At 41.0% G+C, this 469,503-nt stretch overlaps 8 protein-coding genes and 1 long non-coding RNA gene across 17 annotated transcripts; 4 read left to right on the top strand and 5 right to left on the bottom strand.

The window, feature by feature from the left end:
• Positions 1-23,193: 23,193 nt before the first annotated feature.
• melk (maternal embryonic leucine zipper kinase) lies at positions 23,194-35,862 on the bottom strand. Its single transcript, XM_077204160.1, has 18 exons — positions 35,635-35,862; positions 35,047-35,127; positions 34,825-34,910; positions 34,519-34,635; positions 34,284-34,427; positions 33,809-33,877; positions 33,356-33,448; positions 33,162-33,260; positions 32,948-33,016; positions 32,765-32,863; positions 31,877-31,963; positions 30,797-30,925; positions 30,090-30,242; positions 29,219-29,480; positions 28,328-28,433; positions 26,737-26,896; positions 24,325-24,428; positions 23,194-23,820 (listed from the first exon to the last, which is right to left on the bottom strand). Exons 2-18 carry the CDS (start codon positions 35,108-35,110, stop codon positions 23,643-23,645), a joined length of 2,019 nt encoding a protein of 672 aa, XP_077060275.1. The 5' UTR covers positions 35,111-35,127; positions 35,635-35,862; the 3' UTR covers positions 23,194-23,642.
• A 1,292-nt stretch (positions 35,863-37,154) lies between these two features.
• On the bottom strand, positions 37,155-87,504 carry frmpd1a (FERM and PDZ domain containing 1a). 2 transcript variants are annotated; one of them, XM_077204038.1, is made up of 17 exons: positions 87,171-87,504; positions 69,233-69,665; positions 50,728-50,832; positions 50,454-50,617; positions 48,828-48,930; positions 48,591-48,636; positions 47,713-47,817; positions 46,958-47,053; positions 46,499-46,624; positions 45,620-45,739; positions 45,377-45,513; positions 44,366-44,489; positions 43,908-44,000; positions 43,194-43,376; positions 42,930-43,074; positions 41,226-42,305; positions 37,155-41,048 (listed from the first exon to the last, which is right to left on the bottom strand). In XM_077204038.1, exons 3-17 carry the CDS (start codon positions 50,826-50,828, stop codon positions 38,392-38,394), a joined length of 5,280 nt encoding a protein of 1,759 aa, XP_077060153.1. In that variant the 5' UTR covers positions 50,829-50,832; positions 69,233-69,665; positions 87,171-87,504; the 3' UTR covers positions 37,155-38,391. The 2 variants fall into 2 exon arrangements, with proteins under 2 accessions (XP_077060153.1, XP_077060161.1); XM_077204046.1 differs by lacking the exons at positions 69,233-69,665; positions 87,171-87,504 and having other exon boundaries at positions 50,728-50,858.
• Positions 87,505-88,777: 1,273 nt separating this feature from the next.
• On the top strand, positions 88,778-113,446 carry kdm4c (lysine (K)-specific demethylase 4C). 4 transcript variants are annotated; one of them, XM_077204060.1, is made up of 22 exons: positions 88,778-88,924; positions 89,577-89,755; positions 89,906-90,081; positions 90,514-90,628; positions 91,319-91,512; positions 91,646-91,695; positions 91,798-91,901; positions 92,011-92,148; positions 92,266-92,459; positions 98,136-98,311; positions 99,599-101,334; positions 102,704-102,815; positions 103,207-103,388; positions 103,486-103,705; positions 104,684-104,760; positions 104,881-104,936; positions 105,134-105,242; positions 110,786-110,974; positions 111,779-111,949; positions 112,176-112,295; positions 112,393-112,485; positions 112,790-113,446. In XM_077204060.1, the coding sequence occupies exons 2-22, from the start codon at positions 89,612-89,614 to the stop codon at positions 112,949-112,951; spliced, it is 4,518 nt and encodes a 1,505-aa protein (XP_077060175.1). In that variant the 5' UTR covers positions 88,778-88,924; positions 89,577-89,611; the 3' UTR covers positions 112,952-113,446. The 4 variants fall into 4 exon arrangements, with proteins under 4 accessions (XP_077060175.1, XP_077060185.1, XP_077060196.1 ...); XM_077204081.1 differs by having other exon boundaries at positions 88,822-88,924; positions 90,482-90,628; XM_077204070.1 differs by lacking the exon at positions 111,779-111,949 and having other exon boundaries at positions 88,803-88,924.
• A 1,122-nt stretch (positions 113,447-114,568) lies between these two features.
• Positions 114,569-200,114, top strand: dnah6 (dynein, axonemal, heavy chain 6). The gene is made up of 79 exons (XM_077204027.1): positions 114,569-114,707; positions 115,010-115,359; positions 116,547-116,708; positions 116,797-117,062; positions 117,678-117,945; positions 118,173-118,307; positions 118,616-118,730; positions 118,826-118,940; positions 119,636-119,810; positions 120,611-120,718; positions 120,837-120,947; positions 121,052-121,141; positions 122,421-122,541; positions 122,638-122,789; positions 122,974-123,126; positions 123,273-123,524; positions 124,214-124,342; positions 124,439-124,552; positions 124,900-125,043; positions 126,060-126,215; positions 126,427-126,477; positions 126,561-126,653; positions 126,788-126,907; positions 127,001-127,181; positions 127,408-127,504; positions 127,605-127,818; positions 127,902-128,066; positions 128,144-128,254; positions 128,436-128,561; positions 128,899-129,054; positions 129,598-129,759; positions 132,582-132,719; positions 132,834-133,001; positions 134,007-134,155; positions 135,648-135,755; positions 136,561-137,116; positions 137,229-137,351; positions 137,563-137,745; positions 138,974-139,117; positions 140,358-140,579; positions 140,682-140,829; positions 140,907-141,064; positions 142,426-142,557; positions 143,824-143,995; positions 144,575-144,721; positions 145,591-145,664; positions 145,863-146,017; positions 146,182-146,413; positions 147,870-148,022; positions 148,171-148,311; positions 155,008-155,250; positions 155,488-155,655; positions 155,858-156,093; positions 159,544-159,805; positions 160,047-160,170; positions 161,675-161,871; positions 162,134-162,337; positions 165,715-165,840; positions 166,244-166,408; positions 168,083-168,150; positions 168,701-168,881; positions 169,766-169,945; positions 172,108-172,341; positions 178,254-178,389; positions 178,513-178,685; positions 181,460-181,650; positions 185,317-185,477; positions 188,167-188,255; positions 188,969-189,115; positions 191,504-191,642; positions 192,273-192,392; positions 194,505-194,626; positions 194,741-194,870; positions 194,993-195,120; positions 195,282-195,467; positions 198,401-198,473; positions 198,635-198,786; positions 199,340-199,562; positions 199,885-200,114. The coding sequence occupies exons 2-79, from the start codon at positions 115,081-115,083 to the stop codon at positions 199,986-199,988; spliced, it is 12,486 nt and encodes a 4,161-aa protein (XP_077060142.1). The 5' UTR covers positions 114,569-114,707; positions 115,010-115,080; the 3' UTR covers positions 199,989-200,114.
• On the top strand, positions 133,685-445,438 carry LOC143713118 (uncharacterized). Its single transcript, XM_077204831.1, has 19 exons — positions 133,685-133,694; positions 439,879-440,205; positions 440,670-440,784; positions 440,882-440,959; positions 441,516-441,711; positions 441,852-442,021; positions 442,102-442,203; positions 442,454-442,710; positions 442,791-442,969; positions 443,062-443,152; positions 443,286-443,430; positions 443,566-443,765; positions 443,908-444,025; positions 444,106-444,197; positions 444,276-444,387; positions 444,529-444,615; positions 444,693-444,875; positions 444,962-445,114; positions 445,371-445,438. Exons 2-19 carry the CDS (start codon positions 440,104-440,106, stop codon positions 445,436-445,438), a joined length of 2,448 nt encoding a protein of 815 aa, XP_077060946.1. The 5' UTR covers positions 133,685-133,694; positions 439,879-440,103.
• Positions 201,217-322,494, bottom strand: chrna8 (cholinergic receptor, nicotinic, alpha 8). The gene is made up of 10 exons (XM_077204106.1): positions 322,340-322,494; positions 291,307-291,446; positions 262,176-262,220; positions 252,279-252,388; positions 218,322-218,401; positions 216,243-216,410; positions 204,229-204,423; positions 204,022-204,108; positions 203,787-203,896; positions 201,217-201,802 (listed from the first exon to the last, which is right to left on the bottom strand). Exons 1-10 carry the CDS (start codon positions 322,410-322,412, stop codon positions 201,260-201,262), a joined length of 1,551 nt encoding a protein of 516 aa, XP_077060221.1. The 5' UTR covers positions 322,413-322,494; the 3' UTR covers positions 201,217-201,259.
• Positions 335,726-376,335, bottom strand: chrnb3a (cholinergic receptor nicotinic beta 3 subunit a). 2 transcript variants are annotated; one of them, XM_077204118.1, is made up of 6 exons: positions 375,966-376,335; positions 359,887-360,038; positions 342,074-342,118; positions 341,877-341,986; positions 337,271-338,174; positions 335,726-337,186 (listed from the first exon to the last, which is right to left on the bottom strand). In XM_077204118.1, exons 1-6 carry the CDS (start codon positions 376,129-376,131, stop codon positions 337,055-337,057), a joined length of 1,509 nt encoding a protein of 502 aa, XP_077060233.1. In that variant the 5' UTR covers positions 376,132-376,335; the 3' UTR covers positions 335,726-337,054. The 2 variants fall into 2 exon arrangements, with proteins under 2 accessions (XP_077060233.1, XP_077060241.1); XM_077204126.1 differs by lacking the exon at positions 359,887-360,038.
• Positions 445,439-445,688: 250 nt separating the features above from the next.
• On the top strand, positions 445,689-446,264 carry LOC143711520 (uncharacterized). Its single transcript, XR_013194865.1, has 2 exons — positions 445,689-445,874; positions 446,029-446,264. It is a non-coding gene; the product is annotated as an uncharacterized LOC143711520 (long non-coding RNA).
• A 2,809-nt stretch (positions 446,265-449,073) lies between these two features.
• On the bottom strand, positions 449,074-454,619 carry LOC143711878 (uncharacterized). Of its 4 annotated transcripts, XM_077203986.1 has the most exons (9): positions 454,608-454,619; positions 453,764-453,975; positions 452,405-452,570; positions 451,495-451,742; positions 451,275-451,412; positions 450,381-450,416; positions 450,199-450,266; positions 449,897-449,940; positions 449,074-449,698 (listed from the first exon to the last, which is right to left on the bottom strand). In XM_077203986.1, exons 2-5 carry the CDS (start codon positions 453,968-453,970, stop codon positions 451,371-451,373), a joined length of 663 nt encoding a protein of 220 aa, XP_077060101.1. In that variant the 5' UTR covers positions 453,971-453,975; positions 454,608-454,619; the 3' UTR covers positions 449,074-449,698; positions 449,897-449,940; positions 450,199-450,266; positions 450,381-450,416; positions 451,275-451,370. The 4 variants fall into 4 exon arrangements, with proteins under 4 accessions (XP_077060101.1, XP_077060120.1, XP_077060129.1 ...); XM_077204005.1 differs by lacking the exons at positions 449,074-449,698; positions 449,897-449,940; positions 450,199-450,266; positions 450,381-450,416 and adding an exon at positions 450,443-450,601; XM_077204014.1 differs by lacking the exons at positions 449,074-449,698; positions 449,897-449,940; positions 450,199-450,266; positions 450,381-450,416 and adding an exon at positions 450,444-450,572 and having other exon boundaries at positions 451,275-451,385; positions 451,522-451,742.
• Positions 454,620-469,503: the final 14,884 nt, after the last annotated feature.

Genomic DNA, 469,503 nt, shown 5'->3' with positions numbered 1-469,503 from the left:
ATTGAAATCTAAGTCCTTAATTTTAACACGTTTAAAAAGATTTCCCTGTTAAAACGCAAGGATGGAAAATCCATTAATACTGTTGTTACATTAATGGTAAAAAACAACAACAACAACTCTGGATACCACAAATTCACAGAAAAAATCAAGATGAAAAAAAAATCTAGGAATTATGGGATGGCATTTTGGTGTATAAAAAATAGGTTTTACTGTAAAATTGTTAAATTGTTTTTCCATTAAACTAATGAACATTTTACAGGCATGTGTGAGAACTTCCACAATCACCTCAGGAGTGCAGCCACTAAACAGATATATCCAGTTAGAGTGCGATAAAGACCTGGATAGTATACAAGGACAGATGGAGAGAGAAAAGTGAAGATTAGGGAGAGGGCTAGACCGATAATGAAAAAGTGAAAATCGCTGAGATACTGAAGGTGAAAAGGAAGGAAAAGTAAGACAAAAGTCATTCAACAGATAGACAGCATTATACAGATATAGAGAGGAGGCGAAAAGAAAGAGAGAAAGATGAGAGGAATAGAAAACAGACCAAGATGAGATGGAGGAGATGGATGTGGAAGTTAAATTTAAAGATAGTCCAGAGAAAGTGATCAGACACAGAAGAGAGGAGAAACAGACAGGAAGAGAGGGTAAGAATGAGAGTTGGAGGGGGTCAGATACAAGGAGGGAGAGAAAAAGAGAGAGAGGATAAAGAGAGGATGACAGCACAATTAGGGATTTTAATTCTCTGCATGACTGAGTAGGTCCAGTCTACATGATAATGAGCAGTTTCAATGTAATAAATCTTTATGATACACTGACACACACTCACACACACATTCTCTCTCTCTGCATGGCATCCACCAGGTTTACGTTGATCATTTCTCTTTTCACAAATATTCGGCGCATTTTTATACAAAGTAAAAAGACTAGTTAAAACTTGTTGGAAGTTTCAGAAATTAGTGGCAGAAATGATATGTTCTGGAACCCTTAAAGGGACATTGTGTAGGAATTTCTCCCATCTAGCGGTGAAATTGTATTTTGCATTAAAAACGAATTGTGCTCTCCAGCGCCTAGCTTTTTCAAATGCGTGTTGCATCTAAGGTAGCTGTTATGTACCAAAAAGCTATGACAGGATGTCTTCTAATAGCACTTCGTCGAGTTTTCCTTCGGGTGAACAGGTTTGTTATTTCAAACAAACTGCAACTTGACACAACGAACAAATGAATGTTACAGTATGAATAATAACAGTGCAATGCAGCCTTTTAAACTTGCCGGGGCAGTGACAAGCGCCTCTCACTGCTCTGCTCCTCCGTTTCTGCTGCTTTCAGTGACGTGACGTTGTGTAAACGCGTTGGCCTTGTACTTTTTGACCCTCTTTGCATTATAGTTTTTTCAAGATGGCGGAACGACATGGAAGCCTCCGTGGACCTACCCGTCACATGTATATAAAGATAATAAATTCTTCATTTATGAGGATAAGTCAGATAATTGGCAGAGGTATTTGTGCACCATTGAGGACATATTTGTGAATAAAAATATTGATTTTAGATAATAAAATACCTAAAAAACTACACATTGTCCCTTTAAAGGGAAAGTTAAACCAAAAATAGAATATTCAGTCATCCTCATGTTGTTCCAACTTGTATGACTTCCTTTCTTCAGAACATTCTCCTGTGCACTATCCAGTTCTTCACACTCCAGTCCAGTAGGTGGCAGAAATGTTAACCAATTATTTTTTTTAATGATGTTTTTATGCATTTCTTTTTTCATTTAATTTCCCCCATTTCACCAGAAGTATCCATACCTCCAGGCCACCAAATCAAAATATTTTTTTACCAAAACAGATCAAATTAAATTGAAAAACAATGTGCAACCAGCATGTACATTATTGCTTACACTACTGGGTGTTTTATTTAGCATTAAAGTGGAACTAGGCAACTCTAGCCATTTCTTCACTGATTTTCACTTTTGTTGTCGCATGTTTTCTCAACAAGCTCCATCTACAGCTGTGGGGCATATATTTCACAACACTGTTGTAAAAAAAACTCACTTGCGGCAGCCTCCTCCCCCTTTCTACCCCTGCTCATGTGCATTTGTTATTATCGGAGCTGGCCAACTTTATCATGTGGAGCTATGTCTACCGAGGTGGGTGATACATAATACACAGTATCATAGAACATTGACAAATTGTCGAATTGCCGTAAAGCAGATCGTGATTCTCGCTCATTCTCGCTTCTCACGAGACTTGCTATTTCCAACTTACCGGGACGTTAGTCCCCATGTTGCAAGGTTGTTTTCCAACTTACTGGGACGTTAGTCCCCATGTTGCAAGGTTGGTTTTCCGCCTGGGAACGCTGGGGGGAGCGGGGAATGTCACCATTCTCACCAGAACAGGTTATTTAACCATCCAAATGATTTCTAAACAGTTTTACTAAGTTGAAATAGTTGCCTAGTTCCCCTTTAAAGGGATAGTTCACCCAAAAATGTTATTTCTGTCATTAATTACTCTGAAAAATGAATACTATGTTTAGTCATTTTACTGCATTCACCTAACCAACTATTTATTAAATGATCTCCATTTATGTTGTGCAACAACATGAAGGTTTATCAATGAAGACAGAGTTTTTAGTTTCGGGTGGAGCTTAGCCTGAAATGCTCAGTAACATTGTCAGGAGCAGCACAAGGTTTGACAGACTTTCCCAGTAATTACTCTCACATCATTTGTAAATAAATGTATTGTGAAAAAGATGTGTGCTTAATTATATTGAATGTGCACTTGTAGTGTACTTCAAATCTTAAAAGTAATATTTAAAATACTGTAAAAAAAACTTTGAGTTAATTAAAAGATTATTAATTTAATTATGTTATGCAATTTATTTAAAGATACACTATAGGTATACACTTTCACACCAGGTAGTTCAAGGAACTAGCCACCAGTGTGGTTCCTCGAGAACTAATGGTTCTCCTAGGAACGTTTTCCTGGTTGCATTCGCACCACCAGTAGGAACTCTGAAGTGACGTAAGCCACACTTTTATTTTGACATCGCTGAGAATGCCAGAGCCTGAGCACACAGTGCTCGCATTCTCCGTGTTCATTAGTTTACGATCTGTTTCACAGTCCCGTCTAGTTCGTCATTAGATAGAACTGTTACACATAGAAAGTAGACAGTAATGAAAAGTTATTGCCGTATGGTTGCTGTATTATTCCCCCTCAAAGTTGCATTGTTGCGGTGTTTCGCGTGCGTTCACTGTGGCGAGCAGGACAAGGCCGAGGGAAGTGAGAGAACGGCACGAGGCCGGTGGCGTGAGTGATAATGAACGTCACCTGTGAGACACACCGGTCTCGCATCTCTCACGGAGAAGCGGAAGCATAAAAAGAGGAGCGACGACGTTGAAGATCGAGAGAGGAACAGGCCTGATTTTATGTTGTGTTTTGTTTCCCATTTGTGTAGGTTCGGATCCTTTTGTTTTTGTATTTGTTTTATTTTATTATTAAATTGTTTGAATGTTTGCCGGTTCCCGCCTCCTTCTTCCCATAACATCTGAACCCCGTTACATTCACCAAACAGCGTACACTAACGTCACGGATAGTTAGACCCTACTCTGAAGTAGGAGGTAAATGGAGGAACTCAAGATGGCGCCCTAAGCACATGGTCTAAGAAGAGCTGCTGAATTTAAATTGTTATTTTGAGTAAAGTGATAGTCTAATCATTATATCTAATGTAATGGTGTTGGCTTTCAATTGTTTAAACAACCTCTGATTGAAAAAGAGATAGTAGAAATCAGACAAAATCGAAGTCTAAGACAACAGTCCCTTCAGATAGCGTTAACATGGAGGAAAATTTTCATGACTATATATTGGCTGATGAAGACTTTACCGCTATACCTGTCACCCCCAGCAAATCACCTGCGACAAAGAAAAGTAAATTGGAGCAGTTACCTGCTTCAGCCGATGTAATGGAGACCACTGTAATGGAGACCTCTGACATTCCTACAACTCTGGCAACTCATTAACTCCAGATCTGATGCATTGGAGAAATTGATCTCTGACAACACCCTGCGAATTGAGGGACTCAAGAAAACTATTGACTCTGCATGTGCTGAGATAAAGGAGATTAAGCAGTACAACAGGGTACCCTGTAACATCTCCCTTCCTGTAGTAAGATATCCAAGCATTAAATGGCATTGTCAACAAACCTGAACTTCATTAAACTCTACCCGTTAACTCTGCAGAGAATGCCCCGACTTAATAACAGGCTATTACAGTGAACAGAAAAACCCTAATTTACCAAACACAGCTGTTTGAACACAAATACTGATATGACAGCTGTTAACAGTGTTCTTGTTTTCCACGTGTTTACTTTCCTTGTTAAGTTTGCCCCACTTAAAGGTTCAATCTATCCCGAGGCTTAGTTAGCCTGCCACTCCGGGAGTATGCCTGGCCCTGCTTCTCTCGGTGTGGCGTGCAAATTGTTTGTGATGAATGGGGTGACTGTCTCTTCACTGCTGTCCTTGCTCGCAGAGCCCCCCTCTGTTGCATGTGCGTCCCTTGGATGCTCCGGAGAACGTTCTAGGATGCCCTGATGACAGCGAGGGGACTCTCTCCGCTGGTCTAAGATCGACCCTGTTGCGACGGTATGTTGTCCCCTCCAACATAGGACCTGGGGCCCGCCTGCTGCAGGAACACCCCTTTTCTCCACCGGCCAGTCCTGTCCCCAGGGAGTGGTTTCATCGTGATGGGCTGGCCGACGTTCAGCTCAGGTAAATCTTTGGCTGATTTGTCATAGTTCAGTTTCGCCATCTAGCGTTTCACAAACAGTTTGTCTGGTGTCTCAGTGATGACCCGGGGCATCAGGAGCTGGTTTGCCACAAGGAGGTGCGTCCTCAGTCTCCGCGACATCAGCCGCTGTGCAGGACTTCAGTGCAATCCTTCCGTGGGCGTGTTTCTCAAATGGAGAATAGCTTTCCATGGGCCCTAGCCAGCAAACGCGGCTCTTCTGCACAGGTTTTTTACTGCCTTTACTGCCGACTCTGCTTTGCCATTGGCTTTTGGGTGTCTTGGCGATGCAGTAACATACTCAAAGCACTTTTTTTCAAATGTCCTGAAAGCTCCACATGCAAACTGACATCCACAGTCAGAAATGACCCTGTCCGGTATGCCATGGCACGCAAATTGAGCCTTGCACCTCAGGACCGTAGTTTCAGCTGAGAGGTCAGGAAGCAGATCGACCTCCCAGAAATCAGAGTAGTGGTCTACCACAAGCAGGAAATCCTTTCCTGCATGGTTGAACAGGTCCATGCTCAGCATCTGCCAGGGACGTGTGAGTAGTGGGTGAGACATCATGGTCTCCTTCTGTTGTTCATGTGTGTACTCATTGCACACAGAGCATTGTTGCACAAAGTCTTTGATTTCCCCCTGCATGTTGGGCCAGAATAGAGTGTCACGGGCTTGCCTGTAGGAAGCCTCTCCCCCTGTGTGGCTGTAGTGAATCCATCTCAGCATTTCCAGTCGCAAAGTATTAGGAATGATAACATGCTGGCTTCTGAAGTCTTGCACACTGATTTCGTATCTGATGGCCCAGTACCCTCTAATCACTATGGGCGTCTCCTCTGTGCAGTCTGGCCATCCTTCAAGCATGACAGTCTTGAGCATCTGAAGGCACTCATCCTTCTCTGTGTGTTGTCGGATTTGTGTGAGGCGTTGACTGGTGACGTTCATATAGTCTTTCTGCTGAATTGCTGTGGTGTTTTACTGTTCCTGCTGCAAGCTGCAGACCATTTCCCACCTGTACTGTGTGCCTGTCCACTGTGGTGGGGTAGCAGCTCCGCTGAACGTGTTACTGATGTACATTTCCGGGCCGGGCTTGTACACCACTTTGAGGCAGTAGTTCTGAAGCGTAGGGAGCATGCTTGGGAGGCACTTTGGTGCAATGAGGAGGGGTTTGCTGAAGATGGACACCAATGGGCGGTGATCTGTCTCTGCTGTAACATCTCCCCTTCTAAACAGGTAGTAGTGGAACCGCTGTCAGGCAAACACAATGCTCAGGCACTCTTTTTCTATGTGTGCATAATTAGATCCTTCCTGCAGCAAGCAGCAGCACAGACATGTCTGGCTGGAGTTGCTTTGTCTGGTGACCGGCCTGTTAATTTCATAATACTTCAAAACAGGTACCGCTGTGATCAGTGTCTTGATCTCCTTCATGGCCGTGTATTGCTTTGGCAGCCAGTGTCACTGTACATCCATATCCAGCAGCCTCCTCAGTGGTTTACAGACCTCTGATAAGCGTGGCATGAACTTAGATAGGTAGTTCACAAACCCCACAAAACGCTGCACGCCTTTAATGTCTGTGGGGTTGGGCATGTCTAGTAATGCTCTGACCTTGTCAGGTTCAGCTTTGAGGCCCTCGGCCGAGAGGACGTGGCCGTGAAATCGGACTTCCTTAACTCAAAATTGTTGCTTCTTCAGACTCAGCCTCAATTTCACTTCCCTGCATCTGTCCATCAGTGCGGTGAGGTTGGCATCATGGTCTCAGATGGCTTCCTCCTCTCTGTCGCCACAGCCCACTATTAAGATGTCGTCAGCTAGAGGCTCAATGCCTTTCAAGCCCACCAGGAGCTTGTGCTGCTTCCTCTGATACAGCTCTGGCGCAACCGATTCGCCAAAAAGGAGTTTCAGCCCACGGCGTCCAAAATATAGTCATCAGGCTGCTCTCCTTATCCAGGTGGCAATGTTGAAACGCGTCCACCAGCGTGAAGATATGTGCTTTTGGCAGTTTGTACAGCACATCATCTAAGGTGGGCATAAGGTAATGGGACCGCTTGAGAGCTCGGTTCAGGGGTCTTGGGTCAATACAGAGCCTAAGTTTCTCTGGCTTCTTTACTATGACCAGATTACTTATCCAGTCAGTGGGTTGTGTGACTGTGGCTAAGTGTCCATTCCTTTCATACTGATCCAACTGCGCTTTAACGGCTGCTTAAAGGGCCACTGGTACGTTTCTGGGAGCGCACTACAGAGGGGCAACAGTGCTGTCCAGCTTAAAGTGAAGGTCGCCAGGCAGAGAGTCAATGGGGCCGTTGAAGACATCATGGTACGTGCTGATTAGGCTCTCTTTAGTCAGCATGCTCAACTTGCTGTGCTCTTGTAACGAAGAGGCAGTAGCGTGAGGATCCATGTGCAGCTTTATTAAAACAGTATGCAAGTCAAACAGGCAGAGTTCAATCACAGGCTTCGAGTACAATGCAGACAAGGCAGAATCAGAGTCAGGGTTCAGGCTGAAGATCGGGGCTGGCGACAAACACTCAGGGTAATCAGATGACAAGGCAGATACAATCATTATAGGCAGGCGGCAAAGAATCAAAGTCCAATAAACAGTCCAGGTCATACATGGGTAATCACACACGGAATAAACGCTCAGAAATGGTTGCATGGCAAGACAAGACTTCGCAAGGAGGAAGCTGAGAGCACAGTTTAAATAGAGAAGGTCAATGGGAAACACCTGTGAGTCAAATCAGCCACAGGTACGGAGTATATGGGAAATGAAGTCCAAGGAATTAGTACTCAGGAGATGGTGACCTCTGGTGGTGAGCGGAGGGAACCACAGAGGCTGCATTCGTGACAGAGCCCCTCCCCTGTGAGCGGCTCCTGACGCGAGGAGGCAAACGACGCCGGGGTCTTCCTCGAGATCTTGGAGCAGGTTTGTCCGGGTGATCTCTGTGGAAGTCAGTAGTGAGTGAAGGGTCTAGAACATCATTAGCATTGATCCAGGATCTTTCCTCTGGACCGTATCCCTCCCAGTCCACGAGGTACTGGAGGAACCTGCCCCGACGTCGAGAGTCCAGGATTTCATGGACCCGGTAGGCCTCCTGACCGTCGATGATGATGGGAGGAGCTCTCTGGTCACCAGCCCCATCTAGGACCTCCTCTCCTCTCGGACCACCAGCGGGTTTGAGCAAAGAGACATGAAAGGTGGGTGAGATACGGTAATGGTCAGGTAAGGCTAATCTAAATGAAACTGGAGTGATTTGTCTAATGATTTTGAAAGGACCCACGTACCTGGGACTGAGCTTTTTGCTGGGTAACCGGAGCCGTATGTCACGGGTGGACAACCAAACCCATTGCCCCGGTTGGTAGTTGGGATTGGCTCGCCGATGACGATTGGCCTGTCCTCTGGTGCGATGCACTGCTCTTTGTAGATGCACATGAGCATTATTCCACGTCTCCTGCGTTGTAACCACGAATTAATTGCAGGTAAGCCCGAGGGTTCTCCAGACCACGGAAACAATGGGGGTTGGTAGCCTAGGATGCACTGAAAGGGGCTGAGCCCTGTAGATGGTTTGCGGAGTGAATTTTGAGCGTACTCCGCCCATAACAGATAGCGGCTCCAGTCGAACTGATTCTTCTGGCAATATGAGCGAAGGAAGCGGGTGAGTTCCTGGTTTAATCTCTCCACTTGACCGTTGGCTTCAGGATGATATCCGGAGGTTAGGCTGACATTAATGTTCATTAGCTGACAGAAGGCGGACCAGACTTGGGAGGTGAACTGTGGACCCCGATCAGAGACTATATCCTCCGGTAGACCATAGAATCGAAAAACATTATTGCAGAGGACCTCAGCAGTTTCCAGGGCAGTGGGGAGTTTGGGAAGAGGTATTAGTCTGCAGGCTTTAGAGAAACGATCTATTACCGTGAGAATGGTAGTGTGGCCCTGAGAGAGAGGTAGGTCCGTCACGAAGTCGATGGCGATGTGTGACCATGGTCTTTGTGGGATGGGTAATGGATGAAGAAGGCCGGCAGGTAATTGACGCGGAGATTTGGAGGTATTGCAGATGGTGCAATTTTGAATGAACGTGATGGTGTCCGCTCGTATAGAAGACCACCAGAACTTGTTGTTAAGGAGTTGTACTGTAGCCGTTATACCTGGATGCCCGGAACTGGGGTTATTGTGTACCATTTGTATTACTCTCTGTCTTAGAGCCAGGGGAACGTATATTAGGTTGGATAGGGTTTCAGCCGGTGGTGGCTCGATGACCTGGGCTTCTGCGATTTCGGTTAGTATGTCCCACTGCACAGGTGCGAGAATGATAGTGGATGGAATGATGGGTTCCTGATCTGGCGACAGGAGGTCTGATTCATAAAGTCGAGAGAGAGCATCCGCCTTGGTATTTTGAGAGCCTGGACGATAAGTAACTCTAAAATCGAATCTGGTGAAGAAGAGTGACCATCTGGCTTGTCGATGGTTGAGTCGTTTGGCTGATTTCAGATATTCTAGGTTACGATGATCAGTGAGAACAGTGAAAGGATGTTTAGCCCCTTCCAGCCAGTGACGCCACTCCTCGAACGCTGCCTTCATTGCGAGAAGTTCGCTTCCAGAATGGCTTTTATGTCTTTCTGCTGGTCTTCTGTGAGACCCAGGTTGTGCTTGTATAAGTGTCCGCACTCACTGCCCATTAGCCTTCTTAGTGTTGCCGCTTGCACATCTGCATCTTTCTTACATAGTCGGGTCGCCAGCAAGTAATAATCAAACTCTGCTCGAAAACTTGCCCAACTGCTGCTCAAGTCACCAGACATCTTAATCGGCTTGACGCCACCTTACAGTCGCAATGTTATGGCTAACGTTAGCTGGTTTGCAGCGAACAGACGTAAATACGACTTATCTTTCCAGTATATAAACCAAACGCTCACTTTTGGGTCCTAGTCTATCTGACACCATGTTGCATGTTGGTGAATAAGGACACTACACAAACTGTGGGTTAAGATTCGTGTATTGAAATATTGCAGAACTGACACCCGGTAGCACAACAGTGTTGACTTCCTGCTACATGTTAACATATCCAATTTCCCCACAGGGTGGAGCTGCTGCCTAAGCAGTACAAGAGGATACCCTGTAACAAAGCCCATCTCCAAGGGAAATCTGCTTACTTTGTTGGTGGACATGCCTTTGTTGCCGGGATCGAAATTAACCCACCATGAGAGATGAGGAAAGGTAGTAGGCCTTTTTTTTGCTTGAGTAGGCTACTACAACCCTACTAAAGTTGGATTATTACACTTTGCTTATAAGCTACCGGTTTTGTAGACAGTTTTGAACTGCGCGCCCCCACCTGAAGCAGAGTCTCACGGGGTTTGGTCCATGTGCGGTGGCACCTCTGGACGAAGGCGTGAGCGGAGGGGACCGCGACTTCGGATTCCAGACTAGGAAAAATAGGTGACTGGTAACCTAGACCACACTCAAACGGAGATAGGCCCGTGAATGACACTGGCAACGAGTTATGAGCGTACTCAACCATGGAAAGCTGTTGACTCCAGGAGGAAGGATTCTTGGAGACCAAACATCGCAACACTCTTTCCAGATCCTGGTTGGCTCTCTCGGTTTGGCCATTGCTCTGGGGATGAAACCCTGAGGACAGACTGACAGTCGCTCCCAGTAACTTACAAAATTCACGCCAGAATTTGGACACAAACTGGGGAGGCCATGTAAGCGAAAAACGAGGTCTACCTCTGACTCCTTGGCAGAGGGTAATTTGGGCAAGGGGATGAAATGGGCCGCCTTCGAGAACCGGTTCACTACGGTCAAAACGACCGTCTTGCCCTGGGAGGGCGGGAGGGCGGTGATAAAATCTAGCGCAATGTGGGACCAGGGTCTCGAAGGGACAGACAGCGGTTGGAGTAACCCATCCGTGGGGTCGAATGGAAGTCTTACCAGTGGCACAAACCGAGCAAGCCAAGACAAAACTGCGAATGTCGCGAGCCATTAATGGCCACCAGAATCGTTGCTTAACCAAAAACTGGTGCGATTAACCCCTGGATGACAAGCCACGTTAGAACAATGCCCCCATTTGATGACGTCGGACCGTAACCCCTCCGGCACAATTAATCGACTCGGTGGGCCACCGGGCGGAGGTGTTACCCCTTCTAAGGCCGTCTTGACCTTCGACTCGATCTCCCATGTGAGTGTAGAGATATGTGTAGTAAAATGCACTCGGGAGTAAGCGGGCGTTCGGAATGGTCAGAAATACGAGATAAAGAGTCAGGTTTGATGTTTTTGGAACCCGGGCGGCACGATAGAGAAAAATCAAAATGACCGAAAAAAAGAGCCCACCGAGCCTGCCTGGAGTTGAGTCTTTTGGCAGTGCTGATATATTCTAAGTTCTTATGATCAGTCCAGACGATAAAAGGTACCCCCTTCTAACCAATGACGCCACTCCTCTAACGCTAGCTTGACCGCCAACAACTCCCTGTTGCCAATGTCATAGTTACGTTCAGCAGGAGATAGACTGTCGGAAAAAAAACATGCCCGGATGCATCTTGTCGTCTGCGGAAGAACGTTTGGAAAGAACTGCGCCTACCCCCACCTCTGACGCGTCGACCTCCACCACGAACTGACGTGAGGGATCAGGGGCTATCAAGATGGGAGCCGAAACCAAGCGACATTTCAGTTTGGCGAATACAGCCTCAGCTGTATCGGACCACCTGAACGTAGTTCTGGGGGAAGTTAAGGCAGTCAGAGGCGCGGCTAGTTGGCTGAAATTGCGAAAGAAATGCCTAAAGACATTTGCCGAAACCCAGAAACCTCTGTAGGGCCTTACGGGAGTCTGGGCTTGGCCATTCTACCACAGCCTTAACCTTATCAGACGACACGATGTACCCTAGAAAAGAAACAGTCTGTGCATGAAAATCGCATTTCTCCGCCTTGACAAAAAGCCCATTCTCTAGCAGTCTATGAAGTACTCGTTGGACGTGCTGATCGTGTTCCTGGGGAGAGAAGATGAAAAAATCAATATGTTGTTCAGGTAGACATATATGAACTGACCAACCATATCTCGCAGGACGTCGTTGAGGAGTGCCTGGAAAACTGCTGGGGAGTTGGACAGCCCAAACGGCATAACCAAGTATTCAAAATGTCCCCTGGGGGTGTTAAAAGCGGTTTTCCATTCATCCCCCTCCCTGATGCGAACCAAATGATAGGCATTACGCAAGTCCAATTTAGTGAAGATCGATGCTCCCTGCAACCTCTCGAAGGCTGAAGACATCAACGGCAAAGGATAGGTATTCTTTATCGTGATGTTGTTCAACCCCCGGTAATCAATACAAGGTCGCAGAGAACCATCCTTCTTCCCCACAAAAAAGAACCCCGCCCCCGCCGGTGAAGAGGAAGGCCGGATGAACTTAGACGCTAGAGAATCAGAAATATATTTCTCCATAGCCTCCCTTTCTGGAACAGAAAGTGAATATAACTTGCCTTTAGGCGGAGACTTACATGGCAGTAAATCTATAGCACAGTCATAGGGACGGTGTGGAGGGACAGAAGCAGCACGGGACTTACTGAACACTTCCTTCAGGTCCAGGTACTCAACGGGCACGTTAGATAAATCCACTGCTTCCTCCTGAAACACAGAAACAGGTACAGACGGACAGGCAGCCGTAAGACAAGACTTATAACATTGGGTGCTCCATTCGGAGATGGAGTGTTGGCGCCAGTCTATTCGGGGGTTGTGTAATGTGAGCCAGGGGTGACCAAGGACTATGGGTGTCAGGGGTGAGTCCAAGTTGAGAAATGACAGTGTCTCAGTGTGATTACCAGATGTAGTGAGTGTTATGGGTCCGGTGGTGAGAGCAGTGTTGGAAAGTTTTTGACCATTGAGAGCGTTGACGGATATGCTGTGATCAAGAGAAGTGACAGGAATGAATAGTTTCTGTGCCAACTCACGGTCCATAAAATTTCCCTCCGCCCCTGAGTCCAGTAGTGCTTGAAAGTCGTCAGTACCGGTCCTCCATCTCAGTCTTACCGGGAGGAGCGTGGACGATGGGGGTGAGGTCTTCTCGGCGGAGATCCCACCCGATAGTAGCCTCAAGTTTACTACCGGGCTTGGCCTTTTACCGGGCAGTCACGAAGTGGCCTGCCTCCCCACAGTAAAGGCAGAGTCGGAGGGACCTCCACCTCTCCTTCTCCTCCCTGGAAAGCAGAGGTCTACCCACCTGCATGGGCTCGTGATCGACGACGGGGCTGACCGTGTCTCTGCCGCTGACTCGTGGGGATTCTGCGACTCCAGGAAAACGGACAGGGGGAGCCCGACATTCCATCCTGGAGAGTCTAGCATCCACTCTGAGAGCCAGATACACGAGGCCGTTCAAGCTTGTGAGTAGGTCCAGCGTGTAGATCTCCCTTTGGACACGGTCAGCCAGCCCATGCAGGAACATGTCCCACTGCGCCTCCTCGTTCCACTGGCACTCGGCCGCCAGCGTGCGGAACTCAATAGAGTAGTCTGAGACCGGTCGGTCCCCCTGATGTTGATCGGCGAGGACTCTGGCTGCCTCTCGTCCCTCAACCGACCGGTCAAACACCCTCTTCATTTCTTCAGCGAGTGCCTGGAACGAGGCGCAGCATGGGTCTTGGTTCTCCCACACCGCTGTTCCCCATAACGCCGCCCTCCCAGTCAGCAGCGTCAGCACGAAGGCTACTCTGGATCTTTCGCTGTTGAAGGTTCGGGGTTGAAGCGAAAAATGCATTAAGCATCTGGTAAGAAACGCCCTGCAGAAATTAGGTTCTCCTCCGTAAGCCTCCAGAATAGGGAGACGAGGTTCCGACTGGAAGGACGACTCAGGTGGTGTGGGTTGAACCGGCGGTGTGGGCGGCGCAGCGGGACTCCTTAGGTGTTGAAGCTGTTGGGTGAGCTCGGACACCTGCATCACTAAAGCTTGTACTGCCCGCCCCGTGTTCGCGATGCACTCCTCCTGAGAATCCATCTGATTGACAGTGCGGGAGACAAACTCATTAAAAGTGATCTCCGAACTCCCTGCTGCCTCCATGCCGTGATCAGATCGTTCTGTCATGGGAATAAACGAGAGTGGAGGCAAAAGCAGGTAAGTGACGTTTATTTACAGTGGAGAAATGGATCGTGACGAACAAAGTCACACCGACAAACACACAGGGACGGGCAAGCGATGCAGGGACCTCGATGGATGCCGGTAGAGTGATGGGAGATGGGTGAAGCGATGATTGCCAGTCCAGAGAGTGCTGTAGTAACCAGTGACGAAGAACACGATGAAATCCAGGACAGGAACGCAGGTTACAGATAACAGCCAGACAGGAACAGGAACGGACACCGGGAACACTTCACAACGATCTGACAAGACGAAAACAGTGAGTATAAGTAGGCATCGCTGATCAGATTCAGCTGGTGCTGAGATGGAATGCAGCTGGCGCCACTGATCAGCGGTAGTGATCGGAGACCACGCCCATACTCGCACGCACAACAACAATGACACGAGACAAGAAGGACACAATGAATTCATAAACCGTGACAGTTGATGGCCTCACCGCCGACTTTTACAAAACCTTTTCTGATTTTATTGCCCCTTTTCTTAAAGAAGTTTATATAGAGAGTATAGAAAATCAATGTCTTCAACCTACTTTAACTCAAGGATTTATTACTTTGATTCCAAAAAAAGAAAAGATAAAACATTGCTGTAAGATAATTGGAGATCAATTTCTCTCTTAAACAATGATTATAAGATCTTTGCCTTAGTCTTCGCAAATAGAATCAAATCAGTTATGGACCCCCTTATAGATGAGGCTCAATCTGGCTTCCTAAAGAAAAGACATATTTCAAATAATATAAAATTAGTCATAGACGTGTTAGACTATTCACATTTAAGTACTGATGATGGATTTATTATTTTCTTAGATTTCTATAAAGCATTCAATATGGTGGAGCATGTTTTTAATTTTATGTCTTTACAAAAAATTGGCTTTGGGGACTTTTTCTGTAAAGCTATAAAAAACAATGTATAGGAATGCAAACTGTTCTTAAATGTGGTTCATCCTCTAGATTTTATTTAAAATGTAGTATAAGGCAAACGTTGTCTCAACTCCCCTTATCTCTTCTTGTTTTGCACTCAGCCTGTGAATATTTATAGTAAATCAAGCCAATTAAAAGGTATTGCTGGTAGGGATATTATCATATCTTAATTAACAGATGATACTGCACTGTTCCTGAAAGATCAACATCAGGTCCCAGCAGCTCTTAAACCCTAGTAGATGCCTTTTCTAAAGCTTAATTCCGACCCCTTTATTTAAATATTAACAATTGTAAACTGTTATCTGTAAAAGATTGTCAGTTACATTGCTAATATCTCAGTGAAGCAATCAGTGACATATTTGGGGATTGTAATTTCGAAAGACCAAAAATCTAGATGTCAGATCAATTTTGATCCCATTCTTCAGAAGACTAAAGCAAAGTTGAATCACTGGCTTTTGAGGGATTTATCCCTAAAAGGTAGAGTTTTGTTATGTAAAGCTGAGGGACTGTCAAGATTAGTATATACTGCGACTTCACTCACTGTTTCTAAGGAGATGTGTACATTTATTGATGCTGCCTTATTTAATTTTCTTGGGAGAAACACAACTCATTATATTAGGAAGTCTATAATAATAAATACTTGTGAATCAGATGGTTTGAACTTCCTTGATTTTAGTACTTTAAATTATATATTTTTTAATTAATTGGATTAGACATTTCATTTTAAATCCAAATTATCTATGGAATTTCATACCCAGTATTGTTTTCTCCAGAGTAGGTAGTCTTGATTTTCTCTTGATTTTGCAATTATATAAAAATTGAGAGAATCCCTCTGAACTTATCTTGCTTTACAAACAAATGTTGCTTGCTTGGTCCCTGTTATATAAGCATAATTTTTCACCCCATAGAATTTTTTTCTTCACCCCAACAATTACAATATACTATTTAAAAATCAATCCTTATTTTTTGAAAGATGTTTTTTAGCAGGTATAATACAAGTAGATCAATTACTAAATCAAGAAGGTGTGCTGCTAACTTACTCTGGGTTTCTAGATTTCCATAAAATTCCAGTGACACCAAGGGAGTTTTCTATTGTCATGGATGCGATTCCCACAGGGGTTTTGGCATTATTCAGAGCTAAAACACAAACCAGTATTGTGCCCCTTTCTTATATTGCGCCCCTTGCAGTATTTTTTTGATACTGCAATTGGAAAAATGTGTTGTGCCCCCAGATTCGTAAATGTTAATAAAATTATTTGTTCATTATTTCAAAAAAACATTGTCACCAGGCCAAACTGTATTGTTTATTGGAATAGACTGGTTGAAGGTTTGTTATGGAAGGCCATCTGGACTTTACCAAACAAATATTTATTGGTAAATATAATAAAGGAAATAAGTTTCAAAATCTTCTACAGGTATTACCCAGTAAGAAAAATTTGGATTTATAATTGACTTGAATTCCTAGTTCCTGCTGTGCGGACACACCAAAATCCGGGAACACTCCGCCAATAGATCTAGGAACTGTGAAAAGGTTCCTCCGGTGCGAAAGCGGTTTAACTCTAGTGGTTAAAAACAAAACTGCATGCATTTTGCGGAACAACATTGTTTTGGTTGTGCTTCAGCTCCGACACCATGTGACTGTGCGGATGAATATGACCCTTCACTATAGTTAATACTTTACAATAAACTCTGTTAGAGAGGTACACTCACCTAAAGGATTATTAGGAACAATTTCAATTTCTCATTAATGCAATTATCTAATCAACCAATCACATGGCAGTTGCTTCAATGCATTCAGGGGTGTGGTCCTGGTCAAGACAATCTCCTGAACTCCAAACTCAATGTCAGAATGGGAAAGAAAGGTGATTTAAGCAATTTTGAGCGTGGCTTGGTTGTTGGTGCCAGACGGGCCGGTCTGAGTATTTCACAATCTGCTCAGTTACTGGGATTTTCACGCACAACCATTTCTAGGGTTTACAAAGAACGGTGTGAAAAGGGAAAACATCCAGTATGCGGCAGTCCTGTGGGCGAAAATGCCTTGTTGATGCTAGAGGTCAGAGGAGAATGGGCCGACTGATTCAAGCTGATAGAAGAGCAACTTTGACTGAAATAACCACTCGTTACAACCGAGGTATGCAGCAAAGCATTTGTGAAGCCACAACACGCACAACCTTGAGGCGGATGGGCTACAACAGCAGAAGACCCCACCGGGTACCACTCATCTCCACTACAAATAGAAAAAGAGGCTACAACTTGCAAGAGCTCACCAAAATTGGACAGTTGAAGACTGGAAATATGTTGCCTGGTCTGATGAGTCTCGATTTCTGTTAAGACATTCAGATGGTAGAGTCAGAATTTGGCGTAAACAGAATGAGAACATGGATCCAGCATGCCTTGTTACCACTGTGCAGGCTGGTGGTGGTGGTGTAATGGTGTGGGGGATGTTTTCTTAGCACCCTTTAGGCCCCTTAGTGCCAATTGGGCATCGTTTAAATGGCACAGCCTACCTGAGCATTGTTTCTGACCATGTCCATCCCTTTATGGCAACCATGTACCCATCCTCTGATGGCTACTTCCAGCAGGATAATGCACCATGTCACAAAGCTCGAATCATTTCAAATTGGTTTCTTGAACATGACAATGAGTTCACTGTACTAAAATGGCCCCCACAGTCACCAGATCTCAACCCAATAGAGCATCTTTGGGATGTGGTGGAACGGGAGCTTTGTGCCCTGGATGTGCATCCCATAAATCTCCATCAACTGCAAGATGCTATCCTATCAATATGGGCCAACATTTCTGAAGAATGCTTTCAGCACCTTGTTGAATCAATGCCACGTAGAATTAAGGCAGTTCTGAAGGCGAAAGGGGGTCAAACACAGTATTAGTATGGTGTTCCTAATAATCCTTTAGGTAAGTGTACATTTATATGTTCAATAAAATATCTTGCTCACCTGTTGAGTAATAAAAACACCATAAGTGTTGCTTTTTCAACATTTCAAATCCTGGTGCCATCTCGAAAAGCCAAGCCAATGTTGATTGATGTTTTAATATGAGCTCAGTCGCATTCTCTTCATTCCATCAGGTCTACACTCCTCTGTTCGGCGGTTGTTTAACTTTAACAGATGACGTCCAGAGTGCGAATTACCCCACCATAATTGGGGGGTACTGCTCCTTTACTTCTATGACCATCATGGTCCACCATATCAATCCCCACCGTGATCGCCAAGTGCAACATGTGTTGTGCAACACACACAAGGCCTAAATATGCGACAAACTGATAATCAGTAGACTACAGAATATCTCATTGTTATTATATATCCAAAAGAGAACTGTTTTGATCAACTCCAAAAAGTTAGAAGTTAAGTGCACTGAAATGCCATTCTAATTACTAGTAAAAGTAATACCTTTTCAAGAAGCCTATTGCCTATTTCATGAAATATTGATTTGGTTTCCATTATACCAATTTTCCATTATAGTCTATGGTAGTCAGTGTCCAATCAACACAATTACTTGGAGATATGTGAAACCTGAGCAATCTTTAATGTGATTAAGCATACTATGAAAAACCATACTACCTGGGGTGGCATGAGGTTTCAGGAGGGGGGCCATGGACATTATTAATAATTTAAAATGCTATGGTTTTCATTGAATGTGTTTTGTTCTCTACAATACATTTCACAGAGTGGGAGTAAAATCAGAGATGTAGCTGGGTTTTTGGATGGTGTGGGTCTTAATTTGTGAATTGTGGACCCTTTCTCTGTTTAATCACTATCAACAGTCTGTGTCTATACTTAAATTGTACTTTGTGAAAAAGCAATTTTTGGGGGGTTTGCTCCCCAGGAGATTTTAAAAAAAGAGACCCCTCAAATGATGTCTTCTAGTGAGTTTTAAGGAAATATCATACGACACACACACACACACAGTTCGATCGCGCCTGCGCCTCTCTCTCTGACACACACACACACACACACACACACACACACACACACACACACAGTTCGATCGCGCCCGCGCCTCTCTCTCTCTCTCTCTCTCTCTCTCTCTCTCTCTCTCTCTCTCTCACACACACACACAGTTCGATCGCGCCCGTGCATCTCTCTCTCTCTCTCTCTCTCTCTCTCTCTCTCTCTCTCTCTCTCTCTCTCTCTCTCTCTCTCACACACACACAGTTTAATCGCACCCACGCCTCTAATAAACTAATAATGTTGTTTGTAGACAAGCTCCCGATTTTACCTCACCACAATGTAAAGCTTGATTTAAATAGAGAATTATCTTGCTACGTAACCTTGCTAACTAACTAAGGTCCACTTTACTAGGTAAGTAGCCGGTAATTCAATGTATGAATACGTGACATGAGCTATGAAAGAACAAAACACGTTAATAAATGAAGGTTGTAAAATCAAAAAGCTAGACGTCAGCTAGCAACTTACATTTATCCATGCACGTCAGCAGCAAACCGTTCTCTATCTCCGTTGCTTCTAGCCAAAGTGGTTAAAAATGGTACGGTCCACAATAGGGGTGTCTGAAATCGCTTTACATTAAAATGTTCCTACAGTGAAAATAGGAGTTGACTTGTATTGTAACTGTAATTATATTTTTTCACAATATCTGAAAAAATATCTGATCCCCCCAACACTGATATTTCTGTTCCTTTGGGGGGTACTGGGTCTTGTAATTCGAACTATGGTGACGTCCCCGGAGGCTGGAGATTTAGCGTGCTTTATGTCAACCTTTCTTGCTCGTCCAGACCATAGACATCAGTCTCTATATGATATCTATGGTCCAGACGGTCGAGACAAATAACCTTTGCCACTCCCACACCATGAGCGAATACTAAACGTCGTTTTTGCACCCTTGAAGGGCACTTCGGGGAAGAAGAAACCATTTGTAGGGAAGTTCCAAACGAAAAGTGAACTGAATCCCTTCAGGAAGAGCCCCTTCACAAGTCCGTTAGCGAAAGTAACATGCGATGGTCACTTCAAGGAAGCAATTTATGGTCAGGTGACCCAGGCACCCTTTGCCAGGTGCATTCCAAACAGCTTTATTATGACGTGCCCTGCTCCCTCCAAAGTACCACGTCAAGCACCCCATATGAAGGGCCCTGCCCGCTCACTTCCAATTGGAATTTGCCATTCATGCCCCAAAGTAGCTGGAGCAACTTCTCTATTTATCGATATGATGACGACACGCACTAGCGAGTGACTTTGCACAAATTTCCATGAAAACCGTTCCCAGGTCTAAAATATAAACACAATATGCTTACCACACTGAATCAGGGTAAGACAAACCATGTTTTGGAAGAATGAGTGATGATGACTCAAAATTTAAATTTTGTTCATTTTAAACAAAAAATAAAAAAGTTAACGTATTAAGTTGAATAGGCTATACTCGCCTAGTTTATGGCAATCAGTTTCCTCAAATGGTTTGAGTTACTTGTTGGGTTTCACAGAATTTCATTACTGAATTTCATACACAGAATTAACACACTTAGACGTATAGCCTACATTTAAAATATTTTTGTTGTAATAATCCCTTGTCATGATTTAAAAAGTAGGCTACACTTATCTTGATGTGTTGGCTAACATATTAAAGCACATGTAAAGTAATCATAATTTTAGCTAAAGTATGTTACTTAATATTGCATTTAAAGTTAATGTTTTAAATATACTAAATTGCAACATCATTATAAACGTTTAATTACAAATATATTTAAACATGACATACAAGCTGACATTACAGTATATTTTAGATTACCATAAATGCTTGTCAGTAAATATTTTTCAAAGACAAGAAGTAATTATGAAATTAAATATAAAGATATCGATATTATTGATTTGACTGCACTGACACTATTGGATGAGGACTGAACTGAGCTGGATGACAACATCTCTGTTTTCTGCAGAACTGCTTTATAGATGAAATTAACTAATTTAATAATTGATAATCTTTACAACAGAACTAAATCTATACTGAACTGACTTCAGCTAAACAATGGCACTGTTTTCTTTTAGAGTTGCTGTAAAACCGAATTGAACTGTTTGCATCACTGAATTATTTTCCTGTTATCACTGTAAAGCTTTGAAACAATCTATTGTATAAAGCGCTATAGGCTATAATTAAAGGTGACTTGACTAGATGTAATGAAGTTGGTCCGTGGTCAAAAAATTCCTCTAAAGATTATTAACTGCATTTGATATAAATGTTATGTTCATGATAACCCTTTTAATTCTAGTGCAAGTAAGCTAACCAGTCTTTGTATGTCTAAAAAAGGCTTGACATCCCTTAAAAAGCAGTAAAGATGTAATTCTGTCTGTATCTTCAACTATAATCTTAAACCTTGCTCTAACAGCAGTTTTTTACATACACAAAGATCATGTCATTGTCCTGCACTGCTGGCATATTTGCCAATAGTTTTCTCAGGCTGAAAAGACATTTCGGCATGAGAATCAAACTCTTCATTTGTTCCTCAACCACTGGAACCAGTCGTCCGTTAACAAAACAACACGGCGAATAATTTTTCCCATTGGAGACATCACACGCCGCAATCTACTGTATGCCTATTAGCTCTGGGTCTCTCTCTCTCTCTCTGTGTGTGTGTGTGTGTGTGTGTGTGTGTGATGGAAACCCACATCTCTGGAATATGAAGTCCCCTAATGAACAGGCACCATCAATGGAAAGCAAAATGCGTTAAAACAGACGGAGGTAATTGGAAAGTGAGCCGTCACAGTGCAGGCACCTTCTGAATCTGTCAGATTCGTAATGAAGAGAAACATCACTGCCTTCATTGACCCAAGAAAACACTCAAAGACAAGCAGAGGAAGGGGTAAACACATGTTCACCTCATTACGTTTAGCTCCTCAATTGTGTATAAGTGAGAGTAATGAAGGAAAAGACCTGGGGTCATGTGTTAACACACTTTAGGGTACATGCACTGACATGAAATCAAATTCACCTTTTCATATTTTTGCCTATTTAAGACACTATACAGTCCAAGATTACTTTGGGTTATGCAGTAATTAATAAAAAGATTTTTGTCTGTATAGGCTACCAAAGAACATGAGGAAGAGCAGAGTGTATGGAGAAACAGAAAGAGATGGCTTAAGGAGATGTGAGAGATGACAGCAAGCGTCTGTTCCCGCAGCTGGCCCTTGCCCCGCCTCTATGAAATGCACAGCAGGAGTCATTATCAGTGGGGGGGTTAGTTCATCCCCATATTACCACCTTACCCCCCCCAAACCCCCCCCCCCCCCCCCCCCCCCCCCATTAACCATCCACTTCCCCAGCAGCTTACACACTTCATCCGATGTTAACTATGTAAGCACTCATATCTGTCACACTAATAGCTATTGTTATGCTGATATGCACAGTAGGACTGACACACGGGTTGCTCCCACTTCAATCATAATAGAACAGTTAAAGGAAGATAATACATGATCTTACCAGCATGTGACATAGGTTTTACAGACATAACATAAAATGATGGGAGGGGTTTCAGCCATTCAACTTCATTGAATTAATATTAAACAGGCTAAATGTTTGACAGGCTAAAGTGAGGTTTTCTTCTCAAGGCCTATTTTTTTTTTTTCTTATTCACATTTATTTTGTGGAGTAAATATGTCTTGGGTATAAGAGAAGCATGGAATTGAACTTGACTTTAAAGTCAGAAAATGAAACTTCACCCTATCTATTTTCTAAGTGCACGTTAGTGATCTTGACAATGATTCATCCATGCACGTTTTTTTTTACCTTATAATTAAAACAACCCTATCTTCTAGTGAAACAACAGCCTTCTCTTTGATGATGTATAGTAGACTGCTCCAATCATTTAGTCCCTTAAATCCCACCCCTTTTCATACAATACACCGAAAGCTCTCATTCAGACCTGCCTCCATCCAGTCAACAACCCATGGATAAAACAAAAAGTCGCCCACCCTATATGTAATCTTTTTATAATCCATTCCATACATCTCGGTCACGATATTGAAGATCAATCGATACTTCTGTTACATTGTGACTTTAAGTTTCATATATGCAAGGGAAGTGTAGTTTTTTTTTTTTTTGTCTAGTGTGATTTAGGCTCTTTTTAGCAGCCTTCTTATAAATAGTACTGTGATATGGCAAATACATTTTACTACAAATATTCCATTTTGCTTTCAGTCAATATCATTGTGTATTAAACTCAATCAATTAAAAAAAATGTTCAAAATATTTTCGTTTAGGAAAATGTCTTTTGCAAGACACTATTTAGCATGAATTTGAACGAATCAACAAACCTTCCATTTCACTTACAGATGAAAATAGATTTTTAAAGTCTCTGTTGCTGGGATAATGTAAATGTTAATAAAGCTGAACTGAGGAAAATGTCTGATGACAAATAATTTAAAATACATCTGATACAGTGAAACAGATATTAAAAAGATTTATTTAAATCACAAGTCAGATTTTCATTATTACAAAGCAAACATGAACAAAATGACAGACATCTTGAAAAGGGTAATAGATTAGAAGCTTTACATATTAAAACAAATAAAACATGACACTAACACTATATCATGGAGACGAACACAAAAACAAATAAAAGACAAGACAGGCATGTGCTGCCATAATACTTTATGAGTATTGCTTATTGCTAAATTAGAAGGATGTATAAAGTATAAATAGACAAAAATACTTTTTTGCATTTCTATCAAGAGAAGAACATAAAATAATACTGCACTGCCTGCCACACATAAATGATGGACATGTTCATCAACTGGAGAGTCATCTATAATGTACATCAAAAAAACTCCGTCCAAATCCTCTGATTTAACTCAGGGTGGGCCCAAGGTGACGTCACAGTGACATCAGATGTTAGTGGAGGACAGGATGTCCTCTACCAGGTGTTTATACACCCATGCGTCACCTTTGAGACGCTGTCGACGGATCCCGACCACCTCAGGCTTCTGCAGGATACAAACCTCCAGCTCGAACTGCATGGTCACCTTTCCAAAGTCTGACTGTGTGTGGCACTTTAGTGTAAACCTATCAGAAAAAGAGGACAAGATAGCATATAACAACTTACTAAGTTAATCGTTTAGAGCAGCGGTTCTCAACCTTTTTGACACAAAGAACTCCTGTTGTCCAACATAATTTCTGAAGGACACTCCTACGTATACGCTACAATATATCCAATATTTCTGCTGTAATTAAGACAAAGTGCTCATTTACAAACCTTTTATAGATATATAGAATTAATTAACTAACATGTAATTATAATCTGTTTTATAGAACTATATGTTATTTAATTAAAATAATAGCTATTGAGGGGAAAATAAATACATTTGATTTCAGTTGATTTTTTTTAAGCATTTTAATTTAGATTAGAGTTAGATTTTTAAATATATAATACTATCAATTTATTAATTTAAATACTTTTCATTTATTCTGAAGTTTGCTGAGGCACCCTGCATGAAAGCCACTGGTTTAAAGGAAAAACTAATTTGAATTGCCATTTCAGGAAACACTTGACGTAAGAGTTTAACTCACCCTTTTTGAACAAAGTCCACATTCTTCTCTGGTAAAATGCTGAGAATCTGATTGAGCACTTGGTCAGCATTAGTCTGACTGGTGAATGTAACATTGTATTGAGCCTGGAAAACATTAACAGTTATGAAATCACATGTACAGTAGGTACAGATTTTATAGTCACTGGCATATATCTACATCTGCATTATGGAGAGACTTCATGCAATGAACGCATGAAAAAAGGTGAGGACTTAAAGCAAATGTTAAAGTGCCAGTTCAACAACTTTTATCCTCATTTATCAAGGGCCCTGTTTACACCTGGTATCACAAGTAGACACATTTGCGCTTACTCCTGGTGTTTTAATCTGTCTCTTTTGTCCACTTTCAACCACTCCTGTTCGGATTTCTTCGAGGGGAGGATCTATGGGTGGGTAAATGTACTTTTTTTTTTTCTCAGATCTTTCGACCTAATGGACAAAATAACCTCACACAATTTACATATGAAAATGCCCGAAACCGAGGAAAAACATATGGAGAGCAGCAGCTTTTCTTTCTGCTTTGAAAGCCACAAGACCATGCCAATTGCTGTGAGTGTGTGTTAGAAATCAGGAATGGTGAGAGGACATTGTGCTTGGGACAATTTTTAGTCTTCAAACCAAACTTTGTTCTTCAGCCAACAAAGCGTAAATTCCATCAGGCTAGCGCACTTCCCATAATGTTTACACATTAAGTCAGTAGGCGGAGAGTCTTTTGTGGCTGTTTGAACACATTCGACCACATGAGCGTTTACACTACGAAAGCAATCCGGTCAATGCATTTTCAACTACCGCTGGAAGTGGTCGAAGGTGGACAAGCTCAAAACATTTTATGCCTGTGTTTAGCATCGTCTACCTGTGATCCGATCGACCAAAACGCATCTTAATACCTGGTGTAAACAGGCCAAATGTCTTTTGAAACCATTTTTATCCCATTGACCGCAAAATGTTTTCAAGTTTGTTCTATACAATGAAAGTGAATGGTCACCACATCGGTCAAGTCAAGTCACCTTTATTTATATAGCGCTTTTTACAATACAGATTGTTTCAAAGCAGCTTTACAGTGATAACAGGAAATTAAGCAACATAGATTGTATTGCCTGTTTCATTAGTTTTAATATATGAGCAGTTTACACGACACTGCTTTCAACTGAAAACTGAACTTTTTATGAGTTCTTTTTATGCGAAATGGGTTTCAAAGTGCGAGTTTTTGAAAATGATACCATTATCATCTCATCTCTTTAAACTTCAAAAACGTGAATCTGTGAAACCGGTGACAGCATGCACATGCGTATAACACGTTTAGTCTACAGGCATGTGCTTTTGAATGCATATGTGCGTGGGGGCATAGTCTTTCTTCACAAAGTGAAGTATTTTTAATACAGCAAGACTTGCAGTGAATATTGACCTAAAATTCAGTCTGTTCCTCACACAAAGCTATCTTATGGCTTCAAAAGACTTGGAATAGAGCATACAAGATCTATGGTCTATTTTCTTTATGCTTTACCGAAGTGGTTCTCAATCAGAGGACTAGGGTCCACTTATGATTTAAAATAAGCATTAAAATAAAAACAAAAAGCATCAAAATCAGCACAAAAAAAAAAAATCAAGATATTTCTTATTGTAATTCAACCCCTTAACTACTGTTTGTTTTTGTTTGGAAAAACCAGGGATTCCCGTGGTCATAAAAAACGAGGAAGTCTATTTTTTTCTTTGATGAATAAAATGAATAAAATCTTATAACTCCATTGGAATTTCTATAATGACTTACATTTTTCAGATTATACTACACTCTAAAATATGTTATAGGGTAGAAATTGGGAGCAATTTTGTATCTGTATCAAAAAAAAGAAAGAGGAAGACTCATGGGAACTTCTCACAATGTTGTGGACAATTGCTTGAAGTTTTTTTTTAGTTTACAGGTCTAGGACGACATGAGGTTCATGTCTAAATGATGACCTATCCCTGTTAAACACATATGGCCCCAGTTTCACAAACAAGTCTTAAACATAGTCCCAGACTAAAATGCCTATGTAAGCAGTTTTAACTGAAAGCAATTGCACTGACATATCTTAAAATAAGTCAGTGCCATTATTTTCTCTCAACATGCACACCAGTAATGTTTTTTTCTAGGACAAGTTTATTAAAGGTACTTAAATGTCTTAGATTAAGCCAGGATTAGGCCTTAGTTTAATTAAGCCCTGTCTGTGAATCCAGTCCTTTGTTTACCCTTAGTGAGTCGCTGTTAACGCTACTGGTTGCAGCAGAATGATAAACATGCAAAATATGATTCTAAATCTTTGGAATATGGAAAAATTTTAGGCAGTCAAAAGCACATAGGACAAACAACACAATCTTAAAAGACTAAGCGCAAATGTCAAAACGAGACGAATAATACCTTAATTTTGCGTGGTCCGTCTCGAGGTCCTCTCTTCTTGCTGGGTGTAAGCATTGTAATGACTTTATCCAGGCCTCTCTCCAGACTGCCAAACACCTTTGCTCCCTTACGCTTCTGCCCACTGTCCACTTGACAGCCAGCCAGGTCCAGAGATCGAGACCTGGACACATAGGAAATGTCGTTTAGAACACAATTGCACATTTCTGTAGTTGTAAAATTATTACAAAGCAGTACAGGCTTTGCCAAGAGGCAATTACTGGAGAATGGGACAGTTAAAATTATAAATGGCTTGACAGAATACTCCAAAAGTAAGTGCAGCAAGTCCTGCAAGTCATAAAGGTAAACAAAACAAAACAAAACATATATGCACTCCTTTTTAAAAAGTTTGTGGTCAGTAAGATTTAAAAAATGTTTTTGGCAAAGATACATTAAAATGATGAAAAGTGACTGTAAAGACTTTTACATCATAAAAAAAATTGAGGTGAAAAATGGGAGAAGGATGATTTAATGTTAATAAAATTCCCAGTTATTCAATTCATTTCATTTCGCGGGATGTGAATTTCTTGTTTGTAATTTCACCATTGTAACACTATAAAATATTACTGAAGTTGGGACCAACGCTGCTCTTCCCCAAACGTGCCGAATCTGCCGTTCGGAAAACTGTGCTAAGTCTGAAGAGATAGAAAAGGAGACGAGGGAAGGCAAATCCTTTAGCCTCTGTTGGTAACAAAAATTAGCCAATAATCATAAGCAAGTATTTGACTTTCAGCATTTAGTGTTGATAAATATATATTTATATAGCAGAGTCTAGCCTCCCTTGGTAAAGAAACGTTAAATTCTATGATATTAGTTTGAACTGCTCCTGCTGATAACTTTGCAGCTATGGAGAGTAGAGATATTGAATGTTCGCCAAAAGGTTTACCATTCAAGCCGCAGCTACAAATTAAAAATGAAGACAGACCCCGCGCAGAAGTTGGACATATAGTTCAATCAGCTTCACTTAAATGGCCAAATGTGCTCTTTTAATATTGATATTTAAAAAGACATAAGGATTCTTTTATCAAGTGATAGGCTAGGTGAGTGTAATTATATTGATATTTTTTTGCTGTCATTTATTTTTATTTTTATTTTTACACATTTTATGTTTAAAAGTGCCAAAAAGCCATTTAAGGCAGAAAAAAAATTAAATAAAATAAAAAACTCGGGAGAGGATCCCCATACAGCTACATTTAATGTGCCTCTATTTTAAAATCTATGAGCCGCCACTGGAAAGATTTGATTTTTTTTAATGATGGGTCAAAAGGATAAACGATGCAGATCTATTTATTTTCATAGCCTTTAGCCTTCTTTACTCATATATATAATCCTGGTCAGAATTATTGCCACCTTTCATAAATATATGTATATTTAAAAAGCCCTTTGTACACTTAAACCGTGAAATCAGCTTGGAATGGAAACAATTTTTTATCTCTTTTTTGTTCATGGGGCATAAGTTACACATACTTCACCTTTAAATCCCACAGTCCTACTCTCCATTCTTTCTCTCCACTGTTAATTTGACCCTTCTCACAAAATACAGAAAATTCTCTACCTTCTCTCGGGGCTGAAAGCCAGTATATCCAGTTCTCCTTGTTGGCCGCTCTGCTGTTGGTCAATCTCTCTCCTGTGGGACACTTCTTTAGTGGCACTGCCCGGTCCTGCAGACACACGAAGGATAAACACGCGTCACTAAATGCTACATGCTGCCGGAGCACCGGGAACAGCGACACGTACACCTGTCAGTATGCGCTTCGGGAGTTGTCTCGTACACACGGGCATGCACACATACACACACGCTCCGTCCCCAGTGTGCTCCTGTCTGTTCCAGTGCAGGAGGTGGTGTGTGACAGTAACGAGGTGGACACAGTGGATGTTGGGACATGAAGACTTTTCCCCAGGTACATTGCACCCATACAGAGGCACACACACACACACACACACACACTCCGGTCAAAGTGAATCAAACTAAAGATGCTAGATGAATGAAAACCACACAACACACACTCTTTTTAGGTGTATTCTTATATACTATAGATGCCATAGAGGCATCTGCAGTAGTCACGCTACTGTGCAACATGACACCTAAAATGCATCGTTTGCAGAAAATGAGCATTTAGGCTTTATCAGAATACAAGAACAATTTTTAAGAGAAAGTATCCAGGTATTGTCTCAGTAGTGACAAATCTTTTAAAAATAAATAAATAATAATAATTCTTACCAACCACAAACTGTTGAACAGAAGAGTATCATTTAACTCACAAGCAAAAATAATTTAATTTAAAAAAGTGTGCTCTACAGATATATAAAGACATACAGACATTATTTCAACACAGGATTGCAAAACTTAACATGTTTTCGGATAACAACTTCAAAGGTATACAAAAGTCCATCAGTTGTACAGTTGTGGTGCCATGATGTGTAATCGATTCATTACCCAGCTCACCTTTGCTTGTGTCACTGCTTGTATAAGTGATGTTGTTGTTGGGTGTTGTTGCTACAGTTCTGTTGGATTTGACCTTTCTGCTGGACACTGGAGTTCGAGGGGCAGGCAGAGCAAAAACATCTCCTTGAGGGCCAGTCACCACATTCTCTTTATTTTCTTTGGTTCTACCACGCCTCTCTGACTTCTGTTGGCGGGTTCTTCCATGCCCTATGATGGGGGAGTAGTCATTCCATTTCTTCTCTGATGTTTCAGAGGTGAACTTCTGAAGAAGACAAGAGTTTCCCCATTCATGACATGAGAAATCAAATTTGCCATGATCTTTTTACATAAAAGAGGCCTTTGTACAATTAACATTCTGCAAGTTTCATAGCATACAAACAGCTCGTTTGGATATTGCGGAAATTGTGACGTCACACTGGCAAATATATTTGCATATGACTGCCTCCAGAGCAAGGCATCGACGAATAGTTTTACATCATCATACCATATTATGAATTTTAATTTGTTGCAATTACAGATTACTGTTGTTGTAAATTGTTAATAATAGATTCATAATGGATCTGGGCTGATAATACAAAGGATGCAAGTTCATAAACATTTATAAGCCTGACCAAACGCAATCCAGCTCTATCTACATTGCAGTAATGTAGGAGGACTGTTTTTCCAATTGGCGTTCTGTAAAGCATGTCACTTCGGATAAAAAAAAAAAAGTATACTAAATAACAAATAAGTAAATAACAATATTGCTAACAAGCCGGTCAGAGAAAAGGAGATTGCGGAGAAAAAAAAAGGATGTAAAAAAAGACAGGCCGAATAAGCAGCACTGGACAAGAGGGAAGAGCAGACAAATAAAGAGAACATGGAGGCTAACCATGCGTGGAGTGTTTGTGGTCTGTGTGTTCTTGGGCGTGAGAGGGGTCCAGGGATTCTCGTCATCGTAGCAATCAGGGGGGAAAACCATAGAGCCAAGCACCACTGGGTGAACACCATCATCATCCTCACTGAAGCGTAGACTCGGCTTCAGCTGAGACACAGATACACAAAATTAAACTCCTGTAAATGACTGCAACTACACAGGCATTTATACATCGAGCAACACCTGACTACAGTGATATTTAAGTCACAGTATTTGTTAAAATAATTTATCTATACTCATAATTTTTTTTTTTAAATACATGTGCCTTCATAATCTTTAATGAAAATAACTTCCCCATGCGTTTACTGGCGCAAGGACGGGACAACCTGACACGCACATGAGATCACAGCAATAGCAAACCACAATGATCCAATTTTTTAATCAATTCCTGATGGACAAAATCAAGTCCTACCCTACATTTTTTTAGTTCGAGAAGCCGTTTCACTCAGATATACATCACAATAATTAAATAAACAAACATCTATCACTCCCATTTGACTTTTAATGAATCTGAAATACCCTTTCAAAAAAGTACTGCAACATTACCATCAACTGGATTTTTTTTATTTAATTATAAATGTAGCATGAACTGACCATTATGCAATCATGAAGCATCTAATAAAAGCTTTATGGTCCTGACTGTGTGAATATGAAAGACTTACTTGTATGTCCTGTAAAGGAGAGTACATGGACTCAAGCATGGGGCATTCTGCTCTCAGACGCACAGGGCGGCCGTGACGCTTTTTAGCCAGCAGTAAAAGATAGGTGGCGGTCATGTGATCATACTTCCACTGAAGAAACAGACACAAAGTAAAGATTTGTCTTTTGTGTGATTGATGTATAACTCTCATTTAGAAATGAAATTTCAGCTAAAGCAAAGCAGTTTTGGCGGATGCTCTGGAATCTACTGACATCTAGTGGTCATAGTTATAAATTTGAGTCAAATGTCACTTTCACTCATAATCTGTTTGTATCTGTCAATAAGAATTTGCCATTTTTTACAAATAAACTTTCTTCACTCAGAGACAAACAGCCCATGTTTATAAAGGGACAGTTCACAAATGTTTGCTTGAATTATTACTCAAATTATATGTACAGTACCATTCAAAAGTGCAGGGTAAGATGTTTCCTTTCTTTAAAAAGAAATAATAAATAAAACCTTTGTTCAGCAAGGACACAATAAACTGATCAAAATTGATCGTAAAGATTACGTTTTCTAATTAAAATTAACGCTGTTCTTTCAAACTTTCTATTAATCAAATATTTCTGAAAGAATATGATCACAATTTCCTGTTTTTAGCATTGATAATAATAATAAATGTTTGTTGAGCACCGAATTAAAATGATAATTAGAATGATTTATGAAGGATCATGTTACACTGAAGACTAAAGTAATGACACTGAAAATTCAGCTTTGCCATCACAGGAATAAATTACATTTTAAATGATATAAAAATAAAACAGTTATTTTATATTTCAATCATATTTCACAACATTACTGTTTTTACTGTATTTTTATCAAATAAATGGATCCTTGGTGAGCATAAGAGACTTGAAAAAAAACCCTAAAAAAAAAGGTTAGTTTATTTACTGACCCCAAACTTTTAAATGGTAGCATCGTTGCTGTTAGATCTATACAATCAATACAAAAACAAATAAATATTCATGAATTCTAATATTAATAAATATCACATTAATTTTAAATAACAAGAAACACTTAGTATTATGTCTTGTTTCTCTACCTCTGACACAAGTTGGATTGTGCGATGTCTGGACTGTTTAAAAGCCACTGCCATTTCAGTGATACAGTCTTCATCTATATGACCCAACTAAAAAAGAACAACATATAAAGGAAATTATACACAATCATTTAGTTTAAAACCTGGTTGCTTGTTTTTCAAAAGAAAAATTATAGGGATGCACCGATACCGATACCAGTATCGGGCCCGATACCAAGCTCATGTACTTGTACTCGTACTCGTAAAAATACCCCGATACCAAAGACCGATACCTCACGTATATCCTTAGCTTATATTTCTTAATTCTTATGAACACTCTTCCTGCAGTTATAGTGTTGCTAGATTTAATAGTACACTCTAATATTTCACTTTACACTTTCGGCTGCGATTATATTGTTACTCAGTGTTATGTTAAGCATTTGTTCTGTGATTTCTTTGGCACTTTATGACAAATTTGATTGTCTTGTTGTCTGTGACTTCTTTAGCACTTTGACAACTTTGTGACAGGCAGGTAAAAATTACATTCATTATGTCCTTGGTTTTGGCCTTTGGAGGTTATTGGACACTGTGAAATTTGGGCTTTGAAAATTTGTGATAAGAACAATAAGAATGATTCATCTATAAAGAATCAAACGCTGTATATCAACAAACATCCTGAGTCATGTTTGCTTAATTCATCAAAAGGACTAAAATATTAAGGTCATGTTGATCTGTTAAAGCTCCAAGGGAACAAAATCAGATACAATGTATGGATAAGTAATCAATAAGAATGACGACAGCATTTATGCTAAACAAAAAAAAAAAGAAAAGTCTTACAAGAGCCATATTGGCATCACTTGACTAACTGGATCTTGGAGGCATGAGATGCAACTATAAGCATGTTTATCTTACAGGATATTTACTGTGCCACTCCACTGGTGTGCTGTATCCCTTCATAACCCAGGGGTGATCAAGCAACTGTTTCACTGTCGAACGCTTCTTTGGATCCACCTGCAGGAAAAAAAGAATAAATTGCCATGAAATTGTATCGACTTCCTAAACCACATCAAACAGACATAGAAACATGCACAGTACCTGCATCATCTGGTTTAGAAGCAGAATGCTAGCAGGTGAAAGCCAGTGCGGGTTGCTGTATTTGCCTCTCTGTCAAAACACAAGCCAATATTGCATAATACGAGATCACTTACTACACAAAACTAGTCTACTTTTATTTTAGTAGCCCAATAAATGCATGGATGAACAAAATGCGGTGGTGTAATAATTAAATGCTCACATGCAACAAACTTACTGTGATTTTTCTGTAGAGGACCATACAATTGTCATCATCAAATGGTAGAAAACCACACAGTAGAGCGTAAAGCAATACACCCATACTCCACACATCAGCCTGAAGCATAAACACACACAAGAAATAATTTCTTAAATGTATAATTTAATTGGTCATTTCTTTTAAATATGCTGAAACACATATGCCACACTGACCTCGGAGCCGATGTACGCCTTGCCCTGAATGAGCTCTGGAGCTGCGTATGCTGGACTGCCACAACAGGTCAGCAATTCAAAACCCAAACCACCCTGATTAAAAGTAAAATTCGAAACTTTAAAATGCTACTAAAACAAGGGACGTGTTACTTAAAAAATAAAATAAAAAAAAAGTTTAGGTAAGATATTAATGAAATGTATTGAATTTGCAACATTGACACTATTATATTGAACAATCAACATTGAACTAACTTGAGCTGAATAAGGACATTGTTATATTCTGTTGAGCTGTTTTACCTGCTAAAATTGGGGTAGTTTTATAATTGTTGAATCTTAACTTTTTTATTTTCCCGTTTATTACTGTCAAGCTTCTTTGAAACAATCTGTTCTGTACAACGTGCTTTATAAACACTTGTGACTTGAATTTATGGGGCATAATAGATGCATACACACCTTGGGCTTTGCACAAAGGCCGAAGTCAATGAGTTTCAGGTTATGATCTTCATCAATTAGCAGGTTTTCCTAAGGTCAATAAGAACAACTTTATTAAAGTAATAAATGAATGCAAAATGAAAATTCCACCATCATATGTCACCCACATGTTGTTCCAAAGCTGAATATCTATCAGTCAATTTTTTTTACACCAAGCTATCACGTGGCTTTACAAAAAAGACCATGTTGATGGTGCTTTTGTGTCATTTTCAAAGCTTGAAAACATCAGTCCAGATAAATTGTAAATGAATGGGAAAAAGGGATGAGCAGGGTGTTCTGAATTTCTCTTTTGCGTTCCACAGAATTAAGTCTTATGGGTTTGGAATGACATGAGGGTGGACACTTTTCATTTTTGAGTGACCGGTTCCTTTAAATGGGAGAACTCAGTACACAAGCTTAAGCTATTTAAAATTCAAGTTCTCATCAACCAACTCACAGGTTTGAGGTCTCGGTGGGCATAGCCTTGGCTATGAACATAAGCCAACGCAGAGATGATCTGACGGAAAAACACTCGGGTCTCTTCCTCTGGTAACCGGTCTTTAGCGATGATGTAGTCAAAAAGTTCTCCTCCAGGACAGTACTGACAAAGTGACAAGATACATGCATATAAACATATGAAGCATATTAATCAATTTCTGTTAAGCAGCAGAATCATGTTCAGCAAAACATACCTCAAGCACCATGTAGATCTTGCTTGATGTCTCAATGACATGGTAGAGACGACACACGTGTTGATGACTGAGGTTCTTCATAGCCTCTATCTCTATCTTTACTCTGGGAAGATCATCCTAGATACAGAATACACATTTTAAAGAGCATTTCTTTTCCAAATAACATGCTCTTTTCATTTTCATCATGCTAACAATGCGTTTCATCTAAATGTAGAATAAATTAAGCAATATTCCCATACTTCCTCCATAAAGTATTTATGCAAATGCTGTTTTATGGTAAGGCCAGGATTAAGTAGAAGATCTTACCCCTAGGTCTTTCTTCTCCATTATTTTGATGGCCACTTTCTCACCTGTAAGTATGTGTCTGCCAAGTTTGACCTTGGCAAACCCACCTGTGGGTTAGAAATAATAGTAAATAAATAAAAAAACTGCACTTGATTAAAGATGATTTTAAAACTTTCTTTAATAAACACAATCTCTTAAGCAATCAAGAACATTTTCAATAAAAGCATAATCAAGGGGCATTACCTGAGCCAATGGTTTCATAAACCTCATAGTGCTTGAGAAGTTCAGAAGTGCTGTCTATAGGCATACTGATGACACTTAGACCTGCATTAATAACAGCACATTTTTTTATTTAAATATATTAAGGGGGACACATTTGTTTAAGAACACCGATTAAATGGCACTCATCACGTTTGCAATAGTAAGTACTTGATGACAATGATCACGCTACGGTGTACAAAACACGATCAAAACAGGATTAAACCACAAAGTGCAACTTTTATATTCAATTTTAACTAATTTAATTACTATCTTTAGAGAGAATCAGTTTTTGTTTTTTTGTTATTTAATGCTCTCGATTAGTTCTCTAATGTGGAAAACTGGCAATACAGCTCATATTCCTAAAGCTGCATTGATTCGCATAACGTTAACGTTAACTTACTCGTGGATCAGAGTAACGTTACTGACGCATCAGCAAATTCCAACCCAAATAAAGTTGAAAAATTGAAAATACACATGCGTCAAACTAACACCAGATAATAAACTGACATGATATAAAATCAGTTAAGCAAAATTGCTTGTTCTGACTGACATGTTGAACAACAAACTCACCAGCTGTGCTCCAATGATTCACTTTAAAATGCCGATAAAAGAGAGTTCAAAACAACAAAGAACTTATAATCTAGGCTAAAAATAGGCAATCGTTTACTATATTACTCAAGACTAAACATATAACGTTAATGCGATATAAAATTAAAAGTGCCAAAACATCTTTCATTCGAACATGTTTTAAAATTTGAATTTCCCACTGGCTACGTCAGACGAGTTCCTGTTTCCGGTAGAGATAAAAGTCTCTTACCTCGGGTTGAAGGTGTTTCCCCCGAATAACGTTAGTATATATTTATTTATGCATGTATTTACTTAAGATAGCAATAAAACATGACATGTTATTGTAAATGATCTGCTAGCACTGTTTATTTTACGTTATTGTGCGTTTTTTCGGAAGACTAGTTGTCACAATTGTTTTACTCAATTTCATAAACATTGACTTACCTCATAGTTACGTTGTCACAATGAAATGTTAAAAAACGATGTCCTAATTTACTAAACAGGGAAGGCAAACATTTAACGTTACAACTTTATCTATGGCCAAGGAGCTCTAAAATACCTGATTTAACAGAGCTTGCGTGCTTACTAGGCTATATGATGTAATCATGATGTGCTGTGGCAATGTAAAAAATGAGACAATGCTGGTTATTGAGATTTAATGTAATTTTTTATTAGTATTTTATTTATTTTGTTTCAGACAGCCAATGCACATGCTTTATGAATTTCTGAACTCCATGTAAGTCGTATATCAATATTAAACTAAATGAATATTATTTGTAAAAATAGTTCAAATGAAATCATATCAGTAATCTAATACATTTTTATTTATTTTACATGAAGCTGTGCTGTCTCATGGGGGCTGCTGTGTTAAAGTCGACATGAAATGAAATTCACCATATTTTCTAATTAAATGCATGTTATTGATCTCATTGTGAACAATTCATCTGTGCATGTTTCATAAAAAAATGTTTTCGATGTTGTATTGTTTAATTATAATTTCCTAACTGTACTTCTTTCTGGTGAGGTATGCTGGTCTTCTCTGCTTAAATCCTGCCATTTCCAACTTGCATTTTATCTGTCTCCATTTGTTTGTGCAATGCCCACATCTCAAAACAACCGAAGCATAGAACCAAATCTCCGCCATATTATTTTTTTCAATAATCCTTTTACACTTGGATGTAGGCTACATCACAATATGAAGAAAATATCTTCAGTTTCATCTCAACGTTAAGATCTCTTGACTAGCCAATTAGCCTAATATTTACTTTATTTTGCCAATCCCCAATTACTAGACACTTTCAATCTTTCACACTGAATAAATTAGTCGCACTCTGACTGAAAACTTTTGCTTACATGAGTTTGCATCTGCAGCTAGGCTTCAGTGGTAAATCCACTGACCCATATCAGTCAGCGCAACATAAATATAAATTCCTGGCTGTACCGTGGCGTTGATGCAAATATATGTTGGCATTGATATTGAAAAGAAAAGTGTGAAGTCTAATTAATAAAACAAACTTCTCCAGTTGTTTACAAGTCATTTTAATGGGGGTGAATGCTGCATTACAAAGCCAGTTTTCATTGCTTTAACCATTCATTCACTCACTGGTCAGTCTTTCAATCATGCATTCATTTTTGCATGCATCCCACTATTTCCAAGGTATACGTCTATGGCTTACAGCATGCCTTATAAGAAGAGAGTGAATGGCAGGTTTTTGGTATTCAGACGTACTGTTAGGTAAATTACTTTGCTATCAGTTTAGTAATTTTGATATTTTCTCAAACTCAGATTTGTAATTTTCCACTCCTGTCACCTTTCAACCATTTTCTACAATATTCGGATCATTGTATGATTATGTGAGCAATGTTTTGTGAAGACTAAAATATTTTAGGGGGAGGAATGACTAAAAAGTTATAACTTGTCAGTGAAAAGTAAATCAATGGTACCAAAAAATTATATTGTTTTTCCTGCACAAAGATAATCTAATGATCCAAATAATATGGACCTTAATAATTCTCTTATTAAGCTGTAAAGCATATGCAAAAGTCAATGTAAAGTCTTTTGATTGCATCTGCATTCACTCTGCAAATTCATTCATGTGTAGGCTTTGGTATATTCTTCTAAAAGAATGTAATGTAACATTACTGGCAACTCAAGTAAAATATTGTTTGTATTAGTAAACATTTATAACCCATGAGATTACTGTAGAAGACTTTCATAACATTCTCTAATAGACACTAGGTAATGAGAAGAGAATATACTGTATGTGCATAACATTACATTGATGAGGAAGCAAGAGAGAGCAACTATGAGAAAGACTGAGGGGAATGTTGGAAGATACTATGGAAAATCCCTGTCTATGCTTTCCTCATGAAGCAGAATAAATTACTGACAACCATAGTACAAAGACAGTTACAGTTTAGAATTACATTCAATACTAAATACTTATACCCAACATACAAATACTGTAAAACAAGCTGTTTAGTACCCTGTTTAGAAATTCTGTTCTCAGTACATTTGTCATTTTAGGCTAATCCATTTAATCCATTTAAATGGCAGGTTTTATGTTTCAGTTTCTGTATGTGTGTGAGTGTATTAGTTTATGCTTATTACTGGTATGCCAGTGACTTTGTGCACTGTCTCAATATTAATGTTGTATACCTCAACAAGTTTATTTAAACCACATTTGAGTTATTCTGACAGGTTTCTTGCGAATTTTTGTGTGTGTGTGTGTGGGGCTACTCAATGTAACTGTCCAAATGTCAAAGGGCAGTGAGAGTGCGAAAGAGCTGGGTGAGGCAGAAGACTGAGGTTGTCAGTGCAGTGCATTGGCGAGCCAGGAGTTTAATACTCAGATCATGACAAATCTTCCTTTCAGTAGAACTTCCTACAAGCTCTGCTGCCCGAGCAAAGTCTTGATAAGTTTTTGCAACATTTGCTAGTCCTGTAAGTGCTTGGGCATGACGCTCCCTGCATCGCTGGCAACTAGAGAAACATAAGCATACAATTGTCAGCTGTACCAGTGAGCGGAAGCTTTCAGACAATGATTGAAGTGTTTCCTCTGGCGTCTGCCCAACCCTGACCACACGCTGGCATCCAGCTAAAAGCCCCCGAGCCTCTGCATGTAATCGTCTTTTGTTCTCTGAAAAGTGAGCCACACAGGTATCCCTGGGGTGCTCGTGGACCCTATCTTGGTTCTTTATAGCACCAGCAAGAACACTTAAGATGGTATCCACATCCCTTTGTAAAGAAAGGAATCCTGTTGGTGGTAGGGGATACCGGCGAGTCAGCAGTGAAGTCATGATATCTTCATGGGGGTTCGTTAGAAAGCAGTTCGGAGCATCCAAGGGAGACAGAAGGGGACTGAGCTCTGTAGATGACGAAGCAGGCAGTACTAGATGATGGAATGAGGGCAATGGAGAAGATGGAGAGAAAGATGCAGGAGAAGCAGAGAGAGAGGAAGGAGGGACAGATGTCAGCACTGTATCCCCTGTTTCACCCTGGCTTGTTCTGCGGGAAAACTCGTAGACAGTGAGTTCATCATCGAAGCTGGCACTGTCAAGAACTCCACTGAAACAGTTGGTGTATACTGTCTGGCAGACCTCTAAAGGTGTCTGAACACTCTCCATTACAGTGTCACAACCCAGAGCCAGTACTGAGCTGCAGCTAAAGTCTTGTTTCTTATGTTGATTGGGGCTGGGCAAGGATTGTGGCTGGGCTATGGTAGGTTTGGACTGGCAGTTTGCGAAAACCCCACAGCTAGAGGTAAAGTTTTGGGGAGGTGTGCTTGAGGGAGGGCAGCTACATTCTTGTAATCCACCAGACGTTACCACCCCCCAGGGTCCGTTTAGGTTTTGTGTAGTAACCACTACAGATGAAGGGCTGACTTGGAGAGAGTTGTCTGCCTTGGAACACAAGGGGGATATGGCTAATAAAGAAAACTCTTTAGGTTCAGTTTTGGCTTTATGCTGTCCACATGCTTGAGGACTAATATGGCTTACCTCTCTTATCTCCTCAATGACTTCAGTTACTTCTTCAGATACTATGGTAACCACTTTTACCTCTGTTACTTCAGGAGCACCTACATTCAAGGTCACATCCTCAGTTACTTCTTTTGCTACCTCAACTTTATGTCGTTGTAGTTGTGTTTCTGAAAGTCTTCTCACAGGCTTAATGTTGCCACTGCCATTGGAACCGGCAGTTAGCATTTCCTGGGAACGTGATAAGTAGAGAGGAAGGCTCTGGATCTTTCCCCGCAATGTTGAGGCAGAAAGTCGCCCAAGGATGCCAGATGAACAGGGTGTAAGAAGGAACCTCTGGGCTGGTTCACAAGAAGGAACGGCAGAAGAAAGTTCTTGGATTGAAGCGTTACAAGAATTGTCAGTTTCATCAGATTCTGGTCCTACAACTCGCTGGGAAAATAATTGTCTTGATGGGCAATGTGGTGCACCACTGCCAAAGGATGCAGACATGCTTTGACTTCTTGTCCTCTCTGTGGGGTCCACTGAGCATTTTCCCATCCCAGATTCTAGATATACAGTATCATCATCCTTGTCTATATTAGGGCTTGTGGTGTATGATATATTCGGGAGATGGAAGTAGGGTAAAATTGATGGGGATATCTGGCCTAGTCTTGGCAGTGAACTGCTCTTTTGGGTCACTGATATGGCCTGGGATGAATCCTCCATTTGTTTGGTTGCATGGTCATCTCTTTGACCGAATAAAACACTGCTATCACACTTTCCTCCAGATATATCAAAGAACAAGTGGCCTCCAAACAGTCTCTCAACAAGACCTCCAACTGCACCCTCCTCCTCATCATCTCTGCCATGGTTACTGGAACTACCTTTTTCCTGGAAGTCCATGCGGGAGCGTACCGCTACTATAGTTGGCGATACTGAAGACATTAGCTCAGAGACTGATTTTAACTCCAAGGAATCTGGTTCCATCTCTATAAGTTGCTGTTTCCGCTGATATGCTTTGTTTGAGTGTCCCACTTGTGTATCAGTATCCTTTGTGTATCCTGATCCATTGACTTTGGATGGGTTGATGGGTTTTGATTCCAGTGGTGATGGCTCTCCTTCAGAATCAGTCAAAGATGAGACTGTTGGACATGGACCTTGATCGGAACATCCGCCATCAAAACATGCTATTTGTCCAGCACCATGGTTGACTGATATAGAACCATAGCTTGGTATTCTATTTCCATAGCTGTTATCTAATCGATCCTGTTCTGGGAATGATACCAGGGATGTGTAATTTGTTTCCATAAATGAGCGACGCTTTTTGGATCTTTTATTGAAATTTGAAAATTCATCTTGTGTAATCATTTTTCCTTCCTTCTTTTGTTTATTCTCTAGATCCTTTGGTTCTTGTTCACTGACACAGATGCTTATGGTGCTTGGCTTTGCAGAATTTTCTATAAAGAGAAATATCAGCAAATACACATGGTAAGTATTTGTTAGCAAAACTGTACATCACATTTTTTTTTTGCAGATAACTGCTTTTTCATATGATTTACTAACTTCTTTAACTTCTACAACTTTTGTTATAATAATTTGAGAACATTTCATTGAGAATCTTCCCTACGTCATACCTCTTGTCATCGCACTTGAGGTGGGTTCTACAGGGGATGTGAATCTTTCCTGAGCGTCAAAGAACTCATCATCAGAACTGCTGTCTCCAAACCCTGGTGGTGGTTGAAAAATTGGCACTGTTACTGTCTGATTTACTTCCCTTCCTTCCCGATCCAGTTGTGTTTCTATAGGACCTGGAGGGGAAAGAGGTTGTGGAAGGCTGCGGGCACTGTCAGGGGTCACATTGGAGCAGATATTGTAGTAGTGTCTAGTGTCTCCTTGTTCAAAGGTGAACACATAGTCTCCAGGAGGGGGTAGGGTGTTTCCAGGACATTTTGCAGGTGACCCCTTTTCATGTTTTTCAGTCTCTGGCCCCAACTCCTCACACTCCTCCTCTTCACTGGCTGCAGGGGGACTAGGTAGACATTCAGCAATATTTGAGAGTGCAGCAAAGCAAAAGAATTGGTCAATATCAGACTCACAATGGGAATCAGCAGAGCACATGTCACTTTGAGAATGGGAATCTTTGCTGTGCAGTTGCTGTGTAGACAATGCTGGTGAATAGCGGTCTTCACAGCAGTAAGAGTCTTTCACTGGTAAATGGCATGGGCGTCTGCTAGAGAAGTAGGTCATTAGGTCGTCCTCTTCTAGGGCATCTATAGAGTCACTGGACATGCTGGTCATGAAATGTGATTCAGTTTGGTATGAATCAGATGCTTCAGATGAGGGGTCATCCACAATAATGACACACTGAGGTTGTTCAGGCTTTTTCTCTTGCTCTTTGTCTTCCTTTTCTGTGCCTACTCTCTCATCATCTGTATTTACTGTCTTTCCATTATTACCATGTATAAATTCATGGATGGTTTCTTTATCCTCTTCCTTTTCCTTCCTCTCGACCACGTCCTCTGCTTTGCCTCCTTCCTTCTCCACCTCTTCATCTTTTTCATTGTTAGTTTGTGTTTTTTCAGTTCCTTCTGGTAGCTTATCTCTGGGTTTAACTGCTGTTTTGTTGCTTTTAGCAGTGCTAGCAACATGAGTAAGGAGAGCATCCACATCTGTGTCTGAGTCTTCAGAGTCACTGCCACAGTGTGACACATAACCTACACACAAAGGCAGAAGCACAGACAAAATTCAGATAAATCGCATTGTGAAAATATCCTTTTTCAAACATGCAAAAACACTAATGTGGTCACATTGTCAGCCTATCATACCCGCTTAACTCACCTGTACTACTCTCCTACTCACGGTTAGTTCCAGTTGTTTTTGTCAATAAACTGTAACCATCATTTTCTTTTTACAGTAATGACATAAATGTCATATTCCTTTTGATTTTATAGACACTAGTATGCAAATGGTTTACACTGTTAAAGAGTCTATCTAATATATCACAACAGCTATTTTTAGAATTTTGTTATCGTATGTAAGCAGTGTGGAGTGGAAGTGGAGTTCTGGGAATTTGCCTGAAGCATGGAAGATTTTTTTGTTTTCTGCATTAGGCTAGAATTTGCATTGATAATGTTAGTACTGATAGTGTTATTTTTGTTTAGAAATTTCTCTGTAGAAATGCCTTTAAAAAAATCTTGCAAATCCTACCACATTCTAAATATTTTTTCAAAATTTTTTCAAATTTCTTGCAAATCTTACCACATTCTGTTTTTAAAGTTCAAAATGTAATGTTTCACCAGAACAAATAATTCAGTAAAACAGACAAATAGGTTGTATACCCTCCTCTGCTGATATGCGGTGGCACTTTGAATTAGTTGACCAGGGGAACACGCAGATCTGGGGGTCCACAAATAGTTTGCAGTATCCGGCAACCAGACACAATAAATCTTTAGCTGCCACTGACTCCATCAGCAACGTTATTGGCTGAAGACAGGAAAAGTGTGATCAATGTGAAACAACATCAGAGGAGAGAGTACAAAGAAAGGTTTATATTGAGTTTACGTATATGTAGATGTAAATATGAGTGCATGTATATTGTTTACCTTTATATCCTGCAGGTAGATCTTGACCAGACTAACTCTGTCAGACTCGGGTAATAGTTCCACTCTAGTAATGCAACTGAATTCAGTTAGTGTGGTCATGATGCTCAGTTTATGGTTGATCACCTGACTCACCCCATACTGAGCTCCCACCAACAAACTCACCATTGACTCTCTGTCCTGCAACTAGTTAAATAGAGAAAGATCGTACAGTATGTGATAAACCATGTGATATATGGAATGATAATGATAAGAAATGTTACTTGAGTCAGCATATTAGAACGATGTCTTAAGGATCATGTAACACTGAAAAAAAGAACAGGGCATAAATCTGCTTTGCTATTTTAACATATCTTAAAATAGAAAACAGTTGAATTAATTTGTAATAATATTTCACTATTTTGTTGTTTTTGATTTAAAAATCTTTTATCTTTTGAATAACAGTGTACAGTAAATTGTATTTTTTGCTGTGTGGGCAGTGAATCTAAACTACTGGTCCGACTGGTGGAAAGTTGTATGACTGAAGAGAGCATGTGCAATGTCTCTGACTCTCCAAAGTGGCATTTTGGTGCTGATGTGTGAGTGGCAGCAATGCGGATGAAAGATGTAAAGCCATTGCATGTGTAAAAGATACATTTAATGGCAATTTTTTTTTACAGCAATTTAATGGATTTCATGTCTGAAACTGGATATTAAGACTCAGAGTGCATCTCTTACCATCATAGTTGCACTAAAAGCCTTTCCTCCATAGGACTTGAGTTCAGACATCTCATTCAAGTAGTTCAGTCTAGCACGATTCACTGAGATCACCTATGAAAACACCCCACACATGGGAAATAATGTAAATACACATTGTACTGTACTTCACTAACAAAGAATACCAACATATATTCATGTTTTGATCACATCTACCATGGGAATGCTATGGTATATTTTTTACATGTACCATGATATTCTTTCAAAGTAAAAAAAACAACAACAACATGATAAATGGATATGGTATTCTGTAACATGGCATGTCATGTCATGATACTATCTGAAACCATCACTGTTCTATGGCACTTATGGGTTTTTTATTTTAGAGTTACAGGTATACTGTATACTATGTACATGATTTACATTTCTCCACTCAATGCTCAGGACAGAACAAAAATACAGTATACACATGCACACACCTTTTGCTTTGGCTCCTGAGATAGAATCTTTTTCATGTGGTAACTGATGGCTTTCTTTAAGTCCTTCTCTCTCATGTTTCGCAGTAAGGTGTGGGATACAAAGCTTTCAATACCCCACTCCTTCCTTCAGACAGAAATAGTACAGACAGAATAGTTTTTGATGCTATTGAAAGTCTCACCAAGGTAGCATTTATTTGATAAAACATACAGAACAACAATAATTGTAATGGCTATGTACTGTTATGTCTTGTTATACTTTTTCACTCTGTTTGATCTTTTCCTGTTTGCCTGATTTCCTAGTTAGTTAATTAGTTTCCTAGTCATTTGTTAATTAGTCCCACACACCTGTTCTGTTTCATCCTGATTACATTTCCACATGTTTATCAGCCCTGTGTTCGTTCCTCTTCGTCCAGTATTGTTTGTTAAGTGAAGTTGCTATTCAGATTCCTCTTACGTGCTCACATTGTTTATTAAAAGAGTTTTTATTTAACTTGGATTTTGTGCACGTTAGTCTACACGTTACAATAATATTGTTAAATATCATCACAATTTAAAATAACAGCTTTCTATTTTATCATATTTTTCTCCAGTACTTTACATTGCACCAGTCTTCAGTCATATGATCCTTTAGAAATCATTATGCTGATTTGGTGCTCAAGAAAGTTTATATATTATATAAATATTATTAAAACGGTTGTGGAAACATGATTGGAGTCATTTTTTCTTAAATAGAATTCTTTATATAATTTAAATTTTGATCAATTTAATGCAGCTTTGCTAAATAAAAGTATTTAAAAAAAAGAAATTCTTACTGACCCCAAACCTTTGAATAGTAGTGTACTTGCTAAGGAGGACAACTAGAAATTCCAGCAACAAGTTTTCGTTTATTAGTTAAAATATCATGGACACTTATGTGTTAGTGTGTGTGTGTGTGTGTGTGTGTGTGTGTGTGTGTGTGTGTGTGTGTGTGTGTGTGTGTGTGTGTGTGTGTGTGTGTGTGTGTGTACTCACATCATGGCCTTTAGAGGTGTTTTAAGAGATTGTCCACAGCTTGCTAGTTTTTCCTGTACAAGTAGAGCAGCCAGTCTGAGAGCTGTATTACATTTCATCTCCACTGCAAACCTTTCCTGCAATACATCACTCACGCTCTACACACACATACACACACTATTAAAAACAATCTAAAGTCAGTCTGTGGCAATATATATATTTTTTTTTAAATGCCTGTATATACACACAGACACAAACGCACACCTGTAAGTATAGATACTCAAAGGCCACAGGATCTTCTTTGAGCATGCTCTTAAAGTCTCTCGGTAGAAAACAGACACGAAACAGACACCTGTAGTCGTGAGTCTCCTTCTTTTCAGCCACCTGTCACAGAGTGTTAGATGTATACTGTATGTGAGTGTAGAAAGAAGTAACTAAACTCTTTAAGGGAACATTTTCACCCAACATGTAAATTCTGTTATTATTTACTCATCCTCATGGTGTTTTAAACCTGTATGACTTTGATTTTGCTGTGGAACACAAATGGTGATATGAAGAACATACTCTTTTTAATGTATGGAAAGTGAAAGAGGAAAAGGGGCTGGTGATGGCGCAATGGATAAGACACATGCCTTTGGTGTGAGAGACCTGGGTTCGAATCCACTGTGAGAAACCAATGTGTCCCTGAGCAAGACACTTAACCCCTAGTTGCTCCAGAGGCGTGCGACCTCTGACATATATATAGCAATTGTAAGTCGCTTTGGATAAAAGCGTCAGCTAAATGAATAAATGTAAAAGCCTCTCTCTCTCTCAAAAACAAAACAAAAAAACATTGTGAAAGTATCATAAAAGGGGTCCATATGCAAAGGGATTTCTGTAATGACAGCTTTGTGTAAGAAAGTCATAATCAAAAATCTTTCGGACTGCTTTTATGAGTTTTAGATCTTGACTTGTAGCCCGCATCCTTATTCACCTTTATTTATTACATGGTGGTAAGTGGCCAGTATATTCTTCAAAAAATAGTTTCTGTTCCAGAGAAGAAAGCAAGTCCCACAGGTTTGTAACTACATGAGGATGAATAAATTATAATTTATTAATGTTTATTTGTTTTTTGTTTTCTTGTGTTTGTGTTTGTGTGTGTACCTTTTGAATAATCTCTTCCTCGTGTAGTAGATATAGTTTGCTGATGCTGTATTGTTGTTCAAGTACCAGAGAGAAGTGTTCGATCCGGGTGATTGATAGTTTCTCCTTCAGAGTCATCACTATGTCCTAAACCGTGATACATGTTTTCAGGGTTGTTTAATACAAAATTCAAAAGTAACAGTTTTTTTTAATGAGAAATAACTGTTGTAACATTAAAAATGTCTTCACTGTCACTTTTGATCAATTTAATGCATACTTTCTTTAATTTAATCTTACTGGCCCTAAACATTTGAATGGTAGTGTATATAGCATTTCCAAAAATTCCCTAATACTGCGATTGGAGCATGCATGAAATTATCTTAGGATGCCAATAAACATAATAAAATAGCAACATAGTTAATGCTGACTAAAAAATATTCATCACATAACATTAGACTACAGTAAATATGTCTAAAGTACCTTAACAGTGGTTTTAGATTCAAATTTAAAAGCCTTCGTTTGGCCATTCTCTAGATAGACCTTCAGAACATTGGGCAGGAACAGCAGAGAGTTACCCTGGGGGGTCAAAGGTCAATATATGTTCAATATATTGTAGCAATGGTAAACCAACTGCCTGTTTCAACAGTGTTCAAACAATTCTAGTTAAACCAGGGAATATTATCAGTCTCATTATCACATTAAAAAAAAGATTAAGCACTCAAAAGGCTGCATACAACAAAGATAAAACAGCTTTATCACTGCCTTAGTCATGTGGTGTGCCTGATAATATATTTTTTTAATTAGATGTTAATTAAAAAACATCTTGGGTCGAGGGAAATTAATAGACTCACGGCACTCCACCTAAAGGAACAATTCACTCAAAAATAATGACAGAATTTTTACTTTCAGGTTAACTGTGCTCTATCTATTTTAAGGTGCTCTATCATAAATCACAATTGCATCTATGCTATACACCATGTCAGCACAGTTGCACAGAGATTATGATTAATGGTTAATTGAATAATTAATAAATAAGTGCTAAATTATTGACTAAGGTTTTTCCCTTGACTGCCAAACCTTTCCCTATCAATGCCTCTCTATTGTTCTACATCTTTTGTTCATATTCTCTCGCTCTTATTTTCTTTATAAGTATATCTCTTTATATCTTTTTTGTAAATTAGCGAACCCGAATACTCAATTTTTAACATAGCATGAATGAACAGAATGTGTCAAACCTGTGAGTGACCATTGACCACCACCTCCTCTGCAAACCTCACTTTAACAGGGTTTGACTTCAGCTTGGCTCTCTTCTCTGGAGTTATGAAGGACGACTTTGGCCCCTATGGCACAGCCATAATGACAATCAGCACAGATGGATCTGTTTGACCTTTAGTGAGATATTCTTTCAAAAAATATTAATTGCAGAATTGCACTGGCATTTGCATTGACTGTAACACTTACCTGTCACTGAGAATATTATTATTTATATAGTTATTATTTATTATTAATTTATTAATCATAAAAGTAAAAAAAAAAAAAAAAAATTCAGTTAAACAAATAAATTTGTATAGCATCATTCGGAATAAATATTCAGAATATTCCTATTCCACTCCTTTGCAGCCCCATGAACAATTGCATATTGTCATGATCTGTGTGTTTAGTTTAATTTTCTTGGACTTTTAGTTTGTTTCTCTTCAGTTACCTGTTCCCTTTGTTCTTGTTTCCTGCCTGCTATTAGTGGTCATGGACATTCATTAAATCGTCTCTCCTGTTTATTATTTAGTCGTCATCACTGTGTATGTAAGTTCCTTGTTGTGCTCCATTCATTGTTCTGATATTGTCATGTCAACACACTGTTTTCTTGCCTTATTCATTCCTGTGGATTACCTGTTTGTTTTATTTAATAAATACTTTTGTTTTGGAACCATTTGCATCTTTGTCATCTTCATCGGACCTAAATATATATACAGCATATACTCTGATGCTTTGTATTTAATAGGTTTACTGAATAATTTACTGCCATAATGCACAACAACACCGCATCCTCCTGCCATGTCCCAATAAGAAGTAACAGTTTGTGTGAGTCTCTAACTATATACACACATACACTTACCACATTATTTCTCAGGACAGTCAGTATTATGGTGTTCTGACATTCTCTATAAATAATTGAAAAAGAGTACAACAGAATTAGTGGTACAGATAGCTAGAATCACCAGATGTCTCATTTGTTCCGAAGATACATTGGGCATATGAAAAATATCTAAAATATTTGGTAGAACTGGACATCTGGGAGCCCAGATACAGCTGATTTTGTAGTTTCACATAGACACTCTTACATGTCACATACCTGATGATGTCAGCAGCTTGCTCAGTAGATAGATCATCAACAGCAATATTGTTTATTTTGAAAAGTTGGTCACCAGGGACAAGCTTTCCATCAGCAGGGCCTCCTATATAACAAAAAAAAAGGAAAAAAGACAAACATACCATGACACTGTAGCTGTCAATTTGTTTTCAAGATTGTCTTAATTATGCAGTAAGAGAAGGAATGTTTGAGAAAGAGTGTTTATGTCATCCCATCTGGCTGTGGGGTAACCAGATGGCATCAGCCATTCCAAGAGTAGGGTTTCCCTTTAGACATTACTCCATGTGCCAAACCAGTCAGCCAACATGTTGCTGTCAATGCAGGCAATACATGCACATAGCTGCTTGGCCACATTTCAATAAATACAATGGAAGTCAATGGGAACCAAAATGGTTTGGTAATTAACATTTTTTAAAATATATTCTTTTGTGTTCAGCAGAAGAAAGAAAAGCATACAGGTTTGGAACAACTTGATGACATAATTTTCATCTTTGGGTGGACTGTTCCTTAAACTAACATGAACTAACAATGAGCAATATATTTCTATTAACCTTTGTTACTGTAACTTTATATAAAAAAAGTTAATGTTCACAGTGCATTGATGTTAACAGATAAAAAAAATATCTTAAAATGTAAAATAGTAAATGTTTAGATTAGCATTAGCTAAGATTAATATCTTTTGTAGAAGTATTCTTTATTGTTAGTTTATGTTAACAAATAAAACCTAAGTATACCTGTAAAGTATAACTACATACTATACTATACTATACTATACTATACTATACTATACTATACTATACTATATATATTGGATCATATATACATATATAATAGTAGATTTAGCTGCAAAATGCACTACAATTTTCTATAGTCAAAATATATGTCATAGTGATTTTTTAGGTAATTACCTTTAATATGAAATTTTCTACATTTCATTGTGATTTGACTAAAATATATTTTACTAATAAATATATTACTGCAGTATCCTTTTTGCAGTAATGGAACCTTTTTTTGTAGCTAATGCACTGTAACTGTTTTATCGATTTTCGTGAAGGGCTTGTGTGCTGTATAATCAAAATTTTACTTAAAAATGTAAATGCTGCCTCAGACCTGCTCCATCAAATGGCTCAACAGACCAAAGCTGAGTTTCTCAAAAGCATCGTAAGCCGTTCGCACCAATGGTCTCTATGATCAACTTAGCTCATGATGCTTTTGAGAAATGCAGTCCTGGTCATCCACTTATTACGATGACATCTTCATGGAGTCCATGGGCATTTTCCTGCCAACAAGCTGATCTAGAAATGATCATCGTGGGATTATTTCAAAATAAAATCGAATGGATCTAAACTCTCAAATCACTAAAAAGGATAATCTCGTTTCAGAATTATATAGCCAATGGTCCCCTGCCTGTTACCCCTGTGAGTGTTATTCATAAGAATTTGGAAGTCCCACAGTTGAGCTCTGGATTTAACCAAGGCCACCTGGCTAATATCTAGTTCTCAGCTTCAGTGCTTTCATTACATGTGAGGTGGATAATAAAGAATTATGAAAGAACCTTACTATTTGACCTGATGAATATTTTCAGAGATGATTGTGGGTGTAATGTACCTTCTGTCACGTCCAGCACCTGGGGTGGAGTGTGTGTTGATACAGTGAAGCCATGGGAGTTAAGAGTGGGGTCAAGTGGAATCTTAACAGTGACCCTAATTGGACAGCTCCTCTGATCCTGGGAGCCATTGTCAGCAACTTGCCCATCTTCTAACACACGCTCGCTATATACAGACAGAGAGGGAAATGGGTGATGCTATTTGAACACAAAATACAAAAAAGAAATGTAAAAGTACTCGTCCACACAATTATTCTTAGATTAAAAGAGTGGTACCGGCTGATGGACTCTCTGGAGCGGCGAAGCCAGCGTCCCACCACCTGTTCTACTCTGCTGGTCCTGCGAGATGGTGAGCGACTGCGGTCCCGCTCCTCCATTTAGCTACACACAGGAGGAAAGGTCACCATTAGGCCACTATTTATTGCAAAGAAAATAAGGTAATAATTTCAGTGATATTTAAAAAAAAAAATTCACTCATATCTAACGTTAACCAATATACAGAGAATTTATGAATTTGCAAATTTATTGTTGAATATGTTTCACATATGTACATGTTTTAGAATATCCTCTTTAGACAATCATAGTCCTCATTGTATTACACTTTCCTCCCTATACGATCAGAAAGAGATGTTTATATAACAGGGTTTCCCAAACTGGGGTTCCTGAGTTGATAAAAAGCTAATATTTAAAACATGAAAATGTTAAATAAAATAAATAAATAATTAAAAAATAAAAACAATCAAAAGATTAAATATTGTATTTGTTTACTTGCATGTCATGTGACTGTTAACCAACATCAGAGAACATGGGAATGTGTTGTTAAAATATTGAAATAAAGGGGGTACTTTGAGTAAAGTATAAAAAGTATTATATTATATTTAATTATGATTAAATTTAATAATTTGTCATAGGCATAATTAAAATAAATGTGGTCAGGTTCATTTATAATATGTATGTATCTTAAAGTCGACATGAAACAGAAGTTGTGATCATCTTTTCTTTCTCATGTAAGTGTCAGGTTGTCCCACCCTCACTCCAATAAACACATCACCAGAGAACTGAAGAGATATCACTGCAAGAGGGAGGGGATGTTATTTTAATCAAAGATTACGAGGGCACATTAATAAAATAAAAAAACGTGCACAGATCAATAATTTATAATAAATACTGCAATATTACATAAAAAAAGGTTTGTCAATTTTGATTCCATGGTGACTTTAACTGCTAAGTAATTCCTGTTCATAATAACTGCATTGTAACAGTAACATATCTTGTGTGTATTAAGCCTGCATTGAAACCCCTCTTTAGATGAATTAAGCTGAAGAAAAGAGCCAAACTTTTAGTACTGTGGTGGTGCACAATGACTGGTAAATTTCTCTATCCACTTTCTGAGAAGTGATAAAACTCTGTACACTTATTCATGCTGTTTACAGTGTCCTTCAGGTTGAGCATGTACTCTAATAATGGGCATAGCTGTGGCAAGCAAAACGGCGTGTACAGCAGTAATAATAATGTGCGGTCAACCTCTCTTATAATGGTATGAAACATTGTCTCTCTTGTTGTAATTCAATGTTGGTGGTTCTGTAAATTATGGTGTTGTTGCAGAATTGCTTTTGATGTTTACGGTGCTTCTATATGGTGAGGTATTTCTCACTAGGGAATGTGAGAGACAATCTGGAGCCTCATGGTGAACAGAGAGAAGGTCAAATAATGGCAAAGAGACAAATTACATATTGCGACAAATAATAGAGAGAGATCCCAGGAGATCATGAGTCATGGTCCCATTATGTTCTCCGATTTCACAGGATTTGGATCTGACTTTCCATTTATTTTTACTACTGTCAACATCGTTATCAATACTGTATACACCACATCAAAGTCGTTACAGACTGCACAACATTTGCCCAGACTGGGCACAATAGTGACTGCCCACTTTTTCAACAGCCCTGTTTGTTTCAATATTTTCAGATGGATGTTTTCTCAAGAAATAAAAATATCCTTAAACCAAACCAACCAACAACATTATAACCATTCATTTGAAGCAAAAACATATTTGAAAATCTGAAAAACAGAAAGTTACAAGACTATTTTGTCACAGTTATGTTCAGCCTCTCTGTCTTGTTTAGTTTTAGTCTTAGTTTTCTTTGTCACCATTTGTCTGCAGGTACGTTTACACGACAATGATGTACTAAAAACAAAATAGTTTTTCCTTTGCGTTTTTCATGTACAGGTGACAACGTTGTCAAAAATCCGCGTTCACACATATCCATGAAAACGATAAAAAGCTGCATTATGCAGGCCAGGCCAGTAGATGGCAATGTCACTCTGTAAACAAACACTACGCGCCTATAGACTGAACACGTAATGTGCATGACATCACCATTTTCACTCACATTTTTGTTGTTTACATGGAGACGATAACGGTATAGTTTTCAAAAAATTGCACTTTGAAACCCATTTTCAAAAGCTTGCGTTTTCAGGTCTCCAAAATGCTGTTGTCATGTAAATGAATGGCCAAAATGCATAAAAAAGTTTTTAGTTTTTATTTGAAAACAGTGTAGTGTAAACGGCCCCTTAGTTTACTCATTCATTAATTCAGTGGTCCCTGATTAGTGTCTCATCTGTTCCTTGTTCTGTTGATCATCACCCTCTTGTCTATTTAAGCCCTCAGTTCTCCTCTGATCTGCGTCTTGTGTTAATGTTTATTTACACACCGGTCTGTTATTGTAAGGACATCGGCTTTATACTTTCACACCCCTAAACATGACATGGGACAAAACAAACTGTAATGGTTGCTTTACATGTCAGTCAGATGGCCTCTGCGTGGTCCTTGGCCAATGAAAACTGCTATGGTGTCCAGACCATCTGCCATCAGTCTAAAGGTCTGGCTACGCAAGACAAGGAGCCCTATCATACACCTGGTGCAATACGGCGCCAGGCGCGACCCAAGTGTTTTTTGCTAGTTTTAGCCCAACGCAGTTATCATTTTCACGTCTTGCCACGTTTTTAAATAGGAAATGCATTTGCGCCCATTTGTGCACCCATGGGCCTAGGCGGGTCCGGAACGCGCGTACACTCTCCTTATTACACACACAGGGACGCGCAGCAGCACACAAACTAGTAGCTAAATATTAAAAATAAAAGGATTACAATGTAAAAGATTAATATTGTGTACATAAAGTTATGGTGGAATCCGGCTTGTCCCTGTAGATGGTCTGCTTGTGCACTTAAACCTCACGCATGAGCAGATCCGTTTGCTCTCTGGAGACGCGTTCAGTCTTTCCACTTGCAAATTCCGCCATGTAATTAGCGAATCCGCCATGGTACAAGCGCAATTGGCCTTTTAAGGTAATGGGAAATTACACTCTGATTGGTGTTTTGGATGTTACGCCCAAAACACACCCATTACTCATTAAGAGAATAGGGATAACCCTTTTAGACCATGCGCCGGGGGCGCCGACAATTTTTTTCCCGTCGTTAAACTAGCAAAAGTGGATTCGGACACGCCCTAACTGAACTTGCACCATGCGCTTTAGACCATGCGCTTAGATCGTTAAAATAGGGCCCTAGGAAATTCCTAATATGGATAAAGACATTCAGCGATTGCTGTAGCTGAATAAAACGCAGATAGAGACGTTTTGACTTATTTAACATGAAGAGAATAAACACACAATTGCAACAGTATTATGGTTTATCTGTGTTTTTCAAGAAATCTCGGGTATTTTAACAATTATAATGTATATTTATAATGCAATGCCAATCAAATTAGCCTTATCACTGTATATAATACTATACTATAATTTCTTTTAATTTCAATTTGACTGATAGCATTTTTTTTTTAAAGATTTCAATAGATATCACAATATACCATTATTGTGAATTCCTTTGGCCACGATAAATGTGTAGTGAAAAATCTGATATTGTGACATCCCTAGTCAACACTATGACGCATTTCGAGTTCCACTTAGAAAGGGAACCCTTACATATATAAAGCATCTTTTGTGAAGCAAATAACCACCACATGATGTTAATTATGTAACTGTATCTAAAACGACAGTTCACAATAAATCAATTTAATTATAGTCATTATTCATACATATAAAATACAATAGATTTATAAGTTTTCAGCGGTGCATGTAGTTAAAATCCAAAGACAAGAGATGCGTGACGCAGAATGAACGAAACCAAGACTTTAATAAACACAGAAAACAATACTACAAAACACAATCCAAAAACATTAATGCAAAACAATGAACTAAAGGAGCAGAGGGCTCAAATACACTGAGGATGATAATGAACAGGAGTGGACTAATCTGAAACCAACCAATGAAAAACACAAGCCCCAGGCAAAACATAAAAAAAGAAAACCATGACTAGAAACTAAACAAGACAATGAAACTAAACATGACCGTGAATAAGTTTATTGAAAAATGTATAAATATTTAAGTAGTTTAAAGGCCAATTCACAACTGCACCGACAGACGCAGGCCAATGCTGACATTCACCGGATATAGCATGTCACTTCTCAGATATTCTAAATCCAATTCAGTATGTTCAATCTGCGAAAACAAGCTCCAACAGACTCTGACTGCAATGGTTTAGTTTGTAAACATAATTTGGTGAAAATGCTGAATTTGCACCCATAATATGTGAAACTTGTAGCTTTTACTGAATCAACGCATAGCAACTTCAGAGCTCATGCTAGGTGTGTTCTAAATTATTTATAATGACTAAATCACTAAAAATCTATTTATGTATTGTAAAAATTAATGAAATTTCTACCTCCCTATAGAGCTCAACTCAACTACTTTGCTTTAGGCTAAGGTATTTTATTTAACAATTAAAGATTACTGGGGCAGATTTTCATTATTGTCAGGTGACAATTCTAATACCATTAGTTTAACAAGGTTACAGTTCTCTTACGAGAGTATCTCTCGTACTGCGTAATGTCTTACGCTATGGGGAAAACCTCTTTTCTACGAGATATTGAAGCCAAAAATTATCCTTATTTTTGAATTAATGTAAAACGCTGTGCGGCAGCATGCAGACATAGGCAAGACGGCTTGCGCGCCTATTGGCTGCCCTGCGGCAACAGCAGCAGCCTATCGAGAGAGGCCCTGCGTGACACCATATCCAATGGGGGCATTTCGCGGCCATTTCGTCATGTCCCGCCAGAAAGGGCGTGGCTTCATCCTATAAATATAGCTTGATGGGCTCATACAGTCTGATTTTCATCTCTTCAGCGAAGCTCACGCATCGCTGGATCCAGAGTGAGAAGCCGCGCCGTTGACACAAGCCTTCTGCGGGACGAGCCCTTAAACCTGAAGCCGCTGGCCTCCACCTCGCAGCCTTCAGACGCCGTACCTGCTACGCTTTCCGGTGTCAATATCCTTTTACTCTGCTGAGAGTGTGTGTTCGCCGTCGCGACTCACACTCTCTCTCTCTCTTTATCTAAAAGAGCAGCGTCTTTTTTAAGATGCTTCGTTCCTTTGGCTCATGCCGAGCCGCACTCAGCGACGGGAGCGCCATTTCTTCTGCGTTTCCCGCCTGGGTTAGGATCATGCAGCTCTCGCGCTCGCCGACGGCGGCTGCCATCATTGCGAGCTATTGCCATGGTGACTCTGAGGACTCGCCTGGCATTTTTTCTTCGAGTCTGCACTCCCACCCGCTGTAGTGCCGCGCCGTAAAGTGCCGTACTCAGCGGGTCCCCGAGCCTTCTCCAGCCCGTGAAAGCTCGCCGGTTCGCCCGCCAGCTTCACCGGCTTCAATTAGAGGCGCTCACTGATGGACAACGGCTGCCGCCTCCTCCATTATGACGACGAGATAGCTGCATCTGTAGAGAAGGCCAGCTGCTCTATCCTGGCGTCGGACAGTGAGGATTGGGCGAGCTCTGTGGACCTCCCCACTTCTGCCCGCGAGTCGTCAGGGAAACGGGCCAGCATCAAAACCTCGGCTAGCTTTCTTTACGTTATAAGAAAGCTACCCCGCCCCCGCCCCCCGTGGGCGTGCGTCACCGGCGAAATGAGGAAAGAGTGTGTTTTAGTCCCGCCGAGGCCGGACCAATCTCCATTTCTCAAACATTTCTCAGCTCCTCTTAGTTTGAGCGGCTGAAAATGTCAATATTGCAGCAATGAGCCTGTTGTATAACACGCACAACTGCAAACAAACGCCGACACACACAAAACTGTGATGACGCTCTCTTATCTGCTCGACGCCCCCCGTGGGCGTGCATCACCGGCGAAATGAGGAAAGAGGGTGTTTTAGTTCCGCCGAGGCCAGACCAATCTCCATTTCTCAAATATTTCTCAGCTCTTCTTAGTTTGAGCGCCTGAAAATGTCAATATTGCACTAATGAGCCTGTTGTATAACACACACGCCTGCAAACAAACGCCAACACACACAAAACTGTGATGACGCTCTCTTATCTGCTCGAGCTAATTTAAGCTTTTGTTGTTTCCCCCTGTAGCTCAGTGGCGAAACCCAAAGCCTTCGCAAGGGAGACCTTTGTTCGATCCCAGCTCTCGCAGCAGATAAAATTTAGTCTCGCCACGGCCAGACTTACAGCGAAACTTTTCGCTCGTTCAGTTCCAAGAAAATGCAACTGTTCCAGTGTATTTTGCAGTAAACAAGCCGGTACCATGGCCCGCTTGCCTGCACACGAATGCCGTTTCCATGGCGACCCAGAAAAATCATATAAGCAGTGTATTTTCTGGTATTCCGCCCACAGCCCAGTGTTAATTTCTACACACAAACACAGCTAGCCACAGTGCAGGGCTCACACAAATGAGATCGATTCATGTCAATTGTGCATTAAATGTAGTGAATGTGCCCACAACCCAGTGCCCACAAACACTACACACTGCATGTGCCACGTTTTCTGTAAAACGAAACCAACACACATACAGTCAGCTAAGGCCCACGGTGTTTAAGTCTCGCCGCGGCCAGACTCCACGAAACTTCTCGCTCGTTCAGTTCCAAACAATGTGACTGTTCCAGTGTATTTCGCAGTAAACAAGCCGGTACCACAGCCCGCTTGCCTGCACACAAACGCCATTTTTACGGCGACCAAGGTAAATCCCAAAAAGAGTGTATTTTCTGGTATTCCGGCCACGGCCGATGGTGTTATGAGTGTTGTAAGAATGCCCATGTCTCAGTGCCCTTTCCCACACACAGACACAGTCTGCCACAGTTCGGGGCTAGCACAAATAAAATCGACTCATGTCGATTGTGCAAAAAAAAAAAAAAAAAAAAGTAGTGAATGTGCCCACGACACAGTGCCCACAAACACTACACGATGCGTGTCCACGGTTTCTGTAAAAACGAAACCAACACACATTCAGTCAGCACAAGCCGACGGTGTTCTCAGTTCTCAGTACGGTGTTCCCCGCTGTCCCGCGCCCACATTCCCTCACAGACACGCTCAACCCCACGGGTTTTGTCCCGCTCTCTCTCTCTCCACAATCAGTCATAGAGAAGCTGAGCGCGGTCGGGCTGCCCGCTGTGATCAGCGCGCCCCCCGCCTCGCACACTGCAAACACTGTGTTTATTTCTCAACACCGGAGCTCTCCGGCCACTTTTATGCCGCCGCCAGAGCCCAGATTTCATTCTACCTCTAGCTATTCACGCAGATGCGTGGGCGAAGCTTCCCGGGGTATCAGAATGGGTGCTGAACACTATAAAAAGAGGCTATTCGCTGCAGTTCGCTCGACGTCCCCGCCGTTGCACGGCGCGAGGCGAAACGACAGTAAAAAACGAAGTCTACTTTAAGCCGAGATAGCGAAACTACTGAGCAAAGGGGCCATAGAACCTTTATCTCAGAGTGAAGGGGGTCTATACAGCAGATATTTTCTGGTACCGAAAAAAGACGGGGGTCTCAGACCCATTCTAGATCTGCGACAGCTGAACAAGCGCTCGCGAAGCACAAGTTCAGAATGATTACAACCAGGAAAATCCTCGCGCAAGTTCGCCAGGAGGACTGGTTTATGTCAATAGATCTGAAGGACGCCTATTTCCAAATGCAAATAGCATCACGTCACAGGCAATTCTTGAGATTCGCCTTCGAGGGCCAGGCATACCAATACAAAGTCCTGCCGTTCGGCCTGTTCCTGGCACCCCGTACATTTACGAAGTGCATGGACACGGCTTTCGCACCCCTGAAACTCCGGGGCATGCGAGTTTTGAACTACTTGGGCGATGGGCTGATTCTAGCTCGATCACACTCAGAGCTCATTGAACACAGGACCACATTACTCGAGCATCTCGAGAATCTGGGTCTCACAGTCAATTGGGCGAAGAGTTCACTGTCTCCCAGTCAGAAAATAAATTTTCTTGGGAACAGTGCTGGATTCGCTTTCCATAACAGCGCGTCTGTCGCCGGAGCGTGGACTGGACATTCAGTGCGCTGCGAAATCCTTCCGCCGCGGCTCGATAGTCCCGCTCAAAAGGTTTCTGAAAATTCTGGGCCTCATCGCCTCAGCAGCTTCAGTACTCCAGCTGGGTCTGCTTCGCATGCACCCACTGCAGCTATGGCTGAGAGTGCGAGTTCCGCCCCGTGCATGGACCGCTGGTAGGTTTCGCCTCAGGGTCGATCTAAAATGCGTCTCAGCTTTGGAACCTTGGAAAGTAACCGACTGGTATCAGTCAGGTGTGAGTCTGGGGACTCCCTCGAGTGTGAAGGTGGTGTCCACAGACGCCTCCACCTCTGGATGGGGAGCGCTGCTCGTGGGCAGACCGTTCTTTGGCCAGTGGTCAGAACGGGAAAAGCTCTTACACATAAACTGTCTGGAAATGATGGCAGTCGACAACGCGCCAAGGCGCTTCTGTCCCCAGATAAAGGGTCACCACGTCTTGGTCCGGTCGGACAACATGTCAGTGGTGGTATACATAAATCACCAGGGCGGCATCAGGTCCCGAAACCTTTACAGGCTGACGGAACGCCTCCTGGTCTGGGCTCAGCACAACCTGCTTTCAGTGAGAGCGGCGCATGTGCCTGGTCACCTGAATCTGGGACCAGACAGACTGTCCAGAAACAATGTCCCAGCAGGGGAATGGTTGCTGCACCCGCAAACGATCCGACTGCTGTGGGAGACGTTCAGCAGAGCACGGTTGGACCTGTTCGCGTCCCACGAAAACGCTCACTGTCCGAACTTTTTCTCCAAAAGCAAGGATGCGCTGGCCCACGTCTGGCCCCGCTGTCCCCTCTATGCTTTTCCCCCTGTCTCGCTCCTGCCTCAAGTGTTGGAACGAATCAGGGAAAACGGATGCCCAGTGCTGTAGCGTAAGATATTACGCAATACGAGAGATACTCTCGTAAGAGAACGTACTCGGTTACTAACGTAACCTCGGTTCTCTCTAGAGAGGGAACGAGTACTGCGTATCTTGCCATGCTTACAACACGCTCTGGTTCGCTTCGGCGATGAAAACCAGTTTGTATCAGCCCATCGAGCTATATTTATAGGATGAGGCCACGCCCTTTCTGGCGGGACGTGACGAAATGGTTGCGAAATGCCCCCATTGGATATGGTGTCACGCAGGGCCTCTCTCGAAAGGCTGCTGCTATTGCCGCAGGGCAGCCAATAGGCGCGCAAGCCGTCCTGCCTATGTCTGCATGCTGCCGCACAGCGTTTTACATTAATTCAAAATTAAGGATAATTTTTGGCTTCAATATCTTGTGGAAAAGAGGTTTTCCCCATAGCGTAAGATATTACGCAGTACTCGTTCCCTCTCTAGAGAGAACCGAGGTTACGTTAGTAACCGAGTACGTTTTTTGTTTATCTAATCTCAGCTCAACTGAGGCCACAATAAAGCATCACATTTTAACTTAGAAAAAGTTACATACTGCAGCTGTAATATTTATTGACAAGAATTAACACAGCTGATTAGATCGAATTCATGGGGAATTTAACGATTCTGATTCTAACATACTTTTTAACTATTTTATATTTTACCCCTGATCTTTACTTTTTTTAAATAACTAAATCATAATTTCTAAACATTACAATTCCCTTGCCTATGCAAATAATGCACAAGAGAGAGAGAGAGAGAGAGAGAGAGAGAGAGAGAGAGAGAGAGAGAGAGGGGGAAGATTGAAATAGCAAAATATTATAATTTGCTCTCTGAAGAGTTTCCAAAGCAGTTTGTACCTCAGGCGGTTTGCATTATGGATAAAGAAAAACACCTCTTGACCATGATGCACCTGCCTTTTTTTCCACTGTACTGCAACAAATCAGTTAAACAAATCAACATAATCAGCTATTCAGTTATTGCATTATTGTTCCCTGATTAAATATGTATAAGTTTAATAATACATGATAGTAACATATAAGTAGCATTCTACCAAAGTATGTTGTTCACTAAAAAAAAAAAAACCTCTCTATTTCTTTTTTTAAATACAAAGGTGTGCCAGGTAGCGATTCATAGATCCCTTCCTTTAATTCTCTCTTTAAAGCTTAGTCACTTAAGGATACTAATCACCTCCCCTCTCTCACCAAGAGGTCTTCAAGAGGATTAGCACATAATATTGTTGAGGTTTTCTTATACAAATCTCATTACTTTTTCAGCACTATTTAATATATTTTATTCATGATATGCTTCAGCACCCTCTTGATCAATGGGGATCTTCTATACGTAAGGCCTCTTCTCACTGCAAAATCTTAAGATAGAGGGATACAATTACGTTTAGGAGTCTGTGACCTGCTAGATCACTAAAATGGATCCAGGAACTAAGTCTGTGTTGTAGCATTTAGATATAGGAGAATGAAACATTTCAGTTGACTACTCTCTCTCTCTCTCTCTCTCTCTCTCTCTCTCTCTCTCTCTCTCTCTCTCTCTCTCTCTCTCTCTCTCTCTCATTAGATTAGTGGCCTGTAGAGTGGGATTTAATTCCCCCTTACGCCCATGTTCCCTCATAAAAAAGGTCTGCTCATGCCCTCTGTGAGAGATAATGGCTGTACTCCATCATTAGCATGGGAAGCTAACGCTAATGGCTAGGGGCTAGGTTTGACTACTTAATGTAAGAATTGTCTACAATCCATTGACATTCACATGGGAGGATTACAGACAGTGGACCAGTCAGGAAAGACTATGTAACGTTAGCACTGAGCACAGTTAAATAGCTAAAAAATTTACACTGTCTATCAGGTGTAACGACTGAGACAAATCAGACACAATTATTTGTTATATTTAACAAATAATCTTTAAAACTCACTCTGGGATCTATGGTCCCATCCCCCCAAAAAGGGCAAGAAGGGTCTTGGTTACCATGACTATGATCAGTTAAGTTGGTTTTATTACTGCTAAAAATGTGGTCACATGAAAAAAGCAGAGGCCATAGGAAAGACCCACAACCCTTAAAACAGACTTTCCTGCATTAATTTATGGACGAACTGATCTGGAAATGAACATGCACCCCAGGACACTGTGTGACTGATTTACTGTCTAGTGTAGTGTCTTTTGATACTATTATGTCTTTGATATGTATTTTATGATAGAACCAACAGTTAATGTAACTCCACCTGTATCGTGTCTCCTATCTAATTAATCCTCATTTAATGACTCACACTTTAGTGTACATCACCTTCTCATAGAATGCAGTGTATGTTTGTTATATCTGAGTATAAATGAACACAAACAGCAAGGCTTATGTCAAACCACACTTGAGACAGAGCCATTAAATCTTCCCAAAAGAGGAATTTCCCGCTTGGAAATTCCCCCTTTCTTATTGGTCGAGCCAACCCTGAGAGGTGGGACCTTTCTCAGACTTTAAATGGCCTCTACACAAGCTCTTCCCTCTCTTGGCCTTCTCGTTACATTCGCGTAGCTGTCCTGCGTGGCCACACTAGGCACCAGGGCAGCAGGCCTTGGCCCACAACCAGTCATGTGCTCATTCAGGAGAGAGAGGACTCTCTCAACCAGAACAGAATCAAAGGACAACATCAGGAGTGTGGCACAATGTGTCACGACGCACACACAGGGAAACAGTAGATCCAGTAGCAGTATATTTATTGGGTAATCCGTACACGTAATCCAGTCCAGGCAAGGGTCAAACACCGTATAAGCAATCCAAGAACAAAACAACAAAAACGAGAAACGAGCAGAAACAAACCTCAGAAGTGTTGGGACATAAAACAACGACTCCGTGACATGGACTAAAACAGACAGGGTATTTATACACAGAACTAAACAATGTAATGGAAAACAGCTGCGTGCAACGATGAGTGATGAGAACAGACAAAGGATCGTGGGAAATGCAGTTCCAGAATGAATGGTGACAGTAAGGGAAAGAGACCTCTAGTGGACACCCGGGGAAAACACAAACCAACACTGTGACATAACCCCCCCTCTACGGAGCGGCTACCAGACGCTCCAAGACCCACAAAAAACAAACAAAACAAGAGTCCAGGAGGGAGGTGGAACGGTGGAGGATCAGGGGGAGGGATGGGGGGCCAGGTCCATGGAAGGAAACAGAGACAGGGGGTGATGGTTTAGCCGGCGGCCAGGGCGAAGCAGACAGTCCATCGGGCGGCCAGGGCGAAGCAGACAGTCCATCGGGCGGCCAGGGCGAAGCAGACAGTCCATCGGGCGGCCAGGGCGAAGCAGACAGTCCATCGGTCAAACAGGGCGAAGCAGACGACACATCGGGCGGCCAGGGCGAAGCAGACGACCCATCGGGCGGCCAGGGCGAAGCAGACGGCCCACCGGGCGGCCAGGGCGAAGCAGACGGCCCATCGGGCGGCCAGGGCGGTGAAGTCCCCTCGGGCGGCCAGTGCGGTGAAGACGGCCCATCGGGCAGCCAGGGCGGTGAAGACCCTTCGGGCGGCCAGGGCGGTGAAGACCACTCGGGCGGCCAGGGCGGTGAAGACCCCTCGGGCGGCCAGGGCGGTGAAGACCCCTCGGGCGGCCAGGGCGGTGCAGACCCCTCGGGCGGCCAGGGCGGTGCAGACCCCTCGGGCGGCCAGGGCGGTGCAGACCGCTCGGGCGGCCAGGGCGGTGCAGACCCCTCGGGCGGCCAGGGCGGAGCAGACCCGTCGGGCGGCCAGGGCGGAGCAGACCCCTCGGGCAGCCAGGGCGGTGTAGACCCTTCGGGCGGCCATGGCAGAGGCTCTGGAACAGACACTGGCACTGACTCAGGAATAGCAGACACCGGCTCTGGAACAGCAGACACTGGCTCTGGAACAGACGGCACCGGCTCTGGCTCTAAAACAGCCACTGGCTCCAGCTCTGGAACAGACACTGGCACTTGCTCAGGAACAGGCATTAGCTCAGGAACAGACACCGGCTCAGGAACAGACACCAAAACTGTAACAGCCACAAGAAAAGACACAAACACAGAAACAAACACTGGCTCTGGCGCTGGAACAGGCACTGGCTATGGAACAGACATTGGCTCCAGCTCTGGAACAGGCACTGGCTCTGCCTCTGGCTCTGCAACAGGCACTGGCTCTGCCTCTGGCTCTGCAACAGGCACTGGCTCTGCCTCCGGCTCTGGAACAGGCACTGGCTCTGCCTCCGGCTCTGGAACAGGCACTGGCTCTGCCTCCGGCTCTGGAACAGGCACTGGCTCTGCCTCCGGCTCTGGAACAGGCACTGGCTCTGCCTCCGGCTCTGGAACAGGCATTGGCTCTGCCTCCGGCTCTGGGACAGGAGACACTGGCTCCGGCTCTGGGATAGTAGACACGGGCATGTCCAGGATCCGAGCCAGACGCTCCAGTTAGTCCAGGTCCATGAAGGCAGACGGCACTGGCTCTGCCTCTGGCTCTGGAACGGATACTGGCTCTGCCTCCGGCTCTGGAACGGGCATTGGCTCTGCCTCCGGCTCTGGAACGGGCACTGGCTCTGCCTCCGGCTCTGGAACGGGCACTGGCTCTGCCTCCGGCTCTGGAACGGGCACTGGCTCTGCCTCCGGCTCCGGCTCTGGAACAGCAGACACTGGCTCCGGCTCTGGGACAGGAGACACGGGCATGTCCAGGATCCGAGCCAGACGCTCCAGATAGTCCAGGTCCATGAAGGCAGACGGAACGTGAACAGTCTCTCGCTGGGCAGACGTGACGTGAACAGTCTCTCGCTGGGCAGACGTGACGTGAACAGTCTCTCGCTGGGCAGACGTGACGTGAACAGTCTCTCGCTGGGCAGACGTGACGTGAACAGTCTCTCGCTGGGCAGACATGACGTGAACAGTCTCTCGCTGGGCAGACGTGACGTAAACAGTCTCTGACTGGGCAGACGCGACGTGAACAGTCTCTGACTGGGCAAACGGGACGTGAACAGTCTCTGACTGGGCAAACGGGACGTGAACCATCTCTGAATCAGCCTCCAGAAAAGCGGCGGTCTGCTGGGACACGGCCTCCGGGCCTGTGGAGAGGCTAGAGGTCTTCCTCCTCCTCCGCCGTTTCCGCTGGTGAAGTGCGCGCTCTGGGCTGGATGGAAACAGCGCCGGATGAAACTCTGGACTGGATCGCACCAGCCCAGGGTCGAAGAGGGGCCTGAGTGGAAAATGGTGTTGGAATTCCTCTCGACCACCTCCTCCACTGCGACCTCCACGGGTCCCGCGAAACTTGACCAACCGGGTCCCCTCAAACAAATCCCTTCTCTCCCGCTCGGTGGCTGGGGAAGAGATATTAAAAAACATACCGCTGGATCTTGATGACGGAGTCGTTCTGTCACGACGCACACACAGGGAAACAGTAGATCCAGTAGCAGTATATTTATTGGGTAATCCGTACACGTAATCCAGTCCAGGCAAGGGTCAAACACCGTATAAGCAATCCAAGAACAAAACAACCAAAACGAGAAACGAGCAGAAACAAACCTCAGAAGTGTGGGGACATAAAACAACGACTCCGTGACATGGACTGAAACAGACAGGGTATTTATACACAGAACTAAACAATGTAATGGAAAACAGCTGCGTGCAATGATGAGTGATGAGAACAGACAAAGGATCGTGGGAAATGCAGTTCCAGAATGAATGGTGACAGTAAGGTAAAGAGACCTCTAGTGGACACCCGGGGAAAACACAAACCAACACTGTGACACAATGTCTTCATTCAATGCAGAAGAAGTCCATTGCAACGCCAACCATCAACTCTCCCGACTTCCTCTCTTGTCCCGTTTGCTCTGCGTGTCCTCTCCGGCCCAGGGCTGGCAGGCCACAATCGGCACTCCAGCCATGGGAACAGAGTCAAACCAACCACGCAAGTTCATCACCAATTCTTCAGTCGATTGAGACTCATGGGACCATCAAAAATATTTAGTTTCACTGCAAAGGCCATGCAAGTATACATTTAATGAGGTGCTCTGAAAATGATAAGCTGTTGGTTCTTTTCATACCATCAGCTACCATCTTTTCATACCATCACGTATTTGATTCTGATTCTCTGCTTGCAACAAAGTTTATTTTCCGATTTAGATTTTGACTACAGGCTCTTAGTAGTACTGTACAGTAAGAAAGACACTTCCCTCCCCCGAAAATTAACATTTCTTAGAATTAATAAACAATTAACACTAAGTGTTCACAGAACAAGCAGGTGGATTGATTGTAATATTAATTTGACTACATTCATTTAATTCAATTAACTGATCCAAATATTCATGATCAATTATAATAAGTTATGATTATTAATATTTCTTAGGAGCTAATTTGCTACACAGGATCCTAGCTTGTAATAGATCTTTCAGCAGGCTAAAAGTGTCCAACGCAGTTACATACATCAGATGTATCCCAACAAGTCTCTCTCAAAATCACTTACAGACAGTGTTGACAGTAGATATCGTTATATGCTATACTGTACAGTATATACACTGAATAAAATTATAAACGCCACAATTTTGTTTTTGCCCCCATTTTTCATGCGCTGAACTGAAAGATCTAAGAACTTTTCTGTGTACACAAAAGGCCTATTTCTCTCAAATATTGTTCACAAATCTGTCTAAATCTGTGTTAGGGAGCACTTCTCCTTTGCTGAGATAATCCATTCACCTCACAGGTGTGGAATATCAAGATGCTGATTACACAGCATGATTATTGCACAGGTGTGTCTTAGGCTTGCCACAATAAAAGGCCACTCTAAAATGTGCAGTTTTATTGTATTGAGGGGATCCGGGGGGTTCCGAAAACCAGTCAGTATCTGGTGTGACCACCATTTGCCTCATGCAGTGCAATACATCTCCTTCGCATAGAGTTGATCAGGTTGTTGATTGTGGCCTGTGGAATGTTGGTCCACACCTCTTCAATGGTTGTGTTAAGTTGCTAATATTGGCAGGACCTGGATGTCATGTTACTACAGAGATCACAGGAAGCAAACGCGAGTTAACAGTATTTATTTGGACAGTCCAGACAACAGTACAAGCAGGTGATGATGGGTGACGCAGGGACTTCGACGGTCAGATCCAGTGAAGTGCAGACGTGACGTGAAGACGGTGAGACGAACTAAATCCACACAATGACGACGAGGAACAGGAACACAAGGCAGGAACACGGAACCAGAAGACCAACGAGGATGACATCAAACAACGATCTGACAAGGATGATAGAACAGCGGTGAGTATATATAGAGTGGTAAGATCAATTGAAGCTGGTGAAGTGATGATGAACAGCTGGAGCGGATCAGGTAATGACATACATACACGCCCCTTACACACGTGCACTCATACAACAACATAAACACAAGACTAGACACGCCGATCCAGAGCATCCCAAACATGCTCAATGGGTGACATGTCCGGTGAGTATGCTGGCCATGCAAGAACTGTGATGTTTTCATCTTCCAGGAATTGTGTACAGATCCTTGCAACATGAGGCCGTGCATTATCATGCTGCAACATGAGGTGATGGTTGTGGATGAATGGCACAACAATGGGCCTCAGGATCTCATCCTGGTATCTCTGTGCATTCAAAATGCCATCAATAAAATGCACCTGTGTTCGTTGCCCATAACATACACCTGCCCATAACATAACCCCACCGCCATCATGGCCACTTGATCCACAACGTTGACATCAGTAAACCGCTTACCCACACGACGCCATACTGCCATCTGACCTGTACAGTGAAAACCGGGATTCATCCGTGAAGAGAACACCTCTCCAAAGTACCAGAAGCCATCGAATGTGAGCATTTGCCCACTCAAGTCGGTTACGACGTCGAACTGCAGTCAGGTCGAGATCCAGATGAGGATGACGAGCATGCAGATGAGCTTCCCTGAGACGGTTTCTGACCGTTTGTGCAGAAATTCTTTGTTTATGCAAACTGATTGTTGCAGCAGCTGTCCGGGTGGCTGGTCTCAGACGATCTTGGAGGTTAAGATGCTGGATGTGGAGGTCCTGAGCTGGTGTGGTTACACATGGTCTGCGTTTGTGAGGCCAGTTGGATGTACTGCCAAATTCTCCGAAACCCCTTTGGAGACGGCTAATGGTAGAGAAATGAACATTCAATTCACGGGCAACAGCTCTGGTGGACATTACTGCAGTCAGCATGCCAATTGCACGCTCCCTCAAAACTTGTGACATCTGTGGCATTGTGCTGTGTGATAAAACTGCCCATTTTGGAGTGGCCTTTTATTGTGAACAGCCTAAGGCACACCTGTGCAATGATCATGCTGTCTAATCAGCATCTTGATATGCCACACCTGTGAGGTGGATGGATTTTCTCGGCAAAGGAGAAGTGCTCACTAACACAGATTTAGACAGATTTTTTGGACAATATTTGAGAGAAATAGGCCTTTTGTGTACATAGAAAAAGTATTAGATCTTTGAGTTCAGCTCATGAAAAATGGGGGCAAAAACAAAAGTGTTGCGTTTACAATTTTGTTCAGTGTAAGAACAAAATCAGGGGCTGGTTGCACCAGCTTTGGGCAAGTTACAACTTGGTGTAAAGGGGTACTAAGTTACAACTTAGGCACTACTAAATATTTACGGAAGCCTCTGACCTGAAGTAACAATTGGAATGAAATAGCAGGACAACTTTGTACCTTATCCACCTCTGGAAGGTGCATTTTAGTACCTTAGTGTGGTAATATGTAGCTACATTTAAGTACTTATTTTACGGGTAAATAAGATACAAAGATGTCCCTTTAAGGGTGCTGGCCCAGTGACAAGCTGTTTTACCACGATTTACCATTTGTTACGTAAGGAAAAATAAGTTAGAATCAAGGATAAACTGAAGTTCGAATGCTGCTTACGAGAGCTTACGACCTACTAGCTACGTTCTGCCTTGAACAAATGGTGAAGCTTAAATAAAGTACATCTTGGGGGAGGGTGGGATTTAGTCCCACCCTCCCCCAAGATGTACTTTATTTAAGCTTCACCATTTGTTCAAGGCAACAACTGACTGCAAACTGGCAACTTCCGATTCAATTCCCGAAGACAAAATCAAGTCCCGCTCAAAATAATTTTCTCGTTCCAGAAGTCGTTTCACCCAGATATACTTCACAATAAGGAAGAAAAGACTACCTAAACCTAAACCTAACCCAACAATCCATTTCATGCACACTGTGCAATGCAAAATTCTAATTACGGGAAAACACCTGTAAAAAAATACAGAAGATTTCTTCATATTAACATTGGACCCATTGGACTTTTTAGAGTGTACATGCACAGCGAGTTACAGACAGTTGACCCTAAGGTTACTGATAAGTATTCTAATTGGATTAGGTTTGTAAAGGCTGAGACAAAGTGTAATTGCGTCACACACTGAGCCGATCACTGAGCCATATACACACATGTAAACACCTAACACTATGGATACACTAGTACACACAGACAAAAATAAACACTCTACACTTACCTTAAAATCAGATATGTCGCCCCATTGAAGAGGAACTTTTCCTTGGACTGCATCACCAATTCTTCAAAGCATTCATTTGATCATTTTGGTCTACTCATTTTTTAAAGGACTTTTCAGTGCCTCAGTCTGTTAAATTGACAGCTCACATTAAATAAACTTCTTAATTTCATTGGCTAGCTCAGAATACATATATGCAGTGTAAGGGATTTTGAAATTTTTGTCCTATCCATTTGCACTTCATCTATATGGATGTTTTGGATCTGAACATTCGGAGGCTAATATGAGCAAAAAGAAAGATTCAGAAGTCTTTTTTCATCAGTATTGAATTTCGGGGGGTGCAGGTTCTTTGTTTTCTTCTTGATCCATTGGTCCTCTGCATCAGACATGGACTCTTCTTTGTTGCCATGGTGGGAGCTCCAAGGGGTCCTCAGCTCTGTCAAAAAGACACATATGTTATCTGATGTTGATTATTTTTAATCTCACAATGAGAAACGACTCCTGCGTAACTGACTGTACCAAGTTTAGATGTTGTGGAAAGAAAGAGATGGGAACCGGCGAACATTCAAAAACTTTAATAAACGTAAAATAAACTACAATAAAATAAAATACAAAATTAAAGTAAAGACAGCAGCCCCTCACAGCTGACTGCTGTCACATATGACAAAACACAAATAAAATCCAGGCCTCTCTATATCCACTGTCGTCGCTTCTCCTTTATGCTTCTGCTCCTCCATGAGAGATACAAGACCAGTGCATTGCGCAGGTGTTGCTCATTATCAATCACACCACCGGACTCGCACCGTTCTCTCATGGCCCTCGGCCTCTGCTAACCACACCAACCAAAGAAGACGACTCTCACAGTACTATAATTCACTGGCACTATTGCATCATTCTCATTCTTTCTCAACTTTTAAGAGAAATTAACAGTTTATAGATTAGCTGCATGGTAACATCGCTACTCATTATGTTTTTTTTTTCTTTCTGTGTGATGAACAGGGTCGATTTTGCATGGAGTGAGGAGTGTTTTATCTGTGGTCAGTTACGCCTGAGACATTTCCCATTGTATGCGATGTTGGGGAAAGTTACTTTTAAAAGTAATACATATTGCGTTACTCCCTAAAAAAATTACTAATTGCATTACTTAGTTACTTTTTAAGGAAAGAAATGTGTTACTTTACTTTTGAGTTACTTTTCCTGATCTGTGCTGGGTCTGCTTCTTTGATTTTAAATACCAATTAAATTATATTTTTGGAAAATGTAAAACCCTTATGCAAAACAAAGGTGAAATTAATAAGCCCCTGGCTGAAGGAAATGCAAATTTACACCTGTACAGAGTGTGCAGCTCAAACAAAACTTTCAGCCTTGCTGTCAATCTGGATGGCAAAAGGAATAGGGCACAGTAGAAGAAAGATCAACATTTACTTCAGCAATAAAAAAAAGTGAGATTAAATACATAAGTACTGTATATTTGTGAAATTTAACACACTTATTGTAGGTTTGCACTTCTCTGTTTTTATTCCTTTCTGTTCATTTCACTCATATAATTCATTGAAAAAGTAACTCAGATATTTTGTTGTAAATTTAAAAGTAATGTGTTACTTTACCAGTGACTTAAAAAAAATCTGTTTATGTAACTCGCTTTACGTATAATGCGTTACCCCCAACACTGGTAGTATACACAGTACCTCACTCTTTTAGTAGAGAACAGTGGTTAAGCAAGTAGCCTAATGTTTTGTCATGACAATTTGAATTTTGAACCTGGATTTCTGTTCTGGAAATGTATGCAAATTACTGCATATTTAATTAGATTATCCCTTATTTGCATATTTGAACATAACATTTCACAAAACCTAAAACTAGGGAAGTTTGGTTATCTATTAGTTAAATTTTTTTTTACCCAATCCACCTGAGTTGTCTTGTCTTAAAATCAAATGCTAAAAGGAAAATTAGACATGACCAAAAGGGCCTTACTAAAGATCTGGCAAGGAGGTACCAATTAAATGAATAGTCACATTAGGTTGCAATAGCCTATGTTTGATGTTCAAAGCTGTTGTACCACAAAGGATACAGCTCTTTGGGTTTGTTTAATTGAAAGAGCTCTCTCAATGAAAAGCATTTTTTTTCTTGTTTAAATGAGGAATGATTTTGTAACAACAGCATTTCTTTGTGTATTGTATGTTTCTTTTACTCCATGTTATTTATTTCCTACAACTGTATTATGTAAGTGCATAATGTTTTGACAATACTGCAATCATGTAATGTGCTAATCTAAAGCGATGCTAATAGAGGCTTTCTCTTTTTGTTTAAAAGGAAAATAAGGTATTTTCCTTATCACTGCTTATCCAGCTTGTTGTTGTATAATGGCCAGAATGTAACCCCATCCTTGCAGACCATATGCCATACCTGTATCCGTTAAATTGGAATAGTTCACTTAGAAATAAAAATTCTGTCATTGCTGTAAGTTGTTGTATGAATTTCTTTCTTGTGCTGAACACAAAAGAAGATATTTTGAAGAATGTCGGCAACCAAACAGTTGATACCCCATTGACTTCCATAGCATTTTTTTCCTACTATGGAAGTCAATGGGGTAGGCTACATCAACTGTCTGGTTACCTGGTTACTGTGTTCAGCAGAAGAAAGAAATTCATACTGATTTGAAACGACTTGCGGGTGCGTGTAAATTATGTCAGGATTTTCATTTTTAAATGAACTACTCCTTTAAAAAAAATAAAATGCTGTTGCTCAACTTTGTTTTTAACATCTGGAAGTTGTCTCATGCCTCAACACATCTTGTCTACCTTTATCAAACCATAAAACTCAGTCTGGACGTAAAATTAATCTCAGCCTGAAATGGCCTGCCCACAGACCCTGCATCTCATTTTAGCTTTTGCCAAAAGCATTTGAATTGCATTCAAGGAACATTTTTATATTTTTTAGTTCATGTATATTTCCTGGAAATCAAACCCATGACCTTGGCATTGCTGGTGACATTCTCTCATTTATTTTTTGAGTTAGAACAATGGTTTTCCTCTAATATTCTATGTGACATGCTTGATTTACATGGAGTAGCTCATTCCTGTCATTTAAACATTAGAGAGCATGGTGCTAGCAACGCCAAGGTCACTGGTTCAATTCCTAGAAAATGCATGAACTGATGAAATACAAAGTCTCTTTTGATAAAATGATCTACCAAATATAATTATAAATGTAAATGTAGCCACCTGAACAAACTGATTCACTAAAATGAACCTAATTTATTTGAAGCCCCGTATGCATAAAAGTTCCTTCATAGCATTTTACGTCTTTTAGCAAAATATTTAGTTAATGGTGGTAAGCAATTTCTGAGAAACGCTGTTGAAAGTGGATCAGACCGAGCACCACAACAAACTTGGCATAGACATTACAAAAGAGAAAAGGTCAGAGGAATATAACTGGGGGAAAAATGTTTGTGATGAGGCAAGAGCTTTAGAACCCTCCTTAATATTAGAAAAGATTTCCAGCATGGAAAGACCTAAGCAGGAATGCTTGAAAACGGACGCCAAGGTTGCATTGTTTCTGCTTCATGCGTGAGTAACATTGGTTTTGTTATACGTTTCACAGAACCAAATTATGCAGTTGTTGTAATGTTAGCTAGTAACAAGAGTGTTATTGTTTGTCTTGAGCTGGTGTGTTGCTATGAACTAACAATGAACTAACAACAAACTCTGGCTTCTATATACTCTTGTGTACTGTATATGTTAATTTTTTGTTCTTTCTTGTTGTTCATTCATCATTTTTGGTTTATTTTTAACTAAGCGTTATTTTGCTTTTCTTCAGCTAGAGAGACATCCTTGCATTGTGAGTTTGTGTATCATGGGTCTGGAGCAAATTAAATGAGGAGTCTGTTTGTTTGGGTTGATTTAAAATATCAACAGTGTTTCTCAGAAATCGATTACAGCAACTTTAAACGCTGTTGTTTGTTACCCTTTTCCTTTTTTGTATGCTGTTCCCTAGTCTAATTTGCAATTTAGCAACCCCTATGTAATATCCCCCTATTTAAGTAGAGCATGTGCTGTTCAGCTTGTGAGGCATTTGAGAGAGGATACATATAATATCTATCTCCATCCATACTTTATTTACACTTGAAAAAGGCATTGTCTGTAAGTGTTTTCCAAATCAATAAAGGTATGAATGTTCTTTGGTGTTTGTCAAATATCATGGTGTTGTATTTGAAGATGTTAGATGAGCATAAGGACTATCAAGCACCTTTCACAGCTTGTTGGATTTAAATCGCAATTGGGTATTTACAGTTAAGAATCTTTTGATAAAGATTTATAATGATTATAATAATGATTTCAAACTTGTGTAAACATTTTACTTGAAAAAATTAATTATATAATCTGATTTTATTAAAAAGATATTTCCCTCTTGAATAGCATAAAGTTAGCTAATTCTTTAGTGTTTTCAAAAGGCTAGTTTGAACATAATGCTCTATTTTGAGTCATGGGAAGCTTATAGTGAAGCTGTGTAGCTTCCTTAACACTGATAAAGTGACAATGGAAGTCTGAGGAGGAAATTAAGAGAGAGAAAGAGAGACAGAACCATCAGGGCTGTCGGAGTCCCCTCTGAACATTTTCATCTCCTAGCTATTGAATAATTAATGTATCCCAGTGGAAAAACAGAGAACACAGCTCTCTTTCTCCCTCTCACTCGCTTGTTCTCTTCTTTCCTTAGTTTATCCTTCTCTCAGCGCTATTTTTCTCCCAAAACCACCTGCCTTGTCAAAATCTTTCAGTGCCATAATCTTTCTCAAACGAAATATTTTAAACAATGCAATACAGATGGACGTTGAACAATGAGAGTTGTTACAATGGATGAATGAAAAAGATTGAACCTATGAAATGTTTATAATTTTTTTCTTCACAAAAAAAATCTTTAAAAAATTGATAGCACTGTAGAACGGCAATGGTTTTGATCGATTTGTTCGAATATGGGTTGTTTGAGCAGATGTATATTTATGAAGTTCCCAGCACCGCATGCATCCTTCAAGCTCTCCTTAAACACTTTGGTAATCCTATCATTGCCCTTAAACTCTTCTTTCAGGCATGCAGAGAGAGAGAGAGAGAGAGAGAGAGAGAGAGAGAGAGAGAGAGAGAGAGAGAGAGAGAGAGAGAGAGAGAGAGAGAGAGAGAGAGAGTGAGTGAGTGCACAGGCTTTAATAATGTATCTTAATGCTGCCTCGCCAGTCGCCACTCACACACAAGCAAAGAGACAAAACAAAGAGACAGTGAAAGAGTGGCAGAGCAGCATGATCTGACCACTGCATGTGGTGATCAGGGGTTATAAGTAAAGGGTGAATGGAAGAGGATTGAGAAAATGAAAAAATATGTATGGATAGAAGGGAAAGGAATGAGATAGAGAAAGCTGGGAAGATGATAAGGTTGAGGAAGAGAAAGAGATGCTAAATAAGAACATAGAAAGACGAACTGGGGAAGTTGCATGTGCCTGTGTGTGCATTATTTGTTCTTTGGATCTTGGCTTCTGGGAGTCTTAAAGCTTGAGGAGAGATGTGTGGCATAGAACAGGAAATGCGTTATCTTTTCTTCTTCCTATAAAGAGCTTGAGTTAAGTGTCATCTCGATGTTTAGTTTGACTACGTTTATTGTTTTAGACATGTGCTTTCCACTTGTGCTTTGTATATGGAATTGTTTACTGTGATTAAAATTACATAAATAATATAGCTATACTCACTAACAATTTGATAAATGTGATGCTTTACAATGCAATTGTTTACATAATCATTATTCCAGAGTCAATTATTTTAGGGTTAATGAGAGAGTTAGAGTGGCAACGAAAAAGGACAAATCTTTTTTTTAAGATTGTACCAAATTTAAGTTCCCTTTCGAGAGGTCTCTCCTATTGCGTAAGTAGCTTACGCTATGGGAAAACTCCTTTTCTCGAGAATATTGAAGTCTTTATGTAAAACGCATTGCAGCTGCACAGCTGACAGCAATGAACGAAGGCAGCTCGGTCATTGGCTGTGCTGCGGCAACTTGCTCGAACCAATGACGGGGCGACTCTGAATGCGCGACCAATGAGCGCGCTTCGCGCCCGCGCGCGTCAGAGCCCGCCAAGATGGGCGTGGCCAAGAGCTATATATTGGGCGCCCCGTCATGAGAGTTCTTTAGATTTAATCTCCTTCAGCGAACACCTTCTTCGCTGGATCCTCCGGATTATTGAAGCTTCTCCGTCGAAAAGCATACCAGCGGGATTTGCTACGAGGACGTCGGCACCTTCAGCCGCCTTCTAACGCGATCCTACTGAGCCATCCGGCGTACTGCTCACGCAAGTATTTACATCTGTTCGCTCTGCGACACTTGTAAAAGAGCAAATTTTCCAAGGCGTTGTTTCAAATGCCTTCCTGCGCGTCGTGCAGAGACCTTCTCCCGGACGGGGATCGTCACATCATCTGCGCTCGCTGCCTGGGCCGGGACCACGCAGAAGCTGCTTTGACCAAGGGCGGATGCCCCGAATGTGACGACCTGGGTCTCTCCGCACTGCGGGCTCGCCTCGCCGCTTTCGCCGTGAGCGAGCCCATCGCCGCCATCCCTCTGTTCGAGCCGCGCACTAAGAAAAAGCGCCGCTCACAGAGGCTTCCTGAACCTGAGCTCAGTGACGTCACGCCGAGCCAGTCTCCGCGTGCTTCACCGCCGCTCTTGCCTTCCCCACCGCCGGTTCAGTTCACCCAGCCGGACCCACACCCCTCTAGCAGAGCGGTGGGCCTTGTGACTTTCGGCGCGTCCGAGGACGACAGGGGAATGGATGACAGCTTGTCAATCGACGCTGCATCGGACGACTGGCCGGGCTCCACTCTCGACCCCGCCCCGTCGACGCTAGATAGCGCGAGCGGGGGCTCCACCATGGATAGCGAGATTATCCGCGTTCTCTCTAAGGCCGTGGAAGACCTCGGGCTCGATTGGTCTTCTCCCGAAGAACCAACCCGGAGCCGACTGGATGAGTGGTTTCTGCAGGGGCGCCAGCAGGCCCCTCGGCAAAGGCCTTCTCCCTTCTTCCCGGAAGTTCACGACGAACTCACCAAGTCGTGGAAAGCCCCCCACTCTGCGCGCCTAAAGCCTTCTTTTTCTTCCTCGCTCTCCTCTGTGGACGGCGCGAAGGAAAGAGGCTACGAGGGAACACCGCCCATCGAGGAGGCCGTGGCCAATCATCTCTGCCCGCCCTCCACCACCGGATGGAAAGCCAAAGCTTCCCACCCCTCGAAGCCCTGCCGCACTACTTCAGCTCTCGCCAGTCGCGCCTCCGCCGCCGCCGGCCAAGCTGCATCAGCGCTTCACTCTATGTCGGTACTTCAAGTGTTCCAAGCCAAGCTTCTCCGCTCTATGGACGAGTCTGGCCCCGAACCCGAAGCCTTTAAGGACCTACGCAGCGCGACTGACATAGCCCTGCGAGCCACGAAGGCCACCGCCCAGTCTATCGGCCGTGCCATGGCTAATTTGACTGTTCTCGAGCGCCATCTGTGGTTGACTCTGACTGAGATGAAGGACGCGGATAAGGCGCCATTTCTCGACGCGCCTATCTCCACCAGCGGGCTGTTTGGACCGGCGGTTAAGGGTTTCACCGAACGCTTCACTGAGGCCCAGAATGCTTCACAAGCTATGCGGCATTTCCTGCCCAAGCGCTCCAGCTCATCGCAGAGCAGACAGAGGCCGCCGCAGCCGCAGCGGGCTAGAACAGCCCCCACCGCCTCTCAGCCCGCGCCTCAGGCTGACGCTCGACGCCGCTCGCGCTCTCACAACCGCAAGCTGCCTTCTGAGCGACGGGGTCCTCGGCCCAAGATTGTGCTGAACCCCGAGCCTCGAAAGCCGTCCTAGCCACAAGAATGAAAAGAGAGAGTGCGTGTCTCGCAAAAGCCGGACCACTCTCTCTGCAAAAGCTCAAGCATTACCCAGTCCCCTTACAGGCGGCTGGATATGTTCATACAGCAGTCAATGGGCCAGTCACAGAGCTCGCTCACCTGCAAACAAACGCCGTTTTTACGGCGACGCACAGAAAACACAAAAAGAGTCTTTTTCTGCCTGTGTCACTAAGGGTTCACATGTCCACAAAGTGTGCATTCCCAGATACTGTCAAAACAGTGCCAAATTCATTCCCAGCTCAAGCTGCGCACCCCATGAATGTAGATCACGTGCCTACGGTCATGTACGCACCACTACACACAAGCACTGTTCACACAGTTATAAATTCATCCCCAGTAAAAGCGGGAAACATTATAAAAGTGACGCGTGTGCCTACCACTGTTTATGCACCCCCACTTATAAACACTGTCCTTACAGTGTCAAACACAACCCCAGCCCAGGCTGCGAGTTTTACAGACACAGCGCGCGCTGCTGTAATCACACACGCGCCCATTCACTCAGCTGCTCAGCGCGCGCCCGCGCCTCTGAGAGCTATGAGCTCAGGCGATTCGCTGGCCGGGGCCCTGCGTCACAGCGGCCCGCCCCTAGCCTGTATTCGGCCCATATCTGTACACGCAGCGGCATGGGAAAATATTCCAGATATGCCGAAATGGGTATTGAATATAGTAAAGCACGGATACTCGCTCCAGTTCGCTCGCGGACCACCACGTTTTACGACTGTGGTCGAGACGAAAGTGAGAAAAGAGTGCTCACATGTTCTACGCACCGAGGTGCGCAAACTAATAGAAAAGGGCGCTGTGGAAACTGTTCCCCCCTCTCTGAGCGAGGCAGGTTTTTACAGCCGCTATTTTCTCGTCCCGAAAAAGGATGGCGGTCTCCGCCCCATCCTAGATCTCAGACACCTGAACAAAGCACTAATGATTCGCTCGTTCAGAATGTTAACAACCAAGCATATCCTCGCGCAAGTACGCCCAGGAGATTGGTTTCTCTCAGTGGATCTGAAAGATGCTTACTTTCACATTCCAATAGCGCCTCATCACAGGCCGTTTCTGAGATTCGCTTTCGAGGGACAGTCGTACCAGTACACAGTACTTCCGTTCGGCCTGTCCCTGGCTCCCCGTACATTCACGAAATGTATGGATGCAGCACTTTCCCCCCTAAGGCGAAGGGGAGTGCGAATACTGAATTATCTCGACGATTGGCTGATTCTAGCACAATTAGAGAGTCAGTTAATAACACACAGATCTTGGATTATCAGCCATTTAGAATGCCTGGGTCTAAGAATCAATTTTGCAAAAAGCATACTATCTCCCAGCCAGAGGATTTCTTTCCTGGGAATAGTTCTAGACTCGATGCAAATGACAGCGCGTCTCTCATCAGAGCGCGCGCTCACCATCCGGCGCCTTGCAACATCATTCAGGGCGGGCGCGCTCGCCCCCGTCAAGCGGTTTCAGAGGATGCTCGGTCTCATGGCCTCAGCATCGGCCGTACTCCAGCTAGGATTGTTGCATATGCGCCCTCTCCAACGCTGGCTCAAGAGCCGCGTCCCTACTCACGCGTGGCGTTCGGGCCACCTTTTAATCAGAGCGAACCACGGCTGTATAAAAGCCCTGACGCACTGGAAAGCCGCCGACTGGTACCAGTCAGGCGTGAGTCTGGGTGTGAACACAAGGAGAAAGATGATAACGACAGATGCCTCCAAAATAGGTTGGGGGGCCCTTTACGAGGGCAGGCCTGTCTCCGGCTTTTGGTCAAACCCGGAGAAGCGCCTACACATAAACTGTCTGGAAATGAAAGCGGTCGCTTTGGCTCTCAGAGCCCTGCTCCCACAGCTGAGAAACGAACACGTCTTGGTCCGAACGGACAACATGACGGTAGTATCGTACATAAATCGCCAGGGTGGACTCAGGTCGAGCTCCATGCATTCAATGGCCAGGAGACTCATTTTATGGTCCCAGCACAACTTGCGCTCGCTGAGAGCAGCGCATGTGCCAGGTGCCCTGAACCAGGGGGCGGACATGCTATCCAGAGACAAAATTCTCCCAGGAGAATGGGCTCTCAACCCGCTGACGATTCACTGGTTATGGAAAACCTTTGGCAAAGCGGAGATCGACCTCTTCGCCTCCAAGGAGAACGCGCACTGCCCTCTTTTCTTCACGAAAAGCATGGATGCGCTCGCCCAGAGCTGGCCGAGCCGTCCCTTATATGCCTTTCCCCCGATCGCGATGCTACCGCAGGTCATCAGTCGGGTCAGAGAGGAGAAAAACGCAGTGCTGCTGATAGCCCCACTCTGGAAGAACCAAACATGGTTTCCAGATCTGATGCAAATGCAATCTGCACCACGGCCGATTCCACTGAGGCCAGACCTCCTCAGTCAGGCCAACGGGATGATATTTCATCCCCGCCCCGATCTGTGGGCCCTTCATGCATGGCCCCTCAACGGGTTCCCAGGAACCTCACGAGCGGAGCACTAAAAACCATCGCTGAGGCGCGGGCGCCCTCCACGAGACGCTTATATGCCCAGAAATGGAAAGTGTTCAGTGTCTGGTGTAATGCCAAGGGCCTGAACCCTGAAACATGCGAGATTACGAACGTACTCGCTTTTCTACAAGGGCTTCTGGAGGCGGGCCGCGCCCCCTCCACGCTCAAAGTATATGTGGCGGCCATCACAGCATCACACGACCCTGTAATGGAACGTCCATTGGGAAGAAACGACCTAATTATTCGTTTCCTAAGGGGCGCTAGGAGGATGAACCCTTCACGCCCCCCCTCAGTGCCGATCTGGGACCTAGCTACTGTCCTAGACGCTCTTAAAGGGCCTCCGTTCGAACCACTCCGAACCGTGCACCTTAAACAGCTCTCGCTCAAGACTGCGCTCTTGCTGGCACTCGCCTCGGTCAAGAGAGTGGGCGACCTGCACGCGCTTTCGACAAGCGCTGCCTGCCTAGAATTCGGACCTAACGACTGCAGGGTCGTCCTTAGACCGAAACATGGGTATATTCCTAAAGTGCTCACCACTCCCTTCAGAGCACAGGTTATCTCCCTAACTGCGCTATCGTCCCCAGCAGACGAGCACGACGCTAATCTACTCTGCCCCGTTAGGGCTCTCAGAGTGTATTTGGAGCGTTCTGCCCTATTCAGACAGACAGAACAACTGTTTGTATGCTTTGGCGGCCGTACGAAAGGTTCCGCCGTTTCAAAGCAGAGAATCTCTCACTGGATAGTTGAAGCTATAGCGCTGGCTTATGAAGCTAAGGGACTTCAATGCCCCTGGGGAGTCAAAGCACACTCCACCAGGAGTGTGGCTTCTTCCTGGGCATGGTCGAGCGGGATACCGATCGAGGATATTTGTGCGGCGGCAGGCTGGGCCTCACCGTCCACATTTATCAGGTTCTACAACCTACAGGTCCCGACACTGCATTCCAATGTACTATCAGCATGATGCTAGTTGAACTACGAGTTCGTATCTAGATTATGTATGTGCTTGTGTCACACTGAGCGCCTTCTAGCCGCTCTGTATTCTTTCCCACATATAAAGCTCGCCCCTGCCGGCTAGTTGGATGATAACTTTGCTTTTTTAGCTCAGGCACCTGCCTCTGGCTATCATAAGGCGAAGTTCAGCACGCACGGCGTTTTGCATGGTGTTCCCATAGCGTAAGCTACTTACGCAATAGGAGAGACCTCTCGAAAGGGAACGACTCGGTTACTAACGTAACCTCGGTTCCCTGAGAGGAGGGAACGAGTATTGCGTAAGCTGCCGTGCTTGTGCTTGGTTAGTTCGCTTCAGTCGTTTTAACCTAAAGAACTCTCATGACGGGGCGCCCAATATATAGCTCTTGGCCACGCCCATCTTGGCGGGCTCTGACGCGCGCGGGCGCGAAGCGCGCTCATTGGTCGCGCATTCAGAGTCGCCCCGTCATTGGTTCGAGCAAGTTGCCGCAGCACAGCCAATGACCGAGCTGCCTTCGTTCATTGCTGTCAGCTGTGCAGCTGCAATGCGTTTTACATAAAGACTTCAATACTCTCGAGAAAAGGAGTTTTCCCATAGCGTAAGCTACTTACGCAATACTCGTTCCCTCCTCTCAGGGAACCGAGGTTACGTTAGTAACCGAGTCGTTTTTATAAATGTTCTCTTCATAGTTATTTTGGTTTCATAAAGTTTTAAAAAACTTTTGTTCCAGTATCAAGAAAATTACATTTTTTAATATTTAATGAAATAAAAATGTCATGTGGTGCAACCATCAAGTAGAAAACAAATCTACATGTGAATGTACAAATCTTAATCATCATCTCAATCAAAGGTAAAACTTTTGTTTTTTTTGTTTTTACAAATATCACAAAGTATTAATTCATAAATATCATTAGGTTTTTGGGGGGTTGCAGCAGATGATATTTTTTTACAATGGACTAAAATTGCCTTCTCATAAAAAGTCAAATTATGGAATATTCTAAGAGACTTATTGACCTTGACAGTGTCATGTTTTAGTCCAGATGAAGATAGTATCTATTATTAAAACAAACTCAAGTAATCCAATACCGAGAGGCAACGTACAGCATGTAACGACACAAACAATACTGGACAAATGAAGAGTGCACACAGAGGAACTTAAATACACAAAGGTGATGAAAAAGTAACGAACAGCTGTGATGATTGAATAAGAGTCCATGGAAACTAACGCATGGCGAGAAACTTGAACAAAGAAAACAAGAAACTCGATAAACAAACCAAGACTGAATCCCACATTGCACCGCAATAATGAGTGTACAATCTCAATGGCTGTCCGAATCTGCTCACTCCTTTTCATTCACTCCTTCAAATGACCAGTATTTTTGGACTAACGTAGGGAATAGTGAATAGTGAATGAGGGTTTAGGGGGCGATTTCACATTCAGCCAAGTCCATGAAAGTGAAACTAACAGAACATAATTGTGACAGACAGACAGTCATGAGGGTCTGCAGGGGACCTCTCTATGATATCATTTTTTCTTTTATGTTTTCTTTTGCATTTTTTTGGGAATAATATTTTACCAATAATAATTAATAAAAATTATGCCAAACTACTTAATAAGGTTTCATTTTTAATACTTTCCTTGTTTTCATGAGGCTTTTTTCTTAATTATGATGTATTAAGAGATTTTTTACAACTAAAAAATAGTATGTATGTAAGTAAGATTGTTAAGCTTGTCTATTGGACTAGCTATATGCATTAAATGTAAGCATTTCCTGAAGCATTTCCTATTTTGTACATATCAATGAAAATTGAGAGAAATTGTTAGTAGGAAAAACATACTGCAATCTAAGTTCACTATATTGACATCAGCATAAAGGGCTAACTAAACTCTATGATTGCTTGGTGGATAGAGCATACATAATTTATACAACAAAGTGTTGCATTTGAAGCCCATAATTAATTTGTATAGTTTCATGGCAATGTATTTATATACTTTGATAGCAAGTCTTATATATACACTCTTAAGAAAAATGGTTCTAAACAGTACCAAATTAGGGTTCTTCGGCTTGTAACAATAGCAGAACCCTTTTTGGTGCTAAATAGAACCCTTTTTATAAGGTTCCATAAATAGCCATGCTTTGAAAGTACTATAGGACCTTAATGGTGTTATAAATAACCTTGTTAACTATATTTATTTTCATTAATAGTAGTATATTAGTAGCTTCATATAATCAATATTACTATTATTACTATTATTTTTTATAAATTATGAAAAAATTGTTTTTTAGTCCTCTTTCTGCCTGCTCTTATATCTTGTTGCCTCTATTTGGGTTTTACTTTTTTTTTTTTTTTTAAACAGGATGTTGTGTCAATTAGGTACTTTTATTTTTTATTGACTTGGCAGATTGTAGCAAAAATGACGGCTCTAACAACAGTTGTTAGCTGAATACATTAATAAATAACAACTGACATTGAACACATATAGATGTAATGAAGACCATGTTCCAGTGAAATATCTTCACAATCCCTTATGATGTCTTTACGTCCTTCATTATCTGTGTATTCTGAGTGGCAGTTTCCATACGTGACAGCATCTGAAATACACAATTGAGTTTAGTTACATTGTGTCTCTTCCATTTGATTATGTAAAAACAATTAACTTATGTTCATGAGGGCCAAAATTAGCAAAAGAAAAAGGTAAAGTATGATCCCTTTGCCATGTTAAAAGGAAAAAGTGATAGAAAGTCCTGAGATAGCTTTAATGTTTTTTTTTTTATGTGACTGGGTATGTTTAAGAAAAATCAAACAATATGGATTATACATTCCATATATCTGTTACTTACTTCGTGGAGAAGAGAAGATGAGTATCCATAACTGAACAGAGCTGCTCACACTTGCATGTTCTGTTAAACTATAAAAAGCAAAAGACATGATTGTTAGGAAATGATTGTTACAATTAAAGTTATAAATTATAGACATTTTAAGAAAGAATTAATTTACCTGTTGAGAGTATGTTGACAGTCTGTGTAGTCACTGTAGTTGTATTGCTGAGCTCCAGAAAATCAGTAATGAGGAGGCTTTGACAGTTACAGATTTGAAAAACAAAAAGGCGGGAATAAAAAACCCTAAACTCTAACACAAAGAAGAACCATTTCAACTTATAAAAGGTTCTTCAGGACGTTACGGTTCTAAATAGAACTGTTACTACGTGTAAAGAACCTTTAAAGAACCATCTTTTTTTAGAGTGCATAAGCAACCAATATACAGACGAGCAATAAATTAAAAGAAAGTTCATGGACTATGATATGCATTTTACTGGGCTTGTGTAGGACTGACTGAACCCATTGAGGGAAGGGTCACTGCAAATCAATACAAAGCTGTTCTGAGCAATCACCTTTCATCCTACGATGAAACATATCTATTTTAATGGGAGTGGTCTCTTTCAGGATAACAATGCCCCCATCCATAGGCCGCAAGGGGTCACTGAATGGTTTGACGAGTAAACAATTATGTGAATCACATTGCTCAGTAACCAAATCTCAACCTGATGCACTAGACCAGGGGTTCCCAAACTTTTCCATTCCAGGACCCACCTAGACAAGAATAATCTATCTCAAGACCCACCAAAATGATTTTTAAAAAGCATGAATGTGGGGTGGGGAAGGCGTTAGATCTCTTCAGAGCAGTTTTCTCCTTGTCATAGTATGAAAGATATACAAGTTTAATTGCAATACAAACTTATGGTACTTATCAAAATAATGTAGAATTAAAATAGCAGCCTAATTGCTGTTGAAATAAAGTGAAGAATACCGAGTAGTTCTTGTCTGCTGCCTCAACTAATTTACCCAGACACGAAGAAATTAAAGATTAAGTAATTTTAATCTTAACCAAAGTTTTGATATAACAACAAACAATTTTATTTTCTAAATTATTTTATTTGACAGTAGGCCCATCACCTAGAATTTCAATACTAATATTTCTGCTACAAGTGTTGTTAAACTCATCACGTTGTTCAGCGCAGAAAACACTTTCGTCCTCATGTGTGTACATGTGAAATACGTTTTACATAAAAATTTTCCTTGTGTTGGTAGGTAGCAAAATGCATGCGAGGGAATGCAAACAACGCACTCTTACGAAGACCATATCTGAAAGACAACAGCGCTGTGTTGAACAGACGACAGATTAAGGGCCTGTTCACATATCGCGTATTCAAATGTAGGCGCGCGGTATGCGCGCTCATAATGGAAGCTCGCGGTGCGACGCGCTCGTTTTTTTCCAAGCGCGTCCGCGCCGCATCGAGATAAAAACATCTCAACTTTTCAGAATGCCGCAAGCGTTTTCCTTGCTGTAACGGAGAGCGCAGCTGATGGTTGCGCTTAGCAACGACAGACGCCTCCGGAGCGCAACCGCCATAGCGCTTTGGAAAAAGGAGAACGGCGCGCGTAAATTTCGCTGCAGCCAATAGTGACTGTGCGACCCACCTCTTCCCAATCTGCGACCCACAAATGGGTCTCGACCCACAGTTTGAAAACCCCTGCACTAGACAACGCTCTCCGCCACCATCATCAAAACACCAAATGAGGAAATATCCTTTGGAATAATGGTATTCCATCCCTCCAGTAGTTCCAGAGGCATCATGGTTGCCCAACATCTTACTAAGACATTTGATATTATGTAATAGGTTTACAATCGTTTTTGAAAGTAGTCTCTTATGCTCACCAAGGCTGAATTTATTTTATCATAAAATACGTCAAAACAGTAATTTTATGAAATATTACAATTATAATTATAATTACATATATGTGATGGCAAAGCTAGATTTCAGCAGCCCAATGTTACTCCAGTATTCAGTGTCACATAATCCTTCAGAAATCATTCTAAAATTCTGATTTTGTGCCACATTTCTGATTATTATCAATGCCAAAAACGGTTAATCGCTGCTTAATATTTTTGTGGAAACCCTGATACAAGATTTTCAGGATTCTATTAATTGAAAGAACAGCATTTAATTGAAACAGAAAAATGAAAAAATAAATAATTGTAAAAATTTGTGTAAATATATGACATACGAATATGACTTATTTTACTTTTTATTATGAGGGACAAGGAAACATTTAGCTGAACTTTAGCTTCTTAATTTTAGCTTATTTGGTATATATTTTTGCATACACAAAACTTATTCTTGTGGTTTATTATACGCAGTCAATTCTGATGAAATCAATATTGAATATAAATAGAAACAGGAAATATCTCTACCTCTCCCCAAATAAAAATGTAAGGCCAAATATTGGTAATTGTGAACAAAGTCAGTGTCTTTGGATGGATGTGTGATTTTCTTTTTCCATGCACAAATGTGTGTGCTACATTTGGTGTCTGTAACCGGAGCTGTCATTTGCCCTGGGGGCTTCAGTCTTTTTTATGCGTAATCAGATCAGTTCCTGTTGGAGATCTCCCGCTCCAAGAGCCACTTAAATGAATATTGGCACAAATCCCCCAATTTCAACTGTTAGCGGCTTGTCAAATGCTGCTTCATGCCTGAAAGACAGATGTGCTATGAAGTGTGTGTTATAGGGCAAAGATCACAGTTGCATCAGATGTTTTAAGCATTATTTTATGTGCATGTGCCTATTATTTAGTCTTATTGAGCATATCATCACTAGATTATTAGGTTTTAAATAAGTGACAGATATCTAAGCATGGTCCGTTTTGGTAAGTTTACAATTACAAGGCATCAAGAATTCACAGTATTCAGCTGCTCCTAAAAATAACAGCATAAATGAATTATGGCCCTTTCTGAAGCCTGCCGGATCTCCTGTCTGATTTCTGCCCTTGTTTTCAATAAAAATTTTATTATTATAACAGGGTTGTGTAATGTTTGCAACAAAGTGGTAAAAATAAATCAAGTAGCCTACATCAATCAAATGAATGAAATTTTAGAAAACGTGCTGTGGATCTTGGACAAAACCTAGGCTATTGTGTACTGATGCCTGTCAGCTGCCAAATTCCCTGAATCATCCAGACACTAGGCTTTGTGCACCTTTTTGCTTCCTGTAACTAATATATATATATGTATATATATATATATATATATATATTTTTTTTTTTTTTTACAAGCCCCATTTCTTAAAAGAAGCACTGAACTCATTTCTCACTCAAATAAACAAGGTTATCTGGCATTCCCTGAAATGCTGTAGGAAGATAGGCTAATGTAATAATATTGCCTGTGGTGCTGAATCTCTGTATCAGACGACTAAAAAAGACAAATAGTAACGTTAATGCTATTAGCCTACTATATGTAGCCTATAGTAATAAAACGAGTTTTCTTGGTCAGACATGAACAACAAATAAGCGCCTACAAAAAGGCATCTGTAAAAAAAATCCTATTTGTATTGCAGTTATGCAATCAAACATACACAAGTTTCTCTATAAACGCTGATAGAGCGATTGAAACTGTCATTCACTTAACGTTAATTCCCTTTAATCTGTCTAATTCTCCTCGTCCAGTCAGAGACTCGCCTTCATCTTCACATCACAACGTTTGCGAACAATATTTATATGCTGTGCCATCACTCACCTTACATGAAGAGTAACATTTTCACGAACTATCAATCGCCTTGCGAACAGTCATTGGGCCGGTAAATAAATAAAATGAAAACGGGTTAGTCCGATGGAGTTTCACAGAGACGCACTTCAGTTGAACCGTTTAATCTGCTTTCAGCGCTTGATCTCTCTCTCTCTCTCTCTCTCTCTCTCTCTCTCTCTCTCTCTCTCTCTCTCTCTCTCTCTCCCTAAGATTGCAGCATTCAAACCTAAAATAAACGCATACAGTATATGGGTCTATTATTTTGACTTTATCAAAAGCAACACACACACACACACACACACACACACACACACACACACACACACACACACACACACACACACACACACACGCACGCACGCACGCACGCACGCACGCACGCACGCACACACACACACACACACACACACACACACACACACACACACACACACACACACACACACACACACTTCTCTGCATATCTTCTGACGAAATCAAGATATCTACAAAACAAATTAAGATATTTTACAAACTAAACTAATTTTTTTTTAAAATATAGTAGACTATATTGTATGTTTGTTTCTGGGCTTTCCCCCCAAACTTTTACTTCCTCAGTGTACTTTTTAGACAAGCAGTCTTGACTATAGCTGTGGTGTGTCTGATTCGATTCCATAATTTTCTATGCCCAAAATTTATGGAGGACCAACCCAGCAAAACTAAACTTCACCCCTCAGATTACAGTTTTTTTCGATTGCTAAACGACAGTGAGCACAACTGGAGCTACATGTGCAAAACTCTAACTACAGTCTGCACAGCAGCAGTTCATGTGGACCAAACTCTAGTTCGTTTTTCATTGCTTGAACACGGTTTTCAAAACTCTACACACTCATCCCATGACTTTAACCACAACCTGCACAACCCTGTGGATTTACAGCACTTTGTTCAAATGCTAACACACTGCTGTCAAAACTGTGAACCACACATTCAAAAACAGAATAGATTCCAGCCTTGTGCCTTTCAAACACTGCTGATTGCAATTTCAGCTGAAAGGCTAAGCAGTGTCTTGTTTGTTATTTGTTCGAATTACAGTATGTACTTTTAGTTTCTATCTTTTTTTTCTCATTACTGTAATTCCGTAAATGGACAGACTATTGAAGCAAACTGCTAATTTTCATTTACCTTAAAGAATTGTTATGTTCTAAAAATTAAAATAAATCATGTGAAAGAATGTCACTCTTTTCTTTGAAGAAAATATTACTTTGTATGAAGTCCCTGAAATTGTTCAAACTGTAAAGATGAAAAGTTTGTATTTTCTGTATTGGTGTTTGATGCTAGTGTTTTTACTCTCAGTGTGTTCTGAGTGACAGTGTGTGTTATCTCAGTGAGGGTTGTGCATAGTGTTTGGCTGCACTGAGCCTGTTTTGAGCCATGTGTTAAGAGTTGTGTTGCTTGGAATGAGTTTTGCAGGTAATGTGAACTGTTTAGCTCAGGTGACTGTTGGTAATGCAGACTGTAGTTAGAGTTTTGCACATGTGGCTCCAGTTGTGCTCACTGTCGTTTAGCAATCGAAAAAAACTGTAAAATGTGATGTATTGCAATGTATGACATACATACAGGCCACCAGATGGCGCTGGTCTCTCTGAAGCCTTGGCGAGATGAAGAGAGGCAGACATGAAATCGTGTGAGAGAAGAAAGCTGTCATGAAGTACAGCTGGGGTATTTAAAGGGACTCGACTGCGTGCCCACGATCACACTTCACTGAGGTATTTCTAATCTATACACCTAACAGAGCACAGATTTGTAATGCGCACAGAAGTAGCTTCATCTTGCTATTATTGGTTCAGTTGGTTCAGTTGGTTCAGACACTAGTTGACATTTAATATAGTCACTCTAGCAGCTAATGAGCTAACGTTAACTGTAAACAAACCTATCTGAGTACAGTAAACAATATAGTTTGAACGATAAAAATCATAACGCAGGGAGTTTACACTTCATGCGACGAGATTGTATATGTATATTTCACCTTTATCTAGCTAGTCTTTTTCTGGTTTATGTTTTATCAGCAGATTATGGGAGTGGGCCTGCATTAAAACTCATTCTTCTAGACGTTTGTAAATGACAGTCACAGGCTTTCTGCATTGTGCATTCATATTGTATTAAGTGGTAAAAAGGACTTATTTAATTTATTCAGAAATGAAGTATGCTGCAAATACACACTGCTTGTGGATATTTGTAGGTATGACTGGCAGTGATGAAATCCTAGTCAGGTGAATTGCCTGCGTACAGTTCATATCAGTGTGTACTATCTGGACCAAAATCATTGTATGAAAATAATTTGAATGGCTATACAGTCAGTCATATGCATGCTCAATATTGTGAAGGGGACGTCTAGTTGCAACACAGTGTGCTCTGCAGGTAGATCCTCTGGGAGGCTGGAGGGAGAGGTCAGGATGGCAGGTGTTGGGGAAAATGCCCTGGCTAACCCTGCCTGTAAGATCATGACCTTTAGACCTACCATGGAGGAGTTTAAGGACTTCAACCAATACCTAGTGTATATGGAGTCTCAGGGAGCACATCGGGCTGGCCTGGCCAAGGTTGGTATGCTTGTATGTTTATACATGTGATGGATAGTAAAAGCTCACAACTCTAATATATAATATAATTGTAATAATATAGTAAAATAGTAATAATCATGTCTAGTTTATATATATGTGTGTGTGACTGCATCTTAATTATTTCCACAGGTAATTCCACCCAAGGGCTGGAAGCCACGTCGCAATTACGATGATATTGATGATTTTGTCATCCAAGCACCTATCCAGCAGATGGTAGCTGGCCAATCAGGACTCTTCACCCAGTACAACATCCAGAAGAAACCACTTACTGTGCAAGAATTCCGTAGACTGGCCAACAGTGACATGTAAGTGACAAACACAAAAATGCACATGTCTGGGTCAAAGTAGTATACTGTTATTCTACTCTTCTAAACACAGTAGGTGCATGCAGTATATATTCTATGCAGAGTATGCATATTCTGTCAGTTTCTTTTTAAAGTGGTCAGCTTTAACCTACATTTAGATATTAGGGAGGTTGTTGTAGGTACCAATTTTGTATTGTGCCACATATTCCAATGTCATGAAATGGCATACAATTTACAAACACCTCTAATTTGGTTCCTTGTTTTATTTATTGTTATGTGCTGGACTTCTATTTAGAAGTCCAGCACATAACAATAAATAAAACAAGGAACCAAATTAGAGGTGTTTACCACTCTGTAATGAGTTTTCTTTTAAATGATGGATTGACCTATATTCGTTAAGGCCATCTGGAGATGTGTGATTTACCTACTCAGGTACTGCACACCTCGCTACCTGAACTATGAAGACCTGGAGAGGAAGTACTGGAAGAATCTCACATTTGTCTCGCCCATCTATGGTGCTGATGTGAGCGGCACACTCTATGATGAGGTGAGGATGCAGGTGGAGAACAGCTCTTGTCCACTGAACGTCCACTGTAACATATGTGAATGGCATGTATGTTATAACAAAGGACAACAGTGTTCTTGACTGGTTGCAGTTCACTACACTACAATAGTCTACTATGCTCTTACTAATGTTATTTTTATAAAATGAATTTAACAACATTATTAACAAGAAAAAGAGAACATTATATTTATTTATTTATTTATTATTTCTGACTGTTTACTTGAATGATTACAAAAAATCAACGTTTAGCAACTTTTCACAATGGCGTATTTAATTGAGAAATAGTTGAAAGCCTAATGCCATTGTGTTGATTTAATGTGTTACTATTATTATAAATATTTAAAATGTGAGTGTGTTCAATAGAATATTATTTGCTATTCATCCCGTTCATTCAGTTATTCTTTTGCTGCCATTGAAATGATTGAGTATTGTGAAATTTCCCTGTTTTGAAATATACCATGAATGATTACCATAATGAATTACCAGGATATTTACATGGTATTTTAATATAAATCTGAGGTATACACATAAAAATATAAAAAACATACACAAACATTTTTGGAAATGAACATGCTACATATCCAAAACGTCTGGCTAGTGCCATGTTACTTCCATATTTGTGCTGTATACTGGTAATGAGTTGACAAACTGTTACTGCCCCTCTTATCTCAGGACATTGAAGAATGGAACATCGGGCACTTGAACTCAATCTTGGACGTAATCGAGGAGGACTGTGGTGTGTCCATTCAGGGAGTAAACACACCTTATCTGTACTTTGGCATGTGGAAGACCAGCTTCTCCTGGCACACGGAGGACATGGACCTCTACAGCATTAACTACCTGCACTTTGGCGAGCCTAAATCCTGGTAGGGCTCGCTGTGGTTTTCTGTGTTTCTTCAGCATGCATAGATCTATTTGGACTTTTTTCTTCTTGTACCTCTCCTGAGGACCAGGAATCTTTCCATTTCTTAATAAATAAATAATTAACCAATTTCACAGGTACGCCATCCCTCCAGAACACGGGAAGAGATTGGAGCGTCTTGCTATAGGTAAAAACTTTAAAGTAGAACTATAAAGTTGTCTTTTAAAGGAATGTGCTGCATATATACACTGTGTTATACTGGGTTTGATAAATGTGTCTTTGTCCTTAGGTTTCTTTCCTAACAGCTTTAAAAGCTGTGAGGCGTTCCTGAGGCACAAGATGACACTGATATCCCCCTCTGTCCTAAAGAAATACAGCATACCATTTGATAAGGCAATCCAGTCTTTTACAATCAATTTACAACTATTTTAGTTTTAGGATAATTTTGCTGTGTCTCAGTTCTCCTTGTATGTCTTCACAATGAACTGATATATATTTATAGATAACACAGGAAGCAGGGGAGTTTATGATCACATTTCCCTATGGTTACCATGCTGGCTTCAACCACGGCTTCAACTGTGCTGAATCCACCAATTTTGCCAGTCTCCGGTGGATTAATTATGGAAAAGTTGCTACGCAGGTACTAAGAAGCACATAATAACAGCTGTTGCTGATCTAAATCTGGCAACTTAATGTTACTGTTCCTTCATCTTCAGCCAGTGAACATTTCACACTTTACTTTTGTGACCTCTTGCAGTGTACATGCAGCAAGGACATGGTGAAGATCTCCATGGATCCGTTTGTCAGACGATTCCAGCCGGATCGCTATCAGGCTTGGACACAAGGCAAAGACTCATGCTCATTGGATCACATCCTGGCCACACCCAGCACCACACCAGAGCTGCAGAGCTGGCTTCAGAGACGTCGCAGGAAAGCACCCTCCACCACAAGGTATTATCAGGGTTTCAACAAGGGTCGATATAGCTAGTATTAATGTATACTGCTGTCTTCTATGGTCAGTTTTCTCTTTCAGGTCAACTACAACAGTTTGAGCAACACATAAGTCTGTTAATAGTCTACATGAAACGGATGTTGCAAAGGTCTTTTCTTCCCCATTGTAACGTGTATATACGAGTGAAACGGCTTCTCGAATGAGTAAAAATGTAGGCGATTGAATCTATGTAAGTTGGGTGTTGCAAACTAAATGGAGGCAGATCTGAATGCCAGTTTGCAGTCAGTTGTGGATTTTTATTCCCTCGCTCCACCGAGACATTCTGAATGTCATGAAGAGAGCAGAATCGGAGCGGCTGTTCTGTCCGACAACATCTCCAAGACGTTACACACCATATGACTAGTAAGTCAAAGTCCAAATCACAGTCTTTGCTGTCCCAACTTAATTGATATAAGTAGTGTAGAACATTATATAGAAACTGTGTCTATTCCTCGCTTAGTGAGGCCAAACAATAAATCTAGTGTAGGATCTAGCAAAAATCTTATTGTAATTAAACCAGAAAATCTAAATATCAGTGAACAAAAACAATTTCTAAAGCTAGGTCTTCTAAACATTAGATCGCTCACACCTAAGGCGGTTATTGTAAATGAAATGGTCACAGATAATAGTTTCGATGTACTTTGCCTTACTGAAACCTGGCTTAAACCAAATGATTATTTCGGTCTAAATGAGTCCACTCCACCAGGATACTGTTATAAGCATGAGCCCCGTCTGATCGGTCGTGGCGGCGGGGTTGCAACAATCTATAGAGATATTCTTAATGTTACTCAGAAAACAGGTCACAGGTTTAATTCGTTTGAAGTACTTGTGCTAAATGTTACGCTCTTAGATGCAAGAAACAAATCCATATTATCTCTAGCCTTGGCTACCCTATATAGACCTCCAGGGCCCTATGCTGATTTCCTAAAAGAGTTTGCATACTTTCTCTCAGATCTATTGGTCAATGTCGATAAAGCAATAATTGTTGGAGACTTTAACATACACGTAGATAATACAAATGATGCGTTAGGGACTGCGTTTACAGATTTATTAAACTCCTTTGGGGTCACGCAAAACGTCAGCGGTCCCACTCATCGTCTAAATCATACACTAGATTTAATTATATCATATGGAACCAATCCAACTGATATAAATATTATACCGCAAAGTGATGATCTCACTGATCATTACATGGTAACTTGTATAATACGTACTGCTGAAATTTGTCACGTTGCGCAACGTTATCGACCAGGCAGAACAATCCTTCCAACCACTATAGATAGATTCTCAAATAGCTTACCTGATCTATCTCAGCTGCGCAGTGCACCCAAACAAACAGATGAACTAGAGGAAATGACTAGCAGTTTGAGCACCATGTTCTCTAGTACACTAGATATTGTTGCACCAATTAGATTAAAAAAGGTAAGAGAGAAAACTAAAGCACCATGGTACAACAGTGCTACGCATGCAATCAAGAGAGAAACTCGTAACTTAGAGCGTAAATGGAAACAAACTAATTTAGAGGTCTTTAGAATCGCGTGGAAAGACAGTATGTCACGTTATAAAAAGGCTCTAAAAGCAGCAAGGGCTGAGCATCTCCGCAAACTAATAGAAAATAACCAAAATAATCCAAGGTTTTTATTCAACACCGTGGCTAGACTAACAAATAAACAAACATCACCAGAGCAAAATATTCCATTACAATATAGTAGTAATGATTTTATGAATTACTTCAATGAGAAAATAGAAAGCATCCGAAACACAATTGTAAATATACAATCCTCTATGATGTCTTATGATTCAGCCTCAATTATGGCCCCTCTAGAACAACTACACCGATTTACAACTATAGGACAGGAAGAGCTAAATAAACTTATCATTGCATCGAAACCAACAACATGTTTATTAGATCCAATACCCACTAAACTACTGAAAGAAGTGTTACCTGTAGTCGAAGAGCCTCTTCTTAATATTATTAACTCGTCTTTATTTTTAGGTCATGTTCCAAAAATATTCAAGCTGGCAGTAATAAAACCTCTCATTAAGAAACCGCAATTAGATCCAAATAACTTAGCAAATTACAGACCCATCTCAAATCTTCCATTTATGTCTAAAATACTAGAAAAAATTGTGTCCGCTCAATTGTGCTCTTTCTTACAAGAAAATGATATCTATGAAAAATTCCAGTCGGGATTCAGACCGCATCATAGCACAGAAACTGCGCTAGTTAAAATTACAAATGATTTACTTTTAGCTTCTGACCAAGGCTGTATCTCAATACTAGTTCTACTCGATCTAAGCGCTGCGTTCGACACTATCGATCATAAAATACTCCTGGATCGACTACAAAACTACACTGGTGTTCAGGGACAGGCATTAAGCTGGTTTAGATCTTACTTATCAGACCGTTACCATTTTGTCTGTCTAAATGGGGAAAAATCAAAGATAACGTCAGTAGACTATGGAGTGCCGCAAGGATCGGTGTTAGGCCCTCTGCTATTCTCAATATATATGCTGCCACTTGGTAATATTATAAGAAAACATGGAATTAATTTCCACTGTTATGCTGATGACACTCAATTATATATCTCATCACGACCAGATGAAAACACTAACTTATCTAAATTGACAGAGTGTCTAAATGATATAAAATGCTGGATGACGTGTAATTTCCTGCTATTAAATTCAGATAAAACGGAGGTACTACTTATTGGTCCAAAAAACTACCCACAAAATCCCTTACAATACAACTTTAATTTAGAAGGATGTCCTGTTACTTTATCCACTACAGTAAAAGACCTGGGTGTTATACTAGACCGCAACTTGACTTTCGAAAATCATATTTCATATATTACAAGAACAGCCTTTTTCCACCTTAGAAACATTGCTAAGCTACGCAACATGCTATCTGTTTCTGATGCAGAAAAGTTAGTTCATGCTTTCATGACCTCGAGACTAGATTACTGTAATGCTATATTAGCTGGTTGTCCTGCATCCTCAATTAACAAGCTACAGTTAGTGCAAAATGCAGCTGCTAGAGTTCTTACTAGATCAAGAAAATATGATCATATAACACCTATTTTATCATCTCTACACTGGTTACCTATTAAGTTACGTATCAATTACAAAGTATTCCTACTGACCTATAAAGCCCTAAATGGTTTAGCTCCTGTGTATTTAACAGACCTTCTATCGCCATACAATCCATCGCGCTCTTTAAGATCACTAAATTCGAGGCTTCTGGTCATTCCTAGGATATCTAAGTCCACTAAAGGAGGGAGGGCGTTCTCGCATTTAGCTCCTAAACTCTGGAATAGCCTTCCTGATATTGTACGAGCCTCAGACTCGCTGTCCCAGTTTAAAACTAGATTAAAGACGCATCTCTTTAACCAAGCATTCACTTAATGCTTAACCTTTGATACTGCTGAATCGGTTCGAATGCATTAACATTATGAACATCAGCTATGCTAATTATTTCCCATCTGCCTTTCTGCTGTTATCTCGGGACGCTAGTCCCGAGGTAAATAGCGTTCGTCAGCTCCAGTTTGTATCCAGCCTCTCACGGAGACTTCAGATGCCCCAACGCCTGTGAAGAGACGACTCGACGCCTGTGAAGAGACGACTCAAAGCCGGCGATATGTTATGCCATAAATTAATACTTGATTAACTAACTGTATTTTTCTATGTACATTTCCGAAATGCAATTTCTGTAAAGCTGCTTTGAGACAATGTGTATTGTGAAAAGCGCTATACAAATAAATTTGAATTGAATTGAATTGAATTGAAGAGAGCAGATGCAATTTTGAGGTGGAGGGGAGGTTAACATTTTTGATTAAAAATTATGAATGAATTTAAAAAAATGAATGATGTGCATGGATAATTTATTTATAATAAGGCAGCAGCTATTTGCACTAAGTGCTAATAGCATTAGATAATATTTTAATATTTAAACTTATATTTATTTTTATATTGATATTTAATATTTAGCATAAATTTAATAGAGATTGTCGAACTGTTTCACAGAAACAGTTTCACACAGAAGTTTCTGTCAAATAGTTTAATTGTATTAAAAGGGCAGCTATACAAAAAGCCACTTTTGAGCACTGTTACTTGTGCCTCTGGAGATTTGGAAACCTCTCCATGCAGGCTGGCAGTTGCATTTCAGCCGCCTCTAACCAAAGCTCTCAAAGAGAAACTTTTACTTTGGATTTAGAAATGCATGAAGACTCATTTTTTAAATAGTTGTATTCATTGACGATGTCTGGATGGTTGGTGAATTGCCACCCCGTTCCAACAAGACTGCGATGTCGGCAAGGTGCTAGCAGGTGATGGTGATGGACTTGTGCAAGATAAGTTCATAACTGACCGTTTTATGCTATGGTAAAAAAAAAAAAAAGGATAGTACTTTCTGATATAAAGCGATTTTCATTCAGGACAACGCACTATCCCATGCTGCAAAAAACAACACGGCAATTAAACTGTTTGAAAATGTATTTCTACGCCCACTGTAAACGTTTATTTTTGTAAGCTTTGGTTAGGGGTGACTGGAGAAGGTCTTGGGACTCCAGAGACACAAGCGGCTTCTAATACCTGTTTGCTGCTCAACATTGGCTTTTTTTATGTAGCTGCCCTTTTTATACAATTTATTTGTTTGACAGAAACTGCCTATAATAAGCCTTTATCTGACGGGGGTCTTCTGTTCTCTAAATCTCTCCAAATCTTTTGACAGTTTGACAATCTCTGTTCAGTTTTTGTTAAATATTATTTATTTACATGCCTTTTACAAGACACTGCACCATTTGGTGTTTTTCATCTTCAGAAAGATCTTTCTTCCTCCCCAATAGCATGAGAACTCTGACTTGCTTAATAATGAGGAACAACCTCTTTAAGTAGGTTTTCCATTACCTATGTAGACCTTGTAAACTATTTAACAAACATGTCTGAGAATGATACCAGTTATCCTAAAAGAAACGATGGTAACACTTTACAATAAGGTTCATTAGTTAACATTAGATAATGTATGAACTAATATGAACTAACCATGAGCAATCCATTTGTTGGTGTATTTGTTAATCTGTTAATGTTAATTAATAAAAATACAGGTGTTCATTGTTAGTTCATGTTAGTTCACAGTGCATTAACTAATGTTAACAAGATTTTATTAAAGTATTAGTAAATGTTTAAATTAACAAAGATTAATAAATGCTGTATATGTGCGGCTCATTGTTAGTTCATGTTAACTAATGTTAACTAACGAACCTTATTGTAAAGTGTTACCAAAACGATAAAACAAACAAACAAGCACTTTCTTTGAAAAACTAAGATCTGTATTTTTATTGAACTAAAATCCTACCATGTCAATTGCATAATAAATTGTAAATAGTGCTTAACATGTCAGTTTCATTCAAGTCTGAGTTTGAGTGCTTGTACAAAATATTACAAAATACATGTTCAGACCTATTATAGTTATAAACATGTTGAGTCATCTGGTTGCAAATACCCGAATGTCATCTCTATGAGCATTTTTGGAAATAAATAATAATACATCTTTGATGCAGAGGTCAATCACTATAGAGATTTGTTTATGATTGTTTACTGACAGGCTCAATTCACAATCTTTTTTTTTTTATCAACAGTCTCCATTATCCACGCACATGCTCCAAACGATTGAAGACTGTGGACACGTCACCAGTGAAGGGAGGAATTCGGAGGAGTAGAGGGGCATCTTTAACATCAAAAGACAAGGAAGAGGAAGACCCAGTGAAACACCAAAAAGAATCGCAGTTAACGCAGTTCCCAACTGAATTAAAAGGCTAGTATCTCTATTATATCTCTATTATTATTAAGTTCACAATACATTCCACAAATACACGAAGCCTAGCAGTTTGCATTTGTTCTCTGATTCAGAAATATACTTAAATAAATTTGCATTTTTATTTTCTGTGGCATTGATTCTTGAATATAATCTGTGATCTGTTAACAGTCACATTAAGGACGGATACCGTTTGTGTTCTACAGTATCGGACCCAGCATTTTATTTCAGACAAATTATCACAACACCATAAGAAATATAAGAAATCACCATAAGAAATATTACTTCATCACCAAATCAGCATATTAAAATAATTTCTGAAGGATCATGTGACACTGAAGACTGGAATAATGGCTGCTGAAATTTCAGTTTTGCCATCATTAAAATAGAAAAGATTTTTTTAATAGTTCACAATATTACTGTTTTTACTGTATTTGTGATCAAATAAATGCAGCCTTGACTTCCAAAATTTTTAACAGTAGTGTGTGTGCAAAACCTACTATTGCCGCTTTTCCACTGCATGATACGGCTCGGTACGGCTCAGTACGGTTCGGCTCGGCGAGGCACGGTTCGGCTCGCATCGCTTTTCCACTGCGTGGTATGACTCGGCTCGGCGCGGCACGGCTCGGTTCGCTTTAGCTCGGTTGCTTTTCCACTGCAGTTAGTACCGCTTCAAAGTGGGTGGGATTATGACTGATCGTTATAGTTTATCCGCTCCTCGGCAACCAACAAGAGGAACGTCTGCGCTTCTCGTCCACTGACCACGATTCAGCCATTTATTTTTGGAAGTTTTTTTTCTTCAAGCAAGTCAAGCAAGTAACGTTAGTTTTAAAACAGGTGCTACAGCGATGGCTGTTACTGGCTATTTAAATCTAGTGGGTTTGATGTCTCGCAAATACAATGACGCTGGTAGTGACGATTCTGTCTGTCTGACCAATCAGTGATCTACAGTGCTTCCACGTCACATTTTAGTATCGGTACGGTACGCTTGGAACCTCAACAGAGCTGGTACCATTTAAAGCGAGCCGAAGCGAGCCGTACCGTACCGTACCATGCAGTGGAAAAGCGCCACAAGTGAGCCGTACCGAGCCGAACCGTGCCGTACCATGCAGTGGAAAAGCGCCACAAGTGAGCCGAACCGTGCCGTACCATGCAGTGGAAAAGCGCCACAAGTGAGCCGTACCGAGCCGAACCGTGCCGTACCATGCAGTGGAAAAGCGCCATATGTCTGTGTATATCTCAGAAAAACTGTTTTATTGTTTCATGACACTTGTTTTGTCTTTTTAGGGCTCACTGGTCCATGTCGACAAATGTGTGTTGTTAAAGTAACAAGAGTGGAGAGTGACTTGCTGGCCCACTCTACCTCACAATTCAAAGATGCTTCACCTGAACGACTCTCGACTTCTCCACTCACCTCCACATCCAGTCAGAGTAACCCTGATCCAGGTCACGCAAGCTCCCAGACGTCTGTAAATTTGGATGAAGGTCGAATATCCACAAACACAGTCTCCACCGCAAAGCCTGGGCCTGAACCAACGTCAGAGAGTGACATCACTGTGGATGTGACTCTGGACTCAGAAAGAACTGCTGAAACTCCTAATCAAACAGACTGTGAATCTGTCTCAGGAATAAGTGCACCTTCTGTTCCTGTGACCCATTCACAGAGACGTAGCTCCACTGGTGCTGTGGTTTTATTTTCGGAAAGTGATTCCCAACAGGCTAAAATTGAAATGGAAGAGACGGTCGCCGATATCTTGACTGAGAGCAGCATTGATTATGGCACATCAGCACTTTACAAGGAGCAAAGCTCGATCCGTCTACACTCTATTCTTCAGGATTCAGAAACCTTGGAGAACAGAACAAACTTTGAAATCCAGACTGCTCCTTTTTGTGAAATGCCTCTTCTAATGCCTGAGCTCACAGAAGAGAGAGTCAATCCTCACTCTCTCGCACCTGAAATGCCCTCACTGACTCTCGCTGTACGACCTGACACCGCAAATCACCGACCTCACAGTCCGAACAGTACTGCACCTGTTCTCCATCTGGAAAAATCACACTCACCTCCTGTTATAACAGATGATGTGGGAACTTGTTCTGAAAAAGCTTGTCCCAATTGGCCAATTGTACCCCGAGAAGGTGTGAGCCAATCGTTCAATAACTTGATCTCAGACACCTTTATAGCAAAACAAGCATTTCCTTCTTTGGTGTCACAGTGGGAGCCACCAGAGGAGTCCAAACAGGAAGGACATAAAAACACATGCCCATCCACAGACCAGAACACTCAACATGAGTCAATTTCGCAGTTTAAAATCACTACTCACAGTATTTTACAACGTTCTACAGTAGCAGACATGGATTTTATAGATGCCCACAACTCTAATAACGCAGCAGAAGGAGGGGACAAACAAACTTCTATGTCTCTTGAAGAGCAGTCCAGCTCTCTCACATCCTCCCATGGCCCCTTCGTGGAGTCCAAACCCTTCACCATTTGGAAAAACCTCAGCTCCCAGAATCCTGCAGTGCTAATTGAGAGCTTGCAGCCCGAGTTGGTAATGGGTCTTACCACAGGTGTAAACAGTCTCACAGAATATTCCCATGACTCTCTGCCCTACACCATGTGGTCTGAATCAGGGTGCCAACAAGAAAAGTTCCCAGATTCTCCAAACTCTTCACCACGCACCCAGACCTGGACCAACCTGGAGCCCATTCCCATGCAGTGCTCTGGGGCAGACGTTGCTCTAAACACCCCAATAGATCTCAAAGAGCAGAACGCCGAGATGGTACCAGCTGTATCTTGTGTGCTCGGTGAGCAGACAGGCTCTCAGGAAACTCAGGAGGAAGAGTTTAAAGGCGAGGAGTATTACGAAGGTGTGAAGTCAGAGCATGATGGGTCTGTGAGCGACTCTGATTCGTGTGAATCGGGAGATAAAGGTGCCGACAGCAGCAGTGAATCCAGTGAGGAGAATGTCATGAGTGACCCTGAGTATGTGGAAACGGGCCTGGAGCCAGGGGAAGTCTGTACAGTGAGTTCTGGTGCTAAACCATGACAAGCAATGCATCCTGTATTCTTCAGTATTTTGTTCTGAGCTTCTGTCCCATACAACATCGACCACAGTGACAAGACTTTTTGCTAATTTTTGTTGTTGTTTGTGTATATTTTATATATATATATATATATATATATATATATATATATACAGTGCCTAGCATAAGTGAACACACCCATGCTAATGTTGACTAAAAAGAGGAATAAAAAATTGTCTTTTGGATATTGATCTTAATGCCTTAACTTAAAAAAATTAGGAAAAATCCAACCTTTAAGGACACCAATTTTCTTTGTGAATGAATAATGTATCGTAAATAAATAAATGTTCTTCCTTAAAATATTGGTTGCATAAGTAAGGACGCCCCTATGTTAAATTCCCATAGAGGCAGGCAGATTTTTATTTTTAAAGGCCAGTTGTTTCATGGATCCAGGATATTATGCATCCTGATTAAAACCACATCACCACATACCCTTCACCATACCTAGAGATTTTAGCATGGGTGTGTTCACTTATGCTAGGCACTGTGTGCACACACACACACACCACACACACACCACACACACACCACACACACCACACACACACCACACAACACACACGCAACACACACACAGACACACAGTGGTCAACAAGTGGATCAAAACCTATCTATCTAATATTTATTTATTTTTTGGAAACTGTTATATATTTTCAGAATTTTCTCAACCGCTTACATTGTAGCAATGTAAGTCTTTACTGTGTCTTTTGAGCAATGTAATGCATCCTTGCTAATTTATTAAAAGTATTAATTTTATTAACCCCAAACTTTTGATTGGTAATGCATATTAATTTGCTGTGAGTCCAGTGAATTCTTTTTTTTCTTTTTTTTGAGAACATTTTCTCTACTCATACATCAGAACCTACTTCAGTACTTAATTACTGGTCACACCTTCATGCCTTGTAAACAAATCTTTACAGTGCCAAAGCATTAATGGTAACACTTTACAATAAGGTTTCAACTAAGAATAAACAGTTCTTCTACAGGATTTATTAATCTTAGTTAATATTATCTTCAACATTTACTAATACATTATTAAAATCAGAAGTTGTATTTGTTAACATTAGTTATATTAATAAACAATTTATATTAATGAATACTGTAACAAATGTATTGCGCATTGTTAGTTCATGTTAGTTGATACATTTACTAATGTTAACTAATGAACCATTGTAAAGTGTTACAGCATTAATAAATGTGCACATACTGTATGTACACATGCACAATAAAGGTAGCAACAATATTTTCGGAAAGTGTACGGTCTTTCACTGACCTCCTCTTTGTCTCTCTCTTTTTTTGCTCTCATAGTATCACATGCAAACAGTTAAGAAGACTACCAAGAGTTGGCGTCACCCCCTCAGAAAGCCCACTGCAAGAGCAGTTCCCAGTGCTGTGAAACAGCAGGCTGCCAGCGATGATGGTGGATGTTTAACCACTTTTATTTTATTATGAGCAAAAAATAGCTTACAATTATGGGTGAAAAAAAAAAGAAAAGTGACAAAAATGTTATTCTTATTTCTAACATATTGTAATGGTTTAAAAAAAATGTATGTACCATTTATTAAACTGCATGATGTCATAGGACAGAATTACACTAATAATGCGTTGTTGCATTTTGTTTGTGGTATTTTTAATGATTCATCTATGTACACAAGGCAAGCAGACTGATGTCTTGGCTGTTGTGTCCCGCTGCTTTTCAGCATCTCACTCCATGCATGCACTTTTAAAAAGCTGTGTCAAGTTAAAGAATTAATCGCACTAAATAAAATTTTCAGCCCTAGAGTAAATATTTATTTGTGTGTGTGTCTCAGAGACTCTAGAGGAGTGTGAAACTAAACAAGAGGAGCCAGAAACCGAGGAATGGGCAAAGCCTTTAGTGCATCTGTGGCAACAGAGAAAAGCTCATCTTCAGTATGAACGAGAGTACAACACAGCTGCAGCTCAAACTGCTCCTCACTGTGCTGTCTGCACCCTTTTCATGCCATACTATCAGGTAACTTATGGAGACGGATACTAGGTTCTAATCTGGTTGTGTATATGTGCTATGTGATGCAAAAACATTTATTTCAAACTCTTGTTTTTTCTCACAGCCTGAGAATTTAGAGGAAAGAAGGCATGATGTCTTGATGAATCCTGCCACAGAGTCTCAGGGGTCATGTTCACAGGTGGCAGGCTTGAGATCGCGACCTCTGATCCCTGAAATTTGCTTTGCATACCAGGAGGGCCCATGCCCTTCGAACACACTACTGGAGGAGGATGGATCCAGTCCTCTTGTGGCCTGTAACAATTGCTGTGTTCAAGTTCATGCCAGTACGTCACTGAGATCACTTAACAACACAATTAACAACTGAAAAAACCCCACATATCATGATCCTCTGGCAAGGGAAACCCGGACTTTATAAAATATAATTAATTATTAAATAATATAAAACCATTCAAAAGTTTAGGGTCTGTAAGGGTCTGTGATGCAAAGCGGAATTTTCAGCTGCCATTATTCCAGTCTTCAGTGTCACATGATCTTTCAGGAATCCTTATATTTGCTGACTTAGTTCTCAAGAAACAGCTGTGCTGCTTAATATTTTTGGGATGATATATTAATGTTTTCAGGATTCTTTATGAAACAGAAAAACAGCATGTATTTGATATAGTAATGTTCTGTAATAATGTAGTAGTCCTTACTGCCACTTCTGAACAGTTTACTCCATCCTTGCTTAATAAAAGTATTAATATCTTTAAAAAAAATTCAAATGGTAGTTTTTATAATTTATTTAATTTGTTAGTTATAAATATTAAATTATTAATTTATACTTTGCATACTATAGCAATTATTCATTCATTTCCATTTTTTTGGGGCTTTGATTTTATTCATGATTAAAAGAACAAAATGCTATTTATTAACTTAAATAATTGGCTTTTATATAGCCATTTCACTAAAGTCATTTATTATATTATCTGAAAATCTTTATCTCTACTTTGTATTAAATTGATGGTTATATTTTTCTGTTCACTTCTAAAGTAATGTTAGATATATAAACTGGAAGAGAAACATTTTTACGTTTTTGTAGCATGCTTTAGGGCTGTTAGTAGAATAAAGTAATTGAATTCATCTCATTATCTCATTTCTGATATTTTAGGAAGCAGAATTATGTATGTGTGTTAAAGAAATGATTGTGTTAACTTTAATAATAAATATCTTAAGCATACATATTAACTTTGACGACCCTAAAAAAAATGCATGTTGTAAAAAAAATTGTTAGTAGAGAATGTAAATGTTTGATTGGTCCACAGGTTGCTACGGTGTTTCTATTCATGATGTCGGCCCAGTTTGGACATGTGACCGATGTGTGAGCGGAGACCTGGCAGCTGTAAGTAATCATGCAGTCAGTCAACATTTACTGTATCGGTATAATTTATTGACTACTTATAGGTTTGCTTGCCTTTGTTAAATTATGGCTGATATCTGTTTTGTGTGTGTTTTATACCAGGGATGCTGTTTGTGTAACCTGAGGGGAGGTGCATTAAAGAGAACCTCAGATGACAGGTAAGCTCCCTTATTCAGATCCCTTAATACTAATATAGTGTTGTATTTAATACTAAACAGAGCAGAAGTCTCAGTATGCTTTTTACACACATTCTCCAGTATTTAAAATAGACATTATTAGCAAAAACGAGTTCAGCAAAGCCAGTGTTCTTAGATATTAGTGAATTCGTCAAGCGGCTTATGAATTATACATGTAGGTGGGCCCATGTGATGTGTGCTGTGGGTCTCCCTGAGGTGAAGTTCATAGATGTGGTGAAGAGAGCTCCTATTGACATCAGTGCCATACCTGTACAGAGATATAAACTGGTGAGTACTAAACACACACACTTGGGTTTCACTATATTAGTGAGGACATTGCATAGACTTCCATTGATTTTATATCAGGTTAATGATATTTTCTATCACATAACCAACCCCTATCCCTAAACCTACCAATTACAGAAACATGTGCAAAACACTAGATTTAAATAAAAACATGTTTTGGCCAATTTATAAGCCTTTTTAAACTAGTGAGGACTAGTAAAATGTCCTCACTAGTTGTTTTGTCGTAATATTTCATTGTATGAGTGAGGACATTTGGCTCTCAACCTGTACACTAGAGGTTGACATTTATGTGATTAAAGTCGAGTCGACGTTCTGTCGCTGATAACGTCATTAATGAACAAATAAGCCTGAACCATGGCTATGGCATATAACACAGTGCTGGCCACAAGGCTATTGCTTCTACACAACAGCTTATTTTTATCAGTTCTTTTGTCATTGGGCCGTTATATTTCTCAATGATTCATCCTGTTTTAAATCAGACACAGATAAAGTAGCACAGCAAAGATTACATTTATATGAATGCATTAGTGCATGTGTGGGTTTAAGTTACTAAGAAATATATGCAAGAACTTTTCAGTTTCTAAGCTATTTTATTGATAAATCACAGAACAGTGTTGACAATACATTTCTGCGCTACTGAATGTTTCTGTGTGCGCGTGATCTGCACGTGATGTGCAAGCTTCTGTATGTGTGCAGTGCATCAGTATAAAACGGCGATTAACTTACGTGTATAATAAGCGGTTTAAAACATACATTCACCCGACCAATTTTGAGCATCCAGATGGTATAATCAAACATGTCTTGTGGAGTGCTCTTGGAGTATGCATTTATTTGTCATCTGAACTGGAGCGTAAAAGCATAGGGTTTACCAGGCAAAAAAAAAAAAAAAACACGCACGCACGCACGCACGCACGCACGCACGCACACACACACACACACACACACACACACACACACACAGTGGGTCTTAATGGCCCATAAGAGCTGAGAAATGAAATGTCTCTTGGCGCAACAGTGTAACTTACAGTATGTAACCCCGGTTCTCTGATAACAGAAGTGAGGTATCTCACAATGGGAAACACCTCTGGCGTGACCAATCCTGGAAGCACCAATTACATCACGTCTGTTAGTTGACAGACCAATCATGACAGTGATGCGGTAGTATATATCACTGCTAGCGGTCTCCACTTCATTCTCAGCATATCTCTTCTCCATGCAACTGCAAGGAGGGAAGTGTGGTGAGATACTTCACTTCTGTTATCAGAGAAACTGGGGTTACATGAGCTTTAAATCAATACTATCTATTAGGGCTGCACAATGAATTGCATCGAAACTGCACGCGATTTGGTAAAGGCTGTGATTATTTTATTCGCAGCTTGTTGGTGCAGTGCGGCTAATCGGTAGTAAATGCTGCTCCATCTGAACACGAGAAGGCGCTCTCGTGCAGACATGCCAAATATGCCCCACCACAGAAGTAGATAATGCCTGTCGTTTCAGGAAATCCCTATCGCTGTAACTGAATAAACAGGAGATTGAAATGCTTTGATTAAACATGACCAATAAAAACACAACTGCCTTATTCTGTGTAAGAAGCCGCATCATCTCACAGAAGGATGCGTAACTGTCATTATGAAGTGAGTTTGGAGTAAAAGCATGTTGTCTTTTGTTGGTCAATGCTTCTCATGTTTGGAAAGATGTCTGACGCATGTTGCTTTTACAAATGCACGTTATAAGTGATTCAAACTCACAGAGCTTTCAGATGGAGGAGCGTTTACTTATCAATGACAAGCTCCGCATACAAAATAATCGCAGCATTTGCGATTTCAAAATCGCGATTGACCATCTCAATTGTGTGTTGACTCACTATTTTCAAAGTGTGATTACATGGAAATTGCATTTATCGTGCAGCCCTACTATCTATAGGCTGAAAAAGGGGGCTGAGATAGTGCATTAAGGATCACAGACAGATTCCACAGCAGAGTTATGGCACTTTTCCACTGCATGGTACGGCTTGGTACGGTTCGGCTCGCTTCGCTTTTCCGCTGCGTGGTACGACTCGGCTTGGCACGGCATGGCATTTACCATTTAAAGTGAGCCGAAGCGAGCCGTACCGTACCGTACCATGGAGTGGAAAAGCGCCACAAAGTGAGCCGTACCGAGCCGAGCCGTACCGTACCATGCAGTGGAAAAGCGCCATTAGTGAAACATTGAAACCCTGTTCAAGTGCCATGCACCTCTCGAGCAGGTTCCTGTCCTGTCAATCCCCATGACACGCAGAAATTGCAGCACGATAAACTTAAGTTGAAAAGGCTCTGTCCTTATCCAAAAGTTCCTGCAGAAAACATAACACATCCGCAACAGAACAGAACAGAGAAAAGTAACAATGTGTCTGTGTGAGCACAATCACTCAAACACATTCCATTTCTGATTATATGCAGAGCACGTTGAAGCCGCTCTCACATTCTGAATAATCTCATTCACCCTTGAAGGAAACCTCCATCCTTCTTGCGTAAATCGCTCTGTTGTTGACATTTGTCACTGCAGCACTGAAAAGGGATTTCAGCTCCACAGGGCCATCAAGGAACTCCCTCTCCGACAAGCCTAACAGACCCAATCCTGGGCTCTTCGACCCACCACTGCCAACCCTATGCTATGTAATGACACAGATCTCTTCCCACAACACTGAATCTGGTGACCCAGCATCAATCTGCCTCTCCATCTCCACCATGAGTTTAGCTTGATATTCTGTGAACAGTGAGGTAGCATTCAAGGCTCTGACAGCTAGGGCAGAGGAGTAATACATTTTTTAAAAAGAGAGGCACACAGCTGTCTGTCCCGGCAGTGAAGGAGAGGCGGAGGATAGGTCTGCAAAGCAATTGGGGGGTGGAGGTGACTTGCCACTCTTGCCATTACTTGGTTGGACATCCCCAACGTCAAGCCAGGAGAAACCTTTAACTGGCACCCTATGTGAGAAGGGTTTGTACCAGAAATGTCACATCTGTGCGACGCATGCTGGGATGGTTGGAATCCTCTGCTTGGCCCGGGAAGTGCGCGACTGCAGCCTCTTCCTGTCATATAAATCCATCTCCGCGCCCTGGCCTTCTTGCTTCTTGCCTTTGATGGCCAGTCGATAGAGTGTTTAGCAGCCGCTCTCCTATAGATTTCAATAAGATCCAATTCGCCTGGCATGGGGGAGGGGGACCTCATCCATGGCACAGCCAGGCCTAGTAGAAAGATTAGGAGGGAGGATAACATCCACTTCCAAGAGACGAGCAATCGCCTCATCATCCTCCTCTTTGTCCCCCACAAAGGGGTCTGATTCAAAGAGGGGAGGAAGTTCAGGAGAGATCTCATCCATCAACTCTCTCCAGCTGCACCGGGGCTGAGGAGAGCAGCCTCATCTAACTCCGGGGGAGGTGCAGAAAGACTCAGGTCCCCTTTAGGGACTCATACACGATGCTCTAAAACCCTTGATGGGAAATGAGAGTGGTGCAGGCAAGCACTCAGGATTAACGAGCACAGCCTGTCCGTGTCTAACTCCCAAACACGCTATGCACATAGGGTGAGAGTTCTTAGAAGTAATCATAGACCCACACACACGGGCAAGAGGGATCTTTCCCTTTCACTTTGCTGCTGGATGGGCTTGCAGTCGTCATAATCGAGATCCAAACACCAGGGAATTAACAAGTTCACTCAATGTGCCTCTCGATATCCGATCTTATCGGCAATTATTCTCGTAATGTGGCAGGATTGGCCAATCCTTCAGACCACTTAACGTGAGGGAATAACTGAGAAAAACCTATGAGGATCTGCTGAGAATATATCTTCCAAATAAGATCTACATGGGAAAGAGAACAAGAATGAAGTGGGGGCCGCTAGCAGCGATATATACTAGGGAGGCGGGACCCTCGCATCACTGTCGGGATTGGGCTATCAACTGACAGAGGTGGTGAATTGGTGCTTCCTGGATTGGTAACACCCTAGGCATTTCCCATAGAGAGATACCGAACAAATGTTTGAAAGAGAATACTTTACTCTCCCGTACTTTAGTTTCACTTTCCTCTACAGTTTCTGAGACATACACAAATAAATATTTACTCTAGAGTTGTCAATTAAACATTTTAATTTAGTATGATTAAGTATTTATCTTGACACAGATTCTTAAAAGTGCACGTGTGCATGGTGTGAAGTCCCATTAGTTAGTGTTAGTTAATGCATTTAACAATGAGCAATACATTTGCTACAGTATTTTTAATTTATTATTAACGTTAGTTAACAAAAATACAACTTTTCATTGGTAGTTTATGTTAGCTCAGGTCCATTTAATAATACTGACAGATACAACTTTTAATTTTAATAATGTATTAGTAAATCTTAGGATCTAGGATCGCCTAGACATGACCACATCGCATGATGTAGTCAACTGGATCCGGGCCGTATCCAGACCATATGGTGGACCTGCGCCTAGACACGACCACAACGCATGATGTATTCAGCCAGATCCGGGCCGTATCCAGACTAGATGGAGGACTTGCATCTAGACATGACCACAACACATCCCTGAAGTGTCAGCAGAGATTGTGTCAACTAGACCCTTCCCTGTGAAGGCCTCTTCGACACGACAGTCAACGGCACTGATCCTCAACAAACCCGTCTCCATACTGACGTGACTCCGATCTCAACCAGATGGAACTGGATAATATTCTGATTGTTCCAAACCAATCTGAGTTCTGACCTATAATGCTGCCTGAATCATAATCATACACCGTTCGTTCGTTGGCCTGAGGAGAATTGGCCCCCCGAATGAGCCTGGTTTCTCCCAAGTTTTTTTTTTAATCCATTCTGCCATCTGATGGAGTTTTGGTTCCTTGCTACTGTCGCCTTTTTCCACCTTTGTTGCCATTGGCTTGGCTTGCTTAGTTGGGTGCTTTAAATTTAACATTTAATTTAATATTCAACAATAATATTGATCTGCCTGTATTGACACTATTATACAAGAACTGAACAATGACATCACGGTTTACTCTAGAGTGGCTATATATATATATATATATATATATATATATATATATATATATATATATCATCTCAATGAACAAAATAACTTTTTAAAAATAAAAATGAAACATCACTGAACTTACTTAAGCTGGACTGTGGCGCTATTTTCTTCTGGAAACAAACTTTTTTTTGCATTATTTTTCTGTTATCTCTGTAAAGCTGCTTTGAAACAATCTGTATTGTAAAAAGCGCTATATAAATAAATGTGACTTGACTTGACTAAATGTTGAAATTAACATTACCAGGCAGTTACTAAAATGAATAAATGTTTGAGAAGTATTGTTCATTGTTATTACATGTTAACTAATGTCATTATCTAATGTTAACCAATGAAACCTTATTGAAAGTGTTACCTGAATGGTTCTTGCACTGCTCTTTCAATGATTCGACCAAGTCTTGGCATTCTTTAATGTGTTATGTTATGTGTTCTCTCTCGTTCTCTCTCTTCTCTTTCTTTCTCTTCGTAGAAGTGTATTTATTGCCGTAACAGGATACAAAAGCTATCTGGAGCATGTATTCAGTGCTCATGTGGCCGTTGCCCAACCTCTTTCCATGTCACCTGTGCACACGCTGCTGGAGTGCCCATGGAGCCTGATGATTGGCCATATGTGGTTTTTATCACCTGTCACAGACACCAGTCTCGGAGCTCCAGTGCTGTGAGTACACTCACAGCCGCAATACTTCCGGGCAATTCAGAGAATATTTTTATAATTTCAAGTTAAAAATAAAATTTCAAATGCTCTATTTTTCTATTATATATATATATATATATATATATATATATATATATATATATATATATATATATGATTTGTTTTTGTAATATCAGGAATTTGTTTCATTTGTTTTTTTCATAGGTTTACAGTGTATAGTTGATGGTGCATTGTTTAGTTCACCCAAAAATGAAAATTCTGTTATCCATTGCTCACCCTCACGTAATCCCAAACCTATTAGACTTTTATTCATGTTCGAACTACAAATAAGATATTTTTTAATAAAACCTGAGAAAAATCTGTCCCTCCATTAACAGTCCATGTAACCAAAACGTTGATGCTACAAAAACTTCATAAAGACATGTAAATGGAATCTACATGATCCATCTAATTCAAGTGTTCTGAAGGCATGACAACTTTATTTATTGGATAGATTTGATTTAGGCTTTTAGTTTACTCGCATATAAACATTGATAAACACACATACATATAGCACATTAAATATAATAAATAAAGCTCAAACATGCTTGATTGACACATGAGAACCAATGAAGTTTGTTCATGCGTGTAATGCAAGAATGTTCAAGCTTCTGCGAGAACCAGTGAGATTTATTCTTGCATGTCAACCAAGTACGGTTGAGCTCTTCCATTTATAAATATATATTTTTTATATAAATAAATTAATAAATACAGAAAAAACTGTCACATAATTGACCCTTTAACATCAAGATTTTTTTGTCCCCTCAGAAATTGAAAGTTAGCAGAAGTGAATTAGAAGTGGGCCAGACAGTGATCTCCAAACACAAGAATCTTCGTTACTACAGCTCACGTGTTACCCAGGTCACGGCCCAAACATTCTATGAAGTCATGTTTGATGATGGCTCTTTCAGCAATGATACATTCCCTGAAGACATTGTAGTGAGTGTTTCTATCACTGCTAGCCAGTAGTTGTTCTAATGAATAATCTATGGCATGTTTTCATTGAACTGATGAATGCAAACTTAAATATACAAAATATAAGCTTACAAAGTTGTCAGCCTCTTATTTTTCACAGAAAATTCTCATGCGTTGGTAAGAATGAGCCCAATATTTCTAGTTTTTAATCCCGGCGTCTGAGTGGAATCTATTCTCTTTCAACCTGCAGAGCAGAGATTGTACCCAGCTTGGACCTCCTGAAGTGGGGGAGGCTGTTCAGGTGAAGTGGCCCGATGGACTTTTTTATGGAGCCAAGTACCTTGGCTCTAACACTTCATATATGTATCAGGTACACACACACATACTCTCACACATATTCTCTCAAGTGTTGCTGCTTTACTACAGTACCTCTCTAGTCATTCATGGTATATCCTGTGTTCTTGTAGGTGGAATTTGAAGATGGATCCCAAGTATTGGCGAAGAGAGAGGACATTTATACACTGGATGAAGACCTGCCCAAAAAAGTCAAAGGTCGTTTGGTGAGTTCTCACTTACTGAACTCTTTCTTTAAAGGGTCAAATCACCCAGAAATTTAAATTCTGTCAAAATTGAATCACATTCATCTTGTGTCAAACCCACAAGAATTCTGTTCATCTTCGGAACACATCAAGAACTGGATTAAACCTCTCGATTTATATGGATTAGTTTTATGGATGATATACTTTTTGAAGCTTGAACATTTTTGGACTTTCAATGGGTGGACAAAAATGAAGAGAAAATATTAAAATATTGTCCTGTTCTGTTTTTCTTCATGAATGATGTGTTTGTTTCACCACTTTGCAGTCCACGGCATCCAGCATGCGTTTCCAAGATGCATTCTTTACCACTCAAGGTGAAAGGAAAAGGCGACGCACTCCAAATTCTCGGTTCCAGACGGATTATATCGCCCATATCAGCCCTCGAACCTTCGCCAGGATCTCAGAAACGCACAGCAAAGCTAACTAAAAGATTAATGGAGTTAAAAGAGCCCTTGAATTACAAGGGGCTATTTTCAGTTGGGCTTGAAGATTGTACATCAGTGAGATCATGATTTTTAAAAGTGGCAGAAATACTGTGGTCTCATAAGTCAGGGACAAGAATGTTTTTCTAAATTAGAAGTTTTTCCTGTTATATTTCAGAGGTTTTTCTTGCCTCAAATGGTATTCTGTAGCATCGTAATCATGTAATTTCCTCCCCAACACTGCTGAGACTAATTTCACCCGCATGCTTGGTTTGTACATTATTTGTCTTGTCATGCACCATTCCTTCACTGAAACATTTAGCGTTGAGCTTAAAATGGTATAAATGGCAAATAAAAAAAAAAGTTGCTACTGATGTCCAGCAAAGCACATGTCACCTTTTACTTATAGTCATGATTTCTTTATTTATTTGGGGGTTTATTCTTTCTTTTCTATGTGGAGCTTACAGCTGTTGACAAAAAATAAAGATGTTTGCTTTGTGGTCTGTGCCTTGACCTCAGTTGATGAAATGCTTCACACTTTGCTTAAATTTTTTTATATAGCTGATTTGGATATGGGGTTTATACTAATTTATTAAATATAACTTGCAAGAGCAACAGAAACATAAATGGCAGTTTAAACAATCACAATCTGATCTTAACCAGTTCAAAGACAGAAGAGGATGGGTAACCAGGAGGACCACAATTTTAGTTTTTGATGGTGAAAAAAAATTGATGGCCGAAAATCTCTCGTTGTTTAACGCAGCAAGTAGTTGAACTTGATCAATGGTGAGCACGAGCGCTGCGAGATCTTACACACAGAAATATGGAGTGACAAAAATGTCATACTTTATTAAAAGGCACATCACATATACTATAATATAAACTTTAAATCGGATTTTTTGTAAAAAAAAAAAAAAAAATCTCGTTTGTTAATTTTTTTTTTCTTGCGAATGGTACATTGCTTAGCAAAACTTGATTCTCTCTTGTGCTTGAGACGGATCTTTTAAATGATTCAGCTGAACGTTCAGGTGAACAAAACCAAAATCTGTCCGAACGGTTTTCGAGTCAACAATTTGCAAAATCATTGAACCGGGAAATTCTCATAGACAGTAAAATAATTCTTTCCACCAATGAGCGAGTTGATACCGCAGTGAACCGAGTCATGGAATGATGGTAAAAAATAGCGCAAATGTTACAAATTACTTATAATATTGTATAACAATATTATTAACATGCGTGCGAAAAAGAGCACGCATTTAGCTTTTTTTTGTGCAAAAACTTTTGAAGCTAAGGGAGTTTTTAATGTAAATGAAAACAATACTCTGATATTTGTTTTATACTCTGGATCATGCTGCTAACTGCAGTTATGTGTCTTCACATAGTTTTGTTGAAAAGGTTATGATCATAAACTGTTATAGGCTATATTATAATTTTTTACGTCCTGTCCGTTCTTTAAAGAATCACTGAATGATTTGAGTCGGTTCTTCGAAATCGTTCAAAAGAATCGATTTGCAGCAATATGTTGCGCTTTCCATCTGTCCTGCTGTCATCTGAAGCGGAAGTGATGAAAAGTACACTTCGTTGCTAAGTAACTATACACAGTCCGAGCCCAGTAGAAGATAATAACCGCCACTCAGTTGTCCCGTTTAGAAGACATAAACATATAAACATGGCGTCACTTTTCATGAATTCGCTTAGCAGCAGCTAATTTAGTTTGCAATTGACTAGCATGTCATACTCTGGGACTTGTAAACACATTTTGTAAGTATTGCTGCTGTCTTTGTTGCAGGAAATTCATGGCGCCGTTTATAGTTTGCCAACGAGCGGACTTTTAAAAAACATTAAACGCCTGAAGATATGCCTAAATACATATGACGAAATAAACTAAAATATTTTGGTTAATGTTGCTCTATAATTTGGCACAAAGTTTAAAAGAAAAACAACACGAGACTTCCCGCACGTTACTTAGCAACACTAAACACTAAAACTTTATTATACAGTTGTATTATGGCAGTTCACTGCGATTCTTACTAACATGCTGTTGTCTTGACTGTATTTAAAAGAGTTTACTGTCCAGGAGGAGAAGGAATTGAAACTTTTTGGGAAGAACACAAAACAAGAGGAAAGTTTGGTCATGAACTCTTTTCAGAAAGGCACCCCCAGGAGCCAGACAGGGCCAGAGCAAGATCATGGCAAACAGAAGCTGTTTGGGACGGCTAAGTCTTCTTTACCTGTGTCTACTAATGCACCTGGTTCTCTGGCACCTGTTGATGTGGAGCAGCTGAGGGCTAGACTTATTTCAGCAGTGCCCAGACGTCCACAGATGAACACTGATGCTCTGGTATTCCCTCACAGAACTAAGGCCCAGGAAAGACAACTAACCTCACAAAGACCAGCACAAGTTGAGATGTTGGTAAGAGCAATACCATCAAATGAGGACTCAGTGTACAAGTCTTTTGTTTATTTGTTTTTCCATTCATTCTTTTAATTCCTTTTGCCTGTCAAAATTGGGTCGATGAAGGGACAAATCTAAAATGTATCAGTTAAATTGAAGTTTACACAAACTGTAAAACAATGATTGTTGGTTAAATAAAAAAAAAAGTAAGTAATCTGGCAGCCTTAAAATTTGGATTTCATTGAAATAAAAATGTAAGTTAATACAAGGAGATTGGTTTACTCAGAAAATCTATATATTATGTCATCTGAACCACATCTAAAAGGTGATTTGACAAAAGAAAAAATGTTGTGATAACAAATCATGAAAATATTTTTTCACAGTACATTTGAATACACCTATGATGGGCATGTTTTTAATATCGTAATTTACATTTATTTTTATATTGTTTTGGGACAGGGTGATACAACAGCCCTGATGTCATAATGAAGAAAAATACCTCATCAAAAGAATACAATTCTTATTAAGTATTTCAGTATAATATTTTATTATTATTATTATCTAGAAAAAATATATAAATTCTTTATACATCTTATAACGATTTAAAAAACATGTGGTCCATCCAACATGCAGAAACATGCAGAGAGAGAGAGAGAGAGAGAGAGAGAGAGAGAGAGAGAGAGAGAGAGAGAGAGAGAGAGAGAGAGAGAGGGAATATCATAGAGAAGACCCTGAATAATTATATTGAATATTAAATAATACTATTATTATGAAAATGTAAGATTAGTTCAGGTTTTAAATATGGTGGGATTCTAAACTTTAGTTTGCAATACTAAATGAAGTAAACTTTAAAAATAATCATTAATCACAGATGTGGACACTCATAGGCATTCAAGTTAAATACATTATTACCTGATGGTTATACTGCATGACATTTTTAGAGTCATTCAATTTAAACTTTTTTTGAAGATTGTACGCACATTTTTCAGTGCAATGGAACCAACATGAGTACAAAGCGTATATTTCTATGAACATGCATTTTGAACAAGATATTTAAAATATTTTTTCCGTTTTTTTAATCAATGATACTGTTGTATGTCGTTGACTCAAATATTAATAAACAAATAAAAGTACAGTGGTAAAAAAATAATCATCATACTCATTCGTGTTAACAATTTAATTGCATGATCTGTATTTTACCCTAGCCAATTCTGAAGAGACGCAGTGAAAGTATGAAACTGGAGAACATCCAGAGCCCTAAGATGCCCTTTTCCTCGGATGAGGTCCAGTCCATTGACACTGCCTTGGAGAGAGGACCCTCTACGCTACAGCTGCCCAGAATTCCTGATCATGTCAAAGATAGACAGGTCTGGCCACTCTACTCATAAACAACTCTGGCAGATGCCTCTTGTAACATTAGTAAAAAATGATGTGCTTTTTATGTGATGATTTTAGGTGCAGTTGACGCAGGGCTCAGTCATGATCCCATTTCCTCCTAAAAGAACAAAGAGCTCATCTAGAGGTTGTCCTGTCACAGTTTCACCTCTGAGCTACACCCTCTCTCCACTGCTTTTCAACTCAGTAGAGGAAGTAATTCGTGCTAAAATTCACTCCCCACCCGACATCGTTCAAACCATCCGGAATAACCCTCACTTGGGATTCCTCTATGTGACGTCTACAGCACCTAAATCATCCATCAAATTTGACAGATACAACCTCAAGTAAGAAATCCCATTTTTGCAATTATGTAGAAGTGTGGTTGTACACTATTGTTTAAAAGTTTGGGGTCAGTAAGATTTATTTAAAGAAATTAATAATTTTAAATTGATCAAAAGTGACAATAAAGATTTTTTACAAGATTTATTTTTCAAATAAATGTAGTTCTTTTGAACTTCGTATTCATCAAAGTATCCTGGAAAAATTTACTATGGTTTTTTATAAAAATATGAACTGTTTTTAACATTGATAATAATAAGAAATGTTACTTGAGCACCAAATCAGCATTTTCTGATGGATCATGTGACACTGAAGTCTGGAGTAATGGGTGCTGAAAGCTTTACCATTACAAGAATAAATTACATTTTAAAATATATTCAAATATATTTTGCTTGAATTCATAATTTAAGTTCAGTTCAAACCATTTCACATATTTCATCAAATAAAGGTTAATATTCAGTAACTTTTCATTTGTATTCTAAATAATGTGTGACATCACATGATCACTATCAATGATAGTAAAGTATGAAAAAGTAAAGTATGGAAAGAAAATACACATGAACTGTTAACTGTGTGTTAAACCATATCTTTGTCTCTAAATACTCTTATTCTTTCAACAGAATTGCAATGTTTGACAATGTCAACAAGTCAGACTACTATACGGTCAGTACTCATGCAGTGATGCACTACTGTGGGTCTGAGGTGGACTATTTGCCCTTAGAACGCTGGGAGCAGGAATACCAATATCACCGGAAGCTTTTGCGCATCCCTGTGTTTGCCCTCTTCCGAAAGTGGAAGGCTTTTCATGTGTGGCGTACCAATGTGCGCTATAAGAAAATCAGCAAATGCAGACGCTCATTGCAAGAGCATCTCTTCGTTCTTAATGAGGTTTGCCAAAGTTTTTTGTATGTGAATTTATATACAGTAGATATGGCTTTTAGAAAAGTTGATTTGTTTAAATAAAAAAAGAAATATGATCTATCAAAGAGAGAGAGAGATGTTGAATTTTACCTACTGTATATACTTTTACAACGAGGTTTCTTGCAGAATGCATCACCTTCTTTATAAAAAGACAGCAAAAAAGTATGGTGAAAATGATCATGTCTGTATTTCAGTCTCTGCAACCAGCATTGATTGACATCAGGGAAATGTGTTACCACATCAGTGACATGCCTCTGTGTCGCCTAGAGAAAGACCACACATACACACTTGAGGAGTTTCAGAGTGCACAATACAAACAGCTGGAGTTGGTGAGAGAGACTTGAGTTTGCATGCGTTATACACTTAAAAAAAAAAGGTTGAAGGTTTTTTTTTTGCAACAATGCCATAGAATAACCATTTTTGACTCCCCGATGAACTTTTCAATGGATAGAACATTTTTCTTTCTTATTGTGAATACCATTTTAAATCTTTTGTGCAATGGAAAGGTAAAGGATTTTCATGGAACCATAGATGCCAATAAAGATAATTTATTTTTAAGAGTGTATTATGTCTGCTGTACAGTGGGAAGTGTCTTTTTTTCTGTCATTTATGATATTATTGTGGATCTGTCTTCTAGGTGTCCTCCCGTCTTGAAAAGTTCAGGAAGCTGGCAATGGAAGTGGCAAGAAGTGCCTGTCGAAATGCTTTGAAAGAGTTTGGACACACACCGGACTACGGCGACTTGGAGACTGGTGACAATTTTATCCAGACACACAAGCAATTATGTGTCAAAAAGCTGGTATATTGTGAATTTGAGTGTTTTTTTTTTCTTACATGCATGTATCAGACGATAATGAAGAGTTAACATCAGCTGATTTTGGATTGTTCTTTGAAGACACACCTGAGAAGATGAGTTACACGCAACAAGCAAACAAGAGCTACTACTGCAAACGTCTTACTTGGTTAGTCAACATTTCTGTAATGTGGAAGCGGGGAAAACAGGCAGAAGCGAGGATCTATATGCAGAGATTTTAATGAAGCGGCAAAGTAAACAAACAACAAGGAACAATGCTGTCATTATTTATCTTCATCAAAATTTGTTTTTATTTTTGCTGTGTACCAATAAAAGTGTGTATATATATATATACATATATATATACATACAGTCAAACCAAAAATTATTCAGACACCAGATATCATTTTTGATATTTTTTTTTACTAATGGGTGCAGGACACTATACAGTAGTTCATTTATGTAAGTGAAGATAGCAAAATAAAGTACACTGACATATTATACACATAAATTCTACATACTGTGGGCTACCAGTTTTTAAATTTAACATTTTGAATTTGACAGCTAACAGCTATTCAACCTAATTCATTTGTGAGGCAGTTTAACAGAAGAATGGCTAAAACCAGTGAAATATCAACTGATTTGATAACTCTGAATTTGTGTCATATTTTATTACCATTTTCTAAACTATAGCGAATAAACTGTGATAATGTGAGAAATGTTGAAGGTGTCTGAATAAACTTTGGTTTGACTGTAATTTATTCAGTTCTTTCACAATGACAGTTTATAGTGACCCCTCTGTTAAGCTACAAAAAAAACAAATTTTATTGGTGAACTGTCGAATATTTTTCTTGGTCTCCATAGTTTCATCAGAATGACTGATTATCTGATTGTGAACACCACACACATGCTCGTTGTCAACTCGGTCAGTAAGCTACTGAGTGTGTTTCAGGAGCAAAACACACACACCCCTTCATTCGCCCTCATCCAGAGCTGGGCAGGCAGCGAGACCAGCCACAGCCATGATCCTGAAATAAAGGTTAGTATGCTTGTGTGTTTATGTGATACAGGGAAATATTTTAACTTTTTTTTTTTTTTTTTTTTGAAAGTGAGATATGTGATTCTTTAACTACAGTCTCATTAATTTAGGGCTTGATTTAAAAAAATAAAATAAAACGAACATCAAAATAAAATGCTTGATTTTCACATATGAAAATGGATCATACAAATATTAATAAGACTTTAAATATTATAGTAATGTCAAGAAATATATATAGTATATCAATATTTATTTTTACACAAAATAAATATCACATGTGAACTGTTTTATTGTGCAGCATTTTCAACCAAGCTTTAATGCATTTTTATTTATTTTCAGTTTTTAATTTTAATTTTAGGTTTTTTACATTTATTTTTATTTATTTTTCATTTAGTTGTTTTAAAAAAAAAAGTAATTTCCACCACAGAGTATTATTAACACACAATGCATAGCCTAAGATGTGGTGGAAATAACATTTTGTGGTGTTCATGTTCATACTGTTTCAGAAAACTGAAACTAAACTAAACTGTTGGACAATGTTATAAATGGACAAACCTGTTGAACACCAACTAGTGAGCCAGAACTCACTATTTAAAAAGACTTATAAAACAGTCAAGTGTTTATATTTAAATGTAGAGTTTTGTACCGTTTCTGTGAGGGTTATGTAGGGGTCAGGTTAGGCGATAGAAATCATTAACCTGATATAAAAACATTGGAAGTCTGAGATGTCCTCACTAATATAGTGAAACAAACGTGTGTGTGTGTGTGTGTGTGTGTGTGTGTGTGTGTGTGTGTTACAGGTCACAGCAGAGCAGAATGTCATTGCTCCCCACCAGCCAATGTTCATAACTGAGCTGATCCTGGACACACACTCCTTATCATACCAGCCCTCCATTGATGACTTCCAGGTTAGTGTTTTTAGGCACACTATCAGTTTTTGTGTATTGCAAACATTGCAGCATGCCCAGTATGTGAATATGTGTACACTGCATTTTTATGCTTTCCATGTGTTTGTGTGTACATTAGGAGTGTGTAGCAGAAATTACTGGGCGGTTTGAGAACACAGTATTGTCTTTGGATACTCTGGTGCAAGACACCTACTTTGATGCTTTTACTCAGCCAATAATCAACAAAAAGGTTAAACAAGACCAACATTTACCTCTTCAATGTATAGTTCACGCCTTTTTATAATGTGACTCTGGCTGATTTGTGTCTTCACATGTGTATGCGTGGTCTTTCAGGTTGAAGAGAAGGAATGTGGGGATGGCCCTAGTCTTGCAGAAATCCTGGAAGATGACACTTATCTACAGAACATCATCCTCAATATTAAGGTTTTTATTTTATTCTAATATGACTATGATCTAAATGCACCATTTTAAATAAAAAGTTAGAGTTTTCCAAAGTTTATATATATATGTGTGTGTGTGTGTGTGTGTGTGTGTGTGTGTGTGTGTGTGTGTGTGTGTGTGTGTGTGTGTGTGTGTGTGTGTGACCCTGGATGACAAAACCAGTCATATGGGTCATTTTTTTTAAATTGAGATGTATACATCACATGAAAGCTGAATAAATAAGTTTTCCATTGATGTATGGTTTGTTAGGATAGGACAATATTTGGCCAAGATACAACTATTTGATAATCTGCAATCTGAGGGTGCAAAAAAATCGAAACATTGAGAAAATCACCTTTAAAGTTGTCCATTTATGTTCGAGATTGTGCTGCATTCACTCACAAAAATAAATGTTTTATACAATCATTAATATTCTAATGATTTTTGGCATAAAAGAAAAAGTGATAATTTTGAACCATACAATGTATTGTTGGCTATTCCCACAAATATACCCGTGCTACTTAAGACTGGTTTTGAAATCCAGGGTCACACATATATATATATATATATATATATATATATATATATATATATATATATATATATATATATTTGCATATATCAGTCTGTTCCATCTAGAGTTTCATGACTAAACTAGTCATTGTTTGCATAAATTTGTATACTTGAGGACATTTGGGAATTTGTGCATAATAGCCGCTGTTCTCAAATGAGAAATAATCTGTGTTAAGGTTAAAGGAACGGTTGACCCAAAAATGAATTCATCATTTACTCACCCTCATGTTGTTCCAATCCCACAAGACTTCCGGTGGAAAACAAATGAAGATGTTTTTTTAACCTTCTCTCATCATTTTTGTCTATCCATTGAAAGTTTACGCAACCAAAATGTTCATGTTTCTAATAGTACAAAAACAAAATAACCAATGGAAATCTGCACACTCTTGTTTATTTTCATATTTTTCGTTTTAATCCCACATCTGTTGAAGATAATTTGGATGTGCATACTTTTCTCCTCTTTTTCTAGAAGTGCAAAATGACATTGTAAAAGAAATCCGAATGAAACGAGCAGTTTAATCCAAGTCTTCTGCACATACATACACTATAGAGCGCATCAAATATGGTAAACAGAAGCTCCACCATGCTAAATGCATGAGAACAATCCAAGAAAGAACAATTGAGTTTTCGTGTTTATCATGCACTTTAAAATTATGTGTTCATAACTGTCTCTAATTGTGAAAATGTTTTATGTTTCTTCCCCTGTCAGAAATCTATTCAGATTGCATTTAATAGCGCTAATGTGTATGCTCGTACATTTGAGCCATTCAGACTGTTTTACAAAGAGAATGAAGAACTGGACCTGGAGGCTCTCAAAGAGCAAGACCATGGTACATCATCATCATCATTATGATATACAAAATTCCTTATTGTCAAAATCATGTTTGTCTCACACTTCTTATGTTGTGTATGTGTGTCTGAAGCAGAAGTTGCATTTTTTGGGGACAGTCTGGATAAATATCATCGAGAGCATAAAGAGGCTTTAGCCATCAAACAGAAAAGACCCCTGGGAATTCTGCTGGTGGATACTACACAACTGAAGGACAAACTTATACCATCCCCTCTGCGCTGCATAGAGGTAACACACTGACTGAAACACACACATTGAAATAGAAAATACAGAAATAGAAATTGATTTCTCCTGTAATATTTGCATTCCCACTTTTTGACCTAGTGGGACCATACCATTTACCCCAACACAGTTGGCAATAGGGCACATAAATTCACAGATTGCCTACCTCATTTTGAACCCCTTTCTTCAGGCCATTAATGACATCCTACCTCGGCTAGCAAAGAAAAAGATGGATGACATCATTGCAGAAGCTCAGGATGCCCAGTTCAAACTGGATTTTGTTCCAACAGTAACCAACGAATACGTCAACTCCCTTAACTTCCTGGAGGAAATTCAGAAGAGGGTAAGAATCAAAAGAGAACCATGACCCATCAAGAAGTTTTGTAGTGATTTAAACAATCATTCTTCCGATTGAGCATCAGACATTAGACGGCTGTTTGTTCAGATGTATTTAATTTATCTTTCGATTTTTTTTCTTTTTTCTTTTAGATTGAGGTGCTGGAAAAGGAGACTGTGACTGTCTGTGAGATGTACAAGTTGATTGAGAGTTACTCTGTCCCCACCCCTCCTGAGGATATTGCAGTGTATGCCACATTGCCGCCATGTGTAACTGCCATAAAGAACACCATAGACAAAGCAGTGGGAGAGCGGGACTCTTATGTGGACAAATTTTGCCAACACCTCCAGCAAGATATCAACCAACTTAACAGCAACGTGCTGGCAGTAAAAGAGCAAGCGGAGGTGAAAGAAAGGAGAGAGAAAGAAATAGTGATAGTATATCAGAATAATGTGCTGAAGTCATTTATAAGAAGTAAATATACACATATACATGTACTGTTTAAAATTTGGGGGTCATTAAGATTTTTTTTGTGTGAAAGAAATACTTTTATGCAGAAAAGATTAACTTCAACAATAGTGACAGTAAGTACTGTCAGATTGTTGCAAAAGATTTCTATTTTAAAAAAATGCTGTTCTTTAGAACTTTCTATTCATAAAAGAATCCTGAAAAAATGTTAAACGGTTTCTGTTAAAAAATCTTAAAAATATTAAGCAAGCTTAAAAATATTAAGCAGCACAGCACAACATTGATAATCATGTTTCTTTCAATCATGCAAAGACTAGAGTAATTGTTGCTGAGAATTCAGCTTTGCCATCACAGGAATAAATTACATTTTAAAATGTAGAAAACAGTTATTTTAAATTAATATTTTAGAACATTACTGTTTTTACTGTATTCTTTGATTGAATAAATGCAGCCTGGTTGAGCATAAACATGAAAAAAAACAATCATACGGACCCTTTGAACAGTGGTGTATATCCAACTTTAACATGGTACTGAACTGGTAAAGTGTGAAATGTGAAATACTGAAATCCTGCTGAATCACTCACAGCCTGTTTTTGTGTTTGTTGGATGGATTTTGTCTCTCCAGAACCATCAGCTCCTTGACATTGATGCAGATCGCTCTAACATACGCCGGCTGCTGGGAGATATTCAGATCTCTATCGATGAGTTGCAGGCTGAAGCCTTCAAATATAAAACCTACCAGAAGAACTTTAAGGTCAGTGTGTCTCTCTGTCCAGCAGAGGGCGCATTTTCTGTATTTATTCTCTGCACATTTTGTTTTGAATTTGTCTTTCTGTATTTATTTATGCAGGTGGAGGTGACTAAATATAACGCTTTAGAGGGACTGACTGCTGAAGTGAAGCTGAAGCAGCTACTCTGGGACTCTCTGGAAGAATGGGAAAATCTAGAGAACAGCTGGTTGCAGGTCATTTTAAGGGGGTCATTTTTTACATTTGAAATATTTGACTTTTTCCTTTCACTGAAATCCACTTAAGGGTAGTCAAGACACACAAAGCTCCTTACAATTAAACTGCAAAAGAAAAGAAAAAGAAAAAAAGGTGTAAGGCCAGTTCCTCAGTACGGTGGAGCATGGATACAGCAACTAAAGAGTTACTGAGATGCACAGTCATGCTTGTCATAATTGTGGCCTTAAACAAGGCATTTTATGATCTATAACTTCAGATGAAGTGCCCCTGCAAATGGTGTGCTGGAAGCCATTTACAATGAAAGTGTCCTTTAAATGTCAAATGGTCAATTATCTCTTTGATACAGAATAAGTTTGATGAGCTGGACCCAGAATTGCTGAGCAGGCAGGTGAATAAGTTTGGCAAATATGTCAGCCAGCTGGAAAAAGGACTGCCACCAAACAATGTGGTGCCCTGCCTCAAAGAGAATGTGGAGAGCATGCGAGAAAAGGTGGGTCAGGTTGGCACTAATTCCTGTGTGTCATTGCCCTTTAACTGGGTCCTCGTTTGAAGTTGACTGCTATATTTTGCTTTGGCCCATGGAAAAATGTCTAAACCCCATAACAAAGTGTAGTAGGCCTACTTAGGAGTGCACTACCATTCAAACGTTTGGGGTCAGTATGATTTTTTTTCTCCAAAAAAGTCTGTTAAGCTCACCAAGGCTGCATTTATTTGTATATTGTCAAATATTATTACAATTTAAAATAACTGTTTTCTAATTACATTTAAAATCTAATTTATTCCTCTGATGACAAAGCTGAATTTTCAGCTATATTCAGTATTCCAGTATTCAGTGTCACATGATCCTTCAGAAATCATTTGTATGTGCTGAATGCTTAAGTAACTGATGCTTAAGTAACATTTCATATTATCAATATTTATTATTATCAATGTTGAAAACGGTTGCTTTGCTCAATATGCTTGTGTAAACTGTGATACTTTTTTATAGTGTTCTTTGATGAACAGTTCAAAAGAACAGCATGTATTTGAAATAGAAAGCGTCTGTAACATTATAAATGTCTACTGTCACTTTTGATCAAATTAGTGCAACCTTTCTGAATAGAAGGACCCTGTTTAATAGAAGAAAAAAAATGTAGTGAAAACTTTTACAAAATTTAATGTATGTTTACCAATTATATCCACTGGAGGCAAGTTGAAGTGAGAACCCAAATGCAATTTATTAACAAAACGTGATCAAACATAAAACAAAGGCATGAAACTGGAAGCTCAAAACAAGAACATAGACAGGAAACATTCAGTACTCGACAAAGACACAGGGCAAACATGAGGGCTTAAATACAAGGGACACCTGTGAACAATGATCAGACAATTAACCAATGACAAGACACATGACAGGATCACATGACAAACAGGAAATCATATGACAAGACAGAAACATGACAATGAGAAAACCAAAACGTGACAGTATGTATGCATCTGTGTATTTAACATTCTGTGTTTGCGTAGTTGCCAGTGATCACAGACCTGCGTAACCCATGTCTGAAAGCGTGTCATTGGGAAATGCTGGAGGAAATTGTGGAAGCCAAACTACTGGAAGAGCCACTGACTCTCGCCTTCCTGCAAGAACTCAACATCTTCAACTTTGGACCACAAATACAGGAGGTGAGAGAAACACTGAGGCTCTCAAAACCCACTGATCTACTTTCCTAAACAACATTTTTTGCCATCATAGACGCATTCCAAATTTCCATAACATGTTGTCTTGGTACGCAGCTCACTAGGTTTTGAAGTGCAACCTGACAGGAAGGAGTAAATCAGTGTATAGTTGCTAAAGATTCTTCTTTTAACCGTATGAATCCTCTTAAACTCTCAGGTGTCAGCACAAGCCTCAGGAGAAGCATCTCTGGAGAATATTCTGAAAAAGGTAAGGGCTATGTTTATTATTCTCTTTTAACAGCATTTATACATGTGCTTATATTCATCTTCACACGCACTTACTTTTGATAGATTGAGGAATCCTGGAAGACGACAGAGTTTGTGGTGCTGTCTCATCGGGACTCCAAGGATGTGTTTATCCTCGGAGGAACTGATGATATTCAGGTAGGAATGTGTTGGATCCATTGTCCATTCAGATTGTTAAAACTTTAAATTTATGTATAATTATCATTAAAACCTCACTTTTCCTCGCTTATTAGTAATATTTGCATTCTGTCTGTGTGAATGTAAATTTTTAGGTTCTCCTCGATGACAGTATAGTCAATGTCGCCACAGTTGCTTCATCACGTTATGCAGGCTCCGTCAAGGCCAGAGTAGACAAGTGGCAGAGACAGCTCATTCTTTTCAGCCAGACCTTGGTAATCAGAGTGGTGATCATCAAAAACATTGTTTTTGTTTTGTTTGTTTCGATAAATCAAACGTTCTCTATCTCTCTTTTACTGTGTTTCTAGGATGAGTGGTTGGTATGTCAGAGAAGCTGGCTTTATCTTGAGAGTATTTTCAGTGCTCCTGACATCCAGAGGCAGTTGCCTGCTGAGTCTAAGATGTTCCTGCAAGTGGACAAGTCCTGGAAAGAGATAATGAGGAAGGTCAACCGCATACCCAATGCCCTTCGTTCTGCCACACAAACAGGTCTGATAGGATGTAGCTCAGGAAACACACAAAGCATATGCAATCTAATATCTACAACTCAAACATTAGATTAACGCATTTACATTCAAAAACAAAATTCTTGTCCAGTGTCAAAAAGTTTGTATCTGCAAAATGGTTCCCTGTCTAAAGGTGAAATGCAACAATGAAAAATGGTGTAAATTATAAATGACTTTCACCAGTATTGCCCTCTATTCTGTCTCTCCAGGGATTTTGGATATTTTCCAGAATAATAATGCACTCCTGGAGCGGATACAGAAATGCCTGGAGGCTTACTTGGAGTCCAAGAGAGTTATCTTCCCAAGGTGTCTATGCGCACTCACACTCCGCACAGCAGTTTCTCAGCAGAATGCTGATTTCTCTTGATGCCGTGCCATGACTTTATTCATTTCTCTCGTGGCTCAGGTTCTACTTCCTGTCTAATGATGAACTGTTGGAGATTTTGGCTCAAACGCGAAACCCTCAGGCTGTGCAGCCTCATCTGAGAAAGTGTTTTGATGCAATATCACAGCTGGAGTTCGGCCTGCTTACCCCTAATACACCTGGAGAGGGCGAGACTGGCGAAAAAATACAATACAATAATGACATCTTAGCCATGGTGTCACCTGAGGGAGAAAAGGTCAAGTCTTACTTATTTTCTTTGTTCAGTGATTTATAAAACGACAAAGGATATAAATGTATATGTGTGTGTCTGTGCTGTAGGTGGCACTGGGGAAAGGGCTGAAGGCTCGTGGAAATGTAGAGGACTGGTTGGGAAAGGTGGAGGAGGCCATGTTCTCTTCTCTTAGGAGACTCAGTAAGGCTGCGATTGCTGACTACCAGAACAAAGCCAGAGTAGAGTGGGTTGTGGCTGGGCATCCCTCACAGGTTTGTGCTCTCCTAGGTGAGATTGCTTATGTGTGTCTCTGAGGGTATGAGCGTTTCTCACCTGTGATTTTCTGCAGGTGGTGTTGACCATCTCCCAGCTCATGTGGTGCAGAGACATGGACAACTGTCTAGAGGGAGATCATGACCACTATCATGCATTACAAGAATTTGAGCTCACTAACTTTGAGGTGACAACATATTGCTTTCATTGACCAAATTGATGTATCTTTGTATGAATGTGTTCGTTACTTTGAAGTTCCCTTGCAAGTAATTTACAGTTTAGGTGAATATATTTGTGGTATGTTCATGTGGTTTTTGCATACGTGTGTGTGTCTGTCTGTTTTTATCTTTTGTTGTTTGTATAAACAGAGACTGAATTCTCTTGCTGCTCTGGTCCGTGGGAATTTGCCTAGTCTTCATCGGAACATCATCACAGCTCTCATCACCATAGATGTGCACGCCAGAGACATTGTGACAGAGCTTGTCAAAGAGAAGGTTTGTGTATTTACTTCGTCTTGTCACAGGGATGGGGAAAATGTGGCCTGTTTGCAATAGGTCAGTAATTCTCAACATAGTTCATCAAGTGACAGAATCAACAGCCTTTTCTTCTCTGTTTTAGAAGTCAATAAGCTTATTAATTTTATTATTTTATTAATTTTAACCCTGTTTTTTCCGTGACCATCAGAACAGAACTGTAGTTGTATCAGAATAGACCTGTGACCAAGCAGTTGAGAACCACTGCCATACATAATATGCCAAATATTTACCTATTATGTCTGATAGTTGAAGAGGTTATTGCGTATGTGTTTATGTGATTAATATGTGTTTGTAGGTGGACTCCAGCGATAATTTCGAGTGGCAGAGGCAGTTGCGGTATTATTGGGATGTGGACTTGGATGATTGTGTGGCTCGGATGGCTCTCTCTCAATATGTCTATGGATATGAATATTTGGGAGCGTGTCCTCGTCTGGTGATAACACCACTGACGGTACATTTGTTCACTTTTTTATGAAAGGGCATTTTATGAATTTTTTTTTCATCCCTGCCCTCATTTATGATGATTTTATACATACTGTATGCTGTATATATGTTTTGAGTTTTGCCCAAGTATATAAAATAATGTAAATAAATTTGCAATTTGAACAAAGATGAATTTAACTTCATTTCAAATCAAACAAAAGTGGCTGTAAAAATGCACATATTAATTATAGATGCACAATGTAAATGTAGTTATCAAACAACAAATAAAGCTCTGATGGAATTCATTTTAAGTCATCATCGATTTTGATGCAGCTCTTTTTTAGCACTCCATTTTAAATAATATTATGGTGGCATTTATGCCCTCGTGGCCAATATCAGTTTGCATCTTTTCACGTCATAAGAAATACAAGTTTAACAAATAAATTTAGATTTTTATGCATGTATGGAAATTTCAGATCTATGTCAGTGTGGTGTGTGTGATTTTTCAGAAGCATGACTGTACTAATAATGTGTGTGCGAACTGCATATATGTTTACTTTTTTCATTTTAGGATCGATGTTACCTCTGCCTAATGGGGGCGCTGCAGCTGGATCTAGGGGGAGCTCCTGCAGGTCCAGCTGGGACAGGCAAAACTGAGACCACTAAAGACCTTGCGAAAGCTCTGGCAATCCAATGTGTGGTCTTTAACTGCTCAGATGGACTTGACTATAAGGTACTAATCTGTCTCTCTTACAGTTCAACTTCTATTTTCTTTTTTTCCTCATCAATTTAAGGAGCTATACAACCAGTATGACCTTGTTTTTCTGTCAAATTAGAGTGAATACATTCATTGCATTTGTCAGTAGGAGGCAGCAGAGCTCCAAGTGAAGTTCTCTGTACATTACATAAAAACAACTGTAGACATCTTTCTGAGCGCTTTACCCAGCAGGCTGTCCTTATTTATGGCCAGTGTTTAGTGTTTGCTGGGGGAGTCATATGTCATAAAGATGTTAAAGATTCTGAATAGGCCTTAAAATCAGTCATAGTCATTGTTCACTGTTTGTCTTTTTTTATTCTGTCACTGGAACATTAATTTACCATATAGCTATTTCTGTAGATCAATCCTTTCCTTGGGGGTTTGCTGGGCTGGGGATTGTTATTGCTGTAGTTCAGTGGATGGGCGAATGACATCCTGTGGATCAGTATAGAGTGCATTAGTGCTCACTTTTCAGCGGCATTGATTCTGGATGTATTTTTTTAAATAAATGTTTTTTTCTATAGCATTATAAACCAAGCCAACCAGTATACAAATACATACAAATATTTAAGTAGTTTGACAACATAGTAAGACAAATTCAATTACATAATTTCACGTGCATTATAGGAGTGGGTGTTCCCTGCAAGCTCTTTTGGCACAATTTGCTACTCTTTTATTAGCTAAATTTTCTGTACAGGATAATGGGTAATGTAGTTCCCTACCTGTCAGTTACTTCAATGTGGTGTCGAAGACTGACACTAGGGGTCGCACGGAGCCCCAATCACCTCTGATACTTATTGATAGGCCAATAAGAATTGGCGAGTGGAATGGTAGGAGCTGCTTTTTCCAAGGAGGTGGTGAACCTCCGGGCTGGGCGGAGAATCTTTGGTTCTCTTTCCCACATTTTTAGAAATAAGGGAGGGAGGACCAGCACAGCAACACATACCCAATACGTCACGTTACCACGTTTCAACAAATTTCTGCACGACTAAACTTCAAGTTACAGATTTTAAGGGTGTGACACAGTACATCTACACATCACCCAGGATTTTCTACAGTCTTTTTTTGGGAAACACCTTATGTCATTCCAAATCATTACCTAGAATAAGGTCAACATCATCAACAGGAATTCTGGAGCATACACCAATTTGCACTTATCCATTTTCAACCATGAGAGACTGGCCTGGTCCTGTCTCTCTCAATATGGTAATCGGTGTAGGTTTTGAATTCTTTGAGTGCTACTGATCCAGACAACATGAAAGGCTTGTAGAAAGAAGACTGAGTTGAAAAAGAGGAGGAATCTAAGACAGGGTGAACAGATGCAACACCCAACACATCTGGATTGATCAGAGGGATTCGTCCATTTCCAGTACTCACAGTTAGCTATAAGATGATCTTGCTCAAGACAGTAGAAACAAGCATTTAACCACTACCACACCTCAACAAGGTGTGACTAAATTGATTGAGTGGTGTGAGAATAATGCTCTTCTTATTAATACGAGTAAAACTGAGGAGATTGTATTTGGGTCTGCATCTGATATAATGCCTGTTTTTATTCATAAGGAGGAAATTTGATCAGTTAAGACTTACAAATATTTAGGAGTGATTATAGACGACATGTTATCATGGAAAGATCACATTGATACTCTATGTATAAAAACAAAGCAGAGAATTTACTTTCTTCGTCGTCTTAGGTCATTTGGAGTAAGAAAACAGAATCTTCTGTTGTTCTATAGGTCTGTGATAATGAGCATACTGCAATATTGCAACTCTATTTGGTATAAAAGCCTGTCTGTTATGCTGAAAACAAAGTTGTTTAATCAATTAAAAATTTGCTCAAAGATTGTAGGTCAGCCTCTGGAGAAGCTTTACGACTCAGCCTATTATAACAATTTGCTAAGGCTAGCTAATATTGTAGCTTCTAACCCTATGCATATTTTGTATAAAGAGTTTGAACTACTACAATCAAAGAGGAGGTATAGAGTCCCCAGATTTAACAAAGTGAGGCTGAAACACTCTTTTGTGCACCAGGCTATCTTAGCGTTGAACAAAAACATTTAATCAGAAATCAAGAATACTGTGAAGGTGTTAGATGTGTAAGTGTTGTATTGTTTGAATGTATAATATGTGATGTTTAAGTGTATGTCGATGTAGAGAATGTATGTTAGATGTTGTAAACATAGACACTGTTATGCAAGAAAAATTTCAGACTCGTCTGACAATAAAGTATTAAGTAAGTAAGTATAACGGTGGGCAGACTTGTGTTTTTTCATACAGTGTTGAGCAAAGATCATTGCCATTATAATCACTGAAGCTGTCAATTACAATGTGAGGTACACAAGATGCACTCTTGTGAAAACTCCCATTATAATCAATAAAGCTGTGCAGTGAATCTCTTATTTCCATAATGTTTATACTTTGTTGGTTATAAGGAAAGGATTCGTAAGACTGGCATGATTTTTGGCCAATAATCTTGAAATAGCCAAACATAAGCTGATTAATCAACCTTGTCAAATTGTCGCTGCAGCGTATTTATCATAGTCATTGCACTTACAACAATTGCTTACGGTTGAACTCTTATGCAATACCTTTAAGGTGAACATATGTAAATGTAATATGTACATTTTACTCTGTGTCAGTGTTATGGTACAAATAGTATGAGTTTTCAACTATTTGTTTATTAATTACTTTAGCTATGTCGTATTGTAATGCTATGTACTACTATATTTTCATTCTAAGCCTTTAGGGTGTTCAGTATTCAGCTTGCTACAAGTGTTATATGGCATTTGTGTGTTCAGATGATGGGGACGTTCTTCAGTGGTTTGGCTCAGTCAGGTGCCTGGTGCTGCTTTGATGAGTTCAATCGCATCAACATCGAGGTACTGTCAGTCATCGCTCAACAACTCATCACTATCAGAAATGCCAAGGCAGCCAAGGTAAAGGACATACACACTCACATATGCATGTACAGTATCATATGCTCACAAATATGTACTTATACTGGAAATGTGTGCAACTGCATGTGTCTGGATTGTGATTGTTTTCTGCAGCTACCTCGGTTCATGTTTGAGGGAAGAGAGATAAAATTGGTGATGACGTGTGCTGCCTTCATCACTATGAACCCCGGTTACGCTGGCAGAACTGAACTCCCTGACAACCTGAAAGCCCTTTTCCGACCCATAGCCATGATGGTGCCCAACTATGCTCTTATCGCTGAGGTGTGTTATTAAACCACCTGATCTGATCCCAGTAATGATGATAAACCACACTAGGTGGAGGGGTCGGAGATGGCACTGCTCACCTAATGTGTGTACTCATTAAAAGCTTTTCTCTGTTCATGTGTGTGCGTTAAGGCTAATTCACACTGCACTGACAGAACAATGGAAACGGACACATTCTTCTGCATTTGTTGGATCAGTGTGTCATCAGTCTGAGTCTTTTGCCATTCTTCAGCGCTTGTTTTCGCAGATTAAACATTGTCGGGTAGTGGAATGTTCGAGAAGTGATGTGCTTTAATCTAGTGATTGTCAGCTTCATTCGACGTCTGTTGGTGCAGTGGAGAATTAGCCTTTCCTGAGAGGAAACTGGTGTCTTACCACTGTGATTTCCTGTTTGTAAATTTCCACAATTCATTGGTTAGAAAATGTACTTTTAACTTCAATACACACTTTATTCCCTGCGTAAAATGAAGTATTTTGGAGCATTTAAAGCAGAGGTGCCTAAACCTTTTACTGCAAAGGCCAAAAATCATACTTGATCAAGTGCTTTAGGCTGAAAGTAAATGTTGCATTATATCTGACTTAAAATCACTTATATGTTCTACATTTCTTGAAAAATAAAACAATTTTTTTATAACTTAAAGATGAATTTGGAATGAACATACCAATATCAATAGCATTTCCCCCCCTCTTGTGATATAGCGTGGCAGGCCATATCAAAAAGGGTCACGAGCCAACTTTAGCTCACATGCCCTGGTTTGGGCACCTTATTTAGTGATTTATTTGGCAATAATACATATTAGTTTTTTTTGTCCAAATCAAACAAACTCTCAAAAAAGAACCAACAGTTTTAGGGAACTATTGAAATCTCATTAGAAACCACAGCCTTAGAGGATATCTGTTTAGAGGAGGTACATGAGTCCTATATAAAATTCTCTTAATGTTAGTTAGTTTTCTCTGACAATCCAAACAGTTCTACAGTATCTATAACCTCTCTCCCTGTAGGTGATCCTGTACGCTGAGGGCTTTGAGTCTAGTAAGACTCTTGCAAGGAAGATGACTCAGATGTACAAGCTCTGCAGTGAGCAGCTCTCTCAGCAGGATCACTATGACTTTGGCATGAGAGCTGTCAAATCTGTGCTGGTCATGGCAGGGTGAGGCATTCAGGGTCGTTGTCTGCTCTTTTTCTACAGCACAAACACATTTTTTACATTACTCAATGAGTCAATCTCATATACACTACTGTTCAAATGTTTGGGGTTGGTACACATTTTTTTTTTTTAAATGTCCAAGGTTGCATTTATTCAATCAAACTCTATTTTTTTAATTGTGAAATAAATGTTACAACTTAATATAACTGTTTTCTATTTTCATATAATTTAAAATGTAATTTATTCCTGTAATGGCAAAGCAATTGCTCTACCCGGGGTCAGTTTCACATGATCCTTCAGAAATCAATAATTGTGCTGCTTAATATTTTTGTGGAAACCATGACACATTGTTTCAGGATTTTTTGATGAATGGAAATGTTAAAAGAACAACATTATTTGAAGTCAAATCTTATGTAATTTTATACATTACATGTCTTTTCTGTCACTTTTGATTCATTTAATGATCTTTCAACAATGAACGTTACATAAATACCGTAAATCAGTCTTGGAAAGTGTTTGGTAAGGGCTTTTCTAGGCCATTCTTTTCTTCTCACACTTTTATTGTCTTTGTTTTATAAACAAGTCAGCCTTTGATTGAGAATTAATTTCCACATACTCAGTCTCAGTTAGTGATGTGTTTGGGGTAAAGGCCAATAAAATACAGCTATGCAAGAAACCTCTAAGCAGATCTTGGCCAACAGCAAGTCTTGAGTGTGTGTGTGTGTGTTGACCTCATGTCACTGGAACATTTTATTAGCACTCAGGTTTTATGTGCAGTATAAATTCACTTTCGTGTCCCTTTATTTCACTGTGTTCTTCAGTGGTTCAAAAGGTCTGTCTCTAAATCAATTTGATTAAGGCTACTAAACTATTTACAAGAATATATGAACAGCTGTAGGTGAGAGTGTTAAAAAAAGTGAGAGTAAATTAGAGCACCATATTCTGTGTAAATTACTGATATGGAATCAATACAGGCTGTTTAATAGCTTGGATGTCTTTTATGATTCCCACAATACTAATTAGTGGTGCTTATCAAGGCATGATTGACACCTCGAATCATGTGTCTTTTTGAGGAGAGGTGTGAATTGAACATTAAAATGTGTGAAAAAATCCCCTAAGCCAGGAAGCAGCCACATAGCAACCATCTAGAAATGACCTAGCAACCGCCCTAGCAAAACCACCTACAAGATCCTAATATTGCGGCAGGCAAGCACCACTTACCTCATATTTTCCACCCTAGCAACCACGTAGCAATGCACTAAAAGCACTCACAGAGCACTCACAGAGCATCACTTTCATTTTCTTCAGAAAATGTAAAAATCTTGTTTAATTTGTGAATGCTATCTATAAAAGATCGATCGTGTGACGTCCTGTGTGCATGCAGTGTAAAAACACTGAGAGAATCCAATGTTTTTGTGCTGCAAGTTGTGTACTCCTGTTCACATTTTCTGAACAACTGTTAATATATTATTTATTATGTGTGTGTGGTGTTCAGGTCATTAAAAAGAGAAAACCCTCAGTTGAGCGAGGATGTTGTGCTGATCAGAGCTCTGCGAGATTCGAACCTGCCCAAGTTCCTCAAAGATGATGCAGTGCTTTTCAGGTGACCACAGGTTTTTAATATCGCATGTGAAAAAAAAGAAGGTAAAATCAGTAATATTTTAAAATAATATTGTTACATTTTATTTATTTCACTGATGACAAAGCAGAATTTTCAGCAGCCTTTACTACAGACTTCCGAGTCACATGATCCCTCAGAAATCATTCTAATATACTGATTTGGTGCTCAAGTAGTTACTTTTTATAATCAATGTTAAAAAAACATTTTTGTTGTTGTTTTTGTGTATTATTTTCAGGATTCTTTGATGGAAAAAAAAGTTTAAAAGATCTGCAATTATCTTAAGTAGAGATCTTTTGAAAAATTATTAATAAGAGAATAATTGAGGAAGGACATAACAGAAATCTTTGGTAATTTTTTGGTCCCCATGATGAAAACGGCTTATAAATCATACAAAATTTGTTTTTTTTTTGAAAATGTAAAATGCAGAATGTTTTCTGAAAAGTTTATGCAGTATAAAAATCCTAAAACACCAAAAAAACTACATGCAAAGTATGTGTGTGCGTGTGTGTGTTTGTGTGAGAGAAAGATAGATGGATAGTTATTGACCATGGCACCCACCTTGAGGGGGAGCCACCATTACGTAGAATAAAATAGCTTTTTCTATCTCATGTGAATGTACATTATTTAAGGCATATTTCAGAAGTACCATTCATTTCTTTAGATATAATATAAAGCAAAAAAACAAAACACTTTTAGTAATTTAGTGAAATTAAGTGTGACTTTAAAGTCCAAAGACTTCTCGGGGCCATTATATTTGTGTGTGAATACCCACTCTTTTTTCCCTTAGTGGCATCCTTTCAGACCTCTTCCCTGGTGTCGCCATCCCAGAGCATGACTACGGTGTCCTGCAGTCTACCATTCACTCATCTCTGTGCCAACGCTCCCTCCAGCCCCTCCCATGCATCATAAGCAAGGTCATTCAGCTGTACGAGACCATGCTGGTCCGCCATGGGGTAATGCTCGTGGGGCCTGCTGGGAGTGGCAAGACTACTGTCTATCGTGTGCTGGCAGACACCTTGGATACCCTACATCACGCTGGCCACCAAAATCCCTTCTATCGCCCTGTTAAGACCTATGTGCTCAACCCAAAGTCAGTGAGCATGGGCGAGCTTTACGGTGAGGTGAACCCGCTGACGCTGGAATGGCGGGATGGTCTGATGGCGCTTTGTGTGCGGGCAGCAGTTCAGGACTTCAGTGATGACCACAAATGGGTGATCAGTGATGGCCCGGTGGATGCACTGTGGATTGAGAATATGAACACAGTCCTGGATGATAATAAGATGCTCTGCTTGGCCAACAGTGAAAGGATTAAGCTCACACCTTCCATACATATGTTGTTTGAGGTGAGATGCGCAAATGTGCACATGTTCCCCGTTTGTTAAATTCCACATGCATTTCCCGCTTTTAACAAGAGGCTAGTCACGCATGCTTACATGCCACGCTTTTCTCAATCAGGTTCAAGATCTGGCAGTGGCGTCTCCTGCCACAGTAAGCCGTTGTGGGATGGTGTACATTGACCCAGAGGAGCTTAATTGGATGCCGTATGTTCAAACGTGGCTCATAGGTTTAGCCGAGAAGGTGAAGCCATTAAAACTATCTGAGGAGTTACAAAGCAGAGCGTTCACTTTGTTTTACAATCACGGACGTATTAGAAAGAGTCTTAATTAATAGTTTTATTGGCAAACCTTAAAGAGGTTGGACTTAGAATGTCTTTTAGTTTGTTTTTAAAACTGTAGACCCATTACCATCTGGGAAATGTGTATGTTTTTCTTTCTTTTTTTTTTTTTAGATTACAGAGCCTGTACGTGGATATCTGATGGAGCTGTTTCAAAAATATGTGGAGAAGGGCCTGCAGTTTGTTTCAAAACACTGTGTGCAGGCCATTGGACAGGTGGACATTAGTAAAGTCACAACCCTCTGCTGCCTATTGGAAGCGTTACTGTTCAGCGATGGAGCCCCTAACCTCAAAATGGTATTATGCATCATAGCTATCACCAAAATTAATCAGACACAGCATTCTAACATATTTTAGAAAGCTTCTACAGGACGTTTAATTGATAATGTGGTTAAAGAAAAAAAAAAGAGAACCTAGTGGATCTGCACTACCCATCTACACTACTGTTCAAGGTAGCTCAAGGTTTGTTTGTTTGTTTTTGAAAGAAAGAAATTCATAACTTTATTTAGCTAGGATGCATTAAATTGATAATAAAATATAATTAATACTTGCTTATAAAGCAAAAATAAAATAATTCATAGTAAAATGTTATAATGCTACAAAAGTTTTTTTTTTTAAATAAATGCTGTTCTTTTAGAAAATCCTGCAAAAGCACCAAACCAGCACATTTGCATGATTTCTGAAGGAACAGGTGACACTGAAGTCTGAAGTAATGGCAGCTAGAAATTCAGCTTTGCCATGATAGGAATAAATAACATCTAAAAAAATTAAAATAAAAACAGTTACTTTAAATTGTTATAATGTTTCAAAGTATGACTGTTTTTACTGTATGTTTGATCAAATAAATTCACACTTGGTGAGCATAAGAGACTTCTTTCAAAAAATTATAATCTTACCGACCCCAAATTTTTTTAAGCTGTGACCCATGATTGTACTTTAAATTATGACAGAGACCCCTAGCTAAAATATAAAGGAAAATACCCATTTATACTATGTGAGCAAAAAAAGTGTTGTAATATAAAGACATGTTATTTGCTAAATTAAATGTCTTTTATACGGTTATTGTACTGAAGCCATAGCAAATAATAAATAAAAAAACATTATTTGGAAAATATTTACTTGCATGAAGTTGACTTATCTTTTTTTACCCACTAGTAATGTTGAATTAATAAACCTGAAGTGAAATTCTGATTTATTTGTAACTGAGATATGTCCTTTTCTATTCCATTAGGCATTAAACATAAATTCACATTTACACTTCTCTCTGAATGTTTGGTTTCTCGCCTTTGAGAAAAATGCGGAAATATAAGGATTCAGAGAGGAGTGGGAACTTGAGTTGTAAGTTAAATACCACGAATCAAAACCCTGGACTGGCAAAGTTCAGAACATTCAGACCCCAAAACTGCTGCATACTAGTAACACTCTCATATCGACATTCAGTAGTCTCTCATATCAGTTTCAGTAGAAATTGCAGTGTGGGGATATCCAACTTTTTGCTTTATGTGCTTTTTGTGTGTGTATGTAGGAGTCCAGCAAGTTGAGCAACATGTTATGTCAGACGTTTGTGTTCTGCTACCTGTGGGCAGTGGGCGGTAATTTGATTGACAGCCACTGGGACACATTCGACACCTTCGTCAGGCAGCAATTTGAGGACAACAGTGATACAAAGGTAAAGGAATAAATGTAAAATGCAATGTAATTCATATACAGAGCATTTCATATACTTTGAAATAATCTCAGATCATTTTGATTAACCTGTGAAGTGTGCTTACATTAATGAAAATTTATTAGTGATTATATCTGGGAATTTCTATTTTATTGCCTTAATTTATGACAATCATATAAGCTTTCTAATAGCATTTTGTTCAGGAAAAGACCATTATGTGCTACAAGATTTGATGAACATGTTTAGTTCTTAACAGATCTGCAGCCATAATGTTACATAATTCAAAAGGTAATAATTTTTTTTCTCTAGTCCCATCTGAATGTATTCTCAATGGTCATACAGAAGAAATTCCTGTTAAACAACTGATGTGCAACATTGAAGACACTGCAAACCTCCTCTGGGCTTTGACCCTGAAAAGAACACATTGACATGACTGAGAGGTCATTGTAAATTATATATAGCACCTGACTGGTTCAATTCTTTTTATATAGACCGCTGTGTCTTGTCTCGTGTGTCTGTCACATTCATAAATGTGACCTCAGCAATATTCAAAGGGAAATACTTTAAAGGAAAACAACATGCCCCAGACATTTGTATAAGGATTAAGGGAAGGTGTGTTTATTCCAGAAGGTCGGAATGCAGTGGAGAGTGTAATTATTAGTATTTCACAGAGCAAGACAGAATGATCCAGGGAGGGGAGGAGGGGCGAGCAGAAGAAAAGGAAGTGGTTAATTTGAGATGAACAAGGGTGCTAGAACCTGCCCTTATTATACAGACCACGAAACACATTTTTTTTCTTTTTTATTCTCAGACTGTTATACTTAATTGAACAAACCCCTTATAATTATTAAATGGAAGCATCTAAGCCTACCTACTCCATCCATCCATCCATCCCCTGTAATACAGTGCACAAACCATATAGACTACTTTATTGTGTTTTATGTTGTCGTTTTAGGAACTTGACCTGTCCCCATTTACTTTAATTTAACGAAAATGTGCATTCTAAAAGGAATACATAATTCAGTCTTTCTTTCTCTTTCTCTTTCTCTCTCTCTCTCTTTCTCTCTCTTTCTCTCTCTCTCTTTCTCTCTCTCTCTTTCTCTCTCTCTCTCTCTCTCTCTCTCTCTCTCTCTCTCTCTCTCTCTCTCTCTCTCTCTCTCTCTCTCTCTCTCTCTCTCTCTCTCTCTCTCTCTCTCTCTCTCTCTCTCTCTCTCTCCATATACTCGATCTCTCTCAATAACAGTTGCCCAGTGAAGGTGATTTATGGAGTGTATATATGAACTTTGCTACTGACTGTTTGGAGCCATGGGAGAGGATCATTCCTCCCTTTAGTTATAACAGTGAGTTGCCCTTTTTTGAGATGCTGGTACCCACCACAGACACGGTGAGGTATGGATACCTGATGGAAAAACTGCTGTCTGTTAATCACTCGGTCCTATTTACTGGCATCACTGGAGTGGGAAAGGTAAGACGGGCATATGTTTAATGTTATGTAAGAGTGTGTGAGGCAGTACAGTTTTATGTTTCATCACTAGAAACTGCTTACTAGGCTTATTGTGTGTTTTAGTCTGTTGTGGCACGGGCATTGTTAAACAGTGTCCAGGAAAAGGCAGGTTATGTCCCCGTCTACATCAACTTCTCAGCTCAAACTTCATCAGCCAGAACCCAAGAGATCATTGAGTCAAAACTGGAGAAGAAGAGAAAGAATATACTTGGTAAGGGGAATTTAGATACAATTATGGCGGCTGTGTAAACTGCCATACTAAAAATCATCTGTGTTTATGTATCTCAGGTGCTCCTGCTAATAAACAGATTGTGGTGTTTGTGGATGATCTGAACATGCCAAAGTTGGACAGTTATGGCTCTCAACCCCCTATAGAGCTGCTCAGACAGTTCCAGGACTTTCATGGCTTCTATGACAGAGAAAAGTTCTTCTGGAAGGAGATACACGTAAGCAGATAAACTGTAGTTTGAATGAAGTTCTGTTCTGTTCGATTCTTGAAAGTCAGAATTCTTCATGAGAAAGCTGGACATAACACTAAAAAGCTCCCACAGTATTAGCACAGAACAAACATACAGCAAAGCCACTGTAGTCTAATTTGTTAACTCTCATGAGCACCTTTTTTTTAATGAATCTTGCTCACAAATCCATCACAGTCTCATGACTCACTTGGACACCTTGAATTGATCCGAATGCATCTTTTTGTAATGTCAAAAAAAAAACCTCTTATGTGTACTTAAGTCTATTAATGTTATGTGTATTTAATGAGATTTAAATCTGTCTAATTACTAATTGGTGTGGATTTTGGAGTTTTATTATAAATACATATTATAATTATTAACTAGAACCAGAATTGTTACCATTTTTAAGATTCCCATCTCTAATCCCGGGCAACTGCTGTGAGACCAGCAGTTTGCACAGAATCCTCAGGAACCACAATCCAATTTTATCAAGTGTTTTAATCATTAAACATTTTCTCACTCTCTGCCTTCTCTCTATCGGGATAGAAAATAATGTATGTTGTAATGTTTATCATATAATGAGCAGCACTAATTCTTGATGTTTGAAGTAGCTGCTCTCATTTGATTGTTGTCTCACCTCGGGAATGATGCTTAATTATTTATTTTTCACACACCAGCATGAAGTAAACCCTCTGCATATTGAACACACACACACACACACACACACACACACACACACACACACACACACACACACACACACACACACACACACACACACACACACACACACACACACACACACACACACACACACACACACACACACACTTGTACAAACAAAGATAAAAGTGCATAATATAAACAAGGACAATTATGCGATTTGGCAAGGTTACAGAGAAATATGGTGATCTGAGACATCGCAGTCGACCTCAGTACTCATCAATCTCAAATATGAGTTACGATAAAATAAAAGACAGAAATATGACAAGAGGAAAAAATCCGCTGAGATTTAAAAGGATGATTCGTGGTACTCAATTTAGCTTTGCCCTTGGAGAAACTGATTTGGGTTAGTGTAGCTCTTTGGTTGCTGAATATGACACTGCTTTGACTTTGACACAGCAACATTTCCTGAATGATTTTTCTGTCATTTGAAGAGAAGTTGGTCATTAAGTTTCTAGCTGTCAAAAAGGCTCTCTTAATTTGGGTTCTAATCAATATTACATTAATTTCTTTTAGTAAAGGTTTGATGAGATTAGTGGAAGTGTCAAAAAAGTTAAATGATGTCCCTTGGATATTTTTTCATATGCACTTATTCACCATCTTCTCTCTTCTTCTCCTCCCTAAAGGATATGACTATAGCCGCAGCCTGTGCACCACCCGGTGGAGGTCGTAACCCTGTGACTCCTCGTTTTATCCGCCACTTCAGCATGCTGTGCCTCCCAACGCCCTCTGAGCACAGCCTCAAACAGATTTTTAAGGTCAGACATATGGTAGCACTCATTTTGAATGAACATTTTTCTTTTAAAAGTCAACATGAAATCAAAATTGACCTATTTGCTTTTTTTATGTTCTTGGTCTTATTGTGCTTGATGTACATTATTCCAAATAAACGTATCAAATCAATAACTTGCTCTGCATCTGTAACAACTTTCCTTTTTAGTTGACATTATGATTTCTTTCCAACCACCTGGCTCCATTCTGTATGTAACATCCAGTCTTGTCCCTCTGGATAAAATCAAGTCCTGCTCTATTTTTTTTCTTTCTCATTGAATAACCTGTTTCATTCAGAAGTATGTCACATATACAGTATGCATGACAGTCAATGGGTGGCCACCACTTTTTCATGTTGACTTTAAAGCTGTTGCATGTTGACTTAGCTTAAGTTGGCTCAAGATCATTGCCTTTTCTGTGTTCCCAAACCTGGTGAGCTGCCTACCTAGACAGCATATTACAGCTAAAAGTATACTTCACTTGTATTTACAGCTTTATGAAAAGGTAGGCAACATTATTAGTATTCTAAGATACCAATACCATGTGTTGGCCAAAATTTAAGGCAGAATTTCATATCCTTCTCAGATACGTCAGTACCAGAATGCATTGCGACATCCATCATCTTGAAGAAAAATAAAACATTTGTTTGAGTTGAGAGAGATATATTGTATTCAACACTGAATAATAATAACAAAATATTACAATTAACTTCGGACTGTTTTGCCAAATATGTGTGTTACAGTCACTACCTTTCAACAACAAATACAAGACATTTCTGAGCCGTTTGTTTTTAAGTACACATGTCAAGTTCTGTTCTTTTCCATGATGTTGCATGTCAATCTAACTGTTTTTGAATTCATATTATGTGAATATTCCTTAAAAATTCCTTAAGCGTCTGAATTGTGTTCAGTAGGCATGAGCCTTAACCTGCATAATTGGGCTTCCTCATTAAGACATAGCACCGACTAGATGAGTTTTAAAATATGCAGTTTTGCATATCTCTAGTAGCTTCCTACATGTATATAGAAAGTTGACAGCAGAGTAGCTCATTAGGAAATGGAGCTGTCCAGGGTTCTTAAGCCACAGCCTGAGAGTTGGAGTTGTCCATGGTTTTGAACTGACAGTCTAAGCGCATTAACTGGTCAATGCTGGAGCTGTCCATAGTGGTAAAGGTCTTCAGAGAAACTTTACGCTTAGAAATATTACTATCCTAGCGCACACTGACTTCTCTTCTTATATGTGCATGTTCGTAGGCAATTTTAGGGGGTTTCCTCACTGAATTTCCTGTAGCAGTGAAGCAGGCAGCTGACAACATTGTGGATGCTGCTGTGGAGATCTACCATCGTATGAGTGTAGACCTGCTGCCTACACCAGCAAAATCTCACTACGTTTTCAACCTTAGAGACCTCTCTAAATGTGTGCAAGGTAAGAGACACAGACAAGTGTACACACACTCATCTTCAGAGACATTTCAGACATTTGCAAAGAATTTACCAAGGCTGCCATTTATAAATTGCACACAAATAATTTAAAACCTTTAAAATCACAATACATCCATAACTCATAGCCTTTTTGTCCAGAGTATTTGCCAACTCTAGTGCTTAAATACACCAAGGGCTTGCAAAGAGCTTCTTTTGTTTTTGAGCTTCCAAATGACCAATAAAAATGCTCTTTCGTAATTTGATACGGCTGCTAAAATGTTCTTTTATCCTTTAGGACCCATCCAGGGGCTGAATTGTAGGCTAGTATAAATACTGACAATGTAAACTAAAACCAATCAGCACAACCACCATTAGTTTTTTATGTGTGTTTTTATTAACGAAAGGTCACAGACAAGTTGATCTATTACTGTTCATTGATCTGTAGATACAGAATTGATACTTTACCAGAAGTCATTCTTATAAAATGAAAGATATAATGAAGAATCTGTATGAATGATATCAAATAATAATATGAATCTGTATCAAATAATTTCTCTGCCTGTGCATGTGTGTTTCTGTATAGGTATGTTGCAGTGCGAGCCAAGTACAGTGAGAGATCAAACCCAGATCTTCCGTTTGTTCTGTCACGAGTGTCAACGTGTCTTCCACGATCGACTCATCAACAACGAGGACAAGAGCTATTTCAATACCATGATCTCTGAAATGGCTAGTAAGTCTCTGACCATTGAAACCTTTTCACTGTTAATCTCTTAGTCCAGTTTAGTCTGTTCAGACAACTTTGAAAGCATATATTAGTAATGGAATATTGCAATACAATATACGTTGAAATGTCTTACAATAGGTGGGTATAGGGAAAATTTGGCCAGAGTCGAAAAACAAGTTTATTTATTATTTTAATTTTAATAGCTGCGTCATGTATAAAAGCTGTTTTATTGCATATGCTGATAACGTAAAACGCTAATTGTAATTCATACTTATAGTTCAACTCATAATTGCAGCCTCAAAGTCCCCCTGTTGTCAATTTTATCCCTTAAAACTCACCTTGATCACCAACATGACATATTTAAATGTTTTTTTCCTTTAAAAAAGCTTGAATGTCCTTAATGCCTTAAAATAGCTTGAATGTAACTCTAGACCCTTGCCTCATTTGGTATACGCGGTTCTATGGATATGCAAATTAGCCCTGCCTCCACTCACCTTGGTTTATAAGGTAGTTTGTGACGTCAATAACACTGTCAATGACTGTCTTTGGTTCACAGCAGTTTTAAGGAGAAAATACTCAGCAATGGTGTTGATTTATGAATTTGCACATGTTTTGTCTTAAAGCATATTAAAAACACCACATAGACAGCTTGATTTTCTCCACAGGCGGACTTTAAAAGGATTTTTCAAACTTTGTTTATGAAATTTAACTTCTTAGAAAAAGGGAAGTAGGTCAGATTAAAACAATGTTATAATCCTTCTCATTTTGCCGTGTGACTTATCAGAATGTTCTATTTATTCTTGTTTTGCCCCCAATCTGTCACCCTTTACCTACATTAAACTTTAGTACTCTGAACTGCTCCTTTCGTCCAACAGGTAAACATTTCAGCATAAACATAGAGCCAATGTACTTTGTGAATCAGCCCATCATTTTTGGAGATTTTATCAAGGTAAAAGTACTTTGGGGATTGTTCTGACTGTTTTGCATCTGTCAGTGGAATGCTTTAAGTATGTTTATATTGTACTGTTTTAAACTGTAGTATTTAGCTAGTTAGAGCAATAGTCATCTTTTTGATTTGGGTCCTTTTTTGATTTAATGATGTTTAGATAATATTTTTCTATTAAATTATTGAATGCATATTGTGCAGGTTGGAGCAGACAAGGCTGACCGTGTCTATGAGGATCTAACAGACATGAAAAAGATTCACCAGGTGCTGCAGGACTACCTGGATGACTACAACATGACCTTTGCCAAGGAAACCAAGCTTGTGTTCTTCCAAGATGCCATTGAACACGTGTCTCGGTAAGCAAGCAGCTTGCCTTTTCATCTGGTGATCACAAAAGAAGGTGTTCAGATGACCCCGCCATTCAGCCTGGGCATCGTGATCAGTTTACTAATAGAATATTTTTTATCAACCCCCCAGTTGACCTACCTTTCTTAGCATACATCTCTTCCTCTCTCAACAGAATCGCCCGCATGATTCGGCAAGAACGTGGCAATGCCCTGTTGGTTGGTGTGGGGGGCACAGGAAAGCAATCTCTAACACGTCTCGCTGCTCACATGTGTGGTTACCGTTGCTTTCAGATTGAGTTGTGCCGTGGTTATAATTACGAGAGCTTCCACGAAGATCTGCGTAAACTTTACAGAATGGCAGGTGTGGAAGGCCAGGACATGGTCTTCCTCTTTACAGACACGCAGGTACAATAGAAGAGAGATCTGTTTATAAAATGTCTATTATAATTCTATACGATTTTGTACAAATAACAACTAAAACACTAAAAACTAAAAAACAACTAAAGCCATTTTAAATGCTACAAGTAAAATTATGCATCACAATATAATAATGTATTGATATTTATTTTGAAATTTGCTAAAAGTTACATTTTAGTTTTAAATGATTAGTGTTTTTAAATATTAACTTAAATTACTGCAAAGGCATTCTAAATATAAAAAATAGGGGAAATTATCACAATCCCAATACATATCCAATATTTGCCGATATGTGTCCAATATTGTCCCATTTACTTTGAAAATGTATGTAAAATCAGCCTATAACTGCTATGTTACCAATATTGTGCATACATATTGTCAGTCCCAAACACTAATACTGTACATAGAATATAGGAAAATATGAGATATAAATGTTGGCTTATTTTGAATTTGTGTCCCACAAAAGCATCTGCGTCCATGTCATTTATGCTCCATTCTATCCTTTCAACAAGGGCACCAGCTATTGTCCTTATGTCTTCAATATAAATTCAATGCCACTTTACAAATTTCTTTTTATGAGTTTTGTTGTTGTTGATTGATTGATGTGACTTAAAATAAGGGTCTAGAAATTGGAATGCTTGCCCCAGTCTAACCCAAAACCGCACCTCTCCAACAGCCTCGAGCCTCCTGTATCCAATTCAAAAGTTATGATTTATTGATATCCTGATATGAATCTGGACGCAGAAAGGTTTTCTCCGAGCTGTGGAGTAGACAGTAGGTCATCTCTGTTATGACTCCGGGCCCTCTGCCAGTACTGTAAAGTACTGTCTTGCCTGATGAAAGCAGAGAATGCTACTGCTTTGTGATTCAGCATTCAGGCTCAGTAGCAGTAATGACCCCCTAAATTATTTAATGAGCAGTTCCTAACGAAACAGGCACAGCCTGGTGCTATAGACATGAGATATATGTTGTGAAGTGTATGTGCTTGTGTGCCCATCTGTAAAGTTATTTACTAATGGGAATAAGAATGTTTGATTGTATAGGCTGTTTTAAATGTCATTTATTTGAGTGTTTTGATAGACTTAAGGGAGTAAACTTAAGGGAGAGTCACACAGTTGAAACATTGTTTTTCAAACTTGCCCTTAGAGTGTGTGTGTGTGTGACCTTTCAGAAATACCCACGTGTGTGTGCAGACCTAAGTGTGATAGGTTTGAGTGAGGAACAGAATTAAAATTAAGTAATCTTTCACTGAAAATATTCCTCTCTGATTTATCTCATTAATAAAGGTACATATTCAAACTCAATCCTTCAAGACATGCTAGATTTTAAATCAATGATGCCAAATGGCATTAATTCTTGATAGTGATGCGGCAGAATGTTTAAATCTTTGTTGGCCGAATGATGTTGTTTGACCATGCGATTTTGTTTTTCTCATCTGGTTCAGATTGTGGTGGAAGAGTTCCTGGAGGACATTAATAACATGCTGAACTCTGGTGAAGTACCAAACCTCTTTGAGAAGGATGAACTAAAACAGGTGCTGGCTGCCATTAGCCCCAAGGCCAAAGAAGCTGGCATTTCTGAAGGAAACAGGGATGAGGTATGTGATACAACCAATAACCATCCAATCTCGCAAACATGACCTTAAACAAGCCATTGTGCAAATCGTCACTATTTATTCTCAGCTCCTCTACTCTTCTGTTTAGAGGTCGGTTGTCTAATCTCTGTTTATGTCTTTGTGTCTCAAGGTCTTCCAATTCTTTATCTCTCGTGTTCGTGAGAAGCTGCATATAGTGCTGTGCATGAGCCCCGTGGGCGACTCCTTCCGCTCACGTTGCCGCATGTTCCCCTCGCTAGTTAACTGCTGCACCATCGACTGGTTTGTTCAGGTGAGAATCCGCCTCCTCCCTTTTATCACTCTCTTATCCTTTCAGACAGAATCTTACTTCTGCTCCTTCAAACCAAAATTACTTAGCAGTGAATTAATTAAACAACTTCACCACTAAACCGCTGTGCCTGTAAAAAACCCTGTGTTCTATTCAGATTCCACCCGCAACCACACTTACCTAGCTGCTGTATGTGCTGGAATATTACTTCACTGTGCATATTTAAATTAAGTTTGCACACGTTTTCTCATGTTTCATAGAGAGGAAACATGGGTGTAAAAACAATAATGATGACTTAGTTTAAATATGCACAGCACTGATTTTTGTAAATAAGGCACTATCTGTAATAAGCCATTATGTGATAATTACAAAAAGCTGGTGGCTAGCAGAGTTTTAAACGGGTCACAATAACGTCATGCAAATAGTGTTCGGCACTAATGGTGCGTTGAAGTCCTCCATGGACGTTCGTATTTACGTAGTGGGAAGCAGTGTTTACGACGGCAGGTGCGTTCAAGTCACTTTCGTCGGAGTAAGATGGCAGTGTACATCTTTTTAATTACACAAAAATACAGCAGGTTCTTAAACTTTAATTCTAGAAAATGAAGAACAAAAAAAATGTGCATCAGGTGTGTTTTGCTTTTTTATGTTTTTAATTAATTTATGAAACCAATGCAAACTTTTGTTATATTATAATGCTATCATAATCTGTGTAGGCAATTAGCTTACTTCGCTGTAAATAGAAAAGCCTGACAATATCACTGCCAAATACCTTTAGTATTGTGGTAGTCCCAACTCGTAAAGATCGGAGCTTAAAGGGGTCATCAGATGCCCAGATGCCCGTCCAAGTTGGTATGATTCTTTAGGGTGTTCATATAAAGTTTGAAATATACTTTGGTTAAAATTCCTCAATGGTTGTGTAAAACACCCTTTTATCCTCCTCAAAAACAGCTTTGTTCACAGTGACCTATTTCAGTGGATATCTCTTTAAATGATAATGAGCAACTGCTCACCCCACCCCTCTCTTCCATGGGGGGGTGTCGAATGGCTGAGGGCAGAAATATGCTAATACGGGACAGTCTGTCAGTGGTCGTGAAAGAAGCATGGGCATTATGACATTATAGTGCTCGGAAAATCCAAACTGCCTGATTATTGAGTGTTTAGACTTTTTAAGGATTAAAAAAAATGAAATTTTTTCATTGTATGGTGGTTGCCCACACACTGCAAAGACACATTTATATACAAACACCGTATAAAAGTGAATTTTGCATCCGATGACCCCTGTAAAGAAAATCCCGAGCTTCCCACTTGTATTTACGACATTATGGTGGCATTCATGTGCGATCTTTACTAGATGACTTGAACGCACCATAATTTTTGGACTTGTACTGTTTAAAGGGATAGTTCATCCAAAAATGAAAATTAGCTCATGATTTACTTGCCCTGAAGCCATCCTAGGTGCATATGACATTCTTCTTTCAGACGAATACATTTGGAGTTAAATTAAAAAATGTCCTGTCTCCTCCAAACTTTATAATGGGAGTGAATGGCTGGAGAAAATTTGGATTTTAGGCATCTCATCCCAAGCCTCCGTTGTTGAAGGCACGTAGGTGATTCTCTGCAGAAACATTTTTTGTTATGTTGGTTTAAAGTCACCTCATATCCTTATAGCAATCACTCTGTTTAGCGGCCTAAATGTATTTTTATAAATATATATCATCTGTTACTTCGCTAGGGAGAAACGTTATTTAGCTTTTTAAGTTGCTAAACTATTTAACTGATAAAATCGTCAGAGCAGCTCTGACAACACCCGAGTGTGTGTCCGTAGGCTAATGTGTGTGTTTGAGTGGAAGAGATCGAGAGAAAGAGATATGCACTTTTCCATAATAACTAATAAATGCAAAAAAAACCTTGGAAATAATTTGTTGTTTTTATCCTATTGTTTAATATTTATTTGCTCGGTCTGTGTCGGTGTGGGTTTTGGTGCTTTTGCTGTTGTAGGCTGCAAGGACCTTTTTGAAATAACCATTTGGTGACGTGATATGGAACTGTAATGTGGTAAAGACCTCCCTTGAAGTACTTTAACCGTGCATTTCCCTGAAAATAATTGCACACCTTAGAATGTTCGTCAACCAATCAGAATCAAGCATCCAACAGCCTCTTATTATAAATTGTATAAACACAATGTTGGTTTGTGTTATTGCACATTTTATGTCATATGGTCCCCTGTGTGTTTTAGTTTTTCTTCTGTTTTTATGCTTTAGGTATCTTGTTATAGGCATGTGGTGTACATTGTTAGTTGTGAAAGTATTCTTTTAAACTTAATAAAAATCAACTATGAAAAAAGTGCCAGTGGGCCCAATTGTTCTTAGTGAATTCCCGTAATGTGAAATTAAATAGAAATTCAGTGAAACCCAGAGGCTTCACCAGGACTGCATTTATTTGATCAAAATTATAGTAAAAACAGTAATATTGTGAACGGTTGTTCTGCTTAATATTTTTGTGGAAACCATGTATCAACTACTGTTCAATCATTTTTTAAACGATTGTTCTTAAAAAAAAAATCATAGAAACCTATTTTTAGATCGCTATATCTCTGACACAAACAGAATAATGTATTAACTCAAATTCTGTGTTGCAAGAAACTCTACAAATATGCCTTCAAATGCTCTGACTAGTCTTGGTGTAGATCAGCATTATGAGCACATCTATTCTCCAGGGCCAATCTGTCCAGTAATAGCATGGAACATTGATAAGGGAAATTGCTACCCAATCCCTACACATATTAAAGAGTCACTTATGCCAGAACGGCAGCAGCATACTATGATGAATAAGGAGCAGTTGTCAATCTTGTATATACTTTTATGCTTTAAAAATACTACTTATGTGTTGTACTCACTCATCCCTACACTTCAGTTCAGTTTTCACAGTTTTTGAGAGAGACAGAGACAGAGAGAGAACATGAGTAAATGAAACAGGCAAAGATTGTGCTATTTTAAGCTAAATTAATAGACCTTACTCAGATTAGACGGCATATTGAATTTTAACGCGGATAAAAACGAGGCTGTGACTTACAATGGGACACACCTACAAAGGCCCTAGATCACATGATTTTCACTAATCACAACTTTTTAAGCTGGTTCTTGGGGTTTTTGTCAAACTGAAAGTTTTTTTTCCGGAAAGACCTCTTGACAGCTGAACAGTCGTATGTTGTTAAACAACAGTATAATCCATTGAACGCGCACTGTACTTCTATCCCTCACTGCCTCATTTTCATTCTTGTCAAAAATTAAATATGCTGCTACCCTGACTAGGCTATAAAGGGTATGTATACAACAGTTAGTTCTCGTCCTTGAATCTTGATTGGCTGAGTAGCGTTTCAAGAGTGAGTAACTCCATATCTTATAGTGTATGCATGAATATATGAATAAATGCATGAATAACCTAAGTGGTGTTAAAAAGTAAAAAAATTGGGAGAATGATTGGGGAATCAAAATTCACAAGTGCAAATAAATTGTCATATTTTAAAATTAATGGGTTTATAAAACTGGGATTGATCTAGGTTGAATGGAAAAACCAATACATATTTTGTAGCAATCTCTATAATAAATATTTGTATATTTGTTATGTTTATGATTAGCTACGTATATGGACATGTATAATACATAAACTTATTTATAAATGTTCATAAAAAACACCACAATCACTTTTAATAGAACAAGTTTAGATTTAATTTTGAATTAATATTTGTAATTTTCAGAACACTAGAAGACCTTTTATGCTTTTTTTACATTTTGAACTTTAAGTCCACTCCTAAGGGAGTTATTCTTTATATCAGTAAGCACTTTTTTCTGAACTCCCTGAAATGCCTCAATTGTAGTCTTGAGTGTTCACGTAAACGTCACAAAAACATATTCCTCATTTAAATAAGTACTGCCCAAGGCATATGCGAAAAAGGGGCGAGGCCTGGTTGAATTGCGTTTGTAGTGTGTTGAAACTTGTGGTTATGGTAAGGGGGTTGACATTTCAGAAACATGTTGGAAACGGGTTAACCAACTCACAACACACTGGTCCAGCCGACATTGAGCTTCTCAGAATGAGGGGTTTCATAGAGACAGCATTACTGACAGTGACAGACTGGGGAAAGAAGTGCTGCAATGTAAAATATACTGAAAAAAATTATGAACGCAACACTTTTGTTTTTGCCCCCATTTTTCATGAGCTGAACTTAAAGATCTAAGACTTTTTCTATGTACACAAAAGACCTATTTCTCTTAAATATTGTTCACAAATCTGTCTAAATCTGTGTTAGTGAGCACTTCTCCTTTGAGATAATCCATCCACCTCGTAGGTGTGGCATATCAAGATTCTGATTAGACAGCATGAGTATTGCACAGGTGTGCCTTAGGCTGGCCACAGTAAAAGGCCACTCTAAAATGTGCAATCACACAGCACAACGCCACAGATGTTGCAAACTTTGAGGGATCGTGCAATTGGTATGCTGACTGTAGGAATGTCCACCAGAGCAGTTGCCCGTGAATTAAACGTTAATTTCTCTACCATAAGCCGTCTCCAAAGGCGTTTCAAAGAATTTGGCAGTACATCCAACCGCAGACCATGTGTAACCACACCAGCCCAGGTCCTCCACATCAAGCATCTTCACCTCCAAGATTGTCTGAGACCAGCCACCCGGACAGCTGCTGTAACAATCGGTTTGCATAACCAAAGAATTTCTGCACAAACTGTCAGAAACCGTCTCAGGGAAGCTAATCTGCATGCTCGTCGTCATCATCGGTGTCTCAACCTGACTGCAGAGTTTCGTTGTAACCGACTTGAGTGGGCAAATGCTCACATTCGATTGCGTCTGGCACTTTGGAGAGGTGTTCTCTTCACAGATGAATCCCGGTTTTCACTGTACAGGGCAGAAGCAGGCAGCGTGTATGGCGTTGTGCGGGTGAGCGGTTTACTGATGTCAACGTTGTGGATCGAGTTGCCCATGGTGGCGGTGGGGTTATGGTATGGGCAGGCGTATGCTATGGGCAACGAACACTGTGCATTCAAAATGCCATCAATAAAATGCACCTGAGATACCGTGACGAGATCCTGAGGCCCATTGTTGTGCCATTCATCCACGACCATCACCTCATGTTGCAGCATGATAATGCACGGCCTCATGTTGCAAGGATCTATACACAATTCCTGGAAGCTGAAAACATCCCAGTTCTTGCATGGCCAGCATACTCACCGGACATGTCACCCATCATGTTTGGGATGCTCTGGATCGACGTATACGACAGCGTCTTCCAGGTCCTGCCAATATCCAGCAACTTCGCACAGCCATGAAGAGGAGTGGACCAACATTCCACAGGCCACAATCAACAACTTGATCAACTCTATGCGAAGGAGATGTGTTGCCCTGCGTGAGGCAGATGGTGGTCCCACCAGATACTGACCCATTAGATAAGTTTGTTGTAAACTTCTTCCTTCTTCACTGTAGAAAAACTCAGAAGCGAAAACCAGGAGACTTATTTAATCAGGATTCTTTATTTGCTGTAGTCTGCTTCGTACCCAAGTCAAGTCTAGTCTCTTACCCAAGTCTAAACTAAGGGAACTTTACATTGTAGTTTATATACATTTCAAGGGGGAGGGATTACATTGTGATGAACAAAGCATGTAAATGAGCTGAAACATTAGAACAGAACGGTGCAGGACTTCTCGCACTGAGATAAGAACTCCAAGACAAATGGTCTCAGTAATAAAATAGCAGGTGTTCAAACTTGCTCAGCATGAGTTTCACCCGGTGAGACACGAGAACAGGAAAGGCCTAGCCTTCTCGTACAGAGATGGGACAGTCAGGAATATCCTGCTGGGAACCTCTAGCGTTTGCAGAGATTTCCTGGTCTCATCATTTATAAACTTTCTCAATATAAAATTCTATTGTATTGGAAATCTAAATTAAACATTTAAATAAAATTTGTAATCCTACAAGTTAGACCCATTAGACTGGCCCATTTAGATAAGTTAGATAAGCTTTTTCTGATTCTAAAAAGGGTAGGGGGCTTCACACACATACAGATGCTCTGGCCCCATCATTCAATATCTTTTTGCCTCCATTCATTTTTCATTCTATTATCTAATGAGATGCATGTTGACTGACCTCTGTGGGACTGTTGCGTAGCACAAGGTGTTCTGCTAATTACTATAAAGTGTGTGTAGTGCGTTTGCATCTAGTGTCGATTTTATTTGTTGTGTTGTCTGTTGTTGTGTTTGTGGCTGTGATGAATGACTCAGTGCTGGCCAACTGCAGCTGCTCATTAGCGTTAAGCAGCAAGCCCATACGGCTGTTCACCCTGCTTTTATTTGCTTATTTGTTTCCATCACCGCGTGTTTGTTTACTTGTGTATAAACACAGGCTCACACTCGCCCCACATATTTCAAGGTGACAGCTGAATGAAATGAAAGAATAGTTTATTATAACGTCTTCAGTGCGTTCTGCATGATATTTTTGTACTTGGTTTGTGTAAGCTAATATATTACCATACATAAAAAAGTCATGAAAAGGAAATTAACATTTAAAGGAATATTGCATCCAAAAACGAAAAAACAACAACTGCTATATGCAATTCACTCTGTGATAGTTTTATATGTGATAATTTATCTGACTGCCACAATGTATTCTTTCTTTCCATGTTTATTTTTCAGTGGCCTCGTGAGGCACTGCTTTCTGTGTCCCAGACCTTCTTCCAGAACGTGGATTTTGGCAGTGAGGAGATGAAGCAGTGTTTTTCAGAGATGTGTGTAGAGATCCATGTTAGTGTGACTGACATGGCAGAACGTTTTTACTCGGAACTGCGCAGACACTACTACACCACGCCCACCTCCTATTTAGAGCTCATTAACCTATACCTGAGCATGCTGGGAGAAAAGAGACAACAGCTGCAGGCGGTGAGGTGGCGAAGCTATGGATGAGCGATGCAAGATGCATAAATATCTGATGTTTCATCATTACTTAAAATTGTGAACTTATAACACTATTTTAAAATTAATTTCAATACAAAAGGTTATATTTTTAAATATTTAATTCATGGATGTTGTAACTTGATAATTTAATAGAGTAAAGGCCTCATCTAAGCTAGACAACGAAAGAAATGTTTGGAATGTAACATGTATTTGTTTGCATAGGCACGAGATCGCGTGAAAAATGGTCTTACTAAATTGCTGGAAACAAATGAAGTAGTTGATAAGATGAAGCAAGACCTCTCTGCACTGGAGCCTGTGCTTGAACAGAAATCGATTGATGTCAATGCTCTGATGGAGAGGCTTGCTGTGGACCAAGAGAGCGCTGACCAGGTGTGTGTATTAATAATAATACAACCATTCTGCCTCTTTACACAGGATCTCTCAATTACCTGTATATTAATTCAATTATTTTCTACTTGAAATGTTGTCCACTTTGAAAATCCCCAAACAAATTACAGCTTTTTTATTTTTCATATATACTCAATATATTCTAACAGTTAACATTTGCTTTTATTGACCTCTTTACTTGTAGGTGCGTAGGGTTGTGAAGGAGGATGAAGCTTTAGCTAAGGTAAAGGCAGAAGAGACTCAGGGCATCGCGGAAGATGCACAGCGTGATCTGGATGAGGCTCTTCCTGCACTCGACAGTGCCAACAAGGCCCTGAATTCCCTGGATAAAGCTGACATATCAGAGATCCGTGTCTTCACCAAACCACCAGACCTCGTCATGACTGTAATGGAGGCGGTGTGCATTCTGCTCAACAACAAGTGAGTTTTATCTTTTGTCTTATATTATATTGTATTATATTTAGTTTTGCAGGATGTCCTAAAACACAGAAATGACTTAACAGTAGCTATGTTTCAACCCAAAGTTGCGAATTTAACCTTTGCATAAAAAGTGTGCAAATAAAGCACCTTTTCCATCTCGTGTTCATTCAAAAACAAAGATTCATAAAAAAAAAAATCAAGTCTTGATGAATGAGACATGAAAATTATTGAAATGAAAATCCATTAAAATAATTTTTTATTTTGTTCAAATTTGTTCAAACAAATCTTTTAAATAGACCAGTGTTTCCCAACCCTTTTTCAGTCACGGCACCCTTTGAAAATTTCCAAAATTTCTGGCACCCTACACTAGTGTTGTACTTTGATACGATACCTTGAAATGTATCGATTTTCAATACCACAGCGAAGAACCACCTACTGTCATATAGATATTTTTAATATCATCTAATTTTTTTGGCCATCCATTGATTATAATCACATGATTGATTCCTAGACTTTCAGTCATGTCAATTTATTATGAAATCATGCACAACCCCCCCAATTCAATGCTGAAAACTTGCGATTTGCATTATTGTTATAAATTTGTGTGTGTGTTATTTGTTGTTGTTATTAGAGACATCTGAGATTGATGGTACATAAATTTTTTGTGGGAGAATCACAATCTCCATTTTTACACAAAATAAATCATGATTCTCAATTTATCCAGAATTGTGCAGCTCTAGTATTTATTTAAACACAGTTAGTTATGTCTTAAAAGGATAGTTCACCCAAAAATGAAAATTCTGTCAGTATTTACTCACCCTCATGTTGTTCCAACCCCGTAAGACCTTCGTTCATCTTCGGAACACGAAATTAAGATATATTTTTTATGAAATCTGAGAGCTGGATCACTCCTCCATAGGCTTCTTCAGGGATTGAAACTTGCCAGCCCCGAAAAGTTATTAAAGACATCGTTAAAATAGTCCAAGTGACTATTCAATTTTAATTTTATCAAACGACGAGAATTCTTTTTGTGCGCAAAACCCCCCAAAAATAACGAATTTATTTCAACTATTCATTTCCTTCTCTGTGGGCCCGAGTCAGTTCACTAGTATAATAGCGTAAGCTTCTGTTGTTGTACGTCACACGCATCACCCACATGTCCAGCGTCGGCCAATAGTGAGCCTACGTGTGACGTAGCTCTACGGAATCAGTTAGCTGACTAGAGGCCCATAGAGAAGGAAATGAATAGTTGAAATAAAGTCGTTATTTTTGTTTGTTTTGGCGCACAAAAAGTATTCTCGTCGCTTGATAAACTTAAGATTGAGCCACTGTAGTCACTTGGACTACTTTAACGATGTTCAGATTTCATCAAAAATATCTTAATTCGTGTTCCGAAGATGAACGAAGGTCTTACGGGGTTGGAACAACATGAGGTTGAGTATTTTAATTTTTGGGTGAACTATCCCTATAAGTTAACCGATTTTATCCTAACTGTCTACGTTCACTTATCTATTTGGATCCATCCATTAGTTCTTAAAGTGACAGTTTAGCCTAATAAACTTCCTGCTGAGTCCATAATGTTAATTCAAACAACAAAAGAAAAAGAGGAAGTCACTTGCTGCTGTTGACTAAGTAACTTTAGTAGCTTTAATAAGGATTTATAAAATAAAGACTATGCACTGTTATTTTACATTTGATTACTTTATTCAATTTCTGTAGGTAGTATTTTCCTGAATACTACTGTTAGACCTATCTGACAAACTTTATTTAATTTGAATATTTGTTCAATTGCATTAGTTCTTGGTTTAGTTTTAGTCTAGAATAAGAAACTAAAGGTGGGGGTAGGGTGGCTGTGGCTGTGCAGAATCATATTTTATCCGAGATAATATGGTTGTGATCAGACACGTGTCCTGCCAGGCTTGCAAAGTAAAGAAAAAACACTGAACTGCCATTGCATTGAGCATGTGATAGATATCAGACAAGACTTATCTAAATAAGCAGGAATGATTTGGACATTTAATTTTACAGTATTGCACTATTTCTGGTATTTAATTTCATAAGGTTCGTGAAGTTTTGATATAAAATCTTTTTAGGTATCTAATCTAGCTGCAGAAAAAAACATGTCCTCGCACATCATAAACCCCCTCTGGCTTTGAGATCCTCGAAAGTGTGACTCAGTATCTGCTGGCCATGTTAACATCAGATACTCTGACTGTGCAGCATCTGTGCTCTTTTCATTCATTCATCAGGCTTATCCCTCTCCATCTCCTTACTTTCAGCATCATTATCATTATCTGCAGCTGAGCTACTCATTATTAACTTTATAAGACACCAATTTAATGGGTGTTTTAAAATGTCATAACAGACGGAACAGTCTGTGTTTCTGTCCCTTCACATCCCTCTCTCTCCACTGTTCTTTTATCCCTCTAATTGTTCAATTTGCTCATGATATTAAACCTCTGCTGTATCTAAGTGGCAGATTAGTGGAGTTTAAACTCAACATGAAATCAAAATTGACCCCATTTACTTTCTTAATACATGTTCTTGGTCTTACTGTGAATTATTCAACCATATTTTTCAACCCCACACTTTCAACCACCTGTCATATAGACCACTTTTCATGATACATTTAATTTACAATGGATAAAATCAGGCCATACTTGACTCAACTCGACTTGCATTAAATATCCTGTTTCACTTGGAGATATTTAACTTCATGGGACTAAAATGTGTTGCGAACAGCATTTCGTAATGACTTGTTATATTACTTACAAAACAGTGTGCAGTTCATTTACTGTTTAATATGAGACTTTTAATTGCTCTAGATTAACATTTTATATGTACAGTATGAGTTTAAAATATTAATTTCAGTACATAATTAGACACCTTACTCTCTCTATATTGCCTTTTTTTCAGTTGTTAAATATTTATTTAATTTCATGTGATTTGCTTTGGTGCGGCTGGAAATCACCTGTATTAAATCAACTGTTTTTCTAATAGCCTTTGTTTAATTTTTCCATTTTTGCATACTCATCCAGCTGGTGTTCAATCTAATAATATAATTAAGGGTTGGTGGAATGGATGTGGGGTGTTGTAATATGTTGAATACCGTTCATAATCATTTATCAAAAGAAAATAACGAAATACACTTGAAAACACGTATTGAGTCTTGTAGGATTAGAACACTTTATTGTACATCCACTTTCCCTTTCTTCATGACACAGTACATTCATCATTTTATTCAGTTATTACAAATAAGGCAGTTTTCTGAATCACAGTATCTCTATTTTTATTTTGGTAATATAGATTCCATTTCCTTGCTACCTAATTCTATATTTCATAGTAACAAACTGGTTATATATGCTTTGAGTCAAAGAAACCTATTGATTTTAGTTGCTACAGTAGCTGTAGTCTACATGTCCCTTCATTCCCTTGTTTCCCACCAACTAGGACAGACTGGGCCAGTGCAAAGCAGGTCCTGGGAGACGGCAACTTCCTGAAAAAGCTGATGGACTATGAAAAGGACAATATCAAACCTCAGATTCTTCAGAAGCTACAGAAATACATTAACAATCCAGACTTTATACCTGAAAAGGTGGAAAAAGTGTCCAAGGCCTGCAAGTCCATGTGTATGTGGGTGAGAGCCATGGATCTTTACTCAAGAGTTGTGAAGGAGGTTGGACCCAAACGTGAAAAACTGGCTACTGCTCAGGTGAGTCTAGTTTGTGTGGTGTGTGTGTGTGTGTGTGTGTGTGTGTGTGTGTGTGTGTGTGTGTGTGTGTGTGTGTGTGTGTGTGTGTGTGTGTGTGTGTGTGTGTGTGTGTGTTAGATGAGAACATTATAAAGATACAGGGTTAATTAATAATGCATTATGAGTATCATTTACATTATTCCATTATGATTTTCACTGTGTATTGTTTGCTGTGATTATTAATCTGATTTGTTTTTATCAGGCCGAGTTGGACGCAACAATGTCCACCTTGAAAGAAAAGCAAGGGAAACTACAAGATGTGGAGAACCAAATCAAAGTTTTGCAGGAGCAGTTTGAGTCCAGTGTGGCTGAAAAAGAGACGCTAGGTGAGAGAGAAAAAGAGAGAGATGGAGAGACAGATAGTGTATAAGCTTTCACAACTTTATAATTATTTAAATTAGTTAAATGTGTCACTGAGGGCACAAAATAACAGAAAGCAAGAATAAAGGCGTGCTTTATTTATAAAGGCCTTATAAAGGCCAAATAAAGGGATTTAGAAAAAACAATATAATAGAATCAAAATTGAAAGAAGGCTTTTTTTTTTTTGTGGATAACTGTACAAAGTTAAGTGAATTAGATTTAAATTTATAACAAATAAGGGCATCATTATATCATTAATCTAGACTGGGAAAACCCAGACGAACTTCCGGCAAATTTAGATTTGCTCTGCAAGTTAGTCTGGCGAAGAGCCCATTCAAGTTCATTTCCAATCTTTCCAAATCGAGGCACCAATCACAAACGTTGAGGCGGGCTTTACAAGATGACGATCGATCTGATTGGTTTTAAGGTCTATCCCAATTGCTTACAGAGGCATTTGAGCGACGTCCGTTGGTGACGCCCCTTTGGAAATGAGCTGTGAATGAACCTTCCCCAGACCCTAACTCCGTTACGACAGAAGGGTCTGGTTTTAACCAGGCTATCATTATTCTGCTGGGATGACATATTTTTGTTGGCCAAAATCCAAAAATTAGCTAGCATTTTAGCACTTTTGGACCCATCGATGGGTTTTTAGTTAAATGCCTGAAATGCGGTCTGTAGTTAAAGAATATTTTCACATTTCGTTCTCATAAACTACATCAGTTATACTCCGAGTCCCTTTTAAAGCTTTTACTTGTCTTTAAAAAGTCAGTTGATAACAAGTGGCTAAATCGGACTACAGAGTCCGTTGTTGGAGACATAAAGCAACATCACAACAAACAGGAAAACTCATCTACTCACTTGTCCACTTTCACAGCCTTGTTGTGTTTATAATCGCGCTCTTGCAAACTTTTAGCTTTTTGTTAAAATAGCTTTTTTAGCTTTGTATTTAGGGTTCAAAATTCAAGAGTTGTTGTTTTCTGAAATAATCCAAAAGCCAGTCCTATGGGTTTTCTGTCGAGGGAACCAGGGTGATTCTGACTTCTGAGTTTCCCTACAAAAATACATCATCAATGCAGTGATTTATATACGCTGTGGGTCCAGTAATAGTGGAATTTTGTGCATCTGTAATAAGTATTTTTATTTATAAGTATATTTATATTTACTTATATTTATAAGTATTTTACAAAACCACACATTTTCATGTTGACTTGTCAGGTTGTCGACATTTCTAATTTACCAGTCTTATGGAAGCTTGGACCAGTTCAAATGGATTTCTTAAAGGAACATAAAATGCATTCTTGTTTTCAAAAACCCATGGCACAACAAATTGCAGGGGTCTCCATACACATTTAAAAAATGTTAAAATAGTCAACTATTTTTAAGGTCACACACAGGATAGGTTGCTTTCCATTTTCATGTGTCTATATGAATGTGTGTGTATGTTAATGCGTGTTTGTTTGTGGGTTGTAGCTAAAACTAGGGCTCTGACTGAAGCACGCCTGGGTCGGTCGGGAAAGTTAACATCTGCTCTGGGAGACGAGCAGGTGCGATGGCAGGAATGCATTACTCTGTTTGAGCAGGAGATCCACAACGTCATTGGAAATGTGTTCATCGCTGCAGCTTGTGTGGCTTATTATGGAGCCTTCACCTCCCATTACAGACAATTGGTAGTATATTAGATCACAACCTTTTCTTACTCCATAACATATCTTGATTATGTAATGGCACTGAGAATATAAGATTTTCTAGAATGTCTTTAAAGTCAAGCCTGTCGTATCTTCTTTCTCCTGACCTATGTCAGTCGCCCACCATAGCAAACTATGACACATTAAAACAGAATTTCCCCTTCAGCTTACTGAACACTAACACTTGTTTCTGGGAAATGTGCACGTGTTAAATGTTAAATAAACATTTTTATTTTTCCTGTAGCTTATAGATCAATGGATCACACGCTGTCAACAGTTAGAGATTCCTATCAGTGACAACTTTAGTCTTATCAGCATTCTAGGAGATCCCTACGAGATCCGACAGTGGAATGCCGAAGGGTTGCCACGGGATAATGTCTCCACAGAGAATGGTATACTTGTGATGCGGGGACACCGCTGGCCACTCATGATTGACCCTCAAGATCAGGTGACCTCTAACATTTCCAAACCTTCCATCAGTGCTCTGTGTTCCAATACAGTACCTTGTTAATTTATTAGAAAGGCAAGTAACAAGAACAAATTCTAATTTAATAATGACATTTATAGTCCTTTTAAATGGTACAAAACAGTATAGTTTCTAAACTACAGTACCTCACATTAAAACTCTTCATGAAAGGGGGTTAAGAAGGATCAGTGTATTCAAAAGCAGCTTATTTTTAGGTCGAAAGGAAGATAATAAGTTATTTCTCTGGCAGGCAAAACAGCTGCCACACGCTGTTTCAGGATGATCATTATAGTTTACCCCATGCAAACTTGATGGTGACATCAACATTTATGATAGCCCAACAACAGACTTTCCCCATTGCTGCGGCCAAGTAAATGCTACTGCGGTCTCATGACCTGCATGGATAGGCTCAGTAGGAGCTACTTCCCTCAAGCACTCTGAATTCTCAATGAGAACACTGTCTAGGGACTGCTTGATTCCATAAACTCTCACATGACACCATACGCTACAGTACATTCCATTACTATACGACAATTACTATGCATATATTTTGCGCATTTAACCATCCTACATCAAACACTACCACGTTTTTCAAATGTAATCGAAAAGGCTTTGCACGTTGGTAATTTGCATTATTTCAAATAGGCACCTTTACCATGTGCATGTACAGATAGTGTTCCTTTCTGTCTTATTTTGTATTCATGCTTATTGTTTCATATTAATTTATTCTTATAGGCGAAGTACAGTATGTACATTTCTGCAGCATTAGCGTCATCAAATGGCTTTGCAACAATGTCTGTGTTTATATAAGTTTTCAGAATGCTCCTTCTGTCTGCTATCAAATAGACCCACCCTAAACTATCAGCAGCCATATCACCCTGTAGCCCAAGACTGGTTGCCCACTGAAGCTAAGCAGGGCTGAGCCTGGTTAGTACCTGGATGGGAGACCTCCTGAGAAAACCAGGTTGCTGCTGGAAGAGGTGTTAGTGAGGCCAGCAGGGGGTGCTCACCCTGTGGTTTGTGTGGGTCCTAACGCCCCAGTAAAGTGATGGGGACACTATACTGTCAAAAAGCACCGTCCTTCGGATGAGACGTTAAACCGAGGTCCTGACTCTCTGTGGTCATAAAAAATCCCAGGATGTCCTTCGATAAAAGAGTAGGGGTGTAACCCCGGCATCCTGGAGAAATTTGTCCCTTGGCCTCTGTCCATCATGGCCTCCTAATCATCCCCATATACTGATTGGCTTCATCACTGTCTCTTCTCCACCAGTAAGCTGGTGTGTGGTGCGCGTTCTGGCGCAATATGGCTGCCGTTGCATCATCCAGCTGGATGCTGCACATTGGTGGTGGTTGAGGAGATTCCCCCTTCTATGTAAAATGCTTTGAGGTTCCAGAAAAACCGCTATATAAATGTAACGAATTATTATTATATTATTATTATTAAAAGTCTTAAATTAAACCTGCAGAAACCTCTGCATATTAAGCATATCAACCTCTACATAATAGATTGGAAAGGTAGAGTATTTTAATTTGGGAAAATTTAAAGTTTTGGGTCAGTAAGATTTTTTTACTGACTTGAAAGAAGGCTACATTTATGTAATCAAAATACAGTATTTTATTTTAAAATAACTGTTTTCTATTTTCATGTATTTTAAAACGCAATTTATTTCTGTGATTGCAAAGCTGAATTTTCAGTAGACATTTCTCCGATCACATGATCCTCAAGAATTCGTTAGAATATGCTGATTTGGTGCTCAAGTAACATTTCTTATTATTATCACAGTTGAAAACAGTTGTGCTGCTTAATATTTTTGTGGAAACTATAACACTTTTTTTCAAGATTTTTTTTTTTTAAGTACAAAAGAACAATTACTTATTTGAAATAGAAATCATTTGTATCATGATATCTTTACTGTCACTTGCATCCTTGCTGAATAAAAGTATTCATTCTGAAAAATGTTACTGATCCCAAACATCAGTGTATAACAGTAGTGTGTTTAAACTGACTTATAAAACTTCACAGTATATGCACTGCATGCATTATGAGTCAAATGAAAGACATTGATGATTGGATCAGTCTAGCAAAGACAGGTCATTTGAAATCTGTGAATGTAAAGAGTTTAGTCAAGCTGTATCCATATTTTCAATCTATTCGATGAAAGTCTTAGGTTTAGGGACAAATGGAAGTAATATGGTGCTAAACTTACACTGACTTGTTGAAAGATGCTTGCGGAATAATTCTTGACACCTCAATATGTGCATTTTGCATTTCATACCCTCTCTGTGACATAAATGATCGCGTCAGGTGAAGGACATCTTTAATAGCTGAGTGTTGTTCAATTGGTTGGAGACGTTGTCAAACTGGTACGAAGTACAGCCTTCAAAATCCAAATAGGAAAACAACCAGACTCTGCATTACCATACAAATATCTTTCTCCCATTCCACCCTCTCCATTTTCATTACTGTCCTCTGGTTTCAGCACACTTGGCTGTGGTTCTCCTTTTTTCTCTGCTCTTTCTTGTCGTTTGTGTTTTGCTCTCTCTCCATCCGGCTGTCTCTCTTGGGAGAATCTGTTGTCTAGAGAGACTGAAACAGACATTCAAACATCAGTCTGTCTCGCATTTATATACACACAAATACCATGACACAAACACTCTACACTCAACTCAGCTCCATTCTGCTTAGTGGCACTGATGGCTAGATGCTTCGATTCCACATACACACTTCTAAAGTAGTGCATTACTTTCTTCATTTCAGCAGAATCTACTTCCGCCCAGATTTTTACAAAGGGTCAACTGTCACATCCTTTCCATCTGATAAAGATATTTTTCTTTTTATATCTCTGTCTTTCTCTCTGTCACACGTACACACAAATATACTCATATTTGCACGCACGTATGCACACACATATGTACACAAAGCGATATGACCTAAAATACATTTTTTAATCATCGTGTATGTCATCATCTTTATATTATGGTCAATGATGTGAAGCTATCTATTAAATTATTTGAATTAATAGATTATGTATTTTAATTACCTTTTATTTAAAATGATTAAAATACATTAACAATGTATACAAACAATGCATATGCCTATTCTTGAATGAGCATGTTATTTTCTGGTTTTGATATTGATATTTTATTTTGATATTTAATATTTTGGGGCATACAACTGTCTTAATGTCATAATGAAGAAAAAAGAAGTCTCATTGAAAGAAATTCTTAAATAATTTGGCATAATTATTTATTTGTTAATTTGATCTGGCATAAATTTATAAAAATTTTGGTGAGTCACACTACATGACATTTTACAACCTTTACAACCTACATTTTCTATTGTTTCATTTTGAATCTAGGCAAACCGTTGGATACGATCTAAAGAGGCAAAGAACGGTCTAAAGGTGATCAAGCTAACTGACGCAGGCTTCCTCCGAACACTTGAGAACGCCATCCGGCTGGGCATGCCTGTACTTCTGGAGGAGGTAACCCTTCTTTCACCTTTGACACTTTTTAAATACAGATTCACTGCTGAAAAAAAGCAAATCAATATTTTAAATTATGAATTACAGTTGTGAGGAACTGATAACCATTCCAAACTGATCTAATTGGCTTTGAATGGTTTAATTCTGTCTTAAATTAGTGATTCTGTAGTGTGTTTATTAGTTCTGACTCTTGCCAGATGTGATTTATCTGATGAAACTAGTTTCAGTCATCTTTGTTTTCACTTCTGACAACTGAAACGTATGGTTTCCCCCTATTTTAGGCCAGTTTGAACCAAAAAGAGATCTAACATGAAAATGAAAATTAATGCTGAATGATATTAATCATAACTGCAAAATGATGAAATATCATGCATTTCACTCATGTCTGTGTCTGTATTTGCAGCTAAAAGAAACTCTAGACCCTGCTCTGGAACCCATTCTTCTGAAGCAGACGTTTGTGTTAGGTGGCAGAACATTGATCCGATTGGGAGACTCTGACATTGACTATGATAAAAATTTCCGTTTCTACATGACCACCAAAATGGCCAATCCCCACTATCTTCCTGAGGTGTGTGTGTGCGTGCGTGCGTGCGTGCGTGAATACAATTATATTTACAAGAAACAAAATTATATTAAAGTTTTTTTTTTTTTGCATTTATTTTAATTATTATTATTTTATCAAAATATTTGTTGTCAAGTCACCTTTATTTATATAGCGCTTTTTACAATACAGATTGTTTTAAAGCAGCTTCACAGTGATAACAAAAACATAATATAACAAAGTTTGTTTTCTAAAAGAAAATTGCGTCAACGTCCACCTTAAGTAAGGCAGATCAATAATATTATTGAATATTAAATGTCCCCAACTAAGCAAGCCAAAAGCCAAGGCAACAGTGGCAAGGAACCAAAACTCCATCAGGTGACAGAATGGAGAAAAAAACCTTGGGAGAAACCAGACTCAGTCGCAGGGCCAGTTCTCCTCTGGGCAACGAAGGAACAGTGCATGATTCATGATTCGGGCAGCATTACAAGTCAGATTGGATCGGAACATTTAGAATATTTATCCATTTCCATCTTTTGGAAGTCCAAGTAATCACGCCGGTGTTGAGACGAGTTGTTGAGGATCAGTGCCGTCCACCATAGAGGGTCCATTATCTGCCCAACCACCCGTCATTCACGCAATATACACAGGAACGTAATGACTGTAAATACTATACAACCTATACAAATAACCTACAGACTCTTCAAGTTGCCTCTCAGTCACATGGATTCATTGGCTACTGGAAGAGACAATGAGAATTCATTCTTCCATGCAAATGTCTGACCCCTACAGTTTTTTGTTTGTTTGTTTCATGTAATTATTGTATGTTTCATTAGCAGCTCATTGTTTATTTTATAAATAAACAATTTTATAAACAATGAGGGGGGATTTAGAAAGGGGATTCTGGGGTCGAGGATGACACCTGTTTAAGGTCATCTGGATTTGGCACTATAGCAAAGTGGACATGGCTGGCACCAGCTCTTCACATATTTTTTCTGCCACCACCTTGTGCACCAATCCCTCTCTGGCTCCATGCCATATCATCTCTCACTGTATAAATCTGGGGTGGATGCGGATCAGCGCCCACCTGCCAAGAGACAATGCCCTAGTAATCATAACAGACAGGACTACGGGCAACAGTGCTTGCAGCAGGCAGAGAGCACACCACCAGATATGGTTGCCTGTCAAACGGGGCTGTCCCGTTGTAAGCTCCAGCATTAGAGACAGGACAGACTTGTCATCTCAGCTTAACTAAGGGAGATGAACTATGCTGACAGACCAGTCTGGTCTAAAAACATTCTCACAGACAGGCAGCAAATACAAAACACACAGGGCCAATCAACCAGGGAATTTTTAGAGAGGAAAGGGACAACAGCAGCATCTCTTGGGGGATTCATTTAAGAAGATAATGTCAATCATTATTTACATGCCCTAAAGAATACATGTTTAGATTGTGCTATTTATTCAATTACATTTTTCATGACCATGTCCACCTTTCTCTGTGCTATTTATTCAATTACATTTTTCATGACCATGTCCACCTTTCTCTGAGCCATCATCATCATCATATCATCAACATCTAAATCAGAAAAAGTTGTTTATGTAGCTTGCTTTCAATTAATTTTGAGACTGTACAAGTTAGGATATGACCCCTTTAAGCTACACATTCATAATCGTTTTGTAACCAATTTTCTATGTCAGGTGTGCATCAAAGTGACTATCATAAACTTCACTGTTACCAAGTCTGGACTGGAAGATCAAATCCTCAGGTAATGCCCCTGCTTTTACTATTCAGATTCAAAATGAACAACCGGGAAACATGATGTTGAATTTTTAACTTTATGAGAAACTTTTTCTTTTTGCTGTATAGAAAAACTTAATAAAGTTTAATTAATAAATCCTGAATTTTTATCCTCCAAAGGTCTAAATATTCACCTAAAAGACAGCAGCTGAATCAGTGGTTTTTCTTTTTCTAAAAGCAAGAAGCGATAGAATAATATAGTAACAAGAGGCTAACTAGCTCACAGTATTAGAGTTAAATAGAAATTCACTTTGGCCTCTTTTCACCTTCTACTACCATCCATCTTTGGCCTCTTTTCACCTTCTACTACCATCCATCTTAGGTGTTTCTGTCAAAACTCAACAACCAAGGCACGTTAACATTTACAACTGCATTGGGTGCATTTGTAATTCTTGACATAAGATGTCTAACAAAAAATATTATTTGATGTTGATTAACTTCTTATTCTCTTGCCAATGCTCACTATGCAAAATATTGGTTGACTTTTTTTGTGATCATTTATTTGTGTCTGTGCCCAGTGATGTAGTCCGTCTGGAGCGTCCTGACTTGGAAGAACAGAGAAGCCAGCTGATAGTTCGCATCAATACAGACCGGAACCAGCTGAAAGCTATTGAGGACCGAATCCTTAAACTGCTCTTCACCTCTGAGGGCAACATCCTCGACAATGTGGATCTTATAAAAACATTACAAGAATCAAAGGTCAGTGGTTTGGGGTCAGAAATTTAAAGAGAGGGAATGATATTAGAGGAGAGTAGTAGACAAAAGGAGGATAATTATGTAAAAAAGCAGGTTATGGATAGTTCTTTAAACTGGTTACTCTAAACTGACTTATAAAAACTACAGTTCCAAGGTTTGGGGTTGTAATTGTTTTAATTTGTCTTATACTCACCAAGGCAACATTGACATTTACATTGACATGTCAAAGACATTTATTTTTAGTGTCTAAACTCTTTTGGTTGGCACTGTTTATTTAATAATTGTCATTAAAACGTTTCCCCCCACTATGCTAATAAATGCTTCATATAAAAAGAAGATGTTTACTTTAAAATAATTTCAAATTCCACACTCAACTGAAAAGAAAATAGCCTTGTTTGATAGCGATTACGTGTTTATTTGGGAATGAGTGATGACACATACTTTAATCCATAGCTTTTCTTCTGTGGATTTGTTTTAGCACACTTAATTTATAGCAAATTCCCTCAAAATAGTATGTTTGTGCCACTGCCAACTGTGAGCAAGCACGTCACTGCCTGTCACTCTTCCGACACCCATAGAGAGTTATGAAGGCCTGAATGGGAGGATCGGATAGATGGATAGATGAATGAAAGGTTGGGCCGGCAATCAACGAAATGTCTGTCTTAGAGACAAAAACTGTCTCCCTCTGACACCTTTGCTACAGTCTTATGTGTCTTTGCAAAACTTATAATGCTGTCAATGTGGATGGCTTCTTTTGCATTTTAAGATCACTTTATAAACACATTTCAAGCTTTCAAGTCATTACATTAGTCTCTGTTTGGAATATAACACTTATACTTGACGTAAAGCAGATCAGCTCACAATTTATCCTCTTTTCTTTTGTATAGGTGACATCGCAGGCCATTAAGTCTCGGCTGTTGGAGGCAGAGACGACAGAGGAGATGATCAATGCAGCCAGAGAGAAATATCGCCCTGTTGCCACACGTGGCTCCATCATGTACTTTGTCATTGCCAGCCTGTCTGAGATTGACCCCATGTACCAATTCTCCCTAAAGTACTTTAAACAGGTAATTTCCTTTAAGAGTAATCATTCTATAATATTTATTTTCAGGATGTAATATATCAAAAATAATATATTTATACTACCGGTTTGGGGGTTGGTAAGATTTTTTTAAATTCTCTCTTTAAGTCTCTTATGCTCACCAAGGCTGAATTTATTTGATCAGAAATACAGTAAAAAGCCAACTAGTAATATTGTGAAATATTATTACAATTTTAAATAACTCTTTTCTGTTTTTAAAATGTAATTTATTACATTTTGTCAATTTATCTTTTAGCAACCATAGCAGTCTTCGTTGTCACATAATCCTTTAGAAATCATTCTAATATGCTGATTTCTTATTATTGTTCTGTTGAAAACGTTTCAGATTACGAATGTAACCATGGTTCTCTGAGAAGGCCAATGAGACGCTGCTTATTAGATCGACATTGTAGGGAACGGCATCAGTGCGACCGATGTCTGAAGCACGTGTATACACACGACAATTTCATTGGCCGACGACAGTCCGTGACATCAATACACTAGTCTGTACCTAAAATAGGACACCTGCAATAGACATCAATAAACTTTTTTGTCTGAAGGAGAGGTGCAGGGAAGCCCGAGGCATGGCAATGAGACGCAGTGCCTCGTTCCCCTTCTCAGGGAACCATGGTTACATTCGTTACCTGAGACATTCCCTTTTCGAAGTCAACATTGCGTCTTGGATCGATGCTATAGGGAACAAATACCCACTCTGCCAAGCTGAGGGAATACCTGCCTCATTAACTGTGCTTATGCACAACCACAGTGGGCATAAGCATAGGGGGGGTTCTACTTTACACTCACACACTGTCCAGGGTCCCAAGACTCCCAGCACCTTACAAAGGTGCCTAATAACAAGAAGTTTTGTTAAAAGGCAATTTAACCTCTACTTGTTAGATTCTACATGACCAGTTGAGGTTCCAGCAGGCAATGGAGGACACAACTTTAAAACCCAAACAGTAGGGAAGGGTTCTACTCTACACTCAACCCTGAAGAACAGCTGGCCAAAGGGAGTCTGGTAAACACTAGCTAAGAACCTCGACACTGCTATCCTTTAAAGAGAGGAGCCATCCTACTTAAAGATCCCTCTTGGTGGAGGCAGCTTAACCCTCTGACACTCTCATCTAGGACCTGCTTTACCCTGTGCTAATTTAGATTAGCACTAGCCCTATTAGAGCAACAAGAAATTCACAACTCTATACTCAAGCCCTGTGCCAGATCTATCAGATAAGTGGATCATGAAATAAACAAGACTGGCGCAGACTCAGTGGCCACCTAGGTCCTCAACTTTCATCCCTCAAGAGAGAGTCTAGCTTAGGTGGAGCTTCTCACCGCGACCACATCACAAAGCATTCTTTCAACTCCCTTGAGAGCTAAACGCGATCAGTTCAAAGCCAGATTTTTATCACCACAGTCTGCTACCACAAATGCATTGCTATGAGTGCCTACAACTCCCTCGAGAGCCAAAACGTGCTTGTGCAAATATTGACTATTTTCCCTCAGGTGAAAATCAAGGATAAACAAAGCTTCTTACCAGTCTCTTTCAGTCAGTTTCGCAAATGCATCAAAATGAGCACATCCAGCTTCCTTGAGGAGTCAAATGCACTCCACCAGTAGCGTTTGTTTTACATATGCACACAAACAAGCATATCCTGAAGACAAAAACAGTTGTTGATAAGGCAGGCGCACTCTTATAGGCATGAACGTGCATAGACTGTCGTCAACATCATGGTCTGTTGTCGACCAATGAAATTGTCGTGTGTATACACGTGCCTCAGACGCGGTTACACCGATGCCGTTCCCCATAGCGTACATTCAAGACGTGGTGTTGAGTTCCACTTTAAAAGGAAACAGTTTTGCTGCTAAATATTTTTGTGGAAACATCTTTTTCAGGATTCTTTGATGAATACAAAGTTCAAAATTATTTATTTAAAATAGAAATCTTTTGTAATCATAAATGTCTTTACTGTCTTATTTGATCATTTTTTTTTTAACAGTAGTGTGTGTGTTTGTATGTATATATATATATATATATATATATATATATATATATATATGGATGTATATCTATATTATCCAAAGCGACTTACAGTGCATTTAAGGTATACATTTTGACATTTCACGCATTCCCTGGAAATTTCTTCACAGTTGTTCAACAATACCATTGAGTCAGCAGAGAAGCACAGAGATTTGAGTGTGAGACTACAGATCCTGTTGGATCAGACTCTGCTTAGTGCCTACACGAACGTGTCCCGTGGCCTTTTTGAGCAACACAAGGCCATCTACAGCTTCATGCTGTGTGTGGAGATCATGATGCAGAGGGGAGAGATCTCCCAGCAGGAGTGGCAGTTCTTTCTGAGAGGGGCTGGAGGCATGGACAAGGTCAGGGATGTGGAAAGGGCATATGACAGAGGGAAAGAAAGAACACCTGTGTGTGTGTGTGCGTGCGTGTGTGTGTGTGTGTGTTTTTATGTATGTGTGTTATTATATTATAATTCTGTAGTTGGCAATTATCCTTCTACAAGTCATGAATGAGATTATATTGTGTTAATTGTTAGATTGGAGAGATGTGTTCTAATTTTTTCCCTTTCCTCAGGGGCCTGCGCTATATGCCCCCATCAAAAAGGCATTTATTTAACAGCGCACACGGTTATATTGCTTTAGTGTGTTGAAACAGTGCTTTTTTGCATGTATTCCAGTAAACAGAATCCACTTCTGTTCTGTTGCTAAGGCAAGCATCTCTGTTGCTAGAGATGTATGCACAACCCTAATGGTGCGTTCACACCGGACGCGAATAGAGCGTCTAGCGCGAGTGATTTCAATGTTAAGTCAATGAAAAAACGCGTTACGCGCGTAAAAAATTCCTGGGGCGCGAATGAGGCGTAGAGCGCGGCGCGGTAGATGCAAATGGCACGAATAGCGCGAATTGTGCGTCTGGCGCGTTACGCTCGAATTATTTATTTAGTGCTTTTTTTGCATTCACACGTTTGACGCAAATTCGCGTCTGCCGCCCGAGTTGAAAAATCTGAACTTCTGCGTCAAATTCGCGCCGCGTTAAAGGTGCAGTGTGTGATTTTTAGCGACATCTAGCGGTTCGGCTGCGAGTTGCACTAAGGGCTCAGCCCACTGCTCATCCCTCCCTTTCGAAGAAGCTACGGTGGCTAAAACGGGACAAACATATCGTCGTCTGAGACCGCAGAGAATAGCCAGAGTAAGCCAAGAGTGTGTAAAGGCCCGTACACACCGGGACCATATCGGCGCGTGTTATTCGCCCGCGTTTTTCAACGCGTTTTTTGTGAACATGCAAATTCATTCCCTAACATTAGATGGCGCTTAATGTAAAACAGAAATACCCCAGAAATAACAGAAAATGTTGGAAAAAGTTACAAGCCTATGTACATGAAAGACAATTAAACTCACCATCAAGGCCCATTTGCTCTGTAATACCACTCCATAACAGTTCTCTTTTATCAATATTTTTGTAGTCTCTGTAGTGTTTGTCATACAGTTCCTAATGTTCCGACACCAACGAGACCAGCAGCTCTACATTTATCTTGGCTTGCATCTTCCTCGTCTTCTTCCCGGCAGTGTGCACTGTTTGACCGTTTTGTTTGAGCGCCCCCAAGTTGTGTTTTACTGTAACTTCAGAAACTCCAGACACGTGAGCAAAAGTGGCAATCTCATTGGTCGGATAGTTTTTGACGCGGTGCGTCAAACCAAAAAAACGAACCCGAGGCGTTTTTTAAAAAATGACACTTTTACGCGTGGCGTTTTTCGCGTCGGTGTGCACACTCGCATTGGCGCCCTTTGTTTAATCACGAGGCGTTAAAAGTCTGCGAATATCGCGCGCGAAATTCGTCCCGGTGTGAACAGGCCTTAACATTGTCACTGTTTCTGTACCACAGTCCATTATAAACCACATCATGGAAAAAGTTTACAAAGCCATAGTCAGGCGAGGATCAAGGGTCTTTATAATAATAGTAATCAGCTGATTGTCTCACAAACGTAACCAGTTTCCCCCCACATAGCAAATCCATAATACAGCGAGGGAGAAGAACCACATGAAACTATGCAACTATATATTTTTTCTAACAGGGTAGTAAAAGTTTAGCTGGCTAAATATGAGCTGTTACTGTGGCTGAGCTGGTTAAAGCGTAAAGCCCTCTTAAACTCGACGCGCGGCAAAAATGGCATGATTGTAACAGTGCGCGCGCCTCCTAGACACCATTTACCACACACAATAGGCTTTTTTCCTCTGATTTTGAAAACTCTTCGCGATCGACTTATAATGCTTCCAAGATCGACTTGTCCACCGCCATCAACAGGTTGGTGATTCCTAATGTTTTTGTTTTACGGTCAATGACAAGAGAACTAATCAGCTGTCTCATGAACGTAACCAGCACATTTATCCCCACATAGCAAAGCCATAACACAGCGAGGGAGAAGAAATAGGTTACATGAAACAATCCAACTACATATTTTACACCACTGACAAGGGAAAAGTCACTACTCACAGTGTTTATGGCTAGCTTCTAGCTTTCTGCTGCTTCTCTTTCAAGGTAGTGACGAAACGCGCTGTTTGTTCGCGTTCGGCTACTGTAGAAACATGAGGTCACAATATGTCTACCTTCATAGAAGGGGGTGCCCGCGGTTATGTAGATATAAATGTCTCATTCTAAGGTAGGGATGCACCGATACCGATACCAGTATCGGTATCGGCCCGATACCAAGCTCATGTACTTGTACTCGTACTCGTAAAAATACCCCGATACCAAAGACCGATACCTCATGTGACGCGTGACCTCACGTATATATCCTTAGCTTATATTTCTTAATTCTTATGCACACTCTTCCTGCAGTTATAGTGTTGCTAGATTTAATTGTACACTCTAATATTTCACTTTACACTTTCGGCTGTGATTACATTGTTACTCAGTGTTATGTTAAACATTTGTTCTGTGATTTCTTTGGCACTATATGACAAATTTGATTGTCTTGTTGTCTGTGATTTCTTTAGCACTTTGTGACAGGCAGGTAAAAATTACATTCATTATGTCCTTGGTTTTGCCCTTTGGAGGTTATTGGACACTGTGAAATGTGGGCTTTGAAAATTTGTGATAAGCACATAAGAATGATTTATTTTTTTAAGTTTATTTAAGTTGTTGAAAATAAAGATGCTGATATGTTCATTAGTCTCATTGTGTTGTACTTAGAAAATTGCCACATAAAACGAAACCCCCCCCCCAGTACAACAGGCATCGGTATCGGTGAGTACCAGGAAAAAAATATCGGTACTCGTACTCAATCCTTAAAAAGTGGTATCGGTGCAACCCTATTCTAAGGTAATAATAACATTACGGTTTATTAAGTAAGTTCTTTATACACCACTGAAAACATAGTTATGGATGTCATATTGCATTTCTGTTAATAGATACTCAAAAGTTTTACAGATGGCACCTTTAACCAATCAGGAGCCAGCTTGCTGCTGTCACGTGATTTTAAAACTTGATTTTAATCTATGAGACATTAATTTTGTATGCTATTTATTCCATATCTAATCTAGATTATATGAAACATTATTATTATTCTAATGTAAAAGAGAACCAACATACTTTAGTGCAAGAAGATAGTTCGTGTCTGGACAGTGTTGTGTGTGGGGGAAAAAACACAGGACAGTTTAATCACTTTTGTAGTAGCCTAGGCTGGCTCCATTTATCATCAAAACAAAAATAAATTACAGATTAGGTGGGTGAGGGCGAGGGTGATGCGGGACACTAGGTCATTGAACTGGGCGCGAGACAGGCGGAAGTACCGCTGAATGCGGCTGTCATCCAGGCGCAGCTCCTAGAGCAAGTGGTGAAACTCGCCGAACTGGGTTCGCCTCCGAAGGGTCTGGTGGACCCAAATACAGCTAATTTGACGCGCTATTCGCATCCGGTGTGAACGCAAGTCAGTATTAAACTTAATATCTCATCCTGTCGTTATGTACAATTTCGGAAATTGCGAAAAATGGAGAAAGGTTATTTGGGGAGAGAAATAAGAGAAACGAGATTCCGATCATCCAATATACTAGACTGGGTTAACCCAGCCCGATCTGACGGCGATTTTATTTTGCACTGCAGCTCAGGCTGGAAACTTGTACATTTTTCTATCCTGCTTCCGTTTCAAATCTGCGGGGACCAATCACATACTGGCTTATCCACCTGGCGCGTGCTATTGGCGGGTTTAACCACTGATCTATATAGTCATTCTATATAGATAAGTGGGTTTAACACAATGACGATAGAGAAGCGTCTGTAAATCAAATTCCTTTTAACCTCTTGACGATGCTCAATGGCTTCTTTAGTTTAGCAAACAAATCGCTCGAGTGGGTGCTCACACGAATACCACTCACTTTCATGTTTTTTTGCACAACCTGCAAAAATTGCTCGATGCCATTGCTGCTTCTGCAAACCGCTGATCAATGCTACAAACCAACAGGTTTGACACATTTCCTGCCTGGAGTTTTCGCGCCGCTCTGCAAATGCAGAGTACGTCACCCGGATCGTTGGTCTGATCGGTTGAAGGACTATCCAATTGCGTACAGAGTCATTTGAACTATGCCCATTGATCACGCCTCTTGTGCAGTAGAAAATAAAGAGCAGACTCCCCAGACTAATGTTCAATCTTAAAAGATTGAGCTTGGTCTGGTAATAGCCAGACTACCGTTCATTTTCTTAATTTTGGCTGGTTTTATATATTATATCTACTCCAATGTTTGTCTATTCTCATACTCAGATTAATTGCTTGATCAAAGTCTCAAACCTTAAAGGGGAGTTTACTGCTTTTTTTCTTTGAATGATTGTGTGTATGGGGTGCAATATAACATGTCTAAGGTTGTGTTTTTTTTAAAAGCCTTATTTTTCATAAATATCACCTTTATTGTAAGCCGCTTTCCCCTCTGTCATTTGAACGACCCGTTGACTTCCTGATTCTATGAAATCACTCCCTCAGAAACAGGCAATGGGCTCAAATTGGTTAGTTGGGCCGGTGTGTTGTAATTGGCTAAACTGCGCTTCACGCCCATTACCTTTAGAGGCGAAAGCTGCATGTGCTCCGATCAAATGTAAATAGTGTCAATACTGCCATATCAGTTTGAGCCAGAATCAGACCCAGAAAGAGGAAATGAAGACGGCTCTTACAAAACATTCCTGAATGGTACATTGTATTATTATTATTATTCTATTCTATTCTTTTCTATTCTACTATTATTTTATAAGAATTTCGATACGCTGTTACTTGAAAATGCTACTGCTGCTTATAGCTTTTGAGATACGGTTTTCTCCTGATTAAACATTTAATATAACTGAATAAATGACAGAGTAATACCATTTTTTAAAAGTTATTGTTTTATCGATATAAACAACCGTTTATCTATTCACAAAACTTAGTTTACTCAGTGTATCGTTTTCTTTAGGGTGTACACGTTTGTCTTACACACAAAATAGCATCGAACTAACTGGCTACTATAAACAAACAAAGTTGGCATTAAACTGAAAATCAAATTTTGAAAATTCTGAAATTATACATGCAAATACATGTAAAATTATTAAGTCTTACTTACAGGTTGTGGCCCAACAACTGCTGCCTCTGGTTTTAAAGTTGGAACTGCTTCATGTTTTAGTAACAGTTGAATCCGGTGTTGAATTGTGGAGATTCTGGAAGCTGTCTTCCGTAAAATGCGCAGCACAGAGAGCTAAATTACGATTGTAATTTTCAGGAACATATCAAACATAAATTGTAGCCATTGTTGACGAACTACAGCGTCCGTAGGAAGCCCGAACACAGAAGACCTGACAACTGGGTGAAAGTAACACACTTTCGACGGCATGGCTACTGCTCTCCAATATAACTCTTCCTCTTTGACAAAGCAGCAGAAATATGGCCATGCCCCCTTTTTTGCATATTCCGGAGGGAGGGTTGATTATGGGTTAGTTACGTATAAAACCCGGGAGTATCTCGTTGTAGTCCCATTCGAGTTGTTTTTGTGGCCATTAAACTTCCTGATTTTTAAAAGATGAATATCTCTGCTTACGTTGAACTTTCAGTGCAGCAACTTTGCAGATACTGTTCATGCACCAACAGCAACATTACAGACTATTTAAAATCAAAAAAGTGAAATCGCAATCAACCACCCCTTTAATTCATGCTATTTGATTGTTTTTGACATATCAGTATGATGAAATATTACTCTCAGCCCTATGCACAAACGCACTGGCACTTTCTGTTCATAACACTCCCCTTTCCCACTGCAGGAATTGCCAGAGAAGCCAGAAGTGCCATGGTTGTCTGAGTTTGCCTGGGAAACTTGTTGTAATTTAGAAGATCGTCTACCCTGCTTTAATGGCATTAAAATAGAGATTATATCCACACCTGTCTCTGTCAAACTAGGTATGCTTTTAGTTTTCCATACTGTACTCACACTCTACTTATACAATTTCTTGAAAAGCATCTATCACAAAATAGAAATCATACAGTAATTCTTATCCTAACACTATTTTTCCCTCTCTGTAGGGCAACTGGAGGTAATGGTAAACCCGCAGCAGTGGGATGGGTATGTTACTGACCTTCCTCCTTTCTCAGAAGACATACCCTCTGAGAAACAGCCACGGGTCAGAGGTCACTGGAACCAGCGGCTTGGGGCCTTCCAGAAACTCATCCTCATAAAGAGTTTTATGGAGGAGAAGGTAAAATAATAATAATTTTAAAAAAAATAATGTGATTTGATATGAATTGTAATAACTGTAATGTCCAAACTGTTGCATTACAAAGTTTAGTTAGACTGTTTAGACTGTTTTAAACAAACACAGGAAAATATGTATTCCTTGCAATTCTGAGTTTATTCCAAGTTACAATTTTGAGTTAAATCTCAAAATTCAGACTTACTTTCATGGTATTGCAAATTCATTACACACAATTCTGATTTTATTTCTTGTGATTTCAAGTTTATATTTCGCAATTTTGACTGACTTTTTCAGAATTTTTCTCAGATTTGTTTTGCTGAATAAAAGTGTTAATTTTTCTGAAATAAAAAATAAAAGTCTTACTGACAACAAATGTAATTACAGCCTTTTGGCTCAATATTCTGACTTTATTATAAGTTAAGTTTATATCTAACAATTTTGAGTTCATTTCTCACAATTTATTTTTCAGAATTGCAAGTTCAGAACAACATATATATATATATATATATATCAGGAGAGGCTTTTCTCTATGAAATTACAACTTCACTATATTTATTCACAGTTACATACACTACATTAGTGTACATAATACCACAATGGATTTATTTCCTTTGATATTAAAGGTGTGATTTGTTTGCGTGTGTCCCCACAAGAATAGTACAAATGTCCCCACAAAATGAACAACGTTTTCTGTGAGGGATGAGTTTAGGGGTAGGATTAAGGGATAGAATATACAGTTTCTATTACATAAAAATTATGTTTTGGATTTTGGCTATGGAAAGTCCCCATAAAACATAAAACTGCGTGTGTGTGTGTGTGTACCTGGTAAACCCTATGTTGTAAAGACATTGTTGATATTTGACATTGCTCCCCATGAATAAAACAGCTTGTAAATCGCCTGCTAAAGACCTAGAGGTGGCTTCCCATGATACTGTAGCTGTAAGGGGGCTACATGCTCCACATGAGTTTCCTTACCTAGGAGATTATGAGTGCTCAGAAGCTGTGACAAGGGCCGTACATAGAACCCAAAGGGGAAGGTGCACTCATTCTAACAGCCTCAAGGTTTTGTAGTAGGAGGCTCCCTTGGATATTGCCAAGGTGTGGGCTTCCCCAATCTGTGTAAGCTTTGGTGCTCCATTAAATGCCCGTGAAGGAGCTTCCTATTAAATAGAAAGGGAGATCGTACACCTCATGAGCCATAGAATGCATTGCAATGACTATGTGAAGGGGACTGCCTGATTAGAGGAAGGCAGTCTAGCTTCACAAGGCGTAAGGGAACAGCCTATTTCAGGGAGGCAGCTTCAACCTAAAAGCATTGCAGAGGTTCAGAGATGGGCCGTCTGTTTAGAGCCCAAACTCGGGGCAAGGCAGCCGTAGCTTCACAAGGCATGAGGGAGCTGCCTACTTAATGAACCCAAATTTGGGGTGGCAACTCAACCCAAAAAGCATTGCCTAGGTTTGCGAATGGACCAGCTACATAAAGCCCCGAACTGGGGGAGGCAGCCTCAAATTCACGAGACATAAGGAATCTACCTGCTTCTTTAAACACTCTAAGGCACTTTCAAGCCCTAAGGCAGCTCAAGCAATTACTTCAAGACCTAAGGAAGCTGCCTGCTTATGAAGTCATCCAGATATTTTAGCAGGTGCGCTTGGTAGGCCTGCAACACAGAGCCGCACTGGCCTGATCTGCAGTGGTTCTGTAGTCACAGGACCTCTCCATCCAAGGTCCGGGAGAAAGTGAAGACTCACTGGAGCTGCATGTTTATGGTCAGACAAAAAAAGCTCATTAAGACACCCACAAGTTATCTGCGGCATTTCCTTAATAACTTCCGTAACTTCTAGCAGCTCCTCGTACGCGGGGCAGGCAGGCTGAGAGGGATTCATCTGTGTATCATCGCCCTCACCAGCCACATCCTGCTTCTTGGCTGGGAGCCAAAAGAACACTGTCTGCTAAATTGGATGACTCTTTCATAGAAATTCATCCGCGTCTAGCAGATCGCTCACGTGAGCTGCAGGGAACGAGAGAGAGACAAATTCCTCCGCCAGCTCAACCTGTCTCTGCTGGGCCTTGGCTGCAGCAGGTCCCTAATCTCGGGATACAGACGCCTGTCCTAATTCCCTTGAGAAAAGCGACAGGCGTGAACTTCGTAATATTTCAACACAAATGACATTTGGGTCAAATTTGCAGTGCATTTTGTGTGCAAGTCCGGAACAGAGATCGGCCGAAATAAAACAAAAAAATTAACTGGCCGGTTCTGATTGATGGTCAGTTGACCTGTGCATCTCTGCTACTGACAACTCTTCACCTGGAGCTCTACTCTACCCCTGTGGAGACTGAGACGCAGCCACCGCGGATCTTTTCATATTTGCTGCACATCTAACGCCTGGAGTGAGCAAGCTTTGCATCTTTTGCGTCGTAAAAATGTGATCGTCAAGCATTAGAGATTACGTATATAATCAAAGGAAGTACTGTTATTATCAACTGATTCAGATCAGTGACCAATCATTTGGAGCATTCCTATAAACTATACCCTTTAAAAGGTTTTTCGCATACATATTTGACCTCAAAACATATAAGCTCCTGCAAAAACCAAGAAGTGTGAAATGGGCCTTTGATAGGAATACCTGTGTGTGTGTGTGTGTGTGTGTGTGTGTTACGGTGCCTGTGTGTGTCAAGTTTCATGTGAGTCTCTGTGAGTTATGTACCATTATCAGCTGTGTAAATAAATATGGTATCATTGAAGTGTATTTCAAGTCTCTGACTCTGTGTGTTCCAGGTTGTGTTTGCAGTGACTCAGTTTGTTATCATTGGTTTGGGACAACAATTTGTGGAGAATCCCCCAGTGGATCTTTCAACCCTGTACACAGACATGTCCCCAACCATTCCACTGGTCTTCATTCTAAGCACGGGCTCAGATCCAATGGGAGCATTTCAGCGGTTTGCCAACGAGAGAGGATACCAGGATCGGTACTGTGCACTGTGACATTTATACACTCTGTTTACTTGCTCACTTCCTATTTAAGTGGCACATAACTTACATTAATGAATACTACATGTAACACATTCGGTATGGATAAAATCAACACGTTTCAGATGGCTTTCAAACAGATTTCCTAAAAACAAAACTTCAGTATGTGATGCTTATGAAGATAATTTCTTTGCTGTCTTAGTTTTCATGCTTACGGTCTTTATATTGCGCATAAAACTGGGGTATCACAGGGATCAGCATTTGGACTTTCATTCTTTTTCATCTATACTACTTCAAAACCAATGCTTTTTTAGCACTGCTGTACTGATGACATTCAGAAGTACACATCATGTCCTCCTTCTCTGTGTGTGTCTTGTCGACATATCAGCTTTAATTGTGACAAATTCCTCTTCCTCTCAGCCATGACATCCCTCAGCAATTTCCTCTCTGTCTCATAGAGGTCACAAAGTCATTGCCTCCTGGTATGTATCATTACATTGTGTCAGCCTGGGTGACATGCTCTTCCTTAAGGACCACATAATGATAGCAGCGGTCTTACTTGACCACTGGTTTACTCAGCTCCTCGTCCATGTTCCGTTGATTTTATAGCTAGATATCTGGAATTACTTTCTTGTTTGCCAACCGACATCTGCTATACTTCTGCTATATTCTTAGAGTGGGTCCAAAATCCTATCTCTCAAATGGTTTTTAATCCTCTGTAATTTTTTCACGTCACGCCTCTGCTCAGATCATTTTACCAGGTTGCAGAATACATTGCTGCCATACAATTTCCTGTCCTCCTATTACTTTCAGTCTTGTATTAAATCTTAAACCTGAGCCTGGATGTTATAATCGGTTGCATCCGTTTGCCAACTATGAGAACAGTTGATTCATTAGCCATATTCCATCAAAGCCAAAAGGACCACATTTTCAAAAGGTTCATCTACTCTTACGGACCTGTACTAGTTTTGGACAGCCATATTTTAAATAAAAGCATGGTATATTTTGTAGCTTATTCTGGCCAAGAACTACCCATTTAAGTAGGAAGAGACTCTTTAGTTTGAAATACCTTTTCAGCGATACGCTGTCGACGTCGTTGATATGTTTGCATGAGCTCAGCAATTTTGCACTCCAATCAAGTTATTTCACATTTATTTATATAGCATTTTATACAGTAGATTGCTTTAAGCCAGCAGCTTTACACTATTAAACATGAAAAAGTGTCAGTGTTACTTTTATATAGAATTACAATTATAAGTTGTTTTTACTCGCGGATATTTGACCTCAACGGACTGGTAAGAATAAATAAACCAGAGAAGATTTCTGTGTCAAAGAAGGTAGAGCACCAGAGAACTATTAGGCATTGCCGCAGACCAGTGGACGTTCAAAGGTGTTTATTAGCTGGAACAAACTTTTCCGGAAAGTTCGTGTTCACAAGCTATTTCGAACTCCTGAAACAAAATTCAAATGAACTTTGTTTTGGTCTGATTTTCTTTAAAAATCATGTCACCAGTTTGTTCTTTGATATGTCAGGGCCTTCAGAATGGCAATGTAAAGTACTGTTATTTTTTGTGTTAATGTGACATTTAGGCATGGGTGTATTTGAAATAGTTGTAGTAAAAATAATAAATCAGACAAAATTTGACAAATCCGGCACTTATGATAAACACGACAAATCAAGACTTTTGCCGTTATTGTGGTTCCCTTTCGAGAACGGTAACGCTACATTGCATAGCAACGCTGCGGGAACTCCTCCCTTCTCCACTTTTGTTGAAATCTTATGGACTAACGCCAGCTTGGAACAGCTGGCCAATTGTTGCGAAGTATGCAAATACTGACAGGCTCGCGGGCAGTATTAAAATGCATGGGCGCGACAATTGCGTCAGACCCTCTTTCTTCACTTTGCCATCGTGGAAGCTGCACCAGGATGACTAGCAACCTTTTTCTCAGAGCATCTGATGGCTTCAACTTGACAGATTTTTGCGGGCCTTAATGTTCCGATCACTCCCTCTGGCCTCTTTGGTGACGCCGTGCAGTCAGCCACAGAGCGTCTCTCCGAGACGAAGAAGTGCGTGATAGCGATGAGCCACGTGATGCCCCGTCGCTCGCTCCAGCCCTCGTCACGTTCTTGCTCTTCCTAGGCGTCTCGCCCCGCTCAGGGTCGAACTTCACCTGCTGTTAGCATTCCATTGACTTCCATTCATTTTGGCGTCACTTTGACAGCGAATAACTTTACATCTGAGGCGTCCAAAGACTTAATTTGTCCATTGTTTATTTCTAAAGAAACAGACAATGTATAAAAGGCTCCATTACTTTGTATCTTACGTTGTGGCCCCGTAGAAGCCGTTTTTGTAGAAATAGGCTAACGATTGCGTAATAACCACGCGACTCTCTTGTCGCACATTAGAGAAAATACCGTGTAGACAGGAGGAGAAGCTCGCAGGCAATCTTTTACTCTATGAGGTAAAAGATTTATGAGGCAATCGGGGGGACATAGATAGTCAAGTCAAGAGAGAAGCCCATAGATAGAGAGTCCATAAAAGCAACGGGACAACATATTTCAACAACGTTTTTGAGGAATTGGAAATAATTCGGTATGTGGCACAGCTACTAGAAGATTTACAACTGTCACACATATACGTCGTCAAGCTCAATTTTAGCCTGCGCAGTATGCTCAGCCATCAGGAAGTGAGTGGTTCTAATTGGGCGTCATGTTTCTCCGTTGACATCAAGGGGGTCGCTGTGTCCATTTCTTTTACTGTCTATGCTTCTAATTGGGCTTCACGTTTCTCCATTGAAATCAAGGGGGTCACTGTGTCCATTTCTTTTACTGTCTATGGCTGCCAGCCTATCCTACACGAGCCATTTCCCCGCCAGTCCTTTTAGCCTCACTGGGGTGTGACTCCAATCACGTTGCCAATGGCAACGGTGGCGGTAGAACTAATGCAAACGCTGTGTCATTTCCTAGATGCGTGGAGGGCTATTCCGGGCATTTCACCGTGGCTACTGGAATAATAACGCTACCGCCATTGAAACTGTGTTTAAACCTCATGCTTGAGAGCTTATTGTGCTGTGTCTGCCCTGGATCAGTGCAGCCTTTGCATTTTAATATGCAAATTTTTATAGGGTCGAAGCTGATGTCTCATTGGTCTAGTTCCGCCTATCAGATACGAACACTCCTAGCGATGCGGCTATTGGCTAACTGTCTGTCTCTTCTGTGGCTGGTGTAGCTTGACCCTGTTTCTCTGAGCTTATCTTCGCTACTCTCACGGCGGGATTTAATACAGTTCCCCGCAGCGTTGCTACGCAATGTTACCGCTCTCGAAAAGGAACGTCTCCGGTTAATATCGCAACCTTGGTTCCCTGAGAGGTGGGAACGAGACATTGCGTTAGCCCCCGTGTTCACTGTTTGATCAGCTGTGCAAGCGTTCAGTCGTGATTCTGATGCAATTGTCGTGCCCATGCATTTTATACTGCCCGCGAGCCTGTCAGTATTTGCATACTTCGACAATTGGCCAGCTGTTCCAAGCTGGCGTTAGCCCATAAGATTTCAACAAAAGTGGAGAAGGGAGGAGTTCCCGCAGCGTTGATACGCAATGTCTCGTTCCCGCCTCTCAGGGAACCAAGGTTACGATAGTAACCGGAGACGTTTTCTTGTATTGCAGGGTGAAATCTATCTCGCTGGGTCAGGGTCAGGGTCCTATAGCAGAGAAGCTGATTATGGAAGCTTTGAAGATTGGTGACTGGATCTTCCTTCAAAACTGCCACCTTGCTGTGTCTTGGATGTTGGCAATGGAGGAGCTCATTAAAACCTTTACTGAACCTGGTTAGTTTGTGAATGAGTGAGGTTTTGCATCAGAACCTAGTCCTTTAAGGCAGGGATCTTCAGCATTGATCCCTACAGTCCCCAGGGGTCATTTAATGTGTAATATCAAAATCTGTGTAAAAAAAAAAAACAGCCAAAGCTAAAGTTTAAAAGCTGAAGTTCAACTACACTACTGGTCATAGAGCAAAAACAGTAATAATATGAAATAATATTGCAAATGAATTTATATATATACAGGTGCTGGTCATATAATTAGAATATCATCAAAAAGTTGATTTATTTCAGGCATTCCATTCAAAAAGTAGAATTTGGATATTATATTCATTTATTACACACAGACTGATATATTTCAAATGTTTATTTAATTTACTTGTGATGATTAACTAATGAAAATCCCAAATTCAGTATTTCCGAAAATTAGAATATTACTTAAGACTAATACAAAAAAAGGATTTTTAGAAATGTTAGCACACTGAAAAGTATGAACATGAAAAGTATGAGCATGTACAGCACTCAATACTTAGTCGGCTCCTTTTGCCTGAATTACTGCAGCAATGCGACGTGGCATGGAGTCGATCAGTCTGCGGCACTGCTCAGGTGTTATGAGAGCCCAGGTTGGTCTGATAGTGGCCTTCAGCTCTTCATTGTTGGGTCTGGCGTATCGCATCTTCCTCTTCACAATACCCCATATATTTTCTACACGGTTAAGGTCAGGCGAGTTTGCTAGCCAATTAAGAATAGGGATACCATGGTCCTTAAACCAGGTACTGGTAGCTTTAGCACTGTGTGCAGGTGCCATATATATATATATATATATATATATATATATATATACATACATACATACATACAGGTGCTGGTCATATAATTAGAATATCCTCAAAAAGTTGATTCATTTCAAGAATTCAACTTAACAGGTGAAACTAATATATTATATAGACTCATTACATGCAAAGTGAGATATTTCAAGACTTTATTTGTTATAATTTTGATGATTATGGCTTACAGCTTATGAAACCCACAAAATCAAAATTCCAGAAAATTAGAATATTACATAAAATCTCACAGTAATTGCACATGAATACCATGGTCATTGAACCAGATTTTGGTTCATTTGGCAGTGTGGGCAGGAGCAAATCTTGCTGGAAAATGAAGGAAGCATGAAGTGCTCTGAAAATGGCCTGGTAGACGGCTGCGTCACTCTGGTCCACTGTGCTTTATTAAATCCAAATTCCTAATTTCTGATGAGAGCAAATTTTGCATCTCATTTGGAAACCAAGGTCCCAGAGTCTGGAGGAAGAATGGAGAGGCACACAATCCAAGATGCTTAAAGTCCAGTGTGAAGTTTCCACAGTCTGTGTTGGTTTGGGGAGCCATGTCATCGGCTGGAGTTGGTCCACTGTGCTGTCCACTCGACGCAGCCGTCTACCAGGACATTTTCAGAGCACTTTCTGCTTCCTTCAGCAGACAAGCTTTATGGAGATGCTTCCTTCATTTTCCAGCAGGATTTGCACCTGCCCACACTGCCAAAATAACCAAAACCTGGTTCAATGACCATGGTATTCCTGTGTAATTACTGTGTGATTTCATGAAATATTTTCTGGGATTTTGATTTTGTGGGTTTCATAAGCTGTAATCCATAATCATCAAAATTATAACAAATAAAGTCTGGAAACATCTCACTTTGCATGTAATGAGTCTATATAATATATTAGTTTCACCTGTTAAGTTGAATTCTTGAAAAAAATCAACTTTTTGAGGATATTCTAATTATATGACCAGCACCTGTGTGTGTGTATATATGTATGTATATATATATATATATATATATATATATATATAAATATACACAGTATATACTATATTCAAATGTAATTTATTCATGAGATAGCAGAGCTCTATTTTAAACCATTACTTCAGTCTTCCGTGTCACATGATCCTTCAGAAATCATTCTAAAATTTCAATTTGGTGCTCAAGAATATTATTATTTATTATTATTACTATTATCATTATCAATTAAAAACAGTTTTGTTCCTTAATATTTTTGTATTCTCCTTTCAGGAGTTTTTTTTTTTTAAAGTAAAGACTTTTACATTGTTACAAAAAATGTTTTTTTAAATAGCCTTGGTGAATAAAAATATGTTTTCTTTTAAAAATATATATGTTACTGACCCCAAACGTTTGAACGGTAATGTACTGTAAATGTTGATTGTCTTTTCTGCATTAAAATGTATTAAGTAAATGTTAAAAATAAGTGGGCCTGGAAAGTTCGAAGACCCCTGCTTAAAGAATTAAAGGCAGGTCTGTGACCTATCTCTCACTTTTAGTGCTTTTTATATTACATCAAAACTTTTTGTGTAATATTATATATAAACACTTGATATGTGGTCACTATAATTTCTCTAGAACCGCTGAAACCGTTAAATTAGTATGATGTTCAAAATAAATGTCAAATGAATGACTCGATTTATGAAGTAACTTTTTTTTGTAATATATTTGTGACTGTGTAGTGTGTACATGTTTGTATGGTTCAGTGAAAATTTTATTGTTCTTTAAGACATACTCACCTGTTTTGTACCTGCTTCAACCTTATTTACAGATTGTGTGTTGAACATGTGAATCCATTATTATGAAGCAATTTGTTGTTGGCCTGTTTTATGTTGTCCTGTTCTTGTATGGCCTTTGCAGACACAGTTATCCATGAGGACTTCAGACTGTTCCTTAGTTCCATGCCTACCAATGTGTTTCCTGTCACTGTTTTACAAAACTCTGTCAAGGTGATACAAACATACATGCATACATACATACATGCATGCATACATACATACATACAGTACATACATACATACATACATGCATACATACATGCATACATACAAACATGCATAAATAAAAGCTTTTTAAAAAAAACTGATAATCACCGATAGTTCATACACGAGTACAAATTTTTCAGGAAAGTATGCACATGCCTTTATCTTGGTATTTTTATCTTTCTGAGATGAAAACATGCATCAATGTAGAGCGAAGTTTCATGCGTCAGTGGCATCCATATGCTGATGACATGCACATATTTTTACCTTTACACATCATTCATCCTTCCAGCACTTGGATGCTGCATCTGCTTGTATATGAAATTAAAATTTTAGTCACACTAACGCACTCACACACTCCTGCAAGAAGAAGATAACACTTCACAAGGAGGAGCGCTTTCATATTTTATTAACTCTTTACCTAATACGTACCTACCAGTTAAACCCCAGCTTCACTCAAATCACTGGAACCAATAGTAGTTTATAAGACCATAAACATTATTTCATTATAATGAAAGTGCAGTGACATGGATGTATTTAAGTGTTCAGACAGTTTAGAGTTTGTAACTTAGTTTTATTAATTTTAGCAGTTCTATTTTGTCTTTGGCTCTAATTTTTGTTTTGTTGCTAATATGTTTGTGTTGCCAGGAAACTAAGCGCCTTTGTTAATGTGATTCTAGGTTACTAACGAGCCCCCAAAGGGTCTCCGTGCCAATGTGAGACGTGCCTTTACTGAGATCAGCAGTACGTTCTTTGAGGAACACATCCTTGGCAGGAAATGGAGGAAGATCATTTTTGGAGTGTGTTTTTTCCACGCCATCATTCAGGTCAGGGCTCAAGGGTTGACAATTCTGTTTCTATTCAATTTAAAGCCTCAAGAGATCGTACATGCACAAAGCATGAATGCAGGTTTTATGATTGAATAAAAATGATTAGATGGAAACTTTTCTCTTGTGCAGCTTATATGGTAAATTTACTTTGGAGTAACTTTAAATTGTTTCACTTTGTGAGATTAAGACATTTTTTATGTCTATGATTTTTATGAACAGCCAAAAACCACTTACCTACTAGGTGGCGGAAAATATACTTTATAAGCTATGTGTCTGATGCGAATATACTTAAAAACATACTATATATATACACTCACCTAAAGGATTATTAGGAACACCTGTTCAATTTCTCATTAATGCAATTATTTAATCAACCAATTACATGGCAGTTGCTTCAATGCATTTAGGGGTGTAGTCCTGGTCAAGACAATCTCCTGAACTCCAAACTGAATGTCAGAATGGGAAGGAAAGGTGATTTAAGCAATTTTGAGTGTGGCATGGTTGTTGGTGCCGGACGGGCCGGTCTGAGTATTTCACAATCTGCTCAAGTTACTGGGATTTTCACGCACAACCATTTCTAGGGTTTACAAAGAATGGTGTGAAAAGGGAAAAACATCCAGTATGCGGAAGTCCTGTGGGCGAAAATGCCTTGTTCATGCTAGAGGTCAGAGGAGAACGGACCGACTGTTTCAAGCTGATAGAAGAGCAACTTTGACTGAAATAACCACTCGTTACAACCGAGGTATGCAGCAAAGCATTTGTGAAGCCACAACACGCAAAACCTTGAGGCGGATGGGATTCAACAGCAGAAGACCCCAACGGGTACCACTCATCTCCACTACAAATAGGAAAAAGAGGCTACAATTTGCAAGAGCTCACCAAAATTGGACAGTTGAAGACTGGAAAAATGTTGCCTGGTCTGATGAGTCTCGATTTCTGTTGAGACATTCAGATGATAGAGTCAGAATTTGGCGTAAACAGAATGAGAACATGGATCCATCATGCCTTGTTACCACTGTGCAGGCTGGTGGTCGTGGTGTAATGGTGTGGGGGATGTTTTCTTGGCACACTTTAGGCCCCTTAGTGCCAATTGGGCATTGTTTGAATTTCACGGCCTACCTGAGCATTGTTTCTGACCATGTCCATCCCTTTATGGCCACCATGTACCCATCCTCTGATGGCTACTTCCAGCAGGATAATGCACCATGTCACAAAGCTCGAATCATTTCAAATTGGTTTCTTGAACATGACAATGAGTTCACTGTGCTAAAATGGCCCCCACAGTCACCAGATCTCAACCCAATAGAGCATCTTTGGAATGTGGTGGAACGGGAGCTTCGTGCCCTGGATGTGCATCCCACAAATCTCCATCAACTGCAAGATGCTATCCTATCAATATGGGCCAGCATTTCTAAAGAATGCTTTCAGCACCTTGTTGAATCAATGCCACATAGAATTAAGGCAGTTCTGAAGGCGAAAGGGGGTCAAACACAGTATTAGTATGGTGTTCCTAATAATCCTTAAGGTGAGTGTATATAAATATATATAATATCATTCTAATTAGTAAGATAAAATATTCTTCTAAATGTTGTCTTGAGAGAGTAAATTATGACAAATTTTGTAATTCATATTTATTTCTGTCAAATATTATTAATAGCTGTGTTGTGTTCTTAAAAAATGTATTATGAGTGATAATACAGTTACTAACCTCCATAAATGCATCATTAGTGGGTAAAGTGAAAACTTAAGATGCAATTTTCCTAAAGCAAATGTTAAGAAATCACGAAGATTTGCTCATTATACATTTAAGTTGTTTACTTGTAAATGTAACTAATGAACAATAATTCCTGTAATAAAATAATGGGTAAAAATACAGAAACCATTAATACAAACAGTTGAAAAATTTTTTACATACTAGCATGAATTACCATTCATTACCTCTAATTATGCAAACATTAGCCATTAAAGACATAATTGATAACTAACTGGAACAGCAAACAAGTGTCTCTGGATCCATTTTATATTTGATCATTTATAAATCAGTGTATTATGAGCATGCACACTGAAAAAGCAAATGCATGACTTATAAGTAATTATAAAAATAATTGTATAATAACTGTATTCTATAACTGAACTATAACTGTTCTTATAATGCAGTATAGGTCTTAATGAGTCTTTATAAATATATTTATAAAATAGTAATACAAATAAGTATAAATGGGGCTATAATTAATTATAAGCATGGTCTTCATTGAAAGTGTTACCCAATTATTTGCAGTACAATAGATGTTCAGGATGGCTTTACTTATTCACATCCTCTAAATCCTTCTCTTCTGTGTCTACATGTGATTTCCTTTTTGTGTGTATGCATTCATGTGTGTATAGGAGAGGAAGAAGTTTGGTCCTCTGGGCTGGAACATCCGTTATGAATTCAATGACAGCGACAGAGAGTGTGCTCTTCTCAACCAAAACCTCTACTGCCAGACAGGACATATACCCTGGGATGCTCTTATATATATAACAGGTATATGTGTGTGTTTATTGCAGAAGTATTTATAGCATCAGTCATTAGCCCCTTTCACACAGCAATCCTGGAAGAATCACCGTAAAATTACCAGAATGACTTTTCCGATAAAATACACATACTGGTAAACTGTGATGTAAATCATCGAAAATGATTTAAACACTGATCCTTCATCCACCTAGATGAGAAGAGCTTTAGTTTCACCGCATTCTGATGTTGTACATGCTAATACCTGTAACTTATACGGTACTGATAAAATGTTTTTGTTTCTATGTGTTTGTCTGTTAAATAAATATGAATATTTGTGTAATATTATTGACATTTTTCAAAAAATCTTTTGGATTCTTTCACAAAAATTTCCAAAATGTTTTAAAATTGTTACAAATGCATTTCTCATATGTAGGGATCATTTTACAGAGCATCAGCTGGTGACAATAAATATCATTAAATTTGGTGCAGCTGGCGTGCACTATGAAAAAGTGTTCCAGTAATTTTGTTATGAGAGGCTTTGGGAAAGACTCATTAAGGAAGCTTCACACAATGTCAAATTGTCTCATTAATTTTTGTCAAGGTGTCAGTCAGTCATGCAACGAATTGAATTGCGACATGTTTGTTTTAATGTCTCTGTAGGTGAGATTACGTATGGAGGCAGGGTGACGGATGCCTGGGATCAGCGATGCTTGCGCACCATACTCAAGAGTTTCTTCTCTCCAGCCACATTAGAGGATGGCTATACCTACTCTGAATCAGGTTTACACAAACACAGGCATTTACTTTGATAAATGGGGAAACTCCATAGACTTCTGTTGTTTTTATATACAGCTAGTTCTAAATACTATAATCTTACCCTAACCCAAAAAGAAAACATTCTGAATTTTTGCACTGGAACAGTACTAAGTATAATCTATAATCTATAATCTTACCCTAACCCCAACAGAAAACATTCTGAATTTTTACAATAATAATAAAAAACACCCCAAAGAAAGTTTTGTCAGATTTCGCTCACTTCTGGGTACAAATTTTAATTTTGGCTGATGTCTATTCCAGAATTGCCCACAAACTAGCAATCATTTCCCGAAATTGTATTTGTGTGAAAATATGACACACTGAAGTTGCAGAGAAAATAACAGGCACACAAGATCACTGCTTGTGATGCTAGAAATATAGGAAGAAACATGTAAATATTGAATTGGGGTGGGGATTTATATGAATGTATCTCTGAAGGAAACAGACTGTCTTCAGAATAGTTTCAATGGACAACAATGGCAGTTGGCATCGGAATTGGCCAATTTGCCATGAAAAATAAATCGGCCATGAAAAATCTATAGGTAGAACTTGCCTTTGATCAAGGCCAAAGTCAGGGATCATGGGCTTAAAAAGGTTGGCGACCACCGATCTAAGGAATATTTACTTTAAACAAGGAGATTGTATTTGGTACAGAGAGGCCCATAAACTAGAGAAATGAGGTGAAATTAGCTAAATTGCGGTACAAGGAAAAAGAAGAAACTATGTTTACAAAGGGGAAATCTCGCCTGGGATGGAGTGAAGTCCATAATTGGAACTAAACAGAAGACAAAAAGTATTAAGGATGGAAACTCGATTACGAATTACGCAGATGATTTCAACTCATTTTCTTCACGTTTTGATACTCATGATTTTACATCTGAATTGTCCGATTATTGTGGGAAATCAGCGACTGGACACTCCTGTTAAATTTAAAATTTGCAGTGCTGATGTATGTAGATTTGGTCAGGTTAAGGTTAGGAAGAGTCCAGGCCCTGATCACATTGGTGGCACACTGTTGAGAAACTGTACAGAGTAGCTTTCAGAGATTTATTAATTTATTTTTAATAAATCATTGTAACTTTCTGAAGTCCCTTGTTTATGGGAAGATTCTATAGTAGTGCCAATTGCAAAAAAAAGCAATCCTCTGTTTCATATCACGTCTCACGTCACGAGCTCAGCTTCTTGTTCGTCTTCTCATCAGAATACACACAGCAGCGGAGTTGCTTGCGCGTTCACAAACGCAGCTTGTGATTCGGTCCACTGAAGAGGTGCTTTTCTATGGCAAGCAACTTCTATGTTGGGCTTGTTCCAAACGGTGACAAGTCAACGGTCAAAAGAAAAATGATTCAGTGTAATTGCCGTTTGATGTATTTGATGATAAACTAAAATTCGAGGCAAATATCGACATTATTAGATGGAAATCATTATTCCGAGGAAACTTTGAGCATTTAATTTGAGTGTTTCTTTTACACCTGTTTTAGTGAATCTGTCTCAATTTTTCCATTATTTGTTGGTATGGCAATCTTAATGTAAAGTATAGGGGTAAGTTGAGTAGTATAGTTACAATGTTCAGCAAGATAGTGGGGACTGACTTAAGATAACTTAGGGTGATTAGGAAGGGCCAGCTAATCCTTTCCGATGTCACCAATCCATTGTGTACTGAATTTCAAAACTGCTTCCTTCAGGCCGGAGATTTAAATTCCCTTTGTGGAAATCATATAGATATAAGAATTCCTGTATTCCAGCTGCAATCATGTTTTTAAATGACTTATTATAAATGTGTGTTATTTCATGTGTGTTGTGTTGCTGTTTGTGTATGTACTGTATACGGCTGTATATCTACATTAACTTTATTGTCCTTGAAGGCAATTTTTTTAAGTTAAGTTTACATACGGTTCATACAAAGCTTTTGAGAGTGGAAAAGCATGAGGTGAGGGGGGACTGTTACTTTGCAAAACCTTTTTATATGTTTTTTTTTTAGTTCCACTACACTTTATTACATACATCATGTTAGTGCCAGTAGTTCATTACACACTTCAACTTTAAATAACAAAGGCTCTCTTTCCTTTTGTGCAGGGATTTATTTTGCTCCTGATTCAGACAGCTTGACTGAGTATAAGAATTATATTGATGATCTGCCTCTTATTGATGATCCAGAGGTCTTTGGCATGCATGAAAACGCTAATCTGGCCTTCCAGGTAACTCTCACCTCTTCTTGCTGTACACAAAATAACAAAACATCTTTAGATAAAGAGCACCTGCTACTTGACGTATAACACACACATGGGTCTCCTTTCCATCTTTGAAAACAGAGGCAGGAGACAATGACACTAATCTGCACCATTCTAGAAGTCCAGCCCCGCTCCTCAGCAGCTGCTGGAGGGAAAAGCAATGATGAGTTGGTCCATGAGCTGGCTGACACCATCTTAGCAAAGATCCCCGGTTAGACTCAAACCCCTGTAATTCCCTGCACACAAGTCTACTGTAACTTCATCGGATTTATAATGAGTTTTTTTAACCTGCCTGTGTGTGTCTCTGTGGATGATGTGTGTGCATCTGAGCAGAGAAATTAGATATGGATGCTGCAGTGGAGAGTCTGTTCTTGCAAGATTCGAATGGTAGAGTTAACTCCCTAACCACTGTGCTTGGTCAGGAAGTAGACCGCTTTAACTTCCTGTTGCGTCTGCTGAAGGTAAGAGACCGGTTTTGTTACAGTTTTTTTTATTGTAAACTACACATGATGAATTGATTACAGCTGCTAATCAAACAAGAATGAATGAATGAATGAATGAATGGTCACACTAATTTTCCCACTCTTAATTGTTTGTATTTGTGTGCATGCATTTCCTGCAGACTTCGCTAGGTACTCTGCAGAAGGCAATAGCAGGTCTAGTGGTGATGTCAGAAGAAATTGAGAAGATTTATAACAGTTTCCTGAATAACCAAGTTCCTGTTCACTGGTCTAATGCTGCGTACCCATCTCTCAAACCTCTCGGCAGCTGGGTTAGAGATCTCACCCTGCGCACAGCATTTGTAGAGGTATGTCTATGTCATCAGCATTTCCCATTAATTACCTAGATGTGGCAGCCCAATCATTTATCCAGCCACAGTTTCATCAAGAAATTAAAATATTTTACACTTTTCATAATAACATAAAGGATGTCTTACACTGTGCTTTGCATCAGTGCTTTGGCAATGCATCTGTCAGTCAACTAAAATCGAAATTGCATATGGCTTAGTCCAATTATCAAGTCACAAAAGGCTATTATTATTATTATAATCTGTTTTCAGCATCTCAGAGCGGCCTGGTTCATAGTAAATGCTGCGACATCCATCTCTGTGTGTGAGTTTAGTTGTGTGCCAAGTTCACTTTATTTTTTACATTTGCATAATTTACAATTTGTTTGTGGAAAAATATATAGAACTGCACTTGATTTGTAATGAGAAGCATTTATAAACTAAACACAAAAGCTTAAAGGTTTCCCTGCAGTTTTTCCAACACATAAAAAGCATAAGGTTTTAATTCTTGCAAAAGAAGAAATGAAAAAAAACAAGTATTGTAATTTTACTTCTGTAGTTTAAAGTAAAATTATTAATATAATTATTTTTAAATGTTTTACATTTTTATTTTTACTGTGCAGTTATATTACAATAATATTATATTTCTGACTTAGAATTATTATTATTATTATATATTCAAATTGTTTGGGTTCCTACATTTTGAGTGTACTGAATCTACTTTAAAGTCCAGGTACAAATCACCATCCAGGTGCAAGATGGCACTTGCAATGCATCATGCATTTTAATACATCATGGCTCACCAGCAAAAAGGCAAGGCCTAAAAAATAGTCTTAGGTTTAAGAGTCCACTCACATGCATGTGTGCACACACACACACACACACACACACACACACACACACACACACACACACACGCACACGCACACTTTTTTCCTCTGTATTCAGGAGGTTCACTAACATTGTACATGGACAATTTCCTCAGGGTTGGGGATTCCAGTAAAGGCCAGTGATATATGAGCTGTGTGCTGTTGTTATCATAGTTCATGAATGGAGCCAGAGGTGCTCACACTCACAGCCATTCTGAACCACACTCAAACAGGCTACATAAACAACTAGAGTTTCTTTACTGTATATCCTCGCCTCACTGTCTGGCACTTACATAGGGTGATTGCTCTCTTGCACGGGTTGATGGGCACACCAAACTGTTATCTCTGACTGGATGCGCTGTTCCGTGTGGCTGGTCTGAGTGCTCCGTTATATAACACACAGACACGCACAATAAGATCATGTTAATATGGATGAATTTCAGAAAAATTTGTGTTTCTGAACTCGGCGAACAGGCTCAGCATATGTAGCTGGACGAGTTTAAATTTCAGCAGTGAAGTGATAAATTTTCCTCTACATCAGCATGAATAGACTGAGGTACACTGCATAATATAAGCCCACCATATATGAGAGAAAAAACTTATGGGATAATTCACCCAAAAATTTTAATTCTATCATCATTTACTCAAACTCATACAGGTTTGGAACAGCATGAGGGTCTTTCTTTTGTTAAACACAAAAGATATTTAAAGAATGTTGGTAACCAGACAGTTGACGGCATACCATTAACTTCCATACTATTTTTTTCCCCCTATTATGAAAGTCAATGGCTACCGACAACTGTTTGATTACCAACATTCTTTAACATATGTTGTGTTCAAAAGAAGAAAGAAACTCATACAGGTTTGCAACAGCTTGAAGGTGAGTAAATGATGACAGAAATTTTGTTTTTGGGTGAATTATCCCTTTAATTACCCATTGTTGTTATTCTCCTCAAATATATAGTTCTTACAAAAATGTAAATTCTGTCATAATTTTCTCTCATATCGTTCCAAACAAATACACTACCATTCAAAAGTTTGTGGTCATTAAGTTTTTTTTTTTTTTTTATGATTTAGTCTATTATGATCACCAAGGCTGCATTCATTTTAACAATAAAAACAGTAATATTCTGATGTTTCTATTTTTGTGGTGTGATGCATTTTAAAAAAAAAGTTTATTTGATAAAAAATAACAGCATTTATTTAAAACAGAAACAATTTGTAACATCATAAATGTCTTTACTGTCACTTTTGATCAATTTAATGAAGTCTTGCTAAATAAACATTCATTTAAATGTTTTTTAAAACAAAAAACTTTTTGAAATCTAAACGTTTTGAATGGTTGTGTACAACTTTTTCATTTGTGAAACATAAAAGGAGATATTTAACAATTTCCAAGCTGCTCTTTTCCACATAATGGATGCACATGGGAAATGGGGCTGTCAAAAAGGACAAGAAGTAAACTAGTCTACGTATGACTCATGTGCTATACTAAATGCCTTCCAGAATGATATGATGAAAAGCAGGGAAAGTAGGAGGTAAAGAAGAACATGCATGCACACATATCTCCTTGACATTCTTGTCTAATTTCTTGCTAAGCAGTAAGTTTAAATGTTTGGAGGGTGAATGAGATTTGAGAGCTAAGCCAGAAGGCAAGATTTTCACTGAATAAATAAAATTTAAAACATTTTCTCGCACAAAACTTTTTTGGGGGGAAAATGAGGTAAACCATTTCTCTACAAAGACTATGCAACACTAATATAAGCATTTATTATTTATCAGCTTATCCTGATATCCTCCCCAAGCTGTATGATTTAAGGGTCTTTGTTAGGTTATGTGTGTAGTTGTGTCCATCAACTAGAACCTTCAACCCTCTAGTTACTGATTTTTTCACATGCTCTGAAATAGAAATGATCCAAGACTGTCGGCTTTACCTTTGAGCTGACTTTGTTTGCCCTCAGGGGGAAAAGTTGAGTAGTTTTGCTGATTTTTGTTTTGCTTTACTTTGAATGACCTTTGTTCTTTCCATTTTGAATTCACACGATTGTAAAGTACCATTGGTTGTTTGTGTGGTTGTGTAAACAGAGTTGGATCACAAGGGGTCAGCCCAAGTCTTTTTGGATTTCTGGATTATTTTTCCCTCAAGGATTCCTCACAGGTAAGAAACAAGTTTGCATTAATACCTGCTCTGGAAAATAAATAAATCCCAAACAGATTTAGGCCCTAGAAAATAGGTGGAATCAAAACGTATGTATACAGGATTTTTCAAATGTCATTTGAAACACCTTTGTCCAATAAAGAGTTGGTTCTGTCTCACAGGTGCACTGCAGAATCATGCACGTAAATACAACCTGCCCATTGATGAGCTGAATTTTCGTTTCAACGTGGTACCAGTGTACAGAGACCAGACTCTTGTCACTGAAGCTCTGAAAAGCCTTGAGCCAGGGAAGGAACTTGACATGGACAAGGAGGTCAGCTTGGAAACAAGCAGGGATACTTGCAGAGATATTTTAACACCCATTTTTGAATATGATTACAACAAAAATTTTACATATATATACTGTAAACATGACCATCCCATGATCAAGGGATATCATTTTAATTTTTTGCTGACGTCCTTTTTTTAAGCACAAATAACAATCATAATTTACCTTTTAATGATTTTCCTCTTTGAATTACACTGCCGTTCAGACGTTTGGGTTTGGCTTATGCTTATGTAATATTGTAAAATATAATGTTTTTTGTAGAAACAGTGATGCAGGATTTTTTAAGGATTATTTGATGAATAGAAAGTTAAAAAAAAAAACAGCGTTTATTTGAAATAGAAATTTTTGCAACATCATAAATGCTTCTACTTTCACTTTTGATGAATTTAATGCATCCTTGTGGAACAAAAGTGTTAATGGGTTTCAAAAAACACAGAATAGTCCTATATTTCGAAGGACAACAAGATAAATGTGAGTTCTAAAACCAGCCTTTCAGTATTTTTTCAAAGTGTCAATATGTTATGGTCTGCCTTTGTAGCTTCCCTCCATGGAAGATGGTGTGTTGGTTCATGGGATGTACATGGATGCTTGTCGCTGGGATGACATAAACATGGTTATTGAAGACGCGCTGTCAAGGGTGATGAACTCCGTGCTGCCGGTGGTGCATTTTGAACCTCAGCAAAACTATGTTCCTGAGTCCACCTTCTACGAGGCACCACTGTACAAGACCTCTGCTCGTGCTGGAACTCTGTCAACTACAGGTCAGTTTATGAGTCTTGTGAAGTTTAAACAGTTATCCTGTTCCAGCCACAGAGTAAAATAAAAATAAGTTAATTGTAACTTTAAATCTTTAAAATCTTTTAAGACTTTAAACTTCTGCTCACAATTACCTTTGTTTACAATGCAGGTACTTAACCCACAATTCACTTCTTTTTTTTTTTCTGAGGCTAAAACTTAAAAAAGGCTTAAAAAATCAGTTGTTTAAACCATTAGTATCAGAATTTAGCTTTGAAATGTTATCTTATTTATGATATTTTTACTTTTTTCTTTTATTAAATTGTATGTTTTTGTTTTGTCTATTAGGACACTCCACAAATTTTGTGGTAACTGTGATGTTGCCATCCAATCGGCCCAGTGACTACTGGATCTCAAAAGCCTCTGCATTACTCTGCCAACTCAATGAATAAGCAAAGCTTTACTTCGCGACTTTAGATCATTTCTCAACAGAGCTTGTAGTGTTTTTGAGCACAAGTAACAGTAAAGAATAATTTAAAAAAAAACATTAAACATTAAAAATGATTTATAAATCAAAATGACCTGTAATGTTGATTTTCTCTTCCCTTCCCCTTTAAAAGTAATAAATGCACCTAGAATACATGTATTGTAGTAGAAATACTAATTGTAAGTGGAACAAAACTACTGTAGGTAAACATAACACAGCCACATACACAATATCCAGAAAGTGTGAATTAAATGCCAAGAAGTACTTATGCAAATACATGGATTCACCTAGAACTTTAAATTGTTTTATTTTATTTTTTTAATTAATATTTTCTAACAAAATTACTTATATCCACAGTGTTTACATAGTATTTTTACATAATACAACAGAGCACAGGGTCAGAATGAAGTGACAAAATAATGACACTCTGATTACGTGGACAAACTGGACACAAGTGAGAGATTTGAACACACTAATAACTAATATTTATTTATACAAAAATGTAAAAATGATGATGTGGCGAGCAGGACGAGGCCGAGGGCCGTGGGAGAATGGCGCGAGGCCAGTGTTGCTCATTATTAATCACGCCACCGGCCTCGCGCCATTCTCCCACGGCCCTCGTCCTCGTCCTGCTCACCACAGATGACACTTACAGAGCTTATTAATTCTACAGTTAACATAGGTTATTGTTGCTTTGATAAAGAAAACGTTTGCTAAAATTTACGAATTTTATTACAGCTCAGTGATAACTTTTCATTCTAACAATATTAAATTGTCAAAAATATTACTAAAGCCAAGAAATGAAGAGAAACATACTTCCAAAAGCGATTATGGGATTGGTTGTTTATATTTCACATAAACTTCACAGACATAGCTGTGTCTAAAAGTGTTGTCACACTGGTTTATCTTTACATAAACCAACCCTCAAGTGCTCAGCCCAAATACAGTATATAAAGACATACAATATCACCCAAACAGCTTGTCCAGGGGTCTGTATGTTTGTTTGAAAAGTTAAAAAATACACAACTTTGACAAGTTTTTTTTTTAAATCTTAATTATTGTAACAATAGTTCACGTTGATCTCAGAACGATTAGAGGAAGGACTCGACTTTGGTGGTAGACACTTCTCACACTCAATCACATGTTTTAAAAAACATTTTTTTTATATATATATATATATATATATATATATATATATCTTTAAAAACAAGAAAAGAAAATGCAACGCTATTGCAATTATGTGAAGTCTTTCGAGACTGCCTCAATGAAGTTTGGCGCGGCCATGAGAATGGTAAAGGTGCAGATGATGGAGAAAAGTGAAAACGCCACCAAACAGAGCCGATCCACGACTGCTGCTGCAAATTTCCATTCGCTGCAGATTGCCTCTGCCTCATCCTGGTCACGGAATCGTTGAGCGATGTACATCACTTCCGCCAGGATGTGATGGATCTCTTGTTCACCTGAAAACACCTTCACTGCCTCCCGCTGTTCTTCGTTTGGCGATCCGCCGACTCGACCAACGCTGCAAGACATGCCGGAGTCGCTGCTAGGTGGGCAGCAAGCACTTTCAATGGAGTGGTAGCCGAAGTACAGGTTCATGTGACCGTTGGTGGTTGAGTTGGTAGAGGACGGCTGACCGGGCATTATCCCCATCTGAATGCTGCTGGTGCTGGCATGGTGCGCTGGAGAGTGGTCATATTTGTTGTTGGCTTTGCTTTCCTTGCCCGGCTTTTTCATGCGCAAGAACCAGGCGCACCAGTTGAGCAGGATCACGCGCACCTAAGAAGAACAGGAAGAATCTGCTAAAGATGAAGCGCTCAGATGTGTGAACAAGACATTCCTCTCTTTATTATGATATGCTGAATGAAATCAATATATGTCATTATGGGAGAAAGTGTCCACTAAAGGTTTGTGTGTTAAAAATTCAGACGCTTCAAGCGGCAGGTGCGTCCCACTGGACATGAACCAAATAAGAAACACCAGACAGATTTTCTTCTCATAAGAGTAGCTGAGGATCAGTGGCGTGCACAGACCTCCTCAGGGGCAGGGGCGGAGGGACCAAAAAGGGCACTAAATAAAAAAAATTATTACCTCTTGATTTCTTTTTGTTTTTATTCTTTCTTTCCTTGGCATTCTAAGAAAATATGTTGATACAATTATTAGAGTTGTAGTATTAACTAAGATATAGCCTACAATGTGTTGCTCATGGTTAGTTCATGTTAGTTCATACATGAGTAATGAAAAAAATTAACCTTTTTGTAAAGCGTTACTATGAAATCAAAGATATAAGTTCCTCACAATTTAGAGTTGGACATGGACTTAAGATTTCATTAAACTACCTGTTAGATGTATTTCCCCTTGCACTTTTATTCCTTGGATAAAAACGAATGACATTGTCACTCAGAATGCGTCTGAAATCGAGTTATACTTTTATTGTAGTTAAGAATAACTCGCATCCTCGCAAAGGAAACTCCGCCTACCACTTCTCCGCCAAATTTTTTTTAATCTGATATGTGTTTGTATTATTATTGTTAGTGGCAAGGGTGTGTGTGCGTTTCATTTATTATAATATTTATAATAATAATTATTATTATTTACAAATATCAGAAAAGGGCACAATACATTTTGAGACAAAAGGGGCAGGGGCGTGAGCCCCCCCGCCCCCCATCTCTCCATTTACTTTGAGTGGTGATGTTTGCAAGTTCATTGCATGTTTCTAACTGTAAAATTTGTTTTCTTTTTTGTTTAAAAATCCAAGACACACTGCAGCAAAATGGCAAAAAAGTGCATGGTCTCAATATATGATTTTAAAAGTTTAGCTTCTTAACACTGTGTCTTAAAAAACATAATGCACAAAAAACAGTGAGATGTCAGAAAACAAGCAAGGACACCCCCCATGCAAACATCCTTAACTAGTTAGCATTGTCTACTACCAAGGTCAACTAAACGGGTCTATTCCTCTAAAGGGAGCCAATATGCCTAAAACCCAACTGTGGTTGTGGAGGGAGGCAAACTAAGAAGATGGAATTCAAATAATTTTAATGCTGAAAGGGATAGATGCGAGCTGAATATGACTTGCTCCATGACTTCATGTCGGTGTGAAGTTTAGGAATAAACGGAAGGCTCATTGGAGCGGGGCGGCTATGACCTGACAGGAACCGCTTGTTAAGTCTGCCACAAGCAATTTCCTGTCTTGCGTGCCCCTTCGCCTCCAATACTCCTCATATGTGGGGCTGGCAGGCTGAGTGGGCTCACTACAAGTGATATCCTCGCCCTCCTCAACCACATCCGCCTCATCCTGGCTGGATGGTGCCAGAAACATGCTATCTGCTGAATCGGAAGATTCAAGAGACTGTACATCCTGATCCAGCAGATCAATCAAGCCAGTGACTGAGGAACGCGAGAGAGCCATACTTTCTCAAACTCCTCAGGCACCTCAACCTGCGATCACTACAACTTCAGTCTCCACTGTGTCATGGCTACCACAGAGCCCGTCTCTTGAAAATAGGATCATGTGCAAACAGCTTACTCAATGTGAATTTTTCACAATGGGCGCATTCAGATCCCTTGAGAATCAAACGCGCATGCTCCTCACCCAAACACATAACGCAATGTGTGTCCTTAGGTCCTAATGTCATGGACTGTCATCAGCCAATAAAAGTGTTGCGTTTACACATTTGCTTCAGACATTTGTCATGCTGATGATGCAGAGTTGAGGTCCACTTTAAAAGGGAACTACTCAATTGAAAGAGTTTTCACTCACCCATCTTGGCATCTTTCCCCCTTGTGGATCATGATGATGAAACTGCAGAACGAGGACAGTGACAACAACTGACAAGCCCACAATCATCATGGTGCTGGCGAAGTACTGAGCTACAGAGCCAAAGAAGACACAACCATTTAAATCGGCCAGATACTGTCTAAAACAACATCAACGACGAAGAAGTTCTTCATGAGATTCAGTACAATTTCCAATTTGAATGAAGCCCTTAACTTACCTATGAGAGGAACTGAGTCAGAGGTGGCCGGCATGATCTCAGCCACCAGCAGCATGAAGACCGTTAATGACAAGAGGACAGTTATACCTGTCAGACAAGAAAAGGGGAAAAAGTAAGTATAGAATAAAATAATGTCATTCCTTCATACATAAAAGTGCATAATTATGGTCATATTGTTTATCATTATGGTAAAAAAGTTTATCTTACCCAGTGATATCTTCTCTCCAGAATCAGCTGGCAGCAGGAAAACGAGCAGAGCCAGGCCAGAAATGAGCACACAAGGAATGAGCAGATTCAGACCATAGTACAATGTTCGCCTGCGCATAGTTACTGTAAATGTCACATCAGGGTAAGGCTCCTTACAGCACTCATAATACAGCTCATTACGCTTCCCAGGGACCCCTGACAAAACACAAAGGAACGCAATCAGTTTTATGTCGTACAACAGCAGGCATTTTCCACAAATACAGTACATTCTGGTGTCCCATTACTTTTTATGAAGCAGTAAAGGCACAAATCCCATGTTTTAGTCAATCCAACTATTAGATATCGTCTAACATACAGTAGCAAGAAAAGTGGCTGTTTTAAGTTTTTTTTTTTTTTACGATATATTGATTCACAATTACTAGAAAGTCATTTTGGGAATCTTTTCAATATAATGAGATGCTAAGTAATAAATAGTTTCGTAATTAGACTTACAGTATGGAATTTTTTTTACTGAAATTTGGCAGAAAAAGGCTTCCATACCCTACTGAATGCAACCCTTATACTCCTTCTGCCAATTTATTTTATTTGATACATGTTGTCTGTTAAATTCAGTTGTTTATTTAAAAATCGATTTCAAGATCATGATTTTGAACCACATTTTAAAGTAAAATTTAAACCGTTAAAACAAAAAACAGCTCATACGATATTTTGTTTGATTTCCTGAGGATGATCAACATTTAATTTGATTAAAATTTTTTAAAAAAGTATAGTTAAAAAGGCAGCCAGCAGAGTGGTTTAAGGCAAAAGCTAAGCCAGGACTTTAAAGTGATTCATCTACAACATAAATTAGATAGGCCTTTTTTAAAATAGAGGCTGTCAGCTAAGACGAGCATATTTGTTACAGGACAAAATCACAGACAGGATCTTCATGACATTTTAAAGTGTAAAACCGAAAAAACATTTTTTCCCAAAACTTTTTGTTGTTTTTTACTAAATCTAAAGCAAACACAAGAATCGGCCATTTGTTTATTCTGTTTCTTCTCCTTGAACTGGTGGTCACAAAACGGATATTTGCTTTCCTTTTCCCTAATTTTTGCAATGCAATCCACTTAATCCTACAGTGGTCTCCAATACAGATCAAATTCAATAATTCTGTGCCTAATAGTCAAACAAGGCTAACCCAAATTTTAATGATAAAAAACACATCAATGTCGTCTATAATATACCTTAAAGGGATAGTTCACCCAAAAATGAAAATTCTGTCAGTATTTATTCACCCTCATGTTGTTCCAACCCCGTAAGACCTTTGTTCATCTTCGCAACATGAATTAAGATATTTTTTATTAAATCTGAGAGCTGGATCACTCCTCCATAGGCTTCTAAGGGATTGAAACTTGCCAGCCCCGAAAAGTTATTAAAGACATCGTTAAAATAGTCCAAGTGACTACAGTGGCTCAAAATCTTAAGTTTATCAAGCGACGAGAATACTTTCTGTGTGCAAAAACAAACAAAAATAACTACTTTATTTCAACTATTCATTTCCTTCTCTGTTGGCCTCTAGTCAGTTAACGTAGTGTGATTGCGTAGAGCTACGTCACACGTAGGCTCTCTATTGGCCGACGCTGGTCATGTGTGTAATGCGCGTGACGTACCTTAACAGAAGCTTACGCCATTACACTAGTGAACTGACTTGAGGCCCACAGAGAAGGAAATTAATAGTTGAAATAAAGTCGTTATTTTTGTTAGTTTTTTTGCGCACAAAAAGTATTCTCGTCATTTGATAAATTTAGGATTGAGCCACTGTAGTCACTTGGACTATTTTAACGATGTCTTTAATAACTTTTCGGGGAACAAGTGTCAATCCCTGAAGAATAGTAAATGGTAAATGGACTGCATTTATATAGCGCTTTAACAGACCCAATGGCCAACTAAGCGCTTTTCATATTTCCTCACATTCACCCATTCACTCACTCATACACCGACGGCAGTGTCAGCCATGCAAGGTGTTTGGTGTATTGCTCATGGACACCACGACAGTAGGTCAGGTGGAACCGGGGATCGAACCACCAACCTTTCGGTTAGTAGACAACCTACATGAACCACTGAGCCACTGCCAATATCTCCATTTGTGTCACGAAGATGAAGGAAGGTCTTACGGGCTTGGAACAACATGAGGGTGAGAATATAACTGATGGAATTTTCATTTTTGGGTGAACTATCCCTTTAAAAGTCAACCTAAACTCAGAGATTCATGAAATAAGCCTTATTTCTACCAGTTGCAAGACTAAAGGAAAACAATGACATGACATGTTGCAAATGATACAGCCTTGATCTGTCCGGGTCAGACAGCCCTCCTCTCCAATTGATTAAAAATGAAATCAAAATTGTAATTAATCAAACTAGGCAGGCGGATGAAGAGCTTTCATCAGGATTTCACGCTGGTCACAATTGTGATGGCACTCAGAGACAATCACATCAAAGCAAATGGCTGGTTTGAGTCATTTAACTGATTACAAAAGACATACCTGAGTGATGTGGTTTGTGTGTGTTTGAAGGGGGGGGGGGGGGGGGGGTCGGGGGGGGGGGGGGGGTGGGGACACTTCCATTAACAATGATAGACAAATTTGTCAGATAAATGGAAAAACAGGGAAAACAACCTATTAACGCATATAAAGATGTGGAAAGATTCTTGTTATTTATCAGAGATGTTTACACTTTTGTGCAACAGAGTGATCAGTAGATTGCGCCTGTGTGTGTGTGCAAATTTGTGGCTCCCTGTGGTGTTAAAAATGCCCATTCACAGACTGCCCGTGTCACTGCACAACCTTGGCACCCAACTGGCCATTGGTGCCAGCCAGAATCAGTGCCAAAGCACTGCCAACTACCATCAGGACCCCATCTGTCGAACAGACCCTGGGTCACATCGGCAATGGAAGCGTAAAAATGAAAGACTGAGACAGAAACAGAGAGATTAAACATCTAAACACGACCAGATTATGAGATTAGAAAACCTGCGCCATGCACGCAAATATTCATTTCTAAATTTATATTTCTAATATTAGTTCAAAACACCCTATAATGTAGCACAAATACAAAGATTTCACACATATTATATAACAATGTTATTTTATCCTGTTATAATATAAAGCCACATATAAAAGTGGCATGGCAACTATGCTAACATCAAAGGAATGCCTGAGCATGGATACGTAGATGCCCTCTATGGAAGAGACGTTTGTGAGGTATCTCTCGGCAGGGAAGGCAACAACACTAAAGGGTCTGGCCCTGCCATCCAAGTATGGTATCACTCTCCTGCCAAATGTATTGCGGCCACGGATCAAAATATAATAAACGTGAATCAAAAATAACAAGCATAAATAAAAACTTTAAACACATTCAAAAATATTTGTCACAAAACTTAAACTTGTGGTTATGCTTTCTTTAAAATTATGTTTTCCTTGGTTTTATTACTCTGTACTTTGCGCTCTCTTTCAGTTTCTGCTCAAAATTAATTTTTTTTTACGCTTGTGCTGTTTTTCTCTTCGCTCTTCTTTCCATGTTCTGCACTTGGTCTTCCAAATGTTGCAGTTTGAGTTTAATGTAAATTAGGGCGGGCTTAAGCGTCACCATTGGTCCACTAGTTCTAGATTGACAGCTCCTCCTCTAGCCAATCAATCGAAGAGGGGAGTTGACGTCACTCCAATGCGACTTACGCTACTGATGCTCACTCCTTCAGGGGAAGACAACAGTTTATTTTAAACTTTACAAGGACTTTTAAGCAGTAAAGCTATGTGAACTCTGGACATATACAAATAATTAAATTCATCTTTTATGAGATAGCCTACATTTTAATGCGCACACTGGTAATTGGTGTTAAACAATACTTGGCTCATGATGTTAATATGCTAAGGCAGCTCTAACACATCATGCAGTTTTGAAACACTACATTTTTTTGCAAAAATTAAGTTAAAAATGGCCATTTTAACTGTCTGAAGAATTTAGGACTTTGACCTTTCAACGCTACACACAGCCTACCTTTATTTATTTATATAAGGCATAGTACAATACAATGTACTAATACAAAGGGTGTACAATACACCCTAATACAAAGGCATTTGTGGTACAGTTCAGAGTATGTAAAGCAAAGAACAACAACAACTAAAATTTAAAATAAACGTAACGTTAGCCTTTGAAAAAGAAGAAAACCCCGCACAGCCTACCTGGTGATCCATTACAGTTAAATACACCATCCTCAAATATTTTCTTAATTGTTGTTGTTAAGCGATCATATAGCCTAGGTAGCCTGGTAAATTAATTCTAGACTAGATGTACCATTTGACAAAAGATTAATGAAAATGATAGTGTACAGAGGAGATTAAAGAAACCAGGTGGATTTGATATGCAGGGATTTATCACATAGTTATTGTGCTCATTTACATAGCTACATAATTGCATATAACTTTAGGATTAATGTTTTAAATATAGCTTCAATGTTTTAAATATAGGGCGAATCCAAGATGGCGCCGCAGATGGCTGCCTCGGTGTGGAGCTCTCCAGCTATTGTGTTGTTTTTGTTCGTTTGTCCTGTGTTTAGTCATTAGTTTCCTATCAGTTTCACCAAAGACGAACTACTGGACATTAGGAAACACACACCAGAAAACTTCTATACAGTTTTTGATTATTCAGACGTTTTGCTGGACATTCTCGTCGGAGGGGCAGCGGTGTTGTTCAAACGCGCGGTCAGACGCAAACGCGGGAAGCGTGCAGGCGCGCTGGTTAAACTCCGCGAGCGCGGCCTGCGCACTGCACTCCCCAGCATTCATCTTGCGAACCTCCGATCCCTTCCTAACAAAATGGACGAACTACTTCTCCTCACAAGGATTAACAAGGACTTTTCTAACTCTGCTGCTCTGTGCTTCACTGAAACCTGGCTGAGTGAAGCCATACCGGACAATGCAATACATCTGCCGGGCTTCCAGCTGTTCCGAGCGGATCGCATCGCGGAGCTAACGGGGAAAACGAGAGGTGGTGGATTGTGTTTCTACATTAACGAAAATTGGTGTTCAGATATAACAACACTGAACAAGATATGCTCTCCTAACTTAGAGACCCATTTCATTAATTGCAAACCTTTCTACTCGCCACGGGAGTTTTCCTCTTTCATTCTCGTGAATGTTTACATCCCTCCAGACGCGTGCGTGAGCGCGGCGCTACAACAGCTGGCTGAAGAAATAGCTGAAACGGAACAAAGGCACCCGGACTCTCTTCTAATAATTATTGGGGATTTTAACAAAGCAAATCTTTCCCGTGAACTACCAAAATACAGACAGCACGTTACATGTCCCACAAGAGACAGTAATATACTGGACCACTGTTACACCACAATAAGGAATGCGTATCACTCAGTCTCACGGGCAGCTTTGGGGCTCTCTGATCACTGTTTGGTTCATCTTATTCCGACCTACAGGCAGAAACTGAAATCAGCTAAACCTGTGTTAAGGACTGTTAAAAGACGGACTAATGAAGCAGAGCAGGATCTACAGGCCTGCTTTGATTGCACTGATTGGACTGTTTTTGAAGCTGCTACCACCGATCTGGATGAGCTCACAGATACTGTAACATCATATATAAGTTTCTGTGAGGATACATGCATTCCTACCAGGACATTCTTATCATTCACTAATGATAAACCATGGTTTACTGGGAAACTCAAACACCTTCGTCATGCCAAAGAGGATGCTTACAGAAGTGGGGATAAAATCTTGTATAACCAGGCCAGAAACAGACTGACAAAGGAGATCAGAGTTGCTAAAAGGAACTATTCTGAAAAACTGAAAAAACAGTTTTCATCTAACGACCCATCATCAGTCTGGAATGGCCTGAGGAACATCACTAACTACAAGTCATCATACCCCCGATCTGTGGACAATCAACACCTGGCTGACGATTTAAATTCATTTTATTGCAGGTTTGAAAAGCACTCATTCACACCACACACCGGCTCTAACCTGCACTTCACACATTCACCATCACCTCCTGCAATCCCACTCCCCCCTCCTGCCATCCAACCTGAGCTTAAGTACTGTGTGGAGGACGTGAGCCGAGTCTTCAAAAAACAGAAGACTAGGAAAGCCTCAGGCCCAGACGGCATCTCATCTGCTTGTTTAAAAGCCTGCGCTGACCAACTGGCCCCGGTCTTCACACAGATCTTCAATAGATCATTGGAGCAGTGTGAAGTTCCCTGCTGCTTCAAAGCTCCACTATCATTCCTGTCCCCAAAAACACCAAAATCACTGGACTTAATGACTACAGACCTGTCGCTCTCACGTCTGTGGTCATGAAGTCGTTTGAAAGACTGGTGCTGGCCCATCTGAAGGACATCACTGGACCCCTGCTGGATCCCTTTCAGTTTGCTTACAGAGCAAACAGGTCTGTGGATGACGCAGTCAACATGGGACTGCATTATATCCTGCCACATCTCGACAGACCAGGGACATATGCAAGGATCCTCTTTGTGGACTTCAGTTCAGCCTTCAATACCATCATGCCTGATCTTCTCACAGCCAAACTGACCCAGCTCTCCATACCATCCTCTATCTGTCAGTGGATCACCAGCTTCCTGACGGACCGGCAGCAGCGAGTGAGACTGGGGAAACACACATCCAGGACTCTCACCACCAGCACTGGCGCCCCTCAAGGGTGCGTTCTCTCCCCACTGCTCTTCTCCCTGTACACTAATGACTGCACATCTAAAGACCCCACTGTCAAGCTCCTGAAATGTGCTGACTACACCACTGTCATCGGTCTCATCCGGAACGGTGACGAGTCTGCTTACAGACTGGAGGTTGAACAGCTGGCTGCCTGGTGCAGTTACAACAACCTTGAGCTGAACACGCTCAAAACAGTGGAGATGATCGTGGACTTCAGGAGGAACAGCTCAGCACTCCCCCCACTCACCATCATGAACAGCACTGTGGAAGCAGTGGAGTCATTCAGGTTCCTGGGCACTACCATCTCTCAGGACCTGAAGTGGGACAATCACATTGACTCCATTGTAAAAAAAGCCCAGCAGAGACTGTACTTCCTTCGCCAGCTGAGGAAGTTCAACTTGCCACAGGAGCTGCTGATTCAGTTCTACTCAGCCGTCATTGAGTCTGTCTTATGCACATCCATCACTGTCTGGTTTGGTTCAGCTACCAAATCAGACATCAGGAGACTACAACACACAGTCCGGACTGCAGAGAGGATCATTGGTGCCCCCCTGCCATCCCTCCAGGACCTGTACTCTTCCAGAGTGAGGAAGAGAGCAGGTAAAATCATCACAGACTCCACTCACCCTGGACACCTCCTGTTTGAACTGTTACCGTCAAGACGGAGACTCAGATCACTGGCCACAAGAACATCTCGGCACAGGAACAGTTTCTTCCCACAAGCCATTTCCCTCCTGAACAGTTAACACACCTCCCAAGGCATACGCCTTTAAGTGCAATACTCCCACTGTTTAGTGCAATATCCTACAACTCAGGTGATACTTATATGTAGATTTATTTATTTATAATACTCAAAACACTGTAAATATATGTTCATAATCTGTAAATCTGGAAATGTCTATTCTGACTAAACCCAACTGTGATACTTTTATTCTCATATATTTATATTTTTATTCTTTATTCTTATAATTTGTAGTATTATGTTTCATGTTTCTTGTTGTATTTGTATATGTCCACTGGAAGCCTCAGCACCAAAACAAATTCCTTGTGTGTGCAAGCACACTTGGCAATAAAGCTCTTTCTGATTCTGATTCTGATTCTGATTCATTTTTTAATACAGCAACATGAAAATTATTGAAAAGATCAGGGATAGGTAAAATCGTTTCTGGAGTGCCGCTGTCCTGCAGAGTTTAGCGTCAACTCCGATAAAAACCTAGCAGTATTAATAATCCTAGAGATGATGATTAGCTGGTTCAGGTGTGTTTGATTAGGGTTGGAGGAGCTAAACTCTGCACCCAGGAGGACCGACATTGCCCTTCCATGTCATAGATTAAATATGAAAGTAAAACTTTCACCAGTAAGTGGTGGCAAGTTACTGTCTTTATGAGTCAGTGAGTGAGTCATTCATTCAAACTGCTCGTTCAAATCAGGAATTCTTTAATGAAACACTGTTGTCTGGCTCGGAGGAGATCGACACTCGTGGTACAGGTCCAGAAGTAAGGCCAGGGCATTAAAGGTTAAAGGAGCCGTATGTAAGATTGTGGCCAAAACTGGTACTGCAATCACTTTCAAATTACTGTAGAGCGATGTTTTAACGCTCAAAGAACCTTACAACGCTTACTGGTACTGCAATCACTTTCAAATTACTGTAGAGCGATGTTTTAACGCTCAAAGAACCTTAAAACGCTTTAACGCTTACAAGAACCTGGGTGCTCGGAGGAGATCGACACTCGTGGTGCCAGGTCCAGAAGTAAGGCCAGTGCATTAAAGGTTAAAGGAGCCGTATGTAAGATTATGGGCAAAACTGGTACTGCAATCACTTTCAAATTAATGTAGAGCGATGTATCCCCTTCCCCTCCTCCCTGACTCGAGGTTGCAGGATCCAGCAGGAACGTAGGCTGCTACAAGAAGCTTTTTCTGTTAATTATGTTTATGCTTCAAATGAGAGATGTTTTGCAAAGTAATTATATATATCGCAAAAATTTACTAATGGCGATTAGCCAAATATAATCGTAAAGATGTATGCTCGTTTGTGACAGTACATTGTTAGAACAGTAGCTGTTAGTCTAACTTGTAACGGTAGGTATCTGTCATTAACGTAAGTACAAGCACAAGCCTCTGTCACTGTGTGTAACCGATATCAAAGATACACCTATTCATTTAGCTGACGCTATAAGTGAAAGCGACCAGCTGTATTTTTTAACTTACCCTGCTGCAGTAAGTGTCCATAACGCTAAAATATATGATGTGAAAGATTACATGTCATTCTTTTATTTTTGGCTGTAGAACTTGCATGATAAACAATAATGGGCGTGCTATGTTGTTTTCCTCAGCGTCTCAGCATAATAACAGAGAAACGGGCTCTGATAATGCATTGCTAATGTTAGCAATGACGACTCGCCGTTTTTATTACCCAAACAATTCCTTACCTTTTCAATTCGATGACCCACCTCCTCCATATGAGCTAACGTAACGTTACTTTGCACGAACATGCATAACTTTGTTCGACTGTCATGAATATTTGAAATGTCCATTTACATCAAGTACAAGTTAGCCAAACATAGATGAATCTTAGTTACCTGTCCAGAAATTCTTCTCCGTTTTCAGCCGTCTCCATCTTTTAAAGGCATCTCATACAGATCCTTGTTTTATTTCGGACTTTGTCACGAAGTATTTCGGATTCATAACAAGTTTTTTTTGGGTTTCGCGACGTTAGACTTTTTTAGACTTTCCACAGAACATGGAAAGAAGAGCGAAGAGAAAAACAGCACAAGCGTACAAAAAAATTAATTATGAGCAGAAAATGAAAGAGAGCGCAAAGTACAGAGTAATAAAGCCAAGGAAAACAATTTTAAAGAAAACATGGACATAAGTTTAAGTTTTGTAAAACCTATATTTTTTAATGTTTTTAAAGTTTTTTTTCATGCTTGTTATTTTTAGATTCACGTTTATTATATTTTGATCCGTGGCCGCAATACATTTGGCGGGATATTGATCCCATATCCAAGCCCTTTAAAACAACTTCACACCACAGCTCCGGTCCACAAAACAAACTGGTGCCGTTGTCTGTAGATTATTTTTTTTTAGGAGACAAAATAACTTTATTTGTTGTGCACTTTGGTCTTTAAAACTTCAGACAGCTATATTACGCACTGAATGAAAGGTAATATTTGAAAAGACATAATAGGGGCATGTAGTAGACATTATGTGGAATTTAGCCATATCTAGACTTGTGGATGGCTCTTAAAGGGTTAGTTCACCCAAAAATGAAAATTAAGTCATTAATTACTCACCCCCATGCTGTACCAACCCCGTAAGACCTTCGTTCATCTTCGGAACACAAATGAAGATATTTTTGATTAAATCTGAGAGGTGGATCACTGCTACATAGGCTGCCTGAGGGAATGAAACTTGACGGCCCAGAAAGTCATTAAAGAACATGTTTAAATATTCCATGTGCCTACAGTGGCTCAACTATAAGTTTATCAAGCGACGAGACTACTTTTTTTTCCGAAAAAAACCCCATAAATAACGACTTTATTCGACTATTCCTTTTCTTCCTTGTGGGCCTGAGACGAGAGTTCAAGAGATTTCCACGACGCATGCGGGAACTCGCGTAAAATGACTAGATGAGAAGTCATAAAGTGCGCACATTTTGTGAGGAAAGATCACTTTCATTTCTGCCGTGATCAGTAACGTTAGGCCTATATCACTCCGCAGACTGTAAGCTCAGCTGGATCACGAACAGTTGGTACAAATCCATCCTCGAGTAACAACAGGAGTAAATGAAGATAGCTATATTCATTCTTAAATCCAACAACAAAACACCTCAATTGCTATCAAGACATTCTGCTCTGCTGACTGTGAGCTGACGAAACAATGGCGGAATCTGTGCAGCTCACTCAGGGCGGGTATACGCAAACTGCAGTGTCAGTCAACATTTGTGGGAGGGGCTTGTCCCGAATGCTTATGATTTATGGGGATTTTAAAAAATGCACTTGGTGGATTTTTATCATTATAGGATGGTTGTGTACACAAACTGCCAACACACATTTATGTTCAAACGCCATGCAAAAGTGAATTTTGCATAATTAAAGGATTAGTTCACCTCAAAATGAAAATTTCCTTATAATTTACTCACCCCAATAGAGTGCCGAAGTTATGACGTCACTTTGTAGGCCAAAACGCGGAAGTGAGTTAGCATTTTAGCACTTCCGGTTCCCTCGCCCTAAAGTCTATGTGTTTTTTGAATGGGTTTTTGCTAAATCGCCTGAAATAAGGTCTGTGGTTAACAAAGCCTCTAAATATTTTCACGTTTTGATCTATGAAATAAAACACACCAGTTATAACCTGCTTGTGGTTTTTTAAACTTTATTGTGTCTACTTGTGGTTTTTTAAACCCTTATATAGGCTTCAAAATGTATACATTTTGGATTAACTTGTAAAGATTATCTTGATAGACAAAATGTGTAAGGGTCACAACTCTTTGTTGAACACAGATCTTATTTTTTGCGATTTTCCAAAAGTCTATGGGGAAAATACATAGCTTTTCGATCGAGGGAACCCATGCGCCGCTAACTTGCGAGTTGTCCTACAAAGTGACGGCATAACTTCGGCGCTCTATGCCATCCAAGATATCCATAGCTGTGTCTGAAAACGCTCCCTATCCACTAAATAGTGCACTATATCGGGTGTCAGCCATTTTGTAGTGGTGTCCGGATTCTGAGTGAACGATATCATTCCCTACATTCATTCACTACTTTTACCCACAATCCTCTCTGAATTCGAGTGTACATTCAATGTACACTTGCTGAAGCACTATTTCCCACAATCCAATGCGGAGAGAACTGAGCGCGCATGAAAGTGCAGAGCGAGCAAGTTTAAACCAGGGATTACATCACAGCTTTCTTATTCCTTCTTTAACATTTATTTCATGCTAGTTTTTTTTATTTTTTTATTAAAAACTTTAAACACATTCAAAAATATTTGTCACAAAACTTAAACCTGTCTTCATGCTTTCTTTAAAATTATGTTTTCCTTGGTTTTCCATCTCTGCTAGCATGTCAAAAAATAAGACGATCAGATTTCGCTCCCCTTCTGACGTAGGAGGGTGATCTTATTATAATATTACCGCCCCGTAATACGTTTACACTCACGGCGCCGTCAGTTGGTTTTGCAAGCGAAAACAATGTAACCTACAGAGCCCCTTAAGGGACGTGGTGGTGGGAAAAATTTGTGATGGGAGAATTTTTATTTTTTTTAAATCTTTTGCGTTCACAATTTACAAATTTCTGGGACTCTTACCCACTAAATCCCACTCTCCATTCGGGATGTATGTAGAGATGTCCACTGACTGCATCTGTAGGTCCAGCAACCATCCATTATGAGTCCAGGAGCCAAACTTGAGGTCACATTTCTGTATATCGAATGGGAACCAGCGCACATCTATGTAACATGTACTCTTCAGAATACCTGCGTGGTTACACACAAACATACATACTGCAGCATATTAAAAAAAATCAATAATGGCAATAAAGTCATGCTGGATTGTAAATGAATGTTGAAATTATCTTAAATATTACACTATATATCACAATAGTTAAACCTACAAAATGAACTGTAGTCAAACTAACAACATACTAACTAACTCAAAGTAAAAATTAAACTATAATAGTATATTAATGATAGTAAAATAACACTCGTTTCTTTTTTAATGGGAACTTGTAATGCGTCCTCTAGAGGGCACTATGGGCAATGCCTCTGGCATGACCGGTGTCTGAAGCACATAAATGCGACAATTGCATTTCCCGGAGACAGCCTGTGATGTCATTACCGGTGTGAACGTGAGTAAAAAAGGGCGCCTGAGGAACACATCATTCTCTTCTTTCTTAAGGGACTGTTTGTTGTGAGGTACTAAGCGACCTAGATATAAACTAGTGAGAAGCGCTTCAGGAATTGTGTTGATCCGTGTCCTCGGTTTTTGACACCAAATGACACACACGACTTATGTGTGGTTTGTTTGGCGTCGCTGAGGCAACGAGGAGACTAAGATTGTGGGGGTCTCAGATGGAGCTTTGAGGAGTTTGAGAGAGGTGTAAATCTCTCACATTCCTCAGCGGCTGACGAGAGCGAACTACTTGAAGATAATGTATTGTCACTTACATCCTCTAATGCAGCAGGTAGGGCTCTGCTGGCTTTGAGCCAGGATGAGCAGGATGTGGCTGAGTAAGGTGAAGAAGTGGAAAGATCTGAGTCTTCTCAGCCAGCCTGCCCTGCGTTTAAAGAACTGCTGGAGGTTATGGAACTCGACTCTGTCTGATTTGCAGTGGAAACGTAAGAAAGAGACAGGAAGTTTATTTGATTTTGATCTGGACATAACCCCCCAGCTCCCGTGAGTCTTCCTTACACATGGAGATGACCGGCCATCTAAGCCCCTTTATATAAGTGGTAGCTAAGTTGCACCGCAACCACAGATCTCACTCTCCGGGCCACAAAATAAACTGCTGCCACGGTCGGTAGATCGATGCTGGCGATGGTGGCCACTGAGAGATATCTGTGGGTTGTATTTTTTGCCCTGGCCATATTCCCTTTAAGGAATTTCTGAAGTACGATTACAAGCCTTTGAACTTTACCCTTGAGCCAAACCTATTTGGCCCTGCAAGGGAGAGAGCAAGGAACTGTATCCTCCTCATTTAGGGCGTGCAGTTTGGGCTGTGGCCATAGTGGGTTGTGTCACTGGCAGCTAACTGGTGCATCCTTTGGGGAATTTTTTGAATCCCTCAGGTTGGTAATCAATGTTGAGTGCTTATGTCACAAGGCATGCATTCAGCATGGCAGAATGGGAACATCTCAGGTTACGCATGTAACCATGGTTCCCTGAGAAGGGGAACGAGACACTGCGTCTTGTTGCCGTGCTTTTGGGATAACTGCTAATTCTCCTTAAGACAAAGAAGTGGATGATGTGTTCCTCGGGTGCCCTTTCATACTCATGGCCGCACTGATAATGATGTCATAGGCTGTCGCTGACAAATACAATTGTTGCGTTTATATACGTGCTTCAGACACCTGTCATGCCAGAGACATTCCCCATAGTGTCCTTAGAGGACACAGTGCGAGTTCTCAAGGAGCCATGGTTACATGCAACCTAAGACATTTTAAATGAAATGATAGCAAAGGTAATCTAAATGTAGAAACAGAAAATGAGCACACAATTAAATATCCAATATTAACCAATAGCTATTAAAAAAAAAATCAAATATCGACAAATTATCAAAATGTTACCTATTTACTTTGCATCCCTAACTTAAATCTGTTAGACTTAACCAAGGTCTAAGACCATATTTGTGTGGTTGGATAATTAAAAGTGGTAAGGATAATTCATACCTGGTGGTATGTACTGACAGGCACCTGATGCATTAACCAGGACATTCGTATGGAAGGTTGCATCAAACCTCTCGTCAGCACTGTGGAGAAGAGTGTGAGGAAAAAAATACAGATTAAACTTTAATCAAAATATTTGTGCAACTGCATGACTGGAACTGTTCCCGAAATGTTAGCTGCCCTGTAATCTGAATACAATTACTCACAGGCTAAACAATCAAATGCCAGTTAATGCCTCTATGCTATGCGATGGGTCATTATGCAACTTAAAATCATTTCTATGCGCTCTCTGTAGAATAATATATGTGTCCTTGTCCTTTTGCCTTTCTCCTACCTACTAAAATAATAATCTTCCTTAGATTAAAATGTCCAATTCAATTGGCATTGTGGTTACTAGGAGGCAGTCCAGCAGCTATATTATTCAAAAACCTATTCATAATTAATCATACATACCAAAGCACTATTAGCAGTATTGAGAAATGAAATTCAGGTAAAACTGATAATACCTTCATAAAATAATGTCATAAATCCTCTGTGACATTTAGGGCTTATTAGAATGTAAGAGGCACACAATTTGATTCTAAATATGTCATTGTAATTATACACATGTCCTGATCTTTTATTTGACACATAAGTCAAATTAATTAGTATTTGGATAGAGTCTGTACAGGTTGTACATGTGTTTATGTGAGTTGACAGGGATGTGGGGGTATAATGTGTGAAAACACAAATATGCATGATGTATGTGTGTGTGTGTTAAAATGCTAAAATGTGCATTTTATGCGTTATGCATGCTATACATTTATATGAATACTTTATTTTGATGGTCCCCTTTAGACATTCTGTTGACTTTAACTGTTAATGAGGTAGATGGTCTTCTTGTGCCTGGCTGTTCTGGTGCTCAGTGCTCTGTAGGACCGACCAGACAGCAAGAGTTCAAACTCACTCTGGAGTACAGTTTTTGGAGGGAAGGGAGAGGTGTACCAATAATTCTTCAATTTTTTACAGGCATGCATTGCAAATATTAAGCGAAAGCATTATTGTGAGCATGACAAGTGATTTGTATGTCAAAGTGATAATTTGTAGGCTAATTGCTGTCAAAATAATTATTCTGTGTCATAATGTGAGGTATTGCTTTTTTTTTTTTTTTAACATCTACTCATGGCTGTTAACCAGACAGCCTCCATTTAGTATTGCAGGTTGCAATCGGCCAAACCACCATAAAAAAAGGGCAGCTTTCTAAGAAATGGAAAGGATTAGAGACAATATTATCTTGACAATGTTGCTGAAAGGTCATCCTTGATGTCTGACAGCAAAGAGCAGAGAAGTTATAATCTCACGGTATGAAACTTTGTATGGGATTTTTTCCCTCTGACTTTGAAAGGAAGACTTTTAATACAAGTTTTAAGACTGAAAGGAATGCCACGAGCATAATATCCCAAGTAGGCAGTATCTTGCATCTTGTTTTATGTTACATAATGGTATTTGTGTTTCTACTCAAAGCCAAATATTTAAAGAGTAAGTGTGCGGAATAAGTAAAAGACTGAAAGAAACGTTTTGAGTGTCTAAAAAAACTGCTAATCTAAAACTATGAAAAATCATTTTCGTTAATTTAAATAAAGCTGAAATAAGATAAAAAATAAATATTAGATTAAAAACCTTTAAATACTAAAATTACTAAAACTGTAATAGATATAAATTAAACCTAAACAGAAACAATTAAAATGGAAAATGTATTTAAATATTTAGTAATTATTCATATTTAGAATTAGCTTTTATTTTTATATTTTCTGTTTTAATTTAAATGTTAAAGTTTTTGTAATTTTATGTATTATTTTGTCATTTTTATTAGTTACACACACACACATACATGCATACATACATATATACACACACATACATATACATATTTAACAGAATTTCTAAAGGGCACCATTAAAATAAAGTGTTACCGAAAATGTAAGCACTATGTGCACATAATATAGCTACTTTTTATATAAGTAACGTTTCGACTACATGTCAACTAATTGTCATTATAGTTTTAAAGGGTTAAATTGTCCCCACTGGGCAATAAACGTGCAATCCACAAAACTATTTATACTTATATTTATTTAGCCTCCCATACCTCTTAATCACATTCCCTTTAATTTGTACTGTATACAGTATAACATACCTGTACATGCATTTATTGTCTATTTTGTAGCTGTCATTCTGTCTGTGCAATGGATTCTGTTTGTGCTCTGTCACCAAGACAAATTCCTTGTATGTGTAAGCGTACTTGGCAATAAGGATCACTCTGATTCTTGTAAAAGAGTAACTGGTAACACTTTACAATAAGGTTTAATTTGCTAACATTAGTTAATGTATTAACTAACATGAACTAACAATGAGCAATACATTTGTTACAGTATTTATTAATATTTGTTAATGTTAGTTAATACAAATTTGGAAGTAGTTAATAAAAAATGTCATTGTTTGTTCATGTTAGTTCACAGTGCATTAACTAATATAAAAAATACAACTTCTGATGTTAATGTATTTGTAAATGAGGAAATTAACATATACAATTACAAATATATTAATTCAGAATGGTGTACAAGCATACTAAAGACAAGCAATAATTGCTTTATATGATGAACAGATTGAATTTAGCCTTTTATTGACATATAAACATTGATCAGCGAACATAACGAAGCTCATATGAAACTGCTTGACGTGCGAGAATAAACCTCTTGCGGAAGCTCAAACCAAGCGAACATGCTTGAGCTTCTGTTTACCACAACTGATGTGTGAGTTGATGAATGTTTATATGTAAATAAAAGCCTAAATTCAGTCTGTTCATCATATAAAGCCATCGTGTCTCTTCAGAAAATGTTGGACTTTACCGCTCAATTCATATGGATTAGTTTTGAGATCTCTTTATAACATTTTTGGATGAACTATCCCTTTAAAGTCACAATAAAATCAAAATTTTTTTTTTTTTTTGCATTTTATGTAAGAATATAGTATTTATTGTAAATGGTTTATCTGTGGACATAATTATTTTTTTAAATTCGTGTGCCCTAATAATCTTTAATCAAAATAACTTCCCTTTTTGCTCTTCTGTTCTCTGATTTGTTGTGAGGACTGGACAACCTGTAACTGACATGAGATCACATCAATAGCAAACCTCAACGATCCAATCAATTTCCAATGGACAAAATCGAGTTCCGCCCAACATTTTGTCTTGTTTGGAAGCTGTTTCACTCGAATATACTGTACATCACAATAGGGAAGAAAAGACTATCAAGACTTCCTTTTATGCTGACTTTAAAGAATGAAGGCTCTTTTGTAAATGAGTTAGTAGCTGACATCCTAAAATCTGTTTTAGTGTTAAAGTGGACAACAGGTGGTTCATTGTTAAGTTGAGTAAAATAATCTCTTTGACCATATCCTCTTGCCTGACTGTGATAAGGTGAAGATGACAACTTTCCGTTGTGCACAGAAGCATTCTCCATCAATCTGCCTGCTAAAACAGTGTTATTTCACAGAAAAACAATGCATTGTCACATACTAAACAATTAGTAATCCAAGTGACTTTAAGTAATCCAATCTATTACAAAACAAATAACGGAATAAATGGATGATCACACATGTGCATTAGCTTCTGTCCTGCACATTTACTTTATATTGCTTAATTGCCACATATGTATCCAGTTTAATGCACCCCACATATTATCCTCATTTGACTCTTTCTCAGAGTCAGTCAGAAAAGTCAGAATCTCTTTTGTCTATTATCTTAATATATTCATCTTAAAATGGCATGATGTTTTAGTTTATGTCTTCTGCCAAGAGGATCATTGTAATTGGCTAAGTGATACAAGTGGCCATGAGCTGTCAGAATTTGGATGATGTAGCTCTTTACATCATTTCCTTAAAGTTGTTTTAATACAGTTTTAGGAAGAGGAGATACCGGTCAAGCCTCAACTAAATAAATTTGCATTATGCAGATTTATGGAGCCGGGCCATAGAGAAGGTAATTACTGCTGTCAGTCACTAACACAAAACCCAGCTCCCCTTTCATACAGACACATTTAGTTGCCAATCTAATTATCTATAACAAATGTGGTAAATTAAAACCAAATTATTGTAGAGACTATGATGTTATTGTTATAGTGGTATTATTAATATGGTGGAAATAAACTCTTTTCAGAGCACATGGGACCTACCCAGACCAGCATAGTAATGGACATGCTACCCCTGGAGGTCCACTTCCCTGAAAATTGTATATTCATCCTGCTTCAGCTTGTGATTTTCAAGCGTTCTTGAACATTCCTTCCTTCAACAAACGTCATGCCCCTTGAGTCAAACCAAACAGTACCCTTTTCAAAGTGGAACTTTGATGCTGTGTCTTGGTGTTGACGCTATGGGGAACGCCTTGGTCATAAACAGCGTGTGTAAATTAATGGCAATAATCATTGGTAGAAGGCAGTCTATTGGCCCTTTTCCACTGCATGGTACAGCTCAGTACGGTTCGGCTCGCTCCGCTTTTCCACTGCGTGGTACGGCTCGGCGCAGCACGGCTCGGTTCGCTTTAGCTCGGTTGCTTTTCCACTGCAGTTAGTAACGTTACCGCTTCAAAAAATGGGTGGGATTATGACTGATCGTTATAGTTTATCCGCTTCTCTGCAACAAACGAGAGGAACGTCTGCGCTTCTCGTCCACTGACCACGATTCAAGTTTTTTTTCTTCAAGCAAGTCAAGCGTGTAGTTACAGGTGCTACAGCAGTGGCTGTTACTGGCTATTTAAATCTAGTGGGTTTGATGTCTCGCAAATACAATGACGCTGGTAGTGACGATTCTGTCTGTCTGACCAATCAGTGATCTGCAGTGTTTCCACGTCACATTTTAGTATCGGTACGGTACGCTTGGAACCTCAACAGAGGTGGTACCATTTAAAGCAAGCCGAAGCGAGCCGTACCGTACCATGCAGTGTAAAAGCGACACAAGTGAGCCGTACCGTACCATACCATGCAGTGGAAAAGCGCCAAACCATGCCGTGCCAAACCATGCCGTACCGTACCATGCAGTGGAAAAGCGCCATATGATGACACAAGTGGATTACCCGAGAGTTTAAAAGGGGCCTGAGTTACACCTCATCAGCTTTTTTTCGTCTTCAGAAGCCTTTTATTTGCAAGCGCGTCAAGTAAAGAGCATCAAGAGTTTCAGACAGTGCTTTCCTCTGTGTAGGCATTATTTTATACCTGAGGACTCGCATAAGCTCTGCGTCATCTGCCTCGAAGTGTAGCATGCACGTTCAGCTCTTTAAGGAGTTGGATGTGCTCACTATGATAAGTTTACTGTAAGGCAGCTCTGCTTACGCATGGGGAGGGACAAACGTCTAAACTCCACAGACTGCTAGATCTGCTTATTTTTCAACCCTATTAGAAGAAAATAAACAAAACCCTAGGTATTTATTTGAAACAGTAGCTAAACTAACGAAAAATAAAGCTTCAAGCCCAGATGTTTCCAAGCAGCAAAGCAGTAATGACTTTATGAACTTTTTTACTTACGAGATTGATAATATCAGGGAGAAAATTATAACTTTGCAACCGTCTACTACAGTATCGTATCAGACAGTGCAGTGTAGTCTCACTGACAAAAAATTTGATTCAGTCATTGCTATAGGAGAGGTTGAATTTTATAAACTCGTTAAATCAACTAAATCAACAACATGTATGTTAGACCCTATACCGACTAAACTATTTGAAAGAGATGCTTCCAGAGGTCATAGATCCTGTTCTTAATATCATTAATTCATCTTTGTCATTAGGATACGTACCTAAAACTTTTAATCTGGCTATGATTAAACGGCTTGTTTAAAAAAATGCAACTTGATTCTACAGAATTAGTCAATTACAGACCCATCTAGCGGTGAAAAGGTATATGACCATCCAGTGAATATTAGTTTCTGTTCCTCTCAATTCCGATTTCGTTTTAACTCCTACGGTGGCCAATGTAGTCCAAGATTAACATGGCTTCCAGTTCGACCTAGTCCATGAGTGTTCCTTCAAGTGATGAGGTTATTTTAGAAAACTATTATAATTTGCAGTAATTTAATTTGTCAGTTAACTTATAGGTTATGACATCTATTTAAAATGAATAATAGTTTTATGTTTTCGTTATTTTTTTACCATTTCATTGCTAACATCAGTTATCAGGTTCCCAGACGAATGCAAGCTAATCTTAGTAAAGTAACTTTTATCAGTGCTATCGTTATTCTGTATGTTGTACGACATCACTAGCGTAAGGCAAAGTTTACATTGTAGGCTATATCATTTTCTCCGTGAGCAGAGATCAGTTGATGTGACGGAGGTGCGAGGGAGAGGTAGAGGTAGGGGTAGTGGGAAAGGAACAAATAAAAACAGGGCCGGTGCAAGTGAATTGCGGAGACATCCACCAAGGCAAAGAAAATTACTTTCCAAAGATGATGAGGAGAGAGTGGAAGCCCTTCAAACAGAAAGGAGAGAAGCAACGGAGGTTTGTGTTTATATTATATTTATCTGAGCAGTATGGACAATGTCAATGAAAAAGGCTTTCAGGTTTTTATATATCAGTCTCAAGCAATCCCCCTCTTGACATTCGACACGGTGCCATCGAGTGTTAAAACGCGAAAGGAGAAGCTTGAATTAACTGGTATGTCCCTCTTTGGCTAATGTACTTTCAAGATGGCAACATGGCGACCGACATTAGAACCTCTTACCCGTATGTATTTTCAATGGCATATTATACACTCACAAGAATACTTTATTACTTGAACGAAGTAAATATACATTAATGAGCACATATATTTTTGAAAGAACTAAGTGTTGTTAGCTAAGAATAAACTAAAAAAGTTACACAGTGTAGCTTTAAAAAAATGAAAAATGCAGAACAATTAGTTCATGCTTTCATGACATCAAGGCTAGATTATTGTAATGCTATTATGGGTGGTCTCCCTGCATGCTTAACAAACAAACTACAGCTGGTCCAAAATGCAGCAGCTAGACTTCTTAACAGAACCAGGAAGTATGACCATATTAGCCCAGTTCTGTCAACACTGCATTGGCTCCCTATTAAACATTGTATACATTTTAAAATATTGCTGATTACTTACAAAGCACTTTTAGCTCCCTGGTACTTGAGCGAGCTCTTAACGTATTATAGTCCTTCACGTCTATTGCGATCTCAAAATTCTGGCCAGTTGATAATACCTAGAATACCTAGTGGATCCTTTCCCTATTTAGCACCAAAACTTTGGAACAATCTTCCTAACATAGTCCAGGAAGCAGACACAGTCTGTCAGTTCAAATCGAGACTAAACACACATCTCTTTGGCTTAGCATACACATAAGACATTAACCCTTTCGCACGTACGATCACACCGGTGTGATCAGTCTTGGCTGGTCCCTGGAGCGTACGATCACACCGGTGTGATTAGAACGGTCAGTGCATCACGTGATCAACTGCTAAATTCAAACGTGCTTTCGCGCGTTGACTGGCGCTGAGCCAGAGACAGACGCACTCAGTGCTGTCATATATCACAACTATTGAGTGTTTTCAACCACATAATGTTTATTTTAGGTTTCAGACACTTAAATACACATAATTACTAGCAAAACAATGCTTTTGAGTTTGTAAAAAACACACTGATGTCTATGGAAGCGGCAATAATTCTTCTTCCTTTCCATTATAATAAGACAACACTTTTATTCATATCAGATACACATTGTGTAAGTAGCTTTACATTTTATCCTATTCTTCTCCCAGTTCACCGGCCACCTACTTTCATGTATTTCGTGAGAAGTGGAGGAATTGACGTGTTGTAAATCCAACAGATCCGATTCTCTGAACTGTGAAACAAACTAACATGGCGCCGCCCATTGCGTATACAGCTCAACTAGCGCGATCGTTATAAAGGTGTTTAAACAACAAAACACTTCCACTTGCACATATTTGACAATCGGAATATCAGTGTTTCATGCTATAGCTAATACATTTGTGTATATTTTTAATAAAAAAGGAAAAATTACATAAAAGCAGATCATCATTCATTCAGCGCTGTTGTAGTTGCGCTGTGCCACTTGACAAGCAATGACGCGTCACCATGGAAACATTAAAGTGACAAGTTCTAAATAACGGTCGCCTTGAAAAACTCACGCTGGGGGGTCAGTTAGAATATTTTAAACTTACGTGTGAAAGGGTTAAAGACTTCTATAATTCAATGTTAGGCTGCATAGTTTAGATCAGCCGGAACCAGGTACACTTCCCATAAATCCTGATGTACTTTGTACATCATAAGAAGGATGGCGTCTACGCTAATATTAGTCTCTCTGTTTATCCCGAGGTTTACCGAAGTCCGCCGGATCCAGGCCATATCCGGATCTGATGAAGGACCTGCGCCTGTACACGACGACAACGCAGTCCTGAAGTGTCAACTAGTCTCTCCCTTGTAAAGGCCTCCTTACCTTTACCTCTGTACTGATAAAACCTTGTTGGGATAATCCCAATTCATGTGGCTACGCGGTAGCGATTAAAATTATTCTCAGAGCAACCAGGCACTGTTTTATGCAAATGAGCGGCCGGGTCGCATTAAAGGTTTTCTAACTTAGAACGGTGTTGTAAGGAACCTAGCTATATGAAATATTAATAATCAATAATAACTTATGATTAATTATGAATATTTGGGTCAGTTAATTGGATTAACTTGACATGGCTAAATCAATATTACAATCAATTAATCAGTTCGTCCAACGAACCCTTTTGATTATTAATTTATTCTAAGAAAAGGGTATCTTCCCTGGCCACATAAGAATAATTATTTCTTAGCATGTACAGCGTTTTGAGCATTTGGCAAGAACAAACCATAAAGGGACTTCGTATTGCAAGCGAATCAGAACCAAATACATAAAGTGCATAAGTTTTATTAACTAAATCATGAACATAAATAAACTAAACACACATATATACAGAAATAGGTTAGTGATAGGATTAAATTGGAAACCGGAAAAAGGGACTATGAGAAGAACCATTAGAATTTCTTTTTCACATTTCATTGAATTGAATACTTGCATTTGTAGTGGGAACAATTCTTGAAGTTGTTGGAAATTTAAGTCGTTGATGGTTCCAGGAGTGTCAAGTGGAAGTTGGTTGAGAGTTCTCTTTCTCCAGGAACGCATGGCTGGTTTGTTCAAGGCCTGAGGCCCTGTTGAGGCCACGCCGAGCACCCAGGAGAAGTGAGGAAGTCGGAAGAGTTGGGTGATTGAAGTCGTTGTTGGTTGGAGTCTTTATTCCAAAACTCCTGAGATTGTCCTTGGTTCTTTGTGAGAGAGTCTTCTCTCTCCTGCCTAAACCCATATCTGGTTGGATTGAGGCCTGCTGGGCCCTGGGGCCACCGTGGAGGGGGAGGGGGTTCCCCAGTCTCACCGGAACAGTGTTATGGCTGGATGAAAGAACTAAGAGAGGGAGGTCACATGTGGACTGTCTCTAATAAAGGCTGGAAAGGATCCACCCCCAAGGGTTGAACTCAACCAATAAGATTGGTGACATGTCTGAGAGGGAAAGGTGGCTCTTAGTTGATTTACGAATTTTTGTCTCAAGCATGGTTATACCTTCATTAATGCTCAGATAGCTGTAACACATCCACACTGCATTCTAGAAGAAGGTGATGTAGATCAAAGTGTGAGTAATTAAATGAGGATTAATTAGGTAGGAGGAATAGGAGGCACGAAGATGAAGACTGTCATTTCAGTTCTTTAGCGGCTGTGATTAATAGTATTTTTAATTGGTCCTCCTATGGTGTTTGCAGGTTGAGGGTGCTGTCCTCCATGGCTTCTCGAAGGGGCTTGGCTGGTACCTGGGTTGTTGCCATGGTGACAGTTCTGTGCTGGTCCTGGGCATGCTCAGTCCAGCTGCATTGAATCTGGTTCGAACCTCAGTCTCTAGCTGGTCTGTAAGGCTTTGAGCACAGGTCCGCTCCTTGTGGGACGATGTGATCTGTTATGTGAGGTTGTTTACCTTCTGTTTCATTCCCATAAGGTGGGGTAAGGAGATGATATTCTTGATCAGCCAAGTGTGGCTGTAACTCTGGCTTGGGTCATGGGTCGTTGGTCATCTTCTCTCATGGTGCAATTATGTTTGTCTCTGGTGCAGTAGGATGTCAGCAGCCATGGGTGGAACAGTGATCCTCGCGATGGCTTGTCAGTCTTTTCGGTCTCCTGTTCGGTTAAGGTCAGGTTAAACACAGGATCTGCAACATTTTGGCACACTTGTGGTGAGAGACCAATGCATGACCCTAGCAAGTTCAGAGCCACGGTTTAATGGGTTCGCTAGGTATGTAGCATAAAGCTAGGTGTTTCATGTGTAGCTAGCTAGTGAAGTGTGTCTTGTATCCTTATCTTAGCTGTGGATGTTAGGAGGCTAAGACTTGTGTGGTTCCGAGAGTATTTCCTGGAAAGGGCATAGCCGAGATGAAATAAATGAATTAAGATGGTTCTTATGACTAAACTATTTCTCTGGACTTAACTGGTGGTACACTACGGCTTGACGAAGTGAAGGATAGGAGGAAAAAGGACAGCTTTCCTATTCAAATTATGCTTATCAATCCTCAGGACTATAGTTATGCCCTAGTAATCGTTGAAATTACTTGTGTTGCGGGGTCATAAAAATTAGTGTACTTGTTGAAAATAAACAAAATCACAAATAAAGGTGTCCCTGTGGGAAATGGAACCACATTAGAAAACAAAAGGGGAAATGTAAGTAACGAATATAGATGAAAGAATAGACAAGTGAATAGCTGACTGCTATTATTATAAAAAATAAAATAAAATAAAAAGGACTTAAATTAGTGATCAAAACAGCAGGAGTGATATGGAATTGGGAGTAATCAATAGCACTAGTGACTAACCTTTAGATTTGCTTGGACCAACACCCCATAGTGGTTCACAGCTGCTGCGTGTTTCAGACCACACCATGTGTGTCCTTCCAAAGGTTTAGTCAACATGCTGATGAAAATTCTCATTACTATAACAATTCTTCTCTAGCAACACAGTTACATGTAACTAATTTTAGGTTTAATTAGCAGGGTAACTGCAAATTTAGCTGACAGCGCTCAGCAAGGACTATGCCTAAACTAGTGAAGGTGAAATTCAGTTGAGAAGAACTGAAAGTAAGGAAAGAGAAAGTAAAAAAAAATTAGAAACCTTAAATGGTGTTAAAGGAAAAGTATTTTAGAATACTTTGCATTGTATACACAAAAGCTGTAATTAAAGGCTTCAAGTAAATTATGCTAACCGCTAACTGTAGAAGTTACCATATAGCTTAGCCTAAGCTGGATGGATGCTAGGTTAGCTTAGCCACCTAGGCTGGTTTGTTTACAAAATGACATCACGAGTTAGCACTTCCTGTGACAAGTCGTTGTCATGGGAACCAGTGCATGTCAGAACAATTCCACAGTCCATAAAGAATGTCTGCACATTTTAAATGAGTTATGCATGTTTAAACGGGTTAAAAGGGGGCGCCTATACTAGGGCTGGACAATAATTCAATATCAATATATATCGCAATATTTTTTTTTTTCGATAACGGTGATATGATTTTTAAACACATTTTAGATATTTCAATATACATAGCAGCATTTGTCACTGACTGGCGTTAGGCGCGCAGCCGTCAGAAAGAGCAGAACACAATTGGCTACTTTCCTGATGACGTACACCACAGACACATAGCCACTGCTCAGAGCAGCGGATCTCCAACGCGGCAAGTTTCAGCCACCGAATGAGCGCCCCTGACCGCAATGCAAATGTGAGTGAACTATGAGCAGATATCGCTCCCTGTGAATGTCCTGACGCGCGCACTCACACACACACACGCACACGACGCGCAGAATCCAGTTCTCTTTCTTTAGCGTTTGAATAATAACACACACATTTATGCCAAAATGTCCGTTTTGTCAATTGTATCCTCACAAGAACAGTCTAAATGAGTTAAATAAAATCTTAAATGAAAGTTAAGAGTAGCCTAAATGAGAAAATTAAATGCGTAAGATCCTCTCATCAGCGACAGATCTTAAAGGGACAGCAGCCAATTCTGTTTGTCAGTTAAGTTAACCAAAGAACAAAGGGGAACAGAGCAAATTACTCACTGATGTTGTCTAAAGAACGTGTGTAGCTTTAATAAGGATTAATCTACATTTAATTTATAATTTATGCAGTTCAGACTATTTGATAACCTTATTCAATTTCTGTATATTTCAGTTTTATTTACACACAAAACATTAATGGTGAACATTTTTGACTTTATAAAATTATTATCTCAAGTCTTGAAAAAAGTAAGACATATTTTTGTTATACATGGTTTAGTAGCCAACTTTTATTTTTGGCAGAATTTATAATTATAATCAACTTAATTATTTCCTGGATTTTGTAACACCATAGTCCCTAAATTTATGTAAATGCAGGAAATGGGATTTAAATCGGAAAAAAATTCCCCCTTTTTGTGTACCAAATGTTGCACAAATGTTATGGCAAATGTAAATTTAAAAACAGAAATGCATTGCCATTTTACATATTACATTGTCATTTTGCATATTACATTTCAAACTGAATATTGCTACCCATATGCTTTCATAGTCTTGTAGCAGGTATTGAGAAGAGAATATTATTGTTATGATGGGTTGCTTCATGTAGTTTGTTATGGTGCAGTACCGAAAGACTCCAGCAGATTTCATAGACTTGGCAAATTCATTTTTCAGAAGATTGTAGGAACAGACATCTGTTATGGGCGTTCTTGGCAGTTTTTCTGAGGCTTTTATATTGTTCATATCGATATCGGAATTATATCGTATCGACCGAAATTAAGAAATATATTGTGATATAAAATTTGGCCATATCGTCCAGCCCTAGCCTATACTTTAAGTGTTTCAAGAACTTGATGTTACATTCAGTAAAATGCAAATGTGGTTTGGCATTTGCAAATGTCATGGAACTCTTCTCTTTACTTTACGCAACTTATTCTATTTGTTTACAGAGTAAGGAAATAGATTTGCTGTAAGTCAAAGTTTGTCTAAGCCTATATAGTTATGTCCATCTCATGCATAAATACTGACTTTTCAGCGAGTGAACAGTTTTGATCGCTAGGTAGCTCTCTGCTTGTAGATGCAGCCAAAATTTAGGTGAATTACATCAATCTAACAATAATTTGTAAGGTCTTTACTTTGTAGAAAGGAGAGCATCACCCAAGTCTACGTGTATATAACACTGTACTGAGATTCCTTCGTCAGAAACAGATTAAGCAATACTGCAAATTGGATTCCTTCAACCAAAGCAGAATAATAAATACCGGTACAGTTTACATGCCGCTGAGATGAGATTCCTTTGTCAAACAGACTTACGCTTTAATGCTGAAATTACCGATACCAGTTAAGACTTTTTTATTTATTTATTATTATTTTAAGTAGAGATGTCAATTCCAGCCATCGTTTTATCTGCATTTAGACAAGCCAGCAGCTAGTGATCAAAATGTGTATCGCATATCATGTCCCATTTGGATCGGAATGATCAAATAAGCACTTTTAGGATAACCGTAGTTACGAAGGGGCTCTAGGTCATGCTAGTTTTCCCAGCTCAGGTGGTTTGCTTACTATCTGGCATTAGGGTGACAAATGCCCTATTTGGAGTTTGTATTTCCTGTAACAAGTCATTGTCATGGAAACTAATGTGCAGCAGTGTATATTTCAACCAGCGGGTGGCACAATGTCTGTATGTTTCAAAAAGCAGTGCATAGTCTGTTGGCACGTGAGGCTTACACGTGCATTCAAGATTTTCTTTAAATCAGTAAAATTCAAATTTTACTAATGCAAACTCTTGCTTCCTTTTGAGCACACATTTTCATCTACTTTAAAAGTTTTATGTCCTATGCTAACTAGGAACTTTGTAGCAGAGTCATGCATTGTGGTCATGCCGTGTGTCTTCTGGGGTTTGAAGTTCAGAGTAAAAAGGTTCTTGAAGCTGGTGTCTTCCTCCGTCACAGGTTCGTTTCCCGCTCCGAGGTAGCTTGCTTGATGTCTGTGGTAGTAGCACAGGGACTTTCAGGGTTACCCTGGTTGGTGTCTGGGACCGTGCCACATCTGCATTCAGACTCTGAGTCTGAGAATCCTGTTATGATGGCTTGTTCCAGCTGCTGGTAGTTAGACTGGATGTTTTCTGGCTGCCGAGCCAGAAAGCGTTGCAACTCTATCTGATCTGGATCACTTCCAGCCCAGAGTCTATCTTGGTTCACACTCATCAAAGACAGCAGGTGAAAGTCAATGTCTCCAGGTAAGCGTGGACGGACGTTGTGGTCTCCTGCAAGCTCTGGTTTTAATGCAGGGATATGTCTGGCCATTCGGTTGAGGTCTTTGAGTGTCACTACACGCGTCGTTTCAAGATTCGTCTGAATCAATCCTTTTCCTTCCACGGCTGCAGAAGCTTTAAGGAAATTGTCTGATGACATGTTAAGCAGAGGGGTTTGTCTCCCCCCCCTCCCCCCTTCCCCCCCTTTTGTGCAAGGCTGGGGAAGCCTACGCTGCTGATGTGAAGTTCAGCAGGATACATCTTTCTTGTGGGGTCCATTTGCAGTTGGTTGGACTGTTGCAGTTCTCTTTGGACCACATGGAGTTCGTCCATAATGTTACAGCATCGCTAAGTCAGTGTTCGGACTTCAGCTGCACGTTAATGGCTTTAGCGTCTCTCTCCGTGCACACCGCGTCTGTCTATGAGGCTTGCCGGACTGGACAAAAGCGAAGCGAACTCCGCGAGCAACACTGCTTGAGTGAGACAGAGTGTGTCCGAGAGCATGCTCGACAGTGCACGCGAGAGACCGAGTGTGTCCGAGAGCACGCTCGACAGTGCGCGAGAGAGAAGACTTAGTGTGACTTTTATTTAAACTTATATAAACTAATATAATTTATTTTACTGGACAATTTAAAGCTCATAACTTTGTTACCTGAAGTACTTCGAGTACAGTGTTTGCATCATGCAGTATTTGTCCTGAAGTACTTCGAGTACAGTGTTTGCATCATGCAGTATTTGTCCTGAAAAGTAGAAGGCTAAATGTGATGTTTGTTACCTCAATAAATTTAAAGTAAATCATTTTTTATTTGTTTACATTTTAATCATTACCATTAAAAGCACACTCTTTTTATGACTAAAATAACAGTAAAGCAGAGGTCTTCAATCCTGCTCCTGAAGGGCCGCTGTCCTGCAGAGTTTAGTTCCAACCCTAATCAAACACACATGAATCAGCTCATCAAGCTCTTCAGGATCACTTGAATAGCGTGATTTTTTTTTCCCAAACCACTTCAGCGGAAATCCCGCCCTGCAGCCGATTTCATTGGTTTAGGTTACAGTGACGGGTAGGTTTAGGGATCAGTGTTTGGTGTAGGCAATCAGTACAGTGATTGACATGACCAATGAAAACTTTAGAATCGTCTGCAGGGCGGGATTTCCACTGAAGTGGTTTGGGGGGAAAAATCACGCACTTGAATATACAAAGGCAGGTGTGCTGAAGCAGGTTGGAACTAGCGGCCCTCCAGGAGCAGGATTGACGACATCTGCAGTAAAGGGTAAAAAAAAAAAAAATCCCAAAAATTAAATGGAAAAAAAGGAATTTGCAATAATGAAAATGGAAAACTCGGAATTTGGGAAAAAATAAAATGGAATTTGGAAAAAAGAGAGGAGCATGAGTTTGGGGAACCAGGTCCGGTTGGGCCAATAAGTGGCAACTTGCAAGACCTGCTCCTCTCCCTCCCTTCCTTGACCTCAGATGCTTCTGACTCCATAGGAGGAGCGTGGAATACCTTGATGTACGCAAAGGTTGCAGTTGTCCATACGTACCAGTACATGCTTGCCGAGCAGCGGTGTTTTGAGGCGTCTCAAAGCAAGGTTCACGGCAAACAACTTGAGACAATTGATGAGCCAATACAGGGATTCAGGCCCGTCCAGATCCCCTCTACTGCATGCCCGTTGTACGTCGCCCCCCAGCCGGTGTTGGAGGCATCTGTGGAGACTACAGCATGCCTGGTCACTTGTCTTAGGGGCACTGCGGCGAGAGAAAAGAAGGGTTTGACCACGGGCTGAGGGTTTGGCGGCAGACCGGGGTGATTGTCACACAGAGCTTGCCGCTCTGCCAAGCCCAGCTCGGGACTCGGCCGTGACGGCAGTGCTGAAGGGGTCTCATATGGAGCAAGCCGAGTGGCGTTACTGCGGCTGTGGCAGCCATATGCCCCAGGAGCCTCCGAAAAAGTTTCAGTGGGACCACTGTTCTACTCTTGACAGTATTCAGGCAGTTCAGCACCGAACGGTTTGCTGGACCGTGTCCAGCTCCATACCGAGAAAAGATATCCTCTGCACGAGGGCGAGTTTACTCTTTTCCCAGTTGACCCGAACACCCAACTGGCTGATATGTTGGAGCAACAAGTCCCTATGTTCGCATAACTGCGCCCGAGACTGAGCTAGTATCAGCCAGTCGTCGAAATAGTTGAGGACACAAACATCACTCTCTCTCATGGGAGCAATGGTCGCCTCAGAGACCTTCATAAAGACGCGGGGTGACAGGGCCAGCCCGACCCTCTAACGTGAAACGCAGGAATTGCCTGTGTCACGGCAGGATGGAGACATGTAAGTACGCGTCCTTCAGGTCGATCGCTGCAAACCAATCTTAGGGACGGATGCATTCAAAAATGCGTTTCTGCGGTAGCATCTTGAACCGAAGCTTGTGAAGGGCCCGATTCACGATTCACAGGTCCAAGATTGGCCGTAACCCACTGACTTTCTTGGGTACTATGAAGTACGGGCAGTAGAAGCAGGTCTTCATATGAAGGAAACAGCTCATCCTTCGCCAGTAGGACTGCGATCTCCGCGCGCATGACAGGAACCCGTTTGCTCAACACCAAAGTGTAACGAACGCCACTGAACTTGGGTGGACGCCGACAGAAATGAATCATATAGCCGAGTCTGATAGTATGGAATGGGGCCAGCTGGACCGGTTGGGGAGCACTCTCCAGGCTTCTAGGAACAGGCCCAGGGGGACCAGAGGCACCACAAACGTAACCGAGGTGGGGCAGTGAAGTGGAAGACAGGGAACCGGCTCAGAAGGCCTGGGGGCGGCCCAAAAGCGGGGTCTGAGTGTGTGGTGCAACACTTACCTGTCTCCACGGGTCAGCAGGGGGTTCGTGGGAAGGCGTAATCGGGACCTCGAACAGAACCCAGCTGCCGGCTGGTGACACAAGAGGGGGCTGAGGGGTGCAAGGCTTTACAGGGTCCCACACCGCCAGTCTGGCCCTCTTGGGACTCAGGAACAGAGGAATTTGCTCTTTCCTTGATAATTCGGGTACCGCTGAACTCCGAGAAGCCACCGGCGGAACGGTAGCCATCTGAAGAGCTCGTTCCCCCATCCCTGGGTGGCCTGTCTCAGGAACGATTGGTCTTACGCTTGCCAACTGGTTTGGCAATGAGAGGCTGGGTGGCCTGCGAGGTTGGTTGCGGTGCAGAGCTTACCTATGACCGCATGGTCTGGACTACCCTCGTGCATGTCCATGAGTGCCTTGGCCTGATGAACCTGTAGCAACATCATGGCATGCAGGGAGGAAGCGGCTTGCCAACAGGCTTTGTAAGCTCTGGCCGTAATAACGGATGAGAACTCACAGGCCTTAGACGGGAGATGAGGATCCCCCTTCCAAGAGGTAGCGGTCGCCGGACACAGGTGCATCGTGACAGACCGTTCCACTGGAGGGATAGCCTCGTAACCCTTCACCGCTCCTCCGTCAAGTGTATTGACAGTCTGTAAACTCAGACAGTTTCTGGCAGAGGAAGGTGCCGTGCATGACTTAGGGAAAGAAAGGCGGTCAAACATCACACGCGCATATAAACAGCAGTTTCTTTCACTATTTTACAGTTCCTCTGGTATGTTATTCAAGTTAGATTTGTTTGCCCTTATCAATCTCTTTTCTTTCACCACTTTCAATGATTCAAGCTAGTGAAAGATTTTTAGTGAATCACCAACAGTTTTTTTTATTACATTGTCTTTCAAGCCCAGTTATTTTTGTCACCAATAAAATAATCCAGATGTAATCTGCTCTATAAATAAGTGTTGCACACAGTATATAGTTGCAGTTCTCCAACAAAATGAAAGCTCATTTTAATTATTATTGCACTCAGTCCAAATATAATAAGCCCTGATCATTTCACAGGCATACACTTATAAAACAGCCATGTAATCGAATGATCTAAATCTTATTGTAAAGAGGTTATTGTAAATCTCTTTATTAAGACACAATGCCATGGACACAGTCCCAAGACCTTTTCTGACTATCCTGTGATGTGAAAGGCCCATAAAAACAAAATGAGGCCCTGGTAAAAAAATAAATAAATAAAAATATTATAATATAATTGAATACTCATTATTTAAATAGTGCTTGGAATATTTTTAGAATTTTTATTTGTTCAAACTACACATATTCTCAAAATGATCAACAATAGAGACATTAGGGTGAACTAAAGGGCAACACTGAACAATTATAAATTTAAAGTAAACGTGCATTTCTGCTGAATACCACAAATGACTCCGATGAAAGAACAGAAAAGAAAGAAATGGGGAGTGGAAGTTTTGTAATCAGTGCAGTCCTTTATATAAAGAGAGGGTGGTGGTAGGGAAAGTGAAGCTGACCTCCAAGCTCTGTCTAAATAATACATAACACTGCATCTGTCCTCTCTCAGTGCACACAAACATGGCCAATGCACAAAATCACAGCTTGTTTTACATCACAGATGAAGGGGCAATAAGTGTGAAGTGAGAGGGAGTTTACACTGGACTGCTAAGCATACAGGTAATACATTCATATGTTATGTATGTAGAGTACATCGGCACACATTGTAGAGTCGCCATCTGTTCTGGGTCCCACTTGAATTTCTATGTAGTAACATTTAATTGTTTAATAAATAATTTGATGCAATGCAATGAATGCACAGTGTAAATGCATGTTTTTACATTCTACTTGTATTTAAAAAAAATTGGAAACACTTTTACAGTGTCCTTGTTACACGTTGCATGTCGTTACTGTAGTAATAGCTATAATTATGCACAAATACATGCAACTACCCCTAAATCCAACCCCAATCCTAAACCTATAGTAAGTACATGTAGTTAATAATTATTACTTAAATGTGTACTTGCACTGTAACACGGACACCTTAAAATAAAGTGTAACCAAAACATTACCTGCATGTAATTACAGCTGTAATTAATATCTGTAATTAAATCAATAATTACACCGTTGACCCTTTCCTTACACCTTAACCAACCCTTAAACCTAACCATACCATGAAACATATCCCTAAATATATAAATAACATAATAAATAGCATAAACCCGTATTCCACCTCAATATCAGCAAAAGTGTTTTGCAATACGACATGAACACAATTAGTAAATTTTACCTAACATCTTTTGGATGTAAGTAATTAAAGACACCTTAGTGTGACTGAACGAAAAGGTCTATTTACCCAGACCCAGACAAAAAAAGTTTAAACTGAATTTTTTTTATTGTTCGTTTCTTTTCAGAAGAGTGAGATTGCCATCATCATCAGGAGTTGATGATATGGATAAGCAGCTTAATGATGGGTGCAATTCTCTTCTCACATCACTAACTTCTCTGTCTGTGTTCTTCTCTTTTCTTTTTTCTTTTACTGGTGGTAATCAACTTAAAGTGTTTTCTTGCTGTAAACTTAGTTCTAATCACATCTACAAGATCTGGACATCATCTGTCCAAGAAAAGAAGGATTTGGGATTGGATTAAAGATGAGAAATGAAATAAGCAAAGAAGCTAAATGCTGAGGCAAAGTTGGTATACATTAGCCACTTTTCCAACGTTGGGCCAAACTGTTCTCTTTGTTTAACTGTTCCATTCCATACCTATTCGGGCCAGCCAGTACAGATGTGGTTTCATTTTCCACTCTGGGGCTGATAACGACCACTCTTCGGAATGTAATACAGTACATATGCATCAGTCATTTTTAGTAGTTGTGAGTTAAATATATTAAAAAAGGAAAATATATATATATTTTTTTTACAATTGCCTCTGGTGTCCCCTACTGCCTATTTGTGACATGTTTTTGTAAACTGATGTTTCACTGCTTTTCCTCACTGCCTGAGATTTCAATTATAAGAGCAACTAGACTTAAGTATGATGTTGCATCACAGATCAGTTCAGACTTGGAACAGATGGTGACTGAAATCTACTGTGTGTAACACAAGTTTTTTTTTTTTGAAGTTCTACCTGAGAAAGAATATCATATCGGTTTGGAGGATGAGTAAATGATGACAGAATTTTCATTATTGAATGAACTGTTCCTTTATGAAACATCGCTGTGAAACATCACATATCGTCACGGTAAGGCAGACACCTTGTATCACCATATTTTGTAAAAAATTTTATTTTTAGAAATCATTACTACTGGTTCCCCCTTTACATCTGTCTGTGGGTTTTGCATAATTAACCAGTGAAAAGTATTTAAAAAGCTTGAGAATAAACCTTGTAACTCCATTGGGTCATCAAACTGTCTGTAAACCTCATAACTCCACCCGCCTCAGTCTTGATTTTTGACATTATGCTTGTTTTCAATGCAAGGGTAAATGGAGAACTGTTTGTTTGTCAAGAATTACTATATATAAAGGCTAATGTTTTATGTTATGGTGAGCTGAGAAGAGTGTCTCAGCCTAGCATTTGTCATCAAGTCACTACCAATACATGTCTTATATAGCCTGTGCAAAGCACTTCATTTTTTATAACGTGATTTTGGCCAAATGATAGAAAAAACGGAGTGTTTACATAGCTACAATAAACTTTATAACCTGTAAGTTTGTGTTGCACTTACTGCCTCAGTTACAGCCATTCTAATGATGGACAAAACATGTGTCTGACATTTGCTGGTCAAAAACCTTGTAAAAGTGTCTCAAGTGTCTGACCATATATTAAGCCACAATATCATCTTTGACAACACAGAGTTCCATTTCGAGAACGGTCACTTCGTATTGCTTAGCAATTAGGCTATTCCTCGAAATATTGAAGCAATAATTTAAAACGCAGTGCAGCTAAGCACAACAAACACAGCAGAGCGTCTAGCTCGCTCATTGGCTGTGCTGCTGGAACTTCACATCCAATGGCCGAGTGCCTCAGACGCACAAACCAATCAACTGACTTTGCGCCGAGTACATCAGAGCGCGCCTAAATGGGCGTGGTCTGAGCCTATAAATATCGCCCATTTGGGCCATTATATCAGATTTACTCAACTTCAGCGACACACGTCCCTGATTCCTCGAAGCTATCGCCGTTGAACAGCCAGAAAATCACAGCTGGAGTACGCTTTATACAGCAGACAGCGTCTTTCACTCACCCGGAAGCGCTCCTCTCCTGTTGCTGCTCCCCTGTCAGGCATCCGGCGAGACATCAATATATCTTTTACTGCTAGCTGTTGTGCTCGCACTCAGCTTTGTAAAAATACAATTTTCTTCAAGGTGTTGTTGCAAATGCATCTATCTTCGTGCACCTCGTGTGGTGTTGATCTGCATGAGGATGACAGACACGCTGGGTGAGCTAGATGCCTGGGGTCTATCCACCCTATCCACTCTCTGCCTCGGGCTGTCCCCACTGAGAGATCCTGCCCATCGCGACGCTGCGTAGGCGAGTAGCTCTCTTTCAAGGGCCAGGGCCTGGCAGGCCATCCCCGATGTATCAGAATGGGTTATGAACATCATAAAGCGAGGCTACTCACTCCAATTCGCTCGCAGACCCCCACGGTTTCAGGCGGTCATCGAGACCAAGAAAGACGGCGCCGTTCACCCCATATTAGACTTGAGACATCTGAACAAGGCCCTTATGATGCGGGCATTCAGAATGGTAACTACCAAACAAATCCTCGCGCAGGTTCACCCGGGGGATTGTTTTTTTTTACAGTAGACCTGAAAGATGCTTACCTTCACAATCAGATAACGCCCGGTCACAGGCCATTCTTGAGATTCGCCTTCGAGGGGTGGGCTTATCAGTACAAGGTCCTGCAGTTCGGCCTGTCCCAAGCACGCATCTCATACTTCCCGAAGTGGATGGACGCCGTGCTTTCTCCCCTGAAGCAACGTGGAGTGCGCGTGCTGAACTATCTCGACGATTGGCTCGTCATGTCTCAGTCAAAGACCGAATTACTGGCGCACAGGTCTATGATACTAGACCATTTGGAAAATCTGGGTCTCACGATCAATTTTTCCAAAAGAAAACTGTCACCCAGCCAGAATGTAATATTTCTGGGCACAGTTATCGACTCTGTGACTATGAGAGTGCGGCTTACACCATAGCGCGCGCTCTATGTTCAACAGCTGGTAGCCTCCTTCAGGGTAGGTAAACGCGCCCCCCTCAAGAAGTTTCAGAGGCTCCTCGGTCTCATGGCCTCCGCATCGTCAGTACTCCAACTGGGGTTACTGCATATGCGCCCCCTTCAGCACTGGCTGAAGTGCCGTGTGCCACCCCACGCATGGCGATCAGGTCGCATGCACATTGTGGTGAACCAGCACTGCATGAAAGCCCTGGTCCCCTGGAAAGCCCAGGACTGTTATCAGTCAGGTATGATTATGGGTCTGGCCCCCAGGAGGAGAGTGATTTTCACAGACGCTTCCAACCAAGGTTGGGGAGCTCTGTACGAGGGCAGGCCTACCTCCAACTTCTGGTTGAACCTGGAGAAGAGCTTATATATCAACTGCCTTGGAATGAGAGCAGTTTGGTTAGCCCTGAATGCTTTTCTACCAGACCTCAGGGGACACCACATCTTGGTACACACTCCTCCTTTGGGCACATGCAAACCTGTGCTCCCTGAGAGCTGCGCATGTTCCAGGAACCCAAATATGGGCGAGGACATGCTGTCTCGAGACAACACTCCCCCAGGCGAGTGGTCTCTCAATTCTCAGATGGTTCGTCTGATATGGAGTGTGTTCGGCAGGGCAGAAGTAGACCTCTTTGCCTCAGAGAGCAAAGTTTCGGTGGTACTCTTTCTTACAGGAGCTTTTGGATGCGGGTCGCTCTCCATCCACGCTCAAGGTTTATGTGGCAGCCATGGCAGCTCACCGGGCTCCTGTGGCTGGCCAGTCGTTGGGGAGAAACGACCTGGTTGTTCGCTTTCTAAAAGGTGCCAGGAGGTTAAACCCTCCTAAGCCTCCTACTGTACCGGCATGGGACCTATCCACAGTTCTTGGTGCCCTGAAGGGCTCCCCGTTTTGAATCTCTATAGTTGTCTGATCTCAAACTTCTTTCGCTGAAGACTGCTCTGCTGCTGACTCTGTCATCAGTCAAGCGAGTTGGCGATCTGCAGGCGCTCTCCGTGAGCCCCTCCTGCCTGGAGTTTGGGATAAATTACTCTAGAGTCATGTTCAAGCAAAGGCATGGTTACGTACCTAAGGTGCTCTCAACTCCGTTCAGAGCTCAGGTCATTACCTTATTAGCGCTCCCCAAAAAGAGAAAGCTTTTTGGGTGTTCTGTTGAGTCTCTGGGTCCCTAGGCTCCAGTTATTCAGCCAGATGCTAATGTGTGGCGTTTTACATTGCGTCCCCACTGCGTAATTGCTGTAATTGCTGCGTAGCCTGCCGCACTATTGCACTCTGTCAGGTGTGTCGCTTCAGACGATTTAAACTTTATATATATGCCGAAATAGGCGATATTTATAGGCTCAGGCCATGCCCATTTAGGCGCACTCTGACGTACTCGGCGCCAAGTCAGTTGATTGGTTCGTGCTTCTGAGGCGCTCGGCCATTGGATGTGCAGTTCCAGCAGCACAGCCAATGCGCGAGCTAGACGCTCTGCTGTGTTTGCTGTGCATAGCTGCACTGCGTTTTAAATTATTGCTTCAATATTTTGAGGAAAAGGAGTTTCCCCACTGTGTAATTGCTACGCAATACTCGTTCCCTACTCTCAGGGAACTGAGATTACGTTAGTAACCGAGTAGGTTTATAAAAAAAAGAACAGTTTTTCCTGAAAATTAGCGGTTTTGGACGGGCAAGGTTTTCTCCTGACAGCAACAATACATAGATCATTACCTGTGTCAAAAAGCAACAAGAAATGACTAACCATTAAAAAAAAAAAAAGTACCATATCCATAGTTCTGAGGCACAAGCACACAAGCTTGATAAACCTCTGTTTCCTCTAGATTTGTTTTGGCTTTCTCCTGTTGGAGTGAGATCAGAGCTCCTGTATTATTAAATACACTTTCTCTGTCCTCGTCAGCCACAATGCAACGCAGCAGATGTACAAATGTACTCTTAGTCACTTCATGTGTATTGATTGATCGAACTGTAATTTAATTGTGTTTGCACATTCCATTTTCCTATTGCATATTCCTGAGCCAAGCCTTTGCCCCTTAAATGTTACTGCTTACACCACTATTTTTCAACATTTTTGATCACATCGAATATAAATGTACTACCCATGCTAATTTGTTTCTTGGCAACAGAAAATAGTTTTCTTCTTGCCTATAAGATTTTATTCCAACCACTTGGTTAGTGTCTATGATAAGTTTTATGTTGCTGTTGTCTTATAAAAGCAATAAGCCACTTTTTGCATGTGTTGTGTGTGTAGATGGTAAAATCACTTCACAGTGTAGTGGAAATTTTAATAGTCATTGATCCCAAACAGGTATCATAAGAGAAAGAACCTATTCAATGTATAAAAGTATATGTGTGTACGTGCTTGTGCTTGACGTTTCAGGAACATATGGGACAGGACCTCTGACCTTAGGGACGGTCAGTTTAGCCAGTTTATTTCAGTATCAGTTTGTGTCTTTTGGTAGAACTGAACAGCAGTAAGGACCTTATCTGGGTGGGTGAAAGGTACAGCGGGTGAGGAGGAACCTTGAAAACAGTATAAAGGCTGTCTCATATCTTCCTGTTGGGTCTCACTCTCTTGCACAGCGTAACTTCTGTGTACTAGACTGAACCTATTCTTGCAAGAATAAATACTATTCTTTTTATTAATTTGACTCTGAGTGTCTCTTACGCAGTGATGATGTTTAACAGAAGTTTTGCCACAACAATTTGGTGCCAGAACAGTAGGATTCCTTGGAAGTGCCTTCTGGACCTGAGAGCGGACGGTGATTGATCATCCTGGACTGAGCAGTTCCAGCTCTACCTCGTAAGCTTTAGAGAGAGGGGCCGACCGCTATCAGGGCCAGGAGAAACTCCACTGGAATTTAATGAAAGCGAACCCGTGGCAACCCAAAACATCTCTGGTAAGAGACGACTAAAATATTTTCTTTTGGGCTAAAATATTTTCCTTTTGGTAAAAGAGTGAGTAAACTATACTGGCTGAGACTGTTTTCTATGGTGCGAGATCAAGAGATTTAAGGCATAGACTGAGGCAAGAGGTCCTCGACCAAGAAATTGAGACCCTTAAACAGGTCAAGAGATTTTCTAAACTGAGGCTGAGTCAAGAAGTTTTGACCGAGGATTGAGCTCTCGCAAAAGTGGGAAATTGAGACCTTTAAACAGGTCAAGAGATTTTGCCACACCAAAAGTTAATTAAGGCTAACTGAAATATTGATTTTGGGTGAACCATAATTAATGACCCCTGTCCGAGGTTAAAAATTAGGTTAAAAATCGGATCTGTCGGAGACGTCTGACAGATTACTAGACGAGCGTCGAACAAAATCCACGGAGAACAGAAAACAGGCAATATGGGGAAATCTCAAAATAAGCTTGCCAAAATTTGATATACCGGTTTTCCTTCAAATACTGAAAGAATTACGGGGAGAAAATGCATGCAGGGTATTGAAAAGTTTAACCTAATATCATGATTTTCCGAGGTGAGGGAACATTGAGCGCTACGAGATTAAAAGTAGTGCGGGAATTAGTTGAACAGGGCAGTGAGAAACAAAAAGGTTTTTATGGCTGCATTCAACATGTGTGAATAGGCAGATAAAAAAGTCAAACTGCCAGGAGAAATAAAGTTTTTACTTCTTAATCCAGTAAATGGATGCATGACATTAGATGTCTGAGAACTTAAATTTACATGATAAGGATTGAAGTAGCAAGCAGCAATAAGGCTGTCTGTGTGAAATAGAGGGAACTGTAAGTGAGAGGCTTGATGGAAGAGGGAAGTGAAAAACAAAAAGGTTGGTGTGTGAGATATGTGTGTGGGGATTGTAAGCAAACAATCATGTACTGGTTAGATAATGAAGGAACTGGCATGTAGAGAAAAGAAAGAATTAGCATGTAGAACAGAGGATGCAGAAGGAACTGGCATGTAGGGAAAGATGGAAGAAATATAGTAGAAAACTATATGTGATGAAAATAAAATTTCTGATAGAATTTATGGAAGTCAAATTAACTGTTTAAATGGTATGAAAAATGAGTTTCAGAATAAAAATAAGGCATTGAGTATGATTAACAGGGATATGAAGATAAGGAATGTTTCATTAAGCAAAATGGGGAACAATTCTATATTTTAATGGTAAAATAATGATTGAAATTTTAAATTAGGTTTAGTTTTAGTTTTGAACCTAGGGTCCAGCTATGCTGGGGGTACAGCAACAGGGTTTGCTTATTCAGCCCGGTTTCCGAATGTTAGATATGTACTTGTTCTGTAGTTAGGGTTGTTGTTGATGATATCAAATTAGTAAAATGTAAAGACAACTTTGACCAAAGATTCTGGAAATCAATAATGTATAATGTTGGATATTTTGTTGATATTAAGTCATTGAAGCAAAAGATATTGTCTGTCTTATAAATGAAATTATGGGTCAGGGTAATTTCCCTGGACAAGTATGACTAAAGTTAAACGAAAACTTTGTGAAAACAACTTAGAATATTTTGAGCATTTCGATGCAGCTTATGAAAATTAATCTTCTGCCAATAATAATGATAAAGATTATGATTCGGCTATTGGGATTGAATCCGCCACTGGTGGACTGTAAAAGAATACAGAGAACTGCTTATCAGCTCTGTTTGCATTCCTGAATGGGACACACTGCTTCAAGAGTGTGCAATAAGTTGGAGCCGACTGAGAGTGCTTTAATTGTGGTCAGCAGGACAATTTAACACGTAACTGTAAATGCCCACCGAGAAGTTGTAAAAAACAAAGTGTAATAAAGTGATATAAATTTCTGGTGTAAATGTGGGCTTGAAAGTAGATCAGTGTTTAACATTTTCGTCTGAGAAGGAACAAGAGATAAAAACAAGGTCAAAAGATTGAAGCCTTAAAGTGAATCCTTTTGAAGAAAAGATCTATAATAGTAATTTGATGTGAATTGTTGAATAAAGGTTGAGGTAAAATTACAGATAATGACTGCTAATATGAGTTGTGAAATTGTAAAAGTACTAAAAGGATGATTTAAAAATGATAACTGCAAAAGATGTATGTGTATCAAAATGTATCATAAGCAGAGTGTGATAGCCTCGTATAAGTTAGTGTGAATCCCGATTGGAGATTGATAAACTCCTAGGAAAAAATTTAAGTCAGATATTAAACTATGGTAATTGAGATGAAATTGGAAATGTTATTGAGATCTAGAAGAATTATTTTTATTTAAGATCAATTAAGCAGATACAGTAGTACTGGATTAACAGTTGCTAAATGTAAATGGTGCAGAAAGGCATCTGATTAAACAAACAGCTTGTTAGTGTTTTTAACTTAAAGGAAAAGTGTGCTGGTTAAAGGTTTGATAATTAATGTTGACCATGAAAGAACTAAAAGCAGATGTTTTGCTTTTAAAAGATAAGCTTGTGATTTGGCTGAAACTGCCAGTGCGACTGAGACTCAATCTGAGTGGAAATTTGTCTACATTCCCTGATGTATGGGCAAAAGACAACTATAAAATTATGTTTATTTGAAAACGTATGTAATTTCTGGCAAAGAGGCCTTAAGCTGGGCTAGAGTTAAAATATGGTAGATAAAGTTTGATGTAGAAGTTTATGAGGGTGCAGTGTACCAGTCCTGAATGTCTCAGAGTCTCTCTCATTCAATGTCAGCTAAAAGCTGTTATCTGAGCCTGTGTCAAAAATGATAATAAGCTATTTATAGTAAAGCACAGTGTTTCAGTTGAAATCCATAGACACAGCGATGTTGAAAGAAATCATTACCATTCAGAGGGCAATTTGTATATAAATGTTAAAAGTAAAACTGAATGACTTTAAAGAAGTCTTTAAAATAATGCAGACCTTACACGATAGAAGTGACGTTTTTGATTAATTTATTTTAGGACCAGTTACTTCTTTGTCTCATTTTAGTCTCCACAATTCAGGGTCGATGGCTCCGGCTACAGATATAGATGTACACCAAATAGACGGTTATGATGACTAAATTAACTGAGTATAATCTAAGCAGTGCTTGGTTGCTGCTTTAAGATGTTAAATGTATTTTATTGATGAAATGCTGCTGTTATTAACCTGTCTCCCTGTGTTAACACTATTATGCAGTCCAAATGGCTCTGGTGAATCTTGAATGTGCCTTTCCTAAGCTCCAGAAAACAACTGATATGTTGGAGAAAACTGATTTGGTAATGGGAAGAGCGGTTACCAGTGTGCACGAAGGTGATTTCTCAATGAAGGGTAAGATCTTCTTTGGCCAGACAGAAGGCAACCTAAGGCAGGGGGTCACCGCAGACACTAGGGAACCCCTGATGGGCGGTGTTTATGTGAGATGGGTATGAGAGTCGAGGAGATTCTGTGAGGCCAGCAGATTCATTACACCATGAAGGGGAGATGCGCTGTGAGAAGTTACGGCAGTCTGACCCAGAAATGTGAGTTCCTCTATACCACTCACCAGAAACCGCATACATTGTATGGCTTGTTTTTCATTGTGACAAGTGTCTGTAACTGTGCCAGGGGACGACACCCTGTTGAGAAGAAAATTAAAGATAAAGAGCTAACAGGAGTAGGCTTTCAGGAGCCAGCTGAGACCATGAGGTGATTGTCATTATTTGCTGCGGACACATGATGAGGGACATGATGTTGGTTGCCATATGGGCAAGAAAAATGTATAGAAGAGTTAATTTTGAGCTAATATGTCTATAACATAGTTTTAACTCCTGAAGGTCGTTAGGCATGGTGGTGGCTAAAGATGAAGACAGCTTTGTAGATTTGAGAAAAGTCTGGATAACAAAGGTGAATGGTAAAAGGTTAATGTAATGAATTTAAAATTACATTTTGTCTAAATTACAGTCTTAGGAGGCTGTGGAAAATAGTATTTGTTTAGAGTGAGAGAGACTGCTTGAGTGGAGGAAGGGATGGTAACTCTGTCTGTCTTTTTGTTATCGGCCTGCCAGAGCAAGCTGAAGCAAAATAGTGATAATGAACCAAAAAAAAACCAGCTGACTTTTCTAAAATCAAATGAATAATGAACAGACATGAGTTGAAACTGGTTAAAGGCCCATTCACACCAAGCACGATAACTATAAAGATAACGATAAAGATATAATTCTAAAAATCGTTCTCCATATTAAAGAATAGCAGAGTTCACACCACAACTATAACGATAAAGATATGAGGAACGATATCGTTGGGATCACTTTCAGAACGATTTTTTCCAGCTGTTGAACGATAAAACACTGACAGCCAATGAGAATCCATTCTAATTTAAAGGTCTCGCGCATTTTAAATGGCAGATGACATTGCAGAGAAGTTAATCGTCGAGGTACAAAAAAATCCTCCACTGTTTGACAAGTCAACCCCCCTTTTCAAGGATACTTTAAAAAAGATGGATATATGGAAAGCAATCGGTCGTATCCTGGGAATAAATGGTGAGAAGTATTAACGATGAGATATTATGCAGTCTAGCATAGTGTAACAAAATTACCTCAGGTAGGCTATCCAGCGCTAGTTTTGACAACATTGCTGAAGTTGCAGTGAAAAGGCGTTGTATAAGTTACATAAAGGTGTTGTTGACTAGGCGATGTTTTTATCCCATCATTGACTTCGTCAGCTAAATTCACAGTTAGATTAGATCGATTACACTAGACTTGCTAGATTCACTGTTTAGATGCGCTCGGGACATAGCAACCTGGCTGAGGACATCTGCTTGCAAAGATGTGTAAAGGCAATAAGAACAGCAAAAACATATTCAATGACATTGTTGTAAACAGCAATTATAATAAAATGTAATCTATAATATCATTAAAGCTATTGTAGTACGTTTTTATGAATGAAACTGTTGTTGATTCATTCGAAAATATGAATACAATTTGTCTTCAAAAGACGACAACTCTCTAATCAGTGACGGATTCTCCCAACTCCTCTCGTCTTTTAAGGATATCGTGTACCCAAAAGCGCCTGTTTTTCTTTTGATATTTTTTGTAACGTAAAGCAGCAGCAGGTCATCCATTTTCGCTATTTTGAAACCGCAGCGCGGGCGCGCGCGTGCTTAGAATAAAAAGACCGTTATCGGTTGTTGGTGTGGACGCATATATAGTTATCTTTATCGTTATCTTTATAGTTATCGTGCTTGGTGTGAACGGGCCTTAAGACCATGTAAAATTAGGTAAAAGCTACAGTAAAATGTGAAGTTTAAAATCTTGCTTAAAATTTAAATCTTTTTAGAGATGATATAATGAAAAGCGAACATTGAAGATGAACAGTTAAAATAATATGAGTGTGTGTGATGGTGACTGCACTCTATGTCGTGTATGTGTTAGTTTGGGATACTAATACTCCATCTGAATAGTGTGTAAATTGTGTCATTAGCTACTATAATGTGTTAAGGCAAATGACAAATTTTAAAGAAGCTGTTAATTCTGAGTCCATCTGATGAAAAGATGATGCAGAACATCGGACGAGCTTTAAATGGATTAGTTATCCAGCTCTGTCTGCTACTGGTAATTATGAATCAATCTATGGATTAAAAGCATTTATGTAAATTGGATTCGTGAAGTTGTAGAGCACTGTCCATCATGGGTTGAGATAAACTAAAATGCTATAGATTTGAAGGCAATAACAAAGTGACATATTGGCTAAGTCAATATCAAATTATCCAGAGAGTCCTTCACATTTATGAATATTGTGAACAAAAGGGGGAAAATGTTGTTTGACTGACATTGACCAAGTCTGTACAGCACGACCTGACCTGACAGACCAATTGATGACTTTGAAAATGTTTGTAGATGACTGGGATTAAGAGACCAAACAACAGGCCTGAAAAGCAGGATACACTGTAAGACTGAGGGCCGTTGCCCTCCAAATACTCTGATAAGAAGATGTGATTGTGGCTTTGAGTAATATTTTTGTTTCAAGAGGCAGAGAAAGATGTCTGAAGGAAATTTGGCTGAAGGACAACGTTTGGGTTAGTGATGATGGCAAACTTTATCCAAACACCATTATGTTAGATTGATGCAAGAGTTGAATCATTGCATCAATAGGGGGATGGTAACAATTGCCAAATATGGCCAAAGTATGGTTTACTAGGGGACAATATATGTTGGGAAGACACTGAGCTTGACTGGATAAAAGCCTGGCAAGAAGCCATTCTTCTCCCTAACAAAATTGCTGTCTGTAAGTGTATTTGCAGGACTGTTTCAACAGGAAACGCATTGGCAGATGTGGCAGCGAAGGCCGCGGCAGCACAGTAGACAAAAGAAACTATGTGTATTATGCGATCTGAAAATAACCTCGACATTTGTTTTTCTTTACAGAGCATGCAGACTTCGATACAGGGCAGAGTGTGTCCAATAAGATAATGGCTATGGATGGATTTGACTAACTATCCTTTGTTATTATTGTGGCAGAAAGAAACAGGGCCACACCTGCACAGCGCATAACTTAAAATTTTACTTTTGCAGGATGTCAGGATGGATTGAATCAAACAGAACTGATTCTGTTCCAAATGTATAAATGTTGTCTTGTTTACATGAGCAAAGTGGGTTGAATGTTTTTCAGGGAAAAAGGGACTCTGAGTGCTATTAAGTGAGGAAGAAATTATTTAGTGATAAGATGATTTGTAAAATGAGAAGAAACAGAGTTGAATTGGACAAGTGTTGAGAATAAACTTGAAATTCTTTATGCATATCATCAGCAAGGTGAACAAATGGTGAAAATTCCACAGGTCACACCAATAGGCACGACCGGCCAGACAAGCGGTCACTAACAAAACCTTAAGGTCTTCATTCACAGGTCAAAGCAGGAGATGGTTCACTCCAGTAGGGGTGCATCGTGATCTAAGGGGCAAATCTGGTAATGATCAGAAAATGGTTGGAGAGTGGGACACCTGGGTCGAAGCCTCTCACCTTAGACTACACCGACAGGCCTCAACAATCAAATATAAAGACAATGGGAGGGGTCAAAGGCTCGTGCTAGTAACAGCCTCCCTCACCGATGAGGGAAAGACTACGGCAACGACTCGCAAAGAGTCACCCTGGTGAAGATGGGATGTCCATGGGGCAAACGAGATGACCAACACACCTGGAGGAAGATGCACCAACTAATGGTTTGAGTTTAGCAAAATAATCTGTTTTTGTGATGATTTTGATGATTTTATTTGATTGAATCAAAATAGGGCTTAGATCAAATGATTTGATTGGTTAAAGATTCATTAGAAAATATTTCAGGTAAATTATAGGGATTATTATTGAAGAAACTTGATTAGGCTTTCCATTAAGGGTAAGAAAGGCCGATCATTGGAAAAACTGTATGGTAATAAGCTAAAAGATGGTCCGTAATGGAAATATTTTAGTTAATTTTGAACAACTACATTGGTTAAAAGAATGGATAAAAAATATAAAACCTTTTCTGGATAGATTTTATTAAATATGGTGTTAAATAGAGCTTACTAAGTAAAACCATTGGCTGAATCGAGTTAAAAGATAAGAAAATATGGTTAGGAAAATGGAGGCGATATATGGAAATGGGCGTGGACTGATGGTAAATGGATAAGATTGGATACTACCAATTTCAGCGATAGGATTATCAATATTGTTATGTTTACCATGAATTATAATGTGTGTTTCCAGCTCAGAACAGAGACTGGTTAAAGCTGGGAGTCTGTTCAATAGGTTGAACAAAATATGATGATACAAGTAGTTGGAGCTACTGTAACGTGCTAAAGTGTATGTTTCCTTTTCTTTTTCTTTCTTTTTATGAATGTTTTTGATATGAACAGAAGGTTGAAAGCTGTGGTTATCCGCTATGTGATGACGTACAAGGAGAGGGGTCAAAATGAGGGATTTTATTCTACTTTTATTTCTTTGTATTTCTTAGACTGTTGAAATGCCATGTTGGTTTCAAGATGTGTAATGGTAACCAGAGATGAAGAGTATAAGTGTGATGATATGACTTAAAATTTGTTCTATTATTTTTATTATTATGATTGGGTAATCTGAATGATAAAAAGGGGGGAATTGTAGTGGAAATTTTAATAGTCATTGATCCCAAACAGGTATCATACGAGAAAGAACCTATTCAATGTATAAAAGTATATGTGTGTACGTGCTTGTGCGTGACGTTTCAGGAACATATGGGGCAGGACCTCTGACCTTAGGGACGGTCAGTTTGGCCAGTTTATTTCAGTACCAGTTTGTGTCTTTTGGTAGAACTGAACAGCAGTAAGGACCTTATCTGGGTGGGTGAAAGGTACAGCGGGTGAGGAGGAACCTTGAAAACAGTATAAAGGCTGTCTCATATCTTCCTGGTGGGTGTCACTCTCTTGCACAGCGTAACTTCTGTGTACTAGACTGAACAAATTCTTGCAAGAATAAATACTTTTCTTTTTATTAATTTGACTCTGGGTGTCTCTTATGCAGTGATGATGTTTAACAGAATTTTTGCCACAACAACAGCCTTTTGTGGCTTATTGCGTTGTTAGGCTAAGGCAGTTTATTAAGCATGTTTAAGAAGAAACAGAGTATTTTAGGCTAACAGAAAACAGAAAATGTAAATGTGAATGTGTTCCGATACCTGTTATAGAGCAAAATATCTGGTGTCCAGATCTGATTGGATGGGAAACGCAGGGTCTGAACACCAGGGTAGTTATCAGGGTTCCAGCTCAAATAGACATCCGTCCATCCCTGAACACACATAACATACATCAGAATTAGCAATATTAAAATGTTTGATTGCTTAAGAGACAAACATATTACACACACAGCCAGTAAACACAATAACACAATCACACAGCTGGGGTCTGCCAAGGGTACACACATGTACATATACCATAAATATGCAATACTCTAAGTTAAATATGACATAATGTGCTTAAACAGTCTCTAACAGCCACTTAAATGCCAATAATTAAAGTTAAATAAGGTCATTGTGAGTCAACCTATTTAGTATGAGTAATGTGTGTTGACATCATCTTACATAAGCTCCACCTGATTTCTCTTCAGAGGTGTAGATGGTCCTCGGCTATATTTCTCTAGCCTATAAAGTTGCCTCTCTGCTGTATTATAGGGTAGGCTAATATGTGGTGCCACAGCAGATTGTAAATGGACTGCATTTATATAGCGCTTTCATGGACCCAATGGCCACCAAAGCACTTAACATGTTGCCTCACATTCACCCATTCACTCACTCATTCATACACCGACGGCGGTGTCAGCCATGCAAGGCGTCATGCAGCTCGGCGGGAGCAGCTGGGGTTAGGTGTCTTGCTCATGGACACCTCGACACTTGGTCAGGTGGAACCGAGGATCGAACCACCAACCTTCCGGTTTGTAGACAAACTACCAGAACCACTGAGCCACTGCTGCCAGATTTTAAATTCATATAAGTTTTTTTAAGCTTTTTTTTTTTTTTTTTAAGCAGCACACTACCAGTCTTTCTTAAAAGCAACAGGAAGCACACTACTATGTTATTAAAGTCACCATGGAATCAACTGGAATATTGCAGCACTATGTGTGTGTGTGTGTGTGTGTATATATATATATATATATATATATATATATACACACACACACACTGAACAAAATTATAAACGCAACACTTGCTTTTGCCCCCATTTTTCATGAGCTGAACTCAAAGATCTAGGACTTTTTCTATGTACACAAAAGGCCTATTTATTTCAAATATTGTTCACAAATCTGTCTAAATCTGTGTTAGTTAACACTTCTCCTTTGCCGAGATAATCCATCCACCTCACAGGTGTGGCATATCAAGATGCTGATTAGACTGCATGATTATTGCAGGTGTGCCTTAGGCTGGCCACAATAAAAGGCCACTCTAAAATGTGCAGTTTTATCACACAGCACAATGCCACAGATGTCACAATTGGCATGCTGACTGCAGGAACGTCCACGAGAGCTGTTGTCCGTGAATTGAATGTTCATTTCTCTACCACAATCAAAGGCGTTTCAGTGAATTTGGCAGTATATCAGACAGCTGCTGCAACAAACGGTTTGCATAACCAAAGAATTTCTGCAAAAACTGTCAGAAACCGTCTCAGGGAATCCCATCTGCATGCTCGTCGTCATCTCGGGGTCTCGACCTGACTGCAGTTCGTCGTCGTAACCGACTTGAGTGGACAAATGCTCACATTCGATGGCATCTGGCACTTTGGAGAGGTGTTCTCTTCACGGATGAATCCCGGTTTTCACTGTACAGGGCAGATGGCAGACAGTGTGTATGGCGTTGTATGGGTGAGCGGTTTGCTGATGTCAACATTGTGGATCGAGTGGCCCATGGTGCCGGTGGGGTTATGTTATGGGCAGGCTTATGTTATGGACAACGAACACGGGTGCATTTTATTGATGGCATTTTGAATGCACAGAGATACCGTGATGAGATCTTGAGGCCCATTGTTGTGACATTCATCCACGACCATCACCTCATGTTGCAGCATGATAATGCACGGCCCCATGTTGCAAGGATCTGTACACAATTCCTAGAAGCTGAAAACATCCCAGTTCTTGCATGGCCAGCATACTCACCGGACATATCACCCATTGAGCATGTTTGGGATGCTCTGAATCGGCTGTATACAACGGCGTGTTCCAGCTCCTGCCAATATCCAGCAACTTCCCACAGCCATTTAAGAGAAGTGGACCAACATTCCACAGGCCACAATCAACAACCTGATCAACATACAACTATACAAAGGAGATGTGTTTCACTGCATGAGGCAAATGGTGGTCACACCATATACTGACTGGTTTTCGTACCCCCAAAACTGCACATTTTAGGCTGCGTTAACACTTGGCATTAACATGTGACCTGTATCCGGATGTTGTCCACATACACATTGAAAAGACAAGTGTAAACGCGCTTCTGATCGGAATGATATCCGTGTGTCCAAATTCGGAGGTAGTCGAGGACACATTGTGATCGGATCTCAGTTTAATGTAAACGCAGTCCAGCCATCGTGTCTGCATTCACAGGTGGACGTCATATAAAACCCTGCCCAGTCATTATTCCCCCTCCTCTTTCCAGGATTTGCTCCACGTGGCTGTGGGGTTTTGCGATACATTCGAGTGCGAAGTAGTAATCGCAAATATAATGAAATGTTTGCCTTCGCATGTCCTTATAGCTCAGTCTACTTTTCTTTTTTTTTTTCTTTTTTTGCTAAACATACAGAGATGACATGTTTATGACATATAACCTTGTATAGCCTACAATTTGTTCAATGTCACCAGAATACAAATGAGAAAAGAAGAGTTAAAAATGAGCTAAAAAAAAACTAAAAAAGATAGAGAAAAGGACAACGAGGCTAAGATTTTAATCTGTACATCAGTTACACAAATTTTGTCTTGTTTAAATAAGTTTGTTAGGTTATGCAGGGTCCAAAGATGAGACGGCAAGTTTTAAAATTGAGACACACACATATATATAACTTATATGCTATTCTAAAAACGTTTTGTATAAAATGTATATTTATTTGCAACAGTTATGTTAACAGCAATAATAAGATATTTCTGTCGTAAAAACAGCTATTCAGCTGATGGAAACCATGCTGCGTTGTCATGGGAACATGCCAGGTGAAAATAATGAGGAAATTTCGTTGTCTTTCGTTGCTCCCTTCACCAAGTGCGTTCCAAACAGCTACATAATGGCACACAAGTGCTCACTCCAAAGTCCCACTTCAAGGGCTCTGCCCTTCGAAGGGAGTAGGGCATAGGACTGCTCACGAGAAGTCATAGAAATATACACTAGATGTCCCCTTGGCTACGGCAGTTCATTGGAACGAATGTGTCAATAGAGCCGCCATCATGGAACAGGGGAGCCCCTCCTCTTTAAAGGGGTATTCGACAACTATTTTAACTTAATAAAACCGTTTAGAAATCATTTGGATGGTTTAATAACCTGTTCTGGTGAGAATGGTGACTTTCCTCACTCCCCCCAGCGTTCCCAGGCGGAAAACCAACCTTGCAACATGGGGACTAACGTCCCGGTAAGTTGGAGATAGGAAGTCTCGTGAGAAGCGAGAACGAGCAATTCTTTTTGTATGGCAATTCGACATAAACACACACGCCGCCCTCAATGTGTATGATGTATTACCCACCTCTGTAGACATAGCTCCACATGATAAAGTTGGCCAGCTCCGATAATAACAAATGCACATAAGCAGCGGTAGAAAGGGGGAGGAGGCGGCCGCAAGTGAGTTTTTTTACGACATTGTTGTGAAATATACGCCTCACAGCTCTAGGGGGAGCTCGTTTAGAAAACATGTGACAACAAAAGTGAAAATCAGCGAAGAAACAGCTAGAGTTGCGGAGTGCCCCTTTAATGCATCAGCTTCAATGTAGGAAAAGGTCTAACGGAAATAAAATCACCATAAATCATCATGAATGCGATTTTCTAGTTGTTTTGGTTCGTTCCAACGGTCAGACATGTATTTATCATTGAGTCCAGAGAAATTTTAAAAAATTGAAACAAAATTCACATTCTTGTGAAATGTAGTCCCTTGCTGTCTGGTTTTTAGATTTCATTCGTGTGAACATCCATACGCAGCACAAACGTCCGGCATCATCCATGAATTCAGCATTACCTAGCTACTTACAATGACAAGAACCCTGTTCCAAGATGCTTAGAACCCCAAGGCGACATCTATGACATCTATGTATATATCTATGACGAGCAGTAAGCCCGTCCCAGCCAGGACGTGACTTATTGGGGTCCTCTGGAAACATTTCCATTGTTTTCTGTTCTATTTGCAGCGCGTTTCTGTATTTGGTGGTGTTGTGAGTATTTGAAGCACATATGTGTTGTAAAGCTGATGAGGATTTGTTTTTCTATTTGCATGTGTTTTTTTCAGTTGCACGTTGAGCTCTCTCGGTCACCGTACTTATTTCCGTTGTGTTGTACATTTTCCGTTGTGTTGTGGCTCATTTTCCTTGTCTTGTGGATTAATTTTGTTGTTTTGTGAACTTATGTTTGCTTTTTAAATTTCCACTGGCCACCGTATAAAAGCCTTAATGGAGTTGTTTTGTGTATTCCTGTTATCACAAATAAATTGAAGCAGGTGTGACTGAATAAGTATGTGTGTTCTCTTTTTATGTTGTCTTGTTATACACGCATGCATATCGTGTCTGGCTGTCAATGGGAGGAAGCCACGACCAATTTGGATTTTCTGCAGCCATACCCTTCTCCTTGCGGCTAAATGTCAGAGCTTATTGGCCCTGCCCAGCGCGTAGTTAGCCCTGGCTTACAGTGGCCCGACAGTGGAAAAGCAACAGTGAAAAAATAATTTATAGGCTACTCACCCTCATGTTGTTCCAAACCCATAAGACTTATGTTCATCTTTGAAACACTCTCTTCATTTTGTCCATTGAAAGTCTGCATAAATAATCGAGTTTGTTCTGACATGTTAAGCATGCATGTTTGAGACAGAATATTGAAGTAGGCCTAATATATCTTAAATATCTTCATTTGGGTTCTAACGATGAATGAAAGTTAAGTGGGTATGAAGCAACATGAGAGTTACTCCCTCTCTAAAATATTTTATTAGAAGTTAAAAAATTAAAGAAAAAAAAGTGTTCTTGGCTTTTCAGGTTCACAGATTGCCATCGTTATAAAACAACTTTTCAACTATTTCTGATAATTTGTTTGTGTGTTTTCACTGATGCACAATTAATTCAGTTCAAACAACAGGGAGAAATGATGTTTGTTTCATCCTCACAGATCAGATCAGTCAGCAGGAAAGAGGAGTTTCTGTCCCACACATCTCTCTGTGGCTCAGATGTCCCAGTGTGCTTTAGTGAGCGTATTCCCTGGGGCGCTGCCTGTCTCTGCGGACACAATGGCTTGCTCGGCACTGACATCATGATAGGATCAGGGAATGTGCGCTGCACATATTTTATCTACTGGAACACATACTACTATTTCTCCATGTCCAAGAAAATAACAGATCCACTTTGTTCCCAATGTTATGTGCAGTTTCATGTTTTTAAGTAACACTAAAGAATTTAGAACCAAAAATGATGAGGTGAGAGTACATTTGAACCAATTTTATATTGTATATTTATATGACTTTTGCTGATATTTTTATTCGAATCTTATTTTAAAATGTTAAAATTATTAAAATAATTGTATAGTTTAATAAAATATTATGTGTGTCTATATTATACATTTGCACAGTGAGGAGGAAAGTTTGAGTGGCCAAAGACTCTCCAAGGATCACAGATGAAGAACTTTAGAGTTTAGTTGAGTCTTGGGGCCAGAAAGCCTAAACAATATATAATCAAACAACCCCTACATAACCACATGTTGTTTGGGAGGGTTTCAAGAAAAATCCTCCTCGCTCCTCCATAAAAAAAAACTCCAGCATTTTCAGTTGTCAGACAGGACTGGAACTTCAAAAAGGACTGGATTCTATGGTCAGATGAAACTAAAATAAATCTTGGCAAAAGGAGGTTGCAAAAAGTATTTAATAAAACGGTGCCAATAATTCTGGCCATTTAATTTTTTAAATTAAAGATCAAGAGGATAAACAATGCAGATTTATTTTTAAAGACATCTTTGATCATATTTACCGGGGGTGCAAATAATTCTGACCACAACTGCATATTAAAGCAACTGAGGTTTGTAGAAGACATATGTAGCTACTTTATGCTAAAATTTGAGAGATCTTGGGGGTACAAAACTCCCAGAAGGGCCACAGTCCTGCAGAGCTTAGCTTCAAATCTAAATAAACACACCTGCTCAAACTAACCAAGTCCTTCAAGATTATTTGAAAACTACAAGTATGTGTGTTGGAACAGGGTTGGGACTAAACTCTTCAAGTATGTCACTCCAGGTGCTGAGTTTGGCACACTTGATCTAGGACCAAAAAACATAATCCTAGTTACAACCTTCCCTGATCTCTCCAAATCTCTCTCTCAGCCTTTATCTCAATCACAATCTAATGTGTCAACATTTAATATGTGGTCTCTATCTGTGGGGCATAATCTACAACGTCAAAAAATATTTTTAAAGCTTTAGTTCACTGTTCCAAACCCATAAGACTTTTGTTCATCTTAGGAACACACATTTTTGAAGATGAACGAAGGTCTTACAGGTTTAGAACAACATGAGGGTGAGTATTGATGACAATTTATTTGTATTTATTTTTTTCATTTTTGGGTGAACTAATCCTTCAAGTCAATATATGGGTGATCATCTGTGCAAGGTCTGCTTCTAAATCAGTTTAGCACTTTGGAAAGCAACTGGTCTGAATGTTGGGTTCATAATCAGAGCAGCTCCTTAGTGGAATATTTCTTATCCAGCTTAATTTCATGGTTAAGTGCTCAGTTGGCTAAAATCATGCATTATGGCTGATGAGGTCAATAAAGGTGAATTAGAGCCAAGGAATGTTTCAGACAGATAGAAACACCTTTCAACAACTAAAACTCACTGTTGGCAGCAGCCAATTGGAGCCATTTGTGAGCATATACACATTTATGAACGTGTCTTTCATGAAATTTCACACTTGCCTGCTTTTAAGCGGATTATGTACATATTAAATATATTTAATATGCTTACGGTTTGCACGTTTAGTGGGCCTGGACATTTTCACAATTAATTTGGTTTTTAATGTTCCTCATAATGGAAGCTTTCACTCAAGTAAATAATATCCAGATGATGTTTGCAGAACTATACTATATTCAAATTCTGACATCATTGCTCATCTTAAAGCACTCTTGGGTGGTGAAAACAGTTTAACAACCTTATGGCAATGTTCATATGCTTTTTTTATGATGTTCATTTAAATTCTGCAGTGAAATGAATAGGCATAAGTAATGTATGCAGCTGTCTCTATAATATAATATAATATAATATATAATATAATATAATATAATATATTTTAATTTCTTCTGAGTTTTGCTTAGAAATATTGTAGAACTGTATTGTTTAAAGTGAAACAAAATATATGCTACAAAAAAGGGGAGGTCTGAAGGAGTGCACCAGAGGATGGCAGCCTTGAACAGATTATTTCAAATGCAAACAGCTTAATGTAAATTATCAAGCCAGAAAGGCCATTATAAGTCAAGCTCCCAGACATATACCTGCTCCTGCTCCACTCCAAGCTGTTGTTTTAGTTGTAAATCTGCCTGATGTGACCAATCGATGTGACTTTAAACCTAGAAGCCATTGAAATGTCGTTATCTTGTTGCTCTGAAGTCTGAAACTTTTGTTAGCGTGACCTGCCGTACAACTGTAACAACCTATTTCAATTTCAAATAATTCTGCTGTTGTTTTTGCTTTCCAGGATGATGTCTGAACAATGAGGACTTGAGGAAGATGTGCCGGTGAGCGGCATAACTGAGCAGGACAGGAAAACATTTGAACTCTCTCGTGAAATTAGCATCACCATTCGAGACGCAAGTCTCACCTAAGCATCATCCTAATCTAAATCCCTTTCCCTTGAACACCCCATTCCCCCGTTCCTTCTCTCTCTCATGCTAAGATCACCTGAAATTCACCCCAAAATCTATATGGTTTAATGTGAACAATTATCATACAACACTATACATGTTTGTTATAATTTGGAATGTCTCAGTTTGACTGGTACAAAGGTCTCATTCTCCACAGAAGTAAACCAAAAGGTAATACAATTTTTAAGAGTTTAAAGATAACTTTAAACTCTCAGACACTCAGCATCATGTATTTCTTGAGTCAGGTACATCGTTTACTCTTTATCTCTGAGCATTTGATGTTATTGTATTGATTATCTTTGAACTGATTATGAAATCGACATGATACATTGCTTAAATGTATCATGACTAACTTTCTGACTAACTGCTTGACTTTAACTAAGTTGTTATGCAGTCGCAAATAGGGGGCTAGATAAGAATGCTATTGAGGTAATAGTAGCATTTGGCACAGCATTATTTTAATGTATTAGCCATAACCTCTGGTTATTGTTTGGGCTTTGACTAAGTTGTTATATGGGCGACTGTAGGGGGCTACATGGGTACTTTTTAACAATAGTGTTGCGGCATTGTTAAACTGCTTAATCCATAACCTCTGGTTATCGATCAGACTGGCGAGTTTGTGATCGTGAGATCCGCATAATATTAACGGCTGGTGCGAGACTCCCTGAGCAACATAGATTCCTAATCAACGGGTAAAATACAAAGTAAAGGGTTAAATAGAATAATCAAATGTATTGCTAAACTATTATATAAATGACTAATAACCAATTGGCAATCTAACCTAAATTCGAGGTTGTGATAAAATGGAGTCAGATAAAAGTTGAATTGGAATTAAATTACTTTGCCACGTGGAAAAGACAGTAACACTCAGTAAATCTTCACCCGCTTGTCGGAAACTGTCATTGAACCGATTGGGCAGGCCTTAAAGTAGTGAATGAGGGAGAGAAATCATATCGTTCATTTACGACGGCTATAGTAATGAGATGATTGCCTTTCATAGAGTTAATTTACTCTAGAAGGCACAATTGTCCAGATAAAATACAGTTTTTTTAGTATGATTTGAGATAATGAAGCAATGCTATTTATTATAATGTGATCAGATTGAATTAACCCAGGCTCATTGAAAAAAAAAAAAGACATGCCTGCGGCAACATTACTAACATTTCATGGCACAATTTTCTATGAACTGATAAATGTGAATCTGGCAACTTGGATTTTGAACGTGGGCGCTTGAAAACGTTAAAATCACATTTGTAAATGTTAGATAAAATTGCATATGCTGAAACAACCATGCCATTTTTGCTTGTTTATACAAGTTTTTCAGCTCTTTAATGGAGTGTCTCAACTTGTGTTTTACAGCAGTTGTTCCCAACCCTGCTTCTGGAGTATCCCCAACAGGACACATTTTGGATGTCTCTCTAATCTGACACACAACCATTTCAGGTCTTGAAGTCTCTACTAATGAGCTGATGAGTTGAATCAGATGTGTTTGATTAGGGAGACATGCAAAATGTCTACCTCCAGAACCAAGGTTGGGAACCATCGTTTTATAGGACTTGTACCCGAATGCAGTGCTGAATCAGGTGAGCTACCAGGCACGTTTACTTTATCAGAAAAGCTGTACATATGGAGCTGATTATGTGATGTAAACAGCAACATGAATGCAATGTATGTAAAATATGTGTAGTCATGCAATTATAAAGTGTTTTGAAGCATTATTGTGCAAGGAAATGTGCAAAAGGTCTGCCCATGTGATCATAATTTGAGCAAAAAGGTTCGAGCAAAAATACAAGTTGTTATTGTTTTACTGCCACTAGTTTAAATTTCAGATGGAAACTGAAGTGAATTGCATTGCATGGTATAAGTACTTTTTTAACATTTTGAGTTTTGCAAAAATTTAGACAGAGGCACATTTTTTCAATGAGCCTATGTTGGATTTTATTTCAGATTAAAAAAATGTTATTGAAATGTAATCTTGACAAATAATCAAAACAAATTTGGTCAAACTCACCAGCTGTAGCCAGGCGTTGGTTATTAATACCTGATTTTTTTCATCCTGGGGCAGAGAAAAAAAGAGAGGAAAAAGAGATTCAGTATCAAATGAGGACATGAAGGATTACTTCAAATTGTGCAAATCTCCTTTCTGCTTTTATAATCCCAACCCTTTTTATGAACAAAGACTTTTATTCCTTTTTTGGCCTCTGTGTACCATTCGCTCTCTATCTCTCTCTTTCTCACACACATAAATGCAGACTTTGCCTTTTGGAGCATTTGAGATAAGGCCAAAAAACCCAGCTATGACACTCAATGAATAGGAGCAATCAAACCTTAAAGCAGTTTCACAATGTGACAATCACCTTTACAATACAGATCTCATAGTAAACCTCTTGGGATTTAAAGCTTCACTTCAGCATGCATCGATCGGTGTCAGAATCTCTCCATGTTTATTTGAGCTCAAGAACATTCAGCTTTGGTTGATCAAAGATGTTGGTTTCATTCAGAGAAGTGTCAGATCTGATTTCCTCACATATCATTCAGTTTGGACCAGGGATGATCTACAGTGTCATCAATTTCTCATGTTTTTACTCTTAGATATTCTTGTTTCTGGCTTCATTTATAGTTCAATAAGTAGGCCTAACTGACCGATATGAACAGACAGCATAAGCTTCAGACAGGTTCAAGTGTCAGCACAGTTTGTACACAATATCAAAGATATAGAATAAATAAGAGCGAGTTTATTGAGTGAGTTTCACTAACAAAAAAAGTACTGTGGTATTGCCATGTAGGCCTGTATATTATTAGTAATACCATGGATTTTGTTACAATAGTTGTACTATTTTGGATTAGGCTACCATGTAGATATTATAGTGTATCAATATGTTAATCATACAGTACCATGGTATATATCAAAGTACCATTGTATTAACGTCTGATATCATCACAAATCATGGTGTGATATTTAGACTATAGGAATCTCAATATGTCTTACATTATACATTCCATTAAAAGTTTTGGGGTCAATATGATTTTTTGTTTTTTAAAGAAATATTTATTTATCAAGGATACATTAAACTGATCGAAAGTGACAGTACACAATCGAAGTAAAATAATGACAATGTTTTTGAAACACAAAAGCTTCTGGCGTTGCACTACTTGAACAAATATGCATTGCATTAACCCTGCTTGCATTTTATATTTAAGCTGTGAATATTTAAATTCAAAACATTTCACACACGTTTTCATTATTAAAAATTCAATAATCCATAATCACCTTTCAGATTTCACTTCCAAAATATTAATTGTCTTTAAAAATACAACCTATAATATTCGACATGCAATTTTCGGTTAATTATATTTCGCTTTACAAATTCGCACCCACAAATTCAGTGGTTCAAATTCAACAGAAAATTCAACATTTGACATTCGGGGAACGGCAGGAATATCAGTAGACTGCCGATTGATGATCTCCATAGCTGTTAGTCGACCACACCAGCAGGGAGTTCAAGCGGCTGTTGACGTAGAAAACGACTCGGTTACTAACGTAACCTCGGTTCCCTGAGAGGAGGGAACAAGTATTGTGTAAGTAGCTTACGCTATGGGAAAAATCCTTTTCTCGAGAATATTGAAGTCTTTATGTAAAACGCATTGCAGCTGCACAGCAGACAGCAATGAGCGAAGGAGCTCGGTCATTGGCTGTGCTGCGGCAACTTGCTCGAACCAATGACGGGGCGACTCTGAATGCGCGACCAATGAGCGCGCCTCGCGCCCGCGCGCGTCAGAGCCCGCCAAGATGGGTGTGGCCAAGAGCTATATATTGGGCGCCCCGTCATGAGAGTTCTTGAGGTTAAAACGACTGAAGCGAATTAACCAAGCACAAGCACGGCAGCTTACGCAATACTCGTTCCCTCCTCTCAGGGAACCGAGGTTACATTAGTAACCGAGTCGTTCCCTTTCGAGAGGTGTCTCCTATTGCGTAAGTAGCTTACGCTATGGGAACACCATGCAAAACGCTGTGCGTGCTGAAATTCGCCTTATGATAGCCAGAGGCAAGTGCCTGAGCTGAAAAGCAAAGTTATCATCCAACTAGCCGGCAGAGGCGAGCTTTATATGTGGGAAAAAGTACAGAGCGGCTAGAAGGCGCTCAGTGTGACACAAGCACATACATAATCTAGATACGAACTCATAGTTCTACTAGCATCATGCTGATAGTACATTGGAATGCAATGTCGGGACCTGTAGGTTGTATAACCTGACAAATGTGGACGGTGATGCCCAGCCTGCCGCCGCACAAATATCCTCGATCGGTATCCCACTCGACCATGCCCAGGAAGAAGCCACAGTCCTGGTGGAGTGTGCTTTGACTCCCCAGGGGCATTGAAGTCCCTTGGCTTCATAAGCCAGCGCTATAGCCTCAACTATCCAGTGAGAGACTCTCTGCTTTGAAACGGCAGAACCTTTCGTACGGCCGCCAAAGCATACAAACAGTTCTTCTGTCTGTCTGAATAGGGCAGAACGCTCCAAATACACTCTGAGAGCCCTAACAGGGCAGAGTAGATTAGCGTCGTGTTCGTCTGCTGGAGACGATAGCGCAGTTAGGGAGATAACCTGTGCTCTGAAGGGAGTGGTGAGCACTTTAGGAATATACCCATGTTTTGGCCTAAGGACGACCCTGCAGTCGTTAGGTCCGAATTCCAAGCAGGCAACGCTTGCCGAAAGCGCGTGCAGGTCGCCCACTCTCTTGACCGAGGCGAGTGCCAGCAAGAGCGCAGTTTTGAGCGATAGCTGCTTAAGGTGCACGGTTCGGAGTGGTTCGAACGGGGGCCCTTTAAGAGCGTCTAGGACAGTTGCTAGGTCCCAGATCGGCACTGAGGGGGGGCGTGAAGGGTTCATCCTCCTAGCGCCCCTTAGGAAACGAATAATTAGGTTGTTTCTTCCCAATGGACGTTCCATCACAGGGTCGTGTGACGCTGTGATGTCCGCCAGATATACTTTGAGCGTGGAGGGGGTGCGGCCCGTCTCCAGAAGCCCTTGTAGAAAAACAAATACGTTCCTAATCTTGCATGTTTCAGGGTTCAGTCCCTCGGCGTTACACCAGTCACTGAACACTTTCCATTTCTGGGCATATAAGCGTCTCGTGGAGGGCGCCCGCGTCTCAGCGATGGTTTTTAGTGCTCCACTCGTGAGGTTCCTGGGAACCCGTTGAGGGGCCATGCATGAAGGGCCCACAGATCGGGGCGGGGATGAAATATCATCCCGCTGGCCTGACTGAGGAGGTCTGGCCTCAGTGGAATCGGCCGTGGTGCAGATTGCATTTGCATCAATTCTGGAAACCATGTTTGGTTCTTCCAGAGTGGGGCTATCAGGAGCACTGCGTTTTTCTCCTCTCTGACCCGACAGATGACCTGTGGCAGCATCGCGATCGGGGGAAAAGCATATAAGGGGCAGCTCCTTGGAGGCGAAGAGGTCGACCTCCGCCTCGCCAAAGATTTTCCATAACCACTGAATCGTCAGCGGGGTTGAGAGCCCATTCTCCTGGGAGAATCTTGTCTCTGGATAGCATGTCTGCCCCTTGGTTCAGCGCGCCTGGCACATGCGCTGCTCTCAGCGAGCGCAAGTTGTGCTGGGACCATAAGATGAGTGCATTCTCAGAAAAGGCCTGTGATGAGGCGCTACTAGCTAGTGCTAGTAGAATGTGAAAGTATGCATCTTTCAGATCCACTGAGAGAAACTAATCTCCTGGGCGTACTTGCGCGAGGATATGTTTGGTTGTTAACATTCAGAACGAGCGAATCATTAGTGCTTTGTTCAGGTGTCTGAGATCTAGGATGGGGTGGAGACCGCCATCCTTTTTCGGGACGAGAAATTAGCGGCTGTAAAAACCTGCCCCGCTCATAGAGGGGGGAACAGTTTCCACAGCGCCCTTTTCTATTAATTTGCGCACCTCGTTGCGTAGAACATGCGAACACTCCTTTCTCACTTTTGTCTCGACCACAGTCGTAAAACGTGGTGGTCTGCGAGCGAACTGGAGCGAGTATCCGTGCTTTATTATATTCAACACCCATTTCGGCATATCTGGAATGTTTTCTCATGCCGCTGCGTGTACAGATATGGGCTGAATACAGGCTAGGGGCGGGCCGCTGTGACGTAGGGACCCGGCCAGCGAATCGCCTGAGCTCGTAGCTCTCAGAGGCGCGGGCGCGCGCTGAGCAGCTGAGTGAATGGGCGCGTGTGTGATTACAACAGCGCGCGCTATGTCTGTAAAACTCGCAGCCTGAGCTGGGGTTGTGTTTGACACTGTAGGGACAGTGTTTATAAGTGGGGGTGCATAGACAGTGGTAGGCACACTTTTATAAAAGGCTCTTTTATAATGTTTCCCGCTTTTACTGGGGATGAATTCATAACTGTGTGAACAGTGCTTGTGTGTAGTGGTGCGTACATGACCTTGGGCACGTGATCTACATTCATGGGGCGTGAAGCCTGAGCTGGGAATGAATTTGGCACTGTTTTGACTGTATCTGGGAATGCACACTTTGTGGACATGTGAACCCTTAGTGACACAGGCAGAAAAAGACTCTTTTTGTGTTTTCTGTGTGTCGCCGTAAAAACGGCGTTTGTTTGCAGGTGAGCGAGCTCTGTGACTGGCCCATTGACTGCTGTATGGACATTTCCAGCCGCCTGTAAGGGGACTGGGTATTGTTTGAGATTTTGCAGAGAGAGTGGTCCGGCTTTTGCGAGACACGCACTCTCTCCTCTAATTCCTGTGGCTAGGAAGGCTTTCGAGGCTCAGGGTTCAGCACAATCTTGGGCCGAGGACCCCGTCGCTCAGGAGGCGGCTTGCGGTTGTGGGAGCGCGAGCGGCGTCGATCGTCAGTTTGTGGCGCGGGCTGAGAGGCGGTGGGGGCTGCTCTAGCCCGCTGCGGCTGTGGCGGCCTCTGTCTGCTCTGCGATGAGCTGGAGCGTTTAGGCAGGAAATGGCGCATAGCTTGTGAAGCGTTCTGGGCCTCAGTGAAGCGTTCGGCGAAACCTTTAACCGCCGGTCCAAACAGCCCGCTGGTGGAGATAGGTGCGTCGAGAAACGGGCCTTATCCGCGTCCTTCATCTCCGTCAGAGTCAGCCACAAATGGCGCTCGAGAACAGTCAAATTAGCCATGGCGCGGCCAATAGACTGGGCGGTGGCCTTTGTGGCTCGCAGGGCTATGTCAGTCGCGCTGCGTAGGTCCTTGAAGGCTTCGGGTTCGGGGCCAGACTCGTCCAGGGAGCGGAGAAGCTTGGCTTGGAACACTTGAAGTACCGCCATTGAGTGAAGCGCTGACGCAGCTTGGCCGGCGGCAGCGTAGGCGCGACCAGCGAGAGCCGAAGTAGTGCGGCAGGGCTTCGAGGGGTGGGAAGCCTTGGCTTACGCAATAGGAGAGACCTCTTGAAAGGGAACTATAGAGCAACCGGTGAAAGAATCATTCATTCATAAAAATGGGTTTACAGAAATGGAGCAAGCGGTCAGTATTTGTGATGATTTTCAGGGACAGTATATATATGGAAAAGCTGATGTTTACATTTAAGTCTTCACAGTTAGTTTTGCACATGTAAGCAGCTTTCTCTACCGTGAATGAGATTATAATGTTATTCCCCGATGCTGATGTACAGATAAAACGTTAAATCTGAGTTAGTAGACATATATTTCTCTTGGTTGTTTAGTTTTCTAAACGTTATAGCGGTGCTCTGCTGCAGAACTGGGGATTCCCTCAATACCTCATTCTCCAGGATTCCCCTGCGGACAGGACACTTAAGGCTAAATGGACAATTACAGTGAAGACTTAATTCGCACCTCATTGGGGATATAGGCTATAGGAACAGGCAAGCGGACTCAGAATATGAACGTAACACAAAGTTTCCCGCTAGCGATTCCCAGAGAAATACTGGCATAAAGTTAGCTTGACACTGGATATTCGAAAGTCGCACATTTAGGGACCGTCTCTAAAGTTATATACGTAGATAAGGATGTGATCACTACCAAAATTGAGTTCAATCAGAACGTGGTATTTAGTTAACATGAGCTAATGAACAATACTTCTACAGCATGGAGAATTAATGTATTAACATTAACAAAGAAAAGCTGTAAGAATATACTGCTCATTGTTAGTTAGTTAGTTTAGTTAGTTGGTTAGTTAGTTAATGCTTTCACAAATGTTAGCAAATGAGACCTTGGGCCCTATTTTAACGATCTGAAATGTAAGTATCAAACGCGAAACGCAAGTAACTTTGTGGGCAGATCTCGGGCGCTGTTGCTATTATAGGCTACCGGCGGGATAAATGACTCTTGCACCAGACGCAAATCTAAAATGGGTTGGTCTGAAGTAGCTACATTACTCATAGGTGTGGTTTGGGTGTAACGTGAAATAAACCAATCAGAACGTCATCTCACATTCCCTTTAAAACCAGACGTGCTTGTTCCATGGCGGATTGCTATTATGATGGCGGATTTGCCAGGCGCACGCTAGGAGCGGTTCACAGCCGAGGAGACCGACGTTCTCGTCAGGGCCGTAAAAGACAGAGAAGTGACATTGTATGGGGATGGGAGAAACCCAACCAAATTAGCTTCAGGTCTGAATAATGCGCCACTGACTTTAGACTAGGTTTTTCCTGGTCTGTGGCGGAATTGTTTTCTGAAACTGCAAAATAGCTCCAGGGAATGTCTGCGCCGGAACACGCCTCCTCTTTTCGCTGAACCGCAAGTTCATTCCCTAATTTAGCGACGTGCGTCTGTGGAGGGAAAAGTCCGCTGTGTGTCGGGTGCAAAATAGGAATGATGCGTCGGTGTACAAAGTCAATTGTGCTGGGTGCAAGATAGGGCCCCTTACTGTAAAATGTTAGACTGGAGTAATGGCAGCTTATCAGAGGAATAAAAATAAAAATAAAAACAGATAATTATTGCAACAGTTAAAATATAATATTTCACAATATTACTGTTTTTAATGTATTTTGATCAAATAAATTCAGCAAAGTAAAATACTGCTAAAAAGGAAGTTAACAAAGAGTTTTGTTGCAGTTGATCTTGAATTTCAGTTCAAAACGTTCCTTTAAAGCAACACTATGTCGTTTTTGCGTTTTTTGCTCTCGGGGTCCCCAGTTGGGAAACAGTATTGTCTTCTACTATTGTCATAAAATCTGTCATGGTTACACCAGGCGATACACGTGTGCATTTGTTGACAAGCCGATACTGTCTTGAGTTCTCGCGGGCAGACTGCCAGCGTTGCGTGTGGAATGTCTTCATCCCAGGTACAATGGCATATATTTCAGCATGTCATATGAATAATTTCATGGGTTTTATTTTTTTCAAACGTCAAAAGATCGCGTAGCTCACGTTTACAAGCCAGCGTCATTATAGTAGCCTATTGTCTACTGTTTTACATAACGGATATGCTAATTCAATTCAATGTTTGTGTGGTAATAGCCATATATCGTCAATATTATAATATCAAGCTACCGTAGATGAATCTGCAAATTTGAAAATCGATTTGCATTATAGCCTGAGGCAAGACACTTTCATCGGAAAAATAAATACACAAACATCATTATCAGCCTGCAGACATTAGGATATTTATCCTGAAAGGTTATTTATTATAACCATCGTAAACTAGCATGTTAGTGTATCTACCAGATTGATAATTCGCTACTCTACTAGCATTACTTGATTCATGAAGATAAATGGAGGACCAGATAGATTCCGTAACATGGCCAGGCCATGTTATTCAGCCTTTTACATTTCGCGCGGTAGTCAGCTCCCTGATTTATTTATAAATTTATAAACACTTTATAGATGACTGACTGCTGCGCTTGTGACAGGGTGCATGTTACTGAAAGAACGAGCATAGAGAGAGAGAGCCGGTGTTACGGATCAACTGGGGATCATGTTAACTGGGGAAGTGCGCGTGCACCCAGACAGTTTTACCTGGATTTCCAGCAGATGTTAAACGGTGACAGATTCGTCACAGCTAATTTTTTACTGAGCAGATTTAAAGCTTTCCACGTTATTGTTAAATGTTTGTATCATATTAGGACTCTGTTGTTTACTCTGCGCTGCTCCGCTGTATGTTTCAGACGGCTTTAAGGGAAGTTTTAATGTGCTTTAATTTCGCGACACACAGACCACGCCCACATTATTTTGTTACATTCGTTTCAATAAAATTTTAATCTGATGACAACTGTAAATATGTTAAATCAGTTATACTATTGACATTGTGTATTTGCAGTGCGTGTGTATTTGCAGATTATTATTATGATGCCAATTTGTGGCTTAACTCAAATTGAGCAGCAATACTGCTGTGGTTAAAGGGGCATGTCAAGCATTTATTTATATATTATTTATGTATTTTAATGTTGCTGAGGAACGAGTTAAAGCATAAAGCATGCAGTACACTCCATAAATGTTCATAAAGAGTGGTGAAAATTGATAAGCAATAGCTTATGGATCCAGTGATTTACCCACAGCATTTATATAGGGGAATGTTCAACAAATATATTCATTAGCTAACAGGTATGAAAGCAACAAAAGAAAAAAAATAGGCAAATTTGCATGCATGCAGGACAGCTGTATTTGCACACTGTGAAGGTCTGACCACACAGTCTCACCTTCTGAACATTCTTCTAACGAAGGACGAACAAACTATAGAATAAGTTAGAATATAAGTTACATGCTAATGAAGAACAGTTACTTGTTTTGCAATGTGTATACATTTTTCTTACCCATTGGCCAGTTTGGCCTTCATACTGCTCTCCTCTCCATCTAATGTAATCATGTTATATTAGAAAATAAATGTCACAGTTGTATTACCTTTTTATAGTAAGAGCAATTTAACACACAATCACCCTTCATTGTGAAATTTTCACATCTCCTCTTAATATAATAGTGTTCCTTTATTGAGTAGCTGCCAAGATATTGGTTATCCTACATAGTTTTTGATTTGTCTAACTTTAATTGCATCAATTTGCTGTGGTAGTCTATGGCCTAACAATGACACCAGTAACAATAATGACACTTAATTTATAGAACTTTTTTTAATCCGTTCCTAACAGATAGCAGATGACAACAATGAATGCACATGATGTGAAGAATAACAAGTAAAGAGAATATGTTCAAGGATTAGTTCACTTTCAAAAACATTTTTTGCTGATAATTTACTCACCCCCGTGTCATCCAAGATACCCATGTCTTTCTTTCTTCAGTCGAAAAGAAATTAAGGTTTTTGAGGAAAACATTCCTGAGTGAGTAAATTATTAGCAAAAAATGGTTTGAAAGTGAACTAATCCTTTAATGAGTTTCATGGTACTAGTCAAATGAAGAGAACTGGCATAATTTATATTACATAAAAAGAGGCCCAAACACATTACATTTTATTTATAAAACTCATAGACCATTGTGTAATATTTATGTAGTTAAAGAGGTCAGCAAAAAAGTAAACAATAAAGCATTTCCTATTGTTTTAGAGAGGGTCATGCTATTCATTTGAGGTGACTAATGATTAAGAGTTTAGTGATGTAGGTGAAAATTAGACATAGAGAATATCAGTAGGCCTATATATTTGTAATAATTCATCATCCCTATATCATATGTTCTGCTTATTTCAGTAATATAATTTGTGGTTGCACTTTCCACTCTGTGTTTTTCACAGGACTTTAATCACTAAAGACAAAGTGAAATTCTCTAAATGTCAAATACAAGACATTAGATACACAACCTTCAAGTTCATGCTACTGAGCATAATGTACAATGTTTGAGCGACTTACATTGCATTTTTAAGGTACATATTTTAAAGTCTTTTCAGTACTTGCTTTCCCTAGGAATCAAACCCATGACTTTGGCGTTGCAAGCACAACACTCTACTGTTCTTGGTTCATCAAATGATTATATGCTTCTAAGAAGATGCAGTAGTAAATAAAGAATTGTTCTGAAAGAAACAAAGAAATTCTTTTTTATTTTATAAATCTTTTGAAAATGTTACAAGTTCATGAGATAATTAACTTCATGACCCATAAGCATTGCTGCTTTATATCCAGGAAAAATGATACGGACGCATCACAGCTGGTTGTTCAAAAAGTAAAATAAGTGAGTAAAATAAGCTGATAAGTATTTTTTTATAAAAAATAATTGATCCATTATAAAATTAGGCTATATGCAGATCGATAAATGCAACTTGTTGAAAAAATGTAAATAACTTTGCAATTTATGTTTCTTTTAGGTAGCCTACTTTAACTTAATCTACATCTGTTGTTATTTGTGATTAGAACTCATGACAACACAAGTGCACTGACAAGTCTGTTCATGCAATGAAACCGAATGACCCTTGTTAACATGGGCGTGGTTTCTGTGCTTGACACTAAAGTATGTTAAACTTCTTTGAAAATAGGTCAAATACGAAGGAATATCATAAACTGCAAAAACAAAGCTCTTTATTTGCATACCGTGTATACAACTGGTGAAATATTCGTTTTTAATAGGTGATCCGTAAAATAGGGCATGAATCTGTCGCTGTTAACATCTGCTGGAAATCCAGGTAAACTATCTGCGTACATGCGGTTAACATGATCCCCAGTTGATTCGTAACACCGGTCGCGCGCGCACACTCTCACAGTCTGCTTCAAACTGTCTTGCTCTCCCTCCAATAGTGATCCTCGTCCGGTCTTTTAATTTGTCATTCTCCCTTTTTCTTCTTTCAGTCTCCTCTGACAAAACCTTTGCATTCTTCCTTTTAGTTGTTCCTTCGGTCATGACAACAACATACAGACGGTTATCAAACGCTAGTTGGGCTCTCACGTCAGAATTTGAGGAAGTTGGGGTGGTGGGGGAAGTGAGGTATGCCGTAAAGCAGTCGAAGTTTGTAGTTTTTTTTGTGCTCGGGTTACTACCCGAAACCCGAAGTTACATAGTGCCAGTAAAAGCGATACAGACACTGTCAGGCTACGGCAGACGTGTCATTCAACCTATTGTAAGTCGATGTACCACCTCAAGGGTCTTGGAAATATATAATGAAGGTTGAAAAACGACATAGTGTTGCTTTAAGGCACTAATGATTACTCATGCTGAAGAGGGACCTGTGCTTGCTTTCTGTCTCCAGTCCCTCTGTCAATGAGTTTTCTGTTAAATGCATAAAAGATGTCTCCTAGGACATTCCAGCATTAACAAAAACAGGTATTAAATTGGGATCAAATAAACCAACTCAAACATGTTTTTTAAAAATGGGGTTTTAAATTGTGGTTCAGAAGATGACAAATGCTTGACTAATAAACTCACAATTGCGAGAATTTATTTCTCACAATTCTAAAATAAAAAGTTTTATTCCATGGCAGAGAACAAGCGTCCATGGATAACCCTGTTTATTTGTCAGAAAAAGTAGGCTACTTTTGTTAAATATACAGATTGAATTTTTGAATTCCTGCACACAGTCAGATCAACATAAATCAAAGTTGAAGTTCTTGGCAAAAGGGAACTTTTGTTTCTTTTCCTCTGTTTTCTTTAGTCATATAATCATATACCAATTGTTCAATGTGTTGTACTTGTTTCTCCTTCATAGACAGACAAGTTGTATGAAAAGCCCATCTTGTCAACGTTATATTCCCCTTTAAAGTAGAAAAACTTGCATCATCACAAGAAATATTAATTGTCAATATTTCAGTCACTCAACTTTTCTAGATATTATAATAATAATTTCATATAGTGCAATGATGATATCAAAGGCAATTATTTAATTTTGGAAAAGTCTATTTTAATTATAGATTATTTTTATTTTTAGCACTGGGGGGAAGAGTATACAGTGTATCTGTAAATACATTTATTATAAATAGTTAAAATTATCATACATTTTTAAGCATGCCTCAATTTTAGGGCCACTTAATGTCATGTATTTCTACTATTTTTGCTCATAATGTTGATTCTCACTCTTGGGAACAACGCTTTGTTGTTTTTTCCCTGCTTTTTCTATATTATTAAATTACTATTCTTGGCCTGTCTGCTGAAATTCTGTCACTTGAAAGAATTAATGCCTCTCGCTCTTGGGTTCTGCGAGTTAAAGACATTTTGTTAAGTCATCTTGATATAAGGTCCCTACACAAGGTTAGTAATTTCTGTATATATATCCTCCATATGTGTCAAAACCTGAGAGAGAGAGAGAGACAGAGAGAGAGAGAGAGAGAGAGAGAGAGAGGTACACCCTAAAATTTACACCCGTAAACATGACACAACAGTGCCTGTCTGATCTTTTGTTTTTATCTGCTGAGTATCTATCATTTACTTTTTTCCTTGTTCTCGCTCTCTGTCTCTTCTTATTTTCCTTCCTTCTGTCTCTTTCTTTGTCACACTAAAGTCCCTGTTGTGTTCTGCTCCTGCAGAAGAAAGTGAACATAACGTGTTGTCTGTGAAGGATGAGGGCTTGTGACATGCAATCAGCGTCAGACAGGGAGGATGATAAGAGTGTTATAAGAGTGCCACCACAATCCTGACCAAAATGTCCTCTGTACACAGAGCCAGACTGTTAGCTAGTGACACATTATAAGTACTAACTGCTTTCTCAAATTTAATTAAATTGGCAGCATAGGTTTTGTTTTTGTTACAATTAATCCTTTTTTAAATTAAAGTTGACCTTAAAATCATATAAAAAAAAACTTGAGTATCAGTTACTAAAAATAATTATAAATGAAATAAATGAAAATGTCAAAAGCAATGTTTGTTGCTAAATGTCACGCCACATGTGTGACTCATGCAGGGCTGCCCTGCATCCCTTGGACGAGCACTCGAATTCACCAGCTGTCTGGGTCGCGCCAATGCAGAGGCGAACCTCACAGAGATCAGCTGCTCGCACTGGAAGGAAGATGAGTCTCGAACTGCTGCGCTCAGGGGTCGTTTTCCTCCAAGAAAGCAATCCTGTCTCGCATGCTCTCCCGTTCTCTTCCCATCTCGAGCCAAAACGGAAGAAAAGCTAACTCATGTTGGCCCAGCGCCTGTGGTACTCACTCTCCCCACAGCGTGCTGATTCCCCAGCACTCTTCATCCGCGATGACCAACGCCCCTTTTCTGGCGCGAGCGGAATGGTTTCGCGGAGAAAAAGGGGTATACGACGCTTCCCCCACCGGAAGAAGCTGTCACTACACATCTGTGTTCGCCCACGGCCCTTGGCTAGAAGACCAAGGCTTCCCATCCATCCAAGCCGTGCAGGATGACATCTGTGCTCGCAAGCAGAGTGATGGCCGCAAGCGGCCAGACTGGCCCCGCTCCTCCGCGACATGGACGAAAACGGCCCAGATCCGGCGGCATTCAGAGAGCTGCCGGTGCAACTGACTATGCCCTGCGTACCACTAAAGCCACAGCCCAGGCAATCGGGCACACCATGGCCAGTCTGGTGATGCTAGAGCGCCACCTGCGGCTCAACTTGACGGAGATCCAGACAGCTTTCCTCGACTCCACAATTCTCCCCGCAGACTTGTTCAGTCCTCCAGTGGATTCTTCCGTGAAGAGCTTCACAGAGCACTTCACGGCAGCGCAAAAGACACAGCAGGCCATGCACCATTTTCTGCTCAAGAGAGCAAGTTCCTCAGCTGCTTCCATTCGCCCAAAAACACTGTCGACTCGGCCAGACAGCCGGTAACCACGCCCGCTCAGCCCCAGCAGAAGGCAGAACCAGAGGTGAAACAGCACTTCCGCCCAGCAAAGCACTAACCGTTTCCCAAGCACCAGGGACCCCGCCCTAAGCTAGTGCTGGACCCTGAGCCACCCAAGCAGTCCTGACATTTCAGGTACAAGGAGAAGAAGGCTAAGTCCCCCCCGAGGCCAGACTGCCACTAAAGAGACTATGTTTTCACCTCCCAACCCCATATTCAGTTCCGGGCATTGGAGGTGTTGTGTTTGTTGCCAGTATTGGATCCCTGTCACCTGTTGTAAGGGCACCCAGACATTTTCCCGCTGTTATAGTGAATCAAATAAAATACAAACACTTTCATAAAAAGAGCATTTCCCCTCCATTCTATGCTACTGCAAGTGTCAGCCCCCCGTCACAGTCCGAAGCCGGTCTAGGGAAGCCATTCCGGGCGTGTCGAATTGGGTTTTAGAAACAAAATGGGTATACTCGCTCCAATTTGCTTGCAGTGTGCGCACAGTGTAGGATTATCTGTGAACAGGCCCTTTAATGAACACAACACCACATTCCACAGATCGGAACGATTCCCCTTCGAACCATTAGTAAGTCATAAAACACAGTCGTGGTGCCAAGATGGCTAAAGGAGATGATACCCCCCTTTCCCTTCCAGTACCCGTCTAATCTCACACTAGCGATGCCAGGACAGCAGGAAAAGATTTCTCTTTGTTCCCCAAACTTAAGACCAAATGACCAAGAAACCCTGTGCTGACCCCAATGCATAAATCCACAGCCTTATCAGGAAACGAAGGGTGCTAAGGCATTCCCATGGCACGGAATCACCACAGATCTTAAACCAGGGACTCCTCTTCTCTGCAGCTGTAAATTCCAGAGACTTTTGTCTCCAAAAACCAGAGACTGAAATTAACCCACTCGTGGTTTCTAACAAACAACGGTCTCAAAATTGCTTCCAATAAGCTGAATTAATCACCAGTATTTACCTCCCATATATCTTATGTATCATGTATGTTTTATATAATCTGTTGGGTTCTCTTTGTGTCTCTAACATGGATTACAGCCTATTTCTTAGGTTTTACTACCTCAGTTATAAGAACTAATCACCAGAAGTTGTCTCAAATATGTATATCCTTTGTATTATGTATGCTTTATATCACCCAAGTTCGTTCTGTGTGTTAAACATTTATCACAGTTAAATCCTTATTAACTCCTACCTCAACTATGGGAAATATGTTATTTGGTACCAACTTGATGGATAAACGATTTCTTGAAGTTTGATATAAAGTAGATTTTTGTAGAATGCACCATATTTTAAAGTTATTTAAGCTATAAATTTGGCGTATTAAAGCATTTAACTTCAACTGAGCACACGCGATCATGTGGACATTATGCTAATTACATGCAAGAACCCGGGAACTGGGCGTAGGTCCCGCCCAAGACAATATCTGATTGGCTGACACACTCTGAAGGACGTGTCGGATGGACACGCTTATAACCCAATGACAAGCAGCTCTGCTTTGCTTTTTGCCTTGCTTTTGCAGTTACTTTTCCTCTTGCTTTGTTTTGTGAGGACCTTTCCATCGTCTAGCGTGTACGCTTACATGCTTTTCAAACCACCAAGAGCTCACTCAAACTTAAAAGGGCCTTCGTTGAACTTCGTCAAAGAAAACCCTCTCAGAGCCTATCCTGCAGCTCATCCAGACTCAGAGGAAACTCAGTTGCATAGCAACCCGCAATCCAGGAAACCGGCACACAAAGCGCCACCCGGCAAAGCCAACCAACCATTCACCATCGAGTGCTGTCCCTCAGAACACATTATCGACCGACTGCCAGCCAATCAGCGCCGAAGAGGTTCCCTCCAGCAACTTCGTCACAGAAGGGAACGCCCACGCTCATCTGAGCATCCAAACGCAAGTACACAATCTCCTAATTCTTGCTGAACTGGTAAAAAGTCCTGTTAAGCAAACGAACGAACGTTGAATTGTTAGTGTATTGATTCTCTCAGGTTGTGGTCAAGAAATAGTGTCTAATGCTAGACATTTGGGACTCCATTCATAAACCGTTAATAACATCACCCCTTTTCTGTCACTGTTTGAATGAATGTTTGTGTGTTTGCATTAGATTAGTTTGAGTGTATTAGAGTAGTTCAATAAAGTTTTGCTTGATCTTACATACAAGGATCTTGTGTTGTGTGCTTACAAGTTACTGCCTTAAACTGTATTTTGTTACCTTGCTCATAATCGGTGATTATAATCTTATGATATTATTACCGTAGGCCACGGGATAATATTGTGTCCAGAATCAATAAAATACCCTAATCTCAATTTATCGGTGAACGAATAGTTGATACAGGGTTACATTTTAATTCTGAATAATTTGCATATAAATTCGGTTCTTATTCACTGTAATTCAATCTCATTTGAGTTATATTGATCCTAGTTCCTTACAACAGATATCTGCTCCTCAACCATTTAGAAAACTTGGGGTTTAGAATCAACTTAAAGTTTCAGCCTCAAGATTGACCAAAGTGCTGTACAAGACATCTAAATACAAATCCTAAATATAGAAACTTAAGATGATACACACAAATATAATATAATATTCACATTTAAGAAAAACAAAAACAATCAATACGCCAGAGAAAACAAATACACTTTTAAAAGAGACTTAAAAATTGTCATGGAAGGTGCAACTCTGATCTCTTAGGGCAGGTTGTTGCATAACTGTAGCCCAACCACAGAAAATACTAAATCCCATCTACGTTTGAGTCATGAGTGAGGGACTAGAAGGAGGTTTTGGTCACTTGATCTTAAGCTTCTGGAACAGGTATAGGAATGCAGCAATTCTTATAAGTAGATAAGAGCATGGTTATGCAGACATTTATATACAAATAAAGTAATCTTAAAATCAATTCTATACTGAATAGGCAGCCAGAGAAGATCTCTTAGAATTGGAGTGATGTGATCATATTTACGACTTTTGCGAATAAATCTTGCAGCAGCATTTTGGACCAGATGAAGGCGAGTAATTTGTGACTTGGAAATATATACAATGAGTTGCAGTAGTCTAAACGAGAAGTAATAAAAGCATGAACAGCCATCTCCAGTGCTTTGTCAGTTAGGAAGTGTTTAATTTTAGACAAAAAACGGAGTTGATAAAAAAATTTACAGAAGATTTTGTTCGTCAAGTTTTAAAGGCTCATCTAAAAGGACACCCAAATTCCGCACATGTTTAGATCTAAAGGCAGATAAGCTCCTCAAATCGATGCAGGTGGTCTTAAAATTATCAGTGGGGCCAAAAACTATCCCCTCAGTTTTATCGTCATTTAAAGATAAAAAGTTTTGAGCAAGCCAAGATTTAACCTTACCTAAGCACAATGAAAGAGAATTTAATGCATAATTTCTCTTGATAGGTAATATATATTTGGGTGTCATCAGCATAAAAATGGAAGGAAAGACCATGTCTTCTTAAAATAGAACCCAAGGGTAGCATCTACAGCGAGAAAAGGGAGGGTGCCAAGATCGAGCCTTGTGGGATGCCACAGGAGAGGTGAGTCCACCTCGCGGTCCACCTTTATCGGGTTTATCAGACTGAACCTGGACATCCTGGCCCTTCAGGCATGGGTTCTACTGCCTAGACTGAGCCCCACCCTCAGGGGGGTTTTTCTAAAATACCCTCAGACTCCGGTCACTCTCAAATCTGCCTTTTCTGGACATTCTAAGTCCTTGACTCTATTAGCCTGCTTGGGGCCCTCTTCCCTGGGTACCCCTGGGCTCCGCTTTTGCAGGACGGCGTTTTACTGCCATTTCCAAAGTGAGAGAGAGAAAATCTCTCACACAATCTGAAATGATTGAAACCTTTTCAAAAGGGAACTCTCTGGATACTGACGTAACCATGGTTCCCTGAGATGATGGGAACAAGCACTGCGTATCATGCCATGGTTCTGCGAATATGTGCCAGGCGGCACTGTCGATTCTCTGCTCCAGTCAAGAAAATCTGACTAGATGGCCGTTTCAGTGCGACTTATATAGGCAGTCGGCCCCGCCCATTCTGGCAGGCTGAAAGGCCATTTGTCTCTGAAATTCACAGACGTGAACCATCAGGCTTCAGTATTCGGAGAAAAGGGAGTTTCTCCATATTGAGAGAGAGAAAATCTCTCACGCAATGCTACTTACTGTTATATATATGCTACTTACAGGGAACTGAGGTTACATCATTAACTGGAGCATTTCACTGTATTATATGAAGAAAATAAGCTTTTAATAATTAGTCTTGTATTTATAAAAATACTTGTACTTTTGCGCAATTTTGCATTGGAAATTTTATGAAAAAATTAAGAACAAATTAAATGAATAATAAAGGTGTCACAAACACAGACAGGTTTATGTGCACAGAGTGTTTCTTAAAAGCAGAGTGGTGGTGGAAGAACGGGAACCAGATGATGTTGATGGGGAACAGTGAAAGGATGGTGACTTGTAGAATGATGATGGAGACTTAGCTGGCGATGACCGAAGTGGATCCTCTGTGCAGGTGACGAGTGAACACAAAGACAGGCGATCTGGATCAGGACGGACGGATGGAAGACGGACAGGAGACTGGATACAGGACGAGGTTTCAGCTGTCAATCAGCTGACATAAAGCAATGTATACTGCAACGACACCAGACAAGGAGTGAAAGGTAAACGGGGCATATAAAGGGTGTGTTGCAGGTGCAGCGAGTCAGTACTCTGGTGATTGTGAACGAGTGGGCGGGTCCTGGTGATTGAGTGATGACTGGGGCTGTGACAGTGTGGCTGATTCTGTGACAGTACCCCCTCCTCCATGGCAGGCTCCTGATGGCTGACGGACTCTGCACGACGCTGCACCCTCTCTTTGAACCAGTGATTGACAGCTGAAACCTCCAAGGGTTCTCCGGACCAGAGGAAGAGAGGAGGTTGTTAGCCGAGGATACATTGGAATGGAATAAGCCCAGTGGTGGATTGGCGCAGGGAATTATGGGCATACTCCACCCAGGGGAGCGGCTTCAGCTGTATCTCCTGATCTCCTGGATCTTGTGCTCAGTCTGGCCGTTGGTTTGCGGATGGAAACCTGATGATAGATTCACTGAGAAGCAGATGAGTTTGAAGATGGCTTTCCACACCCGGGAGATGAACTGGGGACCTCTATCCTATACGATGTCTTCTGGTAGACCATAATTACGGAATAGGAGTTCTTCGGCTTCGAATGCGGTGGGCTGGCCCTTGATAGGGAAGAGTTTACAGGCCTTGGAGAAGCGGTCGACGACGATAAATACACAGGTGTGATAGTTGGGCGGAGGAAGGTCTGTCATGAAATCTGTGCCAAGGTGGGACCAGGGACGTCTGGGTATCGGCAGAGGTACCAACTTTCCCTTGGGTAGCTTCCTTGGCGTGTTTATAATGGCACAGACTGAGCACCCTCTCGGGAGATATCCTGGGCCATGATGGGCCACCAGTAGCGATCCAGTGGGAGCGAGAGGGTTCGCTGGCTGCCTGGGTGTCCAGAACTCAGAGAGGGGTGTGCTGAGTCCATGAGGGACAGACGGCAGGTGGATGGTACCTCCCAGTGGAGAGGGTTCGATGCGGGTGGCTTGGAGGCTCTGACCGTCGAGGGACCATTGGATTGGGCTGACTACCATGGCTGGAGGGAGATCTGGTTCTGGAGGACAGGTTTCTAGTTCAGGATGATACAGATGGGATAAGGCATCCGCCTTGCGATTATTGGTACCGGGTCGGTAGGTCACGGTGAAATCGAACCGTGTGAAGAATAGTGCCCAACGGGCTAGTTGTGGGTTGAGCTACTTGGCCTCTCGGAGATACTCGAGGTTCCGGTGATTGGTGATAACCTCGAAGCGGTGATGAGCTCCCTCCAGCCAGTCTCTCCATTCCTCCAATGCGAGCTTGATGGTGAGCAGCTCACAATTTCCGATGTTGTAGTTCTGGTCCGCCGGGGACAACTTCTTGGAATAGAAGGCGCATGGATGGAGTCGAGGAGGCCCACCCTGCCTCTGGGATAGCATCGCTCCAACCCCAGTGGTAGACGCATCGACTTCGACCATGAATGGGAGTTCTAGATCGGGGTGCACCAGGATTGGAGCGGTCGTGAAGGCATCCGTGGAGTTCCTTGACGGTGACAGGTTGGGGCCAGTTGTGGATGGTGTCTACCTTCCTCTGGTCCATCTGGATACCTTGTTGGTCGATGATGTACCCAAGGAACTGGACAGATGGTGTGTGGAACTTGCATTTGTTCTTCTGGAGGCCCTGCGTCACGTGGTGGCAATGTTGGGCCAGGTTCAGAGAGTAAATCAGGATATCGTCGATGTAGACGATAACGAAGTGTTGAAGGTACTCCCGGAACACCTCATTCATGCAGCCTTGGAATACGGAGGGTGAGTTGGACAGGCCATACGACATTACCTGGTACTCGTAGTGGCCTGCCGGAGTGATGAACGCCGTCTTCCATTCGTCACCCTCGCGTATCTGAATGAGATTATAGGTGCTCCACAAGTCCAGCTTGGAGAAGATGCGAGCCCCACGGAGCTGTTCCAACGCAGCAGGGACCAGAGGAAGAGGATAATTGTTAACAGTCTGTGCGTTAAGGGCCCAGTAGTCGATACACGGCCACAAGTCTCCGTCCTTCTTTGCCATGAAGAAGAAGCTGGATGCAGCAGGGTGGACGGATGATACGTTGTTTGAGAGCCTCCTGAATGTACTCCTCCATGGCCTTCTGTTCCGGGATGGACAGAGGGTAGACGTTACCCTTAGATGGCATCGCCCTAGGTGGCAGGTCGATGGTGCAGTCCCATGGCCGATGAGGTGGTAGATGGGTCATCAACCGTTTGCTGAATGCATCCTGGAACGCTCGATACTCTGGAGGGATTTCAGTTTTACTCTTAGTCTCTGGGCTTTCAACGAAGAAGGAGTTCAACTGGAGACTGGATGAAGATTTCAAGAGATGTCGACAGGTTTGACGTGTAGGCGGCTTGATCACACATGACAGACAGTTCTGGAGGCAGGAATCACTCCATTGTAGAATCTCTCCATAGTTCCAATTGATGGTGGGTTCGTGCTGGGTCATCCAGGGGTGTTCCAGGATGATGTCAGCCGTGGATCCTTCTAGCACCAAGAACGAGATCTTCTCTTCATGCAGGCAGCCGACACAGAGCGTGACTGTGGGGGAGAAGTGGCAGACACGACCACGGCCCAGCGGCTTGACAAGGATGGTGTGAATGGCTAATTCTTGTGAGCTGCGTTTCCTCTAGAGGTTTAGTCTTTGGAGAAGTTGATGAGAGATGAAGTGTCCTGCAGATCCCGGAGTTGATAAGCGCTTGCGCTGAGACATTTGACGCTAAGCGTTGGACAGATGGTAAGTGTCTAACTGCATGGGTTCTGATGCTGGAAGGGCGACAGATGGAGAGAATGGGCGGAGTATGCGAAGCGGTTTATCCAATGAGTGGGCTGAAAGACGTTGAGAGATACGCACAGCTTTCTGAATGAAACACTCCAAACCAACGGTGGCGTCATAAATTACTTTTACATAAATCATCTGGTGACGCACTTCCGGGTTCAGACCCTGGCGAAAGGCAGTCAGAAGGGCTCATTCCAGCCGCTAGATGCAGCCAACGTGCGGAACTGCAGAACATAAGCATTTATAGAAGTATTACCTTGGCGGAGGTTGAACAGCCGATCATGGACGAATAATTCTGATGCGGTTTGACCGAAGACTTCCTTGAAGTGACTGATGAAGGAAGCCAATGAAGTCGTGACCAGGCCATTGGCGTGCCAGATGGTTTGGGCCCAATGGAGTGCCCGCCCAGAAAGCAGGAAAGAAATGAAGGCGATATGTGCCCGTTCTGTGGAGAAAAGCTGTGGTTGCATTTCAAAATATAGTGAACATTCTAGAAGGAACCCGCTGCAATCCTCCATCTCACCATTCTATGTCGCTAGTCGGGCCATGGGACTGGCAGAGGCAGGTGGTGAATTTTTCAGCTTTTGTTTCTCACAGTCCACCTATCCTCACACTCATAACCCTCCCGGCACTGCGGTGATGTAGAATGGTGTGGCAGCTGCCACCCCCAGCCCCCCTTGGCTGATTGAGAACAACTCAAGCGTTCACGGTTTCACAGCATCCCAGTCATAGCTTATGGGCCTCTCGCCATCTGGGGCCGCGCAAGAGCCACGCCACGGCAGTCATGATTTAACACACAGGATAAACAGATATTTCATAATTCACACAGTGAGATGGGTGAAGGAGATAGATTTCAGCCAGGTGACGGGTCCTTTGGGACAGCGGAAATGGGACAGTCAGGCATGCATACGTTTATTTTCTTTAATTTAATTTAATGTAATTTTTTTTTTGTATTGTTTGCATACAGAAAGTGGTTAAAATATTAAAATCAATATTAAAATTCAAAGAATTTTTTTCTAAATAGTGTTAGCAAAACTAAACAAACAGCTAATATTTTTTACCATTCTTTTTGGTGCCTCTATTCATAGAAATCATGCACTTTAAATCTGATAATTGCTCGGCAGATACATTTAATGGTCATAACTCAAACTATTTTGCAGGATAATCTGATATGCAAACATGTTGCACTCATCTTCCAGGATGATAAAGCTAAATTGCATGCTGTTAAAATTCAAGGTTCAGTGCCTTCAATGGCCTTACATATCAACAGATTTAAACATCATTAATCCTTTAAGGGAAAATCTAAAGCGCAGAGTACAGTATATATTTTTACTAATGTTGTACACAGTTTAGGTTTAATATGCTGAGAAGAGCTGGATTAACCATATGGCCATTTGGGCCTGACTAAATCAAAGAGACTATGATGCAAGGCTCTATACTGGAAATGTTTTCAAAAAGTGGGAAATGCAGCGCAATGGCCAAAGACTGAACAAAAAAGTTCTGAAGACAAAATGTACCCCATCTCCTGAATAAGCGCTTGAGATCAATCTATTGTTCTTTTTCGAGGGAACATCAATGCTGCGTCATTGCGTTGATGCTATGAAATGTGTTTACAATGAGGAAGCTCTGATGATCTTTGATGATGAAGAAGAGTTTGTCTCTTCACCTCATGGTTCAGGCCAGGCCAAAGTGAATCAGATCATGGAGCTCACAGATGGAGCTGTTAGAAGAGCCTGAGACAGGCCCAGCCCTTTCTCTTGCTCTCTCTACAGACTCTGAAGCTCTCACTCTGGACTTGGAAGCTCTCTCTGCAATTTCTTCAGATCTAGATTACGACCTGCCAACTGGGGAGTCTAGCTTTGAGTAGCAAGATGAAGTTATGAGTCGAGTGCGGCTGGCGAGCAGCCCTCGTATTCTAAATGTTATGAGTAGTTGCTCGAAGTCGTTACTCGAGCGCTGGCTAAATTGAACATCGAAACTGCCGAACATCTCTACTTGGGTTCTGAAAACTATAGAGAAAGGCTACAGAATTCAGTTCATGTTTCATCCTCTGCGTCTCAGTGGAATGCTCGGTGAAGCCAGAGCAGATTGTGTTGCTTACGCAGGAATTAAATTGTCTCTTGGACAAAGGGGTCATATAGAATGTTCCTCTCTTAGAGACTCAGGTTTTTACAGCCAGTACTTTCTGGTACCCAAAAAGGACGGGGGATTGTGTCCAATTCTTGATCTTCGTCTCTTGAACTGCACTCTGTGGAGTTACATGTTCAAAGTGTTGATGTTGAAGCGTATCGTGTCTTAAATCTGTAAGTTTGTCACGATAGACTGTTTACCAGTATCGGGTTCTTCCCTTGGGCCTAGCCTTGTCTCTTCGCACCTTTACCAAGTGCATAGGTGCAGCTCTGGCTCCCTTGTGACTCCAAGGCATCAGTTTACTAAAGTGACATCAATGACTGGCCAATATTGGCTAAAGTCGGGTGCACACTGTGCGATTTTGGTCACGATTTGGCCATCTGTACGGCCATCAAATTTTACCTCCAACCATTTTCTTTGTAGCCACCATTTCAATCCCTGGTCTTGCCCATAGACTGGTCAAAGTGATAATGCACCCTTGGCCAGATTACGTCCTGAGGGTGCCTTCATCATCATTTCATCCTGTTGTTCTCCAAGCCTTCTACCCTCCACTGTTTGAAACTCAGGAGCAGGAGAGGCTTAGTAAATGATGTCCAGTTCGGGTCCTTAGGATATATGTCCCATGGTGGTGTGGGCATTGTGATCCAATAGCATAAACGCAATGACGCAGAGTTCACGTTCCCTTGAAAAGGAACATCTCAGGGTTATGTATGTTAACTCAATTCCCTGAGATGGGAACATGACGCTGCATCACGTTGGCATACTTCAAGTACAACTGCGTGGCTTCTTCAGACAAATGAACCTGGTGACACGCTTGTGCAGGTGCCTTTTATAGACTTAGTCACGCTGTATGCAGTGTTACCTGACTTCGTCCGTGGCCAATGGCATTGGCGCATATTACATGTGATTCAGACACCAGCTCACGCTAAAGCCGTTCCTATAGCATCAATGCAGTGACACAGCATCTCGTTCCAATCTTAGGGAACGGTGTTAAAAATGTAACGCTGAGCACTCTGTGTTCTTTACCGGTCGCCGAGAGTTGAAGAATTGTCAACTTTGGGTAAAACTTTGTGGCTCATCACACAAACCTACCGTCACATTCTGGTCGTTCAACGTCAACAGATGACAACAAGCATAATAATGGAACAAAATAATTTAAAACAAGAGCCAGAGCAAATACTTTATAATCTATCAACATTTTTATATAGAAACAACACAGAAACAAACGATCTGTGAAATTAAATTCTAGTAATACTTTTGCGGATATTCCATATAATAGCAAGCAAAGCGTTTCAATTGAAAAAAATCAGAATCAGAATCAGAATCAGAGCTTTATTTCCAAGTGTGCTTGCACACACAAGGAATTTGTTTTGGTACTGAGGCTTCCAGTGGACATATACAAATACAAATACAACAAGAAACATAAGGGAGGGAAATGGCCTGTGGGAAGAAACTGTTCCTTTGCCGAGATGTTCTAGTGGCCAGTGATCTGAGTCTCCGTCTTGACGGTAACAGTTCAAACAGGTGGTGTCCAGGGTGAGTGGAGTCTGTGATGATTTTACCTGCTCTCTTCCTCACTCTGGAAGAGTAAAGGTCCTGGAGGTTCAACCCCCAGCTGTTCAACCTCCAGTCTGTAAGCAGACTCGTCACCGTTTTGGATGAGACCGATGACAGTGGTGTCGTCTGCAAATTTCAGGAGCTTGACAGTGGGGTCTTTAGAAGTGCAGTCATTAGTGTACAGGGAGAAGAGCAGTGGGGAGAGAACGCACCCTTGGGGGGCGCCAGCGCTGGTGGTGAGAGTCCTGGATGTGTGTTTCCCCAGTCTCACTCGCTACTGCCGGTCCGTCAGGAAGCTGGAGATCCACTGACAGATCGAGGATGGTATGGAGAGCTGGGTCAGTTTGGCTGTGAGAAGATCAGGCATGATGGTATTGAAGGCCGAACTGAAGTCCACAAATGAGAACCTTGCATAAGTCCCAGGTCTGTCGAGATGTTGCAGGATATAATGCAGTCCCATGTTGACTGCATCATCCACAGACCTGTTTGCTCTGTAAGCAAACTGAAAGGGATCCAGCAGGGGTCCAGTGATGTCCTTCAGGTGGGCCAACACCAGTCTTTCAAACGACTTCATGACCACAGACGTGAGAGTGACAGGTCTGCAGTCATTAAGTCCAGTGATTTTGGGTTTTGTGGGGACCTGAATGATAGTGGAGCGCTTGAAGCAGCAGGGAACTTCACACTGCTCCAATGATCTGTTGAAGATCTGCGTGAAGACCGGGGCCAGTTGGTCAGCGCAGGCTTTTAGACAAGCAGATGAGATGTCGTCTGGGCCTGAGGCTTCCCTAGTCTTCTGTTTTTTGAAGACTCTGCTCACGTCCTCCACTCAGACCTTAAGCACAGGTTGGATGGCAGGAGGGGGGAGGAATGGGAGTGCAGGAGGTGATGGTGAATGAGTGAAGTGCAGGTCTGAGCCGGTGTGTGGTGTGAATGAGGGCTTTTCAAACCTGCAATAAAATTAGTTTAAATCATCAGTCAGGTGTTGATTGTCCACAGATCGGGGGATGGTAGTAGTTCCTTTTAGCAACTCTGATCTCCTTTGTCAGTCTGTTTCTGGCCTGGTTATACAAGATTTTATCCCCACTTCTGTAGGCATCCTCTTTGGCATGACGAAGGTGTTTGAGTTACCCAGTAAACCATGGTTTATCATTAGAAAATGATAAGAATGTCCTAGTAGGAATGCATGTATCCTCACAGAAACTTATATATGATGTTACAGTATCTGTGAGCTCATCCAGATTGTTGGTAGCAGCTTCAAAAACAGTCCAATCAGTGCAATCAAAGCAGGCCTGAAGATCCTGCTCTGCTTCACTAGTCCATCTTTTTACAGTCCTTATTACAGGTTTAGCTGATTTCAGTTTCTGCCTGTAGGTCGATATGAGATGAACCAAACAGTGATCAGAGAGCCCCAAAGCTGCCCGTGGGACAGAGTGATACGCATTTTTTATTGTGGTGTAACAGTGGTCCAGTATATTACTGTCTCTGGTGGGACATGTAACGTGCTGTCTGTATTTTGTGTGTATGTAGATAAGTGCAACAGCTACTGAGCCAAAAAATGATCTTATTAATGTTTAATGTGGATCTTTTCATGCTCAGGGACTCCTGCTGTGATGAAACATCAACATATGTATTCGTCTGGCATATAAAAAGAAAAAAATGTAAAATGAAATTGTGCCTCAGAGGAAATAAACTTTTCACCTGGATTCCACAAAACATAAAAAAAACTTAAAATACTTCTTAACTGTTTTTTCCTTCTTATTTTCGGCCAGAAAAAAAAGTTATGGTTATTTTGTATGCATAAAAATACTTCTTAAGAATGTTCTTAATTTAAAATGAAAATACACACTGACCCACTCTGTAGTCACCTCCCTGGTCAGAGTTCTGGCCGCTGGAAGTTTTTCAAGAAATTACTACCGGGTAGTTTCCGGGGCCTCAAAACTGTGCGTTTTTACGTGAAAAAATTATTTGCGTTTCAAAGCTTGATTAATTTAACACACAAAAAACACGCCGGTCAAAATTCATACCTCAGTTTTAATGGGCACTATTTTCTTTCCATTTCTATCAATCCGCGCTGCTGTCAACGTCAACAGTGCGCACGTTCCGCTGTAAATGCGGTAATCTTTAGCGCGTAGTACTTGTTTGCGCATCAAGTTGAAGTAACAAGCCACAACTGCTGGATCTCGAGGTCATGGAAAGAAAGACGATGAAAATAAGTTCTTGTATTTTCGCATTCTGTTGCCATAATTCGGAACGGCACAAACGCGAACCATTTCTTCTTCACTTGTGATCAACTCCGATCATCACTCTTCACACACAAAGCTCCTCCCACCTGCGCACTGCTATTTCACTCTCGTGCGCCCGCCCGTGATCAGCGCCGTTTTGCTACAGTGATTCTCAAGAATTGTTGCAGTTTCGAATCACCAGTAGCCTACACTGAACCGAAAACTGTTTCTTTCGGACCCGTCATCTGAGAACTGATGATCCCCGTGGGATGAAAGAATTTACGTCATCGCGTGATGACGTAAAATAACCGGTGAACAAGTTTTTTTAACCGGTTCATTGAAACGGACTGTCCGAAAGAACCGGACTTCCTATCACAACTATTTACCTTTGGCTACAACTGAGTTCCCACGGGACTTCAGCGCGAGACTACAGCTAGCCATCTAAAACACTATTTAGGTGAATTTAAACAATGGCTAATTTGCTAAACGCATCTTGTTCACATGTAAGGGCTCTGTTCATGTTGGACAGACATTTTAATTGCATTTTTTGTCTGTTAAAAGGCACAAAGACACTCAAGACAGTTATGCCCCCATAACTGCCGTTTTAGCTGAGGGGGAGCTCTGGGCATTTGCGGGAACAGTTCCGTGTTGCAAGCACCAATCCGGTTCGTTTTTTTTTTTTTTTCTATAGACAGTAGCCTACTCACAAAGGTATAACGATCAAGATTAACTTAAGAATTGCCCGGAGTTCTCCTTTAAAGCTGCTCGTGAACCGATCATCTCTTCCTTCTAGTTAATTTATGGCATCAAATAAACATGAATGAACAAGAAGGAATGTTATTTTAACCGCGGAAAGACGTCAGTACACTTAGTTTTTCAAGTTTAAATCCTCCAACGTTAATCTACTAACTCTCCTGACTTCCTTGTCGGACAAAAATGGATTATGATTTGTCAGATCGCCTGTCAAATCAAACTCCTTGCGAACGGTCAATTACAACAATAGGGATTTTCTTAAATTAAAGGGTTTAGTAGGCCTACTATACTGAGTAATGGGACTTGGTTGCCTTCGGAAGTACAAAGAAATTATTTAAATTATTAAAAGCCTGGTGAAAGGAAAACAACATCTGCTAAGGTGCAGAAAACCAAAATTTTCATTAACAGCACAGTCCCCAAGTGAAGTGGTCTGCTCGTAAGTCCAAGCGGGTTAAAATTAAAAAAACAGCCCTATAAAAAGGGTGTTAATTGTTAGGTTTGTATGGACTTTGAAGCAAAATAACAAACAAAACAAAAACAAATCAGAAGGCTCTTGATGTTCACAGTAAATTATCAAAATAAAAAAAGACCATTAGATAAACCAAGTGATCTAACTTAACATTTCTGGCCATATCTTTTAACCAACTGTTTTCAAGGTGATTTTTAGTGGATCTATAAAGTCAGTTCCTCTCAGGGGTGTAAGTGTTCATCACATTAACGCTTCACTAAAGTTTGATATCCAGATAGTGCCCAAATACAATACGAAAATGTCTTGAGTCTTAGTTTTAAATAAATCTATTGTTTTATAATTCTAACAAACTCCTTTTTTGTTTGATATTTTGCTGCATAATGCATATACTATAAATGTGGGGTCCATGTCCCTTGTAAACACAAAACACAATTACATCATAAATGAGCTTTATGTGTGTAGAGACCATGTGTTCCACCACATGTAAGCTACCGCCAATGACCATTTTTGAACCAGGACAGTCTTGAGATTATGGTAAAATTAAGGCAAATTATGTACTTTGGTGGACCTACAGACAAGAGTTTGAAACATACTGGTAATGAGTGTGAATATTGTTCATTCAGGGATTTTAAAGCAGTTTGTTTTTTAACAATTGTCATTTGTGTGTTCTTCATAGATAAATCCTTTACCCCATTTCAATTCAAGGCTTTTCAAGGGAAGTCTTACACTTTTTAATTTGATTTTTAGGCTGAAACCTAGCACAGTGACCTTCATCGTACTCCATGTACAGTCTTATCAATCAAACTGAAATCAATGGATGCAGTAGTGAAGAGATTGATCCAAATGCAAATCACCACTTAACACACTAGGAAGCGGAATATGCATGGTGTGATACAAACCAGCCTCATGAAAGAAAGATCACATAAAAGAGAAGCAGACTCAGAAACTCACCACGTCTATGATCTGAAGAAGCGTGAGTCCCAGCTCCACCACTATGGGTGAAGAATCATTGAGCACAGGCCTTTCCAGTCTGTTATAGTTGTTCATCAATTCCTTATACAACTTTCGCTGATATTCCCCTTGTAACGAGTCTATAGAGAGAAAGAAAGAAAGAAAGAAAGAAAGAAAGAAGGAAAGAAAGAAAGAGAATTCAGTCATATTTTCCAAATCTCCTTGTAGGGCCGTCCCAAGGGTGGGGTGGGGCCAGTGCACCACCACTAACCACCGTACCCCCCCCCCACCCCCCCCCCCCCCTCGTTTCAAAAGACTGCCCTGTCCATGTCTTTCTTTTTTTAACAGAACACACAAGACATTTTGAGGAATGTACTGGTCTTTTCACAATTACAACTGTGAAAAGGAGGCGAAATAAAAAATAAAAGCATAAAAGGGAAGTTGTAATAGTCTTTTCTTCAGCTTCTTGTACAAGAAGTAATATAGGCCGGAAGTTGATTTTGTCCATCGGAAATTGATTGGATCTTTGGATCATTGACTGATGTGCACGAATAAATCTTATTATTATTTATTATAATAAATACTGCAATATTTCATTTAAAAACCCAACTAGAATTGTCCAATTTGATTTCATGGTGTAATTTATAGTATAATAAAAATGATCCATGATATGTGGGTTTATAGGAGTTCATGAGTAGCATTGTTGTTTTTGTGAATTAAACATTTTCAATTGGATCTAAAAAAAAAACTAAAAAAAACATTTGATCCAGTTCACAGACCTGGTTTGAATCATTTGTTCACAAAATAACAACTCTGTAACGATTAACTGCTCAACAGAAGGCAATAGTATCAGTGAATAATAAAATAAACTTTGGACTGTTTTTCACACCAAGCTATTGCGTGTCTTCAAAAAAACATATATATAGCACACAAGTCCTGTAGACCACTCTTATGATCCTTTCTTGAGGCTTAACTGTAATTGCGTGGTAAAATATAATTCATTACAATTCTCCCTTTTTGCGACATATGGTCTGAAACAAGTGTAAGTAATGACAGAATTTTGTGAACAATCTCATCAAGAGAGAATGCACGAGAGATGGTTGGCAGTAAAATTTTTAATTGATCTTTAGATTTGATTTCCACAGGCTCTGATAGGCAACTCAGTAACACAGAGACTAATTCCCTCAGGGACATTGCTGTTGTCCAGTAGATAAAAAGCACATGGAGGGGACAGTCTGAGCGAAGACTGCAGCATATCAGCAGTATAAAATATCCACACTCCTTCACAAAGATGGACTAAAGCCCCCTGATGTGTACAAATGGGATTTGCTCAAATGTAAAAACACGATGAGATGGCGAGATGAAACGGAAAATTTCAAGAAACTAATGAATAACATAATATTAGCAGTCAAGGATAATTCAATGTGGATAATTGAATTTTCTTGGAACATCTGTGATGATGTCTATGTTTAGATTCAGTATGCTTACGCTGTTATATAAGCAGAATTTCCTTCATTTATCAAAGGAACCCATTCACATTGTAAGCGAGAGGCATCATTCACACTCTCCTGACTCACAATGCATATGAGAAAATTAAACGGAGCGTATGTTCTGTGGATCTGTGCATGAGATTGTAGCTGAGACAGAGAGAGAGACTATATGCAGCTCACACAAGATTTGTTTAGCATGAATTAAGTTAAACATGCCAACTAACAAGAATGCTTTGTCTTTAATCTAGACCTAAAATAGCACTGTTGTTATAAAAAATTTATTAATTTTCTTTATTAATTCAATTGAAACAAATGTGTCTTATTTTGTCCAAAAAGATCAAGTTAAATCAGTGGCTTGTTCATTTAAGAAAGTGTACAGTAGTATGTAAAAAAATCAGTAGTATGTACAGTAGTATGTAAACGTTTTTATTACTTTTTATGTTGCAAATATATATATATATTTTTTTACTTATCCTCTCTAAACGTAGGCCTTAATTATAATACATTTTGCAAAGTAATGTTAATGTTTACTTAATTTCAATGTGCACAGTAAGTCTTGGAATTCAAACTGAAAGCTACCTAAAAGTTAAACTTTAAATAAATGAATAAACATCAAATAAGATTTTAAAGTAATCTTGAATGATATAATAATTAAATTAAGCAGTGAACTAAAAATCGCATGACTTGCTGTCACAAAGGTCAGAATGTCAGTAATGAGTGACTCAAATTCTAATCTTCAAGGAATGTGCTTTTTTAATAAACCAAGTATTTGCATTATCAGTGAATAGCATAACTGGCTTCTAGCAGGCAAAGAGACTTTTTTTCAGAGGTAGACCACTTCTATTGTCAATTCAGGCAGGTAGCAGCCGCAACTAAATGGGCAGAGAAGTTTAACACAAGAAGTTGCCTGGTCTAGATCTCCTACTTTAGGACACAACTTAATTTCATTAAGAGGGCACATGATCTTAAAGGTGCAGTGTGTGATTTTTAGCGGCATCTAGTGGTGAGGTTACGAATTGCAACCAACAAAAGTGACAGTGGCGACAGGAAAATATGTCGTCGTCTGAGACAGCAGAGAGTAGCCAGTTCACCAATGAGGTGTCCTTACAAGGATAAATTAAGAAATTATGTTTACTTAATTATTCAGTAAAACTATATGTTATTGTGAATATTATTGATACTTGTTCATCATTGTGTCATTGTTTTATTCAGTGTTTTATTCGCTGAACTAAGCTTGCTTCCTTGTACGAGGGGAAACATAGTAACAAAACGCGTTAGTCTGCATAGGGCTATTGTAGAAACATATCGGCGCATTTCAATGTAAGGAGAGCCGCGGTGTATGTAGATAGAAACGGCTCATTCTAAGGTAATACAAATATAACGGTTCATTAAAGGAGAACTCCGGGGAGAAGGAGAATACACCACTGAAAACTTTTTTTCAAGGTAGAGACGAAACGCGCTCTGTAGCGCTGTTTGTTCGCTGTCGGCTACGGTAGAAACATGACGACACAATACGTCGACCTCCAAAGAAGGGGGTGCCCGCGGTTATGGAGATATAAATGTATCATTCTAAGGTAAAATGTATCATTCTCCCCAAAGCCTCATGGGTAATGTATTATGAAATACATCCCAACACATCTCCCCCTTTTAAAGGATACACTCTTTACCACACCAAGAGACAGAAAACAAGATTACTTTTAACATGATTAACCCCACATAAAACATTAATCAACATATAGCCCATTACAACAGAGAAGTGAAACTTATTATGAAAATAAAATTAGAATGACATTACAGTCAGTTCACATTCAAAATTTTGGACAACAGAAGCATAATCCAAAATACATGACATTATTAAGAATACTGTTTTCTAAACAATAATATACTCCAGATTATACCCAAAACAACGCTTTACCTATAACCATGACTCTTGTTCAAACCAATAAAGAATATGATCAACGACTAGTCTCTGTACCGAACTGGCAGTTTTATTACCCTGCCCCTAGAGGTCATTGTAGGACCAGGAACAGAGTCCGGTGGAACTTGCTCCGCATTCATGACAGGTGTGGAATGCTCATGTGTGTTTTGTGTTTGTGGTGTTTGTGAAAAACTGTCCATGTCTGACTTTACAGAATCAGTTCCTGTGGGCCCCACTCTCTGTAGGTGACGCCTGTTACGTCTGAGAACAGCTCCACTTTGTGTCTGAACCAAATAGGATCGTGGCTCCTTCGTGTGCTTTACCACCATACCTGATGTGCACCATGCTTTCTCCCCATCCAACTTCAAGAGAACTTGAACCCCTGGGTTCAAGTGGGGAAGCGTACGAGCTGAATGTCTCTTGTCAAAGAAGCGCTTGTAAGCTGCTTTAGCCTGTTCATCCTTTTTAGCCACTTGTTCAAGGCTGATGTAACACGGTCGCAAAGTCTTTTCCAGGACGGGCAGTGTAGTGCGGATTTGGCGTCCCAGCATTAGCTGTGCAGGGCTCACACCAGTGGCTGCAATTGGAGTAGCCCTGTAGCTCAAGAGGGCCAAGTGGGGGTCGGGCTGGCGCAGGATCTGCTTCGCTGTCTTAACAGCCCGCTCAACAGCCCCATTGGGCTGTGGGTAATGGGGACTGCTGGTTGTCAGGTGTGGGGTTGAGGAGATGAAGCAAGAACTCAATTGCAGGAAAAATGGGTTTTTATTAACTATTCAAAATAAAAACAAATGCAAACAAAACTACCCCGTAGGGGAAAAGACTTGACTTGACTTGACTTGAATTGACACAAGGGGTAACACACCAGGTACATACGACAAAGAAACAGCCCAGGACTGCAAACACAGGGAGAATAAATAGGGAGACCAAACAAAGGAGGTAACGAGGGAGGACAGGAGGGGGAAATTAATCAATACTCAAGTAACAAGATGGGAGGGGCTAGACAATCAACAGGAGAGCACATGACACAAGAAAACATGACAAGCCATGTGCTTACACCAAACATGACTTGAACACAAGCACATGGCCAGTAAAACAAAATCACCAGCCATGTGCTCACACAAAACAAGACAACATGAAAGCACACAGCTAGTGTAAACAAGCTGCGTGCTAGACAGCACAAGACAAAACATGAGTGTCAGGGCTCTGTCATAAAACCAAGAAATAGACAAGACAGAAGTGACAGAACCCTGACACTACCCCTCCTCTAAAGGGACACCACCTGGCGTCCCTTACAAGGAACACCACAAAACAAGACAGGAACAAGACATAAAAACTCACCAACAGACAACACAAGATGGGTAGATCAAAACACAGAGACAAAGTAGGGAGGGAGGGAGGGGAGCCAAGACAGAGCCAGCATGACAGTCCAGGAAGTCTCTATAAGGGACCAGGGAGGGACAGGAGGGTTGAGCCAGGGAGGCTCAGGCGGGTCTGAAGTCCCAGCAGAGGGCCATGGTGGGACAGACCAGGCAGGCTCCAGCGGATCAGGAGTCCCAGCAGAGGGCCATGGCGGGACAGACCAGGCAGGCTCCAGCAGTTCAGGATTCCAGACTGAGGGCCAAGGTGGACCAGACGGATCTGAATACTTGGCAAAAGGCCAGGGTGGGTCTGGTAGCAAAGACTGGGTTGGCAGGACAAGACATTTGGGTGACTCTGGGACGGCCTCCGGGCTGGCAACGGACTCTGGGACAGCCTCCTGGAGCTTGGGCGGAACCAGCATGACTGGCAGCATGGACGGAGCCGGCAAGGCAAGGCGCTTGGGTGGCGCCGACAGGGCAAGGCGCTGGGGTGGCGCCGGAAGGGCAAGGCTCTGGGGCGGCGCCGGAAGGGCAAGGCGCTGGGGTGCGCCGGCTGGGCAAGGCGCATGGGCGGCGCCGGCAGGGCAAGGCGCATGGGCGGCGCCGACAGGGCAAGGCGCATGGGCGGCGCCGGCAGGGCAAGGCGCTGGAGTGGCGCCGGCAGGTCAATGAGCCTGGGGACGGCCTCTTGGCTGACAGCAGGCTTTGGAACGACCTCCGGGCCCTGTGGTAAGCAGGAAGACTTCATCCTTCTCTGTTTCCTTGAGCGAAGCGGCGATGCAGCCTCTTCGGCCAACACTGGGGGTGCTGCAGCCTCTTCGGCCAACACTGGGGGCGCTGCAGCCTCTTCGGCCAACACTGGGGGCGCTGCAGCCTCTTCGGCCAACACTGGGGGCGCTGCAGCCTCTTCGGCCAACACTGGGGGCGCTGCAGCCTCTTCGGCCAACACTGGGGGCGCGACAGTGAAAGTGGACGGCTCTGGGAGCACCAGAGTTCTTAAGACGGAGGAAGCCTTCCTTCTCTTCCTCCGCTTACGTCTGCAAGGCGATGGTGTGGAGATTGCTGCCTCTGGGGGAAATGCAGCATTCACGGCCACCTCTGGGGGAAATGCAGCATTCACGGCCACCTCTGGGGGAAATGCAGCATTCACGGCCACCCCTGGGGGAAATGCAGCATTTGCATGCGCCTCAGGATAGGTGGCAGATGAGGTGGACCCGTTCTTCCTCCTCCCTCTCCCCGAAGGAGTCATTGGAGGACTGGGGACCTGCCAGCTTGTGAGGTGAATGGGAGGTGGGCCAAGAGGCGGGAGACCACCCTCTTCCCAACGGTGGTATACAAACCCCACAAACTGCCAGAAAGACAATATCCCCAGCATTTTCATCTCCCAGGCACTGACCGGCTCATTCAGACCGCTGTTAAAAATGTCCTTAAGCGCAGTGTTGTTAATGTCGAGCCCCTTCGCAGTGAAGACAAACTGGTGGGCAAACTCCTTTACTGTAGACCTCCCTTGACGAAGAGAAAAGAGCTTGCCATAGCGTTCCATCGTCTGACGAGCGGAGGGGCAAGGGCTGGGAGATGGGAACAGGAATATGCCCATTCTCTGCTGAGTCCTCTAGTGGCTGTTTCGTTCTGTCACGTGTGGGGTTGAGGAGATGAAGCAAGAACTCAATTGCAGGAAAAATGGGTTTTTATTAACTATTAAAACTAAAAACAAATGCAAACAAAACTACCCCGTAGGGGAAAAGACTTGACTTGACTTGACTTGACTTGACTTGACTTGACTTGACTTGACTTGACTTGACACAAGGGGTAACACACCAGGTACATACGACAACGAAACAGCCCAGGACTGCAAACACAGGGAGAATAAATAGGGAGACCAAACAAAGGAGGTAACGAGGGAGGACAGGCGGGGCAAATTAATCAATAATCAGGTAACAAGATGGGAGGGGCTAGACAATCAACAGGAGAGCATATGGCACAAGGAAACATGACAAGCCATGTGCTCACACCAAACATGACTTGAACACAAGCACATGGCCAGTAAAACAAAATCACCAGCCATGTGCTCACACAAAACAAGACAACATGAAAGCACACAGCTAGTGTAAACAAGCTGCGTGCTAGACAGCACAAGACAAAACATGAGTGTCAGGGCTCTGTCATAAAACCAAGAAATAGACAAGACAGAAGTGACAGAACCCTGACACTGGTAGTGTGCTGGATGCCCCAGCCCTTACAAAAGTCTGCAAAGTCTATGCTGCTGAACTGAGTACTGTTATCTGAGTGTAATTCTCATGCGATCTCGCGAACATCCCCTTTAGGGTAGTAATCACACTGCGGCGGCTAGTGAGGTGTAAATAGGCATTTTCAATGTCTCTAGAATAGAAATCTACCACCACAAGATAATTTTTACCTCCACGTTCACACCTATCCGCACCTATTGTGTGCCAGGGGCTGGGAGGAAGTGGAGTAGTGACCATAGGCTCCTTTCTCTGGGTAGGTCTGTGCTCGTGACAGAAGACAGAAAGATCTGCTCCGATGCCAGGCCACCAGACTGACATTTTAGATCGTTCTCTACATTTGTTTAGCCCTTGGTGACCCTCATGCAATCGGTCAAGGATATCTCGTCGTTGTGCAGTGGGAACTACGATTCTGTCACCTTGTAAAAGCAGTCCCTCAGCCCTGGACAATGATGCTCGTTTCGCATGGTAAGCTTTGAGCTCCAATGGCACGTGGTGTGGCCAGCCTGCTTTTATGAAGCACATTACTTTCCTCAGAATAGGGTCGTTGGATGTGGTCTCACGAATGGCATTTAACTTGGGCTCTGACACTGGCCGAGTCTGAATCACAGCCTCCACATAAGCTTGCACATCCTCTTCGGTGTCTGAAACCACTGATCTTTAATGGGGTTACGCGACATTGTATCGGCCACAATCAGTGACTTGCCTGGGACATGTATCGCTTTAACATTGAAACGCATCAGGCGCATTAGTAGACGTTGACAGTGCGAGGGTGTTTTGTCCAGATCATAAATGTTAATCAGGGGGACCAGGGACTTATGGTCCATTTACAGTGTAAACTCACCCAGACCCAGTAAGTAACAGGAAAGCCGCTCACATGCCCAAACTGCAGCCAGACATTCTTTCTCTATTTGAGAGTATTTCAATTCAGCACTGAATAGGGTTCTGGAGCAGAAAGCTACAGGAAGTGTCTTGTCGCCATGTGTTTGCAGCGGAGTGGCACTCAGTCCGAAACTGCTGGCATCCGCAGACACAATCGTAGGTTTCGTGACGTCATAGAAAGCTAATATTGGAGGCATGGGCAGCATTGCCTTCATTTTGCTAAATGCCTGCTGCTGTTGTGTGTCCCACAGCCATGCAGATGCTTGCTTGAGCAGTTCATTGAGTGGGTGCAACACTGTGGACAAGTCAGGCAGAAACTTACCGAGGTAATTTACCATACATAGCACTTGTCGGAGCTGAGTGATGTTTTTGGGGCATGGCAGGTCTGTAATCGCTTTGACTTTATCAGGATCAGGTTTTATTCCATCACTGCTAATGACGTGCCCAAAGGAACGGAGTTCTGTCTTACTGAAATGGCATTTCTCTTTATTGAGCTTCAGTCCGGACTCCTAGATTGTCTGCAAAACTGCCTCCAGATTCTTGTCATGTGTTTCTTGATCTCTGCCATAGACCAGAACATCATCCATGACCACTACACAGCCCTCATGTCCCTCCAGCAGCTTGGTCATTTCCCTCTGGAAGATCTCAGGAGCTGATGTGATCCCAAAAGGAAGTCTCTGAAAACAAAATCTACCTCTTGGAGTGATAAATGTTGTAAGCATTGAACTACTGCAGTCCAATGGGATTTGCCAGAATCCAGATGATGCGTCAAGCGTTGAGAAAAATTTAGACCCTGTCAGTTTACCCGCGACATCCTCCAGGGTAGGCAGCATATATTTTTCCCTCTTCACTGCTTTGTTGAGGCGCTTTAGGTCCACACATATTCTGACTTTGCAATTTTTCTTGGCTACTGGGACCATTGGAGCGCACCAGTCAGTGGGCTGTGTGACTTCACGCATTATCTGCATGGACCGCATTCGCTGTAGCTCCTCATCAACTTTCTGTATCAATGGAAAAGGCACCCTTCGTGGTGTAGTTAAACTGTAAGGTTGGGCGTCTGACTTTAGTTCAATTTTTATCGGCTTGCAGTTTAGACAGCCAATTTCCCCGAACACTTCAGCACGAATTATAAGAAAACATGGAATTAATTTCCACTGTTATGCTGATGACACTCAATTATATATCTCATCACGACCAGATGAAAAAACTAACTTATCTAAATTGACAGAGTGTCTAAATGATATAAAATGCTGGATGACGTGTAATTTCCTGCTATTAAATTCAGATAAAACGGAGGAACTACTTATTGGTCCAAAAAACTACCCACAAAATCCCTTACAATACAACTTTAATTTAGAAGGATGTCCTGTTACTTTATCCACTACAGTAAAAGACCTGGGTGTTATACTAGACCGCAACTTGACTTTCGAAAATCATATTTCATATATTACAAGAACAGCCTTTTTCCACCTTAGAAACATTGCTAAGCTACGTAACATGCTATCTGTTTCTGATGCAGAAAAGCTAGTTCATGCATTCATGACATCGAGAATAGATTACTGTAATGCTTTATTAGCTGGTTGTCCTGCATCCTCAATAAACAAGCTACAGTTAGTGCAAAATGCAGCCGCTAGAGTTCTTACTAGATCAAGAAAATATGATCATATAACACCTATTTTATCATCTCTACACTGGTTACCTATTAAGTTACGTATCAATTACAAAGTATTCCTACTGACCTATAAAGCCCTAAATGGTTTAGCTCCTGTGTATTTAACAGACCTTCTATCGCCATACAATCCATCGCGCTCTTTAAGATCACTAAATTCGAGGCTTCTGGTCATTCCTAGGATATCTAAGTCCACTAAAGGAGGGAGGGCGTTCTCGCATTTAGCTCCTAAACTCTGGAATAGCCTTCCTGATATTGTCCGAGACTCAGACTCGCTGTCCCAGTTTAAAACTAGATTAAAGACGCATCTCTTTAACTAAGCATTCACTTAATGCTTAACCTTTAATAATACTGCTGAATCAGTTCGAATGCATTAACATTATGAACATCAGCTATGCTAATTATTTCCCATCTGCCTTTCTGCTGCTATCTCGGGACGCTAGTCCCGAGGTAAATAGCGTTCGTCAGCTCCAGTTTGTATCCAGCCTCTCACGGAGACTTTAGATGCCCCAACGCCTGTGAAGAGACGACTCGACGCCTGTGAAGAGACGACTCAAAGCCGGCGATATGTTATGCCATAAATTAATACATGATTAACTAACTGTATTTTTCTATGTACATTTCCGAAATGCACTTTCTGTAAAGCTGCTTTGAGACAATGTGTATTGTGAAAAGCGCTATACAAATAAATTTGAATTGAATTGAATTGAATTGAATGTGGTCTGCTCTAGCTACCAGTCTCATAGCACAGGCTGCACTTCTGCTGAGAAGGTTATTTGGATAATGTCCATCGACTAAATAAATCCAAAACTGATGATGAGCTGTATTTCTTTCAGTCTCTGTAAAAATGTTCCTATTGTTTTCACATTGCCACCGAGACTGTTAAGCTGAATTGTAGTTTTAATCAACGGAGGGTGCTGTGGGAGACCTTGGTAAGTGCCATTGGACATTATTGTGATGTCAGCCCCGGTGTCGATTTTAACGGTTACTGTTTTACCACACACAGGAAGACTCACCAGCCAGTCAGACTCTGTATCACTTTTCTCAATGCTGCCCAGAAAGTATGCATCACCGTCATCATTTTCTCTGTATTGCACTTGTACAGCTCTCACAGCTTTGCTTTGGCAGGCAGCAGCAAAGTGTCTGAGTTTATTGCATTTACGGCATTGCTTATTATATGCGTGGCATTCGCGTGGCCTATGGCATCTATTGCAACGTGAACACTGTTTCTCTTCTATCTGTTTATCCCAATGCTGTCCCTTTTTGTTTATTCTCTTACCAGCATCATGGTGTTTTCCTCTATGCCGCTGTTGCAACGCAGCCACTTCAATGGACATCGCCACTGCTTAATTATGCGTCTTTACAAGCTCTGCCTGTCGTGCCATCTGGACGGCTCTCTCGAGTGTCAAGTCACTTTCCATCTGAAGTCTTTGTGACACCCCACGGTCAGCTATTTCAATAACCAGTCTGTCGCGAATATGTTCGTCTCTCTGTGCTCCGAATTCGCAATGCTCCGCCAGCTCATACAGTCCTCTCACAAAAGCTTCGACAGATTCACCTGTCTTTTGCGCACATTGGTGAAAGACTGCACGTTCTTGTATTATATTTCTGCGCGGTATGAAATGTTCATTAAACTTGTCCACTACCATCTGAGAATCGCTGGAATGGGGAGGCTCCGCGAACTGAAACGAGGCGAATATTGTCTCTGCCTCCATCCCCATAGCGTTGAGCAGTGAGTTTACTTGAACGCCACTCTGCTCTTTGTCCAATTTTGTAGCAATCGGAAATCGCGTGAAGCGTTGGATCCACAGAGACCATGTGGAGGGCTGGCTAAAATCGAACGATTCTGGAGCTTGAAACATCGACATCTCTGTTAGTTCGGTTAGTGGGTACGACGAACTTCTGACACCATGTCACATATACACTCACTCAATATATATGTTCTCTTAGGATTTATTGAGAGCAACAGCTCATTCAACACTGCGTGCAATACACATTGTATATATCTGAACACCGACCCATGTCCTCAAGTTCCCTTCTTAACGTCATCACTCCCCAAAGCCTTATGGGTAAAGTAGTATGAAAGACATCCCAAAACAATCTGGAAGTGCAGTTTTTTTATATTGTCAAGTCAAGTCACCTTCATTTATAAAGCGCTTTTAACCCTTTAATGCGCAAGCTATGGATACCCCTTCCAATGCGCAACATGGGTCTAAAAACAGGACCCGTATTCATTTCCTATATTATTTCAGTCATGGCTGAATGTTTCTTTGCTGAATCTTTAAAATATATGTATTTTATCATTTGTTATTCCAGGTATTGATTAAATATCTTGTTTTTGATTTCCACAAATCATTATGTTAATGTTTCCTTTCTTACTTTATGAACAAACACAGTTTTTGTATTTCTACATCAATTTCACATACACGGGTCTAAAATGACTGTATTCATTTCCTATGTTATTTCAGGTGGCTTTGAAAGTTACAGATTTTAATATCAAAAAGGCGGGAAAAAAAGGACCCTAAACTTTTAACACATCGAACCATTTCAGCATAATGGCTTATTCAAGACTATAGAGTTCTTAATAGACCTTTTAGGCCTATTACATGTAAATAAGCTTTAAAGGGGCATTCGGCAACTATTTCAACTTAAAGTGATAGTTCACCCAAAAATGAAAACTCTGTCAGTATTTACTCACCCTCATGTTGTTCCAACCCTGTAAGACCTTCATTCATCTTCAGAACACGAATTAAGATATTTTTTATGAAATCTGAGAGCTGGATCACTCCTCCATACTAGTCCACAGGCTTCAAAAGGATTGAAACTTGCCGGCCTCGAAAAGTTATTAAAGACATCGTTAAAATAGTCCAAGTGACTACAGTGGCTCAATCTTAAGTTTATCAAGCGATGAGAATACATTTGTGCGCAAAAACAAACAGAAATAACGACTTTATTTCAATTATTCATTTCCATTCATTTAGAGGCCTTCTTGGCCTCTAGTCAGTTAACTTAGAGTAATAGCGTAGAGCTACGTCACACGTAGGCTCACTATTGGCCGACTCTGGTCATGTGTGTGATGCGTGTGACGTACAACATCAGAAGCTCTACGCTTTTGCACTAGTGAACTGACTCGAGGCCCACAGAGAAGGATATGAAAAGTTGAAATATAGTCGTTTTTTTGTTTTTTTTGCGCACAAAAAGTATTCTCGTCGTTTGATAAACTTAAGATTGAGCCACTGTAGTCACTTGGACTATTTTAACAATGTCTGTAATAACTTTTCGGGGCCTGCAAGTTCAATCCCTCAAGAAGCCTATAGAGGAGTATGGAGGAGTGATCCAGCTCTCAGATTTCATCAAAAATATCTTAATTCGTGTTCCGAAGATGAACGAAGGTCTTACGGGGTTAGAACAACATGAGGGTGAGTAAATACTGACAGAATTTTCATTTTTGGGTGAACTAACCCTTTAATAAAACCGTTTAGAAATCATTTGGATGGTTTAATAACCTGTTCTGGTGAGAATGGTGACTTTCCCTGCTCCCCCCAACGTTGCTAGGTGGAAAACCAACCTTGCAACATGGGGACTAACGTCCCAGTAAGTTGGAAACATGAAGTCTTGTGAGAAACGAGAACGAGCGAGAAACACAAACTGCTTTATTGCAATTCGACATAAACACACACGCTGCCCTCAATGTGTGTGATGTATTACCCACCTCAGTAGACATAGCACCACACAATAAAGTTGGCCGGCTCCGATAATATCAAATGCACATGAGCAGCAGTAGGAAGGGGTAGGAGGGTGCCTCAAGTGAGTTTTTTTACAACACTGTTGTGAAATATACTCCCACAGCTGTAGGGGGAGCTCGTTGAGAAAACATGCGACAACAAAAGTGAAAATCAGCGAAGAAATAGCTAGAGTTGCTGAGTTCCCCTTTAAAACCCCTTATTTTTTTAGTATAGCTAACATTAGCTAGCAAGAATAGAATATGTCAACAGCTAGCTAGCTAATAGTATTGGATGTGTTTCTCTTTCTCACTAGGATTTCATGGTCAAGGTAACCATAGCCTAATATTCAAATATTATGTCCAGTTATCTTTTACAAAATATCAAATATTTTCTGTGGTTAAAATAAAATAAGACTTGCATCAAATATACAAAAGCAGCTGTGTTGAGTTGTGAAATGTGTGGGAGGTGAATAGTATTATGTAATACTATAGTAATAGTATTTATGCAGTAAATATGTTTCTACTTGCAAATATGTGCAAATATCAAAGGTTTCTATATGGGTCATTTTTGACTCATGTATGTAAAATTGATGTAGAAATACAAAAACTGTTTGTATATAAAGTAAGGAAACATAAATATAAATATTTAATGAATATCTGGAATAAAAAATGATAAAATACATATATTTTAAAGATTCAGCAAAGAAACACTCAGCCATGACTGAAATAACATAGGAAATGAATAAGGGTCTTTTTAGACCCATGTATGTAAAATAATTTCTTGCAAATATATAGAAAATTAAAACTCAGTCGGGTCTATTTAGACCCATGTTGTGCATCAAAGGGTTAACAGTATGGATTGTTTTAAAGCAGCTTTACAGTGATAAAAGATGCGTGTGGCGCATGCGTGAGCGGCAACACGGTGCATGCAGGTCTCCTATCTGCATTTGTTTGAATATATGTTTGTTTTGTTTTAATATAGGTTTTTTAGACGCCGTAACTTGGCGGATTAATTAAATCAAAGCCAATAACATGTTGGCCCTCACCATGAGACCGAACCAAGTAATTTTTCTGTTGATCGTCACTTTGTTGGCCGACCTTATCCAACATAGCGTCGGCCACAACATCAACATTAAGATACACATCGGCCAGTCGGCTCGGATTACCTACACCTGGGACTTTCTGTTAAATATCGGACTCCCTTCAACCCGTCTTTGCTTCAAAGGCACGTCGTTGTTACCACCCGAATATATCAGTGGCAATAATACCAAAACAAGGAAACGCGGGAGGAAAGGAGGAATCAGGGAGCGGTTTAAAAGGTAACCCTATAGACATCTCTTCCAACTGTCATGCTAGGTAATGTCCAAAGTCTACAGAACAAAGTGGATGAGTTGCGGGCCAGCACTCAGTACCTCTTGGACTATCAGTATTCTTGCCTTATCTTCCTGACAGAGAGTTGGCTTACGGGGGCGGACCCTGATTCTGCAGCCGACCTGGAGGGTTTCACGCTGTTGAGGATGGATCGCAACCAAAATTCTGGAAAAGTACGGGTGGAGGTGTGTGTGTACATATTAATAGTAAGTACTGTTACCCTGCTCATATTACAATGAAACACCAAGTTTGTACGAAGGACATTGAACTACTAGCGCTCAGCTTAAGGCCCTATCACCTGCCTAGAGAGATACACCAAATCAGACTTTTTGTTGTGTATATTGCACCCTCTGCTGATATACAAGTTGCGGCCTCTACTATCCATGAACTTGTTATGCGGGTGATGGATGAACCCAGGCGCAGACAGTATGCAATCACTGAACGTTTATTGTAGACAGAAAACAGAGGAAAACAAAGCCCACGAGGGGGCAAAACAAGACAGGACTAAGGTGACTAACTAGACCAAGATCCTGACAAAATACTAGAAGACAAACAACTGATACAAAAAATAGCTCAACAGGACGATTATTCTTGACAGGTTACTCACAAACTTGACACGGATTGACAATGAACCGACACTGGACAGCAAACACGTGGGGATTAAATGGAGACAAACTAATGAGGGAGACAGGTGATAATGGGGAAGCAATAATGACTAAACAAGGAGGGCGGGGCTAGATGACGAGACAACACAAGCACATGGCCCAACATGGCCATGTGTTTGCACATAAAACATGGGTCTGTCATGATCCTGCCTCAAGACTTAAAGAAAGAAAGAACTAGATGGCAGAATCATGACAGAACCCCCACCTTAAGGAGCGGCTTCCAGACGCTCCTCAAGGGGACATCAAACACGGGACATCACAGACCGTGACAAAGACACAAACCAACAATATATGCCAAATAACAGTAAAGGCATACACGAATAAACAATAGCAGGGTTGGGATGACAAATCAAAAATGACAGACAAGGGGGGGCGGAGGGAACACAGAGTTCATGGAGAAATGTTCAGAGTGGATAGGTGGACTGGGGCACTTGGGTTGACAAGGTGATGGTCTTGGGCGGGGAGTCCGGGGAGAACTGGATGGGCACACACGAGGAACAGTCCGAGGTGAGGTGGAGACAGGGGAAACAGTCCGGGGACTAGTGGCAACAGGGACGAACAGGGAAACAGTCCGGGGACTAGTGGCGACAGGGACAAACGGAGAAACAGTCCGGGAATTAGTGGAGACAGGGGCGACCGGGAAGACAGACTGGGATACTGCTTCAGTGGTAGCAGCAACAGATTCAGACACAGAGGGTGAGGAAACGGGACTCCTGACGGGGGACATAGCAGGCGAAGGACTGGGTGCAGCGCTCTCCGTGGCAGGCTTGGGTGCAACGCTCCCAGTGACAGGCTTGGGTGCGGCGCTCACAGGGACAGGATCGGGTGTGGCGCTCACAGGGACAGGATCGGGTGTGGCGCTCACAGTGGTAGGCTTGGGAGTAGAGCTCACAGACACAGTGGGCTGGGGACAAGACATGACGGGCACATCGAGGATCTTGACAAGCTTGGCAAGGTAGTCTGCTAGAGTCTCGGCAGCAACAATGATAGGCATCCGCTTACGTGCAGACACGGCTTGCAGGACTGCTTTTGCAGCTTGATCGGCCGCAGCTCTCACAGAGGCTGATTCTGGAACAGCGCTTGCAGTAGCGGGCTCTGGAACAGCGCTTGCAGTAGCGGGCTCTGGAACAGCGCCTGCAGTAGCGGGCTCTGGAACAGCGCCTGCAGTAGCGGGCTCTGGAACAGCGCCTGCAGTAGCGGGCTCTGGAACAGCGCCTGCAGTAGCGGGCCCTGGAACAGCGCCTGCAGTAGCGGGCCCTGGAACAGCGCTTGCAGTAGCGGGCCCTGGAACAGCGCTTGCAGTAGCGGGCTCTGGAACAGCGCTTGCAGTAGCGGGCTCTGGAACAGCGCTTGCAGTAGCGGGCTCTGGAACAGCGCTTGCAGTAGCGGGCTCTGGAACAGCGCTTGCAGTAGCGGGCTCTGGAACAGCGCTTGCAGTAGCGGGCTCTGGAACAGCGCTTGCAGTAGCGGGCTCTGGAACAGCGCTTGCAGTAGCGGGCTCTGGAACAGCGCTTGCAGTAGCGGGCTCTGGAACAGCGCTTGCAGTAGCGGGCTCATGGGGAGACAGGGACGGAGGACAAGAGGCCCCCCTTCTTCCTTCTGGGTCACGGAGCTGAGTACGTAGCCAGGCTTGAGACCGGTAAGGGGGGCGAAGAGGGAGACGAAGCAGGTACTGGAGAGACCACCGCGGGCAAAGGGGATTCCGTGGAGGACGACTCCGACGCTGACTCCCACGACAAACGTCTTCCACGCTTTGCACGGGGGCTGACGGACACGGGTGGTGGATCGGGAGCCAGGGTGGAAGACGCGTGGTCCTACTGTGTCACGACAGCTAACATGCGACCCTCAGGGATGACTGGAAGTGTGGCAGGAGGTGAAAAACCACGGGGAACTGGCTGCTCCTTCCGAGACAAGGAGTCCACCATGTTGCGAAACGGACGGCGGACCAAACTCTCTCGTTCAGCAAGGGGAGGGAGGACTTTGAGACCCGCGACGAGGTAGCGGTTGACCAAGGTCTCCGGCAGGAAGAACCTCCTCTCCTCAACGACCTGGGCGTACCTCTTCAGGGTCAACTCACCCTGGGGAGGGAAAGGAAGCTTGCCATTGGAACTGTCAGAGATAGCAGAGCACCACCACAGTTCCGGGTCAGTAGGCTGAAGATCAGCAGAGAAGGACTGAATGTCTGCTGGGATCTTTTCTGGTCGGTTCATTTTGATATGCGGGTGACGGATGAACCCAGGCGCAGACAGTATGCAATCACTGAACGTTTATGGTAGACAGAAAACAGGGCGAAACAAAGCCCACGAGGGGGCAAAACAAGACAGGACTAAGGTGACTAACTAGACCAAGATACTGACAAAATACTAGAAGACAAACAACTGATACAAAAAATAGCTCAACAGGACGAATATTCTTGACAGGTTACTCACAAACTTGACACAGATTGTCAATGAACCGACACTGGACAGCAAACACGAGGGGATTAAATAGAGACAAACTAATGAGGGAGACAGGTGATAATGGGGAAGCAATAATGACTAAACAAGGATAACAAGGAGGGCGGGGCTAGATGACGAGACAACACAAGCACATGGCCCAACAAAGCCATGTGTTTGCACATAAAACATGGGTCTGTCATGATCCTGCCTCAAGACTTAAAGAAAGACGAGAACTAGATGGCAGAATCATGACACTTGTAGCTCAGTCGGAGTCAGAGGCTCCAGATTCTGCTAACTTTGTGATGGGAGACTTTAATTAATGTAGCCTAAAGGAGCACTTACCCACATACCAGCAATATGTCACTTGTCCCACCCGCGATACAGCCTGCCTCGACCAGTGCTATGGAAATATCCAGGACGCCTTTTACTCTAAAGCCCTGGGTAACTCCAGAATTAAAACAACTTCTTAACCAAAAAAGCGACTGTTCAAAGTGGGAGGAAATAGAGAAGAGAAAAGGACTGTGCAGAAAAACATAAAAGGTATGATCAGGGACTGTAAAGCAGCATATAAACGTAAATAAGATAACTTTTTTAGAAATGATGGTAGGAGAGCTTGGCAGGGGGTCCAGGCCATCACAGGATACAGGTCTAAGAGGCATTGTATGGTAGCGGAAAATGAACTTTCAAATGACTTGAATGGTTTTTATTGCAGATTTGATATTCATGATTTTACAGCTGAACAGGAACTGGTTAAGTCTTACTTTAGACATGTGAATCCATGTGAATGGTATTAGCAGCAGGACATTAAGGGTGTGCGCAGATCAGCTGGCACACCCCTTTCAAAGGCTGTTCCAGCTGTCGATAGACAATGGTGTAGTTCCTTGTCTATGGAAAAAATCTTTGATCGTGCCTCTACCCAAAAATAATAAACCTAGGGAACTTAATGACTTGCGCCCTGTAGCCCTAACATCTACGGCAATGAAATGTTTTGAAAAATAATTCTGAAAAAATGTTTTCTATGTGAGGTCACACCATCCTTAGACCCATTTCAATTTGCTTAACGTGTGGAGAGAGGGGTTGAAGATGGACTGCTGACTCTGACAAACAACATATATGTGAGCACATTGAACAGGCAAAGAGTCTTGTCAAGATTTTGTTCATAGATTTCAGCAGTGCCTTCAACACAATCCAACCCCACCTGATGGTAAAACAATTGGTTCACCTTGGTGTTAACCCAAGACTAGTTTCGTGGATTTTTGACTTTTTGACGAACCGTAGCCAACAAGTCAAATTTAACTCATGTGTCTCATCGTTAAAAGCCATAAACACAGGGGCACCACAAGGGTGTGTTCTGTCCCCTATCCTATAAACAGTTTTGGTGCTAAATAGGAAAAGGATCTACCACCAGCAGTCGATTTTGATATTCTAGGTATTATCAACTTACCGGAATTTTGAGATCGCAATAGACGTGAAGGACTATAATGTGTTAAGAGCCCGCACAAGTACTGGGGAGCTAAATCATTTAGTGCTTTGCAAGTCATCAGCAATATTTTAAAATGTATACGATTTTTAATAGGGAGCCAATGCAGTGTTGACAGAACCGGGCTAATACTTTCTGGTTCTGGTAACAACTCCAGCTGCTGCGTTTTGGACCAGCTGTAGTTTGTTTATTAAGCATGCAGGGCAACCACCTATTATAGCATTACAATAATCTAGCCTTGATTTCATGAACGCATGAACTTATTGTTCTGCCTTTTTCATTGAGAGCATATGAAGTAATTTAGATATATTTTTAAGATGAAAAAAATGCGGTTTTACAGATACTAGACACGTGACTTTCAAATGAAAGATTTGTATCAAAGAGCACACCCAGGTTCCTAACCGACGACGAGGACTTGACAGAGCAGCCATCAAGTGTTAAACAGTATTGTAGGTTATTACGTGAGGAAATTTCTTGTCCAATAATTAGAATTTCTGTTTTTTCTGAATTAAGTAGTAGGAAATTGCTAGTCATCCAGTTTTTTATATCTGCTATGCATTCCATTAATTTTGTGAATTGGTAAGTTTGGTAAGAGCTGAGTATCATCAGCATAACAGTGAAAATTAATGTATACATTGTTACACATTAATGTACATTGAAGTTCAAGCAAACTTTTTTTCATAAAGGACATAATAGAATGGAATAGCCAAAATTGGACTGAGATCACATGAAAACCCTGCTAGGATTTGAAATTAACAATCTGCAGAGATAGACCACTAGTGATCACCACCATAAAGTATGCCGGTTAGAAATGCTGTCCAACTTGATGTAACTTGTGCCAAAACGCTCTTTTAGAGGCAGACATCCCAGTTTTCCAACAACTGCACAAACTGAAAAGCGTGACTAAAAGCAAATAAAAACTTACTGGCTTTTCATCTCAGAAATCATTGGCTTAGAACAATGTGATGTTTTGTTTGGTCAAAAATATTATCTTTTTAACTCTGTTTGTTCGTGTAATATACTTTTTTTTTTAATCTGTGTGAATAATGTGAACACTCTGACAGTAATTTCTAGAATGTATGATTTAAAATTATATTTCTGAAACATTGTTTTTATAAACAACAAAGATGGAGACAGATGGAGAAACAAAGACAGAAACTAGTGAAGCTTAATAATAAATTCGCTGGACTTGTTCAACTGTATCCACTTAATTGGCCAGAAAGAAAATGAAAGCAATATTTGCCTTAACATGTAGATTGCTGATCCACACGAGAAGTGAGATTTGTCTGATTTGACTGCTCTTCTTCTCCACCCCTGACTGCAGCCGTCTACTCTCCTTTACACTGAATGCGAGGCATTTGGCATCTCAAATGAGTCTAGTGTTAACACACTGTAGACTTGCTTGTGAAATGTACACATCAGAGTTTAGGTGTTCCAGATTACCCTAATTCATCCTAATGGAATAAGTGTTTGGGCCTCAGGCATATCTCAGCCTGAGGGCAGATGGTGAATGTGATTCAAATGCATATTTAAGGCATGGAGAAGACTGTCTAATGATGGAAACCAAGAAAGAGATACTGTGGCTGTTGTGTTCCAGACTAACACTATTCTGGTCACATCTATAGCACATAAGTCTTTAAATCATGTTCGTTAAATTTCATTACTTATTTAAATCCTTTTTCCCACTGGTCAGCACAATCTCATTTCAATGTATGTGCCGTCATTGATTCACCCTCTGTTGCCTTGGGGAAACAAACCCATTTTATTAACTTTGTAAGCACTCTTAAAGGGTTAGTTCACCCAAAAATGAAAATGATGTCATTAATGACTCATCCTCATGTCGCTCCAAGCCCGTAAGACCTCCGTTCATCTTCAGAACACAGTTTAAGATATTTTAGATTTAGTCCGAGAGTTTTCTGTCCCTCCATTGAAAATGTATGAACGGTATACTGTCCTTGTCCAGAAAGGAAATAAAGACATAATCAAAGTAGTCCATGTGACATCAGTGGGTTAGCTAGAATGTTTTGAAGCATCGGAAATACATTTTGGTCCAAGAATAACAAAAACTACGACTTTATTCAGCATTGTATTGTCTTCCGGTTCTGTTGGGGATCCGCGTTCACGAGTCCGCAGTGACGCTGATGACGTAAGACGCTGCTGACGTGTATCTGGTGCGTCCGTGTATTCGGTTCAAATAAATATGGCTGGGCAAAAAAATGCAAGTCTTCCTCTGTGTGGAAATCCTTAGACATGTTTGTGAAGATTGTTTTGTTTCCAGCGTGCGTCTCCCTCAGACTGTAAACGAAGCACGGGCGCACCAGACACACGTCAGCAGCGTCTTACGTCAGCAGCGTCACTGAACGCGGATCCACAACAGAACCGGAAGACAATACAATGCTGAATAAAGTCCTAGTTTTTGTTATTTTTGGACCAAAATGTATTTCCGATGCTTCAAAACATTCTAACTAACCCACTGATGTCACATGGACTACTTTGATGATGTCTTTATTTCCTTTCTGGACAAGGACAGTATGCCGTTCATACATTTTCAATGGAGGGACAGAAAGCTCTCGGACTAAATCTAAAATATCTTAAACAGTGTTCTGAAGATGAACGGAGGTCTTACGGGCTTGGATCGACATGAGGGTGAGACATTAATGACATCATTTTCATTTTTGGGTGAACTAACCCTTTAATAAATCAATCCATCCATCCATCCATCCATTCAATAAAAGAGCCAAAAAATGAACTAGTTCCAATAATTTGTCAAGTATACTGAACAAAATTATAAACACAACACTTTTGTTTTTGCCCCCATTTTTCATGAGCTGAACTCAAAGATCTAAGACTTTTTCTATGTACACAAAAGGCCTATTTCTCTCAAATATGGTTCACAAATCTGTCTAAATCTGTGTTAGTGAGCACTTCTCCTTTGCCGAGATAATCCATCCACCTCACAGGTGTGGCATATCAAGATGCTGTTTAGACAGCATGATTATTGCACAGGTGGGCCTTAGGCTGGCCACAATAAAAGGCCACTCTAAAATGTGCAGTTGTACTGTATCGGGGGGCACGGGCGTCGGTTTGGTTTGAAATGTGCAGGGGACAGAGACGCATTCGGAAGTGCATTTTCAGAAGTGCTGGGTACAAACTTGTCAAACTGTGCAGCCTCTCTGCTCAACCCATAAATAAATGCATCGATCCACGAAATTTGTTTGAGTTCTTAAATGGTCTAGTGGTAGATCTTTTGCCAAGCGTGTCAGAGGTTACGGGTTCACTCGTATAGTTTTTTTTCTCTCTCATCAAAACTGACTATGTTCATCAGTGGTTACAGTCCGAAAACCAGTCAGTATCTGGTGTGATCACCATTTGCTTCACGCAGTGCAACAAATCTCCTTCACATAGAGTTGTATAGGTTGTTGATTGTGGCCTGTGGAATGTTGGTCCACTCCTCTTCAATGGCTGTGCAAAGTTGCTGGATATTGGCAGAACACGCTGTTGTATACACCGATCCAGAGCATCCCAAACATGCTCAATGGTTGACATGTACGGTGAGTATGCTGGCCATGCAAGAAATGGGATGTTTTCAGCTTCCAGGAATTGTGTACAGATCCTTGCTACATGGGGCCGTGCTTTATCATGCTGCAACATGAGGTGATGGTCTTGGATGAATTGCACAACAATGGGCCTCAGGATCTCATCACGGTATCTCTGTGCATTCAAACAGTTTGTGCAGAAATTCTTTGGTTATGCAAACCGATTGTTGCAGCAGCTGTCCGGTTGGCTGGTCTCAGACAATTTTGGAGGTGAAGATGCTGGATGTGGAGGACCTGGGCTGGTGTGGTTACACGTGGTCTGCTGTTGTGAGGCCGGTTAGATGTACTGCCAAATTCTCTGAAATGCCTTTGGAGACGGCTTATGGTAGAGAGACGAACATTCAATTCACGGGCAACAGATCTGGTGGACATTCCTGCAGTCAGCATGCCAATTGCAGACTCCCTCAAAACTTGCGACATCTGTGGCATTGTGCTGTGTGATAAAACTGCACATTTTAGAGTGGCTTTTTATTGTGGCCAGCTTAAGGCACACCTGTCCAATAATCATGCTGTCTAATCAGCATCTTGATATGCCACACCTGTGAGGTGGATGGATTATCTCAGCAAAGGAGAAGTGCTCACTAACACAGGTTTAGACAGATTTGTGAACAATATTTGAGAGAAATAGGCCTTTTCTGTACATAGAAAAAGTCTTAGATATTTGAGTTCAGCTCATCAAAAATGGGGGCAAAAACAAAAGTGTTGCGTTTATAATTTTGTTTAGTGTAGTTTTTAGTATTTTGTAATCAACACAATTAAATTATTTTAACATTGCTTCCATAATGTGTGCATTAGATGATAATAATTTTACTAGGAAATTATGAATCTTAAGTAAAAGAAAACCCATTAGGTAAAAAAAGTACACAAAAGACCATTAATTACAAACACAAATGACAAAGGAGGTGGGTAAATAAATAAGCTGAGAAACAGATGCTGTGAAACACAATGTGGGGCAGAGTGATATTACATATTTAATCAGACTGGAACAAGTATATGCCACTTCAGCCTGCCTGGGAAACAAGTGTTCACTGAACTTTTCCTCACACCTCACTTGAGTGCTAGCATTCAATGCTTAACCCCATAACAACAGTCAAGGAGACTCCAGAGGGAGGTGGGTGGCTTTGAGATCAGCAAGCTCAAAGAGAGTCTGGCCCTGACAGTGATGGTGTGATGGGTGATTTTTTGAACTTCATGCAAATGCTGAAACATAATAGCGAAGAGAGCATAATGGAAGCATTGTGATCGCGAGACTGGTCACAAAAGAGAAAGCTGGATATAAAGTGAAAAGAAATGGAAGAGAAAAAGAGAACTAAGTTTGGTGAGAGAGTGTGTTAGGGCAGTAGTCTTGACTGGTTTTGCTTTAGTATTTTACATTGCCCATCAAGTGGCGACACAGTATGACAACTGTTTATTACAAAACTAAGCACAAAGCTAAAAAATAAAATTCCGTTAAAAATCAAACTTTATTATTATTTTTATAAAAATGTATTAGTATTATTACAACAACAATATATGTAATTATAATAACAATTATTTGAATGATAAAATATAATATAAATATTTTATTATTAATTTTGTTTGTTTGTTCACTTGTATATTTGAGAGGCACACACACATATGACGTTTTGTAAGGGAACCTGTATTTAATAGATTTGTTTTTTGTTGTTGTTTGTTTACTTAACAAAGGTTTGTTAATGTTTTCTTGTGGATGAGGGGATGTAAAGTAATGTTTCCTTGTTTAAATGTTTGACTCTGTGATGGCCAGGATTTATACCACACATGATTATACATTCATCTTTGCATTGAACAATAAATGAAAAGACATTACTAAACTGGTTTGTTTTAATATCTTTATTCGTAATTGTACTGAGTCAGTGCAAATTAATAGTTATTTAATTTGGCTTAAGGTTAAAGCATTTAAACCAGTTAAAAATCCTCTTTGGATAAAATGCAATTTAAAAAAAATATTTTTTTAAGATGACTTGAAATGTTTAGTACCTGGTGTGTCGTGGGAATGGACCAGCCTAGTGACAAAGAGGTTAAAAACAGTTGAACTGTTTTTATGGGAATACTAAAGGAAGTGAGTACCAGAAGAAGTGTACCAACTTAGAGGGGACATAGGAAAATCTGATGTCCTGATCAATGTGACTTTGGTCTTATAGCATTCTGTTTGCATTTACTAAAATGGTATCCATGTCTCTAAATGTAGTTAAATGTATTGTGTTAATTGCAGGGTTTTTGTTGTTACTGTTGTGAGAGTTTGTATGGTTTTGTTTCCCCCTTTTTTGTTTTAATGGTGCTGGCCATCTCCTATTAATTCAGTGTGTGTCTTGTCAAATGAGTTTCTTGTTACTTATTACACATTTTTGGATCTTTACCCACCAGTTAAGAACCAATGTATTAGATGAAAAGAGAAGGTTACAGGTCACAGAAAGGACAATATAAGAGAAAGAGAATGAAAGAAATGGGAAAAGACAGATGTTGTTGTTTTTTTATTTTTTATTTCTCAAGCTCTTCTTTCTCTGATTACATCTTCTGCTGGAAAGGACCAGACGCAGATGTTCTTTGCGTGTGCATGACTGTTTGCTTATTCATAGTCCAGGCCTTTTATGGGGATTTATCTAAGTATGATTATGGCGGCACAAGTTAGATCAGAATCAGAAACGCTGTAAATTCGGCTTAATCTTCTGGTACACTTGTATGTGAAAAATTACTCATTTTATTACTCTTCTTCTCCACTGAGGATAAAGAGCAAATCATTTTATATGGAAGCCTGATCAGGAACAAGATATTCTTTTACTCAAACATCAAATCATCCGGTCTAATAACACATCAAGTTGCACCTCATGCGTTTGGAAAAAAGTGAGTGGAAAAAAAGAGAGAGAGAAAGAGAAAATCCCTGTGGAATAAATGGGTCAGCTCACTCTCTGTAGGATTGTGATATAGTCTAGATTAGTGATGAACGTCTGGCTTTAAAAGCTGAATGGCTATCACACCACTCTTTTCCAAGATCAGGGCTAAACAAAGAACACTTTCCCTGTAAATTCATTCACTAATGGCAGTCAGTCCTGGGCTAAAAGGGGCAGAGTAGAGAGAATAGGGGTGAAGAGACTAACCCTGGAAAGTGACTAATCCCTTATTTTCACAATATCTGCTTTCTAGAGCCTAAATAAGGTCACACATTATTTAGAGTGTGAAATATTAACTTTACATTAACTTTATCACTTTTCCTACAAATCATTGCTTTTAGATTTGTCAACTCTGAGGACAATCACATGTCATGTCTAGCTAAAATCCAGGGTAATGTGTTAGAAGTAGGGCTGTCAACCAAGAAAAAATAAATAAATTGTACAGATTTCTAATCAAACCAAACATTAAAATTTGTAATCAAATGTATTTCCGGTAACACTTTATTTTGACGGATCCTTTTGAACATGCTGTTGACTATAAGTAATGTTTCTACTAACTCTCATTAGAGTATTAGTAGACTGGCTGTTTAATATTGTGATCTTTATTGTGATGGTCCTCCAACAGACATTCTACTGACTATAAGTAGCTTTGCAACTACATGTCAACTTATTCTAACCCTACCAGTCTACCAATACTCTACTAACACTCTAATGACAGTTAGGTGCAACGTTACATATAGTTAACAGAATCTGTAAAAGGGATATTTTCACATTTAATCTCTAAATGAAACATTATATATATATAGTAACGATGGTGGTTGAGACAAGGGAGCAGCAGGATCCACTTGCAGCACACACTTTATTGAACAAACTCCAAACTTGACAAAGACTCAGGCTAGGAACAGGACTCAGGGAAAGCATCATCAACCACCAACATCAACAGTATAACACACACAACAACTCACCAAGACTGGACTGAAACACAGGGCTTAAATACAAGGGCAAACAAGCTAAACAAGATAACAAGGGGGCGTGGTAAATCAGGGACACCTGGGAAGCCTAATAGAGATAATTGAGAAGTGCTAAAACAAGAAATGACAGGGGAACACAGACTGACATTATTATATTACCTAAATGTTGTTGTGGTTAAATATTTGATATTTTAAATGTTTGTTTATACTAAGTACTATGCATGTAGGACAGTATCACTAAATAATATACTGATGCCTCGGTTGAATGGATGGATTTTTATAATTGAATATAGCTATTCATTACACAATAATTGGAATCCAGGCCTTATCTGTAAAATGTTTTTTATTTATTTTTCATTTAATAACAATTACAGAACATTAAAAAAGTAATGTGTTTTACATACTGTAATCAGATGAAAAGTAACACATTTTTTGTTGTAAATGAACACGAAAGTTACACAAAGTTACATTTTCTTATAAACTTACTTCCCTGTTGATAGGATTTACTCTAAATCCATTTCTAAAATAGTCAATTTATCTAGTAAACTGGTAATTAGTATTTAGCAATAAATATAGTAGGAAATTGAGAAGTGAGATCCCTGTCTCTTCTTGAAAGTATAGGGTACTGTATGAGTATGTATATTTGAATAGTGAATACATGTGTTTATTTAGCCCTCATATTTCACTCTAAAATGTTTTTGGTGGATCCTAGCATGACAATTTTGGTGAATCTCTGCTCTTTAAAATCAGACCTTTCCTATGCTGACTGACTGCAGCATGCTTTTTTCTACAGGCAGCACTACACCTTGAAAAATGAATCAGATGATGATGCATGTGGTCTTCAAGTTAGACCTTAATGGCTCATGTTAGTCCTCTCTTTTTCTCACTCTTCTGGCTGCCAATTTCTGCCTGCATTAAGTGATGATTGCATACCGAAAAGTCACTAGATGTGCACAAAGAGGTACAAAATGCTTTCCATCAATATGCCACTATAGTGGAATGCCAAAAGGGATCTATATTAGGAGAAATGTCATGAACAGGATTGAGGAGCCCTAGTATATGCAGTTGTGCTCAAGGATACTTTGTACTTGCCAATGACTGTCTATAAAAAATACCCCCCAAAAAAAACAGCAGAATAACTTTGGAAAACCTTGGTAGTAGTTCTTCCTCATAAGTGCCCAATGCCGCAATCTGGTACTTGACATATGAATCTGTGCGATCTGACCCCTGGAATTTGCATAAAACACAATCAGTCACAGTGGAACTGGTTTTATTTATCTTTTTTTTTTGTGTGTGATGTAATGTGCATCAGAAGGTCCAGATGTTGTGTGTGAGTGTGGTGTATACGCTGGAGAACTAGTCTATTTTAGAACTCTTTTAGGAGAGGCACCTTTACCACAGCTTTGTGTTTATAGGCTAATTGTAAATCACATAACAGTCTAAATTCTAATTGGATACACCATGCACAAAACCACTACCGATATATGAACACCTGTGACCTCACATCACTTAATTCTATCATAAAGTAACAAGTTATGTTGCTTGGCAACCTTAAACAGCAGGTGTGTGAACTACTGTACATGGCTAAAAACATTAAATTATGTTTTATTAACAAAGTTCAGAAGGAACACGTTAAAATTATCTATCCAATCATCACGTCATTCCAATCTGATGTCAACAATCAGTAATCAACATGTCAACCCAATCAGCATGAGTGGAGGTCTATATATACGCAGTCGACTCACCTATGTTCCTCGACAGTTTTCAGCATTCCTCCACCACCCCGTCTCCTCACACTCGCCCGGTTACTTTCCTAACCAGAAATACGGGAGGAGTACTCTGGGTTCGGGACAAAATACCGAGCTTGGAGCCCTCTCCTCGGACAGCATGCCAAATACGCATACTACTTTATTCTATCTGATTATTTGTAAGTGTGAATTAACAAGTTTAGCTAGTTTGATTCCATGCCTTATGCTCTTAGAAAAAAAGGTTTTTAAATAGAACCATAGGGTTCTTGGCTCAATTGCAAGGAACTATTTATGCCAAAAGGTTCTATATAAGGAGACATGTTTTAATTATTTGCATGATGACTCATTTTAGGTTCCTCAAAGAACCTTTTAGTGAACTGTTTTAAAAGCAGTGGTTCTCAAACTTTTTTGGTCCCTCCCCCTTTAAAAAAAAACCTTTAAAAAACTTTTAAACATGAAAGTATGATGTACAATGGCCCAGTTCACAAAGTGAGGTTCATGTAGAAATAGTTAACTGGGTTTGGTGTTCAAGCTCAGACCTGAACCACACTGAACCCAACTGCAATGAATTGGAAAACTTGCTGCTCTTGAATTTTAAGCAGAGCCAATCACTGCATCTATGTTCCAACATCTATTGGAAGAGCTTCCCAGACGTGTGGAAGCAAAGGGAAGAATTAATGCATTTTTGACATGAAGTAAATATTGATACAATCAGTGGGTTACGTTACTGACATGATGATGAGGCTTGGCTCACTCAGGCCAGCCATTTCCACTATATGTTACTGATGCAAAACATATGACTGCCATCTCTCTTTAATTTGCATGTTGACAATTTCCTCTCAGCCAAATAGTGTAAGCTGCTGGTATATGGGATTTTAAGGTCATGCTATAAATTCTAACCCTCCAGCTGGGAGAGTGGTGTGAATATTGTCCGAATCTTGGTTACAGTTACATTTCTGCCAATATAAGGAAAATACTAATTCTGTTAACAACAAAACAGTAAAACATAATTTGTATATTCCTGCTTTTAAATGCATTGGTTCTCACATATGCACAGCGTATCACAGTGTCACAGAAAAAAAAGGCATACAGATTTGAAATGTGTGTAGGACAACACACACTCGTGGCAATTTGTAATTTTTCTATGTTTTGGCGAATTGGTGGCTAATTCGTATTAATTTGTACAATCTCATGTATGTTTTCTACTTATGCCCCACTAACATTAGGTTTAGGGTCGGGTTTTTAAATAAAAAAAATCAATTTGAATTTACACAACATTGCCCACAATTTTATCATTAAAGAATAGACATGAGTTGTCCAGGAATCCAGTGGCCCTTGTCTGCAAATGTTTTACCTTTTAAAGAAATCTGCAGTCCGCATTATAATATTACCATAATTGGCACACAGCTGACCAGAATCATAAATTGAAGTAATTTTTACTTAAAGCATTGGGTGAGAGTGACCTCTGTAAATAGTTTTAGGGCAATCCCAGACCTTAAATGGTTAGAAGTTAAACCCACACACACACTGAATGTCCAGACACAATCAATCTACTGTAAGAGTTTTAATCATGCTTTGGCTTTAAGGGGAATAAAAGGACACCAAGAGACCTCTTTCATATCTCAGGAACAGAATGTGTTGCTTATCCAAAAAGTAATCATGACACAAACCAAGTTCTGTAGGCCTACATGTTTTTAGACAGGTTACTATTCAGAGGAACAGTTCCAATGCTAATGTGTGAGAGAGGTGGATTATACAAAGTTTCGTTCCTAAAATTTGTTTGGCTGAGTGGTGTTCTAAAAGTGCTGATATACTGTCAATTGGACATTTCACTGTTTATATCAGTCTGCTTTTCTGTGTTTACAAACAAATATTTATGCTTTGGTTTCTTTTGGAACACATGTCTGTGTCAGCAAAGGAATACATACCAACTCGCCAATTTTTGTCTGAAACGTGAGTTAATCAATATTAAATGCCACTCAGGCATAATATCACTCACGCATAAAAGATTTATTGAGGAAGGTGTTAACGGTTAATTGAAAGTATCGAAAGGAAGTCAAGCTTAGAGACATGCACTTGATGAGCGCGCAAATTCTCATGCAATGAGCTAACCTATAATATAGACTACCCTGAAATTATAGGTTGTAAATCCTTTATGTGCTTGCTACATGGTTGCTTGCGTCTCACATCGGCGTATTGGCGACAATGGCGAGCAGATCTAAGGATGTTTAACTATATTTTTGTTCATGCTTCAGTGAGATCATGACAGATGTTCCGGGGTATTACAAGGTCGAGGTGCAGACACAGACACTCAAGCAATACATAAAAACAAACATATGCTAATATTTTTACACAGTGGAATGATCAATCCTAGCTCTAATTCAGTAAGTCTAAGTAATTATTTTGTCATAGCTACGTACTATTCACGCTAAGTTACACTTTAAAACAAGTAAAAGCAAATCATCTAGATAACTATGCACCTTCGCGAAGTTCACTTTTACTACAGATCAATCAAGTAAATTGTAGCTATGTTACGCAAATGAATTAAGCTAGAAAAACAGCAGCACCTACCTTTAATACAAAATGATGTCCAAATAAAATATCCAAGGTGTAGAATTCCACAATGCCTTTGATTCTGCATCATTCCTTTAATTGGAAGTTGTCCTCATTCACACACGCCGACGAAACTTTAGTCTGTCAGCATCCGAGCTGTGTGCTTAGGTGGAACACTTGCGCGCGCCCTCCTCTCTCTCTCTCTCTCTCTCTCTCTCTCGCTCCCATTTGCTTTTAATTTCTCAAACACACTCACTGACCGGAATGCAAGATCAGTCTGTCTTTCATCGGTATGTTATCCTTATAAACTGTGACCCATAAGCTGTTTTTTCCCCCTTTGGTTAATCAATCTCAGCCAAGACTAATCACTATGCATTACAATATAGCCTAAACAGTTTGCATGATTGCGCGCGCTGCTACATTATGCGTAAAGACACCATCTGGACACGCGCTATCCGCAGAAATAATTTCACTCTATCGCTTGCTGTGGTTAAGCTTCAAGCTCAATATGATGCTTGTAAAATCTGGATTTAAAATATTGAATCCGAGCGGAGATTTAAACGCCTCTTCTTGGGCAATGTTCTTCATGTATCGTTTTTGGTTCAGTTAGGATTTATAAATATCACTTTACAGCCCGAGCGCATCATCAGGTGTTTGTGATCGGTGCACTAAATCTGAAGTAGGTAGGCCTATTACATTCCTCTCGGTTAATTAATTTATTTTAGAGGTTAAGACGTTACCTAATTATCGGAAGGTCGATGTTTTCTGTGGTTTAATACATGATTCCTGTCACTATTCCGCCATATGAGCAAAGCACTTAAAGCGATATTGTTCACGAGGTAATGTCAAAGAAGTCAAAGGTGTGTAGACTGTTGCAGTTAGGTTAGCGCAGACCGGGGTTAGTTTTCACACTTTCTACTTCATTGAATATTTTTTCAGGGTACAGGTTCATTGAAGTATTGACTACAAAAAGCATTTTAATATTTTCAATTCAAATCAATTCACATATATTTGCAATTTTCAATACAGTTCTTGTACAATACAAATCACACAGTTAGCTAACAATTCACACAGTTAGCTTACTCAAAGCACTTTACATGGAAGGGGGGAATCTCTTCAACCACCACCAATGTGCAGCATCCACCTGGATATAGGCAGAAACAATGAGCTCATTGAAGTAATTATTATAGATTTATCTTTATAGATAGACAAGATATATAGAAATTTAGCATTGGTGCATGTTGATTCAGAGTTGGCGTCATCTGAAGTCCTCACAGGAGTTGGAGTCGTCTCTTCACAGGTGTTAGGTCATCTGAAGCCTTTGTAAGAGGCTGGATCCAAACTGGCGCTGATGTAGTCTCCAGGTAGCTCGGGATGGGCACCCCGAGATAAAATAGAAAAGCAAAAGGAAAGTAATTAGCGTAGCTGCTGTTCATAACATTGCAAGCAACGATCATGCATTTCATCTCATATAACTGAAGCACAAGGTTATGAGGTGCATTATGTGAATGCTTGGCTAAAGAGATATGTCTTTAATCTAGATTTAACCATCAGGAAGGTTATTCCAGAGTTTAGAAACCAAATACAAAAACACTCTCCCTTATTTAGTGGACTTAAATATCCTAGGTAATACAAAAAGTCCAGAGGTTTGTGACCTTAAAGAGGGTAATGGATTGTAGGAGAATAGAAGAGCAATTAAATGAAAGCTTTAGCATAAAGTTCTGCCAGGAAGACTTAATTACTACGTCACTTATTACCCTCACATCTATCCAATCACGTCCTTATACTCTCTGTATAAAAGATTGGGGTAACACTTTAGAATACGGTTCCTTCGTTAATGAAAAACTACACAGGAACAAACGAGTAACACAATATTAACAATCTAAAAACTACTATTAACTAACAAGAAATTCTGATTAACTAATTAGTAAGTAATAGCACACAGATGAAAGTGGTAGTTCACTATTAACTAATCAATAACTACTATTTTTTTAATGCTTCCCTGAGAACTACTGGAAAAGTTTCATAATTCATGCAAAACTAATCAATAACTAATGCAGGACAAATGACTAGCACTACATTAACATTTTAACTGCTATTGTAAACGAATACACAAGGTTTATCAATGTGTAATAGCATAGCAGACTTATGATTTGGGAAATAATTAGCCTATGCTCTCTCCTAGAGAACTATTTATCAACTGAATAATATTAAAGAAATGGATTTTTAAATGCAGTTGTTGGGACCTTACTTGTATGTGGCCAATTTTCTGGCATTCCTCTGGACTGGCATTGAATCACTAGAGTCACGGTGACGACTGGAACATATTGAGTTATCAGCCATCCAAATACCATATATAGTGATTTTATTATTTAACCTACCTCACAAAAAAATGTTTTTATGTATGTCTCCTAGCTCATATATGTGTGTGCAAATATCTTGAGAAGGATTCGAAGATTCTACACGTTAGGATTGGCTTTTCATGAGTAACTACTTTAATAATCATGGTAACTAACTAGTAATGACATAAATATTACTACATACTTCTAAAGGAATTACTAATTATTTGGATCCGTATTCTAAAGTGAAGATCATGGTAACTAACTAGCAATTACTAAAGTGTTACTACATACTTCTATGGGAATTACTATTTAAAACTTCACCAGAAACCTCAAAATAATTAGTAATTCCTTTAGAAGTATGTAGTAACACTCTAGTCATTACTAGTTAGTTACCATGACCTTCACTTTATAATACGGATCCAAATAATTAGTTTTAGTATGTAGTAACACTTGAGTCATTACTAGTTAGTTACCATTATTCTTACAGTAGTTCCCTGGGAAGCATTAAAAAAAGTAGTTATTGATTAGTTAATAGTGAACTACCACTTTCATCTGTGTACTATTACTTACTAATTCGTTAATCAGAATTTCTTGTAAGTTAAAAGTAGTTACTAGTTTGTTAATATTGTGTGACTCATTTGTTGCTGTGTAGTAATTCTTTAAGAAGGAACCGTATTCTAAAGTGTTACCAAGATGGTTACTTACTCACGTTTGAGTTCGCAGATGCTGTCGCGACAACTACCCCCGTCCTCCCCACCACCACCAGGATGGCCTTGTCCATACCTACCAGGGGGGTCGGCTGCGCCCCTGCCTTCGTCTTCAGACAGGAAATGCAGATCTGCTACCCTCAGATTATGAACTACGGACGGGGCCTACGCCAAAAATCTTTATAAATAATTTCTTGCTGGGCTGTCAGTACATTAATGCTTTTTTACATCATTATATCTCCCGAGTTTTTCAGGTAGAAATACACATTTAGGACCTTTTAATTATATAAAATGATGAGAAATAAAACAAGATTTTGACTCTGATATCAGTTACATATTTATAGCTAAATAAGTTTATCTTCTTTCTACTTTCATACAGAACTGTGATTAAAGTGCCAATGTGATTTCATTGTGTTCAATTGTCTAGCCAACTATGGTATGGCTATGCTATGGTAACAATTCATGACAAGTTGGCAAAGTAAAATTAACCAACAGCATCATATTATATAATGCTTAACTGTTCATCAGTTAAAATACAAATGTAGGCACGATATGGGCTTGAGGCCATACCGTCCCAATATTGGGCCCACCATGAAATGTAATAATGTTTGTTGTTTTACTTTAATGCTAAATGGTATTGTTGGCACGGGTTGTTAGCCGTAATAGACGATAATCCAATCAATGGCTTAGATTATTTTTTCTGGAGTGAGGATGTATTCACAATATAAGGCATCCAATACATTCTAGAATACCAGTACAAAATGATTATCATTCAAATCCATTTAAACACTTTATTATTCTTGGTGTTAAACGATGGAAAAATGGAACTGGCCCTTGGAGCACATATGGTTTTACAGTGTACTGCACTTTGCAGCCGCATGAATTGCAAACCGATTCATCACACACTGGTGCCCCGGCAGACGTTCGTTCTCACACTGGACTATGAATGAGAGAGCAGGGCATTGAATCTGACAGTCCCCAAAACCCCATCGGTGGCAGACACCGGTATGTGACCTCTCCCTCTTCTCTCCTTCTCACGACATCCACAAGCTTTGCACAACTGTCTCTCAGCATCAGACGAGAGTAGAGAGCAGTTGGGGAAAATAGACAAGCCTCATGCAATGTCAGCTTGACTCAGAGCGTATGAACTAACTTTTATTGTATGAAAATGAGACAGTTTTAACTTAGCAAAACAATAAACACATTATTCTCATTGCGCCCTCCTCTTCTTCTTGGAGTCAGAAGTCATTTCCTTACTGGCATATAGCCTACAGCCATGGAAATCTTGCATTCGGCTGAATACAAGTATCATATATTTAAACATAGCCTTTGGCCATGAATGCATCATTAGAGGTTACAAAAATGTGATGTGAGAACTTCTCACTGGAGATATTGAAAAATTATCACTCTTTCTTTTGGTTTGAAAATGTGGTTTCGTTTTAATCCTTTAGAACCTGTTCTACTAAAATTTTCTACACATTCATCAAGGAAACAAATGATTTTTAAATCGAGTCTTTAGAATCATCCTGCTTTCACAAACACTTTTTAATGTGTATTATAATATTTAATTATTAATTAAATGATGTATCATAAGAACATTTTATAAATGCTACAAATGTTTGTAAACAATTATATCCACATACTAGAATGTAATATTACAAAAAAAATTCCTCCCTATCTTTTACTCTTTCACCTTTCATCATATGAGAAAGTATATGAGTGTCCAGAAGATTGGAGTTAAAGCTCCAGAGATTGGAGGGCAGAAGGCAAGGGGAAAAAACAGTAAAAGAGAGAAACCGAATCTAACTTTTGTGACTGACCCTCAATCAACTCAAAAAGAAGAGATGATGAAAATCTCTTTCTTGATTTCACTTTAAATGAAATGCATTTTTTCAAAAATAACTTGAAATAATAACTGTTGCATTTCATTTGTCAAAAGCTTATTTTATGAAAGTCATAGTAATAAGTGTGTCTGTTAATACAAACTGACATGTTGTTGCTTCAGATTAAATGAGAATGCTACTTTTAGCAGATGACACTGGGTCCTTTTTAGCTATCATGTTACCATGGCACCTGATTTCTACATGATGTGAAGTTTCAACAAACTATTGTTTAAACATACGAAACAATTTAGCCTACAAATCATCAGAATATACAGATACATGGAAATAAATTCGTTTTTGATTTCCTGAAAATGCAAACCTGAGACAGGCAAGCTTGAAGACATTGCACATTATAAATGAACATTAACTTGCAAATATCAGTCATGTTATTGATCACACCAGAACAAACCAAGGAGAGAAGAACAGAAGATTAGCTTTAACCACTTCTGAGAGAGTTGCAGTGTAGTTTTAACTCACTAAAAACATTTATTGTTTATTTTGAATAGATAAATGTTTTATGTAAGTCAACGCTCTTTCAAAAGTAATGTTGGTCATAAAGATGAATGTCATTTCCATCCAATGTCATTACAGTAGGATATGCTGCCATCTGTTGGCAAGAAATGCTTTAATTTTTTTTTTTTTCACTTGACCATAGATATCATCTCAACATGAATGGCTATGCTCTTCTCAGTTTTGTCGATTGATCAATCGATCGATCGATCGATCGATAGTAGATAGATAGATAGATAGATTGATCAATCGATAGTAGACATGAACCATATTTATACACACATATTTAAGCACTCTATTCCTTTTCTTTTTCCCCTTTGTTGTCTATCTTTTTTTTAATTTAGTTGCTTGTTTATGTGTTATGTGTTTGACTATGTACAGCTGTACAGTATGTTCTTATTTATTCCTGTAGCCTCTTGGCCAGGTCATGTTTGTAAATGAGAAGTGGTTCTCAAACAGTTTACCTGGATAAATAAAGGTAAAAAAAAAAAAAAAAAAAAAGATAGATAGATAGATAGATAGATAGATAGATAGATAGATAGATAGAGAAAAGATATAATTAGACACCTCTTGGAGTAAAAAAATTGGGACAAAAGGTCCCAAATGGCATGTAGTTACTGGTTTTATCATTTTAAAGTTTAATACTTATTGTAATTCACTGGTTATTTTTCAGCAATTCCATTAGTCAGATGTACATTTCAGACATAACACTATTCATTACAATATAGGCGAACTGTGTGAAATGAATACATTTTAATTGTGTGTGTGTGTGTGTGTGTGTGTGTGTGTGTGTGTGTGTGTGTGTGTGTGTGTGTGTGTGTGTGTGTGTGTGTGTGTGTGTGTGTATGTGTGTGTGTGTGTGTGTGTGTGTGTGTGTGTGTGTGTGTGTGTGTGTGTGTGTGTGTGTGTGTGTGTGTGTGTGTGTGTGTGTGTGTGTTGAATAATTATTTTTCAATTTTATGTGTTTAGCCGGTGCTATGACAACTGAATTTGCAACAAGTATTTCTATTTGTATCCCTTAATAACACTTTGGCTGATGCATCATCATCATCCTGCACACACTAAATTATTATTTAAATGTACATTGTTTCCTCATCTCACCCTACAAACAGTCAAAGCATTTAATGATAATTATACCTTAAATTTAGTGCAAAATACTGTTTTTCTAAGGACTCAAGCATACATATTCATTCATAACATTCAGATTCATTCATGTAAAATAAGAAATAAAGTTATGAGTGTGGATTGTAAAGGAGGTTAGGAAAACTAGGATGTAATGAGGATTCTGATTTGAGACTGCCACAAGCAGCAGTGCTGTCACACCACATAACATCTCCTCTAATGAATTATACAAGAAGAGATGAAGTCAGACTAGTTAAAACCTGAGCTTTTCTGTTTTAGGTTTGTTTCAATTAAAGGTCAGGTCCATTAAGCATTTGTGTCCCTTTTGTGATAAAATCATTTTATAGGTGAAGAATGTTGTATTCAAACAATATATCCAGAAGAGCTGAATTTATAGTCATAAATAAATACTTTAAAAATAAACTAATCTACTATGATTTGAATATATTATTATCATGTTCTATTTTGGTCGACTTCAACATCTCATTATGGGATATCTTTCTGGGATGCCTTTGCAAAACACAATCTGTTGGACAGGCACACATCTCTTTAAGTCTCTAAATATCCCTTATCCCATCATGAAATTTATCTTTGGTTCAGTACAACATATAGTATGCTGTGTTGGCTGTAGGCCAATGTTGGCTTGAACATAAAAGAAAGCATTTTTATGACATACATTAGAATATATTGATAATAGTCAAAAATTAATTTTGATCAATGCATCTTTTAACAGAGAACAGCTGGAGATTTGCAAGAGCATGTGCATAGGACCTCAAGAGAATGCACCTACAGCTCATGCTTTGAAAAGAAAGGGATGCCACAACAGCGAAAAATTCAATCTACAGTTTAAAAATACTTTCAGGAATACTTTCTGCTCAGCTACTGTACGGACGCTCTTGCTTACTGCTCCGCGCTTTGCTCTATCGCTTTTATATTTTTATATTTGATCTCCTTTTATCACCTAATTTTAACTTCAGCAAATCAGCACACTGCTCAAACGCTTGGATTACTAAAAAAAAAAAAAAAAAAAAAAAAGAAGAAAAAAAAAGCAGAATTCTTTTATTCGACCAGCCTCCCACTGAAAGCTTACATTCCGGGGAAGAGAAAACACAACTGCCATTAGGACATTCATAAGGATAAGAAAATGCCTCCTCTGGAATCTACTTGCTGCTCTAACTGCCACAGACTTTTACAAAGGATTGCAGTTCTTGAAACAAAGTTAATTACGGGACCACCAAACCAGACGGAACACACAACAGAGCTTCGTCATGGACGCCCTCAGCATACAGGCTGTGAGTCCCATGAATCTAGTGCTCCTCGACAGGCCATACTGAGTGTAGAGAAACAAGCCGATCGACTTACAAATCGATGGCACAAACAGGGAGCGAGACCCAAAGGCACTAGAGACATCAGAATGGCACGAGCATCACAAATTGCCGCAGTAGCATCCTCTACCCCAGATATGGCTATGACAAGGATTGCAAACACTGGTCTCCTACCACCGCCTATACATCTTGAGAACCGATTTGAAGTATTAATGAATGAGGAATCCCCAAATGTGATGAATGAACACAGACTGAATCAGCCAGTAGCTAACACTGATGCTAACTGGGGCTCAAGGTCGAGCAGACAGCGGCACTCAGCTCACAGTGCAGCCGAGCCCAGGACTCTGATAGTGGGCGACTCCATAATCAGAAACATTAGCAGCAGGGATACAACCACATGCTGCCTTCCACAAGCAACAACTTCTGATGTAAACAGGGAACTTCAGAACATTCTTATGAAACATAAGACTGCAAATCGACTCATCATTCATGTGGGAAAGAATGATATTCATAAAGAGCAGTCGGAACTCCTTAAGAAGGATTTCAATGAACTTTTTGAAACACTTAAAAGACTGAAAGTTCAAACATTCATAAGTGGACCACTCCCAGCAAGAGGAACAAACAGGTTTTCACGGTTGCTTGGGCTTAATACATGGCTGCAAAAAACCTGCAATATAAAAGGTGTGAACTTCATTGACAACTTCAATCTTTTCTGGAGTCAGAGGCAACTGTTTCAACAGAATGGCCACCACCCAAACAAACTTGGTTCAAGAGTGCTAAAGGACAATATCTACTTCTCCCTCCGTCATCCTTATGCAGTGTGTGCCAATACACTCTACCTGAATGGCACACACACACACCTGGATACAGTATGAATGACCACAGGACTTCGCTTCAGCACCTGAATGGACATGCGGTTGACACATCACACAAGGACAATGATAACACCACTCAGCCACAACAACCTCTGCTCACGGACACAATCTCAGCTGAGCCCTACCCACAGAGCTCACCACAGACAGACTGTGACTTACCAGCACTGCTCCAAGATTCAGCACCCAAGGATGACTTTCTGGAAAACAGCCAAGGAAACCAGGACAGCATATCACAGCCTCCGATAACACCAGAGCAACAGCCCCTCTCACCAGACACGTTATCTCTCTCTCCAGCATCTCCACTTCTGTGCTTCTCAGAGAAAATGGAACAACTGGTGTATGCTGGAACCAGACTATCCCACTCTTTTGCTGCCAGCCCACAGATACCAACCAAAAAACGGCAGGCCCCACAACCACCAAAGCCTGAGGGGCCAGCTCGCCCTCCCCCTCCTCCTGTGAGATCTCCGGCCTCTGCCACAGCGCCAGGGCCCACACCCCCCTCCATCTGCTCGAGGTGAACCAAAAACAACTGATACCAGCTCTCAGTGATATGTGTCGGGTCCCCGCTATGATAACAATAACTTTTCCAAATGTTTACAGAACAAGCGGGAACCCAGTGTACCCAGTGTGCCTGTATCTTTCGCTATTGCTGTTCGATTACATGATAGAAAGTCTAAGGCCTTCAAAAGCCGTACAGCAAACCCATCTAATCTGGTGCCTATTACACGCCAAACTAAGATTGCTGTGGGGAGAAAAAGTAAGACTGTTAAGTTAGCACTTTTAAACATCCGCTCACTTAAAAATAAATCACTTCTAGTCAAAGACTTAATAACCACATACAACCTGGATTTTATGTTGCTAAATGAAACTTGGCTTGAAGACAGCTGCAGTGCAACAGTCCTCAATGAAACAGCCCCTCCTAAATTTACTTTCATGAGTGTCTGCAGAGCTGTCAGAAGAGGTGGGGGTTTAGCTATTTTCTTTTTAAAGATGTCTACCAATGTAAGCAAATATCATTTGGGAATTACCCGTCTTTCGAATATCTGGGTATTGTGTTAAAAGGTGCTCCACGCATTTTACTTATCATTGTTTACAGGCCTCCAAAATACTCTCCAGCCTTTGCTGATGACTTTACAGAACTGTTATCAACAATCTCCTCAGAGTTTGACTGTTTTATCATTGCTGGAGACTTAAACATTCGCATAGATAATGCAGAAACCAATATGGCAAAAGAAATCAAAACTGTTTTAAAAACTTTTGATCTGACTCAGCATGTACATGGACCCACACATAATCATGGACACACTCTAGATTTACTTATCAGCAAGGATCTAAACATTTCATCGATTGTTATTAAGGATGTAGCACTGTCTGATCATTTTTGTATTTTCTTTGATATATTGATCTCTCCTGCCATTGCAGCTAGATCTGTGTCTGTCAAGAAGAGATGCATAAATGAGAACACTAGTGCACTGTTTATGAAGGCTATATCTTTAACACCAAGCATACCTGCTGATTTTCTCCTTGATTCTTTTAACTCAAAAGTTAAGAGTGTAATTGATGATATTGCTCCTGTGAAAGTCAGGAAGAAGAATGGCAGACAAAAAGCACCTTGGAGAAACTCAACAGCAGTCCAAAATATGAAAAGACAATGCAGAAAAGCAGAGTGCATGTGGCAGAAGACAAAACTTGTAGTCCATTATAACATCTACAAAGACAGCATCCATGCTTTCAATAAGGAACTAGGAAAAGCTAGACAGACTTTCTTCTTGAATATTATAAACAGCAATATAAACAACTTACGCACTCTTTTTGCTACTGTAGAGAGACTGACAAACCCCCCAAGCCAGATTCCCAGTGAAAAGCTCTCAGAGAGCAAGTGCAGTGAGTTGCTTCTTTCTTCTCTGAGAAAATCAATAATATCAGAAAGGTGATCAGCTCATCCTTGAGTTGCGCTGGGATCAGGCAGATCAGACAACAGCTTGAGAAAGTAGTCACTATGTCTGATTTTGAAGAAATTGATGGTAACATTTTGGAAGAAACCGTACAGCACCTTAAAACATCAACCTGCGCCCTTGACGCACTTCCCACATCTTTTTTCAAAAATGTGTTACACAGCTTAGAAGCAGATCTCCTAGCAGTGGTAAATGCCTCACTTCTCTCTGGGAGTTTTCCGAACTCTCTGAAAACTGCAGTTGTCAAGCCCCTCCTGAAAAAGAGCAATCTGGATAAGACCATATTAAACAACTATAGACCGATCTCTTAACTTCCTTTCATAGGCAAGATCATTGAAAAAGTTGTCTTCAATCAGCTGAACAAATTCTTAAGCTCAAATGGACACTTTGACAATTTTCAATCTGGTTTCCGACCGCACCACAGCACAGAGACAACGGTCATAAAGATAATAAACCATATTCGCTTAAATACTGATACAAGCAAATTATCAGTGCTGGTACTACTCGACCTCAGTGCTGCATTTGACACTGTTGATCACAACATACTTCTTGACAGGCTGGAAAACTGGTCGGGTTTTCTGGGAAAGTCCTAAAATGGTTCAGGTCATACTTGGTAAGGAGAGGTTATTATGTGAGTATTGGAGATCATAAGTCTGAGTGGACATCCATGACATGCGGAGTCCCTCAAGGCTCAATTCTTGCGCCACTCCTATTCAACCTGTACATGCTCCCAATGAGCCAAATAATGAGAAATAACCAAATCGCTTACCACAGCTATGCAGACGACACACAGCTCTACTTATCCCTATCGCCTAACGATTACAGCCCCATTAACTCTCTGTTCCAATGCATTAATGAAGTAAACAATTGGATGTGCCAAAACTTTCTTCAGTTAAACAAAGACAAAACTGAAGTCATTGCGTTTGGAAACAAAGATGAAGTTCTCAAGGTGAACGCATACCTTCAGTCTAGGGGTCAAACAACTAAAAATCAAGTCAGGAATCTTGGTGTGTTTCTGGAGTCAGACCTTAGTTTCAGTAGTCATGTCAAAGCAATAACTAAATCAGCATACTATCACCTGAAAAATATTGCAAGAATTAGATGTTTTGTTTCCAGTCAAGACTTAGAGAAACTTGTGCATGCTTTCATCACCAGCAGGGTGGATTATTGTAATGGACTCCTCACTGGCCTTCCCAAAAAGACCATAAGACAGTTGCAGCTCATACAGAACGCTGCCGCCAGGATTCTGAGCAGAACCAGAAAATATGAACACATCACACCAGTCCTCAGGGCTTTACACTGGCTGCCAGTTACATTTAGGATTGATTTTAAAGTATTATTACTCGTATATAAATCATTCAATGGCCTAGGACCTCAATACATTGCAGATATGCTCACTGAATATAAACCCAACAGATCGCTCAGATCATTAGGATCACATCAGCTAGAAATACCAAGGGTTAGGTCTAAGCATCGCCAGTCTGCTTTTAGCTATTATGCCAGCCGCAGCTCGAACCAGCTTCCAGAAGAGATCAGATGTGCTCCTACAGTAGTCACATTCAAATCCAGACTCAAAACACATCTGTTTAACTGTGCATTTAATGAATGAGCACTGTGCCACTGTTCGTCCGACTGTTTGTACTGTATTCTATTTTATGTTTTTAATTATTCTGATTTCTTTTGATTATTTCTGTATTTTATCTTTTACTCTAAACTGTTTTAATTATTCTGATTTCTTTTGATTATTTTAATTTCTTCTATGTAAAGCACTTTGAATTACCATTGTGTATGAAATGTGCTATATAAATAAACTTGCCTTGCCTTACCGTTTACACATTATCGGTTGCTGTGTCAATGATTACAAAGCCCAGATGCGGCTTGAAAACATATCAGAGGAATTCACATGCTCTAGAAATGGAAATTGTTCATGCTCTGTCAATATCACTCCCAGGCGAGATGCTTTGAGATTAAAGCCCATCTATCAAGAAGCCAAACTAGACTGTCAACAACACCTTGCAGCGCTGTACATTTGAATAATTTCTCTTTGATGCAATACAAAAGCAGCATTCAGTAATGTAGACATTAAATACACAGTCTTCATGAATACAAAAGGCAACATGCTAATTTGACTTCTGTAATCATTTGAAAGCTGTTCTGATAAATCATGTACAGTAAGATTTCATGTTGAATTTATTTGACCAGGATAACAAAAAATATTTATAGAACAAATCACCTACCTCGTATTTAAAGCATTGTTTCCCAACACTGTTCCTGAAGGATATATTTCTGTTCATGGAGTCCCTACTATCAAGCTATTTTCGAAGAATTCGAAAATGTATAGTGTTGGTTAGCCTCGAGGAACAGGGTTGGGAAACAATGATTTAAGGGGTGCAAATAACACTGATTTACTCAAAGTTTACCTTGCAAAATGCCAGGCTATTCTGAACCAGAGAAATGTTTCTGATGTGACACTATGGAGTAAAATACATTAGAAAAAAGGTCACTGACAATATTATTTATTAATTTATTTTGTACTTTAAAATTAAATATTCAAACAACATGATGACTATGATACAACAACAATGACCAGAAATAAAGGAGGGTGTCATAATCCAGTCCTTGCTAATAAACAACTACTGTAGTTAAAACTACAGTTAATCCCACCCATGTGCTCTTACTAAAAGTAAGCGTGAGTGCAAAGGACAGATATTAAGATTTTTAAAACCATATGTGCCAGTGCAAAGTTATTTTTATAAATCCCAAATGGTGGAAGATTGTACATACATACACGTGCGTTTTGTATTATGTATGGCCTCATCTGAATAAAATGTACATATGCATAATCCAAAGGCATGATACTACTGCATTTAACAGTACTAAAAACTAGGAAAATAGATTATAGACTGTACAGTAAATATCACATGTGCCAATAAGAGAGATATTATTATAATTGATTATACTTACTATAGGAAAAAGTTATCTTCCAGACTTATAAAAAAACTTTATATTATTAGTAAAAGGGACCCATTTCATATGAAGTGTCTTTAACAACTATGTACTAACATTTAAATTAATCATTTGTTACAGTGAAGTTATTGTGCAAATACATCATATTTAAAACTCCTGAATGTAATTACAGCTGTAATTAATTTTCTGTAATTACATTTAGAATTACATTGTTGACCCTTTCCTTACACCTTAACCAGCCCTTAAACCTAACCATACCTCAAAACCTTACCCTAAGCTTACCTCTGTGTTTGAATTACAACATGAACAAAATAACTACATGGTACCTAACATTTATTATTATTATTATTATTATTATTATTATTGATGATGATGATGATGATGATGCCAGTATAGTAGTTAAAGACACCTAATACAAAATGTGAGCAGTAAGATTATTACGTTTAAGCCTGGATGGAGATCAGTTTTGATTTAAACTCTAAACAGATTGCATTTTAATTCCAAAAGTGGTGAATTAAATTAAAAAGCAGTGCAAATAGGTTTGTTACAGTAACATATTACATACATAGACAGTTGACACATTAAACCTGTAAAAATATTTGGTAAATAATTTTTTATAAATAATTGTGTACATAAATAAATCTGAAAGCAAAATGAGAAGCCTAAGACACGTGGTTTCACCTCATACATCACAATAAAGTCAAATTATTGAAGATCTTTAAAACCATGATCCCCTCAAAAGTTATTATACACAGATCCAAACCCCATCCAACTGTATCAGCTGCCTCTTAGTTATATGTTTAATGGGAAGAAGATTCCTAAACTTAATTTCAGCTGAGTTTTACTATTTTCAGTCTAACTATTAAACACAGCATCTAGGAGGGAGAGTGAGAAGCTGAATTTGCAGCGGATTACAAATGTGGCTAGGTCAGAAAAGGACTATTAGAAGGATTACTGTAGTGTTGTGGGAACTACATATATTTCAAAGATGTCATAAGAATGCTGTTTTGAGAAAAAGAGATTTGGTAGGCTGAAATCTTGTGGGTTTTATGATGACATGAGGTACATCCGCACAGCCGGGTAGAAGATGAGGATTGTCCCAAGCACAGAAACTGTGAGAAAGGCCCATAGGAAGATCCGGTCCAACACCTGAGCCACAAACTTCCAGTCCTGAACGACCTGAGAAACAAACAGACCCAAATACACTAAATACACAGTATAAAGCAAGCACTTATTATCAATTGTTAATTGATTGAGTGGTACCTCTCTGATGAAGTGTTCCTTCTTGATGTGTCTGGAAATGTAGTGCACTGAGTTAGTGGCTTTCTCCAACAGGGCAATCCAGGCCTGGTTATCATCTTCCTTTAACCCCCCACGTCCACCTCCGGCACTCTTCTGTTGCCCTTTTTTCATCCCTCGTTTTGGCTCTGGGCTCCTTAGCTCGATGTCTGGGTACTGATACCGATCAGAGTGCCCCCTCATGCAGAGCAGTCTGGGTAATCTCTGGAGGAAAAGACTCTTAACCCATGGTGCCATGGGATGGTATGTGGCAGAAGAACGGTGATGGACATTGATGACAAATACAGTTACAATGATTGAGAATGTGACGAAGATCATGATAAAAAGTAGATACTCTCCTATCAGAGGAATGACTTTAGAGGAAGATGGGATGATCTCTTCAATAACGAGAAGAAACACAGTGAGAGACACAAGGACGGATGTGGAGAGGGAAAGCTTTTCTCCTTCATCCGAGGGAAGGTAGAAGACCAGCACGGTAAGAAATGACAAGCCAAGACATGGGATGATGAGAAAGAGTGTGTAAAAGAGAGGGAGACGCTTCATTATGAACGAATATGTGACGAAGGGATAGGAGTAAATGCCGTCATGCCGACTGCCCCTCTGCCCGGTAGCATTCAGTATTTCCCATTCGCCATTGTCAAAGAAGTCTTTACGGTCTACATATGCATCTAACAGGGTCAGGTCCACCATAGTGCCATCGTATGTCCATGATCCAAACTTCATTGAGCAGTTCTGCCTGTCGAAGGGGAAAAAGGTGACATCCATGGTACAGGCGGATTTATAGCTAGCAGGAGGAGTCCACATGATGGTACCATTAGACCTTACAATGGCTTTGGTCATTAGAGATCCTTCAAACCGGCCATCAGCACTAAGAGAGATAGAGAGAGAGACATGATATTAGCAACTACATTTCACATTTTTTGATGAAAATGTGAGTAGTTATTGCCCATGCAAATGTCAATGCTGCAATGCTCAGAGGTTCTGGAAATTGCAGTAACACTTTATATTAAGTATACAGTAATAAAGTACGTACAAATCATTTGCATACTATTAATTTATAGTTTATTAATAGTTTATATATTGTAGTCTCTACATTACTAATATATTAATAGCCTATATACAAATAGTGTGCTCTTCATTCATTGTCACTGTAATTACCAAAATTATTATTGTTTAATTAGCTCATAAAAATAGTTAAATAATGTTTTGAATGGTTCATTAATAACTTATTAACCATATATAAATGTCTAGTATTTTAAACCAGTAGTTTAAAGGGAGTTGTTAATTGTTATCAGGAGTAAATACTTATTTTAGATTAGGTCAGAAAATGGCATTAATTAACCTTTAATGTACATTAATTGCATTCATATTAATTCATACTCATATTATAAGTGTTTTTTAAAATGTGTACAAATACATTAAGGACGCAAACACGCGCACACACTTTATAGGTATTTTTCATAGAAATAAAGATTTGTATATTGTACAAACTGTATATTCTATCCTCTAACCCTAACTGATGCATTTTAACAATGTGATCTCATGAGTGTTTGTTTGTATTTTTTTCTACCCCACGTATTTACTTACATTCGCATAAACACAAAAACACAGTGTATTGACTTATTGACAGCATACAATACATACAATACATGCCTTAAGGTACAAGATTAAGGGATCATAGTGAAGGGGTTGGAATCTGGAATCCACTGTCGCTTCAATACATATCCTTTGAGTGATTTGTTTTTGAGAGAAGCACCAAACGTTATATTTACTGAAAAAAAAAAAAAAGTTATATTTACTGTTCTAGCTGACCCTGACAGACTAGTTCACTGGGGTCACTCAGGCCTGTCTCATACGTGAGCAATTCTTAGTTCAAGCAATTACTTCACTTTTCATCTTCAATCACTAGAGAATAATGACAAATTTAGTCTGAACCTCTTACTGAGAGAAAGTACATCTCATCAGTATATTTTAGGAAAGTTTCCTGATCGGAGCTAGAGCTCGACCAACTCTAACCTTGAAGAAGCTGCGTGTCTGTGGGTGTGCGTGTTTGTCAGTACCCTTTTGTTATAGAACTTGTTTGTGAGGTGAGCAACTGGCCCCCAGGAGAGATGAAATGACCATCTGACAGACAAACTGGAGCCTGGAAACTCAGATTTGTGACCTCAGGCATACTGGTTGTCATCCAAATAATCAATGGAGATATGGTCTGACTATAACAGCCCATATGTGGAAGTTTATCTATGTCTTAACCAATCCGAATCATTCAACCTGATGTGATGACGTAGTTTAGTGATCTGTGTGAGAGTATAATTGCTGCTGTACTGAGTGTGTATGCAGAGCGACCTGCAAACTCCTTGCTGAGTGTGAAGCTGACTACTGCTGATGAAACGGCAAACTATTCTTCAGTAAAATTTTCGGTAACACTTTACGGTAAGGGTACATGAATTATCATGAATTCATGTATAAATTCATGCATGAATTCTGCATTCATTCATGCATTAATATCTCATGAATCATCAGGAACTAACACGAGTTCAACGTTTTTCATTCATGATTTCATGGATGAACAACACCTTAATTAAAACATTAACTAAGATGAGCACATTATCATGAATTATGATTTATTACACATGATCATTATGTTTTCTTTGTTTTTTGTCTAGGTCAGTGACCTAGTCACCACTTTAGTTGAGGGGCCACACACATGATGAAGTCATTGGTAGATAATGCTCAGTTAATGATGACTACTGTATTGGACAGACCCCAAGATAGACCAATCGCAACTCATAGCACACAAATTCTGTTGACATTCAAATACAGTAGTCATCATTAACTAAGCATTATCCATCAATGACTTCATCATGTGTGTGGCCCCTCAACTAAAGTGGTGACTAGTCCTTTGAAACACTGATGAACAATGTGCTATTAATGGTGGCATAACTGTGAACAAAGAAAACATCATGATCATGCGTAATAAACCATAACTCATGATGATGTGCTCATCTTAGTTAATGTTTTAATTAAGGTGTTGTTCATCCATGAAGTCATGAATGAAAAATGTTGAACTTGTGTTAGTTCCTGATGATTCATGAGATATTAATGCATGAATGAATGCAGAATTCATGCATGAATTTATGATAATTCATGTACCCTTACCTTAAAGTGTTACCAAATTTTCTTCAGTTGATTGCAACTCTGACTCCTGGTCTTCATCATATCTGGTCCTGGGTCTTAACTGTAAGTTCTCCAACAATAGCTTAATGTATTTGCAAACATTTTAAAGAACACTTAATATTAATGGAATTAATGTCCAATAAAGGTTGGTTAAAAGCACTTAATGACATTTTATTTTAGATTTTCCGTGACTTAATCTAAAGTGAGAACCGAATGAAGAACTCACTATAGAGACTACAATATATAAACTATGAATTACAAATAAAATAATAGTTTATAAAATATTTGTAAGTACTTTTTTATTATATACATATTGTAATATGTTACCGATATGGCTAAGATTTTGTGAGTTACATTGCTACTGTATGCTGCTGCTAGGCTATTCTAAATGGGTTAGTAAATTATATTATTGTGCATGTATTTGGAAAGAACAACAATGGTGTCAGATGCAGCAGTTAAAAAAATATTTTAATTAATAAATGACATTTTTTTCAATGTCCATTCCATTTCTACTCTTCTAATAAGTATTTAAATTTTTTTAGGACAATTTGAATATGTTATAGATCATTAGACATGATGTTATGGTGTCCTGGAAGGTCCTGAGGAGAAACTTTCATAAAAACTTCATAAAAATTGTCTGACGCAGTGTTTCTCAACCTTTTGAAACTTCTCCCCAATAGTTATTTGATAATGTCAAATTGATATTAAATACAACCCATAGGTGTGATTAAATATGAAGCAAACTTAAACTTGAATTAAAATTAGACTAAATTTAAAAAAAAATTTTTTTATTAAAATTCAATGTAATTTTATTGTTTCTATTTAATAATTTAAATTCATTATGAATAAAATAGTTAAAAATAAAAAAAATATTTAAAATTCCTGCTTTTTAATTTTGCTGGATATTGGCAATATTTGCTCTCCTGGTACAGTTTTTTCTATGTCTGCTATGCTTGAAATAAACTCTTCCAGCCTCAGCTTCAACTACAGTTGTTTAGATGTTGTTCACAGGCAGCCAATGAAGACCATAGGCTGGCATTATGCACATTTGTTACAAATCTACGTAGGTTTGAGTAGGAGGTAAGCCTGGAATCACTGATGACTTGTTCCAGGCGGTTCAGAATCGGTTCTTTCTTTCAGGAGACAACACCTCCATTTATTGTGCCTTTTGATCTTTCTTCAAAGCTATATAAGACACTAAATGAAAGGTAATATCAGAAAAAAGCATAACAGGGGACTTTAAATACAGATTTTGTGTCATCTAGAACAAGCGCACAAAAACTGGCCAATTGTAGTCCGATTAACATTGGATGAAGCCAAGACACAACTGCATTATCTAATATGAGCACCTGTATGACATTATATACGTATAAAAGGTCATAAAAAGACTTACTTCTCATAAAGGACGATGTCTGGTAGCCAGATACTTTCTGAGGGCACTCTGATGGATGTGATTCCACCATAATCTTCTGGATTCCAACGAAGCTTAGAGTCTGTCCACTCCTACAAGAAAGAGACCATTAAAGCATGAATCAAGAAAGTATTTTGGGACATACTTTAATAATGAAAGCCAAAATTTCTTTGGGTTACCTGCCACAACCAGACATTTGTAGTCATTAGTTGATTCTTTTCATCCTGAAAATTAAGAAAATACACAATGAAAGGTGAAAAATGTATATATTTCCTAAAATGCGATTACACCATACACAATGAAAGGTGAAAAAATGTCGATATTTGCCAAAATGCGATTCCACCATACATGTGTTTGAACCACATAACACGTTTTAAATGAACCCGAATGCACTATTTCTCTCAAAGACTCAAAATCTCTCACCATTGACCTACTTGTGTCATTCAGAGGATTAACTCAACTGTGATATTTATATAGCAGCTAAAAAGATAGTATTTATTATATGTCTTTTGTTTCATTAAATTGAAATTCAGACCCTGAATAGGAACCAATATACTGAGACACATCTGTTATATAAGAAGGGTGTGAAAATCAATTGTTCCTACAGTGTTCAGTGTTTCACCAGCCAGAAATATACAATTTCAAGTCAAATCGTGACAACAAGGTGAGTGCTGAATATCATGTTGGTTACAGGATATGACCATCAGGTGGCTCTGCAGGACAAATATATATAGGATGTGCCTGAATCCTAAAAAAAACCTTGCTGCCACACTGCTCAGACTAAACAGGCTTCCAACAAAGCACCATATTGTCACGCTGATTATCCTGGTTATGTCTACAGTGAGGTAGGCATAATTAAGCAAATATTTAGTGACTAAAATATGTATTATATTTTATTTCTAAAAAAAAATTAAAGTTAGGAAAAATGTACTTTTATAAATTATTTTAATAATTAAACTCTTCATCTGTGCCATTTTTATTATTTCCACAAACCACTGAAAAACATGGACAGGATTGTGGGATATCATAGGCAGCCTTATAAAATCAATCAGATAAAGGCATCTTAGTTTCCAGGATGTTATGTGGATGTAAATACTAGATTTGGACAGCTTCCGACATCCTGCTTGCATAGGCCAAATTTTCAACAACCAGAGTTCTACTCTGTGAATGAAAGGTTTTAAAGGGATAGTTCGACCAAAAATCTATTTCTTTGCGGTATGATCAAATTTACAAGTTGAGATCCACAATAAATTGTAACTGCCAGTTAGAAACTCTCGATCTTCGTTAAGCCACGCCTTTCCAAGTTTTCAATTAAAGAATAATGACTGAAACAAATTGGTACTGATCGTAATAAGTTTGAATGCTCTATGGTACAATTTAGTCTGTTCACATTTTGCGTGCTTTTAATAAAGAATATTCTTTACAATAAAGCAATAAAGATAAAATCACTTCATGCACCTCATGTTGCAATTGTGAAATTGTAAGTAATCACATCTCAAGAGGACTTGAATACAGCAATATGAAGAAGCTTTTTTTTGCTCTTGTGAAATTAAATAATTCATTATATTCCCACATTACATTAACCACATTTATATATCAAAATCCCTATTAGACACTTGTACTACCTAGTCATGATGATAAAATAAGAATGACATCGTATAGACAATATGATTCTTGTGCAGCTTAGGTCAATGCTCATTTCAATCAAACTATTTTTGTAGCACATTTCAGAATGAATTATTTTGTGAACGTGTCACAGTGTAAATGCAGTTTTTTAAATTGAAATAATTGTAAATAAGTAATAAAATGTAATTGTATTAATAACTTGTCTCTACAATAAAGATCAACTGATCACCAAGAACACTGTTTGCCTTTCTCTGATTCCTGTAAAGTATGAAAAGGCAATTCATATTTTATAGGTAAAAGATTAAACATTTACAATCATGTAGATATATTAACCCCACACTCTTAAATGGAGCCAGTCTCACTATAACGTCAGCCAGTAGTTACGGGGGAAGTGTTGCATGCAAACATGTTCATATTGTAAGACATAATTACTCACACTGTACAGTGCATTATTGCATGATTTATGGATTTACATAGATGACTCATACATGCACTGACTCAGACTCTGTGATTTGATTTAACATGGGCAACTGGGAGTAGCTTAAAGGGACAGTTCACATAAAAGTGATAATTCTGTGATTATTTACATTCATTGTTCCTAACCTGTATTCTGTTCAAATAATTATCTGAAGAATCCTTTTGCAGATCTTGCCACAGTAACAGATCATTCATAGTGACCAGAGGGCTTCTTCTCACAGCACCTTACACCTTGTCAGCTGGCTTTACTCTCTGCTTATTCACAATGGTAAAATGAATGAATAATAAATGTCTGAATGCATCCACATGAAACAAATGATTGCCAAAATGTTTGAAAGAAAAGCATAGTTAGGTTTTCTAGGGCTAATCAACATAATTATGCAATAATTATAAAATTATATTTTCAAACAAAATTATTAACAACCGTCCATTTTACAGTCGGGTTTTTGCATTCGGAATAGACGCAAATGTTAAAATATTTCAAAGAACCAGCTCCTCCTCTCGTCCAGTCAGGATTTGGCATGTTGGTTCTGTTCGCTTTACCCTAAGGGGGGGTATTGCTGCTCTCCCTGCTCTTATCCAGGCTTGGCTGCAAGGATGTGCAGGGAGTTCCTGCCCAGAACAGAACTGTACCGCCAATCCAAACTGTATGCTAATTGTCAATCGTCTTTGATGATAGTTGTCCTAACAGAAACATAATATTCCAAATTACTGCTGCATTGTGTTTTTTATTTAAAATACAAACAGATTTCTGTATTTTAATTATTATTATGACTTATATGTACCACAGAATTATAGCCTACTATGTTATAATCAATGTAATATCCAAACAAACAATAATGTGTTATATTAAAAAGATAGTTTACCCCAAAATTCAAATTCTATTTATTTACTCACCCTCATGTCAAGTCAAACCTGTATGATTTTTTTTTCTTCTTCCACAGGTTTGGAACAATATTTGTTTAAAAATGTCTCTGTGTTTTTTGTCCATACAATGGAAGTCAATGGTACCACCCTCTTTTGAAGGTGAATACATTATTAAATAATTTTCATTTTGTGTGAACTATCCCTTTAATACTATACTGTATTATATTAATACAGTGCTGCATTTGACACCATTGACCACAACATTCTCTTAAATAGACTAGAAAACTATGTTGGCATTAGTGGAACTGCATTAGCATGGTTTAAATCATATTATCTGACCGCTATCAGTTTGTAGCAGTAAATGAAGAGATGTCTTATCGATCACAAGTTCAGTATGGCGTACCACAAGGCTCAGTACTAGGACCACTGCTGTTCACTCTGTACATGCTACCTTTAGGAGATATCATTAGAAAACATGGAATTAGCTTTCACTGTTATGCTGATGATACTCAGCTCTATATTTCTTCCAAACCTAACGAAACTCACCAATTCACAAAATTATCGGAATGCATAGTTGATATCAAATTGGATGACTAGTAATTTCCTACTACTAAATTCTGAAAAACAGAGATTCTAATTATTGGACAAAAAACTTCAACACGTAATAACCTAGAATACCGTCTAACACTTGATGGCTGCTCTGTTAAGTCTTCGTCGTCAGTTAGGAACCTGGGTGTGCTCTTTGATACCAATCTTACATTTGAAAGTCACGTGTCTAGTGTCTGTAAAACTGCATTTTTCCATCTTAAAAATATATCTAAATTACGTCATATGCTCTCATTGACAAATGCGGAACAACTAGTTCATGCGTTCATGACATCAAGGCTAGATTATTGTAATGCTCTACTGGGTGGTTGCCCTGCACGCTTAATAAACAAACTACAGCTAGTTCAAAACGCAGCCGCTAGAGTTCTTACCAGAACCAGGAAGTACGACCATATTAGCCCGGTTCTGTCAACACTGCATTGACTCCCTATTAAACATCGTATAAATGTTTAAATATTGCTGATTACTTACAAAGCACTAAATGGTTTAGCTCCCCAGTACTTGAGCGAGCTCTTAATGCATTATAGTCCTTCACGTCTATTGCGATCTCAAAACTCCGGCCAGTTGATAATACCTAGAATATATAAATCGAGTGCTGGCGGTAGATCCTTTTCCTATTTAGCACCAAAACTTTGGAACAATCTTCCTAACATTGTCCGGGAAGCAGACACAGTCTGTCAGTTCAAAGCTAGACTAAAAACGCATCTCTTTGATCTAGCATTCACATAACACTCTATAGACTTCTATAATTCAATATTAGGCTGCTTAGATTAGGTCAGCCGGAACTGGGAACACTTCCCTCAAATCCTGATGTACTCGTTACATCATAAGAAGAATGGCATCTACGCTAATTTTAGTGTCTTTGTTTATCCCGAGGTTTTCCCGCAGCCTGCTGGATCCGGGCCGTTTCCAGATCTGACGAAGGACTTTCGCCTGGACCTGATGACAATGCAGTGCTGAAGTGCCAACTAGCCTCTCCCTATGGAGGATCCCTATACCACTCTACAGATAAAGCGTTGTGGAATTTTTCGGTTCGCTTACCTACCCAAAGTGATAAGATAAAATAAAAATTCTGCATCAAAATTTATAGACCAGTAGTTTGTTTAGGCATGGTTTGTAAGGAATTACAAATCTGCGCACATATATTCAAACGCACATAACTATAGAATCAATTCTTAATGCGCATGTGAACGCCATCAGCGTCTATCACAGGTTCACGTTTAAAGTCTGTTTAGAGAGAACGGTGTCGTCTTAGCGGCCCCTAATTTAATAACAAATGATCATTTAGACGGAAGTGAATCAATCAAAACTAACTTTAGCTGGAAAAAACATTTTTCAAGAGCCACTATAAAACCAAACCAATCTCTGTTACCTTAAATTATATGTTTATCTCTGTAAAGCTGCTTTGAAACAATCTACATTGTTAAAAGCGCTATATAAATGAGGATGACTTGACTTGACTTAATAGATTCATTTTAACCTCTATTTATATTTGACCACAACCCAAACAGCGTCTCCTGGTTTCTTTTTAAAAAGGGTTCTGCACAACCATTGACACAAATTATCATCTTCAAATTGTCAAATGGTAAAGCATTTATGGAACTATTCTGTTGTGGTATGGCATGATAAAAGTGTGTCTAGTAATATTACACACATGCTAGCATTTTCAATCAGGTTCTTGAATGCTCAGCAGCATCATCAGGATCAATACATGGGTCAAAAGAGAAGAGGAAAACACAGCGATAGGATCATTTAGATAGAGTATAGAAAACACAAAGTGTGATACAGCTGGTTGTCATGATGATGTGTTGAGTAAATATAGTCTAGCAACTATGATCTGAGTTGCCATTCTCATATCCTGCCTAAACTAATCAGAATCAGAATCAGAAAGAGCTTTATTGCCAAGTGTGCTTGTGTCACACTACTGCAAGGATGAAGACACAGAGAATGACGTTAACAGGTTTTATTTTAGACACTGTATGCAACAGTGATTGTTGACAAGTGATTGTTGCGGAGCGACTGCTGCATTAGCAGAGGCATCCATCAGCAGCTGGGGTGCGGCGGCACCCCGAGGGGCTTCGGTGGATGCAGCGTGGATCTCAGAAGCAGAGGAAGCTTTATTTTAGACACTTTATGCAACTCCTGAATACAGGAATGAGCTTCGAGATCCACACAGGGAACACAGGGAGAAGACTTGAACTTGAGTCCGTCTTGTAGATACTGGAAATAGCTGACCACTGGAATCCTGATAGAGATCCGCGAATTCCAGTAGGTATATTGAGGATACTGGAACCAGACCGAAGGGTTTAGGAACCGGAGAGTCACTGGCATCGAAAGACGAGACCTGACAATGAGCTGTAGACTGACTGGGGTTTATATGCAGAGCTGGTGTGGTGAGTGAAGTGATGAGGGTGCAGGTGAGGTGAATCAGAATTCCGGTGATTGCGATCGGGACCAGGTGTGTTGGGTTGAAGCTGGCTGGGGTGTGTCGTTGGGTGAATCCGTGACAGTACCCCCCCCCCCCCCCTCCACGGCCAGCTCCTGAGGGCCGTAGACCCCGACGACGAGGGCGACCTCGTGGACGGGGGCCTGGACGATCCGGGTGGTCACGGTGGAAGTCCTGGAGGAGCGTGGGGTCCAAGATGTCGTCCCGATGGACCCAACAGTGTTCCTCAGGTCCAAACCCCTCCCAGTCCACGAGGTACAGCAGCTGGCCCCCCCGTCGTCGAGAATCCAAGATGGTGCGGACCTGGTATACGGCTTCGTCTGTGGGGTCCACTGGAGGAGGAGGGGGTACTTCGCCAGCTTCAGCTTCTGTGGAAGGGGAAGAGAGAGGTGCAGTGTAGGGTTCTAATAAGGAAACATGGAAGGTGGGTGCAATCCGGTAGTGATGGGGTAGTGCAAGTCGATACGTGACGTCATTGACCTGCCTCAGCACCGCGAATGGACCTATGAACCTGGGACTCAGTTTACGGGAGGGCAGTCGGAGGCGGATATCCCTGGTGGAGAGCCACACCAGCTGACCAGGAGTGTAGTGGGGTGTGGGTCCTCGACGTACATCGGCCTGTTGTTGGAACCTCCGTACTGCCCCTTGTAGGTGGACGTGGGCTGAGTCCCAGACTCTCTCACTCTCGGTGAACCAGTGCTGGACCGCTGGAACGTCCGATGGTTCGCCTGTCCATGGGAACAGAGGTGGTTGGTATCCCAGAACGCATTGGAACGGCGTCAAGCCTGTAGATGTTTGGCGTAGAGAGTTCTGGGCATACTCTGCCCATGGGAGGTACTGGTCCCAGCGTTCCTGTGCGTCATGGCAGTAGGTTCTCAGGTATCTCCCGATCTCCTGGATCTTACGCTCCGCTTGGCCGTTGGATTGAGGGTGGTACCCCGACGTCAGGCTGACCGATACTCCTAGAAGCTTAAAGAACGATTTCCAGACTCTTGATATGAACTGTGGTCCCCGATCCGATACTATGTCCTCTGGGATTCCGAAGTGGCGGAAAATCTCGGTGAATAACATCTCGGCTGTCTTGAAGGCTGTGGGGAGTCCGGAGAGGGATATCAATTTGCAGGACTTGGAAAATCTGTCAACGACCACTAGAATGCAGGTCTTGGAGTTGGACGATGGTAGATCGGTAACAAAATCCACGGCGAGATGGGACCAGGGTCTGTTCGGAATTGGTAGAGGCATGAGCTTCCCTTCTGGGAGACGTCGAGGTACCTTGGCCATAGCACAAGCGGTGCACCCCTGCACGTATAGGGAGATATCCTGGGCCATGCCGGGCCACCAGTAGCGCTGTTGGAGAAGTGAGAGGGTTTGTTGGCTGACTGGGTGTCCAGAGCCCGGAGAGGTGTGTACAGAGTCCATGAGGTGGAGCGGAAGTTGGTAGGTACGAAAACCTTCCCCTCAGGACCCCCCGGCGGAGCAGGTTCGGTAAGGGTGGCGTCGGCAATGAGTTCGTCGATGTTCCACTGGATGGGACTGACAAACATGGCTGGAGGGAGTATGGTTTCGTTGATTTCTGTGGAGGTTTCGGATTGATAGAGGCGTGATAGAGCGTCTGCTTTGAGATTCTTGGAACCCGGGTGGTAGGTAACTGTGAAATTAAAGCGTGTGAAAAAGAGAGCCCACCGAGCCTGGCGAGGATTTAATCTTCTGGCCTCCTGGAGATACTCAAGGTTGCGGTGGTCTGTAATTACTTGAAATGGGTTGTTGGCTCCCTCCAACCAGTGTCTCCACTCCTCTAAAGCTAATTTAATAGCCAAGAGTTCTCGATTACCGACATCATAATTCTGCTCTGCCGGGGACATCTTGCGTGAAAAAAAGGCGCATGAATGGAGTCGTGGAGGGGTCCCCTGCCGCTGTGAAAGGACAGCTCCAACTCCGTTGGTGGACGCATCCACTTCCACTATGAACGGGAGATCAGGGTTGGGATGACACAGCGTAGGAGCAGAACAGAAGGCTTTCTTCAAACCCTCAAAGGCCTCGGAAGCTTCAGCAGACCAGGTTAACCGTGTGGTACCCTTCTTCAGCATGGAAGTTACTGGAGCGCAGATCTTACTATAATCGCGGATGAACCGACGATAGAAATTGGCAAAGCCAAGAAAACGTTGCAGCTCCTTCAGGGACTGGGGTTTAGACCAGTTGATCACCGCTTCTACCTTATTTAGATCCATAGAAATGCCGTCTGGCTGAATCACGTACCCCAGGAAGTGCATGGATTCTTGATGGAACTCGCATTTTTCTAACTTCAGGTACAGTTGGTACTCACGGAGGCGTTTAAGGACTTGCTTCACCTGTAGTACATGTTCATCGAGGTTGGAGGAGTAGATTAGGATGTCATCAATGTAGATGACCACAAACCGATGGAGCATGTCTCGGAATATCTCGCTCATGAAGCCCTGGAAGACTGCTGGACTATTCGACAGCCCGAACGGCATAACCCGATATTCATAGTGCCCAGCAGGAGTGATAAAGGCAGTCTTCCACTCATCGCCTTCACGTACACGAACCAGGTTGTAAGCACTTCTCAAATCGAGTTTGGTGAAGACCCGAGCTCAACGTAGCTGTTCCAGAGCCGAAGGTACCAAGGGCAGTGGATATCTGTACTTGATGGTAGAAGCATTAAGGATGCGGTAATCAATGCATGGGCGCAGTCCTCCGTCCTTTTTCCCGACGAAGAAGAAGCTCGAGGCGGCAGGGGACGTAGAAGGTCGAATGTATCCTTGGCGTAAGGCTTCCTCCAAATACTCCTCCATGGCCTTCTGCTCCGGGATGGACAACGGGTAGATCTTCCCATGCGGTAGAGTGGCCCCAGGCAGCAGGGCAATAGCACAGTCCCATGGCCGGTGAGGTGGTAGAGTAGTGGCGAGTTGTTTACTAAACACGTCCTGGAAGGCCCGGTATTCCGGAGGGATCTGGTGGGAAGACTCGGTGACTGGACTTTCGACGGAGGTTGAACCCAGGACTGCTGAGACAGCGGATATGGCGGATGAGGATTGTTTCTTGACAGGACGTAGACAATGCTTTTTACAGTGATCACTCCAACGACTTACTTCTCCAGAAGTCCAGCAGATGTCAGGCGAGTGTTGAGTAAGCCACGGGCGTCCCAGGACGATATCTGCAGTGGAGCCCTCCAGTACCAGTAAAGAGCATCTTTCTTGGTGAAGACAACCGATGGACAGGTGTAATTCGGGACTGCAGTGCTGAATACTTCTTTTAGAAAGGGGTTTTCCAAGGATGGAGTGTATATTCAGTGGTTGATTTAATCGTTGACGGGGGGTTTGCTAACGGTTGAGTAGAGAAGCTGAAATGAAGTTCCCCGCCGCGCCGGAGTCAATCAGAGCTTTCGCTGGAATAGAGTGTTTCAGATATGTTATTAAGACTGGAGTTTGTTTTAGGTTTAACACTGGAAATGGTAGATCTACAGTACTCACCGCCGAACGGCTGGGACGGACGGGACATTCGACACGATAATGTCCAGAAGCACCACAGTAGAGACATAGATTATTAGTTCGACGTCGGTTACGTTCAGATGTAGTTAAACGTCCTGTATCGACTTCCATTGGCTCAGGTACTGGAGGGCTTAAGGACGAGGAGATGCGAGTACGAGCAGGGAGATTAGACAAACATGCAGTGCGACGTTGGTCTATGAGGATCGAGCGGCGGATGAGTTTTTCAATCCCAATGGTGTCATCATAGATGGCCAATTGTAGCCCGACATCTGGGTTGAGTCCTTGACGATAAGCGCTCAAAGCGATTTCGTTCCATCCGCTGCTTGCCGCGATCGTTCGAAACTTCAAAGCGTATTCTGAAACAGAGGAGGTGCCTTGTCGTAGGCGAAACAGCTGATCATGAACGGAGATGGCACTAGAAGTTTGAGCGAATACAGTGTGAAAATGTTCAAAGAATCCATTTAAAGTCTGTAATGCGGGTGCATTGGATTCCCAGAGAGCTTGAGCCCAGTTTAATGCGCGAACCGAGAGCAGAGAAATTATAAAAGCAATTTTGGCTCTTTCAGAAATAAACTGAGCAGCGTTTACCTCCAAGTAGAGTTTGCATTGAAGAAGAAATCCGTTGCAATCCTCCCCGCCTGCATATGAAGCTGGTTTGGCCATGGGACTTACTGAGGCAGGTCGGTAGTTCTGAAGAGCGTGACGGAATTCAATGAGGGTTCTTGAAGTGATTGTTGCAACTCCTGAATACAGGAATGAGCTTCGAGATCCACACAGGGAAAACAGGGAGAAGACTTGAACTTGAGTCCGTCTTGTAGATACTGGAAATAGCTGACCACTGGAATCCTGATAGAGATCCGCGAATTCCAGTAGGTATATTGAGGATACTGGAACCAGACCGAAGGGTTTAGGAACCGGAGAGTCACTGGCATCGAAAGACGAGACCTGACAATGAGCTGTAGACTGACTGGGGTTTATATGCAGAGCTGGTGTGGTTAGTGAAGTGATGAGGGTGCAGGTGAGGTGAATCAGAATTCCGGGGATTGCGATCGGGACCAGGTGTGTTGGGTTGAAGCTGGCTGGGGTGTGTCGTTGGGTGAATCCGTGACAGCTTGCACACACAAGGAATTTGTTTTGGTGCTGAGGCTTCCAGTGGACTATACAAATACAACAAGAAACATGAAACATAATACTACAAATTATAAGAATAAAAAATAAAAATATATGAGAATAAAAGTATCACGGTTTAGTCAGAATAGACATTTCCAGATTTACAGATTATGAACATATTTACAGTGTTTTGACTATTATAATAAATAAATCTAAATATAAGTATAAGTATCACCTGAGTTGTAGGATATTGCACTAAACAGTGGGAGTATTGCACTTAAAGGCATATGCCTTGGGAGGTGTCTTAACTGTTCAGAAGGGAAATGGCCTGTGGGAAGAAACTGTTCCTGTGCCGAGATGTTCTTGTGGCCAGTGATCTAAGTCTCCGTCTTGACGGTAACAGTTCAAACAGGTGGTGTCCAGGGTGAGTGGAGTCTGTGATGATTTTACTTGCTCTCTTCCTCACTCTGGAAGAGTACAGGTCCTGGAGGGATGGGAGGGGGGCACCAATGATCCTCTCCGCAGTCCGGACTGTCCGTTGTAGTCTCCTGATGTCTGATTTGGTAGCTGAACCAAACCAGACAGTGATGGATGTGCATAAGACAGACTCGATGACGGCTGTGTAGAACTGAATCAGCAGCTCCTGTGGCAAGTTGAACTTCCTCAGCTGGCGAAGGAAGTACAGTCTCTGCTGGGCTTTTTTTTTTACAATGGAGTCAATGTGATTGTCCCACTTCAGATCCTGAGAGATGGTAGTGCCCAGGAACCTGAATGACTCCACTGCTTCCACAGTGCTGTTCATGATGGTGAGTGGGGGGAGTGCTGAGCTGTTCCTCCTGAAGTCCACGATCATCTCCACTGTTTTGAGCGTGTTCAGCTCAAGGTAGTTGTAACTGCACCAGACAGCCAGCTGTTCAACCTCCAGTCTGTAAGCAGACTCGTCACCGTTCCGGATGAGACCGATGACAGTGATGTCGTCGGCAAATTTCAGGAGCTTGACAGAGGGGTCTTTAGAAGTGCAGTCGTTAGTGTACAGGGAGAAGAGCAGTTGGGAGAGAACGCACCCTTGAGGGGCGCCAGTGCTGGTGGTGAGAGTCCTGGATGTGTGTTTCCCCAGTCTCACTCGCTGCTGCCGGTCCGTCAGGAAGCTGGAGATCCACTGACAGATCGAGGATGGTATGGAGAGCTGGGTCAGTTTGGCTGTGAGAAGATCAGGCATGATGGTATTGAAGGCTGAACTGAAGTCCACAAAGAGGATCCTTGCATAAGTCCCAGGTCTGTCGAGATGTTGCTGGATATAATCTAGTCCCATGTTGACTGCATCATCCACAGACCTGTTTGCTCTGTAAGCAAACTGAAAGGGATCCAGCACGGGTCCATTGATGTTCTTCAAGTGGGCCAGCACCAGTCTTTCAAACGACTTCATGACGACAGACGTGAGAGCGACAGTTCTGTAGTCATTAAGTCCAGTGATTTTGGGTTTTTTGGGGACCGGAATGATAGTGGAGCGTTTGAAGCAGCAGGGAACTTCACATTGCTCCAATGATCTATTGAAGATCTGTGTGAAGACCGGGGCCAGTTGGTCAGCACAGGCTTTTAAACGAGCAGATGAGATGCCGTCTGGGCCTGAAGCTTTCCTAGTCTTCTGTTTTTTGAAGACTCGGCTCACGTCCTCCACACAGACCTTAAGCTCAGGTTGAATGGCAGGAGGGGGGTGTGGGAGTGCAGGAGGTGATGGTGAATGTGTGAAGTGCAGGTTAGAGCCGGTGTGTGGTGTGAATGAGGGCTTTTCAAACCTGCAATAAAATGAATTTAAATCGTCAGCCAGGTGTTGATTGTCCACAGATCGGGGGGATGGTGACTTGTAGTTGGTGATGTTCCTCAGGCCATTCCAGACTGATAATGGGTCGTTGGATGAAAACTGGTTTTTCAGTTTTTCAGAGTAGCTTCTTTTAGCAACTCTGATCTCCTTTGTCAGTCTGTTTCTGGCCTGGTTATACAAGATTTTATCCCCACTTCTGTAAGCATCCTCTTTGGCATGACGAAGGTGTTGGAGTTTCCCAGTAAACCATGGTTTATCATTAGTGAATGATAAGAATGTCCTGGTAGGAATGCATGTATCCTCACAGAAACTAATATATGATGTTACAGTATCTGTGAGCTCATCCAGATCGGTGGTAGCAGCTTCAAAAACCGTCCAATCAGTGCAATCAAAGCAGGCCTGTAGATCCTGCTCTGCTTCATTAGTCCATCTTTTAACAGTCCTTAACACAGGTTTAGCTGATTTCAGTTTCTGCCTGTAGGTCGGAATAATATGAACCAAACAGTGATCAGAGAGCCCTAAAGCTGCTTGTGAAACGGAGTGATACGCATTCCTTATTGTGGTGTAACAGTGGTCCAGTATATTACTGTCTCTGGTGGGACATGTAACGTGCTGTCTGTATTTTGATAGTTCACGGGAAAGATTTGATTTGTTAAAATCCCCAATAATTATTAGAAGAGAGTCCGGGTGCTTTTGTTCCGTTTCAGATATTTGTCCAGCCAGCTGTTGTAGCGCCGCGCTCACGCACGCGTCTGGAGGGATGTAAACATTCACGAGAATGAAAGAGGAAAACTCCCGTGGCGAGTAGAGAGGTTTGCAATTAATGAAATGGGTCTCTAAGTTAGGAGAGCATATCTTGTTCAGTGTTGTTATATCTGAACACCAATTTTCGTTAATGTAGAAACACAATCCACAACCTCTCATTTTCCCCATTAGCTCTGCGATGCGATCCGCTCGGAACAGCTGGAAGCCCGGCAGATGTATTGCGTTGTCCGGTATGGCTTCACTCAGCCAGGTTTCAGTGAAGCACAGAGCAGCAGAGTTAGAAAAATCCTTGTTAATCCTTGTGAGGAGAAGTAGTTCGTCCATTTTGTTAGGAAGGGATTGGAGGTTCGCAAGATGAATGCTGGGGAGTGCAGTGCGCAGGCCGCGCTCGCGGAGTTTAACCAGCGCGCCTGCACGCTTCCCGCGTTTGCGTCTGACCGCGCGTTTGAACAGCACCGCTGCACCTCCAACGAGAATGTCCAGCAAAACGTGTGAATAAATCAAAAACTGTATAGTTTTCTGGTGTGTGTTTCCTAATGTCCAGTAGTTAGTCTTTGGTGAAACTGATAGGAAAATAATGACTAAACACAGGACAAACGAACAAAAACAACACAATAGCTGGAGAGCTCCAAACCGAGGCAGCCATCTGCGTCGCCATCTTGGAAGACGTTGAGAGTGAGAAAAGTTGAGAGAGAGAAAAGGCTGGTCCAATTAAATTTGCGACCATAGCGCAACTCCGCCCCACAGCAAGACGAGCGGCTCTCGAGTGTGTTGGGTGCAACGGCGCATTCCAGCAAGATCATATATGCCTGCTGCTGATCTGTGCAGTGATCTGCCAACAGTGTGTGTGCTTCTTGCTGGGCGCTTCATCACTCTGCTGAGCTTTTTCCTCTCACTAAAAGAGCTTGCGCTTGGCACGTCTTTTTAAGGATGTCTTGCCTGTGCACTTCTGGGTGCATTCGATTTGTTTTGTTACCTGATGGGTACAATCGCTGCCTTGCGTGTTTGGGCTTAGATCACTCAAGATCAATCTTGGATGACTCATGTTCTCATTGCGGGAACATTACCATCGCGGTGCTTCGGTTTAGACTCAATGACCTCCGTGGAGGTAGGTCCCCCCTGCCACACCCCAATCTATCTCCTTGCCGAGAGGCAATACTTTGGCTGGTGGCCAGGGTGACCTGAGTGTTATGGTGTGGAACAAAGCCCCGACGATTCCTTCTCGGGCCACACCCCCTTCTTGTGCACTGCAATTTTGAGTGTGCAGGATGAGATTACCGGCCAGTCTTCCCCACGTCTCATTTGGCACTCTAGATGATGAGACGATGTCGATCGCCGCATCACAAGGTAGGCTGGAGTCTTCCGGAGATGAAGACTCTGCTGTGCTGCCGCCTTGGGGTGTGCCAGCATTGCCCAAGTCTGATCCGGAATTGACAGCCATGATTTCCCAGTCAGCCGTGAGTATCGGGCTGGAATGGAATCCTCTACCCTGTCCTGAGCGCTTGCGGCTGGATGATTGGTTTTTGGGGGCGGTGGGTGCTGACGCCCCCAATACCTTTCTTCCCGGAGATGGTCCCTTTCTTCCCTTTCTTGAGGAGGTCATGATATCCTGGAAGTCATCATTGTCTACCAGTAATCGTTCAGCGGCCTCCTCCGCCTTCTCTACCCTTGATGGGGCCGTGGCTAAAGGGTACACTGGGGTCCCCCCGATGGAGCGCTCTGTTGCGATACAGTTGTGTCCTCGGAGTGCTTCTACCTGGCGTGGTTATCCAAAGCAGCCCTCCAAAGCCTGTAGATTTTCGTCTACCCTGGTGGCGAAATCCTACAGAGCTGCAGGGCAAGCCGCCACCATCCTGCAGGTCTACCAGGCCCGGATGCTCAGGGACATGCACGAGGGTAGAGAGGGCTCATGGAGGAGCTGCGTGTCGCCACCGACCTTGCTCCCCGGCGACGAAGGGGACTGCACGCTCCCTGGGTCAGGTGATGTCCACAGCTGTGGTCCAGGAGAGACACCTCTGGCTAAACCTGGCTGATATGAGAGAGGCTGAAGGAACCTGCTTCCTCAAGTCCTGCCTGCCCAGCCCCAGCAACAGCCTTCACCTGGGCTGCGCTGGGGAGGTGGCCGCAGGAAGGTGCCCCAGTCCGCTCCAGCCCCGCAGACTGCCAAAGGCCAGGCGAAACGGCGCACCTGATGCAGACTGTTCAGAGATGGGCTCCAGTTCTTTCCAGGAGATGGTGGCAGGGCCACTCCTTCCCCCGGTGGAGGGCCGGGGGAGAATCTTTTGTTCTCCCTACCCCGCTGCTGGCCTCTCGGCCGGCAGCACCCTAAAGTGGTTAAAGAAAGAATTGACCGTCCTTCCGGAATGCTCGTCCTTCCCTGGCCTACTCTGTCAGGACGCGGCATATGACCGTGACCCCAACACCGGGACGCTCCGCCTCCCACGTCTGGGCCGGTCATTCCACCTCGCTGCCCCATCGATGGATTGTCTGTGGTTCGCATGACCCCACTGGCCAATTCCTCTGAGGAAGGACCTCCTTTCTCAGAGACAGGGGACCCTCTGGCACCCACGTCCCGATCTATGGAACCTACATGTATGGCTCCTGGATGGGAAGCGGCAGATTTGAGTACCTTACCACATCAGGTGGTGGCTACCATCACTTCAACTAGGGCCTTGTCGACGAGACACGCCTATGCTCTGAAGTGGAGCCTATTCGTCACCTGGTGTTCTTCTCGCCGAGGAGACCCCTGAAAAAGCCCGATCGGGTCAGTGCTCTCCTTCCTCCAAGAAGGGTTGGAACGAAGGCTTTCTCCTTCCACCCTGAAGGTTTACATGGCTGCGATCTTTTCGCACCACGACCTTGTGGAGTCGAAAACAATAGGACAGCATGACCTGGTCGTCAGGTTCCTGAGGGGGGCGAGTACACTAAATCCTCCTCGCTCTCCTCTTATACCCTCTTGGGACCTCGCAGTGGTCTTATCTGCCCTGCAGAGTGCTCCCTTCGAGCCATTGCGATCAGTGGAGCTTAAGTTCCTGTCTATGAAGACACCGCTCCTGATAGCTTTGGCCTCCATCAAGAGGGTAGGGGACCTGCAGGCATTTTTGGTTGACGAAGCGTGCCTGGAATTCGGGCCGGGTAACTCTCACATGATCCTGAGACCCTGTCCTGGACACGTGCCCAAGGTTCCCACCACCCCTTTCAGGGATCAGGTGGTGAACCTGCAAGCACTGCCCTCGGAGGAGGCAGACCCAGCCTTGGCACTGCTCTGTCCAGTACGCGCCCTCCGTGCTTACGTAGACAGAACGCAGTGTTTCAGGACCTCAGATCAGCTCTTTGTCTGTTATGGTGGGAAACTGAAGGGAAAGGCTTTCTACAAGTAAAGATTGTCTCATTGGACAGTGGACGCCATTGTCTTGGCTTACCAGACGCAGGGTCGACCATGCCCTCTTGGTGTGAGGGCAACCTCTACCTGGAGTGTGGCCTCCTCTTGGGCTCTAGCGCATGGCACCTCGCCAATTTCCCTTGCCTCGAGGTTGAAACACTCGGGTCATACAGTATGTGTATTCTAAGTTCTAAATTACAGGTAGGCTGCTGTGTTACATATTTCTCCTGGGATATGCCACCCAGTGTACCTTGGTATTCCTGCGTTAAGCCTAGCCCTTCATCCGTGCTAGTCTCACGACAAGGAGCTCAGTCTTGTGCAGGGCACTGAAAGACAGCTGCTGTGGTGTGATTAGACGTAACTCGCAGTGACTGAAAATGTTACTTCCCTCTGCCACAACCACTGTACCGCTGGAACGGCCAGGAGTTCAGTCTCGGCTCCTCAACAGGAAAACATAATGCGAGATTTCCAGTGTCCCTCCTTTTATACCCACGCGGTGGGGCATAGTTGCCCCATATGCAACTCTACATACGTAACCCCATATGTAACTCTACATTACATACGTAACCGAGACGTTCACCACAAGACTAGTAATGTGTGGGTCCATTTTAGTATAGAGTCCAATTTGATTTTATGCTGACTTGCCTGTATTTGACTATGTGCAAGTGCCTCTGGGTAAACAATAATAGGCTATAATAGACAGAAACAGTCTGCTCAACGTTGGTTTCATGTTTCATCTGGAACATTTAAGTTCTCTTTTTCGAACAGACGAGCAGAGTTTTCGGACAGCAAAGCAGCTGATACCATTTGGACAACTGATTTTAAGTCATTATTGTCATTCTATGTTGTATAATTTAATATAAACTTACTTTGAGAAGTTAGTAGTATAGTGTAGTATAGGCTGATCTTTGTCATGAAGATCTCAGTTTTAGTTTCAGTGTGTTTTCAACGGTAGTTTTCCTCAAATGAAACGGTGAAAAGCTTGTGAAGTGACTCTCAAAGCAGCTCTAGAGATAAAGTTCATGTGTTCATATCCTCATATATTGAGACTGCAGACGCTGAAAAACACTGGTCGTCACAAGTGTGCGAGTTTGTGTATCAGACTAAACCGCACCATTCATTCACATAGAGACACACAGAAATCACTCATTAGTGACATGCACTGACTGGCAGTTGTCGCGTTAATTTGTACTGCGTCATAGGCTGTTAGATTAATCCACATTGAGTAAAAATGTCCAGAGCTTATCATCGTTATCGACGTAAATTTTAACACAATCGCGATATGATATCGTTATCATCAAGCCCTATTTGTGTGCTATTTGTTCATGCATTTTGTGACTTAGTTGAAGATCAGATTTTACAGTGGATATGTGTGTGTGTCTCACCACATCCACCAGCTGGGAGATCTTCAAACCGAAGCGAACGGTAATCGTGTCATTGGCGTGAAGGACAGGTCTCACCCACTTCTGATAGCCCCGAAAAAGATTCCTCAACAAAGTGTCCTCCATCTCAGCCAATGAGACAAACTCTTCAGGAGCTAGAACGAGGGTGGAACAATATGAGAACAATTTAGAAAAAACTAATGACATTAAAGCCTCAAGTGACATGTGGTGATAAGGTATAGGCAAGGCAAGTTTATTCATATAGCACATTTCATACACAATGGTAATTCAATGTGCTTTACATGGAATAAATTAAAATAATCAAAAGAAATAAGAATAATTAAAACAGTTTAGAATAAAAAATAAAATAAAATACAGTACAAACAGTCGGATAAACAGTGGCACAGTGCTCATTCAGTAAATGCACAGCTAAAACAGATGTGTTTTGAGTCTGGATTTGAATGTGACTACTGTAGGAGCACATCTGATCTCTTCTGGAAGCTGGTTCCAGCTGCGGCAGGCATAGTAGCTAAAAGCGGACTCGCCATGCTTAGAGTGAACCCTTGGTATTTCAAGCTGATGTGATCCTAATGATCTGAGCGATCTGTTGGGTTTATATTCAGTGAGCATATCTGCAATGTATTGAGGTCCTAGGCCATTGAATTAATTATATACCAGTAATAATACTTTAAAATCAATCCTATATGTAACTGGCAACCAGTGTAAAGACCTGAGGACTGGTGCGATATGTTCACATTTTCTGGTTCAACAGCATTCTGTATGAGCTGCAACTGTCTTATGGTCTTTTCACTAGTTCACACTTACATACAATTAGAGGGAGTAAGTTTAATGCATATTTGGCGTGCTGTCCAAATGGTTAGGACAAGAAGTGTGGAGAAGGGGTGGTGGAGGGATGCTGCAAAACTGTCAATGAATTGAGGTGAGACTGCTGAGTATATATATACCACTTATTGTTGATTGCTGAGTGCTCTCCACTCGTGTTAATTATCTGCGCGTGCTCCTCCCGAACTTTGTTAATAAAACAATTTCACTAGTCCAAACTTACAATTAGAGGGAGTAAGTTTAATGCATATTTGGCGTGCTGTCCATGGGAAGGGCTTCGAGGTCGGAATTCGGGCCCAAACCCAGAGTACTCCCCCAAAAAGCCCGATAAGCGCAGAACAGCAATCGTAAAAAGATGTGAAATTAACCCCCCAAAAAAGTGAAGGGCATGAGAAGGTATTGTAAAGTTTCAAGCTTAACTGTTCGACCGGGAGTGCTCTCGCAGCATCCGATGGGAGCTTGGATGCTCGCAGCATTGGACGGGTAAGCCCCGCCAGCAGTTGAACTGTAAGCTCGAGTACAACGCGAGATTTTTACGAGCGTGATTCGGGAACGAGTTTAGCCGTTTGACTGGGAGGGCCCTCGCAGCGTCCAACGGGAGCGTGGATGAAGTGCTCGCAGCATCGGACAGGTAAGCCCCGCCAGCAGTCGAACAGAGGGCGCCCGCTGAACTCGGTCGGGGGGCTCGACCAGCGCTTCGAAGGGGACTGGGACACGGGAATAGACCCCTTGTGGCCCAACGAACGGGGAGCCCACGCGGCGACACGAGCGCGGCGGTCCGACAACGACTAACTCAGGTAGGCTCTCACTGCTATTCGAACGGGAGGGCTTGAACAGCCTTTTTAAAGGGGGACTGAGCCCAGCCACGAACGGGGAGCCATCACTGCGTGCGAACGGGGGAGCCTGCAATTGTTTGTAAAAATATATTAATTGTAAATATACTTTTTGAAGCGGGCATGAATACGGCCAGCCAAAATGGTTTTGGAAAGTGGGTTGGAGAGTGACGATGAATGAAGCGCAGCAGGTGATAGGAAAGAACCATTTAATTAGTTAGGGCTTGGTGTGCGTTTCGGATGTGGAAGCGCTGGATCTGATGTAGGTTTTGAAAGCTTCTGATGACCAGCGACCGAGGGTTTCAATTTGTTGATGGGAAAGACCTTTTTGGGCGGCTGTGGTTGCTGCTCCAATACGAAAAGAATGACTTGAAAATTGGTTTGCTGCGATGCCGGACTGGATGAGAACTGCTTTAAGATGTTTTTGGAACCAGAATCTCGTGGCTGGATGATTGGAGTCGTCAGCGAAGAGTGGATCGAGTGGGGATTTGACCATGGAACGTCTATGTTGCAAGTAGTCTATATAGTACGGTTGAATGGGAGTTGGCAGATTGAAAATGTAGACGAAGTGACCTTTCTTTACAATCCGTTTTGCTTTGTTTAATGAAGAAAGATAATGTTTCGTTATCTACGATCTGTAAATCTGAAATTGTAGGGTGGATATTCGTGTCGAATTTAGATGTGATTGTAAATTCGGAGCAGCGAAGAAAACCGAAGAAAGCTAGGATGAACATTGCTTCTAGCGTGCGGGCGGTGTTGGTGGAATGGTATCCGAGACGGAGTGTGGAAATACACTTGGTGAGTATGTCAATTGTAATAGGTTGTCTGGTATCCGCGCGAGTGGGATGAGTTCTTTGAATTCCTTTAATGAGAATGGACGTTTGACAGTTATTTATGGCGGGGGCGGGCTTACTGTAGGCTAATTTATGGAAAAATTGAATGCCGCTTAGGTAGCTTTTTATGGACCCGGCTTGGAGGATGGAATTGATGTCCAGAAGGGATTTTAGTGGATGACTTATGGGAAGATCAGCTGAGAATAATGAGGGACTGGGGTTGGAATTGGATCCGCTTCTGGCACCAGTGTCCTGAACTTCTGAAAAGAGAAACGGGAGAGAGTCAGCGATTTGATTTTGTGAGCCCGGAACGTGCTTGGCAGTTATTATAAACTACTCGCAAGCGGAGATCCAAATGAGGCGTCTGAGGAGTGGCATTAACGCAGGTGAGCGAGAACGGCCTTTGTTAATGCAGTGAACAGTTGGTTCGTTGTCACAATGGACCAGGATGCTTTTAGTTGACCACTGAGATTTATGAGATAGATTTTTTCCTTAAGCAGTGAAGCCTGAAAATTTACTGAGTCCAATTTGATGCCCGAAAACTCGATGGATGTAGTTGGACCCATTGTTTTCTCCTGAGCTAACGGGATCACTAGCTCTGCGAAAACTTTTTGCACTGTGTGGAGGTGTGCTGCAGGGATGGCGTAGTGTGGTGAAATGATTAAGGAACCATTGAGCAAGTGGATAAGTTAAGGAATTGCATAATTATTGGATAGAATCCAACATATGGCTTCAGATAGGGTGTCGAAAATTTTGGGGCTGCTTTTGCCGAATGTTAAACGGACGGCGAAATAACTTTTTCCGCCAGTTCAATCCAAATAAATGCCATGAATCCGGGTGGATTGGCATTACTTTGAAAGCCGAAGTGATGTCTACTTTTGCCAACCATGCGATTTTGATCATTTTTATGGTTTGGTCGATATCATGATAATGATGAGAATATTCTTCGAGTGGGAAGAGACCATTGATACTTGGAAACGGGGAGTTGTGAGGGGCTGAGAGATCAATAATCATGCGCTTTTTTCCTGAAAATTTTCTGGTAGCCATGCCTATGGGGCTAATACGAAATTTGTCAGACGGGGGTGATTCGAAACCTGATCATAAAAACTGATTCGATTTCTTTTTTGATTAATTCGTCTACTACTTCGGGCTCTGCTAGGGAGGATTGAAGATTATTGCAGATGAGGTTTTGAGTGGGCTGACTCAAACCTTGTTTGAGACCAGACAGCAGATAATTTGTAAAGTTAACACCGGGGTGATGAGATAATTCGCCGGCTAGACGAAGAATATTCACAGGAGTCGAGAGAGTTTTTTGCACTTTTATTAAAAGACTTCTGCACTGGACATACAACACGGGCGTGTGCACCTCCGCAGTAGTTACAGACATGGAGAAAGCGGCAGCGTTGTCTTGGGCATTTCCCATCGTTGAAATTATTGCATACTTGCCTGTTAGATGCAACATGTGAGGCTGTGCTTGGAAAATCTCTACCGAAAGACTGATCCGCTCTGGCGGGTCGTGGAACACAGCTGGTAGATTTAAACTGATTCTGTTCTGGGCGATGAGGAATTGAAGGGTTAATTTGAGGGCATGCCGTGGTGGCATGGTTGACGGATCTGCAAATTGCACATGTTTCTGCACTCGAGAAAAACTCTGGGAAAATTTCACTGGGAATGTGGCTTGGCGGGTTTGTCAGTCTCTCTACAGTAGCAAAAAGAGTGTGTGTGTTGTTTAAGTTGCTGTTTATAAAATTTGGGAAGAACGTCTGTCTAGCTTTGGATAGTTCTATATTGAAAGCATTGAAGCGGTCTTTGTAGATGTTATAATGGACTACAAGTTTTGTCTTCTGCCACATGCACTCTGCTTTTCTGCATTGTATTTTCATATTTTGTGCTGCTGTTGAGTTTCTCCAAGGTGCTTTTTGTCTACCACTCCTCTTTCTGACTTTCACAGGAGCAATATCATCTAGTACACTTTTAACTTTTGAGTTAAAATAATCAAGGAGAAAATCAACAGAATCAGCATATATGCTTGGTGTTAAAGATATAGCCTTCATAAATAGTACACTAGTGTTCTCATTTAAGCATCTCTTCTTGACAGACACATATCTAGCTTCAATGGCAGGAGAGATCAATAAATCAAAGAAAATACAGAAATGATCAGACAGTGCTACATCCTTAATAACAACGCTGACATGTTTAGACACTTACTGATAAGTAAAGTGTAAATAAGTAAATGTGTCCACAATTATGTGTCGGTCCATGTACATGCTGAGTCAGATCAAAGATTTTAAAACAGTTTTGATTTATTTTGCCATATTGGTTTCTGCATTATCTATGTGAATGTTAAAATCTCCAGCAATGGCAAAACAGCCAAACTCAGAGGAAATTGTTGATAAAAGTTCTGTAAAGTCCTCAGCAAAGGCTGGAGAGTATTTTGGAGGCCTGTATACAATGATAAGTAAAATGCGTGGAGCAGCTTTTAACACAATACCCAGAAAAAGACGGGTAATTACCAAATGCTATCTGCTTACATTGATAGACATCTTTAAAAAGAGCAGCTAAACCCCCACCTCTCCTAACAGCTCTGCAGACAAGTAAAGCTAGGAGGGGATGTTTCATTGAGGACTGTTGCACTGCAGCTGTCTTCTAGCCAAGTTTCATTTAGAAACATAAAATCCAGGTTGTATGTGGTTATTAAGTCGTTGACTAGAAGTGATTTATTTTTAAGGTAGCGGATGTTTAAAAGTGCTAACTTAACAGTCTTACTTTTTGTAAGCAATCTTAGTTTGGCGTGTAATAGGTAGGGGTGTACCGATTCATTCATTTTCTCGATGCATCGATTACAAATCCTGCCGATGCATATGCATCGATCTTGAAACACGGATTTTTGAATCGTCAATCGATTGTTTCGGTCAATAATCGTTTTTAAATGTAAAAATCGAATGAATCGCGATTATATAACGATGGATATTGATCATGTTAAAAAAATAAATATGAATCTTAAATTAGTTGCGTATGCGAAGTAAAGTGCGCCTTCACTGCAGTGGCGCAGTGGATTACGTCACTAATCTTCAATTCGCGCCTGTTTGCTGTCATTTGAAAAAATGCAGCAGTGCACTATGGAGGCCAACGAAGGAGGAGAAATTTGCAAGGCACCAGCCAACATGAGATCAAAGGTTTGGGATTACTTCGGTTTTCACAAAGTAAATGGAAAGATTGACAAGTCTGTTGCAGTTTGCAGACATTGTAAATCTGAGTTAAAATACTTTGAAAATGCAACGAACCTTAGCAACCACCTCAGCAGAAGCCATGCCATTAAGATAGAAATACCTGCACCTAAAGTAGCTAGTATTTCAGGGTCAGACGTGAGAAGTCCTACTCCTAACCTATTTCGTCAACTTCAGAGTCTTCCCGAAAACACTCATCGTACTAAAGCAATAACTACATTATTGCAAGATTTATATGCAAGGATATGCGCCCCTATAGCGTGGTGGAAAACACTGGTTTTCGAGAAATGATAAACACTTTAGAACCAAGATACAAAATACCCAGCCGTCAGTTTTTCAGTGAAAAATGCATCCCGGAATTGTATCGGTCTACGAAAGAGGAGCTACAGCTCAAGCTTTCTCAACCTCTCCGTGTTGCCCTGACGACTGATTCTTGGACGTCGTGTTCGACAGAGTCTTATGTGACAATTACAGCACATCTGATGTCCATGAACTGCCAAATGCAGAGTTTCGTTCTTCAAACAAGGACTCTAAACGAATTGGAGGATTGATGCGTGATGCCTGCTCCGAATGGACAATTGCAGACAAGAGTGCTGCTCTTGTTACTGAAAACACCAGCAATATGATTGTTGCAGGTAAAGTTGCTGGATTTGCCCCCCACAGCACTTGCTTGGCACACACTCTTAACCTGATGTCTCAAAAGGCCATGAAAGTAAGCAGTGCAGAGCGATTGTTGGGCAAAGTAAGACGTATTGTCTCTTTTTTCCACCAAATTTCAATTGCTACAAATTCTCGGCTTGCCGGTACACAAACTTAAACAGGACTTTGCACTAGGTGGAACAGTTCAGTGGAAATGCTTGTGCGTTACTTCGAACAACAAACTGCAATCTTGGCAACGCTTATGTCAAAGAATTTGCGGAGGGGAACAGAAGTACACACTCTCACAGAAACGGACATCAGTAATGCTGAGGATATTGTGACAGTGATGGCACCCATTAAGATCACTACTACTATGATGTGTGAAGAAGAACAACCAACCGTGTCTGTGATTGCGCCTATCTAAGTCCAAACTACTAAAAACATCTCGAGCCCTGCGAGGACGATACAGACATGAGTCGAGAAATGAAATCAGCGATGACAACGGCCTTTTCATCCCAGTATATCGAACTCCCGTGACATTCTGCTTAAAGGTAAGATGTCTCTCTAATTGTCAAAAGCAAAAGTATTGCAAATGCACTACAATCTTTGAATTATTTATTATTAAGACCAAATTGTTGCTTACATTAAAAATGTTAATAGCACAACATTGTTCATCGTTTTAATTTTGACTTGATAACACCTAATAGTATTTTATTCTTTTTTTCTTTTTTGATAGCATTTGCATTGGACCCCCGCTTCAAAGGGTTACCCTTTCTAGAAAACGAAGAAAGAGAATTTTGTCTTCACTAAACTTACTGTTGATGCCACAAACAGTGTATGTTTGCAACTTCCCTTATTTTTATGAACCAAATGCTGGCTAATTAACTAGACTGTATTAAGGATTATAAGATTGTAATATGATGGTCCTAAATAGTACTTGGCTTGTTTTAGTAAAATTATTGACTTGACTGATGTTAGTACTCATATTTTTCATTTCGTTACAGATTCAAGTGGAACAGCAGGAGGATGCAGTTGTAGAGAAACCACCAGACACAGCTGAAGAAGGTCTTTTAAATAGTTAATAATAAGTAATGTTTAAATTTAAAGGGTAGGCATACTGTACCATAAAAGTTTGGGATGCATTTGTAATTCAAAATGTATTTAAGGACAATAAATGAAATGCAAACAAACAAACAACTTTTTCATCATGTATTTCCATAAATCTAATTCATTTTCTTTTTCAGATGAGATGCATAAGTTGGTTATGTCTAAACTGAAAGCAAACCGAGAAAATTGAGAGAAATCTGCTTATCAAATACATGTATATTATGCTGAGTTCCAGGCAACCTGTAACCCGTGTTTTTCCAAACTTGTACCCGTGAAAGTTCACTGGAACGGCAGTCAAACCCGTGACTTCCCATCCGTGAACTCGTACTAGATCGATGTAGGCCTACTCCCAGTTACGAGCTCTGACGTCACATAGCTCGTGAAACCCGCGGACAATATAACGTTTCAGTCAAATTAATAATAATATACTAATGATGATAATAATGCACACACGATTATGTATTACAATTTTATGTGTCTCTGAAACAATAAGTATATATTGCGCTCAGGTAGTTTGGCGTGACTGGCCTGGAACGCTACAAATTCGTGAGTCTTGGTTTGAAGTTGTGATTTACGTGCTCAAAAACCTGCCTGGAACGCAGCATTAGACGTGTCGCGTACAGGTCTTAAAGAGACAGTAGCCCTAATAGTAAAAAGACAGCAGCTCTTGTCCTTAAAGGGATCGTTCATCCAAAAATAAAAATTATGTCATTATTTACACACTGTAATGTTGTTCCAAACCTGTATTAATTTATTTCTTGTGCTGAACACAAAAGAAGATATTTTGAAGAATGTGGGTAACCAAACAGTTGCTGGTCCCCATTGACTTCCATAGGAAAAAATATACTATGGAAATCACTGGGGTACATCAACTGTTTGGTTACCCACATTCTTCCAAATAACTTCAACAGTAGAAAGAAACTTATTCAGGTTTAAAACTACTTGAGAGAGTAAATGATGACAATTAAATATTTTGGGAGAACTATCTGTTTAATGTTAATAAAACAACAAAACACAGAGGAAATCAATCATTGCTCTTGACTGAGAGCTTTAATAGTAGCTTTAATAAGAATCTATGTATAATTTATACAGTAAAGTCTATATTTGGCTTTGACTGAACTTTTGCTCTCACTTTGTGGAAAAAATATCGGGATATATATCGTATATCAATATTCAGCCAAAATATATCGGGATATGACTTTTGGTCCATATCGCCCAGCCCTAGGTCAGTCACTTGCTAATGTGAAAGAGACGTTAAAGGGGTCATATAATGCCATTTTCATACAAGTTAATTTGATTCTTTAGGGTCTAAATGAAAAGTTTGTAATATACTTTAATTAAATGAGCTTCGCTCACTCCGCCCCTCTGTTCTGCGGGCGTTCATAACAGCGTTATGACCACACCGCACGTGGAGTGTTTCCTTGACAACAGTTGAGGGTATAGGAAAAAAATGGCAGCGGGAGTCTCTGAGGAGGACACATCTGTGCAACCGTATCAGTTTGAACCAGAGTCGGAACAAGATGACGGCCCGAAGAAGTTCGATAATTAAGGCTCGAACATGACGTTTCTGAATGGTTGGTTATTATATTGTCACTTTGATCTATCTTTGTGTACTGGCAGGGTAGAGTAACTTAGTGAGATGTACGAACGCTATGCGTTTACTGATGTAAGTTATACGTACTCAGTTTGTAATAACACAATAACCATAACGCGTTGTTCATTATAAACGTGGGATTATGAATTATATTGAGAACGTCGTACATAGAAAACATGCCGTATGTACCCTGAGTGTAAACACCACAATCGCTTAGACGCCATTCTGCTCCAGCGTATCGACAATGACGGACTCTGATGACCGACAGCTCGCTCAGGGCAGGGATCTGTTGAAACGCTGCTGTCAATCAACAATCGTGGGAGGGGCGTCCGATTTAGTGACGTCACCAAATCGAACGGCTCAATTTGAGGCAGGGGAAAACATATAAGGAGATTAAAACAAAAACACTGGATAGATTTTTATCATTATTTGATAGTTGTGGACAGGCACTGCCGACACACATTTCAGTACAATCAACTTGAAAAAGTGGATCTACCATTACATGACCCCTTTAAAATTAGCATTTATCGTCACAGGTACAGTAACAAGCTAACCATCACAAAGTTTTGTATCCAAATGATGTGACAGACTTAGATTAATATTTCACCAGGGGCTGGTTGCATAAACCGCTAAGACTAGTCTTACAAGTTAGACACCAATTGTTTTTCTTTAAGAATGTTCATAGTTTTTTTAAATCAGTTACATAAAAAAATAGATTAGCTTAATTTAATACTGAAAAGTTAAACTGAATTTAAGACACTGTCTTAACATAATGGCTATGTTTATACAACCGGCCCCAGGTCCGAGGGCTAGAGGGATGTGTTAAGTAGCAGAAGATTAGACTATACGATGTCGCAACACACTCACGGCAGTTCGTGGTGAAATAGTCACGAAATTTAAATCTATTGATTCGTGTACACAGACACGATTTTCTCATTTTTTCGTGTCTCTCAGCACGTTTCCAAATTCGTGTCTCTCAGCAGGGGGACAGATCAGATGGCAAGAGAGACTTGAGACTTGACTTGGACTCGAGCTCAAAGACTTCAGACTTGACTTGGACTTCCAAAAACTGACTTGTGAACATCTCTGAATCCTGTCCACTATCAAGGTCCGCTAGCGTGGTCAGCAGAGACGAGGTACTCAAATACAGATCCATGGTTCCTCTGCCACTGACTGAAAATGCACTGGACTGGTGGAAGTCCCATGAGACAGAACTACCAATCCTTGCAAATCTGGCAAGAAGTTATCTTTGCATTCCTGCTACCGGTGTGGCCTCAGAAAGAGTTTTCAGCACCGCAGGAGACATAGTGTCTTCTCAGAGAAGCAGTTTACGGCCAGATTGTGTTGATCAGTTAATATTTTTGAAAAAAAATCTCAAGTAGGTTAGAAAAGTTAAATCATAGCCATTTGTTTGTTTGTTTGTTTTTCAAATCTGTCTTACTACACTCACCACCATGTTTTAGTCGCACTCTGTGTGGTATTACTGCCAGTTGCACTTTGCTGTATTTACACACTTTGCTGTATTTACTTAATGTTCAGGAAATGTATGCAATGTTTACAATAAAAGCACTTATGGTGCATTCAATATGTAGAAGTAGTATTATTTTCTCGGTATACTTGCCTTCATGTACTTCATGTGCCTAAGAAGTTAAGCTATTGAACTGAAGTCCTGAATCAAGCTACTGAAAATGTATTGAATGGTCATGAATTTACCAAAAATTGATTTATTTGCTCAGATGCAGATTTATACTAAAATTTACAGAATCGAATCGTTAAAAATCAAATCAAATCAAATCGAATCAAATTTCATTGTTAATCGAATTGAATCGTTCTGATTTGCAAAAATCATTCTTGAATCGAAAACCTCTGAATCGTGAATCGAATTGATACGCTGTCTACCCAAAGATTCACAGCCCTAGTAATAGGCACCAGATCAGATGGGTTTGCTGTACGGCTTTTGAAGGTCTTAGACTTTCTATCATGTAATCGAACAGCAATAGAGAAAGATACAGGCACACTGGGTTATAGTATAACCTAAAGATGCCATGCTAATTTTCAGTGCTGCATAGGCCTATACATAAACATATCTGTCTGGTTATGTAGGAAATCGGTCCACATTTGATATGCCAATTTGAGGAATGACATATTAAATTCAGACACACTCTCCCACGCGTGTTAGATGAGCACAAAGTCATGAAGTGACAGCTGGCCCAGGCTCCTCAGAGTTCCTTCTGCTGACGCAACCATTGCCATGATATGATGACCTCAGACAAGAGCACTACAGATAGTGTCAGGAGAACAAGACGACCCTACAACTACACACATATACCACGGGATGGGCATTTTTTTTCATTTTGAGTACTACTGATAGGTCTCAAAAATTAGTTCCGTGAGTACTCTGGGGGTTAATTAAAACACTGTTACGAAAACTAATGATGACAAATAAATATGAAAATATGTCTATAGAAATATTAAAATATAATTAGAAAAATAACACTACATGGTTATCAATAATGCATCAATGTTTTTGAACATTTTGAAAGAATCATCTAAAAGGAATAGCTGAGGTGAATAGGTGAAGCTGAAAAGTGAATGAACAGTAAACTGAAACCCGTTCTATATGAAATTAATCAGATATTATAGATACACAACGTAAACGGAACATTACAACTTGTATGTGCACAAAATGATGCAAATGCAAGTGAACTAAGTTATGTGCTAACCAGAATGTGTAACTCCCATTGTGGATGTGCTCTTTCCGTAACAACATTCAATCTATAGTGGTCTAATTATGAATGTTATGAATGGCAGATGTACACCTGGCTGCAGCCTGCAGAACAGGACTGGGTTAAACCTGGGGTGGGGTTGCACATGTTGCTCTGCCCCATACCTACTCTTATTCCCACTGATTCCCAGCTTTCATAGCCATACATGATAGGAAATGTGTTAGCAGTCAGTGAAGGATGGTGTATATGTGGTTTAAATCTATATGAACTGGAAAAGCTGCTCAGTTTCACAAGCCATCATTATAACGCACAGAAGTAAAAAATATTATCCAGTATCTTGCGGTCACAGATCTGCACTACATCTCCCATCACTCTCCTTGGTTTCCACCTGCACGTCATGATCACTCACACTTGCACCACATCATCACCTCTATAAATGCACACTCTTCACATCAGCTCATGGTCCGATCTCGTTTACACATCGTGGACTATTCTCTCAGTCTCCAGCGATCTCCATGTCTCCAGCAATCTGTCTGTCTCCAGCGTCTCGTCCTTCCACAGTGTCTCCATTCCCACCTTTGTTCATCTGCCTAGTCACCCACGGTATCAACCATCATCCTCACCCTCTGTTGTTTTCAATAAAACTCACTGTTCACCTGACATCTTCATCTCCTGAGTTTGCATTCCGTAACACTTGCTATGTCCCTGAAATTATTATTTAGCTAAATTAAGCTGGTCGTTTGCCTATGTTTGTCTTTATTTTACGCCTGTCTTTTCAGCCCCCGAATTACAAATTATTCAAACATAATGGGGTTGAAACAACACCGGTATGGGGCAATGCCTAAAATGGAACTGATGCTTGTGAGATATCTGTCCTCTGATACGGCATCGTCCCTTAAGGCCCAGGGGCGAGAGCAGCCTCGGCCGTCATCTAGCTCCTCATACAGGGCGCAGGAGAAGGAGAGTGTCACTTCGGCTGGAGCCTTCAAAGGGGAAGACGGATCTGAGGACCGTCTTTCTCACGAAGGCGGCTTTGGCTAAGAGGCCCTGATGCCAGGATTGTCAGGCCTCTGAGGGCAGGCCCCTCCGGGGAGAAGTTGCTCACACATCATACGGAGCCCATTACTCTTCTGTGCCCTCAGGGGCCTGTTTTACCAACCCTGCCAACCTTGGTGCTTTGGGGCTCGGTGGTTTCCAGGGAGTTCAGGTCTCAGTGTCCGCCCGAAGATGTTGGGGCACTGGGAGACTCATGCCCTTCGAGGAGGACTTTAGAGAAGCCAGGTCGGTTGTTCCCTGCTGGCCATCCGCTTCAGGGCACCAAGCTGACTTCTCGAAATATACCAAAGACCAGACTCAAGAGGCTGGTTCCCTTAGTAGACCATCTGGCAGAATGGAAACTTCTGCCAAATGTGTCACAATGGGTCCTGCAGACTGTAGAAAGAGGCTACGTCCACCTTGGTTCAACGGGGTCCTATGAAACAGGAAATAAAGCTTTTTTTGGTAAGGAGGCTATAGAGCATGTTCCTCCACCCAAAAGAGAATCCAGGTTTTAAAACTGGTATTTTATAGTTCCAAAAAAGAATTGGGGGGTTGCGTCCGATTTTAGATCTGTGGCTGCACCTGTTAAATCGTACACTAAAAACGTACAGTTCAAAATGTTGACATTGAAACTAATCGTGACTCAAATCAGATCTGAGGAATGGTTTGTCACGATAAATCTCAAGGATGCATACTTCCATGTATTCATACTTCCATATATTTATAGTTCCATGTATTCATACTTCCATGTATTCATACTGGGTTCTTCCTTTCGGCCTAGCCTTGTCACCCCACACTTACACAAAATGCGTCGATGCAACCCTGGCTCCTCTGTGACTCCAGGGCATTTGTGTATTGAATTACATTGACGAAAGGTTAATTCATGCTCAACTGGAGCAGATGGCCGTTTGTCATCGGGAAGTCGTCCTTGCCCACGTGGGGTTAAGGCTCAATGTCAAGTATGCTTTGTTCATCATGGAGAGTCAGCACAGGGTCTTTGGAGGGGTCATCATCTCTCTTGGCACATAAATTGCCTGGAGATGATGGCTGTCTTTCTACCTTTGAAACACTTACTCCCAGACCCGAGGGGCCATCATGTGTTTGTCCGGACAGCCAACCAACCTTTCATCAAAGTTATACATGAATTTTGAACAATACCCAGTCTTGTTATAGGACAACTTTGATGAACTTTTTTGATCAGCTTCAAATGTTGACTACTGTATATATGCATAAACGCACAGGCACTAACGCACGCACGCCTGGTGCCTCCACAATTACTACCACACGATTCTGTGCTCCACCACCTTAATGACATTTTTTAAAGGATGTAAATTGTTGCTGAACAACCAGCATTACTTCCTTCCTCATCATCGCCATCTGTCATGCCCTGTATGTCAAAAAGGCTTTTCTGCCTGGCTTTAAGAAGCCATTTTGTTTGTTTGTCCCGCCCCATGGCAAGGCTGTGGGTCTTGCAAAGGCAAGTATATGAAATGACATCATAAATAAAGACTGTACACAGGACAGGCCATTTCTCCAGGGTTTACGATTCGACCAACTAGGGAGTGGACAGGGATGTGTAAATCAAAAGACAAGAAAGGGAGGAGGGTGATAGAGAGAGTGTGAAAAACAGACAGTGTGTTTGTACATGCATGTTGAAGTGTATAGATGCTATTTTAGTCCGAATAACCCATTTCAGTGTAAGAACAGGTCAACGTTTTGTGAGAAAATGGTTATGCGTTTCTTTTTTCTATTTCTGTGTGTTAATGAGTTCCTCTTTTTCTCTAGAGAAGTAAGATTACTGTCCATTGCATCAGGACATTCAAAGCCACTTTAATGCACTCAAGACAAGCTTCAATTCATAGAACATCATTACACAAAGAGCAGAAACACGCACTCACTATGAATAACCTTCTCAGTCCAAGGACAGTCATTGGCATTCATCTGTTGCAACATTGTGTAGACTCTTCAGGGAAAATTATTCCTTCTTACAGTATGAAATAAATCATGAAAGAAATTGATTTTTTGGCATATCTATGTGGACAAAGTTCACAGACATGACCTCATTACTCATTGGCTGCAAATGGGAACAGACGACCTCTTCTCCTCCCCTACAGCAAGCCATCTGGTCAAAGCAAGATTTTAAGGGTAAAAGGTAGTTTGGGTACATTTTAGGGCAGAGTCAAAAGACAAGAGTCAAAATAAATAGTTTTCATGGCGCTACAGTCAAATCATCCTGCTTTGACTTCTTTGGGGACCAATTTCGTAAAGGTGCAACAGAAATTAACAAAATAACCATGGCGTTTTTAATGTTATAATTTAAATGTTACTCAACAAAAACTCCTTTTTGGAGGGTTGTATAAAAAAGTTAAATCACACTTGCAATCAAGCTGTTATTCTGGATATCAACATGGAAATATTACTCAGAGTCAGCATATGGCTATGCTTATATTCCGAGCAACAACAAGATTACAAATGTAATATTCCTACAGGCCTTGCCTTGTGTTACAGATATGAAACAGCAGGTACAATTTCCGCTTGAGCAGAACTGCAATTCTGTGAATCAACGAACGCCAAGTTTGACAGCAATTTCCCCTTGAATAAAACATTTCTCTCATTTAAAAAAAAAAAATTAACAGAGAGAGGAAGAGAAAAGCTGTTGTCAAGTATTTCTCTCCTGAGTGCTGCTGACCGATAAATGAACATCCAGTCCAGCAGCAAGCTCCAGATGAAGGCACTAATTGCCTCCACATTGATAAGATCCCCATATCTTCACTTTTACACTCTGCCAAAACCCACATTTTCTTTCATTAGTGCTTCATCAATGTGTTGGTCGTCTGTTAAAATCATTATTTTATGTGTCAAAGCTGGTTCAAAATAAAGAGTGGGGATGGGAAACCAGTAAAAGTGTGGTTTATGACTTTGACCAGGTCACACACAACATCCACACTCAGTGACCCAATTGAGGGCGCTAGAAGTCAAGAAATACGCGTAAATTAAGCATCATTCAGGGTTCAATGCACGAGATAAAACGGCTGGTAGCCTAATGCTTTTGACTGCTCTGGCTTCATTCTGATCATTTATGAATTGTTTAAATTAACATTTTAAGTCACATTATAATGAAACCGAAAGCACGTAGGCCTACATAATTTCAATAATTCTTATAAAATACACAATACTGAGAAATGTCATATACAGAGAAACGCATGAAAACTCTTTAAGATCCTCTGCAGTAGATTACTCACCCTCTATCGTTGCATAGGCAACAGCCATTACGAGCAAAAGACCGGAGATTTGTAACTGCATGCTGTCTTTCCCGGCTTCAGTTCCTTCGTGCAATGGAATTATTTCATGCTGTTTGAATTGTGAGTCCCTGTCATCGACAAAGGGGGTATGATGTCCTTTATTCATACGACCGGAACCCGGGCCGTTTTGTTAAACGATCAGACGTACTGCAACCTGCAGTGTGATTAAGCTATAAATTAATCATCAACGAAGTGTTTTTAGCCTGCTCCATCTGAAGCGCACAGTAGAGGAAGGCGCTCTGCTCTCTATCTACTCCCAGTCGGCGTTTACGTGATGTCGAGAAAGATGCCATTCATTGGAGCAGCTGCAGCTGAGCAGGGTGAAATGAGCGCTCGAGAAGGGGAGGGGATAAACAAACCAAATAAGTCTTCGGAACGAAAATGTACTTTACGTAAAGACATTAAAGACGTGGTTCTCAACTGCGTTTTGCTTAATCAGGTGTCAGAGTTTACAGTAGACATCAGGTGATTTGACAAACACATCTGTAAAACACACAATCAAAACTGTCCTTAAAATCGAAAACTAACTTACCTAATCAGGCGCGGCAACATTAATGTGGAATGTTCTGCAAAGGAAACATTAAATAATTTATATTAATAAAATTACATTTTATGAATATTAATTATCATAAGCCATTATCATAGCATGTGCAAATCAACAGGGCAAGTTTTTTTTATTACCAATTAATGTATTTTATATTAGCATATCAACCACAACATTCTTTTAAATAGACTAGAAAATTATGTTGGCATTAGTGGAATTTGCACTAGCAGGGTTTAAATCATACTTATCTGACCTTTATCAGTTTGTAGTAGTAAATGAAGAGATGTCTTATTGATCAAAAAGGTCAGTATGGTGTACCAAAAGGCTCAGTACTAGGACCGTTGCTTTTCACTTTGTACGCTACCCTTAGGAGATATCATTAGGAAGCATCGCATTCGTTTTCACTGTTATGCTGATAATACTCAGCTCTATATTTCTTCACGCCCTGACGAAATTTACCAAATTCACAAAATGAACGGAATGCATAGCAGATATAAAAAACTGGATGAGCAATTTCCTACTACTTAATTCTGAAAAAACAGAGATTCTAATTATTGGACAAAAAAGTTCCTCACATAATAACCTAGAATACTGTTTAACACTTGATGGCTGCTCTGTCAAGTTCTCATCGTTGGTTAGGAACCTGGGTGTGCTCTACCAATCTGTCATTTGTCACGTGACTAGTATCTGTAAAACAGCATTTTTTCATCTTAAAAATATATCTAAATTACGTCATTGTTATGCTGCGGTTGAAGCAAGGAGGAAGCAGGATCCAAGTGCAGCACACTTTATTAGATAAACGCCAAACTAGACAAGGACACAGACTAGGAAACATGAATCGGGAACAGAACAACAAATATCGACACTACAAAACCGCTTAGAACTTAACCAAGAACTCCCCATGACTGAACTAACACATGGGGCTTAAATACAAGGGCAAACTAGCTAAACAAGATAACAAGGGGGCGTGGTTAATCTGAAACACCTGGGGAGACTAATAGACATAACAGGGAACTGCTAAACATGAAAAGACAGAACACAGACTGACATCATAACAGTCATATTGTCACGGCTCGACCAGATCTACAGACTCCGCCCACTCGTTCACTCTCCCCTGAGTACTGATGCACCACACCTGCACCTCGTCACCTGTTCACCTTATAACTCTCACTTGCACCTCACATGCGTGTCTGGTCTCTTTCCTTTGGGTTCCTGCTCATGTAGGGGTGGAAGGAAATGAAGTTGTAGATATGCTAGCAAAAAACTCTATAAAGCATGAAGCAGAAGATGTGCACATACCAATAAGTAGAGCAGAGGTTAAAGCCATTATAAAACAACACTCACTTAAAATATGGCTGGAATATTGGAACATAGCGGATACAGGACGTCATCTATACATTATACAAAATCAAGTAGTCACAAGCATAATGAAACGCAGAAGCCCAAGGGAGGAGATGTTAGTTTCACGTCTTAGAATGGGTCACGCTGGTTTAAATGGAACATTGTATAAAATAGGAAAACACCTCACTGGATTATGCACTTATTGTAATGTTCAAGAGACAGTGAAACATATATTGTTAGACTGCAAAAAATATGAAGAAGATAGAATAGAATTAAAGGCACAAATGGATGAACAAAGTTTTACACTTGAGTCTTTATTGGGGAAACATCTGGGAAAATACACCAGCTGTTAATTTTGTTTTTAAAAAACACTGGGCTAGGTGAAAGAATTTAATAGGAGTTCCTCTATCTCTTTTGGATGCCAGTTTAATGCTCACACTCCAGTCTAGTAGGTGGCGGTAATGTACCTTTGAGATGAGTTGCCAACCGCCATTAAATCCTGAAAGAAGAAGAAGAAGAACATGCTTGTCTGATCTCGTCTTTCCATGGACACTCAGACTCTACCTAAAATCCTTACCTGTGCCACTTATAGTGGTGGGCAGATCGAGGCTTCGTGAAGCAATGAAACAGTTGAACCAAATGTGCCATATTGTGTCGAGGCTTCGAATCAATCCGACACCCGTCTCAACGGTGACACCTAGTGGTCACTTGCAGGTGTTGATCTGAAACAACATTGACAACGAGCCATTAAAAAATGTGTTTTTTGATTATTGTAGCTATTTTTCAAATATGTGAAGCTTGTAACCTATAGGCTCCTCACTGCAGAATGTTATTTTGGTCCTGAAAAATGATTATTAATAAAATACATCAAGCCACATGTCTCACTTTTTTAGAGATTCTTATGAAAAATATTAATTTCTCTTCTTTGGAAGGACTTAACCAACTTTTTTTAAACAGATAATTTCTCCAGTCTTTGAAAAAATCCTCTCACAAAAACCCACGAGGTCAAGATGAGCTGACTTATCTTTTTATACAGATGTACGATTGTGTGGTCTGTTCACGACCCTGTCAATCAAACACTGAATCGGCGGAGCACGCCACCTGTCGAAATACTCAGAAGCTTCATTTAGCCGTAGTCACGTGACATGGGTGTTTTGAATCACACTTCGGATCAGTGTTTCGAAACATCTGCGCTTCGGGATCTCGCAAAGCTTCGGAACGACTGTTTAGCGTCAGCCATCCCTAGCCACTTACCTGCTATCCTTGTCATCCGCTCCCGTTCCACAGACCTTCGACCATCTCTAAAGACTGTCATCAGTGTTGACCATCCAGCTTGTTCCAATCTCCATCTGTGAGAAACATTACAGTTATTCATCAGCTAAATTCCTTTTATCTGATCCTCATTGTGTTCAACTCACCATTACATCTGCTGACTTCCGTGCTTCTGTTCAAAGTAAACATCTGTTATATTTCACTCACCTGTCTGCTTCATCACTATCCATGACACATATGCTCTTAATGAAAAATTCTGAACAATTAGTTAATGCGTTCATGACATCAAGGCTAGATTATTGTAATGCTATTATGGGTGGTTGCCCTGGACGCTTAATAAATAAACTACAGCTGGTCCAAAATGCAGCAGCTAGAGTTCTTACCAGAACCAGAAAGTATACCATATTAGCCCGGTTCTGTCAACACTGCATTGGCTCACTATTAAACATCGTATAATTTTTTTAATATTGCTGATTACTTAAAAAGCACTAAATGGTTTAGCTCCCCAGTACTTGAGCTTGCTCTTAACGCATTATAGTCCTTCGTGTCTATTACGATCTCAAAATTCCGGCCAGTTGATAATACCTAGAATATCAAAACCGACTGTTGGCGGTAGATCCTTTTCCTATTTAGCACAAAAACTTTGAAACAATCTTCCTGACATTGTCCGTGAAGCAGACACACTCTGTCAGTTCAAATCTAGACTAAAAACACATCTCTTTGGCCTAGCATACACATAACACATTATAGACTTCTTTAATTCAATGTTAGGCTGCATAGTTTAGATCAGCCGGAACCGGGGAACACTTCCCATAAATCCTGATATACTTGGTACATCATAAGAAGGATGACGTCTACACTAATATTAGTCTCTCTGTTTATGCCGAGGTTTACCGCAGTTCGTTGTATCCAGGCCGTATCCAGGGCGTATCCAGATCTGCTGAAGGACCAGCGCCTGGAAACGACGACAACGCAGTCCTGAAGTGTCAACTAGTCTCTCCCCTGTGAAGGCCTCCTTCCCTTTACCTCTGCACAGATAAAACGTTGTCAGGATAATTCCGGTTCGTGTGGCTACGCAGACACAACAAAAATCTCTGTATTATAAATTTTTAAGGCCAGACAAGTAGTTTGTAGAGGGTTGAATTGTGAAGAAGGACTACACGCCTGCGCACATATATATTCAAACGCACATACCTATCAACTGAACACATGATGCACATGTGCGCGCCGTCTGCGTTTTTGTGGGTTTGCGTTTCTGAGGTTTGCGCAGAGATAACGTATAATCGTTTGCACTTTCGAACCTATTTCAGGGAGTGCGTTCTCGAGACACCAGGCACTGTTTTATACGGAGGGGCAGCCAGAGCACATTATGGGTTTTTCTGTTACAATTAATAACTAATAACTAGTTAATAACTAATGGTCTTCGCAACGGAAGTGAATCTATCAAAACTAACTTTAGCTGGACAATAACTTTATCCTAGAGCTGTGGTAAAGCCTAAACAATATGTTACGGTCATTTCTATTATCACTGTAAAGCTGCTTTGAAACAATCCATATGGTTAAAAGCGCTTTATAAATGAAGGTGACTTGACTTGACATGACTGACTAAGGTGGAGCCAGAGGGATGAAGGAGACCAGCGAAACCTGAGGGAGCCCATGGATTGACAGGCCAAGGTGGAGTCCAGGGCTCGAAGGTCCGAGATGAAGCTAAGAGATCGACATACCAGGGCGGAGCTGGAGACCTGGAAGCCCAAGGCGGATCTGAGCTGCTAGGTGGAGCCATCAAAGGAGGGCTGAGAGGAGCCAGCGGACACAGGGCAGAAGAACTGGATGGCATAGGAGGTGGGAGTGGGAGTCTAGATGGGAGCATCAGCAATGAAGGAGATTTAGTGATGGGAGCCAAAACAGACTTAGAACTGAGCAGGACTAGCGGTGATAAAGGAGACGTGGACCTGGGTGGGAACAGCAACTAAGTTTGATTGAGCAGGCCTGGGATGTGAGTGGCACGAGGCGACCTCAGATGCTTCTGACTCCATAGGAGGAGGTGGCGGGCAAGTTGTGACATGTGACGGGAATGGAGACCATCTTGGCGGTTGATGTACGCAACGGTCGATGTGTTGTTCCTACGGACCAGTACATGCTTGCCGAGCAGCGTCATCTTGAGGTGACTCAAAGCAAGGTGTAGCGCTAACAACTCGAGGCAGTTGATGTGCCAATGCAGGTGGGACCCTGTCCAGATCCCAGCTACTGCATGCCCGTTGTACGTGGCCCCCCAGTTGTTGGAGGCATCTGTGGAGACCACACCATACCTGGACACTTGTTCTAGGGGCACTCCGGCCCGGAGAAACGAAGGGTCTGACCACGGGCTGAAGGTTTGGCGACAGGCCTCGGTCGTGAAGCCAGTGCTGAAGTGGTCTCATATGAAGCAAGCCGAGCGGCGTAACTGCGGCTGCGGCTGCCATATGCCCCAGGAGCCTCTGAAAAAGTTTCGGTGGAAATGTTCTGCTCTTGACTGAATTCAAGCAGTTCAGCACCAACCGGACACGTTCCTCTGTGAGGTGCCGTCTGTTGGGCCGAGTCCAGCTCCATATCGATAGCAGAGATCCTCTGCACGGGGGCGAGTTTGCTCTTGTCCCAGTTGCCCTGAAGACCCAACTGACTAACATGCTGGAGCAGCAAATCCCTGTGTTCGCACAACTGCTCCTGAGACTGTGCTAGTATCAGCCAGTCGTCGAGATAGTTGAGGATACGAACCCCATGCTCTCTCATGGGAGCGATGGCTGCCTCCGCGATCTTCATAGAGACGTGGGGCGACAGGGCCAGCCCGAAGGGTAGGACTTTGTACTGATACTCTTGACCCTCGAACGCGAAATGCAGGAATGGCCTGTGTCACGGCAGGATGGAGACATGAAACTACGCCTCCTTTTGGTCGATCGCTGCAAACCAATCTTTGTATGGCGGCCGCTGCATCTTGGACGGGGGATCCTTGTCACCCCTCGCAGGCCTGTGAACTCGCGTCAGGCTTGATGGACAGAACTTGTGAAGGGCCCGGTTCAAGACAGGCAGGTCCAAGATTGGCCATAACCCACCACCTTTCTTGGGTCAAATGAAGTAGCTGGGCTGTAGAAGCTGGTCTTCATATCGGCTACTGGCACCGGCTCTATCGCGTCCTTCTTCAGCAGGCCAGCAACTTCCGCGCACATGACAGGAGCACATTCGCTCGACACCGTAGTGTGGCAAACGCCGCTGTACTTGGGCGGATGCCGGCAGAACTGAATCGTGTAGCCGAGCCTGATGGTACAGAGGAGCCAGCTGGACCGGTTGGGAAGCTCTTTCCTGGCTTCGATGAACTGGGCCAGGGAGTCCAAACGCACCACAGACGTACCCGGGGTAGGGAAGCGAGGTGGAGGACATGGACCCGGCTCAGAAGGCCCGGGGGCGGCCCGAAGCGGGGTCTGAGTGTGAGGTGCAACACTTACCTGTCTCCACGGGGCAACAGGGGATGCGCGAGAAGGCGGATGACCAGGTCCTCGAACACACCCTGCTGCCGGCTGGCGAAAAAGAGGGGGCTGAGGGGTGCAAGGCTATTCCACAGGGTCTGACACCGCCAGCCTCACCCTCTTGGGGCCCAGGGACAGAGGAATTGCTCTTTTGACAATTCGCCAGTGGCAGAACAATAACCATCTGAAGAGCTTGTCCCCCCATCCCTGGGGGGCCTGTCTCAGGGACGCTTCCTCTGACACTTGCCCCATTGGCTTGGCAGTGACTGAGACAGACTGAGCGGCCTGTCTGCTGCTGGCTCTACGCTGGGGCCTGAGTGAAGGCTGTTGTGGGGGTCTTGTGGAACCGGAGGTAGCGGCAGGGGGACGCCCTCGGCAACAAGCAGGAGCTGCCACCGGGCAACAGGCAACAGTGGACCGCCGGGGCAGGATGTGTCAGAAGGCCTCCTTCTGCGCTGTTGGGCGCAGCTCTCCACCGAGTCGCCGAACAACCCAACCTGGGAAATTGGGGGGTCCAGGAACCGAACCTTGTCAGCATCCGCCATGTCAACCTGGACCACTAAAGTGGTCGCAAACTTTGTAAGCCCTGTCCGTCAAGCCTGACGCGAGCTCACAGGCCTGCAAGGGGAGACAAGGATCCCCGTCCAAGATGCAGCAGCGGCCAGACACAGGTGTGTTGCAACAGACCGCTCCACTAGAGGGATAGCCTCATAACCCTTCACCGCTCCTCTGTCAAGGGTAGCGAGGGGTGAAGAACCACTCAGGCAGTTTTCGGCAGTAAAAGGTGCCGTCCACGACCTAGTTAGCTCTCCATGCACTTTGGGAAAGAAGGGTACTGGGGTGGCGGGCTGAGAACCCGTTTCAGCATAGCTGACAATTCTGGATCCAGCTTGGGCAACGTTATGCTCCCAGAGGGAGACGACGCAGTCGAGTCATCATCTCCAGAGGCCAGCTCACCCTCCGATGCTGCAATCGCCGTCCTGTCGTCTGGGGGAGTCCGAGGTGAAACGACTGGCCCACCCATTACAGATGGACCAACACGCTCCACGGGGGACTCCAACGGCTGCGGTGGAAGGTAGGAGTGAGGAGCCCACAGGGAATGGTTACCAGGCGAGACATCCAACACTATCCTCCTATCACCCATCCCACGCGGCACCCAAGGGTGCGGCTTGGTAATGGGGACTCGCGCTTCGCGGACGAAGGCGAGTCTCGATCTCAACACCGGGACAGTCATATTTCCACAATGGAAACATGAACGAACTGTCCACAAAAGCTGCTTCAGCATGCTGTAAGCCCTGCATCTTGGACGGGGGATCCTTGTCACCCCTCGCAGGCCTGTGAACTCGCATCAGGCTTGATGGACAGAGCTTGTGAAGGGCCCGGTTCAAGACAGGCAGGTCCAAGATTGGCCATAACCCACCACCTTTCTTGGGTCAAATGAAGTAGCTGGGCTGTAGAAGCTGGTCTTCATATCGGCTACTGGCACCGGCTCTATCGCGTCCTTCTTCAGCAGGCCAGCAACTTCCGAGCATATGACAGGAGCACATTCGCTCGACACCGTAGTGTGGGAAACGCGGAGACAAGGATCCCCCGTCCAAGATGCAGCAGCGGCCAGACACAGGTGTGTTGCAACAGACCGCTCCACTAGAGGGATAGCCTCATAACCCTTCACCGCTCCTCTGTCAAGGGTAGCGAGGGGTGAAGAACCACTCAGGCAGTTTTCGGCAGTAAAAGGTGCCGTCCACGACCTAGTTAGCTCTCCATGCACTTTGTCTTGGCAAATCTAAGCCTGCTTCCTCCTAGGCAAAATTTTAGACACTCAAGTGTTCTGTTGAAGGTGATAGTCTTCTCCACCCAGAGCATACTTTGAAAATAACAAGGTTGTGGATAACGGTTGGCAGGAAGTGGACAGTGCCTGACCACACAAAGCACACAATATTTTCTTGAGCTTCATCCGAATACACACATTTTTGTATTTGGAATGCTGCGAAATGCCTTCATTTAAATATACTGTAAACTGTAGTATTGTCTATATTTTTATCTCTATTGTATACTTTTTAGCTCACCATGTTGTATTCATCTATTATTTTATATTCTGCCATCAAGACAGGCTACATTTACATCTACCCTTATAATGCGATTATGGTAGTACTTTGAATAAATTTAAGCTAATGCAAACAGAATACTGTGATTATGTTAATGTGATCATGCTCATATATGCACTGACAAAGTGTGTGCTGCACAAGTGTAACGTTCATTTCATTTTTGAAAATATGCTGAAACAGAAAAAGACACTTTATTTTTCATTTGCTAATAGCTACAATAGGAGTGTTTACCACTACTAACTTTAGCGTCAGGGCCAGGTCAGGATTTGTATTATCATTAATATGGTCTGCCTGAACAATAAATCTAAGACATAGCCAAACACTTAATATCCATGTAATGAAATAAGAGATTAGCCTGCCTGCTGGTCAAAGATATGAAAACAAGTTAGCATGCTTACTCTAGGCACTTCAACTGATTAATGAAACAATCAAGGTATGGAATAATAATGTTATATAAGAGATTGTAATGCACAAGAGAAAATATTTTTCCAAGACATGCAATATGAGAACACAAAGGAAATTAGTCTAATTTTATCAGATTGCTAATCTACACTTGACAAAAGACAAACACAGGGTAAAAGTAAAAGAAAATAAAGTAAAGGAAGTAAGGCTGTGTGAAAGAAGAGAGTGCAAAGAGACATGCATTTAAAGAAGCATGCTGGGTAAATCTCCCATAACTAATTAAGACTCTCCACTGATCAGATCAACAGAGACCAGCAGGGATCCTGTTACACACTTAAACCTTTATACTGCATGCATGCTTGTGTGTGTGTACACATGTGTGTGTAAAAGAGTTTGTATGTGTTTCCCTGCTGGGCCACGAGGGAGCCCCAAACTGATGGGCACTGGCAAACCAAATCACATATCAGCATAAATCAACTAAGAAAAGGGGGTTCTGAATTTTAATGTGTGAAATGTGAGTCTAATTAAGCATGAAAAATCATCAAACAGCAAGAGATTCCAGCACCTGATCTCTCCAACACACTCTGCCAAGCTCATCTTCATGCTTACAGACAGACCAATACACAGCAGAAGTTCAGCTACTCGTCTATAAATCTGTTGTTTCTTTGTTTAACCAGAACAGGTATCATTTGTCCTTACAAAACACACTGAACTTAACTAAATGACAGAAAAGAGAGAATGAGAAAGCTTTGTGTGTGCACAACTTCAGTTGGTTTAAACTATTTATGCCTCACAAAAGACTAGCTTTCACCAAGAGAGACTGAGAAAGGGAAAGAGAGACTGGCCAGAGCTCTGAGACAGCACTTTAGCACTTCATCTCTTCCAGCCAATGCTAACACACAGCTGAGGAAAATGCAGCACACATGCAAGTAGAGGACAATGAAAAAATATATGGAGTCATAAGCTGAGTCCCAATTCAGAGGCTGCATCCTTCGAAGGGCGCATTTGAAGGTCAATTGCATCACCGCGGTGCAACAGAGGCCGTCCCATTCCAAATGCGTCTTTTGTTTCCCATGAAATTAAGTCAAGTCAAGTCACCTTCATTTATATAGCGCTTTTAACAATATGGACTGTTTCAAAGCAGCTTTACAGTGATAATAGGAAATTAAAGTAACAGATATTGTTTAGGCTTTACCACAGCTCTAGAATAAAGTTATTGTCCAGCTAAAGTTAGTTTTGATTGATTCACTTCCGTCGCAACGATCATTGGTTATTAACTTAGGGACCACTGGTCATGCGATCCGGCTGCTCATTTGCATATGAATTATCCCGACAACGTTTTATTAGTACAGAGGTAAAGGCAAGGAGTAAAGTAAGTAAGTAAAATTTATTTATAAAGCACTTTTCACATATAGACATCACAAAGTGCTTGTAATACAAGAACAATTTAAATTAAATCCCCAAAATACAAACAACAAAACACTACAAACAACCATACCCCTCGACTAACCAAAAGCCTGCTTGAAGAGAAAAGTCTTCAGTTGTTTTTTAAAAGAATCAACTGAATTTGCACAACGTAAAACAAGAGGCAAAGCATTCCACAGCCTGGGAGCGACTGCCTGGAATGACTGGTCCCCTCTAGTTTTAAAATGAGTACGGGGAACAACTAATAACATCTGAGCTAAAGACCTGAGGCTCCGGGTAGGAGTATGCAGCTGTATCAGGTCAGTGATGTAGGTAGGGACTTGGCCATGCAAGGCTCTAAAAGTAAGAACCAGAATTTTAAAATGAATTCTATACTTGATTGGTAACCAGTGAAGAGATGCTAAAACAGGTGTGATGTGTTCTCTTTTATTAATGAGGGTTAAAAGCATTGCAGCAGAGTTCTGAACAACCTGGAGACGAAAAAGCTCCTTCTTACTCAAACACATAAAAATACTGTTACAGTAGTCTAAACGGGAGGAGATGAACGCATGAATAATGATTTCTAACTCACCTTTAGTCATAAATGATCTTAATTTTGAAATATTCCTCAGTTGAAAAAAGCAGTTTCTAACTAATTGTTTTGAATGAAGCTCCAAGGACATAGCTGACTCAAAGACAACACCTAAGCTCCTTAGGCTCGGTTGGACATACGAGCCTAAGTCACCAATATATTGTATTATCTTTGGGATTTTACTTTCAGGGGCGATGATTAGTGTTTCTGTTTTGTCAGAGTTGAGAAGCAAAAAGTTCTCACATAACCACTCTTTAATGCTAGTAAGACAGTTAATTAAAGAGGACAATTTAAACAACTCAGTTTCCTTAAAGGAGCAATACAGTTGGATATCATCCGCATACAGGTGGTAAGATATGTCGCTAAACTGACTAATAACCTTACCGAGAGGAAATATATACAAGAGGAACAAAATAGGACCCAAGACAGAACCCTGCGGTACCCAAACGACAACTCTGCAGTTTCAGACATAGTCTGATTCATATTAACACTAAAGCTTCTATCAGACAGGTAGGATGAAAACCATTTTAAAACTGATCCCGACATGCCAACCAGAACACAAAGTCTATTGTTTTACGGTGTGTGCTTTAACTTTACACCTTTAACCTTATTATTTATTATCCTCAGGTTAGGTAGAGCAAGTCAAATCTGACCTAAATCATAAGCGTTCAAATGGTACTTACAACTTGTTCAGAAGACTCCTCTGTGGTTTAGTTCTTGCTCAAGGTTTATTAACAACAATACTGGTAGACAATTGCTTGCAATTAGTATAATAGTTATTTATTAATATTCCAAAAATAAAAGTTAAACCAAAACTAATAGCAAAGTTACAATATAAAGCAAGGTATAAATTAAAGGTACAATCAGCTGGTTTTCTGGCGTCGAGAGATACCGCTAAATCAGTATCTGCTTGTCCAGTCTTCTCATCAGTCTTTTATACTCAAACAGTTCACTGCCGAAGTCAAACTCTCTTCTGTTGTCATCAACTGGAGAGCTGCCAAGTCTTCCATGACCCTTTTAAGGTGTTTCCGACGTAGCCTGCCCTCTCTCTTCTTGGCTCTTTTTCTCTTGGTTCTCCGTTTCTTCGTCTGTAAAATATACCTTATCTACAGCATTACATTTTTCTTAAAAGCAATTCTTATCTAATACATACATGCTCTACTCTAAGTTACTTAATATAAACATTTACTACTTTTAATTGGTATTAATTTTTGTATATAATTTCCAATCCATTTTCATGCAGCATTACTATTTGGGTTACATAAAAGTACTACTAAGCAAAACAGACATCAGTCAAGACAGAGTAATTGCAAATAATCATCTTCATTAACACTATTTATCATAATATTATGATCAATTGTGTCAAAAGCTGATGAGAGGTCCAATAGGACCAACACTGTATTTTTTAGAGTCAGCTGACATAATAATATCACTTGAAACTTTAAGTAACGGCGTTTCTGTGGAATGTTTTTTGTGAAAACCAGACTGGAATTTGTCAAATAACTCATGATTTTCTAGGAAAAGGGTGAGTTTTTCAGCTACAACTTTTTCTAGAATTTTTGACATGAAAGGAAGCTTCGAAATTGGTCTATAGTTTTTCGGTTGTAGCGGATCCAGATTAGTTTTTTAAGTATAGGCTTAACAACGTCATGTTTAAAAAAAGCAGGAACAACCCCATTTAAGAGTGAGGAGTTAAGCATCTCAACAATACAGGGGCCAATCTAGTCAAAAACTTGTACAAATAGCACAGTAGGAACAACATCCATAGGACAAAATGATAATTTAATAGAATGTAACAGAGAGGTAATATCAAGTAACGTCACAGGTGTAAAACTGGACCAACAATGCGGAGGAGACAAGTCACAGGCAAAGCTCTGAGCCAATGGAGGTTTAATGTTAGCCCTAACATCTCTGATCTTATTAACAAAAAAGTTGAGGAATTCATTACATTCAGATCTAGATAACACAGTTGTTTGAGAGCTAGTTGGAAAAACTATTGTATTAATGGTGTCGAATAAGATTTGGGATTGTGCTTATTCGAAGAAATAAGTTGAGAAAAATAGCACATTCTCGCCTTTTTCATCATCTCAATCAAGGTGTCCATTAGATCTTTAAGATGGAGCCTGTGAACCTCGAGTTAGAAGATTTCCAAAGACACTCCACTTTTCTACAATTTCTCCTAAAACTTAAGATAGCTTCATCAATCCATGGACAAGTTTTATTGTGGGAGACACCGCTCAATTTAACTGGTGCTACTTTATCTAGAATTGACAAGCATTGACCATTAAAAGATAGGATAAATTCATCAACATCAGTACATCCTATCAGAGAACATGGGTCAAACAAGGCAGTGAACCTCTCTGCAGTGTCTTGATTAATAATCCACCTTTGTGTCATAGTTCTCTGGGGCGGAGGAACTTGAGAAAAGTTAATATTAAAAAACACACAGCTATGATCACTCACATGTACATCTTCCACATGTGTATTTACAATATCTAGACCAAGAGAAAAATCAAGGTCCAGGGTGTGACCCTTAATGAGCGTGGGTCCAGTAACGTGCTGAGTGAAGTTAAAAGAGTCTGCAATAGAAAGGAGATTAGCAGCTGTATTGCATGTAAAATCATCAATATGCAAGTTAAAGTCCCCAATAATTAAAACCTTCTCAAGTTCGATGATAGATGATAAAAAGTCAGTAAAATCAGTGAGAAAGACACCTGCCGGGCCAGGAGGGCGGTAAATTAACACACTGTAAAAAGCATTAGAAGAGCCTACTTTAAGCGTTTGTGATTCAAAAGAGGCAAAATTTTCTGAGTTAATCACTCTACATATAAAACTGTCACGCTGCACAACAGCAAGTCCAGCACCACGTCGTGCCAATCGGGGCATCCCGGTAACAGAACAGCCAACAGGACAGAGCTCGTTTAGGTGAACAAACTCATTTTCCCTTTGCCACGTTTCCGTAAGAAACATAAAATCAATATTCTTACTCATAAAAAGCTCATTGAGAATAAACGATTAATTAGAGATGTAACGGGCGTTAAGCAAGGCAAAGTGGAGTAATGTAGCTTTCGACAGACTGGCTTCAAGAACAGCTGATTGTGACGGAACTGACCGTAAACAGCTGACACAATCACAAGTTCTCCAGTTGCGGCGAATTGTCAGTCGCTGGTCAGGCGGCACAGAGAACATCGGTAATGGCAAGTCCATCATGATCCCATCAACAAATTGCTGGTACACGCGAGGTTCAGATCCAACCGGTAAAAGCATCGCAGGGTGTTGGTGCTGAGGAGCATTTTCACCAGTAATTAGGGGGGAAACTAGTCGCAGCCACCGGAATCGTTCCCCGCGATATGGCCAGAGCACCCCCGTCCAGGATTGGCGCCTTCTCTTGACTTGAACACCAGCTCTGCAGCCCCTTCTCTTCGGTCTCTTCTTCGGATTCCCAGGTCCCCTAGCTGTAAACAGGAGCCGGTACTCAGGTGATGAAGGAGGACGCACGAACGGGGGTGGAAAGGTTTGTCTGAAACTTTCCCAACTTTCAAAGAGTCTTTCCATAGACACTCTGATGTCCAACAACGAGCGTCGATCATAAGTCCGAGCAGCAAAGACACAATAGTCAGACGATAGGGCTGATATGACAACATATAGGGTGAGTACAAACGTAAAAAGTTTACACAGATGCGATGCAGCAGCGGCCAAGCCAAACAGAGGCGCCATCTTGCCGACAATCTAAAAACACGGAAAAGGAGGCCTTCACAAGGGAGAGACTAGTTGACACTTCAGGACTGCGTTGTCGCAGTGGTTGACATGAGTGGTCGTCCAACCCAGGGTCTGTGGCAGGACCATCATCTCTCATGGCACATAAATTGCCTAGAAATGTTGGCAGTGTTTGAGGCTCTGAAGCACTTCCTCCCAGACCTGAGAGGCTGTCATGTTCTTGTCCGGTCAGACAACACATCGGTGGTCTCTTGCATAAACCATCAGGGGGGTCTGCGGTCGCGCCCGTTATACAAGCTGGCTCGCCAGATCCTTCTATGGTCCCAGGGGAAGCTTCTTTCATTGAGGGTGATTTATATCCCCGGGTATCTAAATCAGGGGGCAGACATCCTTTCGAGGCAGGGGCCGAGGCCCGGGGAATGGAGACTCCACCCCGAGGTGCTGGAGCTCCTTTGGAAACATTTCGGTCGTGCCGAGGTAGACCTGTTTGCTTCCAGGGAGACATCACACTGTCCACTGTGGTTCTCTCTAAGTCATCCAGCCCCTCTGGGGTGGGACGTTATGGTACAGGCGTGGCCGAGGTCGCGTCTGTACGCTTTCCCCCCCATTTGCTCTGCTCCCAGGAGTTCTGGAGAGGGTTCTGACTGACGGGGTCAGTCTACTGCTGGTAGCCCCGTTCTGACCGGCCCGAGTATGGTTCGCGGACCTAGTGTCTCTCCTCGACGGCTCTCCTCTGGAGATTCCGATCAGGAGGGACCTTCTCTCTCAAATGAGTGGGTTGGTCCTCCACCCCCACCCAGAGCTGTGGAAACTGTGGGCTTGGCCTCTGAGGGGGCCCAGCTCTTAAGCTCAGGTCTCTCAACCGAGGTTGTTGAGACCATCCTCCACTCCAGAGCTCCTTCCACGAGGAAGTTATATGCCTTGAAGTGGAGATTATTCACTTCTTGGTGTGGAGAACACCAGCTGGACCCAGTTAACTGCCCTGTGGGTGCAGTGCTGGAGTTCCTGCAGGAGCGTTTCTCCTCAGGGCTATCCCCCTCCACACTAAAGGTGTACGTGGCGGCACTAGCTGCTTACCATGTCCCTTTCAGTGGAGTCTCTTTGGGGAGACACCCGCTTATAACACGCTTTCTTCGTGGTTCTCTGAGGCTGAGGCCAGCAGTTCGCACGAGGGTGCCGACCTGGGATATGGCCATTGTACTAGAAGGTCTCTCCCTAGCTCTGTTCGAGCCCATTGATGAGGTTCCTGAGAAATTCGTCACTCTAAAGACTATCTTTCCACTCGCTATTAGGTCTCTTAAGAGAATTGGAGACATTCAAGCACTCTCGGTTTCTCCCTCGCGCCTGGAATTCTTGCCTGGGATGGAGGAAGGCCTTCACCATACCAGGCGAGAATTCCAGAATTCCCTTCTAATGTTGCTAGACCTAAAGTTCTGCAGGCTCTCTGTCCTCCTCCTTTTACGTCGTCAGACCAGGAGAAACTTAATTTACTCTGCCCAGTTAGGGCTTTAGATGCTTATGTCCACAGAGCTGCCCTGTGGAGAAAGTCTGAACAGTTGTTTGTTTGCTTTGGGCCACACCCAGGAAGGGGTGTCCTGCATCTAAACAGAGGATGAGCAAGTGGGTGGTTGAGGCCATTTCACTTGCTTACGATTCGGCTGGTCAGAGGCATTCCCACAGCTTTGACGCAGCGTCTCGTTCCCTCTTCAGGGAACTAACGTTATGTGTATGCTAAGCCAAAGAGATGTGTTTTTAGTCTAGATTTGACTGACTGACTGTGTCTGCTTCCCGGAGAATATTAGGAAGATTGTCCCAAAGTTTTGGTGCTAAATAGGAAAAGGATCTACCGCCAGCAGTCGATTTTGATATTCTAGGTATTACAGTTTATTCATTTTTTGAGATCTTGAGTCTTGTTTGTCTGGCACCTTGATGATTTTGAGTGCAGTGTAACTTCTTCTTCTTCTCCTTCAAAAAAAGAGATATTCTAGGTATTATCAACTGGCCAGAATTTTGAGAACGCAATAGACGTGAAGGACTATAATGCGTTAAAAGCTCACTCAAGTACTGGGGAGCTAAACCATTTAGTGCTTTGTAAGTAATCAGAAATATTTTAAAATTTATACAATGTTTAATAGGGAGCCAATGCAGTGTTGACAGAATTGGGCTAATATGGTCATACTTCCTGGTTCTGGTAAGAACTCTAGCTGCTGCGTTTTGGACCAGCTGTAATTTGTTTATTAAGCATGCAGTGCAACCACCCATAATAGCATTACAATAATCTAGCCTTGATGTCATGAACGCATGAACTAATTGTTCTGCATTTGTCATTGAGAGCATTTTCGTAATTTAGATATATTTTTTAGATGGAAAAATTCGGTTTTACAGATACTATTCACGTGACTTTCAAATGAAAGATTGCTATCAAAGAGCACACCCAGGTTCCTAACCGACGATGAGGACTTGACAGAGCAGCCATCAAGTGTTAGACAGCTGTAATGCCTAACCAGCAGAGGGAGCTCTCACCAGAGTACTGACTGTGATCCACGCCCTCTGCTTCCTCTACATTCATTTCTTGCTTGCCTGCTTTTTTATTCAGAGACCATGCTTGCACTCACTGTGAAGTATTGCCAGTTTATCCTGCCTTACCAACCGTTTTTGTCTACTCTCTATTGCCTGCCTGCCTGTGTATGATCTTGCCTGGTTCTCTGTCTAACGATCCCTGGATTATCCCTTTGTTTTGGTTGCCTGTTAGGACAGATGTTTCTGCTTGGACACCTTGCCTGCTTACTGACTTATGCCTTTTGGATCTCCCTTACTGGATGTGTAACTATCTGACTGCTACTTTGGTTTAGACCCGATGCCTGCCTTCTCACATTGGTTTATGGTGACTATCTCTAATAAACTTCCACAAATGGATTCTCACTCTGCCTCTGCATCCTCATTACAACAGTATTCTAGGTTATTACGTGAGGATGTTTTTTGTCCAATAATTAAAATCTCTGTTTGTTCAAAATTAAGTAGTCGGAAATTACTAGTCATCCAATTTTTTATACAAGCTATGCATTCCGTTCATTTGGTGAATTGGTAAGTTTTGTCACGGCTTGAAGAAATATAGAGCTGAGAATCATCAGCATAACAGTGAAAACTAATGCCATGCTTCCTAATAATATCTCCTAAGGGTAGCATGTACAAAGTGAACAGCAATGGTCCTAGTACTGAGCCTTGTGGTACACCATACTGAACTTTTGATTGATAAGACATCTCTTAATTTACTGCTACAAACTGATAACGGTCAGATAAGTATGATATCAAACCATGCTAATGCAATTCCACTAATGCCAACATCATTTTCGAGTCTATTTAAAAGGATGTTGTGGTCAATAGTATCGAATGCTTCACTAAGATCGAGTAACACCAATAGCGAGATACAACCACGATCGAATGATAAGAGCAAATCATTTGTGACTCTAATGAGAGCTGTACGAGTGCGGTACGGTCTAAATCCTGCCTGAAAATCCTCGCAGATACCATTTCTTTCTAAAAAGGAACATAGTTGTGAGGATACTGCCTTTTCTAGTATCTTTGACAGAAAATGAATATTTGAGATCGACCTGTAATTGACTAATTCTGTAGGATCAAGTTGCGTTTTTTTTAACAAGTGGTTTAATCATAGCCAGCTTAAAAGTTGTCGGTACGTATCCTAGTGACAAAGATGAATTAATGATATTGAGAAGAGGATCTATGACCTCTGGAAGCATCTCTTTCAATAGTTTAGTCGGTATAGGGTCTAACATACATGTTGTCGATTTAGATGATTTAACGAGTTTGGAAAATTCTTCCTCTCCTATAGCAATGAATGAATCGAATTTTTCGTCACTGAGACTACAATGCATACTGATGCGATAACGTAGTAGACGGTTGCATAGTTATAATTTTTTTCCTGATATTATCAATCTTATAAGTAAAGAAGGTCATAAAGTAATTACTGTTGTGCTGCTTGCAAACTTCTGTGCTTGAAACTTTATTTTTCATCAAGGTGAATGCTGTGTCGAAATTCGACGCGTATCCAATGCCTCAGGTTGACGAATTGCTTGATCGGCTCGGCACTGCTCGATTTTATTCGACACTGGATTTAACGAAGGGATATTGGCAGATCCCCTTAACTCCAATGTCCAGAGAAAAAAACGTCTTCACAACGCCGTTTGGATTACACCAATTTGTCACTCTTCCTTTCGGCTTGTTCGGGGCTCCGGCGACCTTTCAGTGCCTGATGGACAGAATTCTCCGGCCGCATGCTGCATATGCCGCTGCTTACTTGGATGATATTATCAACTATAGTAATGATTGGCAGCGGTATATGCAGCATTTGGGGGCTGTCCTCGGGGCGCTGCGAGGAGCCGGGCTCAGGGCCAACCCAAAGAAATGTGAGGTTGGGCGTGTGGAGGTTATGTATCCACTTGGGTCATAGACAGGTGCGTCCCCAAATTGATAAGACTGCAGAAGTTGCGACCTGTCCGAGACCTAAGACCAAAAAGGAGGTTAGACAGTTCCTGGGGCTAGCGGGATATTACAGAAGGTTTGTGCCTAATTATTCGGACCTCGCTAGCCCGCTGACTGATCTAACTAAAAAGGATGCACCAGATACACCAGAGTCTGCAGGCCGGATGGCTTGCAGTCGGGCGGTGGGGGTATGTGATGAGGGGGGGCGTGGTTTTGCGGAGTTTGCAGTGGGAGAGTGAGGGAGGAGTCGAGCGGTAAGTAAGTAGGTCAAGTGCAAAATGACGAACACCTGTGTCTGGTTGCAGTAATTGGTGTGGGGAGACCGCATATGAACCAGCTGGTGCAAGAGAGCGAGAGAGAGAAGGACTGGGGACTCGTACCAAACACTCACGACCCGCTGGCTGACAAACGGACAGAGGACACAAATCGGAAAGAGTTTTATGAATGGAATGAGTTTACACAACGGGAAGAGTTTGATAAAAGTGGACTGAGAGCTGAGTCAGCAGGCAAGAGTATTTTTGAACTGTGCTGTAGACGTCTACGGTGAAGGCGCATGTGGCGCACCTTTTCTTTATTTTTGTCTTTGTTTAATAAGTGTACGAGTCCCTGTTACGCCGACACTTGTCTTCTTTCATCCCTCATACTGAACCATCGTTACAATGTAATAGTTAATTCACTGTTGTTATTTAGTCAGGCAGTTAGTCACTTGCATATTGTTAGGACCCAGATGGTGCCAAGGACCCAAATGCTGACGCAGTTTAGTTCACAATTTCACACTTACATCAAATTAAACAGAGTAAAGGCTGATTTATACTTCTGTGTCGGACCTACGCCAGAGCCTCTACGCTGTAGGCTATGCGTTGGTTTTCGTTTATACTTCTGCGTCGTTGTCCGCGTTGATTTACAATTACACATGCAGCGGGAGCATGTGAAACCCATGTAGCATGTAAAAGGGTTCTAGTAGACCAATCACAGCGCTTGCGGTCCGCGTAGAATTGACATGTTGTTACATTTTTGGAGAGGTGCACGTCAAGGTACACTGAAGGGTGCGCGTGCTACACACAGCCTACGATGTAGCTACGGCGTGAGTTCGACACAGAAGTATAAATTGGGCTTAAATATTATGCGTATTTGGCATTCTGTCCGGGGTTAGGGTTAGGCTCGGAATTTTGGCCCGAACCCAGAGTATTCACCCCAGTTGTTGTATGAATAGTTAGGACTAGAAATGAGGAGATGGGGTGGTGGAGGGATGCTGTTAAACTGTCAATGAACGAAGGTAAGTCTGCTGTATACCTCTTAACTCGTTGATTTGGTCGATCAACTGAATCACAGGTGTTTAATTAGCTTTAATTATCTGAACGTGCTCCTCTCGAACTTTATTAATAAAACATAATTTTGAGACATGAGAGCTGTTATTATTATTATTATTAGCGCAAGACGGACCTAACAGTGATAATAACGCCAGTTCATCCGCGATGCTGCAATATTGAGTAATCGCATGTGTGCTTGCATCAAAAAGTAAGTTAATCTCTTTAATTATACTGTGTATTTACACAAAACCCCTTGTGTTTAATAAACCTTGTTGAAATTTGTATATCCAGTTGACAGTCTTCTTAAGTCATCGTGACAGAACAACCAACCTAAAATGCAATATCTAACAAAGTTTGCTGCTGTGGCTCAATAATAATGTCATATTAGCGCACAAGTTGTTTGCACCAGTTATACCAGTTTAACCAGTTTGCACCAGTTTTTTTACAAGCTCAAAAGCATCATAAATGTATAATTTATGATGCTTTTGAGCTTGTAAAAAAACTGATGTGGACGTTGAAGATCTCAAAAATGAAGTTTATTACAGCATAGCAGTGGCAAGGTACACGGTAGCACCTTAGGTTCATCGGCGTCAGACTGAACCCAGAACATCCAAATCTTAAACCTTTTATCCTGTTACAGTTTACCACTCTTAATGTAAATGAAGTTGCTCTTGTTGTAACAGCTGGGTTCTGTATGTTAATGAAGTTGAGACACCCCATTGTCTGAGAAGGTTCTCGGTGTCCCACAATTTTGATATTCTTTCAAATAAGAACGGCCAAATGTTAAGGTGATAACATGAATTTGAAGTCCCTGTAATCAAGATGGTTCTCGATTGCCCGCTGCCGCTCCCACGCTATAGGTGATTGTCAGGGTTCTGCCCTGGCAGCTTTGTCTATGTCTTTGTTTCATGTCTCTATGTTTGTGTTGTGCTTAAACATGTGGTTTTGTTTGTGTTTGCCATGTGCTCCTTTGTTCCTGCCTCCTTGTTTCCCTGTACCACGCCCTCTTGTCTAGTTGAGTCCTCGTTTGTCTGAGTGTTGTCACCTGTTCCTTGTCCGAGTGTTATCGCCTGTTCCTCATGTTCTCTGCTCCCTTGTTTGAGTCCTCGTTTACCTGAGTGTGTACACCTGTTCCTCTTGTTCTTAGCTCCCTTTATATGTGTGCTCTTTCCCTCATGTGTTGCCAGTTCGTTATTTGTTGTACCACTGTGAACTTCTGAGCTAAATAGTTTGTTTCCAAAGTCATTAGTGTTTCTTTTGTAAAGGTTTTATTGTGCTTTAGTTTTGGCTTCGGTTCTGTCTGTCTTGTCTCTTGTTCCAGACCTGTCCTGCTAAGCAGAGCGTCCCTGACTGCTTTCTCCCTTTTGCTTTGGAGCAAGCCTAGTGCTGAGTCTGAGATCCCTGTGTGCCTTGCTGTTGTACGTGGATTTCCTGTCTGGCTACTGCTGGTATTCTCTGGTCTCACTCTGCTCTGCCATTGCTACTCTCCAGCCTACAGACATCTTGTGCAATTATCAACGGCAGCTCGGCTAGCTTCAACTTCTGTCTTCGTGTCATCCTTGCCTATTGTTTGGACTGTTCACCTCTCCCACCACTTCATGTCGTCTGTCTGTCAATAAATTGTTAACTCACATTCTGCATTTGAGTCCTCCTTCATAGACCCGTGACAGTGATAACCATGACTCTGTGATTCTATTTACATATTACTGAGATTGTAAGGAATTGTTTCTATGATAAATAAGCTCTTTTAAGAGAAGGAACATTTCAATATATATATATTGGAGTGGAAATTGGATCGGAGCATACTATAATTTCTTATAAGCTTTGAATATCAGTCTCAAGTGGAATTGTAGATTCTTCAATGATTTTTGTGCTTTGTTTCTCAGAAGAAAGAAAAACAAAAAGTTTTGAAATAACATATTTGATAAATGATGAAAAAATATAAATTTTTGGGTGAACTATCACTTTAACTCTGTATTGTTACATATGGATGAGTTTCTTCACTGTTGTTTCAAGCCTTATAATGATGCTTTCTAAAATGAAAAGAGGGATTTTAGTTAAAGCAAATATCACCACATTTCCAAAATTCTGCACAACCAATTAAATATATAATTATCAAGGCTGGAGTCGATTCTTATAAACTTGGCCTGCAGGGCAGCAGACAGTTGTCTTCACCACAGTCCATCCTCACGTGAGCTTAAAAGAGCTTAACAAAATTAAATGTGAAAGAGAGAGAGGGAGACCAATAAAGCTAAAGAAGCAAGAACGACATATATACACATCATCCCCTACAACTCAATTCAACTCACTTTATTGTCACTACAGCATTTACAGGTAAATTATGTGTGAAAAGCTTAGGAACTTAGTCCGGACATTGCACAATATACAAGAAACAATACATACCATATTCACACACACATACAATGTACACATATACTATAAAATATACATAAACAATATACCCAAACAGTGCTGACAGCAGAATCGATGAATATACAATACACATTTATTATACATTTATGAAATGTCAATGAGAACTCAAATGGCTAATGATGGAGGGCAGTTGGGGTCAGGATAACTGATGCGAGAACGCCTGTCATAATGCATTCGATTTCACAGAGTGTGTGCACATACATATGCTGTGGCAAGATTCAGCAAGAGGGTGAGATAATAGTGACACGGGGTGAAGGTTTGTGTTGTGAATGAATGAATGAATGAGTGTGTCATACAGAGTGCAGGCACAGTTAAAAGAGATAAAAAAGAAAGAAAATTCTGTCATCATTTACTCACCCTCATGTTCTAAACCTTTATGACCCTCTTTCATCTGTGGAACACAAAACAAGAGGTTTTTTTTGTCCAAACAATGAAAGTCATTGAGGTCCATTGTTGCTTGGACCCCAGAGATTTGCACTGTATGGACAAAAACAGTCAACAAATTGTGCAAAATTTCTAATTTTGTGTTCTACAGAAGACAACAAGTCAAACAAGTTTAGAACAACATGAGGGTATGTATGGAAGGTGAACTCCATTAGTGGAATGGGTCTTGATGCATTCAGACTGCGGAAGTGTACAAGACCTTTTAGAAAGTAATACTAAAACACAAAGCAGATTAACAACTTTACTCTTTGAGAGCAAATGTTAAAATATCTTAAGTATTTAGCATAATGTAAGTTTGTATGTTTTCTGTTAATACAGCTGGTGCTTTACTGCAAGCTGTGATTGTGTTCATATAAAGCCAGGTGAAAAGGAGGGAAAGCCCTCCAAAAAGACCTGAGCACAGTGTGTGTGTGCACAGAAGAATGAAGAGATGTGTATTCTGGCAAGGGATGCATTAACTCCTGTGGGTATCATCCTGCTGTCTAGAAAGTTTCGGTTCAATCTCAGAACGATAGCAGAAATGATAGAAGTCTTCTATTGATGATCGGTGATGACCGACGAAGATGGAGCTGATGGACCTAAACGACATCACTGGCACTGGAGACCTAGGCGAAGCCGTGGTGACGAGCGTCTGAGGCGGAGCCAGAGTGCTTGAGGACTGAGGCAGAGCTGGTGTTACAGAGGACAGAGGCAGGGGCGGATTGGATGGAGGTACCAGCTGTAGCTGTTGGGGCAGAGGGACTGAGCACAGCAGAAGGCTCGCAAGTCCGTGGCAGAAGTAGAGTGACGACTGACCAAGCGGGAGATGAAGTAGCCCGGCCAACCATATGGCCGATGGTTTCCGGTGGAGCTGAGGGAAGCAGGAGCCAGGGTAGAGCCGACATGCCAAGGTGAAGCGATAGGCACAGAGGCTGGAGGCGGAGACGGGATCCACTGTGCGAGATGCAGCTGTGGAATAAGTAAACGGGTTTTAATATCAAATACTCAGAAATAGGATTAGCGCAGGGGAAAAACAGATTTACATTGACAAGAAACAACAATGAACTGAAAGAGACAGGTGGTATAAATACACAGGGAACTTAACGACAGACAGCTGAAAGTAATCTGTAACCAAGGAGACTAACTAGCAGGTCATCAAGACTGAACTGAAGTACATGAAACAAACACACAGGAATGAAATCAACACATGACACAATTAAACTGTTACAGAAATCAAGGCACAAGATAACATTACATGGAAATGGAATGGAATGGAATTGAAAGGAAGCAAATTCTTCAATTTTGCCCAGCCCTGGTATTTAGTTTCTCAAATAATTCAGTTTTAGAATTTGCACAAACCTGGTCATTTAGTAAGCTGGAAATGCAGTTCATGTTTCGATATAATATGATAAGTAGATGTTAAGCAGTTAAGGCTATGGTACTAGTACAAAATTTGTTAATTCAACTGGAAGGTGACTGAAAGAACTTCATTCTATCCTTTAGATTTCGATTGCTTAACAGAGACTAAGAGTAGTATTACTTTAGGCCAGTGGTCCTCTGTTCTGGTTTGTTTTATTTAAATATTAAGTTATACATATTCATATTCATATATGAATATTAAGTTAAGGATGCCTGCCGGGCAGCATATCATGTGGTGACCGTTGAACTACCGCAGACCTATACATTGTACAAAATGAATCAGCTTTGTTGGGCAGAGACCTCTTTACAATTATGTGATGGTCCGGTCATTACAGCCCAGTGTGCGCATCCTGTCTTGTCTGTAGCAGCAAGTTCCGTAAACGGCCTGGGATGTGCAAGAGGATTTGTGCATCATGTCAAAATTCAGTCTGAGGTTCAGCCCGTTCAGCAGAAACTGAGGTGGTTACCTTTCAAAATCCGCGATGTGGAGTCCAAGGAATTACAGAAGCTTGTACAACGAGGTGTAATTGAGCCTGTGGATGCACCTGAGTGGGTCTCGCAGATAGTGGTCACCAGATAAAAAGACGGGGGGATTTGGCCTAATAAATGCGGTCTAATAAAGCCATCGTAGTGGACAGTTTTCCTCTTAGGGAGGAGATGTTCACAAACTTGTGTAGCAACAGTGTTTTCCACATTATACCTCCAATGTGCTTACCATCAGGTTGTGTTGCATGGGGACAGTTATAACCTTACTGCGTTTATCATGCACGATGGGTTATTTCGTTTTAAAAGGGTTCCATAGCCTCAGCTCTAAGCTGCTTCCAGAGGATGACGTCTGAAATCCTTTTAAAGGTCAGTCTGGAGTTCATTGCTACTTAGGTTTTGAGGTTTTTGTACGTTTGTTTGTAAACTCAAAAGTTTACAATGATTTCAGTAAATATTAGGGAGTTATCTTGCTTTTCACTTTAGAATACTGATCCAAATAATTAGTAGTTCCTTTAGAAGAAAGTAGTAACACTTGAGTCATTACTATCCAAAGCCTAACAAAAACCTCAAAAGCTTACAATTATTTTAGTCATTACTAGAGAGTTATCATGTTTTTCACTTTGATCCAAATAATTAGCAATTCCTTCTGAAGGATTTGGTAATACTTGAGTCATTACCAGTGGGTTACCATAATCTTCACTTTACAATTAATTATACATAATGCATTATTCGTCTTAATTATGGGAGGGAGGATGCTGTATATGAGGCATATGAGAGGCGTATGAGATGAAGAAACTGCGGTATGCTCAGCTGGCCACTGAAGCAGAACAGCGAGGATGGAGAGTCCGGGTTTATCCAGTGGAAGTGGGTTGTCGAGGATTTGTGGCACACTCCACAACCCGGTTCCTCAGAGACGTCAGATTCAGTGGCCAAGAGTTGCGTCGCACAGTACAGAACTTATCTGAAGAGGCAGAGAGGAGCAGCAACTGGCTGTGGTTGAGACGGAATGAGTCTGGCTGGCTGTGTACAGGCCGCCATGCTACGGTTTCAAAAAAATCTTGAAAATTTGAAGAGTCTGTTGGTTTATTGTATAGTTTGCATAGTAATTACAGTTATTACGTTCCTGTGTATTTTGCGTGAATGAGGATTGGTGTTTGGACAGATATTGTGTTTTGCGGTAGTATGCCAGACGGAACCGTTGCCACTGACCACTTAAACCTCCGCAGTGGGGCTCGACAGCCTTAGTCAAACGGGTTGGCGTGTATGGTCGGGTTGTGGAGAGGTTATGAGAGATTGTGGTTAGGTCACATGTGAACTACGAGGAAGGAGCAACCTCAGCAGCAGGAGGGACGTAAAGGTCAGTAAGCTGGGCTGAGTTGAGTGGGGGACAGAGGGGGGTGACTCTGGGACGCCAGAGTCACTGTCGAGCCCTCTTGAGGTGTCGTGGGCTAGTCGATGAAACACTGAGGGCGGAAGGTGCCCACTTGAAGACCCTAGAGATGTCCCCTACTCTGCTCAATCCAGACGGTTGTCATGAGGGGACCGCACTGTGGTTGCAGCCATTGTGTGTGCAAATGTCCTGCAGAGTTTAGTTCCAACCCTAACCAAATACACCTGAATCAGCTTATCAAGCTCTTCAGGATCGCTTGAATATACAAAGGCAGGTGTGCTGAAGCAGGTTGGAACTAAACTCTGCAGGACAGTGGCCCTCCAGTACCAGGATTGAAGACCTCTGGTTTAGATGGTAAGCCCTTGTCTTCCCGTCTGCTGTGTGCTGGCTCCCTACTCCTCACAGTCGTGTGTTCCTGGTGGGGCTGCTGTGTTCCCGCATGGTGCGCGGCCATGAAGTGTTTTGTTTATGTTGACCATCTTGCGGTCTACCTGCAGATCTGAGGGTCTCCTTGGTTATTTGCTGGGATTGAGCATCAATATTAAATCGTGACTACGTTGCTGTTTTGCCTTTACGTCTATCTCTATACTTAACTGTTCGCACTTCGTTGTGAGATCGTCTTGCACCTCTACCGGGGGGTGGTGCGGCTTGCTGGCCGGTCTGTCTCCGCTGGCTGCCGGCTGCTTAATCCCATGGTTGTGCATCAGCATTTTGTTGTATGTTGAGTTTATGTATGTGTTTATTGTTGTTTTTGTTATGGTTTATAATTCACTCTGGGCATTGTAATTTCTAACTGCCAAAAGTCTGAGTGAATTGTGTGCTTCAAATTTCATTTGTTCTTTCTAAAAAAAACATGTTCTTTTCCTTTACTGTGTAATACCTATATTGTGTTTTTATAAGTTCGTTGATTTGTATCTTTGTGTTTGTTTGTTTTTTTGTTGCAGGAGCTGGGGGTTTCTGCTACTGTGTGGTGTGTGGTGATTACACATAGTGCCATGTGTCTTCTTGCATTCAATCCTCACGTGTGTGTGTGGGCGAGTGTATCGGGTTACTGGGGCTCCTCTAATTTGGCAGCTAGCCCATACCTCCAGGTACCTCCGCTACTGGTTAACTTGCTCAATTTAAATATAGGTTTGTTTGTTTGTTTTATATACGTTTGTGTCTGATGCAGATTGGATCATATTACTGTATAGCTGATCTCAAGAATTTTGCTGTGACGTTTTAGCTATTTATTATTCAATGTTGATTACAATAAACTTGTAAATTTTTCAATATATGACCCACGTCTCCTCACCCATTCTTTGATAAGAACCTGTGCGCCCTTAGGGCTTTTATTCCCCAGTATTCTGGGGTGGCATAGTCGACCGTTGTTGCCATTATAGGTGTCTCCTTTGGAGCTTGCTCCTCCCCACTTCGCCACACTCGGCGTGGTCAGCAGGGTATCTGTGTTTGGGCAGAGACGTGGGTTTATTTTAAAAAAAATTTGTTTTAGTACAATTAAGAATAGGTGTTTCATGTCTGTCTTTTTTTCTATTTTTTTTAGGCAAAACAGCAGCGCAGGCTCTGTTTTTCGTTATTACAGGGTTCTGCTGCTCGTATTCAATCTCCTCACTCCCCTAGTCATCTCCCGTATCCACAAAATCAATTCTCCCGCACGAGTCCTGAAATATGTGGAAGATGTCAACAGCTGCCAGGGAGTGCGATGGGGAACGTGTTCCCCCTTGCTCTCAATCTTCTCTTACAGCTCCTCTTGTAGGTGGGATTAGGCAGCCTTGCTTTCAGCAGCCGTCGGAAAACTAGTCCCGACCGGGCTGCAGAGCCACAGCTCGGTTGGGGAAAAGAATGGCTTAGAAGTTTTTCAGTGTCTTGTTTAATGTCGTCATGTCCACACTTGGTTGTTCTTATTGGTGGTGTTCAGGTGCCTTGTTTGTTAGACACTGGCTTTATGGTGTCCACCATTACCGAGAGTTGCTTTGTACAGCATTTCGAGCCGTGGGGTCAGGATCGGCTTTGGTCATGCCAGTGGCTGCAGCTGCTGGCTGCCAACGGGCTGGACATACCTTATATTGGATACATAGAGTTAGATGTCGAGCTCTGTGGCAGGTTAGTGTCAAATTGTGGGGTGCTTGTTGTCAGGGATCCTCCTGGTGGCTTATGCACCAAAGTACCAGGTATTTTGGGAAGGAATATTCTCAGTCGTTGTTACCAGGAGCTCTTTGGGCAGCATGGCCCCGCCTTTTTTGAACTGCCATCGCTACTGCAGGCCCCTAATTTTGTAACTCAGGCGTTCTAGCACTGTCATGAGGTTGGAGCTCACACATGTTCCGATTGGGTGGGTCTGGTTTGAATGTGAGGTCGTCGATTATGGTGTATTCCAGTTGGCAACCTAAGGTTAGTGTTAGCAACTTGTTCTGAGCAATTCTAAAATTAGACTGTGCTATTTGAGCCCGCAGTGTCTGGCCTACCAGCTGGATTGTTAGCTTCGGCGTCGTTGGTGCAGGTGAGTCGGGGAACGGTCTCCGTTCCAGTGGTGAATGTGGGTATGATGGATTTCTTCGGACCCTCTCGGGCACTCTCACAAGCGTTTATGTTGTCAGTCTGCCCAAGGGGGTTACCGAGGTAAATTCTGTTTCTGCTACTATTAGCTCTCATGATACTCAGGATGGGTCCACTGTGGAGGAACAGATTAGGTCTATTGATCTGTCTGTGTTGCCACCACGAGACCAGGATCAGGTTAGGGCTTCGCTCCAGGAGTATCAGTGTGTGTTCTCTACTCATGAGAGTGTACTAGTCTATTTGTCACATGACATACCCTTGTTGGATGACACCCCTGTTCGGCAGCGGTATCGTCGTATACCACTATCAGAGTATGAGGTAGTGAAGGCCCACATTAATACACTGTTAGAGGTGCAGGTTATACGGGAACACACTACGCCACACTAGTATACCATATGTGTATATGGTTGTAACAATGTTCGTCTTTATGGAGGAAGAAGGAGACAGGGTCGGCGAGACTGGGACTCGTACGGATTTTATTTCTCAACAAAAACAAAAACTGCTGCGCACACAGCGCATTCACCGTAGTAGTACTACAGCAACACAATATTACTAATAACAACTCTTTCCACGCTGGTTCAGCTTCAACGTCCTCCACAGCTTCGGTCAAACTCCTTCCACGCTGCTTTCAGCTGTCCCAGTTCCAACACTGCTCACGTACGAGTCGCCAGTCCTTCTCTCTCCCCTCATTCTCTCGCTTTGTGGTTTTTATCCGTCTCCCCACGCCAATCACTGCAATCAGACACAGGTGTTTATCATTTGCACTTGACCCACTTACTCACCGCCGCGCCCTCTGACTTGTCTCTCACTACAGACTCACTAAAACCACGCCCCCCTCATCACATACCCCCCCCCCCCCCCCCTTCTCCTGGAGAGGAAGTCGGCCACAGCCATCTGCGTCCCCGGCCTGTGGACCACCTGAAATTTAAAGGGTTGTAAAGCCAGATACCAACGGGTGATCCGCGCGTTGGTATCTTTCATGCGGTGGAGCCATTGAAGGGGAGCGTGGTCCGAACACAGGGTGAACTCCCGGCCCAGGAGGTAGTATCGGAGGGTGAGAACAGCCCAACGGATGGCCAAACACTCCTTTTCTATGGTGCTGTACATCGTCTCTCTCTTAGAAAGCTTCCGACTGATGTACAGCACCGGCCGTTCCTCCCCCTCCACCTCCTGGGACAGGACCGCGCCCAAACCCCTGTCCGAGGCATCCGTCTGTAGGATAACAGGGAGAGAAAAGTCAGGAGCATGCAAAAGCGGTCCGCCGCACAGAGCAGCCTTTATGTTGGTAAAAGCCTGCTGGCACTGCTCCGTCCACTGAACCGTATCTGGAGCGCCCTTTTTAGTTAGATCAGTCAGCGGGCTAGCGAGGTCCGAATAATTGGGAACAAACCGTCTATAGTATCCCGCTAGCCCCAGGAACTGTCTAACCTCCTTTTTGGTCTTAGGACTCGGACAGGTCGCAACCGCAGCAGTCTTATCAATTTGGGGACGCACCTGTCCATGTCCCAAGTGGAAGCCCAGATATCTTACTTCAACCCGCCCAATTGCACACTTCTTCGGGTTGGCTGTGAGCCCAGCTCTTCTCAGCGTTTTCAGGACAGCACGCAGATACTGCATATGACGCTGCCAATCATTACTATAAATAATGATGTCATCTAAATAAGCAGCGGCATATGCAGCATGCGGCCGGAGAATTCGGTCCATCAAACGCTGAAAAGTCGCCGGTGCCCCAAACAACCCGAACGGAAGTGTGACAAATTGGTGCAATCCAAACGGCGTGGTAAAAGCTGTTTTTTCTTTAGATATTGGAGATAAGGGGATCTGCCAATAACCTTTTGTTAAGTCCAGCGTCGAATAAAAGCGAGCAGAACCAAGCCGATCAAGCAACTCGTCAATCCTGGGCATTGGATACGCATCAAACTTAGACACCGCGTTCACCTTCCTATAATCCACACAGAACCGAATCGAACCGTCAGGTTTGGGTACCAAAACGATCGGGCTCGCCCAGTCACTGTTGGACTCTTCTATGACCCCCATGTCCAGCATTGTCTCTAATTCGGCCTGAACGGTTTTCTTTTTGTGTTCAGGTAAACGATACGGGCGGCAACGTACCACGACCCCCGGATCTGTCTCAACGTGGTGCTGAATGAGGTTTGTTCGACCAGGCAGGGGCGAGAACACATCGGCAAATTCTGCCTGTAAGGTTGTGATGTCAGCGAGCTGCGAGGGCGAGAGGTGGTCACCAGAGGGAGCCAGAGCGAATGACTGGGATTTGATATTCGCTTCTGGCCCGAGATCCTCCTCTCCAGTCACCACCGTCGCCAGCAGCACTGCTTCAGCCTCAACCCATTTTTTAAGCAGCTTAAGGTGTTAAATCTGACGTCCCCCCCCCCCGATCCGATCGAATTACCTCATAGTTGAGATCACCAACTCGCCGTGTGACCTCAAATGGCCCTTGCCACTTTGCGAGTAATTTCGAGCTGGACGTGGGAAGTAATACAAGTACCTTATCTCCCGATGTGAATTGACGAAGTTTAGTCCCCCTATTGTATTGCTGTCTCTGTCTGTCCTGGGCCTGTAACAAATTCTCCAAAGAGAGCCGCCCCAATGTGTGGAGTTTTGTTCTCAGGTCCAGGACATACTGAATTTCGTTTTTACTAGCGGATGGTCCGTCCTCCCAAGTCTCCCTCAATACATCCAACACCCCACGGGGCTGGCGACCGAAAAGAAGCTCGAAGGGGGAAAACCCCGTGGAGGCTTGGGGAACCTCGCGTACAGCAAACAGAAGGGGTTCCAACCATTTATCCCAATTTTTGGCGTCTTCGTGAACGAACTTACGAATCATTGTTTTCAAAGTACGATTAAACCGTTCGACCAGGCCGTCCGTTTGTGGGTGATAGACGCTGGTGCGAACCGATTTAATGCCCAACAATTCATAAAGCTCGCGAACCGTTCGTGACATAAACGCCGTGCCTTGATCGGTGAGGATCTCTTTAGGGATCCCCACCCGGGAGATTAAAGAAAACAGCGCGCTTGCCACACTCTTAGCGGAGATATTGCGAAGCGGTACTGCTTCTGGGTATCGTGTTGCGTAATCTACCAAGACTAACGCAAAACGATGCCCTCGTGCTGACCGTTCTAATGGCCCGATGAGGTCCATACCAATTCGTTCGAAGGGGACCTGCATCAGCGGAAGGGGGCACAAGGGTGCTTTTGGGTTGGCCGGTGGATTAACCAACTGACATTCACGACAAGACGCGCACCACCTGCGCACGTTCTCGTGAATGCCCGGCCAAAAAAATCGGGCCATGAGACGGTTTAGTGTCGCCGTTTGCCCCAAATGACCGGCCATCGGTTTACAGTGAGCCACCTGGAAAAGCATTTCCCGACGGCTCCTTGGTACTAACAACTGGGTTGTATCCTCCTTTGTCTGGGCGTCTTGGGTCACCCGATACAACTTATCTTTGATCACACAAAAATAGGGGTAAGAGAGCGGTTGCTCCGGGTGGAGTAGCTGACCGTCGATGGAACGGACCTGGTCAAACGCGCGTTTTAGCGTCTCATCCTGGGACTGCTCTAGGGGAAAATCATCGCGCTCGGAGAGGATATTTCCCTCCACAGTGCTCTCTTCCCCTACAGCAGTACCCAGAGGCCCCGGTACAGCATCCCCCACCTGAATCACCGCTGTCTTCCCCTGGTGCTTCTTTTCCCAAGAGACATCCGCACATATAGCCCCCAATAACTTCTTAAAACCAGGCCAATCCGTCCCCAAGATTAGCGGATGCCGGAGGTGCGGGTTAACTGCGACCTCCACACTATGCTTTTGTCCCCTAAATAGAATTTCTACCGACATTAAGGGATAACTCACCACCACCCCGTGCACACACCGCACCTTAACCACGCGGCTGTTATCCAATGCCCCAGATCGAACCAGGCTTTGATGAATAGAGGTTTGGTTACACCCTGAATCCACCAAAGCCTGATAAGTACCCCCCTTTATACTCACTGGTATTTGGTACGGGCCGGCTTGATCGGGGGCGGCCTTTGGCGCGTCGGGGACCCGAACCAGTGTCCCCACCTCCATCACCGAGCACCGGTCGATGAAGTGGCCCGGGTCCCCACAGCGCCAACAGGCCGGCCCAGGTTTTACCGCTGTTCCAGCGGCAGGAAGTGGGGCAAGGGATTGACGTGGGGAGAGAGGTGCCAGCTGCGCCAGGGTGGAAAATTCCCCAGCCGGTGTCCCCCTCGTCGCCGTCCTCCCGGCCGCGCCATTGTCACCGGACCACCCAGACCTCCACCTCGGCGCTGGCCTGGGTGCGAAGCCTCCTCACGACCTAGGAAGGGGGACAGGCTTAGTAGAAAGGGAGGGGGTAGAGGCCGGGGAAGAGAGAGAGAGAGAGGGGGAGAGAGAGACAGATGGAAGGGTTTCGCCGACCCCAGAGCACGCCACCATGTGATCCTCCGCCAGTTGGATGGCCTGGTCCAGTGACGTCGGGCGGTGGCACTGGACCCACTGTGCAGTTTTCTTGGGGAGCTTCACTATAAACTGTTCCAGTACCACCTGGTCGATAATCTGCTCGACGTCGCTTCCCCCGGCCATCAGCCATTTGCGGCAGGAGTCCCGGAGCTGTTGCGCCATCACGGAGGGCCGGCCGGACTCGTCGAGTGTCAGAGACCTGAAGCGCTGGCGATGCTGTTCCGTAGTCCGACCGACCCGTTGCAGGATGGCGCGCCGTAGGTCCTGATAGACCAGGAGACTCGCGACTGGCAGCTGGTGGGCGGCAACCTGCGACTCCCCTGACAGCAGCGGGATGAGACGCATAGACCAGTCTGCCCTGGGCCAGCCCCGGGTCTCGGCCATCCTTTCAAAGAGGTCCAAGAACGCCTCCGGGTCGTCAGTAGGACCCATCTTCGACAAGGTAAGCGGCGAGGCCGAGTCTGTTGCTAGGGGGGGGCTGGCCGGAGTCTCCCGGTCCAGACAGCTCCGGAACAACTCGCGGTCTTGGAGCAGTGCCTGAAAGCGCCGCTCATGCTCCTCCTTAACGCTCAGCAGGGCCTGATGTTGTTCTCTTTGAAGAGCCGCGAGTGACTGAATGATGTCCGCAAACAGCGTTCCTGACGGGTTCTGCATGGCGGCGGCCGATCTCCTTCTTCCCGGGTTTCGGCACCAGTGTAACAATGTTCGTCTTTATGGAGGAAGAAGGAGACAGGGTCGGCGAGACTGGGACTCGTACGGATTTTATTTCTCAACAAAAACAAAAACTGCTGCGCACACAGCGCATTCACCGTAGTAGTACTACAGCAACACAATATTACTAATAACAACTCTTTCCACGCTGGTTCAGCTTCAACGTCCTCCACAGCTTCGGTCAAACTCCTTCCACGCTGCTTTCAGCTGTCCCAGTTCCAACACTGCTCACGTACGAGTCGCCAGTCCTTCTCTCTCCCCTCATTCTCTCGCTTTGTGGTTTTTATCCGTCTCCCCACGCCAATCACTGCAATCAGACACAGGTGTTTATCATTTGCACTTGACCCACTTACTCACCGCCGCGCCCTCTGACTTGTCTCTCACTACAGACGGCGCTAAAACCACGCCCCCCTCATCACAATGGTGTATAAAGTGTATAAAGAAAAAGAACGTTATAGCTGTTCTGTGAAAATTGTGCGAGTATTGTCTATGAGGGTTAAATTGAGTGTTTAGTAATTGTGTATGTGTAACAGTATGTGACTATTTGTTCAACAAGGTTCGGATTTCAATTCACACTGTTTAAATGTAAGAAATTCAATGGTAACTACTAATTTGTGCCTTTACTTTTACTAGCAGGTTATTAACAGTTAAATTAGTCTGAAGTGCCATTATTAACAGACTTTGGGGATTGTGTGTGCGTGCAACTGATTGTGTATCTTTAACTCATTACTGATAACTATATTGCTTGGAGACATTAAAGGTACAATATGTAGGATTTTTGCAGTAAAATATCCCAAAACCACTAGGCCAATGTTATATATTTTGTTAAGCTGATTACTTAAAATATCCCAAATGTTTCAAACAATTTGTAAATAGTGAGAAAATTGCGATTTTAACCAAGGAAACGGGGCATGTGAGCAGGGGTGAGGAGTCGCCAGTCAATGACGTCATATCCGCGTTACCCTCGGTTTCCGACAGGTTTGACCTCGTACTGCCATAGTAACCATGGCGACAGACGTTGACAACTGGTCCGTTATGCCTAGCAGGACGCTCACGCTGTTGTTGTTTTGTTCAAACATTTTGGACCATGGCAAGCAGACTTTGCGACAAAAAGAAAACTAAAACGAAGATCAACATCTTTCGAGATGCCGAGAGCTCCATGTCTCCGACTAACTTTGACTTGACAGAGTGTTGCATGTACTTTTAGACAGGTGAGCAAATGTACATAAAACAAATGTTATCAATGTTAATCAATGTTATTTAGTTCAACATGATGAAATTTTAGAATATGATCTGTATGCTATTCTAATGTTGATCTAGCTTAACTTACTTAGTCTCATACAGCCAACACACAACCTAACTAACAACATTCAACACACTCAAATGTCATTTAGTGTGATAGTGTAACTGTTAGAGCAAGTGAAACAGCGCTGCATTACCTCAAGTTTAATTCGTCTAATAAACTGACCTGTGTGAGTATTAATTCAGCACTTGCGTGTAGTTCGGTAGAATGAAATGTCCTTATTCTTTTATATCCGCAGGACTCGCGTTGCGTGTGACGCTGGTATATGTCTAGCAATCGCGTCCTGCTTCACACCACAGTCATGTTAAAAACATCAATGTATTCACTTATCCATAAAAGATCCATCACCTTGACGACAAGATCCATAATTCAGCTTAATGTGGAGTATACGTCATCAGTATATGCCTTTGTTAATGTAAGAGGTTAGCGACCCCTGGTGGCGAAAAATCCTTGCATATTGTTGTCACATGTCTGTCCTGTCTTGTTATGCACATGGGTGTTTTGTTATTTTGAGCCATGTGCTCTTGTCATTGTTTAATCCCTCCCCCTTGTTATCTGATTATTGGTTTAATTGCTCCACCTGTCTGTCTCGTTACCCTCCTTTGTTTGCCTCCCTATTTAGTCTTCCTGTGTTTGCTGTCCTGTGCTCGTTCGTTGTATTTGTTACGTGTATTCGTCGTGTTGAGTTCTGTTCCTGCCCTGCCTTGTTTGTTCTGGATTAAGTTTGTACGTTGTAGTTTTCTTTTGTTTATTTTATGTTTTTGTCTTTATTAAATACTTCTTACTCTGCACTTGAATCCACGGATTTATTCCACACCACGCATCATGACGGAACGAACGAGCCATTATGTGGATTCAGCGGAGCGAACTTTGTACTGCAGAAAGGGAGAATGGGATTTCTCTTTTAAAATATTTCTCCCTGTGCGCTCAAAGGAATGAGGAGAGGAGGGCAGCAGAGTCTTCTCCACTGGTCTCTTCGGGAAGAGAATCATCGTCACTGGATCCGTCCAGTGTTGGTACTCCGTCGATGGTTTTAGCCAGCCCTGTCGATGGTTTTAGCCAGTCTGCGCATATCCGTCAGAAGGGACGGAGGAGGAGGAGGAGACCTGCGCCTGTCCATTCGGAGACTGTTCACGTCCCGTCTGCCCAGTCAGAGACTGTTCACGTCCCGTCTGCCCAGTCAGAGACTGTTCACGTCCCGTCTGCCCAGTCAGAGACTGTTCACGTCCCATCTGCCCAGTCAGAGATTGTTCACGTCCCGTCTGCCCAGCCAGAGATTGTTCACGTCCCGTCTGCCCAGCGAGAGACTGTTCACGTCCCGTCTGCCCAGCGAGAGACTGTTCACGTCCCGTCTGCCCAGCGAGAGACTGTTCACGTCCCGTCTGCCCAGCGAGAGACTGTTCACGTCCCGTCTGCCCAGCGAGAGACGGTTCACGTCACGTCTGCCCAGCGAGAGACTGTTCACGTCACGTCTGCCCAGCGAGAGACTGTTCACGTCACGTCTGCCCAGCGAGAGACTGTTCACGCCACGTCTGCCCAGCGAGAGACTGTTCACGCCACGTCTGCCCAGCGAGAGACTGTTCACGCCCCGTCTGCCCAGCGAGAGACTGTTCAGGCCCCATCTGCCCAGCGTGAGACTGAGCACGGCCAGTCTGCCCAGTCTGAAATAGATCCGGAAATGCCCATTTGAGTGGCCGCCAAGGCAGTTACGGACTATCTGTAGCGTCTGGCTCGGATCCTGGACATGCCCGTGTCTGCTGTTCCAGAGCCGGAGGCAGAGCCAGTGCCCGTTCCTGAGCCGGAGGCAGAGCCAGTGCCCGTTCCTGAGCCGGAGGCAGAGCCAGTGCCCGTTCCTGAGCCGGAGGCCGAGCCAGTGCCCGTTCCTGAGCCAGAGGCCGAGCCAGTGCCCGTTCCTGAGCCGGAGGCCGAGCCAGTGCCCGTTCCTGAGCCGGAGGCCGAGCCAGTGCCCGTTCCTGAGCCGGAGGCCGAGCCAGTGCCCGTTCCTGAGCCGGAGGCCGAGCCAGTGCCCGTTCCTGAGCCGGAGGCCGAGCCAGTGCCCGTTCCTGAGCCGGAGGCAGAGCCAGTGCCCGTTCGTGAGCCGGAGGCAGAGCCAGTGCCCGTTCGTGAGCCGGAGGCAGAGCCAGTGCCCGTTCGTGAGCCGTTCCTGAGCCAGAGCCGGAGGCAGAGCCAGTGCCCGTTCCTGAGCCGGAGGCAGAGCCAGTGCCCGTTCGTGAGCCGGAGGCAGAGCCAGAGCCAGTGCCCGTTCGTGAGCCGGAGGCAGAGCCAGAGCCAGTGCCCGTTCGTGAGCCGGAGGCAGAGCCAGTGCCCGTTCCTGAGCCGGAGGCAGAGCCAGTGCCCGTTCCTGAGCCGGAGGCAGAGCCAGTGCCCGTTCCTGAGCCGGAGGCAGAGCCAGTGCCCGTTCCTGAGCCGGAGGCAGAGCCAGTGCCCGTTCCTGAGCCGGAGGCAGAGCCAGTGCCCGTTCCTGAGCCGGAGGCAGAGCCAGTGCCCGTTCCTGAGCCGGAGGTAGAGAGCCCGTTCCTGAGCCGGAGGCCGAGCCAGTGCCCGTTCCTGAGCCGGAGGCCGAGCCAGTGCCCGTTCCAGAGCCGGAGGCAGAGCCAGTGCCCGTTCCAGAGCTGGAGCCATTGTCTGTTCCAGAGCCAGTGCCTGTTCCAGCGCCAGAGCCAGTGTTTGTTTCTGTGTTTGTGTCTGTTCTTGTGGCTGTTACAGTTTTGGTGTCTGTTCCTGAGCCGGTGTCTGTTCCTGAGCCGGTGTCTGTTCCTGAGCCGGGGTCTGTTCCTGAGCCGGAGGCAGAGCCAGTGTCTGTTCCAGAGCCGGAGCCAATGTCTGTTCCAAAGCCAGTGCCTGTTCCAGTGCATGAGCCGGGGCCTGTTCATGAGCCGGTGTCTGTTGCTGTTCCTGTGCCATGGTCGCCCTCGCCCTGGTCGTCACCGCCCTGGCCGCCCGAGGGGTCTTCACCGCCCTGGTCGCCCGATGGGTCGTCTGCTTCGCCCTGGCCGCCCGATGGGTCGTCTGCTTCGCCCTGGCCGCCCGATGGGTCGTCTGCTTCGCCGTGGCCGCCCGATGGGTCGTCTGCTTCGCCGTGGCCGCCCGATGGACTGTCTGCTTCGCCCTGGCCGTCCGATGGACTGTCTGCTTCGCCCTGGCCGCCCGATGGACTGTCTGCTTCGCCCAGGCCCCCGGCTAAACCATCACCCCCTGTTTCTGTTCCCTTTCATGGACCTGGCCCCCCATCCCTCCCCCTGATCCTCCACCATTCCACCTCCCGCCTGAACTCTTGTGTTGTGGTTTTGCCCTGGTCTGTCTCTCCTGTTTCCCCCCTGGCCTGTCCCTCCTGTACCACCCGGGTCGGATGGAGCGTCTGGTAGCCGCTCCGTAGGGAGGGGGTTATGTCACATGTCTGTCCTGTCTTGTTATGCACATGGGTGTTTTGTTATTTTGAGCCATGTGCTCTTGTCATTGTTTAATCCCTCCCCCTTGTTATCTGATTATCGGTTTAATTGCTCCACCTGTCTGTCTCGTTACCCTCCTTTGTTTGCCTCCCTATTTAGTCTTCCTGTGTTTGCTGTCCTGTGCTCGTTCGTTGTATTTGTTACGTGTATTCGTCGTGTTGAGTTCTGTTCCTGCCCTGCCTTGTTTGTTCTGGATTAAGTTTGTACGTTGTAGTTTTCTTTTGTTTATTTTATGTTTTTGTCTTTATTAAATATTTCTTACTCTGCACTTGAATCCACGGATTTATTCCACACCACGCATCATGACAGAACGAACGAGCCATTATGTGGATTCAGCGGAGCGAACTTTGTACTGCAGAAAGGGAGAATGGGATTTCTCTTTTAAAATATTTCTCCCTGTGCGCTCAAAGGAATGAGGAGAGGAGGGCAGCAGAGTCTTCTCCACTGGTCTCTTCGGGAAGAGAATCATCGTCACTGGATCCGTCCAGTGTTGGTACTCCGTCGATGGTTTTAGCCAGCCCTGTCGATGGTTTTAGCCAGTCTGCGCATATCCGTCAGAAGGGACGGAGGAGGAGGAGGAGACCTGCGCCTGTCCATTCGGAGACTGTTCACGTCCCGTCTGCCCAGTCAGAGACTGTTCACGTCCCGTCTGCCCAGTCAGAGACTGTTCACGTCCCGTCTGCCCAGTCAGAGACTGTTCACGTCCCATCTGCCCAGTCAGAGATTGTTCACGTCCCGTCTGCCCAGTCAGAGATTGTTCACGTCCCGTCTGCCCAGCGAGAGACTGTTCACGTCCCGTCTGCCCAGCGAGAGACTGTTCACGTCCCGTCTGCCCAGCGAGAGACTGTTCACGTCCCGTCTGCCCAGCGAGAAACTGTTCACGTCCCGTCTGCCCAGCGAGAGACGGTTCACGTCACGTCTGCCCAGCGAGAGACTGTTCACGTCACGTCTGCCCAGCGAGAGACTGTTCACGTCACGTCTGCCCAGCGAGAGACTGTTCACGCCACGTCTGCCCAGCGAGAGACTGTTCACGCCACGTCTGCCCAGCGAGAGACTGTTCACGCCCCGTCTGCCCAGCGAGAGACTGTTCAGGCCCCATCTGCCCAGCGTGAGACTGAGCACGTCCTGTCTGCCCAGTCTGAAATAGATCCGGAAATGCCCATTTGAGTGGCCGCCAAGGCAGTTACGGACTATCTGTAGCGTCTGGCTCGGATCCTGGACATGCCCGTGTCTGCTGTTCCAGAGCCGGAGGCAGAGCCAGTGCCCGTTCCTGAGCCGGAGGCAGAGCCAGTGCCCGTTCCTGAGCCGGAGGCAGAGCCAGTGCCCGTTCCTGAGCCGGAGGCAGAGCCAGTGCCCGTTCCTGAGCCGGAGGCAGAGCCAGTGCCCGTTCCTGAGCCGGAGAGCCAGTGCCCGTTCCTGAGCCGGAGAGCCAGTGCCCGTTCCTGAGCCGGAGGCCGAGCCAGTGCCCGTTCCTGAGCCGGAGGCCGAGCCAGTGCCCGTTCCTGAGCCGGAGGCCGAGCCAGTGCCCGTTCCTGAGCCGGAGGCCGAGCCAGTGCCCGTTCCTGAGCCAGTGCCCGTTCCTGAGCCGGAGGCCGAGCCAGTGCCCGTTCCTGAGCCGGAGGCCGAGCCAGTGCCCGTTCCTGAGCCGGAGGCCGAGCCAGTGCCCGTTCCTGAGCCGGAGGCCGAGCCAGTGCCCGTTCGTGAGCCGGAGGCAGAGCCAGTGCCCGTTCGTGAGCCGGAGGCAGAGCCAGTGCCCGTTCGTGAGCCGGAGGCAGAGCCAGTGCCCGTTCGTGAGCCGGAGGCCGAGCCAGTGCCCGTTCGTGAGCCGTTCCTGAGCCAGAGCCGGAGGCAGAGCCAGTGCCCGTTCCTGAGCCGGAGGCAGAGCCAGTGCCCGTTCGTGAGCCGAAGGCAGAGCCAGTGCCCGTTCGTGAGCCGGAGGCAGAGCCAGTGCCCGTTCCTGAGCCGGAGGCAGAGCCAGTGCCCGTTCCTGAGCCGGAGGCAGAGCCAGTGCCCGTTCCTGAGCCGGAGGCAGAGCCAGTGCCCGTTCCTGAGCCGGAGGCAGAGCCAGTGCCCGTTCCTGAGCCGGAGGCAGAGCCAGTGCCCGTTCCTGAGCCGGAGGTAGAGAGCCCGTTCCTGAGCCGGAGGCCGAGCCAGTGCCCGTTCCAGAGCCGGAGGCAGAGCCAGTGCCCGTTCCAGAGCTGGAGCCATTGTCTGTTCCAGAGCCAGTGCCTGTTCCAGCGCCAGAGCCAGTGTTTGTTTCTGTGTTTGTGTCTGTTCTTGTGGCTGTTACAGTTTTGGTGTCTGTTCCTGAGCCGGTGTCTGTTCCTGAGCCGGTGTCTGTTCCTGAGCCGGGGTCTGTTCCTGAGCCGGAGGCAGAGCCAGTGTCTGTTCCAGAGCCGGAGCCAATGTCTGTTCCAAAGCCAGTGCCTGTTCCAGTGCATGAGCCGGGGTCTGTTCATGAGCCGGTGTCTGTTGCTGTTCCTGTGCCATGGTCGCCCTCGCCCTGGTCGTCACCGCCCTGGCCGCCCGAGGGGTCTTCACCGCCCTGGCCGCCCGATGGGTCGTCTGCTTCGCCCTGGCCGCCCGATGGGTCGTCTGCTTCGCCCTGGCCGCCCGATGGGTCGTCTGCTTCGCCGTGGCCGCCCGATGGGTCGTCTGCTTCGCCGTGGCCGCCCGATGGACTGTCTGCTTCGCCGTGGCCGCCCGAGGGACTGTCTGCTTCGCCGTGGCCGCCCGATGGACTGTCTGCTTCGCCCTGGCCGCCCGATGGACTGTCTGCTTCGCCCTGGCCGCCCGATGGACTGTCTGCTTCGCCCAGGCCCCCGGCTAAACCATCACCCCCTGTTTCTGTTCCCTTTCATGGACCTGGCCCCCCATCCCTCCCCCTGATCCTCCACCATTCCACCTCCCGCCTGAACTCTTGTGTTGTGGTTTTGCCCTGGTCTGTCTCTCCTGTTTCCCCCCTGGCCTGTCCCTCCTGTACCACCCGGGTCGGATGGAGCGTCTGGTAGCCGCTCCGTAGGGAGGGGGTTATGTCACATGTCTGTCCTGTCTTGTTATGCACATGGGTGTTTTGTTATTTTGAGCCATGTGCTCTTGTCATTGTTTAATCCCTCCCCCTTGTTATCTGATTATCGGTTTAATTGCTCCACCTGTCTGTCTCGTTACCCTCCTTTGTTTGCCTCCCTATTAAGTCTTCCTGTGTTTGCTGTCCTGTGCTCGTTCGTTGTATTTGTTACGTGTATTCGTCGTGTTGAGTTCTGTTCCTGCCCTGCCTTGTTTGTTCTGGATTAAGTTTGTACGTTGTAGTTTTCTTTTGTTTATTTTATGTTTTTGTCTTTATTAAATACTTCTTACTCTGCACTTGAATCCACGGATTTATTCCACACCACGCACCGTGACAATTGTACCTTTAAGGATATTTTGTATATTGTTTACAGAAGCACACACACATACACGGAAGCTGCACAATAAATCCTCTTGGAGTACAGACTTGTGTGTGATGTAATGTTTTGACCGGACATCCTGTAGCTGTTCAATTAATCCGAATCAGTGAGATAGCTTAGAAAGCAGCAGTTTTTACAATGACAACATGGCACATTTACTATGTCCAAATTTCATTCATACTACACTCATTCATACTATATAGAACATACTTTTTAGCAGTGGTGAAGTAATTACTTATTCAAAATAGATACCTACTCAAGAGTGATCTCTGCCATTGACATAAATTTCTGGCTTTCCCTGTTATACGGTAGGGGGGGCTAAAGAGTACTGAATCTCCTGATCAAAACAGAGGCGTAGAAGAAGCAGAAACAAGTGATATCATATGTAAGCATATGCATATGTAAAATAACACGATCATCAACATTAAACAGCATATAAATCAAAATTGCCTATGTTAAAGAAAGAAATGTCAACCCCGACAAGCAATAGGACTCTGCAAGCTTTGGGGGTGTTGATGGACTCCATCTACTCCATCTATGTTTTGATTACAAAAATGTGATTTTCTCAGCTTTTTGCTCAAAATTTTGCTTTTTTTTATGAAACTTACCGACACTCAAGAATTGATAAAAAAGGAATGCATGAAGCTATAAAACTGTTTTTTGTTGTTTTAAAGCAGAGGTTATGTTCTATATTGCATATTCAGATATTTAAACAATAAAATATTCTGGGGGCCATGAAACCTTTGTGAATATGATCAAAAATGTGAGAGGTGGCCAGTAAAACTTTTTTCAAAAACACTACACTCTTAAAAATAAAGGTGCCAGGAAGAACCAAAAAGGGGGTTTCACAGCGATGCCATAGAAGAACCTTTTTTGGTTCCCCAAAGAACCTTTCACTGAAAGGTTCCTTGAAGAACCTATTTTTTCTTAGTGCCATAAAGAACCTTTTTCGGAACTGCAAAGAACCCTTCTCAAAGGTTCTTTAAAGAACCTATAACAGTTCTTCATGTCACTTTATTAGGTTCTTTGTAGAACCATTTATGAAAAGGTTTTTTGACACCCATAGTAAACAAACATACAAAGAAAATGCAGGAATAAAAATTATTTTATTTTTATGGCCTATGGCCAAATGTATTCATTTCATGAATCAGACAAACATTTCATTATACATTTAATTTCAATGAAGCAGACGTTTTTATTTAAAACGTGAAGACAGCAGAAACACTAAAATAAACCAGATATCAGCAGAAAACAGACTCAACAAATAAACCAGACTCTACAATAATAAACAGTCCACTCCAAATGAAAACTGCAACTTAAAGTATTAAAGAGATAGTTGGAAGGATGGAGAGAACATGGTTAAAAATGCCTGGTTTCTGTTTCGCTTATAATTAAAGGGATAGCACACCCAAAAATGAAAATAATCATCATTTACTCACCCCCAAGTTGTTCAAAACCTGCACACAATTCTTTCTTCTGTTGAACACAACAGATATTTTGAAGAATGTTGGTAACCAGACAGTTGATGGCTGCTGGTGAGTAAATGATGATAATTTTCATTTTTGGGCGAGCCATCCCTTGTAAAATCCCATTGTAAGAGAAATAGCAGAAGACAGAACTGTACTACAGGGAATTATAAACTCTCTTCACACAAATAGGGACTGGTCCACTCCTTTAAAAACAAAAGCCTCAAAAAACAACAATGTCTTTCTCAGGCACTTTGGGTAGGCGACATTATAGATTTGATACATCGAGTAGAGCAGGCAAACACCCAGGGAAACGTCAATGTCCCTCATCTTCAACCATGTCCTCTCCATCCATCCTAATGGAAACACTGCCACTGGCTAAAGGGTTCCCATTCTCGCAGTCCTTTAGGACGATGGCTGGGGTTGGGTGTGGAGGATCCTGTGAAAACAAGCACACAGTATTTTATGGTGATTTTTTATATATATAAATATATATATATATATTTATTTTGTTTTAATAATATTATATCTAAAAAGAGCATACTTATGGGCCTATGGTTTCAATGTACTTATTGTGTTGATGTTGTATTGTAAAACACTTTAGCTGCTATTGTGTGATTCGGCTAAGAGGTCTTTAGGAATATTAATATTAATTACAGCTGTAATTACATGCAGGTATTTTTAAAATATTAAGTACAATGAAATCAACAAATTTTGGTATTGAGCTGAGAGGGTTGTGGTCTGTTGCTCTTTCACATATCTTTCAATGCAGGTTTATATTGTTTCAACAATTTTTGCCTGACCCCTGGGGGCTCCGTATATTTCTGATAATATTTGTGGAGAAACATTACACTGTTTTAATTCAGAATCCTAACCGTACATTGTACTAATTAAAAGAAATTTATTAAATTAGGTCAAATAAAAAAATAACACAAAAGGTCAATGAATCCGTACCAGAAGTGATAGTGCAATGTAGCAGCTAAAGAATAATCCTCCACCAAATTGCCAGTAATCAGCTGGATACTTGGGCGAATCTGAAGAGGGGAAAGAAGAAATTATTCAATGAAAAGTCCTTAAAAAGCATTTTTTTTTTTTTTTACCATTCCTTTAAACAATCTTAAAATTGATTTAAATTGTTAAAACGTTTGCCATTATAACATTCACACAACATGAACTGAGTAATGTCATCTTTGAGACTGTTATTACATGATTAAAAATGTAAACATACACTTAAAGCATGGCAATCCCATCAGAAATGTGTATAATAGCAAAGGAAGCACACACAAAAAAAAGCCAATAGGTAACTTACACCAAAATCAAACCATCAAATAATTTTACCTGCAGCAGCATTTATCCTATTATGACACGTCTGAGGGTCTTTCCCTTAATGGTTTCCAGTGATTAAAGAAAGGACTGATGAAGGTGACATGAATCCCCTTTCAGTGCCCCACTTCAGCAGAAAAAAACAAAAAGTTACTCAGACTTTCTATCAGTAATGTTAAATGTCTTACTTTAAAGATGAAAATCATACTTAATACTATACATTAATCCCAGAGTAGGTTTTTGAACAGTGGGTAAAATTAACTTACTGTAGTTGGTGAATGGGTCTTTCTGTTGGGTGTTCTCCCCCGATAAAAATCTTATTCCAATGCTTGATCTAAAAAATATAATAATAATGTAAACAAATATATTTTCAATATCGTTATCAGTGTTTGAAGAGGTTATGTAAACATACTTCTAACGAATAAATGACGTTTTTTTTACCTCTTATGCGTTTGAGTTTTAAACTAACGTTAGCTGACAACATTAAACACATAACGTTACCAACAACAAAACACAGCAATGTCAGATGGTACTAACATTACATTGAAATACGTGCTAATATCGCTACGCTAATGGTGAAGCAGTACAAAAACACACACAGAGATAACTTATTTATCTTATGAGGTTGCAGTAACGTTAAGCCTATGACCGTTACCCGTGTCCCTAAACGTTAGAAAAAATGTTTTCTTACCTGATATCGCCAGTATTCCTCTGTTCACATTCCAGCTTTGTTCTTCATTGACATATCAAAATTCGCTCAAAATGTAGGAATTCAACAGGCAGATATAAAATAATCCAGGTCTGACCGAGTAATCAACGCAAGCAGCAGCTGTTTACCGACCGAGAGTAACGGACGTATTTTCAAACTTAAAATAGGCGCGCAGAGCCGCTCACATTCTCATTGGACAGTTTCCTGGAAGACAGACAGATTAACCAATCATGCTCAAAGTAAAACGGCAAACCAACCAATAACAATAGTTTGCGCGAATTAACATAGCGGTTTTATTTGCAGTCTGTATTATTATTTAATTAATTGGTCAAATTACATGACAGTGTATGAATACAAATGTAATAATGCAATGTAAACTGTTAGGCATGCAGACAAAATTGTAAATTCACACAAAATCGACATAAGGCAAAAGGTTTCTGCTGCACACTCTTGAGGCTGAAACTATTATTGTTAATTAATGAAAATAATTATATTTTAACATATACATTGAAGAGCTGTTATGATCAAAAAATCATTAAATGCAAATTGCTACATGCACGTGAGCTTTTATTTTGACGGAAACTGCAGTCCAGCTTTTATTTAGGCGGAAAACAAGTTTACAAACTCATCTCATTACAGATCTAGTAAAAAAAAAATGCTGTAATCATCAACTAACACTTCAAATCTTTTTGTGGCGGTCAGTGCAGAGATTGTGGCATGCCGCCACAAATAAATCATTGTATGGGACACAAATTTACTCCAACAATGTGAGGTCACATGAGACTGATGGTGAAGAACCATTTTACAATCTAATGTACCTCTTGGCGCTACAAAGAACCTTTTGTGCAATGGAAAGGTTCCTTGGATGTAAAAGGTTCTTCATGGAACCATATACCCCAACAAAGAACCTTTGAAGAACCTTTATTTTTAAGAGTGTAGAGGGGAAAGAGTTAAGAGAGAGTGGTAGGCCTATGTAGTGTTCTGAGTAAGCTGCTAGAGGGAGCCCTCGTATGTAAGATAAGCGATGACATAAAAGTGAGTAGTGAAATAGGTGACCAGTGAGTGAATAATAAAAAGACACGTTGAGTTCCAGTGACTGAGTTTATACGTTTTATTTCGAGGCCCTCAACAGTCCACTTCTCAGGGCATGTGGCAGAGTGGTGGGGCGCCAGGACTTGAAAATGAGAACCACTGCTTTACACAAAGTAGGATGACAAGGAACAATGTGAACTGTACAAACAGAAAAAAACAAGGAGAATGTGCATTGCTTATACAGACACAGTCTGTGGAGAGATGTGTAATCTGCACTGCATGAAGAGACGATTTTCTGCTCCAGTTGCTGCAAAGGCACAGAGCGCAGTGGTGTGGCTGCTTTAACGACACAGCTCTGCTCCGCCACACCACGACTAGTGTCCCATACAGAGGACACTCACATATGGCCTATTACCCGCTCACATACTGGAGATTGTCAATGCAAGATGTTCACACTCAAACTGCTTTAGTAACTGTTCAAGCATATGCAAGTATTTATGATGACAGATTTTATAATTTGTCATTTTTTTTCCAACAGACAACAGCTGTAGGCACCAGCCTCAGAGTACATCTGAAATTATTGATAAATTTCTGAGGATATTTACTGATGTAACAGTGATTAGTCATAGGATAAGTATGTCTTGATGCAGAACACTATAGGATTAGGTAACCAATAGTTAAAGGTCAATGAATGAGCTTATACTATGTTTCTGCTTAGTTTTAATGAAAGTGTCATGCATGTACATTTTGAACTTTTAAAATAAAACTTTATAATTGTGAACAAATGACCAACTATGAAACCTATTTCCGCCTTACTGTATGTATACGTGGTATATATATAAAGCTATGCCATTAAATACCGTAAAACCCATAATATTGTGAAATGTATCAAAAATACATTTAAAAAAAAAAAGTATTCCTGTGATAGCTAAGCTGATTGTCAATAGCCATTACTCCAGTTTTCAATGTCACATGATCTTTCAGAAATCATTCTAATATGCTGATTTGGTGCTCAAGAAACATTTCTTATTGTTATCAATGTTGAAAGTTCAACATATTGTGTGATTTTTTTTCCAGAAGTCTTTGTTCAATACAAAGTTCAAAAGAAAAGTTCAAAAATTGATTACAATGTAAGTCTTTACTGTTAATCCATCCTTGTTGAATAAAAGCATTAATTGATTTGCTTTGATGTCAAAAAATAAACCAAAAAACGGATACATTGTGCTTGCATTAGTATGCACTATTCAGTCCTCTGTGTTCCAGAGGCACACAGTTTCACAGATTCTCTAATGAGCAAATGACTGCATTGAAATTTGCTGTGAATCATAAAACCCTTTTAAAGGGCTCAGTTTGTGATTATGCAGGACAGAAGTGAACAATAGTGGAGAATAGAAAATGAATACTAAAAGGTATTTCAAAGGCATGAGAGATAAAGTAAAACTGTAAGAAAGTACCAGACAAATTTCCAAGTGTTTAGAAACCCCACTGAGCCCGGTTGATGCAACTGTCAGGAAATGTAACATGAAACAAAACAAATGCTGCATAGAAAAGGTCAACCTTCAAAACCGTTCGAAATCAAAGAAAGAAACTTGAGAGACAAAGTGAGAGACACAGCCACAGATGATGATCGCTTTCAAGGAGCTATAAAGTTCAGTACCGGAGATCAGACTGAAGTTGCACCAGTAAACCACATAAGCTCTTTGCATAACACTAGGCTTTACTTAGAGTGACAGAAAAGAAGCCACAACTCTAAAAAGATCCATGTGACAGTAAATCACATGGTGTTTGTCAAAAAGCTTAATAATGACCTAGATGCTAGATGTAAAAGATAAGGTAAGGTAATCAGGTGAGAGCCTTTTAAAGCTTTTACATTTTTAAGGCAAAAAATAAATAAATCTATGTGCAAAATACCATCTGCAGTCAATAATAGTTGTGGAAGGATTATTTAGGGCAGCTTCTCATCATCAGGGACTGTGTATCGTATTAGGCAGAATGGATGGTACAAAGAAAGTTTTTTTTCTCCTCAAAAATCTATCAGTCAGCTGAGTTTCATTAACCAATAATTGCACATATTGTGTACCTATGCTACTGTTCAAAAGTTTGGGATCAATAAGTACATTTTTTATGTTTTTGAAAGTCTCCTGTGCTCACTAAGGCTGCAATTTTTTCGCCAAAAATGTAGCAAAATAGTATTGTGAATTTTTTTTACAATAAAAAAGTTTTCTATTTTAATATATTTTATATTTGACTTAATTAAAATTATTTTATATTTTTATAATTATTATTTATTTTTAAGTTATTTGTAAAAAATAATTTATATTTGGGGAAAAGTTGTGGTTGTGGCTCACTTTTCTGGCTAGAGAGAGAGAGTCACCTCAGCCGCTACCCGCGCTAGTCCTTCTGCAATGTACAAGGCTGCGACGGCTAGCACTGAGGGTGATATTAGGGCAACAATGGGAATGTTTCCACTGGGTCAATCCCCACGGCCTCACGTTCCTTGTCACGCATGTGGCGCCTGGTGGAGTTCTCGGATGAGTTTGACATTGCGTCACATGGCGCACCTGATTTCTCATTCAGGGCACCAGATGAGAATGAGCTGTCGACAACAGCATCGGAGGGTGAGCTAGTGCCTTCTGGCCCAGTTTGAGTATTTCCCCAAAAGCATCGGGCTGGAGTGGAATCCTGCGCCATGTCCTCAGCACTCTTGTTTGGATGATTGGTATCTGGGCTCAAAGTGAGACTCATCTTCCCGGAAGTGCATAAGGAGCTCACAGATTTGTGGAAGGCACCTTTTACTGCCTGTCAAAAATCTTTGGTTCCCTTTTGTTTTTGTTTCCCTTTTGTTTTTGGTACCCAAATTTTCAAAGAAAGAGCAGCATCTGCACTCCCTGGGTCACATAGCCTGGCTAGCGCTTCCCAGACCGTTACGCTGTCCCTATCCTGTGTGTGGAAATTGTGGTCCTATTGGAGAAGCCTGTCCCTCCAGTCGAGATGAAGAAGGGTTTCTATAGCCCTTACCTCATCGTATCAAATAAAGGCAGTGGGTTATGTCCAATTATGCCAACAGGATTGTTTGCGGCGATAGACCTGAAGGATGAGTACTTTCATGTCTCGATCTTACCTCGACACAGACCACTTCTTCAGCTTGCCTTCGAGGGTCAGGCACATTAGTACAAGGTGTTCCCTTTTGTGCTGTTCCTGTCATCTCGTGTCTTCACTAAAGTCTCAGAGGCTTCACTTGCCCAGCTAAGTGAAGTGGGCATCCGCATTCTCAATTATCTTGAGGACTGGCTGATTCTAGCTCACTCTTGAAATTTATTGTGTGCACACAGGGACCTGATGCTCAGACACCTCACCCTATTGGGACTTCAGGCCAACTGGGAAAATATCAAGCTCTCTCCAGTACAGAGCATCTCTTTTCTCGGGATAGAGTTGGATTCAGTCACCATAACAGTCACGTCTCATGAACAACAGGCCCAGTCAGTTCTGAATTGCCTGAAGTCATTAAGGGAAAAACAGCGGTTCAACTGAAACAATTTCAGAGGCTTCTGGGGCTTATGGCATTCTCAGTGGTTGTAGTACTGCTCGGGTTGATGCATAAAAGACTGCTGCAATACTGGCTTCAGACTCGAGTCCCGAGATTGCCAAGGTGTCAAGCCACGCGATACACGAAAGACCTTGTATTTCTATTGGCAGGGATCCCCTAAATCAATTGTCCAGGCATGTTGTTGTCAGGCTGGGGTATTTCGTATGCAACTGGCACACAGTGTTTGGCTCCTGGACAGGACCTCAAATGGACTGGCATACCAATTTCCCCGAGTTGCTTAAATTGTTGCTGGCCCTGCAGAGGTTTTGACCGTTGATCCAGGGCAAGCACGTGTTGTGATGTTGCAATTTGCCAGTCATCTCCTCCTTTGGAGTCAGCAGCGACTGAAGTCATTGGGGTCCAATCACACCTCAAATGAAGCTCCAAGGAGAGTGAAAAATCCATCCCCAGGTGGTCCAGCTGATTTGGAGTTGATTCAACGAAGCACAGTTAGACCTCTTCCCACTGTCCCCTGTGGTATTCACTGACCGAGGCCCCCCTCAGCACGGACGCAATGGCACACACCTGCCCCCGGGGCCTGCGCAATATGCGTTTCCCCCAGTGAGCCTGATTGCACAGATGTTGTGCAAAGTCAGGGAGCTGCGAGCTATTATTTTTCAAAATTATTGCGACCAACATATAGAACCATAGACAGCACTTATTTTATCGGCGGGCAAAGTTTGCACAGAAATGTAAGATTTTTTCCATCCTCACCGACCTTGTCTTAAAACTTGTTTAAATGATCATACGATGCCTCCTTGCTGCTTTTAGTTTTGATGACGCATGCGGCGGTGCGATACTGATGGCTGGTGTTGCCAGATTGGGTACTTTTCCGCTACATATTAAGGCCTGTTTACGGTGTGTTTTAGCCGGGTTTTCGCCTGGAATGCTCTATAGAAATCTGGCACCCTATTGAACAAAGTTAAACTGAGAGAGTGTGCTGTTCAAAGACACAAGGACTGCATTCCAGTCCACTTTTAGACACGCACTTGCAAACTTCCCTAAGCACTTCCCCTCTGGGGAATTCCTGCCGCCATTTTGAAGTGCGTTCCACTTCATGAAGTGGACGAGGGAAGTTTATATGGACAGACCCTCGCTCCCTCGATTTTGACCGAGGGACGATTTTGACATGTCAGGCAGTTCCATATACCACAATGCAACAAGATTGTGACATCACAGCAGATCTCGTCTAATCACCACCACCAAAAACAACTCTATGATATATTAATTAGATTTTTTTTATATAAAACAACTCAAACACACCTATATACATTTGGATGCTGCATTAAACAAATTATTAAAGGGAAAAAAATTGTAAATAAGCGCCATAACAGCTGAACTGAGTTATGAGGTTCTGGTGATGCAGATGTTGGCAAGATACTGCATGCTGGGTAATAAGTGCACTCGCAACATCGTAACCAACCAAATGCCCCACGTAAGCCATGTAGTCCTTCTTTTCCCTCTGGAACCAAAAGGACAGAACTTACAATGGGAATAGGTTGCTTCATTGACCTTTTCTTTTCTTCTTCTTCTTTTAAAAAAACAATCAAAGCTGTTTGTAGAGTAGTATGCTGAGGAAGCACTCTTACTCCCAGAAGTCTTACTCCCAGAAGTGACTGACAGATAGGGAACGTCTCGGTTACTGTTATAACCTCCATTCTCTGATGGAGGGAATGAGATGTGTCTCTCCTGCCACAACTACCCTCTGGATGGCCGGATGGCTCTCGACTGCTCGGCACAAACTTGAATGAGCAGATGCACAACAGCTCCTTCTATACCCATATGTCCGGGGGGAGTTGTGCATGTAATTTTCACTCGCAAATTCTCATTGGCCTTTGTTTTGAAGTATCAGAGGTGATTGGGGCTCCCAAGTATGACCTCTAGTGTCAGTCTTCAACACCATGTCTTGTACCCCCCCATCAGGGAACGAAGGTTATAACAGTAACCGAAACGTTATGCTTAATATTTTTGTTCACCTAGCTAATGTTTTTGTCACATTCTGCTACTGAGATGCCTTCTCAGAAAGGCAGCTTGGAAGTATCTTTTACTGCTTATGATATCCTACTATCCATCACATTCACTGATTGGACAGTGAGGCAGTAAATTAGCTGCCTTGGTTCATATGAAAAACTACAAGTGAAGGAAGTGAATGAAGTTCAATGACTAATGTACTAACATTAAATAATTTGTTCCACATTAAAATAAGTACTTTTGACTTCCAAATGCTAATCTTGAGTACTTTGAAATAAAATATGACTGAGAGAAATATTTTTATGAAGAATTTGTAATTCAGTAAAGTAAGACTTAGTAAGACAGTAAACTAAGAATCTGAATACTTTTGCTTGTTTCAACTTTGCACCATGTTTTCTTCTGCATTTAGACACATGCAGTGATGCATACTGTACACGGTTCTGAGACGCAGGCATGCGTACACACACACACACACACACACACGCACGCACGCACGCACGCACACACACACACACACACACACACACACACACACACACACACACACACACACACACACACGCACACACACACAGCTGCAGGGCACAGTAAGAGGGCTAGAAGGATTAGAAAGATAGGGTGTTTGTGGGCAGATGTATTGTGCTGCATAACTCCTCAAAGAAGTTTGGTGTTTGTGTCATTGTGTTAGTGTGCGTAGGGGGAGCTTAGTAAGGCCTCTGTGGCTGAACTTTTTAAACGTCAATAATTCTTTGATTTAGCTATCAATAGCATTGGGACTTGTTCAGTATAAATAGACATGGAAGCTCTATCATAGAAGAAGACTGCTTGCAAGAACGCTAATCTTTTAGTTACCAATACATTTTTTAAATTTGCTCTTTATTACGTTATGTAATGGGGCCATTTGTGGGTCCAGTGTGATCATCCATGTAGGCCACATAAGGTTTATATGTGTAGCCAACCTTGGCCCCATTATTAGCACCAATTTGGGGCCCAAGTGAGCCCATATAATGAACATTTAAGTGGGCCCCACTTAGACAAGTAGTACTCACTGCAGAGTCAAATGATGTACAGCTCCTCCTCTCTAGACTTCTAATGGGGTGGGGATAGTCCAGCTCCACCTCTCTGGACGTCTAATGGGGTGGAGGGAGAAAGTTGTGGGTAGGGTTAAGCCCAATTTATACTTCTGCGTTGAACTTACGCTGAAGCTACGCCGTAGGCTGTGCGTAGCGCGCGTACCCTTCCGCGTACCCTGACGTGCACCTCTCCAAAAATGTAACAACGCGTTAATTCTACGCGGACGCAAGTGCTGTGATTGGTCTGCTAGAACCCCTCCATCGGGTTTCACATGTTCCCTCTGCATATGTAATTGCGCGTCAACGTGGACAACGATGCAGAAGTATAAATGAAAACCCACGTGTAGTCTATAGCGTAGAGGCTCCGGCGTAGGTCCGACGCAAAAGTATAATTCAGCCTTTAGGGTGTGGTTGGATATTCTATCTCTACCCATTCACTCCTCTTCACTCTTTGGGCCCCATTTTGGTTGGCCATGCAGGGCCCAAGTAACAACCCATCAAAAACACACATGGGGCCCACATGGAAATGTTGGCTGGGTAGACACTTCCCACTGTGTCAACTAGCATGCCTGATGTATGATTCCTGTATGTCACTGTAATCATCGTTACCTTCATTATAAGCGTCATCCATCACAACTTTATTAGCGATACTCGTTTTCTTTATCCAACTGAGGTGTACTTTGCATAGTTTCACTATCTTTGCTGCGTGTTTGTCTCATGTTCTGTGCTCTCTTTCATGTGTGTTACTTCAGTTACTCACCTGCTTGTTACTTGTGCTCAGGAAACTTATGCCGAGTTCACACTACACATTTATATATATATATATATATATATATATATATATATATACCATTAATAAATGAGCAAAAACTTAGCCACTCAATATTTAATATTCAATTATTTTAATTATCACAATTAAAGTTTTAATTTTATTAAACTGAACAAGCAAAACATTCAGCATATATTCAGCAAATATTATTTTTTATTATTATTGGAGACAAAAAGGAAACAATACAATACTTCCATTCACAAATACAATTTACCCCCCCCCCCCTTTTCTCCCTCTTTTAAACATATATGTACATGTACAAGAACAAATATACACACATGCAAAAAAATAATATATATATAAAAGTATATGTTTTTGTTTTTGATTATTATGTGTATATATATATATATATATATATATATATATATAATCAATATATATATATATATATATATAATCAAAAACAAAAACACTCTAATAAGAATAAGGAGAAAATAATTAAATTAGATCACAGAGTACCGTGTAATAAACAATAAACTACCCCCCACCGACTCCCCCACTCAGCTCACCACGACCAACACACATAATACTGGTTATTTATGCAATACAAGCAGTATAACAATAACAGGCACAAACATTAAATTGGCTAGTACCACTAAATTAGTGAAATAGGAAATAAAGGGTTGCCATTTATGGAAAAATTTGACTGTACATCCTCTCAACGTGTATTTAATTTTCTGCAGTTTTAAAAAATAAAGAGTGTCTCTGAGCCATCGGGAGATAGAAGGATATTTAGCAGACTTCCAATGCATCAATAAGGAGCGTCTTGCTAGTAAGGATGTGAAAGCTATGATGTCCTTTTGTGTAGGGTTAAGTGCCAATGAGGGGTCAGGAATCCCAAAAACAGCAAGTTTGGAGATTTAACCAAAGAACAGAGGACAAAATATTAAAATATCCCACCCAGAAATCTTTCAAATCAGGACAATAAAGAAACATGTGGCTAAGATGACAAGAGGAGCCATGGCATTTATCACATTTGTCTTCCACTTCCGGATAGATTTCAGATAGTCTAAGCTTAGAGAAATGTACCCTATGTAAGACCTTAAATTGAATAAGTCCAAGACGAGCACAAGAGGTGGTAGAACGTATCCTCTCTATGGCCTGTTCTCAGGACTCCTCATGTATTTGTATTCCCAGTTCACTTTCCCATGTACCCTTAAGTTTGGCATTTGAGTGGTCGCCAAATGCTAAGATAATGTTACAGCTTTGAAATGAGGGACAAATGAAAGCATGGTTTCCCACCGATGACCTGGTGGTAAAGAGGGGAAATTAGGGAAACACTTAGCCACAAAGTTGCGAGTTTGAAACAGGGAGTTCATAGCGAGATGACAAATTGGTAAAACTATCAAAGACACCATCTAAATATAAATCTCTAAATTGTGTAATACCCTTGTCATACCACAGTGAAAATGTCGAGTCCGAAAGTGATGGAGGAAATAAATGGTTGTTATTCATAGGAACCTAGGAAGATGCATCTACAAATTTAAAGTGTCGTCTACTCAGCATTGACGTCAAGCATTAAGCAGAGACGATGGTCTGTAAGACCCACAGGAGGTTGAATCTTTGTCCTTTTTGAGAAGGAGAGCAATAGTGGCTTGTGTCAAGGATGGTGGTAATGAACCACTTTCTTGGAATTCATTGAATACGGATAAAAGTAACGGTGCCAATTTGCCAATAAATGTTTTTAAAAATTCAATCAGAAACCCGTCGGGACCTGGGGCTTTTTTAGATTGCATAGCTTTAATTGCATTTAATACTTCTTCAAGAGAGAGTGGAGAGTCCATTTGCGTGGCAGTATTAGTATCAATAACAGGGTTTGAAAGATTCTGAAGAAATGTATTCATTTTAGTGTTGTCTGTAGGAAATTCTGAGGTATATAATAAAGAGTAAAATGATTTGAAAGTAGCATTAATTTCCATAGGGTCTGTAGTAGTAGTTTCATAAGTGTTTTTAATAGTAGGTATCAAACGGGAAGTGGCCTATCGTCGTAACTGATGTGCCAGTAAACGACTTGCCTTGTCGCCATATACGTAGTATGAGCCCAACCCAGTCTCACAGCAGAACTGTTTCGACCTCACTCAGACCGTCACTACGGTCTAATAGGATGATAACCTTCGTTCCGCCTTCTCTCGAGACCTTATGTAAACAAAGTCATGCCCATGACCCCAGAAGCGGAACGTCACGCACTATAAAAGGCGAGTAAACTTCCGGCTCGTTCTCTTTACCTTTCTCGCCTATAGAGACCCGGTACAGGTAGGAACCGAATTAATATTTTTATTCACCATTCAATTCATCACCCAAGTGGTGCAGGTGCCTTGTGCCCCTGTGAATTGTGGTGTTTTATTTTTGTATTATCTGTGCAATCACTTATTCTTGCTGTATGTGCTTGAATTGTGATTAGTTGATTATTGATGTTTGAGGCTAGTTTCTACAAACTAGCCATTCAATATTCTATCCAAGCACTCAATTCATGCTATACCCTATGTGCTGATGAATTGAGAATTATTTTATTGTAGGCTACTTTCAGATATTCTGAGACTAGTTTCTAAACATACTAGCCATTCTATATTATGGGTTATTTCTTTTTTCAGAGTATCCACAATAACCTAGTGAATATACTTCATTACAAAAAATTTGGTGAGTATTGTTACCTTTGGAGCCCTATATCACTGTTCGCAGCTGTTGGGGTTTGATATAGGCCTGCTAAATACGTTCACGTACTAGTGCAGACCTTTTTTGCTTTCAGTGGGCTTGATATATCCTTCACAGCTGTGCGCAGTCAGTGGGATTGTGTGTGGCATGGCCTCTCATTGCTGCCGATATTGCCGATCATCAATGGACCCTCGTGATGGGCATCGGGAATGCCCTTCATGCCTGGGGATGGCTCATTTAAGAGAGGATGTGGATAATCCCTGCAGTGCGGCTTGTGACCTGCCCAGAGGGGAACGACTTCACCGCGCTAATAGAGTACACAGTTCTGTACCTGAGCGTGGTAGGGAGAGGGAACGCTCATTGGACAGGCATAGTCATAAGCGTCCTCGCAAGCACTCACGCGATGGCCATGAACCACACCGATCAAGCCATGAGAAGGTGGTGGAAGTGGCTAAACCCCCAACTTCTGCTCCACCAGTGGAGGGTGGCAACACAGACACTCAACTACAGATCCTGGCTGCTATTCAAAGTTTAGCACAGAGGATGGACAGAGTTGAAGCCCGTCACTCATTTTCACCATCACTACCTCCTGGTCAGGAAGGCGTTCCTCCACCTGCACAGCAGGGTAATCCTGACACTGACACAGAAGATGCTGATGTATTATCTCTTCGTGCTCCCCACTCACTAGTTGATAATGCGCAGCAGGCAGAAGGAGGGAGCCAAGAAGAGGGACCCCGTTCAGATTCTGCCGAAGTGGATGGCGAATCAACAAGGAGGGATGATTTTCCAGCAAATACTCTGGTTGCTAGAGTATTTAGTGCAGCAAAAATTCTTTGTTTGCAGCCTTCTTTGCCTGACCCAGCTCCTGTCGGGGGTGTCTGGGGAGGCATACCTCAGACTAATTCTCCATCTTACATTCCAGTGGCAGATGATTATACCTCAATGTTGAGGACAACATGGAAGAAACCATCTCAGAAGCCTCAATTCAATGCAGGCTGCAGACGGTTGGCCAATGCCCATTACCCAAAAGAAACTGGACTGGGGGACATGCCACCAGTAGAACAAGAAATAGCATCATGGACAACTCTGGGACCAGCTTATGCATCTGCTAACCCTCGCTGTCCCAAGAAGGAGTGTGCAAAAACTGACCGTCTGATCTCAAGATCCTTTAATGCCACTGCACGTGCAGCTCGTACAGGCAATGCTTTGGCTATCCTCTTAGCAGCCTTACGGAAAACAGTAAGTGCGGATGACCAGGATTCCAGGAACCTGTTTGATTCTGCTCTGGCAGCCCATTCACAATTGACCCGTGATGTGGGGGACGCCATGTCTTCGGCTGTTTTCTGTCGTAGACAGATATGGCTTGCACAAACCTCTTTGCCGGAGACCATACGAAGCGAGCTAATGAATTTGCCAGTAATTCCCGGTCACGTTTTTAATTCAAATTCTCAGGAGGTGCTGGATAAGGCGGAGCGCTCCATTGCAACGAGAGAAGCTGTTCAGCGGGCTTGTCATAAACCAGCTCCAGTCTTCAGACCAAGGGCTCCAGAAACACAAAGGCCGCAGCAACCTGCCTGGTCTAGACACATGAGTGGCAATCTTGTTAGTGTTCAAGGGCAGAGCTTTCGTGCCCAAAAACAAAATCCTGCCACTTATCCCCAGAGAAGATTTCAGTCCCGTGGGGGAGCCCAACAGAGAGGTTCACGAAAGGGTGCAGGACGTGATGGCGGACCTGCATAGGGGTCAGGGGCTGGCCGTCGACTGTTCCTCTCAACTTTCACGGGCCAGTTGGGAGAGAGTGATCTCAGACCAGTGGGTTATATCCACAATAACTCACGGGTATTGGCTACAGTTTCGACGGCGCCCCCCCCCCCCCCCCCCCTCGTTTTCAAGGGTCAGAATGACTATAGTCAAGGACCCACTATTGGAGCCCGTATTAAGGGAAGAGGTGCAAGCTCTTTTACAAAAAGGAGCAATCACAAAGGTGCCCTTCAACGCACAGCAAACTGGGTTTTATTCAACGTATTTCATAATTCCAAAAAAAGATGGTGGTCATCGTCCCATTCTAGATCTCAGGCACCTCAACCAGTACTTAAAAATTCTTCCATTCAAAATGATTCATACAAAGACGGTAATGCAGTCCATACGTGCAGGAGAATGGTTCACGTCCCTGGATTTAAAGGACGCATATTTCCATGTTCCAATTTGTCCAGAGCACAGGCCCTTTCTCCGCTTTGCTTTTCAAGGCCAGGCCTTTCAGTTCCAGGTTCTACCGTTCGGCCTGTCTTTGGCACCGAGAGTTTTTACTCGGGTGATCTCAGCCGCCCTAGCTCCCCTTCAGCTGCGCGGTATCAAAATCCTGCCATATCTGGACGATTGGTTAATTTGTGCTCCCTCTCAAGAGCAGGTGATCAGAAACACAGAGGAGGTACTAGCTCACATTCAGTCCCTGGGGTTCACGGTGAACTGGAAGAAGAGCAGTCTCCAGTCTCAACAGCAGGTGAAATTCCTGGGGCTACATTTCAACTCCATAACAATGGAGGCATGTCTCACTCCCCAGAGAATAGACAGCCTGGAGAAGGCGTTCGGTCACTTCCAGAAGGGGAAGCTTGTGACAGCCCACAGGGTTCAGAAGCTGGTAGGACTGATGGCGGCAGCATCAGTGGTAATTCCCTTAGGCCTACTGAGGACACGGCCGATACAGAGGTGGTTCAATTCTTTTCGTCTTCATCCAAAAAAGGACAGAAGAACGAGGCTGTTGGTGACAAAGGCCTGCATGGGGGCCTTACTCCATTGGAGGGACAAGGACTTTCTCCGCAGGGGAACTCCACTGGGCAATCTTCCTCACAGAAGATCAGTGATAACAACAGACGCATCACTGACAGGTTGGGGAGCCGTTTGGGAAGGCAGATCAGTAAGGGGCAAATGGGATCCCCCTTGGTCATCAGAACACATAAATGTGCTCGAACTGAGGGCTGTTCATCTCGCTCTCATCTCGCTCTTACCATTTTTGCGCCACAAGCATGTGCTAGTGAGAACAGACAGTACCTCAGCAGTTTACCACATAAATCACCAAGGAGGGACGAAATCACTACGCTGTCTCCAGGTGGCAACGAACCTGCTGACATGGACATGGCCATGGCTGTCCTCACTGAGAGCAATCCACATCCCGGGTGTGACAAACAGAGCAGCCGACATTTTGTCCAGAACAGGGCCTCTCCCAGGGGAGTGGCGGTTGCACACGGAGGTAATAGCCCAAATTTGGACTCGATACGGGACAGCTCATGTAGATCTCTTTGCTTCCAGGGAGACGACCCATTGCCTGGGATGGTACTCCCTCACGGTACAAGAAGGCAGTTTGGGCCTGGATGCTCTGTCACAAGAGTGGCCGAGAGGCTTATTATATGCTTTCCCCCCTTTCCTCTGATTTCCCAGGTCCTCCAGAGGATCAGGGAGGGTCATTGCACAGTTCTGCTAGTTGCTCCACGCTGGCCGGGAAGACCATGGTTCCCGGACCTAGTTCAGTTGGTTCAGGGTCCTCCGTGGCAACTTCCATCAAGGGCAGATCTCCTATCCCAAATAGACGGGCATATTGGCATCCAAACCCGATGGCACTACGATTGTGGGTATGGCCTCTGCAGAGTCCGTCCCTCAACAGCTAGATGAAACGGTACGCGAGACACTGAATAACGCCAGAGCTCCATCTACTCGGGCTAATTACTCCATAAAGTGGAGAATTTTTTCAGAGTGGTGTTTAGGCTTGAATGTTGATCCAATAAACTGCTCTGTGCCACTTGTCCTTAGGTTCCTGCAGGCTCAACTGGATCAGGGCAAAGCGGCCAGTACAATCAGGGTTTATGCTTCATCTATTTCAGCATCTCATCGGGGAGTGGATGGCCGGCCATTAGGCCGACATCCCTTGGTAGGTCAGTTCCTGAAGGGAGCTGGTCGCTTATGTCCAAATCGCACTTTGCGGGTACCCAATTGGGATTTGCCTTTTGTACTAGACTCTCTCACTAAGCCCCCATACGAGCCTATGGCAGATGCAGATTTTAAAGCTTGGTCTCTCAAGACAGCTTTTCTCTTGGCTATATGCTCTGCTAAAAGGGTAGGAGAATTGTGTGCGCTATCTATTAGTGAGGATTGTTTACGTTGGAGGCCGGATGGCACAGGGGTGACGCTCTGGCCCAACCCTGCCTTTTTACCAAAAGTACTTAATTCTCAGTTCAGGAATCAAGCTCTGGAGGTAGTTCAATTTCAACCCCCTTCACAGGCAGATCAGCAGAATTTGCTCACCCTTTGTCCAGTAAGGGCATTACGCACTTATGTTAATTTTACTCAGACCTTGAGGAAGTCTCATCCTCAGCTTTTTGTTTGCTATGGGAGGGCCAGACTAGGGTGTCCACTTTCTAAGCAACGTTTGTCACATTGGTTGGTTGAGGTTATTTCCCAGGCTTATACAGGAAGTGGGTTACCGGTTCCTATGGGAATACGGGCCCACTCAACCAGAAGTGTAGCTACTTCTTGGGCTGCACTAAAAGGAGTTTCAGTGGGGGAGATTTGTGCTGCAGCATCATGGTCTACACCATGTACATTTGCAAAATTTTACAGAGTTGACATAACTAGCACAACGCCTGTCAGCACTGCAGTTTTGATGTCTGTAGCCCAGCGAGGTTTGAATAGTTCAGAGTTTGTAGTTCCTCGCGACCCTGTTGACATGAGTCATCCTATTAGACCGTAGTGACGGTCTGAGTGAGGTCGAAACAGATCGTAAGTTATGAATATAACTATGGATCTGTGAGACCGAAGGATGACCGTCACTATCCTTGTCGCTCGGAACACTGGGGCGTTCAAGGTAAGAGAACGAGCCGGAAGTTTACTCGCCTTTTATAGTGCGTGACGTTCCGCTTCCGGGGTCATGGGCATGACTTTGTTTACATAAGGTCTCGAGAGAAGGCGGAACGAAGGTTATCATCCTATTAGACCGTAGTGACGGTCATCCTTCGGTCTCACAGATCCATAGTTATATTCATAATTTACGTTTGTGATGTGGTCACGTAATTTAATCTATTAATTCGTGGCAGGGCCACGAAATTTTACTTATTTTCGTAACTCCAGCACGTTTTTTAAACTAATGCATTTCAATTGGGTGCATCTTTCGTGCAATAGCACGATTCTTTCTGCCGTTATTTTCGTAACTCCAGCACGTTTTTTAAACTAATGCATTCCAATTGGATGCATCTTTCGTGCAACAGAAACATTTTTTAAAAGCTCTAGGGAGTTTCTTTTGATGCCCTGTTAACTGTTAAAAAAAATAAAAACCTCCTTAAAAACCCTCGCAATCTGATTACAAAGTGCCCTCTGCGCAAAGGTCTAGCGCGTTCATCAACGGTGAGTTTAACAACGCACACGATGTGCAACCGCATTCAGCGGTGAGTTTAACAACACTCAAATGCAGGTAAACCTTAAATCAGAGGTGAGTTTGACCTAACCAACGTTCAACTGCAGGTAAAACGGCATTAAGGTGAGTTTAACAACGTTCCAAGGCGCGTGCAAGTAACGTTAACGTTAATATAAGCAGTTAAAGCATTTTCTTGTCATAGCTGACTGCTTTCAGCATGCACCTGCATAACGTATTTTTATCGGAGGTTTGCTGATTTTAATAAATATATATCTTATGCTACGATTGTGTTCAATTAATCAGTTTCATTTGTATTTTTTATTATTATTAAATAATCTTCTAATTAATAACGCTGACGTCACCGTATAGGTCGATCCCAAGGTCCATTGCGATTTTCCACTCGGTAAGTAGAAGAGTTAATTAATAGAGATGGATACTATTCTTACATGTACACATCAAAAACTGTTGAATTAGGACAAGAAGTTGTGTTTAGAAACTTTGTAAGGTGGCCATTTCATTCTTATGACGATAACGTTAAATGATTGAAGACGTTATAGTTTTCTGCACCAAAATACGATTTTTGCAGGCTAGCAAAGTTAGCTAACGTTGACGTTAATTTAATTCAAGTTCATTTTTGTCGCATATAATCATGTAACGTTAGGCTAAGGTAGCCTACAATCATAGGGGAATATAAGATTTTCAGTATTACATTAGCCCACAATTATTATCCAACATTATAAATGTTCAGAATGAAGAATGGTGTTGCCAGATTGGTTAACGTTAGTTTTACAGCCTAACGTGTCATTGTTAAAAATCCACGCAAAATTATATAATAAACTATACAAATTCATAACTACTATTGTGGCGAATCACAATTTTTCAATATGGAAAAAAAGGTGCTCATTAAAAAAGGTATATTTAGCTCTGTGCATAAGTCACAAAAATGTTATATTTTATCCATCAAGTCATTTCATTGTCTCTGTCCCATTAACTCCATCCTCGTAAACAAGTGTTTTTTTGTTTTTTTTTTTAGATTCTTCCAACGTTACCCACCTACTAGTAGATTACCAGTACACCACCACCACCACAACCAAAGGCCCTTTTAAGCGCCAACCTCTCTGGATTTGTGCACTGTTTGTCTTTCAATCTGTCTCTCATTTTTGTCTGTTTCTCTTATCTCTGTCTGTCCATCTCTGTGTCTGTCCTTCTTTTTCTGTCTTCCCCTCGTTTCTGTGATGACAACTACACGTGTCACCGATTGTCAAGATGACAATTACATGGAGGGGAGACGGGTGGCTCTTGAAATGAGCTTAGAACATGCTCTGACTGAAGCCAGGGTAGGTGTTTTTAGGCGTTTAATTTGTTTTAAAATTAATTTTCAGATGCAATGAAGTAGAGTGCCTACATTGGGTCCTAGTCCTATTCTATGTATTAGTACGTACGTACAAAAAATCCATTGAACCTTAATGGTCGAAGTAATATTTAGGCTATAATAATCACTCTGTAGACTATTATATGAGCCTTGGTACCTCAGACTCATTCAGTCTGTGATTGTATCTAGCTGCTCTCAATTGTCAAACATTTTTATGAAATGGGTATAGAGTTGATTTTTACTTTTGAACTCCTTGGTCCAGCCAAACTGAATGCATTGATCAAGGATTCTTTCTTGAAATTGTTTTTCCACCTTAAAATATATAGGGTATAAAATTTATGATAAGCGGGTTTGTTTTTTCATATCCATTGCATCTTTTGTTAAAAATATATTTAACAGCCTAATCATGATTTTCACTTCAACCACCAGAAAGAATCCGAGGAGCAGAGGCAAGTTACCCCTCCGCCAATCCCAAAAAGGGTGTGTTTAGGGCATGGCAAGCCAAGGGGGAGGCGTGGAGGGCGGCCCAAAGCCTCAGCTACCGGTGATAATAATAATAGTAATTGGTTACACATCATTGTCAAGAAATCAAGTTGTGTTGGTGCTCTAACTTGGTTTTATTTCTCTGTGTGCTGTTGTAGTTACACACAACCAGATCGGGAACTACCTGCTCACTGAAGATCTTCCTGCAGCCAGTCTTGATCCTCAAGTGGAATTTGGTAAAATACAGTCAAATACATTTGAATTATTTTTAGGTAATTTTCTGAGGCAGTTCTGAAAGCAGAGTTCACCCAAATCCTGGATTCATGTAAAATTCTGGCATAAAATGTTAAAACTCGAAAGCTTGCCTGACCTCCCTTGCCTAAGGCCTGCTAAGGCATGAATTGGCCTGTGGCGGTATCGGGCGTGGCTTAGCGAAGGGTCAGTTGCACCCACATCAACTGCTTATAAATCATCAAAGCCACAAATTATGTCCACAATGGCCTGAGTCCTATTTTTGAACCACTTTTTTGTTGTTTCAATCAATTTAGTATTTTCAATTTTGTCCCAATGGAATTACGTCTCAATTTTCACGTTCATACAATTTACCCTGATACATGTTTCAAAGTATGCTGAATTTGGCCCTAGACTGTTGGAAAGTTGATTTGGAAAAGTTCTGAAATGTATGTTACTGAAAGCATTGGCAATATATTTACCCATTATTATAAAATCATGGGTCTGCGACTCTGCGTAGAAATGGTCCTTTGTCAATTAAATACATTTTTGTCTTTGCAGAAAAAAACATGGAGAGCCTCTCTGCTATGTCTGACTCCCCTGAAATCCAGAGGGCATCATCATCATGGGCTTTCAGGCAGCAGCGAGCCTCACAAAGATGGAAGGAAGCAAGGCCATTCCACCTTAAATGCCTCATCCAAACTCAGGATGTTGGCCAACCGTTTTGTAGCCATTGCTGCAAGCCTGCAGTTGTTAGGTGAGATCTCATTAATGTTCTTTCATACTTTGTAGGTTTTTAGAGTGTCTACATGTATCGGATAAACTGCATGTTTATGGTGGAGTCAGGGCTGTTTTAAAGAGTTGGTGACTATATTGGTTCATTGATTTCATTCCTAGATGCAGAGAGTGTCTGCCAGACCAGTGGTTCTGTGAAACCTGTGATTGCAAGACTCACAGAAGATGGCCACTCCACGATAGGGAGTCAGTCCTTGAGGGCTTTTTTAAAGCTATTCCCCCATCCAAATATTTTGTTAGAGGGGAGGGAGGATACAGCTCACATGACCAAGGTAGGTAATTGCAAAACTCTTTTGTACTCTTATCTAATAAATCTAGTAGGCTAATTTTGTGTTTATCTTTCCTTTGCTAGCTTGTATTTTGCCAACGGTGAGAGTGACTCAAAAATGTCCCTGTGATGTCCCCAGCATAACTGTGTCGCCTGGCAAAGCGGTCATTTTAATTTCCATCAATGGTAATATTTCTAAACTCTGATCTTTTTTCAATATTCAGCTGTTTCCCCCTTTTTTCCCTTTACTTTGCAATGAAAAATAATAGTACTTTAAAAATGCAGAGTACATCTTGTCATTATGATACACCAAAAAATATATTCTTATTTGAACTATGCTGGTGTGATTCTACTCAAGATGGCTACATCTTGAGTAGAATCACACCAGCATAGTTGTGTCTTAAGGTGTGCCAGCTGATTTTCTCTAAAAACTCAGGTAATCATGGGTTTGTTTTCTTATTACCCAAGGGCGTTATGACATGCACCAGCCATTGTTTGCATGCCAAACAGCAGTGGGCTCCAGAGTTCATGGACCTCATAAACAGTGGATACTGGCCAGCTTCCACCAGCTCTTCCACTTTGTATTCCCTCAACCTTTTCAGCAGTGTGAGGGAACTAAAAGTCATCGCTCCAGCACTGTCCAGACAAGCCTTGGCAAAGCTGCTGGAGCACCGTACAAAGTGTGGTGGGCGGGTAAGTGTTCACCATATTATAGAATTCTTTACCATATGTAGACATCTCCAAAGTAACATTTAATATAATGCATCTTTCAGTCAGGACCAGTGTGCGGGGACACCCTGCAGCGCAGCTTCCTCGAATTTTCATATTGTGCTTTTGAGGAAGACAGGATGTCCTGCGGTGCACCTTTCACCTGCCCCGCTTGCACCCCAGACATGCTGGCAATCTCTGTGGATGGCAACAGGAAGCTATACCGGTTTCTCAGAAGCGGAAGGTGATATTTTTTTCTTCCACTATAGACTGATCTGGATTTTTTTATATTCAATATTCAGCATGGATTAATGTTCTGTTTGGTTTCTTCCTCAGCTCCGACTCTTCGTTTTTTGAAGGAGCATTTATTGCAGAAGACACATCTGTGTCAACATTTGTTGATGTCTTGCATAAAGCTGTGAAACAGGCAGGTTTCAAATTATTTCTTAAAATCAATTAGAATGCTTTTACGGCCCAGATTGTGTGAAAAAACTGCCCTCAGCTTCAAATTACAAGGAGTATATACAGTGTGTTTATAGTGTGTTTCATTTACATCACAGCTACCTGGACAAGGCAGATGTGGGAGCTCCTCGTGGACAGCAGCTAAGGAGACTTCTAGGAGGACCTTCAAGTTGGACGAAGAGGGCATGGAGGTTGCGGTGTGTCGGCATGGTTTCCAACTTAAAGCACTCAATATGTTCAGAGGTGAGATTAATAAATTGTTTGCTGTTAAATGTAACTTTGTATTGTTATTTGTATGCAGCTTATACCCCTGCTTGGTTGAGTTTCCCATTATGATGTTCTCTTCAGAATGTACTATAATATTTTTTATATCCCTAGGTGAAATCTTTGCCTACCCCATGTATCTGCACAAGGAGTTGATGAGTTTAAAGCCAAGGTTTATCGCCATGGATGTAATGTGTAAATACTGGCCATATTTACACAAATCCGCAAACATCCTTCCTGATCTCCAGGGGCTAACATCAACCAGGCCTTTCCTAAGCGTCATGCACGCTACAGCACATTCCTCTAAGTGTGAGGTATGTTCAGTGTTTATTATGCTTAACTATCATCGGAAAATAAGTCCCTCTGCTGCGTGTCAGGGTCCGGTTCGCCTTGTCGTTACTTATTATTCGATATGATCGGCGGACATTACATTATCCCTTACATGCCTTCTTCTAGATTACATGGAGTGGCAAAAATCAAGAAGAAGCAGGGTCAACTGCAGGGGAGGAAGTTGAACAGGTGAACAGCTACCTCTCCCGCTGTGCCTTAACAACTAAATACATGTCGAAAGGAAGTAATTGTAGAATTTCTCTTTTAATCACATTTTTTTTATTGCTTTTTGTATGATTTTCACTCAACATTTACTCTCAACAGCACGTGTGGATATGCTTACAATCCATGCTATGGCCTGGATTTACAAAAAATTCACAACACTTCATCGGGCATTGTCTGCAAGATACGTGAAGGTCTGTTCTCTGTAAATGGTTTCAATTTGTGGTTATTGTGTAGCTTTGTGTAACTGTATTGTTTAACTGTCGAATTAGACTTGCCAGAGGCTTCAGGAGGAGACGGCAATTGTAGCGGAGCTTAAAGAAAGCTTGGCTTGCCCCGATGAAGCAGTGTGGGTGTCTGATGTGAGGGAATGGGCAGCTGGTGGTAAGTTTCAACCAATAACATGTTTCTCTTTGTGCTTCCTCATAAGCGGCGATCATAGATCATGATATTTAAGCTGTCTACTGCTTACTATACTGCATGCCACTATCTCTGTAAGCCTGTGTTTTTGTGTTGTGTTTCCAGATACAACAGGTACTTCCCTAGAGCAGTCCATTGAGGGACGTTACCTTAACGTGAGGCAGCGGAAGCAGGCTCTATACCGCCAAAATGGTAGAATGACATTGTCTATAGATAATTGCTCACTGTGTTTTTGGTCATTTTTTTATACCTTCTGCTTGTCTTTACAGATAGCGGCAAGTTCCGTCACCGCCTGCGGAGAAAAATTGCTGAGAGCAAGAGACTGCTATTGAAAGACATAGAGACCTACAACAGTCATGAGCCTGCTATGGCAATTGATCTAAATGAAGTGGAGCAGTCACTATCAGGAGACAACCCGTCCCCAACATGGCCGTGGGAGGTTCATGGCAGCGGTAAGGGAGTTTCCTGAGGCATCCGATTTATTTTGTAAAGATTCAAGTCAATTGTTATTTATACATTTTCTTTACTTCTGTTGTAGCACAAATCGAAGACAAGTTAAAAAATTTCAACAAAGCCATGCTGAAAATGAGACTGGAGGAGGAAAGGACAATACTTGTTCAGGAGATGGCCCAGCACTGCTCATGGTTGCAGAAGTTGCAGGCAACTCTTAAAAGAAAGACTTCAGAGGAAGGCAAGTTTCATCTTTGTAACCATACCAATCAAACAAGGAAGTAATGGTGATAATGACACCATACTTTAGCTTTACCTAACAACAGACATATCTTACTAGAAAGCAGTTGAAAAACATTACACTGACCATCTAATTTTGATGGGTTATAACAAATATTACAAAGCAAGGTGGGTGTGTGCCATCCAGAAACTTGCGCTCTGCAAGCGAACAACGTCTTGTGGTGCCATCTTAAAGAAGCTCAAAATCTCTTTCTCAGACCTTTACAATGACTTACCTGCTGGTGGAATGATCTGCCTATCTCAACCAGAGCTGCTGAGTCCATAGCCACTATTAAGAAACATCTGAAGATGCATCTTTTTCAAAAGCACTTGATCTAGTATACTAACATAACTATTCTCTTAACAAAATAAACCCAAAAACGTTTCTGTACTGCATTAGATCCAATTGAGAAAGGTCATAGCACTTGCATATTGTTGTCCTACTTTGTGTTTAACTTAAAGCATCAGCTAAATGAATTTAATGTAAATGTATGTCATGGTAATTTGGATGTTTTTCATTTTTCACTTACAGACAAGCAAAACAACGGCCTTTCCTGTCTCTGCCGAAGACGTCTATCTGAAGTTTCAGATACGTTGAAAGAGGTGCATCTTCAATACAAGGCTGTTTTGAGCCCTCAGGGCTCTGCTATAGAGCTGGAAGAGGAAAATGAGAGTGATTTCAGCAGTCCAGACACCAGTGAAAATGAAGAGGAGGAGTGCAGGTAATGATTATGTGAAAAGTATCATTTTTTTTAATACCCTTAATTTTTTTAACCTGTCAGATTGAGTAAAGATAACATTAATACTACATTTGTTTTTCAGAGTTTGAATAGGGACATGCTTAATGTTTACTCTGTTTGTGTCTGTGTCTCTCAGGGAGGAGCTACCGGGCCGGTGTCTAATCGATTGAGTGCAGCCTGGGCAGTGTGAGGGACTTTCATGGCTGCTATTCCGCTCCTGTATCACATTGTTTTTCTTTTTGTTCGCCTTTTTGCCATATGACTGATTACGCCACACTTTTTCATACCATCTCATTTATACTGATTATTGCTTATTTCTCATTTTTCATCTCATATATTTACTGTAATAAATCACTATTTTTTGTATCTTAATCCATGTGTGGTCTCCCATTTCATTTTGCCTGGGCAAAAAGGAGCCTGGTCAGGGTTACACTGTTGTTCCACTTTTCTGGACTTGTAAGGTTTATATATGGGCTAAGTAAAATCACACCTGTCAAGTCACCTTTATTTATATAGTGCTTTTTACAATTCAGATTGTATCAAAGCAGCTTCACAGTGATAACATGAAAATAATACAACACAGATCAATAAAATTGTTGGATATTAAAACGGACAATTGGAAAAAATACGAAAGAATTTACTTGAAAATCTGTGGTCTGTGACGGGGTTGAACTTCAAAACAACTTTCATTAAGAAAAAACACTCAAAATTGATTAGAATTTCATGCCTGAGGTGGGAAAATGCATTTTCTTAAAGGTTTGACTAATCCACTATCACATGAAATGATCAGAAATATAACTGAGGTATTAAAAAAAAGGTATGACCCAAAAGGCACCCATCTCAGAAAAAGTATATATATACTTTTTTGTTTAAAAAAAGTTTTTAAAAAAATGTAATTATGAGAAGTGCCCTTTTTTTCACTTGAGCCCCTGCCCCTCAAAATGTCTGTGCACGTCCCTGCTGGTTTGTGTATGATTTCAGAACTTTTGTTGACCAACATATGTCAAAAATATGCTCTCTGAACGGTTGTTGATATCTTGTGCATCAAAATTCTCACAGCACCAAAGATAAGCATAATTAGGTGTATTTCACCACAGCACACCTCTTTATATCATAATCAATCAAAATATTGATTTTTTTATTGGTTTGTGTATGATTTCAGAACTTTTCTTGAGCAACATATGTCAGCTCTCTGAACAATAGTTTGAAGATATCTTGTGCGTCAAAATTCCCACACCTAAGATAAGGATAATTAGGTTTATTTCACCAACGCACACCTCTTTATATCATAATCAATCAAAAATATGGACGTTTTAATGGTTTATGTATGATTTCAGAACTTTTATTGACCAAATGTAAAATAATATATATATATTTTTTTTTAAACATACATCAAATTTACAGTATATGCAAATACAGAGCAGCACTAGAGTCATTAAATGATAATAATACATTTAATTAGTTTGATTGGGAAGACAAAGAAAATGTGCAGTGTTGGGGGTCCTTCAGGAGCATAGTAAACACAGCCATAGAGAGTACTGTTGCAGTAGTCCAGTCTGGAGGTGATGAGGGCATGGATGAGATTGATGCATTGGAGAATTAGTTCATCAATATAGAATATGGGGCTATGTATGCAGTATGATGCACCGGAGTAAGCATGAGGATAGAACATGTCTTAATTCATATGAATTGACATGCACAGTCTTTTAGCATTTGGGTTACAGTTTACATATTGTAGACTGTGGAACCAACTTTACAGGTGGGACATTTTGGCCTATTTACCACTGAAGGAAAGCTGATTCAACTACCAAAACCATATATTTTTTTAAAAGCATATAGCTTGTGTCAATGACTAACCCTAACCCTAACCAGTTCTGTCAATGGCTTGACTTGACTTGCCAAATCAGGTCAGCTTTGAAACTGGATATATTTAGCAAAACACATCTGAATTTATTTAGCCAAAATTGCACATATCCTGTCATTGTTCATGACATGCTCATGAAATTGTACTGTATCTCTGCATATGATATGCCTGGTGTGTGTGTGGCAATAAAATTATATATGATATTTAACCAGATAGAAGGAAGCATCTGAGAAAATGTTACTGCCCCTGGACCCCAGGTTATCTCAGTAGTGACCACCAAAGGTGTAAAAAGTGGCACATTTAAAGGACTTGAATCCTTAAAACACTGTCAGATCTTTTGAAATGTTTTATGCTAATTACTTAAGATATGGTTTATAATTATATCGGTTATTGGTCCATCTCATGTGCAACTGTTATATGAACTACATAATTCAATGACAAACGATTAAAAGTGTAATTATACAAAATATATCAAAAATGTGTACTTCTGACCCCTTTTGCTAGGCAACACCCTGTACAGCTTGGCTAAAGAACAATAAACAGGCTGCATGAAACTACAGAACCTTATAATATGCATTGAATTATAATGCATAAGAATCATGAGATTGTTATCACCCAATTACGCACTGAGTCATTGTTAGAAGGAAATATTTTGTATTGTTACTTATGCTATGGATTATCAATACATGAACATTCAATCAGAGGAAGAGTGTCCACTCCACACACATTGGGGGCACACCCGGAGAAGTGGGAATAATCTATTTGCCAGTAAACATCAACAACCATCAAATAAACTCAGATCACAAACTGCACAACTACCTTTAACAATAAAACACTGTTAACATACTAACTTTAAAAACTATTCCATATTTATAAATATAATGCACACTACTTTCATTTACAGACATTGCTTCTTTTTGTTGTCTATTTGAAAGTGACAAAAGTATCTCACAATTATTGTCTTCTCTATGCATGTATGTATGAAAGTGACAAAAATATCTCAATATTTAGCAATAATTGAATTTAATATACATTTAATGGAAACTACAGGGATGCAAGCAGATGACAGGTGGACAGGTGTGTGGAGTTGTGTAAATATGTATTTGTGTAAATATGCAAATATGTAATGCTCAGCTGACATTTTCCAGTGGGTGTACAGAAGTTGGTAAAGTAAAAAATTGAGGATGTCCAAAACAGTACAACACTTACTTATCTACCTTACCAGAGACCACTGATGGAACTGAAACCAAATAATGGAGTGGGACCACATCAGCCTATCAGGAGCAGTGACTTGTAAAACATCAGTAAAGCGACAGATATAAGGTCATTTAAACCGCCAAGAATATAAAATTTCAGCTAAATCAATCACACACACAACCCCCGAAAACAATCACAAATGATCAAATATTGTAAATAATCACACTACATCACCTTCTATTGTATGAATGTTGGAAACTGCCAGGATGGAAACGTGTTTGTGATGACCATTATGGATATTGCACAATCATTTTACATAATCTGTAAGGTTTTTTTTTTTTTTTACAATAAATTGCATCTGACTTACAGCATGTACTGAAGAGTATTCGTAGAGAGAATGAAGAGTCCTGCTTCCATTTGTGCACACATTTTGCTCGGTTTAATAATTTACTAACCTCTTGATAAACCACATATCAAAAGAAGAACCTGTTTCTGTATTGAGTTAGACATTCTTGAATTATCCAGTTCTGAAATGGCAGAAAATGTTGAACATCTACCATCTTCAACTCAGGGCTTGTAAACAACACTTTATTTTGAATAGAAATATAACAAAATTACTATAAAAAAACGTTATCGAATATGGAATGTACAATACAAATAAATAAAACAACATATATTACAAAATGAAAAAACTTGTAAAACAAATGACTCCTTGGGCTCCCAAGTAGGAGTCCACTGTTTCCCACTGAAAACAGAAGGGAAAGAATGACGTTACATGTGACATTTCAATTATTAGATTGGGAATGTTACCAAACACATTTGCATATTCTTCAAAACAGGTCTAGGTAAAAGCGTATGACTTCAAAACATGTGTAAGAGTGAGAGTGAAATAGAGAGTCAGAGCAATCTTATTTCTGTATTTGTCATATAGTAGAACACATACCATGATGCACAAGGCTCCCAGTCAATAAGTACTTCTGTTTGGCCCTATCACAGGAACAACAATTCATGCTTACACATTTTTTGCATCAGGCTTTGGTAATAGCCACCATGTTTCCTGTTTTACCATGATATTTAAAGTATTTTAGTCAGGAGACTGTAGATTATACTTTATACAATATTTACATTATTTGACTATTTGCCATCTTTACTTCTGTGATTGACGGGTATTTTAACTTAAGACTTTATTTTGACATAAATAGAACAAATAAAGAGTAGTATTGTGTTCAGTTATGCATGTCTTACCTTTCTCACTCTTTCTTTCAGAGCCCTCCTAATTGGATAAATAGCCAGGCCAGTGTGGTAGGAGCAATCTGAAGGCATCAAAACTCAGATTAGGAACACAACAACATCATTAACATATCCAGGTCAAGCATTCACATCAAAGTGATCAAATATCAAGTCTGTATTAAGTCATTTAAACTTACTTTTTTTTTTTTTTTTGCTTTTATCCATTTCTGCCTCTGTGGGATAGAAAAATACATATATCCACTCAAAAAAAGAAAACAATTCAGAAATAGTCTTGCTCATCATAGAATTTATTACAAATAACAATATCATTTAAAAAACCTGACAAATGCAAAACATGCCTGACTTCCGCTTTCTCTTCCCTGTTGACCCTGTGGTTTTGAAGAAATCAGATGTCAAACTAAGTATGGAGTGGCAAACAATTAAGGACTATCTAGGTATGTCTTTATATACATGTTCATTAAAACACACACACACACACACACACACACACACACACACACACACACACACACACACACACACACACACACACACACACACACACACACACACACACACACACACACACACACACACACACACACACACACACGCACGCACACACACACACGCACACACACACACACACACACGTAACCTATGTCCAACCACAAAAATGACCATGAACACCCAATCAGAACTAAATCAATCGGTTGAGAAGTTGCCCAGCAAAATTGCTGAAAAAGTTGTTGGATACAGTACATACCATACTCTTTCTTATGTGTGCAATAAACTCCATTGTAACAACTGACATTATTAGCTTAGCTTGGCCAAATCACAGAAGTACTTGGGCCAATCTAAGATAATGATTTCAGTTGGAGACAACTAGCCTTTAGCTTACATGCTAGTCGGCCCCTCCAACTTCAGTGGAATTAGGCTAATAGGGGGATATGTCAAACTGGAATGTTGCATGCAAATATAAAAAAATGATTTGTCCCTGCCTAATCTAACTCTCTGGTAGACAGCAAGTAGTTAACTAAAACACAGTGGAATGTAGCTTTAAGAGCTTTGTAGTTAGCTGTAAGAGTTACCTTTTTTAGGTAGATGTATTTCACCCACCTTCTCCACAAGGCCTTCTGCTTCCACAGCAGGGCTTTCCAGCCCCACTTTCTCCAAAAGGCCTGCCGTCACCACAGCGGGGCCTTCCAGCCCCGCCTCCTCCACGAGACCTTCCGGCCCCGCCTCCTCCATGAGACCTTCAAGCCCCGCCTCCTTCATCGGGGCCTTCTGGCCCCGCCTCCAGCACAAGACCTTCCAGCCCCACCTCCTCCACTTGACCTTCCGGCCCCGCCTCCTCCACTTGACCTTCCAGCCCCACCTCCTCCACTTGACCTTCCGGCCCCGCCTCCTCCACTTGACCTTCCGGCCCGCCTCCTCCACGAGGCCTTCCGGCCCCGCCTCCTCCACAAGGCTTTCTGGCCCCGCCTCTGCTGAGGTGCCCTGCTCGTCACAGGGGGTGAGGGTCAGGGTGAGGACAGTGTCCTCACTCGCCTTCCAACCTGTTCAAATTTGATTAGAAAAAAAAAAGTAGGAATGAGGCTGAAATATAATGTATTTTAAAAATTCAGACAGGCATATTATTTGACATACCCGCACAAAAGAATTTTAAGAATATATTTCTTATCTTGTATGCATTTACATATTTCTGAAACACATGCCAAAAATGGTCTATAGGCTACTTTTCACACTGGATGCAAGTTTAAATGATTTTGGTTAAGGCGTGAATAGCTAAAGGCAAAACAATGGGGAAAACAGGGAAACTTGGTGCAACATACACCAAACATCGAACTGCCATCTAAAGAAAACCCAACTATGTTTTACCAAATTTACAGACTACACTTGTTAACCTATATTAACAGGGCTATGTATTGAACATGGCTGGAATTATAACCTTAAAACATCAGATTATTGTTTATTTATTTATTTTTGACTTTGTTTCTCTGCAACAAAAAGTAGTTCTACCTTCAGTGGACAGTGTCTTGTTTTCCACGCTTGTCTTGCCATGTAACCAACATTTCACAACGTTGAAATGTAATAAGGTTGTCATTTGTTTTATAAACTATAAATATTTGATATTTGATAAGTGCTGAAAAAATAGGGAAGGATTGACAATCAACTGTACACTGTATGGCGACTGAAAAAAATATACTGTACATCTCACCTGCACAAACCAACTCATAAAATGCTGTCATTTTGCTGAGGTGTTGTGTAGCCAGCGGGTCCAGCTCACATCTTGGGGTGAGGGAAGTTATTTTGGGTTTCTTCCCATTGCCTTCTTTCTGAAGGAGGAGGAGTGGCTTGTAGTCCATGGCATGTAGCTTCTCAAGCTGCAAAGACATTTATTTGTAAAGGATAAAAATGCATGTTATCAAAAAATATAGTGTTTAAATTCAGTTTGAAGCAAGACTCGAAATTTGTTGTAAGGCCAAAACATTGACAAAAAACTGCACACATTATTACATTGTCATATTATACTAAGTTCCTCTGATCATATTGACATGTTTCGAATGCACTTATGACCAGCAAAATCAAAATAACTGAGTCATACTCAAAAGTGAAGTTTCTATTTAATCAGAAAAATAATCTCTGGCTTGAATTGGATGTTAGAATTATTAACAGCTCAACGTTAAAATTTAAAAGTGGTTAAAAGTCAAAATCTGTTTGCCACTTGTATGAATTTGGTAGCCAAGGGCAAACATTAATGTTCAGCCCTGTATATGATTTTTCATGTTTAACACCCCAAATGAATAGGTTTACACTGAAAATCTATGCATTTCAATGCATTGCAAATACATTACAGGAATAGTTCTACGAGGAGGAAGGTAAGACATCTAGGATCCAGGATTTAGTAAAATACACAATATTGCTTTGTTCTTTACTTTGGTGAACGTATTCATACTGTATGTTTTTGTTTTTTTACGGTTAAGTGCTCACGAAATAAATGAATTTTCGGTTGTCTTTTGAATGCTGCCAGGGATTCTGCATTCTGGATGACGGGCATGGAACCGTGAATGAGAATATTCTGGAGAGTGATTTTTTGGCAAAGGTTACTTAGTCCATTAATGCCTTTCAAGTTAACAGTCAGTGACCTTAATGGTTAAATCTGCTGGCCTGTTCCCAAAAGCCATAACCAATTTGAACACACACAGGCACTTTCTTCTACCCACCTACTACTGTGCAATATTTAACATATAATACTTTTGATAACACTGATATCATGTGCAATTTCCTTACTGTTCAATATTTAATACTTAATATTTAATACTTCTGATACAATCAAAATCACACAGATTACAAACCATATTTATCTTTCTATTTTAATGTATATAGCATCTTAGAACTGTGCACCTTAGAGGTCGGTAAATCCTATATTTCAGAAATCTGGCTTAAATCGCTCTTTTCAAAAATAAAATTAAAATAATTTGAAAAATATATTATGATCTTCTGTTATAAATGTCACTCAGTCAGGACTGGTAAATTTGGCGACCCTATTAAAAAGGGTAGTGTTGATTGTACACACCAAAATGATGGCTTCATCCCGCATGGCTGCCTCATTGTGGGTTTTTTTAAGATTGCCAAGCCACTCCCCCTTCTTCATATCAAGGGCCTGCAGCCTCTTCATCAAACGAGCCTTCTTGGGCTGCTCTGCCCCACAGGCCTTGCAAAACTTAGTGGCACAGGGCATGACCTGGGGGCAGTTGGGACATTTCTTTTCATTAGAAACCATGTTGTCTGAGAAAAAAAAGAAAGAAAAAAGACAAAGTTATTTATGTATAATATAGGCTACCCATAGAAACATTCTGAATTATTATCACACTATATGATTTAAAATCACACTATGCAAGGGATGATATGTGCTTTCTTAATTTAAATGATCAAATTGTAACCAGTCATTCTTCTAAGTTTTGAACTTTTGTTCGTGATGACATTGTTATAAGGGTAAACATTTATCTGATTTTTAACTGCCATTTACACAATAATACAGTTGTGTGTCTGTGTGTGTGTTACACAGGTGAGAGACAGAACATATATCAAAATATTGATAAAGGAAAAATGTGACAATTTCATGTAGGCCTATACTGCATGTCAAATGTTAATATCACATTATTAAACGAAAAGCGAAAAGGAAGAGAAATGTTTGTGAAGTAGTAGGCTAATGTTACACTAGCATGTGACATGCTAGGACATGCAGTTTTATAGGGTTTTACATCAGACAAATGGAAACACCAAAGCAATGTAACAAAAAGTTAAATAGGACATAAGGCACAAAATATCCCAGCAACATGACACATACTTGACTACACTTTTGCATGTATATTTAATCAAATTATATAGGCTACTTGTTCATGATAATTTTGACCTACCTTAATCAACGAGTCCAGAGAGGAAAGCAATTGGCGCGAGCGAGCTCCGTCATCCGGATATTGTGAAAAAAAAGAAAAAAAGAATTCAGTGAGTTTTAACTAAAAAAAAATTATAATTAAACGAATTAAAAAATATTTTTATAACAGTTAACAGGGCATCAAAAGAAACTCCCTAGAGCTTTTAAAAAATATATTTCGGAGCTTAACTTACTCTAAACAAAAATTAAATTGAAATTACAGTTCAATTATATTCACTATCAAGTCCTTGACACATTACTTTTACACATTTTCACATTTCGTAACAATATAGTTTAAATAAAAAGAACCACAAAAAAAAGAAACTTAAAATAAGGGCATCACAAACTTATGTTAAATTCATTTAGCAGAGATAGGCCAACAGATCTTTGGGCTTTAAATCTTTTTTAAAAACTTTAGACTCTAAATATATTGTAAAGATAGATGTAAATATATTGTTATAAGATCTGAATAAATGTTGAATAAACAGCTTCTGTGCTGTAGTCCGATTGGTAGAAAGAATCAGCGTTATTAATTAGAAGATTTAATAATAATAAAAAATACAAATGAAACTGATTAATTGAACACAATCGTAGCATAAGATATATATTTATTAAAATCAGCAAACCTCCGATAAAAATACGTTATGCAGGTGCATGCTGCAAAGCAGTCAGCTTACCTATGACAAGAAAATGCTTTACTGCTTATATTAACGTTAACGTTTAACGTTACTTGCACGCGCCTTGGAACGTTGTTAAACTCACCTTAATGCCGTTTTACCTGCAGTTGAACGTTGGTTAGGTCAAACTCACCTCTGATTTAAGGTTTACCTGCATTTGAGTGTTGTTAAACTCACCGCTGAATGCGCTTGCACATCGTGTTCGTTGTTAAACTCACCGTTGATGAACGCGCTAAACCTTTGCGCAGAGGGCACTTTGTAATCAGATTGCGGGGGTTTTTAAGGAGGTTTTTATTTTTTTAACAGTTAACAGGGCATCAAAAGAAACTCCCTAGAGCTTTTAAAAAATGTTTCTGTTGCACGAAAGATGCACCCAATTGAAATGCATTAGTTTAAAAAACGTGCTGGAGTTACGAAAATAAGTAAAATTTCGTGGCCCTGCCACGAATTAATAGATTAAATTACGTGACCACATCACGAACTGCTGTGAGACTGGGTTGATGAGCCATGGCTGCGTAGTTAAGCGCTCTGCCTCTTTAGTTGAAATGAGATCAAATTCTGCTTGCACATCAAGATTCTGCTTAAGTAGTTCTGGAGAAGGGTTGAGTGCATATCTTTGATCAAGGTTACTAATCACAGATGAAAGTGCATTAAGCCTAGCATTAACCTTTTGATTAGAAAGAGCAGAGTAAGAAATAATTTGACCTCACAGGTAACATTTAAGTGTCTCCCACAGCAATGAATATGAAGAGTCATTGTGATTGAAAGACAAGAACTAATCAAGAGAGAGAGTTAAATCTCCAAAGTGGTGTGCTACGTTTATAGGTAGAAAGTTGAATATCTAATAATAAAGGTGAATGGTCAGATATTACAAAACCTAAATAGTCTGAAGAATTAACACATGAATTATACATACTGTCAATACAAAAGTAATCAATCCTAGAATATGAATGGTGCACCTGGGAAAAGAAAGAATTTTTTTTAATAGAGGGGTTATGAGATCTCCATGGATCAATCAGACCATTCTGTTTCATAAAATCAGAGAATGTTTTAGACATAGCAGATTGAGTCCGATTTTGAGGATTAGATCGATCTAAGATTGGGTCAAAAACACAATTTAGATCCCCACCGAGGATCAGCAGGTGTGTATTCAAAAAGGGGATGTTACTCAGCAATCTGTTAGCGAATTCAACATCATCGAAGTTTGGGGCATATACATTTACCAACAAAACCTTTTTTTGCATCAGGGTACCAGCAACCATGGGGTATCTGCCATTCCTATCAGCAATAACATCAGTTGATGAAAACTGAACTTTTTTGTTAAAATAGTGACTCCCCTTGCTTTTGAATTAAAGTTTGAGTGGAAGACTTGACCTGCCCAAGGGCAATGTAACCTACAATAATCTTTAACACGAAGGTTGGTCTCCTGCAAAAATACTAAATCAGAGTTTAAACGTTTCAACTGCGCAAAAACCTTAGATCTCTTAACAGGATTACCCATACCTCTGATATACCAACTGATGAATCTGAGAGGTGTGCCTGACCCAGCAATGCTGGGATCTATATTGCCATTAAAAAAAATAAATAAGAAAGAAATTGACAATGGTCATAAAGAGCCGAGGATAGTCACGCCTCTGACTTTAATCTGTCGGAGCTCTCTAGCGCGGTGCAGAATGTCAACACAGTCACTGTAATAATGAAATCTGCACACAATGTGTAAGTTTATTCATATGTCTCTCCTATCTTACTCATGCCACTCCCTTTTCATAATCAACACAGATGAAAAAAAAATAACATTAATATTTTAACAAATATGAAACTAAATGTGCTTATTTAATGGCTACAGCACGTAAGTAGGGCTTACTCTCTATATGTACAAATTTCTGCACATTAATTTAATTCATTAATTCTAAGACTCTGAATTTTGCAAGTTGAAAGGCATTTGTTTGTACATAAACACATATTTGTTAAGTTCACGGATAATTGTGTGTGTATTTATTAATCATTATGATACTAAAATCATAATAAAGTAGGCTATATGTGCAATAAGAAAATCAGATAAGCCCAGAATATGAACGCAATGCGTTTAATTACACGTCAAGCATTTTCCTCCCATAGAAAACCATCATAAGAACGCACAATGTGTCTTAATTCAGATTAGAATGTCCCCTTATTGTGTCAAAATAACGAGATATTATGTTGAAATAACGAGATATTATGTCGAAATAATGACTTATTACGTCAAAATAACGATATATTATGTTGAAATAACGTCTTAATGTCTCGAAATAACAAGTTTTCTTTTTTTTTATTCTTCACCATGCGGTTCAGGGCTTCCATAGAATACAGCCTGAACGTAATTGCTTCCATAAATTATTTTTGGGGGTGCTATCGGGGTGCTTTAGGGGGTGCTATCGGGGTGCTTTAGGGTGCTGAAGCACTGCTAGCCCCTTCTATAGCACTTCCGCTAAAGAGAGTGGGATGGTGAGTAAAACATGTTTATAATTAAAAGGCAGCTGCCTGCTTGGTTGTGGTAGGCTACATCTTGTTGAAAACATCATACATTCATGCATTCATGAATTCATGCTCCTGCATTCATGCTCCTGCCACAGTTCAATTAAATTTTTGCTCCATTTCTTGTGTCCAATGCCTATAACCTATGCCTTGCTCTCTCATTGGCTGTTGCTCGTCGCGACACGTGACACCACAGCTATCCAGTCGGCAGACAGCTCCGGTTTCCTTTCAGTCGCTCACGTTCGACGTGACGACGTAATTGGGATCACTTTAGGGAGCCCTATCAACTTCGAGTGTCTACAGAACGAGCCAATAAACGTTGGCGTGCGTGAGAAGCGTCCCACGCCCTGCCCCGCAGCGCAGGTATAAACAGGAAGCGGGCGCACGCACTCATTGTCTTTCGCCTCGGAGCCGAGCTTTCGTTTCGACTCTGAGTTTCTGCAGACTGCTGCATCGTTGAAGACTGCTTCAAAAGAATATACTCTGTTCCAGTGCTGGTGTGAAGGCGCGTTCAGTGGTGGCCGCGAGCATTACAGCTCACAACTGCTGTTTTCACAGTATTGCTTGTGTGCGTGTGTGTGTCTGTGTGTGTCTGTATGTGTCGGCCTCGGTGGGCGTTCCTCTCTTGAGTGTGTACCCCGATTACACCGCGGCTCTGAGAGAGTTATTTTTTCTTTTCTATATTTTTTGTTTTCAACACAAGCGTGACCCTGCTTCCTTTTCAGGATGTCATTCCGCTTGTGCGTTTCTGGAATGCGGTCGGTCCCTGGCGCCAGCAGACGGCCACAAAAGTTTCCTCTCATGTTTGGGAGTTCAGCACGCTGAGGCAGCTTTTGTGAATAGTTCATGTTCCCATTGCGGGAATATAACCATGACAGCGCTGAGATCGAGACTCGCTTACCTCAAGGAAGGTGCAGTTCCCTCGCCTATGCCCCGATCTAGCGTCTATTCTGGACCTCAGAATAGACCTACTTTTGTGCATGGTCAGGGTGATCTGAGGATTACCGTGAGGGCTTCCCCGCCGAGGCAATCTCCGTGGGTCCCTCACGCCTCACAAGCGCTGCCGCCGTTGGAGCCTCCAAAGGAACGCTCTGGTCCTTCTCATGGATGACCAGCCATGTCCTTTGGAGCTCCACCTGATAACCAGATGTCTATCGCAGCATTGTAGGGGGAGCTTCAGTCCTCTGGATCCTGAGGATTTGGCTGCGTCACCCCCTTTCGGGGAGTGTAGCGTTGCCCGAGTCTGATCCAGAATGGGCGGCTATGCTTTCCCGGGCCGCCGAGAAGGTCGGGCTTGCGTGGAAACCTCCACCACGTCCTGAATCTTCTCGGTTGGACGATTGGTTTCTCGGGGCAGGCCGTGCTGGTTCTCAGCGTGTGGCCCCGGTACCATTCTTTCCGGAAGTGCATGAGGAGCTTACTAGGATGTGGACGGCGCCGTATAGTGCCAGAAGCCGTCCTAGTAGCTCCTCCCTTCTCACCACCCTCGACGGCGGAGCGGCTAAGGGGTATGTGGATGACCCGCCGGTGGAGCGTGCCATCGCGATGCAACTGTGTCTGGCGTCCGCTGCCTCCTGGGGTGGCAATCCACACCTCCCATCCAAGGCATGTAGGTTTTCGTCCGGTCTCGCGGCGAAGGCTTACAGAGCCTGTGGACAGGCTGCTTCTGCCCTCCGTGCCATGGCGCTTCTGCAGGTCCACCAGGCCCAGACGCTCATGGACATGAACGAGGGTGGTTCTGACCCAGAGCTCCTCCGGGTGCTCCGTGTGGCAAATAACCTCACTCTCCGAGTGACGAAAGAAACCGCACGTTCAGTTGGTCAGGCGATGTCCACCTTGGTGGTCCAGGAGCGCCACCTTTGGCTCAACCTGGCAGACATGAGGGACACGATAAATATCGGCTCATGGATGCCCCTCTCTCCCAGGTTGGGTTATTCGGCGATGCGGTCGAGAGCTTCGCCCAACAGTTCTTGGCCGCCCAGAAGCAGACAGAAGCCATCCGACACATCCTGCCCCGGTGGACCGCTGCTGCTCCCACCCGTCCACCGGCCGCAGACCATCCATCAGATCATCCCCGTGGTCGACCTCCGGCGGCATCCTCCGCTCCCGCTAAGACGCAGCAGCCACCAACCAGGCCTCAGTGTGGAGCAGGCCGCAGGAAGTCGACCACACCCGTCCAGGCCGCTGCCAAACCAGGAGGCAAGCGCAGGTGTAAACAACCCTGAGACGGGCGACCCAGAGGTGGATCAAGTTGCTGTTCAGGAGGGGGTGAAGGCACCGCTCCTTTCCCCGGTGGAGGGCCGGGCGTAGAATCCTTTATTTCCCTTTCTTTTTGTTCCGCCACTGACCCACGGGCCAGTGGTCCCACATTTTCAACAAAAGAGCAATTTCTGAAACCACTGTGTCCCAAGAGGGCACGCTTGGCGGTCGACGACGCTATGCCTTGTCACCCTCAAGCCCCTCTTTCATCGCCAGCAAGCAGCAGTGGCTGTGTTCCGGATGCACTGACGCCTCCGCACACTCACTCTGCCCTTCGACGGAAGCAGGTACATGTTGCACCACACACTCAGACCCCACTCCGGGCTGCTATGTCGTCCGAGACAGGTCCCTGCATTCCACCATGCTGCCCCACCCCAGGTACGTCTGTGGTGCCGTTGGTCCCGCTTGCATGGTGTCTGGGAGCCTGGCTAGCGCTTCCCAGCCCGTCTCGCTGGCTCATCCGTACAGTCGGACTTGGCTATGTGATTCAGTTCGCCCGGCGTCCCCCTGTGTTCAAGGGCATTTTTTTCACCCATGTTCTGACGGACAATGCCCCTGTGCTCAGGGCAGAGATCGCAGTCCTACTGACGAAGGACACGATCGAGCCGGTCCCTCCAGCCGTTTTGAAGACCGGCTTCTACAGCCCGTACTTCAGTGTACCCAAGAAAGGTGGTGGGTTACGGCCAATCGTGTCCTGAACCGGTCCCTTCACAGGCTGCCGTTCAGGATGCTTACCCGGAAACGCATTTTCAAATGCATCCGTCCCCAAGATTGGTTTGCAGCGATCAACCTGAAGGACATGTACGTTCATATCTCGATTCTCCCTCGACACAGACCATTTCTTCGCTTTGCATTCGAGGGAAGGGCATATCAGTACAAAGTCTTACCCTTCGGACTAGCCCTGTCGCCCCGTGTCTTCACGAAAGTCGCGGAGGTGGCCATTGCTCCCATGTGCAAGCATGGTGTTCGCATTCTCAACTACCTCAACGACTGGCTTATTCTCGCCCAGTCGAGAGAGCAGTTGTGCAAACACAGGGACATGGTGCTCAGTCACCTCAGCCACCTAGGGCTCCGGGTCAACTGGGAAAAGAGCAAACTCACCCCTGGGCAGAGGATCTCTTTTATCGGTATGGAGTTGGACTCGATCAACATGACAGCACGCCTCACCGAGGCCCGCGTCCAGTCAGTGTTGAACTGCATGAGCACGCTCAGTGGCACAAGAGCGGCACCACTGAAACTGTTTCAGAGGCTCCTGGGGCATTTGGCATCTGCAGCCACGGTAACGCCGCTCGGATTGCTTCATATGAGGCCACTCCAACACTGGCTCCACGATCGAGTCCCGAGATGGGCGTGGCAGAGCGGCTCGTGCCGGGTCCAAGTGACTCCGCACTGTCGCCAAACTCTCAGCTTGTGGTCGGACCCTTCGTTCCTGCGGGCAGGTGTTCCCCTAGAACAAGTGTTCAGGCACTCTGTGGTCACCACAGATGCCTCTGCCACCAGCTGGGGGGCCATGTACAATGGGCATGCAGCTTCAGATCTGTGGGCGGGGCCTCAACTGCATTGGCACATCAACTGCCTCGAGTTGTTAGCAGTACATCTTGCACTGGGCCGCTTCAAAACGCCGTTACTAGGCAAGCATGTACTGGTCCGTACGGATAGCACTGCGACCGTTGCGTACATCAACCGTCAGGGTGGTATATGCTCCCGCCGCATGTCACAACTCGCCCGCCATCTCCTCCTTGGAGTCAGAAGCATCTGAGGTCGCTTCGTGCCATTTATATTCCGGGCCTGCTCAACCGTGCAGCCGACGAGATCTCACGGCAGTGGGTGCTACCGGGGAATGGTGACTCCACCCCCAGGTGGTCAAGCTGATTTTCAGGCGCTTCGGGACCGCACAGGTAGATCTGTTTGACACCCCGGACACGTCTCACTGCCAGTTGTTCTATTCCCTGACCGGGGAGACCCTCGGCACGGATGCCCTGGCACACAGCAGGCCCCCGGGCCTACGCAAGTATGCGTTTCCCCCAGTGAGCCTTCTTGCACAGACCTTCTGCAAGGTCAGGGAGGACGAGGAGCAGGTCTTGTTAGTTGCTCCGTATTGGCCCAACCGGACCTGGTTCCTTCTCCCCTGGAAAGGCACGCGTTCCAAGTGTTATCCAAGAGTTCCACTGTGTGGGGTATAACGGAACAGCAGTGAACTCCCTCTACGCAGGTCTTCCGCTTTCCATGGGATCCCAATTATGTCGTCACGTCAAACGTGAGCGACTGAAAGGGAACGTCTCGGTTACGAATGTAACCCTCGTTCCCTGAAGGAGGGAACAGGAGACGTGACGTCCTGTCGTCACGATTGCTGACCATCGCTGTACAGCCGTCACAATCTCGGCTCCTCAGCGAAAAACAATGAGTGTGTGCGCCCGCTTCCTGTTTATACCCGCGCAGTGGGGCGGGGCACGTGACGCGTCTCACGCACGGCAACGTTCATTGGCTCGTTCTGTAGACACTCGAAGTTGATAGGGCTCCCTGAAGTGATCCCAATTACGTTGTCACGTCGACGTCACGTCTCCCGTTCCCTCCTTCAGGGAATGAGGGTTACATTAGTAACCGAGACGATATTTAGCATGCTAGATATCTGTCTGGCGTCGGCAAGGTGTCAGCAAGCATTTTTGATGCATCGTTTAGTATTTCACACCCAAAGATCGGCGAACGCGGATCACCCGCAGATTTGCACGCGATTACAGCCCTACATGTCGGCGAGCTCGTTAACTTGCAAATCGGGCTTAAAATCCTGTAGTGTGAACTCGCCCTAAGTGGAGGAGTCTGTAGCAGCACTCTCTCGCTTGCTGGACTCGGGGCCCGTCTTTCTGTGGTCGTCTTCTGCTAATTTCCTCTCAGTGGTCTCCTCTGTCTGTGTGCGGAGCGCAAGGGGAACCACCATACTGAGAACCATTTGTTTTTGCATTTATTTTCTGTTACAAAGTTTACTAATAAACTTTTCACATTTGTCAACGCTATTGAATCCTCCAATTATCAGAGTTACCTGACAGAAATGTACTTTTTCTATGGTTAAATAAATGTTCAGTGATATCTTCCAAAGATTTTTTTCTCTATAAAGCCTAGTATTGATATGGAAACTAGTAAATACACTAAGTTTCCTCATGCTGGCAATAATAGCCCAGACAGCTGAAACCACCGCATACTGAAAAGACGCAGAACACAGAAGGTTGTGCTATAAATGCATTAGTCGTCTAGGTAGTCCAGAACGTGCTCCCTACTGAGTCTCAAGGGGGAATGCTCTGTGTAGGCTACTTTTCTTGAACGGACGAGGAGAGTGAAACCCTTCGAACATGAATCTCAGTGAGGACACATTCGAGCTGCATTCGGTGCTGTTGGAGCTGGAGTCCCTGGAGAAGCAGATCCGTGGTCAGCTAGAGAGGCAAGCCGAGCTACGAGATCGGTGATCAGCGATTGAAACATCACGCGCCGATGCTCACAAGTCAGTGGTTAGTAACTTTTTGACTCCGACCTCGTCTACTCCGTGTGCTTCTCTGCACAGGACGCAAGCACCCAGGACGCGATCATCCCTGGGTTCATTCACTCCGGCACCGACACAACACCATGGACCCTGGGTGATCCCAGAGCGGAAGACACGAGCCAGGACCAGAGCAAGAACCTCTCCGACCCTCCCGGTCTTCGAGATCTCCACCCGGAACCGCTTCTCCCCTCTTCGCGAGTCGGAACGCGACGACGCCGTGATCATCGGCAGTTCCATCGTCCGTCATGTCCGTGCTACCTCAGGTAAGGGTAAGGTGCGCACTCACTGCTTACCTGGTGCTCGTGTCCTAGATGTTGCTGCACATGTTCCCAAGATTCTGAACGGTGACGAGCGCATCGGAGCTGTTGTGCTGCACACGGCAGTGAACGACATCAGGCTGCGGCAGACGGAGGTTCTGAAGAAGGATTACAGGAGCCTGATCGAGACGGTACGCAGCACATCGCCTGAAGCAACAATCATCGTGTCTGGACAGCTTCCCACGTACCGACAAGGACAGGAAAGGTTCAGTAGATTATTTGCACTAAATGAATGGTTAATGTCATTGTGTAATGAACAGAAACTGCTCTTTGTAAATAATTGGAATCTGTTCTGGGAGCGACCTAGGCTCTACCGTGCCTGCACCCCAGCAGAATCGGAGCGGCTGTTCTGTCGGACGACATCTCCAAGACGTTACACACCATCTGACTAGTAAGTCAAAGTCCATATCACAATCTTTGCTGTCCCAACTTAATTGATATAAGTAGTGTAGAACATTATATAGAAACTGTGTCTATTCCTCGTTTAGTGAGGCCAAACAATAAATCTACTGTAGGATCTAGGAAAAATCTTATTGTAATTAAACCAGAAAATCTCAATATCAGTGAACAAAAACAATTTCTAAAGCTAGGTCTTCTAAACTTTAGATCGCTCACACCTAAGGCGGTTATTGTAAATGAAATAGTCACAGTTAATAGTTTTGATGTATTTTGCCTTACTGAAACCTGGCCTAAACCAAATGAGTATTTCGGTCTAAATGAGTCTACTCCACCAGGATACTGTTATAGGCATGAGCCCCGTCTGATCGGTCGTGGCGGTGGTGTTGCAACAATCTATAGAGATATTCTAAATGTTACCCAGAAAACAGGTCACAGGTTTAATTCGTTTGAAGTACTTGTGCTAAATGATACGCTCTTAGATGTAAGAAAGAAATCCCTGTTATCTCTAGCCTTGGCTACTGTATATAGACCTCCAGGGCCCTATGCTCATTTCCTAAAAGAGTTTGCAGACTTTCTGTCAGATCTATTGGTCAATGTCGATAAAGCAATAATTGTTGGAGATTTTAACATACACGTAGATAACATTAAACTCCTTTGGGGTCAAGCAAAACGTCAGTGGTCCCACTCATCGTCTAAATCATACACTATATGGAACCAATCCAACCAATATAGATATTGTACCGCAAAGTAATGATGTCCCTGATCATTACATGGTAACTTTTATAATACGTACTTCTGAAATTTGTCATGTTGCGCCACGTTATCGACCAGGCAGAAAAATCCTTCCAACCACTATAGATAGATTCTCAAATAGCTTACCTGATCTATCTCAGCTGCGCAGTGCACCCAAACAAACAGATGAACTAGAGGAAATGACTAGCAGTTTGAGCACCATTTTCTCTAGTACATTAGAAATTGTTGCACCAATTAGACTAAAAAAGGTTAGAGAGAAAACTAAAGCACCATGGTACAACAGTGCTACGCATGTTATCAAGAGAGAAACTCGTAACTTAGAGCGTAAATGGAAACAAACTAATTTAGAGGTCTTTAGAATCGTGTGGAAAGACAGTATGTCACGTTATAAAAAGGCTCTAAAAGCAGCCAGGGCTGAGCATCTCCGCAAAGTAATAGAAAATAACCAAAATAATCCAAGGTTTTTATTTAACACCGTGGCTAGACTAACAAATAAACAGAGCAAAATATTCCATTACAGTATAGTAGTAATGATTTTATAAATTTCTTCACTGAGAAAATGGAAAGCATCAGAAACACAATTGTAAATGTACAATCTTTTATGGTGTCTTATGATTCAGCCTCAATTATCGCTCCTCAAGAACAACTACACCGCTTTACAACAATAGGACAGGAAGAGCTAAATAAACTTATCATTGCATATAAACCAGCAACATGTTTATTAGATCCAATACCCACTAAACTACTGAAAGAAGTGTTACCTGTAGTGGAAGAGCCTCTTCTCAATATTATTAACTCGTCTTTATCTTTAGGTCACGTTCCAAGAATATTCAAACTGGCTGTAATAAAACCTCTCATTAAGAAACCACAATTAGTTCCAAATAACCTAGCAAATTACAGACCCATTTCAAATCTTCCATTTATGTCTAAAATACTAGAAAAAGTTGTGTCCGCTCAATTGTGCTCTTTCTTGCAAGAAAATGATATCTATGAAAAATTTCAGTCAGGATTCAGACCGCATCATAGCACAGAAACTGCGCTAGTTAAAATTACAAATGATTTACTTTTAGCTTCTGACCAAGGCTGTATCTCAATACTAGTTCTACTCGATCTTAGCGCTGCGTTCGACACTATAGATCATAAAATACTCTTGGATCGACTACAAAACTACACTGGTGTTCAGGGACAGGCATTGAGCTGGTTTAGATCTTACTTATCAGACTGTTATCATTTTGTCTGTTTAAATGGGGAAAAATCGAAGATAACGTCAGTAGACTATGGAGTGCCGCAAGGATCGGTGTTAGGCCTTCTGCTATTCTCAATATATATGCTGCCACTTGGTAATATTATAAGAAAACATGGAATTCATTTCCACTGTTATGCTGATGACACTCAATTATATATTTCATCACGAACAAATGAAAACACTAACTCATCTAAATTGATCTAACTCTTTCTAAATTGTCTCAAAGATATAAAATGCTGGATGACGTGTAATTTCCTGCTATTAAATTCAGATAAAACGGAGGTATTACTTATTGGTCATGAAAATGTAATTTGGTGTTTGTTGTGTATGTATTTGTTGTGATTTGGCTGCTACCTTGGCCAGGTCTCTCTTGTAAAAGAGATTCTGAATCTCAATGGGACCTCCTGGTTAAATAAAGGTATAAAAAAAAATAATAATAATAATAATAATACAAATTAAAAAAAATTTGGTCCAAAAAACTACCCACAAAACCTTGTACAATACAACTTTAATTTAGATGGATGTCCTGTTACTTTATCCACTACAGTAAAATACCTGGGTGTTATACTAGACCGCAACTTGTCTTTCGAAAATCATATTTCATATGTTACAAGAACAGCCTTTTTCCACCTTAGAAACAATGCTAAGCTACGTAACTTAATAGGTAACCAGTGTAGAGATGATAAAATTGGTGTTATATGATCATATTTTCTTGATCTGTTTCTGATGCAGAAAAGTTAGTTCATGCATTCATGACCTCAAGACTAGATTACTGTAATGCTTTATTAGCTGGCTGTCCTGCATCCTCAATAAACAATCTACAGTTAGTGCAAAATGCAGCTGCTAGAGTTCTTACTAGGTCAAGAAAATAAGATCATATAACACCAATTTTATCATCTCTACACTGGTTACCTATTAGGTTCCATATCAATTACAAAGTACTACTACTGACCTATAAAGCCCTAAATGGTCTTGCTTCTGTGCATTTAATGGACCTTCTATCGCCCTACAATCCATCGCGTTCTTTAAGATCACTAAATTCGAGGCTTCTGGTCATTCCTAGGATATCTAAGTCCACTAAAGGAGGGAGGGCTTTCTCGCATTTAGCTCCTAAACTCTGGAATAGCCTTCCTGATATTGTTCGAGGCTCAGACTCTCTGTCCCAGTTTAAAACTAGATTAAAGACGCATCTCTTTAGCCAAGCATTCACATAATGCTTAACTTTTATACCACTGTTGAATCAGATCGAATGTATTAATATTATGAACAGCAGCTATGCTAATTATTTCCCATTTGCTTTTCTGGTGTTATCTCGGGACGCTAGTCCCGAGGTAAATGGCGTTCGTCAGCTCCGGTTTGTATCCTGCCTCTCACGGAGACTTCAGATCCCCCAACGCCTGCAATGAGAAGACTAAACGCCTGTGAAGAGACGACTCGACGTCTGTGAAGAGACGACTCAACGCCAGAGATATGTTATGCCCTAAATTAATACATGATTAACTAACTGTATTTTTCTATGTACCTTTCTGAAATGCACTTTCTGTAAAGCTGCTTTGAAACAATATGTATTGTGAAAAGCACTATACAAATAAATGTGAATTGAATTGAATTGAATAATGTGTGGAAAGTTTTAAACTATGTGTGTTACAACTAACCCCGCGTCAAGTTGTGCTCACCCCTAAATGAATTTTAAGTTATCCCCCTGGAGGATCACTGAGGCCCCCTAGGGCGATATTACGCAACATCTGAAAGAGAATCTCCAATCAAAACATGGGAAAAAGCAGAAACAAGCAGGAAAATGCATTGCTTATGTTGTAGCCTTTGAAACAAAAAAATATTCTTTCAGCTTTTAGTTCAAAATGTTGCTGTTTTTATAAATCTTTCCCACATTCAAGTGTTGATGAAAAAATAATCTATGATGCAAGAATAAAAAAAAAAAAAAAAAAAAAAAAATATATATATAGGCTATATATATATTTTTTTTATAAAGGCTCCGTTCTTTCTTTTGATATATTGCATGTTCAGATATTCATGCAGCAAAATATTCTGGGGGCCATTAAAATTGTTTGAAAATTAGCAAATTTACTGGCGGTGGTTGGTAACTTTAAAAAAAAAGATCAGCATCCCACATAACTTCACACTTAAATCTGAAATGTATTCTGGCTCCTCTTCCTACTGCATTGTTACCCAGCACAAGCAGTGAGAGACGTCACCGCAACCAGACTGCTCACTCGACTATGTGGAACATAAAGATTGCCTCTTTTCAGAGACCTTGGCATTGTTGTATATTATCATTATATGATTTTTTTATTCATATTAGTTCTTATTCATCTTATTCAAATTCCTTAGCTGGTTCACTGAGGTAAAAGGAGTAAGAGGTCATCTGGCACTCTCACAGTCACCTCAAAGGACATGACGAAAATTCATAATATTAATTTGGTGTCACCTGTTAAACTCCTACATAACTGGTCTAATCACTGGTCTAACATACCTTTTACAAGCACTAATCATTCACAGTGGTCATTAGTGCTTAGTTGCGTCTATATTTATGGTGTGTGTTACAAAAATATGGTCCACAGTTATAAACCCACAAGTCTCATTTAATGCTCCGCGCAGCATTTAAACATCAGCATGCAGCTGGTCTCTATAAATGGAGTTTTGTTCATATTTTACTGTTTTAGAGCACTGATAAGACAGAATGAGGACATTAGAGATATATACCCACAGCCTAGATGTTTTTGTTTGGATAGAGATACAGGTATGTACATACTATTTTCAATTTTAGGGAATTTGGGTTTAGGGGGTTTAAATCTTTTAAACAGTGACTGTTGTGTTGTAAAGAGAAGACTATACCTTCTGAAAAGCAGAGTTACAGTCATTCCACAGCATGATGCAGTTTTTGTTTATTCACCCCTAACTTTTTCTAATGCCAGTTTCTCTTCAGAAAATTATTGGAATTATTATTCTACCTTCTATTAAATCTTTATTTTTTGCTGTTCTGATTTCTTCTTCACTAATATTTTAGTCTAAATCAGCTTTTAAAGACATTTTTCTTCTAACTATTATGTGACAGGTTTGTAGCCTATCTCTGTACCATTGTCAAGTTCTCAAACTCCTGCCTGATGACTGCAGCATTGACTAATATTGACAGAACAAAACTATGGCTCTTTACACCTGCTTTA

This window comes from Siphateles boraxobius, unplaced genomic scaffold (genome assembly GCF_051911475.1).
Source record: "Siphateles boraxobius isolate OS27281-9 unplaced genomic scaffold, OSU_SipBor_1 119, whole genome shotgun sequence".
Taxonomy (NCBI): Eukaryota; Metazoa; Chordata; class Actinopteri; order Cypriniformes; family Leuciscidae; genus Siphateles; species Siphateles boraxobius.
The sequence above is the reverse complement of the archived record's forward strand: the minus strand, read 5'-3'. Positions and strand labels throughout refer to the sequence as shown.

Bases quoted from the DNA above. Each gene is read 5' to 3' on its own strand.
- melk (XM_077204160.1), bottom strand. From the start codon at position 35,110: ATGCCTATAGACAGCACTTCTGAACTTCTCAAGCACTATGAGGTTTAT. The intron at 33,261-33,355 runs GTCAGTGTGGCA...TTTATGCTTCAG, and splicing joins AGGCGTACATCGGCTCCGAG to GCTGATGTGTGGAGTATGGG. The intron at 30,243-30,796 runs GTAAGTCTTTCA...TCTGTGTCTCAG, and splicing joins CTCCTTTACAGGACATACAA to CTGAAGCCGAGTCTACGCTT.
- frmpd1a (XM_077204038.1), bottom strand. From the start codon at position 50,828: ATGGAGGAGCGGGACCGCAGTCGCTCACCATCTCGCAGGACCAGCAGA. The intron at 50,618-50,727 runs GTACCACTCTTT...GTCTGTATATAG, and splicing joins TCCAGAGAGTCCATCAGCCG to CGAGCGTGTGTTAGAAGATG. The intron at 42,306-42,929 runs GTATACAACCTA...CTTTGTGTGTAG, and splicing joins CCGCATATCAGCAGAGGAGG to GTTATGTGTCACACTGTGGC.
- kdm4c (XM_077204060.1), top strand. From the start codon at position 89,612: ATGGCAGGTGTTGGGGAAAATGCCCTGGCTAACCCTGCCTGTAAGATC. The intron at 90,629-91,318 runs GTGAGGATGCAG...CTCTTATCTCAG, and splicing joins GCGGCACACTCTATGATGAG to GACATTGAAGAATGGAACAT. The intron at 91,902-92,010 runs GCAATCCAGTCT...ATATATTTATAG, and splicing joins ACAGCATACCATTTGATAAG to ATAACACAGGAAGCAGGGGA.
- dnah6 (XM_077204027.1), top strand. From the start codon at position 115,081: ATGAACTCTTTTCAGAAAGGCACCCCCAGGAGCCAGACAGGGCCAGAG. The intron at 122,542-122,637 runs GTACATCATCAT...TGTCTGAAGCAG, and splicing joins TCTCAAAGAGCAAGACCATG to AAGTTGCATTTTTTGGGGAC. The intron at 188,256-188,968 runs GTGATACAAACA...ATGTGATTCTAG, and splicing joins TTTTACAAAACTCTGTCAAG to GTTACTAACGAGCCCCCAAA.
- chrna8 (XM_077204106.1), bottom strand. From the start codon at position 322,412: ATGATGCAGAATCAAAGGCATTGTGGAATTCTACACCTTGGATATTTT. The intron at 252,389-262,175 runs GTGAGTTTGACC...ATGTGTGTTCAG, and splicing joins CCAACGCCTGGCTACAGCTG to GGATGGACGGATGTCTATTT. The intron at 201,803-203,786 runs GTGAGTGAAAAC...TGTTCTTCTTAG, and splicing joins GGGGAAAGATGCCAAGATGG to GTGCGCGTGATCCTGCTCAA.
- chrnb3a (XM_077204118.1), bottom strand. From the start codon at position 376,131: ATGAATAAAGGACATCATACCCCCTTTGTCGATGACAGGGACTCACAA. The intron at 360,039-375,965 runs GTGAGTAATCTA...CCCTCGTTCTAG, and splicing joins TGCCTATGCAACGATAGAGG to CTCCTGAAGAGTTTGTCTCA. The intron at 341,987-342,073 runs GTAACCCAAAGA...TCTTTCTTGTAG, and splicing joins CAAATGTCTGGTTGTGGCAG to GAGTGGACAGACTCTAAGCT.
- LOC143713118 (XM_077204831.1), top strand. From the start codon at position 440,104: ATGACAACTACACGTGTCACCGATTGTCAAGATGACAATTACATGGAG. The intron at 442,970-443,061 runs GTGATATTTTTT...TTTCTTCCTCAG, and splicing joins CGGTTTCTCAGAAGCGGAAG to CTCCGACTCTTCGTTTTTTG. The intron at 443,153-443,285 runs GCAGGTTTCAAA...TTTACATCACAG, and splicing joins TGCATAAAGCTGTGAAACAG to CTACCTGGACAAGGCAGATG.
- LOC143711878 (XM_077203986.1), bottom strand. From the start codon at position 453,970: ATGGTTTCTAATGAAAAGAAATGTCCCAACTGCCCCCAGGTCATGCCC. The intron at 451,743-452,404 runs GTGAGATGTACA...AAATTTGAACAG, and splicing joins TTATGAGTTGGTTTGTGCAG to GTTGGAAGGCGAGTGAGGAC. The intron at 451,413-451,494 runs GTCTTGTGCTGG...CGGGGCCGGAAG, and splicing joins GGAGGAGGTGGGGCTGGAAG to GTCTCGTGGAGGAGGCGGGG.